Raw genomic sequence first — 452,894 nt, 5'->3', positions numbered from 1 at the left:
ACAAAGCTGTGGAATGAGCTTATGTGGTGTTTCCACGACGATACGACATGGGTACCAAAAAAGCGCATACTCCTTCCTTAAAGGCCGGCAACGCTCCTGTGATTCCTCTGGTATTGCAAGAGATTGTGGACGGCAGTGATCACTTAACACCAGGTGACCCGTACGCCCGTTTGTCCTCCTATTCCATAAAAAAAAAAGAAGTATTATGATGATACAAGCTACTTAGAATTATGAAATAATCTGCAGATGCCAGTGCCCGCTTTTTTGCAAAATAGTGTATATATTATATTCTCCCCATGTTAAAGCCACTTTACGAACTGATGTAGCTTCTCGACGTGTACCAAGTGTCGTTTCAATATAATATGTTAGCATCACTGCCTATGGTAAATTACATATTTATATTCTATTCTAATAGACAACAAAGAATTGTTGTTTTTTATCTTATTTTTTATGAAAATAAGGGACGAGACGAGCAGGACGTTCAGCTGATTGTAATTGACACACCCTACCCATTAGAATGCAGTGTCGCTCAGGATTCTTGAGAAACCCAAAAATTTTGTGCGGCACTACAAGTGCGCTCGTCACTTTGAGACAAGATGTTAAGTCACATTTGCCCAGTAATTTCGCTACGGCGCCCTTCAGACCGAAACACAGTAATATTAATACATTACTGCTTCACGGCAGAAATTGGCGCCGTTGTGGTACCCATAATCTAGCCGGCTCCTTTTTTTTATAGAATAGCAGGACAAACGAGCGTACGGGTCACCTGGTGTTAAGTGATCACCACCGCCCACATTCTCTTGCAACACCAGCGTAATCACAAGAGCGTTGCCGGCCTTTAACGAAGGTGTACGCGCTTTTTTTGAAGGTACCCATGTTGTATCGTCCCGGAAACACCGCACAAGGAAGCTCATTCCACAGTTTTGTAGTACGTGGAAGAAAGCTCCTTGAAAACCGCACTGTGGAGGACCGCCCCACATCCAGTTGGTGAGGATGATATCCTAACTTGTGGCGTGTCGTGCGAAGGTGGAATTCGGCGGCAGGAATCAGGTTAAACAGCTCTTCGGAACACTCCCCGTGATAAATGCGGTAGAAGACACACAATGAAGCGACGTCTCTACGCAACACCAAGTGATCCGTTCACAGAGCACTGGGTCCCCGACAATTCAAGCTGCTCTGCGTTGCACGCGGTCAAAGGGATCGAGCTGATACTGGGGTGCGCCAGACCAGAGATGACAGAAATACTCCATGTGAGCCGGCTTGAAGTATTGCCGTGCTCTATTGATGACGCCCAGCTTCTTCGAAGCCAATTTTGCTTTGCCCTCCAGATGGCCACGGAATTGGCAATCGCTCGAGATTTCGAGACCCAGTATTCCGATACTAGGCGAGGCTTGTGTAAAGGAGCCGCCCACTGGTACCTTATATTTAAATGCCGAGATAGAATTAAGTCCAAGCTGTCGAAGTAGCGAGTACATTTAGTATTATTATTATATCTATTGGAGCGTAGAGCCCTAGCAGTTGTTGAAGATATACTTGAGGGGATGTCTGTCTTGATGTGAAATAACTAATGTATTTAAAGTTTGTTTATATTTTATCACTTGTTTTGAACTTTGTTAATAATTTATCGTTAGCTCAATTGGATTTTATTACATTTCTAACATTCACAATGAGCGTTTTACTTTGAATTTCAGTTTTGAATGACCCAGAGAGATTATTTTTTTAAATTTGTTTTTGATTTATGTACCTTTCAGTAACTCATGTTCAGTTTGTAAGAAGCTGTTTTTGAATTTTATTGTGAGATTGTACTGAAATACATTTAAGCTATCAAGAATATTTTAAATAATCATTATTTTTTCATGGCATTTTTATATTTGATGAAAATGACTTAAATTACTTATTTGAGAATTTTCCACAGTGGTTGAGATGATTTACGAATTATACATTGTAAGCAATGTAATTACATATACAAATACAGTTCTTTTTCTTTTTAAGAAAGAACAGAACAGTCTAGCCTACAGATTATCTACGATACCAACGTGTCCCATATTCTCCTGTAACACCAGAAGCGTTGTCAGCCTTAAGAAAGTTGTTCGAACTTTAATTGCAGGTAACAATATCGTATCGTCCTGGAATCACCGCACAAAAAAGTTCGGTTCTACACATTACAAAAAAACAGTTGTTTATTTTAAAATACTTGGCGATGAGACGTCGCTTGTGTCAGCATTTACCTACATACAGGGAGTTTACCCTACCTGTTTGAACTGATACCTGTCACTGAATTCCACCTTGGATATAATCTTCACTATTTGAATGAACGTTCCTGTACAGTGCATTTTAAAGGAAATTTCTTCCGTATTTTCCGTATTTCAGGTCCAGGTCGTTTGAAGTAATAGTAAGGCTTATGTGATTCCTCTAGTATTGTAAGAGAGTGTAGTGTTGATCGAATACCATCAGATGACCTAAGCCCGTTTGAATATACCGTCTTTTATATCTCTAAACGAGCAATTCTTGTATATAATATACATAATCTAAATCTCGGAAACGGCTCTAACGATTTTAGTGAAATTAAGTATATTTCGCCACTATATACAAAACTATATTAGCTCAGATGGGATTGGGTGATCCGAAAAGCAGAAGACCCAGGTTCGAATCCAGATGTCCTATTAGATATTTTTGTACTGTGTATTTTCTAATAATTGATTCCTCTAGAATTATTTTTGATGTCAGTTCTAATATACTAAATACTACTACCGCTTCAGAAACAAATGGCGCTCTGATAGAGAAGTACCAGCGCAAGAAACTCACCCAGCATTATTTTTCTTTGTTTTCATCATTTTCATAACATGTAACATCCCAAATTTAAAAGCCTTATCGGGGTATCTGGTTTGTTGTGGCCAGGCCTATCACTTACCATTTGATGAACTTTTAGCTCGTCTCGTCTATCTCGTTCTATATAACATTGAAGGAATGTGAAATGAACATTTTTGTCCTATTTTTCGCTAAGTTAACTTATATGGCCCATGACTCTCTGTAACAGACCAACTATCGTCATACGTCGTATGTACAGGTAAGTGTATACCAGTGTGTTGACCCGGGCGCACGTGCCGTTTATTTATCAATTACGGGCCGAGATTTGAACTTCTCGCTCTGTCAGCCAACTGTGGCCACACGGAACGACGCCCGCTATACACACCCGCAGGGTACAGCAGACATCTCTATACTTACAATTTTTTATATATGTTTTATTATATGTTTGCAGACCAGTTTTTTTTAATTTTTGACTGTTTTTTGACAATAAGGGACGAGACAAATATGGCGTTCAGCTGATGGTAATTGATACACCCTATCCATTACAATACAGTGCCGCTCAGGATTATTAAAAACCCAAAAATTCTGAGTGGTACTACAATAAAATTGCGCTCGTTTCCTTGAAACATATGATGTTAAGTCTCATTTGCCCAGTAATTTCACTAGTTAGGGCGCCCTTCAGACCGAAACACAATAATGCTTACACATTACTGCTTCACGGCAGAAATAGGTGCCGTTAAGGTACCCATAACCTAGTCGACATCCTGTGCAAAGGAGTCCACTGGTGGTTTTTGGTTACACAAAATAAAGTAATAGCTACGTACAAAGTGCCTTATACAAATATAAAATCGGCCTCAAAGTTTGACGAATTTTTGTCTTATTGATCATTTTTATATGCATCAATTTCAAAAATATTGCATGGTGATAGCACCAACCTGCATGCCACGATTCATTATTTTATCTAGACTATGGTATCCATGAATCTTGCAACATAAAATGACCTTTACATTTTAATGTACATTTATGCAATACGACTCAAATATACATCACATTTTACCAAACAACCAATTTTAAAGTTCAGAAAAAATAACAATTTAATTAATAAATATAATAATAAATAAATATCTATTTATTTTCTCATCACAAAGATCTTAAAGCTGAAACAGTACAGTAGTGTTACATTTTTTTTTAAATATTTAAAAATATCTTATTTACATGTCTGATACAAAAAAAATCAAATTAAATTATTAAGATTTTTATTCGGCATTAAATATTTATAAATGCGCTTCAAATGTACTTAGATAATATACAGCAATTTACAATAAAGCCTTATAATTTGAATTTTGTATCGGGGATATAGCTTTAACATACCTATAAATCATTAAAATGTATTTTTACTATTCAAATTCAAATTCAAATATTTTATTCAAAATAGGATTTAAAATCACTTACTGAACGTCAAAAACTACCACCCATTCAAAAGAGACTGCCTCAGACCTGAGAAGAATGGGCGCAAGAAACGAAGCGGGCTTTTTTTAATATAAAATATGGATTACAATGTGATATCATACAATAAACATTTATAAATTAAAGAGCTTGACGGTGTTCGCTTTAAATTAAAAGCAAGAAATTGGGTATTTGTATTTGCGACCTTAAAAAAATCATACTATAAACACAAATAATTGAAATGAACACATGAGTTCCAAGTAGTCCAGCGGGTGTACACCACAAGTAAGGCACACTTAGCGCGATTTTTTCTTCTCTCCACAATTACAGTGCGCTTGTGTGAGTTCACCGTTAACAACTCAGATCAGTGTACACTTTCTGATATAAGAATTGTGGTAATTACTTCCGGTGCCCTTAAAACGAGCTAAACAAACAAAATGACATTTAACATCAACGTTTTATACTCGCAAGATAGATATATTTCATCCTTACCAGTGGGAGGCAAAAGACACAGAATGCCGGCTAGATTATGGGCACCACAACGGCACCTATTTCTGCCGTGAAGCCGTAATGTGCTAGGCCAGCAACGCTCCTGTGATTCCTCTGGTGTTGCAAGAGATTGTGGGCGGCGGTGATCACTTAACAACAGGTGACCCGTACGCTCGTTTGTCCTCCTATTCCATAAAAAAAAGTAATTTAGTAAGTATTCAATTAAATTCATAATAATGACTGAATTCAAAATTTAAATTTTAGTTTGACAGTTGAAATGCAATGCGCTCTATGTGTCGTTGATCCATTCTTCTACACCTATTTGCCCACATTGCAATTCAAATGAAGGAACTATGGGCCAACTTATTTTCGACTGCCAAACATTTCTGATTGACAGACTTGTGCTGGCTAGTTAAATCAGTGACTTCAAAATTTTATGGGATTCTTCTTCCCGCCCGCCTCCACTTGATCAGTTATTAAGAGACAAAAGAAGTTATAAACCATTATATATTAAGAATACAATTCTAACAATTTAAAATAAAGTGAAATTAAAAGTATACATATTTAGATAATAAAAAAAGACTTGACTTAAAGGTCTTAGTTACCAGGTCAAAAAATCCCAAAAAAAAAAAAAAAACTTCTACACCTCATAAATGTGATGGAAATTCCTCAAGAAACATTTACATAACGCTATACATATATCACAGTAAGTCAGTGATGCATTACATTATTATTAGTACCGGTTTAACTGCTTGCTGGAACATTTTTCATATGTCTAATTAAATGCAGAATGAATTGTATAACGTGTATAATGTTGCCAAGATAGAAAATATTATCAATTTATATAATATACTAGCTGACCCAGCAAATGTTGTATTGCCGATATTAAAATCGCTATACGAAAGTAACTGTTGATCGTAGATGGGTGAAAATTTGAAGTTGTATGTATTTTTAATGCTGACTCATAATCAAACAAATTTAAAATAAAAATTGGCGTGGACCACCCTTAACATTAAGGGGGATGAAAAATATATGTTGTCTGATTCTCAGACCTACCCAATTAAAATTTCATGAGAATCGGTCAAGCCGTTTCGAAGGAGTTTAACTACAAACACCGCGACATGAGAATTTTGTGTATAAGATTTATTAAAAACAGTATTTTCAACAGTGGTTGAAAAAAAAATCAATAAGTGTATCGATTTTTTTTTTGTTTTCCGGTCTGAAGGGCGACGTAGCTAGTAAAATTACAGGACAAATGAGACTCTTAACATCTTATATTGTCTCAAAGTGACGAGCGCAATTGTAGTGCCGCTCGGAGTTTTTGGGTTTTTCAAGAATCCTGAGGGGCACTGCATTGTAATGGGCAGGGCGTATCAATTACTATCACTTCCTACGTCCGAACGTCCTGCTCCTCTCGTCAAAAACTCATTTGAAAATTTTAACCATAACCTGACAAGAACGGGTGCAAGAAACTCATCGGGCTGCTTTATTTTTTAATAAACTGTCCTTCAATGACTATACTTATTGATGTTGTGCCCATGAAATCTTGTATCCAGGATAGTACTCTGTTAGAAATTCCAAAACTCTAAAGATTGCCAAGAAAATTACATTGCCAGATCCTATCGAAAGCTTATGTACGATAAAAAAAAAATTATTGAATTAGGCGTTACTTTGCGGAAATCCATAATTATACAAATGATTTAAGTTTTCTTTAGTGTTAATTGAGTCTCGTGCCAGATTTTGACGAGACAACACGTCCTGAGGATGCCTCGTGTAGAGGCGAAAACGTGTCGAATTGTTTAAAAGACAAATATTGGCGGAATTAACACTAAAGAAAACTTAAATCATTTGTATACTTATGTATGATATTCAAAGACACTCCAAGAATTTGCCGTGCCTTTTGATAGATTTACTCCATGGCATAGATGTGCCGTAGAAGTCTTCTTTGTTAGAAATTCCAAAACTCTAAAGATTGCCAAGAAGATTAACACGCCAGCCCCCAGGGCCGGATTGAAACTTAATGGCAATTTCGACGTAGTTCCTGAAAAACATTCCAAGCCACAAACATCACATTATAGGGATATCGTGTTTAAATTTTTATAAATATTAGTGTATTCCATTCATGTGGGTTCGGCTACTAAGTCATGATGTCATTTAAAGAGTGACAGTAGAGCTGCCGTCTTTTGTCAGTTCGTTAATATGAATCACGTGACCAGTTTTGTGTTCTTAACTCAATTTCGACATGATTGTGGTTTGGGACGTTTCTCTGGAATTACGTCCAATTTATGAATATAAATGAAATATATTCCGTTTGAGTAACGATTCTGATCAGTTTTCAAGTGTTGTAATATACATCGTAATGTAGTTAGTCTCCACATAACTATAATTTTAAGTGTTCCGGAAAATAGGTCATTTTCATTGTGGCCTTTTAAATATTGAATTGAGTAACACAAAATCCAGGATCTGAAAGCTCTTTTAGCTACCTATTACGTCATTATGGGAGTTGTTATGGTCAAAGCATTTGCATTTATATGGTATCCTCCCCTAGGTAAATTAAGTTTATGCCTATTGAGGTGGATCACGTCACGTTTATCAGTATTTAAGCTTAGCCGTTTGCAATGTACAAGAATACTAGTTTACGAGGTGCAATTTTGAAAAAGAGAGCCTGATTGCCTGAATTAACTTGTATTAAGATAAAATTCAAATTCAAATATTTTAGTCCGGTCAACTTAGACATTTAAAGGTGCATAAAATCCCAACAAGCTGCAAATTAGTAAAATTGTTCAAAACATAATCATAAACAATATTTAAAAGTTAAAAAGTTAAAAGAAAAAAAAATATTCATGGTGAATGGTCAAGAATATGAGTTTTTCGCGATTTTCAGCAAAACGGTAAGTTTTATCATAAAAGTATTTCTGACAAAAATTGTAGATCATAAAATTATCTATAAAAATGTCTCAATCCTTTATTTCCTATGAGCCACCGTTTCTAAGATACAACGATTCAAAAAGTTATAAAAGTTGTTATCGTCTTAATATGCACTCGTTTCCACGCCACCTATGAGGTAGTGTACTAAGCGCGCTTAGCGACGTCGTTATAATTTTTTGAATCGCTATATCTCCGAAACGGTGGCTAGTAGGAAAAAAGTATTGATACATTTTTTTGCTGAAAATCACGAAAAACTCTTTTTTTTACCTTTGATCTTGAATAATTTTTTTTCCATACACGTTGATTTTTTTTTTTTTAATACTATTTATAATTTTAAAATACTATTTATAATTATGTTTTAAACAATTTTACTGATTTTCAGCTTATTGGGATTTTATGTACCTTCACTCTCATTTTTTGGTCTAGATCGACCGAACTATTTTTATTCAAAATAGGATTCAAAATCACTTATTGAACGTCAAAAACTACCACCCATTCAAAAGAGACTGCCTCAGACCTGAGAAGAATGGGCGCAAGAAACTCAGCGGGCTTCTTAATTAAAGAGCCTGAGGATGTTCGCTTTACAAATAATACCAATTATATTTCATTTACATAAGATTAAAATTATTACACTGTGATAATATTTGTATATATTTTTGACTCAGTCCATATTGTTGCTACCTATTTCAAAAGATTCTAAAAAAACATAATCAGTGAGAGATTCTTGTGCTGTATAAGAGCACCACTTACACATAAGGCATGTGTAAGTGGTGGCAATCATTTCAAATCAAATCAAATCAAAATATTTTATTGCAAGTCACACTTTACAGTAGGGTGGTACATTAATGGGAAGACAATATGTGACGCCCTGCAAGGGCACAGCAATGCTATACATAAAATAAATAAGTCTTATACATTTTATACATTCTTATACTATATTGTAACTAATTCTCATACTTAGTGTAATTAAAAAAATCGGATAAATCGTAGAAGCATTTTGAAACTAAAAAAAATTTAAGATGTCTTTCAAATAGAGAAGGCTTCTCTTTATTTTTAATATCGTTTGGGATGTGATTATAAAATTTTATTGCCATGTGGTGAGGGCTCGATGACACTAATGACATACTTGTTTGGGGAATTTTTGATTTGTTAAAATTTCTATTATTTCGTTTGTTATTTAGTAGTGTTGAGTATAAGCCCGAATGTTTTTTAACAAATTTACATGCTTCTAGGATGTAAATTGAAGTAGAGTTAAAATTTTGTGTTTAATAAGATATGGTCTACATGAATCTATCTGCTGAATATTTTCTAAAATTTTGATACATTTTTTCTGTTGAATAAATATATCTTTTAGTTCACTACAGTTTCCCCATATTAATATTCCATATGATAATCTAGAATGGGCATATGTATAATAAGCAGCAAGGGCAGATTTGAAATCTGTTACGCGTTTTAGTTGGTAAAGAGCATCAGTAAAAGAAGACATTTTGCTTTTTAATTTCTGTAGATATGGCTTCCATGTCAAGTGTGAGTCTAAATCTATTCCCAGTAGTGTAGCTGTGTCAACTGTTTCAAGTTGTGAACAATATTTAAGGGGGATTTTTAATAAGGCTTAAAAGGTATAATTTTAGTTTTATTAATATTAAGTTCAAGATTATTATTATTTAGCCAACAAAAGATTTTGTCCATTGTAATATTTAATTTTTCTTCTAGTTGTTTTAAATTAGAGCATGGGATCAAAATAGAAATGTCATCAGCAAAAAGAGTATAATCATCGTCTATTAAGTTAGGAAGATCATTTATGTATATGAGAAACAGTATACAACCCAACACACTGCCCTGTGGAATCGATCCTGATAAGTGAGCCTTATTAATCATATTAATCATATGTGGTTAGTATGTATGTGTAGTTAGTATATGTTAGTAGTAGATATTAATCATAGTTGGTCAGGTCTATCTTTCCAGTCTCGAAGTTAGTATTTTCTATTTCCACATATTGAAAACGATTATAAAGGTAAGATTTGAACCATTTGAGGGCAATTCCTCGAATTCCCTAGAGAAATTACATTTAATTAATGGCAAAAATAATTTAATACATGTTGAATCCATTTTGGGAAAATAATGACTTCTGACTTTTATTTAAAACACAATTAAGACGAATTCTCAGCTCTGAAATTATAACTAACTACAGCGCCATCTGCTACAAACGTGTAGTAATAATACCTCTCACAAATTGTAATGCACAGTCTTTCATATATGTCCACACCACCGCGACAGATGGCGCTGTATTAAGAGCAAAGACTGACCTAGGCTTCTCAACGTCCAAGAAAAACAGAGTGTAGCTCTTACACCAGAGTTCACGGGTTTATATTCTGAACAGTAACCATCAAGAACGTGTATGCTGCGCCCGGTAGCCCATGATTCATTTCTTAGTTTTTCATTTTTTTGTTTCCGAGTCATGGATGTTTGTAATATGTATGTTTATATGCATTTATCTATGCTTAAGTAAGTACTTACATTGTATTAAATATATCGTTTTCTTGCAACCCATAAGACAAGCTATGCCTGATTTGGGGCAAGATAATTTGTGTAAAAGTGTGTCAATATTTTATATTTCTAACACTCTTCGGAAGCTAAAAGCAAAGCTCCATTCGATACGTGTGCCAACCACCTGACATTACGTTCTAAAATGTGTCTAAGGAAAGAGAGCATAAAGTTCCTGGCCTGAATCAGGACTGACCAGCCATCCACAGACTAATTATGCAGGTGATTCAGATTGGATTGACAATAAGATTTAATGAAGTTAATATATTCGATGCTTAGGAGTGGTAGGCGAAATTAATGCGCAACGATATTTATAACCGCAATTTAATGTACATAGGCTGCACTAAAAGTATCGGGAATGGAATATTTCCACTGTTCCTCTCATATTAAAATCTTTTTTAATTGAAAACTCCTTGGTTTTAAAAATCGAATACTATTTATTTATTAAAAAAAAGATTCTCGGTCTTGTCACAAGGTCGGTTTTTGGCGGGAACGAGTGAACGAAGGAAGGCGCGCTTATACAAAAAAAAATTGTTTAAATTATTGTTCATAGTGCATATATTTTTCATACTTGTAAATTGTTTATCCTGGTTTATAAATATTCGATTTTTGTATATATAAATTGTTAAGTGCGCTTCCCCATCGCCATGGGGAAGCGTACAGGTAAAAGGCCGAAGAACGGCCAGAGCGACGCAGAACCAGCAGACGAACTTCCCCTATCCGAATCCTCGGTATCTGACGCGGAGGTGACTGAACGTCTCATTGTAAGAAGAAAGGATAAAGAGAAGTATACCCCTTATAGAGCGACAAATTATTATAGGTTATACGACGAAAATTCAAATAAGAAGGAATTTATTGTATTTCTCAATCGCAAGCAGGGTGAAGTCAAAATATCAGACAAGGACAGGTTGGGTCTGTCAAATGGAATCAGGAGGCATTGCGTATCGGGTGTGTTGCACCTGAGGTCCGTTAATGCTTTTAAAGTTGGTGTTACCTTTGACCTGCCTAACAATGCGAATGTATTTTTAAAAAATGAAAAGTTACTTAGCGAGTTGGAGATGGTTGCCTCAATTCCGGCTTCTGAAACGGAGGTCACTGGAGTTCTTACTTCTGTTCCCACTGATTACTCCAACAAAAAAATTCATCAATTAATTGCATCGAGTAAAAAAGTTATTGCTGTGAGAAGGTTCATGCGGCGAGTAAAGGACCCACAGGGTGTTGTCTCCTTTGTTCCAACGCAAACTGTTGCAGTCACATTTGCATCAACGTTGTTACCTGAGTATGTAACACTTGATCACTGGAGGCATGAGGTTAATGTATATGTACCCCCTATTAAACAGTGTCTACGCTGTATGAAATTTGGCCATATTGCTAAATTTTGTAGAAACAATGAAGTTTGTTCCATATGTTCTGACAATCACAATTTTAAAATGTGTCCAAAAACTTTAACAAAATGTGCCAACTGTGGTGGAGATCACATAGCTATCTCATCTACCTGTCCTCTGAAAAAACAAAAAATTGAAGAAAACAAAGTGAAGTCCCGTAGTGTTAGATACTCAGATCTCTTCAATGAATCTGCTTTCCCTCAATTAAACTCAAAGTATATTGACACACACCTGAGCAATCTTATAAAATCTGACAAATTTATGAACCTCTTGGTTGAAGCAGTTTTACAAATTTGTACAAATAAAGATAAGTTAACTATAAATTCAAATAGTATTAAGGAAATTCTGAATAACACTTTTAGAAAAAAGACACCTAGTTAATTGTTATTATGGATACATTGAATATAGTGCAGTGGAACGCTCAAAGTATTATTAGTAATAGGCTTATTTTTACAAGGTTTTTATATGAAAATCATATCCATATTGCTATAATTTCGGAAACTTGGTTAAAACCACATCAGTATTTTTTAATAAAAGGCTATAACACAATAAGGAATGATTGTGGTAATAAACACAATGGTGTAGCAATTTTTATTCATAATAATATCACATTTTCTAACATAAATACATATTATGATAGCGCTCTACAAAATGTTTGCATTAAAATTAAAATTAATAACAAAGAACTGAGTATTGTGAGTTTTTACAGTCCTTCCAATTCAAATCCTCCATTTAATAAAAACAATTTAAAATTATAGATGAGAATGGTCTTGTTATTCTGAATAATGGTCAAGCTACCACAATAGGATCTCCATCTTGGCGTCCTAATGCTCTTGACTTGACTTTGGTAACTCCATCTTTGGCTCTTTTATGTGACTGGTCAGTTATTGACAGTCCTCTGGGCAGTAGTTATCATCTCCCTGTAATAATAAAAATGGCAGTAAGTATTGATAGTATTAGTTTGCAAAACACATTATGTAATAATCTACATTTGCCCACTCACCCTAATTATAAGCAGGTGAATTGGAATATGTATAGTAACTTAGTTGTTTCTTATTTGGATGATGTTAAATTTGACACTTTATCTTCAATAGATGCTTTTAATTCCTTTTGTAATATTTTACTTTCTGCTGCCAAGCAGTCAATCCCTAGCTGTCTGTTTTCCAAAAGTTCTAATAGTAATAATGCTACTAGTTCTTGTTCACAAAAATCTTTTAAATATCCTTGGTTGCCTTGGTGGAATCAGAGGTGTACAGAAGCAGTTTTAAATGCTAAAAATGGTTACATTAATTTTAAAAACAACTCCACTGATGAAAATTATGTGGAGTTTAAGAGATTGCGGGCTTTAAAAAAACTTATCTTAAAAAGTGAAAGAAGAAATAGCTGGATAGGCTTGTGCAATTCATTTAATCGTTGTACTCCTTTGTCTTCAATTTGGAAATACATGCGCAAATTTAACAAAACTTACATTCCTGACAGTGTGTTGAATGATAGTTGGATTCCAGATTTTCTACAAAAGTATACTTCTGACTTTGTATCAAATGAGTTAACTAACTATGTAAATGTTGTTAATGATAGTAATAAATATTTGATAGAGCCTTTTTCTTTACAAGAACTAAAATCCGCTTTATTTACTAGAAGAGATACATCTTTCGGTCTTGATACCATTCCATATATTTTACTCAAAAAACTTAATTGCCACAGTCTCAACATCTTTTTAAATAATCTTAATCGCCTATGGAAGGAGAATACTATTCCTGCAGAATGGAAAACAGACTGTTTAATCCCAGTTTTAAAGCCAGACAAAAATAAAATGTTACCTGACTCTTATAGACCTATAGCTCTCACGTCTTGTGTTGGGAAGATATTTGAGCAGCTTCTAAAACAACGTCTCGAGTTCTTTATAGAACAAAATTGTCTTTTGCCTAATAATCAGTTTGGTTTTCGCAAAGGTCGGTCTTCTAGGGAGAGTATAGCGCAGTTACAGCTTGATGCGCATCAATGTTTAGCAAGTAATCAATATCTTTTGTCTGTATTTTTTGACATCTCAGGTGCCTTCAATAGTGTAAATATTGCCGTGCTTTGTGACGAGTTATCAATGTTAGGGATACCAGGTAAAATAATAAATTGGATGCAATCCTTTTTGACTGACAGAAAAGTATATGTAAAATTTAATAAACATTTGTATGGACCACGACTTTCTTCTCTAGGTGTTTGTCAGGGGGGAATATTGTCTCCTTTAATTTTTATTATGTACATAAGACGATTGAACCTTATTTTGGGGCCAAATATAGTAAACCTACAGTATGCAGATGACTTAGTCGTCTATGTATCGGGAGTTGATCTGATTAATTTAGCCGCTACTATTAATAAAGCACTTGTAAATTTATATCAATACTTTTCTTATCTTAATTTAAATGTAAATCCAACCAAATCAAAAGTCTTTGTGATTGGTCGTAAACGCATCATATTACCTCCCATTTTATACAATGGCATTCCACTGCCTATTTCATGTGACATAAAATTTCTAGGTGTAACATTTACTCCAAAACTTTCTTGGAAAAAATATACAGATAGTGTTATAATTAAAGCGAATAAAGCTTATAATGTATTAAAATCTTTGTGTGCAACGTCGTGGGGAGCGGACCCTAAAATATTGTTAATTTTGTATAAATCGCTTATTCGTAGTCATTTTGAATATGGCTTTCATTGTTTCGCCGCAGACAGCAAAATTGTTAATAGTCTGGATAAAATACAAAATAAATGTATGCGTACAATATTGGGTGCACTTAAAACTAGCCCAATAGCTGCTATGCAAATCGAGGCCAACCTTCCTCCTTTGTGTATTAGATTTAGTTATCTTAAAGAAAGATTTATTTTAAAGCTCTATAGCTTGCCGACGAACAATCTTCTTAAGAATCTAATTGCTTATCAATCGTCTTCATTTCCGAGACAGTTGTTTATCTTGCAAGATTTTTCTTCATTTTTTAAATTTCTACAAGATTTAAATATTCATCGGAATAATGATATACTTCCCTGCCATGCAGGTTCTTTTCGATGTAAATATTCTGCAATTAATGTTGTAATAGATCCAAATTTAACTTCAAAAGAGGAGGTTCATGTATTATTGTCAGAATGGTCTAATTGTAAATTTGTTTATACGGATGGCGCAAAAAACAATAATAATGTTTCTTTTGCAATCTACCTTCCTGAAATTAGGAAGGGTATTGGCTTTAAGATTAATAGATATGCCAGTATTTTTACTGCTGAAGCCGTCGCTATTCTTTTTGCTTTAAAGCATATTAAGAAACAAAATCAACTTAATAAGAAGTGGGTAATAGTTAGTGATAGTATGAGTGTGTTAAAAAGTTTGTCAAATAACAAAATGAGTGCTAACATCAATTACATCATTTTTGCTATAAAGGAATTGTGGTTCGAACTATGTTTAATCGATATTAAAGTGGATTTCGTTTGGGTCCCGTCCCATATAGGAGTAGCAGGAAACGAAAGCGCTGATTTTCTAGCTAGAACTATCATTAATATATCCGATCTATCCCTATATCCTGATTGCAAAGATCTAGACATTAACATACCATATACAGATATAATAAGTAATCTAAAACAGCGTATGACTCTTCTTTGGGGAAGATATTGGTACAATTGTACAGAAGTTGAAAATAAGGCTCATTCGTATACTTTGTTAGATAATCCCGTTAATAGCACACCCTGGTTTTGTAAGTTTAAAAATAACGCTCACAGAAAGTTCTATACTACAATAACACGAATGCGTATTGGTCACTATCGATTGAATTTTCATCTTCATCGCAAAAAAATTGTCTCCTCTCCTTTTTGTGACCATTGTAATAAGCAACAAGATCAGTCTCTGGATCACATCTTTTTTGATTGTTCGTCCGTTGGCATACAGCGCCTTGTGCTGATGGATGAGCTACTGGAAATATATGGTGCACCCAATATAATCCCGCTCTCAGTAATAGATCTATTAAAGGACACATCAACTTATATGTCCTTGTATAAATTTGTATGTAGTACTGTAAATACATTGTAATTTGTAGATACATGCGTTGTAAATTTGTTTATAATTATGTAAATACGTTATAACTTGTACATATACAACTAGTAATAGCATAGCGCAATTCGCGAACTGAACAGATAATGTAAATAGGTAGGTATTATTCTAAAAAGTTATGCAAATTACACTGGATTTTACTTTAAGAAAAGGGGAAAATTATTAGAGACTATATTACTGGATTTGGACTTACTAAAAGGAAAATATGGAAAATATTCTTTAGAGAATTATACATTAACGGAAATGGTAAAATAACTGATGACTTTAAGACTGGATTGGATTTGATGAAAGAAACTACTATAAATATTCGCTATCGAATATACATAATTGGAAAAGGAAAATGGAAATAATGTAAGATGAAATGAGAAAACTGGATTGGACTTTTTGTAAAACAAAATAGTGAAAATAATAAATACCAAAGAAATGAAAATACTAACGACAAGGCAGTAAGGCCCCTGGCTATAGCCTGTTCGAAAGAACGAATTAATATTAAAAAATAAAAAATATTGTCACAAGGTCTTTTCAAACTTGTTTAGTCGTTGAGGAAATGGAATTCACTCGAGAAAATTCTAGAGCGATGATTTATTATGTACGTCCTTCTGTCTTTCGAAGTGATTTAACACAAAAACAGTGTGTTGACCGGATGATTTCTGCATTTGGTGATGAAGCCCCATCCAAAACCACAATTTATCGCTGGTTTACTGAATTCCAACGTGGACTTGTCAAGCTCAGTGATGATCCCCGTCAAGGTCGTCCCAAAACTGCAGTCACCAAAGAAAACGTTGATGCTGTGCGTAAGCTGATTGAGGAAGATCGACATGTGACACACAGCAACAACGACACAGCAACAACAATTCAGGCAACTTTAGACATTGGCATGAGTCAAATACAAATAATCTTTCTTGAACAATTAGGTGTAAAAAAGTTATTTTCCCGATGGATACCGAATCTGCTCTGTGAAGAGCAAAAAGCGGCTCGCGTTACTTGGTGCGTCAAAACTCTCGAAAGATTCCACGCAGGATCCTCAAATGCTGTATATAACATCGTATCAGGTGACGAATTCTGGATATACGCGTACGAACCCGAAACAAAAAACCAGTCACGAGTTTGGGTGTTCGAAAATGAGTTAAAGCCAATAAAAATTGTTCGTTCACGGAGTGTTGCAAAAAATGGTGGCCACGTTTGTCACCAAAACCGGCCATGTTGAGACTATTCCTCTCGAGGGACAAAGAACGGTTAATGCAGAATGGTATGCTAGCATTTGTTGGCCACAGGTCGTTTCTGAACTCCGTAAAGAGAACTGCAACCGCCGCATCATCCTCCATCACGACAATGCGAGTTCTCACACCGCGCACAGAACAAAAGAGTTTTTAGAGCAAGAAAACATAGAATTATTAGACCATCCGCCATACAGCCCCGACCTAAGCCCTAATGATTTCTATACTTTCCCTAAAATAAAGAATAAATTGCGTGGTCAGAGATTTTCATCACCTGAAGAAGCTGTGGACGCCTACAAAACGGCCATTTTGGAGACCCCAACTTCCGAATGGAATTGTTGCTTCAATGATTGTTTCCATCGTATGGAAAAATGTGTCAAATTTCGCGGAGAATACTTTGAAAAGCAATAAATACATTTTTAAATAGTAATGTTGTGTCACTTCCTTGATTCCCGAAATTTTCAGGGCCGCCCTCGTAGTATAATAAATGAACCACCGATTGCATGTTTATAGTAATTACGAGTACCTAATTACTAAAAAAAATTTACGTTTTTTTTAAGGAAGAGGATGACAAGCATTCATAACGAAGTTATAAAGCGTCAGATAATTCTACCAATTATTACCATTACCAATTGTCAACCTCTTCAAAAAGGTTCGGTCTCATTACGTCCCATACATCATCATCATCATCAGCCGGAAACGTCCACTGCTGGACAAAGGCCTCCCCCAAAAATTTCTAAGACGGTCCTGCGCTGCCCTCATCCAACGTTTTCCGGCGATCTTGACCAGATCGTCGGTCCATCTTGTGGGGGGCCTGCCAACACTGCGTCTTCCGGTACGTGGTCGGCATTCGAGGACTTTACTGACCCAACGGCCATCTGTCCGTCGAACTATGTGCCCTGCCCACTGCCACTTCAGTTTCGCAATCGTTTGGACTATGTCGGTTACTTTGGTTCTCCTACGGATCTCCTCATATCTGATTCGATCTCGCAGCGAAAACTCCGAGCATAGCCCTCTCCATTGCCCTCTGAGCAACCATGAGCTTTCTCATAAGGCCCATAGTTAGCGACCACGTCTGTGTACTGTAAGTCATCACTGGCAACACACACTGGTTGAAAACCTTCGTCTTTAGACACTGCGGTATTTGGGACGACAAGATTTTACGGAGCTTCCCAAACGCTGCCCATCTGTCGTCCAATTAAAGAATTGCTATTGAGTTAAATTCCTAAGATTACTTTCAGTGAGCTCGTGTCGCACAAATATCGAGTTTTTTTATTTAGCTTTTCTAAAGTAGGTCAAAATTGATTTTGTGGTCAATTCCCAATTCTTCAGCTATGTCGTATTCTGCTCGCTGATAGGACAAATGACTAACTCCACTTTTTCAAATAGGCGTCCATTTTATTCGTAACAGAACAAGAGCGACACGCATCTTTGACATCAAAATTTCACGATTGGTATAGGTTAAATCAACTTGTTGCCATTTGTACTGACACTGCTTCGAGGCTTGCGTTGCACTCTTTTCCTTTTTATTCGTTTGTTTCTTTTATCTTGTGGTCAATTTTTGACAGTAATTTTTGAGTTGCTGGTATGTTGCAGGTAAGTGTTGTCACACATCATATGAATACTGTTTGAATGTGTTTTAATTTAAGAACCTAATATTGCATTTTATAGAGCACGCAATTTTATTTTTGGGACATGTGTGGGGGTCAATAGAAGCTTAACCCCAAGTTTGTTGGGTTGCCGCCCTCGTCCCCCGGCCGCAATCTTGGAAAAGGGGTGCAAACACTTTTTTCGCGATATCTCGGAAACTATGCGTCCTAAAAAAATTCGTAGACACATAATTTGTAGCAAATCATTTCGCCTACAAATATGTTCGTGTAAGTTTTTGCCCTAAATTTAAGGTTAAAGAAAATAAAAGCAAAAAAGTTCATTCAAGTTCAAAAATTCATTTAGTTTATCATCGCTGCCTCCAACACAAGATGCAGCCCATTTTCACAGTCTCTGAGTATATCACAAATCCAGTCATGGCTCGGAAGATATCAAAATTTTAAAGATTGGGGCTGACACATCCCAAAAATAAAATTGCGTCCTCTAAAAAATGTAAAGATCATGTAACATTTCAATGGACTAATGGACGACTGTAATTTTTGAGTTGCTGGTATGTTGCAGGTAAGTGTTGTCACACATCATATGAATACTGTTTGAATGTGTTTTAATTTAAGAACCTAATATTGCATTTTATAGAGCACGCAATTTTATTTTTGGGACATGTGTGGGGGTCAATAGAAGCTTAACCCCAAGTTTGTTGGGTTGCCGCCCTCGTCCCCCGGCCGCAATCTTGGAAAAGGGGTGCAAACACTTTTTTCGCGATATCTCGGAAACTATGCGTCCTAAAAAAATTCGTAGACACATAATTTGTAGCAAATCATTTCGCCTACAAATATGTTCGTGTAAGTTTTTGCCCTAAATTTAAGGTTAAAGAAAATAAAAGCAAAAAAGTTCATTCAAGTTCAAAAATTCATTTAGTTTATCATCGCTGCCTCCAACACAAGATGCAGCCCATTTTCACAGTCTCTGAGTATATCACAAATCCAGTCATGGCTCGGAAGATATCAAAATTTTAAAGATTGGGGCTGACACATCCCAAAAATAAAATTGCGTCCTCTAAAAAATGTAAAGATCATGTAACATTTCAATGGACTAATGGACGACTGGCTTAATTTCTATTAATGATAAAACTCCTTGCTTCTATTCACCCCACAAAAATTCTGAAATATTTCAATTACATTGCGTATACTAATTTTTATTTGCAGATATCGCGTTTACCGCCATATCATTGTTCTACCGAAAAGTGAAAATATGTGCTCTCATGTGAAGAAGTTAGAAAAAGAGCATGAGTTAAACAGTGTTTAGATCATTATCATAACATTTTTTTTTTCTTTATGAAGATAAGACGTTCAGCTGATGGTAATTGATGCGCCCTGTCCATTACAATGCAGTGCCGCTCAGGATTATTGAACAACCCCAAACATTCTGAGTAGCATTACAACTGCTTTCGTCACCTTGAGACATAAGATGTTAAGTCTCATTTGCCCAGTACTTTCACTATAAGTAAAACAAAAAATCATTATATACAATTAAATTTAATTCTTTCTTCTCAAAATAACAAAGAATAATTTAAGATAAGGTTTAAAACCGACATACTTAGAGTATTATTTGCTTAGAAACGTCATTTTAAACCAATTTTTAAAGAGGTTCGGCTTACATCTAAAAAGTTATAACAGGTTTAAAATGATATTATTAAACAAATACAATAGTTGACTAGATAATTTACATAATTTAAACACATTTAAATTTAAACAGACATTTATTTAGAATTATATAATAATTATTAGTTAATATCAAAGAGATTGAAGTACATATATACCTAAAAAACGATTAGAACGAACGTCAGAGCTATTGAATGACAGAAGACGCACTTCGTAGCGCTATTGTAGATGAAATTATTTTCACAAAGATTTCAGCTGAACAAAAGTATAAGTTAAAATAAAAGACTTAGAATTAATTTAATTATTAATTTTATATTCAAATTTTGTACTTGTTGTCCACTCTATGCCATTTTATAGTTTATACATACTTGAATCTCTTTGGTTAATATTATTTGCTCCCTTTACGGGACAAAGGAAGACGAAGCTCTGGTCACCATTCACAAATTTCCTTTCGCTTCATTCATAAAATTACTTATAATAATGTACAACAGTATTTATTTAATTTATTAAAAATATATGTAACAAACTGCAAATAATAAATATGTAAAAAATGGTAAATAGAAATCGTCCATTATCTTCCTTTGCTATTATGACATAGTTGCGTATCTTAATGGTCTTAAGTCAAGGAATGACAATGTTGCAAATGTAGCTGTTATTAATATTAAAATGCACGATAAATTAGCATAACTCGACCTTTTCACCACAAGCATAATATTGAAAATATCGAGGTTACAGACAATGAGGAAGTAAATACTATACTAGGCAGGACTAACTAAGTAAAAATTTAAATTTAGTTTATTATGAAAGGTGCAGTGATTTGACATAAGTTTGAAATAGTAATTACAATATTATGTCGACAAAGTATAAACCGGCTAAGTTTGATAGCGAACAGTTGCTTAAAACGTAGTGGATTTCGGCTAGCTCCGTTTTTCACAAGATTATAGCCATCATCTATCAATCTATCAATGACTGCACGTTTCATACAATCGAGTGAATCGCTTTTTTCTTAGAGAGTTTCGCTAGGCTGGTTACATGAAGCAAATGCAAGTCTTATACAATTAAACAAAATATACTGACAGTATAACTATTTGTACGCAGAAACACAATTTCATTTTTAAAGTGACACTAATCATTTCATTTCATTTCACTAGATGGCACCACTATAGCTGAAAAAAAATCAAGACTAATAAAACATATCATGGCATAACATAGATAAAATAAATTCTTTATATTACAATTTAATAGGAAATTAAAACGGCAAAATATAATTATTGTTATTAAAAATATGATTGCTCCCCTAGTTAACAATATGGTTAAAAGATTATATTTTTCACAGAAAGTTAATCTGTGAAATTGGGGCGATTCCAAAGTTATTACTTTCTTCCGTGATACGTAAATTAAGACTCAAGTTATTTAATATTATAACTTATACTAATAGAATATTCGTCTTATCCGTATAAAAGAAAAACTTCATAAACTTAATTATCAAAGGTGAGTTTAAAAAGCTTTTAATGTTAAGATATATTATCAAGTAGGCTCTACTAAATCTTAATTAAATACTGGCATTATTTTGGAAGAATCTTTATTATGAATTCGGTTTAAGTCTACAAATATGACAATTAAGTTAAGTGCTGATGATTATTACAAATTATGGCAGGACTATAGATTACGTAATAAAAGATCAGATGTCTGAGGTAAAATTAAAAATCTAATTTTGTAGGCTTGAAATAACTCTTTAAGTATTTTTCAATGCCCTTAGGAGTTTAATAGATTACTACTCAGTTTTTAAGTGTAATTTTCATTTTAAAGTCCATCGTTAAAGCTATATTTAAAAATAAAAAGAATGACGTAGAAAATGTGCAAAGTAATATATTATACACCCGCATAAAACTTGTCACTAAAAAAAGAAAAGTCAGTGATCATTTTTCTATAGGTAATAAAGACTTAGCCTATCTGGACTATAGGCAGACAAAACTGATGACTGTATGATCAATTTATCGTATGATTATTATAATATCTAACTAAGTATATTTAATTGAATCCATTATTTTTGTCTTTCATACATTCCCACAGCTAACTACACAGGGACGATCCAATTTCTAATTAAATTTTAAACAACCAGCTTATTAATTAGTAGACTTGCTGTCCCAGAATAACTTTAAAACATTAATATAATAATAATTTATAAATTTGACATAATATCTACCACAATATCATTGAAAACTTGAGAGAATTACATCTTATAGTCAATGAAAACTTTTCTTTGAAATTAGCGCCATCTATTGTTCAATTTCTTGCAGCAACACCATTCTCACTAAATTAAGTCTAAATTAACACGTCATATAAATTATAAATCTTTATACTTAATGTAAACACGTAATTTCTTCTATCTAATACATTAACTAGTTTCATAAGACGTCGTAACATTTATTATAGATATCTACATTAATAAACATTCAATTTTATATGATAAGTAATTCAAATTTCACCGAGTTAAATAGTTTGACACGTGGCATTCATACTATTTGCTACCGAGCAAACCATTCACTGACCTGTAAAAATACCACTGGACAGGCTGTTCCTAAAGTATGAAAGCAAATTTTTTGTGCCTATTTGAAGCGCCACTCGTGAGCGTCCAGAGAACTAATTTTGCTGCTGCGAGAGAAGCGTATAGTATAGTATACTTCAGAAAGGATTATTGCATTTTGAATTAATTACGGTCGATTTCCGTGTTATTTGTACTTCAGGAATCAACGTAATAAAGGACATAATATTTTTTTTGTAAATAGTTTTTCTATAGATGTTTGTTTAGCTGAGGTCTTAGTACCGCAGACTCTCGCTATGTGGCCAATAGCGCCAAAATGGCGAATATCAAACAGGCACAAAAGCACTTTGTCAGGCGCCAGTCCAGTGGTAAATAGTAGAGGTCAGTGAAACCATTGGATATTTCTTCACGTTGACAGCTTGTCATCGGAAAAACAGCGACTTTAATTAATAATTCAGTATTGAGGAATTGGCAAAGAGGATGTAAAAACTATGTAATAACAGGCAGGGCTGCCTAAGTAAAAATTTTAATTTAGTTTAGGATGAAACGTGCAGTGCTTTGACATAAATTTGAAATAGTAGTAGGTAATAATTACATTAAGGCGATTGGTGACGAATTATAATTCGGCTAAGTTTGAAAGCGAACAGTTACGAAGATAATAGCCGTTCTGTCAATCTATCAATGACTGCACGTTTCATACAATCGAGTGAATCGCTTTTTTCTTAGAGAGTTTCGCTAGGCTGGTAATTGGTATTAAAACTGTCAGCACCTACCTATCTTCTGATATGCATAATCAGAAAATATCTCATACCTGTATTGACAATAATCATTTTTTTTAATAAATTTACATACAACCGGCACCAATCCAGAAGAGTTTTTGAAATACCATATCTGGTTATATACCACAACCAAGTAGTCTAAGACGAAAACAAACAATGCTCGTCGAACAGTTGTTGAACAGTCAAATAAGTTGGCGTGTGGATATAAAAACCAATTAATGATAAACATTCAATAATTATTATAGTATGATGAAATTCTGCTTTATAATATAATTTTTCAATTGAATTTAGATATTATAACGATGATGTAATACGTTAGAACTCCAGAAAATTCCCCATTATTTGACAGTGACAATCAATGACAGTTTATTTGCAGAATAAAAAGTGTTGGTGCGACTTTATGATTTAATTACGAAGATGAAATAGATAGATGATTTAATTATGTTCCTTACTAACTAAGAAGGTGACGCAATTCCAAATGTAACTGGTACTGTACTGGTTTCCAACTTATTCGCTAGACAGTCTATCGCCAATAGTAAGGTGATCCCACTTCGTATTCTCTATTTCGGTGCTAATTATAGTACCTGGTGGTGAGTGTCCTTGAAAATAATATATTAGATCATTTATACGTCTAGATAGACTGTGACAACTGTGAAAACGTTGAAAAATTGACAGTTGACAGTTAACATATATTTTGAGCAATGCATGCTCACTAACACAAAGTGACACAAATCGCGAGTGTAAGACGTAGCTTGTCACGCACACTAAAGTAATAAAACTTGTCCGTTTTTATTGTTTGTCTTGCAGCAAGAGGTTCTTATTAGACATATAAATTATCTAGGATATAAACCATTACAAAACATGGCCACTCACCCTGGCACGTTTATTCAGAAAAAAAAAGTAGCTATCACTTTATACGTGATATCTAGTCTATCCTGTTATGGAGGGTAGAGGCAAGAATAATCATCTCATATGGGAGAAAAGTTGAAAAAATTTGCTAGCAAGCTTATGCTGTAAATAATAGTTCAAAAAGCTTCCACAATGGCGCTGGTGTAGGCACAGGGTATGGTATGAAGTATGGTGAAAGTAGCAATTGTAAACGAATTGAAGTATGCCGAGTTAAAAAAAATTATATTACTAATGAAGTTAATTATTGAAAATTTCAACAACTTACGTTGTACAAATTAATATAGTCAATATAACCTTAAATAATTATTATAGGGAAACATGCACCGAGAGTGATTAGTATTATTTTATATTTAGCGTTTCTTTTAAGATTTACCCTGCTGTAACTGTGGCGCCACCCTAATTTAATGCATTTTGACGGACACTTTTTCATATACACAGATGATTCTTACCTCTACCCTCAATATATCCAGCGTATAGTTACAGAGCTCAGTAGTTACATTGTAGACAGGGTTGCCACGTGTCAGTTGTATACAATATTATTAAAAGAACATTATAACTATTTCACTAACACAGAGTAAGAATCAGTATATAATATACACCATATGGCTGTATAGCTTGCGAGATTGAGTCAGATAAAGGAATGGAGATACATTCATCATTTTTTTTATAAAGCGGCATTTACAAAGCGCTCGTCACATTTTCAATAGTCAGTTCAAACCGACACACAGGTTGTACATTTACTTGACTTAAGTAAGAGTAAAAATTTTTTTTATTATGTGCTACCTCAGGTTAATATAAAAAATAAAACCTCCTCGCACGTTCTGAAAGTAATTACTTAACTACATCTTTTGCACACTAAAATCTGTTTGTAATTATATTTTTTTGAAGGGTAAACTTCTTTTCGGTAAACGGTAAACCGTACGCATATTTTTAGATGAGATAAAATCTGTGGACTCGCTATACTGTTAAGAGACGCAGAGCGTGGCACTCAATATTTTTGTGTACCCAAGATTTTATTTATTACTAGCTGACCCAGCAAACGTTGTATTGCCAATATTAAAATCGCGATACAAAAGTAACTGTTGATCGTAGATGAGTGAAAATTTGAAGTTGTATGTATTTATTAATGCTCAATCATAATCAAACAAATTTAACAAAAAATCTCAAAAAAATTAAAAAAAAAAATTGGCATGGACCACCCTTAACATTTAGGGGGATGAAAAATAGATGTTGTCCAATTCTCAGACCTACCCAATATACGCACTCAAAATTTCATGAGAATCGGTCAAGCCGTTTCGAAGGAGTTTAACTACAAACACCGCGACATGAGAATTTTATATATTAGATATTTCATTTTCATAAAGTATATATTTTTATGACACAACAATAACTCCTGATGAGAAACCTTGCAGCAAGTTAAATGATATACTAATTTCAATATTATAAACACTTGCAAATGTTTTAACTATTTTTCAATATAGGCTGACTCCTTTATCTGACTTTTCCCGCTCGCTTATCGCACGTACTCCTTACCCGTTGAGTGAAAAAGATTAAAAATACATTGAAACATTGAAGGCACTAGTATCCTGGTAGCGTTATAGAAAACAGGATTCTTTGTGCTCATATAAAAGTAACGGTAAATTCTGAATTGGGTATTTCTCATCTTTACAACAGCATCGAAGCCGCACGTAACATTTTGTGCTAAAAAGTTGAGTTTGTTAGTTAACTATTTACAGCTGGGGCTTATAATCATTGCAGGTGATCACCTCCGGGTAACTTAGGCCGAAACTTGTATTTCACTTTACAGGGATTCATTTGTTTTTCTATTCATATTCAAATTACTATTCATACAACATATAATTCGTTTGATACATAAACAGATATTCCAACCATTCGTTGAATTAATTCTTAGCCCTGAATACTTTAATTCGGCTTATTTTTGTAGTATTGAACAGATGTTGATGTTTTATTTATAACTGACCCCCTGATATAGCTGACCCCAACAGACGTTGTTCATTTGATAATAAAAAGAACTCTTGTGTGTAGTAGAATATCTTAAATCTCACCTTTTTCGGAAAGAAAGGAATATTCCTACCAAATTTCAAGTCTCTACGGCCTTATAGTTCCAGAGATATCATAATGAGTTAATATATACTTGGAAATATCATATATATAAAAGAAGATATATATAATGGCCAAGATAGTAGTTTCTATAAGAGATTATAGAGTTAAGAATAATTCGTTACGCTTTATGATAAAGAGTTTGATCCCTATTGAATTTTAGTCGCGACATATTTTTAACATAATTTGTAGAGTTATATTCCAATATATTGGATATTAAATACATATAGACTATCTAAGATCCAAATAGGAAAACACCTTTACCGTGCGATGTATTTAACATCCAATATACTGGAATATATATAATCAGTTTTATGGAATAGAATTACAAACAAGCATACGGGTCATTTCGCGTTAGAAATGAGCCCGGCTAATACTATTTTAAATCACTATAGTAAACAAGATCACTGCCGGCCTTTTCAAAAACAAGCAGGTGATCAAATTGTTATTTGCAACATTATCAGGTCGTAGATGTCAAGGGATGATCCCGATCACAGGATACTGTGCTCGTCCCAGTTTTATCACCAGTGCAAGATTAAGAAATACCCTCATTCAGACAATTTATAAAAACATCTAAATGCCTAAATTGATATGATTTCACTATTGTTTATTTCAAAGCATTGTCTTTACCAAAACAGCGCAACCCGAAAAGTGAATTCTAAAACTTCTGTTAATCCAAAAATGTTAATTAGAAAAGATCTAATGAAGACCTGAAGATCTATAGAACCTAAATATACACACACTATTAATTGAATTCGACTAGCTACCACTAAATTCAATACATCGAAATATTTAAATCACTTTCATAATACTTTCATTGTTCTTTGTGAGCGAGGAATCTCAAGGTCTCCATCTAAAGGGTGGGCAGTACAGGACACGTTGGATGTGACGTCATCCCACCAGATTGTTCACAGTCTAAACGTAGCTCTCCACATGAGCGCTAGAAGTCGGATCCTAGAATGAGGCTTCCACTAGATATGTGCCATCCATTGCAACACCAGTCTGGTTACCTTGCACTGTACTGCCGGCAGGAATGTATTTGCCACATGCTTGCTGCAAAAATAAGAACCTCATTTATAACATACGACAATTTTGTCGGATTTAAATACCAAAATAATCGTCAAACATAAATGGTCTTTTTACGAAACTGATTCATCAATTGCTATTGCTGACTTTTAAAATATTTTTTTTAACTAAATAACCAATCTACAAAATATTTTAATTATTTACTTTAAATATAATTTAGCCTGCGCTTAAGCTATAGTAGCTACTTACACCTACACATAATTGAAAGCACTTAACATTAAGCTGGGATGGTTAGTTATAAATACAAAGGATTATTATGACGTCAGTGAGCAAGTGGTTGTAAGTGTAAAGTGCGTGGTTCATGCGTTCTCAGAAAAACACGAGATAGACAATACTATACAAAAAGATATTTTACATTAACGCTTTGATTTAATACAAGCTTTATTAGACCAAATTTTCATGGAGTAGAGACGAAGAAACGAGCACTTGAGCCTTTATCACAAATTTAACATTAATGGAGTCGCTAGCAGCTTTTTTTCTTATATTTAGGGGGAGATTCTTGCACATCTTGTTATATATCCGAGTGCCATTTTGTTTTCGAAAACCATTGCTGTTTTATTATTTTTTAGTTATAAGTTATTGAAGTCAATTCAAAGTAAGCATTGTACATTGAATGTAAAAAAAGACATTTGTGAAAAATAAGGCGATCAGTGTCGATGAAAAAATTATTTAAAAAGGGTTTTTTTTTCTATACATAATTGTCCCTCCTGTGTGGTCACATTGCCATATGGCAACTGCATGAGACCACCGTGTAGTACACTGTTATAAAGTTAGCACACAAGACATTAATATAATTTATTGTAAATATTGCGTTTGTAATATATCTTTTTCTGTACAACATCATCAACGTAGACCCATTAGTGTATTGTGTGAATGTGTGTCATTTTCACTTACATTCATTATTTAATCAATTGCCCTAACATTATAAATAACGTACATAGCTTTTTGCAAGTAAAGTACGTAAGTTGTCGATAAGCATGTGTGCAGTGTGTTGGCGTTCGTGAAATGACAAACTTGTTTATATGTTTGTCTGACACTATCACAATAATAAACGCACTGACACCCTTAAAGCGATTACAACACTTGTGGATCTACTTTTAATTTTAATAATCGCATTATTCTTACAAACTGAGAGAAAGAATAAAATTTAAATGGCGATCGATATTAATAATCCGTAAAATAAATAGTTAGTAAGAATTGTTATAGTATCACTAAATACAATACAAATAGCATAATATTATTTAATGCTAGTATCAGTTTGTCTATGCCAATGTTAGTCGGTTTATTTGACCAGTTTTTTTTTCATATTATAAATAAATAAAATAATAATAATCTTGCGTCTCTATGGCTTCTGTTAGTCCGTAAGTGCGGACTGTTCACGCGCAAGTTATATTTTAGTCAATCAGAACTGGTTTCTTCTAATTTAAATCTTCCAATACTTAGTTCAGGTGATCTATTTTTAAGAAGGGTATATATTTTAATGCACAATATGGGTTCCTATCTTTATAGCGATAATTTTATTACTATGAATTGATTCAAATGCCACGCCATGTTTGATAGAGCTATGATATAAAAAGGGCACTACTTAGGTATTTACCTAGTACTTAGATAAGAATTCTGTGGTAGACATTCAAATTCTTGTGTATCGTAACAATGAATGCTCTCACACACCATTTATTCTGAAGTGGGTATTCTTTAATTAAAAAATATTAATTGCAATTTAATTTACAACTATTAATTGCTTCTAATTTAAAATTAAAATTTAATTGCACCATTAAATTCAATCCTTTATACTCGTAATAATCTTACTACACAATATAGTCAAACTAAAACAAAATCATTGAATAAAGCGATTTGACAATACCACAGACAATGATACAGTATACAATATGTAAATAATTCGATATACAAAGATCACAATTACAATAATTATTTTACAAAAATAGCACAGCGAAAGCTATAGACACAATATTACAATCAAATATTTCCATGAAGCAACAATATTGCAGCCAACACCCTGCAGACATAAAAAGCCTTCAGTTACCATACAGCGAGTTTAAAACTTGTAAGTCACGATTATTAATAAACACAGAGCGTTTTCATTTTATTTCTGTAGTTTTGGAAATCTGACATTGACATCTGTCAAGACGTTTTTTTTTTCTAAGAAGCTACTTCAACTGAGCCACAAGATTAAGAACAATATTGCTGGCAATAAGTAGACATTTAGACAATATAATAGTAGGCTGTTTCCGAAGTAATATAGTACAGATAAAATCTTTTCAAAAAGATTAAAATGCGTGTTGTTTTAGCAGACTATCGACATCGGATTGTCGGATTGGCGCGTTAGGGAACAATTATCATGTGATATTTACGATGCGTGCCACCAACAACCTGACGTTAGTTGATCAACTCGACCAATTGTACCGTAATTAAGAATAAATTAAATAAACTATGCGGTATGATAATATTTTCATTGATTGTATTTACTACCTTCTTATTGATCCTTTCAATATTTTCCTTCTAAAAAACGTAAGAGAGAACAATAAATATTTTTTTAAGAATTTTTGTTTTGTTACGACAGATAAGTATAACTTCTTGCGTACGAACATAAATACACACACACACATTTTTTATACTCTTTTTCTATTTATTATAAAAGTCTCGTTACTCTATCTCAAACTTGATAATATATTTAATATTTTCTTTGTATTGAAATATTTTCTACTTTTATTTTTTCTTCAGCGGTTTTATAATCTTAATTGATATCATCTTAGATTAAGGATTGGTCTCCGCTGCGCTCTAACTAGATACCGCAGGCGTTGTCGCAAAGTGCGGCAACTTATTTACTACACCCAAGTGGGCGTACTCTAGTCTAGATAATGTGTGACGGTGACGTGCCACATGTTCTATTAAACTTTGCTAATAATTGAAACTATAATATCGAGCTGCGTAGTGCATTAAATATTACTACAAAAAATACGACAGACACTGGGATCACATATCATCAGTAAGTATTTTGTATTTTATTAATTTCAATGTAAAATAACACGAAGCGTATGTAACAAAATTCGAAAGATGCCACGCACACAAACATCTAATGGTTAGAGCGCAGCGGAGACCAATCCTTAATCTGAGGATATCATGCAATAATAATATCAAATTCTCGCCGACACAAATTATCAACACAATAATGATACCTGCGTGACACGCATAAGCTTATATCAAGCATAATACATAATATATATTTATTGCAGCCGCTTATTGGATGGAAAAACAAAGAATAGTGTGCGACTAACGATAAGGCACACGCACCTTTCAACCACGTGATGACTAAGAGACCCCGCAAATTGCAGACTTTTGATCGGCCGATAGTTTGGTTGGTTTCTTAATCAGTTTGAAGATGTATGAGAGTGAAATTTGATGGGCTACACGATTGCCTTCAAACTGAACCGTCAGCAAACTATTAAACTGTCAAATCAGTACAGCGCTCTTCTAGGCGCGCACACCACCGGTTGTTTAGTCGGCCAGACTCATCAATAGCCGATTTAAAACTAATAGCGAATCGTCCCTAAAACTGTCGGCCGATAGTTGTCTAGTGTGCGCGCGCACTCATCACAGACCCAACTGTTTAGTCGGGCCAGTGTGCGCACTTAACAGCCGAACTCAGCCAAACTATCGGCCGATCGAAAGTCTGCAGTTTGCGGGGTCTCTAATGCACCACGAGCAAGGAGTTACTAAGATAACTAGTCTCATCAGTACAGTAATTGTACAGTTTCATGACATTATTTGACTTCTTCTTTTTAGTATATTTCTGTATCTTTATATTATTATATTCTTACTTGGGTTTTATGATTTTATTTTTAAGTTTACTCTAATTGTATGTTGTTTGTTTATGGCACTTCAGATCCATCTATCTTATAATATCCTGTAAATCGTTTTTTCTCCTTCTAACTAGTATTTTTGCAAGCTGTGGCAATATCTCAGTAGCTCAATTTAGCAATAATATGTACCACAGTTTGGTTAGTTTGATAACGATTAATTGTAACCTGTAGGTTGTCCTTAAATAATTAATAATAATAAAAAAGTTGAAATGATCGTATTTAGTTCTCGTACTAGCGGCTAGTGGCGCTAGTGTGACTGCTAGTTAACAGTCACAGCTTGCTGGATCATTTAATATCTTGTTATTCGTTTTTTCCACAACTTGCTGTGGCAATCACTAAGTTAGGCTACAATTTAGTTTTGTTAAGTTTAATAACGATTAATTTTAACCTGTTGAATAAATATTATAAGTTGAAGTGATCGTATTTAGTTCTCGTACTCGCCGCTAGTGGCGCTAGTGTGACTGAATACAAGCGTACGCATCGCTGTATGGTAACACTGGACACACGTACTGGTAAAGGATCTTCACTGGGCGCGGCTGACATTGAAGTGTCAGAAGGCCGAGAGGTCGCCGTGTATCTTCGGGCTCCACGAGCGCGCTTCCTACTCGAGTCTAATAGCAGGACCTTGAATTACAACTGTTCGTTAAAGCCAATTATTGACGCGAAGAAATGCGACCGAAAAAAAAATTTATAGAGTGTTTTACTGTGGTTTCAAAATTACTCCTAGATCCTATACAATTGTTATGTGTTTTAAATGAAAATTGAGCTAAGGACTATTTAATGAATCAATAAAACAATTGACGTCACAACTCTAAGCACTCACCTGTATAAATACTACTGGACAGGCTGTTCCATTTGTTTGACAGCAATTTTTTTTGTGAAGTGAGCGTCCAGAGAACTAATTTTGACGTATAATACAAATGGACACAAATGAATGTACGTTCAAATACTTTTCCGTGTTATTTCTACCTCAGGAATCAACGTAGCAACATAGGAACACATTTTTTTTATTTTGTAAATAGTTTTACACAATCTATCCATGATTGCTGAGATTGCCATCACTAGTTTTACCGTAATAGTAGTAGTACCGCAGACCTTTCATACATGTAAGGTCTGCCAACAGCGCCAAAATGGCGAATATCAAACAGGCACAAAAGCACTTTGATAGCCGCCAGTCCAGTGGTATATAATAGAGGTCAGTGATTCTAAAGTTTTTCATAGAACACTTTATCTCATTAAATAGTTCTTTTTGCTCTATTTTATTCATAAATCTGTTGAGTTGAGTGTATAACCAAATAAAAAAAAGTTTAAACAGTTATATGATTGTTAGAAGTGTTACATAAATAAAGTGTTTAAAGAATAGGAAAGGGAGAGCATAACAAAACTCTTAGGCTACGTCTAGACTACAGAAAAATAGAAATTACTTTTGTGTTCAAAGTGTGTTTCGACTTACCAAACTGACTTCCGAGAGTTAAACAGCTCATCGAATTTCAATTGGCTATTAATCTCTGCTAATTTAAAGCAACGTGCTTGGATAAACCCATGATTGCAATAAATGCCAATTCCATTTATAAATATCTTCACAGCAATTAATTTCGTATAAAGCACGGCTTAGCATTAATTAATAATTGTGCCTAGCAAAAGCGAATTTCGTTCGATATTTCGAATAAATATTTATGGTCGTACAATATTTTGGGGTCACGTTGCAAGCACGTCAGGGGCACATATTGACTGTCTAGCCACACAAGCAACAATACGGAACCCAATTACTTCATCAAGGTTGATAATTATTTCCATGACCAATAAAATAAAATAAAACTAAAAAAATCTAAGTATTGAAATGTCTTCAGCGATCACTTAAAGATCAAATTATAACAAACATAACGATTTAAAACAAAGCTGTTAAAATAATACGGAAATTCGTAACAATTGGTCATAGCAATAAGAAACCGACACGTAATTGGAACGACAAGGGCTGTGCTCAGTGTGCTGTTTATACCTCACGACGCGGGCACGAGACGAGCCCGATCGGACTGACGCATCGTACGGAACGACGGCGCTTCTGTCGTGACAAGTTTAACACTTAGTAATTAATAAACCTCATTAAAACTCTAGAAATAACCTCGAATCTACTCTTTAAGGCATTGACACTACGAAAACTACATTTCATGCCATAAAAATCATGGTAGTTATTACCATCGATCGGCCATTACTACACCTCCATTGGAAACTATATAAAAAAGAAGCTGTTTGCAACTATGCCTTTAAATCCTCAACATAATTAACGAGAGTTAGTTAACTATTAACATTATCAAAAGAGAGTTATTGCATTCATATGTAACAGGCGTTAATTTGCGGAAATTTACTGCAACAGATCTCAGTCAAAACTGCTTTGCAACAATCCCCAACAAGACACGTGACTATACACATAAAAGATCATAATATTATTATGCATTTTATGCTGAAAATATATTCCAACACATATTTAAACAATATGTTATATTTTAAAGTGATAACCCTCAATTCTGGGATTAATTACACAAATAAAACTGAAAACAAAATTATATAAACGAAAAATGGAACGCGGTTCGAGTCATTCATCAATCATTGCAGCGACATCTCAAGTGTCCATTTCCTAATCCTTCCTAACGGTAAAGTAAATCCTGTAGATGAAGCCACAACCTGAGAGTTAAAAAAAGCATACAAATTTTTATCAACGATACGTCACTTCAACGGTTGGCTCAGTTGGATAGAGCGCTCGCACGAACCGCGAGAGGTCGCGGGTTCGAGTCCCGCATCGTTCATAAAATTTTGTTTTCAGTTTTATTTGTGTAACATATATTTAACTATAACAACAAATTCGTGTATCGCTCTTAAATTTCTTGAGTTCATGTTTGAGTTTAGTTCTTGTTATCGCATAAATATAATCCCCTTACTTCATAATGGTCCGCTAACCTTTAAACAGCCGTTTAGGAGTGTTTTTTCTCATTCTGACTTAGGTCAACAGAAGAAGACAGAGTGAGAATTAGCAATGCTTTAAGTTAGCAGACTGTTATGAATAAGGGATGTGTGCATATTATTTAAACTGTATAAAAGGCGTATTGGGATTTACCACGAAACGGGTGTCGTAGTTCCGGCTTATCAGTGAAACGACCGAACTGATTACGCAGCCCTTTTTTTCAGGCAGATCTTTCATGTTATAATTTTAATTTTTGTGAAAATCGAAAATGAGTAGGAATTTTTTTATGAAAAATAGTGACGAGACGAAATATTCGTCAGCTTCTTACATTGCTGCTGTTAAGTCTCATTGGAAGGAGCTGACGTATTGGCGGATTTTTGCAAAGCACTTTAGACCGAAATTAGAGTTATTATCAAACATATTGGTGTAGAAGTTGGTGTGGCGTTACCTGATATTTCTGCGGACAACAGCCGCAGCGGGCGCAGCAAGCTAGCAAGGCGGGGGCTCGGCCGGAGTGCGCGGGGGACGCGAGCGGGGAGGGGGAGCCAGGCCGTTTGACAGCCCCATTGAAAGGGTTCTCTATTTCAACGAACTCACGATCCTGGAAAGATTGGCAAGTTGGTTAGCACCGATTTCACCAATTACACTTCAAACTGATTTCAATAAAACTCAGTTTTGCGTAATCGAGTTCAAATGCTAGTCTTGATCTCAACACAAAGCGATTTCACCAACAACTTTTGAGCGTGTGGACGTAAACTGAGTTTACAAGTCATGAACAATAAAATATATGAAATCTCTGTCAAAACTGTCATCGAACAAAATTGAAATTGTTAAATGTCAATATGCTTCAATAGAATTGACTGAATTGTCATAAAACTTCAATAGAGTGAAAAATACGTCATACCTAAGGCTAAAACTATACCTATATATTTGTTAGGTATAAAATTTTCTTCAATCATTACATTAATTATATTTCAGTTTATATGAATAATGTTACTGTAGAATCGTCAAACTATGCGTCATAAACTCGAATAATAACGCTCAGGGAGTCTACTCTCTTTGTCCGAATTGAAACTTCGTACACGAACGAAATTTAAACGAAGCTTCGTTAGTCACCCTACTCTATTTTGTTTTCGGACACATCGACGAAGTTCGGTTGTTCCGAACTTCGTCGATGTGACAATATTCGTGAACGAATGGTGAATTATTTTAATCCAACTAATTTGAAGAGTTCTATTTTATTCCAACGTTAGGTAGTAACTCATAACAACCAAAAAAATCCGTATTACAGACGCAATTTAAACATGTCAAATTTGTATTTATGGTTTTTTGAATTCTTTAAAAAGTTTTCTAAAAAGAGTTCTCAATTGTGGTGCTAATAAATGATCTCTCATAATGCTTTTTAACATACCTCGCAATCGCGATACCTACTCATTCTATCAGAAAGTTTCAAGTAAATGAGTGATATATTTATTTGCTTTTTTTTTTTCACTAAAAATATTGCCTCCACATATATTACCATCCTTTTATAGCTACAACTTTTGCTGGTGCACATATGATGTGAAGCTATCTTTTTTGTTTTATATGTCGGAGTAGGTACTCTTTGTTAGCTGTAAGTAAGCTTTCCTGTTATAATAAAAGAAAATAAAAAATTAAATTTTGTTCTTTTATTAATAGCAAAAATGAAATTTATTCTGAAGATAGCAATACCACTACTGTTAGAAAGGAAAAAGTAAGTTAAAGTTCCACCTGCCTGTTGAGCTTGAGGTGAAAACGCAACTGTTTAAGAGGGAACCCGCCTGCTTCATTAACATTGGAATTCATCCTCTGTGAACTCTAATATTAATACTAACCTTGATAAATAACTTATGTAAAGCAAGCAAAATGTACACAGCATGCTATAATTTATTTTATTCTGTATTTTCCTACAAACTCCAAGTAACAAAGGAGTTAAATTGATTGCATAAGCGGCGACGGTTCTTTCCACGTTCTAATGTTCTTCACATAGAGCAGCCTCGATTAAAAGCATTCTTGAAGCCATTTCAAGCAAATTTGCAACAAAATCCACACAAACGAAAATCAAAAGGTAACACATTTAAACAGGTAAAAATTCCGAACAAACAGCTGTCATATTCAAATGTTCGTCCGCAACGTAAATGAATTAGAGTAGGCTTAGAATTTCGAAATGTCAAACAGTGACGTTCGAGACGACACTTCGAAACGAATGGAACCGTAATAGGAAACACCCGAAACTTCGTTTTTCGTTGATTAAGAGTAGACCAACAGAACCATACTCGGAACGATAGAACTTTATTCATAGTTCCTGTCAATATAGAAGTAACATTATAATTAATGTGTACGTGAGCGTCCTTCCGCCTCGACCCGCTCTCCCCCCTCGCCTCCTCACGACTCAAGCACATCTCACCTATAACTATGTATGTAGTAACTAACCTATCTTGGATGACACCGACTCCAAAAATTACAATAATCGTAACTAGAATTAGATTATTATTATTATTTTTATACTTTTTAGTGCACATTATATCTATTGTTTTGGAATAGTGTTTTTGAAGTCGGTTGTTTTTTTGTTAATTTTTTTTTATTTTATGATTTTTAGTGAATTCGAAGTACAATAACTAACAATTTGTCTAAATATGTGTAGATATACTAAATTTTTCAATGCAGCAATGAACGTAAGTGTTTTGCAGTTTGATTACAGAAAGTTAGAAATTCTGCCACAGATCGCACGCACCCTTACTGTAAGTCGTTAAGGAGTCGTATTGATCATTATATTCGACTACGACAATTACTTGACCATGTTATGGTAGATGACTTAAATATCCGGATAGCATAAAAAGATTCGGCCGAGTATCGTTAATTTGCTCCTAAGAAATGAAGAGTTCCGTTACTCTGTCATGGATTCCGTAATTGGAACCTGACCTAACTCTCACCAAACTATCTTTGAAGTATAAGATATCCAATAAAAAAGAATCATCGAAATACTGACGAATGCAGAACCTCCCCCTTTTTTGAAGTCGGTTGAAAAATTGTTTATCTATATTTAAAAAAATAACGCTTATTTAGTTTAAGTGAAATCTTACACATATTTCTATTAATTAGCATTACATTAACATCAATTAACTAAGTTAATAATTTGCTGTACCTAAGATACAAATAAAACTTTTGAATTCATCGTAGTCTCTCTTGTACACAATTACCACAACCATATTATAACAGATTGCTTACTTACACCCTTATCGCATGATGCATGGAAAAGAGTACAATAAAATTTATTGAAGTAGGCGTTACTTTGCGGAAATCCATAATTATCCAAATGACTTGAGTTTTCTTTAGTGTTAATTCGGCCAATATTTGTCTTTAAGCAATTCGACACGTGTTTCACGAATCACGAGTCTCGTGCCAGATTTTGGCGAGACAGCACGTCCTGAGGATGCCTCGTGTAGAGACGAAACATGTGTCGAATTGTTTTAAGACAAATATTGGCGGAATTAACACTAAAGAAAACTCAAATCATTTGGATAAAGAGTACAAAACTTGAATACAATGATATATAAAGATAAATTTTGTTTCGATAAAATTATATCGATATGTACATGCAATTAATTGTTGAGTAGCAAGATATTTGGGATGTATATCTTTTTTTAGTATAGTACAATATATTATAATTGTTACAGAAATTAAAACGTGAACTATATATTTCTCTATAAGTTTGCATGCCTTGTGGGTTAGGATAAGAGCACTTGTTAATTATAAGCCAACAACATATTATTACCTTATCTTGCAAATAAAGATGATTTGATTTGATATTTTTATTGTTTACATTAATAATTCTAACATAAGTTCCACCCATTAACGTAAAGGTAAATGAACCATACGTCGTAATTTTATGATTCATTTTTAATTGTATATTTTGCACAACACATAAAAATATTAATTGTATTTAAATCGGGAAATTATGATTACCGATGATAGGAAATCCCTTCGTTGGATGATTTCTACAGTCAAAAATGGCACAATAAGGCATATTTGTATTTCTTTAAAGATGACTTGCCATGCGCCCACATGCCACTTCCTCTAGTTTTCTGTTCCGTGGTATAATATAATATAATATAGGATACAACTGCTTCATCTTCACGGGCTGATGATGCAAATGATAATGAAAGTGACGGTTATAGGCATTATTTCCAATGGAAAGTACTTTTTTGACGTTAAATAAGTGATTTTAAATCCTATATTGAATAAAATTATTTGAATTTGAATTCTCAGGTCGGAAATTAATTTTGATTACCGTAGTTCGCTCCAAACATCTAAGCAGGTGATGATGTTGCAACTCGAAAATATCCTCGTCTCTCCCAGCATCGTCCAACTCCACGCCAGACTCCTGAGCGGCAAGACGAGCCTCGGCAGCCTTCTTCTTGGAGACGAATGCTGCTCCTGACGATGCTTTGGCAATACGAATTCGCGCGAGACGAGCTTTCTGAAAGATTATATTTATTTTTAAATAAAAGTAGTTTAAAAAAACTACGAAACACGCTTTGTTTGATAAGATAATGATTGAAATTTAAAATGAACCTCAATTCCTGCCTTATCGACGATAAATGAAAAAATTAGCAAACATCTTATTTTGCAAATTGGAAAATGGATTAATTTTATCAATTTAATGTATTGTCATCGGTCCTCGATAAATCTACGAAGCTTGAATGAAATCTGGCCGTTTCAATTGGACCGAAATCGCGCCCAAATGATGCGGTTACAAACAAATTATATAGGTATGCACATCGCTCATTCATAAGTTGAGCAGTTTAAATATATTCAAAATCAAAAATATATTTCTTAATATTAAGCCTTATAAGGCAAACAAATAATTATTGTTTTTTGTTATTTGGTTGAGTTCTTGTTAGAGGCTTCGACATGGTCGCCTAAGAGCCTTTGTTTGCAGTGGCGTCGTGGGGCAGGTCGTTCCTTATATATTTATTTATTTAATCACAGTGTGTATCCATTGATACATCAATTCCTTTTTTTGTAATGTGTGTCATTTATTAACGCATTGATAAGGAAAACACATTGGACAAAAACCGACTTAAGACGATAAGGCTATAGATATAATATTAACTTGGATAAATTAAAAAAAGGCGCCACTGTGGTACACAAATAAACATCGAATATACCATATATAGGTACCAAATGCATAAAGGCAAGTAAATATCTTGAAATAGATAGGTACCTACATATTCAAAATACAAAATATATTATTCGTCTTGGATTGTCCTGTATATAATATAGTCTTTAATATAATGTAATTCCATGTTTTATTTCGCATGAAAATATAATGTATATTTTAGTATATCTGTAAACTTTTCTTAATCTTACAGAATAATAAATTTATAATAAGAAAACAACGAAGAAATCAACTTTGTACTAACTTGACAGGCGTATAGGACATCTACTGTACTCATTAACTCTTGTGTTAGTATTTACTATATACATTTACTTTTTGACTTATCCCTGTATGGCATTAAGGTATTGAGTATTTTCCTGGCACCACTTTACATATTATATATTGAAATTAAAATAATTGTTAAAAATATGTTGAATTTAAATAAAAAAAACTTTCGTGAATAAATTGTTAGGTTACCCTTTGAGCCTTTCGCTTATCAGCCCTCTGGTTCTGATGGTAGATTCTGGAAAAATTGGAGACGATGACGGGTACTGGGAGAGCGATCACCAACACTCCAGACAACGAACAGACGCCCCCCACTATCTTGCCAGCAATAGTACCAGGAACCATGTCGCCATATCTGAAATAGAAAGAAACTATTTTCATATTCTGTATAAAGCTTTCATGGCTGTTCTTTTTGTTTATGAAGATAAGGGACGAGACGGACGTTCAGCTGATGGTGATTGACACGCCCTACCCATTACAATGCAGTGCCGCTCAGGATTCTTGAAAAACCCAAAAATTCTGAGCGGCACTACAATTGCGCTCGTCACCTTGAGACATAAAATGTCAAGTCTCATTTGTAATTTCACTAGCCACGGTGCCCTTCAGACCGTAACACACTAATGTTTACACATTATAGCTTCACGGCAGAAATAGGCGCCGTTGTAGGACCTATAATCTAGCCGGCTTCCTGTGCAATGGAGCCACCCACTGGGAATCTAAGTTGAAGAAATTAATATTGAAATTGTTTATCTTGATAAAAGCTTAGGTTATCACTAAAATCAGATATTGTAAGGTAAGGTTATTTATTAAGAAAATATTTTATTGATTATAAAATATAACTAAGAATAGTTACAACTTTTGAATATGTTTATTTGAACTTTGTATGTATATTATTAGTATAATTATATCATATATATAAAATTCTCATGTCGCGGTGTTTGTAGTTAAAGTCCTTCGAAACGGCTTGATCGATTCTCATGAAATTTTGAGTGCATATTCTGAGAATCGCAATTTTTTTCTTTAATTTTTTGATTTTTTTTTTTAAATTTGTTTGATTATGAGTCAGCATTAAAAATACATAGAACTTCAAATTTTCACCTATCTACGATCAACAGTTACTTTTGTATTGCGATTTTAATATCGGCAATACAACCTTTTGCTGGATCAGCTAGTAATCATATAAAAATAACAATTGGTTAGAGTGAGAGAGGAGGAGCCTGCCTACCGCTGTCATATACTTCTTCTTCTTCGCGTGCCTCTCCGACTAGCGAAGGTTGGCGGTCAGCTTTGTAGTTTTTCCACATTACTAAGCCAACGACTAGGGAATATATAGTGTAGTGGTCTCCCGTTGCCTTCTACACCAGACATTTTGTAGATTATTTAAATCTCAAGGCCGCTGCCTACCTCCTCCGACGAGTAGTTCGGTCGGGTGTATGGTTATACCGCCATTGCTCGGTCGTCAGAGCCTCGTCAGTTCTCCAGCAGGGGGCACCACGATACTGGGCATCGTCGTCAGAATTTCGTACAAACTGCTGACGCGTGCAGGTGAGGTTGACATTTGGGTCGGTTTAGATGTTAGTTACCGTTCTCCCCTTACCCCCCCACCGCTGCCATATGCGTGAGAGAAAGGAAAGCCACAAAAGACCAGCGCTTCACTTTTACTTTAGCAGTTTACGATGCTTTCAAATTTGTAGCAGACCTTATGGCAAAACTATTTATAATCAGTATTTCTTTGGAAATAATATTATCATTAATGAATTCAGAGAGCAGCAACTAACATCATTAACTATTGTGTCACAACTTCCCCAATAAACTCTATTCTACTATCTACCATCAAACGACCCCTCAACCAGACAACAATTATCACTCAATGACAACATAAAAATTTAGCAAATTAATACCTGCAGTGATGCTATAAAATAAAAATAGCAACAAAATATTCCGAACAATTTCCGATATTGCGAAACTCTATATTATAAAGTTTACTCGAGTTTGTCGAGTTAATTAAAACATGCACGTACTTGCTTCAAGTACTGTTCCTTTCAGCTCGTGGTCTCAATAACATTTATTCTGGCGTTTCAAAAGCCTTTTTGCAACTTTTAGGGGTTTTGTGACTTTTATTTTCGCGAGTGCAAGCTAAAGTAATTATTATGTTTTATGTGTTATGCATAGTACAGTTAGGTATATGTATAAGTGGTAATAACTTAATTAAAGAAAGGTATTTGTGGGTTGCTATGATGTACCGTATAAAAACGCGCCGTTAATTTATATATAACTAGCAGACCCGACAGACGTTGCTCTGTAGATAATAAAAAAAATACTGTTTTATAAGAATTTGCCAATAATATTTCTAAACATCAAGAATTATTTCGTAAAAAATTCTCCCTGTTTTATAGTGAAATTGTTTCACAGCGCAACTGTCAAACCGTGCGTCACTAAATTCTCTCATAGAAAATATGTCCATACTAAACAAATATTGAAAATAAAAATAATTATGGGTCCCAAATCGAAATAAAAACTATCCTTTCTCTCAAGTTGGACCAAACTGCACTCCATGAAGTAATCCCCATTAAAATGCGTGCATTAGTTTAGGAGTCCATCGCGGACAAACAACGTGTCACGTAATTTATATATATTAAGATAAATTTAAACAATCAAAACACAATTGACAAGTATATCAAAACTGGCTAAGACTCTGCTTTGATGAATTATGAAATCAAATAGTAATAATTTATCTATTAATTTGATTGTTATAACTAACACACAATGTAGTTACACTTATGAAATACTTTTTGTAGACATGCGCAGGAATATGTAAATTGATGTTTACTGGTTGCCCAGACGTCGAAATGTGACCATAATTCATTTAATTTTTAAATTTGAACTTAGTTATCGTTTTCTTATCAAATAATATAATAGCCCTAATGTATGTGTGTCATTCAAGCTGTAGTGTGTGTAATATTTATTTTAAGTAATCAATAAGGCATTTTATTTTGGATAAATAGCTTTATGCAGTCCTTCAACATATAAACTTTAACCCCCATATTCATAATAGTCTGCTAACTTAAGGTATTTTATTGTATTAAAGAATCATTAAGAGAAAAATTTAAAGAAATAAACATTTTGACTGTTGCTCATCAATATATTTTTGATAATGTTTTGTATGTTCATAAGCACATTGAGGAATTTTCTAGAAACTGTGACATTCATAATGTTAACACGAGGAACAAACATAAACTTGTTATGCCTTCTACTCGGTTGGGTCGAGTTAGTAAGTCTTTTGTTGGGCGATGTATATGCTTCTACAATATGATCCCAAAAAATGTACAAAACAAATGTGGTACGAAATTTAAAAGTATTGTTAAGAAACGTTTGTGTGGGAAAGGTTATTATAGCATAAACGATTTTCTTAATGACACCACGGACTGGGATTAAAGCGAACACCCTCAGGCTCTTTAATTATTAATGTTTATTGTACGATATTACATTGTAATCCATATTTTATATAAAAGAAAAGCCCGCTGAGTTTCTTGCGAACATTCTTCTCAGGTCTGAGGCAGTCTCTTTTGAGTGGGTGGTAGATTTTGACGTTCAATAAGTGATTATAAATCCTGTTTTGAATAAAAATATTTGAATTTGAATATTGCAAACTCTCTCACTCTGTCTTCTTCTATTGACCTAAGTCAGACTGAGAAAAAACACTCCTAAGCGGCTGTTTAAAGTTAGCGGATCATTATGAACAAGGGGGTAACTGTTCATCCGTTAGCGGAATTTTTTAAAAAGGGAATTGATCTAAAATAAAACCATTGTTAGGTATTTCTATTATTTGTGATATTTTTTTATATAAGAACGTTTGGAACCCACTCTCGTGATGGAACAGGGTGAGTCTGTTCCCCAATGACAATGACAATACCAAGAGATGTGTTGCCGGCCTGTTGCGAGGATGTTGTGAGCCTGAAGGTCCCTAAATGGTATGGGTTTGGGAAAACTTTAGACACTAATAAAAGTGTAAATAAGACCAAATAAAATATATTAGTAATTTTATTGAATATACATACAAAACAATTGCTTTTTTCATAATCTGTGGGCAATAATGTACGATGTAAATTAAATCAAAAATTTTACGAAAACATTACATAATATCACTCTAACTTAAAGGCGCCATTGTAGTTATTAATATTTTCGGTAAATAGCACGGTTTCTTTTAAACAGTTTTTATAAAGGAATAAAAGGCATTTATTTTCTCAAAATTAATTCTATTTGATGTCATTTCTAATATACTAGATACTACTACCACTTCGGAAACAAATGGCGCTCTGAGAGAGAAGAGGTGGCGTAAGGAACTCTCCCAGCATTCTTTTTTTTTGCGCTATTTTCAATAAAAATATACAATATTGTACAGTCATTTCTATCGCTATAAAATAATCATAATCTATACCCAGGCTGTCCGATCACTTAGATATTCAGCTGTGGAGTAATAGGATTTACGACAGAGCCATTTTTTTATAAAACATTTAAATTTATTTATAGATAATGCCTGAACAGTGGCTGGGACTTTATTATAAAAGTGTATACATTTATCCTTAAAGCTATTATGTATCTTATGAAGCCTACTAGAATTAGTTACAAGCAATCCCTTATTTCTAGTGTTATAATAATATATCATTAGAACCTACAATAATGTATAACTATAATGTACAAATTTACAATTTTAGTGCAAAATAGATACGAAAGATTTTAATTTCTTAAAACTATAGCAGCAAAGTACAAATATCACAGTAAAAAACCTAATCACCTTAAATCATATTTTAGCTTATTAATATTCTTATTCATCATACAAGAGTTTGCGCTTATCAAGAAAGAAAGAAAAAATGTTTATTGATATCATTATACATTCTGATAATAGTTCTTCAACTTATACTAATCTAATTATGATCTAATGACGCCAATGGGTCCCCAACTCAGCATAGTTGTGGTTTCGAAAGAATCCACAACGCTGGTCTTCCGTGGAAGCCCAGAGAGCGCTACTAACGCACAGTCCTGTCACACGAAGGTGTACAAGCTTTTAATTCTCTATGAGCACAAAGCACAAAAAGTAGTGAAACTCGGATCTAAAATTAAAACTAACAACAAATAAAAACAATTAAACTTGATTAAAACTTGCCATTGCCACACAAAACAATCTAATTTTTTTAAATATTTTAAATTGATTTGATATCAGAGTTTGAACCCTAACTTAACAATAGAGTAATATTTATTTACCATAAGGAGTGAAACTAATATAAAATATTGCAACAACACTTGGTTAACGTTATGAAGCTACATCAAAAACTCCCAGCCCATATTTTAAATTATAAAACAACTTAGGCTATTTAATACAATATTATATAATTTTAGATGAACTGCGCAAAACCAGACAAGAACCATGCATCATTATCCTCTATTTAATCTACTATACTATAGTAAGTCTTTTTTGTCAAAGAAGCTTTAATTTATTTCTTGAATTTGTGCTCAGTGAGTCCTAGTAAACTGCAAATCTACTGAGAGTCGCGCAGTCTGATAGAACAAACCATAATATACCCACGGACGAGTAAAAAAAGAAGGACTCCGTGTCACCTTACATATCAGTGAGGCACCAAAACAAGTCGGTAAATGTGTAAATACCTATGTATTTACAATTAGCCCACGCATACACTTACACTAATACAAGCCGATCGGCCGCCATTATGAGATTTGCCATCGGCTCTGACAGATCAGTTTGCGTCGCAAAAAAATATTCTAAAAATGCCGTCGTGCGTTGTGAAAAAGTGTAAAAACAATACTATAAAAGTATTTATGGATAAATGATTATTTAAGGGGAAAAAATTGTGTAACTGGTATACCCCGTAACCGCACACACTCTAGCATAAAGGTGCTTCACTTGCTAATATCACGGCGCGGAGTCCTTCTTTTTTTTCTAGTCCGTGAATATACCACATACGAGCATTAAAATCGCTCAAGATGTTATCATAAACTTTCAGTAATATGATCTAAACCAATCAAGATCAGATAAATGCTAATTTTAGCGTAACCTAAACATATAACAAAGGTAAACGTCCTACCCATTCACCGGCAACATTCTTGCCTATCAATCTGTCATCGGATGCGAGTTACCTATAATGTTTGATCTGAAAACATACGGGAGTGCGCTTGATTGATAAACGTCACGTCAATTCGTCACTATTTTCGTCTTTATCTTTTACCTGAAGTCAATAACGATCTATACACATATATGGACTCTGTCTGCAGTCGGATAAAGGAACGGCAAGAGAGTGCCAAAGAAAATGTAAGCACATTTTTCTCCTTAGACGTGTGTCAATCGTCACTGTCCGAATCAAACCTAAATTGAATAAGTTTTACAATGCAGCTGGTTATTGACCAAGAATATTTCAAACAACTCGAGAATGCGACAATCTTAGATTGAGGATTGGTCTCCGCTGCGCTCCAACTAGCTATCGCACTACCTAAGAACAATAGTTTGCCTGGCATCGTGACACTCAATGGCATCTTTCAAACTTTGTAACATACGCTTCGTGTTATTTTACATTGAAATTAATAAACTAGAAAATACTTAGACTGGCTTGGCCGTAGTACAATACTGCCTAAGAACTATAGCTTTTTATTACGGCAACTATTAGATGCTTGTGTGCGTGGCATCTTGACACTCAATGGCATGTGTCAATTTTTTTAACTCAAGCTTCGTGTAATAACATTGAAATTAATAAAATACAAAATACTTAGGTACTGATGATATAGGAAAACCCGTGTCTTTCTTTTTTCTTTAAGTATTAATTTTACAAAGTTTTACTACGCAACCAACAATGTTAGTTTCAATTATTGGCAAAGTTTAACAGAACATGTGACACGTCAACGTCACACATTGTTCGAGCCTGGCTAGAGTTCGCCCACTTGGGCGCAGTGATAGTTGTCGCACTTTGCGACAACGCCTGCGGTATCTAGTTCGTGCGCAGCAGAGACCAATCCATAATCTAAGCTTGAAACAATAGAAATTATAATTAATAAGGAGTTGGTTTATATGAAATAAAGTAATATTTAATGTAGTGTCTTATATTTCAGCAGTGTTTTATTATTTTAAAACTAAAAACTAACAATTCAACTTCAGTGTCTTGCCAGATTTTGGCGAGCCAACACGTCCTGAGGATGCCTCGTGTAGAGGCGAAACACGTGTCGAATTGTTTAAAGACAAATATTGGCGGAATTAACACTAAAGAAAAAAAAATCTTTTATTTCAGAGCAACACATTATCGTTTAATTAATTGTCCGATCCTAACACTATATATTATAAATATAATATTCAACACACACTTAGCATTTTATTAATTTAACCTCGATTCTCTTGCGTCTATTTATATTTATTTAATTCTGCTTTGCTGAGTAATCACTGAGCTGATGATTTTGATATTTATCACAGACTATCACTATAGAAACACACCTTCGCTTCAATTTGTTTGTCAAAATAAAATAAAGCCTGTTTTAAGTATCATGCCATAAACGCAAGCCCAATAATGACTTGAATGGGGAAGTTTGTGATACCTTCGGCTACATAGATTCAGTCCATTTTTTATAGATGATATATATACAAACGGGGTGCTCAGGAATACTGTGTAGGATGAATGTGCTAGGTAATATAATATAATATATTAACACACTTTTTACACAAATTATCTTGCCCTAAGTAAAGCGTATAATATAGCCTGTGTTATGGGTTACAAGACAATGATATATTTAATACAATATACTTACTTAAACATACATAAATTCATATAAACATACATAAATACATTTAAACATCCATGACTCGGCAACAAACATCTATATTCATCATATAAATGCTTGCACCTACCGGGATTCGAACCCGGGACCTCTAGCTTAGTAGGTAGGATCGCTAACCACTCGGCTATACAGGTTGTCAGGCAATATGAAAATATTCGGCAAACATATTATATCTAATATATGTATAAACTTCTCGTCTTATATTATAAAATTCTCGTGTCCCGGTGTTTGTTACCTAACTCCTCCAAAATGGCTAAACCAATTTGTTTGAAAATTTATGTGTATATCGGGTAAGTCTGCGAATCAGCCAACATCTATTTTTCATACCCCTAAATGGTAAGGGTCACCCACGCCTAAATATTGTTTTTTAATATTTATTGACAATTTATTTTTATTTTTAAGTTATTTTAATTAAAAACACATACAACTACAAATTTTCACCCGTCTACGATCAACACTAATTTTTGTATCGCGATTTTTTATTTTTTTTTTGTCTGGAATAGCAGGACAAACGAGCGTAAGGGTCACCTGGTGTTAAGTGATCACCGCCGCCCACATTCTCTTTCAAAACCAGAGGAATCACAAGAGCGTTGCCGGCCTTTAAGGAAGGTGTGCGCGCTTTTTTTGAAGGTACCCATGTCGTATCGTCCCGGAAACACCGCACAAGGAAACTCATTCCACAGCTTTGTAGTACGTGGAAGAAAGCTCCTTGAAAACCGCACTGTGGAGGACCGGCACACATCCAGATGGTGGGGATGATATCCTAACTTGTGGCGTGTCGTGCGAAGGTGGAATTCGGCGGCAGAAACATAGTTCTATTCCATCCACAGATACGTAATAGAGTTGCAATATGGCAATCGAATATAATGATTATTTTAGTACGATAAATTTAATGTACGTCCGTATACGTACATTAAATTTATGTAAAAAACAACTTAAACTTATGTATATTTGGTAGGTCTGAGAATCGGTCGTCATCTATTTTTTATACACCAAAAATTTTAATTATTTTTTTTTTTATTCCTTACACAGATATTATATGCAGTATCAGTCGTCACGCCAGCCGTCAGATGAAGTCATCCGCAGGGCAATTTCCGCTCTTAATATACCAGCTGTTTTAGAGCCAAATGGTATTACCTACCGGGATGGCAAGCGTCCTGGTGGAATGACCCTAGTAACTTGGGCATGGGCACGGGCGCAACCTAGACACACCACACATTCTTTTGATACCCGACGAGACGTTAGTCCTCGTCCTGTAATCGTTTCACTTCACTCACACTCACACACGGACTGACTGACGGACTGACTGACCGACTGACTGACGGACTGACTGACGGACTGACTGACGGACTGACATACACCACTTACACAATCATAAATACAAACATTTACACTATTTACACTACAAATACAAACAGATACATACAAACATACATACAACATTCATAAACACATACACAAACACACTTACATACATTACACAAAACATCACCACACTCGCCGGCGAGTGTGTTCTTCTCATCTTTTCATCTTTCACCTTCATTCCATCTTCATTTTCATTCTCTCTCCTTCCCACAAGCACACAGCCGGTCCGAGGTTCGAGTCTCCTTAGGAGACGCCCGTGACTGTTGTTGCGTAGTCTTTGCGGCCTCCACGGCCCATGTCCTATGTCGCTGTAAAAGCCATGGCTAACAGCATAGAGGAGGTTTTAGTCGGTACGGGGTGTCCGCTTAAGCGGACACTCGAGTCCGACATATTACGCCCCGTTCCGGGGCGTAAATACGTAACTGTATTTCCTCCTCTCAAAAAAAAAAGGGCACGGGCGCTGGTGTGCGACATTACTTGCGTCGACACTCTGGCTCCTTCTCATGTCCAAGTTACGTCAGTTGGTGGTGATGCTGTTTCGACTGCCGAACACGCAAGCGTCGCAAATATGTCTGTCTCAGTTTTTTTTTACATTTTGTGCCAATTGGTGTCGGGACACTTAGCCCTTGGGGCCCAGAGTCGTGGAGATAATGTACGATAATATTATGGTACATAGTACAACAGGTATACTGTAATCTATAGCTGACAGCTAGTTCGATCAACCTAGCTATCAAATGCAAAAATTCTGCCAGAATTAAAACAGCCAGATACCACTCTTCGTAATGATAGTTGTTACTGAATATAATCATATAAAGTATTGTAAATATATGTTATAAGTTTTATTTCGTTTCAAAAAATAATAATAAAATAATACTTAAATACCGTTTTTTTATGGAATAGCAGGACAAACGAGCGTACGGGTCACCTGGTGTTAAGTGATCACCGCCGCCTCTTGCAACACCAGAGGAATCACAAGAGCGTTGCCGGCCTTTAAGGAAGGTGTACGCGCTTTTTTTGAATGTACCCATGTCGTATCGTCCCGGAAACACCGCACAAGGAAGCTCATTCCACAGCTTAGTAGTACGAGGAATAAAGCTCCTTGAAAACCGCACTGTGAAGGACCGCTACACATCCAGATGGTGGGGAGATATCCTAACTTGAGGCGTGTCGTGCGAAGGTGGAATACCTGTTAATAATTTACTGTATACAAAAAATTAAATCTCTCGCAGATAATTTAAGCTAAGTTATTAATGACATATCTGTGATCTAAGTAAATTTAATTTAATTTAAGAGTCTACACACACTGTGTGCAGTCCTTGTACCATTCCATTTACCACCTTTAAAATAATTTGCATTTGTTCTGTCTATACAAGTTCTTAATTCTATCATAAAACAATGTAAATATTGAGTTCACGGTTTGCGTATTACAACGATAATCAATATTTTATAACCTTGTTTACATTTAAGTGTTCAGCAAAATTATTTCATAGGTCTTGTCACGAGATTTCACTTGTTAGAAGTTTCTAAAATATCATCATGGGGTCTGCTCGTACAAATTTCAATCTGTATATTGCATGGAATTTTCGTTCGCTTTTATATGATTATAATTATTTGTATGAAGAATAATCTATACATATTATCACAAACTCCTAAAAGTGCCTTGTCTGTTCATTAAAAATTAAGTACTATAACTTTTAGCTAAGGACGGTTAATACCGGAGTATTAACCGAGCATTTGGTGTTTACTTATAATTAGTTATACAATTATTAATAGTTATGTACACTTTTGTCGCTTTTTTATAAATTTAACTGTAATAACTGCTGGTAGACCTCAAATCCAAATAAATAAATAAATAAATAAATACAAAAAAATATTTATACATGATCTTATGTTACGATAACTGAAAAACGGCTAAACTGTTTCGACGGCTGTGACAATCTTAAACAAGCTACATAATATTTAATTCTAATTGTGAATACATACTAATAATGCTATAAATTTCTCTTTAAATGTCCCTTATGACGGGTTTTCAAATCAAATCAAATCAATCTTAAAATTTCACTCTCATCATTTTTTCATAACGCGCCTAAAGAAGTTTAACTTCAAAAAAGAATGTGCTGAGTATAGATTACATAAATAATGCGAACTACTAGTTGTAGTAAGCGAGATATTGCTTGACAGGTATTCAAATGCTATGGAGCGATCCACGTGTCAAGAAGAAAGAGAAACCCTTTTAGAAGTAACAAGCGAGCGATATTATAATCGTGCCACGCAACGATATTTAAAGAGAAATTGTCTTTAAAGGCCTTGGTAAAAGGCATAGGAAAATATACATTAATAAACATGATTAGAGGGTTCAATTAAATTTTTGTGATATGGCGTGTTACTGATTGCGGTCAAAACGTCATCGAATCATCGCTACACTGAGCGAGTGCGCTGTCACATGGAGATTCCGTAGCGAGATATTGCTGTTACGGGACTATTCCGTAGCGAGATATCACTGTTACGGGACTATTCCGTCGCGATACATAGCTGTTACGACACTATTCCGTCGTGAGTCGCCGCTGTTAAGACGCTATTCCTTAGTGCTATGAGTAGTCGAAGTTACGGGACTATTCCGTTGCAGGTCGTCGCTTTTAAGACACTATTCCTTAGCAAGTAGTCGCGGATTCAGCGGATGCCCATTTTAGGCTATCAAACGCCCAGCAATTTACTTTTATTTAAAAAAAAATCATATTTTTGCTTCTTTTATAAAAATATTAATATGTATATTAAAAAACAAATAGCTATAGTTTTACACATAAAATGAGTAATGCAACGATATTTTACAATACAAAATCATTACAATAAGACGACATATTTGAATGTTCGTAAAATTCAATCATTCCATCAGTGCTGCCAATTACTAATTATGAAGGGATTTACTTGTTTTAATCGATTTTGAACCTGTTGATAATAATCTATTTGTTACAATATGATATGGTATTATTGTTGTCATCACACAGGTTTTAAATAACAAGATCTTATGTGAATAGCATTTTGTTTCATAATGATTGGGCGTGTTTTCATACAGCCATAATATGCACAGCGCAACAATTGTTTGGTATAAAGGTACACGTGACATGAAGTGTTAATAATAACAGTTTAAAATAGGGTTGAAATAGATCAATTAAAATCGATATTTATTTATTCGATTTCTTTATCTATTATTTGTCAACATCTCTGTCATTGTAAAATGTCAACATACAAATCAACTTCCGTTTGTATTTGCGTGTGCATTTTCATTTTGCTTTTCTCTGTTATTGCTATTTAACCGACGACTAAGGGTATGTTCCGATATACACTGCGAGCACTGCTATCAGTGCTATCACTGTAGAAAAATTCGGTCCGTTATGGACTGCCAGTATACTGCCAGTATACTGCCGCAGTATCCTAGGGAAATATATGACGTTATAAATCGCCGCCATATTCTACTGTGAGCATTGGCGTTTTCGAGGTAAGGTACTCGCAGTACTTTGATCACGTGATCAGTCAACACCACTCGAGTGCCTAATGTATTTATTAAAATATTTTTAATTTGACAGTACTCAACAGTTTTTTTTAATGAACTAGAAAACTTTAAAACACTCATTTGAATGCTGCGTCAAAAAATGCGGCTGACAGTATACGGGATTGCGTTCCGTTTTAAATAGTAACCAGTATTACTGGCTATAAAGGAACGGCTTCACAGTATACTAAATTGACGTCACACTGTGCAGTGGTCGCAGTGCGTATCGGAACATACCCTAAGCTTTTAAAATTGACACCTACGATTTTTCTAACCCAAAAGACCACGGCTTGTATATGGGTCTTGCCCCCGCTCCTCAAGATAACCGCAGCACAGACTTGGACACGATTTCATGTAGTTATGATGACCCCGACTTTCGTAGATTCAATTCCTGGACGATGTTATTCCTGGCTTATGATGTATGATCCCCAAAATAATGCGTAAGATAAGAAATATGTATTTGCAATTCCATAGAAAGCAGTGATATTATGAAAAAAATTTTTTTAACCGACTTCAAAAAGGAGGAGGTTCTCAATTCATCGGTATTTTTTTTATGTTTGTTCCCTCAAAACTTTCGACTGGGTAACCGATTTTTATAATTCTTTTTTATTTGAAAGCTGGTGCTTCCCATGTGGTCTCATTGTAATTTGGTCCAGATCTGACAATGGCATCCATGAGAAAAACCATAAAAGTCTTAAATTTCCTATACATACGTATAGCAAATTGAATGATAAATTTACGAATAACTCAATATCGCGCAAACCGATTTCGATGATTCTTTTTTATTGGAAAGAATATGCATCAAAGATAGTTTGGTGAGAGTTTGATTAGGTTCAAAACAATAGATATAATATGCACTAAAAAGTATATAAATAATTACGTACTTTTATATCTAATTCTAGTTACGATCATTGTAATTCCTAACTATTTTTTCATTTATAGCTTATATTTGTAATCCCCTTATACTTTTCTATGTGCGTACTCGTTGCCGAAGTTGGTATAGCTGATAGAAATCCCCCTTTCGTATCAAGTTGTCATGGTAACGCGGCAATTACGTAACGATTCGATGAAATTAGCAGAGGAAAATAACATTATATGTGGTGTGCTGAAGGCACAAAATGGCATAAAAGCCATTTATTTTCTCAAAATTGATTCCTTTCGAATTATTTTTGATGATTTTTCTAATATACTAGATATTCCTGCCGCTTCAGAAACAAATGGTGCTCTGAGAGAGAAGGAGCGGTGCAAGAAACTCTCCCAGCATTCCTTTTTTGCGCTCTTTTTAATAAAAATATACAATATTGTACTGTCATTGCTATTGCTATAAAATAATCAAAATCTAGTCCCGGGCTGTCCGATCACTTAGATATATTCAGCTGTGGAGTAGAAGGATTTACGACAGAGCCATTTTTTAATAAAACATTTAAATTTATTTATAGATAATACCTGAACAGTGGCTGGGAATTTATTATAAAAGTGTATACATTTATCCTTAAAGCTATAATGTATCATATGAAGCCTATTAGAATCAGTTACAGGAAAACCCTTACTAGTGTTATATTAATGAAAATCACTATGGAGTGCAATAAGGTGACGATTTTTGTGAACGTTTATAAAATTTTCATAAATGTACCGACGATAAACAGTCATAATATTTATTTATTTTAATTTTTCTTTGAGAGACTGTCTATAACCAAGCTGATATATAACACGAACAGCTCTCTTTTGCAGAGCAAACACTATATCAATGTCAGCAGCATGGCCCCACAGTAAAATACCGTACGTCATACAATATCAAGATTCTAAATCAATTCACTAATGGAATATTGCCATTTATAGACCTTTGATCATTATACCTCTAGATAGACTATCGGCCGTTCCCAATATACTATCTACAGATAGAGATAAATTACTACCTTCTACTGTCAGTAATTCGCTGTCAATGATCTGAAGCTGTCCCAATATACCCGATAAGTCATTCTTATCATCTTATATTGGGACGCGAGAATTGCAATTTCCATACAAATTTCTATCGCTGGTAAACTTTACGTCGTCCCATTGACAGACAGCGTGTACGGTATAAGGTGAGTTACCGTCGATAAGTTTATTGCGACAGAAAGGCTGAATTTAGGCTGTAAAAACGTTGAAAAAACTAACTTCTATTTTGAGCAATTCACGCACACTAACACAAAGTGTCATACAAATGGCGAGTGTTAGACGTAGCTTGTCACGTACACTAAACTAATATTACTGGCCTGTTTTTATCGGTTGTCTAACAGCAAGATGCTCTATCCAGACGTAGGTATAAATTATACAAGATTAGAACATCAACAATTTTTTTTAGCATGAAAATTATAATTTTGATTATTTAAGCATGTTTGGGCAGGATAAAATAAATTGGGCCCCCTAGTAATAAGTCAATTTTTATATATCACTAGCTGACCCAGCAAACGTTGTATTGCCGATATTAAAATCGCGATACAAAAGTAACTGTTGATCTTAGATGGGTGAAAATTTGAAGTTGTATGTATTTTTTAATGCTGACTCATAATCAAACATATTTAAAAAAATGTCAAAAAAATTTGGCGTGGACCACCCTTAACATATAGGGGGATGAAAAATAGATGTTGTCCAATTCTCAGAACTACCCAATATGCACTCAAAACTTCATGAGAATCGGTCAAGCCGTTTCGAAGGAGTTTAACTACAAACACCGCGACATGAGAATGTTATATATTAGATATTGCTGCGTCGAAAAACAAAAACGGATTTACATTTAAGATGACGTCATCTTGAGTTATGAAGAGATAGGAAGCATTAAGACTGAGATCTACTTCTAGAGCATACATAGATTTTGCTCATACTTTACTTACGTAAAACTTAGCTGAGTGTCAGCATTATCTTACCAGTGGGAGGCTCCTTTGCACAGGAAGCCGGCTAGATTACGGGTACTACAATGGCGCCTATTTCTGCCGTGAAGCCGTAATGTGTAGCATTACCGTGTTTCGGTCTGAAGGGCGCCGTAGCTAGTGAAATTACTGGGAAAATGAGGCTTAAAATCTTATGTCTCAAGGTGACGAGCGCAATTAGTGTAGTGTAGTGCCGCTCAGAATTTTTGGGTTTTTTAAGAATCCTGAGCGGCACTGCATTGTAATGGTCATGGCGTATCAATTACCATCAGCTGAACGTCCTGCTCGTCTCGTCCCTTATTATCATAATAAAAATATCTATGATTTCGTTTTTAAAGTAACCGAGGCCAGACTAATTACTTTAGTGTGCGTGACAAGCTATGTGTATGTTTGTGTTAGTGGGCGTGCATTGCTCAAAATAGAGGTTAACTGTCAACCTCAATTTGTGCCGACGTTTCCACAGCTATCACGGTCTATCTATAAACGTATACATGATCTAAGGTTCTCATATAAAAAGATATACATAATCATAGATAAAATAATAATATGATTTTTCTGACAATAAATAAAACAATTAACGGCCGTTTTCAATAGCCTATCTATCCGTAGTTTAACTTACTAGAGTTAGACAAATCTATCCTGTTACGCATTGGCCTATAACTATATTGGACATAACTGTGGATAGATAAGATCGTGTCATTAAACGGTGACATCAATGTATCCGTAACTAGAGATACGTTATTAAAAACATTTACGGCCAAATGTATTATAATAATTTTTTTCAGCTTTACCATTCAGCATTTTTTAGTTCCAAACAGTTGGCACCTCATTCTCACTATGTACTGAACGTCTTTCATACATGTACATTGTATTATTTTGGTGATTCTAGTCTGAATGCTAGGACAAAGTACCTAATAAAATATTATATTGTCATCTGTCATGTTTTTTTTTTCATGAAAAGGATGACAAACGAGCGTAACCTGGTGTTCACCACCGTCATCACCGTCGCCCACATTCTCTTGCAACACCAGAGGAATCACAGGAGCGTTGCCGGCCTTTAAGGAATGTGTACGCGCTTTGTGTCACATATCGGAAATTTTTAAGTGAAACTTAAGATTTATAGAATTCGTTATAACCATATACTAGCATAGGTATATATATACAAACAGTGTGCGAGAGAGAAGAACATATCTAACGGAGATATAACAAGATAGAAAAGGAAAGCGAATCTATTGTTACTGTTAATCGATTTTAAAAGGCATAAAATACATTTTTTTTTGCTCAAAATTTATTTCATTAGAATTCTTTTGAAGTAATTTCTAATATACTAGATACTACTACCGCTTCGAAAACAATTGGCGCTCTGAGAGAGAAAAAGCGGCACAAGAAACTTTCCTAGCATTTTGATTGGCAAGCCGTAAAACAGATAGTCATTGGAATTAGTTCCTTAATATTTTGAATATTAAACTACTAGCTAAAGCACACGTTGACAATTCAAAATTATTCAAGATTTAAGGTCAATGCGTCACTCGGACGGTTGGCTCAGTTGGTAAGAGCGCTAGGATGGTACCCGAGAAGCGCGGGTTTGTGTCCCGCATCTTTCATAATTTTTGTACAGATTAAATTTGTACATTTATCCCAGAAATAAGGTATATAACTTAAAATAGCAAACTGATTAAAACAAATTGGTTCACGCATTATCGCGCTGTCAGTTAGTCTTAACGCTAGTATATTCTCAATCTGTTATAATCTAATATACAAAATTCTCATGTCGGGGTGTTTGACCGATTCTCATGAAATTTTGAGTGCATATTGGGTAGGTCTGAGAATCAGACAACATCCATTTTTCATCTCCCTAAATGTTAAGGGTGGTCCACGCCAATTTTTTTTTTATTTTTTGACATTTTTTTTTTAAATTGTTTGATTATGAGTCAGCATAAAAAAATACATACAACTTCAAATTCGGCAATACAACGTTTGCTGGGTCAGCTAGTTTTAGATACAGACGAAGCTAATATAGAATAGACACCTAATTCACACCAAGCGCGTCACTAAAAACAAAAACACCGCAAACGTTAATGAAGATTTTCGATAATTTTCGAATAATTGAGACGGGAACGCTTTTAACACACATTACCGTACATTAGTTCGTTATGAGCGAGTGTTTACGGCAGCAGGGAACAAAGGCCACGCATAATACGAGCGTAAACAAACCCGCGCATATATGTATAATAACTATGTTTCCTGATTTACTTAACAATTGTGATATGACGCAATATAACGAATATAATACGCATTTTGAAATGGAGATGGGTAGGCCACTTTATGAGGGATGAAACACCAAAATGGACTAGAGCAATAACTGAATGGTACCCCAGAGGAGATAAGAGGAATAGAGGAAGACAGTTCATACGATGGGAGAATGAACTGAAACAGATAGGAGGACCACTATGGACTAGAATAACAAGGAACGGAAATAATGGAAGATCTTGGAGGAGGCCTTTGTCGAAGGACAAACAGTTAACAGAAAGAGAACACAGACTGTTTAAAAGTTACTGCAAATAATTAAGTTTATAATATAGTTATGTAAGATAAGTTAATTAATTAAAATGTTTATAGTATGTGTATAAGCTAGTAAGTAAATTTTTGTTTTGTTAACTGTAATAAAGACTTTATTATTATTATTATGTGATATGACGCAGGCCGCTTATATGATTTTATGCATTGACGTACAATAAAGAAGTAGTCTTCTAATGGTCTATTAAAAGGTCATCAAAAAATGTCCGACCAGCGTTGTATTTACGTACAAATTATATATAGACTAGCTGACCCGACAGACGTTGTTCTGTACATAATAAATAAAATAATGTTTCTATATGAATTTGTCAATAATATATCATAACATCAAAAATTACTTCGTAAAATATGCACCCTGCTGTCGTAATGAAATTGTTTCACAGCGGAACTGTCAAACCGTGCGTCAATAAATTCTCTCATAGAAATTATGTATGGACACATCAAAGGAAAAACAAATTTGTTGTTTTTATTTAATTTAGCAGCATTTTCCTATTTATTCACCTTTTAAACCTTCTCTGGACTTCCACAAATAATTCAAGACCAAAATTTGGCAAATCGGTCCAGCCGTTCTCGAGTTTTAGCGAGACTAACGAACAGCAATTCATTTTTATATATATAGATAGATAGATAACATTAAAACATTCATTCAAATACCAGTGGGAGGCTCCTTTGCACAAAATGCCGGCTAGATTATTGGTACCATACGGTTTGGTCGTCTCATCCCTTATTTTCATAAAAAAAAAACTAATATAAAACCCCATTTGTCGTATCACCACTCTTCGACAACACTTCCCTAAATGCCTCTCCTGGTATCGGAATACTCACAAGTCAGGATATCATCCCCAACATCTAGTTGTCTAGCTTTCCTCTAAAGTGGGGCTTTCAAGGAATTTTCTTCCACGTATTACGAAACTTTGAAATGAGCTTCCTTGTGTCGTTTCTAGTAAGATACGACACGGGCATGTTCAAAAAATGGGCGTAGATCTCCTTTCTACAGTCGAAAACGCTCCTGTGATTCCTCTGGTGTCGCAAGAGGATGTAGGCGGCGGTGATCACTTAACATCAGGTGACAATTAAATTTGTAACCAAAATTCATGAACTATAACTCGAACCCACGACCTCTCGGGTTTCGTCCGAGTGCTCTTCCTACTGATCTAACTATTCAAGTGACGTATGGTTCGTAACTCTTGGTATGTCATGTTTAACTCTCAGGTTGTGGCGCTCGCACGGAACCCTAGATCGCGGGTTCGCGTCCCGCAGCGTTGATAAATATTGGTTACAAATTTAATTTAATTAATCCCAGAAGTGAGGGATATTACTTTAAAAATACCAATTCACTTCTTAAGTATAACAAATAAAGTATCCAAATTTTGTACAGACTATTTTTGAGTACTAAAACGCCGTTACCCGCATCTTCATCAGCGATGTTTCACACCTGACTCTCGTTAATTATAATGATGCTATTTCTTAACAAATTCAGTCAAAGTCTGAAATTATTTCAAGAAAAGTTGAGCAAAATAAGAAGTGGCAAAAACTCAGTGCCGCTTATTTAAATCAAACATTCATAATTTCAGCTTTACAAAATATTTGTAAACATTGCAAACTTACTAAAAACATGATTAATTTGAAGAGCTAACATGACGGCGCATCCGCCAACGTCAGGTTGACTTTTAGCTGTAAAAGTCAGCCTAGCGAAGCGTCATTGTCGATGGCTCATCAAAATTAGCCCCCCCAAAAAATTTTTTTTTCTATTTTTGAATTTTCAATATCGCATATCGTTAGTTCGTAGTTTGTTCTTAATTGTTCGCTATAAATAATTGTTTGTTCTTTTGTTGTTTATTTAAAAACAATTAATTAAAAATGGGGGGAAATGTCTACTATTTGGTTCCGTTGTTTTAACTGTTCTAACATAACCTAACCTAACCAATTGTAATGAATTGCAAATTTAAAAAAAAAATCGAGAACAAACAAATGTTTATAAAGAACAATCAAGAACAAATGGCGAACTAACGATGTAATAAAAAAAAAATAAAAAAATAAAAAAAAAATCTGGGGGGCTACTTTCTTGAGCTATTGTCGATGGCAGTGCGGGCGGACATCTTGAGTTCACTTCAAAGAGTATAATAATATATAGGGAAAAGAGAGCCCTCTCGACGCATTTGAGCTGTTTATTTGAAAACTAGCGCCATCTGGAGATTGGCCCCGACAATAACTACTATAAGCTCCAAATTTTAAAATTCATTTTGAATGTTGTGACGCAATTAAATAACTAACTCTACTTTTTAATTTAGGTATTGCAATTTTGTACCATGTTGAAATTGCGTGTAGAGTTAGTTATTTAATTTTCTCACAACATAGAACATAAAGGATAGATTTAGTAGTGCAAATATGCAAAATGGAACACGAGAGCTACATACATGCGCAAACGCCTAGAACTAGCCGCCATTTTATGACCAGTGGGCAGTAACACAATTAGAGAAAAGTTGAAAGCGAGCGACAGTTGACAAAACTTTCATTTTCGGGCCAACTAACAGATGGCACTACAGTCTTCTGAAAACGTCACTTTAAGGCGTCTGTCCCACCCCTGGTTCACTTTTTGTTCGAGACGGAGCCCGCGCACCACGCCTGTGACGAATCGCTTTGCATCCGAGTGATAGTTTAATCTAGTGTTAAGATTAAGTTGGTTTTCGTGTTGCTTAGACTGTATATTGTTAATTTGAATATGTATTTTGATTATTAAGGCCTGTGCTGATTAAACAACTGTGATTGTAACAAGGACTTGTGATTTTTCTGCTCACACCCACTTACCTGCCTACCTACCCACATACATCACACAAGATGAGTTCTGATGCAGGCCCTCCTGCCTCTTTTAACATTTTATATTCAAAATGGATTACTTTAAATAATAATAATATTGATACACTTACACACAAATTAACTTGCCCCAAACAAGGCATAGCTTGTACTATGGGTCACGCTAGTACACTACGGCCGTTCCCAATATACTATCAACAGATAGTAATAAATTACTACCTTTTACTAGCAGTAGCTAGCTGTCAATAATCAGAAGCTGTCCCAATATACCCGATAAGTCATTCTTATCGCCGTTACGGCCGTTCCCAATATTCAGTCTATCGCTTAGTTGAGGTAAAATTCGTAACTATCGTTGATTTTTCTGTACCACTAAACTTATCGACGGTAACTCACCTTATCCGTACACGCTGTCTGTCAATGGGACGACGTATAGCTTACCAACGATAGAAGTTTGTATGTAAATTGCAATTCACGCGTACAACCTAGGTTGAATCATAGTTGTCCACTGAAAACAGGGTATAAAACAACAAGTTCCTAAAAGTGGAGGCTACTATTGAACCATGATACTGAGTTTGAATTCTATCAGAATCAAAATGCAATGCAATCGTTTTAAAAAAAAAGCTAAGCTCATGGTTATTTTTAACTTTATATTTTTTAGTCCCTGCAATAGTAAAAAATCAAAAAGCAGAAATGTATACTCCACGGCATCCTATTTCACTTTTTACGTACCCAACCCACAGGACCAATCTAAGGTCATCATTCCCTAATACCCCGATTAAGTAGACTATATAATGAATTTATTAGTAGAGACAAGTCCATTGATCTGTTCAGCGATAATATAACAAAATTTAAAGATAAATTAATTAAGACACTCGATTCTGCAGCGGTACATCGATATCTACCGCCGCAGAATCGTAGATATTAAAATTGTGAATATTTTTTTCTTTATTATTGTATTTTTATTTTTTTATTACCTTTCATTGTATAAATTTAACATTTACATAACTTAATTTAGCCTTTACTTATTATAAAAAAAAATACTTTTTGTACGACTTGTATTTATGTACATGCTGTAACTGCCTATAAATATAATTATGTGTATCCCTAGCACTTAAGACTTGTTTAATGTTAATGTATCACATGTAATTCTGTTGGTAGTTCATAACTAAATAAATAAATAAATAAGCCGCAACAGCTGACATGTTTACAAACATTGTACAAGTGTACATGAGTACATAATACATGTGATTGCATTGATCTAACACGCAAGCTGTGTTACCGAGTTTCTGTCCGTCATCTCTCTAGGGCTACACGCGCTCATCAACTGTTTGCCTTAAAAAAGTGTCGTACAAATGCTGGCATGGGCTCTACAATTCATAGGATAGTCTCATCTTATTAAACTTAAAAAACTTTTGGGTGGTAAAGTTTACTACAACATAAATGACGTCCTTAATGATACCACAGATTGGGAATGGAGTGACCGCCCTCAGGCTATTAAATAATAAGTTTAATTGTACAATATTACTTTGTAAACATAATTATTCGATGGAAAAAAAAGCCCGATGAGTTTGTTGCGCCCATTCTTCTCAGGTCTGAGGCATTCATTTTGGAATGGGTGGTAGTTTTTTGACTTTCAATAAGTGATGTCACATCCTATTTTGAATAAAAATATTTGAATTTGAATTTATAACCAAAACTTCCTTGACATTGGCATACTTGAAACAGGAGTTTTTGACCTTTAAGAAACTGATATTTAACAAGTTGCATTAATTAATTATGTAATCTTTTACTAATATTGTTACATAATATGGATAAGTACTAATATGTATATGTGTATGATTTTATGTATATGTAAAAATATATATCTATATACACGGTGAAACTAAATGGGTATACTATGCTTTGGACCAGACATTCTTTAGGTTACCTATAATGACTAAGAGAAGTTAGAAATGAATAAGCATAATACATTTATACAATATTTAAAGTGCTAAGTTTTCGCAAAAACTATGATTCGAACAACCCTAATCAGCTGTTTTTTTGAACTCTCTTTGACCTAAAACAGATGAAAAACGTAGATGTGACATAATAATAAATAATAGTAAAATGCCTACTATTCATTGCAGCTGTGAAGCAATTTGCGTATTTTAAACCTTTGTGAAAAGGTAATTTAGATCTAGAATTAGAATTTGATCCTCCAACACAAATAAGCAATCTATGGATAACGTAGTTGATTATACATGTATTTATATTATAAGAATTGTAATTATTAAGTAAGATTTCATGTACAATTGTTTGTTATTCCCAATAAAAAGTGACATTGACCCATCTGATTTTTTTTTCGTGCAACTACATAACTCTCTCGCTAAAATACCAATAGCTATGAATCAGTTAAAGAGATCTCTAAGGAACCCTTCCGTATTCCAAGATAGACTGGTTACATATAATAACCTTCACATCCTCGAAACTGACCCTCGACTCCTCATAACTGTATATCAAAGAGCCCGAGCTAAACACAATAGGTGTAAAACTCCAGCGTAAGTAATAACAAAGAGTTATTATAAACAGACAGACGGCCAAATATTAGCTGCGAGTAGCACGTGTTGATCTTGGCCGGGGCTAACAAAATAAAATATTATCATAAAACTAGCTGTAACTGAAGATACTTGCGATGTTGCTTTGTACTCTTACATTTTTATAGCTTATCTATTTTTCAACGCAGGAAGCCAAATTTAAATTAGAAATTCACTTTTATTGCAAAATTGTACTGAGAACTTGTTACTGCCCGCGACGTCATTCAGGTGGATGTGGAAATATAACACCATTAATTTTTATAATTTAAATAAATTCTGTTTTTAATGAGTAACTTTTAAAAGACTAAAACACATATTAATCACTAAAGGCCGTTTCCAATATTCAGTCTATTTCTGACTTGAGATAAAAATCGTAACTATCGTTGACTTTTCTGCCCCAACTTATCGACGGTAACTCACCTTATTCGTGCACGCTGTCTGTCAAAGGGACAACGTATAGCTTACCAGCGATATAAAGTTTGTGTGGAAATTGTAATTCAAAGAATGACTTATTATAATATAATTACTGACAGTAGAAGCTAGTAATTTATCTCTATCTGTAGATAGTATATTGGGAACGACCGTAAGTCTTAGCATTGGAGGTAATGTTAAAAATCAGCATATTTTTAATGTAACCCGATGTTTCGTTGTCTTTTCAGATCAACGTATTCGAGGCACTACAAATTATAATTATAACAGTTAGATATCCAACATGAAATAAAATTTAAATAAGAACAAAATAAAAAGTGTATACTCATTACACCTTAAAGACATTATGTGCCAAAGAGGAGTCAATTATTAGACAAAGATGCGACGGCGAAAGAGTGTCGACAAACTCAACACATCCTATTATATTTCCAGCACAAGCCACATTATTACTATTATATTTGGCATTGTTATTACAGGGCCCTTGAACGCGGTTCTTGAAATTTAGTTTAGACATGAACTTAAATCCGGTCGTCGCGGTTGTAAAATATCTGACACTTTCGCCTCTGCTTAAAATATAAACTGGCACCGGTCCTTACCCATCTTTTCCGGCTTCATCACGCGTAGTCCCGAAAATATGGAAGGCGGCTTTAGTCGACCCTGATCCCTAAGAAAGGTGAAAGCTCGTATCCGTCCAACTACCTACTAATGAAGGCGACTATCAACCGCCAGCTCTTGGGATACCTAGAGGTACACCAGCTGACCAGCGACTGCCAGTACGGCTACCGTCAGTGTTGCTCAGCTGGTGATCTTCTTGCATACCTCACTCATAAATGGGCCCAAGCGGTTGAGTCGAAGGGAGACGCGTTGACGGTGAGTTTGGACATAGCGAAGACCTTTGATCGAGTGTGGTATGAAGCGGTTATAGTGATCCTATGGGCTTCCTGAGAGGGTGTGCAAATGGGTCACTTTTTTGACAGATCGGAGCATAAAACTAGTTATCGAAGGTGCACGCTCCGATATAAAATACACGAACGAAGGTGTCCCGCAAGGCACCGTGCTATTCCCTACACTGTTTCTTCTGCATATCAATGATATGCTGCAAATCAATGCTACACCGCACGTGCCATCACGTCCCGGGAACTGTAATAAACTTTTGTCTGAAATCGAGACTATGCTGTGCAATGTCTCAGAATGGGGCCGACATTAGTCCAATCATTCAACCCCAACAGCACATTTTTTTGCGTTCAACATTAAAAAGTCTGCCTTTTTCTTATCCCCCGATTCGAGATCACTCCTCTAACTGCCACAGCCTGTATTGGTATACTTGGCGTCGATATATCGTGTGACGTTCAGATCCTAAAAATGCGTCCTCACATGGAGTACTGTTCTCACCTCTGGACGGGTGCTCCACAGTACTACCTTCTTCCATTTGACCGCATACAAGAGCAGCTCGAATCGTCGACGGACAAGTCATCTCCAATCGGCTTGATTCTTTGGCGTTGCGTAGAGATGTGGGCTCTCTCTGCATCCTCTCTCATCTTCTGCATTTATAACGGGGAGTACTCAGAGGAGCTGTTCGGGTTGATTCCAGCGGCCGAATCACACCACCACACATTACGTCAAAATGCAAAATACCACCCGTATCACGTTGTCGTTTAGCATTCCACAACCACGCGTTCTGCAAGAAATTTCTTGTTTCGCACAGCAAAAACAGCTTAATCAATTACCAGTTACTATTTTCCCGAACCGATATGACTTGGGGACCTTCAAGAAACGATGTCGATAGTCGATGTCGAAGTAAATCGTCATAATTATGGTTCCTTCTGAACAATAAGTCACATAGGTGACTTTATTTGGAAACATCATAAAATCTGCGCTGCCAAACAATCTATTACAGCTTCACAATTCGACAATGAGCTAAACGCAATAAAAGTTTACAAGGAAAATACTCATGAAATACCACAACGACATGAATAACATATAACACTCGGAGCAGTAAAACAAGTCACATGATACCGCGGACAAACAAGAGAAGCTGTAGCTGTAAATAAACGATGTTTTTTCCGTAGCTGTTTTACAAAGTTCAATTGTTTCTTAGGGTTTATAATAATTAACGCACTTTCACACATATTACGACCAGTAAATAAACGAGAACCTCCTGTGTTCATAAGCATATAAGTCAATTTAAAAAGATTAGTGATGTACATAATGTCAATACTCGAAAAAAAGATAAACTCGCAATTCCATCTTCTAGGCTCCGTAATATTGCTAAATCTTTTAAAGTGGATTGTATGATATTTTATAATAATCTCCCAAGTGATATTAAAATATTACCAACTAAAAAAATTATACGTATCTTAAAAAAAATTAGCATCTAAGGCCTATTATACTACTGTGAAAGATTATCTGAATGATAAAGATAGTTGGAATTAATGTTAATAAATTTTGTTAATGAATATTGTTATACTCATTTGAATGCTATTGTAACTTTTGTACTTCATCCTGACTTGCGCTAAATAACTTAAAAAATTTACAGGGAATATAGTTTTTTTTTTATTTGAATTGTTTCAGTCAAATAAGGCATAGCTTGTGTTATGCGTACGAAATAAAGATATATTTAAGACTGGGGCCCAGAAGAAGAGAACTGATAAGAAAGGAATTTGTGCTCAATGAGTTGTCTTCCTTATTATCATATTTGACCTTCCGGAGGTTATGACGTTATTAAATTAATCGAAACGTGTAAGTTTGCAACAACATACCAAAATACTTACAGCGAAATCATAGACGCGCCCAGCGAAATCATGGTGCAATATATCTCGCTAAAAAAATAATGTTTTGCAAACTAAATCTAAATTAACATTACACAGTTCAGGTTCTAACACAATGTCAATTTAAATTAATAATAAGTTACCAGAATAATGAAAATCCAAAACAAATAAAAAAATCCTAACCTCTTTAAAAAAATTACTTTAAAAAAAATGTTACTATTCTATCCCTCTGCTGTTCTTTACTATGCCTTACGAGGTGCGTGTGATAATTTAATATTTTAATGATTTGTTTAGAAACTAAATCACATGTAACGAAATTTATAAATAAATCAATCTACCCAGGTCCCAATTCTGTGCAATCTTTTTATACTACTTTTCAAACCAAAGTAAGTAAAGTTTCAATACATTAAAATAAAAGAATAAAACTGCACATATTTTACTGCCGCTGCGATTCGCTAAGTCCCTGGATTAACGGATTTAAACCGGGACTTAAGAGGATTAATTTTATACTTGTTAATGAAATCACAACGGACTTAGAACTATGATATGAAAATATTTATGATAATATAAATTATTATTAAGATATTATGCATTGAATTAACGTTTAATGTTATAAATAGCTTGATCCTTCCATGGTAGATCATGGACATGACTTGCTAGATTTGTATCATGGTATATGCCTTCATGGTTCACGGGAACTCCTGATTTTTATAAAATAATGCTGCATGGCTTTGCCCTTGCCTTTTTCATTTAAGTTAAGGGAAGAATATTAAAAAAATATGTGCATTGAAATATTTACTTACAAGTATTGTTTTGTTGTATAAATAAATACTGATAATTGTAAATTGTTAACAAATTATAATTGCTGGCATTTTTATGGATAACGAAATTAACGTGGTATTAAAAGTATACATAGTTATATGTTTTAGATATGAGGATAACTTTACGTGAATCCCTCTGATAGATTATTAAAGTATCTGATAGATTAATAAACACATCCAAACCGCAGAACATATTTTAGGTAATTTATCTGTTGAGTGATTTATAAGACCGGATTTACCAGGATAACCAGACCGGTCCAGCACCTGTGTCAATACTGTAGCAATTGGGGCTCATAATAATATTATCTGCTTTTTCCCACTAGGAGACACGTTATACTATAGTAGTTCTTATATACCTACAGAGTAGAAACAAAGAATTTATAAATGGATTGGAATATATGGAGGGATTGGAACTTGTGGAACACTACGGTCTTCTTGGGTATCACGTTAGGTAAAAAGCTTCAAAGGGGTCCATATATTACCCATCTAACAGATACACTCAGCTCTGCGGCATATGCAGTTAGAAAGATTAGAGAGTACACGAATGTTGCGACCGCTAGATTAGTGTACTTCAGTTATTTTCACAGCATCATGACGTACGGTATATTGGGGGTACTATGGGGTCGTGCTGCTGACATTGATATAGTGTTTGGTCTGCAAAAGAGAGCTGTTCGTGCTATATATCAGCTTGGTTATAGACAGTCTCTCAAAGAAAAATTTCAAGAAATAAATATTATGACTGTTCATTGTCAGTACATTTATGAAAATTTAATATATGTTCACAAAAATCGTCACCTTTTTGCTCTTAATAGTAATTTTCATTATTATAACACTAGAAATAAGGGATTGCTTGTAACTAATTCTAGTAGGCTTCATAAGATACATAATAGCTTTAAAGGTAAATGTATACACTTCTATAATTAAGTCCCAGCCACTCTTCAGGCATTATCTATAAATAAATTTAAATGTTTTATAAAAAAAATGGCTCTGTCGTAAATTCTATTACTCCACTGCTGAATATCTAAATGATCGGAGAGCCTGGGACTAGATTGTGATTATTTTATAGCGATAGAAATGAGTTTCTTGCGCCGCTTCTTCTCTCTCAGTGCGCCATTTCGTTACCGAAGCGGTAGTAGTATCTAGTAGTTATTATAAATGACATCAAAAATAATTCTAAAGGAATCAATTTTGAGAAAATAAATGCCTTTTATGCCTTTTAAAGCGGAAAAACGGAAACTGATTTGAACGAAGAGTTAGAGCATCAATAGTGATATCCATATTATCTGCTGATATCTATGGGTAAAAAATAATCAGTGTGTAACATATCCATATCCGTCACTTTGAATGTCATTAAATCCTATAAATGCATTTAATTTGACATAAAGGTAGCAATGAAAATTTAAATAAATCATTGGATCAGTCACACACAGTCAACACGTGGAGATACATGTTGAAATTTATATCAAAGATGTTACATATTTTGTCTACAGTCGCTAAAGTATTAACTTTATTGTATGTGTGTCGAAGCATTGTTAGTAATTTCTACCAGGAGAGTGGGTGAACAAGGCGTGTTCTTGAACAGGTTTGATTATCAGCATGACTGTGTTATTCTGATGCAGTAACAAAAGTTGCTATAATTATATTTACAGCATAGATGGTATGTATATTTAAAGAATAAACTATCAGAAAATTACAGTATGACCTTAGATTTATAATAAAATTATACTACATTCGACTTTATTGTAATAATTGCCAGAATCGATATGTAGTCTCATAGTTTGTGTGGAAAAATCGATAATAGTTGCCCATGAACTATCTATTTCAAAGACCCTAATGAGCATATTTTTTTTTATTCAAACAAAACAAATCCTATAACTATATTTACAATTCCATGCTAAATTTGAATTAACACTATCAATACGAAGATTGACCGAAATAGTTTCCAGTAGCCCTATTAAGGGCGTCGATAGTACTTAATATATTCTCCGCACCTTTAGGCCCCAGGGGCCAAGTGTCTCGACACCAAACAGCACAAATATATTATAAGATGTCAGCCCCTAATTATATTCTTAATTAAATTAATTTGCTTACGGCACCTATTAATGCTCACATAATGCCTTTATTTATCTACGGTATGTGTGGATTGATGCATCTACTATACTCAATAACTCTTATGTTTATAAGTATTAATTTACTTTTTTTTCTTTTTTTGACTTACTCATGTAAGCCTTTCAGTTTTTGACTTTTGAGTATTTTTGTTGCGTCACTTTGCATATATTGTATTTGAAATGATTTGTAAAACAACTAAAATGTAAATCTTGACTTAAGAGTGGCAATGAGTTTCTTGCTACTTCTTCTCATTAGCTGAACCCTTTACGAAGTAGCGGTAAATTCAATAAGAAACAATATTTATATATTTTTTTTTGACATTCATAAGTGTCATTTCTGTGACCTACATGAATAAAGTGTTTTTGAATTTGAATTTGAATTAAAGTTAAAAAGCAAATTGGGAATTTATTTACAGCATTCTCTAACATTTAGTGGCCGTACTTGTTGCTTTGTTCCTGAATTCGATTGTTAGATGGATAAATATTTTTATTGACTCATAGAGTTCTAAAATATCATAGAAGTAGTTGCATTGATAGTTTGTAGCTTGGTATGGACTAAGGAAGATTAAAAGCAATTCTACTGTTTCTATGTATTTCGTGGCCGAAGTCGAACTTCAGCAGTTTTGATTCAAATGTTCAAGTTTAAACATTTCTCACATGTTATTATAGCAGATATAAAAATATACAGAGTTATATAAGCCATCAGAAACATCGAAGTACTGCCAAACCATTAGCACGTAGACCCATTTTCAGTGCAGTGTGACGTCAAACTCGACCCACATTGGGATACTGATCTGATCCAGTTCAAACTTTATCAAACTTTGATTAACCTTTGAGACGCTTTGAGCTTCTAAACTCGCTTTCGCAGTCCTGTTATCTATAATCCCTTAGTGTCTCAACTAGACAATGTTGCTTTAATATATTTACTTAACTTGATTGGCTATTTACTTGCTGCTAATGGAAGTTGTAGGGTTATTGTGGTGATAATGTACAGTACGCCAATTTAAAATTCATATAACTTGGGGCCAAAAGATTCTTAAGGCCAAAAGCAAAACAGACTGATGTTTAAGGAACCAACAGCTATTATAAATAATAGTGATCAATAAAAGTAAATCCTCATTTTACGGCTTGCTATCCTATTTAAAGTAAATAACTACAAACTAACCAATGTAGAAAGTAAAATGAAACAATTCGGTTTTACATCAATAGATAGCAATAAACTAATATAACACTGAAAATATTTTCTATAATTAAATAGTTAATTGAAAAAAGAAAAATTAAAGTATGCCATAATAATACCTATAATTCATGAAATCCATGAAACTCGAAAATCACCTTAAGATCGTATAAAAAAGATACCCACATCACTATGCACTTTTTTAAACGTAATTGGACTATCACCCCCATGGTTATTATAAAATATAGAATCTACAAACAGATAAAAACATAAAAAATACTAGAGAGACTGACTACTTGCAAATAGTAAGCCACACTTGGCATACCATGGAAGGGTACTAAGCCCTTCCATGGTATGCCACAGATCGGCGCGATTTTGGCCTGCAAAAGTAAGTATCACACTTTTCAAAATTTTTTTTTCTTAACTATAGAAGGTAGAGATTTAAGATTAAAAACGTTTTCTTGCAAATTTTATAGGCTTTAATTCTTAGAAACTAAAATTATACATTAGTAACATTTTTAACTTAAAAAAGATAAAACTATGAAAATAGACATTTTTAGTTTAGTGTAAAAAAAATCGACTGAAATGTATTACAGTATTATAAAAAGTATTACATGTTATTTAATTTTTAATAGCTGGTATTGCCTCCTCGAGCTCTGATTAGAGCTTCGAGCCGGTTTGGCATACTGAACACTAGGTTTCAGAGCCGATGTTGGGGAATATTCTCCCATTCTTCTACCAGGGCCTGCTTTAGTGCCCTGAGGGTAGTAGGTGGTGGTCTGCGATTTCTGACTAGCCTCCCAAGCTCATCCCAGGCGTGTTCAATCGGGTTGAGATCAAGACTTCTTGATGGCCAAGCCATCACGCTGATACCGACCTCCTGAATATACTCTTGTACGATATGAGCCGTGTGTGGCCGGGCATTATCATGCATCAGCATCGATCCAAAACCCATATTTGCTAAATACGGCCCTGCATACTCATTGAGAATCTCTTGAGCATATCTTTGCCCAGTGAGGGTGCCATTTTCTATGGCTACTAGCTCTGTGCGACCTTCTGAAGATATGCCAGCCCATACATGTACACTGCCTCCACCGTATTGGACTCTTTCTGAGATGCAGGCTTAAAGGTATCGCTCACCAGGTCGCCTGTAAACACTTCGCCTTCCATCAGAAGTGTAAAGGGAGAATCGAGACTCATCTGCAAACAAAATTCTTGACCATTCTTCTTCATCCCACTGCATGTGTTCACGGGCGTATCGCAGTCTCGCTACTCGATGCTCTCTCGAGTTTTGGGCCACTCGCTGGTCTTCGGGTTTTCAAATTTGCTTCAGCAAGTCTTCTTCTCACTGTACTGTCACTAATGTAGTCCCTCCGGGTCTGAAGTAGCTGTTGCTGGACTTCAACTGCATTTTGGTGGCGATTTCTTAACACAGTGGAAAAAAAATAACGATCTTCTCGGGTACTGGTACACCTGGGTCTGCCATTACAAGGTCTCCTCAGATGGTGTCCAGTCTCTTCGTACCTTCGCTTTACCTTCTGGACCGTTCGTACCGTCACACCCACCATTCTTGCAGTGCGACGCATACTGATGCCTAGTTCCAGAAAAGCCATGATCCTAGCACATTCTTCAACTGAAAGAGGCATGATAAATAAATGTTATGTGCTTTTTAGCATAAATTTTTAAAACAAGACCCATCGATCTTGAAAAAAATTTAAAACAGAAAGTAAAATGTAAATGGTAAAATTGTAATTCGGAAACGTCCACTTTGAAAAAGGAATGGTTTTGTTTTTGAAGTTTTTTTTCAGCCAATTCTTAAAAGAAGGTTACCGACTATAAAGTTGTTTTGTACAAAATTAAATTCTCTTTGGAGTCCTTTTTATTTCGAAAGTATATCTTGTGAACTTAAAACGTTACCCCAATTTTAAAAGTGTGATACTTACTTTTGAAGGCCAGTGTATTTTATGTGTATTAATACATTGCTTATAATTATGATGATTTAAGTAAATGTATAAGAAAGCTATTGAAACAAGCTATAAGACCATGTAAAATAAACCATCTTATAAGCAAAACGAGGGCCAGAACTTGGTCATGGCGTAGTGTGCCGTACGGCACTTTCTAGTATCTATCTAGTGTCAAAGGGCACTTCCTGATTTTGGAAGGGTACTCTGAATACTGAGCCACTAGCTAACGCACACATTGACAAATCAAAATTGATCACGCAATATCTGGCTGTTAGGTCGTTTATACGCTAGTTTATTCCGAGTATATTATGAACACACTGTTGCAAGAATTTCAATTTCTTCTTTCTTTCTTTCTCAGGTCTAAGGCAGACTATATTAAATGGGTGGTAGTTTTTGACGCTCAATAAGTGATTGTGTATCCTATTTTTAAAAAAATATTTGAATTTGTATTTGAATAGACTTTTCTCAGAGTCTACTTACGTAAAACTAAGCTTAGCATAGTCACTGAGTGTGTGATTTCGTTTTTATAGTCATTTGACAGTATGCTGGTTTCAAATTATGACAAGCCTAAGCTAAAACAAGTAAAGTTCGCGCTTAAACACACTCAACAAATTTAAATAAAACATTTTGAAAGGATTTAAACGAGTGTAATTGTAACTGTGTTTTTACATTAGATTTTTGCGTAAATGTTACATTTTTATTTTTATTTTCAGTCCCCCTGAAAACGAGATCTGGAAAGGTCTTGAAACGTCCGCAAAAATCAAATTTAGAAAAAAACACAGTTACAATTACACGCGTTTTTATCCTTTAAAAGTGTTTTATTTAAATGTGTGTGTAAAAAACACTCGCGTTAATCAAAGAAAATACACTGAACAAAGTTTTATGTAAGTAAAGTCTGAGCATAGTCTAAGTACGCTCTATAGATCCTTAACCTTGGTAACAGGGCTATTAAGGGCACCCTTAAACAATATACAAATGATTTAGCAAAATCTCAGAAAGATCTGGTCTCGTGCATGATTTAGGCGAGATAACACGTCCTGAGGATGCCTCGTGTAGAGGCGAAATACGTGTCGAATTGTTTAAAGACAAATATTGGCGGAATTAACACTAAAAAAAACTCAAATTATTTGTATAATTATGGATTTCCGTAAAGTAACGCCTACATCATTAAAAAAATAAACTTAAATAAAATACGCTCGTTAATTTTAACCAAAAATGTTGTGTGCACATTGTGGCTTGATAAATTCAGCACCGTATATTTTTACTATGAATGAGGAATGTATAATTTGAAAATGTTTACATTACCGATCACGGATCAGATATAATGCGGATATCTTTCGTTTAGCATATTGCCAGTGGAGGCTCTTTATTGAGACCGCAATGCAGAGCCTTTGATGTTTATCGGTAGGCGATTTTATGCGGTTCTGTTTATTTTATTTTCATGTTAACAGGACGTGAGTATCACTAGATATTACCTTATTTCAGTAGTGTTTAATGTTGTTAACATAAATTAGCATCCTTTTTTATGATAAAGGACGAGACGAGCAGGACGTTCAGCTGATAGTAATTGATACGCCCTGCCCATTACAATGCTGTTCCGCTCAGGATTCTTGAAAAACCCCAAAAATTCTGAACGGCACTATATTTGCGCTCGTCCGTTGAGACATAAGGTGTTCAGTCTTCAGACCGAAATACAATAATGCTTCACGGCAAAAAAGGCCGTTGTAGTACCCATAATCTAGCCGGCATCCTGTGCAAAGGAGCCTCCCACAATATTACGTCAGATCGAGCTGAAGAATGAGTCGTAAAGTTGTAGAGGATAGAACTTTGAATTTCTTCTCACAACAAGGCCTCCTGGTATTCTCTTGAACCGATGGCATGAACTGACTGATGAGCGTACAAATTGTACCTAAATGAGTAAAGAAATTTCATTTCATTTCACCAAAAATGTAAACAAAAATTTAAAATTGAGGTCACTGGAAAAACGAAAATCAACAACAAACTCTATAAAACATCATCGATCTTATTATTGTTAAATTTATTGCAATTTTACGAGTTGGTTTTATCTCCATCGAGCTCCCATAAATACGGGTTTAATGGTTTGTTCGATACGTTCTGTATGTTACACTTGTGAGTCGACCTGACATCGTACACTAGGATACATACCGATAACTTCGATTCACAATATTTTTTTATATAACAACTAGCTGCCCCGATAGACGTTGTTCTGTAGATTATAAAAAAATACTGTTTTTATAGGAATTTACCAATAATATTTAAAAACATCAAGAATTATTTCGTAAAATATGCTCCCTGTTGTTATAATAAAATTGTTTCACAGTGGAACTGTTAAACCGTGCGCTACTAAATTCTCTCTTAGAAAATATGTCCATACAAAACAAATATTGCAAATAAAAATAATTATGGCTGCCAAATCAAAATAAAAACTATCCTATCTCTCAAGTTGGACTAAACTGCACTCTGTGAAGAAATCCCCATTTAAATCCGTTAATTAGTTTAGGAGTCCATCGCGGACAAACAACGTGACACGTAATTAATATATATTAAGATTATTAAAATTCAGCTGCCTGTCTGTACAAAGAGACATATGGCAAGGCTTTATCTCATAAATTACTATAGTTAGACAGCTAAAAATTGTACAGTTTTACATGATGAAATCAAAGATGGCAAATTAATAAGCGACAGTAACACAAAAGTAAATAGTATATCAGCAGTTTTTAAATGAAATTTTTGTGTCTTGAACGACGCCGAATAACCCTTCGTGGTGAGGCGGACTCGTGTAAATAGCAAAAAGTGTCGAAAATACGAGTGTCAGTCACCCATGATGAAGCCCTCAAGAAGTGTGCTCATTCGTTGGTAGATTACGCGTATACCATCGTATTTAACTTGAGAATAACAAACTAACCAGTAAGATATATTAACTTCGAAGCGAATAATTAAACCTCATAAATAATTAACAAAAAAAATATGAATAATTTGTAAATAAATCTGAAGACTGGCCTAAAATACAAATAGAATACGAAGACGATCAATCTCTTTGACGCATTCACGTAATGTGGCGAATGGTCGTTCAATATGATAAATTATCTGAAGATATATAAACAGTCTCGCTAATGAGATTTCGGCTAGTTGGAATAACAGAGAAGCTTGTTATTGACTGAGATTTTAGGTTCAAATAATATAAACATGCTGATTTTGGAGGCAAGATGATCCTTTAACATTTATTGAGGGTGGAATGTCAAGGAGGTTTGAATATCCAAGAAGATAAAAGCAGATTTATTTTACAGGGAGTGTTTAGTGAAACTCTTGGAAATGGTCGACCTTAATACATTCCAGGAAACATCCTGGTGTTTCCAGGAGATTTATCGACTTGAGTTAACGATATAGTTAAAAGCGAAGATATTATATAAGATTGTCTAGTTCAAGAGTATATCAGGATAACTTGCTTGCAAGCAGGAAAAAACTAGTCGAAGAAGCCAAGAGTTAAGTCAGGACAATAGAAAATACTTTGCCCAACCCTTTGGGAATAAGACGCGGTAATTTATTTATCTGAGCAGGAATGAAAAAGTCAAATAATAAATATGGCAGGTGTTTTCATAAATACTTTCACAAAATCATCGATTAACTTTCAAGTTACCTTTTTTTTATGATAATAAGGGACGAGACGAGCAGGACGTTCAGCTGATGGTAATTGATACGCCATGCCCATTACAATGAAGTGCCGCTCAGGATTCTCAAAAAACCCAAAAATTCTGAGCGGTAGCTGATTCGTCACCTTGAGACATAAGATGTTAAGCCTCATTTACCCAGTAATTTCACTAGCTACGGCGCCCTTCAAACCGAAACACAGTAATGCTTACATATTAATGCTTCACGGCAGAAATAGGCGCCGTTGTACATAATCTAGACATTCACATAATCTAGCTGGATCCCTGTGCAAAGGAGACTTACACTGGTAAACTACCAACTACCACCAAACCACTGGTACCTGTCAAGAAGGCCGGAGTTATGGGCTTCGTCAAAAGATGCCACTGATAACTTGGCCAGCCAACCCTGCCATCGCTGTACATAGAGAGTCAAAGAGAAAGATGCACATGAAAGAACACTAAGGCTTTTGTGTAATCTTATTGCCTCGTAACGACAGTGGAAATACCAGAGTAGCAGATAGCCAGAGCTATATGTCTGAAGTACAGTTCCGACAGAAAACGGTACGAGCTCTGTTTTCATTAGATGCTATGAAGTCAGGACTCAAGTTAAGCCAGATTACATGTCTCTTATCATGCTGAGAAAGTATGGCCCTGAGTTGTTTCTGGTGCTAACGGATTTATTCCTACACTTGCACTCACAAGGTGTGTTGACAAACTCGTAGAAGTCAGGCCTTGTCATCTACATGATCGCCAGGTGGTCAATGACCGATAGTATGAAAAGGCATAAAAGGCATTTATTTTCCTAAAACTAATTCCTCTAGAATTCTTTTTGATGTTAGTTCAAAAACCAACGCCGCTTCGGAAACAAATGGCGCTCTGAGAGAGAACGACGCTTGAATCTCTCCCAGCATAATTTTTTGCACTCTACTTAATAAAATAAATTTTGATTGAATTGATTTTTTAATGGAATATGGATTTTGCAATGAAAAGAAAGCTGTGTTCTAGCACGAGTGATGTCCATCGAAAGTAAGAGAGAAGGTGTGTCAGTCTGTGTATAGGAAAGCATTTCAATAAAGTATGGCACAGGGCACTAATTGTCTCGAAACATATTTTAAATAAATAAATTATTGAAGTGTCTTACATAATAAAACTTTTTAATATATGAAAACCAATTTTTAAGAATCTCGTCTGTTTCTTATTTTAGAAAATACATCAAAAATTTATGTATACTAAATATAATATAATATTAAGTCAAGTAATTTTAATTTATTCAAGAAACATTTTTCATTGTGATCCCGAGGGGAACATATGAGGAACGATTTATTTTATAGTAACTCCCGTGTGACCAACTCCGTGCATGTAAAGGGCTCATATTTGCAACTACATAAAAAAGATTGACCAGAACAGTGAAAGAGATGGTGGATCTTCGAGGAAGGAAGAGGGAGAGAGATGCCAAGAAGACGAAGGGGCCTGGAATTTCAGTAAAACGCATTTTCCCAGCGATAAGACCTCATTAGTTCCGTTTTGGCTTCCATAAAAGTGTGTAGTAAATTAACATCGTTATAGCCGATTTTAACATACACAAAGAAGGATAAAATAATACATATTTTATCCTTCTTTGTGTATGTACTAAAATTATTTGTTAAGAGTCCGAGAGCCAAAAGGTTACATCATAAGGGTTAAGAAGGTAAGTATATATTAAATCTAGTTAATAAAGTATAGAATAGTATCTAGATACACATATGGTATCACTTCTATCTAACAGATTGCAGCCATATTGCTACCGACCTCTTATTTCCGCCGCAGAGACCAAATAACACTTGTACGGTCGGCATAACAAAATATGAAAATATATTTCACTGCTCTTTGTTTTTTGAATATAATGAGATTTGAATATCTCAACAACTACGCAACTTTTTTAAAAGATAAAGTAGACATCACAATATATTTACAAAATTACGAATCTTCCAACGCTGCGATCTTCCCTCTAAGGAAAATAAGACCGACAAAAAAGGAAGCTGTAATAATATCGTTTAATAATTTTCTTATTTAAATTAAGTATAAAGTAATTAACATTATCATTTGTAAATAGTAGTAAGTATATAATAAGTTTAATAGTGTCACACACACACACATGTAACCTTATTTTGTTAAGTTTATATTCCAAGTAGCTTAGTATAGTGATTGATAATTTGTTAACTTATTCTGGGTTGTTAAGTCATAAATGTAATTTATTTTGTTTAAGACCTTTAAACTATAATCAGTTTTTGGCCTTATTCTTCTACTTTATCTTAATATGTATATTCATGAAGTGCAGTTTAGTCCAACTTGTGAGATAGGATAGTTTTAATTTCGATTGGGACCCAAAATTATTATTATTTCCAATATTTGTTTTGTATGGACAAATTTCCTATGAGAGAATTTATTGACGCACGATTTGACAGTTCTGCTGTGAAACAATTTCATTATTACAACAGTGAGCATATTTTACGTCTGTCGGTTCAGCTGGTATTTTAAAATATTTTACATAAATTGTGACGCTGTAGATTACATGAAAATAAATAAATAAATCGTAGTACTTAGTAATTGAAACTAAAACAGTGGGTTGCGTTGTAAGTTTTTGTAAAAATAATATAATTTACCACAAATAAGAAAAACCACATTATACAATCTTACTATTGATCGTGAAAAGAAATTATAATAATATCGAATACAACGACCAATTTGATACAAACTTTAATACTTTTGAGAAATTATTGATTTCATGACCTTTTTTTCTGCAATACGAAAAAAAAACATGTTAAATATATTCAAAGAAAAAGTTCTCAAATCAAAATCATTCATAATACTTACATTGAAATCAAAAAATTTTTGGCAATTCTACACCAAAAATTAAATCGTTTGTAACAAAACACTATAATTATTTTAACACTGTTTTTAGAGTCATGTAAAAAAAAAATTGATATGCTGACTGTACACATTCAGTTTGAAGCTCTGCGTTTTCCATTCCCGCTGTTTTCGCCCTGATTTACGTATATTTGTATTCTGAATATGTTACATTGCTTTGCTTGCTATAAAATATATATATATAATGGAAATATGTAACTTTTGTTAATTGGAGTGTAATTAACCTTTATTTATGTAAAACATTTCTACTGTCTTTGTGAAGCTATTTTCGTTTATGGTTAATGAGACGTTTATTGAAATTATTGCCCTATATACAGGCCACCTAAAATTGTATATTATATTTAATAGGTTTAGTTGTTTTGTGATTAAAAAAATGGACTGGAAGTTTCTTATCACTTCTTCTCCCCATTTGAAAGCCTCTTTGCGAACTGATGTAGCTTCATGACGCTATGACGATACCTAGTGTTGTTGATATATGTGTTGTAATAGGCACCTAAGTGAATTTGCTAGAAACTGTCATAACCATAATGTTAACACCATGAACAGACATAAACTTAGATGCCTACTACTCGGCTAAGTCGAGTTAGTAAGTCTTTTGTCAGGCGATGTATATGCTTTTACAACAAGATCCCAGAAAATGTTCAAAACAAAAGTTATTCAAAAGAATTGTTAAAAAACGTTTGTGTGGTAAAGGTTACTATAACATTAATGACTTTCTTAATGATACCACAGATTGGGAATGGAGTTACCGCCCTCAGGCTTTTAAATAATAAGTTTAATTGTACAATATTACTTTGCAAACATATTTATTGAATGAAAAAAAAGCCCCTTGAGTTTGTTGAGCCCATTCTCCTCAGGTCTGAGGCATTCATTTTGGAATGGGTGGTAGTTTTTGACTTTCAAAAAGTGATGTCACATACTATTTTGAATAAAAATATTTGAATTTGAATATGTTATGTTATTGTCACTCCCTATGGTAAATAAGTATATTTATATCTCCATCATCATAATATATATCGCATATATTTAATACATTTAAAGAAGAATTAATACAGTGTTTCTTCATAGAAAAACATTCGCTATTTGTCGTGGCGAGAAATGAGCAGCAATTTTAAGTAGCTATATTATTATAAATTTTAACCAAGAGAGTCCTTATGACCACGTGGTGTGATATAGCCTTATGGTGATTATACACCATTATTGACCTTACAAGTTGACCATTTAGAACATACATGTTCTACCAACATATACTTCTGCCGCTGTATCACTAAGATGATAATCTTGTCCAGCTACTAATCTATTGGGCATTTCCATCCATTATTATGGAGCACTGCAAAATCTTGGCATACCCAAATGATGGTTAGTTGATTGATCACCGACAGTAAGTGGACTGGGATAAAACTTCTTCCTTAGTATTTCTATTAAACTTAAAGTATTCTTTATAAAAGTTTGTTAAATAAAACATTGTGACGGTCTAAATACAGAGGTAAAATTTTATATTTCGAGTTATGGAGGGAAAATATGTACCAAAAATGGCTTGAAGGAACACTCTGTTTATTTCGACTTATAGAGGGTGGAGATTTTGAGTAATGGAGGTTTTGGTGTATGAAAGAAGGGAACAATACATATTATACAAGTGATTTGAGTTTTCTTTAGTGTCTTAAATCAGCAGTCTCGTGCCAGATTTTGACGAGACAACACGTCCTGAGGATGCCTCGTGTAGAGGCGAAGCACGTGTCGAATTATTTAAAGACAAATATTGGCGGAATTAAAACTAAAGAAAACTCAAACCATTTGTATAATTATGGATTTCCGCAAAGTAACGCAACTACTTCAATAAATTTTCTAAAAATACATATTTTTTTCGAGACTTGGAGGTTTTCACGTGGTTCTACTGTGTATTTATTTTTAAAGATATGTAACAAAATATATTTTTTGTTACCATAATTTATGCAAATTTTGTCAATAATAAATATTTCCTCATGATAACGATACAAAATCCAATTCAGTAGGTAGTAAGTATATTTACAATTTGTAAGTATTCACGTACCGAGGCCATGTTTTTATGTCAACATTTCTGTATAATTCTTTGTAAAACTTTATGTAAGAATAGACAATCAAAATTTACAACACATATAAATTCTATATTATTTATTTCGTTTCCAGAGGGCTTCTATACTTGCGATACGAAGGCTTGTACTAACTGACCGACAGATGTAGGTCTGTTCATAATAAAAAAAAAGTCATTGGGTTGAATTTTGCAACTCTACTCTGAGAAAGGAATATTCCTACAAAATTTCAAGTCTCTACGCCTTGTGGTCCCAGAGATAACGAGATGAGTCGATACATGGTGGAAATCTCTTATTTAAATAGATAAAGACCGAAAATTAATCTCCAAAACAAATAGCTATTTTAAACGAATACGATCGTCGATACTATTGAAACATTAATATGATTTTTCGTTTAGTATTGACCACTGATTTTCGTTTAACAATATATTATCAATTAACATGAATTTCTATCTACAAATTAATTGAAAACAAATCCCATTGCAACATTAAAGCACTCTGTTAAAAACATGTTAAATAATTCCTTCTGCTCTAGGAAGTAGGAATAAAAATGCTTTTAAAATATATTCTCTGCATCTAAATGTACGGTCGGTTTGTCGTTCATAGTTTGCAAAGATAAATATTTATACACAAATATTATGTGCACATTTTGTTGGTTTCGGTTTGCTTTACTGTTTCTAAAGCAACGAATAAGAGGGCATGTAAGAGTTTGTGTTGAGCACCGCGGATTACGTAAAAAAGATTAAAGAATAAAAAAAGTTTTCTTACTTATTTTCAATAATATTGCGCTACTGTTTGAACTACACTGGCCTTCAAAAGTAAGTATCACACTTTTCAATTTTTTTTTTCTTAACTATAGAAGGTAGAGATTTAAGATTAAAAACGTTTTCTTGCAAATTTTATAGGCTTTAATTCTTAGAAACTAAAATTATACATTAGTAACATTTTTAACTTAAAAAAGATAAAACAATGAAAATAGACATTTTTAGTTTAGTGTAAAAAAATTCAACTAAAATGTATTATATGTTATTTAATTTTTAATAACTGGTATTGCCTCCTCGAGCTCTGATTACAGCTTCGAGCCGGTTTGGCATACTGAACACTAGGTTTCGGAGCCGATGTTGGGGAATATTGTCCAATTCTTCTACCAGGGCCTGCTTTAGTGCCCTGAGGGTAGCAGGTGGTGGTCTGCGATTTCTGACGAGCCTCGCAAGCTCATCCCAGGCGTGTTCAATCGGGTTGAGATCAGGACTTCTTGATGGCCAAGCCATCACGCTGATACGGACCTCCTGAATATAGCCGTGTGTGGCCGGGCATTATCATGCATCAGCATCGATCCATCACCCATATTTGCTAAATACGGCCCTGCATACTCATTGAGAATCTCTTGAGCATATCTTTGCCCAGTGAGGGTGCCATTTTCTATGGCTACTAGCTCTGTGCGACCTTCTGAAGATATGCCAGCCCATACATGTACACTGCCTCAACCGTATTGGACTCTTTCTGAGATGCAGGCTTGAAGGTATCGCTCACCAGGTCGCATGTAAGCACTTCGCCTTCCATCAGAAGTGTAAAGGGAGAATCGAGACTCATCTGCAAACAAAATTCTTGACCATTCTTCTTCATCCCACTGCATGTGTTCACGGGCGTATCGCAGTCTCGCTACTCGATGCTGTCTCTCGAGTTTTGGGCCACTCGCTGGTCTTCGGGGTTTCAAATTTGCTTCAGCAAGTCTTCTTCTCACTGTACTGTCACTAATGTAGTCTCTCCGGGTCTGAAGTAGCTGTTGCTGGACTTCAACTGCATTTTGGTGGCGAGTTCTTAATACAGTGGAAATATAACGATCTTCTCGGGCACTGGTACACCTGGGTCTGCCATTACAAGGTCTCCTCAGATGGTGTCCAGTCTCTTCGTACCTTCGCTTTACCTTCTGGACCGTTCGTACCCTCACACCCACCATTCTTGCAGTGCGACGCATACTGATGCCTAGTTCCAGAAAAGCCATGATCCTAGCACATTCTTCAACTGAAAGAGGCATGATAAATAAATGTTATGTGCTTTTCAGCATAAATTATTAAAACAAGACCCATCGATCTTAATAAAAATTTAAAACAGAAAGAATGTGAATGGTAAAATTGTAATTCGGAAACGTCCACTTTGAAAAAGGAATGGTTTTGTTTTTGAAGTTTTTTTTCAGCCATTTCTTAAAACGTTACCGACCATAAAGTTTTTATGTACAAAATTAAATTCTCTTTGGAGTCCTTTTTATTTCGAAAGTATATCTTGTGAACTTAAAACGTTATCCCAATTTTATAAGTGTGATTCTTACTTTTGAAGGCCAGTGTATATGTTTTTACTAGTGAAAAAATTATCTGTGGCGTTATATATTGCTAATAACGTTAATTCTTTTTCAAAATAAGATCTCTTCAAGAAATTAATGATCCTGCAATAATTTACACTTTTCTATAATAATTATTTAGTTGCTTAATTTTTACTATCCATGAATATGTTTGACCATTTATATTATTATAATTTACTTACTTAAGTTTTACTAGCTATGCACATGTTTGACTTGATTTGATGTTCGCAGTACTGTTTATTTTCAGTACGCGACTGCGTTGCTAACGGTACTGACCGTTGCCAGGCGACAGCAGGGCGGGTCAACGGAAGTGGGAGGGGTAGTAATTGGCATAGTTTTACGCGCAGCTAGTAAGAAGTTGTCTTTCTCCAAATATTATGAATTTAATTTAATTTTCACGTTTCATTTATCTGCAATAGGCAGTGCAGTTGAGATGTGATTCCGATGTTTATAGTGAGAGAATTCTAGTGCATACCCGTTTAACTTAGAAGTTTGAAAGCCGTAATTTGCTCGAGAACATGGCGGTTGGAAGACGATTGCAAATTTAACTAAGTGATGCTGAAAGATTTTCGCGAATCACTTGGTTATGGAACGAGAAATCAAGATATCGAGGGAAATTACCTATTTCAAATCCTATTGTTTACGTTGATTTTGATGCTTTACTTTCAAACGCACCGGTAGTGGTTTCAATGTTTTCTCTGCTTAATCTATACTAATATTATAAAGCTGCAGTGTTTGTTTGTTTGTTTGTTTGAACGCGCTAATCTCTGGTACTACTGGTCCGATTTGAATGATTCTTTCAGTGTTGGGTGGGCCATTTATCGAGGAAGGCTATAGGCTATGTTTTTCAAAATTAGGGATCCGTAATTAAATTGCTATTTTGTAACACAAGGTGTAAAATCGAAAACCTATTTTTGCGTGCGCTGCAAAAACTATTGACAATAGAACAAAATGATGTACAAGCTATAATATAGGCATTATTTTATTACTTATAAAACTATCGCGTGAATTATACTCTATATGGCAAAACAGCGTTTGCCGGGTCAGCTAGTAAACATATAAATCTAGTCAACGATATAATAGTTCCTCCACAGTGCATTTTTCAAGGATTTTTCTTCTACGTACAACAAAGCTGTGGTGGATTGAGCTTCCTTGTGAGGTGTTTCTGGGACGATACGACAAGGGCACCTTCGAAAATGCGCCTTCCTTAAAGGACGGCAACTCTCCTGTGATGGTCTCATCTGGTGTTTGTCCAAGACAATCTTGGCAGCAGTGAATCTCTCACGCATACGGCAGCGGTAGGCAGCCTCCTACTCTCTCACTCTTTCCCAATTGTTACTTTTATAGCATTAAATAGTGAATAGCAAAAAGATACAAATTATTATGTTCATATTCAAGTATATATTTTATAATCAATAAAATATTTGATTATTATATTATACTAGCTGACCCAGCAAACGTATTGCCGATATTAAAATCGCGATACAAAAGAAACTGTTGATCGTAGATGGGTGAAAATTTTAAGTTTTATATATTTTTAATGCTGACTCATAATCAAACATATTTAAAAAAAATGACAAAAAAAATAAAAAAATAAATTTGGCGTGGACCACCCTTAACATTTAGGGGGATGAAAAATATGTCCCATTCTCAGACCTACCCAATATGCACTCAAAATTTCATGAGAATCGGTCAAGCCGTTTCGAAGGAGTTTAACTACAAACACTGCGACATGAGAATTTTATATATTAGATATAATCTTTCCTACATTATCATATTAATACATAAAATTTAAGTAACAACCTAAGCATTTTCTCAAGTTAAACAATTTCAATATTAAATATTTCAACTTAGATTAATTTAAGTTGTCAGGCATCCCGGACACGTTATTTTTTATTTTTAATATTAAATGAAGCGATATATCCTATAACTGATCTAACTTGGAATATTTGTATACACATTCATAGTCAAAATATTTATTAAATGCTTAAACGTAAAGTTTCACTTTGTCAGAGATAAATTAGTTTATCAAACAGTTTGAAGTGGCAACGGGTTTGAGGCATAATTTCCTAAAGTTTTGCTGGAATTTCACTTTGCTTGTACAAACTTTCAATGAAGTTTAGTGCAAAATAATTTATGTGGGCACTTACAAGTCTCTATTATTATAATGACTTTTTTAATGAAAAAAGTGACGAGACGATCGTCTAAAAAGTGAAACGCCCTGCCTATAACAATGCAGGGCCGAACAGAATACTAAAATGATCCAAAAATTTTGAGAGGTGTTGTGAGATAAAACAACTTTAATCTGTCCTGTTTAAGCCCAGCTTTTTATTAACTACAGCGCTACTACTACGAATGCTTGCGCATTACTTACTACCTGACGCCACTATTACCCAAAGGCATCCGGTGCAAAGCCTTAAACTTAGAAAACTGTTTTTTTCTACTTACTGGCTGGCTGTATCTTTACAAGTTTGTATTGATTTGTAATGATTGTTTGGACAAAGTAAAGATTATCAAATTCCTGGATCCACTGAATCGATTTTGAAAATTCTGCTGTCAATAGAAAGCTACATGCTCACAAATGAGTGTCATAAAAATACCCGAAAAATGAAAGTATTTTTTCGTGGTATTCGGATTTACAAGGTCATTTTATCATTTAAGTTCCTTACCTTAAACCTTGTATCTTTATTCATTATTATATCCCTGTCTGTGTCTTGATTTATACAATACTGTGTATTCGCCTAAATATTCTATTGTTTAATTTTCTTATCGTTCTGTTGTCATGTCTGTAAAATTGTATTCTTTTGTGTTCGCAGTAAAACTATTGTAGAATATATCCAATATTGTAATTTGTATATTTATTTAACTTAATTTTGTACTATAGTGATGTGTCTGTTTGTTTTCTTAATAAATAAATAAATAAACCCCTGGCTGGGGGCGAGGGAATCTACAGTACATCTCTATCGCGATCGATCCAGATCATCTTTTCTTGATTTGACTCTAGGTCTTTCCGATTTCTATCGCTTCGTCAATGATAGTTTGCAATGTAATTCGGAGAATAAATGGTCAAACGGAATGGTTTCTTACGATCGCTGCCTTAAACAAGAGACATACAACATGTGGCAGGATTGAAGCATCAACTAATATTGTTACACTGGTATAAAGTGTGCTTACATTGTTTTTAAGCACACTTTTGCCATTCCGCTATCAGATGATATGTCCTTATACACAAACAATGTCATTGGTTATAAGATAGCTCTTATCATTTATAAAATTATGGATTTATGCAAAATAAGTACATCCAATTAACGATAATTTATATTTAGACAATTAATTCTTTATAACTTTTTATAAAATAATTGATATTATTTAAACACGATTAATATATTGGATGCAGCAACATACAAACTTATTTGTTATATATATTACAGCCATTGTAAAATACTCTATTCGATTGAAAAGAGTGGCATTTGAGTTATGTATGTTCTTTTCTCACGAGCTCATCTTTTTACGAACATATGGTAAATTAAGTAATTTAAAGGAATAAGTTGTAGAGACTATTCAACAGCGCTTAGTTTAAGCCTAATTGAATAAAGTTTATTTAACAAGTTTTTTAAATAGTCAAACTTTGACCAACGCATGCTTCAATTAATTTTCAATCAAAATCATACGCCCTGCCAACTGTAGTGCTGCTCAGAATTTTCGAGTTTTTCAAGAATCCTGAGCGGCACTGCATTGTAAGGGGTATGGCGTATCAATTACCATCAGCTGAACGTCCTACTCGTCTCGTCCCTAATTTTCATAACAGAAAGTCTTATATTATCAAATAATCTTAACGAGAAACAAAATTTAAGCGAGATCAAGTTAAAAGTCCGGACTTTTATTGAAATTTGTCAGGATTTTCCAAATTACGAAATGGTAACCCTACTCGCGCCAAAAAGGAGTTGTTTTGTTTGTTCAGCTCTCAAGAGACGCGAATTCTACTCATACATCGCTATTTATATTTGAACAATTAAATTTGTGAATAAGGTTTCAAGGGACGGTTAGTCAATAACCAACATTTAAGTCAAATATAAGTTAACTGTATTGTTCACAGTACGCGTGCAACATTTAACCTATTTACATAAACAAAGCTAGGGAAACGGAACGGACGCTAACGATCTTTTATTTTTGCTTAAAAATATACCGGCGTTTTCGCTTTATTCTCTGGAAATACTTTAACAGAGTGACCCTTGTCATAACTTAAGCAGTTTTTCTTGCAATTAAAATGCTTTTGATGTCGTAAATTTTTCAAGGCGTCATTAGTTGGCGCTTTTCATTAATTTACCGCCGATCGGGGATAATGAGTTCAGTTTTATGTGGTGGGTGTATTTTTGTCAAGAGGTTATTTTAATTTAAAAAACCAGTGGGAGGCTCCTTTGCACAGGATGTCGGCTTGATTTAGGGTACCACAACGGCGCCTATTCCTGCTATGTAGCAGTAATGTGTAAACATAACTGTGTTTCGGTCTGAAGGGCGCCGTAGCAAGTGAAAGTACTGGGCAAATGAGACTTAACATCTTATGTCTCAAGGTGACGAGCGCAATTCTAGTGCCACTCAGAACTTTTGGGTTTTTCAAGAATCCTGAGCGGCATTACAATGGGCAGGGCGTTTCAATTACCATCAGCTAAACGGCCAGCTCGTCTCGTCTTAACTGCTAATGCCAAAACTGACTGACTTTTTACGCCTTGTCGATAAAAACCAATAACAGTTGGTATATTTACGCATTGGATTCGGTTTCCTTTTATATCTTACTTTATCTCCTGTATCTATACGCTATTATTTGTAGATTCAGATGTCTTTATTTCACGAATCCTTGTTATGTAGTTTTGTACCTATGAATATTTGAACGCAGCCTAAGTTACTCCAGATATGTCAGATTTGAGCGCGACTGAATTTACCGAAGCACAGCTCAAAATGACAGACTTGATGTGACAACTGACATGGCGTAGCGTAACATACCATGCATATAAATCCTACTCAGCAATGGCGGACTAGTAATTCTACGGTTTATTCTCAGGTACAGTTCTATAACAATGTTATTTGTAAGGCCGCTATTGTTTTGATAAGGACTTCAGTTGATACAAATATTTTATCACCAGCTTTGGCAGGTCATAGCTAATAACCATATTAGGTTATGACTGAAGATTTTTTGGATTTTGTTGATTGATTGAAAACTAACTGATCATATAATTTTATAATACTGCCCTCTATTAATTTACACTATACTGTGATAAAACCATTAGGAATCATTTAGAGAAATTAAACAAATTTGTTTAACTGTTGCCTCCCAAAATATTCTTGATAGTGTTATGTTTTTATTTAATGAAAATAAGGGACGAGACGAGCAAGACGTTCAGCTGATGGTAATTGATATGCCCTACCTATTACAATGCAGTGCCGCTTAGGATTCTTGAAGAAACCCAAAAATTCTGAGCAGCACTCCAATTGCGCTCGTCACCTTGAGACATAAGGTGTTGTCTGATTTGCCCAGTAATTTCACTAGCTACGGCGACCTTCCGACCGAAACACACTCATGATTACACATTACTGCTTCACGGCAGAAATAGGTGCCGTTGTGGTACCCATCATCTAGCCGGCTTCCTGTGCCAAGGAGCCTCCCACTCGTAAATGTTATTTATATGGTTATGTAATGCATATTTATTCATAGGCACATTAACAAATTTTCTAGAAACTGTGATAATCATAATTTAACAACAGGAACATTGACTGGTTATACCTTATCACTCGGTTAAGTCGAGTTAATAAGTCCTTTGTTGGACGAAGAAGATGCTTTTAAAACAAAATCCCAGAAAAGAAACAAAATAAATTTGTTACTAAGTTTAAAAGATTTGTTAAGAATCGTTAATATGGTAAAGATTTACTATAACTTAAATGACTTTTATATGTTGCCACAGACTCGAGGGAATGGAGCGAATGCCTGAGGCATAAACTTATATTTACTACTAGCTGACCCGACAGACGTTGTTCTGTAGTTAATAAAAAAAATACTGTTTTATAGGAATTTGCCAATGACGTTCTATTTGCCAATAATATTTCAAAACATCAAGAATTATTTCGTAAAAAATGCTCCATGTTGTTATAATGAAATTGTTTCACAGCGGAATTCTCTCATAGAAAATATAACCATACAAAACAAATATTGAAAATAAAAATAATTATGGGTCCCAAATCGAAATAAAAATTATCCTATCTCTCAAGTTGGACCAAACTGTACTCCATGAAGTAATCCCCATTAAAATCCGTTCATTAGTTTAGGAGTCCATCGCGGAAAAACAACGTGTCACGTAATTTATATATATTAAGATTGTATACTTCCGTAATAGACGAACCCTGTTTGAAAGTGAGATAACTATCCTTGCATAAAAGCCTAGGTGTAAGAAAGAGCCGAAATAGATGAAGACCATAAAACCATTTTGATACAATTTAGAGTCCATTAGTTTCCCGTCAAATTGGACCGCGTTTTAATTTTAGTGTTTTTATCATTACTGTTCTGTGTTCTAACGGATATTAAAATTAAATGGTGTCGTGTTCTGTATTAGATTGTGTTGTTACATATAGTATCAATCCAACTGAAGAATCATTTCATAGGTCAATTTATTTCTTACTACTAATTCAATTCAACTAATTCTTCAACACTACTTTCGTGAAATTCATTTTCGAAGAACATATGCCCTAAAAAAATTAATTATTACATTTTATATATGCAGTAATCACTCCATTTTCTTAAGATTATAATCATTTAAGAAAATATGTGATAGATAATAATATATTGTACATGTGAATGTGACGTCGCTTTTCAATATTTGTCATAGAGGATTGCTCCAAAGCAAAATACTTACACACTTCACTTACTAACACATCTGTAAAACTAGTATACATGAACATTTTAAAATTAGTCTCGCCGTAATGAGGAGAGTGATCTATTACGCTAGTATGCAAAGCTTATGGCCTAAGGGCAGGTTATATATTAAAATAAATTTAACGAGATTGAAAAAAAAAATCTTTCAAGATCATTCATTCAAAAAAGTTCTTATAGCCACCACTTTTTTACATTCTCAGTAAATTTTTGAAGTTATACTTATTTTGGCGTGTTAGGGAAAAATTATCAGAGTGAATTATTACGTTGCGGGCGCTCACCGTTACGCAAATTCGACACCCTGACGTTAGCTGGGCAACCAGACCATTGATATCATACTTCAGTTACCATGCCTCTTTTAACTTATCTTTCTACTGAACTACAACCAATGGAGGGGAATTTAATAAATTTCATTTTTTTTATGGAATAGGAGGACAAACGAGCGTACGGGTCACCAGGTGTTAAGTGATCACCGCCGCCCACATTCTCTTGCAACACCAGGGGAATCACAAGAGCGTTGCCGGCCTTTAAGGAAGGTGTACCCGTTTTTTTTGAAGGTATCCATGTCGTATCGTCCCGGAAACACCGCACAAGAAAGCTCATTCCACAGCTTTGTAGTACGTGGAAGAAAGCTCCTTGAAAACCGCACTGTGGAGGACCGCCACACATCCAGATGGTGGGGATGATATCCTAACTTGTGGCGTGTCGTGCGAAGGTGGAATTAGGAATCAGGTTAAACAACTCTTTGGAACACTCCCGGTGATATACCCCTTCAATATTTAATTTCAATTTATGTACAAGTTTTAAAATAAAAAAAAATAATTTCTCTCCAATAATTTAATGATATTTAATTACATGTTGCTTCACTAAATTATGGGGTAATTATAATAATATTTTCATTGGTATTATATATAATTGTATTTTAATACCTTCTTTATTACAATATTGTGTTTTCTACAAACGTTAAATAGCAATAATATTTAAATAATATTTTTCAGAGATTTTTTTTTTATTACGCGAAAGAAGAATAACTTTTTGCGTGCATACATAATTACATACACGCTTTTTTTCTGTCTTACAAGGGTAATTAAATACTATTATATTTTTTTTGCCATTATGTACGTTTATGAGACACGTCCCGCGAATAGATGGAAAACCGGATAGCGGAGTCGTAGTTCCTGTTCCCCACGGCAAAATTGAAAAAAAATAAAGTCAAATTTATGTCAATCAGAAAGATCCAATTCGTTTGTTCGCAGGCAGAAAGCTTGACAGATACAGATAATTATTGTTTGGATTACAAACTCTTAGATCTACTTCTCACTTGAATCAAAATATTAAATATTTAAAGCTGATTGATTTTATATTAATTGTGTAACTTGATTGACCTACAATATACTAGCGTATAGAAAAACAGCGCGTGCAAGAGAGACATCTCTTACGGAGATACAGCAAGTTAGAAAAGGAAAGCGTATTTATTTATTTACTGTAACCGATTTTTATTTGTTGTAATCAGTCAGCCACGCTTGGAATAAGCCAGTTAATATTTTGAATATTAAGCCAATAGTTAATGCACACAGTGACAAATTTAAATCGATCATGCATTATCAGGCTGCCAGGTTGTCTATACGTGGTCATATTTTTTATCAGGCTGCCAGGTTGTCTATACGTGGTTATATTCTTAGTCTATGGTTAGTACAATCAGGGACGTAGCATGTATTAAATAGTAAATATTAAATATTTCCACCTACCCACTCACACAAAACACAAACAATCATTAACCTATTCATATGCAGTTAAACAGTCACTAAACGAAGAACACACATAGTCAAGCAGACCTTAAAAATGATATAGACGGAGCATAGAAAACAAATGAATTATTGTTCTTGTAATATATTCACATTATAATATAAGGATTTGTGCTAACACATAATAGTTATGTCATACGGAGGCGATGAATGATAAAAGTCGATTTGATTTGAAAGTATTTTTACGAAAATTACTAAATACTAAATTCTTTAAATACATAAAAAAGGGAATATACGCTACTTATTTACATGGAAAAGACAACCGTGAAAGTACTGGTTGAAAAATAACAATCGAAGAAAAATAACATTTATATATAATTACGCTTATCTTATTCAAAAAATAAAATTGAAATGTAATGAAAAATTTTTGTCATGTTTCAGGTTCGAACCCACGGTCCCTCTAGTTAGCATAAAGCTGGTGCCTTAGACAACTCAACCAACCAAAAGTAGTATTTAAAATTGATGTTTCAACTTCACCCCTACTCCACGGCCGGCTGCAATGCGACATGTGAAAGATGGATGATAATATTTGAGGTGATATAGTAAAAGTTTCATTAATCAATTATAGATCGGTTTAAAACTATGAACCTAACAACTGTATGTTTTTCTTATATTTTGGTATTTATAAAGTATTTTATTATTAATGGTTTAGTAAATTCAATAATAATAAAAATTAATAATTAAAAAATTACCATAAACTATATCTGACTTCTCGTACACGCAAATTGAAAGAGTCCAAAGCCTTGACCTTGTCGTGACTTGAGTACAAAAATGACCGTATAACAAGTTCATTTGTAGTATGTTTATGTCACTAATTGCTCAGAAGTGCAAGGTTCACTAACCTATAAGGTGACGTAGCAACTTTTATAAGTGAAACATGCTTTGTTGTTATCATTATTAACAGATTGTCCAAAAAAATATTTTCAAATAAAAGCTTCGCTAGAAGCATAGCCGTTCAATTTCATTGGGTATCTATTGTATTAGATAGTAATTAAAAAGGACTGATTAATAACGTAAGATAGTAACAAAATATATAGTATTTTTATCAACTTGAAAAAAGCATTAGACACTGTCAGCCATATACCTTTACTAAGCAATTAGCTAATCTGAGTATCACAGGAATAGTTCAAAAAAATTTTGAATCATATATAAGTCAAGGACACCAGATTGTCAAAATAAATATCCATTAAAGTAACCCTTTATCACCTTCATACTGGGTTCCTCAAGGCTCAATCTTGGGACCCCTTTTATACTTAATTTATGTCAACAACATTCATGAAATAGGTGTGTACGGACAGATTACACTTTATGCTGATGACACTTGCCTTTTTTACTTTGGAACGTCAATCAATAAACTTGTTTATTTTGCACAGGACATTCTTAATATTACTTTCACTACTTTCTAAGTAGCCTATGTTCTAGTAATAAACATATATAAAACCTCGTATAATATAAAGCAAAAAAAAACTTTTCCTCGTTTCATACATTTAAGAATCAATAATCTACAAACCAAATAAAAGAAGTGATATATCTAGGCCTGATTTTAGATAGTGATACGGCATGGATTCCACATATCGATTAAGTTAAAAAAATACCCCTAATTGGTATGTTGCGAAACATTGTTAGATCCATTACATTACATTACAGATCCAGTGAGTCATAAATTGTAAATTGGACACGGTGTGTAATGGACCACATAGAAATATGGGGTTGTACTGCAAAGTCGAAATTAGTTAACTTTACGTAACTAAAGACATCGCAAAATAAAGTAGAACAGAACTAAAGCTTCTATTTCACTATTCCTACTTAACTTCAACTAAAAAAATCTACACAGAAACAAAAATTATGATAATTACACACACACACACTACATGCTTACTCATTTACAAGGTTTTAAATAAAAAAAATCACACTAACACCCTTCTTTTAAAAAAGGATTTTACTAAAATTGTTACATGAACAACCCGTCATATTGAGCTCCCAATAGTTAGAAGTAATTATGTAAAACAAACAATAACCTTTGAGGGAGCTCAGATAATATTTAACATCCTAGCTTCGGAAATAAGAGATGCCAAAACATTAACTTCCTTTAAGGTAAGTCTTCAAAGGCATAATATACTCAATAATTATGAAACGTTTCAATAACATAAGTGGGTTGTTTCTATCTATTTGCATTCCGTACCTACCAAACTCACTGTAAGTAATTGTACTGTACCTACTTTAATTGTTAAAATGTTAAATTGTCATTTAAGTTACAATAGGTCTAGGTCTTAATAAATGAAGAAGATGAGAATAAAGTTTTTTTAAACCTTAACCTAAGTCATTGAGTCCCACTTCTGACTAAAAATGCCATTATAATTCTCATGAGATTCAAAAATAAATTTATTCTATATTAAATGTATTTTCCCTTCCGAAAGTTTTGAAACACGATTAGAATGATCTATCTAATTTAGTTATCAAGTCTGTGAACGGCAATAATTAATATATTTTTAATGTCTGAACTTTGGCTGACTGCCATCTTGTATGTCAAAATTAAATGTATCTCCGACAGTATAAGTTTCACTGTTGTATTTGATACAAATCGATTTTGTTTTTAAACTTGACATAAATACGACATTGAATAAATAGTATGAATATCTATATATAGATTTATATCTATCTGCAAATTATGTGGAATGAAAATCATTTCAAACGTTTGTTTTTACATGAAAGAATGTTTTCTTATAACAGCACTGGTTGCTGACCACACACATTCAATTGGTTAGGGCGATATTTTGGGCGAGTTTGGTGGAAAGCTTTTACACTGAGAGTTGTCGGTAGAAATGAGGTCAGATATCTCTTAGGTACACTCTCTGTAATATGTAGATGCAGTAGAAACAGAGGACGCTTTAGTTACAAGCTTTCATTCACATTGCCATGTTCTATATTATTTTGATAGTTTTTTAGTTTTGATAGTTGACCCGCATATACAATGCGGGTCATTTTTGATTCTGTCACTTTTATGCGTAGATCTAAAGATCGTACTTTGCTCAGATTTTACCCACGTAAAAACAAGATCAGTGTTCGCTTTACATAATCTTTGATTTCGTTTTTATAGTTATTTCACATCTGGAATTATGCTGAGCTTAAGCCAAGACAGCAAAATGCAAACGTCAATCTCGCGTTTTATCATACACAGCTAAGCGTTATTTAAGTAAATTCTGAGCAAAGTCTCTCATGCTCTCTTGATCTCCATAGATCTCGCTCTATAGCCTTGGGTAGAACTCGTCAGGTTGAACTTAAATTTTACATTGAAGAGTTTAGATTTTCTATATAAGAGGGGGCAAACAGGCAAGAGGTTCACATAATGGGAAGTGACAACCCATGGACATCAGCAACACGAGGGGTCAAGAGATGAGTTGTCAGCCTTTAAGTAAGGAGTATGCTGTGTGCTTTTTGGTGCCTGTCGTAACGTATGGGTAAAGCCGGTAATTGATTTCAAAAAGTGTCCATACAAATACCGACAGTATTAACCTATTTACATCCTGGATAATTCAAGAACATAGTTTTTTTAATAATATCAATGTCTTCTATAAGTATGCCTCTATCATTGCCTAATTATCAGATGACATATTATTATTAGCTTACAAAAATGGTCCTCATTTTACTTTCGTGGTTAGACCATTGCTAGGAAATTATGAAAAGGTTTTAAGTTAAAAAGTGAGAGAATAAAACAGGGGTATACAAAAAGTAAATCCAGTAAATTTTTGAGTAGCCGGTCAGAGATGTAGTTATCCCTGTCGCACTCTATGGGAGAGATCAAAGGTGAGGGGGGTTTCAGACTAAAATGTTAATTTACGTGACGGCAAAAGTGTCATCAAATACCTACTTGTCAATTCCACCGCAGACAGGCTACCATCATAATGAGCCGTATTATTACATTTATCTTTCATATAAATCGTTATTTGTACAATAATATCAAAGGATCGCATAATCACATGACAAATGTGTTTGTGGTAAAATAAAGCGTTCATTAGATTCATATTACATTGTGTGGATTATATGATTCATGTTTTCTGTTTGCGTGTCGTTTGTGTGTTTTTGCTGTAGGTATTATGTAGTATTTATTGCATATATCTGTAGCAGGTCGCACGAAGCAGGTGCTCTATGATTAAATTGAGCAGTTGAAACCCATGTAAAAATGTTGTTACATAAGTTTTCTTTGATACTGTTACGTTATATAATTATTCAGTATTTTCAAAATATGTATAATTTCGTGGAAAATTAGTTATACTGTCCATTACACCACACCCACCCACAGATTCACGCGATGTTCGAGAAATGTAAAAGTCACTTTGTTCATAGCCTATTGTGCATCATTTTACACCTGCAGTCTGTTTGTTGACTATATGCTTAAACAGTACAATTTGCGGGTCCAGTATAATAACGCATTTAGGGTATATTGAATTCATTTGCAAACCGATTTGACTGTCAGAATTTGAACCATTGTAATATGATTCACTTAAGGACTCAAAGAAATATACGTGTTGATTATTTTTTGCTGTTACTATTATTGAGATTTTTGTAATTACTATTAGGGCTTACTATTATAATTATTTAAGGACTTATAAATTTCAATTATGCTATCATAGTAGTTACTAGTCGTTGAACCATGTTCTTTCTGATCTTTACATGTCTTCTTCATCGTTGGCTTAGCCATGCCTGTCCGTCTTCTAATTTCAAGTTCTGAGGCCCTTCCGAGGTATGTGAAATTCTCCACAATGTCATAAGCACTTAATTCGAAACTTCCTCGGAAGTTTAGTTTCAAGTTGATTTTTACATTATTAATCTTAAGGCCCAGTTCCAATCTTACTACTACTACCGACGCAACAGTGCAGACATTTTAGCTTGGTAATTTGTTATAATATTTTTGATAACTTTGTGCAAGCAACGGTAACATACATCACATTGAAAAGGATGGGGAAAAAAAGGCACCCTAGGCGCACCCCTTTCCCGAATTTGAAGACTGATGACATTATTGTGCCCATCTTAACTAATTCTTAGCCTGAGTCTTATCTTCTATAGTTCTTTTAGATGACGACTCACACACATATGTCAAAACACATCCCAAAAATCTATCTTTATCTCACAGAGTCCAATGCTTTCTTATAATCTACGAAAAAACGTTGGTATGTTCATCCGGGTTAATCAGACTAACGTTAAGTATCTGTCATCCGGATGACGTGTGATCCATTAATCTTTCAACTCTCATCTCAACTCTTTCAAATCTCATAAATCGTACAACTCTCGAGTTTGATTCCATCTATAGGATTTACTTTACAGTTTCGTGCCATCTCATCTCCAATATACTAGGAACTTGAGATGTCGCGCTCTGTCTTATTTAAGGTGCCAGAAGTGAGAGAAATCACTCCAAAATAACAAATTGTTTGGATAAAATTTTCTGTGCTTAAATGTATGTAGAAGTGTTCGGAAAGGTTCGTGCGACTTAGTATATTGAGGAAAGGGGTCAAAGTCAAGGGTACCCAAAATGATGGAGTTTCCATGAAATGGTAGATTTGAGTGGAAGAATCCAGATAAGTATGATTGTACCCTTACAAGTCAAAATATATTTTATTTTACTCATAATTCTCATAATGCATATTTTTTGAAGAGCTAAATACAATTAAAAAAATATTTCTAATACAAAATTTTGACGTATTTTTACGCGCTACAAACTAGAAACAAATTTGAAGTTATAGACTTGTACTGCATTTTATTCAACGTACTTATATACAGTAACGGATCACTTTTTTTTACGATTTTTGAAGTAAAAACTTGCCTAGGCGTGCTGATTTTTTTTTTTGACTTTATTGTGTGGGTGTTGAATAAGAGTTGTCAGTTTAATTTCAAAAATAAGAGTTTTCACCATCGACTATTTAAGGGTATTTCGGTTAATATTGACTCCGACTAAAATTGTAAAAATAAAAATGTAAATACATATTAATATCCTCTATGAATGTAGTACAACAAAACTATTTTTTTTATATCTAATGTAACAATTTTTTTCTCTAACATTGATGCATGTTTAACATCTGCCGTACGTGCTGTACACACCATTCTTAAATACTACGAAAACTAACAGCCCTTTGTCTTTTAAATAATATCAAAAGTCCCTCATCCCTTATTTTATTACATTTATTCATCAATAGTCCTTCTATTATCCCTTAAAAGATCATAATCAGCCGGGATGTAAGGACGCCTACTTGAGTGCTCTCCAAGAGAAGCTCGGCGCGATCAAATTAAAAATCGTTAAATGCTTAGTCACGTAATAGCTTAACGTATGATTTATTAAAATGGCCATCGTTATCAGTACATCGTAAGCGTAAAATATCTCCTCGATTTAAAGTAAATTATCATTTGAATAGACTTTGCACCACTTCATTTAAATCTTATGTCTGTTGTGTGTGCTGCCTGGCTTATGGAATATATTTTCTCAATATTTTTCTAGAATTCTTTTAGATTTAAATATATGTTCTTTTACCACTTCAGAAACAAATTAGGCTAATAGGTCTTCCATATTTGCACTCATTTATTTAAAAAATAATTTAAGTATTGTAATTTTTTCAACAGTAGACTTATATTAATCATATATATAAAATAAACAACACAAAAAGGAAAGCGGATATTTCGTTGTTGTAAGCAATTTTATTGGCAAGACGTAAATAGTCAGCCAGATACGCATGGCATTGGCTGCTAAGTAATTTTTAATATTAAACAAGTTAACTAGGAAACAAGGGCAGTAAGAAATCAAAATAATAAATCACCAGTGGTTATAAATCACCAACGGCGCCTATTTCTGCCATGAAGTAGTAATGTGTAAGCATTATTGTGTTTCGGTCTGAAGGGCGCCGTAGCTAGTGAAATTACTGGGCAAATGAGACCTATAATTTTATGTCTCAAGGAGACGAGCGCAATTCTAGTGCTGCTCAGAATTTTTAGGTTTTTCAAGAATCCAGAGCGGCACTGTATTGTAATGGGCAGAGCGTATCAATTACCATCAGCTGAACTTCCTATTCGTCTCGTCCCTTATTGTCATAAAAACGTATTATTAGACTGTCGGATCGAGGTGACAACCGTATCCATCCTTCTGTATGGCGAACAGGCATTGATATGCGTTGACACCTTTGAGATATGGTGTGAACAGCTCTCAAGACCAGTGAGTCGAATCTGAGGAATCTGATCATTTTACAACGAATGTCCATCATATCTATGAAGAGAATATTTTATAGTACTTCAGGAAATCTGCAGAAATTCTAAAGAAGATCATTGTGACTCGAAGAAATACAGCAGACTGGAGGAGAAAGATCATAAATCGAAGATTGAAAATATGGTTTGATCAGGCTCGAAAGCAAGGATTGCCATACATGACGCCACTGATTGCGCAGTTGGGAGCATCACTATGGTTAATATAAAACGTAGCTAATAAAATATTTGGATGTCTGTCAAGACGAAACATATACCTAGTCCTTAAGGAATATCTTAAGCTATAAATGATTCTTGCAAATAAATAACTTTGGCTTTAGTGTGCGACGAGAGAGAGAGACTAATTTTGACAGTCAGAATATAATAATGTTTCAAGTAAAATCTTAAAACTACGCATTTAACAGAAGAACTGACAGTTCCATAATCTTACCGTGATATTCTATACTTAACTAGTACGTTATATTGTAGTAATTATCGTTGATCGAAGAATATCTGCAAATTTAAATTAACTAGTAAAATTTTGTTATTTATGATTATATTTTCATTAAGCTATAGCTCGTTAATAAACTGAGTTGTATTTTATAAGACCTCTACGAGAAACTTCTATACACGCTATTCATGGCTCACAAAAAGCTCACAGCTCTCATACGCTCAAACCTGAAAGTTTCTGCCTCGCTTCCGGTAAACAGCTCTCCCAATAACAGGCGACCTATATTGCACTGCGGCACCAAATCAATTCGCTCACTTCGCTTCAAACACAATTTCTCGTTCAAATTTCACGCTACGTTTATTTTGAATGCAATTTGGAATTGATTTTGCTAGATTGCTTGATTTTTAATAAGTTCATGTTATGACAATTATCCCTTCACTTCATTTCTTCCACGTACCTAGTACACACGTACTACGCAGTTTTACGTCAATACTGTAGATTTAATTTTATTGTAAGTAGAGATCTACCTACGAGAACTGCTGCTGACAAACTACTTACGTAGTTTGGCAGACTGTACTTATGAAATTTGTAAAGGCTATTGCAATAAATGAATAAAAAAAAACCTATAACTAAAGTATAGAATGAATTTCCTTGTCCAATATTTCCAGATACGACATGGGTGCCTTAACGATCCAATAATACAAATAAATAATATAAGAATAAATTTATTTAAATCGATCTTTTTTACATATGCGTTGTCATTAAATTAGCAATAAGTTTAAATATTTTACAAACATATATGTATGACGACATTGTGATTGTCAATGAATTACCACACTAATCGAAGAGTGTATCGTGCGATCAAATACAGCTAATGATGATCAAAAAACCATTTAACTTGGCAGTAATGATTTGGCATTTCTATGGCAAATTTTGAAGATACTCTAAGAATATCAATATCAGAATACAAATCCAAACTTATAAATATTAAATTGAAAATAGACTAAATAATATAAATTAAAAACATATGTAAGAAACTGTATGTTTCTGTTTGTCATAATGCTTTTAGTTAAGCGATTTCTGAGATATTCCCTCCTGACAGATAGATGGACGGACGTGCGAATACAGGGTCCTAATAGTGAGAAATAGCATTCCCACAGGTAGACTGACAGGATTGACAGATAGCGAAGACGTAGTAGTGAAAAGTAAAGAAATAATATGGCCATCGGTAAGGAAACCTAAAAATACTTAATTAAAAAGTTATTTTCAATCATTGTTTAAACGCTACTGCGTAAGCAAAACAAACTACAATTACGTCCTTAAAAATAGACGTACACGAACAATTTGTAATAGCCATAATAAAAAAATGGATCTTGAAAGCGCTGAGAAACAAATCAAACAACAGAAACGTTAGTGAAGCTGATGCAGACTAAATGTATATTGTAAACAAGTGAATCATAATGAAAATCATAAACAAAATGTTCTTGAGCGTCATGAAGAGGAATTTTCATTAAAGTGTTGCGTCGTTATAAATTAAACTGGCGTTATTCCGACAGGTACAGTCACGTGGACTTGCTAAAATATAACAACTTTTATCTGAGATATACGTTATATATCTTATATCTTAAAACGAGCAATTCTTGTATATATAATCTGAATCTCGGAAACGGCTCAACGATTTTCATAAAATTTAGTATAGATTTCGGGGGAGATCAATCGATCTAGATAGGTTTCAATTTAAAACAAATTAGTTTTATCCGTGTTTTAATGAGAAACTGCTACAATAACAATAGAATACAAAGGTAAATTCGCCACTATATGCAAGACTATATTAGCTCAGTTGGGACATTGGGTGATCCGGAAAGCAGCAGACCTCGGTTCAAATCCAGATGTCCTATTATTATTTATTTGTTCAAGTTTTGTACATTCTTAAAAATCCGAGCAAGGCTCGGTCGTCCGGATATTTATTATTAAAAACACATTGTGTATTAATTTTATTTTCACATGTACTATTTTTACATTCGGATTTTGCGTAAAAGTTACATTTTAAACCACAAGATTTCGGCAAAATTGATAGTCTATTTTTTGGGTTTTAATTAGAAGGATCTAATATCTAGCTGTTAAATAAGTGTAGCCTGTCTTCTCCGTTGAAATTGGGATTTTTTTAAATTTCAATGGCTTCTTCTTGGGAGAAATCTTTTCTCTTTCACCAAAATTGTTGGTTGATCGAAGCGGATATAATGATTCCAACGGTCTGATGTCTGTTAACATGGCTGACTTACCGTCTGTGCTTGATACTCGATATCCGCTGTGTTCTGCTTAAAATGTTGCGTTTCGTTTGCCTAATGTAAGACAGGCCACAGACAATGTCTAGTTTATAAACACCCGCGCCTTGCGAGGGAACTCTTAACCAGTCTCAAGAATATATATACGAAACCCATCCTGTCGAAGCCAACACTTTTTTAATTAACTCCCTAACGACTAGACATATATTAAATAAAATTTAATTGGGGCAGTGAGCTCTAAAGTGGCCTAACTCTCAATTTTTAAATGAAATCTTTTCAGCGTACCTAAAAGACTTTATTTTGTAAGTATTGAATGAGACTCAGTTATCACGTTATACGATCATTCGGACAGATCAATCTTTTATAACAAAGTGTGATGTTTTTGAACATAACAATAAGTTGAGCTGACAAACAAAAAAAAATAATTAGTCAAATAATATTAATATTTAATATTATCGTATAACCCAATGATATTATAGTATTAAAAGAGGTAGATATGTCACTAGCGCGCCGAAAATCAATCGCCTATATTGAGTCAATTGGTTCCTTTGGTCGTAGTCGCTCTCTCGATACGAAAACGATACACACGCGTTTGTTGTTGACAGAATTGCTTACAATTTGATACAGGTAAAACATTAAAATGCTGTCTTGTGTTATGGGAAGATGCACTAATTACGAAAGTAAAAAAAAAACATAGAAATACATACCACAGTTAAGAAATCATTATTTTTAACATTTTATTTGATTTCATTATTTGTCTAACAAAATAAATACGTCGCCATGACAACGCTGATCGCCACCAAGCCGATCATAGATTAACGTACAGAAGTGACGAAATATTGATGCTGGATGATCGAGGTAGAATATTTTAGGAAATTATGTAAAAAAGTCGTTGTTGCAGTGAATGTAATACAAAATGTAATAATTTTTAATAAACAAGTGCGTATATAGGTAGCTGAACTATCAAACTACTAAAACAAGTTTTAGGGTAGGTAGCGGACGTAGACAGTAGTGCTATTTGTTTACGTAGAAGTTTTTTCAGTAACACTGTCCCTTTCAGTATATCCCTTGCTAACTGCAGAAGAATTTTCTTCTTCTCCCATCACCTTATTGTACTAAGCTCTCAACAAAAAGACTTCCAAACAAATAAATTTATAAATAATATAAGATACAAAAAATGATACTTAATTGTAATCTTAAAACTTTTTGGGAGCCGTCGTAAGTAAAATTGTAAAAAGGGACCCTTACTGTAGATACCTTTCAGTTTTGTTTTCGTGTCTGTATGTTTCTTATTATATGTATAAATAATTGACATCATCAATGTGGCCATATATTATAATCAATATTATTTATTATTATATTTTTCATTAAATCAATGGCACATTATCTACCTAAATTCAATGCAGTTTTACTACTATATAGCTTTAACTACATGAACTCATGAATGAATCGTAATTTAGGCATAAATCACATTTGAGGAATTACCTGTATTTTACCGAATACGAAGCAATTAGCAAAATAGATTTATCTCTTTTTCGCTTGCGATAATTGTATTTACTATCCTTCTTTGACGTGTAATCGTAATGTAGTGTGCTATTGCAATGTTAAATTATTCATGTGTGCGTTAGTGTATCATTTTCTAACACCGAATGTTGTCTACGTAACCTATCTATACTTTTAAATATCATTGGTATAGCCTGCCTTTAGAAATTTTAATAATGAAATAATTATGTTCGAACGAACTAATGATTAAAACAGAAAATATCACTGCTCCAGTATTACCTTTAATATTTCAAGAGCCATTTTTCTAGGTCGCAGCTCCGTTAGACATATTGCGCTTCAAATGTGAATCTCTGTTATGAGGAAAATAAAATGGAGGTCTTTATATCACACTTATATAAGTTCAGGAGAAAATGAGAGTTTCTTAAAATTGCATCATCATTTATTGATGCTGTGTTCTCAGGATGTTATAAAACATACGATTATATCTCACTGGATGAAAACTATTGTAAAGTTAATAAGATTGATTAAATAAAAAACACAATTTTACCTGATTAAAGGTTGAAAACTGTCTAATTATATCTTTGATTCAATAGAATGAATAAATCATATCAAATCAAATATTCAATTAGGTCACAGTGACATCTATTATTGTCAAAATTTGTACAATTCACAATGTACGGAAGAGGTATCTTTAATAAGAAAATTTGAATTCAAAAAGTACACTAAAAACTAGCTAGTTCACTTAGAGTCAAAAACTGTTTATTTATTCAGGCCTAAAACTGATGCAAATTCCCGATATAATTATAGAATTTATCTAGACCCATGCATTAAATCCTCTATTGAAGATTCTAAAACAATTAGCTTATTGCCGTCATTAAAACACCCAATGTCCTAATAACCATAACATCACCCAAACTAGTGTTGTAATGAAATTCAGTACAACATTACAACACTCATTTGGATGATGTCATGGTTACTAGGACTGGTTTTTTTAATGTTAGCAGCAAGCTAACTGTTTCAGAATCTTTTATAGAGGATTATGGGTGTAGATAAAGTCTTGTATGCAACTGTTTATAATTATGTATTAAAACACTCATGCGATACTATTATCACATTCGTGTTTTGATACCCCTTATCACACAGCAGTTGCATAAATAACCATTATGCAACTGTTGTGTAATAAGGGGTATTTAACGAATGTGGGTTTATCACAAGAGGCGAAGCCGAGTGTGATAATAATATATAATAATAATAATAATAATAATTCCTTTATTTCAAGGCTACATGGCCCATAAAATAAATACCTTATAGTCTAACATACAATTTATTAAATTAAATTATTATTTCGCGGCGATGTGAGGCGCGGGTTCTGTAGCTTCCGGCGGTCGGCGACGTCCGCGATACTTGCGGAACACGACCCCCTTCGGCCACAGCTGCACGTCCAGGAAGGTTGAGATATGTTCTGTCGGGACGCGATCAACAAAAGAGTTGAAGTCTACTGCGTGACGCGTTACCAACTTTTCTACCCCCAACCGGAACCTTGTCTTCTCCACCAAGTACTGAACAATGTCGGAGGCCTTGGTGGTGTGGTGAAAGCGAGAGACGTAGATATACGTCGCTGGGATTACGGGACGCAGAAGCTGGTTCTGTCCTATCGGTGCTGTGCCACATTGGTTATGACTAGGAGGTCTCCTCTTCTTCCGCTCAACCTTAATGAAACCATCCTTGTCGGTCAGACCCTTCGACACAGCTCTACAAGCGGGTTCGTTGCGGGCGTGCCCGCTTCCACTTTCTGTCCTCAGCACTGTCCATTTTCTGGGTTGCTGGCGGATGGCAGCAGCATAGTCACGTTGAGGTGTTGACGTAACGACAGCAGGCGACACCTCCGAGAGTGGAGGAGGTGAGGGACGGACGGCAAGTACACTACCGCTTACATGTGCGGGCGCAGCGGCCGGTGTCGAGTCGAATTTTGCTGATTCAATACTCGCTGGCGAAGCAATGCAAGCCCCACGTCGTGTGTTGATGTTATTGGCCTCTATTGACCTACTTACAACAGTATTGTTGCGCAAAGTCGTAACTTCAGCTTGCAGGTCCCTGATGGTGTTCTGAGATGCCTCTAATTTCAACACTACTTCTGCCAGGCCTGCCTTGAGGTTTGTGATGTCCTTCAGCAACCTGGTGACGTCGACATGGTCGAAGGTGACGGGCGGTAACTTGTTCAAGTTCCTTGCCACGAAAGACGGTACGTCGTCAGGATCGGTCACCTTCAGGAGATTTATCATGTCCTGAAGACTTCTCTCTCCCCTTTCCCCTATAATAGTATCACATGAGTGTTTTAATACCTAAGTATCAACAGCTGCATACAAGACTTTATCTACATCCCTCTAAAAGATTCTTAAACAGCTAGCTTACTGCTAACATTAAAACAGACAGCCCTAGTAGTAATCTAATATCATCCCTTACAGAATATATACAAATAAACTAAGTATTAATGAAAGAATTATTTATTTTAATAGTAATTTACATTTTGTATAGTGCAATTATTAAAATTCACTTGAATATTATGTTCTTTTGCAGCGTTTAAAATATCCGGCGGTGTGCTGTCAAAACTTGAATCGCTCATTTTTTCAAGAAAAATGGCGGGGTTTCGAATAACCTACTTTTTTTTACGGAGCGCCACGTTATGATAGTATGGAATGCGGGTAAACGAAAATGTTCTTTTTTTGAAATTCATACAGATACCAAGCATCGAGCAATAAGAATGTGGCTGTTTGTTGAAACTCTTTCCGCATGAAGGGATCGAAAATTAAAACCAAGGAGTGAGTTATGTTCGACGTAAGCTAACTGTTTCAGAATCTTTAATAGAGGATTTAAAGCATGGGTGTAGATAAAATGTATTACTACTCGGTTACATTATCTCTGGACATGACGTTGATGACGTCACTTAGACGCTTTGATACGGTGTGCAAAACAAGCACCACTAGGATATTATTATTAATAAATAAACAATGATTTATTTCATCTGAATTATGGATTAATGTTAAGGTGTTGTGATGCTGATTAATATTATAAATGTGAAAAATCAATGAAAGAATCTGGGATGAGTCCAAAAAATAAGTATTTTTCTGACATAACTATTATAGCGACACAGAACAACAGAAACTACAGAACTATTAACAACAAAAGTCAAAACATTATAATGAAATCTTCAAAAACAAAGAAGCTAACGAAACTGCAAACCGTACTGATGCAACAGGACGAGTGCGAGGGGATGAAAGTGGAATGGGGGTTCAAGTTCCAGCGAGGTCCAGAGATGATAAAGTGCCGTATATTACTTTAGACAATAATATGTGTCATTTTGATCCAGTTGAATAAATATGTGGTGGTAGTACAATAAATATATTGATATCAAAAGAGATTGCAAAAGAAATTAATTTTGACAAAGTAAATTCCTTAAATACCTAGCTTTAGAGAAATCCGAAGTATTTAATTCACATATTGATATATAATAAATACGTCGTGGTAGTACGTACAATAAAAGTATTGACATCAAAAGAGATTGCAAAAGAAATTAATTTTGACAAAGTAAATGGCAAGGCATTAGCCTTGCCTTAGAGACATACAAAGTATTTAATTCACGTATTCATATAAATATTATAATGTTTGACCGAGTTTGTTACTGCTGTCAATGCCAGTTGTATAAATTGCCAAGATATTTGGCACATTCCAAATTACCACAAGTATACAGTATTACATTCCTTTATATAAATTACTAGCTGAACTTCGTCCGCGTAAGCACATGACTAAACACGCAGTATATATAAAAATCTTTATCTTTCATTTCATTTCATCTTTATTTCTTAAAATTTTATTAACTTTATATTAATTAAATGAAGATATCGCCATATTTTATCAATTTGAATAAAAATAATATAATATATAGTTAACAACTGTAAGTAATCTACCAACTATAATTAGCTAAAATTAAGTTTCTTTTTTACCTCCTGAGAGAAGGAAAGATATAAAAATTGTAATAAGTTATTCATTTTCAACTATTCTTTCAATTTGATTTCTGAACGACGGGGGGTACATCAAAGAAATAATGAAATTGTTTTTTTTATTTAATTCCGAGCATTTTCATATTTATTCACCTTTTAAACCTTCTCTGGGCTTCCACAAATAATTCAAGGGCAAAATTAGCCAAATCGGTCCAGCCGTTCTCGAGTTTTAGCGAGACTAACGAACAGCAATTCATTTATATATATATATATATATATATATATATATAGATTACTAGCTGACCCAGCAAACGTTGTATTGCCGATATTAAAATCGCGATACAAAAGTAACTGTTGATCGTAGATGGGTGAAAATTGGAAGTTGTATGTATTTTTTAATGCTGACTCATAATCCGACAAATGAAAAAAAATTTCAAAAAAATTCAAAAAAAAAATTCGTGTGGACCACCCTTAACATTTAGGGGTATGAAAAATAAATGTTGGCCGATTCTCAGACCTACTCAATATGCTCACAAAATTTCATGAGAATCGGTCAAGCCGTTTCGGAGGAGTACGGGAACGAACATTGTGACACGAGAATTTTATATATTAGATTAAGTTTGGATTTGGACACGTGCACGCCTAGATGCACGTCACACGATAGCACGGTCTGTAACAACATTATAACACAAAAGTGGTTCAACTTCAACATAAATTTAATCTCTTTTTTAACCGACTCCAAAAAGGAGGAGGTTATCAATTCGATCGTTATTTTTTTATGTATGTACACCGATTATTCATGGTTTCATTTTATTTATATTTTGACTTAAAATCTATCAATAGGTAGCACATATAAATAATTGTATTTTATTAATATTAAAGGTAAAGGTTTGCATAAGAGGTGTACTAGATTAAATATTTATTTATTTGATACTTTTCAGATTTAGAAGTCGGTTTTTTTAACTTAGTTTTTTATGTTGTCAAATGTTTAAATAATAATAATAATTTCTTAAGTAAAATTTAATTTCAAGTAAAAAATACACTGCACATCAAACAAATTATTAAGTGTAAAATAAAAAAATCCTGACCAATGTTAATTGGGTTATTATATAAAAACTATATATGAGCTGAAAGGGGCTAACATACATACTCAAGTATATTATATTCAATGTTAATTTTATGTCTCTACTCAAACCGGAAAATAAAGGCCTACACATAATGAAAACATACACCAGATGAAAAATTATGTTATTTCTATTTCTGAAAAGAGAACTCCTTAAATAATAAAATTAAAGAAAAAAAACTAACTATTTGACTTGAAATCCATGAATTAAATTAAAATTAAACTTAAATAGCACTTACACAATAAAAATAAGTCACCAAGAAAAATAATTTACAATATACAAACCCCAAGTTGAAAATAAAGCTATTAAATATGAGATACGAGTCATCTTAACTGAAGAGAAATTTCTAGAAAGTTCTAACAACAAATTTGATTCAGGTAATAATTTAGTTTTGTAAGTCATTTCTGGAGTTTGTCACAGACTGAGTGTCGCCAGTTTATCAATAACGCCAGGGCTGCCAGTATTAAATTAGCACAATAAATTTACTATACAGGATTTATTTCGATGATGTCGCGTTCTTCGATTAAATCTTTCAATTAAATAAAATATTTCTGAAAATATCACAACGCTAGTTAATTTAAACGTTGTTTGACATTGAAAGGCGTTTATTTTCTTCAATTTTATTGATTCCTTGGCAATTTTATTTAAAATAAAAGAAATAATTGGCAAAAAATCGTTGTCACCCCTAGGCACTACAATGAAAAATTATAATATTATATTAACTGTTTTGGTTTCTGCACCCGATACTACATAATATTATATAAAAAAATAAGTAAATACAACTATATAATCGTATAACAGTTTCGTTTACAAAATTATTATCACTATCATTACATATTATAAAAGAAAGCCCGAGGCCGCGTCTGTCTGTCTGCCTTTTCGCGATAAATTAAAAAAATACTGCACAGATTGTCGTGCTGTTTTCACCAATGGATAGCGTATTTCTCGAGAAAGGTTTAAGTGTATAATTAGTTCAGAAACGCCATCTGTGAGCTTTCAACGTAAACGCTGTCTAAATCCATTGATCTATATAACAAAGTAATCTATGGTGGAATTGTGTATATTAAATAGTTCTACAGAAAAGTCCGCGATGGGATAATATGTCTATTTCTTAAGGTTAGCATACTATATCCATATTAATTCTTAAAAAAATAGCAACTATACAAATTAAACTGTTAAACTGTTTACACAAAATATACGATATTAATCCTTATCAGTTTATCACTACATATTATAACATCATTCATTTCCGATGGCTTTAAACTACATTATTTCCGAATACTTAGGTACATAATTTTTTTTCTTTTGATTGAACAGTGACTGTCGGGTCAACTATAAGTAACTACTAGCAACCTTGGCATACCTTCTTATCTTAATATATATAAATTACGTGTCACGTTGTCCGCGATCGACTCCTAAACTAATGAACGGATTTATATGGGGATTACTTCATGGAGTGCAGTTTAGTCCAACTTGAGAGATAGGATAGTTTTTATTTCGATTTGGGACCCATAATTATTTTTATTTCCAATATTTCTTTTGTATGGACATATTTTCTGTGAGAGATTTTATTGACAGTTCTGCTGTGAAACAATTTCAATATAACAACAAGGAGCATACATTACGAAATAATTCTTGAAGTTTAAAAATTATTGTTAAATACATAAACAAACCAGTTTTTTATTTATTACGTACAGACAGTTGGGTCAGCTAGTAACATATAAAAAAAACGAATGGTATTCCCAATATAATATCGTCCACTTAGTCATACTACGTCAGCCGCACTAAAAGTTTCCGGAATAAAAGAGAAAAGGTTGCAATGAATGGTCAAAAATGAATTTATCGTCTCTCTACATATTCACTGCTAGCTTTATTTAGATTTTCATTACAATAAAACAATTTTGAATTATTTATTTATTTTATAATTTGTTTTATGGCAATTCTAACATGTTCATAGTCTTAGACATCCTTTTCTAGTAATGAAAAATTATTTCGTTTCTTTAGTTTTTGGGAACTCAGCAGCCTGGGACTGTATGAGCTTATAAGATCTACGTTTTTCATCTTTAAAATGTCGTTTGTCACTCTGTTCATGTGAGAACAGGCAATAATACCGTGGTGCAAGTTGGCAGTAAGTTTACGTTTAGTCTTACAAAGTTCGTCAATAACTTTTCGCAATTCAGTGATTCAAAAAACATAACATTTCCCGGACAAAAAACATTTAAACTTGACAGTGGGAGGAGCAAAGGCTCAGGATGCCGGCTAGATTATGGGTACCACAACGGCGCCTTTTTCTACCGTGAAGCAGTAATGTGTAAACTGTGAAATCACTGGGCAAATGAGACGTAACATCTTATATCTCCTTTGGGTTTTTCAAGAATCCTGAGCGGCATTGCATTGTAATAGGCAGGGCGTATTAAATACCATCAGCTGAACGCCCCTTATTTACAAAAACATGAAACAAAAGTAATCGGTCAAGATATAAGGGAATAGCTTAAGCGGCTTAGTCTTGTTCAGGAGTCATCCTCCTTTACTAACATGTGTAATGCAAGTTATAATCTTCTTAGTAACCGGTAATTCTGACTTAGGTTAATAGAAGAAGACAGAGTGAGAATAAGCAATGCCTTAAGTTAGCAGACTACTGGTTACTTGCTTAGATGCAAAAGAAAGTAATGAAGGAAAGGAAATACCAAGTGAGAAAAATGATAAGCCCATAGTATCAAATTTTGTTTTACATCAGGTCCCTTGAAACTGTAATGAAAATTAAAATTACTCAACGCAGCCAAATTATGCGACCGTATACGCGGTAGGTAAGACATACCTTGACTCTATCCTTACTGGCTTCGATCTACGGCCGTTTTCAATAACCTATCAATCCTTAGCTTAACTTTCTAGAGGTTCACAAATCTATCCTTTTACGCTTACTTACATTTCAATAACCTATCGAAATAAACCATTTGACTATAAATATATTGGACATAACTATTTGACGATCTGTATAGCCGCGTGGTTAGCGATCCTACCTACTAAGCCAGGGATTCGAACCAGGGACGGGTTCGAATCCCGGTAGGTGCAAGCATTTATATGATGAATATGGATGTTTGTTTCCGAATCATGGATGTTTAAATGTATTTATGTATGTTTAAGTAAGTAAATTGTATTAAATATATCGTTGTCTTGCAACCCATTACACAGGCTATATAATATGCTTAATTTGGGGCAAGATAATTTGTGTAAAAAGTGTGTCAACTATGGATAGATAAGATCGTGTCACTAAACGGTGACAGCAATGTATCCGTAACTAGAGATACGTTATTGAAAACGGCTACTAAACAATATAGGTTAGGTATAGACTTAGACTTAGAAGATTGTCAAAGTGTGCGTTAGCTAGTGTTTTGCTAGTTAATTATTCGAAATACTAAGCCCGATTTCACCATTGATACTTCAAACTTAGTTTAATACAACTTAGTTTACATCACCTAATTCAAATAAAAGTCTTGATCCCGATTAAAGACTAAGCGATTTCATCAATATCATATTTTATATTTAAAAAAAAAAGCCGCTGAGTTTCATGCGCCCATTCTTATCAGATCTGAGGCAGTCTCTTTTGAATGGGTGGTAGTTTTTGACGTTCAATGAGTGATTTTAAATCCTATTTTGAATGAAATATTTGAATTTAAATTTTGAATTTGAATACCTTGTAAGCGACTTTCAATATATACATAGCATTCAACATTGTAAAGTGCGACTTAATTTTAATAAAATATGATGTAAATTCAAACATAACCATTTTGATATGTTATTGATCCTCTTAATTGATGATTAGTAAGTATCAAATAATTATTATCACACTATTTCAAAATTGCCTGCTTACGTAAACGTAGAACACACTCCTCCGCTGTATACTTAATTAACCTGGAGCTAACCGCCAATTAAGCAAACTGCGCTCTAAACGGTTTCACTTAACTTTAGCTAGGTCGGGGATCACTTGAATCAAGTTAAGGAGCTATCATGAAATATGAAACACTTATGAGATTTCATGTTTCGCTCGTAGGTCACTTCATCTTCCTAGCCTTTTCGCTCCTATACTTCAGTAAGGATAGGAGTGAAAAGGATAGAAAGACAACGTAAATTGAAAACGTTATGTTGGATTTTACGAAAGTTCTCAGTTTGAAATCACTTATTGAACGTCAAGAACTACCAACCGGTCGAAATAGTAATAGTAGTAATAGAATGGACGGTAGAAACATCGTACAGTAAAATTTATAATTAAATAGCCTTAGGGGGTTCGCTCCTTTCCCAGTCTGAGGTATAATAAAGAAAATCATTTATGCTATAGTAACCTTTACCACACAAACGTTTCTTAACAATTCTTTTGAATCTGATAACACATTTGTTTTGTACATTTTCTGGGATCATGTTGTAAATGCATTATACAGAGCCCATTAAAACACTTACTAACTCGACTTAACCGAGTAGTAGGCATAAGATGTTTTTTACTTGTGTTAACATTATGATTGTCGCAGTTTCTAGCAAATTCATTAATATGCTTATGAATATTAAGAACATTGTCAATAATATATTTAGAGATGCAACTTGGATGCAACAGTCAAAATGTTTATTTCTTTAAATTTTTCTCTTAATGCATCTTTAGGACCTAGGTAAGATGGTATGGGTACCAGCTGCATTGCCCCATAACAATATACCATAGGACATAATACTGTAAAAAACACTAAGGAAAACTAGTCGCGCCGTATCTATGTCATTTAATTGTCTAATTTTTTTAACCACATATGCTACTGAACTTAGTCTATTTGCTAATCCTTCAATATTTGCCCCAATTTGGCCCCATTGCAATTTGGAATCAATAGCAATGCCAAGAAATATAGATTCCACGGGTTTTATCACCTTTCAGTTAAACAAAACATTCAAATCTACATTACTTAACTCAACTATCACCCATTTAAATAATATACTTTTCAGAATTTTAAATCTTCTAAATAGCAACAAAGAAAAATATATTATCAGCTTCTGTTAACCTCAGTCTCCCTGAGAACTTTGACGTTAAAAATCAGGCATAGATTCACGCTGATAATACCTTATAGTTATTATATTATTATATTATAATGTGTTTATAGTATTTAAAATATAAAATATCGTGTATAGCAATCCTAAGACACTGTGACGTCATAACTTTTTACCCAGAACTTTTTAAAAGCCTTACATTATCCTTATGCGTCATTAACTATTTACACCACGCTTTGGAACCTCTCAAGAGACACAAGTTTCTGTGAAGTTTTCAAATGTCATTGTTCGTTGTATTAGTTCTATCTCAAGTCAAAACACTTTAAAAATATTTAACTAACCATATAAAAAAATATCGTCGATTCTTTTTGATAAATCGATAGATATTTTTAAAATTATAACTCAATAAGTAATCTGATGGCCGGGTCTTCGGGTAGCGACCACGTAACGGAAGACGTAGTGTTGGTAGGCCCCCCACAAGATGGACCGTTGATCTGGTCAAGATCGCCGGAATACGTTGGATGAGGTCAGCGCAGGACCGATCGTGAACTGAAGATCTTTGAGGGAGGCCTTTGTCCAGCAGTGGACATCTTCGGCTAATGATGACGATGATGATTATGAAGTAAATATTTAGTTCTGCCTTAACTATGGTTAAAAGTAAATTATCTTTTCTGTTACATAAAACAATTATTAGTTGTGGGGTCAGTTGTGAAAAAAATATATAAAACTTATTCTGCCTTCTTGACTTCTCGTGCCTCTCCATCACTGGAGGTCAGCAGTCAGTTTTTTAAACTTCCCCATGTCCATGGCTAGGCGTAATAGATTTTGGACTGTCTTAATGCCAGTCCACTCTCTTATCCAGTCCACTTCCTTCTTCCAACACCTCTTTTCCCAGCAATTTTCCCATCTATATAGACACTTTCACCATGGGATTTTTTTTTATTTTACTACCAATCTTATGGATTGTTTTGAGCACTACAAATTATCATGACGCTTAGAGGATGCCATAACTTAAATAACCCAAGATTCGGACTAAATGAAAGTCTTCAGATATGATGAAGTCAGAAATATTCATAGTTTACACTATAGTGTGGGATATCATCAAATAAAAAATCATAAAACGATTTTTATTAATGTGAAAGCTATAGATGGATTTCATTTATCACCACCTGGAAAAAGTTGAGCTTAGTGAGAAGAAGTGGCAAGAAACTCATTGTCACACTTTCAAATCACCGTTTCAGACAAAAAAATCTTGTACTTAACTCAACTGAACCAATATTTAAGAAATATAAAACTAAACTAACGTTAAACTTTTCATCATCGATAAAAGTAGGATGAACCAGTAATTTTAATAAGCATCAATTCACAAACATCACGCATGGACCAGCTATCGCTTCCCTCGCCGTATTGGAAGGAATGACAAGCCCTACGCTGCCGCCACACACAAAGTCATTAAAACTGGCATAACAAAGTTTGCCACTTAAATCTCATCATCATTAATCAACATAAACTGTATTTTTATACAAACAAAGCAATCGGTTAAAATTAGCAGCCCTATTTAAAATCGGGCAATATTGACACTGCCCTTAATTACCCCATTGCGAAACCCGAGATTTGAACCTTGGTACGTGACGTGTTTCCAGACATTGACCTACTAAATGTCAGATTGAAGAAAAAATAGACAGGGCGTTTAAAAAGTGCCTTCTAAAAGTTTCGTTGCGTTTTAAGTTACACTACTTATTATAAAACAAAGTCTTTCTGTCTGTTCGCGATAAACTAAAAAACTACTGCACCGATTTTCATGCTGTTTTCATTAATGAATGAAGCATGGTTTTTGAGGAAGAAGAATTTTGTATCTTATATAGGTCTATCTGTTAGAGATAATAAACTAGATCCATCTTAATACTTTAAAAAATTCGCTATATGAAAGCGGTATTGTACTATTATAATTAAAGCTTTATTAAAAGCTGTTTACACAAATACGATATTAACCCTTTTTATTTTATAAGTTAGATAATATACTATTTTTCACCGTGTAATTGCTTGCTTGTCTTGCCTACTACAAACCAGACACGGTAGTTGAAGGGTATGATCGTTCGGAAAAACGTTTCTGTTTCATTTTAACTAAATAAATAAGATTACGCATTACCGATAGTTTAAGACACTACATTATTACTTAAATCATATTTTTTTTTCTATTGACAGAACAGTGTCTGCTGGGTCAGCTAGTAGAAAATATTTACGAATAAGCCTAGGTTCGTCGCTATTGTACAGACTGAACTTTGAATTGAAATATCGTCGTTAATAATGTTTGTCACGTCCGAACTCGAGCGATACGTCGCGACTATGGTTTCTGTGAGTCTCGCACCCATCGGTCTGGAATGTTTTAAATAGCTCTCTATAACATGTTATTATAGTCACAGTCAAAGCACAAATAAAAAAAACTCTGGGCCTCGCTTCCAAGACAGCACCTTCTTCTTCACTACGTCCAAATCCAAATCGTAACTTAGGAGAGCTGTTCGTGCTATATATCAGCTTGGTTACAAACAGTCTCTCAAAGAAAAATTTAAAGATATAAATATTATGACTGTTCAATGTCAGTACATTTATGAAAATTTAATATACGTTCATAAAAATCGTCACCTTTTTGCTCTTAATAGTGATTTTCATTATTATAACACTAGAAATATGGAATTGCTTGTAACTTATTCTAGTAGGCTTCATAAGATACATAATAGCTTCAAGCGTAAATGTATACACTTCTATAATAAAGTCCCAGCCAGTGTTCAGGCATTATCTATAAATAAATTAAAATGTTTTATAAAAAAATGGCTCTGTCGTAAATCCTATTACTCCACTGCTGAATATCTAAATGATCGGATAGCCTGGGACTAGATTGTGATTATTTTTTAGCGATAGAAATGACTGTACAATATTGTATATTTTTATTGAAAAGAATTTCTTGCGGCGCAAAACAAGAATGCTGGGAGAGTTTCTTGCGGCGCTTCTTCTCTCTCAGAGCGCCATTTGTTTCCGAAGCGGTAGTAGTATCTAGTAGATCAAAAAGAATTCTAAAGGAATCAATTTTGAGAAAATAAATGCCTTTTTATGCCTTTTAACACCCGCATCGATCTATTTGCAGCTTCTATTATTCGCTACCATGACTACTTGGAATGAACTTCCTTTTGCGGTGTTTTCGGGACGATACGACATGGATACCTTCAAAAACACCTACTATAAAGGCCGGCAACACTCCTGTGATTCCTCTGGTGTTGCAAGAGAATGTGGGCGGCGGTGATCACTTAACACCAGGTGACCCGTACGCTCGTTTGTCCTCCTTTTCCATACACAATACTTTTACGTAGTAGCTGAACTTCATGGGTTATAGTTTTAAACTTATCTTCAGAATTCTATAAATTCTAATTCCAATAAAAAACCGTCTGATGTTATTTGCATCAATTTGTCCATAACATCGACAGTATTAACTCCAGGGCTTAATATAGTGGCTGACTAAGATGTCTATTTATACAAATGCTGTATTTCGAGACATGCTTATACATTTTATATCAACAACAAGGTAGCGGCTCTTACCGAGGTGAAACATAACTTATTCATAAACACGGAGCGTTATAACTTGGGCCGGTTGTCGGTCTCCATCTTTTGATGTGGCCCAGTTTCTTCGAAGTCAATTTGGCTTTTCTTTCCAGATGACTGCAGAATTGACAATCGAACAATTTTGAAACCCACTATTCTAATACTAAGCTAGGCATTTAAAAGAGTATTGTCGATACGCACACACATAAGTCAAGTTGGGAGTTTTTATAAAAAAAAAGCGTGAAAGTTCGGTTGGACCAAATCCGACCATATTTTGTTTAGGCTATTACTGAACAAACATAAACTTATGCCTACTACTCGGTTAAGTCGAGTTAGTAAGTCTTTTATTGGGCGATGTATATGCTTTTACAATATTATCCCAGAAAATGTACAATACAAATGTGTTACGAAATTTAAATAACGTTTGTATGGGAAAGGTAACATAAACCATATTCTTAATGATACTACAGACTGGGATGAAGTGAACACCCTCAGGCTCTTTAATTATAAATGTTTATTGTACGATATTACATTGTAATCCATATTCTTATAAAAAAAATGCCCGCTGAGTTTCTTGCGCCCATTCTTCTCAGGACTGAGGCAGTCTATTTTGTATGGGTGGTAGTTTCTGAAGTGAGTGATTTTGAACATTTTAATTTGAATTTAAAAACCTGCTTGATGACAACACAAAGCGCCGGTGTAGGGTACCAGTGTGGAGAATCAGTTAACCGGCTTCCTGTGCCAAGGAGCATTCCATTCAAAAGCTGAACATGTTACCCAATTATGTGACTTTCATAAACATCTCTGGTGTCGTCTGGTCTTTTTGGTAACTTTTATAATCACAAAAAAGAATCAAATCAAAAAAAATCAAAATATCTTTATACAATCATTTACAATCACATTTGAAACTCTTTTGGTAGATTTAGATAATCTGTGTCAGGAGACAATCGCTCATTGCAAGTTAAACAAAACAAAATTAAAAATAATGAAGTAATTGATAAGATATTGATTCGTTTTCGTATACTCTGTCTAATCTATTCGTAATTCTTTACCAAACACTTGACCGAAAGGGACAGGTTAAATAGCTGTAATATATTGGATTTTGGCATGGACTCAATTTTTATAAAACGCTGAATAATTTCGAGTTTGTTTACAGATGTGAAGACAACAAGTTACAAATCTTATTTTTTATGTGTTTTCTAATGTTTTTATTCATTTTTTATTACGTTAAGAGTAGTTTCTGTCCCTCCTCCGACCGCATTAATAATCGTAAATATATTCATTATATAAAATCAAAATAAACTATTTCTATCAAACTACCCGCACTTTTGTTGTAAGTCGCCATAATTTTATAATCTGCCTGTATTAAGTGTTAGTTTGCCGTAGGTTTTCTTCTCGCTGTTGCCTAATGCTAAGTTTACACGAGCTTAGTACTTTTTATTGCTAATCGTTTATTAATAATTTCCTAGTTTGTGACTAATAAATAAATCTACAAAGTTTGAATGAAATCCGGCCGTTTAAAGTGGGTCGTGATCGCGAAAGGAAAAGGAGTCAGTTACAAAGATACATACAAACAAACATACGAGTGAAGCTAATATAAAGCGTTTAAAAATAAGAAGTACTTGTTTACACCTTGAAACTAGCAGAAAGATTATAGTGACCAGATATCCGCATGAAATGGATCATCGCGGATTCAGATATCAGGGGATCAGGATTCAAATACAGACAAAATTAATTTTAAAAGTGGATTGTTCATAATTACACCTTCCCACCGGCATAGTTAAAAATATATAATTTAAAATGTCATGTTAAGTTAATAATAAACCCACATGGAACAATGACACTAAATTATACACCATTATATCATCCCCAACATCTGGATGTGTGGCGGTCCTCCACAGTGCGGTTTTCAAGAAGCTTTCTTCCACGTACTACAACGCTATGGAGTTAGCTTCCTTGTGCGGCGTTTCCAGGGTGATACGACATGGGTACCTTAATAAAAGCGCGTTCACCTTCCTTAAAGGTCGGCAACGCTCCTGTGATTGCAAGTTCCTCTGGTGTTGCCAGAGAATGTGGGCAGCGGTGATCACTTAACACCAGGTGACCCTCATTTGTCCTCCTTTTCCATAAAAATAAAAAAAACACTTGCAGTTGCACTTGAAGAAACTTGTGTCTTCCATCGATTTCTCTCTTTAGGACATTGTGGAGTGGGGTAAAAGAACCTTGTTCAATTTAACCCACAAAAGACTCAAGTTTGCGCGTTGAACACTAAAAAAACCCTATTTGTCATATCAGCGCTCTTCGACCACCCTCCCCTGAATATCTCACCTATTAACGGAATACTGGTCATCAAAATCTCAAACGTTTACTTTCCGCGGCTAGCTGCCTGGCAAAGCTAAATTGTACAGCAATACAAAGCTCTACAAAGCGCAGGTCCAGCTGCAGATGGAGTATTGCTGTCATCTCTGATTTGTGGCACCCCAGTAATAATTCAAACCACTTGAATGCGTGGAACACACAGCTGTCAGGGATCCAGCACCCGTCATCACAGACACGTCATTCATAGTGTCTCTCCTACCGCATTATTTACGGGGAGTGTTCCGAAGAGCTGTTAGATCTGATTCCGCCGAATTCCAACTTCGCACCTGATCGTTATAAGGTCGTTCGTCTTCCTCGTCCATAAAAAATGCGCTATTTTTATTTCGTGTGGATTACATCCATCAAGTAACCCGTATCAGTGACCCGAAAATAATAACTTACTATGTATACGTAGGTCACACTAAAAGTTTTAAAAGCGTAACTTAAAAAACCAACATGTAATAACCAAAATATTTTGTTTATTGCTTTTCAAAATATTTTCTTTTACATTTTAAATATTTTTTCATGCGGTCGGACCATATTTTAAAACAGGAGGACCACAGATCTGAAGGCATGTTTTCTACGTGTTGATTTCACGCTATAACTGCCTCTTCGGAATTGGTAAAAGTGAAACCTCTCATCAAATCTTTGATTTTGGGGAAAATACAAAAATCACAGGGAACTAGGTCGGGGCTATGTGCAGGAAGGATGACGAGTAGTACTTTTTAGGGAGCTAAAAATGACTTAGTTTTGTTGGCCGTGTGTGAAGAAGCGTTGTCATGATGTAGGAGAACACGGCTTTTTGGTCGGCTTTCGCGAACTTTTTTTGACACCCACCAAGGGTGTGGTAAATAAATGGTAGAATACCACTCGGCATTAACACTATTTTTATCTTCAAGTGGAATTGTGCAAATGTGACCCGAAAAATGCGACCATTTTTTTACCGACGATTCTCGCCTGCCTCCTTATTGGTCATGGCTATTTGCAAACACCCATTCACAAGATTGCTGTTTTTTTTTTCGGGTTCTAAACAATAAATCCACGTTTCATCTCCTGTGATGTCATAAACAGCATTAGAATGTCCGTGGTCATACTTCTGTGAGCACCATTTAACGCGAACCCGCTTCTGCTCGTCTGTCAGTTCATGAGGGATCCATCGACAACAAAGTTTCCGAACTTTCACTTCTTCGTGTAAAATTTTCTGAATGTGGCTCATACCATTGCCCAATAGTCCTCGAATTGTCTCATAGGTAATCCGCGGGTTTTCTTCAATTGGCCGCTTAACGCCACATTATTTTCATTGACGGCAGTTGAAGGCCGCTCTTCACGAAATTCGTCTTATAAAAAATATATCAAATAGTTCCGATTAGCTAGAAGTGCAAAACTTTTAGTGTGTCCCATGTATATAATACTAGATGGTCCGTGCAAATACTGTGCACCTTCAATGATTAGCTTAACTTAAGCTTACAACAAGTAATTATGGTTACTGATAGGTATCCTGTGCATTGTATCTAGGTCTCTATCGAAGCGGGAAATACAAATTTCAAGATTCGCTAGTTCTTGAATATCTTTATATGTATATATTTCTTGTGTGCGTGTGTATGTCACTGAACTCCTCCTAGACGGCTGAACCGATTTTGATGATTTTTTTTGTGTCTGTCTGTGTTTTGGGATTCGAAGGGGATTCGAGGATGGTTTAAATTCACAATTAAACTACCTCCTAAGCGGCTGGACCGATTTTGATGATTTTTTTGTTTGTTTCATTAAAATTGAGATTGGTTTAGATTCTCAATTCCGTCCATATAATACAATTCTTCTGCTCATGTATATGTTAGTGAACTCCTCCTAACGGCTGGACCGATTTTTCAAATTTAAGACATGTGTACAGGACAACGTCTGTTGGGTCCACTAGTAGGCATATATTTATTTCAACGTGTTTGATATAGATTTGTTGATTAAGTTCACTATCTTAATAACTTAGTATGTACCTTCCGTGATTACTTTTCAGCACTTTTTCACAAAAATATACAGAAATTTATAATCAAGCCTTATAATGTATTTCTGACACAACTTAATCCTCTAACCCAATCTATGTGTGGAAAATATTTAATTATTCTTATCGACTGCCAAAACTATTGCGCATAATAATGTGACTCAGTTTCATGATTAATTGGTAATTAAAATACCAATTTCCCAGCTTAAAACATCATAATTTCTATTTGAGTTTATGTACACAGATATTTATAAACAAAATTTGTATTTCAAATAACATAGCTTAGTCAATAAGATTTTACAGGCTTGCCATACGACCATATAATTAGAACTTATCGCTTATGAATATTATCAAGAAAATATTGAGATACAACAGTCAAAATTAGTATTAAAAGTAAAAAAAAACTCTTAATGATTATTTAGGATCTAGGTAATTAATAGCGTGAATAGCCCTCTTCTACAGCACAAATATGGTATTAATATTTAATAAGTAAGTCTTTATTAGGTACCAAACAATTGTGTAACGTAATTTAAAAGAATTGTTAAAAAACGTTTGTGTAGTAAATGATTTTCTTAATGATGCCACAGACTGCGAATGGAGCAAACACCCTCAGGCTATTAAATTAAAAATGCTTATTGTACGATATTACAGTGGATTCCATATATTTATAACAAAAAAAACTCAAAGAGTTTCTTTCACCCGTTCTTCTCACCTGAGAACCCCTACCTAAGAGGCATACTTTTCTGAATGGGTGGTGGTTTGACTTACAATAAGTGATATCATATCCAATTTTGAATAAAAATATTTGAATTTGAATCTGATAATCACTGTTTCTAAAAAATTTGCTAAAGTGCCTGTGAAAATATTTACTATATTCAATGCTAATATCAGTCGGTAATATTAAAGTAAAATTTGCTTGAGTATTTAAATTTTCGGATCTTTCTACCCCTGAATAAGTTATTCCAAGCGAATGTTATCTTCGAACGCCTGGGGCAGATCTTGTAATTAATGAACCTTTTTATTAAATTTGTAAAAGAAATTATGGAGCTTCATAAATATCGTAGAGCTCAAGTAACTCTCCGTGCGAGTTTTATTTTATTATTCTTCGATTTCCATTAAAATGTAATCATTTTAGTAAAATATTATCAAAGGTGTAAGCTCGTGTAATTGTAACTGGAACATATAATGAGGTCTGATAAAGGAGAATGGACAGTGGATGTCATAGAGTGGTACCCTTTAAATGGAAAAAAGACAAAGAGGACGTGAAAAATAAAGAAGGTAGGATGATCTAGCAACAGGATGGAGAAGGTTAGCTCTAGATGGAGATAAGTGGAAGAAACCGGGGGAGGTCTATGTCGAAAGACAACCTGATGAACAAAGAAGGTTGCTGAACATTGAAACTTTATTTAATTTTACATAAATATGTAAGAAAACTTGTTTTACAAGTAGTACATAAGTTAATATGTATTATGATCAGTGAATAAAAGCTTCTATTATCATTATTATTAATTGTAACTGTCTTTTAACATTAGCACGTTTTCAGGGGGACGTGGTTCTGCAAAGTTGATGAAACTTCGGGTTAAAATAATATTAAAAATGTATTTTTTCTGTCAAGGAATATATACAGTTATATTACATGCGTTTTTTTATTTATAAGTGTAACACTCGCGTTAATCAAAGAAAATACTAAATCGTGATCTCAGTCAGCCGCAACATCAGGGTTGCCAGGTGTAAACAGGTATTTTATTATTATTATTATTACGATAAACCGTGGTTGCCAGATAAAAAATGACCGCAAGCAGAGGTTGCCATGATTTCATTTCAATTCTTTACATAATTTTCTGTAAAGTGACGTATAATTTATTTAAAATAAAATATATAGGTGCAATTTACATCAGAAAATTAATGCCTACTAAAATAAATTACAGGTACTTCCGGCCAATTTTTTACAGACAACCTATCGCTAATGCATACTCCCTAAACATTCATTTAATATTAGATTTACCAAAAAACCACGTACCTGCAGAATCGAGCAGTAGGATCTTAGGCATTACAAAATCTATAAAAAAATGGCTCTGTCGTAAATCCTATTACTCCACTGCTGAATATCTAAATGATTTGACAGCCTGGGGCTAGATTGTGATTATTTTATAGCGATAGAAATGACTGTACAATATTGTATATTTTTATTGAAAAGAGCGCAAAAAGAGAATGCTCGGAGAGTTTCTTGCGCCGCTTCTTCTCTCTCAGAGCGCCATTTGTTTCCGAAGCGGTAGTAGTACCTAGTAGTTATTAGAAATGACATCAAAAAGAATTCTAAAGGTATTAATTTTGAGAAAATAAGTGTCTTTTATGCCTTTTTAAGAATAAATAACACTAATTCGACACAATTAGTGATAAAAGGATACATCGAAGGATTACTTTAGCTTGCAATAATTATGGCTACTGATAGGTATCTTGTGCCTTGTGCGTTGTATCTAGGTTTCTATTGAAGGAGAAAATACAAAGTTAATAAAACAAATTATATTTAACCCTCCAAATATCTGTTTTATTGCACAAATTTTACCTGAACTTCTACCGTTCATAATGAAGTCATAAATTGTAAAATTAAAGAAAATATTGCGATAAAAACCTCGCGTATTTAATGGAGATTCTATTTGATAAACATTTATTACACAAATTTGGAAGGATTACTCAATAACACGTATTTCTTGGAAGAAGTTTTATGGAATTTTTGCACACTTTTCTCGTTCAATGTTATCGCTTTCTCTTGCTTGTCGTCAACAGGCGGTATATTTTTAGAGAAGAGCAGGATGTTCAGCTGATGGTAATTGATATGCCCTGTCCATTATAATGCAGTGCCGCTCGTCAACTTGAGACATAAGATGTTAAGTCTAATTCGCACAGTAATTTCACTAGCTACGGCGCCCTTCAGACCGAAATACAGTAATGCTTACATATTACTGCTTCAGGACAGAAATAGACGACGTTGTGGTACCCATAATCTAGCCGGTATCCTGTGCAAAGGAGCCTCCCACTGGAGAGCGTGCATTGCGTAGTAACAACATACTTTTCTACCATGTTCACGTTGACGATAGACAGGACCGGAAAGGGCTTTCTTAATGTTTCTTCTTAAAGACACTCGAATAGAGAACATTTATGAGCCTAATATGACGTCAATACCGTGATGGCTAAGCATTATAAATAATCCTACCATAGATTTACAATATACCATAGACAAACATAGCGTGCAAGAGAAAAGAAAATTCCTAACGGAGGTAATAGGACAGCAAATCTATTATTTCTGGAACCTATTTTGATCGATAAGTCGTAAGCAGTCAGCCACACTTGGCGATTTTAGTTCCTTGTTAGTATTTTGAATACTAAACCACTACCTAACACACATTTACCAGTGGGAAGCTCCTTTGCACAGGATGCCGGCTAGATTATGGTTACCACAACGGTGCCTATTTCTGCCGTGAAGCAGTAATGTGAAGGGCGCCGTAGCTAGTGAAATTACTGGGCAAATGAGTCTTAACATCTTATGTCTCAAGGTGACGAGCGCATTTGTAGTGCCACTTAGAATTTTTAGGTTTTTCAAGAATCCTGAGCGGCACTGCATTGTAATGGGTAGTATCAATTACCATTAGCTGAACTTCCTGCTCGTCTCGTCCCTTATTTTCATTAAAAAAAAAACATATTCACAAATCAAAATTGGTCACGTATTATCGGCCTGTAAAATAGTTTAAACGCTAGTATATTCTAAGTCTATGGATCCTACACAATGTAATAAGATTGAAGTCTTACAAAGATTTCCGTGTAGGCGTCAACTTTGACGCAGAATAAGTCGGATTAGACAGAAAATTATTGAAACTTTATGGTACTTTGTCTGCATGTGCGCGATTAATTAAGGTTGCTAAGTTCTGCCGCATTTGAAAATCTCAAATACTTATGTGAAATTCAAGAAGAAAAACTAATTTCATTCTTATTGACAGACAGACAGACAGATAATGTGAGATACCTTGGATGGCATTTGGACAAAAGACTTATCTGGCAAATACATATTTTCACTAAAAGAAAGTAACTTGGTATTTAAAAACGAAAACTAAACTGGCTCATTGAATGAAACTCTCAACTGTCTCTCGAAATCATAATACTTACGCACCAGAATGTCTGGACGTACGGATGGATCCAACTGTGGGGTAATGCATCCCATTCAAACATTAATATAATTTTTTTTATGAAAATTAGGGACCAGATGAGCGGCACGTTCACCTGATGATAATGGATACGCCCATTACATTGCAGTGCCACTCAGGATTCTTGAAAAACCCAAAATCTCTGAGCGGCACTACAATTGCGCTCGTCACCTTGAGACGTAAGATGTTAAGTCTCATTTGCCCAGTAATTTCACTAGCTACTACAGAAACACAGTAACGTTTACATATTACTGCTTCATGGCAGAAATAGGCGCCGTTGTGGTACCCATAATCTAGCCGGCATCCTGTGCAAAGGAACCTACCACTGGTAAAATCATCAGTATCATACAAAGGTTTCAAATTAAAGCACTCCGCAGGATAACCAAACCCCCTTGGTTCAAATCCAACGAATTATTACACCGCTATTTACGCCTGCACACTGTGAAACAGGAGTTTCTATGCCATACCAGAAGGACATCCAAACACTCTGGCCCGGCCACTTAGGCCTGGTATCCACCAAAGCGGAGAGGAGAGGAGATGAGCCGCGAAGCAGTCAGACTATTTCCACCAAAACGGAGAGGATATGTGAGCTGTGAGAGCTGGAAATCAGACAAGGAAAGGAATGTCTACGAAAAAAAAACGTCATGTCCTTATAAAAGTTCAAAACGCATCTCTGCTCTGCCGCTTGATCGCTCGACGCGGCACAAAGTTCTATAGAAAAATGAGACATCTCCTCTTCTCCTCGCTTGATCCATTTCCACCGAAGCTAAGCGGAGAGGAGATGTGGAAATAACAAAATCTGCTAAGTTACTAAAATAAATCTCTACTCTCCTCTCCGCTTTGGTGGATACCAGGGAAACCACATGGGAAACCACAACCAAGCGCAACGTTTTCAGCTCATAAAATTATCTATAAAAAATCTATCAGTACTTTTTTTCTTACCAGCCACCGTTTCTGAGATATAACGATTCAAACAGTTATAATTATGTTTTGAACAATTTCACTGATTTTCAGCTTGTTGGGACTTTATGTAACTTCCAATGTCTAAGTCATCTTAAAGGTCCCCGTGTCAATGTAACTTATGTTGTGTGCCTTGACATGGAATAACAATTACTCAGAACTCCACGTTACGAAGTGTACGTTATAAATTCTTACTGTTAATGAACTATAAACCTCTGAACGAACACGCAATACATAAATAAACTCCTGACCTTTTTGTAAGCATTTATGATATCCAAATTAGATTTACTACTTTTAAGATAACGGGCGATAACAAAACTTAAGACTACAATTTTTGTGACCAGGAATGGGATATGATTTAAATATCTTTATTTAAAAATATTTTTTACCATACATTAATATTATTGATGATAGTTTAATATTAGCAAGAAATAAATTTTTAAGAACTGCAGTTAAATTCGGGGAGTATCGGAATTTTTAATCAATTCTCTCCACTTGTTTGTTAAAGCTATGACGTCATAGTACTGCGTGGGCACCAAGCGCAATTTCCAAATAAATGCAAATATTGGGGTTGAGCAGGTTATCAACTGTAAAGTAGATCCTGTAGATGAAGCCACAACCTGAGAGTTGAACATAGCATACGAGATTTTATCAACGATACGTCACTCGAACGGTTGGCTCAGCTGGAAAGACCGCTCGCACGGAACGCGGGAACGTTAATAAAATTTTGTTTTCAGTTTTATTTGTGTTTGTAGTATCGTTTTACTATAAGTTACATGTACGTGATTGAATCTTTAATTTTACTCGTTTACTCTTGGACTACTTACTCTCTCTTACTCGTTTATTCGTGAGTTTGTTAGTGGTATTTTTTCAATTATGTCAGTCACTGTCAGTGACATTTTAACCGGATCATTTTTTTTTATGGAATAGGAGGACAAACGAGCGTACGGGTCACCTGGTGTTAAGTGATCACCGCCGCCCACATTCTCTTGCAACACCAGAGGAATCACAAGAGCATTGCCGGCCTTTAAGGAAGGTGTACGCGCTTTTCTTGAAGGTTCCTATGTCGTATCGTCCCGGAAACACCGCACAAGGAAGCTCATTCCACAGCTTTGTACGAGGGAGAAAGCTTCTTGAAAACCGCGCTGTAGAGGACCGCCACACATCCAGATGGTGGGGATGATATCCTAACTTGTGGCGTGTCGTGCGAAGGTGAAATTCGGCGGCAGGAATCAGGTTAAACAGCTCTTTGGAACACTCCCCGTGATAAATGCGGTAGATGACACACAATGAAACGACGTTTCTACGCAACGCCAAGTGATCCAGCCCTTCACAGAGCACTGAGTCCCCGACAATTCGAGCTGCTCTACGTTGCACGCGGTCAAATGGATCGAGCAGATACTGGGGTGCACCAGACCAGAGATGACAGCAATACTCAATATTCCGCAGTGTAGATGACAGACCGCGGGTGCGCATGTATTCCACCATTTATTCACCAACCTAATTATAAGCATAAGTAGTTGTTTTATCCTTTCAAATATAATATAAGCATTTCCGTTCCGTGAAACTGTGACTGCGCGGATTGCCTCAGATCAGCGCGATTTTGGCACTCGCGCAGCGTTCTGTCAATGAGTTATTTTACGTGTAGCAATAGATTGCTTATAATTAGGATGATTTGAGTTAATATCTGAAAGCTAATGAAACAAGCTATAAGACCATGCAAAATAAACCATCTTAGAAACAAAATAAGGGTCAGAGCTTGGTGAAGAAATAGTGTGCCGTACGGAACTCTCGGTTTTGGTGTATCTGAAAAATTTAGTGCAATTGGGCACTGCCATTTGGGAAGGTAAATGTTGTCATAACCGTTAAATAATAATTATCATTTCCATTCTATTCTGCCTTAAGCGTCAAAGGTGATACCTACGCGGAAATCTTTGAACGATTTCAATCTTATTATACTAAACGGGTTCACGGTTCACGCAACCGATTTAGTGACTGACGTCATACTTAGGCTGAGATCTGTAAAGCTAAGACAGACTAATAGAAATGTCAAGCGGTCGTTTCATTATACACAGTACATTGTCGATTATTATTGAACAAACTTCTACAATAGAAAGTATTAGTTATTTATGCAACTGTTGTATAACAAGGGATATTAAAACACGTGGGCGAAGCCGAGTGTGATAATAGTATCACATGAGTGTTTTAATACCTAGTTATCTACAGTTGAATACAAAACTTTATCTACACCCCATAATATGAATCCTCTATAAAAGATTCTGAAACTGTTAGCTTACTGCTAACATTAAAAAAGCCAGTCTTCGGTACAACATTACATCATCCGTTTTCACTACAACACTCGTTTGGATGGTGTAATGGTTATTAGGACATTGGGTGTTTTAATGTTGGCAATAAGCTAACTGTTTTAGAGTCTTTAGTAGAAGATTTAAGGCATGGATGTAGATAAACTAAGTGGAAATCGATAAATGATTTATGCGAAATTGGGACTTTTTAAATTATTTAGTATGAGAATCGGAACGCATTTTTAGATGCGTGACAGCTATGGGTGACAGAAGGCAGTGAATTATATTGGAATTTGAAAAAAACAGCTGTTGCGATGACGCAATGAATTGTTGATCTCCTTTTTGTTCGGATTATAGTCTGAGTTTTTCCTAAGTCGTTGTTATGGTGGACTTAAGTAACGCTAAGCTTAAGCTTACCGCGCACTCAAAGCTATGTTTATAAATACGGACTTCGACTCAACTCGCTAGATAAGTCTGAGTAAAGTCTCTATAGATCTCAGCGTTAGTAAACTCATAATCATATTTTCCTTATTACTTATTTCTGCTATTTAATCGTTAATAGGAAATTGAATAAAAGGACAATCGAGCAAATAGTTCCCCTGTTTGTAAGTCACTGACCTGTATCCAGACAGAGAACTTATCTTGACGTATCATACAAATGGCTCCGAAGGAACGTACAATACTATGAAATATTTTTGCATTTTGAAATAATTTCGTTCGTTTTTCGTGTTATTTATACTTCAAGAATCAACGTAATAAGGTACACAATTTTTGTTTTGTAAATAGTTTCCCATCATCTATCGATGTTTGATGAGGTTGCCATCACTAGTTGGCAGACTCTCGCTACATGGCCAACAGCGCCAAAATGGCGAATATCAAACAGGCACAAAAGCACTTTGACAGCCGCCAGTCCAGTGGTATATAGTTTAGAGGTCAGTGTTGTAAGTATTATACCACTCATCTTTTCTTGCAACACCAGAACAATCAAAACGTCACCGGCCTTAAAAGGATTCATGATGCAAAACAAAAATCCAATTTCGTTTCATCGTTTCGTGCCACTGAGTAATCGAGCGCAGTTATATGGCGAATTTGGGAGTTTTCTTTTGTTTAAAAATTATAAGAATTTATTTTCTTTTTTGACGTTAATTGTATTCCAAAATAATTATCCAGCAAGGACCTAGCTCGACATAATAAAATTAAAATAAAGTCACATATAGACATTTAGTGTTATGATAAAACTTTGGAGTGTTGTTATAATATAGCTTAGTCATTATTATGTTAAATCATCCATTTTTATTTGTGGTTTATATCGTTATCGTTTCATTAAAAATTGTTGTTGAAACTTTTGGAAACTTCACTGGTGAAATTGTTACTTTTAGGTTTTGTTTCTATATATTGTTGTAACTGTTTGTTTCCTCTACATAAATAAATAAATATTAAAATACGATAAAACTTAAACTGAGTTCCTTAGTTCTACAATATTAATATAGCTTCGTCATTGCTTTTACAAATAATATAACAAAAAGGTTCATTAATAACAAGGCCTGCCCGGGGCCCTTCGGAGATAACATTCGCTTGTAATAACTTATTCAGGGGTAGAAAGGTCCGAAGATGTGAACACTGAACCTAATTTTACTTTAATATTACCAACTGACATTTACATTGAATATATTATATTAACGATCTGCTCAAGGACAAACTTCAACATAATATCTTATAAAGATGTATACAAATAGTATTTTGTTTGATAAAAGCGAGTGTTGCATGTGCAATAAAATACTATTTAAAGGATTACAATGCAATTCTGTCTCCCTGAAAACGTGCTCTGGAAAGGTCATGAAACGTCGGGCTAGTAGTAGATTGTCAATCGACTTCATTTCTTACAATTTAACAGTCTGGTTTTAGTGAAATTATAATTTCACGGGTACATTATAGTGATAATGTAAGACAATGATATTTTGACAATTTTACTCGTCGTTAGTTTATGACTGATTGGTCTGTTTCTTGTTTCTATTGTATGGTCATAATTTTTTAGTTATACGTTAGTGTAATCAGTAGGTCCCAAAAACAAATTAGCACTGAACGCATGAACCGATCGTAGCGTGCCGCGGCAGCAGCCGGCGAGTGCCAGACCCGAATTGACCCTTGTTCACTACTATTTCAACAATAATTTCAGATGGAAAAATGCAGACACAAACATTTTGACTGTTGCATATCAATATATTCTTACTTCTTATCTTCACACTTTAAAGAATTTTCTAGAAACTGCGACAGTCATAATGTTAACACGAGGAAAAACATAAACTTGTTATGCCTACTTCTTCTACTAATTCGTTGAGTCGAGTTTGTAAGCCTTTTATTGGACGATGTTTATTTATGTTTTTATAATATAATCACAGAAAAGGTTCAAATCAAATGTGTTACGAAATTCAAAAGAATTGTTAAAAAACGTTTGTATGGTAAATTAATAAATTATTTTCTTAATACTACCACAGACTGGGAATAGAGTGAACGCCTTCAGACTTATTATGGTAACGAAATTTAAAGAATAAATATAAGTTAAAAAAACTAAGAAACACGCATTTTTATAGAAAACCGAACTAAATTTATTTTGATATTTAAAATTAATATCGATTCCTGCATTAAATACGATAGATGAAATGTAATGTAAATGTAATAAATTACTTAATAAAAATCTTATTTTGCAAATTGAAAAATGGAATAATGTAATCAAATTAATGTATTGTCATTGGTCCTCGATAAAATTTACGAAATTTGAACGAAATCTAGCCGTTTAAAGTGGGTCAAAATAGCGCCTAATTGAGTCGGTCACAAACAAACATACATACAGGTGAAGCTTATAACAAGTATGTAAAACTAAGCCTTATGAGTTTCTTGCTCCCTTTCTTCTCACGTCTGAGGCATACTATGTCGAATGGGTGGTAGTTTTTGACGTTCAATAAGTGATTTTAAATACTATTTTGAATAAAATATTTGAATTTCAAGTATTCTACTATTTTATGGATGGAAGAATAAAACAGAATTGTTTATAGTTCGCTTTGTTTGGTTAAGAGGGCACCGAGCTTTTAGAGAAAACAGGACGAAATCTGGCTCGGATGAAACAGGGCGGTTAATGTTATGATAGGTACATGTAACGCACACGAATATCAGTCTAATTTCCTTCATATTATTCAAAACATGTTAATATTTTGATCGAGCACAATATGTAGTTTGGTTATTATTTCAAATCTGATAACCGTTAGTGAAAAATTAATGGCCCATCTACACACGATACAGTGTTCACTTTATTATTTTATGCCATTCAACCACTACTTTAGAGATTTTTTTTACAATTGAGTAACATTTTAACACAAAATGACCGTATTTATGTTCAAAGCTCCAAGGAAGCTTCCCAATTAGTCGTCAGAGTGCATCGTGGGCACTATCCGACTTCAGTGATGGTTTGATAGGGTGGTTATTAGCTATGAAGAATTGAGTGAGCTATACTTTTGGAAAAATGTATCAAAACATTGGCAAAAGTGTATCAAGATACCATTCTTGAGAAGGTAATGAAGCCCCTTAACAACACCATGTTCAAGAACCAAGAATGGTCATTCCAGCAAGACTCGTCGCCTGGTCATAAACCTCAGTCTACGCAGTAATAGTTAGAAAGACTGGCCGTTGTCTAATCCCGATCTCAATCTGCTGGATTATGATTTATGGTCAGTTTTAGAGAGGCTTGCTCTAAATGCCATGATAATTTGGAGTCCCTAAAACAATCCGTAGGATTAACGCAGTGATGAATTTTCCCATGGAAATTTTTCATTCTTTGTTTCAACTTTTATGGCAAGACTGACTAGGTATAGATAATAAATCAACGGTAGTTTTGAGTATTTTTGCTACGTCACTTTTAGTTGATTTTTTTTAAATATTTTGTAAAATGATGAATCTGTTTTTGATTTAAAAGAGTTACAACGGGTTCTTAATTAAGCCCAAATGTGTAAAATGCATATAAGCTAGTTTGGCCAACATTATTTTCGTTCTCTCACTTTAATTTAATAGATTTATTTAAGAAACATAGATATAAACGCTTGTCAACACCGTATGTTTGTGTGTTATAACGTAATATTACGGTTTGGTTTAACTTTCTATAATAAACTTTTTATAAAGCTAACTATAACCTTCTATAAATAGGCTTGATGCCTACAATCGTAAATTTCTTCTTAGATTTTTTTGCAGATACACACGTCGATTAGCTAACGGCAATCTTGGTTGTAACCTATAATACAAATATCTACAGAGGGCTTTTTTTCTTAAATCTTAGTACTAAAGAAGTAAAATTTATAAATTATAATTCTTTCAAAGAGTAACATTAACACTTTATATAAAAATGAACAAAATAAAACTTAAATATGCTATCAAACTATTTAAAATAAATATTATGACAATCGCAGTCCACAGGTTAGGTGCCCATGAAGCTGGCCGCGTTGCCTCTATGTATGACCAAACTTATCCTCTGACAGAGGTACGTACCAGACCATGGGTCACCTGTTAAATCGGATAGACACCTGGTTAAATCTGTTATTTGAGTGAGTGTTTGTGGGTTATGTGCCGAATGAACCCCAAAGACCCACCATTTCCACCCCAAAAGGAAATCTTTGTAAATTTAATTTTATTTGAATGTTTATAATATTTATCTATCTTAGCCTATCTTAAAATATGAATCTTTATAAAATTATATGAGTTATACATAAAGAACATGAATAAATGATTATTGATTCGAAAATAACAATCACCATATCTTTTCTCAGTATCATCCTATCAATCATCCGTAGATATGATAATTTTAACTACAATATATTGTGTATTCGATTATGGATTGAAAGAATAACATAAGACTAATGTTTTCAATATGTTCGAGCTAAAGACGAATGGCTGTTAGTCTTGGCAATAGATACGTTATTTATTATACAAAAAGTGAATCACCTATTTGTTTTAATAAAATAAACAATGGCTTATTGGCCACCTGGTTGTAATATTGATTCAGAATACTTTTCTCATTTTTTTATCATGTGAAATAATCATCAAATCACAAATGTACATTAAGTTCTTGCATAACTCTACATCAGGCAGTGCCTACGTCGTTATGAAACTAAATAAATATAGTATTTAAGTTAATTAAATTTAATTTGGTTCCGTTATTTTGTAACCAAACTTCTATTTAACACCCAATCGTAAAATATTTCCTTACACTAGATACAAAATACCTTCGGATCCTGTAGATGAAGCCACAACCTGAGAGATGAACAAAGCATACAAGATTTTATGACGATACGTCACTCGAATGGTTAGCTCAGTTGGTTAGAGCACTGGCACGGAACGCCAGTGGTCGTGAGTTCATAAAATTTTGTTTTTCAAATTTTATTTGTGTATTAATCCTAGAAGTGAGGGTTATCACTTTAAAAACATAACAAATTGCTTAGATTTACAAGAGCGACATCTCAAATCAATTTCCTAATATGCAAATATTGGGGTTGAGCAGGTTATCAACTGTAAAGTAGATCCTGTAGATGAAGCCACAACCTGAGAGTTGAACAAATCATGTAAGATTTTATGACGATTCGTCACTCGAACAGTTAGCTCAGTTGGTTAAAGCACTGGCACGGAACGCCAGGGGTCGTGGGTTCGAGTCCCCCATCGTTCATAAAATGTTATTTGTATACCTATAGTCAATCTCCAGATTGCATATTCCAAGACTAGTACTAGCTAGACACTACAGTGCCTACTTTGCTAGAAAACCAATGCACGCCCCTGCTCTACATATAATAAACTAGCTGACCCGGCAAACGTTGTTTTGCCATATAAATTGTATTGATCTTTTGCTTGCTAGTTGATAAGAGATAGCGCTAGTTGTATTCATTAGTAACAATCACACTTCTTTTATAATTTGTATAATTCACACTATAGTTTTATAAATTATAGCCTATTTGTTATTCTGGTGTGTAAGCTATATTATTGTAAAGTTTCATCAAAATATATTAAGTAGATCTTGCGTTTAAGAAGTTTAAACATACATCCAGACATAAAAACTTTCACATTTATAATATTAGTAGGACTAACTACCAACCATTCGAAAATTTATGCCTCCAACCTGAAACGGGTGCAAGAAAATCTAGCTAGCATGCTCCTCAGAATTTTAAGCTTTACGAAATAAACGTTGCTTCTACTTCGTATTTTTAATCGAATTCATATTAAATAATAGCAAAGGTCCAAAAACCTAGTAATTAATTAAAATCGTTCGTGTGTGTAATTCTAATTAAACAATAAATCAAATTGGTTGATTAAACTATCACTGTTACATACTATTTCATCGTTAATTTTTTATATTTATCTGGAAAATCATATTTAAGCATTAAAAAGGTGCTCGTACCATTAAATTGGAAGAAGAATTATGAAAATTGTAGAAGTTGCTTCAAATTCCTTAGCATTCCATACAGTACGTCGGTAGACTCGAGGCCGACCTGACGCGCACAACTGCTCGCTACTCGTTTATGTAATTTTTGCAAGTGTTTCTCAAAGTTCATATTATTATGTTTGCCTGCAAACGATGTGAAGTTGAAGCTAGGGATGGCGCCACATGCTCTGTGTGTGCGGGTCAGTTTGACTTCCCTTGCGCTGGAATAACTGAGGGTGGATGGCGGAAACTAGGAGAGCGGAAATCTACCTGGAAATGCTCTAGTTGCAAGTCCCGAGGAATAGCCAGTCCAAAACCAACAACGTCATCGGATCCATCGCCATCGGATTCCATCGTTTTCGAGCTGAAGCGTTTGTCGTCGCAAATGGAGGCTTTACCAGCATTAGTGGATAGTGTGAGGGCGATACAGGCCGAACTGGTGGAATTGAAAACTATTAGAGAGGAGTTTTCGGACATGAAAGCGTCTATCGAGTTTGTTCATGATGCTGTCGAGGCTCTAACCATGAAGGTATCTACCCTGGAGCAAGAAATTGACTCCTTGGTAAAGACAAAAGGAGATTTGTTGACCCTGCAGGAGCGTGTAAACAACTTGGAGGAACTGCAAAACCATAACGAACAACGTCTACGTATGAATAATATTGAAATTAAGGGTGTACCCGAGTCTAGTGCCGAGAACTTATTTAACATCTTAGATAAGTTGGGGACTGCGATCAACTGTCATATACCTTGATACTCATCTAGAACGAGATATATACCTTCAGGAGTGCCGCAAGGATCACTTTTGGGCCCACTTCTCTTTAATATCTTTGTCAACGACATCACGCAGTGTTTTCAGTCGTCCAAAATTTTACTGTATGCAGACGACATGAAAATCATGAAACAGATTAACTCTGTCGCTGATGCACTCTCTTTACAAGAAGATATGGACCGCTTTCAAAATTATTGTGTTCTGAACGAGCTCGACTTAAATGTATCTAAGTGTTACATTTGTACATTTACTCGCAAACCCCACCCTATTGCCTTTCCCTATAAACTTCAAGATTCTATGTTAGTTAGAGTTGGATCTGTCAAAGATCTTGGAGTTATATTTGACAGCAAACTTCTCTTTGATCTGCATATTGAGAGCATCATTAATAAAGCCACGAAAGCGTTAGGTTTCATTATAAGAATCTCTTCCGACTTTCAGGAAATTAAAACTATTAAAATATTATATTGCTCTTTCGTTCGTAGTCACCTCGAATATGCCTCACAGGTATGGAACCCAATATACAACATTTATATAGACCGCCTTGAAAGTATACAAAGAAAATTTTTAAGGTACATTCAATTTAAATCTAACTGTTATCTGCCTGACTATCATACACACTGCAAAAAATTTCATATTTTGCCTCTAGCTGAGCGTAGAAAAATATCGGACATAGCGTTTCTAATGTCTTTATTTAATGGTGCAACTGAGTTGCCAGAACTGGTATCTAAGGTGGGCCTATACGCACCATCATTGTTTCTGCGCAGGCCAAATTTATTGTGCGTCCCTATAGCAAGAACTATATATAGACAAAATTCATACCTATTGCGAGCATGTCGTTCTTTCAATGTGGCATGCCGGGAGGTTGATTTGGATTTATTCTGCACTAGTGTTGCTAGAATGAAGAGAGCCCTATGTGGTCGGTACTTTGAGTGATTTGGATTTTAATGTAGTTTCTTAATTTCTTGCCTTGAGTTTTTTGAGCATTGGAGTGTGGAGATGTAGTGATGCCTGAATGTGGAAGCTGATAATTGGCCTTCATCATGTTAATTATATAATATTGAGAGTTTTTTAGCTGTAAGTTTCCCTAAAATTGTAAAATAAAATAAAATAAAATAAAATAAAATTCCGCACCAACCAATCCATCCTTCACACTAGAGTGTGACCTAGAGGTGTAAAAACCAGACTCCGTCGAATCTTAGAGCCAGAAAAGATGGCCACAAACTACGACTAAAAGACGGATCACACCCCAGAGGTCGCAGCCCAATAAGATGGTGTGACTAACTCCGCACATCTCTGAGTACCGGACTACATGACGCACTGCACGTTGCCAAAAACAGACACAGATGGCGAACTATTGTCAAAAAGTTGAATCCTCAGAGAAATCACGACCCTCAGCAATGAGGAATACGACGCGAGGAGGAGGATGAAAATTATGGCATTCCAACAAAAAATATCAACAATTCACAAAGTCATTCTGAATACATCGCTAGTCGGTAGCCATCGATAGGAATGAATGTGCATCAAAGTAGAAAATATTGACAAACTCATTAATAAGTATATAACTGCCATTCTGTAAAGCAGGATTTCTTTAAAGTTTTATATGATTACTAGCTGACCCAGCAAACGTTGTATTTCCGATGTTAAAATCGCAATACAAAAGTAACTGTTGATCGTAGATGGGTGAAAATTTGAAGTTGTGTGTATTTTTTAATGCTGACTCATAATCAAACAAATTTAAAAAAAATGTCAAAAAGATAAAAAAAAAAATTTGGCGTGGACCACCTTTAATATTTAGGGGGATGAAAAATAGATATTATCCGATCCTCAGACCTACCGAATATGCACTCAAAATTTCATGAGAATCGGTCAAGCCGTTTCGAAGGAGTTTAACTACAAACACCGCGAAATGAGAATTTTATATATTAGATAATTCTGTTATGTAGTATTTTCTTTGATTAACAATGTTACACATATATTTAAACAAAATACTTTAACACACGTTTTAAAAATACAATATTGAATTATCATTACCAAAATAACCCGACCTTTTATTGACACTTAAAAACTAATGATATGTTGAGATGGGATGATGAGGGAAATACTTTTTCACAATTAGGTATACAATCGATTCACCAACACTTTTTGCAATTCTAATTTGAAAACACCATGCTATGTTATACATAATCAGCTGTTGATCAACTGATAGATCGCGAGTAAAGATATCCTGAAATGATAGGCTATTGCTGTGAAGCCATAAATTCAACGTAAAACAAATACGTAATAACATAGGCTCGAATTCGTTGACGTCTGTATGATAGATGTGTTTTTCAAATGAGTCTTCATTGTCCTCCACAATTTCCACGTCTCGTATACAAACTTCTGAAATATACAAGTTTTGAGTTGTTCCACTGTCGCACCACCAATCATAATAACACATTCTTCATAAATTAATTTCTCTCACAAATACGAATACTTTCGTCTTACTAATATATTATGTATCAAAACCGCCTCGATTACTTAAGATCACGTTTTAACCACTCCACTTTTCACTCACCCAACCCACAGGACCAATCTCGGTCATCATTCCCTAATACCCAGATTAAGTGGACGTTAGAGATACGTGCGAAAATGTTCGGTGATAATATTACAAAATTTAAAGATAAATTAAATAAAACACTTGATTATCCATCAGTACATGTTACATAGATGTTATTTTATGACGTACGGTATTTTACTATGGGGTCATGCTGCTGACATTGATATAGTGTTTGCTCTGCAAAAGAGAGCAGTTCGTGCTATATATCAGCTTGGTTATAGACAGTCTCTCAAAGAAAAATTTAAAGAAATAAATATTATGACTGTTCATTGTCAGTACATTTATGAAAATTTTATATATGTTCACAAAAATCGTCACCTTTTTGCTCTTAATAGTGATTTTCATTATTATGACACTAGAAATAAGGGATTGCTTGTAACTAATTCTAGTAGGCTTCAAAAGATACATAATAGCTTTCAGGGTAAATGTATACACTTCTATAATAAAGTCCCAGTCACTGTTCAGGCATTATCTATAAATAAATATAAATGTTTTATAAAAAAAAATGGCTCTGTCGTAAATCCTATTACTCCACTGCTGAAATCTAAATGATCGGATAGCCTGGGACTAGATTGTGATTATTTTATAGCAATAGAAATGACTGTACAATATTGTATATTTTTAATGAAAAGAGCGAAAAAAAGAATGCTGGGAGAGTTTCTTGCGTCACTTCTTCTCTCTCAGAGCGCCATTTGTTTCCGAAGCGGTAGTAGTATCTAGTAGTTATTAGAAATGACATCAAAAAGAATTCTAAAGGAATCAATTTTGAGAAAATAAATGCCTTTTATGAACAGATAACTTAAATCATAGTGCTAAAGAACGTTACTATGTTATTAAGTTATGAATGTTAGTTCACCTAGGATCTGAAGAATCATTAAGAGCAAAATTAAATGAAATAAATAGTACAACTGCCTCTCAATATATAGGCAAATAAGGTAATTTTCTAGAAACTGTGATAAACCTAACATTAACACCAGAAACAAACATAAAATCTACTACTCGGCTAAGTGGAGTTAGTAAGTCTATTGTGGAGCGATGTATATGCTTTTACAAGATGAGATTAAGATAAAATTCAAAATAATTGTCCAAAAAAATTGTGTGGTTAAGTTTACCATGACAAAAATTACTTTCTTAATAATACCACAGATTGGGAAGTGAGCAACCGCAGTTAGGCTATTTAAATTATAAGTTTGATGTTAGTCATCAAATTTATAATTTAGCCCGCTTAGTTTCTTGTGCTGGATCTTCTCAGGTCTACGCTTTGATGTACAATAAACAACTAGAATCACAATTACGCTCAAAAATTGCCCTGAAAAAAGCTCTGCTTCCGCGTCTACCAGGCAGAGTTTTCGTTCAGTTGTGTTTCGACAGCGCTTTAAATACAACGCCACGCAATGACTAAGTGTTCAGTGAAAAACTGTCCAAATAACAGCTTATCCAACATAAAACGGGTAGAGTCTCGTAATTCAGGTAAGTGCACCTTTAACTAACAAAAATTTTTAACCAACTTAACGTTTTTATCAAAAAACCTAAACAATTTGTTATGTTTTAAATTGATAACCCTCTCTTCTGGGGAGGGGGCTCAGTACACAAATAAACAAACTGAAGTAACTTTTATTTCGTTATGTTAAGAAGTTTGAGGATAGCACTGTATGATAATAAAAAGGATGAAATAGACTAACCACGAAATAGGGAATTTTTCAGATGACTATGTTTTTGCAAATAAGTTTAGAAATTGTAACAGCTGTATGCTGTTTGCATCTAAATTGATATAAAGCTTCTATAATTCATTATGATTAACCTTTTAAACGGTGGCGTATTCATTTTAAATTAGTAAGCCTTCTTAATGAACCATAACTTATCTAAGGAGCATTCAATTTAGTAGAGATGGCGAAGTGAGCCCGGATTAACTTAAATAATTTCAAATTTTATTAACCGTAGCCATTAGGCCGTAAAAATTATTATCTGACACCATAATACCTTATATAATTTATACGTCTCAATATACTGCGATAGCTGTAAACATTGCGAAATAGCGGTGAACTGTTAACCTCTATTTTAGCAACTCACTCACACCAAAACAAAGTGACTATCGCAAGTGTATAACGTAGCTGTCGTGCAGACTAAAGTAATAAACCAGGCCTGTTGTCGTGCATTGCCTAACAGCAAGCTGCTCTATCTAATCGTATAAATTATCTACGCATAATACCTATATAACGTTGCATTATTGTTTCACTATAATCATAATATAAGTTCGGAATTCTGTGATTTTTATTTACCTTTGAAATTTTGTAATAAATATTAATTTTCTATCTAAGATAAATTCTTCGTCTTAAATATTATATTTTTTTGTATAAAATCAAATCAAAAAACTGTTTATTTATTTAAATATTTATCTTATTGAATCTACCGCTACTTCGTAAAGGGTTGAGCTAATGAGAAGAAGTAGCAAGAAACTCATTGCCACTCTTTTATATCAATAATTACATTTAAGTACATCGAATTACAAATCATTTCGAATTACAATATAATATGTAAAATGTAAAATGATGCAATAGACACACTCAAACGTCAAATAGTCAATGTCTTACACGTGTAAGTCAAAAAAGTAAATGTAAATTAATACAAAAGTTATTGAGTACAGTAGCTGCATCATCCACATACACCATAAATAAATAAGTATTTTAATATACTTAGTTTTGAACAAGATATTAATAAATACCTATCATGCGACATGGATCGAGTGCAAAGATTCCGTCTTTGAGTTCACATATAAAACCTTTCCCATTTGATTAATTCTAGTACGAAATTGACAACATTTTTTTTTATGAAATAGTAGGGCAAACATGGACGTAACTGAGATATTCTGTTAAGGAGGCACTAGAGGAATGGCAGGTGTGTTGCCAATATTTGAGATGATTCAATGCTTTTCGGCGGGTGTACACACTATCAGTCTCAAAAAATTAAACATATGTAGTTACTAGCTGACCCGGCAAACGTTGTTTTGCCATATAAATTATTTTAAGATTTAGACCGTTTTTTGGGCATTCCTTTATTTTTCTAAAATAAACGTAGCCTAAATTACTCCTTATTACATCAGCTACCTGACAATAAAAGGCGCCGGATTAGCCGGAACAAACAGACAGACAGCAAAAAATTTTATTTTGGTGTATATGTATTCATAATATACATTTAGTAAAAAACGGTTATTTCAATATTACAAACAGATACTCCAATTTTATTTAAATGTATAGATAATTCACACAATATTTTTATAAATTATAGCCTATATGTTATTCTGGTGTGTAAGCTATATTATTGCAGTTTCATCAAAATCCATTCAGTAGTGTTTCGGTTAAAGAAGTTCAAATATACATCCAGACTTTCACATTTATAATATTATTATATATTATAATAGGATTTGTTCCACAAATTGGAGTTCTCAGTACGCTAGGTACGTTTGGTTTGCCCAAAACACCGTAAAACTGCTATTCGTGGCAGTTTTCGGTACGCTTCCACGAAGTGTTGGAATAATATTCCGCCTCCCATACGGAACTGCTTGAGTTTAGGACTATTTAAATTAAAATACAAGGAATATCTCATTAATGTCCAAAAATCAATTGAAAATATTTAAAAAAATTAGTTTGTTTTGTGTGGCAAATAAAATAAAAATAAAAAGCCTTTTTATTTGCTCCTATGAACTAAGTAACATTTTGTTTAGTGGATTAGTAATTATAATGATATAAAGTAATTTTTGTTAGTATTTATTAGTTAAGATATTTTTTATTTGATTTCATTCATAGGAAAACCCCCCGTGCGGGTGAAGACCTCCTCCAGGTTGTGCCATTAAACCCCTTTCTTGTGCCAATCCGAGCCAGTGTTTGCCTGCGGTCTCGCGTATGTCATCTGACCAGCGTTTGAGCGGACGACCTAGTTTGCGCTTTTCACTTCCTGATCCTTTCCACTCTGTGACCACTTTCGTCCAACGCCCATCCTCAAGTCTCGCTACATGACCGGCCCACTTCCATTTCAGCCTTCTGATATGTTGTATAGCATCCTTTCTGATCCTGTCTTTAAGTTTTATCCCTAGGAGACTTCTCTCTATCGTTCTTTGGCATACCGACAGTCTATTTGTGTTAGCTTCTGTTACAGACCAGGTCTGGCTACCACAGGTTAGTGTAGGTAGAATGATAGAGTCCATGAGTCTCCGTTTGTGAACTTAACTTAGATTTAAGAAGATTTTTCAGGGACCAGTATCGCTTCTATGCCAGTGCCATTCGTCTATCTATTTCCTCCGAGTCATTCTCTCTGAACGAAACCAGTGCTCATAGAGAATTAATAGTTTGTACACCTTCGTGTGACAGGACTGTGCGTTAGTAGCGCTCTCTGGGTTTCCACGGAAGACCAGCGTTGTGGATTCTTTTGAAACCACAACTATGCTGAGTTGGGGGCCCATTGGCGTCATTAGATCATAATTAGATTAGTATAACTTTAAGAACTATTATCAGAATATATAATGACGTCAATAAACATTTTTCCTTTTTCTTTCTTTCTTTCTGAAAAAAGTTCAAGAGAGCTACTAGATGGAGCAACATCAACAAATGCTAATCTCCGAAGTTTCAAAAAGTATGTTCCAATTCCAAATTTCAAGTTTTACGTATTGTATTCTTATTTTCTTTACTAATATTAAAAAGAGGAAAGATTTAAATAGTCTATGAAACTAGTGAACCGATTTGAAAAATACTTTCACTGTTGAGTAGCTACAGTATCCCCGGATGAAATAGGATCTATTATATTTAAAAAAAACTAAGGGATCCTTACTAAAACTCCGATAATGTAACCGAAGGTGTAAAAAATTACCTAAAAATATTTTCTTTAGATTGCGTGAGCTGTAACTGTTGATCGTAGATGGGTGAGATTGTGACACGAGAATTTTATATATAAGAAATTCTCGTGTCACAATGTTCGTTCCTGTACTCCTCCGAAACGGCTTGACCGATTCTCATGAAATTTTATGCGCATATTGAGTAGGTCTGAGAATCGGCCAACATCTATTTTTCATACCCCTAAATGTTAAGGGTGGTCCACACGAAATTTTATTTTTTAATTTCTTCCGACATTTCTTTTAAATTTATTTGATTAGAAGTAAGCATTAAAAAATACATACAACTTCAAATTTTCACCCATCTACTAATCTAATATTTATGAAAAAAAAAGCCCGCTGAGTTTGTTGCGCCCGTTCTTCTCAGGTGTGGGGCATTCTTTTGGAATGGGTGGTAGTTTTTAACTTTCAATAAGTGATTTTATATCCTATTTTGAATAAAAATATTTGAAATTGAAATTGTGCTCCTGTATAATATTGCGTCCATGAAAGATTTGTAGCAAATAAATCAGGCACGTCAACAACATGCGCGCTCTAATAATATTAAAATGTTGTCCGATTTATACCCTTTGTTCACTAAGATCCATTGAAAAGATGGTTTGATGGATCTTTTTGCACTTTTAGGTCCACTTTGATCCATTAATCAAGACTATTGTACATAGTGGATTTTTAAGCACAAATGAGTGTCAAAAAATACATTATTAGGATATAATACACCAAGTGATTAAAAAAAAATATTTTTTTGTATAGTGTTTATACCTAATTAATATATATAATATACAAGTTTCAACTATTTACATTAGAATATCAATACATTGTAACCAGGATACCATTACTTATGAATACTCTCCAAAAACTGAAATTTTATAATAGTGAATAATAACTTCCGAAGACATATCTATTATAACTAGCTAAAATTAAATAATTGTAATGATTCTGCCATAATGGTTCATAATCTGTTAAGAAAAACGAATTAATCTGTTTGTTGTAAAATTTGTTAGCTAAAGGAATAAAGCTAGCATTTTTCCTGCTTTTGGAATGAAACAATGATAAACGCTATCCGAAAATATAAATGACCCGAATGAAAAAGGAACCCTCAGTTAAATGCAATATCAAATCTTAGTGATCACTACGTCTACAATTGACTGCGACCAACTGCATCATATCAACAATTTCTAACAAAGGACAAAGAGACAAAGGGTTAAAAACCCATTATGTACAACAGTCTTGATAAATGGATCAAAGTGGGCATAAAAGTGGAAAAAGATCCATCAATGGATCTTTTCAATGGATCTTAGTGGACAAAGGGGATTTATGGAGGGAAATACAATATTGGCATGACCTCTTTGTTAGTATGTAGTATTTACGATAGAGGATACATTCGCTCATATGCAAATCAGATTGCATTATCACTCACAAAATAAAATACATATAATATTACATTTTGAAAAAAAAATCATACTATTCAAGTTGAATGGAAAGTCCTCGAATGGCGACCACGTGCCGGTAGACTCAGTGTTGGTCAGCCCCCCACAAGATGGACCGACGATCTGGTCAAGATCGCCGGAGTACGTTGTATGAGGGCAGCGCAGGACCGATTGTCGTGGAAATCTTTGGGGGAGGCCTTTGTCCAGCAGTGGACTTCCGCTGATGATGATTCAAGTTGATAAATTTATTTCATATCGAAATATTTCTTAAATATGTTTAAAACAAACAGGGTTCTCAAAATTATTTAGTCAGCACTTATCTTTTCAATACTATGCAGATATTGCCTCTAGTACTCTAACAATAAAATGATCTTAATAGCATTTTTATGATATAAACATCCTTGTGTTATGAGCATTAAAAATTATTTGATCTAATAAAATATCTATCAAAGCTTTCTTATACGGCTGTAGAAATAAATGCTAACATAAAGGCAAACATTACTCCAATCAAATTATTTCGTTGTGGTTTTAGATTATTAACAGATGAACGAAGAAATAACTTCAGTAGATGATTATAGATTAAATTCACAATTAAATTAAAATTTGTTTTCTGATTTAAAGGAAGACTTACCCAAGAGTTGTCATCGTCACAATCGTGTACCAAAATGCAGCAGGAATTGATGTGAAATTTGTGTCCTGTTCATTCTTCTCGGCGTAGAACATAACAGTTGCAAATATTATGATAGCCATAGCCAATGAAAACACAAGGAAACCGAGTTCGCTGGCGCATGATTTTAAAGTATACCCCAGAATACGGAGCCCTTGCGAATGGCGAGAGAACTTGAAGATACGGAACACTCGAAACACTCGGAGGGTCACGAACGCGCCAGAAACGTCATCGTTATCAGTGATGCCCAATCCAATATAGTACGGCAATATGGCAACCACGTCAATAATTGACATAACGGATCTCACAAACTTGCACCTGTCCGGAGCTGCGAATAGTCGCAGCAAGTATTCAGCCGTGAAAATCATTACACATGCTGTATCTAAGCAGAAGAAGACTATCTTGTATCTCTCTCCACATGGCAGCGTTCCCGCTCGACCCGGTCTATGCCCGCAAGGGACCGTTTCTACAACGTTTGCCATCACTGAAACAGCAATGAAAAATCCTGTCACATAGTAGAACACAAGAGCAGCTGTGGATGTGTGAGGGTTCTCAAACGCCCTCCACATTTTTTGTCGTAAATCTGTGAGCTGTGGCAAGCTCTGGTCGCCAGCTTCGCTGAGCTTATCGTCCATGAGACGTTCAGCATTTTCCCGCTTCCTATCTCTATAGTCCTCATAACAGCAGTCACCTATAACATCTGGTAAGATTCCGAAAAACGCGAGCTCCTCGTCATAACCAGTTAAACACTCATGCTTCGGATAATGCAGTTTACCAGTTCTGTAATAATTGAGTATATGTCTAAATATATCCGGGTCTCTGTCAAAGAAATATTCGCGGCTATCTTCATCGTAGAAGAATTCGCGTTCGGTGGAACCGAGAAGTGAGTCGGGGTATTTTTCGAGGGTGTTCCTCCAGGTTTCGAAGCGTCTTCCGGAGACGTTGATGAGGAGTTTCTCATCTTCTGCCCTGCGTCTGTCCTTTGGGACGGGTGGTGGGGGGAGAGGGTGTGTGGCTATCGGGACCCAGCCGATGGCGGCGGCGCGCGCGAACGGTAGCCATGCGGCGACCGACGCCATCCCGAGCTCAGGCCGCCACCGTCGCCGCGCTACTGACGGATCGCTGTGGACTGAAGCCCCCCGCGGACTGCTATTTCGGGCCGCCCGCCCAGATGAATTCTGAGTTGCCAGTATCGAAACTGAAATACCATTAAAAATATCTTTTAAGTTATCAATATTATTAATGAATGTAACGAGCCGGTTAGTGAATTGACAGTATGAATTCGAGTAAATATACTCGTATTTACCAGTGCGAGTACTTTTTATAAATATTTTTTATACGATTAATCTTCTTTTAAAGTATAATATAAATATATAAAAATAATAATAAGAAGATATTTAATTTAAATAAAACACTTTTTAAAGGATTAATACGCGCGTAATTGTAATTTGGTGTAATTGTTGTTCGTCCTTTAAAACGTGTTTTATGTAAATGTGTAACACTCGTGTTAATCAAAGAAAATACTAGGATATTAAATATTATTTATAAAACCAAGTTAATTTCAATGATTTTTCAAAAACTAATTTACAGATAAAAAAAGTTCAAAATTATTTTTTATCTCATTCTTCAACCATTTAAGTAAATCAAACTTTTTTTATACTTCTTTGCCCAAAAATGAAAATAAAGTTGAAACTGCATAAAATTGAAACTATTTTAGTAATAAGTCTATTTTTCACTTTTTTTTTAACTTTTCAATTTTCTTTCGGCCAATCCATAGTTTTAGAGATGTTAAAATGATGCGTGTTATGCAACTCTAGCTTGCGCCCGTGGCTTCGCCTGCAGGGAATTCCGCATGGGGCCCTAAAAGTAGAGCTATACGCTTTGACCAAAGTTTTAAAGTAAACTGCAAATATTCTGCAACCGTGTTCTGCTCTCAACTATTACACCTTGTCCAGGTCCTGTGAAAACAACATAATAATCCGTTTAGTCAATTCGAAGATGTGCGCTAACAAATAAAAAAAAATATTTCAGAATACCTCTCAGTTTGCAATATAACCTTTAAACGTTCATTTTCAGTTTTTTCAGTTCACCTTTCAGAATACAATTTTTTGAATTAATTATTTTTACCCCTAAATACTGAAAAAGTCTTGAATCTAGCAACATAATCCCGGGATTCCACGCATGACGCATGCGCGGTTCGTGACGTCACACTCTAATAAATTGATTTTCATCGCTGCGTCTCGTTCTAGCGCGCAGCATACACTAACGTCCGCGCTCTTTCTCACATCTTTAAGCTTAAGCGACCTTTTGTATGTTTTTCTCTTTAAAACATATTTTTTTAAAGCGCCTATTGTCTTCGGCTGATGCTTTACGGCGGAGGTACACTTTTGAGTATGTTTTCTTATGCCGTTTATTTTTTAAATGGGTCGAGTACATACTGGGGTAATGACATTAGGATTTGAACACATTTATGCGTAAGGAATGGGCTTGGTTACGTATATTCGCGTAACAGTTTATTAACAAAGACTTGACTGTGACTAAGCAATTGGTCAAAGTTTAATAAAGATTTTTCTATACAAACGATTTAAGTATTCTTTAGTGTTAATTCCGCCAATATTTATTTTTAAAAACAATTCGACACGTGTTTCGCCTCTACACGAGGCATCCTCAGGACGTGAAGACCCATGGCGGAATTAACACTAAATAAGACTTAAATCATTTGTATAATTATGGATTTCCGCAAAATAACGCCTAATTCAATAAATTTTCAAAGATTTTTATTTTTCGGAATAATGATTCATGATTGGTCATACTCTTTCTTTAAGCATTTCATTTTGCTTTGATTATTTAGTAAAATGTTTAATAATAAAAGCCTGCTAGTAAGTATAATAAAATAATTAATTCAATTTGGATGAAATTTTCACGGATTGATGATATTAACTATTTCCAGACACTTAAAAGTTATTTAAAATTTTTGATATTTAGATGTAACAAAAACCATTCGATATCCATATTATCCAGTTTTTTTAATATAATAATTGAATGCAGTAATTAATATTTATTTTCATTTTAAATCAAAGATATTCACAATTATTTTATCCTACTTATATTATAAATGTGAAAGTTTGTATGTCTGGATGTATGTTTGAACTTCTTTAACGCAAAATCTACTGATTAGATTTTGATGAAACTTTTCAATAATATAGCTTACATACCAGAATAACAAATAGGCTATAATTTATAAAACTGTAGTGTGAATTATACGAAATATAAAAGAAGTGTGATTGTTACTAATGAATACAACTAGCGCCATCTCTTATCAACTAGCAACCACAAGATCAATGCAATTTTTATGGCAAAACAACGTTTGCCGGGTCAGCTAGTATCAAATAATTTATAGTTAATTAATCGGAAGATTGAGATAAAATCGTTTTATTATACAACTGCTTGGCAGACAGTTATTTAGTGATTTTTTTCTTTTTTGGAGAGGAGGAAAATAACAGTCAGACTCGGGTGTCCCAAAAACCTCCTCTATGCTGTTAGCCCGCCCTGAAGGCTTTTACAGCGACATAGGACGTGGGCCGTGGAGGCCGCAAAGACTACGCAACAACAGTCACGGGCAAAGTGAATAATAATTAATATACAGGGAAAAGAGAGCCCTCTCTACGCATTATGAGCTTTCCATTTGAAAACTAGCGTCATCTGGAGATTGGCCCCGAAAATAACTATATTGCTCGAAATTATAAAATTCATTTTTAATGTTGTGACGCAATGAAATAACTAACTCTACTTTTTAATGTAGGTATTGCAATTTTTTACCATGTTGAAATTGCGCGTAGAGTTAGTTATTTAATTTTGTCACAACATAGAACATAAAGGATAGATTTAGTAGTGTTAATATGCAAAATGGAACACGAGAGCTACATACATGCGCAAACGCTAGTAGTAGCCGCCATTTTATGACCAGTAGGCAGTGACACAACTAAAGAAAAGTTGAAAGGTTTCAAAGCGAACGACAGTTGACAAAGCTTTAATTTTTGGGCCAACTAACAGATGGCACTACAGTCTTCTGAAAACGTCACTTTAAGGCGTCTGTCCCACCCCTGGTCGCGGAGCGTCTCCTAAGGAGACTCGAACCTCCGACCGGCTGTGTGCTCGTGGGAAGGAGAAAAGATGATGATGAAGATGAAATGGTAAGAAGAACACACTCGCTGGTTAAATGTGTATGTATGTATGTATGTTTGTTTGTATGTATGTAAGCAGTGTAAATGTTTGTGTGCATGTATGTACATGTTTGTGTATGTTTGTAGAGTGTGTTTGTGGTTGTGTATGTGGTGTTAGTGTGTGTCAGTCCGTCAGTCAGTCAGTGTTATTTAGTGAGCGTCGGATCTTTATTTACTTTGGTGTGACGTGAGACTATGTATATTACAAATTATTGTCGTGGACCCAGTGCTCTGTGAACGGCTGGATCACTTGGCGTTGCGTACAGACGTCGCTTCACTGTGAGTCTTCTACCGAAGTTATCACGAGGACTGTTTCCGGAGAGCTGTTTCACCTGATCCCTGCCGCCGTATTCCACCTTCGCACGACACGCCACAAATAAGAATATCATCCTCAGAATAACTTTTACTCAGCTAATATTACTTTTATTTTGTACTGATTATTATTATTTACTGTTTATTTTACTGGGCTTAAACGAATAGTAATAAAAAACAAGCGAACCAAACAAGAAAATTATAATTTTAGAACATTAATACTAATAGTATTAAGACACAAAATTCCCAAGATAATCACATTATACCTTTTAGATAGTGATTCATAATTTCAGCCGGAAGACGCCACTGCTGGACCAAGATAGTAATTTAAAGCAAGTTAAATACGCCATCGGTGGGTTTAAAAAAAGAGCACGGCAATACTTCAAGCTGGCCAACATTCTAGCGCTCTACAAAGAGTATTACTGACATCTCTGGTCTGGCGTAGCCCAGTACCAGCTAGAACCATTGGATGCGATCGGTTCTGCGTTGCCCCGTGCAATCCAGTGCTGTACGAAATAAATTACAGTTTACAGCTAAGCCGACATAGCTTTTACTTACTTCATATTTGGTTTTTCAAATTTTATTTGTGTATTAATCCTAGAAGTGATCACTTTAAAAACGTAACAAATTGTTAGGATTTACATGAGCGATATCTCAAGTAAATTTCCTAATATACAAATATTGGGGTTGAGCAGGTTATCAACTGTAAAGTAGATCCTGTAGATGAAGCCACAACCTGAGGATTGAACAAAGCATACAAGATTTTATGAGATACGTCACTCGAAATCATAAAAAATAGCGTCTGTGCAAACAACCCTTTAAGTTTTATACGAACAGCATTCGAGGAGAATATGTATGGTTATGATTTTATACGTAACTGCAGAAGCTACACATAAAATTACACAGATGGCGTTATAATAAATTCGATGCACACGAAACTTATTCGGCACGAAATTAATTATTCTAATCACAATGGAAACAAAATCATCGATAATTAAAACCAAGTTTTCAATCCAAACAATGCTGAAGAATTGGAAATTAAATCCTAACTCCTGAGATCTATAGAGCAAAATTAGACTTTGCTCAGACTGACTTTTTACGATTTGTTCCTGTTTCGCCCCGCAAAGTTTCGCCCCACACAAAAAATTCTTGTTTCGCCCCAGATTTTGTTCCTGTTTCGTCTCGAAAATAAGAATAATGGATAATTTATTATTTTATTCTTGTTTCGCCCCATTTTTTGTTCCTTATTCGCCCCGGATAGTAACTTATGTGTTTTGCAACATGTTTTGTACGGACAGCATACAAAACATTTTAAAAATCATATTTTTGACGATAAATATTATTAATGAACTCAACAAGTTAGTATTCAATACCAGAAATCAATTAATGAAAACAGGAGCCTTTTAACTAACTCAAATTTTACTTATTCAAATTGTTATATAAATTAGTTTAAAAACTCAATATCTTTATAAAAAACGTGTACAACGTGTGCCCGCTAAACAACGTAACTGATGTGTGATTATGATTCACTTTATATTTTAAAACCTTTTTATTAATGTAACTGATCTGTGTTTATCATTTACCTACTTTATATTTTAAAACCTAATAATTTATGTTTCTGATTTGTGATTTTGATTGCGATTTTTTTACTTGTATAGCGGTCTATATTAGGATGATAACTTTGAATTGTTGATAGAATAGTTAATAGACCTGTCTGTGTTTCGAATTGTGATTTATTAATAAATATTCTTTATATTATGATGATTATACAATCTTATTTATCCTTCAAATCCTAACTTTTATCAACGCTTTCTCCACCTTCATCTTGATGCATGGACTTCGGAATCAAGATAATTTTACTATGTACTTGGTCCGTTTATGATATTTTTGTGCCAAGTTTTATCGTTATAATTTTGAGATAACCTAAGACAGCTGTGCCGCATTCTGCAAGAACATAATATCCTGTAATAGGTTTATGAACACCTTTCATGCCATCGTTTGGTCTTGGGTAAACTATTGCTCTTATATTTATCTAGAATATTGTTGTAATTTACTTTTTTTTCTGGCTGTACAAAAGTAACTTTTTAAAAACTGGGACGAAACAGGAATAAAAATCAACGTGGGACGAAACAGGAATGTCGGACAAAATCCGGGACGAAACAGGAACAAATCCTTTTTACTGACGTAAAACTATGCTGAGTGTGATAAAATGCGAACTTAAGTGCCGTTTTCGGCTGTCTTAGCATAAGCTTAGTATTATTTCAGCTGTGAAGTGACTATAAAAACTAAATTAAAGATTTTACACTCAGCTTTGGTTTACCTACGTGAGCTATGTCTGAGCAAAGTACGCTATATAGATTTAACACTAAAAACTAAAATGTTGGTTCTTTATGGAAGCTCTCGGTGACACATATTTGTTTAAAATAATTAGACGGAAAAATCTGATTTACGCGTCCATTCTACTAGATCTTCTGGATTTCATGCTGTATTCGCTAAAAGCTCTTATCAAAAAACTGCGATATTTATTTTATGAAAATAAGGGACGGGTCAATCAAGACGGTCAGCTGATGGATGATGCGCCCAGCCCATTGCAATGCTGTGCCGCTCAGGATTCTTGAAAAACCCAAAAATTCTGAACGGCTCAACAACTGCGCTCGTCACCTTGAGACATAAGATGTTAAGTCTAATTTGCTCAGTAATTTCACTAGCAACGACGCCTTTCAGACCGAAACACAATAATGTATACACATTACTGGTTTACGGCAGAAATAGGCGCCGTTGTGGTACCAATAATCTAGAAGTCATCATGTGGAAACCTTTGCACCTCCCTCTGGTAGATAGACACTACCTAAATAATTCTGAGAAGACCGAAACAGGTGGAAACCTGAGGGTTCAAGAGTATCCACCAAAATGTCAATAACACTAATTCCAAATCATCTGAACTTTTGCTGAGTGGCTAAGTTTGTATGCTGACTGGGGTTATTATTATCAATAAATGTGGTAGGTATGTGTTCTTTTAATCAATTTCATCAGTTTTCTCAATTTCTTGGTTAAGTTTCATCAATTGTTGGCAGTTGAGATCTGAATCAATGGATTTTCCTGAAGGCAGCACACAGTATCATCTTAGTGCGAGTTATTCCGGGTTTTGCTACAGTTTGTAGAATTTGACTGTCCTTTGATTATGACTTGCTCGCACGTTCTTGCCGTGGCCAATCCAGTTTTCATATCCCATGATCAATCTTTTCAAAGATGGTCCAATTTCATTGAATAGAGTATTACAAATGACTACACAATACATTAGGTTGCTATCTCTGAGCTCGTTTCCACCCAAACATCGAACTTTTTTTCTACTCTGGGTATCCAAAACAGTTTATTAAGGGATCAAAATTGTTTTCAAATTCAAACCTTATATCTTCAGCTAAATCATAATTAATAATATTAATTAAATCTTGTTGCACTTTTTGAAAAACAAACCTTTATCCGTTAAAGGGCAGACCAAAACGAGTTGTAGCTTAAATATTTACGGTTTGAATCTTTTCGCTACTCACTGACACTTTATTAGGTCCATAGACGTCACAATATTATTGTCTACGTTGTATTTCTTCTTTTCTTGTTATGAAATTTTAAAATGTACCGAGATTCTTCGTTAGTTTCATTAATATTATTATTATTATTATATTTATATTTAGTATTGGTAGCGAAACCTTCAGCTCAAGGCAAAATATAAAAAGGTGAATATTTTTAACGCAGCACCACCGGTTCAAAGTGAAAACCAAATCATCAAAAAAATCGACTTGGTCTTTTACACTGACCTCTACTATATACCACTGGACTGGCTGTTAAAGTGCGTTTGTGCCTATTTGATATTCGCCATTTTGGCGCTGTTGGCCCTGTAGCGAGAGTCTGCGGTACTAAAACTACTGATGACAACCTAGTGGACAACATAGGTAGTGGGAAACTATTTACAAAAAAAAACGTTGATTCTTGATGCATAAATAACACGGAAAACGAGAAATTAATTCAAAATGTAAAAATACTTCAGAGTATTGTACGTTCCTTTGCAGCCATTTGTATTATAAGTCAAAATTAGTTCTCTGGACGCTCGCGAGTGTCGCTTCAAATAGGCACAAAAAAAAATTGCTGTCAAACATATGGTAACTGTCCAGTGGTATTTATACAGGTCAGTGGACGTTTAAGAGCAGAACTCCACTCAAGACAAACACGCACACATAATATAAGAACGAGTGTAATATTAAGATATGCAAATAAATAAGAAACCAACACTGCTTTATAAAATTTACATTTATTCTTATATTAACATTACGTACTATGTACAGTCGGAAAGTAAAGCGCACTATGCAATTGTTTTAAATTAATTTAACAAAATTAGGTAAGCATAAAATGGAATTGTGCGCCTTTTAATTTCAATTTAATAACAGTACGTAACTATTTACAGAGTGACGCAATTATTCAATTTTCAGTTATCTATTAATAAAATATTGTTACAGTCCACACAATTACGGAATAAATAATATTTCTTACACATTTTCATAAAGGGATCCGTTCAAAGTGATCATTAATGATATAACCACAGACATGGATCCAAATAGATGCCGCGAGTGTATGTACTTCGCGTGTCAAAAAGAGTACAAAAAGAGGAGCAATGCTCTACCTTTGACGCTTTTATTTTATTTTTTGTTATGATTTATAATACATTGCCGATTTTAGTAATAAGCAATACCGACTATTGATGTACTGAAAACGTCAACTAATGACGAGGTGGGTGGCTTTTTTAACGACGTCACAGTAGATACAAAAAAAGGGCACGCTTGGTTTTCATACAGACGGAGGGATTTGCGTTATCTACTTGGATCTATGTCTGTTCTAAAAACAAAAAATATGAGGAAGAATTCAATTATTTCAAAAAAAAATTTAACTAATTGTATCCTGAGTAATATTTTCATTTGGTTGTAACACATAATTATTAGCGTTGAAAATAATTAAGAACTCATTAACATCTGCACGTATAGCCCATTGCGAAATAAATATATATACTTAAATTAGCATTCAAGATATAATTGCACACAAACTTTGGTAATTATATAACTTAGATTAAAGTAAAAATATAAATATGCTTTGAAATATTCTCATCATATTTTAGTAAAATTCTTTAGTTAAAAATAAGTTAAATTTCAAACTGCATGTATTTTTATTAAATTTGAAAGTAGTTTAATATCTTGCTATCATCCGGCCCCGCAGTACGAATAATTTCGGGCATTGAACTATCCTTTGTCACAACTAACGGTGCGATCGGAATAAAATGAGATTAGACCACCCTCATACTATTTAATATGGGTATTAAATTTTCATTTTCCCAAATGATGGATGTAGCCAAATGAAGGAATTATGATATAGTAATTAAATTTTGGCAAAGATCAAGTCTGTTGATATAGTCACATAGTGCACGTTAAAGCATGCAATAAACATTTAATATAATATGTTAAAAACACCTTACTGAAAACTATTGACTGGAAATCTCAAAGATAACTAGAAAAATTTAAATTACGATCCTTTTTTAACTCTGTTTGAGAGATTTCACGATATATTTAAATATATATGCATAGAAATTGTAATCAAGATAGAGAGAGCATATTGGACAATTCAATGGTGGTCAATGAGGTCAATGACCGAAATTCTAAGTCATCGGCGGCCGTAGTACACATTTCATTCATACACAATTTCTTTTCATTCAGTTAACTAACCTGTAGAGAGTTGTAAGTAAAAGACTTTCTCGAATATGAGCAATAAATAAATTACATTGAACATGAATTTATCAATAGCAGCTTTAACTTTCATTTCAAGCAATTATACATTTGATTGTATATTTGTGTAACCTTAGAATCGAGTGCGAAATGAGCAAATACCTAATTAGTTTATAGACATGGAATTTAAAACAAGAAATGCTTGGAGATTGTCATTTATAACTTTGAATTGTGTATTTTAACGAATCTAGGTTACATTTCTTTTTTTGTAAAACCGAACGTAACGCTACGTCTAGTAGTAGTAAAACTAGTAGTATTTTTACCGGTAAAAGAGCGGTTTACTTATATTGTTCCGGTTTGAAGAGTTTCAGTACCGGAATTCTTATAGCCGTATTCAGGCGTTCCACCTTCTTAGGATGACAGATCTTTAAAACAGAGCTCGGAATTCCATGTCTTGGCATTTTAAAGTAACTATAACAATAAGCTATATAACATTTTCCTTCTACATTTGCACAACTTGGACTAGATTTATTTATAATTCTTAATAATAGTGAAGCTTATTTCTAATTATTAATAGTAAGTACTTTGCAGTTTCCCTAACCATTCGTAAGATGGCATTAGCTATAATAATAAAATTAATATGGTAAAGGGTATCTTGATATAACATATCAATTTTTGAATTCACACTAAAGATTTTATGGTGCTGTAGTATTGTCAGTAAAACGCCATCTATCGTTGGTTAGAGAGGTAACTGTAAGAACCCCACCGTAAGTAATATCACGTACAATTTCATTTTCATTTCATTATCATTCTGGAATGTTGACGAGATCTCAATGACTAGAAAAAATCTATGTAACATTTTGCAGCAGAAAATGTGAAAGTACCTAAATAAGATATCATCTGCTATTTAGCAATTTGATATTAACCTTTAAACAATTAATTTAAACATTCAGCTTTTTAAAAAAAAACATGAATTATGAATAATTGTAAGTAAATAAAATATAAAAAATACCTTAATTGGAATCATATTAAATTATATTAACTTGAAACACTTTACATTATAAGTGTTCTAAATACTATCTTTAAACATACTTTGAATTTGTATCACCATAAAACTATATTTCAATTAAATACAATGTATTTGAGTTTTTCATTCATTCCATAGATATATTTATTTTTCATTATTATTGTTTTTTTTAATATTTATTTAATTATTAGCGCTCTGTTTTTTTTAAACTGCATCATATGAGAACTAAAACTTCAAAATAAACTATGAATAAAGTCTGCATTACAGTTATCAATTAGGTATACAAAAGTTATCATCACGCGAAACACTAATTTACTGTCATTTTGCGCTTGACTGTACAAGACTAGAAATATTGTTGTATGATTCAATACAGAATTTTCATCGATTTATTTAAATTCCAAAATTAAGATATATAATTTATATAGATAGGTATATATTTCAGTTATTAACTTAACTATCAATTAAAAAAATACGCACAAATAATCCTCTATTTGTATATAGCATTGGCTAAACAATTTAACGATTGCAAATCCCACAACAGTCCACAATGTGGCCTGAATGATTTTTTGTCAATATGATTTATGACGCAAAGTGCTTCGTATTGTCTACACTTTAAAATCATATCTAGTTCGTCCAAGAATTAGTCTTTAAAATACTGATTTAAATCCGATTAGATCGGAAAAATTCACTTACGATTACATTGACATGAACCTAGTCAGATTATTGCAATTGGTAATTGATATTATCTAAATATATTTTATCGTTTGAATTCACTGTATATAATATAGATGCTAAACTAAATATACTCTCATTTTTAAATCAAATGTAAATAATATGATCGCATAATTTTTTTATAACATACAGTATTTCATGAAGGTTAATTCTTAAAAAGATTTTACGCAACCATAAGTGCGAGTGAAAGCTACATATCGACAGTACCACTCTAACCGCTTTATAGTCTTATAGCTACGCGTACTACCAGCGACGGCGGTTAGCTTAAGAACTTTCCAGAAAAACAGCTGAATTCAAACGACATTGCGCTAATAAATAAAACATCTAAGCAAACTAAATGACTAATCGATTACGTTTGACTAGAAACATCGACTGGAGATCATGATTCCCAAACTTTTGACGGGATACTGTCAGTCCTATTCACATATACTGAACCGTCATTAACTAATATGTCAGCTATATATATATACATATCTTGACAATAATTTGCGTAACACAGAAAAATTTGCCTGAAATCCAACATCTTATATGTTACTACAAAGATCAAAATGAGGGCACGGCTTTTAATATAACTAATTAATATTTTTTTAAATAATAACTGCAGGGTATTTAGAGATTAACAATTATAGGTAGAATGAATTATTGAACCGTAAGACTATTGTTTTGCAAAACGTTGACTTTGGTTCTCATTTTGCCAATTCATTCTGATCTTTGTCGCAGTTTTATAGATTGGCTTATTGTCTTGAAGAGTCCAATGCGACACTATTAAATTGCATGGAACATCTTTCAGGCAAATCTTCACTTCAACATGCCCCGACTTTAATATCAACAGCTATATATACACCGTTTGAACGCTAACCCGCAGAAGCAACTGTAGTCCTTGCCAAGATGATACAACAATCTTAAAGCACTAGCAGATGCTGTGGCATTTGGCGTCACAAGAGATGATCATCCTGTTCGTCGTGGTCCTCCTCGGACTCAGCAGAATCAAGACTGGGAACGTGGTCTAGTTCATGTGACTCACATTGCTGGTCATCTGTTGTCGGTGGGTCGTCGTCTCTCCATTTATCCATGGAACGGCGACGCGCGTTCATAAAGAAATTACCTACTGTCGTTGGCTCCAAGCCCAATTGTCTTGCTATCGTTACTTGCATTTCTTTCGACGGCCTTTTTGTTTCCTGTAATTTTAATTAGTTTGTTCAATTTCTGATTTCTAATTCTATTTTGAATACACTAAACACAGTGTTGCTTTCAAGCATAATATTATAGTCAATTGGTTTGGTGCATAAATAAAACTTTAACCGGAACTAAATAAAAGATTGTGAGCTGATAAAATTGTTACCAATACATAAATTTGAATTTAATATACATACGGCGCCTATTTCTGCTGTGAAGCAGTAATGTGTAAACGTTACTGTGTTTCGGTCTAAAGGACGCCGTAGCTAGTGAAAGTACTGAGCAAATGAGACTTAACATCTTATGTTTCAAGGTGATGAGCGCAATTGTAGTGCCGCTCAGAATTTTGAGTTTTTCAATAATCCTGAGTAACACTGCATTGAACTGTATGGGGCGTATCAATTACCATCAGCTGAGCGTCCTGCTCGTCTCGTCCCTAATTTTCATAAAAAAAGGGTGCAAATATGTTATAAGCAAGTGTATTAGGTGTCCTAATTGGGGCTATTTTTGAAAGTAACAGTTGTTTACACAAAGTTTGAAAGTGATAAACACTAGCTGTTTCTTGTTAATATGTCAAGTTTAAATATGGAATATATAGTTTGTGAGAATATAATATTTCTACATTATGATGTCATTGGGAATATGGCAATGCGTTATTATTTATAAGAAATCCAAATATAGATAATTTGAAATATCTTGTGGAGTGTTCCCATTACTTTTTTGAGTATCAATCTAGCATTATTTAATAATACACTAATTATTAGAAATTACCTTAAAAATAGCTTGAAGAGTACGCCGCTGGAGATCTGTGAAAACCAAACGCGGTTTCTTCGGCGAAGGATGAGTATCCGTAGCCAAATCCTCCTTGCGTTTGCAGCCTGAAATATTACAAGTTGAAGTTCATTACTCTTTTCTGTAATGTTTTTCAGTTAGAACGTTTTTAAAATGTATACACATTGTACTCGAGATCGAGTACCTATCATAAATAAAGATATTTATTTTCTGATATTATGAATTGAAATTGGCCGGGAAAAATCTATATTAGAAAATTAACAGAATTGGGCATTATTTTGTGGAAATCAATTGGTTTTAGGTACATGAGCACATTCAGGGGCTGTTCAACTAGGGTTCGCGAAACACTGGAACGAGAGTGATCACGAGAGACTACTCTCGATCCAGATTCACAATTTGAAATATTTTAAATAGCTTGAATATTATCTAAGACTGGGATGATCAGTTGTGTGTGTAAGCTTTACTGATGTAAACGAATTTTGATGTTTTGATTTTCTTTCAATTTCGATGACAACAAAACAGCAATCGTAAATAGACTGCAATTTGTTAGTTACCCAAAAATAGATTAGTGAAGTTAATTCATACATTCAATACATGTATACTTTTAAGCTATCCCAATTCTGGTATAATACTATTAACAGTATGAAACCTATATCTACCATGATTAAAGAAATACATGTGAGCATTTTAACTATTGATTACACTTGAAATAACGTCGAAATATCAATTAAGTCTTCAATCAAATATGTACTGGATTAAATGCTTTCAAAAATGCAATAGAAATAGGAACGTGCCTTTCAGAACTGCGAAAATAACCAGCATAACAGTAAGGTTTCAGAAGGAGCTTCTAACTTTCGGTAAGTACATGTCAGTCTCTGTTAACCGTTACTTAAAATCATTATTCAATAATTAAAAACAAATATTTTATCATAAAAAATTTTCATTCAAAGAATGAATTTTGTCGTCACACATTGGCCTTCACTTCGAAGACCAGTCCCCTTCTGAGGCCACCGCTCTCAGTCAGTAAGTATCGTGGTGCAACAGGTCCTGTATCATTTATGCTCTTTACTTGAAACTAAACCTTATCAGATAGTAAAACAAGGTTCACCTTTATTAATAAATACATTTATGCCATAACTCTATTGGATATTGAATACTGTCTTTAGTAAGTACATATTTGATCGAAAAGGGAAACTCACAAATCCTGGAATCATGGTGAATATTAACATGCTGTTAAAAACTGCTAATGAGGCTCTGACAGTGAGGATTTAGATTATTTTTATTTATAAAAAGTGAAATAAACATATTAATATTATTTCTACAGGTGTTATTTTAACAGAAAACTTGAAGTTAATAACGGATTATAAGCAAATATAACATGAAAAGGATTCACTGTAAAAGGTTTCAAGAGATTTAATATAAATTGTGAGAAAGTAAAAAAAATACTTACTGCCTCTCTGTGGAATCTGGGCCGCTGCAACAAAAAAACTTTATTAATACAGAATTTTATAAGTCTTAAAATGGTCTAAATCCGCACACAAAGCCCTTGGAAATCTAAGGACAACAATCATGCTAAAGTAAACTTCGATCTTATGAGAATCGTTAACCGAAAATTTCTAGTTTGTTGCGATTGCAAAAGAAAACGAGACTATCGGCTAAGCACATGACTAAACTAAAGATTACAATCATTTCTAGAAACTTTTATTTACATTATATTCCTTGTATTACAAATTTTATCGAAAAAATCTGACTTTTACTACCTGTAATAAATATTTTAACAAGAAACCGGTCATCTCATTTCTTATAAAAGAATATAGATTATAATTCATGTCCTTTAAGAAGCTAATATATCAATTATATTATCAAAGGTAGACCAGATCTTAAATTGAAAATAAGCATCATCAAGCTATAAAACTTTAATTATAATTTAAGTTTTCGCATACCTGGCGACAATGTAAACAACATTAATAGAGGGTTTTCTCGCAGGCACCTAAAAATCATAATGTCAAAATCTAAGTCAGCCCGGGCATGGGAGGAAAATAAAAAGGGAGGATATAGGGCTAGCGGTAGCAGTCTAATTAACACCTTGGCTTCTTGAAGCTAATAAAATACACTTACCTACAACTATAAAACAAAACACTATTAATTTAACAATGAGCTTAAATATAGACAGTATCGTTGCCATTTAACATTTATAATACTTCCAATATTTGGAAACATGGGAAGGATACTGCCTACCCCAAACAAAAACATCTATTTAAGGCAAACTCTCTATGATAACACATGTTCAGTTTAATTTTAAAATTAATAAAATTAGAGACGTGTCACGAAAGCGAAATCGCTAAAAATAATATACATACGTAGATAAAATTATTGTTACCTCTGCCACAAGCTATTCATTAAACCTATAAGAAACCAAGTCCACTGCTACGCAGCCAGGATACAGGGGTTACGGGAAAGGGAATAAAGAAGAATATTAAAAACAATAAATTAGTAAATCATCTAAGTACATTATTAATCTATTACTGAGAAATCTGATCTTATTGATCGAAAATACTTTTTAAAACCTAAACAGGCTACAAAAATAAATAAAAATAAAGTTACAATAACAATACCTACACTAGAAATAAAATAGGATGGATCATCAGAAAGTAAAACATAATACGATGAAAGGGATTTGGCGATGACTTGGATCTACGTCATTAGGGAAGGACTCACAAGCATGACACATCCCCGGCCGGTTCATATGCCGGTTGGTCCCATAAGGATGGTGTTCCTGAATACATTCCAGAACCTTGGGGCACAGGAGCCTGATATTCTCTGGGTGCGTAATTCTGCTGTTGTGTGTTGTTTACATTGTCGCCTTTAGTAGTTTGCTGGTTTGATGTATCTGCAAATTTAAACACACTTATACAGAAAGTTATTTTTTCCAATCACTTCGTTAAGCTAAAATGTACATCATTTGATACTTTTCTCTATGAATTAAATATTTAAATTCTTATAAGACCAGATTCCTTTTTAGACCAGTGTGACTTTGCAGAGTTGTTGATTTCATGTTTATCAATGTGAATTAAATGAACTTTTTTTGCACTTACATATTGCTAATTATTAATCGGGCGATTGAACATACTTTCATATTTTATCCTTGGTATACTTTCTTGTAGTAATCTTAAATTCATGTAATCACAATATTAAATATAGTTATAATCATTGTTTTGATTTGAATAAAAAATATATATCGCATAGTTATATATTTATTTATTTCATCTATTTTTATTTGTTTGTAGTTCAACGCTTTTACGTCTAATTTGAGATTTAAGTTCCCACTAAAGTGAGTGAGTGAGTGAGTCTTATTAGAAAATAAGACTCAATGGAAGGTGAGCTATTCTATTTCAATATCATTTTCAAGTTTGACTGTTAATATTGAAAACTAAAACGGCCTGTGATTGACCTAATTGTGGTCCTGTCTATATTTAGGTCAGCTACAGCCAACGTCCAATTGAAAAGAGTCCGTAGTACTATTGCTACGTGTCTTCTGTACTAGAACGTTGAAATAGACATTAACATCAAAGCTTACAACATTAATTAATATCAGCATAATTTAAAAAAAACATCAAAATTGCTTATTAATTTAGATTCCGTACGTTAACTTAGTTTAAAAAAATGATGTGGTGTCGTGGGACACCAGGTAGGAACGAAGTTCCTTCGGCTAATGTAGAATCGACACAAATTCTACTCGCTTGTGTATGCGACTGTCGCGCCTGCACACGTCTCATTTAACGGTTTTATTCCACGCACTTTTCCACGCACTTTTTTCCACAGATTTTTTCTTACGGTTTTACTATCACATTTTTTTCAGTTCGGTCGCACAGCAAAATCCCTATCCCCTCCAAGCCTGCCGTAAGGAACTTCGTTCCAATAGTCTTTAATAAATTTTGGATTGAAGTAAGCATAATCTATGAAAAAGGAGAAAGAACTAACTTGCACCACGCAGTAAGTGACCACTGTCGCTCTTACTCTTAAAATATCTTAAGATATTTGTATGGCCTTTGTGAAAGCTAGCTTTTTTAATTACCTAAACACTTTTGCACCAATAAATGAATGCAGATTTCATTAAGTAGGTATATCACTAAGTATATAATGACTATATGATAGGAATTCCTTTAAATATTTTTAGTAAAGGTTTTGTAAGGTAGGTCTTACCTAAACATGTATATTGTGTTGTAAACATAGCCGACATAGACAGAAGTGCGATGGCCATTTAATTTTACAAAACATAAATAGAGGTAAAAACCCCGCTCGACCCCAAATACCTACATAGCACTAGAACGGTCTACGGACGGGAGGGGCGGAAGGGAGCGATCGATACGAGCCGTGACGTCACGACGAGAGGGGCAAGCCACGAGGTTTGCTTTCACAGGCATTCGTGTTTTAAAACTATATTGTATTATGGTATTAAATAACAACAGTCTTATAAGAAATTTTATATCACTTACTATCTCTATTATATGAGATCGATACGACGTGCAGTAAATTAGTAATTTTTGAAAATTTACTTAAATTAAAACGTTATATGCATATTATTATTATTATGCATAAACTGTCACAGAAAATAGTTTTTCAATATTTTTCTAGCTTACACGCCAGACATTGTTCGGAGTAAATGCGATAAATTCTTTGTGAAAATTTATCAATTTGATAATGAGATAGTAACGTTACGACAGGACCATAATATAATATGTACCTACATGATTATGGCAATAGTTATGTACCTACTCCATATTCAGAAACTTAAAAAGCATGCCAATAGAGATTTTATAATACATATATGCAAATTAATTTAGGATGTTTTTAAATTATTAAAGCTTAAAAATACTATCGGAGTCAGAGTTATATCTATTTATTTTTTTCTAAATTTACCAAAACTCCGCATACCTAGTTTTTCCAATTTTTTTGCACCTAAATGTGTCATTCAGCAAAATTTATATTTTGAAATTAAATGTAGGTAAATCATGAGTAGTTTGATAAACTTATGACCGATCAGTATCTCTTAATTATTTAAATGGATATAGAATTCATATAAATGAAAAGCCATCATTTCGTGAAATGTGACTCGTTCTCTCCCTTTAGCAGAAATACCAGGATATGACAATTTTCATGAACTAATTGACTTTTTCTTGAAAAAGTTCTTTCAGGGGTAGGATGTTTGTTTCAGATTTTTTTTAATTTCAATTTGATATAGTATTTTTTTCTTTTATTGCTTGTGTTGAAATGCTATAACTAAACTCATTTGCAAAAAAAAACGGGCGGTTTTTTTTTCGTGCCCCTAGAAAATACAATACCAAAAGAGGTTTTAATGATTTGAGAATATTACTGGCACATTTATGTAGTGTTGAGGTGCATAAAAAAGTTTATTCCAAATTTAAATTTGAGATATAGTCGGACTTTAAGAAAATTTGCAGTTGCGTATCGTGGAGGGAATCGTTTATAGTTCGTATGAACTCTAAAATCATTTTTAGATTATTATTGTCAGATTGTCCTATTTCCTTGATATTTTTATATATACCATTATTTAGCGGTCTCTAAAATGTTTGACAGAACAATAACACCGAGCAAAGGTATAGCGCTCCTTGAGGAAGGTTGTAGTCAATGTAATGTATTCCAAAGATTAAATGTGACTAAGACTAAGTCTGAGTCTGGAAGAGAACCATCCACAGAAGCCCGAGATGACAGCTTTCTGGAGAACCAGGCATTGAGAAATTGCAATTCTTCTTTGATCTTCAAATAGACTCTAGAGGAATTGAGAGGTGAGCAAACCAGCTTATGGACTGTCAGGAGGATGCTTTTCGCTCTCGATATATTGGCAATATATGCAGTCACAGTCCAGCCGGTGGCCCTAAATTACTCTGTGAGCACAGAGTTGCTAGACTTGGCTTCACTCAAAATTGTGCCAGGTGGACTCAAGAGGACTAGGTTAGAGTATTGTTCTCAGACGAAGCCGGAATATCATTATATGATGAAGACCGAGGTCAGTGGCTACTGCGAAGGCAAGGGGAATGTTTCGCAGAAGTTTGTTTTGAAAAAATAACTCCTTAAGGTGGAGGTTCACCGGTCGGGCGATTTGCGTATATACAAGAGGTAGGGATTCGTCATTTGGATTAGCCAGCTCAAAGTCCCGACCTCAATTCCATAGAACACATTTGGGATGTTCTAAAACGAAGAGTAAGATTGTTGCAGCCTGCTCCGAAAATCATCAGGGAGCTAAGGAATGTGATTGTTACGCAGTGGGAGCGTATTCCATAAGAAACAATTAAGAATAGCATCGATAGCATGCCCAGACGAATACAAGCTGTCATTTTGGCAAGATGGGGCCACACTCGATATTAAACTTTTACTTTTTATTTTCATGTTAATAAAACTTAAGTTTTTATTAGCCTTACCTTTATGTTTTTATTATTATAGCAGATTACGGGTACCACAACAACGCCTATTTCTGCTGTTAAGCAGTAATGAGTGTTCCAGCCTAAAGGGCGCCGTAGCTAGCGAAATTACTGGGCAAATGAGACTTAATATCTTATGTCTCAAGGTTTCTTCATCCATTATTTGGGTAGGCAAAGGGTTCAAGCCCGTACAGCCGTATTCGTTATTTAATAATTAATTATCAAAGCTATCGTTGCAAGATTTTTACAATATTGTTCTTTCTACAAACGTAGAATAGCACGAGGAATAAATAATTTTAAGGATTTTTGCTTTGTTAGGCCAAAGTAGTATATCCAACTTATATACATATATATTATATATTATATACATAAGAACACCCACACTTTTTTTCTAAGGAAAGCCCTTGAACTCGAAACTATCAAAGTGATTTCATAAGTATAATTTCATTCAATGTTCAAATTATAATGATATACATGTGAACAATAGGTGTGTATGTACATCATAGTCTGTTTAACTATAACATTGGTACACTCCAGTAATTTACATTATGGAACAAGTACTTTTCGCTATCTATAGGCGATAAAGCTCATTAGAAATGCTGACTGCGTACTTTTGTACGGCACACAGATGATGTTATCGACACTAAGTAATAGTTCAAGACGTGTTATTTGTATTTGACGCATTTAAGGAGAAAAATACGGCCAATTTGCTGATTGTCAATGGCCTAGCGAAACTTTCTAAGAAAAAAGCGATACACTAGATTGTATGAAACGTACTAGATTGACAGATAACGGCTATAATCTTGTAAAAAACGGAGACAACCGAAATCCACTGCGTTTTAAGCAACGGTTCGCTTTCAAACTTAGTCGGATTATACATCGTCGCCAATCGCGTTACTGTAATTACTAGTATTTCAAACGTACTTATGTCAAATGACTGCACGTTTCATACTAAACTAAATTTCAATTTTTACTAAACCAGTCGCGGCTCTTATTAAGTAGTATTTATATCCTCTTTGGCACACATTAAACCGATTGCTAATACAGCACACTCCCTGCAGGGAATTTATACCGCAGTTGTATCAAAATTGAAATAAACCTTAAACAAACTGGGTCACAAAAACAAAGCGAATACTTCAAGCCAGCCTCAACTACCAGTCTATAAGCGAAAGATCCTCCTGAATGGAATAAAATCTTGTCTACGATCTGTTGCATCCCAGAATCAGTTCGAAGCATTTAACCAGATATAACAAAAAACGCTAAAAAAGTGAACGTTGCTAAAGGAAACTGAATAATTTTGCCTCTTCCGCCGTATTAATCATAGGGAGTGCTCCAAGGAGCTGTTTGACTTGACATCGGCCTTTGATTCCCATCGTCAACCTATACACTACAAATTGAGATGTCATCCTTACCATCTGGATGTAATAAGTAATCTTATACTATTCATTAATTCATTATTGTAAGCTCTAACAATAAAAATTGTAAAATTTAATACAAAAAGCTGAAAAATACAAAATTAAAATAAAACATAATATTATAGCTGTAAATATATAATATGAATGTTAAACACATGAAATAAGCCTAAAACGAAAGTAAATACAGTTTTACATAAGTAGTGCTTCTAATAATTAATTAAAATGATTTATATTATTTTAATTGCCACTAGTATTAAACTAGGCTGGGCCTATATTTTTATACCAGTTACTTCCAGAGACGTTTAGTTTAAGCCAGTGTTTCTCTTCCATTTATGATCCTTTACTTAATACTGAATAATTTAATTTTAGCTTAAACTAGCAATTTTTCTCAAAACACAGCTTGTCAAAACATTAATAGTGTGATTGTTAATACTAAAGCAAGTATTACAAACCAACAAGATCACATCCTAAGAATGAACTATACGTCATTTTTTTGCTTACCTACTTGTTATTTAAATTTCTTTTTAAACTTCATCCACTTATAAAAACATAAACCAAACAAGCGTGCAGTTAAACAAAGACTTGAAATTTTTTTTTAAGTTGATAAATGAAATTCCAATGGTTTGGTGCTTAACCTAGTTCGAAAATATATGAAATAAACATATCGAATAATGTCACTACACTGTAATATAATATCTAAAGGACGTCACTAGGAACCTACCGTAGATACTCGCAGTTTAGATTAGGCGCCTGATAGTGACGTGCCAATCGATCGCGCACCGCCAACACTATCGATTGTCGACAATCGATACACAGCTGACGTCTCGTGTTTATAAACTCGACTTGGGGAGGTCGGAATCACGTTTTTTGAATTTCGAATTGTACTTCAATAGGAAATTCAATGAGTATTAGATGATTGAGGAGGTTGGAAATTCACTATGTTATTAATAAACGTGAAGTTATGTTATTCCAAGTTTAAAACTTTTGCGGCCTTACAAATAAACTTGGTATAAAGTTATAACTGCTGATAAACAAAGAATGTGCAATATGTTTACAATATCGTTGACAACACTGTCAATACAATGATAATTCTGAAGCGTTCCGAATGATAAGCTGCCTTGCAAATAAACGCGGGAAACGTTATACGTCCGAATAAACCATTCGTAAGCAAAATGTCCATTTGTAAACATTTTATATATTCTTGGTTTATGCTTAGTTATAACATTATGCCAATTTTATTTGTTAGGTCTTTATCTTACCTTTGTCACTTCAGAATTACATGATTGGGAGACGTAATTTTAAATTTGGAGTAACTTTACACTGCGTTTATTAATAAGAGAGTCAGCGTTTTAAGTTAACCTTCATTCCTAATTCTTTTTCCTAATATTCTTATTAACAGGCAACGGATAAATTTGATAATATATATTGTCAATAGTTTTTTAATGTACGAGGTTTTCAATACGACATATTGTACATTATTTAAAAAAAATGCACTTGTTACAGATGTCTACAGCTACATTCTAATCTAATAAGAACGTTAAAGAGAATAAGTAGTTTATTATTATTATGTGATTAAATACTGGTGGTTGTAAGCATTCGTTTGAAGACAATGAAAATCAAATCAATTATTGTTATATATATTTATGTATGTATATTGTATTAAATATATCGGTGCCTAGCACCCATAATATATATTGGCTATAAAAGCCTAGGTACCTACTTTTTATTAAAACGTTTGTGTGGTAAAGGTTACTATAGCATAAATGACTTTCTTAATGATACCACAGATTGGGAATGGAGCGACCGCCCTCAGGCTATTAAATAATAAGTTTAGTAGTACAATATTACTTTGTACATATTTTTTTCGATGAAAAAAAGAAAGTCCGCTGAGTTGGTTGCGCCCATTCTTCTCAAGTCTGAGGCATTTGTTTTGGAATGGGTGGTAGGTTTTGACTTTTAATAAGTGATGTCACATTATATTTTAAATAAAAATATTTGAATTTGAATTGTTTGAAAACCCCCACGACTAAAACCACCATACCACTCCTACACCAATGTATACAATTTTGTTGTGAAAATACGTCAATTATATGAGTGAAAACGTGTGCAGGTGTAATGAGCATATTGTCTTGCAAATATTGAATGATAATGAGCTGTCACGCTCGGCTTCGTAATGCTCGTTCGGGTAAAGACAGGTGGATCTACAGATAGAGATAAATTACTACCTTCTACTGTCAGTAATTAGCTGTCAATAGTCTGAAGTTGTCCCAATATACCTGATAAGTCATTCTTATCACCTTATATTGGGTCGCGTGAATTGCAATTTCCATACAAACTTCTATCGCTAGTAAGCTATACGTCCTCCCATTGACAGACAGCGTGTACGGATAAGGTGAGTTACCGTCGATAAGTTTATTGGGACAGAAAAGTCAACGATAGTTACGATTTTTATCTCAAGTGGGCCACAACCGGAGATAGACTGAATATTGGGAACGTCCGTTATCCGACATCAATAATTTTGACTTAGTATTTGCAATACAAATAACTCAGTTAATGACATTTCATTACAAATAACAGTTCATACAATGAGCGGGGGCGGAATACCTAACTTATATGGCAAAACAACGTTTGCCGGATCAGAACTTGTTTTAATATATATTGTAAATAAAATTACTTTATAGATACAAAAAATGCATTTCGTATTAATAACCTCGCCTTAACGAGGTTATCACTTCTCTCATGTCCATCAAGGCATCTGTTTTGTCGACAAAAAATATATATTAAGGACTATAAAAACGTATTTTTATAATTAGACTAGCTGACCCAGCAAACGTTGTATTGCCGATATTAAAATCGCGATACAAAAGTAACTGTTGATGGTAGATGGCTGAAAATTTGAAGTTGTATGTATTTTTTAATGCTGACTCATAATCGAACAAATTAAAAAAAAAATATCAAAAAAATAAATAAAAAAAAATCGTGTTGACCACTTTTAACAATTAGGGGGATGAAAAATAGATGTTGTCCGATTCTCAGACCTACCCAATATGCACTCAAAATTTCATGAGAATCGGTCAAGCCGTTTCGGAGGAGTTCAATGTTTAAAACCATGACACGAGAATTTTATATATTAGATATTACATGTGATACAAACTTTAGAAGAAAAATGTACTTATTTATACCACTACAAAGAAAAACAACATGATAATATTATAAAATGTATGGATGTAACTATAGAATATGATGTTTGCGTGAACCAAAGGGGAGAGTACAAAGGGTGGATGGTTTAGCGAGGGTAAGCATAGTCTACATCCCCAACATTAGAACGGGATATTTCTAACTAGGAGTTGAAATAACGTAGTCGAGTTGTATGTCTTAATATTCGCTAGGGATCTCGGGTAGTCTGAACTGGGTTGTGATGCAACTGTTTATAATATACTAGCTGATGCCCGTGACTTCGTCCGCGTAGATAAAGGGTTGGAATTGAAGATTACGTCATGTCCTATTCCAGTTCTGGTTCCCGTTTTCACTCCTGTTCCCAACATATTATATGAATCTTATTTGGTGGAAGATTGCTATGGCAATCTAAACCTACTATCGGTATAGTTATAGCGGATAGACGTGAATTTCAGTTTTTCACAAGTCCCGCGGGAACCATGGTTGTTTCCGGGATACAATGTAACCTTTGTCCTTTCCCAAGCTCTAGCCTATCGCTGTACCATTTTATCAAAATCGGTTCAGTAGCTCCAGCGTAAAAGCTTAACAAGTAAACTTAGATTCGCATTTATAATATTAGTAGGGATTACGTATTTTTATTTAAAAAATGGTCACAGTTAGCCAGTACTTAGGTTATACTGTATGTATTATTTTTGCTTTTTGTTAAGGATGATATACTTTTTATTTTTCAAAGTATATTCCTTAACTATATACACACTTTTGTATTCTTTGGAACCATTGTAGAAAACAAATGTTCCAGACTTCTTGAAACGTCTTGAATAGCCTTTTTGGGCTTATTTTTAGCCTAAAAAACGTATTTCTCTAAACTTCAGAAAATCTAGTCCAATTCAGCTTTGGAGTGAATTCGAAACAGGGGATATCGATAAAGAGAGACTTTTAAATGGTGAACACTTTTAATGGTTAAACCGGCCCCATTCCCAGAATTTGCATAATATAGTGTCGATTTAGGCACAGGTTTTTCCAGGTCCTCGTCGACATTATCCCGAGAGATCTATCAGAGAACACCTTGCTGTGCATATCAAGTGCATCAATACCACTTACTCTTCGTCTACAAGTTGTCACTATCTAAAATGAGGATCTTCCTTAAGGACTCCTTGAACCCCCAAGGCGAGATCAGGTGAATAAAGAAAAGGATAATAGATGTATCACCTAACATAATCACATAACTGTAGAGTTAATTTCTGAATCATATTTGATTAATATAACGGAATTAATCAAGTAATTAATTGAATTTGATGTTGGATGTGATTTTTTTTTTATGGAATAGGAGGACAAACGAGCGTACGGGTCACCTGTTGTTAAGTGATCACCGCCGCCCACACTCTCTTGCTACACCAGAGGAATCACAGGAGCGTTGCCGACCTTTAAGGAAGGTGTACGCGCTTTTTTTGAAGGTACCCATGTCGTATCGTCGCGGAAACACCGCACAAGGAAGTTTATTCCACAGCTTTGTAGTACGTGGAAGAAAGCTCCTTGTAAACCGCACTGTGGAGGACCGCCACACATCCAGATGGTGAGTATGATATCCTAACTTGTGGCGTGTCGTGCGAAGGTGGAATTCAGCGGCAGGAATTAGGTTAAACAGCTCTTCGGAACACTCCCCGTGATAAATGCGGTAGAAGACACACAATGAAGCGACGTCTCTACGCAACTCCAAGTGATCCAGCCGTTCACAGAGTACTGGGTCCCCGACAATTCGAGCTGCTCTGCGTTGCACGCGGTCAAATGGATCGAGCTGATACTGGTGTCCGCCAGACCAGAGATGACAGCAATACTTCATGTGCCGGACCTGCGCTTTGTACAGCGCTAGAATGTGGGCCGGCTTGAAGTATTGCCGTGCTCTCTTAATGACGCCCAGTTTCTTTGAAGCCAATTTGGCTTTGCCCTCCAGATGGCCACGGAATTGTTAATCGCTCGAGATTTCGAGACCCAGTATTCCGATACTAGGCGAGGCTTTTAGGGAAGTGTTGTCGAAGAGCGGTGATACGACAAGTGGGGTTTTTTTAGTGGTAAACGCACAAACTTGAGTCTTCTGGGGGTTAAATTGGACAAGGTTCAATTTACCCCATTCCGCGACCTTCTCAAGAGAGGACTCGATAGAAGACACAACTTTCTCCCGGCACTGGTCGACGATTTCCCGAGAGACACCTGCTTGGCCTGTGTATACGGCATCACCAGTGCTGTCATCTGCATAGCAATGAATGTTGGAGGTGTCCAACATATCATTGATATGCAGAAGAAACAGCGTAGGAGATAGCACACAGCCTTGGGGCACTCCAGCATTCACGGGCTTCGGGGTCGAACAATGTCCGTCGACAACGACCTGTATGCTGCGCCCAGTGAGGAAGCTGGAGGTCCACTTGCACAAGCTCTCGGGAAGCCCAAATGATGGAAATTTAGAGAGGAGCGCCTTGTGCCATAGACGATAAATGGCCTTCGCTATATCCAAGCTAACTGCCAGGCCTTCCCCCTTGCTTTCAATAGCCGCAACCAATCTATGTGTTAGTTATACCAGAAGATCACCTGCCGACCGACCATGGCGAAAGTGATATCTACGTCTTTGCGATGCCAATATGTCTAAAAAAAAGTAGTAGTAATTGAGGTTGTTAACAAAATTTGAGTCTCAATTAATAAACGTACTAGGCACCTATTTTGTATTATCATTCGTAAATATTCTGTTTACAATAATTTAATTACCTATTCTAAGTAATAAAATGGGAAGTTATTTAAAGTGGTTTTGTTACAGATTTGAAGGAATTTTATTTAAATTAATTGACTTTCCTAATGATTCCACAGATTGGGAATGGAGCGACCGCCCTCAGGATATTAAACAATAAGTTTTATAGATGAAAAAAAAAATGCCGCTGAGTTTGTTGCGCCCATTCTTCTCAGGTCTGAGGCATTCTTTTTGGAATGGGTGGTAGTTTTTGACTTTTAATAAGTGATGTCACATCCTATTTTGAATAAAAACATTTGAGTTTGTACTTGAATAAAGCTCAACCTTTTGCGAAATTGCGGTAAATTAAAAAAAATGTAAAACTTGATATTCATAAGTGTCATTCCCTTGACCTACATAATTGATGATGTGATGATAATTTGATTTGATAGGTGGCGGTAGGAACTTTAATACAAATAGCTTTTTACAACCAAAGTTCTCTAAATTAATTCATTACATCAGTAATAATTATGGTTTCTTGTTAGGAATGATGGACTGTAAATAGGCTCAAATCAGAATAATATTACTTTTTTAGGCAAACAAACTTAACTTGCGTGGAAGGTTCTCTCAGTTATATTGTGTAAGCATATAGCAAAACTGTCGTACGAATCTTTCAAATTTTTTTCCTTCGGTGTACAAATTTCTTTACCAATCCTATATTGTTGAAGTAGATTTTATATACAATTTTAATAGTTCCTTTGGCTACGAGTTGCATATCTCAGTCGGATAATTTAGACATTGAACGATTTCGATAATTACTTATTTATTTAAAAGCTTAGACCTTATAGGAAATACTAACATAAGCATTGATAATAAATATTTCTTTCTTCGTTAATTTTTACAATTGTTTTAGAGGTCCCAGATTCAAATTCTATTAGGCGTAACATTGAAATAATGAATTTGTATGTTTATTTTATTTACGAGTCATGAATGTTTATTTGTATTTATGTATATTTAAGTATATTGTATTTTATATATCGTTGTCTTGCAACTCATCCAGCTTTGCCTTGTTTGTGGCAAGATAATTTGTGTAAAAGTATAGCAATGTAAAAAAATCCTAGGAATTGATGTCACGCTCTTTTTAAATAATTATTTGAGTTTTGTGATTGTCAACTTTAAGCAAATATATTATTATGTGTCAATTTGTGCTGTCATTTACTGAATTTATATTTATATTACGGCCACTGTAAATTTTAGTATAATGATGTGATTTAATGCTCTGCTTATGTAAAAAAAAGGAAAAACATTATTTTAAAAAATCATGCATACAAAAAACATCACTCACACGTACCTGCTAGCCTCAGAGCAGACATCCTCTGAAACTCAGGTTCCTGCAGCCACTTCCACATTCTTCTGAAGGTCTCTCGCCCTGACTTCAACTTGGACCAGGGTTTCGGGTTTCGGAGCAGATCACTCAGCGTCCCTTGCGAGCGACACAGTACCCTTTGTGCGAATATCGCTTGAGGTATCGAGTACCTCTTCAGCTCTCCACTTATCCTCTGCGCCAGCTCTTTAGTATTAATCTCCTCTGTGTCAGTCGGTGATTGGGCCTGTTGGGCTTCTTCTCTTGCTAGTAAAGCAGCATTTAGGTCTAGCCCTGGGCTTGGTAAAGGTGGTGTCGGGGATCGTCTTTCAAAAGAATTTGGCGATACACTTCTTCTGCTATACGCTGACTGAGGAGACAGCGGCTCATTGTATGGTGCTGGTGATAACGACGCATATGAATGTTGCTGTTGAATAACTGTGAATGTCCCCCCCGCATGGTAGGCGAACTTATCTGATACTGTGCTGATAGGTGGTAGGGGGAGTAAGGGAGTTAAAGTCGCGTACGAGGCTGGTTCTAAGCCTGGTGGGGTCAGGCGTCCGTTGACTGCTGATAGAGGGTGAAAGGCCGCGTCTCCGTCTGGAAGGAGGTCTTCTGGTGAGAGCCGGGGAGGGGAAACGTTACTGGGAGCCACGATGACCGTGAGAGGCGCTCGCTCTCGTAAGCGTGTGTCTTCCATGGCGCGCGGCCGACGGCAGCGGCGTCGCTTCGGCGACTGAACAACGCCTGCGCGACGCACCCTTCTGTCCCCTCTATCCTGCAAACACCCTTATTTTACCCTAACGTCCTACATCACACTGAATCACACAAAATTCAACTATACTACCACACGATACAGTTAAAGTTCAAATGAGAAACATCACGTTTCGTTTACCGACGTGTACTTTATACATTGCACCCTTAACCTACCCTGAAAAGCTTTTACTCTTAAACATCCATATATTGCTGTTGTACCGTATTCAATACGCATTTATTTCGTGATAAAAATACAGCACGTCAGCTTATGTCAGCAATGTACGAATCTAATTGAAAAACATCATATTCGGAATTTGCTTTTGGTAGCCAGTCACTGTTTTGTGCTGGAGCACCCAAAAATTGTGTCGTTTTAATTAATTGTAAATTATAAGCATACATGTGTGAATAATGTATATATGTCATTACGATAAAGTTGGTATATTACAAACAATTATATTATATCTAGATCTTCTTTCTTTATTCTTAGAGATATGTAATTGGTCATACGTTCCAAACTTCCGCATAGTATTAGAAGGAAAATATCTACAAGACTCAATATTGAAAAAAATATACGCTTTATCGCTTCCCTTACCATTTTCATCATATGAAGGTAATTTATAAGCTTCTAGGTACAAAATTCGAAATGAAGTGAATTGGAGCAGTAGAGGCTACTGAGAATCCCCTGCAGTATATATAATATAGTACTGCTTTACAAGACTATAAAAAATGTAACAGATATTTATTTATGTAAATTGATTTTAAGATAAAATCAAAGTTTCGTTCAGGTCAAAAATTACATTTACGAATTTCAATCAAACTTGTGAAACGCCACGATAATCATTCTCTCTCTACATTTTACAAGATATTGATACAATCCATGAAAAGTCGTACAACAGAAATGTCATGAACACTTCAACCTACCTGAGTAAGTTGTATAAGAAAATAATCAAAAATACATTAATTCACGTAATAATATCTTGCCACATGATGTCCACAAAAATATCTTTGAATGCTGTTAACGCCTTTAACATATTTAATGATTTAAATGATATTCTAGATTAAAAAGAATTGTGATAATTGTGTAATATGTTCTTTTTATGTTATTCTTGTTGTTTGGTCTTTCATCAAATAAACAAAATACCTTTGCAGTAGGTATAACTTGAAATCTAAAGTGTATCTCATTTTTGAGCACAAAATATAATCTTTTCAAATATAGATATTATGACCATGAAAGTACTATAATTTGAGACCTCTGTAATCTTTTTTTTTCCAAATTTCGCAAATCCGAACAAGCAATTGTATCTTGGTATTTGACGACATAATCATGTCTCCACACCCTACGGCGACATAATACAGTTAATATTTACAAAAACACTATGATGATTTTTATTCTATTCTTGTGATCAGAACGACCAATGCAACTTGCACTTAGCCCCATTTTAATAGATAGGAAAAACTGTATCAAGTAACTAGCAATATACAATGTTACATTATCTGTGGCACAAGCCACAAGGACCCCTGCACACCTGGGGCTATAAAATGGCATTAGAGATGTATAAACAACGACAATATATCGATACTTTTGATATAATGTGTCAGGTAACCCTTTTAAATAATATCGATAAAATTAAATTTATAGTTTTCTATAACATATGTGTATAAAAATATAAAGTCGAAATATTATGATGGTGAGTTAGGTAAGTATAATATGATAATAATGTGAAATATTTTATTAATACTTTGATATTATTGTAAATATATTTTGTAAAGTGGAAGTATTGAATTTAACATTAAGTTTTGAATTATTACTAAGGCATTTGCTTATATAACAAATAAGATATAAGAAACTTATTGTAGTTTAATGTTTTTTGTATTCTTCTCTGCTACATCAACAGAATAAAGTATAATAACTAGACGGGGTATCTTGGGCTTTTATAATAAAAATACGATGACTCCTTCAGCCAAAACCCTTAAGGTTGATGTCCCCGTTTAATAATCATAATATTTTCTCAAATCTATATACTACTACTATTTTTGTCACAAGTTTGTTTTCTATTTTCCTATTCTATTATTTCTATTCAATTGCTAAAACCTTTTGCAAAAAATAGGCACTCAAAACTTTTCTGTACAACATCGGAAATCATAAACAAAAGAGGTTTTATGTGGATTCAATTTATTTGAAACAATTTTCACGTACTAAAAAGCACTGACAAGTAGAATAAAATAGAGCGCTTGCTTTAGTTATTGTGCTATAAATAAATAAAAAAGAGTTTTTTGTAATTTGTAGAGATTGAATATTGTAAGAGGAGACTTCTAGCAGCCGATCGGTCTAGATTTTCCCAAAATGGTGCGACATGAACAGATGCAGAATAGAGCAAGGTTTGATTTGCTGATAAAGCGAAAATTTGGTGAGGACTGACGTCGTAACGTGCTAACAAGTTCAGAAGAGCATTACTCAGAGGTATATTTGTAAGTTAAGAAATTACAGTAGGGGTTCTCTAATATTTTAGGCTGGCATAACTGAAGATAGTACAGACTTAATTTTTGTTGAAAATGGCTCTCCAAATGCACAAAGCCACATCACGGAACTTGTAATTCCTCATGTATAACCAGCGTTAGCTGTTGCAGGAAGTAGTGCTGTTTTTATGGATAATGCTCGAGCACACCGAGCGGGCGACGTAGACGCTTACTTAAGTGAAGACGAGATCCGCCATTTAGATTGGCCAACACGAAGTCCAAACCACAATCCCATTAATCCCATCTATAGGACTTTCTAAAACAACGTGTTAGAGCTGTACGCCCAGCCCCATAGAACATGCGAGAGCCTAAAATTGTATTACGGTTGTATGGGAGCGAATTCCTCAATTACTCAAAAAAAAAAGATCGTTCCAAGCACGCGAAGAATCACAGCCGTTATTTTAGCCAATGGAGGAAACACTCGATGTATTTTTTTTATTTTATTGTTAACATTTAGAAAATTAAGGAGAAAGTCATTGGAAGTTAAGGACTAAATTCTTAAAAATGCAAATAAAACAAATTAAGATCGACTAAATTACCAAATAAAAGTGTTCTTATAGTAGTAAATAAAATTTATTTTATTACTCTTACAACTTCTGTTCATACTTAAAGTACTCGAATAAATAAAAAAACAGTGTGGAGAGGAGTTTATAATAAATTATTATCGATACATTCACATCCCTACTCACGCTCGGCCCGGACAGAAAGAGCTCTATAGTCTCACATTATATTTAGGGGCTGAGTTGTAACAAGTACTAGAACTTTATACTTTTTAAGTAACGTTTTTGATAGTATGCGCTTTTATAATATATGTAATATTAAAACTTAAACTTAATTAAGAATGTCATTTTTAATAGAACTTTTATTACATCTTATATTATATTGAATGCAAATAATAACATTATAAGCAATAACAGTTTATATGATTCTTACATTTTATGTTTAATTCCTCAACCAAACAAAAAGTTTTGAATGGATAAGCAGGATATGTAGAATATTGTATCCCTACATTTGTATTATTCCGACGAAAGCTCGGTGCGAGTGGATTATACGGAAAGGAAATTTTGACCAGAAACTGTTATATATATAGTAAAACCAAGATACACGTTAGTTTTACCATCATCTATGTAATGAAGTAGAAATACCATCTATGTGCTATGTCTACTTATTTATACTTAAACAATTTTATCATATGAGTCCATATAATTATGTACGTTATTTCTTTAAAAGTGACTTATAATGCATGCAAAAATATTCGAGTTTCATTATAGATGTCTTTAAAATTATAGATAAGAATTTCTTGTTTCAGATTGAATTTGAGATCAGGCACGACCAGCTGCACAAAGGACAATCGCAGCGAAAGTCATTGTGAACCCTAAAATCCAGTTTTTATGAAAAATATATAAATAAGATTTGCATATTAAAATATTCTACAAACACGATCGTATCACCCCTCGTCAGCACCCTATTTAATTACGACGACAGCTGCGCGCGCCGCGTGCTGCGTGACGTCACATCGATTTTTTTATCGATATTATCGAGCGAACACCTGTGAGCGCGTGCAACACTAGTTTCCGGGGGCGTTGAACTGTTACACCAAGGAAAGGGTGAGGAACTTTTGAGGGTGATTTGCGTAAATTAAATATATTTCATTATCTTTCTTGTCCTCAAGCTTTGTCTGCAAACGGAGTAGACCGTCACATAACAACGAAACTTAGAAACAAATTGATCTTACATGGATGTACTATATATATATATATATATATATATATATATATATATATATGCAGCTACAGATTTCAGGCTTAGAACGGAGTGGTTGTCCATTATAATACATACAACTTGCGATGTGCAATGCATTACTCTTTAGATCATTTACACACTGTTATGAGCAGATAATATCGCTTGTCATCTTGTAGACCATCAGCTCATTTAATCGCACAGATAGTAAAGGTCCTTATAACGCCGTTTATTCTTATACTTATCCTCCATATAACGAGGGGATTTCCCACATACATATTTCTGTACTGTGAAATTTATAATAATTTTGAAATATAAACCGTGCTAAATAGTAAAACTAGGCAAACAATTGGAAATACTTGTTACGAATTGTGATTCATTATTATAGGCGTTATAGGGGTATCACTGTATAACGCATATTTCTATAACGCAGAACCCTCCTGCGTTATTAGGGGATTACCTCTATTTAACAATTATCATAGAAGGCGATGTTATGGTTCTAGTTGACATATTGTTATCTAATGTTAATGCTCACCATGAATTCCCGCTGCATACTGGGAAATATGCATATTATCATTGTATTCCTCAGTTAACATTGCTAAGATATAGCTTTTTTGATAATCTCGTATCGAAACTGGAAACACCGCGTTAGGTAATTCATTTAAATTTGGTTGTAAGTGAAAGATAATTTGCTTAAAAGTTTATAATAATTTTTGGAAAGGTGTTTTGCAATTCACGTGGTTTTTTACAGACTTTAAGCATTCGTTCGCTTCGTAGAGGGTTCCGTAATGATAAATAACAACAGTAAAATATATAGCTTGTATAGAGAAAATTTAAACGTCTAGATAAAGCCTCTTGCTGCTAGACAACCGATGAAAACATACATGTTACACTCGCGATTTGTATGTACACTTAGTGTTAGTGTGCGTGCATTGCTCAAATTAGAGGTTAACGGTTAACCTTAACGAATTGAATCGAAAATGTAGGTATTTAAAGTGTTAAGTACATATTGCCATCAATATTTTATGAGGCGCTAGCTTTTTTGTTCCCGACGCAAGAAACGCAATAAAATGACAATGTAAAATTCATTTTTAGTTTAGCATCATGAAGTTATGAGCTAGGACCACTTTAACAACTAATAACCCCATGTAAACTTGAATATTAGTACAAGTTTTCCATTTTTGTATACCAAAAGAAAACTTAAAAATTAATTGAATAATTTGAATGTTCTGGTAGTTCGTGTTAGGGAGAATTCAGTTCTTATAAGATTTCATGTGAAATGCAGTTTAATTAACTTAATTAGATAATTAACAGCTAAGCCTAAATTCTCTTTAATAGCAAAATTTTCAGGCAGGCAATGAATACAGTCCATTTTTTATAGATATTATATTTTAACTATTAAAATAAGTTGACAAAAATTTAAAATCATATTACTTTCAATGTTCACAAAATGACAGCAAATGATAAAAATCAATTGAAAATTTTCAAATCAATAATCTTATGTCAAAGTATCGCCATTTTGAATTATCTTACCGAGTCAAACTCGTCGCTCTCAGAATCTAAAACTTCAATTTCATTCTCTATTGATATGTCTTCCCCATTAACGTAGACTTCAAGAATAATTCCCGACATAGCACCCCAATATTGATAAATCTTCCATCACGAATTCGATAATACTTGGATCTTGTAATCGGAAATCTAAACCTCTGACGTAGCGTTGCCATGACAACCCCCGGTGCTACGATGTAGCTTGTGTGACAGTTATTTGTCTCTCTTTAACTCACGTTTGACAGGGTGTGTAAGAGAGATGCAAAATTCGAATTAAAATCGATATCGCACAAGGCTGGCCGTCGATTAACCGTTCTATGGAAAATACTGAGATAAATGTCATATGCTGAAACGATTCTAAGTGACTTTCAACTTTATGTCAGTGGAAGAAGATCAAAGTTTGTATAACAAATTTATTGACTTAAGTTTATTTAACAATAGCCATATTCCGGGAGTTCAGCGCGTGGTGCGAACGATTATTGATTTTTGCGATCCCTTCCATACCCTGATGTTGTTCGATTTATTGGATAATGTTTTCAATGAAGATCATAAATACAGTGATTGTTTTAATAATAATAATTTATTAAGCAACGAAATACGATTTCTTTTACATACTATTCTGTGGGTAGGTTAAAGAAAGTTTAGTAACTGTGTTTGTTTCACCGTTTCTTTGTTGCTATAAGGTTCAACTGAATGCAGCTAGCATGTTTTTAATATGTGTTTATATATTTATCTTCTGATATATGATCTTAGTTTATTTTGAAACTTGATAAAGCTTGGTAGGTACCAACGGTGTAATTTCAAAAATTATTATTAATAAGCATTCGAAAGAGCAGTCGTACAGTCTCAATAAGGTTTATTTGGTCACAGATTTTTTCCTATAAAACTAATAATATCTTTTTAATTTTTTGTTTTTATTTATTTACAACCGACTTCAAAAAAAGGAAATTCCACTGTACTTATAGTTTTTGTATGTTGTCGTTTTTTTTATCTTTGTCGTTGATTTTAAATTCAATTAAATGCTTTTCGTGTGATAAAAGGCATAAAAGGCATTTATTTTCTCAAAATTGATACCTTTAGAATTCTTTTTGGTGTCATTTCTAATAACTACTAGATACTACTACCGCTTCGGAAACAAATGGCGCTCTGAGAGAGAAGAAGCGGCGCCAGAAACTCTTCCAGCATTCTTTTTTTGCGCTCTTTTCAATAAAAATATACAATATTGTACAATCATTTCTATCGCTATAAAATAATCACAATCTAGTCCCACGCTGTCCGATCATTTAGATATTCAGCAGTGGATTAATAGGATTTACGACAGAGCCATTTCTTTAAAAAATATTTAAATTTATATATAGATGGGAATATTTCCAAACTGGTCCTATTGTAGAAGTCTGATTTGTTGGTAAAATCTGTGAGCACTTTATTGAGAGAATTCTTAAAATTATATTGCATTGATAACAATAAATTTTCCTTACAACATTTAAAGTTAGTTGTAATAACTACCTGAGAACAATATTAGGGGTAAAAGAATGAAATTAACATTATCTTTTAAAAACAAACTGAAATCTTTTCTATTAGAGAAACAAACGTGTGCAGAGGCATAAAATCGAAAATAAACAGCATGAATAAATAAAATAAAAAATCAAAGTATGTCCTATTTAATAAAATTAAAATAAAAATATTTTTAAACTCGCTTTCCAATTCAATCTTTCTTTTTCTTATCATTTTTGGATGGTCACTTTTAAGACCTATAACAAAAGGAACCGTGTTGTCTACAGCTGCTGTCAACAGGTCGACTTGGTAGTTAACTACTGAAAATCAGTGTTGGAAATCATTACATATTGTACTGAAAAATGTAAAACTTTTTTTTAAGTTAAATTTATATATTTTATTTATATAATTTATACGTCTAGATAGAGTCTCTTGCTGTTAGACAACCGATAAAAACAGGCCAGTAATATTTGTCTAGTGTGCGTCACAAGCTACGTCTTACACTCGCGATTTGTATGACATTTTGTGTTAGTGTGTGTGAATTGCTCAAAATAGAGGTTCTGAATTCAATTATTTCGACGATTTCACAGCTGTCATAGTCTATCCAGACGAATAAATGATCTAAGATATTTTTTTTCATTGGAGTACCGTCGTAATCTAAGCATTTCTACCATCTCACCTGCAGTCAATAAAATTTATAAGGTAGGTATGTTGCTCCTGGAAAAAATTTATTACCAAGTAAAAAAAAATCCAAAACGTGAAAAAAGTTAAAGTCGGCTATTATCCAAAAGTTTTGAGTTTTCTTTAGTGTTAATTCCGCCAATATTTGTCTTTTAAGTCCTCGTATCTGTATACGAGGGCGAAGCACGTGTCGAATTGTTTAAAATACTAATATTGGCGGAATGGCCTGCTTTTGGCGAGTCAACATGTCCTGAGAATGCCTCGTATACGAGGGCGAAGCACGTGTCGAATTGTTTAAAAGACAAATATTGGCGGAATGGCCAGCTTTTGGCGAGTCAACATGTCCTGAGGATGCCTCGTATCTCTATACGAGGGCGAAGCACGTGTCGAATTGTTTAAAAGACAAATATTGGCGGAATTAACACTAAAGAATTAAAACTCAAAACATTTGGATTATTATGGATTTCCGCAAAGTAACGCCTACTTCAATAAATTTTGTCGGCTATTATGTCGGAGAGTTTCTTGAGCTATGTAAGGTCTTGTGTTATCATGGAGCAGTAATGGTACGGATTGGTTAAGGCAAAGAGTAAGCAGAAAACACGCAAACATGGTGTTTTTAGACAAGTTTTGTGGTGAAAGTATAGCATTTGGAGCTATGAACACTACTTAATCCTGTTACACATATCCTTAAGTCTTATTTGTAGGTTGCTAATGCTTGCTGTTGGTTATAGTTAACACTGCCGAGCCTTTTTGAACTACCACATTTCTTTGAAGTTAAACAAGTTTTTGGCATGGCGTGACGCATTTTTTTAGTACTACTCTCAGAAAAGTTATTCTTATAGCTTGTACTTTCTTGTGTAGGTTCATTTATTCAGATTAGTAGTGAATAACGAGGATTGTAAGCATATAAACTGTTTTCCACGCAAGAATTTTGAAAATATTGGCTTTGTTACATAGACAGCGAGCCGGCAGCCGTGAACTCATATCGCTCAAGGTCGCTTGCATTTAGTGTCGCCTTAAGGAGTCGAGGCTGCCTTAGTGCGATTTCGTTATCATTGTTTCAATATCAGTCCTGTATATGTTGTTATCGCTTGATCGGATCTGTGGAGTGAATTATACCACAAGAAATAAGGGATTGCTTATAACTAGTTCTAGTAGGCTTCATAAGATACATAATAGCTTTAAGGGTAAATGTATGCACTTTTATAATAAATCCCAGTCGCTGTTCAGGCGTTATCTATCTATATATATAAAAATCAATTGCTGTTCGTTAGGCTCGCTAAAACTCGAGAACGGCTGTACCGATTTGGCTAATTTTGGTCTTGAATTATTTGTGGAAGTCCAGAGAAGGTTTAAAAGGTTTAAAAGATAAAAACAACATATTTGTTTTTCCTTTGATGTGTCCATACATAATTTCTATGAGATAATTTATTGACGCACGGTTTGACAGTTCTGATGTGAAACAATTTCATTACGACAGCAGGGTGCATATTTTACGAAGTAATTGTTGATGTTATGATATATTATTGACAAATTCATATAAAAATATTATTTTATTTATTATAATATACAGAACAACGTCTGTCGGGTCAGCTAGTTTATAATTAAATATGTTAAATATTGTGTTTATTATGTTATATGTTATATTATGTTAATTTGCTGAATATCGAAGCGATCGAACAGCCTGGGTCTAGATTATGATTACTTTATAGCAATAACTTTTGTAATAACTGTATATTTTATTAAAAAGAGCGCAATAAAAGACAGCTGGGAGGGTTTCTTGCGCCGCTTCTTCTCTCTCAGAGCACCATTTTTTTCCGAAGCGATGGTAGTGTGAACTGACATCAAAAATAATTCTAAAGGAACAAATTTTGAGAGAAATAAATTCCTTTTATGCATTTTACCATGAAGTGATCACCAAACAGCTACTATTAAGTTACCACTTACGGGTAAACTTCGCTTCGGAGCACTGCGTGTGACCTAGAGTCATAGCGCCATTCGTTTGTGATTCAAATTAAATCAAGATGCATAGTTTCCCTAAAAAATAATAAATTCATTTGGAAAAGTCGATTTTTTACTTGTACATTATTTCGAATTTGAATCAACTTTAACCTCTACGAAAGCTCTACGATCCGTGAACATAACACAACATACATTCTACCATGATGTACCTACTCGTATAGTTTGTAGTTGTCAGGACAACTGAATTATCATGAAAAAGTTTTTAGTGAGATTTTGTTTACTTCGAATGTTTGGAGAGGTTGTAATTTTGTTTAAATAAGAAGGGACGAAGGGGAAAAGATGAGCATCTTAGGGAAAGTGATAAACCGAAACAATCTTCAAATAAGAGTTTATTGTGCAGCTATTATTGATATTAAGAGAGCAACTGTTGGATTTTTTGTCGATTTTTCTCCGCAAAAACAGCTTTACGAATCGGTGGTTGTTTTTTTATAACTTCTTGCCTCAGGCACTTTGTGAAATCAATTACCGGCTCCGGTTTTCCCGAACCGATACGACTTAGAGGATCTTCAAGTTTAGATCACATGTCCATTATAAAGGCCGCGGCTGGCAAGGCGTCTCTCGACCCCTGATATTGTGAATATCTATAGACGGTTGCCTCAGTATTTTCCACCACTTGCATCTTTTGCCCTTTTCCCCCCTCTTATATATAAAAATATTTTTTTTATGAAAATAAGAAAAGAGACAGGACGTTCAGCTGATGGTGATTGATACGCCATACTCATTACAATGCAGTGCCCCTCAGGATTTTTGATAAACTCAAAAATTCTGAGCGGCACTACAGTTGCGCCCTTCAGACCCAAACACAGTAATGTTTACATTTTACTGATTCACAGCAGAAAAATGTGCCGTTGTGGTACCCATAATCTAGCCGGCATCCGGTGCAAAGGAGCTTTCCACTGGTACAAAGTAGCCTCCCACTGGTAAACTCCACTGGATCTCCTTAACTGTATTCAAAATTATTAATTTAAAATACCACCCACTTCGATAGACGGAAGTGACACCTTCTACGGCCTTCAGGGAACACAACAGCTTTGGCACATAAGAGTGACTGCATCTACGTTGGTCTATGTGCAATGCAACGTTATGGTGCAATATTTGATAAAAGAACACTCCCCGTGAATTGAGTGTGAAAGATGACCCAAGACTTTTTGATGTCTGCCACCGGTTTGTATATAGAACTGCTACGGACATATACTAAGCGTGTAGCATCACATTGGTCATTGCAGTGGTAACTAAAATAGGATTCATTGCTATATATACAACTAGCTGACCCGACAGACGTTGTTCTGTTCATAATAAAAAAAAACTCTTGCGGATGGAATTTGGGAAAATCCGTTCTTAGCTGACCTCTACTCGGTGAAAAGAATATTCCTACCAAATTCCAAGTCTTTAGCTCTAATGGTTCCAGAGATATCGTGACGAGTGACTATATACGTGAAAATCTCTTATATATAAATATATGTGTACAAGCATCAAATTTCGTAACAAAAATTTTTGTATATTTTCTGGGATCCGCCCAACAAATGTGTTTATTTATTTATATAGATTCACCAGTGGTTATTATAATATTACATTTATAATTATGGTAATTTACAAGGCCCTTATTACTAAATGCATTACCTTTTAAGGTGAATACCGCATGCTAAATTATGTGTGAAATAGTTACATAAAATAAGTATAAGTAATAAAACAACCATTCTATGATTTAATGTAATTAAGAAATTAACAAAGTCTACCAAACAAGACAAGATAAACGTATTAAACAAATATAATACTTATTAATTATTTATTTACAATACATTTTTGCGAAACCTTGGCAACGAATCACTGAATGGGTCTAAGCATTTATAATCGTTTATAATTTTGCATAATCGCGACCCAGGTGAATTGATCCCCAAAATAGTTCTGCGAGAAGGTTTTTCAAATAAGTTCACAGGTTTACGTGGGCATCTAGGCACTCTTAAATTAAACATAGACACAAGAAAGGAGTTGTCATAAGTGTTGTTAATACTTTTGTATAAGAAAATTAAATCCAATTTGTCTCTACGTTGTTTCAGGGCTAGTATATTAAAGTCTTTCAGAGTATGTTGCGAGTGATCTAGATTTCCCAATTGAGGAACCCAAGTGATAAAGAAAACGCTTCTGGATTCTTTCGATTCTGAGACAATGGCACGCGTAGTGTGGTCTCCAGACGGTACTGCCGTATTCCAAAATACTCACAACCAGACTTTTATATAGGACCTTCGTAGTTCCTAAAAACTTTGCCATTGCGAATTACAAATCCCAGCATTTTAGAGGCCCTGCTTACAATAGAGTCTATGTGCGGTATAAACGTAAGTTTGCTATCAAATATAACCCCCAAATCCTTAATAGTATCTACTGTACTGAGAGGCATATTATTATTATTATAGTGTTACTAACTCGACTTAACTTTTGTGACGTAATAGGCATAACAAGTTTATATTTGTTCGTAGTGTTAATTGTGCAGTATACATAACATTATCATGAATATATTGAGATGCTACAGTTACAATGTTTATTTCTTTAATTTTTCTCGTGATAATTCTTTAGGATCTATAAATAGCGTATTTAACAATGGGTTATAAGCATTGTTTATTCCACTTTGATACTTTGTGTTTTTTTTTTTTTGATAAAATGTAAGGTAAATCTTTAATGTAAATAAGAAAAACTACCGGTTTGAGAATAGATCCTTGTGGTATCCGCTGAGAGGAGTCTCCTGCAATTCACATTGACCTTCAGAATTCTATTATTTAAGCATAAAATCAAAATATTGATAAAGTTGAATCAGGAATCCTGAGCGGCACTGCATTAAGTGTCACTAATAGACTAGAATATTCAAAGTCTACGGATCACAATGCCACTGTCAGACACACTTGCATAGCGCGCGGTATAACAAACTCGTCAGATTCGCGCAGGCATCGTGCCGTAGAGCTGCTGTGTCGTATGCATGCATTTATCATCTTCCTGTCAAATAAAAGAGGAGGATAAACGAGCATTGTATGTAATAATATAATCACCACTGGGTAGATTATAGGTACCACAACGGCGCCTATTTCTGCCATAAGGAGTAATGTATAAGCATTACTGTGATTGGATCTGAAGGGCGCCGTAGCTATTGAAATTACTGGGCAAATGAGACTTAACATCTTATGTCTCAAGGTGACAGGCGCTGTTGTAGTGCCGCTGAGCTAGGGATTTTGAGCAAAGATTTATTGCCTTTTCTATTTGAATAATTTAATATCATTTTCCTTTCTATATAACTTTTATATTATGTTACTTTCTGCTAAGGAACATTACATGGGCGAGTCAGACTCGGACTTGGCCGCTTTTTTGATTTCACATCATACACACACACATCATAACTGTCTTCTTTTTTTCTTTTTTATCATGCCACCTTTGAATATCATTTAAATTGTCAAAAAGTTTTAAACGTAAATATATCTTTTTTCAATAAGATGTTTAAAAACTAAGCCACAATTTTGAAGGTTATAGTTTTTACTAAACTCAACTAATAAACCAGGACCTAGCAAGGATAAGAAATAAAACCCAACGATATATTTGTTTCTTTGTATTGCATCAACTGTAACACTTCAGTTTTCATCGATATTGAGCAAAGTTTACCTACATTATTATAACTGTTCGTATTTACGCCGAATTGTTTTATCAACGGGAATATTGTTGCGCTCTTTTGTGCAAAGTGGTTTTGTTACGACGTTCTAAGACATTTAGTTTTTTTGCGATTTATAGCGTCGAGTTAAAATATTGTGCGTTAATAATAATTTAATAAACCATACTTCTTACGATCTGTATGCTTAAAATAAAGTTAATAATGTTTAGAGATAAGTAAAGAAATATAATATACAATAATAATTAAACACATCTATTTTATATTGTGTGCGTCAAAAATGGAGTTGTATGTTAAGTGTATAAAACTATAATTTTTAATTTTCCCAGATAGTTGAGGAAACAATTCAGCACAAAACACGAGCATAACAACGCATGCTATGTCAAAATGCTCCAACCCTCTGACAATACACACTGACACAGTAGTGTCTCTCATATTTGTTTTAAGCTTTAAGCACCAATTTTCTTTATAACAAGTCGTTCGAAATAATTAAACGACTAAAATTCTATAAATATCTTACTATGTATAGGTTAAAAATACACGTTATAACATTTTTACAAGTCTATTCTTATTTTAGTCACATAAAAACCAAATAACTCCGTTATCCTTACTTGGTGTTACATAAAATTATTACAAGTTATTTGATTTCTAAGGTTAAGTTAAACACGAAAAACCTAAGAAGATTACACAAATTTAAAAAATTTGGAAAAGACAAAACGTACAAACGTATTTTTTTATTTCAAAAATAAATCGAAATTACACACAAAAATATATTTACAGAAGACACTTAATAAGAAGACAGATAATGTACTTAAAAAATAATTCATAAATTCGCTACAAATTAATTGCACATAAAATTGACATAACAAAATTCATAACTAGGAGTACTTTTCTAAGGGTTAATTTAATTAATTATCATTACACAATGTTTAGTTACGTATGTTTGTTATTTGAGAACCTGATAACGTATAAAGACGGATTTTCGTTTCTTTATATTTATCATAAATATATTTTTCAGAAAGGAAAGTAGGTATCGAAAGTATAGCATCGAGTATCAATCGAGATTAGTAAGAAGCTTCGCGGGAATCGAGGAGAGGATATCTAATTCAAAATAAAAGCGAGCCTAATTGAATTTGCGTAGATTAAGATATACATATCAGTAAAATATACATGGGTATAATATGGGTACAATGTAGGTAAGTACTAAATTATATAATACATTAGAAATATTTGATAGTCAGCGAAACTACGCATGAAAGCATTACTTAAAAATAGATATAATATAGACGAGGTTTAAACTCTGGATTCGAAATCAACTTCCAGACTGCCGGGTGTCTAGGTTACATTGCTTTCGAATATTGGGTGTTCAAATGGAAATGAAATCAAACAATTTACATAACGGGTATTCCGACCGAACTCAGCATAGGTAAATAAGATACAAAAGTGATAACATTCTCAAGCCTTTGCAGAAATGAAGTCTAACAATGAAGGTACAAGTTCAGGCTTTGAAAATAACGTTTATCATTTATTTCTAGTTAGCACGTTGTATAGAACGCATCGTAAATATACAATATTGTTGTATCTAAGGCACATAATGTTTAGGCTTTCAATAATTATCATTACATATCGTAATAATGGTGCTAATTAAAAATTTAAACAAATGTACGCTGTGACAAGCGCACCGCCTTATTGTGTCCAACAAATGCTTAATTTAGAATGACCTGGTGCGTTTGTCACACGCACACACTATTGCAAAGCTATCAATAGAAATACTACCGAATCTACCGACACTGTCAATAAAAAAGTTAATATCTCTGATTTACTAACAAACATTACAGTTTGTTATAAATTAATGCATTTCATACAACATGTATCTTTACATAATAACTATCTTTCCATTACAGCACTCGCCGTGATCATCGCCAATCATACAAAACAACTATTTCAATATAAGACACGTCCAGAATGAACAATTTAATCACAGTCTAGAATTTTCGGCACCAATGAGCTTGTAAATTCGTCACACCGCGACTCCAGCGCATGTTGAACTTTCATGGCGCGGTGACGCACGTTGAGACGTTGCGATGCTACTCTGAGTTGGTTAGGTACGTGACGTCACTTCTAGGTCTCCTGTTATATTATAATAATGTCTATAGCTAGCAATTGACTAATTCTTCGCCACCTAGTTAACTAACGTAGTATTGCTGTAATATATAATAACTATATAGTATTCTGTAGAACAGCTACTTATAAATTGTACCAAACTGCTTTAACATGGAACTCCGTTCCTCCAGCCTCTTTCTATAGAAAAAATATTATGCGTTTATTCTAATTCAATATCCAATTCTAGCTTTACTAAAGCTGATTTACTATAAGTATAACAATTTATTGCTTTTCAGTTATTGCTAAGTTTCCTATAATTCTAATATTCTAGATTATTGAATAGGTAACCAACAAATCATATTTTAATTGTTATTGTTTTCAGCCTATACAATTGTCATCTATAGCTGTAAAAGAAAATATACCGAATATGCTAAGAAGCATACTGTTTCTGCTAATTTTAAAATAAACGAAAATGTTTGCAGGTTAATATAAAAACTAGCATAATCTTTAGGAACCTAAAAGTTGACTTTTATATTTTTTTGTTGTATGGAAACTAAGACAATGCTCCGAATAAATGAGATGCTAAAGTAAGTAAGTAATTTTTGCATTAGTTCAGCAAATTTTAAAGCAAAATTTAAATATTAGTTCATGGCTAACATTTAATATGAATTAAAAATTACAATAGCGAATCATTAAATAAAGGAAACAATTCATAAAATTCAGTGCACTGCGTGTATTATTTTGAAATTATATTAATATTAAAAAAGTGTCATGTTAAGAGTTACGTATATATCTAAAACTATCAAATCGTGTATATATATTTCGATTTTATTAAGTGTAATTTGGCCACAAACGCCCCTTACTAATAAACGTAAGAGGTTCTTTCTATAATTGTAAATAATTATTCTTTTAAGTACAATTATTAATTACAATGTAACTCTAATGACTAGCATGTCTTGTATGGCCACGGAAATGCGATGACAAAGTATTGTGATTCCAATTAAATTAAAAGCTCTACATAGTATCTTGTAACCAATAAACATTTATAAATTGGATACATATATATATTACAGTTCATATATTAATTTCGGTTATAAAAGTGACAAAAATAATAAATCAAATAAAATGCTGTCTCATCTAAGAGGTTTAATGGTTACAAAATATTTCTAATATTAATTATGTATACGGATGGATTTATGACGAAACTACATACAAATCCTATTAAATACCTTATTAAATATTACAAAAGGCACCTATAAGTCCCTCGACAAATGTCGACACTAGAATATCATGTTTTATTAATCCCCATCCGAAATAAATATCTAATAAAAATGACACATCATGAGATCTAACAATGCACTAAACTTTGTTCTTATTTAATGAGTATTTATATGTTTCTGGATTACTTCAGATTGAGACCAATAAATACAAGATGGCAGCTTCTACGTAATTAAACAACTAAACTAAATTCTTAAGCAACGCTCGTCTTTCTTAAACCACTCAATAAGTTAAAAAATCTTACAAAATTATCAAGCTTAATCTAATCATTATAATTTTTAATCAACAAAACGAAAACAACTTATCAGTTATCACACTCGAAAAGTTTTTGGAAGCATTTTCATAAACCGCTTTTCTATAACTGCCTTAAAGGCCAGCAACACAATGTTATAAGCAGTATTTTTATTCACTAAATTATTATTGGAAGGCTTCTTTATGTTCATTCTATTTAATATCTATAAAAATATTACAATATCATTATAACATTATAATGTCGCATCTATAACTTTATGTAGTTTGTAAACGGGGATAAATAATGTTCCGGCGCTAGATAGCATTAGTCCAAACAAAACAAGTGACGTCTGTACAAAGTCACACGAGAACTAAATCTACTATTGCCAAAATATATACACTATACTAATAAAAAAAATATTCTGTACAGCGAATAAATTATTGTCAAATCAAAATGTTCGATTTTCAAATTTGAAACCTCATAGTTCGAACTAAACTGTCCGGTGTGTAACAGGTCGCCAGTGGGGGAGAGGTGCGGGGGTCCACCGGAGCACAGTTGCGTGCGAGACGTCGCCGTGAGCGGTCGTCTCGGACGCATAGTGCAAAGATCACGGTGAGCGCAGATCCGGTGCCGGTTTATCCGGAGCGATATCGTCTGACGTATCGACCCCCACTGCTTGTCCAACGTTAGTTCCCGTTGTGTCCATCGCAGAAGCATCCGATGTGATTACGTTAGATTGAAAAAAACGCTCTGAGGACAGAATAAATTTTGTAGTAAATAGGATCATTTCAATAAGATCAAGCGAAACTTTCTTAACAAAATGTATATAAAATCTTGCTGATCAAATTACGCCTAGCCTAAAACATGGAAGCATTTCTGACGCTTAGTGGGCAGGGCTTACAATCTGTACCGGCTTGCGGATCACTTCGGTTAGACGAGTGAGTCCGATCGGATACTGGTCGAAAAGGATTGTAAAAACAGATGAAACAAGAATTTAATATACATTCGTGTGTTATAAAGTGGTGCAGAAATCATACGCATCGTCGTCCCAAGGGTCGTCGAATCACTTTGCATGTGTAAGTAGTAATTACTTAAAAATAAGTAAGTAGTAAACATGTCATGCCGAGAAGCAATCAAGTAAATCACGTTGAGCGCATGATAAAATAACTGACAAAGCACATTATAATATTCACCAAGATTCAATACCAATTTATAACACTCTAATTTTATGCATTGATAGTTTAGTTTATTGCGATTTTTATGTGTGAATTTTTAGCGCTAATAATCAACAGTAGATATAACAACACTGCTTCCATATTTTATATTCGTTGACTGGTGTCAGTGTCGTAATACCGAAAAATAATGTCCGACACTTACCGTCGTCTAAGAGCACGACGTGATCAGGTCCTGTCGGCGCAGTCATTATGTTAAATTCGTCTTCTAGAGTTGTGAATGGTGCATTCCACCTGAAATCCATCAATAAAGAACTACAAACTAATATAATCTGTAATGTACCATATGCATAACTGAAGACAACGTGCTGATAATTCCATCCTAGATCGCACGTGCGGGAGTAATACTAGGTTATTTTACTATAAGATGCAATACGACACATATATTATGGGTGCGAATAAAAGTTTTTGTCTTGGGCGTTTCTAATTTTAAATATAGAATGACGTCACCTAGTTAACCAGAATTGTACGATTATAATCGAAGTGTGGATACATTGAGTGCTTATACAAAATTTCAGCACAGTCAGCTTCGGACAGATGTTTTAGAATTCAGTTGTATGACTTGATCCTTACTAACAAGGCAATTTAAATAAAAGCTGTGATGTATTTGATATACACGTTGTGTCGTACCTAGGAGGTGCTCTGGGCGGAGGACGGGGAGCATACAGTCCAAGACCACCTGGTGGTGATCCACCTCCTCCACCTGACACCACAGCCCCACCACCTAGCGAACCGTAACTGAAAACCTGCGAAAAAATGATTATTAAAATAAGCATGACTATAACGTCTCATTGTAAAAATTCCTGGTTTCAAAAACAAAGGGTTGCTGCAAAATGCCAAAGATTAATTATCTCGTGGAACTATTCTTTGAAGATCTTTTGGTTTTCAATATTTTAGCGTTTCAAAATAGCAGCTCAGTTATTAAGAAAAATAATTATTTGAAATTGTATAATAATTTGAATTTGAAATAATATATTGATAATTATTACTCATCAAAGCAATTAGGACCACAATGAACCTTACATTACGGCAATCACAATTAGTGCAAAAGAAAACATGAAGCAAATATTGAGGAATAGAAATGTCACCAACGCCATGAAAACAGGACACAAGCCTTTTACGAACAAGATTATTTTGTCCTAAGAGACGTCTTGCTAAGTATTTTGCTTTGAAAATCTTGGAAGATTTTCGCATAAATATGGCTCTCACTTTTCCAAACATCGACACTTAATGGTGGGTTTTTGCAATTTACAATCCCACATAATATTATTCGCTTTCCTTGAATACTTCAAGACAAAGCAGCCAGAGGACAGAGCCTCTATGAACAGGGAAAAGTAGAAGCCAGATATAGGTAAATACTAGGAGAGAAGAGTTGGTGATGTTGTAGGGATTAACTAAGGCATTTTGGGAAACTTGAGGGATACTTATTGCATTAAAGTAGAGATCACCATCAGAGGAAGTGGAGAATGTTGGGGTTTTGCTATTGGCACACATTAGGTTCGTGCATCATATAGTTCTTTTTATATAACGATCTGTATATGAACGTACGTGATTTGATTGCAGATGGACATGATTTAATGACGAACTGACCATCTCGGAAACAGGAAGCTCTTTTTCTGTGCAAGACTATAAAATCTGGATCTTTGCCTTTACGTTTTTTTTAATGACAAAAAGGGACGACACGAGCGGGATGTTCAGCTGATGGTAATTGATGCGCCCCGCGCTCGGGATTCTTGAAATACCCAAAAATTCTGAGTGGCTCTACAACTGCGCTTGTCACCTTGAGGCATAAATTGTTAAGTCTTATTTGCCCAGTAATTTCACTAGCTACGGCGCCCTTCAGAGCCAAACACAGTAATGCCTACACATTATTGCTTAACAGCAGAAGTAGGCACCGTTGTGGTACCCATAATCTAGTGGGCATCCTGTGCAAAGATGCCTTGCACTGGTAAACTCGCCTTTACGTACCTGTTGTGACTGCGGATGAAAGTGGTTGAAGTGTGAGATGGGAGGGTGACAGTCCGGGTGACGGTAGGGGTGCGGGCTGCGGCGACGAGGCGAGCCTCCCGGGGAGCGCACCTCCGGAGAAGAGGGGGAGCCGGCCCCCACGCCACTCACGCACTCGCTCGCTGTGAAGTCAGAGTCAGTAATCTACTGTTAAAACTTCTGGTATCAAAATTTACTTATACAAAGCTGATATAACTGGCATCAGCGTGATTATCATTTGATCTGAGAGGTTAGATGTCATTACAGACGCCACTGCCCTTATCAGATCAATAGATCTTGTATCCTTGACCCATTCTGGCTATAGAACCTCCCCCAAACTAATCCTTTTAGCCTTAAAGAAGAAGTAAATTGCAGAGTTTGTTTTTATATGGCAGATAGTCTCTCTAGCGCTGACTAGCACTAATATTACGATGGTAAGGATGGAATTCGAGCTGTTCCGATGCTACGATTTGGCGGCTCTTCAGCCCACTGCCACATCACAGGGTTCTTCCGGATCTGATCATAGCCGCCAATACTTGCTGAGAATACTGGGCAAGTTCATGTGATCTTTTGATGCAAGTTAGACACGAGCAATATTTTGGGTAACCTTAATGTCAGCAAAGCAATCTCGCAACAAAAAAACTTCTGGAGATGTGCTCTTTTGATTACTTACTACTTAGAGAGAACTACAATTTTTGTAAAGTTTATTGTTGTGTAATTTGAGAGCATTGTAAGTTACCATAATCATGGGTGTGTGTTATCAATAAATAGTTACCAGTAGATCTGATGATGGCCACAGGTCTAGCCATAGGCGGAAGCGGTGGCGGCGGCAGCATGGAGCTGGTGAAGTATGGCTTTGGACTCCGCGATAAACTGTGCACCTGGACAAATATTACCCATTAGACGCTGAGTAAGAAGTATGTAACAAATAGCACCTGACGGCCATGACATTTTTTACGTGGATTAGACAGCGCCAATAATGTAAGGTGAATGAAAACAGTAACTCTGTTATACTTATTTATGCAAATGTTATGTAATAAGCAGAATTACAACATGAATGCGGGTTTATAGGGTGATAATAGTATGACAAGAGTGTTTTAATACCTAATTATCAACAGTTGCATACAAGACTTTATCTACACCCATAATATGAATCCTCTATAAAAGATCCTGAAACAGCTTACTGCTAACATAAAAAAGCCAGTCCTAGTAACCATTAAATCATTCAAACGAGTGTTGTAATAAAAACGGGTGATGTAATGTTGTACTGAATTTCATTACAACACTCATTTGGTTATTATGACATTGGGTGCTTTAATGTTGAAAATAATAAGCTAACTGTTTTAGAATCTTTAATAAAGGATTTATAGCACGGGTGTAGATAAAATATTTTAACGCATCGCTTCAATAAAGTTCTAATGTATAGAACGTCATTGCTTCGCTTAAATAGTACTTTACAGTATAAGCATCTTTTAAGAATTACGCAAGCAGAAAGAGTTAAGTAAATAATTAGAACCTTTTTTGCCATTCTACAAATTCCGTGTTGGAGCAGAGATCGTGATTATTGGCGATTACAACGCGCAACACTTGGAATGGATGAGATCACGTACCACCAATCATGCAGGGAAATCTGTTCACGCCACGTTCACTTTAATAGTCACAAACAACAAGATATTTCTAATAAAATAATAGATCACTTGTAATTGTTGGACGTCTGTGGGGGGTTCCTGACACACGAAGGTTACGAAGTCACCGAGCGAATCCTGCCCCGAGCTGTCGTATTTGGCGCTGGAGTGTTGACTCGACAATCCTTCAGACGCTGGAAACAGAAAATAAATATCATGAAAAGCCCACCTGTATCAAAAAAATAATAAAGTATTAAAAAGTATTGATTAATGATTATTTAGTTTGGAACACAAAATAGAAACGGGAGACACCTGCCCCTAGTTTTTATGTACCAATAATATATTGACACACCTTTACACAAATTATCTTGCCCCAAATTAAGCATAAAGCCTGTGTTATGGGTTACAAGACAACGGTATATTTAATACAATATACTTACTTAAACATACATAAATACATATATACATACATATATACATACACATAAACATACATAAATACATGTCAACATCCATGACTCGGAAACAAATATCAATATTTATCATATAAATGCTTGCACCTACCGGAATTCGAACCCGGGACCTCTAGCTTAGTAGCTTATATACAATAAGGTCGTTACCAATGTATTCGGTAAGTTTGAGAATCGGTTGTCATCTATTGTTTATACCCCAAAAATTAAAATTATTGAATTTTTTTTATAACTTTATAAGTATGGCAATAAAACGTTTGCTGGGTCAGCTAGTATATATATGTACCTTAGTTAGTACGTAGTACTTAACTATCCATGCGTCACTCTGAAATTCTGGCTTTTTCGTAGTTGTAAGAGGCTAGATAATTTAATATGTTGTACGATTGTCTTTTGGCGTCTCCATTGATGTTGTAATCAACGTCATCACCATTTCAGCCGGAAGACGTCCACTGCTGGGCAAAGGCCTCCCCCAATATGGCGTAGACGATCGGGCCTGCGCTGTACTAATCCAACCTACTCCGGCGATCTTGATCAGATCGCCGGTCCATTTTGTGGGGTCACGTCTTTCGGTACGTGGACGCCATTCAAAGACTTTACTGCCCCAACGCCCATGGGTCCGTCGAGCTATGTGCCCTGCCCTCTGCCATTATTACAACATTTAAACTTATTTTTATAACTTGCAGTATTTCCAAAAACAGGTCTCTCTCTAAAGGGTGTGTTAGTGTATGTGTGTGTGTGTGTGTGTGTACGCCTAAACTTCTGAACGTGCCTATCGGAGTTTGTTTTAGTAGATTATTTATAGGTTATTTTTGGATATATGAAGAAAAACGGAACCGAAAGGTTGGTGAGCTCGTTTTGGCGTTGAATGTAGAATATGAGTTACTCACATGTAGGATGTGTCTCTGTGGGTGGAGGGTGTTGATAGAATATAGTGTTGGAGGACACCAACGGAGGCTGAGCGCTGAGGCCAGCCGAGCTGTGAGGAATACCTGAAACAATCATCACCCATCATTTATTATGGTTACAATACTGATGATGAAATAATTCAAGAAGTGGCATTCCAATAAATGGAACAACAAAAACAAATCAAATCATAATCCCTTTTATTCATGTAGATCAAGGAAATCGGAAAAGTTTGAGCTTTAATGAGAAGATATGGCAAGAAACCCATTCCCACTCCTTCAAATCGACATTTATAACTTTATCTTTTTACAAATTATTTCTAACAAATTTAGTTAAATAATATCAAACAGCGTCGTAATACGAAAAGTGAAGTAAAATTAAAAAAAAAATTATAAAGTTGTTCAAGAACGAAATAATCACGAAATCATCATTCGCATGACGCTCTCGTCACGCATTCACCAGCTTACTCTCTAAGTGAAGCGTACTTAAAGAAATTCCACTTCAAAAAAAAACTACCGACTTCAAAAACTGAAAAGTATCAAATAACTAAAAATTTAATTTAATACACCTCTTATGCAAACCTTTACCTTTAATATTAATTAAATACTAGTAGTTATATGTGCTACCTATTGATAGGTTTTAAGTCGGTGCCAAGCCAAATGTAATAGAGGTCACTAACACTCGTCACGTTCATAAAATGAAAACTACTGGGCCAAACTTTGTCAAATATTTATGGGACCAAATGGCATCTATTTCGCATCAAACAAAAGAAGAATTACGTAAATCGGATCATAAATCTCAGAGTAATCGGTGTACATACATAAAAAAAATACCAATCGAATAACCTACTCCTGTTTGAAGTCCGTTGAAAATACATAAAGAATCGACTTCGCGACGCAACGACAATTAATCAAGACATTAACATAGATATCCGACGGTTACAGCACCCAATGTTTTTATCGATTCAATTCTAGCCGGGTGAAGTCGACGCGAACAACTAGTAATCTATATACAAAAATGAATTGCTGTTCGTTAGTCTCGCTAAAACTCGAGAACGGGTGGACCAATTTGGCTAATTTTAGTCTTGAATTATTTGTGGAAGTCTAGGGAAGGTTTAAAAGGTGAATAAATAGGAAAATGCTGCTAAATTAAATAAAAACAACAAATTTGATTTTCCTTTGATGTGTCGATACATAATTTCTATGAGAGAATTGACTGACGCACGGTTGGACAGTTATGCTGTGAAACAATTTCATTACGACAGCAGGGTGCATATTTTACGAAGTAATTTTTGATGTTATGATATATTATTCACAAATTCATAAAAAAAATAATATTTTGATTGTTATATACAGAACAAAGTCTGTCGGGTCAACTAGTTATTAATAATAACACAGTAAGCTGCTAATAACCACGCGCTGGGTACCGACTCACACTTGCCGCTATATTTAGCTTACCCCACGCGGCGTGACGTTTGACGCATACAAACCTAGTGGGGCTTCCATTTATAAATTCCGCTTAATATTCTGTGCACTCTATTAGTTATCACAATTATAAAGTACTGCTGTTGACCGGTGACTTCGCTTCACCTAAACAAATGCATATTTACAAAATTTCGTATCAAAATTTAAAATATTTTTTGTTAGTTACGAAATATTCTTTATGACAGTAAGGGACGAGACGAGCAGGACGTTCAGCTGATGGTGATTGATACGTTACTGGTTTTACCTGCCCATTACAATGCAGTGCCGCTCAGGATTCTTGAGAAACCTAATAATTCTGAGCGGCAATACAATTGCGCTCATCACCTTGAGACATAAGATGTTAAGTCTCATTTGCCCAGTAATTTCACTAGCTACGAGATAATTCACCCTAAACTCAATAATGCTTACACATTACTGCTTCGCGGCAGAAGTATAACCCATAATCTAGCCGGCATCCTGTGCAAAGCAGCCTCCACTGGTTAATTTGTAGGTTCTTTATAATAATTATTAATTAGTTCCTATGTAATCCATATTTTTATATATAAAAAAGCCCGCTGAGTTTCTTGCGCCCGTTCTTTTCAGGTCTGAGGCAGTCTATTTTGAATGGGTGGTACTTTTTGACGTTCAACAAGTGATTTTGAATCCTATTTTGAATAAAAATCTTTGAATTTGGATTTACTCACACGAAATTTTTCTATTTAAAGAAGATGAAACAGCTGCCTTAAATTTTACTTAGAATAAAATGATGCAATTGAATTATATATTCATATTGTCATTCGATAGATACAATTAAAAACATTTTACTACCTACACAAATAAAATTTAAAAACAAAATTTTTATGAAGAACGCCGTACTCGAACCCACGACCTCTTGCGTTCCGTGCGAGTGCTCTTCATAGAATCTTGTATGCTTTGTTCAACTCTGTCTATCTCCCACGATCATCAAACATAACAAATTATTTTACTAGCTATTAATATGACTAAAACTAAACTAACAGTAAATCGCCATATAATTCAGAGAATACATCTTAGGGCCATATAGAGATTCGAAAGATCGAGAAATAATAATAGCCTATAGATGACTTGACCGATAATGCGTTAAGAATTTTGAATTGTCCATAATGTGTGTTAGGTTTCAAGTTTAATATTCAAAATACTTAGGAGTTAATTTCAACCGTGGCTGACTGTTTACGACTTGTCAATCAAAATCGGTTACAGTAAAAATCAATTCGCTCTCCTTTTCTATCTTGCTGTATCTTCGTTACTGATGTTTATTTCTCATGCATGCTTTGTTCGTCTGTACACTGTATGCGAGAAATCATTTTACTTGGCAGTCGTGTCATTTGGCATTGCTGTTCCCCAAAACTGTGACTAAAAACGTATGCATATTGATTGGATGGAAAAAGTTGTCACACACGACAAAATGTTACAATTTATATTCGCATTAATACAAAAACAAACAACTAGGAAATCTTTAAAAGTTTAGGGGGAAAATATGCTGGTAATTGTGTGACATCAGATCACATATCTTTGCAAGTATAACGATTAGAAATGTATCCCTTTAAGTGATAAAAATTATAAAACTATATGCACCATTTAAATCTTGGGCGGTTATGTACTACACTTCAATTATATTTTAAGGGATGAAACCGGTGAGTCCACCCGCAATCATGGCTCTTACAACAGTGCCGAAATATCAGGTGACCATCTAAAGCTCACATCAGTAACGATTTCGGTATAAATTGTTATGTTTTTAAAGTGTAACCCTCACTACTGGGATTAATTACACAATTAAAACATCTACAGGATCTACTTTACACCTGCCACAGTACAGAAGCCACAACCTGAGAGTTGAACAAAGCATACGAGATTTTATCAACGATACGTCACTTGAACAGTTGGCTCAGTTGGAAAGAGCGCTCGCACGGAACGCGAGAGGTCTCGGGTTCGAGTCGAGAATGATGCCGTCATTCATAAAATTTTGTTTTCAGTTTTATTTGTAAATTTTGGTGTCACCAATATGACTAAAAGTAGGTCCTCTATTCTAAAAGCATCTGCCAATACTCCATTTCTAGGGCTCTTATTGCGGTCCATAAGTGGCTGTGCTATGTAATATTGTAAAACTTTTTTTTTTATTAGGTACATGACAACCATTTTTGAATTGGCCTGCTTGGACGGGCGAATATTAGTATTACTAAAAACGTTTACATAATGCACTTACTGAAACACTGTCCAACAAGCATGGTGGAAGGCGTCCCCCTATCTGAAGGAGGTTCAAATGATGGTGGGGCAGGACTGTTGTATCCGTAGTACGTGGACTCCAGCTTGATACCCCCTCCAGAACCGCTCGGTGATTCTGACCCCGTCTCCTGGAGAATTGACGCTGAAAACAATTCATCAATAAACGATGAAAGTTCATGATATAAAACATCATTATTAACTCATCGATAGCTAACATTTATCTAGAGGATAAACTGATTTATTAACTGTATTTAACATGTAAAGTGTTGGTTCGGGGCAGTTATGTCATAACACTGTAAAATAATGGCGCATTTGTACTGACATGTTCTGCCTGGCTCAATTCATATTCATATTTCGCGCAGTTCCATGTATTGATTAGTGGAAAATTATGTGAAATATTGACTACGCAAATAAGGGGATAATTTACTGGAATAAAACTACATTGAATTTATTCTGAAGGAACTCAATATCAAACAACGGATGTCAATGACGAGGATAGGAGGACAATAATTCACGTATATGGCACGGAAAGCAGCAGAAAATCTAGAGAAGCTTATAGAAACCAGAAAATGGCAGAATCAATGATCCAGGATCGAAGGCCGAAAAGATGGTTGGACAATAGAAATAAAAACATTACTGAATGATTTGATTGGAAATGATATTAAAGTTAAAACTCTAAGATAGGTTTAAGTATAGGGTTTTATTCTAATTGGGGAAAGCCCTTTTGCTTAATTGGAAGTCTATGATGCAAAGCATGCCTTAACTCATGAAAATTATTCGAAGTCAAAGTTTAATTGGTCAGTAGCACATTAATTTTTGGGGCTGGTAGATCAAAAAATATATATATATATATATATATATATTATCACGCTGCGTTTAGAAGCTAGGAGATACATGTTCGATCGTTTTTAAAACAAAATATTAAAGTTAGATAAAATCAAACTACAGAATTTAGTTTTGATGAGAATCGATCTCCAACTTACCTTTGGAAAGTTTCCACAGTTCCTTGGACGAGAAGACGCCAGTCGCTAGAATTATATCGTTGCATATAACACCATTGTACGGATTGTGAGAATACCCTGAAACCCACCAATCCTTACATTATGTAGAGTTTTTACCAACTACAGTGCCTTTGGCAAAACTTAAAACCCTAATGCAATTCGGCCTCATATTGTAAATTCTCGAATATTTTATAAAGACATGATTCATGGATTTTTAATATAAACTAGTTTCCCCCAATTTGAAAAAAATTATCAAATTACTGCCAAAGTTTGAAGAGAACCTGGACTGCGAAGTGAACGCACCTGGCACCCTTGAGAATAATTATTCTTTACGTATCGTTCATTAATATTTGCATGTTTTCACTCTAGTTGCAGTAAGAGCGCCAGAAGTGTAGAATTTAAATGTAATAAAAATATTGAAGACATGATTAATGCTATAAATGAAGCCAAGAGAGAAAGAACAACTGAACATGTTATGTTCGCATTCAAATTCATAATTTCGGATACTTCGTGGGCACATAGCTATAATTGTAGCATTTTATACAATCATCAGTCGATTTATATCTTTATATTAATAACTGTCACAGCCATTAATAGGGCGAGTTAACGTCTTATGGTGATCTTTTTTAAGCCAACCGATGATTATTTGGTTTGAAATATATTATAAGTCTAGAAGATTATCTGAAATATTGCTGCACAATTTGGGATGTAATAGTGGAAAATGATCAGTCCAAGTTTTTGAAAAGAGTTAAATTCGTGACTCTCTGCCCGTTTGCAACCTCTTATATAAAGAAATATGTAAGAGGTATATCGTTGATTAATGATAAAGACGCATCTTTTCATTTAGTAATTGAATCTAAAAAGTGAAGCTGAATTAATTCATTTGTATCACCAACAGATGATGATGAACTATTAGACAATAAAGAATAGCATAGACGGCACAAAATGTATAAATTCATTCATCAATCATCAATTAAATGACCAGTCCAGTTCCACAAATCAATGCTGCTGACCAATTATTACTTCAATTATTTTAAACTTATACACTTATATTAAAACCTAAATTTACACACTCCATGCTTGATTAGTACAAAATCGTATCGTATTATTATCATATGTTACGTCTTGTAATGCAATACGGCTGTGATATATCATCACTTTGATGTGTAGATGCTTCGCTTGAACCCCTCGGAATCAATGGTAACGAATAATTTATCACTGTAATGCTTTAGAAAATGGAAGAAATGCAACATGCAGAAGTACTAAAGGTATGCATTGTGCAGAGAATTCGAGATGATTAAATAGAGAAGAAAAGAAACAAGATAATTTTAATTTGAGATACCGTGAAGAAATTTCTTGCAGTGGTTCCAGGGAAGCTATTGAGTTATTATTTGATAAAGGAAGAGGTGGAAATGGAATTCTAAAACAAATTCAGGTAGAACTGTTTAGTATCTGCTAGCTTCGTCAAGTTAGTTAAAAACAAGTGTGAAAGTCATCTTTCATTTTATCTATGCAATGTACGGGCATGATCACTTGAAAGCGCCATTATTAACTAAAACTAAAACGTCGATTCTGCACTTCACCGCCTTTGTATATTTGTATACAATGGTTCGTTGGCCATCGGAATATTAAAATATCACATAATTTTAATCGATTGGAAGGTGACACATAAATGTATGTGTCATAAACACACGTAATGACTCAACTAGGCCACTAGACAGAACAACGGGCGATAACGAAGGAGTTAGGGTTGTGCGTCTCCGGTAGATGAAATTAGTTCACAAACACGATCAGTGCTACATCACGAGTTTGCTAGTTATTTATCAAATTAAAACTTTTTTAGTGTGAATATGCTTAACACCTGTGTGTTTGTGACAACCCTTGCATATTTTTCACAACTAGACGTCGGGACAGCGTTGCATGTGTATAGCAGCACAACAAAGGAGTTGACCCACCTTTTGTATTTATTTTGCATATGACACAGGTTTCACGTGAACGTTCTAATAATATTAAAATAATATAGATTCCGTCTATCCTATTCCTTACCAACTGTGTCAATTTATAAAAATATGATCACACTAGGCTTTTTTTTTCCTTGGCGATATTTTTAATCCTCCAGACACCGGTTTATGCAAAAGATAACGAAACGTAAGATCAAAAAATACTGCATTCGTCAAATAATATATTTATGTCATTTTTGTATTAAAAACATACATTGCATTAGTAACTAGTCTTGCCATAAATATTGTTACAATTTAAAAAATTCTAGTTATTATTTATTTTATTTATTACTTATTTCTCGCGTTTACTTTCATAATATCCAGCAATTTCATAAACTTTTTTCGATGTTAATATTAAATAATTATGGAATAGGATATTATAATGCACCAAGTGTGTATGGTGATTTTAAAGACATTTTTTTATGGAAAAGGAGGACAAACGAGCGTCACCTGTTGTTAAGTGATCACTGCCGCCCACTTTCTCTTGCAACACCAGAGGAATCACAGGAGCGTTGCCGGCCTTTAAGGAAGATGTACGCGCTTTTCTTGAAGGTACCCATGTCGTATCGTCCCGAAAACACCGCACTAGGAAGATCATTCCACAGCTTTGTAGAACGTGGAAGGGAGCTCCTTGAAAACCGCACTGTGGAGGACTGCCATACATCCAGATGGTGGGGATGAAATCCTAACTTGTGGCGTATCGTGCGGAGGTGTAATTCGGCGGCAGGAATCAGGTGAACCAGCTCTTTGGAACACTCCCCATAATAAATGCGGTAGAGGATACACAATGAAGCGATGTCTCTACGCAACGCCAAGTGATCCAGCCATTCACAGAGCACTGGGTCCCCGACAATTTGAGCTGCTCTACGTTGCACGCGTTCAAATGGATCGAGCTGATACTGGGGTGCGCCAGACAAGAAATGACAGCAATAGTCCATGTGTGGCCGGCAATGTATGTTAGAGGTGTCTAACAAATGAAAAACAGAAGAAACAGTGTGGGAGATAGCACATAGCCTTGGGGCACTCCAGTGTTCACGGGCTTCGGGTTCGAGTAATAACCGTCGACACTGACCTGTATGCTGCGCCCAGTGAGGAAGCTGGAGGTCCATTTGCATAAGCTCTCGGGAAGCCCAAATGATAGAAGTTTTGAGAGGTGCGCCTTGTGCCATACACAATCAAAGGCCTTGGCTATATACAGGCTAACTGCCAGGCCTTCCCACTTGCTTTCAATAGCCGCCACCCATTTATGTGTTAGGTATACCAAAAGATCACCTGCCGACCGACCATGGCGAAAGTCGTACTGTCGTTGTCATTGGTCGTGACCCCTAGGTATACCAAGAGCTGGCGGCTAATTATGCTCTCCATGATTTTGGAGAGCAGGGAGGTAATAGTAATAAGCCTGTAGTTTGCCGGATCCGAACTGCCTCCTTTTTTTTTGGATCGGATGGATAAGGGCTGATATTTATGAGTCAGGGACTACGCCTTTTGTATATGAGTGCTGGAATAGACGCGTTAGTACCGGCGTCAACTCAGGGGCACACGTTCTTAGCACGATTGGAGAAATGCTGTCCGGCTCGCTTGACTTCCTGGCGTCCAACGAAAACAGAGCTCGCCTAACAGTTTTCTGTCTGGACTGTACTTCAGGCATAGAGCTATGACACCGCGGGATGGTCGGTGGTGTTTTTCTGTTGTCGTCAAGAGTCGAGTTGGAGGCATAAAGAGCGCACAGGAGATCGGCTTTCTCTTTTGCCGTATGGGCCAGGGTGTCATTCCTCACCTGCAACGGCGGCAGGGACAGCTGGTTGAAGTTACCAAGAGCAGCTGTCGACAACGACCAGAACTTGCGTGTTCCGGTCGGGTAACTGGAAAGATGCTCGCCGATTTCGACGACGTGCTTCGACTTCGCACGGGCGATTTTCCGCTTAAAAAATCTGGAGGCACTGTTATATTTCCTCTTAAGAACGTAGTTCGGATCCTTTGAGCCCAGCGCCGCAACCCAAGTTCGATACGCCTGTTTTAACTGACGCATCGAACCAGGGCTGTGATCTGCCACCGATCGGTACTACAGAGTTTGGTATAAAAATATCCATGCCCTGTAGTATCACATCGGCTATACGGCGCAGGCACTAGGATCATCCGAAGAGAAACAAACCTTGCCCCAAGGGTAGGATGCAAAAAAATAAAGCATCCTATCCCAATCTGCTGACTTGCAGTGCCAGACGCGGTGGGTCGCTGGTGGTCTGCGATGTTGGCGTCGGATAGGCATTACACTCCTCACCAGGCAATGGTTGGACCTGGTAACTATCGGGATATGTAGTCAGCAGAAGATCTAATAAGGACGGCATGTGGCTATCCACATTCGGGAGCCGCGTTGGCGACTCAACCAATTGGGACAGACTATACGCCAATGCAAAATTATGCACAGATCGCCCTGCGTAGTCTGTGGTCCGTGATCCAAGCCATTCGGCATTGTGCCCGTTGAAATCACCTAAGACTACGACTTCAGCGGAGGGGATCTGTGCAAGCACGTCGTCAATTGTCGCTTGAACGCAGCGCATGAGGTGATCCGTTTCTCCGTTACCACTATGGGACCTGTAGACACACGCATAGATACGGACGCGGTCCTCAAAATCTACACGGAGCCAGAGAGTAGACAGGTCTCTACCCTCAAAATTGCCGAGACGGCGACAGCAGATATCCTCCCTAACGTACACACATACCCCGGCATGAGGAAAAAAATACCGGCAATAAAAAATTTGTACCCGGGGTACGTTAAATATGACGACGGGACTTCGTAAGGAAACACAAGGCCGGCTGCGCCATCGCAAGGTGGTGGTGGACGGCGTTTAAATTTAAGTGTTACTGCCTCGTTTGTCCTCGGTTATGCGCGGTTCTGCCCCCCCCCCCCCAGAATACGACTGGCAGCCCGAGCGAGGATGCTCGGGGAGGGATTCTCCGACTCTGGTAGAGCCGGTACCACGTGACTCTCCCACTTCTAAAAAGCCCTTAGTCGCCTCTTACGACACCCTGGGCCTGGAACTCCACTATTCTTTTTACGCCCCGGGGAAAGTACAGGTCAAAAGACAATTCAAAATCTATAAGTCGTATATTCCTATACCGTACTATCGATATACATACTAAGACATGGATGTCTTTGACCATAAAAGAGAAGAGATATGGAGAACTAAAGAGGCTGTTAATATGGACCAAAAAGTGATGTAAACTCGCACCGGATCTATGGATACAAAGCCGAAGGTAGTTATTTCAACAGAATTATTTTTTATTGCGGAGACTTCTATAATTATATACATATTTTTTGTTAAGATTACATAACGTCATAAAAAATAAATGAATTTTTAATTGTAACAGACCTTATAGCTAGACTAGAAATAGTATATATTGATCAATGTGTGGAATAGGTACTTAACGTTGTTTTAGAAAAATCGCAGTACCTATTCTCAAAGTGCTTAGTCTTTCAGAACTTTGTTAAGTCCTATATTTATTTATTCAAATTGATTATTGTAAATACGATTATTTCCTAGTGTGACCAATATTTAAATAATATTAAAAAATATATCTTATTGGTTCTTGTAACTTTGTTGAAATATGGATAGCTTGACACTTAATATAATGAAAGTATTTTGGCAATAAAAAAGAATATACTTGTTGTTATATTTTGTTGTACTCAAATATCAGTCATATGTCAAGGTATCCATTACTCTCTCTTTTATCTAATTCAATAAAACTATAGACAATCAGATTTTTAATCTACAGAAAAACATAGACAATTAAAGAGAAGGAACACAAACTACAAAATTTTAAACCGATCAATTGTTCCAAACACAAGCAGTGGTAGTGCAAGCCAATGAATACTAAACACAGACTAATTTTAGTGCAGGGAACACCGATTGAGGGGTACGACGGTTGCTGAGAATGAATAAAAAAAATTTCGAAAGCCATAAGCAAATCATACAATAGCATGAAACCAATGCCGATTTTCATTCAATGTCAATAAAATGACGTTAATTCATTCCTAATAACCGGGAACGAATTAAAGATTTAATCAAATTAATGAGTAGGTAGTAATTCAAATGATTTTGATTGACAAAAGTATCAAGTCAATAAGATAAATAAATTGAGTGCCTTAATGACTGGCTTGGTACATACGTTTATAGATAAGACTAAACAAATTGGCCGCCATGTTACTAAAAAAAAACAATTCATCACTGCGGCATAGTCAGTTTTATATAAATCATTGGCATATATAGCTTATAAAGATTAAATTTAAAAGCAACTTAATAATGCAAACATACAGATTATATTTTATGGCTGATCATGGCTGTTTTGGGCTGTTTTGGTAGACTTGAGTGCTTCATATATAAATTAATAATAATACCTTTATATTTTATAATACATAATCGCTATATTTCTCTCGGTTTTTTTTTAATATACTTAAGTAAATATTTTGGAAACATATATTATGGACTATAAATACAGTCGGAAAAAATAATAAGAAAAAGCCGCTACTAAATTATATAATTTTACTGCAAGGGTAGAAATATTATATATTCAAAATCTCATAGATAAAGGCTAAGAAATTACACAGACACAATAATGAATGTAAAAACATATTATTTTTAGTTTTGTTGCAAGGATGGTTGTAAAGCAAAGCTTTTAAGAGAAAGCTTAAAATAATAGTTAATATAATATTAATTAAAAGTCAATAAGACAATTAAAAGTATCAAACTCATGCAAACTACTTTGAATCTGAAGTAACGTTCAGTGGGAAGGCAAGTAACGTGCTTTCATTCTCAGTGACCGACGCGACACGCGCACGACACAACACCGACACGATTTACCTTTGTTTTTTGCCTCGTGTTCGTTCTCTTTGTCTCTAGGCGTGTGGGGCGAAAGGGAACCGCTTAGAATATCTGAAACATTCGCAACTCTATACATACTCTTTAACATTTATGCCGTCTAGATGACATGCATTGGATCCTCGACTAAATCAAAACATCGGCGAATATTTTAAGCACTTGTGCTTATAGAATAGGTGAAATATGTATGAGGCAATATGTTGACATAGCTTCCAATAAAAACTAACGTTTGCGGCTCTTACAAGGTGTAGTTAAATAACAAAGTTTCTAAATCAAAAAATCAGTACTTATAAGTATATGAAATATACGATGACTTAATATAAAGTTTATTGATTGAATTTTTCACAACTCAGTTACTACCATAGATTTACAATATACTAGTGTATAAGACGATCTCGCAACCCGTTCATGCGTGATCAATTTTAATTTGTCAATGTGTCCCTTGGCTAATTTAATATTCAAATATGTACTAATGAGCAAATTCCAAGTGTGGATTACTGTTTACGACTTTTCAATGAAAGACAGTTACAGTTCGCTTTCTTTTTCCTATCTTGCTGTATCTCAATTAGTAATGTTCTTTTCAATTGCATGCTGATCGTCTATACACTAATATATTGTATGTCTATGGTATAAACAAATCTATATGTTGCTGTAATCAATTTTATTAATACAAGGATCATACTATGACTAAGTGTAGGGCAGATGTAACTGAGGTCTTTTGGTCAAAGAGTGTGTTGCATATTTAATTTTGACATTTCAAAATTTTATTTTAGCTAACTCTACGCACGCCGTGTCGATTATAAGCATGCGCTTATATAAGGACTTAATATTTTTGAATTTATTTATTACGCTGAAAATCGTATTTTACCATGTCGATAGCATTATTTATATCGTCAACTTTAAATTAATTAATATTAAGATAACAACTGCACTATTTTGCGATTTGCCAGTTTATACTTGAGCACAGATTTTTGTATCCACTGAGTAAGAAGGCAAGCTAATTTTTATGGTTTGAGAGTATTTTTCTGGTGGTTAAATCTTTATAATTCTTTTTGTTTTAGAAATATATCTCTAATAATTGTAAGTGTTTTTTAGATGCAAAATACTGCATATAGGAATAAATAAGTAGTAGAAGTATTTTGTATCCTCTGAACTAATATTCTGCATAAATACGATTACATTAGCTTATAGTTATATTTCTTTTATTTTACGGATTCGTAAATTCTTAAATATAATAATATAATATTATGGCCCCGTTTTTATGAACCAATTACTAGATGTAACCCATCCTGTGGAATCGTTATCTTATTACTTTTTGGATAACTGCAGATGAGTTGGATAACTGGATAGCTTACAAAAATAAAATTGATTCCGCTCCACAGAGTTCTTGTTCAACATTGCTAGTGGCGCCAATTATTTTATTGAATTTTGAAATAGTGGTAGATGCATGTCCTTTTCAGTAATAAGACAACTAAAACTTGTGATTTGGGTATTGTAAGCAAATGTATATAAATTAAAGGAATATTTTTTTTAATTGACGGGGTTAGTATATCATATGAATTAATTATAGCAACACACATATCTATTTGCTCGTTATGTTAGCCGTTTTGACGTTAGGAGTCATGAGATTTTATTAAAATCTGACATACATCTTTATGTGAATTGCTGTATAATGTCGTCACTACTGAAATTTGCCAAAATGACCAACATAGCGTGACATGGTTGTGGTAAAATGCAATAACTGAGCGAGAGACCTGGTAGACCGTCGCTCCCATTACCATAGCTATTGATGAAGTTCGCGAGGTACAGGTCTAGCTCCCGTACGGACACGTTGATGTGGTAGGGGTTCACACACAGCCCTGGCTGGGTACATTCTGGATGCTTCTCCAAGCGTTCACCATCTGTACTCTCTAGAGGTATCGCTTTGAATAGGATCACCATTACTAGATCTAGACGCCAAACCTGAAATTTAAAAGAAATCATACAATAGCACGTTTCTAAATATTCAGACTAGTTGGAAAATATTTGTTTATTTTATGAAAATAAGGGACGAGAGGAGCAGGACGTTCAGCTGATAGTAATTGATACGACCCACCTATTACAATGCACTCAGGATTCTTGAAAAACCCAAAAATTCTGAGTGGCACTACAATTGCGCTCGTCACCTGGACACATTAGATGTTGTCTCATTTGCCCAGTAATTTCACTAGCTACGGCGCCCTTCAGACCGAAACACAGTAAGGTTTACACATTACTGCTTCACGGCAGAAATAGGCGAGTATGGGTACCACCAATAATGCAGCCGGCTTCCTGTGCAAATGAGTCTCCCACTGGTAAAGACCACATCTGACCACCATAGTTATATTGGGATCTCTTAATTTCTATCTTGCTTTGTGGTACCCAGAAACCTGACAACTTGGAGAAATCCTTCTTTTTAGGAAAAGACGAACTAAACAAACCTTATGGCTGAAAAATAGCACATTAAACCGGCCAGATAATAAAACACCTGAAGATCATAGATACCAGTTGACGTAAGACCGCCTATTCGGGCGATTGGAATATGGTCTGCTGCTCTGGTCTGCTGACTCGGCTGAATAGTAGGGAATCGCAACTTCGGCACTAAAGGACTGAATAGAGAGAGATACATAAGATAACTAGTGATTCACGATACTGAAATCATTGTAGTGGCCTGGTGCTAGGTGTCTATAGGACTAAGTCGGGGATATATGTTATCCATGTTCATGCGTAGCATATCTCTCAATTAGGAGACGGCCAGTTTAGGCTGGGTCCTGATCTCCGATTCCGGTTTGAATGGGCGAAACATCTGTGGACTACCGCGAATGGGGGTGCATGCCGCCTGGGTGCAACCTAACAGACGAAATTGTTGAGTCGTAATTGCTAAATAACTATATAACGGGCTGGAGCGTGAGCTGTTTTGCTGTAACCTGTTGTAGGCCATGTGTGTTGTGAATTCTAGCACTTAGAAAGGCAGACAGTAAGTACTACTATCCGACATCAGGCCGGGTCCGCTGGGGGGCTGGCCGCAACGGCTTTATAATAATTAATAAAATCTCTACTATCTATTCCTATCTGTAAGAGATAAACCGAATTTTGTATGGGTATTCAATGTATTTGATTGACGTATCAATTTCAAACCAAAAAGCCAAATAGCTTTGCTAATAAACAAAATGGCTGCCGCAAAAATGTGAAAGAGTGTGGTAACTTCCGTGAAGAAAGAGAGAGACCCGAAACATACCGACTGGTAAATGACTTTTACCGCACTTACTCAGAGATGAGAACGGCACTCGGCCCTAACATCCTATGTAGTATATTACATAAAAATCTTGAGAACTTCTTAACCAACATTTCCAAGATAAATGACATAACTGGAAGACTGAGGAGCTTCATTCGGTGTCTGATGATTATCCCGTGCAATTGATGATGATATTAGATGATATAAGTATCTAGTAAGATACTAAATTTAATTCAACGAATAAAAAAATCCGATTCTTACTTTCGAAGAACCTTTACTACTTAGTAAATCATGTTTTGGCAGTAAACATACCCATATAGATATATTAACATAAAGAAATCCTCTCTCAGTGTTTAATCGAAATTATTAAACAAATTTGCGAGATTATTAAAAAATTATTTAAAAAAGGATTGCTTGTTTTATAATATAACAGCTTTAGTTACCTTATCAGCTTGTCTCAAACAGTCAATTCTTCTCATTTTCCCCTTCTGGTCTGGATTTGACAGGACGCAAACTGCCGGCCGCTTCCCTGTTATGCTCAGCACGAAGTCCTCTCTGCAATCCTGAGTTATGTCTTTCCGTAGTTTTCCCAGCAGTCTTGATGCCCATTTCTGCTTTACTTCTGCTTTTTCATTCTGGAAATTTAAATTCATCATTGAAATTGATTCATACAATGGAAATAACGGTATGTGCGGACTTCACGACAGAAGTTAAAACGTCATCCAGGCATGGTTAATAATACAAATGACAACTATTTTTCTTTATTCATAAAGTAATAACATTTACAATATTATTGGTTGGAAAAAAAAGTTAAAGATAGTTACTTCGGATTTTATATGAAAACTGTAAATATGTGCTATTTACAGTTTTCATTCTACTATCTATTCGACGACTTTTTGCCATCTTGTAGCCTGCGACATGCTCCTGTTGCTGTAGAAATTGTAGAACTTTTCAACGAAAACGCGGCCGCTTTCTCCTAATTTCTTACTTTTAACTCATTAGTTGTTTGCAGTAGAGATTAAAATCGATGGTACTACCCGGCACTTAAAGTTCATAAGGAACGATATGTCAACCCCACAGTTTTAGCTTATTGCAAGTTAACCCGTGTTTTACCAAAGTCTGTGAAGCCTAGGCAACCATTGAACGATACGGCCCTGTTCGGACGTGTTTGTAGTACGTGATTCACTTTTCATCGCCAGTCATAAATCTCTACAAAAACTATTCCGTTTCATTACGTGTCAATAAATAATTACAAATGAGTACAGGGTTCTTTAGGTTTTTTTTTCATGTGGCACCTAATTAACGAGCTTTTTTGTGCACATAGATTTATCCAATTGGATCATCATCATGAGCTATGTCGTTACAACTGATGTACCGGTCTAACTCCACTTTCTCAAATCTACGTATATTTAGGTTTCAATGAACTTTGTTCCAAGTACAATCCAACTATGAAAATATGAGCTTGATGCGTGGTGTTTCTGTAAAAGATACGACATGGAAACCTTAAAAAAAGCGATTCTTCTGGTGTTGCAACAAAATATGGGTGGCGGTGAGTACTTATAGTCATGTTACCCTGACTGTACACGCGTTTATCTTTTATTATATATATGAAATGGTAATTTTTTCCATATAAAAGGTTGGGTAGTTTTTCGTGCCTCGTCTTCAGGGCAAAATCTTGCTGGAATGTCTAAGGTACATATTCTTAAAGAACATATTGTGGAGGTTTCAAAATACGGTTTAGACAACCTCTTGATACATTTTGGTTGTCTTTATTCCTTTTTCACAAAAATGAAGCTTTGTGAACCCTTGATAAGACACTCTCCACCAAACCATGACTGACGCTGGATGAGCCCAACGTTGCACTTTTCCGATTTTTTTTTTGTGAAGTTTCTTTGATGCCATGAGCGTACAATTTGTCCTTTTTTTCTGTGAAAACATTAGAAGGTATTTTGTAGTGGATCTGTCTGTACTTTTCATGCATGCGTATCGGAACAGCAAACGTATTAATTGAGCCACTATAACTGTAGGACTTGATTTAGTGTATGTCCTGTTATATCGACAATAAGCATCAAGCTCCAAGGTTCTTCAGGACTTTTTGTATGAAACTCGCAAGAGTCAATTATTTATTTTTTTCCTCATAGGATTTTGGTAAATACAGGCTTTTTTTATGACAATAGAGGACGGGACGGGCAGGATGTTCAGCTAATGGTAATTGATAAGCCCTGCCCATAACAATGTAGTGCCACTCAGGATTCTTGAAAAACCCTGAAATTGTGAGCGGCAGTACAATTGCACCCTTAAGACATAAGTCTCATTTAACCAGTATTTCACTAGCTACGGTGCCCTTCAGACCGAACCACAGTAATGCTTACACATTACTACTTCGCAGCAGAAAAAGGCGTCGTTTTGGTACCTATAATCTAGCCGGCATCTGTGCAAAGGACCTTCCCACTGGCAAATGCCCTTAGTCGACTCTTACGACACCCTGGGGCCTGGGCTTTCCCTATTCTATTTATGCCTCGAGGAAACACGTAGCTTTCACAGCTACGTGTATATATTTTTTTTTAGTCTAAAAGCACTCGGCTGCCTCGATCTTCTATGATCTTCGATAGAGCATGTGTTGGTATATTTATCGCTTTATTGATATACGAATATATTACTCATATCTAGCTTTTGAAATGTTTCTAATGAGTAATGACCGACAACCCACTTCATCACCATTCATGAATATTGATATTTATTAAAATTATGAATAAAGAAGTCACTCAAGCAATGTTAATCAATTATAATTCAAAAAAATAAAGTGAATAAAAAATGACAAAGTCGTCATTTACATTATATTATTCATGTTTACATATGATAAAATAATGCATAACTGTGGTTTTAAAATATTTAAATAAATATATACAACTAGCTGATGCCCGCGACTTCGTCCGCGTAGGAAAAGGTCTTTTAAAAAAAAATAGGCAAGATTGGAATTGAAGATTATCTCATGACCTATTCCAGTTCCTGTTCCCGTTTTCGCTCCCGTTCACAACATATTATGTGATTCTTATTTCAAGGAAGATTGCTATGGCAAACTAAATCTACTTTTGGCATAGTTAAAACTTATCGACGTGAATTTCAGTTTTTTACAAATACCGCGGTAGCCATGGATTTTTCCGGGATAAAATGAAGCCTATGTCCTTTCCCAAGCTTTAGTCTATCGCTGTACCAAATTTCATTAAAATCGATTTAGTAGCTCCGGCGTAAAAGCGTAACAAACAAACTTACATTCACATTTATAATATTAGTAGGGATTACATTTATCTAAAGGTTTAAGTTGACGTCTAATTTGCAACTTTCAAACTTATCACACAGAATACCTTGTTTTACGGAGAAGAGGGCAAACGAGAATACATACGGGTCATACTCTTTTGTAACGTCAGAGGGATTACGGAAAGGTTGCCGACCTTTTAAAACGTCGAAAAACAAGAATAATTCAAAAACTGGCAACACATCGGTACGTTACGAGCGAGGATCGAACCAGAATCATTGTGATGTTGTGAGTCAGTAGTTATTACTACTGACTACGATATTATTTCAAATTCAGATTCAAATGTTTTATTCAAAATTGAATATGAAATCATACAAATGTAATTTGTATCAAAATTTTTGTACTCTCTCGGTTTTTGTCCGAGCGCTCTTACCAACTGAGCCAACCGTCCGAGCGACGCATCGACCGTATATCATGGTACATCTTGTTAACTCTCAGGTTGTAGTTCTATCTACTTTACTGTTGATAACTTTCTCAATCCCAATAATTGCATATTAACAAACACTTAAAAATAACAATCTGTTTAGAAATGAAATCACTTATTGAAAGTTAAAAACCACCACCCATTCGGAAATTTACGCTGAGAAGAACGAGCGCAAGAAACATTGGGCTTCTTTTATTAATAATAATTCGATACAATTACATTTATTCGTGGTACCATAAAGAAAGTCATTTATGTTATAGTACCACATCAACGTCTTTCAATAAATCCTTTGAATTTCGTACCACATTTATTTCGTACATTTCTGGGATCATGTTGCAAAAGCATATACATCCCTCAACACAAGGCTTACTACTCGTCTTAAAAACGTAGTACGCATGTTAAGTTCATGTTCGTTCCTGGTGTTAACATTATGATTACTACAATTTATTGAAAATCACTTAGGTGCCTATGTACATACATAACATTTTCAAGAATTTATTCTGAGGCATCTTATATGTTTATTTCTATAAATTTTGCTCTTAATGACTCCTAGGTTACAATTATCACGAATAGCCGCATAGCTGCAGTACAAAGGCTACATTTACCCACAGCTTTTCTCACTAAGGAGTAAGAATCCACTTTATAAAAAAAAAGGTACTCGTATTTTAAAAATAAACAAGATAGGTATAGAACAATATAATAATCTGTCAAAACAATTCAACCTTAAAACTGTGTATACATAGTCAACACGTTCAAATAGACGCATAACTTAACTCTAAGCACATTCTAAACTGAAGCAATCTTGTACAACTTCGATCACTTTCGGAGGCTTTGCCTAGGCTGTGTTAATTAATTCTCAAGTATATTGTTATGTTAGTTTAGTGCAGTCCGCCGCTGTTGTGGTACAGAACCTACATGTTGGTTCCTATTGGAATTACCACTGATTGTGGCCACCTCCATATCTTAGCGGTTACGTAGGACTGAATATAGGAGCTGTGACATTCTAAGGGCTTCTACAGTAACCGATAACCACGACATCTATAGCTGTTTGCTGACTCAATGCTCTGAGTTAATTTTACTCTGGCATTTATTTTATATTTTGATTTTTTTGGTTTTCTACCATCGCTTTAGAAAAAAATGGCACACTCAGGAAAAAAACAAACGGCGCGTATTCTTTTTTGACCTCTTTTTAAAATCTATACTTATAAATGGTGAGCCATTTTTTCTGTTCGGTTACACTGCAAAACTACTAAACTGATCGGAACAATATTTATACCATTAGATGCAGCGTGTTTCGAAGAAACGTTTAGTATAAAATACATTGGTGATTACTTATACGGAACCTTTATTTTTTTATTTAGAAACACCCATATATTCGCAATACAAATGACATTTCGCTACATATTATGACAATTCATTCAATGAGCGAGGTACTTAATTTATATGGCAACACATTACCCCGATCAGCACTTGTAAGAAATATAAATTAACATGACCATAAATAACATTACTAGCACCATTATTTTTTACATAAGTGATTGCTAAATCATAATCTAGTCCTACACTGCAGACTCTCAACTTAAGTAATAAGAAATTAGAAAATAATAAAAAAGGTAAATTAATTACAATTTCTTAGTAAGAGTTTTAAATTCATTTAATGATCTGAACATGAGCTGGGGCTCTTTGTTCTGTGAACATTTACGTTAACAATGGTTGTGTATTTTTTTAAACCTAATAAAGCAATTCCTTGTTTTTGTGATGTAAATATGAAAATCACGAAATCTGTGGCCACAATAAGGGGTGGACTAGTGCTTTTCTGAGCTAATTCGCTGGTCGAGTCGATGTAGTTTTCAGTTTTGTCGTAGGGCCTTAAACACACACCTTCTTAAATCTCGTTGTTAGTATTTTCTTTGTTAACGCGAGTGTACACATTAAAGTAAAACACTTTTTAAAGGATTAAAACGCGTGTTATTTTAACTGTGTTTTTACATCAGATTTTGCGTAAAAATTTAAATTTTTATTATTGTTTTAGCTAACCAGACGTTTCGTGACCTTTCCAGAGCACATTTTCAGGAGACTGCGGTTGAAACGAGTCAAGATAGTATTTGCCATAGTTTTAAATATGAAATGATGCGCCATTTGTTGCCTCGGAGGTGGTATTTGCTGTAGACAGATGGTTATTGGCAAAATTTACTGACAATGTCCTCTTATTTTTTGGAATGTTCAGTGTTGGGTTTTAATTCAGAGATTATTGGATGCCGTAGGTGTAAGACGATTTTAACCCGTCTCGAATAAAATGTAATCAGATGTAAAACACGCGTTTTTATCCTTAAAAAAGTGTTTTATTTAAAAGTATCGTAGTTTTTGACGTTCAATAACAACAATAAGTGATTTTAAATTGTATTTTGAAAAAATATTTGAATAGTACAATTATATTATAACAGGCACATGGAATATATATATATATATGGAATATATGCCTGTGCCTTATATATGTATATATATATATATATATATATACATATATAAAGGCTTGGGTTGTTTTGTGCTGGTTATTGTGATATAGAAGCGATTAACATATTTTAATACACAAGCTAACCTATTTTCAAATGCATACTATTCGCGATTGCGTGTCAAGAGTTTTTTTTTTAAATAACATAAGCCCTAGAAGGTTATAAACTGCGAAGGCTTAAGGCATTGTAGGATTCAAACAGACGGAAATCAGATAAACTTAATAGCCTTACTGACTTCACATTAAAATACTCATAACAAATAAATCTTCAATCTCACAGGCGCCCAAATTCATTTTAGTAACCAATTAATACGTCAATCTTTAATTACCATTAACTAGAAGAGTAACGTGACTTGATAATCCAACACTCAACAAAAATACTGTAACGTTTTTCGAAATGAAAACTACTGCAGTGAAATAGTCGAGCACGCCACAATGTCTGTGGAATACCATAGCGATTCGGCTATAGAGTATACGCAATGCGCTTACCCGAGACCCCTCATTCTTCCCCTGTCATAAATCCAAGTAATTTATATACTTTGACTTAGCGGATGACGTAACATGAATTTGCTGGAACCTAAGTTGAAATTAGGGAGATTTCAATTGGAAACTTTTTTAGTTTCAGAATCGCAGTGGTAAGACTTTTAGAACTGTCGTATTAAGCACTATTTAGCCCATAGAACGGGGTGTTTGTATTGATTTGAGAATTTTTTAATTTCTCGATATTTCCACATTGAACGTCATGATCGCGGGGTGACTATGATCATAACGTCGCCCCGTGTTGATCTTGATATGTATTTCAAATATTTAAAGAAACATTGAAAAAATACGCATAGTCAAACTATGAAATGAATTTCCTTGTGACGTATTTCCATGATGACTTAGGTACATTCACATATACCCGTACACTTAAAGGCCGGTAACGCTTCTGGAATTTCACCTCCTGTGATGTTCACTAGCCATGTGATATGACCCGGATTGTCCTCATAATCACATAAATATAAAGTAAATTATGAGAAATTTACTCCTGACCACCCTCAGTACAAATTATAAAATAAATAAGCGATGCTAATTTTCCTAAATCATATATAATTGGCCTCTGTTTCAGTAACAGCAATAAAAAACAACGCATCATAAACTGCCAAAGTTAGTAAAATAGCGATCATCAAAATTTAATCCCCATTTTTGTTAGAAATTATAATCAAAAATATTAGAGGTAGATTTTTTTATGCAATTAGGGAACAAGACGAGCAGAACGTTCAGCTAATGGTAATTAATATGCCCTGCCCATTACAATGCAGTGCCGCTCAGAATGATTGAAAAACCCAAAAATTTTAAGCGGCACTACAACTGCGCTCGCCACCTTGAGACATAAGATGTTACGTCTTATTTGCCCAGTAATTTCGCTAGCTACTGACCGAAACACAGTAATGCGTACACATTACTGCTACACGGTAGAGATAGGCTCCGTTGTAGTACCCATAATCTAGCCGGCATCCTGTGCAAAGAGCCTCCCACTGGTAGATACTATATAGAAGTAACAATAACTATTCATTCCGTTCTCCTCGGGTTGATACCAACAGGCGAATTTCACTAGCGGACATTACGTCAAAATGCAAAATTTCTGTGTGTGATCATCATGTGGATCATCTCTGTGTTTCTGTCTGTCTGTCTCATTAAACCCACTTCGTATGATCAATTACCGTCTGCAGTTTTCCCGTACCGATACGACTTAGGGACCTTTAGAATCAGACTCCCAACTGAAGATTCAGCAACGCATCTCTTTTCACCTGGTGTTCCAGATGTGATGCGGTTGCCTCACCGCTTTTCATCACGTATACCTCTTGCCCTTTTGCCCCCTCTTATACAAAAAAAAAATATTTTACCTGTAATTCATACTTGGTGTGCCGCTCCTCCTCGAGACTCATCCGCTTTTCATGTTTTTTATAATATTTCCTCTTTGCAGCTTGTAAATTGAACCAGGTGTACGAAAAGGATTTGACAAAAGGCATTAGGGCCTCTATGAACGGATGGAATTCGTCCTGAAAACATGCAACAAAATTAAATGCATCTTATTCAGCAAGGGCGGCTGGATTCAATGCTTATGCCACCGAATTTAAAGACATTGTATTTAATAATAAGTTAATATTATTTACAACAAAAGCATTCATAACAAAAGATAAACCCAAAGGCAAGGTAAGTCTAGATACTGTTGCTAATAGTAAAGTATCTATATCTGATTTGTAAAGAAAATTTTAACTAGATTCTTAATAATTTAGTGGTCTAAAATGGTTTCAATAAGTTCCTAATATCGATTGCCCAGTAACTTGTGATGAAAGTGTGTTAATACTTTATTACTTAAAATATTACAACTAACTTCTGCCGTTGTTAATAGTTTAGTACTTCTACAGTTGCTAATAGTAAAGTATTTATTTATACTTGTCTAGATACTGTTGCTAATAGTATAGTATCTATATCTGATTTGTAAAGAAAATTTTAACTAGATTCTTCATTGTTTAGTGGTCTAATTAATAATATTACAACTAACTTCTGCCGTTGCTATTAGTTTAGTACTTCTACAGTTTTCAAATATATTATAAAAACGGTTTTGCAGTGATATCAAAAGGGGTGGACCTCTGATCCCGAATAAGTTAAAAAGAAGAAGATATATCTTCGGGGTCAGTTATTCCTTGACAAATGACAATTACAAATGAAACATAATAATTATAGTAAATAAAAATTAAATGTGTTTGTGTGTATGTGTTTAATTACAAAAAAAAAAATACAAAATCATTTATTTCGCACTTTGCATGTACAAATTAACATTTTATACTGACCCCCACACTAGGCGTTGCCTGTCTCGTGGGGTAAATAGTAAAATTCACAGAAAATAACGATATACAAGCGGCTAGTGACAACAAGCTGATTACTAAAATTTAACTAATCATATAAAGAAATAAACTAAAAGTAATAACTACACAAGTATTAATTGTGTGTATATGTTGGTGAAAGTGTGTGTATTGTGTTTATGTGTATGTATGTATTTTTAGGTTTGTACCTTAAGTAGATTTTCAGTTTCCATATAGGATAGTTGTATTAAATATTTTGATAGAAGCTCTTTAGCCTTGAAGATGGAATGTTCTTTAAATTTACATAGCTGGACCAGTTTATTATAAATCCCTTTTTACACCCCCGGGTACAAAAAGGTTGGAAAGCGACATGCAAATGCAGCTTTGACAGTAGTTATTCTTAGTAAGAAGGTTATAGTAGACTTTTCGTTTCTGAATATAATAATTAATAATAGTAAAAAATTTATGTCTGATTCGTGAAGAGAATTTTAACTAGGTTCTTAATAATTAAGTGGTCTAAAATAGTTTCCCATCTTTTTACTCGTCGTTCGTTCAATAGTTTCTTTTACCGTCGTTATAATATTATGTAGACGACATGACTTTGAGTTCGTATAGCACTTACTCGGGACATCTTAAAGATTTCGGGTTTTCGGAATATTATGTACCTTGTGTCTCTGTACAACGTGGGTAAAAACCTTATGATGATCAGTTTTCTTTGTAAGAATTATTTACTATCATAATAAGTAATCAAATTAAACAAATATAGTAATTTATTAACTTTAACAGGTTGATCAGGCACCAAAAGCAGCGCCTGTTTACAAGTTGAGACATTGATGAGCTGTCACTCATATTTGAGGTATGGAGACCTGCACACAACTCTACCGCAAGCAATGCCATTTTATTGAGCATAATGAACTGAGTAATAGGATACCCGTTGGTTTCAATTCGAGTACGGAACCGTAATCATGGCATACGTAGATTATTTATTGATTCTTTTGCGCACTTGTCCTTTTAGCATATGCCCTTTATTCTAAATGCCACGTACTAGCTATATATCGAAGTGTAGGGCCCATAAAGTTTTATAGGATCATCGATATAGTTAATATTAATATACAAGATTGTAGTTAATATGATACGCTCCCGTCTGTCACACATCAAGTATTCACAGCGCGCACCAAACGAAATGTCTTATTGTTGTGATTTGATTCATAACATGCAAATGTGTCACCGATTTGCAGCCAACCCTTTTAACTTGCGTGCTGTATTGCCATTTTATTGATGTTTTTCAAGATTCAATTTATAACTGGACAAGGACATGTTTAATTCAGTGATCGTTCTTGGAAATTGCTGGTGGTTTCGTCGAAGTGTTTCGGAGGTTTAAGTGTGTCGTTTGTAATCGTAGACGGTGCTTCTTTGCATAAAAAGGTTTGGTGGACTTTTTTTATGGAGAAGGAGGACAAATGAGCGTACGGTTTACCTGGTATTAAATGATCACCGACAGATGAATCACAGGTGTACGCGTTATTTTTGAAGGTACCCATGTCCTATCGGCCCGGAAACACCGGCCAAAATCGTACGGTATGAGTTGTAAGTGGAAGAACGTTCTCGCACTGTAGAGGAACGAACGAACTTTAAGCTGTTTAAATGATATAATTAAAATACTAGTGGGAGGCACCTTTGCACAGGATGTCAGCTAGATTATAGTACAACGGCGCCTATTTCTGCCATGAAGCAGTGTTTTGTTCTAAAAGGTGCCGTAGGTAGTGAAATTACTGGGCAAATAAGAATTAACATCTTATATCTCAATGTGACTCAGAATTTTTGCGTTTTTCAAGAATCCTGAGCGACACTGCATTGCGAAAGCTCAACGTCCTGCTCGTCTCGTCCCTTATTGTCATAAAAAAATAAGTGTCAATTCCGCTGTGATAAGATTGAAATAAGATTAGTAGTCTATATGCAGAATGCAACTAAAGATCAACCGCACGCCTTAGAGTTAAGGGTTATACGCGTCCTCTGCCAAAGAATCGGTCCATGCTGAACTCCCGACCAAGAGACCAGGTCAATGGGTAACGTACTCTGCTTCAACCAAAAGGACACATTTTTCGACTCTACACGAGGCATCCTCATAAGATGGTGACTTGGCGAACTCGTAGAATTCCATAGTTCGTAGAATTACTAATGTAATAACGGTTCACGGCCCTTTAATAAGCATCTGTTTATTGTAGGTTCACAGAGTCCCTTTGAATTAACGTAGAAGAGATGGCCGCTGGAGTGCTGGAGTGAGGCTACATGTCGGGGAAAACCTGGAATCACCGAGGACTGTGCGAGGTCATGGGTGACATCAGACGTTTGATTATTAATCTTGAGGAGTGGGGATGGCAAGAGCCTAACCCATCACGCAAAACAGGGCACAGAAACCATTGAATTGGGGAAAAAAGCCCATGATGGAAAATAACTCAAAGGTTTTGATTTACTTGTGTAATACTTAATAGAATAATGAGTGCAGTAGATGTATCGATTCGCATACTGTAATAAAGTAAAGGTTAAGTTATGCGAGCATATTTAAACTAAAAACTTAAAACGGGTATGTTTACAAAATCAAAATAAAAATCCACGAAGACAGGAACCACCAAGAACTAGAAGCAGCGGCCGTTTACGAGCATGACGCATGGAACAGCAATCGTTTCCCTCGCACTTATCTTTGAGAAGGAAACGATCCGCCCCACGATATCGCCACGAGCAGTGGCATTTAAGTGAGCATGACAAGCCCTGATACACGCCTTAAAAAACAGATTTGCTCACAAAATACCTCCTCGTAAAATAAAAGTTGAACATTGAACAGTGAACCTTATCATCAAAGACTACAAACGAAAAGATCCACGCAATGTACCTATGTACGAACACCTAACACGACGTAACTAAACAAAGCCAATGAATGAAAAATTCGTTTACGTTTTTGATAAACAAACTCCAGTCAAAACATATCTTGGGCATCAGAAGCGGTGTTCTCTGCCAAAAGCACATTGCCAGGACCCGCGGCCACGTGGCCGGGGCTTCCCTGCTCACTCTGCCAAATATTTAATTTTACCATTGACCTAATGAATCATGGATTCGTACTACGAAGGTCAGGTATACACGGATTCAGGTTTTTAATCGATATTCGTTGAGCTTTATACGATCTTGTGCGAGTGTTTCAAACACGTGCGGTGATCTAACGATGACGAACATAATATTACTACAAAGTATAAGACAAAGTCGCTTCCCGCTGACTGTCCCTATGTATTGGTTAGATTTTTAAAACTACGGAATGGATATTGATACGGTTTTTTTTTTAAATAGATAGAGTGTATCAAGAGGAAGGTTTATATTTATAATTCATGCATATTATAGTAAAGAAACACTGATAATTTTAGAGGTTTATAATATGATGTCGTCAATAAACACATTTTTTGAGAAATTCTGGCTGTATCCTAGGAGATAGGTCAAAATAATGTACGACAATATTGTACACCTTAAAAAGGCCTATAAAAAAGTGCTGGGTGATAAATATCTCTTAAGGATAACCTACAATAACTACCCTTTACTTTTAACGAGAAATAATGGCTTATTTACGAAGCGTGGTTGCGGCGGTACCGGCCGGGAAAGCGTTAGAATGAGTATCATCAAGTTTATAAAGTATTGCAGTCTACGAAACTAATTTTTATGTATGTAATCGTCGATTATTATTGAGATATAAAAAAGGGGTTACTGGTAATTGCATTATATTTACTATTAACTTTTGACCGAATGAAATCTGTCCGGGTAGGTAGTACATAATAACATCGTAAGCCTGTCAGAATTTGTGCCGTTTGTCGGTTCGGCTGTTTTCTTGTGCAAGTGCTAATCTCAGACACGGCTACATCGATTTGATTGCGGTTTTCCCTGATGTATTTTGGCAAGCTCCCCGAAATATTAAGAGTTTGTTGAATTCCATTCAGTCATAGTTCAAGTAATACGCCTCAATCTTTGCGCAAACGGTCGCAAGCAATATTAAAGACAATTTGAGTATTTTCGAGTTTAATGATGCGCTTATAATTACGCATATCGGAAAATTCCAAAAACCTACAATCTGCTAAATATTCATGATGGTGATTATGATGATAATGACCAGCTATCGCTTTCCTCTACCAGATTTTAGAGAAGGGAACGACGACCCACGACAACACTATATCTACCACTAATATTTACCACGATTGTAGGTTTAATGAGTTTCCCGATATTCGTGATTATAGGCGTTTCATTAGAGACAAAATCATATACTGGTATATCCAATGATATTGTAGTACTTTTTAATATCATTGGGTATATCGTGATTTTTTTAGCCATTTGTTGACGGAAAAAGTTGTGAAAACTCAGGAAAACGCGTTTGCTCAGATATGAGACCTAGATAGAGAGTACCTTAACTTCTTTCAAATTGTTAAATCCCTTTCCGATAAAATCAAAATAGTAATAAGTAATTCCTTGTCTAAAGATATAAGTTATTGCTATCGGTAAAGATGTTGTCTGATTGGCGTGGTATGCATATAGTTCGTTAGACCACCACTGAAGGCTCATTTGGACAGGGTGCTAGGCAGGTAGGTACAACAGCTGCGGCTGTTTTTTGCCTCTTAGTAGTATGCAGACGCCATTGCATTTCGGTTTAAAGTGCACCGTAGCTAATGAAATTACAGACCTAATGAAACTTAACATCTTACGTGAAAGTGGCGAACGCAAGTTAAACACCATTCATAATATTAGGATTTCAAGAATCCTGACCGGCCGTAGCAACGCAATATATTCTAACGGGTAGGGCATATGGCAGACCTACAGATGTCTCGCACGTCTCGACAGTTTTTCTTATAAAAAAGATCTTTCTATGATCCATATAAACATCTCGTCATAACATATAAATTTTATTAAAGCTGTTATAGGACTCTATGAACGGCTCAATCTCTTGTCACTGTAGTTTTTTTAATAAAATTAAGGGACGGGACGAGCAGGACGTTCAGTTGATGGTATTTGATACGCGCTGCCCATTACAATGCAGTGCCGCTCAAGATTCTTGAAAAACACAAATATTCTGAGCGACAATACAAAAGCGCTCGTCACCTAGAGACATGTTAAGTCTCATTTGCCCAGTAATTTCAATCCAAAATTATTAAATCCAAAAATAATAGTATTTAAATGTTATTTTTCAAGTGTACCAAAAACAAATGTATATTTTATTTTATTGAATTAAAGCTATGTAATGTGTATTAATGACGTATAAATATTAAAAGTCCAATATTGACAATCAAATATTTGTATGCCGATATGTTGGCGAATTATGCTGTACACCTATCAATTGTTAACAACTATGTTACCACGATTCATACAAATAAATCATTTCATTTCACTAGCTACGGCGCCCTTCAGACCGAAACACAATAATGCTTACACATTACTGCTTCACGGCAGAAATAGGAACCGTTGAGGTACCCATAATCTAGCCGGCATCCTGTGCAAAGGAGCCTCCCACTGGTAAAATGTTAGTAGAAGTGTTTAAATGTTAGTGTTAGTGAAAATGTTTCGAACACCTGTTTTACCCAATACCTGTAGCTGATATCTAGTTTTGTTCTACAGGTTACAAGCTAAATTGCAATCCTCACGAACTGTATATGTGGTTTTTGCGGAGTACGCAAAGAGATTCTCCGCTACTTTACTGTCAACAAAACTGTTGATCGAACCAACTTATCGTGTCGCTCTTATAACTATGAAATGGATAGAAGCTTGTTTGCTCTGACAATTTATTTGTACTTAAGATTAACAAGACTTCCATGCTCTTACACCTCACCTCATTGTTATCGACAGCTTGCGCTAATCACTACGCCAAATCATAGAAAGATACAGAGTGATTTCACAGAGAAAGATCAAATGGTTCGTATCACTAAGTTTCCCAATAAAATATACACAGTTTATATCAAAAGTGCATAAAATATTTACGTGTATTTGTGTAATAAGTTGAGAGTAATAATTACATGTAGGCAACAAATTAAATATGAAAAGAATAGAAATATATTTATTTTACATAGGGAGTGACAATAACCTAACATATTGCTACAACACTTTGTCAACGTCATACAGTAGTTCGTACAGGAGCTATGACATTGAGAAGTGTACTAGAAAGAAAGTACCATAAGAAACCCAGTCTGTCTTTTAAATCATATAACCATGCAGTATTATCTTCTTTACAATCTACTTTTTTTAATTATTGTAATTACAATCTAATTAACAATCACTTGGCGTTGTGTAGAGACGTCGCTTCATTGTGTGTCTTCTACCGCATTTATCACGGGGAGTGTTCCGAAGAGCTGTTTAACCTAATTCCTGCCGCCGAATTCCACCTTCGCACGACACGCCACACGTTAGGATATCATCCCCACCATCTGGATGTGTGGCGGTCCTCCACAGTGCGGTTTTCAAGGAGCTTTCTTCCTCGTACTACAACGCTGTGGAATGAGCTTCCTTGTGCGGTGTTTCCGGGACGATACGACATTGGTACCTTCAAAAAAAGCGCGTACACCTTCCTTAAAGGCCGGCAACGCTCTTGTGATTCCTCTAGTGTTGCAAGAGAATGTGGGCGGCGGTGATCACTTAACACCAGGTGACCCGTACGCTCGTTTGTCCTCCTATTCCATAAAAAAAAAACTATACTATAGTAAGCCTTCATTGCCAAGGAAGCCTATAATATTTCTTGAATTTGTGCTCAGTATGCCCTATGCAGGAGCCCTTAACTCTAGCTGACTTATTAAAAAGCACGTAGTTTATTCTTTCTTCTTGAATTGAATGAATTCAAATAATATTTTTTCTTAAATTCGGTAATTGTAAGTATGCCTACGATTTATTTAAATGAATTCTTTAAGTGTGTGTTTTTACGGTACAAGAATTTTCATAATTCAGGACTTAAATTAAGTACTTAAGGTATTTTATTATTTTGACGAAAAAGCAATAGTGATTTTTTTTTTTTATTATACTGCGTTGCTGGTAATGCTGCTATGAAAAGCACTTCTGATGCGTATTAAATACATCTTTAATTATTAAACGAATTGGAAGATATATTTTTAGGAAGTTTTGTTTTAATTTGATCATTTCATTAACTCTCTAAATTTGTTTTGAAATTCTATATTTTTTAGCCGAAGTAACATACGATATACAACAATTATTCTATCTGTATTATTTTCTTCTTCAGACATTCTTTCTAAATTATCAAATAAAATTGGAACAGAGGCGCCTATAACGGAAACAAAATAAAACTCGGGCATAAAGTCTAAAAATAAAATTACCAGAGCGAATTACATGCGTCGAAACGACCGCCATGTTGGAGACATGAAAAAGCGCGGGAAATAGAAAATACAAAATGGCGTCTGCGATAAGGCGCGAATTCGTTGAATATAAGAGTAAAATGTTGATAGTTGAATATGGCAAGAATGTTGGCAAAGTGAGCAAATCGCTAAACAATTGACTATGATTTTGAAGTTTACGCGATTGTTTGTCTGAATGAACTTTTCTAATAAATATACAAGAGCTCTGAATATATGAATGGATCTGTATTGGATACGCATTATTAAGCTCACAAGGAATATGATTTACGTGTACACTCGTAAATCATCTGCTTATACAACATAATGGGGTATTATTAACGTACTAGTAACCGTATTTAGATATTTTATATTATATGTAATTTGTTGTTACATGAATATTTAATAAATATATACCAACACAGCAACATAAGACGATTTCGAATCAATCTCCATTTCGTCGTCAGTTTTTAACCCCATTTCAAAAATAAAACAAATCTGATCGGCGACGAACCCCCTATGCAAAGTATGGGCTGATCATTTAGATCTATTAAAATTTTAAATCTGGGAAGTAGAAGGAAGTCTTCTTCTTCTAATTTAAGGTAGACTTAGCTAAAGTCAGACATAGCCCGTTTTATTTCTTCAAGAAACCATAGACACAGGTCACTAAACTTACAACAATCCAATCAACACTAATGCCAACCAAACATAGCCTAGTTTACAAACAAACCCTTATCATAACACGTTAGACTTTAGGAATACTTCCAACAGGACCAATGCCAAGCTGGAGCGCATTCACCTCGAGAATTTTGGCGGCAAATCCAACAGACGATTACTCGTATTTTTTACACCGTTTTATAGATATTGGCGCTAGTTCGGGGATACCCTGCCCGTGGCACTGCTTGGCTATCCTAACTGGGTCGGCTACGTCACGCAAAGCTGTGGCCAAAATCGCATTCGCCACGAAAAAATATTCGCTGCCATCTTGCATGGCGCGTGGCGAGCAACAAGTAAGCGCATACGTTTAGCCGCGCACGTAATTCTACAATAAATCCCTATTGTTGTAAACTGAATGCAGAATTTGATTGTATGCATTTAGGTAGTTAGCGGAACGCGCTTGGAATTGGTAAATTTGTTTCGTAGCGAATATTTCTTTGTATTACAAGGAAATGTGATCAGCTATATTTTGAAGGTTTAGAAATTTCATTGGATAGATAGGTACTGAATATCGCACAACTTTCTACATTGTAATCAATATTGAATATGAAACACTTTGTTAAGTCTGGCCTGCAACTAAGATGGTTGGTTTGATCAGGGTCTTTAAGCATCTTTATTTCAATTTTATGCATATGAACAACACCATATCTTGAGAACAATAAAATATACCTATTAAGTATAAATACTTTAATGCACACAATCTAATAAGTTCAGTGGTTGTTCATGCACTGAAGAATATATATCAATATTTAGTTGTATTAGCTATTAAGGCCTGTTTTTTAATCTGTTAGTAATATGTACGTATTGTCGTAATTTTTCAATCAATATTTTATTTGACCTACTAAGGACTACATATTCAATGCAATATAATTAGAATACCATTATTAGCTTCATCTTATTTAAACAAATACAAAAGTTTTAATTATAAAAACAAAAGAATAACGTATTAGCCAAACAAATTTGCAGTTAATTCGATTAATAAATGGAGTACAGCCTATCTTTATTAACACGATTTAAATATCAGAATTGCAACTTAATAGCGAACAAGAAGTTTGTACTGGTATATTTATACGCATTCAGCGACTGAAGAACAGAAACAGCTGAACGGTTTGCTCAAATAGAAAATAGTTTCAAGAACTAAACGTGGGGCGCGTGTATCGGCGATTTAACTATGCTGTGACTTATCATTCAATTTAATATCAAACACTATAATAATATAATAAATACAAATTGATGAGCAATAAATAGGATATAATAGGGTATTTTATGTATAAGTAATTATATTATAAAGAACTTACAACACAGCTTTGCCCCAGTTCTACAATACTAGGATTATAGTTGCGTAAATGATTCCATTTCTGACACTAATTATTCATAATAATATTATAGTTGTTAAGCATCGGTGGCGCATTAGGTTGAACCGTTGAAATGAGACTCAACCGGAGGCTCTTTTAAGCCAGAGTTAGCCAGGAGTCAGCCAAGAGGCAATGGAAGACCATAAAAAAAAGTTGTTATGTGAAAGTTACTCTGGCTTAGTAATAATATCTTACTTACCAATCGATACTGATCAAATTTGGCATGGACATAAAAGGGCGATATTTAATGAACGCGGACGTATAAAAATAACTAGATAGTAACGAAGTAGAATTATATTAAGAAATTGATTAAATGTAAATTTCATAAGACATCATTATCCTGACTAGTCAAAATTATTTTTTATAAATGAAGGTCAGTTAGAGATTAAGCCTTGGTTAAGCTGTCAGATTCAAAATACAAAGATAAGACTTAGTATATATATACTATAATGACCTTTGACGAACGAAGTGCGATAACAATATTACTAATTTTCAATTTCCTTGATGTTTAAATAATACACGTTTAGCTGGCTAAATTTATTCCGAATAAACGGTAAATAAATATGTGTTATACATATAAGTTTTAAATATACGCAAACCTTTATGACGATTTGTAAATTTTTGGTGATATTTTATCAAATAGACACAATACAACGCTATAAATTTAGTCTATAACGGTGCAATGGAATTAATGGAACATCAAATGGATTACAAGAGCTCTGCAGGCCGACTCATATTTTATTTTATTGGCTTTTAAAGTAATCGCTATTTTGAAAATTTTATAGTTTTCATGTCTTCTTTATATATAAGTAATAGCTATAATAATCGTAATTGACCTAAAACCAGTGAACGCCTATAACTAGTATTATGATACGGATAATCTTTGTACATATATCATAATATTATATTGTGTACATTCTTAGTAGAGTTGGCAATAAATGTAATTCTGCTTTTCTTCGTAGTATTTTTTGTGCGTTTGAGTGACGGAACGAGATGGCATGATTCAAGCGTCATAGTAATAACAGTGGCAATTTGATTGTAGTCTTATGAGTTTAGAGATTCAGTCCAGATCCCAAGGAGCTGCGCCATCATGATGACAAAGATGGTTTGTCTCATACATCCCTTAACTATCGCGTCATTCAAACACCGCGTCTTACAAATGCCGCTGTTTTGCCGCAATAATATATAGATATGATGTCAGTGCTCCTGTGTTTATATAAATAATAATAAAAAATAAATATCTTTGGAAAGAAGGAAGCCAAAGATTTTATTGATTATTGGTTTTAATTAATAAGCTCCTTTTTTTCCGACATTGCGAAAACTTAATAGACGTCCAGCTAGGAAGCTACAGTTCACGCTATAAGTGTGGCCACACCTCCGTGCACTCAAGGCGACCTTCTACAGAAGCAGGAGAGCGAAGCGGCATTCAGCCCATACTAATGCAACGTTCAATATTATTTCTAACTCTCAAACAGTTTCAGACACCGCACTACTTTATTGCTATTATAAGTATTGATACGTCAATGCTAAGATTAGCTCTTTGTGGCTTTGCTATCAGCGTTCCGAGTGTTTGTTTTCTATTCAGACTATCGCTGATTTTATTTCCGCCTAGCTACATTATATTCCTGAACAAGGGACAATATAACAATTTGAGACAAATAAATTTTAAATGATTTTGATTGTTATTGCTTTATTTTTTTAAGTGATATCCCATTCTTCTCAATTAATAATACATATTAAATCTGAAATCAAATTTTATTTGAAAGAGCGACATCTCAAGTCAATTTCCTAATACGCAATTATTTGGGTTGATTAGGTTATTAAGTGTAAAGTATCATATCCTGTAGATGGAGCCATAACCAGAGAGTTAAACAAGATATACCAAAATTTATCCATGAATTTGATCCAAAATGACCCATGCGTACTCGAACGGTTGGCTCAGTTGCAAAGAGCGCTCGGACGGAACTGGAGAAATCGCCAGTTCGAGTCCCGCATCGTTCATAAATTTTGTTAGCTAATTTAATTTGTATGTTTATAACATAATGAATTTTGTAATATGTTTTGTTATTTAACTGGGCAAAAATTTCAAAATGTTATAGAAATTAATGTCTTTAGATTTGAAAATTGCATATAATATAATATGTATGTTGTTAGTCAAGAATATTCTGAATCGGGCTAAGAACCACTGTAGAATGATTTTATTTGCACCTTGCATATTTCTACGTTGAATGAACAGCCCGAAAGTAAAAAATAATATTTCAACAAAAAAGTTCCACCTCAATCATACGTTTCAAAATAATGTAACAAAAAATTTAAATAAATATTCCCTACAATCAATTGGGGTTATATATTTTACTAGCTACTGCCCGCGAGGTAGACTAGGTGGATGCTATAAATATCAAAAGTACTTTGCCTGCATCTAGCGTGACATATATAGCTAGTATATAGTAACTTTATCGTGTTGTCCCGACCTCTTGTTAAAATTATTTACGCAAATTTCAAAAATATGCAGTAGTTTTTGCGTTTGCCTAGAATTACGTAAAGATAAACATTTTTTTTATTTTGTAAGTGATAACAATCCCTTCTGGGATTAAAAGGCATAAAGGCATAAAAGGCATTTATTTTCTCAAAATTGATTCTTTAGAATTCTTTTTGATGTCATTTCTAATAACTACTGGATACCTACTACTACCGCTTCGGAAAGAAATGGCGCTCTGAGAGAGAAGAAGCGGCGCAAGAAACTCTAAAAAAAAACTAACTGACTCTCTAACTCTAAACTCTACGAAGCTGTGGAATGAGCTTCCTTGTGCGGTGTTTCCGGGACGATACGACATGGGTACCTTCAAGAAAAGCGCGTACACCTTCCTTAAAGGCCGACAACGCTCCTGTGATTCCTCTGGTGTTGCAAGAGAGTGTGGGCGGCGGTGATCACTTAACACCAGGTGACCCGTACGCTCGTTTGTCCTCCTATTCCATAAAAAAAAAGAAACTTTTTTGCGCTCTTTTCATTAAAAATGTACAATATTGCACAGTCATTACTATCGCTAAAAATAATCACAATATAGCCCCAGGCTGTCCGATCATTTAGATTTTCAGCAGTGGAGTAATAGGATTTACGACAGAGCCATTTTATAAAACATTTCAATTTATTTATAGATAATGCCTGAACAGTGGCTGGTACTTTCTTATAGAAGTGTATACATTTACCCTTAAAGCTATTATGTATCTTATGATTAATTAAACAACTTAAATTTTAAAACAAAATGCATGAACGATGCGGGACTTGATCCCGCAACTTCTCGCGTTCCGTACAAGTGCTCTTCCACTGAGTCAACCGTTCGAGTGACGTTTCGTTGTATGTCTTGTTCAACTCTCAGATGGTGGCTTAATCTACAGAATATACTTTACAGTTCATCCCAAATATTTGTATAGTAGGAAATTGAGTTAAGATGTCGCTCTTTCAAATCGAAACAATTGCGGGTTCGAGTCCTGCATTGTTCAAAAATTTTGTTTTCAAGTTTAATTTGAGTAAAGGCAAACAGATAAAAATTCTATTTTAGTAATATAATAATTTGGCTTAAGTATTGTTTATTAAAACACACCTCAAGTATTGTTTTGTAAAAATTCATTGAACAGTTTTGCTGCGATTTGTTTATATGCACAGATTTTTAAAGTTATTATATTATTAAAGTCAGTATGTCTTTATATATACGAAAAACCACTAACTAACTAACTCAATTCGATAATTCACAAACATTCGAAGTCATGTACATTAACTTGTGTTAATTAACTTTATTGTTATGTTATTTAAGAAGCGCGTACACCTTTCTTAAAGGCCGACAACGCTCCTGTGATACCTCTGGTGTTGCAAGATAATTTGGCGGCGGTGATCACTTAACACCAGGTGACCCGTACGCTCGTTTCTCCCCCTTTTCCATAAATATAAAAATAATATGTTGACAGATCAGTTAAGTAATAGTTATTGAGTATTCATTTTAATTACTCCTACATAAATAAAGTATATTTAACAATATTTTTAATTGATAATAAGCTTAACTATATTTTCTTCAAAAACCTATGCTAACTGTACTGGCCTGACTGAAGGCCATTTTATTTTTTTTAAACTGTCAAATGCGATTTTATTACACGTAACTATCCAACCCTACTCTGTGGACACACACACTTTTTAGTTCACACTTACAATTTAACATGTATGTTTGAATCTATCTTCCCGTGCAATAATTTGGCAATGATTCCAACAAAGGTTCAGCGCACTAAATACGAACAAACACACATTAATTTGATTCGATTATAATGGATTAGTTTCTGCCCCGTTCGTTGTGGTAGATGCACTTTTACTCAACAGCTTGTAATCAAATATAAATGACATTTAGCACTCCCATACTCGAACATGATATTATTGGAATTTGTATTAAAGTAAGTAGTTTAATGGAGAAGTTATTGGTTTCAATTGTTTTTTACCGACTTCGAAAATACGGTTGCCAATTCGTCTGTAAATTTATTTAATTTACGTTTCGCCACCACTCTTTTTGCTTATGAACATTCGCCCATTTTTTATGGAAAAGTAGGACAGATAACTTATCCTATTATGGTATGAACACCTCACAAAAGATTAGCATCGAATAAAGATACGTACAAATTCGAAAACTGAAAACATATACGAGAATCAAACTAGTGATAGTTTGTTTCCTTTGATAAGCTAATCAATAAGTAATATTATAAAAATTTTACTTCAAAAGTTAGATTTTATATACAGACACAGAATAGATTTGGATGTTGCTTGACTTAGAGAAAATATAATTGTTTTGATGTTATTTCGTTTTAATCGTAACTCGTTTTAATTAAAAGCCGTGTTGTGAAGACTCTTGCAATAGCACAGTTATGTCCTGCTGCTGCATTGCTGTATGTACTCTCATGTACCATTTCAATAGCCAATTTAATTCCACCTTCCTTAGATTTCGGATTTTAGACCAGAAAGGCGAGATTCATATCTCGACCCAATGTGGTGAAACCATTCGACCTACATGTTTTTATTTGGCAGCCAGTTGTATCTTACTAAAAGTATTACAGGCTCTATAGATCGTGAGACAACTAGGCGGAATATAACTATACAAATTAAATTTGTAACCAAAATTTATGAACGATGCGGGATTCGGACACGCGCCTCTCGGGTTCCGTCCGAGCGCTCTAACCAACTGAGCCAACCGTTCGTATGACGCATGGATCGTAAATCTTTTTATGTCTTGTTCAACTCTAAGCAGGTTATTAATTGTGATCCTGTACATGGAGCTAAAACCCGAGAGTTGAACAAGATATACCAGGAGATTTTACCAGTGGGAGGCTCCATTGCACAGGATGCCAGCTAGATTATGGGTACCACAACGGCGCCTATTTCTGCCGAGAAGCAATTTTTAAGCATTACTGTTTTTCGGTCTGAAGGGCGCCGTAGCTAGTCAAATTACTGGGCAAATTAGATTTAACATCTTATGTCTCAAGGTGACGAGCGCAATTGTAGTGCCGCTCAGAATATTATTGGGTTTTTCAAGAATACTGAGCGGCATTGCATTGTTATGGGCAAGGCGTATCAATTACCATCAGCTGAACGTCCTGCTTGTCTCATCCCTTACTGTCATAAAAAATGGAATTTAACGATTATTCTCCGCAAAACACCTAGCGAGTGAGATGCTCTTCTACATCAAGTTATACAGCAATTACAAGGCTAGGGAATGCATTTACCCGGACACAGCGAGATACATACGAATATCGTAGCACGTACAATAAAGTGTGCTGTAAGGAATTCTAAACGCGTCGCTGTAATGTCAGCGGTCCGTCTGAGACTTTACTTGATAGTATCTCCTTTGGGTGTAGTACAAGTTAATCTAGGTATTATGTTTTTCTTATGATAATAAGGGACGAGACGATCAGGACCTTCAGCTGATGGTAATTGATACGCCCTGCTCATTACAATTTAATGCCGCTCAGGATTTTTGACAAACCAAAAAATTCTCAGCGGCACTATAAATGCGCTCGTCTCCTTGAGACAAAAGATGTTAAGTATCATTTGCCCAGTAACTTCGCTAGCTACGGCGCCCTTCAGACCGAAACACAATAATGCTTACAGATTACTATTTCACGGCAGAAATAGGCGCCGTTGTCGTACCCATAATCTAGCCGGCATCCTGTACAAAGGAGCCTCCCACTGGTAAAGGAATTTTGTAGACTTATCTATCTTTAACTTATAATGAAACTTTGCAATACGAATACGTTTTGCCACGGTTTTATCACGGGGACCGTTCCGAAAAGCTGTTTGACCTGATTCCTGCCGCCGAATTACACCTTCGCACGACACGCCACAAAAATTGGATATCATCTCCACCATTGGAATGTTTGGCGTTCCTCTACAGTGCACGAAACTTCTTCCCGGAACGTTCTTCCACTTAAATCTAAGCTGTAGATTGAGCGTCCTTGTGCCGTGTTTCCGGGACGATACGACATGGGTACCTTGAAAAAAGGGCGAAACCTTTCTAAAAAGACGCTCCTGTAATTTTTCTGCTGTTGCAAGAGAAAGAGGGTCGTAGTGATCACTTAACATCAAGTGACCAGTGCGTTCGTTTGTCCTCTCTTCCATAAAAAAAAATAGAAATATAAAAAAAGACACAGCCAAACAAAGCCCCTAAAATTCCCAGGATCAAGAGCTATGCTGATCTGAAAATTGCCAAAATCGTCCATCCGTACAGAACATACACATATCAATTTTGTATAATAAATAGATTTATAACTTATTATTACAGACGACGCCGAACATAGCTGCAAATTAAAATCTGCGAAACCTTAGACAATTTATACGTCTAGATAGAATCTCTTGCTCGCCACGTCTTACACTAGCGGTTTGTATGCCTAAGTGCGAAACGTCTACTTCTCTTAAAACGGTTGAATCTCAAATGATCACAGCAGAAAATCCCACCGTTTACCGCTAAACTGATCAAAATCCCACTGCATCTGATTAATATTCCTCTGATGAGGCGCAAGGTGAGTCGAGTACGATGCACCGACCACAATTATTTGCAAATAAGCTAAATGAAATTCCTATCACGTTCACATTTTTACAATGGACGAGTGATTCTTGTTGTATATGTAATATGGTAATCACTGGTGATGCTATTGTTTGGAGTAGCATTGCGTAACTGGTGTATCGGGGTCAACAACATCCCTCTTTCGGGTGACAATTTTTAGGCTGCCTTATATTATTTTTAATGGCTTGAACTAATAGCGTGAAACTCGTGTCATTAACGACTCTTGATTCCAAATTTCAATGGGGCCCCCATATTGAAAAATTGGCGAATAGGCTTAGTTCTGCAGCATATTGTGCGGTTAAAAAAATTAGAAAGTTAACTGACATAGATACGGCGCGACTAGTATACTTTAGTTATTTTCATAGTATTGTCCTATGATATATTGTTATAGGCCAGTGCAGCCGATATTAATACCATCTTTGTGCTGTAAAACCTAGGTCCTAAAAAATCATTAAGAGAAAAATTTAAAGAAATAAACATTTTGACTGTTGCTTCTCAATATATATTTTTGATAATGTTCTATAGTTCATAAGCATATTGAGGAATTTGCGAGAAACTGTGACAATCATAATGTTAACACGAGGAACAAACATGTACAATACAAATGTGTTACGAAGTTAAAAAACGTTTGCGTGGGAAAGGTTACTATAGCATATACGATTTTCTTAATGATACCACAGACTGAGAATGAAGCGAACACCCTCAGGCTCTTTATTTATAAATGTTTATTGTACGATATTACATTGTAATCGGTATTTTTATAAAAAAATAAAGCCCGCTGAGTCTCTTGTGCCCGTTCTTCTCAGGTCTGAGGCAGTCTAATTTGGAGTGGGTCTTTGACGTTCAATAAGTGATTTTGAATCCTATTTTGAATAAAAATATTTGAATTTTAATTTGAAAAATCGTCGCCGCACGCTCCCCAAAAGCTCTATGTATACTGTACATGTATATTATGTGAACTTATTGGATTCACAAAAAGCGTGAAATTCGCGTCATCGTCACCGCATGCCTCCCATGACCTCTATGTACTTATTCTACTACTGTTACAATTAAACATACATACATACATATTATCACGCCTCTTTCCCGTAGGGGTAGGCAGATACCACTTCTTTCCACTTGCTACGATCCTTACATACTTGTTTCGCTTCGTTGACTTTCATTACAATTAAAAATAAACAAAATTTTACATTTGAATTTGGAATCTGTCATTTTTATATGATTGTTCATTGAGCTTTCTCATTGTGGCACCAATACATTGTATAATATTATCCGTTATTAAAATGGAGTGGGGTGATAAAGAGAACCGAATCGCTGTGATTGCATTATCCATAGTAGGTATGGAGCCAAAAAAAACTCTCCATTCGCTTGGTATTTGTACAATATTTGTGTACCGGGCTATTAATAGGTACAATGAGACCTCCTCTGTTTGTGAAGGGAAAAAATCTGGCCGTCCGCCTGTATCAAAGGAAAGATTTTATCAAGGGAGATGAAGATAGCACCTAAAACCATGTCGCGTATTATAAAAGATGACTTAGGCCTTGCAGCCTGGACAAACCAAATCTAATCTCTAAATTGAAACCCACAACTACAAATACCAAAAAAGAAGAGGACACTGTCAGTTAATTTAGCCAAAAACCATCTGTCTACAGCAAATACCACCGAGGCAATAAATGGCGCTAAACTTCATAATGACAACTATGACAAATACTTCTTACTCATTTTATCTGCAGTCCCCCTGAAAACGAGATCTGGAAAGGTCTTAAAACGGCGGGTTAACTAAAAAACAATAAAAATGTTACTTTTACACAAAATCTAATGTTAAAACACAGTTACAATTACACGTGTTCTAATCCTTTAAAAAGTGTTTCATTTAAATGTGTAACATTCGCTTTAATCAAAGAAAATACTATTTTTTATTTATTTAGTCAAATTTTGACACTAGCTGACCCGACAGACGTTGTTCTGTTCATAATAAAAAAAAACTCTTGCGGGTGGAATTGCGTAAAATCCGTTCTTAGCTGACCTCTACTCGGTGTAAAGAATATTCCTACCAAATTTCAAGTCTTTAGCTCTAATGGTCCCAGTGATATCGTGATGAGTGACTATATACGTGGAAATCTCGTATATATATATAGATATATATTCCAACCTCTGACTAAAACACAAAGACATTTTCTGCAAATAAAATGCTATAAAGCAATATTGTTCAAAAAGATCGTTTGTGCAGTTACTAAGGTCTCTTGACCGAATTATTCTTCATAGCTGCAACTCGACACAAACCATAAAGAGATATAAAAGATCCTAATTGAGTCTAATTATTCAATGGAATAAAAGTTTTTACTTTGACTGACGTTGGGATGAAATAGCATAAATCCTGCAACGCTAGATCATAAGTAAATAAAAAAATACGAGTTACACTCCGGGAGTGCCGGTAGAAATGAAAACTTGAACATTAACTTTGTGCATTTCTGAATATTTTGGAATGGTTACGAAAAATTCGCACGAATTGCTTTATTTATCAGTATTAAGAACTAGTATTTATGTGGTTAAATACAATATTCATTTATTGCGCTACCGTACACAAAAATGACAAAAATGACAATTACATAAAACAATTAACACATTACGTTTAAAGATATTTATTTCTCATTAAAAACATAATATTGTCACTTACATGAGAACATAAAAATATGATGTAATAATTAATCCGCCGTTCTTTAGATGTTCAGTACATACATATTACACATTATAGTACTTATTCTTCTTCGCAAAATTTAAGATTACACACTTTTACAGGGCACTGTCACATAACAAACAATTTCAGACATGTGTTTTATAAAAACTTTGAAACAATATAGTCTGATAGCTCACGTTTAATGTTTTTAGTGACCTAATCTTTTTCATCACATCAATCACATTAACAAGTTTATCTCTCATAAATCAACTTTCATCCATAATTACCAGCACTGTCTTACGAATTTTCGATCAGGTGACGTATCCTGACGCAAGTTTAGCATTTTACACCCGTCCCGAGAAAAGTGCTCTACGCCTCTCAAAAAGTGCTCACTTCACAAAGAGTATATGTACTACATTTTAAATTAATAAAATTCGTAACTAAAAAGTCTGCATATACTTTCAGATATATATTATATATTCTTACTAAAACGACGAACCAATTAAAAATAAGAAACTGATTTCGAAGAAATAGTCACAAGCAAAATGAAATTTGAAATAGGTAGATATATATATTTAGTATATAAAGTATGAATTCCAAATTTTGTTAATATTTTTTCAAAACACTAAATTCTTAGAAAATTCACGATATATATATTTTAATGCTATTAACCGTAAATACAATAAGATATAAATATATCAAATTTCTAAAAAAAAATTCTTACCAAGGTCTCAATTGGCAATATCAGAAGACAAGCGAAGAAGTTCACCAAAACTAACTCGTCAGTAACTTTAAAACTATCGCCGACAAACTTCCCAAAGTCTTAATATCTTAACATTCAGAACTGCTATTTTTAAAGGCTAATTACACTAACAGTTGACTAAAGTTAGGAACTTCGCCACCGCCTGCTTTATTAGATAAAACCCAAGAGAACACTGCACTACACAACATTAACTATGTCAGAATTTAAATACTTCCACAAACAAATGGCCACAGGAGGAACGAAAACTGAAAAATATTTACAAGCATTTTACAAAGAAGCACAATAGACTTACAGAATTTTTGCAGAAAATAAAGAGACTATGAGTTTTAATTGGCTAAAAAGATATATGAAGACTTCTATCTAATCCGCACCTCTCGGGCTCCGTCCGAGAGTTTCCGAGCTCTTACCAACTGAGCCAACCGTTCGAGTGACGCATGGATCGTTAATCTTAGTGTGACTTGTTCAACTCTCAGGTTGTGGCTCCATCTACAAGATCTACTTTACAGTTGATTCGTCTCCCGCATCGTTCATAAATTTTGGTTACAAATTTAATTTGTAAAAAGTAAAAGTATTTTGAGTGTTGTAAACTTGCGCACTCTTTGGTCCTATAAAGACGATCCAGATAACAAAAATAATTAAAAATACAAGTCATGAACTATGCATAATTAATCCTATAAAGAACATGATGAAAAAAACAACAAAATTTTTGGTAGAATCTTTTTTATGTTGAAAAACCCCAACAAAATATATCTCTCAATCAAGCTCTTAATATTAATATGAATAAATACTATTTTTAAATCCAAATGAAACTCACACTTGTCTGAATTAGAAACTTCAGCACCGTCTGTTTCATTATGACAAAGCCCAAGAGAGCACTGCGCCATACAACATTAACTATGTCAGTATAGTTAAAAGTTACACACAATACAACCATTACTATAATAGCATCGAGCTATAAACATGCAAATCCCGCAATCAAGAGGCGAAAATCGTCGAAAATTATTCACATGCATTCTAACTACGAAATCCCTTAAGACGCCACCGTCTCGAATACCAACAGATGACATTTAACGGGAATCGCATGCAAATATCCCGGTGTTGTACAGGGATAGTGTAGGATTACCACTACACATCATGTAATCCGTGTAAGTAACTCAGTCGACGGGCTTACTGCCTCAAGATATTGTGTACCACTACGTTTGTATTGACATAATACTCCACAAATGCTCATGATTTTGGACAGACGATATCGTAAACTAATGCTCCAACAGGATACCTACTCATGTTCGAGATTTGCATGTATGTATACAATAGTAAATTTGACAGATGACTAATGATATACGAAGGTCTATTCCGGTGAAATTTTCCTGAATGAGAAATGAGATATATTTACGTAAAACAATTTATTATGAAAACTTACGTAATATTTTTAAATGTTATATTATGATGGAATTATATTTACTTGTATACGGATCTACTGCACTCGTTTAAAGTTTTTTTTTAATGATTTATAACCTCTTTAACTTACACAATTTACACCCCATTTTGTCACGGGGAGTGTTCCGAAGAGCTGTTTAACCTGATTCCTGCCGCCGAATTCCATCTTCGCACGACACGCCACAAGTTAGGATTTCATCCCCACCATCTGGATGTGTGGCGGTCCTCCACAGTGCGGTTTTCAAGGAGCTTTCTCCCTCGTACTACAAAGCTATGGAATGAGCTTCCTTGTGCGGTGTTTCCGGGACAATGCGAAATGGAAACCTTCAAAAAAAGCGCGTACACTTTCCTTAAAGGCCGGCAACGTTCTTGTGATTCCTCTGGTGTTCCAAGAGAATGTGGGCGGCGGTGATCACTTAACACCAGGTGACCCGTACGCTCGTTTGTCCTCCTATTCCATAAAAAAAGAAAAAAAGAAAAAAAAAAACAATTATGTCGAAATTTTATAGTATTTTTGTTGCATTACGTGTACTATAACTATAACATATTATATGTATAAAACTATTAAAAGGACTAGTTTCGGCTTTAATGTAGGACTTTAATAAATCTGTTTATTTTTACGATTTACGATGTAGTGATTGATTTAGGGCATTTTCAGTATATCAACGATAATCACCAAGTTTCAGCTCTTCTGTGATGATACGCTTTTGTTTCCTTATAAGATTTTGGTGTTTTCTGGCTTTAACAGCATTAACAACCTTTGTAATTCTAACAGCACAGAGCCGCTCTGATCTTTTATGGTCATTGACAAAGGATGTGTTGGTTTATCTGTCGATGGTATACATGAGCACACAAAAATAATTAAAAGCAACTAGTGTATCAAAGTTGATGGTAGAATTGAGGCTGTAAGCCTTTTGACTTTAAAGAATTGTACTTACGAATTCAGCATTGAAATTATGAAAATTTATAAAACATTTCAATTCCTCATGCTGGTTTACAGCATATCAATGCGGGAGAGTTGTAAAAAACTGATCTCTTTAATCTTTTAGTACTAACCGCGCACGGAATATTGTCTGTATTATGTAATGTAATCTTACGTATTTCTGTTTTGCCAAATAGAATTACAGTGTAGATAGTAAATCAGAATTACAAGGAACATAAAAGAGATGGCGCCAGACGACTACAATCTAAACTACCATAGATCATTAATTCATCAGATACATCACACCAGGGGAAAACACTTGAAATTCTGCGCATTCAGTACACATACGGAATACAAAATGGGAATATCTTTATTTTAGACATGGTCCGTGGACCCTTACAAGATCTAATACTGAATTGTGCGCTTTGTCGTTCCAGTCTTTATCTTTTAGTGGAAAAGGTCGGCTGATCAGATCGATGATTCAACTGAAAAGAGATCAAATGTATTCGCTACACATAATGAAAAACTGAACCGCGTAGAGACAACGCTTGTTAGTCTGGTATCGTATTTATGACGAAAATCTATTTGAACTAATTCTACCTTTGCACGACAAACTAGAATATCACTAATAAAATTTGAAACAAAATTTTATGAACGATGCGGGACTCGAAACCACAACATCTCGCGTTGAAAAGAAATGAGCTGACCGTTCGAGTCCGGCATCGTTCATAAAATTTTGTTTTCAAATTTTATTTGTGTATTAATCCCAGAAGTGAGGTTTATCACCTTAAAAACATAACAAATTGCTTAGAATATAATTCTCGCCATCTGGATGTTTTAGCATGCCTCCACAAAGCGGTCTTTAAGGAACTTCCTGCCACGTACAACTTAAATGTGGAATGCTTCCTTAAACGGTGTTTCCAGGACGATACGACATGAGTACTTGAAAGAAACCCGTGTTCTTAAAAGGTCAGCAACGCTTCTGTTGTTTCTCTGATATTGTAAAAGAGTGTAGGCGGCGGTGAACATGAGATGACTCGTTTTTGCCTCCACTTCTTTCAAGAAGGTGATAGTTTTCCTAAATTCAAAAAGGAGCTAACGGACCACTTCCTATCACAATATAATGTTTAAACTAAATAGTTTAGTATCCATCTTTTTAGTATTTTTATTATTATTTTGATCGTATTTGGGTTTTAGAAAATTTAATTACTAGGTTTTTTGATTTTCTATTTAAGTTAGCTCTAATTGTGTGTTATTTGTTTATTGTTCTAGAACCAGCTAGTTGACTGTTCCAGCTTGCTGGATCTTAGAATATCTTGGCCCCCTTCTTTTTTATTTTTTTTGCTTCTAACTAGTATCTCTATTGCAAGCTGTGGCAATTTCTAAGTGGGTCTTCCATTTAACAATAATATGTAAGTACCACATTTTGTTTAGTTTAATAACGATTAATAATTGTAACCCGTTTTTTGTTCTTAAATAAATAAAATAAGAATTGCATGAAAAGGTTGAAGATGATGGTAGGTGCCTTAGAACCAGAAACAGAACTGGAAAAATAGAAACGGTATTATTATTGTTGATGGCTACCCCTCTGAGCACAAATATGACAAATTACCAGTATGTACTAATTGTGCCCACGACTTCCGAGCAATGCCATCCCAGAGTGGTGCTATCGTGCCAGTCGCAGTCAATTTGACATTAATCCCAGTAAGTTGCCTTCTGCGCTCTGTTGCATTTTTCTCAGTGATTCCCACTCAAATAAACAATCATATCGACAAATAGACAACTTTTCAAGAACGCTTTTTTTTCTGCTCCTTATTTCTCGTTTCCACCACTTATTATTTTTAGAAAATATTTAAAGTACAGATTTGCAAATTTTAGGATTTTATCAGTCGTACGCATAAAATGTACGGCTATATATTAGATATGTATGTTTAAACATATGGACGGTTATAGGAAAAAGAAATATTTGATAACAGAAAACACTCACTGTGGTTTTAATAAACGTGAATTAAAGTTATTACAAGTTTAAAACTTTTTGTCTCTATCTTACCGTTGTCACTACAGAATGACATGACAGTGAGATCTAATTTTAAGCTTGGAGTAACTTTACGCTGCGGTTATTAATAAGACAAGGAAAGCTGATTTAAAAATAATGGTACAAGTCAGATGAGAAGAGCGACGGGACTTTAGGTACAGCTTAAGAACGATTGTCTTGGATAACATAAGCAAAAGTATTCTAAAACAGTTATAATAATTCAATAAAATCATGTATATTGAATGTATTTTTTAAATTGGACTATATTATAATCAGAATATTTGTAAAATAAATAAAAATCACCTTTTGTGTTCAATATAAAATTTTGTCGTTGTTATCAGCAAAATTTGTTAATGTTGTGTTTGTAATACAGGTGTTTTCAATTTGAATTATAAATGGGCATAATTATTTAGAATAAAGATATATTTTTATTTGTTTTTTAAACAATAAAGATCGAATAAGGATCAAATCCGCAACCTGTTTTATCGTTAGTCTTCTGATCAGTGTTGTAAGCTATGACGCGATGGATGTTCAAGCCAAAACGTTTCTACAGGTGTCCAACAACGAACCCGTTATTATACATATTTGGGATGATAAATTTATGTTCATACACAATTTACATCATAAAATTATTATACAAGTTCTGAAAGTTGATTGTTATGAGAGATAAACTATTTAATATAAAATAATTGTAATAGTTCTGAATCGTTTAATTGTTTATGTAGTATAAATTGTCGTTTTTTTGTCTACGATAGCGCAATGAATATTGTATTTAACCACATAAATGATAGTGCTTTTATTTTGATAAATAAAGCAATTTGAGCAAATTATTCCAAAATATTCAAAAATGCACAGCGTTAATGTTCAATTTTTCACTTCTGCCGGCACTACCGGAGTGCAACCCGTATTGTTTTAGTCGAGTGGTTAGCGATCCTATCTACTAAGCTAGAGGTCCCGGGTTCGAATCCCGGTAGGTGTAAGCATTTATATGATGAATATGGATGTTTGTTTCGGAGTCATGGATGTTAATATGTATTTATGTATGTTTAAGTAAGTATATTGTATTAAATATATCGTTGTCTTGCAACCCATAACACAAGCTATGTATGCCTAATTTGGGGCAAGATAATTTGTGTAAAATGTGTGTCAATATTATTATTATAATATTATAATCACTGAGATTCTTTATCACCGAGAAGAAGAGTTAAATGAAAGGAAAAAGAAAGGGCTACACTAGAAAAAATAGAGTAATATGGCAAGACTGTAGCAAAAAAGGAGACAAGTCAGATGATAAAATGTATGAGTAAATTAAGGAGAAAAGATAGCCCTTCCCAAACGAAGCAAACAAGCTAGAATAAAGACCCTGATAGTGGTCCTTCGAAAACGGCTTTAATGCAGTATTAAAATTAGATAAAAAATGCAGTAGAAATAAGGAAATGAAAGTCACGTTTTCTCTTAAGTGCCTCCCGTTCAGAGGACTGTAGTCATTAGGAAAGAAGTAATTAAAAGTCCGATAAAAGAAACGAAAATTCTTTAATGACTGAGTCATTGGTTCAAAAGTTAATGTTGAATTTTAAATGCGAATCCAATTTCTGTTGTCGCCCTGTGCAGCGGTAAAAATACATTTCATCCCAAAGAGTTTTTGAAGTGGAAACTTTTTGGTGATCTTTATTTTTTTGGTGTTGAATGAGAAACAGTTGTTCGGGTGAAGGCTCGAGGCGATTATGGGAGCCATGCTTAATGAGCATAGTTGAAGCTATAGTTATTTCATATTATTAGACTTTTTTTGCTGAAATATTCACTTTATTCGTGTGGTATTAAGCGTTTATATTTAATTAATTCTTCCTCTTGAAATAAAATTCACTGGGAAATATAACGTCAATTAGAAATTACCAGTGGGAGGCTCCTTTGCACAGGATGCCGGTAAGATTATGGGTACCACAACGGCGCCTATTTCTGCCGTGAAGCAGTAATGTGTAAACATTATTGTGTTTCGGTCTGAAGGGCGCCGTAGCTAGTGTAATTACTTGGCAAATGAGACGTAACATAACACGTCTCAAGGTGACGAGAGCAATTGTAGTGCCACTCAGAATTTTTGGGTTTTTCAAGAATCCTGAGCGACACTGCATTGTAATGGGCAGGGCGTATCAATTACCATCAGCTGAACATCCTGCTTGTCTCGTCCCTTATTTTCATAAAATAAAAAAAATAGTAAAGTTAACAATTCATGTTTTAATTTAAAATATTTCAAACATGCTGTTTTTCTTTGGATTTTTACTTATATTACAACCTAATTACAACTTCTTGTTGAAAAAAAATCGTCGCATTTTTCAGTTGGTAAAGATATTTAAAATCGTCCTAAGATTAGATCAGGAGCAAATACTTAAGAAATCATTTTGTCGGACAAAAATATACGATAGTATCATAGTTTGTTAGATGATCAGGCTAAAGTCCAAAATAGGATATGAAATAGTTTACTGCATCATAAAACGGATTCTCAAACTATTTGAGCTTTACAAACATATTATAAGAAATACATCCAGCACTTCAGTTTTACCCTCCCAAAACCGAAACATTATTATTACCTAATATTATTTATATAGGTACAAATAAAATTATGATATCTCTCTCAGAGCTTTTCCTAGACACAAGTTATTTCTTTTCATCAAACATACAAGCTAGCTATTGTCAAATTATTGTTTATAACTCTGTGTAAATCTGTTATAGCTAAGTTCGAAAACCTATCAGCAGAATTATTAATGGAATTATGTCACATAACTTCAAAAGATAAACCTGAGCTTTTACTATGAAACCTCATTTCTGATATCGGCATTTTTCATATCAAAATAAATACTTTTCATGTAGATAATGAATATTATTAAGAATTCATTACCAACTTTTCAAAAATTCGGGGCTGTAACATTGTAAAGATTAATATGACTGTTGTACATACCATGATATCCAACCTTATGTTTTCGTACGGCTGTCAAAAGGCGAACGTCACAGCTGGAACACCGCTAGTAAACATTCCATGAAGTGTGCAAGTGCTGAACTATAAACATGATAACGTTTGGCAAGGCTGCAAGGAACACCCGATTACGCTGTGCTACCATTCCGCCGGTTCATTCAATATTTTTTTTTACCGAACGCTGTAATTTCTTGGCTCGAACGCATCCGTTTACATGCCAAACAATAAATTTATTGGAGGAGTGGCAACACCGAAACGTCATCGATACGTCACCGATTGCGCGATTTGGAGATTTTGGAAATCGGTTCTCAATATTTTGCGAGAATTACATAACCGCGGCGTCAAGGTGACTCTGTTCGTAGCCACAACTCGATCTATTTTGAGTCGAATTTCATAAATACACCGTGACAGCACATCTCTTCTCTCGCCGCGCAACGGTCCGCCATTTTGCCTTGCGTAATTATCCGAGCCGCACAAACACACTTCTCGGTTCGCTGAAGCGTCTTCTGACCAATAGACGTAGATTACTTTTCAGATCTAATATCAACATGGCTTCCCCACAAATAGCTTATTACAAACATTATTCCAGAGGAAGTGTACGTCCGCAAAAGAATTATTTACAGTTTTCTGTCAACGTATAAAAAACGTCCAAACGTCCTTGCTAATTTTAAAGTCCTTTACGAAAGTTAAGCGCTTGTGAGGTAACGCTGACGTATTTCTGGCAGAATGCCGGACGTCGCGTACTAGGACGGGACCGTGGAAAAATGCTCGAGACGGCGTGTTAGGTTATATTTAGACGAAACACTTTGGGACAATTTCGGACCACGAGAGGATAGTTCGGAAGATAGGAGCGGTTTAATAGATATTTTTAATTCCGTATTGATGTTAGATCTACTTGATCAACATTTATTGTCTTACATTAACCAGTTTTGTAATATACTTTGTCATTGAAAAATGCAACTAATCAGAACTTTAAATTCAAATTAATGGTAATGATTACTGAAATCGGTTAAATTAACAAACTTTTCATTCGGCATTTACTTTATGTAAATAAAGAATAATTATACGATTGTATATTCAGAAATTGTGATAGATATAACAATATACATGGAACTAATGGCTCTAAATCATTTATAAACAGAGACAAGTTCTCTTGTAGTAGGTATTTTATATTGCTACCAACATTTTCCTTCGACCCTATTTGGACTTCAGAAATAATAACAGTTGTCTCATTGTCCGATTAGTGAAAGATACACGTTTCTAGCCTAAACGATATTTCTTTTCAGTAGATGTAATATTTAGGAGCACAGACTACGAAATAGTAAACTCAAAATAAAATCACTTGGATTACAGCAAAGGGTTACGTCTACATTCTATTTATTTCCAGCCGTCTGGAGCAATAGAGAAACCTTTCCATGCTCAATTAAGGAACGATTTACAGTAGCTTCAAAAAGGAACTTGCAGATGCTGACATTGTTTTATAATTTCGCTTAAACATCGAAAGAACACCTGCTATCAAATGAAAAGCAACTTCCATAGACCGCCTCACTAATTCAAATAACCAACTCCTCATCAACAGTAGAGCATAGAAAGTGACATCGATTTGTTAGTGTATTAGCTGTTATGTGATTTTTTATTGAATCATTGTACGTTTGAATTGTTTGAAAGTGGTCGGAACTACTAAACTAACATACTATTAATGTTATAATGTTGTTGAGGTTTCATTTATTCATTTTAAAACAGTCAGTAGCTATATACTCTATATACTATATTTCGTCATCTGCTATTTACCTTATGTTGTGGAACTTGTTTGATATTGTGCAATAGAAATTAAATTTATTAATGGCATTCCTTTAAGGTTTCTGCAATTATTTTCTATGAAAGCAAGATTTTACACTACCCTATACCTGACTGTACTCTTAAAATACATTTTACATCCGTCTTTCTGCAGTGAAGCAGTAATGTGCATGCACTATTTGTGTTTCGGTTTGAAAGGACTCGTAGCTAATGCAATGAGATTTAACATCTTATATCTCAAGGTGACGAGCGCGGTTGTAGTGCCGCCACTCAGAATTTCTGGGGTTTTTCAAGAACCCTGAGCGGCACTGCATTGTAATGGGCAGGGGTCATTCATCAATGGACCTGCAGAGCCCTAGCCCATTACGGTAATTACGCACCACCAACTGCGTTGCACCACCAACTCTGGAGAGTTTCAAAAACGAAAACTAAAACGCATTATCCACACTTGTCAACGTTTACAGTTAACAGTGTTCGTCAAAATAGATTAAAATGTTACCCAGAAAAACTATTTCTTTAAATAAGTACGGGACGAGACGAGAAGGACGTTCAGCTGATGCTAATGATACGCCCTGCCCATTACAATGCAGTGCCGCTCCGGATTCTTGAAAAGCCCAAAAATTCTGAGCGGCACTACAGTTACGCTCGTCACCTTGAGACATAAGATTTAAGTCTCATTTGTGCAGTAATTTCACTAGCTTCGGCGCCCTTCAGACCGAAACACAGTAATGTTTACACATTACTGCTTCACGGCAGAAATAGGTGCCGTTGTGGTACCCATAATCTAGCCGGCATACTGTGCAATGGAGCCTCCCTGGTAAATTTCACATTATAAAAATGAGAATATAAAAAAATTAAATTTCCCCAGTAGAAATCACAATCAATGGGCTCGTTAAGCATTACCGTATTAGCTTAAACAAGTAAACGTAACTTTAATAATTTAGTAAAGCACACCGTATTATCAGTCCACATTGGCCACCGCCGTAAAACATGGTTAATGTCCAATCGGGTGCCGGGAACGATCGGAAAACTAATCGTATATTACAAGTATGCGTGTCGCACCAGATGCGCTGACCAAAATTGCGGGCCAGAGCACTCACCATCAATATTGAAGCTCATTGAATATTATCCGGCAATTTGTGCCGAAAATCTGCTATGCGGTGTCCATATATCGCAACAGTGTTTTCTATACGATGCAGTTGCAGAACTATATTTAGACGAGCTGTTTTAGTTCTGGGTGTTTGCGCAACCTCGGCTTCTAGAGCGAGACAGCTTGCTATTATCGGACGAAATTAGTTGATATATCCGCTGAGGAAAAGATTGCCTTTCGCAACGAACGCGGCATGCTGAAGTTCTGATAAGATTTTGTTAAAGTTTTGTAAGTTATGTCCTTTAGTTCAAGTTGTCGTTGCAGAAATTAGTTCGAACATGATGAAGGATAATAGATCCGAAGGGTTATCGTAAGATATTTTCTGATATTTAAGATGTTTTTTGAACTGAAAACTTCTTATGGCACGTTATCCACTTGTGGCTTAGGATAAATGCAATGAACTTGCCCAACCTCACGAAGGTCAACCGAAGAGATTACAGTATATTAGATCAAACAACACTAAAATAATTTTGTTTGAGAAATTCGCCGCAGTTGACAGACATTTGTGAAAATTATTGAAAATTGTTTTGGAAACTATAAGCTTATTTTCCTATATGAGGGCAGCGCAGGACCGATCTTTTGGGGGGAGACTTTGTCTGATGAGAGATGATGAAGCGTATTTTTCAGTTTTTGAATATGAGGATAATAAAATAATGATATTAATATGAGATTTGTTGTAATTATGGGTGAAATTTATTTTAGTAATCATGTAAATGTAAATGATAAAATGTTACTAAATCTATATGAAGTTATACATTTGTATGTTTATACACAGATTCACCATTGGCAGTCTCCTTGCCATGGGATGCTGTCTAATCTATTATGATAATTATTAGCAGTAACTTTCATTTGTGTTTTAATGTAAAATAGTAACAAGGTCAACTGTGATGCTGCTAAGATTGTGGGTTTCTCAATAACCATGAAAAACACTGCATTATAACACTAGTCAGAAAAATAAAGGAGAATAGCCAGCATTGTATGGGCTTTTGCCAATTACATATATTTTTGTGTATCGATAATTGTTAGTATATAAAAAATTGACTTCGTAAACTGAATTGTATAAAATAACTTAATAGAGATTTAATTTAATACAACTCGTATGAAAATCTTATTGCCTTTAATATTTATAAAATACTATTATTTGTATGTTGTGGGTTTATTGTCATTAAATTAATTTTAAGTAGCTTTGGGTAGGCGTAAGGAGGTTCCGCGTGCCTTAAACAATATAGATCCCCTATTTCATGTTCTTGTGAGATACTGAAATTTTGTGAAGAACATTTGTTAGAATGACAGGTAGCCTAAACTCACTTGTCGGCAAAACGGTTCTAAAAATATTTAATCAATCTAAATGAAAACTCCTAAATAGCAGCACGCAAATTATAATAACATCATCCAACTAAACAAAAATATTCAAACACATAAATCGGTTCATAATTCTCAGCGATTAGCTCATTATAACCGACTCCTTTTCGAAGTCGGTTAAAAATAAAGCTTGATAAATCTATTTTCATTTCCGGTAAATTTTAAATTAAATCAAAGCAGTAACATTAATTTTTTATGGGTTTCACTAGCGTTTCAGCCTTTAGGATAGTGGTTGATGTAATTTTTTTAAGAAAGTTTCATACGATCTTTTTTTCTATTAAAGGCGAATTAATTATAAACCTATGACATTATTTTAACGTCCGCTTAGTAAATTTTGTTTACTTTTCCTTTGCTTTTTTTAAAAGCTAGTAAAAATAATCCATATTAATCTCACATAGTCAACTTATATTAATCAATTTAGATTAAGCTGAAAGTGTCATCAAAAACATTAAAAAATATAGCAATAAAAGCTATTAGCAACGATTAAGTCTTTTTCCAAGTCTAAAATACGTAGACATTCTCGGTCCTAAACGATAATGCTACCTAAATAATAAAAGACCCTGCCGGTGAAATTTTAAAGGCAATTTTCGTTAAATGTATAAAATATCTCGAGTCTGTCTGTGACATTGCACTGATAAAGCGATAACGGGGCTTCCTTAAGGCCTCAACACACTTTAAGCTTTTTGGTATTAAACCGTCGCTTACATTACCTAGTTCGCAAATGTATCTAATGTGAATAATATAATATTATATTATTTATAAAATTTAGTTGAAGTTAAAAACACTTATTATTTGTTGCCCTGACTATATTTAGGTATCTAAGGTATTGCAAACTTTTAAATTATTTTTGTATAATTTTGTTTTCTCTGGTTTTAGTTTAGATGATTTTGCATACACAATATGCATGTAATGTTAATTGTAAATAGTTTAAGAAATATTCATTACTAGTTGACCCGACAGACGTTGTTATATACATCTATATATATAAAAATGAATTGCTGTTTCTTTTGGTTTTGGTTCTGAATTATTAGTCCAGGGAAGGTTTAAAAGGTGAATAAATATGAAAATGTTCAGAATTAAATAAAAACAACAATTTTGTTATTCCTTTTATGTGTCCCCCGTCGTGCAGAAATAAAATTGAAAGAATAGTTTAAAATTAATAACTTATAAGAATAAAATACAAATGAAATAAAATATGTCCATGCAAAACAAATATTGGAAATAAAAATAATAATGGGTCTTAATTTGAAATAAAAACTATGCTCTCAAGTTGGACTTAACAGCATTTCATGACGTAATCCCCATTAAAATCCGTTCATTACTTTAGGAGTTCACAGGAAACATCATGACACTGGATTATACATATTTAGATTTTATACCTAATAATTTTTGGAGTCGACTTTTTTGTAAACGTAGTCTTTTTGGTATTAAGTCGTAGTCCGGTCAATTTAGACATTCGAAGTTACACAAAGTCCCAACAAGCTGAAAATCAGTGAAATTTAAGTCCCAACAAGCTTAAAATCAGTGAAATTGTTCAAAACATAGTTATAAACAATGTTTAAAAGTTCCTCATCATTCCCGTGTATGGATTTTTTTTTATTCAAGGTCAAAGGTAAAAAAAATGAGTTTTTCGCGATTTTTATAAAAGTTGTTATCGTCATAATATGCACACGTATCCACGCCACCTATGAGGTAGTGTACTTAGCGCGTTTTCATAACTATTTGAATCGTTATATCTCAGAAACGGTGGCTCGTGAGAAAAAAGTATTGGTACATTTTTTATAGATAATTTTATGATCTACAATTTTTGTCTGACGTACTTTTATGATAAAACTTACCGTTTTGCTGAAAATCGCGAAAAACTCATTTTTTTGACCTTTGACCTTGAATAAACAAAATTCCATACACGGCAATGATGGGGAACTTTTAAACATTGTTTATAATAATTATGTTTTGAACAATTTCACTGATTTTCAGGTTGTTGGGACTTTATGTAACTTCACTCTAATTTTTTGGTCTAAATTGACCGGACTATCGCCGCTTACCTTATAAATTTAGCTAATCTGAATAATATAATATTTTATTATTTATGGAGCCGTTAGATGAAACGATTGGCCCTCCATTCAAATTCTGTTAGTTTTCCTCAATTTCTCAGTATGTTGTTTGCTCACAACTCTGGTTGTGGCACTTTATTTTACTTCTGTATTATTTAACATATAATAACGCCTAAATACGAATGAAATAAATTATTTATATAGAGAGGCGCCTATTTCTGCCGTGAAACAGTAATGTGTAAGCATTGTTGTGTTACGGTCCGAAGGGTGCTGAAATTACTGGACAAATGAGATGTGACGAGTGCTATTGTAGTGGCGCTCAGAAGTTTGGGCTTTTTAAGAATCCTGAGCGGCACTGCATTGTAATGGGCAGGGCGTATCAATTACTGTCAACTGAACGTCCTGGTCTTCTTGTCTCTTATTTTCATGAAAAAAAACTGTTTGTAAGTCACTGACCTGTATAAATACCACTCGACAGGCTGTTCCATATGTTTGACAGCAATTTTTGTGCCTATTTGAAGCGCCACTCGCGAGCGTCCAGAGAACTAATTTTGAAATATAATACAAATGGCTGCGAAGGAACGTACAGGTGAGGTTGTCATCACTAGTTTTAGTACCGCAGACTCTCGCTACATGGCCAACAGCGCCAAAATGGCGAATATCAAACAGGCACAAAAGCACTTTGACACCCGCCAGTCTACTGTTATATAGTAGAGTTCAGTGCTAACAGCTCATACGCAACTGTAAGCAAAACAAATTCAATAGAATCTGTTTTATTTTTCAATTGATATCTTCTTTGACTAAATATTGTATGTTTTAATCAGAAAATATTTAAAATGTAGTTTATTATTTTGTTTCGAAATTACATTTTTTTTAATGCACTAAGCATGACATTTGTCCTTTATATCACCGCACTAATTCTATTGTATATTATAATGTGTTCCGTCAAGTCCACGTCAAATTTTGCACCATATTCACCAGTTAAAAAAAAATACTCCCCCTGTAAATGGTCTGTGAACTGGCTGGCTGTAACTAACGTCCGAACATATTATCTATCATCTATCTATCTATCTATATATATATATATATATAAATGAATTGCTGTTCGTTAATCTTGCTAAAATTCGAGAATGGCTGGACTGATTTGGCAAATTTTGGTATTAAATTAATTGTGAAAGTCCAATGAATAAATATGAAAATACTAGGAATTAAATAACTACAACGATTTTGATTTTCCTTTGATGTGTCCCCCGTCGTTCAGAAACCAAATTAAAATAATAGTTTAAAATGAATAACTAATTAGATTTTTTATATATTTCTAACTTTGTCGGGAGGTAAAAACTAAACTCAATTTTAAGTAACTATAGTAGGTAGATTAACTGCAGTTGTTAACCATCTATCAGACTATTTTTATATAGTTTGATATCAGAAAGCTTTAAATTGATTAACAGTGTGTATCATAACTGTGTGTGTCTCTCAATATCAAATTGAGACCTCATAAATACCCAGATTTTCAGAAAAACTCTGTTTTTTAGGTAAGCAACATCATGTGTAATTAATCGAAAATAATAATAAAATTTCATTAATAGCGTGCATTTTTTTATTTGTTTTAATAAAAAGAGGATTACCTTTGTTTGTTTTAAGTTTATTTTATACAAATGCTTAGGTCTTTTGTTTATCAATTAAGGTAGTATCTATATAGACTTTTACATATATATAAAAGAGAATGTATGTTTGTATGTTCCCTAATAACTCCTAAAATATTCGACCGATTTCAATGAAATCTTTTGTAATAGATTCGTTGAAGCTCAAGGAAGGTGTACATGTGGACTGACATAGGTTAATAAAAAAACGTTAAAAACCTGGAAGAGCGCTCGCACGGAACGCGAGAGATCGCGGGTTCAAGTCCCGCATCGTTCATAAATATTTTTTTGAAATTTAAATTGTGTAATTAATCCCAGAAGTGAGGGTTATCACTTAAAAAAAATAACAAATTGAAAAGAAAGGATGTACAACTATACAATAGTAGAGCTAGTGCACAATATAATCTCTACAATTCGACGCTGGCATTATTAATACGTCGTACTGTAACAGCAATATCGGATTAATTCTGTTAAATTGAAATCGCTGGCTTACATAGATTTATAATCTGTATTGTTGTTTCGCATCGATTTTCCGAGCTTTCCACCGAATTTCATACGGCTTTTCCTATTATTGTTGCAGTCTATGTAATAATCAGCAAGTAAGTGTTTTCTTTGTTTGCGAGAATTGCTAAAATCTCTCTACAATCTATTTTATGCAATACGTTGAATTTTATACATACAATACATGAAAATAATGTATGTTAGAAAAAACATAACTGAGTTCAAGAAAAATTGTGATTTTAATGAATTTAATTCAAGAAGAATGAAAATCTGTACGTGCCGTGAAATAGGTTAGGTAGAGTTAGGTCAATTTTACAATAAAATATCAGACATATACTAGGACTTACTGAGCACAAATTTAAGAAATATATTAAAGCTTCTTTGACAAAAAAAACTTACTATAGTATTGTAGATTATATAATAATAATAATAATAATATTGACACACTTTTTACACAAATTATCTTGCCCCAAGTTAAGCATATATAGCCTGTGTTATGGGTTACAAGACTATGATATATTTAATACTATACTAACTTAAACTTACATAAATTCATATAAACATACTCGGAAACAAACATCCATATTCATCATATAAATGCTTGCACCTACCGGGATTCGAACCCGGGACCTCTAGCTTTGTAGGTAGGATCGCTAACAACTCGGCTATACAGGTCGTCTTATAGAATCTAATGCTACATGGTTCTTGTCTGGTTCTGCGCAGGCCACATTAAATTGTATAATATTTATTATATTAAGAAGGCTAAGTTGTTATATGATTTAAAAGATGGGCTGGAAATTTCTTATCAGTTCTTCCCCCCTTTAACGAACTGATTTCATGACGTTTACCAAGTGTTGTTGCAATATAACAATATAACATATACACAATTAAAATTTGAAAAACAAAATTTTAAGAACGATGCGGGATTCGAACCCACGACCTCCGGCGTTCCGTGCCGTTGCTCTAACCAACTGAGCTAACCGTTCGAGTACCACCTTGTTATAAAATTCTGTTTGTTTTGTTCAACTCTCAGGTAGTGGCTTCATCTACAGGATCTACTTTATAGTTGATAACCTGCTCAACCCCAATGTTTGCATATTAGGAAATTGACTTGAGATGTCGCTCTTGTAAATCCGTGGTTAGAGCACCGGCACGGAACGAAGGAGGTCGTGGGTTCGAATCCCGCATCGTTCATAAAATTTTGTTTTTCAAATTTTATTTGTGTTAATCCTAGAAGTGAGGGTTATCACTTTAAAAACATAACATATTGCAACAACACTTGGTATGTGTTATTTTTACTCCCTTTGGTAAGTAATGTTAAAGAGGAATATTTCTACCAGAGGAACAGCAACATAGAAAAGGAAAGTGAATTAATTGTTAATGCAACCGGATTTTAATTGACAAGTCGTAAAAAGTCAGATACGCTTGGCCATTCCCGACCAGTGTGACTACGAGAAATTTTTTTTCCTCGTCGTCACACTACGGGTTTTGCTGCACCTAAATTACAGTAGTATTTCCATAAAATGGCCTAAAGATATATAATTATTAATAAGTTTCGTTTGCGTATTAATAATAAATTTATCTGTTTGGGTGCCTCGGTTGGCAAAGTAAAAGATTTTTCAACGTACATGAAGAAATACTGGCTCAACATGAAAGTTTCATTGCGGGCACACCTCACTAAACAATATAATTAACAAAAATTGTGTGATAGTTAATAAAATATTAACTGTCTTAAAAGAGGACGTGGACATTGACATTGAAAAAAGCCCAAGGAAATATAGAAAATTTTAAAAGATAAATTGATTATTAATACGCAAACGAAACTTATTAATAACTATATATCTGTAGGCCATTTTACGGAAATACTACTGTAATTAAGGTGCAGTAAAACCCGTGGTGTGAAGACGAGGAAAAAACATTTTCCGTCCATAGTCATTCGTTATCTAAACTATCGAGAATGTCGAGATCATGAAAATAGAAATTGTCACATCACTTATAATATCAGTTACCAACAGGGTGAAGTAAAACCCTTGGTGTGACGACGAGGAAAAAAATTACTCGTACTCACACTGGTGTGACCACGAGTCGGGAATGCGCTTGGCATTAGCGGCTTAATATTTTGTACAAAAAACCACTATCTAACGCACATATATAGAAATCAATATTAGTCGTGCATTTTTAGGTGGTTGTCAGGTAGTCTATACGGTATTATATTGTAAGTCTATGCTTCTAAGCATAACACAAATACTGCTTACATACTACTGTTTTACGACAGAATAAATAATAGTTTAAAAAAACTAAAAAGCACGCTTTACATAAAATTCAACTAAAATATAGAAAATAAATTTAAATTGAAAATAGTGTCAAATATATATATTTTATTGTAAAAAAAAGCGTGGGGTGTAGAAGAATTATTATTTTAATAATACCTTAAAAAGTACCCGACGCTTTTTTTAACAATAAAATATTTTTTTTTTACACTATTTTCAATTTAAATTTATTTTCTATATTTTAGTTGAATTTTATATAAAGCGTGCTTTTTAGTTTTTTTTTAACTATTATTTATTAATCATTTTTAGTCAAAGTCCTCGATAAATCTACAAAGTTTGAATAAAATCTAGCCGTTTAAAGTGGGTCAAAATCGCGCCCAAAGAAGTCGGTTACAAACATACAGGTGAAGCTAATATAAAGCGTATAAAAAGGCACTGTTTCTAACCGGCATTCTGTGCAAAGAAACCTCCCACTGGTAGATTTAACAATTAAAACAATAAACCTTAGCCTTTGGACGTATTTATTTTTTAATTATGACAGATTCCATCGAAATGAATCTTGAATATTGAACGGCATCAAATCTATCCTCCTCCCATGTTTAATCAAAGCTGGTATTGGCCATTGGAGATGTTTGTAAAGGATCCATTCTGGATATAGATTACATATTTCAGACCGTATTTCCAATTGGCTACCTTTCTTTCTGAATTTGTACTCGTATAATAAATATAACGGTTATATAGTTTCATTACTATAATTGTATTAAAAAAGTAGTTGTATCGTATATACTTTTTATACTTTTTTCTAGAAACTGTGACATTCATAATGTTAACACGAGGAACAAACATAAACTTGTTATGCCTACTACTCGGTTGGGTCGAGTTAGTAAGTCCTTTGTTGGGCGATGTAAATGTTTCTACAATATGATCCCAGAAAATGTACAAAACAAATGTGTTACAAAATTTTAAAGAATTGTTAAAAAACGTTTGTGTGGGAAAGGTTACTATAGCATAAACGATTTTCTTAATGACACCCCGGACTGGGAATAAAGCGAACACCCTCAGGCTCTTTAATTATAAATGTTTATTGTACGATATCACATTGTAATCCATATTTTACATTTAAAAAAAAAGCCCGCTGGGTTTCTTGCGCCCTTTCTTCTTTTTCTTCTCAGGTCTGAGGCCTGTCCCTTTTGAATGGGTGGTAGTTTTTGACGTTCAATAAGTGATATTAAATCCTATTTTGAATAAAAATATTTGAATTTGAATTATGTTTGTTACTTCAGAATTCCATCGTTTCCAGACCGAACCGATTTGGAAAATTTTGGTTGTTGTTGAAGGTTTTCTTTATATTTATTTTTTTGTCTTCAATACCTGTTGCAAGAGGCAACAATTACGTAATTTAATTAGTACAGCAACAGCTTTAAGAACTCTGAAAGAACTTCAGCTGTGTAACAATTTATGTGATACAACCCTTTGACAGACAGACGGATGAAAGGACGAAGGAGACTTAAGGCCGGACCGCATTACAGCGGCGCTGCGAAGCACTGCGCTGATCATTTCATATGGTGCAATGCTGCACTATGCGTTGCTGCGTGTCGCGGCAGAGTTGCCTCCGAGAGAATATTTTGACGTGCCGTACCCACAGTGCAGCGGCACTGAGCAGTGCGACACAACAAGCGACACATCGTTTCAGTATACATACTGTTAATTTTTAAGGTTATAGAATTTTGTCTTCGACATTCTGAAGTAAGTGTGAAATAGTGCAGGGTCATTAAGAAGGCGAGGAAGCAAGTCATGAAATTCGGCTTTTGGATAGTGTGATCTTGGTACGTGAATAATAAATAGGTTTCTTCTTATTTTTTTCTCTTCAATAATTCGTCCTACTTCTGCACACAACAAAGAAATAATGAACAAACCCTCGCTCATCTTGTAACATTGCTCGCACGCGAAATGCTAAAGAAATGACCCGAGCTGCCAATTACTGCAATTGTTATACGATAGGTACCGTCGAGCGACGTAAAGCGACGCGCAGTGCCGCTCTAATGCGGTCCGACCTTTAAGAGTTAAGAAACATTAGCTGAGGCCTATTTCAGTTGTGAGAATTCTAAAACTACACACCGTCGCGCTTTTGCAGTCGAAACAATCATCATTTATGTAAAGACAACTGAGCTCCGACCAAAAATTCATTATTTAATAACATTGAATCATAATCATAAACCAATTTTGGAAACTGAATGGAAGGAAATATTTTCAGTCAGATTGTTTTGATTTTTTCGCTTCGTGGTTTCGGGTTTATATACGAGAATTCTGTTTGCGGCCTGAGTACTCTTAAGGCCTAAGGCACTCATAAAAACAAAAATGTCACAAAAAGCAAAATAGAGCAACACAGATACTGATGATATTTATTTTAATTGAAAAGTATTTTGATCTCGGTCTAAAACCAAGCACGAGAGAACGAGAATCGAAAACGTTGGTATCAAAAAATTTTTCTTGATTATAATAAGGTCACAGCTTTGATTAAGGATTGGTCTCCGGTGCGCTCCAACTAGATACCGCAGGCGTAGTCGTAACGTGTGGCAACTAATACTACGCCCAAGTGGGCGTTCTCGAGCCAGTCTCTAACAAAGTGTGACGTTTACGTGCCACATGTTCTGTTAAACTTTGGTAATAATTGAAACTAAAATGCCGATTTGCGTAGTAAAACATTGTTAAAATAATACTACAAGAAATAAGAAAGACACTGGGATCATATCATGAGTAAGTATTTTGTATTTTATTAATTTCAGTGTAAAATACACGAAGCGTATAGAAGTTACTAAATGTGTAAGATGTGGTTGGAGCGCAGCGGAGATCATTAATCTAAGGGTAAAGTAAAAAATCCCAGTAAACTTACTGGGACCCTTAGATTAATGATAGTGGTAATGACCACTCTTGAAATTAAAGATTTTCAGAACAGTTTGCTATGTTTTTAAAGTGATAAACCTCACTTCTGGGATTAATACACAAATATAATTTGAAAACAAAATTTTATGAACAATGCGGGACTCGAACCCAGGACCTCTCGCGTTCCGTTCGAGTGCTCTCCCAACTGAGCTAACCGTTCGAGTGACGTATCGTCATAAAATCTTGTATGCTTTGTTCAACTCTCAGGTTGTGGCTTCATCATCTACAGGTTCTACTTTACAGTTGATAACTTGCTCAACCCCAATATTTGCATATTAGGAAATTGACTTGAAATGTCGCTCTTGCTAATCTAAACAGATTCTGTAGATGAAGCCACAACCTGAGAGTTGAACAAAGCATACAAGATTAAAGAATTTCGCTTCAAAATATGTTATTTTAAAACCGTGAAGATTAGTGTTCTAGAATTGTGCGAACAGTTCCACAGTGTTTTGTTAGTCGTGGTGAGTGTCAATGTTGTCACGTGTCGACAGATCTTTGCCAAGTCTGACACCCACCAGACCTAAGCCGGACGTATCCTTGACACTCGAGCTACACTTCTACGACACTTTTTCCATCGAACACTCGGTGTGTCATCCACACCAATATATCACTAATTGCCGGAGACTCGGTTTCAGATTCTTAAAAGTTATTGTGTGTATAAATATGTATGGATATATACATATTTATTTATTTATAATCGCTTATAAAATGCTCACAGAATACCTTTATTTATTTATGGTGTATGTGGATGATTTAGCTACTGTACTCAATAACTTTTGTATTAATTTACATTTACTTTTTTGACTTACTCGTGTAAGACATTGACTATTTGACGTTTGAGTGTGTTTGTTGCAACATTTTACATTTTACATATAATATTGTAATTGAAATGATTTGTAAATCGATGTAAATGTAAATCTTGATATAAAAGAGTGGCAATGAGTTTCTTGCAACTTCTTCTCATTAGCTCAACCCTTTACGAAGTAGCGGTAGATTCAATAAGAAATTGTTTTTTTTGACATTCTTAAGTGTCATTTTCGTGACCTACGTGAATAAACTGATTTTGATTTGATTTGAAAATACAACGGTGACATTATTAAACAACATTCAAACTGCCGACTGTAGTGAAATGGCTAGCGAAGATTACGAAAATTTGCATTTCCCAAAAGTAGGATCACTTTACATAGATTGTACCTAATTAAAATAACTACTAAAACTATAATGCTATAAATGTTGATTTAAATCAGTGCCAATGAGTTTCTTGCATTTCTTCTTAGATAATTAATACGCCTAGATAGAGTCTCTTGCTGTTAGGCAACCAATAAAAACAGGCCAGGAATATTAGTTAAGTGTGCGTGACAAGCAGCGTCTTACGTCTTACACTCGCGATTTGTATGATACTTTGTGTTAGTGTGCGTGAATTGCTCAAAATAGAGGTTAGTTCGAAAGTCAATTTGTTTCGATATTTTCACAGCTGTCATAGTCTATACAGACGCACATGTATAAATGATCTTTGTCAATATTCTAAGATCTAAGCATTTCTTCTTATTAAGGCTCAACTTTTTCTGAAGTAGTGGTAAATGTCAAAATGTGTCACATTTGACCTGAATGAATAAATTTTATTCATTCAAATCAAAATCACTTTATCAATAAAGTGATTTTGATTTTAATAAGCCATTGAACCCAAGGAGAATTACGTTCGAACAATTTTCATGAGTCGAAGGTGGCAACAAATATGCATCTTTGAAGCATGTTCATGTACAAGGAGTAAAAACCTTTTAAAATTGCGTTATATTTTATTTATTTTTGAAAAATAGCTTTTATAATATATCGATTGTAATCTATAAGTATGTAGTGATAGAAATAGCCTTTCCCGATCGCTTCCGAGTACGATTCCTTGAAGCTACGAACTTAACCGTTTATACCACAGAATAGGTAAAGACATGTATACGTTGTTTTTTTTATATGAGAGGGGGCAAACGGGCAAGAGGCTCACGGGATGGGGAGAGGTGAGGCAACCGCCCATGGACATCCGCAACAACAGGTGTGTCAAGAAATGCGTTGCCGGCCTTTGAGGTGGGAGTACGCTTTTTTCTTGAAGGTCCCTAAGTCGTATCTGTTCGGGAAGACCGCTGCCGGTAGTTGATTCCACAAAGTGGCTGTTCGAGGCAAGAAATTTCGAACAAAACGCGTGGTTGTGGAATGCCAGACGTCTACGTGATGCGGATGGTACTTTGCACGTAATGTCCGGTGGTGGTATTCGGCCGCTGGAATCAACCCGAACAGCTCCTCTGAACACTCCCCGTGATAAAAGCGGTAGAAGATACAGAGAGAACCCACATCTCTACGCAATGCTAGAGAATCAAGCCGATCGGAATTGACTTGATCGTCGATGATTCGAGCCGCTCTTCGTTGTATGCGGTCAAATGGAAGAAGCTGGCACTGGGGAGCACCCGCCCAGAGGTGAGAACAGTACTCCATGAGAGGCCGAATTTGAGCCTTATAAAGTTGCAGGCGGTGGCTTTTAGTGAAGTACTGTCTCGCCTTACTAAGTACACCAAGCTTTTTTGAGGCCAGTTTGGCCTTCTCTTCCACGACCACTTCCGGAAATGAACGCCGCTCGATATATCGACGCCAAGTATGCCAATACAGGCTGTGGCGTTACTTATATTCCGACGATTATTTTTGACGAGCTCTAAAACCCAAGTTCAGCAACACTGACTACTAAGCTAAGGGTCCTGGGTTTGAATCCCTGTATGAGCAAGACATCAAATGTAAAATATATAATGTATTGAATGTATTTTTATCGAAGAGGGAAGCGACTGTACCCGTAGGTACCCTACGAGTGTGTACTATGTGCTCGCTGAGTGTATGTGACCATCCCAGCTTATTCACCAGTGGGAGGCTCCTTTGCACAGGAAGCCGCCTAGATTATAGATACCACAACGGCGCCTATTTCTGCCGTGAAGCAGTAATGTGAAACCATTACTGTGTTTCGGTCTGAAGGGCGCCGTAGCTAGTGAAATTACTGGGCAAATGAGGCTTAGCATCTTATGTCTCAAGGTGACGAGCGCAATTGTAGTGCCGCTCAGAATTTTTGGGTTTTATGAATCTGCTCTTGGCACTGCATTGTAATGGGCATTACGTATCAATTACCATCAGCTGAACGTTCTGATCGTCTCGTCTCTTATTATCATAAAAAAATATATACTCTCTTGTTACATCAGAGGAATGACAAGATCTGTAACGACCTTTCAAAGCGTTAAATAAACATACATAATATTCATTCGAAAATCGAAGACACATTGGTACGCGGTGAGCTGATTGTAAAATTAAAATGTAAAAAAAATATATACAACTTCAAGCGCAGAAATGTAAGCAATGAGGAAAAGAAAAGTATCTCTATAAAAACAAAGCAATCGCCAATGCTGCTTATAAACCAAATTCAAATGCATATGTTGACGAAATAAACTGGGGTGGCTCCAACTAATATATGAGCCCCGGTTAAACAAACAACGTTTATTTTGTAGATATAACATATGTATACATATGTTATATCTACAAAATATAAATAACATGTAATACATAAAAGTTTATCTGAGTTAAGAATATGTAAATCGGTCACACAAACAGCGTACCCCACATAGAAATATTAGATGTTATCTTTGTGAGGCAAGCATTACGCCGAGAGCTCTCTTCATCTCCGACGTATATCGATCGCTCTTCACTAATTACTAAATGGAATCCGAAATAGTAAGCTTTCTTGCGTTATTGTGATTAGATAAGAGAAGAAAAAGGTTGACGATAGCATTTCTGGGTCCAAAGTACAAATCAGGAATTTGCATCGTTTTGGCAGTCTCTGCATTATGTTATTAGTGATCATGGAGTCTTATTTTTCAAAGAGTAGTCTAAATTCAAACAGAATAGATTCATCGGGACCTATAGATGGTGTAGATTCTTCTACATTTTTTATTTATTTTAAGTTGTTTAATGACGCAAGTACTTTTTAAGTGTTCGACATGATTTTCAATTTCATACGTGGCCTAATTGAGAATTCCGTGAATAATTTTGTCTTAAGTTTTTAGCATGAAGTTATCTTTAGTTTTTTAATTATATGAAAAAATATTGTTTCTTCATTATGTAATAAGTGATCATGGATAGTCTTTTATTTTTCAAAACATAGTCTAAATTCGAACAGCTCAGATGGTGTAGTTTTTCCTACGTCTTTTATTACTTTTAGCATTTTAGTTTTGTCGCAAGTAATCTTTGGAATTGAAAATCATGTCGTACACCTAAGTGTATTATTGTCAATATCATACGTATACCAATAGACAATTCTATGAATAATTTTGTCATAGGCTTAATCATGAAGTTGTCTAGTTTTTGAATTATATAAATAAGATATTCGTTGATTTCGAGATATTTGTTGTGCAAAAATAAACTTTAGATAATATACTTGATACGAATTGAATTACTGATACAATAACTATTCACAATGTACTACATAACTCGGGAATAGTTTCACGCACTAATAAAAAGGATCACACTTAACCTTCGTTCACACAAACGTCATAACATCTGTTAGAAAGGCGTTGAAATGAAACAATTCAAATTTTCACGCGGAATTTTCAATCAATTGACTGTGCTATTTTTTCGATCGACTTTTTAAAACATTTATTAGTTATACAATAAGATTCGGCCATAGCGATGTGTACCGGGTTTAACTAGTATATTCATATCTCAACGATTCCAAAAAGAAACGATTTTTTCAAGCTGTGTTGAATATTGCTTATTATCATCGGCAATTTTTATTTTTAATTATTAATTTTTATTTTTATTAAATTTTTGAGTAACATACATTGTATTGGGTATATACCTTTTAATAAAGACTATTATTATTATTATTATTCTCTTTATTACAATTTTATCTTATTTTCTACATTTATATATATAACATATTTATAAAAAACAATATTACAAATATAAATATAAAAAATAGAGTCCCGCCGGCGTTGGTTCACGACAATTCCACCGGTGGTTAGGGCGACAGACTGAGGAACTTCCGCACGATGCGTGCCGTTCCCAAAACAGCTGCTTTCTGTAACTGACCCTTTATCCAGTTATTAAGAGAGAGCCTCTTGAAATGATGGTTGAGGCTCTTTGCTATGAGACCGTTTACTATTATTATTATTAATATCAAGCGCTGAGCAGTTTACATTTAACTGAAAATAGATAGCGGCATTCTGTTTTCAGATTTAACGCTAGGCTTTTTCACTCTCGTGGGTAAGATGCCTTAGCATCCGAATCTAAATAAGGGTAGTGAATAAGGGTAATCGCATCAGTTATTTTACTGAGGTGTATAATGATAGGCACCTCAGTAAAATAACTATTGATTATTGAATCAAAATTCAAAGTAAATAGCCACAATTGTGAAAAAGATGTGAAATATAGAAGCCCAATTTTTAATTTCGAATGACCATTTACGACGTTATAAAGATTCGTCGATTCGGGTTATAAAAAATTCGGGAAAAACAAAATTTCCACAAAACTAATATTTCTTTCTGTTTCTACCAAATAATTTTCAAAAGGACGTAACTGTGACAAAATGACTGTTACTGTGGGACGCTATTCCATGACACAAAACGATGAAAACAGATGAAAATGATGAAGTTCAAGAATTATAGGCAAGGAGATTATGGCATATATACATTAAGGTCAACCTTTCAGAATAGACTGAAACTGTAACGGCTTGGCCCTTCATCGCATAAAATAGATAGCAATTGTCCAAAATTACATAACGTTTTAAATTAATAATTATTACATATCTTCATAACACATTTTTGAAATGAATACTTCTTTAGCAGCGTTGATCACTTTTCATGGGATGGGTATAAAATGTTAAATTCGCGTCAGGACAAATGATCGGTATTACGTAAGACTTCGTTGAAATTATAGATGAAATATAATTTATATTTCTAACTGATCATAGTTCGGCTATTTTAAATTAATGCTCATACGGTCATAGGACCAGTGTTTGAAACATTGTGATTGAGAAGCCGAACACCGCGATGTCGAGGGATGGAATCTCAGCTGTAAAGTATTTTTAAAATTAAGAGAAAAAAATCATGTTCAAGTTTTAATTTTATTCAATTTTTATTTAAATAATTTATAATATATTTAATATTTTAGGATTATAATGTTTTGAAATTATAATGCACAGCGACAATTTTCAAGTTTAACTTCTGCCGGCACTCCCGGAGTGCAACCCGTATTTTTTAATTAGAGCTTATATAAATCAATTGATTTAAAATACATTATGGTAGAATACAACATTGATTTAAAATACTTTATGGTAGAATACAAAACAAATGTATGAAAATTCTGTAGTAGTTAAACGGTGAAAAACGTCGCGCAAAGGATTACTTTTGTGGTTTTTCTTTGCTATTGAGAAAATTATTTTAAGCGTGTTTAGTCAATTGTAATATTTTAAGCAATGTAGTTCAAAATGATACATCAAACGAAACGGCATTTATTTGGATGTAGGCCCTTAGGGTTATTATATATTTTTGGATGTCAAGAAAACTTTTATTTTTTTTTTATGGAAATAAGGGACGAGACGAGCAGGACGTTCAGCTAATGGTAATTAATACACCCTGCCCATTACAATGCAGTGCCGCTCAGAGTTCTTGAAAAATCCAAAGATTCTGAGTGGCACTACAATTGCGCGACTAAAAGTCTCATTTGCCCAATAATTTCACTAGCTACGGCGCCTTACAGACCGAAACACAGTTATATTTACACATTACTGCTTCACGGCAGAAATAGGCACCGCTTATGCATAGTCCTTCACTGTTATCACAAATTGGTTTGCATGTGCCTGCCTTCAATTGTCGGCTTAGTACTTTTCCGCCACGAACATTTAATTCCACAATAGTAATTATGGCTTAAACTCTCCCCTACAGCTTATGTTACAATCATATGAAGAAGATATCAATGTTTTCATTTTTCTTCAAAGCTCTTAATTTAAGAAAAAACAAATTTATATTTCTCCAAAATTGTAGATTTTTGATTTAAAAATATCACACTTATTTAGTATAGTAATGTTGTGCCTACCTATATTTTAAGTAGATACAAGCTATTATTTTTTTTATTATTTAAATTTTTAGTGTTGATATTTGATAAATTGTATTTATTGGTAAGCCTTTTTGATACGTCTACACAGACAATAAAATGAATACAGCTGTGAAAACGTAAATAAAAAAAATTTTTGGAAAGTTAACCTCAGTTTTGAGGAATTCACGCACACTAAACTAATATTACTGGACTGTTTTTATCAGTTGTCTAACAGCAAGAGACTCTATCTAGGCTTATAAATTATCGAAGCCTTTTTGAATAAATAAAGACAACACACAAATATAAAAAAATAACACGTGCTCAAATACATCAGTGTTGACAATCAAATACATTTATTGAATGAGGCGTTATTTTGCGGAAATCCATATTCTGACACGAGACTCGGATTTGGCGAGTCAACATCTCCTGAGGATGCCTCGTGTAGAGGGCCAAACACGTGTGGAATTGATTAAAGAAAATACTTTGCAGAATTTACACTCAATATTACACAATACTTGTATCATCAAAGATCATTTCAAAGAGATTTCACCAGTAGTAGGCTCCTGTGCACAGGATGCCGGCTAGATTATGGGTACCAAAACGGCACCTATTTCTGCCTTGAAGCAGTAATGTGTAAGCATTATTGTGTTTCGGTCTGAAGGGCGCCATAGCTAGTGTAAATAACTGGGCAAATGAGACTAAAGATCTTATGTCTCAAGGTGACGAGCGCAATTGTAGAGCCGCTCAGAATTTTTGGGTTTTTCTAGACTACTGAGCGGCACTGCATTATAATGGACAGGGCGTATCAATTACCATCAGCTGAAAGTCCTGCTCGTCTCGTCCCTCATTATAAATAAAAAAAAGATCATAATATAGTTCAGGAACTGGCGAGTTTCTGTTGCCTTTACTACATCCGGTTAACTTTTTACAAGGTCATAACTGCAGGGCTGGCTCCGTTTGGCATCGTACTTGGCAGCTGCCTACAATTGCTATCTGTTACGCTCCCATACCCTAACGGTTATATCCGACCATTAAGACTTACCAGTTTTGATTGCATTTTCTTTTTCTACTTTAATTAGTCGCGTTTTGTTAATTTTCGGCGGTGCCGCGTTGTGTGAGTTGGCTTTTTTTACAATTGTACTAACAGTTTTATTGGGTGAATTCGTTTGAGTATAACGTGGTGTGTGATTTTTTTTATGAACATAAAGGACGAGACGAGCAGGACGTTCAGCTGATGGTAAGTAATACGCCCTGCCCGTTACAATGCAGTGCAGCTTAAGATTATTGAAAAAAATTGTCTCCTTGAGACATAAGATATTAAGTCTCATTTGCCCTGTAATTTCACTAGCGGCACCCTTCAGTCCGAAACACAGTAACACTTACACATAACTGCTTCACGGCAGAAATGTGCGCCGTTGTGGTACCCATAATCTAGCCGGCATCCTGTGCAATGGTGCCTCCCACTGGTGGGTTAAATAAAGACATTATTAAAAACATCCGAAATTGTTGTCAATAATAATGTTATTTTTGGTAAAGTTGTTGGTAAGCATAGACTTAGAATATTCCAGCGTATAGAAGACCTGATAGACCTGAATGCCGGCAACGCTCTTGTGGTTCCTCTGGTGTTGCAAGAGAATGTGGGCGGCGGTGATCACTTAACACCAGTTGATCCGTACGCTCGTTTGTCCTCCTTTTTCCATAAAAAAAAATGCGTGACAAATTGTCATCGTGATTTTTCAATGTATTCGTTAGGTAGTACTTTTTTTATTTGAGACATTTTGGTTTTTATAAAAGAAACATAGACAGGAGTTGAAAAGTGACATTTCAGCAAAAGTCAAAAGATTAAAGAGGAGATGGTCTGGAAGTTCCTTAAGAGGAGTTGATAAGTGGAACAAAAGGGTCACAACCTGGAAGCCAAGAATCGGACAAAGGAATAGAGGACAGCAAAATATAAGATGGAAGGACGCCATTGAAAAGACAGGGGGAAAGTTATGGGCTAAGACAGCAAAGGACAGAGTATTATGGAAGAGGTTGGAAGAAGCCTATACTTAAGGGCACACAGACTAATTGTAGTACTTTAGTAAATAGCTGGTGTCGAATAATATTCATTTTTAAAAAACCTATTTCATTGGTGAGACTAATTGTATGATCTTAGCTTATTAATAGTCTGAATACCTTAAATTAATCATTATTATTTTGTCCTTTTAATTTTATCAATATTTGTGAAACCCGCGATATGTTAACACCGGCTCTCCATTTATCTATATCTTAAATATAAAATTCTCGTGTCACAATGTTCGTTCCCGTACTCCTCCGAAACGGCTTGACCGATTCTCATGAAATTTTGTGAGCATATTGAGTAGATCTGAGAATCGGCCAACATCTATCTATTCATACCCCTAAATGTTAAGGGTGGTCCACACGATTTTTTTTTTTTTTTTTACATTTTTTTTTTAATTTGTTTGATTATGAGTCAGCATTAAAAAATACATACAACTTCAAATTTTCACCCATCTACGATCAACAGTTACTTTTGTATCGCGATTTTAATATCGGCAATACAACGTTTGTTGGGTCAGCTAGTATATAAGAGATTTCCACGTATATAGTCACTCATCACGATATCTCTGGAACCATTAGAGCTAAATACTTGAAATTTCGTAGGAATATTCTTTTCACCGAGTAGAGGTCAGATTTTCCAAAATTCCATCCGCAAGAGTTTTTTTTTTTTTCTATGAACAGAACAAAGTCTGTCGGGTCAGCTAGCTTATTAATATAGATCAAATGTATGGAACGTCATTGATATCGATAGATTATACTTCATTCGATGTATTAGTCATTGAATATGTAAAATTAACAAACCCTCAATGAAATAATGTAATACTAGATTGTTAACCGAGGGTCGAAAGAATCAAATCCCTTATTTAGACGCCCGAGCGCAGCGAGGTCGGCTATAGTCCGAGTAGGAATTGATACTTTTACCCGAGTTAAACACTCTACTTTTCATTTCGAATATGAGGAAAATAAAACTAGTTGTTTATCTAAGCACAGATTAGTTTCCCGCCAATTTATCTCGACTTTTTAAATTTCAAATGTGGAACTTACCGCGTAATTGTTGCGGCTTATTCCGCTCAATGAAGTTTGCGCTAAGTTCACACTGGCTGTTTAGAAAGTCACATGGCATTTCTTTTGATTAGTTTTTTTTACATAAAGCTCTTCATAGCTGATAGCAGTTCTATTTTCAAAGTTTATTCCGGCCCTTGGGTGGGAAGTAATTTGTATGACTTTTTCCCTCTGTACGGAGGGAAGCAGAATTTTCCACCCAATAATCAGATCAAAACAACATTACTTTCCGAGTATGAGAAATGAAAAATTTCTTTTAATATCATTAGCGTTACATTCCATAAGTGATTGATAAAGACAACAAGATGAATAATCTGTACTGAAACAGTAAACTTAAACAATCAAAATGCACTCCTAGGATGGTTTCTTCGTCTGCAGCTGAGTAATAAGGCTTACTGAAGAGCCATTTTATATTAAGGCTGGTACTTTAGTATAAAACTGTATACATTTACCCCCTTATTCATAATAGTCTGCTAACTTAAAGCATTGCTAATTCTCACTCTGTCTTCTTCTATTGACCTAAGTCAGAATGAAAAATATCACTCTTAGCAGCTGTTTTAAGTTAGCGGACCATTATGAATAACGGGGTTAGCCTTAAATCCCATCTTACTATAGCAAATAAAGAAATACCCCCTTATTCATAATAGTCTGCTAACTTAAAGCATTGCTAATTCTCACTCTGTCTTGTTCTATTGACCTTAGTTAGAATGAAAAATATCACTCTATAGCAGCTGTTATAAGTTAGCGGACCATTATGAATAAGGCGTTAGCCTTATTCCAAGATTACTATAGCAATAAAATGCTTTAACAAATAAAGTAATAAAGTTTAACAGTTTGTTATTATTAAGTGAAGTATTCACTTCTGGCATCAAATACACAAATTTTATTTGTACCAAAATTTAAGGAAGATTTGAACCGTGACGCGAACCCGTGGCACCAACGCTCTTACTAACTAATCCAACCGTTGCTAAGTTGGTAAAAGAGCTGGGACGTATCTGAAAGGGTTTGAATCTCACATCGTCCATACATTTTGGTACAAATAAAGTTTGTTATGAAGCTTGTCAAAGATTATTAACTCTATTTCAGTCACACCTATGAGATACTAATGACGTAGGACTTTGACAACCACAACCTAAAGCTGTTAGTATTCCACAAAAAGTAAGCTACTTCTTATAGCTTATAATATAGCTATAGAGATAATAAAAGAATATTTTTTTGAAAAATAATGTTACAAATGTTAATTTATTTCAAATTTCGTTGACAGTTTTTATCAGTCTAGGCAAAAAAGCAATACTATAATCATAAAATTGTAGGCAGACAGAAAAGTTATGTAAAAAATATCTTTCGTTTTTAAAATATTATTTTTTTGGACTTATAAGTACAATTTATGGGCATAGATTCCTGGAATCACTAACACGCGTACATTTTTGGTTATTATTAACAAAACTTATCGTTACTTCCTCGAGTACATAATATCGTCCCTTATTGTACTAAAAAAATGTAATAAAACTTACCTGCAAACTCTGAGCTATGACTATTGAAAACATATTAAAAACTCTATACAGGAAAATCAATCCGTTAATGGACTTACCTTTGCCTTTGGTTTTAAAAAATATAAAAAGGAAACGTGCAACATTCTGTAAGGTAGTGCATTCGGGAATCATGCACATCGACATCATTTCCAGTATGTTTATGTTTACCAACATCGACTAAAGATGGTGTTGACTCAAGGATTAAATATTTATTACTTAATCTCCAAACACTGTGAGGATTTTGAGATGTGATGAAATTATAAATCATTATTATAAAATAATCATTTTATATAAAAAAAACACAACTGTTCTTAAAGTAAATAATAGATATTTGAATCAGCACCATCTATTTACAAAAAAAATTACTGGAAAATAATTAATTTGACAACAGATTAAACATATTAATGTTCTGTTAGTTTGATCTGTTTTCAAACTTTCGTATGTTTACTTAGAGCCTACTAAATATTCGCAACTAATGATTTTAAAATTGAAAAAATTACAATATTGTCAACACTTTCAACAAATACAGGCTTTAAATAAACATTTAAATTATAATAATAATAACTGAATCTCAATTCAGAAATTATGTGACTCAAAAACACTGTTATAACTCAACTGTAAAAGTTTAAAAACTGAACTGTCACACAATTTCCAAAATATCCAGAGAATATCAACATTAACAGTTAGTGAAAACATCCAGACACCGAGAGTGGGAAGAAAAGGTGATAGAAAGATAAAATCAAAACGTCAAAGAGGGGGTAGGGGGGGTAAAACATCGAATTTCGGAAACACCGATGCGACGCAATCGCTTTTCGCCGGCCGGGTATTTTCAGGTATGTCAGTGAATTATTTTTACACCAATCACATATTACATTGTAGTGTTAAACGAAAATTCCACTATTACAGTTCTGAAATATTTTATCCCTTAGATATTGTTACGTAACTATTTAGTGTTAGGAATTTTATTTTGAACCAATGAAAAACCATTTGTACCATCATTCAATACCATCAGTCAAAAAATTCGATATTCTTTGTAATTCTTACATAATCGTATGAGTAGATATCACGTAGTTTTCTTTACCAAGTTTTAAGCAAAAGTTTGCCTACTAAGTCGAATATTATTTAATTTTATGATAATTTTAACTGTTAAATATACAATGATAATATTATATTTTCTCAAAATCATATTTTATATATAATATATTGTTTATCTTTTACTCGAAAGCCTTAATTACCGTTTTAATTATTGAAAAATCCTTAAGTCATTGGGGCTAGACTTTTCCTTTACAGCAAAACCTCAAAATTTTTATTTATTTAATATTTGAACTGCAGTAAATAAGCCGACTCTTTTATTGTTATGTTCCTAGGTAACGTCATCTAATATAATATAACACTACATCCAAGAAATATTACATTAAAGTTTAATCCTACATCATTTGTGGGAAGATTGCATAGAGTTATTTGGTTGACTAACTTTGCTTACTCGCGTTTTCCGAGCAAGACGTCTTATAAGCGTTTTACAAATAACATGCATTCGCTTTGGAATGTTCAAACTTTACGTGGATCCTTTGAAGTGTATCAATGATTTTGTGCTTATGTTATAGGTTCTACCCATTACAATATTAGATATTTAATGGTGTACTCAAATTATATCTCGTAATGAGGAAACTAAGAGCTTAATACTTAGCTTTTTATCCTATCATTGTTTATATTTTCATACATAAAGGTAATTTTTTTACTTGACTCCAAGTTATTAAAACTTTAATATCTAGTGATTTAAAAAAGGGGCATAAATTGGCTTACATTTTGGACTCTCAGATATACCTAAAACCATGCCTACGATAATATTTTAATTAATATTTTTGCAGTGTTGCAGAATATTCTGATGCTTTGTTTTCTAATTCATCACGCTATTACACTTAAGGTGATTAAGTTAATTAGTTATTTCTTAATAAAGAAAGGCTCCGATTAAAAATTTCCTCGAATAATCGGATATAAAATTTAAGATGGATATTTTTATAAAACGATTATTTTTATCTTTCGGTTTACATTTCCCTTTCTTTTTACATCATTCTTCTACGAAATATTAATTTTTGTAATTAAATAGGCCTCATTCAGGTATCATTAAACACTCTTTTAATCTTAGAATAGACAAATCTATCTTTAATTCACACAACAAGGACTGGGCTGTCGGAACATTTATTTGAATTGTTCACAATTGTTCCGAATACATCTTTAGGCTTAAAATTATTGTGGCACTAAAGCCCAAATTTATCTATTATTGTCTAACAAAAAATATGTTAGAGCCGATTAGATACGTACAAAAATAATAAAAATAGTTTAAAAAAACTAAAAAAACATGCTTTGGTTACAAAGGTAATGGTTATTATTAACAAAAATCTTATTTTGCAAATTAAAAAATGGAATAATTTTATCAAATTAATGTATTGTCATCGGTCCTTCTACGAAGAAAAAAGAGTTTGTTGCGCCCATTCTTCTCAGGTCTGAGGCATTCATTTCGGAATGGGTGGTAGTATTTTGGCTTTCAATAAGTGACGACACATCCTATTTTGAATAAAAATATTTGTATTTGAATTTGAACAAAATCTAGCCGTTTAAAGTGAGTTCAATCGCGCCCAAATGAGTCAGTTACAAACAAACTTACATACAGGCGAAGCTAATGAAAAGCGTGTAAATTCAATTCTAATGAACAGAATGGAATGTATTAAGTTGCATAATACGGACATTTTTTGGGTATTTTTTTATGGAAGAGGATGAAGCGTTAGGGTTACCTGATGGTATGTGATCAGCGCGCCCCAAGCTCTTATGTAACACCCGAGGAATCACAAGAGTGGAATAAATGACAGAAAATTGATAACACATTGATAAGTGGCGGGTGAGGATCGAACCAGCGGCGAAAGCACGTTGATACGTGGTGATGGCTCTACATATGGCACCGCCAGCATGTTAAATGAATATTCTAAATTTGAACAAGTGAAAATCTAGTTTTATTTACATTAACACTGATTGAAGAAGAGATCATGGCTCACATAACGGCCTAGAAAATGTGCTTCTATGTGTGCAGGACTTTGTCGGGTAGAATACTCCTTGCGGCTACATCTAAACTATCTGCAAGAAATCATTGCAAATTCGGACCGATGCAAGTAACTATCTCCAAGGGGTATTGCTACAAAGAGGACCTTAATAAAAATCCTGGATGCCATAGAAAGATCTAGAACAACTTGAGAAGACTACAGAAAAATTACCTCAGAAAGAGACCGCGTGTTATTACTGAAATTTCACATTGGGTGTTTGGAAAAAAAATAAGTAAACACGTTGACAGAGAGTTAACAAAGAGGATGTAAGTACTTCGTAATAAGGCAGGACTGCCTCAGTAAAAATTGAAATTTAGTTTAGTATGAAAATTAGTGATTTGACATAAGTTTGAAATAATAGTAATTACTGTATGGCGATGTCGGCTAGTGGATTTCGGCTATCTCCGTTTTTTACAAGATTAAAGCAGTCACCTGTCGATCAATAAATCAATCATTGACTGCACGTTTGATACAATCGAGTGAATCGCTTTTTTCTTAGATAGTTTCGGTAGGCTGGAAGTTTGGAAAAAATAACATTTTAGTAGACACGTTGACAGGAGTCAAGAATATAAGTCATAGAAGAACGTCATTAATTGGATTAAAACCTTCGAGGTGATATTTACTGTAGATGAATGTGTTAAAATATCAAACACCTAGGACTCTACCTCCTCTATCTTCAATTTAAGGCCAAAAACATGTACATACTAATTGTACATACATATAAGAAGAGAACATGTTAGTTGTTTTAGATAAAACCCATGAATTATAGCTGTTATTTTAACTCTACCAAGAAATTGTTATGCTAAATAAGGCTAGAACATTTTAATATTATGACATTTTAATGTTAAGCAGGTCCCTCGCGTAATGATCTAAGAATCGCTTCGGATAATGCTAAAGCAATTATGGGAACAAAAATAAACGTTAAGTGAATAATAAATTACAAAATCAATCATTTTATGTAAAAATACGACAAGTCCCGCAAAAAGTACAAGTCATTGTCACGGTATTAAAGATATTATTCATTTTAGTTTTTCTCTTGAGTTATTTATTCATTGTCGTCTGATTAAAGAAGCTTTTCAAAGAGCAATTTACTCAAACATATTTTGCAAATTATAATATAAATTAAACATACTTTTCTACGTCTAAACATCTCTATATTGATAACATAACATTCTTAAAGAATTGTCTTGATCAATTTCGATTAAATTACTTTCAGAAGTTTAAGAATAAGTAAATCCCATCAATTCAAATTAACGTGTGAAACTAATTTATTTACTTTTTATATGAACTAGATATAGAGACGTAAAAATTTATAAGATATTTTTATTTTAAATCTTATCGTACGTTACTACTAAGTTATTAAAAATCTTTCAAAACGTGTTCTTTAAAATATTATATGCTTCAGTTTTATTTATATATTTTATGTAATTTTATGTATTTATAGGTAATAATAAACTGTATTTACTTTAATATAACAATACATAAAAATTGCTTTGATACCCTATAGTAGAGTAGCCCCCAAATACTCACAATATTATCTTTTTTAAATACTGGCAGCACTATCCTTTAAAAAATATTAATGGAAGTTTTATAGGTTATTTTTAATAAAATATTTTTTGATTCCAACAACGGTAAATAATGAAATATAATGCGCCAAATAATCGTTCGTTTACATGCTCGGAAAACATTTTACCCCGGCTCTACTATTGACAGCCAGGCCGCGTGCTGCAATAATAATTTATATTTTGAATTATTCCATTAATATATTAAAGATGTAAATAAGCATCAATATTTAAAGATTAAGAATAAAAGTAGTAAGAAGCAGAAGTATTATAAGATTCAAACATTACCCTAGAACTATAGACAAACTCAGCACTCTATGCAATCTATAATCTATGCTCACGAAATCTTCGCAAAAGTGGCGAAGTGTAAAAACTTTAAAACGTCTGCAGTGCGTACTACTGCACTGCTTACACATATTTTACTGATAGAATATTGATCCATTAGCAAACCCATGAAATATTCTTACGAGAAACGTTATGAAAAAACTATTATTTTGTTTTTTTTTTAATATTTAACAAGGCAAAGGATGCACATATATTATGATTTTAGAAGAATGAGGTTACATATTATCATTGTAAGTACACATTATTTATGTATATTGTTTAACATAGAGCAATTTGAAATTTTAGTAGTGACTTTTTATCAAATATATTTTTAAGGCTATTTTCAAAACATTGTTGATTGTTATAAATTTTAACATTTGAAATCTACCGCGAAGTTTATGTTTTACTATCCAGCAATAAAATGGTTCAAGACATTTTTAACTCAAACGATACCCGTTGCTCTTATAACTGTAATCTCGTTTATTTCAGTATTCAAGAACTATTTTTACATTGAGATAGAGACGTCGAGTTAATTGAGTCATTCCTTTAAAACGTTACGAGATCAAGACTCACGTTAACCCCAAAATCGACTTATTTGTGAGTTTCATTCGTGATAAACAACATAATTTATATAACCTTATTTTCTTGCCCTCCGCCCCACATTCATTACCCTAACTTATTGATCTGTTTACAAACTTACACTTAACACTATGAAAACACGTGGTTTTATCCTAGCACTTCACAATTTTGAACCCCCAAAATACCCGGGCGGCGAGATAGACAAGCGTTCAGCCCACAACATCTGTTAATATGATCATTGTTAATTACATATGGGTTGTTGTTAATATATTGTAGCAACCTGTCCCGAGGAGGGCGCTTGGAGGTAGGTTGCGACGTCCTCCACCATGCAGGCTCGCGGAAGGTCGGGTAGGAACATAATACGTCAGTAAGCGCGCATCACGCGTGCGAGCTACGCGGCACGCCGCGGTACACTGACGACTGAAACGCGTTGCCGACTGCTTCACCCCCCCGCGCTCTGCCCCCGCCCTACACAACCCCTCGCCCCACCCCTCTTGTCGCCTCCTCTCGCAGGGCTGCTGCGCGAGCTTTTCCGATTTTTCCGCATTGAACCACTTAGAGAGCACGTGGCTTTGCTTGTGCTTTAAATATTAAATTGATTTTAAAATTTAATAGGTATTCAATATATGTAGTTTGCTTATCATAACGGGGTCACTGGCTAGTTTTGTTAAAGCATGCAGTATACCATTTTATCATTCTGGAAAATTATCAAATATATTATAAATGTTTGTTCGTATGTGGTGTTAATATCTTTATATAATATTTTATTTTCGTATTAATAGCCACTACCCCAGCGCATACATATCATGCAGTTCTTTTTCTTCTCTCTTTCTTATTTATTCACATTTAAGATAAGCTGAGAGGCTATAGAATAAGGATAGATATGCAGCATTATATTGATACAAAAGGAATTATTAAAATAGGACAGATACATTCAGGAACGTTCAAAAAAACAAACAAAAAACCTTTTGCTTTTTTAGAATACTATAGATGCAGCTGCATCTACTAACACTAAAGTGTAAGTGCTGCAATGGCAATTGCTAGACAATAAAGTTTTAATCGAGGTTATTCAATAACGTATTATTTATTATTTCAAGAGAAAATGGCTGGAATTTCCCAACAGTGTCAGCCCTAGAAAGCACGTTGTAATGCATTCGTAGTGCTAGCTGCGTCTCGGCGCCATTCGGACCCGATCGGTAAGCGTTCGGCAATTTTCGGAAAGCTCTTTGATATCCTACTACGTGACGTATCTGTATTCGATCCACGATTGAATTTAAACTTTATGCACCCAACCTAACTGTTAATTTAAGTTGCATACGAAATATTACAGTATTGTTTATCGTTCCTAATTCAATCTGCACTGAATTTTGTAGAATTAAGGTTGCTTTTTGTATGGCTAATGGCATTTGAGTGTTCCATTCGACTTTGAAATATTGTAATGGACAAATATATGCTTTATATGATAGCGATAAGGCTGATTTTCTATAAACCCGTATACCAGCTGACTTGTCATAAATGTGTGCGTAGTTTTGGGCGACTTGGGCGGATCGGATATTTTTTCTGACCTTTTTCCTTTGACTAGTTAAGAAAATTTTCTTGCACATTCAATCTTTGGATAGAAATATATTTATATGCGATAGAATTTGTTTTGAATGTTTTAAATTGCGAACTTTTTACTTTTCCAACTATAATAATAATTTATAAGATATACATACATAGCTTTTTATAGGATTTATATTAACTTCAATTCAAATAGTTTTATTCAAAATAGGATTAAAAATCACTTATTGAACGTCAAAATCTACTCCCCATTCGAAGTAACGTGCCTCAGACCTGAGAAGAACGGGCGCAAGAAAATCAGCGGCCTTTTTTTACGTCAAGGACTGTTGACAAAACAATAGTTTCATTTTTTTTGTCCTTGTCGTTTGAGCTTCAGTGAAGTTGAAGGCTACTAGGGCATACTATACTAGGCTACTAGAGTATATGGTATGCCATATACCTTCAACTTTCATACTGGTGTTATGGATGTCCACGGGCGGTTGTCTCACCACGTTTCAGCACGTAAGATGACGAAGCTCTTGCCTGTTTGCTCCCTCTTATATGAAAAAGTGGCAAGAAACTCATTGCGACTATTTAAAATCATCGTAGACGGTTTCATTTATTTATTTATTTTATCAAAATACACACTATCATTACAGAATATTCCAATGCGATAGAGGTGCATACATTTTTACATTTTACATTTTTATATTTAAACTAGCTGACCCGGCAAACGTTGTTTTGCCATATAAATTATTTTTAGAGTTAGACCGTTTCTTGGACATTGCTTTATTTTTCTAAAATAAACGTAGCCTAAGTTACTCCTTATTACATCAGCTACCTGCCAATAAAGGAACAAACAGACATACAGACAGACAAAAATTGTTAAGAATGTTATTTTGGTGTATGTACCGTATATATATTCATAATATACATTTAGTAAAAAGTTTCATCAAAATCCATTGAGTAGCGTTTGCGTTAAAGAAGTTCAAACATACATCCAGACATACAAACTTTCACATTTATAATATTAATAGGATTTTATAACATATTATACATATCACTTTCGTGAATTCACCCTGAGTGCAACAAAATAGATCCGTCTGTGAGGCTATTTCGTTAACTGTACGAAGAGCACGAGTCATCGCTGCCTGGCTTAACAAGTTGGTGCGCGCGGACGGCACCATCAGCAACGGCGGCCTACGTCGGCGCCATACGAACCCATGCGGAACAGCAAAATGCAGTCTGCCCAATATACCCGCATTATGCACCTTCCTTCAGTGTTTAATTATTCGTTATAGAAAAAACATATTATGGTAGTATTATTTGCGGATGACACTTCACTGATATTTAAAATGAAAAGAAACCAGGTTGTATATTATGATGAAGTAAACGATATTCTATCTGACTTCATGTACTGGTTTAGCGCTGATAACCTAATGAAAACGAAATATATTATAAACTTTACCGTACCTAATGTCAAAAATGTAAATGCGAGTGTTTTGTTAAACGGAGAGGTGAAATAACGGGGAAGGATTGGCTAATAGACTTAGTTCTGCAGCATATGCGGTTAAAAACATAAGACAATTAACTGACATAGATACAGCGTGACTAGTTTACTTTAGTTTTTCTCATAGTATTTTGTCCTATGGTATATTGCTATGGGTCAATGCTATATTTGTGCTGCAGAAGGGTGCTATTCGCGCTATTTATAACTTAGGTCCTAAAGAGTCACTGAGAGCAAAATTTAAAGAAATTAACATCTTGACTGTTGCCTCTAATATATTCTTGGTAATTGTATGCATGTACATAGGCACTTAAGTGAATTTGCTAGAACCTGCTTTACCATAATATTTACACCAGGAGCAAACATAAACTTATAATGCCTACTACTCGGCTGAGTCGAGTAAGTAAGTCTTTTGTGGAGCGTTGTATATGCTTTTACAACAAAATCCTAGAAAATGTCCAAACATATGTATTTTCTTGATGAAAATAAAGGACGAGACGAACAGGACGTCCGGCTGATGGTAATTGATACGCATTCTCCATTAATATGCAGGATTAAGTAATTTCACTAGCTACGGCAACATTCAGACCGAAACTCAATAATGCTTACACATTAATGCTTTACGGCAGAACAAAGCGCCGTTGTGGTACCCATAATCTAGCCGGAATCCTTTGCAAAGGAGCCTCCCACAGTACAGTAAATATTTTGCTATTCCTTTTCTTCTATTTTACTTAATATCAAACACATCAATCGGGTAAGCCCGATACCCTCAGCCTCACCTTATAGGAACACACCCTCGTCGGAATAACTAATATTCTCCCCTTGGTAAACAAAGTAGGCAACAGCGTTAATTATAATAAACTTGTCCCAGTACTATGCAAGTATAAAACATAACCAAAAAGTTTAAGCCAATATGGAATACCATTCCACTCTTTTCAAACAACAAAAACACTTTTTATTAAATTTTTGGACCATTTTCTCAACCATTCTTCCATATAAAGTTATCGCAAATACTACTTCGGATAGTCAATTACAACGAAACCTTTTTAAAATCTCTACTTAAATATAACCTTAATCCAACCAAGTAATGTTTAATACTGCACTTTTATTCAGTGCTTGGGAAATCTCTAAGATTATTGAAATCCGAAATTCCTACTCGGCTTAAGCAATTAGAGTAAACCGTACATACTACGATAATTTATTTCTAGCTGATTAGTGCTTTAGGCTTCATTCGTACGGGGCAGGAAAATCGCATATAATATATTGAATATTAGATCTTTCCTTATTTTTTTTTCAATTCAGGTTTCAAGTTTATTTATCAAAACAAGAAACTTTATTTATCCCAAAGATTATTAATTCTTTTTTCAGATGTTTCTTTTTATGGAAAAGGAGCACAAACAAGGTGACAAACGAGTCACCTGGTGTTAAGTGATCACCGCCACCCACATTCTTTTGCAACACCAGAGGAATCACAGGAGCTTTTCCGGCCTTTAAGCCTACATCTTGTACATGTAATGTAATTTTTTGAAGGTACCCATGTCGTATCGTCCCGGAAACACCGCATAAGAAAGCTCATTCCACAGCTTAGCAGTACGTGGAAGCCGCCACACATCCACATCGTTGGGATGATATCCTAATTTGTGGCGTTTCGTGCGAAGGTAAAATTTGGATTAAATCGGACAAGGTTCAATTTACCGCATTCAACTAACTTCTCAAGAGAGGACTCGATGTTGGAGGTGTCCAACATATCGTTGATATGCAGAAGAAACAGTGTAGGAGATAGCACACAGCCTTGGGGCACTCCAGTGTTCACGGGCTTCGGGTTCGAGCAATATATCTCTTACTTGAGATAAAAATCGTAACTATCGTTGACTTTTCTGTCCCAATAAACTTATCGACGGTAACTCACCCTGTCCATGCATTAAGAAATAATAATATAGAATTGATGAAGCTTCATCTGTAAAAGCCTTAAGACGTCGGATGTAAAAGCGCTCTCTGATATTGCAGTTAGGGCGGGCACAGTTTTATCGCACAGACGAATAAAACACAGAGTTATATTTTTTATAAATAACATTCTTTTATCTGAATCCTGTTTAAAATTTCGATGAAAGCTTTTAAATTGATAGTTTTGATTATTCTAAAATTGGGAAGTTTTACTCGTTACGATTTTGATATTTGATGTAGTTGCTTTCACAGACATTCTAACAAATTGCTGAAACTGACTGGGTTTATTGAGGCAATTTACTCAGGTACCTAATGAATGCGGAAGATGGATGAAAATAATTATTATCACAAAATTAAGGCCTATCGCATATGACACACTTTTTTTGCTATCGAGTCTGCGGCACTCAAAAAGAGTGCATTGCGCGCAAAATGTTTTTGGCAGATATTACACAGACTCAACGCACACGACGTACACTTTCGGTCATTTTATCGGCAGACCTGTAGGGATGTACACGCAATAGAAGAACAGAGATTTCGGTGTATTATTTCGTAGTTGAGATATAAAAAAGAAGAAGAAATAGTGAATTTTGGGGTAATCCTATTCTTTCAGAACGATTATTAAAGGGGCTGTTTAATATTAAACATTTAGTTCTAAAACTATGGCCAAATAAATTAGCACACTTCATCCCACAATTTTCTTTTTAAATTTCTGTCATGATACTCTGCCAAAGATGTATCATACGGTGCTGGTCTGTTTTCTACTCCTTGAATCAACATCGATACATCAATGTCTTGCGCCATGATATCCATCAATATAGTAAGTGCAGACTACAGACTAAAGTGAGCGACGTCCGCATTTGCGCGTGTTAACGCGAACGTTGTATGTTTTTGGCGCACTTTTTGTACGGCGTGGTGCGGCGCGGTCTGTCAGTTCTACGAGGATATTTTGTGTGCCAGACAGCGGTACTGCATATAATTCTATATGTATTATTATCAAAGACTAAAAAGTGCGTCATGGATAGTCTATCGTCTTCGATAGGCCTAAGAGGTTATGTTGAAAGTTGGGAAATGTCAACCTAAGCGTACAAATCTGCGTTTAGAGCAGTGATGTGCCGAAAACCTTTCAAAAGGGTTGATAGGAATGAAAGAAGCAATGGTACTACTACGTCGAAGCAAATTTATAGTTTTCATATCATAATTGAATAAAAGTAGCTTGGTTCTTATTAGAATTTGAATTACGAAAGTTTACAAAAATTAGGTCTAAATATAAATATAATTTCTCTTCACAATTTTTTAAACTTAAAACTAAATTTAATTAATATTAATATAATTTAAATTTCTGAAATCTTATCTGAACTGTTACTGAATCTCTTAGTCAGTTGCAAAAAACTTACAGGCACTCACATTAATATGTCAGGTCATAAAATTATTATTTCAGTAAATAAATTAATACGGATTTCTCTATCACTCCATTGCTCTGTGCGATAATCAGAGAATAGTAAATCTAATATAGCACAACTAGGAGTCTCGAAATCCGGAGCCGTATATTATATTAGGCCGAGAACAGAGCTGGTAAATGAGGCCTCGTGTGCACCCAGCTTAAGTACATTTGACGTCTTAAAGACGAAATTCTAGAACTCAACAGTATTTGACATTTAAACTTACGTCGCGCTATATTATGTTACTATATGTCAGAAAATTGACTACTTGACCACGTACAACACAGAACAGGTGGAACCATTAAAGTAATATCCGATCGGCTTGATTCTTTGAATTTGTGTAGAGATGTAAGAGATCTGATGTAGCTTTGCATTTTCTACTCTTTCATGGAGAGTATTCAGAGGTTTAAAACCAATATGCCGAATCTTTCCATCTCTCGTAAACAAACATCTCAATACTTCTTTCAATTGTTCCTCTGTCAGAGCGTCATATTATTACATTCTTTCATACATTCAACTCTTTCAAATACCATTACTTTCGTCTTGATCGTGTTCACTTTCCTTCCTTCCTTTTCCAACAGTTTAAGGCTCGTCAAATTTCTTTTTTCTGAGCCATTGTGAAGTATCCTTTGGATATACGTTTTTTGGACATATACTTTGATTGTTTTGAACAAAATAGTCAAAGTATTTGATTTGTTTGAGTTTTACCATCCATCTATGTAATTGCATAAAGCAAGCCAAATTTCAGTGAACAGTAGATTACAAACATTACAGAAAATGATTCGTTTTCAACAATGACGTTCTATACATCTTAATATATATAAATTACGTGACACGTTGTTTGTCCTCGATGGACTTTTAAGGTAATGAACGGATTTTAATGGGGATTACTTCATGGAGTGCAGTTTAGTCCAACTTGAGAGATAGGATAGTTTTTATTTCGGTTTGGGACCTATGATTATTTTTATTTTCAATTTTTGTTTTGTATGGACATATTTTCTATGAGAGAATTTAGTGACGCACGGTTTGACAGTTTCGCTGTGAAACATTTTCATTATAACAGCAGGGAGCATTTTTTACTAAATAATTATTGATGTTTTGAAATATTATTGGCAAATTCATAAAAAACAGTATTTTATTTATTATGTACAGAACAACGTCTGTCGGGTCAGCTAGTATAACATATGTATAGAACGTCATTGATGGATGGATATTTACGGATTAACTACTACTAAAAAAAAGAAAATACTGGCTGTAAAGCTGGAATATAGATGAGTATTAAAAAACACCTTTTTTTTACAAATGGAAGTCTTTTCTTTTCCGTTTGATAGAGCGTGTTGTCATAAATGGATTGAACTAAAATAAATAACGTTATTGAATATCTGTGCTTAAAATTTCAGAACGAAAGAAGTTAATTAAGTTTCTTAGGATATTTAACACTATTATTTAGTTGCACATTGACACGCCGTTTTAAACTTGGAAAAAAATTCACCGTCACTTGGGTCTCAACAAGTGAGTGCCCAGAATGCTTTACGATGCACGAAAACAAATGAGACTGCACATAACTCAAGCTTCAATGGATATGTTTCAACAAAATTGGGTTTTTGAAAAAAAAAATTATTGATTTTTTTTATGTATTTTAAAACTTTATTATTAATAATATTGATATTTAATGCAAAAAACTTCAAAAAAAAGTTTTTTCAATTAATTATAAACAATTAAAAATTGATGAAATTTAAATAAAAATCACGTGACTATAAACGCGCCATGATTGGTCACCATAGTTGTGACGTCATAATGTTATAGCTATTTAATAACAGTACAGCGTTTACGGCTATTACACGCGTCTAGACAATAATATTAAAAATTTATTGCTAAAATACGAGTTGTTAGTTGGTTTCGATTAGCTATGTGTGATAAAGGATTTATTAAGGCAAAGTCTGATAATATTCCTGATGTTGATATATTTATGATCACCGATTTTTTAAAAAATGACGTTCGGTTTAATTCTGCTGAAGTTCGAGGTGCCAAGGCATCAAGGTAAGTTTGTTAAAAAATAATATAATAAATGAAAATATTTAATTATTTGTTCTCCATTACATTAAATATAATTATTTATTTCATAAATTGCAGAGCATCGCGTGAGAGTTACGGCGACAAAGCTATAGGTTATGTTCAACTAAGTCGTAAAAATAATATTTGTATTGTGAAAGGACGGGTATGTCCAGAACACCGAGTAACAGTAACACCAGTCCAGTTGCCTTTGTAGTATTCTTACATAATGGTACAAAACAAGAACGATAACTTTTGAGGTTCGACATTTTTAATATAAATTTAAATATTTAATAATGACAACAAAATTAAATAGATCAAAACACTGTATTTATTATTTTTCTATCAACTGCAATGAGTGAAAACTAACATTATGACGTCACACGCGCTCGGGTTTGTTCGGGAGTTGTCGGCGTGTCTTCGGTACTGGATTCAAAAAATTTTTTTTATTTTGAAATAACTTTTGAATTATTGCGAAAAAAAAAATTGTTTTGTTATAAAACTAATATATAATCTTTCCATTTATCACAAAAAAAAATTTTTTTCAAAAACCCAATTCTGAAAATTTCTTAATTCGATTAATAGCCATACATGAAAAGTGACATTACTTATATGATCAAGACACAAAATTAGAGCGTGTGACCTTTTTTTTTTATGGAACAGGAGGACAAACGAGCGTACGGGTCACCTGGTGTTAAGTGATCACCGCCGCCCCACACTCTCCTGCAACACCAGAGGAATCACAAGAGCGTTGCCGGCCTTTAAGGAAGGTGTACGTGAATGGACGACCTGGATGAAACTATCATTTCACCTAAGAAATTAAAGGTGAGTCATTCGGCCGAAAAGATCGTCTACTCTCTTTTCTGGGATAGTAAATATGTAGAGAAATAACTTCGAAAAAAATTTGTTTCGTTGCATCAAGATAATGGCTTCCAGGACCGCCGTAAATGCAATGCTGGCTTCTAAATTCTTGCTCATCCTCCATATTCACCCAATATGGGCTTTACTGACTACAGTGATTTCTATCATTGTTCAATCCATTCCTGCAAGAATTATGAATGGACAGAGATTCGAAGATGTTTAAGTAAAAGTAATTTAAGGTATGCGATGAAGAAAGTTGTAAAAAAAAGTTTAGAAAAAAAGATGAAAAATAAAGGATTTAATGTTAAAAAGGCGACTTTAAGGCAAACTAAAATTAGAAACATATATTCACACTTTGTTAGTATGTATGTTTGCTTGTAACCCATTGTGACTCATTAGGGCGCGATTTTGACCCACTTTAAACAGCCAGATTTCGTCCCAACTTCGTAGATTTGTCGAGGACCGATGTCAATACAAAAATTTATATAGATTTCATCTATCGTCTATAAGGCAGGATGTTAATTTTAAATTTCAAAATAAATTTTCTATATTTTAGTTGGGTTTTCTACAAAAAGCGTGTTTTTTAGTTTGTTTTAACGCCCTATTATTGAACGCCCTATGTCTGTCATCGTTTTATGATGTTATGTAATCTAAATAAAACATCATACTTAAAATTTATTGAATTAGGCGTTACTTTGCGGAAATCCCTAATTATACAAATGATTTAAGTTTTCTTTAGTGTTAATTCCGCCAATATTTGTTTTTAAAAACAATTCGACACGTGATTCGCCTCTACACGAGGCATCCTCACGACTTAGAGTCTCGTGCCAGATTTTGGCGAGACAACACGTCCTGAGGATGCCTCGTGTAGAGGCGAAACACCGGTCGAATTGTTTTTAAAAACAAATATTGGCGGAATTAACACTAAAGAAAACTTAAATCATTTGTATAACATCATACTTATTTACTTATTAAGGACTCAGGAATAATTAAAAAAATAATACTGTTCAAAATTAATACTTTTGGCTTTAATGTAGGCTAATTAAAGGTAATTTTGTCTGGCAACGAAGCTATAGATTTACGCACTGATCCCATGAAAAAAAAATCACTGCTTATTCAAGAGATTTCTTAAGCCAAGTCAGCATGTCGTTTATTAATATAATAATTAATATTTTAGTCAATGCTGCCAGTAATCTTGGTACACTTACCAGCAATGATAGTTTTAATTTAACGTACTTAATCATAGTATTGTAAATATAGCTATAAGATTTGTTTTGCATATCGTTTTAAATGACTTCATGTCTTCTATAAAAGACCATAATTTGTAGGTGCAGTATTGCTTGAAAGTAAGAGGTACATACTTACGGCCGTTCCCAATATACTATCTACAGATAGAGATAAATTACTACCTTCTTCTGCCAGTAATTAGCTGTCAATAATCTGAAGCTGTCCCTATATACCCGATATGTCTTTCTTATCGCCTTATATTGGGACACGTGAATTGCAATTTCCATACAAACTTTATATCGCTGGTAAGCTATACGTCGTCCCATTGACAGACAGCGTGCATGGATAAGGTGAGTTACCGTCAATAAGTTTATTGGGACAGCAAAGTCAACGATAGGTACGATTTTTATCTCAAGGAAGAGATAGACTGAATATTGAGAACGGCCATTACATTATCAAGAGATTTTACAACATGATCTAGGACATTCACTCCTTTTTCACAAAAATAAAGGTATGTATACAGCTTCATTGTGTGTCTTCTACCGCATTTATCACGGGGAGTGTTCCGAAGAGCTGTTTAACCTGATTCCTGCCGCCGAATTCCACCTTCGCACGACACGCCACAAGTTAGGATATCATCCTCACCATCTGGATGTGTGGCGGTCCTCCACAGTGCGGTTTTCAAGGAGCTTTCTTCCACATACTACGAAGCTGTGGAATGAGCTTCCTTGTGCGGTGTTTCAGGGACGATACGACATGGGTACCTTCAAAAAAAGCGCGTACACCTTCCCTAAAGGCCGGCAACGCTCTTGTGATTCCTCTGGTGTTGCAAGAGAGTGTGGGCGGCGGTGATCACTTAACACCAGGTGACCCGTACGCTCGTTTGTCCTCCTATTCCATAAAAAAAAAATTAACTCTTGATAAGACACCCCACCAAACAAAGCCTAGTTGGAATGTACCGAACACTTGGGAAGCTTGTTTGCTTGTTGTAGTTATCTATATCAGTGAAAAGAATATTTCAGCTCTTTCCACCCACGTATCGGCACAGAAAGCCAGTCTCTTTAATCTTCAGGTCTTCTTTGACGCGAATAGTCCAAAATTAAACAAATACTATCATATTCAAATCAGGCGTTTTATAGATTAGTGTTCATAAGCACACAGAGAACCGACAAACAGACAATAATTCAATAAGCTTAACTTTTGGCGTCCGCAAAATAAGTACAATGTGTATAAGTTGTTTTTTTTTTTACAAAATTACATCTTAAGATTATCATAATAAACAAAAGAAAAATAAAATATTTATAATATTAAATATTAAAACCCTTTTGTCAGGTTTGGAGTTTGCACCCAAGCCCCCTTTCGGGCAACACAGCTTAAATCTGTCGCCTTTGACTATTTGGAATTACTGATTCAACTTCAACCCTTCAATCATCGAGCGCTAGAATTACTGCTACAAAGCTGTGGAATGAGCTTCCTTGTACGGTGTTTCCGGGACGATACGACATGGGTACCTTCAAAAAAAGCGCGTACACCTTCCTTAAAGGCCGGCAACGCTCTTGTGATTCCTCTGGTGTTGCAAGAGAATGTGGGCGGCGGTGATCACTTAACACCAGGTGACCTGTACGCTCGTTTGTCCTCCTATTACATAAAAAAAAACCGTACCACAGAAATGATTTCTGGGACACCTGTTTAAATGGTTAATTGATAAACATTTTTATAGTGTTACTTGCTGACCCAGCAAACGTTGTATTGCCGATATTAAAATCGCGTTACAAAAGTAACTGTTGATCGTAGATAGGTGAAAATTTGAATTTAAATGTATTTTTTAATGCTGACTCATAATCAAACAAATTTAAAAAAAATGTCAAAAAGATTAAAAAATAAAATTCGGCGTGGACCACCCTTAACATTTAGGGGGATGAAAAATAGATGTTGTCCGATTCTCAGACCTACGCAATATGCACTCAAAATTTCTGGAGAATCAGTCAAGCCGTTTCGAAGGAGTTTAACTACAAACACCGCGACGTGAGAATTTTATATATTAGAAGGATTTTTTGAAGTGAAAGCTTCTTTAGCCACGTTGAGCACTTTTTAGTAGGGGAAAATCTTATGGGTTCGCGTCACCGACATGCATGAGACTGGCGCACGCGATAAATATATATATATATATCTTAATATATATAAATTACGTGACACGTTGTTTGTCCGCGATGGACTCTTAAACTAAAGAACAGATTATAATGGGGATTACTTCATGGAGTGCAGTTTGGTCCAACTTGAGAGATAGGATAGTTTTTATTTTGATTTGGGACCCATAATTATTTTTATTTTCAATATTTGTTTTGTATCGACATTTTTCCTATGAGAGAATTTATTGACGCACTGTTTGACAGTTCTGCTGTGAAACGATTTCATTTTAAAACGACAGGGTTCGTATTTTACGAAAAAACAGTATTTTATTAATTATGTACAGAACAACGTCTGTAGGGTCAGCTAGTATATATATATATATATATATATATATATATATATATATATATATAATATAGTTAGACACTTCTTAGATAGATGAGTGCTCGTGAGTTCGCGTCACCAATCATAGCAGTATATCTGTAGCTATACAGCTGACGTATTGTGCAACATTAGTGCTGTGTATATCTTATAAGTGAAATTGAATGGATTTAGTGAAAAGTTATTGTCTATTACTGTACAATGTTGAACTAGTGTTTTTGGTTGATTAATATATTATTGAAAATAATTTTGAAATGCTAGGCTTTATGAAATTACAAATTTTAATGCTAAAATTTTTAAGTTTTCACTTCTATCAGCAGTCTCTCCAACTGCCAATTTTCTTCTTTTTTAATTTTAAGTAAGGTTATTGCATGTTAATTTAAATAAGCTGAATAGAAGACACTACTATAAATTTCTAAAAAGTATACTGTATTCGACGCAATAAATAAAAATCATTTCCCTTCTACGCGGCCACCTGTAATGAAACATGCGAAAGGGAGGACGAAATAATTTGAGACGATTTAATAAAAGTTTCACTTAAAATATGCAATGTTCATACATGGCACGTTTACGATTATACCTAATAGATATGTATAGATTACAGTAGCAACATATTAATAATTAACAGTACATAAGTGGGTACACAGTACCACAGCGGAGTAGATAAAAAGAATAACGCGAGTCCATTTGCGGAAATTTTCAAATAACCATAAAACGATATTTGCGGAATAGATAAGGGATGCTCGCTAGTGGCCGAGTATTGTGTGGGGCCACGCAATGGAATCTTCTAAAGTCTGGGGCCCCTAACATACGTATATATATACTCTATTTGCTGCGTAGCTTCTTGATCAAAAAGGCATCGGCTTTTAGTCATTTTAAACGACAGTAAATAAGCGTGTGACGAGTCCATTGATCAAATCGTATTTTATCAAATGTAAATATAATTAGAGGAAGCGATTTCTAATATTATAATTTTGAAGTAGTCTCCGTTTCAATAGCCTCTATACATGTAAAAGAAATAATTAAGTTTCACAGACGAACATCAAAGCCAGAGCGGATGTTAGTACTGCGTAATAAGAGGCGGGATTGCCTAAATAAAAATTGAAATTTTGTTTTGTATTAAAGAAAACGTGTAGTGATTTGACATAAGTTTGGCAAAGTATTAACTGCATTGACGATTGGCGAGGAAGTATAATCCGGCTAAGTTTAAAAGCAAACAGTTTCTTTAAACGTAGTGGATTTCGGCTATCTCCATATTTTTACTAGATTATATCAGTCATCTGTCAATCTATCAATGACTGCAGGTTTCATACAATCGAGTGAATCAATTTTTTCTCAGAGAGTTTCGAGAAAGCTGATCAAAGCGTCCTATATTTACATGGTATAGAATTGCTTCGTTTTTTTTACATGTTTGCTTTCTTGTATTCGGGGATATACCCCTATTTAGCCCAGTGGTAAGTGACCCTGCCTACTGAGCTACAGGTCCCGGTAGGTGCAAACGTTTATATGATGAATATGTTTCCGAGTCATGGATGTGCATATGTATTTATGTATGTTTAAGTAAGTTTATGCCTAGGCATATACTAGATGGGGCAAGATAATTTGTGTAAAAGTGTGTCAATATTATATTATTATTACCTATTATTACAAACGACTTTCTTTTAATATCTGAATTACTCTTCCACCTTTCTACACATAACTTATTTACATTAGGATCCCTATTATTTTATTAGCATAAAGAGGATTATTACAGTCTTACTAGCTATTACGTTCCCTGTTATGCCTCTGTGTGATATATCATAGGAGTTCTATTTGAATATGCTTAAGGTGGTATTTATATATTATTTCTTTAATAAAAAAAGGGGATATAGTTAGATTTCTAAAAGGTTTAGCTTTGTTGTTTGCCTATCAAGGTTATTTTTCATAATATTCATTTGAATATCAAAGTTGTGAATATAACATTTAGTTTACTTCGAAAAAGTTGAACTTTAAGTATTTATGTTAGTGGCAAGTGTTAAGTTTCTTATTTGATAGTGCGGGTTGAGGGGATCTGGCTAAAACTCTCACTTAGGTAGTTTAAACCTTACTCAGTTCTGACTCACTCAGGTTTAGCTGTAATAATTAACGATCTACCGTTTGTGGTAGATGATAGCCATGAGATTGTATTGTTTGCTGATGATACTTCACTTATTTTTAAAGTGAAGCGACGTGCGGATATTGATGACGAGGTAATCAATGCACTCTCAAAGATAGTACGTTGGTTTGAGACGAATAATCTGCACTTAAACAGTAAAAAAACAAAGTGTTTACGGTTCATTACACCAAACACAGCGGAGGTACAAACCAACGTACTTATAAATGACCAGAGATTGGAACTTGTGGACACTACGGTCTTCCTGGGTATCACGTTAGATAAAAAGCTTCAGTGGGGTCCACATATTACCCATCTAGCAGATAGACTCAGCTCTGCGGCATATGCAGTTAGAAAGATTAGAGAGTACACGAATGTTGCGACCGCTAGATTAGTGTACTTTAGTTATTTTCACAGCATCATGACGTACGGTATATTACTATGGGGTCATGCTGCTGACATTGATATAGTGTTTGCACTGCAAAAGAGAGCTGTTCGTGCTGTATATCAGCTTGGTTATAGACAGTCTCTCAAAGAAAAATTTAAAGAAATAAATATAATGACTGTTTTTTGTCAGTACATTTATGAAAATTTAATATATGTTCACAAAAATCGTCACCTTTTTGCTCTTAATAGTGATTTTCATTATTATAACACTAGAAATAAGGGATTGCTTGTAACTAATTCTAGTAGGCTTCATAAGATACATAATAGCTTTAAGGGTAAATGTATACACTTCTACAATAAAGTCCCAGCCACTGTTCAGGCATTATCTATAAATAAATTTAAATGTTTTATAAAGAAATGGCTCTGTCGAAAATCCTATTACTCCACTGCTGAATATCTAAATGATCGGACAGCCTGGGACTAGATTGTGATTATTTTATAGCGACTGTACAATATTGTATATTTTTATTGAAAAGAGCGCAGAAAAAAGAATGCTGGGAGAGTTTCTTGCGCCGCTTCTTCTCTCTCAGAGCGCCATTTGTTTCCGAAGCGGTAGTAGTATCTAGTAGTATAAGAAATGACATCAAAAAGAATTCTAAAGGAATCAATTTTGAGAAAATAAATGCCTTTTATGCCTTTTAATAAAATTTATAGTATCACTTAAAGTAATGTAACTTAGATATCTGGCTGTAAGGTTTTAAGGCTTCTCTTAAGTTAAAAACATAACATAAACTATTTCCTACTTTTTATGTGCTATTAATTAACGTACTATGATAAATAATTAGGACGATATTCCTTGTATCTATGTAATTGTTAAAGAAAAATTAAAGTTTATTTTACAGAAAAAAAAATGTATGTTCAAACCATAGGTACCTTAAAACCATTTTGTAAATTTTGCTAATTGTATACAATAAATTTATTATATTTTATTTCGTAGAATCAATGTATGTTTTTTTTAATTTATTTAGTGGCACGGGATGCAAGTCCATAGGCCGTAGAATCAATGTTAGGTCCCCAGTGTTGCCCAATCCATCCCTGTCCTCGTCCCGTGCTATCGAGCACATAAAGTCAAACGGGGAAATTAAAAAGAGTAACTGCGGTATCGACGCCCCTGGCAACACTGTTTTTTATTTCGACTAGTAATTAGTACGAATATTGTGTTTTATTTACTTTGAACTTTATCTAGCACTGTTTACCTCTTACTCTTTAAATGTTTAAAAAAAAGTGGTCAAGCGCAGTTTGACTTAAGTTTCGGTGGTTCCGTGCAGATGAAATAATATTAGAAAAAAGATTTTTTTTTATGGAAAAGAAGGACAGAAGAGCGTACGAGTCACCTGGTGTTTAGTGATGACCGCCACCCACGTTCTCTTGCAACACCAGAGGAATCACAGCACCGTTGCTGGCCTTTAAGGAAGGTGTACATGCTATTTTTGAAGGTACCCATGTCGTAACGTTCCGGCAACACCGCACAAGGAATTTCATTCCACAGCTCTGTAGTACGTGGAAGAAAGATCATTGAAAACCGCATTATATATCCTATATCCTAATTTTGGCGTGCCGTACGAAGGTGGAATTCGGCGGCTTCGGAACACTTCCCGTGATAACCCGTGACTTTAAATTGAAATTTATCTTTTGGAAAATTTTAAGAATGGGAATCTGATTAAGAAGTTAAACCTCTTTTGATAAATTGGGAAAAGTACTATATTCAATGATAAAGCTTCGTTTGAAGTTACTTCTACCTTTCGTAATGTAGGGTTGCAAAGCGTGAACATTTAGGGATGTGAACAAGAGTCTGCAGGTCATCGAAATGTGGTGCTACCCTCGAATATTATATTATCTCACTCTAGGGTCCCTCGTGTTTGAGGATCGTGGTCATCGTTATGGTTGCAACTGGATCGAATCGTCTCCGGTTTCTGTTCAGTGCGTCAATCATAAAGTATTTAGTTGACAAGTTTAAAATCGGTCCATCTTGAAGTAGAACGACAGCGTGATCTTTTGTCTTCGGTATTTCCAACAACAGTTAGTTTTTCCAAACTTTGAAACAAAACCAGACGATAGGGATGACACCCTAATTTGTGATGTGTCGTGTGAAGGTGGAATTTGGCGGAAGGAATAAGGTCGAACAGGTATTCCGAACAAACCCTGTGATGGATGCGGTCGAAGACATACCATGAAGCGACCTCTACACGCAACGCCAAGTGATCGAGCCGTCCACAGAGCTGATACTGTGGTGTGCCAGACCAGAGATGACGAAATGGCAATATAATAGAAACTGAACTATATCGCAACCAGGCAACAACTTAATTATATTTTTGTTATTATTTATATCGTATAGTAAAGTATGCATTTTTTCATAACAACACGAAATTATTATATATATAGTAAAATTAACAAATTAAAAATAGGATGTCATGAAAATAAAAATAGGACTCAGCATTTTTGGAATTGAAATAAGGATCACCTCAATTCCAACACTGATTCTCAGTAGGTACCTACCAAGTCGCCCTGTTGACAGCAGCCGTAGACAACACGGTTCCTTTTGCTACAGGTCTTAAAAGTGACCGTCTAAAAATAGTACAAAAAGAGAAGAAACTAAAAAGATTTAATTATAATGGGAGTTTTAAAAGATTTTTTTTATCATTTTAAATTGGATTTATTTTGATTTTTTATTTATTGAAGCTGTTGATTTTCTGATTATTTATTATTTTAATGCGTCTGAACACTTTTGTTTCTCTATATATATTGCTCAAATAAATATACCTATTTGAAATACTGACGGGCAGTCAGGACAGATTGAATATCGAATCATTGATCATTTGCCACCAGAATGGCAGAAACTCTCACTAAACCACCAACGGGTTAGTTCCCATTTTGGGCATGTTAAAAACTTCAGAGGAAAGCCATTACCCGCGAAATATAGGAAAACTCCCGATAACTTACAAAGCAGACGGTGCGCGGTGGTAATCTGTTGGCCATGCGGGCGTGTCTTAGCGGTGTTTACTTTGCACTGTGCCTTCGATTATAATCTTCGCGTCCATAGAACTACAATAAAAATAGACGTAAACCTTCTCCATCTCATAGAAACAAAAGATACAGTAACATAGTTGCGTTAAACATGTCGCCTTACCCGTGACTTATAGCTCACCAGCGATTAAGTAGTGATTTAGTATTACTCGGAACGGCAGACATGAAAAAATCGTAAATGTGTTGTATTTCAAAACTTACATCGAACTGTGAAACGCCATCTTGCAACTACTCCTATACCAATTAAAATATTACATTTCATCTAATATATAGAACATAAACAGAACCGTAAAAAAAATTGTTGAAGTAGGCGTTACTTTGCGGAAATCCATAATTAACCAAATGTTTTGAGTTTTCTTTATTGTTAATTCCTAGATTTGATAAATAAATTAAAAAATATCCAACTTCCACCAAATGCCAAATTATTGTGTCTCGGTGTAGATAGTTTATTTACCAATGTTCCATATGAAAAAAGTTTAATTATCCTTGATGACCTCTTTGAAAAGCAGAGGATACATCCCGGTGAAAAGGATGACATCATCAATCTTTCTTGGTTATGCATGAAACAAAATTATTTTAAATTCAAAAATCAATTCTATCGCCAAAAAGAAGGATTAGCAATGGGTTCACCATTAAGTCCACTTATGGCTGAAATCTTTATGGACAATTTTGAGTGTAATTCGTGGTGAGAGACCCACATATCCTGTTTTGTTACCGATACGTTGACGACATAATAATCTGCTGGACACGCACCGAACGCCAAATCGATCTTTTCAATAATACAAATAACAAGATCCACCCTAAAATAAAGGTTTAATTGAAATTAGAATGAAACCGTTCTCTTAACTTTTTGTATTTAACATTAACAAGAGTAAATAATAAATTGGAATTCCAAATCTATAGAAAGCCGTCACATACAGATATTACTTTTCCCGCCTCATCTTACCACCCCCTTACAGTATAAACTAGCAGCCTTCCGCTGCTATGTTCACAGATTAATGTCAGTCCCACTGTCCCGTGACAACTTCGCGAAAGAACTTAATACAATATACCAAATCGCGCTTACCAACGGCTATAGAACAATTAGTGAATAAATTAATCAAAAATAAGAGATTGAGGTCTTAAAATTAAGTAGAGAAATTTGACACTAGGCGAATTTAAGGATGTTCAAAATATCTGTCTATAATCTTCGTAAGTCTAGAACGCTACCCGCGAGGTTACCACGTAATATAAATTCTTATCCAATATTCACAAATTCTCGGGCGCATTCTAATGTTACCCGCAAATTGCAATTTTCTCATGCTGCTCATGTCCTCGCCTTAAATATTATGTCTTTAAAATATCGCCTACGAGCTTTAATGCGGAAATTCTTTTTCGCGTGTCATTTTTCCTTTTCGCGCCACTTTCTAGCGTTTTTAATTTTTTAGTTAGATGGAAACTCAAAAATATTTCGTTATATTCTTTTGATTATTATGAGAAGTAGGTAGCAAGGAATATGATGAAGAAAGTGTTATATTTTAGTATATTTATTGATTAGTACATTATAAGTAGTTTCTATGAGTTATAAAATGCTTAGAACTTTGAGTACGATTTCGTGTAGATAAATATTATTTTACAAGCAATAGTTTTAATTTTAAAACGGTACAGATACTTACACCTAGCAATTGGCAATTGTTAATAAAAGGCCCTGAAGTTCTTGATTATTCCTTTTACAAGCTATGCTCTTTCCTAACATTAATTAAAATTAACCAGTGGGAGGCTGCTTTGCACAGGAACCCGGCTAGATTATGGGTACCACAACGGCGCCTATTTCTGCTGTGAAGCAGTAAAAAAAAGATTTAAATGACGATTGACGAAAACTTGCCTTACCTAAAAAGGATCATATGAGTGCACGTGGAAATAAATCTTGCAATGGTTATAGCACGTGGACTTATTTGTGTGATGGAACTTTAACTCTGGTGTGCTAGATATATAGTAAAATATACAAGTATTTTTCAGGAAAAAGATCTTTAGATTTATGCATAATTCAGTTACTGAATATACAATGAATTCAAGCACTAAAGGGTGATCTATCCAATATACACTAATTTATATTTATACAATACTTTCTTTATTATTTTTTATGAAATAATTTATATTGTTTAAACACGATTCATATATTGGATGCAGTACCTTACAAACTAATTTGTTATGTATATTACATCAATTGTAAGATACTCTATTTGATTGAAAAGAGTGGCCGTTGAGTTTCTTGTATGTTCTTCTAACGAGCAAAACTTTTTACAAACATATGGTAAATTCAGTAATTTAAAAGGAATATTTGTAGTTACGATTCGAAAGCGCTTAGTTCGAGCCTAATTAAATAAAATTTATTTGACCTTTACTTTGTAAATACAATAACAGAATACTGAACATTTAATAATTAATGTTTACATCTCATAGGGATCAGTAACTTCTCCAAATGTTAATCAAAATGTCAATGTCTCGCACAAAATGAAAACCCTGTCACACCCTGATTCACTCAGTCAAATCGACTCTTTACTACGCCGGAGAGAGCCGGCATCTAAAGAGGGAAAACATCCCTTTATTTGACTATTATTTCTTTTTAAAAATGCTGACTAATTAGGTATACTATGAATACGGCAACTTATAATTTAATATTTATTTTGTTTTATTGTTATTTATCCAACCTATAGCTTTAAATAATAGCCATTGCAAATATTTATTATTGTATATTTACAGATTAATATGAATTCAGGGATCCATCAGAAAATTCGTTCGAGATTGTTGGTGGAGAAACCGTGACACAAAAAGACGTAATTTCCGAAGCTAGGAAGGAATACTGTTAGATCTTGGGGCATTCAGTCACACACACTGTTTCTACCACTCTACCAAAGTAACCTTTCGACCAAAAAGTTAAAAAAAGAGGGATGAAGTCAGAGTCACACACCTGATTAAAGAAATATCCTTGTCAGGGAAAAAACTCTACCAATGGAGACGATCAAGACTACGGGAAAGTAAATTCGAAGTATGTGCATTCTGTGTTATTAGTTGTAGCAGACAATAGCCGGGACGCAAAAAGGCCTTTTTTCGTCCCTCTTCACAAAAAGGGTTCCACAAAAAGCGCTATAACTTTCGCCTGATTGCGATTCTTACGCAAGTGTCTCAAATTTTATTATTCCGAAAAGACTGCCCTTGAACAAGAAGGATTCTCTGAAGTAATAGTGTGCCAAATCATCGAGAATGACCGTGAATTCAACAAACCAACTATAACATCGAATTTTTTGACTTTCAAAGGGTTGTCCAAACGCCAATGCTCTGGAGGACTCTTTTGGAACTTAGTGTCCGATGTATGTTAATGTAACTGTTACGACCAATTGTTTTTGTCCACAACTTATTCCTATAAAAAATCTAATGATGTTACTTCGCAAACAGCGCGTTTGAGAAAATCGCCTGTTTTTTCCCGTTAGCTCCGCCGCCCGGGCGCGTTACTTCTGATTTATGCCGCGCTTATCGCGCGCCTGAATTTATACGTCTGCTCGCTGCCGCTGCAGTGATGCCGGCTTTATTTACAGATCTAGTAATACTTAGACACTGCCGGTTTTATGTAGGCTGCTTTTTGTAATGAACGACGCAAAGAACTTCTATGATACCCATATCAGTCTATTTATTAGTATCATAGCATAGACATAAAGTTATGATCTGTGTTGTAAGCGTAGTGCATTAAAATACAATCTGAACTGCGTCCGTCACTCTGAGGCATAGAATAAATAACTGTGACATGGGCCAATATACTATAATATACTTCAAAATATTCTATTTTAAAGGAGTAGTCATATTTTTACAAAGACCCATTTTTACCCGTGTTTTTGTATTCGATAACAACAATGGCAATCACCTTGACATAGCATGCAAATAATCTAACGAAAAGGAATTATTTTAACTATTCTATAATTTATTCTATTTACGAGTACTACGAGATTCACAAACTAAGGCTGAAACGTGTAATACCCAATTAACGGCTTAGAAATTATATGGTGTCTTACCCAGAATTTAGAAGGTAATTAAACATTCCAACTACCCACAATGTACTAAAATATGTTAAACAACAATATTTAGGTACTTACTTAGAATCGGACATGTTTTTTATAAGGGACTAGTTGACGCGACAGACGTTGTTCTGTATATAATAAATAAAATAATGTTTTTTATTAATTTGTCAATAATATTATACCATAACATCAAGAATTATTTCGTAAAATATGCTCCCTGTTGTTATAATGAAATTGTTTCACAGCAGAACTGTCAAACCGTGCGTCAATAAATTCTCTGATAGAAAATATATCCATACAAAACAAATATCGGACGACGGGGGACACATCAAAGGAAAAACATAATTGTTGTTTTTATTTAATTCCGAACACTTTCATATTTATTCACCTTTTAAACCTTCCCTGGACTTCCACAAATAATTCAAGACCAAAATTAGCCAAATCGGTCCAGCCGTTCTCGAGACTAACGAACAGCAAGTCATTTTTATATATATAGATAATAGGAGAAGCGTGTGTATCACTAAGGGAGAGTAGAGAGTGTGGCCATTTGTTAAGGTGGGTAATACACGCTGTTAAGATAACTAACTATATCAACACCGTCAATGGAAGATCATTTATGACACAGGCAACAATCTCGAAGATTAATTTTAATTATTGAATCCGCGAATTATTGAAGTTTCCCCGCCCCGTACGAATAAGTCTAAACAAATCTTAGCATGATTTTTTTCACCCTACCCTTTCAAGATATAGTGTAAATATTTTTAAGTTTTAAGTTAAGTTTCTGTGCGAGTGCCAATAAACACGTTGTATTGTAAAGCTAACAAAATGTCGGTAGGTGCATACCTACACCTGATTAATGTTAAAATTTAGTTCAGAGTTGCAAGCGTTCCTTCCAAAAACTGTTTTATTTAAAGCAACGTTGTGTAAAACGCCAGCTCTAAATATTCGTAGGTCTTCAGCACGCTCGTCTCCGCTGTGGTAATTGCACAAATTATAAATATGTGACCGCGCGATTGCGACACGGATTAAAGTCGCATCGCAGCCGTACCGCAGTGTTCGATCAATTTATTTACACGCCGCTATGGAGTACGAGAATTAATAAAGTTTTAATGTATGCGAAACAATTTGAAACTCGGTCGCAAGTTGTTGTGTGGCGATACATTTAATGTTTTATTTGCTAAATTTGGGGAAATTGTTATAAGGATTGCCGATTGGAAACGGGACAGGCTGCCATCTTAGTAACGTCATCGTGACGTCAGGTTCAATAAAATCATTTGTGACTTCTAATATAATCAAACAAAAGTTCCGTTTGAATTAATGAAACATTTATAGTATTAAAGTTACTATTTAATACGACAAGATGCCTTCCTTCCGACCCCGTGGCGGTGGACGATGACAAATAAACCATATTTTAGATGTAACAACAAAATCAGGGTTCTCAATGGCAGGATCATCCAGCTCATCAATACCTAAGGCTGACTGAGTCTTTACAAACATAGTTATTAAAATCAAGTGGTACATAAACGCTGAGGTCTATACAGTGTAGGTACTTAGACTTTGCTCAGAGCTTTGACTTACGGTAAACTCAGTGTAAGCTAACAATTATCATTGATTTCATTTTTATTGTCGTTTGATAGCTAAAATTATGCTGTGCCTAAGCTAAGACTTCCCAATGCAAAATTCAAGTTCGCATTTTATCATAGTCAGCTAAGTTTTACATAAGTAAAGTCTATAGACGCTATATTCTCCTCAACCTCATTCTAACCAACCAGGTTACCAACGAAATTCTATTGCTAAGACAAAGCTGTCCGTTCCATTACAGGTATACAACGCCGCGCCGCTCGGATATTTCTTGACGACCTTTTGTACGCATTTCGTGAGACTAGGTAGTTGTTTATTTTGCGTCAATGGCGGCATGGCAACGGTGTTCGTCACCTCCCGACGTTATATATTATTTTATTTTAGCAAATGTAATTATTCAGCAATATGATTAAAAATTTCAAGTTAGTTACACAATTTTGGTAATTTTAAGGGGCACTTACCTGAAATACCACACTCAATCCTTTATATGTTTGGATATGCTGTTATTTAGACAGTTTGCGTCTGTATTTATGATGTAGGCGTTATATTCAAAGCGCGGTCAATACACAACTGAACGAAAACTCTGCCGAATTGACACTTAGGCAGAGTTTTGCTTCAAATAATTTTTGTTGTTTATTGTATGTCAATGAATAAATTATATTTCTTAAATATCTTTTAATTATATTTCTTTATTTTAATTATATTCCATATATCTTTTATTAACATGTAAAAATTCAAATTATAAAAAAAATGTTACAATGCTTTTATTTTGACATTACAAGTGCACATTGTGAGGATCAAGAAGACGTATTAGATGATCACCTATTCCTCTCAACACATTCATCATAATTCCTATACTCACGTAGGTACCTTCATCTAAATTGCATAAAAGGTATCTATTTTCTCAAAAGTAATTTCTTTAGAATTCCATTTGATGTCATTTCTAATATACTAGATACTACTACCGCTTCGGAAACAAATAGCGCTCTGAGAGAGAAGAAGAAGCGCAAGAAACTCTCCCAGCATTCTTTTTTTGCGCTCTTTTTAATGGAATATACAGTATGCTAAATTAATAACCAATTTTACGGAGCCTGGTGGTTAAAAAATATATACTTAATTTGATTTTTTATCTATCAAAGCATCGTATAACCCAGCAAGATCTGTAATGCTGCCCTAAAATACTTACTTACTACCATGGTTATAAGTTAAAAAATAATAATACCTACATGGTTAAAATTAATTCAGGGTATTAATAAAGGGTGCACAAGATATTATGTAATTGTTATTAGCTCAAATAATTTGTGTATGGTTATTATGTGTTACATACACACAGCTAGCTTTTGGCTTTTGTTAAAGATATCGATGAAAATAATTATTGTTTAAGCATCAATAATAGTGGTTATAGCACACTGTACGTCAAAATTTCGCAAATTAGAACTTAGATACTTAAAAAGAAAATATAAAATTGTTGTATTATAAACTATTAGATTTTTAATTTAGATAATTAATATATCTTCTAAATCTCTATGTATCTCTCCTCTTGCTGTTGCAACACATGAGAGCAGGCCAGGTTTATTACTTTAGTGTGCATGACAGCTACATCTTACACTTGTAGTGTGTATGTTGCTGAAAACAGATTTATAGTTAGGCTATCTAGACATATAAAATATCTAAAAATTTTAATATAAATTGAGAGTTATGTCTTCACAATGTGGGTTCAAAGGCCGCCATCATCTTAGTAAGTAATGTTGTAAAGGAAGAAAGGAATATAGGTAGCAGTTATCATTTACCTGCAGGGTTAGTCTAGTTAACTATTATTAATCATTATCTCTTTAGAAAATTTATCAAATACCTAGGAACTATTTAGTGCTAATATTTTCATGTGGTAAGATAAAATTGTACCAATAAGAACATGCTAGCAATGATATATAGAGAACTCTGAAAAAATGTAACTTGGCTAGACCTGTAGTAGATCGGAAACTGTCTCGCTTCTTTGTTTTTCTATTCAATTAAAGAAACACTAAAGTGAAACAGAATAAGAAGCATTATAAAATTTATTTAATTTCATGTCTATCTACAAAAATGTACTACTTTGTCTTAATACTAACATAATTTTTTGCCTTATTCTTAATCAAACTATTTCTGTCATCATTTAACTGCTGGAAGAACGCTTTAGAAGTTTTCAAAGATTTATCATTAGACTCAACACCTTTCATTGTATTCCTATTATCTGTTACTTTTGAGACTTGTCCCTTCTGCTTTTGCAACAACTTTTTCTTCCTTCTTTCCCTCTTTTTGTCTGTACTTGTTCTTTCCTCTTTACTCATGAGGTCACCCTTTGGTTTCTTTTTAATTTCCTCTGGAGCTAATAGTGCTGCATCACTTGTAGCAACTGGAGCAACCTCTTCCATTGAAATAGCCGGAGTATTGCTGACAATTTTAACTTCAGCCTGGGGTGGTTTAGGAGTGTAGTGGTAATGGCATAATGCATCGAGTTGGTTGAATAAAGTAGTCATAGAATCCCGAATTTCTTTGTGAATTTCTGGTTCACTCTCATCTATCTCACCAGACATGGCCTGCTTTTGTTTCAAATATTCAGCTTCATAAACTTGTGCTAAGCTTAACTTACTTTTAGAATGGTCTAGAATTTCAGGCTTTTTAAATGCAAGTTGGTCATCTACTGGTTTTTCTTTTCTTGTAACATCATCCCAAGCCTTGTCTTTGATTCTTTGGTGTATTAAACCTTCTAATGTAACTGTTGTCTGTTCAGTGATTATAGGAGCTGGTCGGGTTGTAAGATCAAAATCAACAATCTCTTGAAGTAATGAATTTTGTGGACGCTTATTGGCATCAACCTCTCCTTTAAGCTGCCATGGGGCTTCTTTTAATGTTTTTTCCTCTAGTTTTGAAATATGTTGCTTTAGTCTCTCCTGTCTCATTTCAAATTCAGATTTACTCTGATTTGTTTCTAATTTCCCATTTACAGGCTCAATATTTTCTGAATCATTATCAGAATCATTATCTGAATTTGAATCTTGTTGTAAATCAGCAAACCTGACTTTCTTTGAGTTTTCAACTTGATTTTCTTCTTCATAAACTCTCTCAATGTGTTCTTCTTCAACATCACTCACACCATCTTCATCAGAATTGTCATTTTGCCCAGTATTGTCAAACTGATCAGAGTCATCATTTTGAAAGAAATCATTATACATAACATCTTTTTGGCCATCATCAACATCTTCATCTTCAGAATCAAAATCTTCAAATAAATCTATGGATTCATCATCATCATCAGCAACCTGTTTGCTCTTACTCTTACCTTCATTTTTTTCTTCATGTATCAAAAACTTCTCCATCTCATTCAGTTTAAAGAATTGGTCATCAACTATGGATGGTTTCCCTTTTGCCTTTTTCATATGGCTTTTCTGAGTACTTAACTTAAGTTTTGGTTTTGTTTCTAATATTTCTTCAAGGCATTTTGTATCCGTTTCAACATTAGGGTTAATATTTTTTCTTTTCTTCTTTTTCTTAGCCGATTTTCCGATTTCAACTGGAAATATAAGGTCATCTTTATTAGATATGCATTGTGCAACATCCCAAACAAGTTGATCCCAACATTCAGTATTCTGAAGCTCTACTTGTTGCCAAATTTGCTCCTCGTCGAAATCTTCGATTAGTATTTGCGGCAAAGCTACATTTTTTTTCTTTTTATTTATAACTTCTTGCGATTTTGTGAAGTCGTAAAGGGTTTTCACTAGGTTTTTGATATCATCTTTGATTTCCTTCTGTACTTCTAGATACTTCACGGATTTTGCAGTTAGACTGTTAAAAGACTCGAGGATTTCATCCATGTTGTCTGTTGTTGTGTTTGTTGACATATTTTTATTATAATAAATTCTCTTTTCATAACAAATTTATATTTTCATTAAAATTATCATAACCCTGTACAATATTTTGTACAACACATGTGCGACTCTGTTATGATATGTATGACATTAGACGTTGTTAGTGTTGTCAATTGTCATTTGTCAGAGACAAAAATTGACAATCAATGATTATTTTCGGTTATCAACACGAGCAAAGTCGCAGGAATCAACTATTTCTTAGTTTCTAATTCGGACTTTTCGGAAGCTAAATATTTATAATAATTGTGTTACCGATTTGTCGATTGTGTCGATTCCGTTCGAAATAGAGCCGTAACACGGTTTAACGTTAAAACTCAATTGATATTGTGTCACTTGACTCAATGTCTATCTGACATCTGTAATGTTGAAATTCTACTATTTACTTAGTACTTACAAATCAGACGTCAGTAGTCAACTTCACAGTTCACAAATCAGAAATCACAATATGTCTGCGGGTTGTTGTTTTACGTGTACATATATTAATTGTAAAATAATATTTTACCAGTGTTATTATTAGTAGTTTATAGTGAAGAAATTATCAAATATCAATTTACTACCATGATCTTAAATCGTTTTCTATAACGTGTAATTACCGAAGTACCAAGAAGCTGAAGACCTTCACTGCAACTACTGGTAATGTATAAAAGAAAGCACCATGCGTAACTGTATTCATGAACCGTAAACAGCATTTTCACCTCACTCAGCGTTAAATATTTCTTCCGGGGTCAATAAAATTGATTTTTATACGCTCTAGAGAACGTCTGTTGTTGAAAATATATTACAAACACAATGTTTTTAAGTCCAGATTACAATGCGTGAAAGATTCTTTTTTTTCTTACTAGTTTAGCATCTCAGCATACAGCTTAAATATGGTGATCCCATCTTAATATAAATGATCCAGCAGCTATGAGTTGTATGTTAACTTGGAGCACTGGTGCAATAACCTGAAGCCATAGTGGGCACTTACATGCTTGTCAGTTGTTGTTAGCAAGTAGTGATATTATAATTTTAGAATATATATATGATATATATTTATATCATATTTTATGTTTACAATTGTGAATACATATTTATTAGCACATATGCTTTATGGCCTTGCCAACTAATTTATCATAGTCATATTCAACAAATACAGATAGTTTAGGGTTTTAGCAATATAGAGAGATTGGTGATAAGGAGATTTATGGTTGTTGATACATGATTTATTAAGATCAACCAGAAGTGCAATCTGTGATCAGATAAAAAAGAGCTAACATTATGGGAGAATAAGTTAAATACAACAAAACAAGTGCTTGAATGTTAGTATTGATGCAAGTAGTATAGTGTTTGCTAATAAATAATATAATATATAAAATTCCCGTGTCATGGTGTTAAACTCTAAACTCCTCCGAAACAGCTTCACCGATTCTCATGAAATTTTGAGTGCATATTGAGTAGATCTGAGAATCGGACAACATCAATTTTTCATCCCCCTAAATGTTAAGGGTGGTCCACACAATTTTTTTTTTAACTTTTTTGACATTTTTTTTTTAATTTGTTTGATTATGAGTCAGCAAAAATACATACAACTTCAAATTTTCACCCATCTATGATCAGTTACTTTTGTATCGCGATTTTAATATCGGCAATACAACATTTGCTGGGTCAGCTAGTGTTTCTATAAAATTGTAGGGTTCTGTAAACATAACTAAGACTCCACTGTCTAATCTGTATTCTCATAAACTACAATATTATTTTACACCTGAGACATAACGCAGTAAGTGTAAATATGTAATGTGAAATCCCAAAATTGTGAAAATTTTTTCTCTATTAAAAACTACATGATACCATTTCTAGTACAATGAAACCCTTGTGTCTGACTCTCGCTTAACAAACAACTTTAACAAATTATCAAAACAACAATCTGGACTTATTCTGAGCAGCTCTGATTCCATTAAGTGTCAGATAGGAATTGAGTTCTTTGTTCAATTTGGTGGTCGAGTTTAAATGTAATTGTATAAGTAATACAAAAGTGTTCAGTATTTGATTTATGTACATAATTGCTCTCATTGTTCTTGATTTATACTAACTATCAACTCATGAGAATCTGTAAATGGCTTTCTGTTACTTTATCCTATATAATATTGACACACTTTTTACACAAATTATCTTGCCCCAAATTAAGCATATATAGCCTGTGTTATGGGTTGCAAGACAACGATATATTTAATACAATATACTTACTTAAACATACATAAGTATATATAACACACACACACACATACTCACGCCTTGTTCCCGTCGGGGTAGGCAGAGACAATAGAATGCCATTTGCTTCTATCCTTACAAACCTCACGCGCTTCCTCTACATTCATTACTCTTTTCATACATGCTCGCCGGTTGCGGGTGCTTCGGACCTCTCCTTTTCTCAAAACGTCCCCAATTTGATCGACGAATGTTCTACGTCTCCCGCGACCGGCTTGCCCACACACACTTGCCTTATATATTTGTTATATAAGTAAGTACTTTAAGTATATATAAACATACATAAATGCATTTAAACATCCATGACTCGGAAACAAACATCCATATTCATCATATAAATGCTTGCTCCTACCGGGATTCGAACCCGGGACTCCTAGCTTAGTAGGTAGAATCGCTAACCACTCGGCTATACAGGTTGTCATATATGTATATATATTAAAGTGTTCAGCTGAAGATTCTCCAAAAAATAAATAACATGTATGTAGGTATAATGGAGGCTCAAGATCAAATGGAGTTGAAATACAATCCTGGCAATGAAGTTGGAGGCTTGGAGCTGTGTATTGTATGTGGGGACAGAGCCTCGGGAAGACATTATGGTGCCATCAGCTGTGAAGGTAAAATCACCAGATTTAAATTTTTTTTTTGTTTGAAAGCCTTGGTGCTTCTGCACCATAAGTTTTAATGAAATTAAAATCTCAGCTTTCTTTATAATATAAAATTCTCCCACAAAAATACCCAAAATTATTACCTTATTTAAAATGATGCTACAAATATTCAAATTTTTTATTACTACCCACGTCTTAACCTTGATAAAAATTTTGGCCACAGAAGTTGAGGGATTTCAGGATTATAGAATTGAAAAATCCATGTTAATTTTACAGATTTTATTCAAAGTAAATCCATCCGACTTTTATACCTGTTTTTCTTTGTAGGTATAAAATTAATAACCTTTAACCATGTATTGTATTCTTCACTCAACCAGGCCTGTCTAAATTACTGAACCTATTGTATAACTATTCCTGTTAGTGTGGAACAATTCACATAATAAAGTAATGCAACCTGCATTACCATTAAATAGAATATAATAACCATGATAAGAGATGTGCATACCCTTATTATTTCCACCGTTAAACTCATCCTTTTTCAGGTTGCAAGGGCTTTTTCAAACGGTCCATTCGCAAGAAACTAGGCTATCAGTGTCGGGGCAGCATGAACTGTGAGGTGACCAAACATCACAGGAACAGATGTCAGTACTGCAGGCTGCAGAAATGTTTAGCCTGTGGAATGCGGAGTGACTGTGAGTAATATACTATTATGGTTTGTATATCTTTGTAAAATATTTTTAATTAAGTAGCGAGTTTAGGTAAGGAATAACGGATTTCTGGATACAGCACCCTTAGAAGATATAGTTTAAAAAATTGTTGTTGTGTTACGCAAATTATTACTCCTACATACTTTATTATTTATATTAATAATTTTAGAAGTCTCAAATAATTCCTTTCTATTATTTAAAAATAGCATGGTCTATATAGTGTTATAGTTATACTGACATACCCTTTTTTCCTTCCATAGCTTCTCACTGAGACCTTTCTGAGTATCCATTATATAACATCTTCACTACAACTAATAATAAATACATTGTCACATTTTAAAAAGGCAACAGTTTTTATCGAGCTGTATTAGTGTTATGAATGTACCTAATTACATTTCATGTTTCAGTTTTGCTTTACTAGAATTGTGGTGTTGTTTAACATTGAACTAATTACACTATTATTATCTCAATATATTATTAATATGTTAAAAGATCAAGAATGCATGTTTCGGTTTTACAGATGTTAAACTGGTTTTAATTGGTTATTTCATAGCCTCAGTAAGATGGGACTATTCTCCACCCTGCTTGCATATCAAAATGAACAGTAATTCTTGCACTCTCTCAAACAGCGGTCCAACATGAACGCAAGCCGATTGTCGACAAAGTGAAAGGAGAGAGAGAACAGGAGAGGCAGGCGTACTCCAAGCTGCTCGGCCTGGTTAACCATTCGCAGAGTCAGGTACGTAATTATTGATATGATATAATACCTATTATTGACACACTATTTGCACAAATGATCTTTCCCCAAACTAGGAAAAGCCTGTATGTACTATGGGTACAAAATGACAATATATTGAATACAATATACTTACTTAAACATACCTAAATACATATTAAAATCCATCTCGTAAACAAACATGTATATTCATCATAAATATTAACCTATCGAGATTCGAACCTGGAACTCTAGCTCAGTATGTAGGGTCACTAACCACTGGGCTAAATAGGTCGTCGATAATGATGACGTGAAAACCAAGTGCATGTATTCTGTAGCCACACTGGTTTCGAGAATCGCCGATTGACGGTGTTTAGAAAAGTTGGTTCATTCAGAAAAGAAAACTCAGTCCAAAAATCTCTTGAGGAATTGCTCAGGTTGAATCCAGCAGTCAAAATCCACTACAACCACACTAATCAGCGATTCTACTTCGCAGCGCCGATAGCTGGGCAACAAAATTTTTACCTATTTTTTTTTATTGGGGCAACTGTAAAGTAAAAATCTAAAATTTGTGATAAGTATTCTTCAACAATTTAATTAAATATAATTAACTACATACGGCAGCACTCACAGGTGTAGATTCTATCAAGTCGAGTGTGCCAGCACATGACTTCCTAACGGAATTCATTGAAGCATCCTTCCCTGAGGGTATAATAACTTCATAGAACCCATTGGTCTGGGGGAGATGTTAGGTTGCATATTTTAAATATTATATTTTAACTCTTTACGGCCAACCTTATACTTAACATAAAAAAAGTTATATGTGTCTGTCCCTGGCTTCTCTTTTTTTTTATGGAATAGGAGGACAAACGAGCGTACGGGTCACCTGGTGTTAAGTGATCACCGCCGCCCACATTCTCTTGCAACACCAGAGGAATCGCAAGAGCGTTGCCGGCCTTTAAGGAAGGTGTAAGCGCTTTTTTTGAAGGTACCCATGTCGTATCGTCCCGTTCTCTCTGCTAATGTCTCCCTCCAACGTGTACCACGTCGTCTTCATATCTTTTAAACCTTAGCCTATAAGAGATAAAGAAATATTCGTACCTACATTAAACAAAGTAACTTTAAACAGATCAACCCCAAGGATGAGCCCAACGACGGGTTCGGTGCCGTGTCACCAGCGCCCGCTATCAACTTCGCGCTGGCAGCCGCTGTCGCCTTCAACAAGGGAAACCCTGGTATTCTTTGATACTTACTCCTACCACGAATATGTAAAAGTTATAACCTGGAAAATTTTAATATTCTTACAAATAATATTTATAGATGGTAGATAATGCTTGAATAGGTAAAACACAATCATAATTGTCTGCATGGGCTAGGAACATATTCCTCATATCTGAAGCAAATATACAATCTTCAATTAAACATTTAAAAAAATACATTATCTACAAATATGTTTCGAAAATTAAAACCAAACGAAAATGAAATATTTAAACATTGCAATATATTGCCCATTTAGGATAAAGTTAAGCAAATGCTATTGAGCCAATACTTTTTTAATGAAAAAATAAGATTGCAAAAAATAGAACATCCTATACAAACAAAAGCCATAACTCAGAACCGGTTGTCGATTCTCCGGGCCTGCAAAGTGTACGGCGAACGAACTGCCGATTACCATTAGGTACAAGGTATTAACCTCGCTTGCTAAATGAGCTGCCCTTCATTGAGCGGCAAAATTTTAATACTAAAAACATTAATTACAGACTAAAAGATTATCTATTACAAAAATTATAGCAGCTAAGAGAATTTAAACCTGCTAAGTCATATTTATAAGTTATATTTATTCATTTTTATGTCTTTTAAAATATTTTCACTGTTGTTCATTTAATTTATAGCATAAGTTGTGAGTTCTGATGTATATGTATGTATTAAGTGTTATTAGCATTAGTTGTTTATCTTTGTGGTTTTTTTTGATGCTAAGTTGACCTAGTTTTATATCGGTATATAATAATATGATAAATAAATGATAACAAAAAAGGTATATGTCTTTCTCAGAAATTTAAAAATTTGTTACCATTTTTGCTACTTGATAGTACAAGGCAAGTTGTTTTGTTAAACACCAACTAATTCTTCACAACATTTATATAATATACTAAAACTATAATAGGAAAAATGTAAGATATTTTTTCGTAGTGAATTACATGACAATATGGTAGTTTCTAAAAGTTATTTCACTTTTGGAGTAGTATACCTACCTATGAGTATTTTCTTTATCACGCGTGTTAGTTACATCTATACATATAAATAATATTGGAGTGTCTGTTTGTAATATTGAAATAGCCGTTTTTTACTACATGTATATGAATATTTGTACACCAAATTACATTACATTATTTACAATTTTTGTCTGTCCGTCTGTTTGTTCCGGCTAATCTCCGAAATGGCTGGACCGATTGTGACGCGACTTTGATTGGCAGGTAGCTGATTTATAAGGAATAACTAAGGCTACGTTTATTTTAAAAAAAATCTTTTAATTAAGATAAAGTAATGTTGCAATGTCCAAGAAAAAATCTACCTTAAACCTAACTCTAAAAATAATTTATATGGCAAAACGACGTTTGCCGGGTCAGCTAGTATTTAAATAAAACACTTTTAAAGGGATAATAACGCGTGTAATTGTAACTTTATTTACTAACATTATTTTTTGCATAAAAGTTAAATTTTTATCATTATTTTAGTTAACCTATGTTTCAAGACCTTTCCAGATCTCGTTTTCAGGGGGACTGCAGATGAAATGCCTAAAAGTATACCTATTATCATTGAGTAACATGGACTGTGTATTATTAAAAAAATATATATATAATGCTAAAAATAGCAATCAGTCTATTGATTAGCGGAGAATATAACAAATTATTTTTTTAAGCAAGTGCAGAATGTTTGTTTGAAATAATACACGGATAAAGCCACTAGAGAAAAAGAAAAAATTGAAAGTCGAGCAACTCATAAGTTATTTGGTTATGTTTATTTGATATTTTTATCATTTTAAGTTTCGTTTGATCATTTGGGATCTTTGAATGTAAAGTTGATTTGTACGTTTGTTGATTTTCTATAATTTTTATATTTTTATCTGTGACACAGGAGTGTCGCCTTATCTCGGCGGCACGAGTGACGTGGAGGGAGCGAGACGGCAACAAATAATGTTGCAGACACAGCTCGCTAAGAACCTCTTCAAAATGGGACAATTTGGTGAGATTTATATTAAATTATTATTATTATTTCATTCAAAATTTAAACGTTTTTTAGTTCAACTAAAAATAGGCACATAACAAATAAAATGTTAGAAGTAAGGCTTGTAGTATCAAGACTATATATTTTTGCTTTGTAATGTTATAAAAAACTTTGTTATTTAATTTAAGAAAAACGCAGGTGTTTAAAAATATTGACGTAGCTTTTTAAGACTACTTAATTTAATGTTTCACTTATATGTTAAATATTGATGTTTGTTTCCGAGTCATGGATGTTTATATGTATTTATGTATGTTTAAGTAAGTATATATCGTTGTCTTGCAACCCATAACACAGGCTATATGCTTAATTTGGGGCAAGATAATTTCTGTAAAAGTGTGTCAATATTATTATTATAGGGCATCACAGTTTGGTTTTGTTTAGTGAACACAAAAAAAAAACACATCCCATACAATAACGGCACATGTATTTTATTGCAGTGTGCACGGAAGCTTAATAAAGCATTATTAATTATATTTATCAGGTGCAATTAACGAGTATCTTCAGAGCGCGTACGGCGCGACTCCGCCCGAACCGCTCGCGTCCCTCCACGCGCCGATACTCGCCCCGCCCACGGCGCCTAGCGACACCTACAATGAGGGTAAGTCGAAATTTAGTTTCGTATATTTTGGTAAGTACATTTTTTGGAAGGGGACAAACGGCAGCTCAGAGTTTCCCTGCGAGATCGAATCAGAAGTGAGGAGATCCATAGGAATACCAAGGTCACAAACATAATGGAAGACGCAGTGTTGATAGCCCCCCCAAAGATGGATATGGTTAAGATCGCTGGAATATTTTGGATGAGGGTAGCGCAACGCCGATAATCGTGGAGATCTTTTGAAGGGCTTTGTTCAGCAGTGGACGTCTGCCGGCTGCTGTGATGTTGATGAAAGTGGCAAAAGGCTCACATGGTGGGAAGTGGTGAGGCGACCGCCCATGGACATCCGCAACACAAGGGGTTTTGACCTCTACATCTCTTGAGATGCGTTTATTATTGGGGTGTGATGTAAGCTTGAAGGTCCCGAAGTCTTATTTCTATTCACTATTAACATGTTCTCAAATCTTGTGGTTACTTTCGCCATTTTAATGGAAATCATAACTCATCTTAAAATGACATAAGGTAGCTGCGCCTGTCGTTGGGAATAATATCCTGGGTGTCTGAAATTGGATCAGTATCCTTATTTATGTCATTAAGAGTCAAAATGGACAAGTTTAGTTTATGTCGTACACTAAGCTCCTTTTTGTAAATCTTTTTTTTATTTATTCAAGGTGAAGATTTGGGCATATTGAGCAGTCCGGAAAGTATCGAGCTGCCACTCTCGTTGGCCGGAGTAGGTGTGGGCAGCGCCGGTGGCGGAGCGCTACGCTTGCACGCCGCCTGCGAGGGCGGAGCCCGACTACTTGGTGCCCTGGCCCGCTGGGTTCTGGCGTTGCCCTGCGTCACAGCGCTACCGTGAGAATCTATTATGTTTACACAAATGATTTAAGTTTTCTTTAGTGTTAAATCCGCCAATATTTGTTTTTAAACAATACGACACGTGTTTCGCCTCTACACGAGGCATTCTCAGGACTTGTTGTCTCGCCAAAATCTGGCACGAGACTGAATTGCTCTTATATACCCTCGTCCCATGAAATGACGCGCTGTGATTGGTCGACTGTTGTGACGTATTAGCCCCGGAAGAGATACGTAACAAAGGATGATGGGACTAAATTTGTTTGTTCATTCAACAATGTAAACATGTTATTTTTGTGTTTTATTATTTCTAATTGCTCTATCACATTTAAGCGAAATTATGGATTTCCGCAAAGTAACGCCTACTTCAATAAATTTTCTATTATATACATAGTATACTACAACGGCCTTTTTCCGCCTTGAAGAAGTAATGTGTAAGCATTATTGTGTTACGGTCTGATGGGCGCCGTAGCTTGTGAAATTACTGCGCAAATGAGACTTAACATCTTATGTCGAGCTATTAGATGACGAGCGCAATTGTGTGCATTGTAATGGGTAGGACGTATCAATTACCATCAGCTGAACGTCCTACTCGCCTCGTCCCATATTTTCATTAAAATGCAATTATTGGGGTTGAGCAGGCTATCAAGTAGAAGCTGTAGGTGAAGCCACAACCTGAAAGATGAACATGCCAAGATTTTCTGGCCATGCGTCACTCGACTGGTTGGCTCAGTTGGTAAGAGTGTTCGAACGGAGCCCGAGAGGTCGCAAGTTTGAGTACCGCATCGTAAATAAATTTTTATTACAAAGGAGAATGGACCCACATAATTTAAAAATTAAGGAACCATCGTACAAGTTTATATTAATTATAAACTTAAGTTTATACGATGTTTATACAAAAATCATTGAGGCGCTAAGATATGGGAGTCAAAAGAAATAAATTAGTTTAATTTATTAAAAAAATAAGTCATCTTCCACTGACAGAACGTTTTGCGCAATTCACGTGTATATTTTTTGACATGATAGCCATTTTTTATATGGATGTTCCGATACCATCAAACTATTTATACAATACTCAAATCAGTAATTCACAATAAGATTATTATCGTTTTTTGATACTTAAATCAGTAGGTAAGTACTTTTAAAAGATTCGATACATGCTTGAAAAAAGAATGAATTGTATATCCACAATTATTAGCTGCTTGCCAACCTTCCACATATTATATATTGTAATATCCGGACAACCGAGCCTTGCTCGGATTTTTAAGAATGTACAAACTTGAATTTAAAAAAAACTAATAGGACATCTGGATTCGAACCGGGTCTTCTGCTTTCCGGATCACCCAATGTCCCATCTGAGCTACTATAGTCTTGTATATAGTGTCGAAATTTACCTTTGTATTCTAAAGTTATTGTAGCTGTTTCTCATTAAAACGGATAAAACTACATTTTTTTTTAATTGAAACCTAGCTAGATCGATTTATCGCCCCCGAAACCCCCTATATACTTAATTTTATGAAAATCGTTGGAGCCGATTCCGAGATTCCAATTGTATATATATATATATATATACAAGAATTGCTCATTTAAAGATATAAGATTATCGTCTAGCAGACAGTAATTACGCATAGACATAAGATACGAATTATTGATTGAACAATAGGTATTGATTAATAATTTTAGGTATATCTTTTTCCTCCAACTTGTTTAGACTTATTTACGATTTGCTTTTAACTTAGCTTTGTTACGATCTACAATTATTTATAAGTTTCCATAATGTACGCCACTTCTTTCAGTGGGTCCCAAAATATTATTATAACACTAGAAATAAGGGATTGCTTGTAACTAATTCTAGTAGGCTTCATAAGATACATAATAGCTTTAAGGGTAAATGTATAAACTTCTACAATAAAGTCCCAGCCACTGTTCAGGCATTATCTATAAATAAATTTAAATGTTTTATAAAAAAATGGCTCTGTCGTAACTCCTGTTACTCCACTGCTGAATATCTAAATGATCGGACAGCCTGGGACTAGATTGTGTTTATTTTATAGCGATAGAAATGACTACAATATTGTATTTTTTTATTGAAAAGAGCGCAAAAAAAAGAATGCTGGGAGAGTTTCTTGCGCCGCTTCTTCTCTCTCAGAGCGCAATTTGTTTCCGAAGCGGTAGTAGTATCTAGTAGTATAAGAAATGACATCAAAAAGAATTCTAAAGGAATCAATTTTGAGAAAATAAATGCCTTTTTATGGCTTTTTTTTTTAATACATGCATTCTCGCCATTCTCCTTTAATATATCTGTGTTGCAGGTTTGAGATCCAAGTGTCGCTGCTCCGCAAGTGCTGGCCGGAGGTGTTCGTGCTGGGTCTGTGCCGGTGGGCGCCGGCCATGGGGCTGGAGTCCCTGCTGCCACTCATGTCCTCGCACCTGCAGGCGGAGCTGAGGAAGCGAGCTGATCGACCCGCGCATCGCACAGACACCGCCGCCAACGCTGAGGTCAGCAATGGATATATAATACCCACTGACCTGTATAAATACCACGGGACAGGCTTTTTGTGCCTATTTGAAGCACCACTCGCGAGCGTCCAGAGAACTAATTTTGACGTATTATACGGTTGTTGAGTTGTGTAAGGCTTTTTTTTATGAAAATACGGGACGAGATGAGCAGAACGTTCTTCAGCTGATGGTAATGGATACGCTCTGCCCATTACAATGCAGTGCTGCTCAGGATTATTGAAAAGCCCAAAAATTCTGAGCGGCACTACAATTGCGCTCGTCACCTTGAGACATAAGATGTTAAGTCTCGTTTGCCCACTAATTTCACTAGCTACGGCGTCCTTCAGACCGAAACACAGTAATGTTTACACATTACTGCTTCACTGCAGAATAGAATTTTGAGTTGCTAGCGAACGCTAGCTTCCGTGGACGACTGCTGACACTCGCTGGCTCGCGCGCGGCCGCCGCGTCATTGCAATATGGCGTGAGTAGTTTCGCGGGTGCGGTGAAAGAGGGAAAGAAAGGGCATATCAGAATTAGGAAAGAATATATATATATGGCGTTAACAGACGTTGTATAGAAAGAAAAATGTATATGTAGATGTACACATAAATACACAAGATATAAAATAAACTTAGGAAGCAAACAATAAACAAAGAAAAAACTGAAATATTTATACTAAACTTTCAGCATGTTTTCTGGTTTGAAAACCACCGCTATAAATATACATAAGTATATTATTATATAAAGCAAAACATTTTTTTAGGTAAGAAATTTAAAAGTAACATGAAATAAAAACTAAATATTAACTATACATGTTAATTAATTTCATTTCATTTCTTTAGTATCATTCGCATTTCGCAGTCTGAACGGCAAAAGTGTGTGGACAATGTAAGCACACTTTTGTCCTTAGTCATGTGACAACTGTCGCTGTCCGAATCAAACTTGAATAAATATTTAACATTGCTGCCTTTTGTCCAAGAATATTTTAAACAACTGGAGTAAATACGGCAATGTATACATATATTATTATAATATAGCAGTCGTAGCTTACTTATTATGGTGTAATTTGTGGCATGTTCCATGTTTCGGCTTTGATTTTATACCACGTGATTTGTCTATATGTATAGAAAGTCATTGAATACACAATTCCATACAAAAGAGAGCAAGCGAGCGCGGATTTCGACCGTAACGCCCTTGTTACATTTAGTAAATACTTGATCACAGGAGGACTGCTTTGGGGTATGGTATTTATCGCTACTATATTTCTACGAGTTAAGCTTATTAGTTCAATAATGTATTACGTAAGAAACTGCAATGAGGTCTGCTTTTCATTTTAATATACTTATGACGTCAACATTAACAAAATAGTTTGTAATGCCTAAATATATTTATATATATTTTTTGTTGTTTTGCGTTGATCAAAATCTTTTAGGATGTCAACCACTTTGCGTTTTGAGGTGTGCAATAAATAAATTTCGAACTATTATATTATCAGGTACTTGTACCTAGAATGACACTAACTAAAGTATTTAGTATGAGCAAATGAACCGAAAACAATATGCGAAACACACACAACTTTAATGTTTAGACCTCAAAACTTTCCGACTAGACAGACAGTGCAAACTTTGCTCGAAATATACGTTTATACGTTTGTACGATACTTATTACATTACTTTTTGAATAACGACTTTGTTTACATTTCGTGGCCTAAACGTGAAAGATGTGATGAAAATATTATAATTTTTCGACAGATAACAATATCGGACTACAGTGACGAGCGCATCGCTGAGATATCCACGATGCTGTCGCGCCTGCACCAGGTGATCACCCACATGACAGCGCTCAGGGTCACCGAAAGGGAGCACGCACACCTACGGGCGCTCTGCCTGTTCTCGCCCGGTGAGCTTTGAGCATTCATATTTCATTATCTTGCCATTAAATAGTGTGGTAAAAATTTGGTCTTAAAATAGCTTAATGTATCTTTAGTTACCTTTAGTTTACCTTAATAGAATTGCTATTCTACAGCATGCTTAGTTGTTGTCAATTTTTTGGTGGAAATATAACCTGACAGCTTTGTGGCTTGTCTCCTCTCCGCTTTGCTGGATACCAGGCCTTAGAATCAACATCAGTTTTCCATTTGATGACCTGTATAGCCAAGTGGTTAGCGATCCTACCTACTAAGCTAGAGGGCCCGGGTTCGAATCCCGGTAGGTGCAAGCATTTATATAATGAATATGGATGTTTGTTTCCGAGTCATGGATGTTTAAATGTATTTATGTATGTTAATGTAAGTATATTGTATTAAATATATTATTGTCTTGTAACCCATAACACAGGCTATATATGCTTAACTTGGGGCAAGATAATTTGTGTAAAAAGTGTGTCAATATTATTATTATATTATTTGGAAATAAGTGACCCTGAAAATTAATTGATCCTTATCTGCACTCAGACGGTGCTCCGGAGTTCCTGTGCCGCAAGCTGCAGGAGTACCAGCAGCGGGTGGTTCGCTCGCTGAAGGGTCTCTGTGATGAGGAGCGTGCACTCAGCCTTGTGCTGCAGCTGCCAGCACTTCGCAGCTTCACCGCCACCTTCGTGGAGGACGTGTTCTTTGTCGGCTTCGTCGGTGACGTCAGCATCGATGACGTCATTCCCTACCTGCTCAACGCCGAGCGATGACTCCTCTACTATACTTCATGTACGATTTTATACGCTTTACAACAATTACCAGTAGACTCTCTGGTAACCGGATGGAACCTATATTTCTAAGACTCTACTGAACATATTCGCTAAAAAGTTAAACAAAATCCCCCTTATTCATAATGGTCCGCTAACTTTAAACAGCCGCTTAGGAGTGTTTTTTCTCATTCTGACTCAGGTCAATAGAAGAAGACAGAGTGAGAATTTGCAATGCTTTAAGTTAGCAGACTATTATGAATCAGGGGGAATATGTTGAACACTTGTTTTAAAGAAGTTGTAAGTATTACAACTCCGTGTTTTTCTGTTGTTTAGCGTCAACCTTTAGACGTCGCTTAGAAAGTTTTTTTTATGATAATAAGGGACGAGGCGAGCAGGACGTTCAGCTGTAGGTATTTGATACGCCCTGCTTATTATATAGCAGTGCCGCTCCAGATTCTTGAAAAACCCAAAAATTCTGACCGGCAATTGTGCTGGTCACCTTGAGATTATCTGAAGATGTTAAGTCTCATTTGCCCAGTTATATCACTAGCTACCTTCATACCAAGACACAATAATGCTTACACATTACTGCTTCACGGCAGAAAAAGGTGCCGTTGTTGTACTCATAACCTAGTCGGCATCCTATGCAAAGGAGCCTCCCAATGGTACTTTAATTAGTTAGACATTGTTAAAGCCATGTTTAAATTATTTTTTGTAATAACACCGTTTGATTATGTCTATGAGCGGTGTGTCATAGATCGCTGTAGTAACTTCAAAGTAAATTGAATGAATCGTAACTAAGCTGAAATTTTGATGGCGAATTAAAAAATGGATGCTACGAAAATTAAACAAAATATGTTTCTCTAACAACAGTATTTAACATTCGAAATGATACGTCTTGCATCATGGTACGAAATTTTCAAAGTGTATGAATTGACCATTTTTATATGATACCCACCAATACAAGCGGGGGAATCCCTTGTTAATAGTTGCAAGTGTAACAGCTTAATACTGACTTAATGTTGTACTTACTAATAAAATACAAAATGAGCTTCTTCCATAGCAGATTTACTGACGAATTAAAAGATACAATTTGCATCAGAAAAAAGATGTGAAATACTTATTCTTATGCAATGTTTATTAAGATTAACAAATTACTCTGCATGTATGCTGCAGGAAAGTTGTATGGAAATATATTAATATTCGTAAAAAAAAAATCTAATGTGTTCCTCTTTTGAACTGGCCTGTAAAAATTGATATACAGTGTATGTGATAGCCTTTAAAATCTTACATAGTCTTTGGATAGTGCTCATGGGAATTGCTACCATTCTCCCCTTAGTGGCAATTGTACAATTTCAAGTTCTGTGAGTTTACAATATGGGGAACAATCTTCCACAAGAAATTTACGGTGTGGAACAGACAACGGTTAACCGGGCATTAGATATAATAAAAAGATATTCAAATTGGATAAATTTTGTATTGATTAGGTATATAAATGTTTAATATTCATAGTAAGATCATGAGAAAAAGAAGATATATTTTATATAAAGATATGACAGTCAGTTTTTATAATGACATCATTTAGTTAATCTGCATAATTATAAGTAAATAAGTATATTTTTATTACAATATTGTAAGTAGCAATATTATGATAAGGTGCTGAATTTAATTGAATAATTTTAAGTCCATTTTGATGAATTCTACTGTAGTATTTATAAATATGTTTTTTTAAAAATACGTGTATGAAAATTGTTATGATTAAGTATTAAATTATCATTGAATGTGAATTTGCTGTTGAAAACTTGCTTAAGTTTCTTCTGCTTGTAGTTAACTATTCATACTTAGTTATAGTTCATTTAAATCAAGTTATTCCTCTATAATATCGCTGTACCGTCCATATTGAATTTGTGAAGTCAACTTGCACAGATGTCATTTAAACAGTAATGACACTTGGTGTCATCTACATGTACATGTCAAGATATATTCATATTAAGTCATGATGATGTCATTTAAATGTTATTTTTTTTAAATGCTTAAATAATATTTTTAATACTAGCAATATTGAAATGATACTTTTAAGGCAGGCTATGTTGATAACTTATTATTTTACCTGACATGTGAATTTGTTAATTGCTAGGTAGGTAGTATGTTACTACCAAGGTTAAAGTTTATTAAGAGAATATTCTCTGTAGTTTTATGAATTAAAAAATTATTATATTAATATTACAATGGCATGTAGACCATTCCTTGATTCATGTTACATTCACAATCAGAAGTTATAAGTATCAGTCTGTATGTTATATGGCCACAAGTAACTTGTACAATATGATGTATATACTACATTGGTACTTTTAAGGTTAAGTACCTTAAGGAACATATGATATTTTATGATTTTTACCTTAAGATAACAAATTCGAGTTATTTGTTTTCCAGCAAGTCGCAGCAAATGCATAGTTTGTAAAAAAAAATTGTCCTAAAGACAATAATTTTAAAATTAAAGATTTATTGTTCAACACTAATGGGCAAAAAAAATCGAATCGCAAAAATTTTTTGAGATTCTGCCATGGTTCTTTCAGCACCTCAAGAATATCACAAGTTTTCTCTTCTACAGTCTAAAATGTGTGAACCTATGGCAGTTCCAAGTTTCCTGAGAGTTGGCTTATGATAGATGTATTGAACAATTACCCTTTTAATGACTAAATAGCATTTGTCCAAGTTGGATTCAGATAATATTAATTTTAATCATATAGATGATTGTTATAAGTGCCTTTCTTAATATTAAATAAATTAATAAATACATACTTTTACAAGATGTTTTTTTTTTTATACTGGCTTAAAGTACACAAATGAGGCAGGCCAAAAACGGTCTAACCGACATGGTTTTGTTTTATAACATAGAAATATTTATCGCCATCTATACTAATATTATAAAGAGGAAAGATTTGATTGTTTGTTTGTTTGTATTGAATAGGCTCCGCAACTACTGAACCGATTTGAATAATTCTTTCACTGTTGGGAAGCTACATTATCCCCGGTTGATATAGGGTACATTACATTTTCAAAAAAATTAGGGATCCCTACTAAAAGTCTAATAATGTAACCCAAGATGTAAAAATATGTACGCGAACGACGTCGCGGAGTATCAGCTAGTCTCTTATAAAATAAAAAAAATTACCTAGGCCATATTTGAAGTAAGAAAGTTTTATTAAAAGCGCACATGTGCCAGCTGATCGTTCATATTTAAAGTAATGTTATGTAAGAAGGTCATTTAACACTTACATAGCATTAATTCTTTTGCTAATGTTTTTTGGGTCCTCAAGCTGATAGAATTGTCAAAATATGTTATTTGCTAGATTCTCAATGACTTCTGTTATTAACTGCACTTCCACGATAACAATGTTATTTAGATATGATATAAAAATATTATCAATTAGGTACCACTAACCATTATCTTATCCTTGTGGTCTTAGTGGAATGTATGGAGCCACTTTTGTTATTGATAATGAGTTGGTTGTTAACAAATAAATACTGGAAACTAAACAAGATTTTGAACTAACGTTTGCATTGTTATTGTTCATACGTGTAAAAACTACGACCTGCTTATAGTAAAGTAGGTAAGTCACAAGCACAAAATATCAAGTTCCTATATTGGTAGACCGTTATATAGTGATTACGTGCTTTTCGGCCGTTTCGTCAGCGTCGACTTTAAACTGGCTCCTCAGTGATAGAAATAGGGTGTCAATTGAAAGGGGCAATAAAACCCTTTCTTGAATTTCTAATTTTATTAATCGAAATAATCAGCAACAAACATCAAACTGTTGAATTCATATCTTGTGTTAATTTTAAAACACTTCTCAAATTTAAATTATTTCAATCAGTGCTTTTGAAGCTACCTGCCTACTTTTAGATTTCCAAGAAGCTCATGTGTCCCATGTAGGCGCCTGTGCCTGTACATGATTTTACAATATGATATGTTCAAACGTATCAATTTGACCTCATGTTATAAGTAAATCAAATATCCAAACAATAGATAAATTGTGCTTAGTACATATCTGCTAATGTTCACCAATATAGGTTAAGGTTTTCTTGGCTTACAGAATTGGTATGGTACAGAACTGGTATACGCAGGTACCTAAACTTTTCTTGCTGAGAGGATTGACCAGACACAACAAGTAGCGCCTGTTCAAGAGGAACAGATGCTTCAGATATCGCCCCATATACTTATTTCCATAATAAACTACTATTCCTTTTTAGTAACTTCTTAACGTTTTAAAACTAAGAAGTGAGAATTTTAGCTTATGAGTGCGTTCACCCTAATTGAGTACCTACTTATTTTACTCAGTAATCAGTAGTCAGTTTCATATCATCTATGACACTTGACAGTTGTTATCAGAACGCTATACTATCTAAATGGTTTATTTGTACAAAGTTTATTAAAATTTAAAATCACTAATCACTATTTTATGTTGAAGAATAGGAATAAAATATCTATAGTTAACTTCTTTTTATTTTAGCAAAATGTCAACAAAAGTAGCGGTAGTGACTGGCTCTAATAAAGGAATAGGATTCGCAATCGTTCGAGGTTTGTGTAAACATTTCAAAGGTGTTGTTTATCTAACATCGAGGGACGTAAATAGGGGGAGAACCGCCGTAGCCACCCTCAACCAAGAAGATCTGCACCCTAATTACCATCAGTTGGACATCACAGATCCTAAAAGCATTGAAACATTCCGTGATTACTTGAAAGCCAATTACGGGGGGATTGATTTACTCGTTAACAATGCAGCGATCGCTTTTAAACAAAACTCAACTGAGCCGGTCGCAGTTCAAGCCGAACAAACTCTTTTTGTGAACTACTTTTCAGTATTAGCAACGTGTGAAATATTGTTTCCAATTTTGAGAAACGGAGCTCGAGTTGTAAACATATCGAGTTCAGCCGGCCGATTGAATAACATTCCAAGTGAGGCATTAAGGAATCGCTTGAAGGATCCAAAATTAACAATACCGGAGCTCTCTGCACTTATGAAACAATATGTAGAAGCTGCTAAGCAAGGAACACATGCAGCAGAATGGGGGAATTCATCTTATGTAGTTTCTAAAGTTGGATTAACAGCTCTGACAAAGATTCAACAGAGAAATCTTGAGGAAAGGGGTAAGTCCTGAAAGCAGAGGTTATTTTAGTATCATTCAATAAACTTTTACTGTAAATAAAGCATAAAATATTATCTTCTGTTGTGGGCTGTTATCACTTACAGCTTGGAAATCAATACATTATCTGTTCAGATATCTTAATATCTGAAATTAAGATAAGTTGGATTGGTATAGTAATTATTTACAGGAAGATAGTTTTTTTTTTTTTTTTAATTAAAACTTCTTTAAATTGTTTTGATGCAGTGAGTGTTTACTCACTTAACAACAATATGGATACAACTTAATAGGTGTTTCTATTAACAGTTTCATAGTGAGAAGGTTTTAAAACTCATAATATTCAGAGGTTCCTAGTCAGTCTGTCTATTATCAAGATGGTTCTGTTTTTTCTTATATTTGTAGTTGTATTTAAAACTAGCTTCAGAATATTGTTAGTGTGGATTCTATAAAGCAGAGAAAAAACAACACATGCATCTAATGTAAATAGAAAGAAATTAAAGTGATAATATGCAAAATTTGAAGAAACAAAGGATAATATGAGTTACTAACGGCCCTTCCCAATATACTATTTACAGATAGAGATAAATTACTACCTTCTACTGTCAGTTATTGGCTGCCAATAATCTGAAGCTTTCCCAATATAATATACTTAAGTCATTCTTATCACCTTATATTGGAACCTATGAATTGAAATTACCATACACACTTCTATCGCTGGTAAGCTATACGTCGTCCCATTGACCTATAGTGTGTACGGATAAGTTGAGTTACCGTCAATAAGTTTATTGCGACAGAAAAGTCAATGATAGTTACGATTTTTATCCCAAGTAAGAGATAGACTGAATATTGGGAATGGCCCTAAGAGCTTTTACATACTTAAATGTTATATTTATATTTAAACATGGGGTGAAATCACACTTGTTGCTCATATGAGAGTGAATTTTAAAAAACGCTAATATTGATATAGAGCTTTCCTTTCTACTTATTGTTTTTTTCTTACATTTATGAATAATTTAAGAAAAACAAGTTACTTCTGTTTGAACTCTCATTTCTTAATTATAGATATTAAAGTGAATGCTGTTCACCCTGGTTATGTGGATACTGACATGACTTCCCACAAGGGACCACTCACCATTGATGAAGGTGCTGTTGGAGCACTTTTCTTGGCACTGGAAGCACCAGATTCTGTTAAAGGACAATATGTGTGGTATGACAAGAGGATTGTTGAGTGGGATGGTGCAAACCCCAACTAAATATTGAAATGTGCTGTTATGGTAATTCTTTTATAAGCCTGATGTTTATATTGTGATAATAATATATTATTGATTATATTTTTCTACTTATCATTCTGTTTGTGTGTGTTATTGTCCATCCTATTATTATATGCAAATAATTATTGGGAATTCACTAGTGCTCTGAACATATTTGGACCACAGTATCCAATCAGATCATATATCTAAAAACTAAATGATGTCTATGAAAATGTAAAATGAATGTGACAGGAAGGTTATTAAGAAATACATGAAGGAGAGGAACTGATTTGGAACACCATCATTTTTTTTCATAAAAATCTGTCTGTTCCATTTTTTTTAATTATTGGATTTAATAAGGTGTTCAATACCTTATTTTCTGATTCATAACCTATCTGGTTATGAATCAGAAATTCATAACCAGATAAGTTATCAATGGTACCTTTTTAATGATAAAATTCTAATCTCATCTCTCATCAATCTAAATTCTAATGAAATATCTTTAAATTTTTGCTGATCATAGTAATGTGACTTATATATGTATGTTATTTTAGATAATACATCAATAGGGGTTTTTTTTATAACAAACAAGCTAACATAATAGAAAAGTGTTAAAAACTTTAAACTAACTGAAACAAACTGTCAACATTATACCAAAAGGTGACTAGTTTGTATATGTTTCTTAACTCTGTCCTACTCATGGCAGTGGCGTTTTATTATCTTTAAGATTAAATATTATTTAAACCTAATTTGCATAATCTAACAGTAATTGCTTGATAAAGGATCTATTAAACTTGTTGTAAATAATCAACATTTCAAGTTATCTTATGTTAACTGACATGTCACTATCTCATATTATTAAATCTATATATATAAAAATGAATTGCTGTTCGTTTGTCTCGCTGAAACTCGAGAACGGCAGGACCGATTTGGCTAATTATGGTCTTGAGTTATTTGTAGATGGAAAGTCCAGGGAAAGTTTAAAAGGTGAATAAATATGAAAATGCTCAGAATGAAATAAAAACAACAATTTAGTTTTTCCTTTGATGTATCCCCCGTCGTTCAGAAATCAAATTAAAAGAATAGTTTAAAATGAATAACTATTTAGAATTTTTATATCTTTCTAACTCTCTCAGGAGGTAAAAAATAAACTTAATTTTAGCTAATTATTATGTTGGTAAATTAACAAAAATTGTTAACTATCTATCAGATTATTTTTATGTAGACTGATAAGTCATAATTTTGAGTGACAATGAAGTATATAGGCTTATAATGCAACGAGTTCGTGCAAATCAAACATCCATAATATTGTCATTTGAGCTGTCAAAACACCTGCCGGTGAACACACGAGGTGGTTTAATTCTCCCACATCTCCGTCATTGTGGAAGAAAATTTACAATCTAAAGCAATTATTAGAGATTTTCTATTATTGACAAATTCAAAAAAAACATTATTTTGTTTATTATTTCCAGAACAACGTCTGTAGGGTCAGCTAGCTAAAAATAAAACAAAAAAATTTTACTTATATTATTTATTTTATCATATTTCATAAGCTTGTTTATACAAACATGTATAGTGCTCATTCAAGAATATTATTTCATGTTTTTATTTAAATTAAGATAAGACTATAGCTTTTCTTACCTTTAAATAAAAAAAACAAGCAGTGTAAATCAACAATTCATTAGCTTAGTTAAAAATTCAGTAGCAGAACTTACATCTAAAATTGTCTACATACAAATATTTTATTTATTAAGAACTAAGACAACACAATATGGTAAAACCTTATTTCAATTACACAATATACATAAAATTTAACACTAAAGATACATTATTATTTATTTAGTTAAGAATAATTTAATTACAGCTATGGGTTAAATCTCGAGATCATTTCATCAATAAACAACTAAAATTCAAAGGGTGTCCGTCCACAAGAAATTATATAGTTTATAATAATACCCACATATATCTATCAATATTATAATACAGGCAAGATTATTGTATGGAAGGTGAAGGAGCAGGTCGATAAGTTATCACTGCCATACATGTTTTAAGTCATGAAAACAGTATAGATTACTTAAATTTATGATACCCATACTACTAAAACAGACTACGAAGAGTTTTATTTAGAGTAAAATTATTGAGTACAAAACTATTGTACTCAATAATTTTACTCAAACAGTACCTACTTCATTTTTGACAGGTATCAGCCTAATGTAGGTATAATATGCTTTTACAACAAATGTTGTACGAAAGTCAAAAGAATTGTTAAAAAATGTTTGTGTGGTAAAGGTCCACCGTACTATAACATATGACTTTCTTAATGATAACACAGATTGGGAGTGGAGCGAAGACCCTCAGGCTATTGAATAGTAAATTTTATTATTGATATTTTTATGAAAAAAAAAATCCCACTGAGTTTCTTGTGCCTGTTCTTCTCAGGTCTGCATATGTTTTCAAATGGGTGGTATTTGTTGACTTTCAATAAGTGATTACATATCCCATTTTGGATAAAAAATATTTGAGTTTGAATCAAAACAATCTTAGGTAATGACCTACTTGGCTTGCTCATGAATCATGTTTGTTGTTATCCATCAGTCATGTTGAATCTTCAAAAAAACCCTCGTTCCACTAAAAAAAACATACTTAAGGTTACTCCTGAGACCCAAGACAAATAATTTATTGGAAATAGATTAAATATTTCATTTTGTCTGATATTTTTTTTGTAAGTCAACATCAAAAAAAGTGGTTCCTAATAAGTACAGCTAAAACAAAAGGTTCGGTCTTGTTTAAATAAGACTGTTAGCAGTTTGGTGGAGGGCGCTATTCAAGGAAGAAGAGAAATCAAAAAATCTCGGTAGAATCATAAATAAACTGGTGCTATCAATTTTTTTGTGTCTTCTACTCGTAAAAAAAATAGTTAAAACGTCGATTTTTAATGTCCAAAAGCAAGATATACCCAATTCAGAAAAACTACGAGACAAATAAATGGTGAACCCATAGTCTCAGAATATAGCTCAAATTCAAATATTTTATCCAAAATAGGATATATCACACATTGAAAGTAAAAAACTACCCTCCATTCGAAAAAAAATGCCTCAGACCTGAGAAGAACGGAAAGAGCAAGTAACAGAGTGGCCTTTTTTAATAATTTATTAAGAGGGTGGTTGCTCCAATCCCAAACTGTGGTTTCATTAAGAAACTCGAAGAAGAGAAACGAAGATTTATGTTTTATATCTACACCCATGCTTTAAATCCACAATTAAAGATTCTAAAACAGTTAACTATTTGCACCTTAAAACACCCAATGTCTTAATTACCATTACATCATCCAAACGAGTGTTGTAATGAAATTCAGCACAATATTACAACACTTGTTTGGGTGATGTACTGGTTATTAGGACATTGGGTGTTTAAATGTTAGCAGTAAGCTAACTGTTTCAGAATCTTTTAAAGAGGATTCATATTATGGGTGTAGATAAAGTCTTGTATGCAACTGTTGATAATTAGGTATTAAAAGACTCATGTGATACTATTATCAAAGTTATAAATCCACATTCGTTTTAATACCCCTTATTACACAACAGTTGCATAAGTAACTATTACCACACTAACGTTTATTAACGTATCGTAAAGACGACCTAACGGTAAACAGCCACTTAATACGTGACCCAATTTGATATCAATGTGTGCATTAGTTAGTAGTTTAAAATTCAAAATACTATGGAGTTATAGTTATATATATTATATATAACTATATTATAGTTATAGTCTATAGCTAGACCTTACTCATCCCCTTTCTTTACATTGTATGTATGTCTAAGATATTTTTCCTATACCATCACCTGGTTGAATTTTATATTTATTTTTTACTAACAATCATTCATAGTTCTATTATATTGGACAATAACTTGGAGATTTCTCCGTGTATGTCTGTTTGTATAATCAACATAATGAATAAACGAAAATTTTTTAATTGTTGAGTCGGAATTGTTTTGAATGCCTTTTCCAGAACTGTATTTTGTTGTTATCAAATTGATCATTGAATCATTGATATTGTAAAATATTCAAAACATAAGATGATTAATAAAAAAATTGGAACCATTAATGGAGAGCACAAAATACTGATTGTTCTACTAATCTGCATATTATTTTTAATATAGTTTTACCATGTTTTAAGAGGGACTGATAGATATTTTATGTTCAACAATAGCAAGATTCATCTATGGGATTCCTTATTTTCAAATACAATTTTTTAATTGCACATACAGTTATTGGCACTTTAACTGTATGTGCGCTAATAAAAGGTTATCTTACCCCATTTACTCAATAGCACGTCAAATACAAAATGATTTGTAAATGCTTATCTACAAAAATGATGATTGTAAAGACGCCACATTTCTTTTATTTTTCCGACATACTTAGTGTATTTCTTTTATTTGTACCAAAATTTAGACATTATGTGGGATTCGAAACGAGTGCGGGATCAAACCCCACATCAGCCATTTATTTTAGCAAAAAGTTGTATAAATAATCCATCGATCTTATAAACTACAGACACCTAATAAATTACGAAAACATCTTATATTAATCCACTGTAGCCAGAAGCGATTGTTTACGATTTCTTGTGATTATTAACTTACCAATAAGATTTCAGTATCCCACGGCCACTCTCTTGATTCGGTTGGCTGAATTATTTTTATTGCGAATATTATATGTATTAATTACGAGTCTACGTGGTTATAAATAAGGTCGGTATAATAGCGGCAGTGAGGGAAAACAAAATAAAATAACAAACTAGTGAAATTAACTGGGCAAATGAGACTTAATATCTTTTGTCTCAAGGTGACGAACGCAATTGTAGTGCCGCTCAGAATTTTTGGGTTTTTCAAGACTCCTGAGCGGCACTGCATTGTATCAATTACCATCAGCTGAACATCTTGCACGTCTCATCCCTTATTTTCATATATATAAAAAAAACAAATCGTTTACATACTATATTAGTTTCTAGTCTACAAAGTCACAAGCCTAGTCCAATAGTATTAAGAGTACTCCCTCTGTATATCCACGAAGGTCTCGAACATGGGCACTGCGAGGGCCTCCTGGGGCTCCGTCTTGACGAACACCTGCTCGAGGCGGGGCCCCACCACGTCGGCCACGTTCAGCTCCTTGCTCCTCCGCTTGGCTTCCTCGCGCGACATGTTGCGGTGCTTCATGTTGTAGTGGACCTTCACGTAAGACTGCGTCTTGAATGTCTTGCCACACTCAACGCACGGGAACTCTTCGTCGAAGTCTTGCTGCGACTCCTCCTGTATGTGAATAATAACATATTTCTCTTAAAAAATTGGTCTGACCGTTTCGAATTTGAGCCCAACGACAAAACAGAAAAAAAAATATAAAAAATAAACTTGCACACAAAGTTGCAAAAATTACAGCAAAAAAGGGGATTTATTTACCCAGTTTTTATTTGCTTTTTTGGGTTAACACCGAATGCGACTCCTCCTGCATGTGAATAATAACATATTTGTCAGTAAAATTCTCATAAAAATTGGCCTGATCGTTTCGAATTTGAGCCCAACGACCAAACAGAAAAAAAATATCAAAAATAAACTTGCACCCAAAGTTGCAAAAATTACAGCTTAAAGGGTATTATTTACCCAGTTTTTATTTGCTTTTTGGGTTAACACCGAAGGGAATGAAACAGATACTAAATATCTACGGAGATATTTCTACAATACATTAGTCTAATAATCTTATAAAGGAATAAAATTATTTCTTTTCTCAAAATTCCTTTAGAATTCTTTTTAATGTCATTTCTCGTATATTATTAGATACTACTACCGCATCGGAAACAAATGGCGCTCTGAGAGCGAAGCGGCGCAAGAAAGTCTACCAGTATTCTTTTTTTTTGCGCTCTTTTCAACAAAAATATACAATATTGTATAGTCATTTGTATCAGTATATCGTCTGTTCACAACTGACCAATTTTTTTTTTGTCATTTCATAATATCTCGTGAGTTGATCATTTTATTACTTCACACTATGCGATAGTTCCATATCACAGTCGAGCTGTTTTGCATTTGTTGTATGTAGGGCGCAATCTGTAATGAAATTACTTTGCTACTGAGACTTAACATATTATGTTTCAAGCTGACTCCTGAGCGACAATACGAACCTCTTCGTTTCATTTATATCTTACAGAATAAAAAAAAATATGGTGTTTAATTTCATTGGACATGCAAAAGAGTAGATGGGGTAAACCACGCCTTTATTGGCACTCTTGATTTTAATTAAAAAAATTAATATCTCTTACTGATATTGTTAAAAATAAAATGAAACTCGTCACCTGTATAACAAAAATCAAATTATGCTCTTCATTTGGATTTAATGTTTATTATACTTAAGTCTTTTTATATCATGGATATTTAAATATTTGACAATCTCAATGTATGTGAACAAATTGTATTAGCTTGTTTTTTACTTTACTCAGGTACTGTGGAATACGTTTCTTAATGAGTTGAGACACTTGCCCGTTTTCCCCCTCTAAAAAATGTGTGGTATAGTTACCGCGGCGTCGGGCACCATGATCAGCTTCCTGCGGCGCTGCCGTCGTATCTCGGAGCGCGTCATGTGCAGGTGCACGATCTGGTAGTGCACCTTCACGTATGACTGCGTACGGAAGGTGCGCCCGCACTCCGTACACGGATACAACTCGCCCTTGTGGCCCTGCGGAACGAGACACATGATGTATAGCAATCTCTTAACCATTCGGAAAAAGTAGTATTTTTTAATAAAAATAAGATTCGAGACGAGTGCCTTTGCCCATTACAATGCAGTGCCGTTCAGGATTCTTGAAAAACCCAGAAATTATGAGCGGCACAACAATTGCGCTCGTCACCTTGAGACATAAGATGGTAAGTCTCATTTGCCCAGCAATTTCACTAGCTACGGCGCCCTTCAGACCGAAACACAGTAAATTCAAATTCAAATAGTTTATTTCTCAAACAAGTAGTTTTTTTTAATGAAAATAAGAGACGAGACGAGCGTACGCGCACGAGTACGGCGCCCTTCAGACCGAAACTCATTAATGTTTACACAGTACTTTTTCCCGGAAAAATGAGCCACCCACTGTTAATTTAGTTTAATTGTGCAAGAACTCAGTGAGAATTTTTATGTGCCGCTGATGCAAGAAAGCCGAGTTGTAGCAGTTTACCCCACCTTTTTTTCATTCTTAATGTATATATAGTCAAACATCAACTCACCTTAACATGTCGTGTCAATACTTGCTGGTTCTGTAATAAATTAAATTTATTAGTAAATTCGTTAAAAATACGGTTTAATGTTTTTATTGTACTTATCTATATCTTTACGTATGTAATTAAAAACACTCAAAGACAGTTTAGTACTTTTCTAAAGAATAATTACATTATATTATAATGTATTAACATTTTTGTTGACATAGCACACGGATATAGTCAGTTCGAGATTGCTTCCTTCTTCCATAATTTCTTAAGCCGCTTTCGTCCGCCATAATAAAAAAAATATTTAAGAGATAGACTTATTAGTCTTATGTATGATTACACTAGACTCACTGCCAACATCTATTGTTTTTAAGAAAATAAGGGACGAGACGAGCAGGACGTTCAGCTGATGGTAATTGATACGCCCTGCAGTGCCGCTCAGGATTCTTGAAAAACCCCAAAAATTCTGAGCAGCACTACGACTGCGCTCATAAGACATAAGATATTAAGTCTCATTTGCCCAGTCATTTTAAAAGCCACGGCGCCTTTCAGACCGAACCACAGTAATGCTTACAAATTACTGGTTCACGACAGAAAAAGGCGCCGTTGTGGTACCCGTAATCTAGCCGGCATCCTGTGCAAAGCCTCCCACTGCTATGTTAACTTTGCAGTGTTTCCCAGGACTTTTTTGAAAGCTAGAATGACCATCCATTCAGAAACGAATACCTTAGATCTGGTAACAACGGGCGCGAGATATTTTACATTACATCTTACTGACGCTAAAGCATGAAAGCCACGGATTACTTTTAACGTTAGTAACTTAGTGTGGCTCTCAATTTAACGTGAAAAGTCAGTATAATTTGGATCGAACAGATGATTTGCGATTTTTTTTATTTATTTGAATTTTGGACCACGTTCAAGTGCCATCTCGACCGCAGATTGATACATAATGTTGTTATACATTATGTGCATATTATGCAACCTTTTAAACTTTACTACGTCGAACCGTTGCTTCCAGAAATTTCCAAAGTTCGCTATCCTTGTCATTTCACAGGTCTTTTGTCTATTGGATTTATAACTTTTAGGACAAACTCTAACAGACAACTACATAAAATGATTGAGGAGAGTTTTATAGTTCTTATAAAATTCTAACTAAAACTCCACAATGGCGTATACCTCTAACTGTTAAATTTCCATTACTTTCACTAAAACTTTTATAAATAATTGTCTTATTTGCTACTCTATTTACAATATTCTTCAGCATTAGTAATTATACAAATAAATCAGATAATATTCTTGTGTATTAAATTTAGATTATAATTGTTTGTTATAGTATATTATTATTCTAATAAATACTATAGAAAATATCAAAACAGCCTAGATATTCAATGTTATGAGTTTAGACCTCAGCGCCGGGTGCTTTTCGTTGACTGACTTTTCGTTACACAATAAGTTGTGTAACAAAAAGTCAGTCACTTAATTGTTTAAAAAGCAGTAATTCTATTATCAAAGGCAGTCTTCACATTTGTCATTTTTTTTAAATACACCTGTGCAAAGCTGGTACATTTTCTATAAGTATTAGTAGTTATTGAGACCATAAACAATTTATTAATCACCTAGCACCCATCTAAGTGTGACTAGGTTTATAGAATAGAAAATAATAATATATTTATTTACCATAACAGAACATTGCAACGACACTTGATGATGAAGCTACATCAATTCGTAAAGGGGTTGACAAGGAGAGAAGAATTGATAAGAAACTCCCAGCCCATCTTTTAATTCATATAACAACTTAGCCTACTTAATATAATATTATACAATTTTAGATGGCCTGCGATGAGATTCAGACAAGAACCATGCATCATTATCCTCTTTAAAATCTACTATATTATGTTCTATAGTAAGCTTTCTTTGTCAAAGTAGCTTTAATAAGTATATTTTATTCAATTTGTGCTCAGTGAGTCCTAGTACACTGTCTGGTATTTTATTGTAAAATTGAATGCCAAGAAGCTAACTTATTAAACGGCACATCCAGTTAATTTATTCTTGAATTGAATGAATACAAATACAGTTTTTTGTCAAATAAGGGAGGAGACGAGCAGGATATTCAGCTGATGGTAATTGATTCGCCCTGCCCATTACAATCAGGATTCTTGAAAAACCCAATAAGTCATAAAATGTCAGGTCTCATTTGCCCAGTAATTTCACTAGCTACGCCGCCCTTCAGACCGAAACACAAAACGAAATACATTACTGCTTCACGACTGAAATGGCCGCCGTTGTGGTATCCATAACCTAGCCGGCATCCTGTGTTAAGAATGTATATTTAGTTATGGGCCAGATAACAATTATTGGACTCTCGAGTAGACTTACCGCAAAGGCCTTGTCGCAGATAGGGCAGTGTTTGTCGCGCGGCGGCACGGCGCCCAGGTGTTTGACGGCGATGTGTTCCCGCAGGCGCACGGGCGTGCGGAACATGCGGCCGCACGTGCACGGGTGTCCGCCCGCGTGCTGCAGGTGCGACCACATGATGTGCGAGCGCACCTCGCCCTTCGAGAAGTACATGCGCTTGCAGTGCTCGCACTGGTACCTGCCGCAACCACACGAACACTCATCCACTACTCAAACGAAACCGCATCAGGCTAGGTTTATTAATTTATCTACACCCATGCTTTAAATCCTCTATTAAGGATTCTGAAACAGTTAGCTGATTGCCAACATTAAAACACCCAATGTTCTAATAGCCATTACATCATCCAAACGAGTGTTGTAATGTTGTACTGAATTTAATAACAACACCCCTATGTTTTTTTTTCGATCCCTTCATGCGCAAAGAGTTTCAACACACAGCCACATTCTTATTGCTCGATGCGTGGTATCTGCATGAATTTCAAAAAAAGAACATTTTCGTTTACGCGCGTTCCACACTACACGCCATAATAAAAAAGTAGATTATTCGAATCCCCGCCATTTTTCTTCGATATTTTTATTGCTTTGTTTAGAAAAAAATGAGCGATTAGTTTTAAACGCTGAATATTCAAGTGAATTTTAATTATTGCACTATACAAAATGTAAATTACTACTTAAATAAATAATTTAATTCATTAATACTTAGTTTATTTGTATATAATCAGTAATTAATGATATTAGGTTACTTCTAGGACTGGTGTTTTAATGTTAGCAGTAAGCTAACTGTTCCAGAATCTTTTAGAGGATTCATATTCTGTGTAGATAAAGACTTGTATGCAACTGTTGATAATTAGGTATTAAAACACAGCTACGTCTTACACTCGCGTCACTTTGTATTGGCGTGCGTGCGATTCCTGACAATAGAGGTTAATAGTTATTTATGCAACTGTTGTGTATTAAGGGGTATTCAAACACGAATGTGGGTTTAATAATAATAGTATCATATGAGTGTTTTAGTACCTAATAATCAACAGTTGCATACAAGACTTTATCTACACCCATAATATGAATCCTCTAAAAGATTCTGAAACAGTTAGCTTACTGCTAACATTAAAAGAGCTAGCTCTAGTAACCATTACATCATCCAAACGAGTGTTGTAATGTTGTACTGAATTTCATTACAACACTCGTTTGGATGATGTAATGGTTATAAGGACATTGGGTGTTTTAATGTTGGCAATAAGCTAACTCTTTTAGAATCTTTAATAGAGGATTGAAAGAATGGGTGTAGAGAAAAGCTGTTACAGTCTATCTAGACGGCCAAATTATCTAAGATTATGTAATCAAGTATCATTTACGCAATCACATGTTCTTACTACACGCCAATTTTTTTATTTTCTAAGATGTTGTAATTTATTTGTTACGAATGGGATAAGTAGCGTGTACAGGTATCCTTTTTTGTTCTTGTTTTTGCTGCCACGCTCGTTCGGATTAAGTATGTTCGAGTCGACTAAGGTGGATTAGTTCTTTGAGCATGGTTTTAGTTCATATTATGAACCTTGACAAGGTTTTCGTAAAGGGTCAACACCCGCCCCTATTATTAAAATTCATTCTTTTTCCCCCTCCGTCTGTCAATTGAAATTTTAAGTGTGTTTGACTATTCGGACACACGGGAAATGAGAAAATCATAAAAGTCTTTTATTTGCATTCAGTATGTGCGCGACAAGAGCTAGAAGTTAGAAAAGCGAAAAGAGCTTCAAGAACAAGCGAGAATCGAAAGGAAAAAGGGTAACTTTGTAAAAATAAAATACGACAAGCTTTTCATAGGTGGAAAAACCAAAACATTTGCGAAGAACAAAAGAATGCTGTCAACTTCACCTGAAAACAATACTAAAACAGGAGCCGAAATAAATACACAGGCTAGCAAGAAAAATAAATCACAAACCCAAATAAGAAGATCTTCAAGCCTATCAGAAAATATTTTAAAACCGGGCATGCTAAACTACTTGATTAACAAAAATACCAACAACTCATCAGATCAGCAGCAAAATAATAATGTTTAAATATAGCAATTACCGCCCCCCTCTCGCAACGACAATATACAACAACCACTATCAAAACATCATACTCATCTTCCAAGCCGGCTGGTCACCGTGGAAGATTATGACCGAAACCCTCCAAACAACCCTCCAAAAAACGAAAAATGTCTACAAAAAACGTTATACATCCTGACATACAACGTTAAAACACTTTCTTCATATGAACGTCTGTTAGAGCTAAACGAAGCTCTCAAAGAATTTAAATACGACATACTAGGATTATCTGTAACAAGACGCGTTGGAGACATAATTGAAGAGCATGAAAACTTAATTTTCTGCTATACAGGCCACACACCTGGAAGACATGGCATAGGTTTTATAGTTAAATACCATCTTAAAAATAATATAGAAAGCTACCTCGGCCTTTCTGAAAGAGTAGCCATATTGAACCTGAAATTTGAGAATACTAGCTTATCCATCATTCAAGTCTACGCCCCTACTGCACAAGCAAGCGAAAATGAAATCGATAACTTTTATGCGACAGTAAATAGGGCTTTAGAACTAGCACATAAAGACTTCATACTGATGGGTGACCTAAACTCTAAAATTGGAACACCAAACAATGAGGAACATTCAATCATGAAAACGCATGGATATGGAATCAGAAATGAGAGAGGACTAAGATTAATCGAATATGCCAGTGAAAACAAACTGTCAATTATGAACACTTTCTTCAAAAAAAAACAAAAAATAAATGGACTTGGCGATCACCAGACGGAGATACCAAAAATGAAATAGACTTTGTGCTGTCGAATCGACCACGACTGTTTAAAAACATAGAGGTACTGAACATTAATTACCCATCGGATCACAGGCCTGTAAGAGCCACAATATCATATGACACAAATTTCAAAAAGAGTAGAACAAAGTTTACTAATTGTCAACAAAGCACAATAACAAGCGAAGAAGAAATCACAAAGTTTAAAGAATACTTAAGCTCCTACATATCAAAAGATCAAATGTTCGCAGAGACTATTATCCCAGTCCAGAAATACTACGATAACTTAATCAGAATCATCACCACAAGCTTGCAAAATGCCCGAGTAGCGCAAAGAAAGGCCACAAAATATTTTCAGAGCGCACATTAAAACTTTTTAGAAGAAGACAAGACCTGCAAAAAAGTTCAAACAAAAACAGAGCAATAAGAAACGAAATCTCGGCGCTTTACAAACTTACCAACAAATACATAAAAAAAGACTACGCCAACCACAGATATAAAACTATTGAAAAACACCTCCACAAAACTGGAAGCACAAAAAAGGCATATAAGGAGCTGAAACCAAATAAAACTTGGATCAAAGAGCTGAAACGAGACGTGATAACCATAAACAACCGCGGTGACATCATCAACATAGCGACAGAGTTTTATAGGAATTTATACAGCACTAACGAGCCAGAAGAAACTAACCACGAAAACCATAATACTGACACGGGAGTGGGCCAGGGATTGGAAATAATACCCCGCTTATAGGAACGAGTCTTTATTTGCGTTCACTTTTTCTGAACTTGCACTTCGCCGGTCTGCCGCTGTTCCTCTTGTGGGCGGCGGTACCTTCAACGCGTCACACCGCACCGAACACTTAGTCTCTTCTATCTTCTTCCTCTTGGAACACTTCCACTTTTCACTACTTCTTATTTTCTTTTTCTTCTTCTTTACACTTTCGAGTTTTTCTGCACCACTGATAAAATTTCCTTGGAGAGGCCTTCATACAGATCTCGCAGCTGCTCCCCCTGTCGACGTGCTTGCTCTTCCTGCAAGGCTCGCAGCTGCTCCTTCTGTCGACGCACTTGCTCCTCTTGTCGGAGCGCTTGTTCCTCTTGCAAGCCTCGCAGCTGCTCCTCCTGTCGGCGCGCTTGCTCTTCCTGTCGGCGCACTTGCTGCTCCTGTCGGCGCGCTGGTTCCTCTTGCAAGCCCCGCAGCTGCTCCTCCTGTCGGCGCGCTTGCTCCTCCTGTCGGCGCGCTTGTTCCTCTTGCAATCTCCGCAGCTGCTCCTCCTGTCGGCGCGCTTGCTCTTGCATCATGGCGGCCATCTGCTGCATGAGCGCGCTGATGTCTACGGCAGGAGCCTGCGGTGCTGACACGGTCGCACTGAGTCCAGAGCCGGATGCTTGTTGTGACTCGTCCTCTGCCGCTGCAGCTGCTCCCGCTCGCGTGGTCACTCCCTTCTCGTTCCTGGGCACTAATGGCATCTTTCCAATCCCACTTCTGACACCAATTGACACGGGAGTGGGTCAGGGATTGGAAATAATACTCCGCTTGTAGGAACGAGTCTTTATTTGCGTTCACTTTTTCTGAACTTGCACTTCGCCGGTCTGCCGCTGTTCCTCTTGTGGGCGGCGGTACCTTCAACGCGTCACACCGCACCGAACACTAAGTCTCTTCTATCTTCTTCCTCTTGGAACACTTCCACTTTTCACTACTTCTTCTTTTCTTTTTCTTCTTCTTTACACTTACGAGTCAGAACTAGAACTGCCGTAGGCCACGCTTAGTACGGCTTATATACCCCCGGATCCGTTCTATTTTCAAAATGATTCTCCCATTCCATCTTTAAATTTAAATTGTATTAGAAAATTCTTTTAACTATTTTTATCCTGCTTACACATTTTCCATCCCTTTTTTTCTGTTCGATTTGATCCTGAACTTACTAGAAATTTCCTTTAACTTTACAAAACCCAAAAAAAATCCATACACTGGTAGGTGTATCGAACCCGGGTCTACAGCGTCTAAAGTAAACACTTTTCTGCTGAGCTACGAGTATTGCTGACGGAGCTGTTGAAATTAACAATGTCTTGAAGTTTGACAACTCTCGTCATATACTTCGAAGTGTTGCTACGCAACAATACCAACAGTGATGGTAATATACCAAAAAGACCACAAATTGAAGAAAGTGACGTCATCGAGGCACTGAACAAACTAAAACTAGACAAAAGCCCAGGATCGGACAATCTAGCAAACGAGACTCTAAAGTCAGCTGCCCCGATATTATCTATACCCTTTACAAATTTATTCAACTCTATCCTCGAATCTGGAGAGACACCCACGCAATGGTCTGAATCTAATATTATTTTATTATATAAAAAAAGGCGACCCGAAAGATATTGGGAACTATAGACCTATAAGTCTGCTGTCGAGTGCATATAAGCTATTTTCTACAATCCTGACCAAAAAAATTAGCTCTACCTTAGAAACAAGACAACCCGCCGAGCAGGCAGGATTCAGGAAAAGCTTCTCTACCATCGACCATATTCACACACTCGAACTCCTCATCGAGAAATATCAAGAGAGAAGTAGACCATTGTACTTGGCATTTATTGATTACAGAAAAGCATTCGATTCGGTGTCACACAACTATATCTGGGAAACTCTAGCAACGCAGAACGTGGAAAACGAATTTATAAGAGTAATCAAAAGCATATACAGGAAGAGCAAAAGCAGAATTAAATTAGAAACAGCCGGTCCTTGGTTTCCTATAAAGAGAGGCGTAAGAAAGGGGGATCCACTGTCACCTATACTATTTATAGCCACATTAGAATCGATAATAAGTAAGCTTGACTGGAATGAACGTGGTATAAAAATAAAAACTAATTATTTAAGCCACCTCCGTTTTGCCGACGACTTGGTGCTGATATCAGAGAAAGGAAAAGAACTACAGTACATGGTAGAGTCACTAAACCAAGCTAGCAAACTCGCCGGACTAGAAATGAACCTCTCTAAAACTATGGTAATGACCAACAGCACCAAAGTACAAATATACGTCGATAACGAGCCTAACCATTATACCGAGAAAAACATTTACCTAGGCAAGCAAATAAGCTTCGACAGATCAAACAACTACCAGGAGATTGAGTGCAGAGCTCAGTTAACATGGAACAAATACTGGAGCTTAAAGGAAATATTTAAGAGCAACATGCCAATCCAACTAAAGACTAAGGTTATGAATTCTTGCCTTATTCCTTGTCTGACCTATGCTTGTCAGACATGGAAATTTAACAAAAATGTCATAAATAAAATAACAACGTGCCAACGGGGAATGGAGCGGAGTATGTTAAATATAAAAAGAATAAACAAAATAAGGCATACAAAAATACGCAACACCACAAAAGCAACAGATGGTCTAGCACAAGCTCGTGCATTAAAATGGAAGTGGGCAGGACACATAGCACGCCTGCAAGATCAAAGGTGGACAAAAAGAGCGACAGAATGGAGGGGGCCAGTGGGCAAAAGAAAGAAAGGGAGACCTTGCAACAGATGGGAGGACGAAATTAAACACAGTGCGGGTCCAAACTGGATACAAATAGCGCAATCCAGAGGAAACTGGCTCAATTTGGAGGAGGCCTTTACCTGCAGAGGGGTTCTTGCAGAATAAAATGCATAAAAATTAATTCCTTTCTATAAAACTAACATAACAATTAATTTAACTAACTACTTAATCTTTTTTCTTATTGATACTAACCAAACTAATCGACTTTGTAAATAGCATTTCTGTAAGAAATAAAAGGCTTTTTTTTTTTATGTGTGTTCGACAAATGTACGAATACATAAATATCACGCCAACCGATTTCGATTATTCTCTTTTTATTGAAAAGAATTTTAGGGAGTTTGGTGAGGTTTTGACTATGGGATCCATGACAATGTAACGGACCTTCAATTCTTAGGAGCAAATTAACGATACTCAACCGAATCTTTTATATGCTATCCGTATATTTGAGTCAGCAACTTTAACGTCGTTATGGTCAAGTAATTGTCGTAGGCCAATATGATAACAATCTTCTTAACTACTCACAGTAAAGTTGTGATCTGATGTAGAATTTCAAACTGTCTGTAATCAAATTGCAATGTGCTTACGTTTATTTCCGCATTGCAAAATTTTGTAGGTCTATACAAATTCAGACAAATTAGTAAGTGTACTTCAGTTTCACTAAAAATAAAAAATAAATTTCAAATAAACAACCAACTTCAAAAAAAAACTATTCCCAAACAATATATTATATAACATGCACTAAAAAGTATTACAATAATTCCGTATTTTTATACAATCTCATTTCTTATTCTTGTTACGAATGTTGTTATTTTTGGAGTCGGTGTGAGCCACGGTAGGTTTGTAACTACATACATAAGTTATAGGTGAGATGTGCTTGTGTCGTGAGACGTGACTAGGCGAGAGGCGAGCAGAAAGAACAATAGTGGCAAATAAAAATACGCAATTAGTTTAATACTTTTTAATGCCTATTATATAATAATATATTGTTTTGAAATAGCTTTTTTGAAGTCGATTGTTTTTTTTTGTTAATTTTTTTTATATAACTAAACTGTATATTTTCCTAATAAACAGAAAAAATGTCTATAATAATAAAATAGGTTTAATTAAATACCGATTTCTTTTATTAAGCCTTATCTACCCAATTTCTGTGAAATTGCAAATAGTATAAAATTGATGTAGTAAGTATATAAGCTATATATATGAAAGCTGACCGTTTGGCGCCGTCCGTGTGCATCCTCTGCATGTGTCGGTGCAGGTTGGCACGAGTCTCGAATGTTCTCTGACAGTGTTGGCAACGTTGCTCCACCTCCGGATGTCTGCACAGATCATTTTAATAAATAAACTGTGAACCATATGTGAATATTGTGAACCAGAAAATTTATTATAAACAACATTGTTCTATTTAAAAAATCCATCTCGAAGGACCAAAAATGAAGTTTTGAACTACATTTTTTTTTATGGAATAGGAGGACAAACGAGCGCACGGGTCAGTTAAGGAAGGTGTACACCTTCCTTAAAGTCGTGTAACGCTCAAGTACGTGCTTTTTTTGAAGTATCCCATGTAATATCGTCCCGGTAACACCGCACAAGTAAGCTCATTCACAGCTTTTTAGTACGTGTAAGAAAGCGCCTTGAAATGCGCACTGTGGAGGACCGCCACACATCCAGATGGTGTCGTGGTGAATTCGGCGGCAGGAATCTCGAAGGACCAAAACATATGATGCCTTCAACTACTATTTCGGCAAATACCGCTGTCGGAAAGACGCAACCTGTTGTTAAAATCACTCACACGACAAAGTTGTCCTTGTGCGCCTCCTCGTAGTGCAGGTCGAGGAGATGCGAGTTGATGAAGACCTCGGAGCACTCCGGGCAGGTCACGTCCCGAGCGGCTCGGTGCACCAGCAGGTGTTGGCGCAGGTACGACTTGTGTTTGAAGTGACGGTGGCACACCGGACACGACGCTTGCTTCGACTCTTGCACTTCTTTGTTGTGCTTCCTAAAAGTGTCATTATTTATTATAATATTTATTTATTTGTTTTGATTAAAACGGTTACAATACCAATATCATTTATCAAGTACATTGCTATTGCTAGACGCTTTTATGCGAGAACTCACATAGTCGAAGCAGTAACTCAAGACTGTTAGTGAATAGATCACAATTAGAGCGGGCTTCTACGAGGCGATCAAATAATTTCGATTCGCAGTGCGTGCTACCGTGCGACACGCTGGTACCGCCAAAAGACGGTGAATTTTACTACAACTACAATTGTCAGGTGTATACAATCGAATTAGCTCATTATGATTATCAGGGGCTCTATTAAGCCCCGGCTATCTTTAAGCATGGTATTTGCTTGGTCAAGAGCCTGTCTGGTTTCTAGAGTGTTGTATCCGAGGCAACCGATGAGACATCCTCACACAGCACCAAACTAAAAATAACGTTTACCAAGTTCTTCCAGATTAAATAATGTAGTTTTTTAATGATAATAAGGGACGAGACGAGCAAGGCGTTCAGCTGATGGTAAATGATACGCCCTGCCCATTACAACGCACGGCCGCTCAAGATTATTGAAAAGACAATTGCGCTCGTCACCTTCGACATAAGATGTTAAGTCTCATTTGCCCAGTAATTTCACAAGCTACGACGCCCTTCAAACCGAAACACAGTAATGCTTACACATTACTTACCGTTATGGTACCCATAACCTAGCCTGCATCCTGTGCTAAGGAACCTCCCAATGGTATAGTTAAGTTAGTTTTAAAGTGTAACATTAAATCCTAACAATAGTTTTATATATACTATGTGGAAACTTTTAAGTAGCCATTTATAATTTTAATTATTTCATAAGTTATCATAAATGTAAGCTAGCTGTAAGTTTCCCAAATAATAAAAAAATAAAATACTATTAACACATGCGATAACCGACCGTAAAATTATTTATGAAATGAAAATAACAAATCAGTAATAAAGGAGAAATATAAAACATAAAAGAAATTGCTAACCGATTAAACCTAACCTAAGTAATACCTAATCTAAAAGGAAGAATCTGTATTTTGAAGGAGGAAGTAAACTAAACATTAGCGTTTGCGCAATTAGCGGGCATGATTCGATCTACATTCGCACCGAGGGGAGGCATGTCGAAGGAAGCGGGAAGTGGGAGGTTTTAAAAAGATGTGATGGCACCTATACCTGTTTAATTATACGAAAACCAACCAATGGCGTTAGCATATCGTTGTTAAAAATCACTTATCAAAAGTACTGTATGCAAATTGACAACTGGCTGCTAACGTCCCGCAGCTGTTAATATGTAAGGTTCCAAGGTTAGGCTGGGTTATATCACTCACCTCACGTGGTTTCGGAACCATCCACTCTCATAGAACACCTGGTGGCAGACAGGACACTCCATCGGGTTGGCCTTCAGGTGCATCTGTTCTATGTGCCGCTTCAAGTATTGCGGACGTCTGGAAATTATGAATCTATGTTTACATCTAACCTTCGATCAAGGCATTTCCCATTGGCATGCTTAAAAAAATGTTACAATATGGTACAAAATAATATGGTAGTTTAAGTAGACGGGACATTTTGGGTGTAATAAATAAATATCGACCGCACATATAATCTTATCCAACACTAGCTGACCCGGCAAACGTTGTTTTGCCATATAAAGTATAATTCACGCGATAGTTTTATAAGTAATAAAATATTGCCTATATTATAGCCTGTACATCATTTTGTTCTATTGTCAATAGTTTTTGCAGCGCACGCAAAAATAGGTTTTCGATTTTACACCTTGTGTTACAAAATAGCAATTTTATTACGGATGCCTAATTTTGAAAAATAAAAACATAGCCTATAGCCTTCCTCGATAAATGGACTACCCAACACTGAAAGAATCATTCAAATCGGACCAGTAGTACCAGAGATTAGCGCGATAATACACAGCGACAGTACAATAATAATACATCCATGACTCGGAAAAATAATTTTGAAACCGCAATTACTTTTGAATGAATAAACCGATTTTCACGCAGCTTTCAGACGATTTCAGACGATAAAAACGATTCCAAAAAAACCCCACTCTTAAAAATTTTTTTTTTCGTAGTTGTTTTGAGATTTCTCAAAATGTAAAGGTCCAAGTTGTATTAAAAATCTCAGTTTAATGAAGCCCTTTCAAATGGCAACACACACACAAATGCAGTCAGAGATACAGAAACACCATCTTAAAAATCGTCAACTTTTGAAAATTTTAAATTTTCTCAGCAGGAAGTTAATAGTTATTTTGTAAAAATACTTATATAAGAGTTTTCCAAATTGCATAGTTTGCGAATGAATTTACAGATTTTACTTCGTTTGGTAATATTAAACAAAGTTTTAAGTTTTATGGCTATGTTAAGTAAATGTTTTAATAGAACACTATTTTTTTTAATTTTCAAACGGCAATACTTTTGTGTGAATGAACGGAATTTCACGCGGTTGGCGGCATTCGACGCAGTTTTTAAAGAAGTCTCACAAAGAATCCTGTAGTTTCAATTCATCAAATTTGGAATTAGAAATAATTCCGAAAAAACACTTTTTCGGTAGAGCTGTATAAAATTTATTCCAAAAAAAACACATATTTAAAAATGAGATTTCTTAAAATCTACCGGTCCGAATTGTACTCAAAATCTAATTTTGGTCCAGCCCTTACGAATGGCGCCAGCCGCAATGAAATTTATCGAGCCTTTCAAAAGTTATAAGAGATTTACATACATCAATCCATCCATACATACACACACATACATACATACAGACGTACGAACACCATGGTCATCGGCAATAGTCAGGGAAGCATAAAAAACTTTAGGACCTTAAAACGTCGAAATCTGATGAAAACTCGATTTTCGAAAATGCTGCTATTTTGACGCGCTTGGTGTACATTAACAATGACGTCATAGGTTACTAACATAAAATTGATCAAAAATATCCTACTTCCTATCTTCCCTTTCAAGGCTAAGATGTCGCTATACCAACTTAATGGCTGACAGGCAGTATTGAGATATACCCCCTTATTCATAATGGTCCGCTAACTTAAAACAGCCGCTAAGGAGTGTTTTTTCTCAATCTTGTCAATAGAAGAAGACAGAGTGAGAATTAGCAATGATTTAAGTTAGCAGACTATTATGAATAAGGGGGAAAACCTTTAGTTGCGAATGCAACAGGCAACTACTAGTTGTCTTATATTGAATACATTTGTCACTGCTTTGGGTGTATTTAGCATCAAGATCATTTGCTTGTTCTGTTATTTACTTTAAAAAAAAACTCACTTGAATTCTGAGGTGCACTGGTCGCAGCGGAAGGTTGTGCCGGCGTGCGAGAACGACACGTGTCCTGCGCACGCGTCACGGTCCTTGTAGCGCACTCCGCACACCATGCAACGGTAGCGGCGGTAATGACGCAGTTTGTGACGGTGCAGCGTTTCTTCCGTCTTTAGGTACGTGTCACATAGCGAGCACACGTAAGACCCGGACTCCTTTAAAAAAAAAGAGCACCAAATATTTAAATTCTCTTCGTTGTTTCTATCACATTTTTTTTACAATAGATTAAAAAAAATATATACTTTTTAGGGTTCCGTAGCAGCCAAATGGCAAAAAAACGGAATGAAGAAACGGATCTGTCTGTCCGTCCGTATGTCACAGCCACTTCTTTCCGAAACTATAAGACCTATACTGTTGAAACTTGGTAAGTATATGTATTCTGCGAACCGCATTAAGGTTTTCACACAAAAATAGAAAAAAAATAAATGTTGGGGGTTGAAAAGAAATTGTTTTTCATCAAACCCATACGTGTTGGGTATCCATAGATAGGTCTTTTTTTTCTAAACTGAATAGTTTGCGCGAGAGGACACTTCCAAAGTTGGTAAAATGTGTCCGCGCCCCCCAACTTGTAATTTCTTTTTTTTTTAATACGTCAAATCGTTACGCCAACAAACTACAAGAACTTTAGTTTTATATTATGTTACTTGCTGCTACAGAAACTTTCATGGGCGAGTCCGACTCGCACTTGGCCGCTTTTCTTTTTAATTAATCGTAACATACTTATAAGTACGGATTACCTTGTGTGATCGTTAGGTGTTTAGTGAATTAAACACCTAACAATGTATGCTAATCATATTTGCTGTTGTATATAATATGCTGAATTCGGTGCAAGAGGTATACCGGCAGAACCTCTCTACAACCTATTAGGCTAGGGACTTAGGCTCCTCCAAATCTTCTTAAAGTTAATTTCTACAACGAGCAGTCAAATTCCTTGCTGAGATACATTGCAAGGAGAACACCCTTTATAGACCCAAATAACAAAGTATTTAGTACTGTTAGGAGTTCCTGCTCTGCCAGACCATGGACCTGCCATTAGTACAGTGAATCCATGTATATCTTCACATTCATTATGTATATATATAAAAATGAATTGCTGTTCGTTAGTCTCGCTAAAACTCGAGAAAGGCTGGACCGATTTGGCTAATTTTGGTCTTGAATTATTTGTGGAAGTCCAGGGAAGGTTTAAAATGTGAATAAATAGGAAAATGCTGCTAAAATAAATGAAAACAACAAATTTGTTTTTCCTTTGATGTGTCCATACATAATTTCTATGAGAGAATTTATTGACGCACGGTTTGACAGTTCTGCTGTAAAACAATTTCATTACGACAGCGGGGTGCATATTTAGCGAAGTAATTTTTGATAATATAATATATTATTGTCAAATTCATATAAAAACATTATTTTATTTATTATATACAGAACAACGTCTGTCGGGTCAGCTAGTTTAATATAATTTTTGAATTTCCATGCAGATTTCGGTGTCAAAATAACATTTCCAACATATTCATGGACAATATTTTAAGATCAAATTATGTTACATTAAAATTTGTTCAATTAATGCATCATTCACATAATATTATTATGGAGTGATTTGGGTTAATACTATCTGTATGTCTTCACTCCCAAAAATATATCACTCTCAGCAATTTGACCTGTGGTATTTCTCAAATATTTGGGAGTTGTCAAGGGAATTTGCTAGAAACTGTCATAAACATAATGTTAATACCAGTAACAGACATAAACTTATAATGCCTACTACTCTGCTATGTCATGTTAGTAAGTCCTTTGGTGGGGCGATGCATATCTTTTAACAATAAGAACCCAGAAAATGTTCAAAACAAATGTATTACGAAATTCAAAAAGAATTGTTAAAAAAAGTTTGTGCGGTAATGTATATAACATAAATGACTTTCATAATTATACCACAGATTGGGAATGGAGCGGTCGCTCCAGAGTGGTCACTCTCAAAATATTTTAGTGACATAAATTCAAAAGAATGCTCGTCAATGTCAATCACCAATTACAATTCAAATACATGTTACTTACACAAAAGTTTAAACATCTATATTTTAAAAATAATGCAATCCAGTCAAACAATACCAGGCTGAACCATAAAATAATAACTATAATACTATTCAATTCCACATTGTAATATTGTTTACGTAATCTCCAATACTGTAAACTTTGACATAAGTTTAAAAAAACTTAAATAATCAGTTTATTTGTACGATATAACTTTGTAACCATATATTACGGCAATGCCCGTTTGCCTAACAAAAAAGATATGGTGATGTAAAACAATAACTCACCGGAGAATGCATCTTCATATGCATATCATATGCCTCCTTGATAACATAGCCGATAGCACACTTATCACAAATATGATTCATATGTTTTCGGGATTCATACAACTCTTGGAACTCTATCTGTCTCTCCTCTTCTGTTATTGTCACTATCTCTATCTGACTGAGTGCACTGTATGCATAGTCATTTACTTCTGCAATTCAATTCAAATATATGAAGAAAAAGATATTAAAAATATATTTTCAGCCATTTAAATAAATGTTAAATTAAAGCTTTTATTTTTAAGCGAATAATCAAGGGTCATAAAATTGTGAATAAACAATAATAATGTATTTTATTATAGATATGATGAAAATAACGATAGTATGTGACTAATGTAATGGAATAAGCATAGTATAAATATAATATAATTCATGTATGTTATAAGATTATCCAAAAGTTTAAAGAGTTTCTTAAGAAGCATGCAATCACTAAATTCTACTAGTGAACACAAAATATACATAGAAATAACAGTAAAGTATATTAATTAGTCTGTCTGTGAAACACAAAGTTAATCAGTAACACAAATGTATTCATAAATGGTAACATAAAAAGGGAAAATTAATTACTTACTCTGTGAGCCACTTTGTTCTGATGTTTCTTTCTTCTGGAAGCAATACAAAATTAAATATAATTAATAAGAATATTGACACTCTTTTACACAAATTATCTTGCTGCAAACCTGGCATAGCCTGTACTATGCGCAGGGTATAGAGACATAGAGAATTTGAATTACTTATAAGTAAAATACAAATTTGAATTTTATTACATACCTATTTAGTATTTGTTATTCAATTGCTTCTTTAAAATGTAATTAGTAATTAGTGTTTCAAATACCTGACACTGATGTATTTTGTAGTTAGTTGTTCAAATACCAAGGCTTCAATATACATTTAGGGACCTTATTTATGGGTGTTATTTACTTTATCTACACCCATGTTTTAAATCCTCTATTATAGATTCTAAAACAGTTAGCTTATTGCCAACATTAAAACACCCAATGCCCTAATTACCATTACATCATCCAAACGAGTGTTGTAATGAAATTCAGTACAACATTATATCATCCGTTTTCATTACATTATCCAAACGAATGTTGTAATGAAATTCAGTACAACATTATATCATCCGTTTTCATTACAACACTCGTTTATTTAAAGAGCGCTCGATAGCTTTCATTAAGATTATTTTATTGCTTTTGTGAACAAGGACAGTGATCAACCACACACATCAAAAATGGATTTAGAGTTAGTCAGTTTACTAAACAATAAAAGCATAGAGCTTAGCACCCTTGAACACTATCCAAATACAAAAATATCTTCATACAATGTAAGGTTGCTTTCTTTAGCAGGTTTTATAATTCCCCAACAAGAGGCTGTTTGTCTGATAGTACATTTGAAAAATCTAGTGTTCATGAAATTGAAGTGAGGTTCTTCTTTTAGTGATTAATAAACTGGTCTGGATTAGTTCTATTTATTAACTAATGGTAGACTGTGTTTTATAATTGGTAATTCAAATAAATGTAGTTACTGTACTTTACACTTTAAATATATGATTTAAAAATATTTTGTATTTCGTATTTTCTATATATTTGAGATAGTATTTCGTAATTACTATTTTAATTAAAGGAAAGCATGTATTTTGCCCAGCTTTGACAATGGGAGACAGGCAACAATATATATATGTAATATGATACATATATATGTACTTAAACATCTAACATATAAAATTATTGTGTCATGGTGTTAAACTTTGTACTCCTCCAAAACGGCTTGACCGATTCTCATGAAATTTTGAGTGCATATTGGGTAGATCTGAGAATTGGACAACATCTATTTTTCATCCCCCTAAATGTTAAGGGTAGTCCACACGAAATTTTAATTTTTTATTTTCTTGACATTTTTTTTTAATTTTATTTGATTATGAGTCAGTAAATACATACAACTTCAAATTATCACCAATCTACGATCAACAGTTACTTTTGTATCGCGATTTTAATATCGGCAATACAACGTTTGCTGGGTCAGCTAGTAAATAAATAAATTTTAATGAATTTTAAACATCTTAAAAAAGAATTGTAATATTTTCAAAGATATGTTGAGATTTCTCAGGATGAAGTGCACAGTGTTTTATGATCAAGGTGTACTACATATTACATCCATAGTTTTAGGCATGATTTTAGAAAAGTTTAATATATTATGATGATTACTAACTGCCTATTTACAATCTCTACATAGCCAAAGTTTATTTTGTAATTAAAAATTAGTCATGCCAAAATTCGTTACCTCAGGTTCCCACTCATCATCTGATATCAATATTTTTTTTCTTCTTTGAATTATAGGGTTCCTGTTCTTTTTCTTTTTTGCGGATTCCGATGTTGATCCTTTATCTGAAATTTATGATGATACAAAAAAGATAGTTGAAATGATACATTTTTTAATTGTTTATATATTAGATTATATCTTCTTTAGAAGTTTTATGTACCTAGTTTTTTATCTTCGGCTATTACACATTCAACATTCAGTACAGACTCCATTTTAATTGGTTTAGATGACTTCTTGTCGCCAGACTCATCATTACTAATTAGGGTTTCTGGTATCTTACAATCCGAAGACACATTTATTTCAGTGTCATCATCGGGTTCCGTTTTAATAGCGACTGAGGTTTCTGTGTCTATGTTATCTTCTGGTTCATCTTCCCGTTCAATTTTAACTATTGTCTCCATTTTTAGTATATATTGACTGCAACAATATTGAATGTTTGGGACATGTCTTCATATGGTTTAATTTAATGATTTATAACTGGTATAAATTAAAAAGGGGCAAGGGCAATTTTTGAGTGTTGTGCTCATGAACCCAAAGAGGAGTGATAAAAAATAATGATAGGAAACTACACTTAATAATTAACATATTCGTTTGTTATTGGTGACAATTATTCTGGACCACTTACATATTACGTAAATGTGCATGTACTCAACTCTCAAAAATCACTATGGTTAATGTGTATGGAATAGAAGTCATGGTGGTGTGTTAGGAATGTTGCTAATAAAAAAATAGAATCAGATTTTATTTTGTGATAATCCGTTGCTATTTAATTAGATCTGTTAAGTTTCATATATTTTAGGAATGTAATAATAATAGTACACATACAAAAGATGTTCATTGTCATTAATATGAACATACTAAAACAAATCTCACAACAGTAATTTACACCATTCTTGATTGCCACATAGTATGGCCTGCTTTTATATTTGTTTGTCTTTTGTATTTTAAATAAAATATACATATACACAATTAGCTGACCTGACAAACATTCTTATTCTTAATAAATAAAATACTGTTTTTTATAAATTTGTCAATATTATTTCATAACATCAAGAATTATTTTAAAATAAGCTTCCTTCTGTGAAATTGTTTCACAGAAGAGCTATCAAACTGTGTGTCAATAAATTCTCACAAACAAAATATGTCAATACAAAACAAATATTGGAAATGAAAATAATTATAGGTCCCAAATCGAAATAAAACTATCATATCTCTTAACTTGGACTAAACTGCACTCCATACATCCAACCCCCATTAAAATCTGTTTATTAGTATAAGAGTTCACTGGAAACAAACATCAGGACACTGGATATATTTATATTTAAGATAACATGACGAGTTTGATAAGAAAACAAATATATATCTAAACACTAAGCTGTCTAATTTATATACAATAAATCGATTCTGAGCTTCAGCTCTCAAACAATCAATCAGATAGCTGAACCTATCTTAAAATTCTATTCTTGCTAAATTATTATTTAATTTTTCTTTGCAAGGCACCCTGTTATAAATACAGTGCATATCGTTTAATAACGTATAATTTTTCCCAAAGAAAATATACGGAGATAATGAAACTTTTATAATATATAATAGTAGTCCCTCTTATAGCTATAATTTTAACTGAAACTGTATTTTAAATACTTTTCTAATATATTTTAGGTCAAACACTAAATCAGTTACGAGTGGACTATAAATTTAATGAACCATGCCGACGACTTTTGTAAATGTATGAATGAATAATTATATTAACTGACTTAATTTTTTTATAAATGTTTACCAACCAATAAAACTTAGAATATTCTGTTGTACTGATTATTTAAAATTATGAATTTGTATGTTTGTCACATAATCACTTCAAAATCACGATAGACATCGCCATGTTGTAGAATGGAGATTACGGTACTTTTTCATCGTTGTGTACAAGAATAAAATATGTTTCACCGATAAAACCACACATTTAAATTCCAAATTTTATGTGATAAATTTAATTATCGTAACATATCTTGGAAATCGAAATAATAAGCAAACTCTATTCTTTAATGATCTTTCATAGTACCGAACTACCGTCCACCCACAGGCCCACACTCCACAGAATACTACAAGGACAAATAGACTGTACCTAGAGTACGCAATGACACTTTCAAAGTACAGAGCACAGAGTACATTATATAATATAGGTGGTACAGAGTACATTTTATTACACAGAAAAAGAGCCGCAACTCGATCGTATCACAGGCAATACTTCGAAAGTCTCAGACAACCCCATCTCTATTTTTACTTTCTTACTACGCCGCATCAGCCCGTTTTATAGGACAAATAAAAAAAAACATCCAAATAGTATGCATAGGTATTCTTTATTTCTTCTTAATCAATCATAACTAGTCAACAGTTTGGTTGAATATATTTTCTCTTTTTGTAGCATTTCGTCCTTATCTTTCACATAATATAATAACATGACTCAACACGACCCATCACAATTCATTTAACCTTTTACAGTTGTTGGGAATGAAAAATATAAATTTCTTTAACAAAAAGTAGGTACTTAAAACTAGGGGCAGGTGTCTTCCGTTAAGCTTATCGCCTGTGTTGGCAGTCGCAACAATAAATAGCTCACAAAGTCTATTAAAAATAAATAATTTTATCTTTATGTTTTGCACATACTTTAACTTAAACAAAACTAATAGACGAAAATAACACTTGTAGATACAACATTATACTCAACTCGGCGAATAAACGGTTGCTTTGGATGTTTGCAGATTTAATAACATAACAATAAGAAAACACCCAACCACCTAAAAGTACACAAATAATTCAAAAGTGCCAGTTTTTTTTTTTGCGTATGAGTTTATTTAATGTATACTTACTAATATTTAAACTCTAGAAGTCGAATTTCTTTAAGTCAAAGTCAAAGTCAAAAAATCTTTATTCACTGTAAAACTTTATAAGTTTCATTTCAATCTTTATCATTCAAATAATCTTTCACGCTATAATAGGCCTTAGATGTTAATTTATTTTTTACGATACATTTAAATTTTTTAATAGGTAACATTTTAATTTCATTTGGGAGTTTATTGTAAAATACAACACAATCCACTTCAAAAGATTTAGCAATTTTACGGAGCCTAGTAGATGGAATTGCGAGTTTATGTTTGTTTCGAGTATTGACACTGTGTACATCACTATTCTTTTTAAATTGGCTAATATTTTTATAGGCGTATAGGAGGTTCTCGTATATGTACTGGCAGTGTACTGTCATAATATTTATTTCACTAAACTTTTCTCTCAATGAATCCCTTGAACGCATTTTATAGACTGCTCGAATTGCTCTTTTCTGCAGCACAAATATGTTTTCAATATCTGCAGCCCTACCCCACAATATAATTCCGTAAGACATGACACTATGAAACTAGCTGAAATATACAAGTCTAGCCGTTTCAACATCTGTCAGCTGCCTAATTTTTTTATCGCAAATACTGCAGAGCTAAGTCGATTACACAATTTTTTGATGTGAGCACCCCATTGTAGCTTAAGGTCTAATGTAATGCCTAGGAATGTTGTCGTTTCTACTACATCAAGTTTTTCATTATTAATTTTTATTGGTGTTGGTTGGTGCTTTATATTTGGAAGTGTAAGCCTTACACATTTTGTTTTCCTTTCGTTTAAAAGTAAGTTATTAACATTAAACCAAATTTACAAAGCAAAAAACCCACAACCCTAGTCAGAGGCATGTACTAACTAAGAGAAATAGAAAAAAATCCAGATTTTTGTTTCTCTCTCAGTTTGTGTATTTGTACCCCAGAAATCCTAGGCGAATTCGGATGATGTCAACAGATTCAGCGTGGTTTATGAGGTCGACCCACCCGATGCGGCTCCAACTCTCATTCTATCAGTTGCGTACGACAGCTCATCGCGCGATTACTATTTCTTCATAGTTTTAAAAATGAGGGATTCTAATTTTAGATAGTCAATTCTTCTGGTGTATATATGTGTGCAAGGCCTCCTTGACTTCAAAGAGTTCAGCTCAGATTAGTGTAGGTACGTTCACCTTGAACAAAGCCAAAGGGCAGAAGCTGTGTGTTACGGGTTTTGAACTCGGTCCTCAGCATCACCCTTTTCTCGCCGGCCAGTTCTATGTGGCTTACTCCCTTGTAAGTCAGCCAACTAAGCTATTTTTCCGATCATCAGATTCTAATTATTATCTATACCATAGGATTGACATGAGGTCATTCCAATACCACACCTCTGCTGTAATTTGGTTAATCTGCGGCTTCCAGGTGATGCCTCAGCATCAGGTCAAGGTTATCATTATCTTGCAATATTATTGAAGTAAGGTCAACTGAGGGACATGCGTGAATGGGGTAAATGCTGCTTTTTTCCATTTCTCCGATGACGCTCTACGTCATTGTATTTCTCAAAAACTAATTTTTATTTAATAAAACATTTGCATTTCGCAAAAACTTCATCTATGTAGAGGTCGCCGTTTGCACTATATTTGTCACTTACAATAGGCGAAGAGATGCGAAAGAGATGGCGTTGTACGCCGGAAATTTGACAAATCACATAGTCTGCTAAAAGTATCGGGAATGGAATATTTCAACTGTTGCTGCCATATTAAAATTTTTTTAATTAAAAACTCCTTGGTTTTAAAAGTCGAATACCATTTATTTATTTAAAAAAAAAGATCTTGTCACAAGGTCTTGTCAAACTTGTTTAGTCGTTGAGACTCGAGAAAATTCTAGAGCGATGATTTATTATGACTTTCGAAGTGATTTAACACAAAAACAGTGTGTTGACCGGATGATTTCTGCATTTGGTGATGAAGCCCCATCCAAAACCACAATTTATCGCTGGTTTGCTGGATTGCAACGTGGACGTGTCAAGCTCAGTGATGATCCCCGTCAAGGTCGTCCAAAAACTGCAGTCACCAAAGAAAACGGTGATGCTGTGCGTAAGCTGACTGAGGAAGATCGACATGTGACATACCGCGAAATTCAGGCAACTTTAGACATCGGCATGAGTCAAATACAAATAATCTTGCTTGAACAATTAGGTGTAAAAAAGTTGGGGTTGGACTTAGTATCCCGTAGCACGAATTTGGATGTAAAAAATATAGTATTTGATAGAGCTTTAGTCCACGATTATAATGATACCACTCTTATTACAAGGTAATGCATCGTTTTCAAGAAAATAACGAAAAAAAAATTCTAACCTAAAACAGGTAAACACTACTGACATCGCGGCGGGAGGCTAAAAACCGTCATGAAATTATTTTGGTTTCTTTTTTTTTTTTTTGGAGTTTATGGCATGGTATCTAGACCTTTAGGCCAAGTCTTGGGTATTTTTATTAGGTATATTATAATTTCCCAACTGTATTTTTGATGAATTTATATAGACGCACGTAATAGGATCTATTTTTCAACATATCACTCAGGCGGCGGGAGGGATCTTGCACTGTCAATTGATTTTGCACTATTTCACTAATTTCACTGACAAGAATCAATCTGTCAAACGAAAAGCACTCACATTTAAATATGAAATGTTCGATATCACCAACAAAATTATTGCAGAAGGTGCAGTAGCTACTCTCCACTATGCCCAACCGAGCCAGGTGGGCCGGGACGGTGGAGTGACCAAAACGCAGTCTGTTTATAGTCGTAATAAAGTCCCAATTGGCCATTTTCAATTTGTTATACCATGGTGCCACAGGTAAGTTTGCTTGAATATTTCCATACCATTTACCCTTCTGTTCTTGGTCTTGTTTCCAAAATTCGACCCATAAACTATTGACCTGGTTGTCAATAGATTGATAGCAGTCGGTCAAAGGTACTTTTACTATGGAGCTAACATCCAACATGTTGGTTCCATCACGTGCAATCTTATCTACTGTCTCATTTCCTGTTATGCCCCTATGTGATGGAATCCACATGAAAGAGACCTTTATACCCTTTTGTGCATAACTAAATAACAATTTTTTTATATTATACAATATATAGTTTTTTTTAAAGTCAAATCTGAGATTGGTTAAACTTTGGACCATACTTAAACTGTCTGTTAAAATTAAAAAATTATTAAAACTATTTATATGTGCAATCCACTTCAGGGCCTCGAGGGCCGCATATACCTCTGCAGTGAAAACACTGCACTTAGGGTCCAGAAGAAAACTTTGACCAAACTTGGATTGGGGATCATAAACAGCACTGCGCACAAAGAGCTCACTTTTGCTACCATCTGTATACAAAGTATAGTAGTTATTGTTGGAAAGAAAACTTAATAATTCACAATTATTAAAAATTTTTTTAGTAACAATATTGGTCTCAAATATAATAGAGCAATATGGGTGTGAGTAGCATGTACACTTTGATTGTTTAATTACATTTTTAAAATCTTCATTCATTTGCAGTACAATGAGAGGTAGAACTGGGAAATAACCTTGTAAAAGATCACCTCCCGAAGTCTGCTGAGCCAAGCATTGTACAGGAAAAGGTACTATTTTTTTGAGAACATTATCATTACCAGATAACAGCTTTAGTAAATATCTTTCTATTAGCAGAAGTCTTCTAAGACACAGTGGCATTATTTTGGTTTCAACTTCCATAGCTCATATAGGAGTTGAACACATAGCCCCAGAAATAATTCGCAGAGCTTTGTTTTGAATTATGTCTAGTTTTTTTACACAACTACTATTTGAATAGGCTAAACAACTGTAGTCGAAGTGGCTTCTGACTATAGATTTATATAGCATACTTAAAACTTTGGGGTCTGCACCCCAAGTCACACCAGCTAAACATCTTATAATATTTAAGCCCTTAAGAGAATTAGTTATAATGTGATTGATGTGTAAATCAAAACAAAGTTTGTTATCAATGACAACACCCAGGAATTTATGATTAGGTACAACTGAAATTGAATGATTATTGTAGAGTATGCCATTAGAGGGAAAGTCTTTACTAAAAATCATAGCCTTGCTTTTGTTGGGGTTAATCTGTAGAGCCAACCTGTCATTATAATATATGTACAATTGATCTAAAGCATTATTTATACTATTTACAGCTCTATCAACATTATGGTCTGTACAATATAGTACAAGATCATCTGCAAATTGTAAAATATTTACACCTTCTATATTTACAAAATTAAGAATTTGACTTGTATATACATTGTACAGCAATGGAGATAATGTAGCCCCCTGCATTGTACCTTTGGAGACCCTTCTTGGACCATGGAGAATATTATTATGCCTTACATACAAAATTCTATCTGTTAAAAAATTAAATAACCAATGGCAAAGTATGCCTGGTATACCAATGTCAGAAAGAACTTGAACCAAAATGCCAGGGTCTACATTATCAAACACACCTTGAACATCCAGAAAAACACTAACACTGGACTTATTATTTTTTTTGGCATATTTCAGATCTGACAAGAGAGAGATGAAGCTGTCAGCACAACTTCGGCCTCTCCGGAAGCCATATTGAACATGTGGAATGATGTTGTTCACCTCTACGTAATACTCAAGACGCATCTTTATCATGTTTTCATTAAGCTTCCCAACACAAGATGACAATGATATGGGACAATATGAGTTAGGATCTTCAGGTGGCTTGTCAAGCTTAAGTAGAGGGATTACACACTGTGTTTTCCAAGATTTAGGAATTTTCTTTAAGTGCCAAAGAGTAGTCACAGGTTCATTATCTGTTTTATTACCCAATTCAACTAAAGTTTGGACCATTGCCATCAGAATATTCTTATTGTTTGCAATTTGAGCCTTAAGTTAAGTTAGGTTCAGGTACTGTTTTATTTACATTTTTATTTAATTTATATACATTTTGGCTTGATGGTAGAGTTTTAACAATGTTGCTCGAATGTGCAGGTAAAGACGGAAAATCAGATGACTTAATTGTATTAGCCACAGAGGCATAAGTAATGTTACCCTTTTTTTCAAGTATTTTCTTCATTTTAATTGGGCAAGATTTGGAAATGTCCAGGTGAGGGCCACTACAATTGACACAACACAAGTTCTCTTTTTTATCGCAGTCTCTGAAATTATGCTCCCCAGCACATATTGATCAACGCTGTTTACCATTGCAAATTTTCGCAGGATGGTTGAACTTGAAGCACCGGAAGCATTGCTGCAACGGCGGGACATATTCAAACACCCGGAACGAAAATAGGTCATATTGGATGTTGTCGGGCAGAACATTTGATAAGAAAGTTATACTGACAGTCTCAAGACCTACAGTACTTTGACCGACTTTTTTCATGAATCTTCTCACTGAAATAATTTCATAGATCGAAGACAGTTTCGTATATAAATCTTTGTTCGAAATGTTGGTAGGCACATATCGGATAATTCCAGTTTTTTCTATCTGCGCTGCAGGAATATGCGCCTTCAAGTTGTGCTTTGTTAAAAAGTCAGTATTTGTTATGAAATTATTTGCAGTGTTGTATTGTTTGAAAACAACCGCAATTTTGTTGGCATTGACTCTATGTAAAGCTACCACACCTTTCACCTCTGAAGTAAAAATATGATTTAAGTAAACTGGGCTTTTATTTCCAAGTTTAACTTGTTGGTCCTGGCTTTCAACAAAAACCTTGAAGTCTGTATTTGTACAGTGTTCAGGATAAAGTCTCAGATAACCTGGCTTAAAAAACGGAGTAAAGTCATCCTCACCGCCGCCTTCTTCAGGTCCACATTCCTTCGCACCTCTTTTTCGAACAATTTTGGTTCGTTTCGGCGTTCCACCTGGGTCCTCCGGTTCATTCATTTTAATAATTAACAAAATGTACAATTATTTACACTGACTACAATAAGTTTTGGTAATATTAACACAATATATTTTAACGAATAACAGTAAAACTAATTAAATCGACCACCACGTTTGGAGTTCCCGCCAAGAAATCCAAAAAAAATATTTTGGTTTCTTCGTAAAATATTAGGACAGGCAAAGGGTTTAAGCCCATACAGCCATAAATTGTATGAAAAACAGTGAAATGAAATGTAAAAGATAGTCTGTGACAGATTAAACTATCTATCAGCCATCAACTAATCAGGGATTCCCGCCCTCGACTAACCTTAGAATGTATGAATATTTAGTTAGGTTAGAATTTTTTTCATTATTTTCTTGAAAACGGGGCATTACCTTGTTATAAGAGTGGTATCATTATAATCGTGTACTAAAGCTCTATCAACTACATTATTTTTAACTCATAATTCGTGCTACGGGATACTAAGTTTTAACCGAACTCTCGAAATATTCCACGCAGGATCCTCAAATGCTGTATACAACATCGTATCAGGTGACGAATCCTGGATATACGCGTACGAACCCGAAACAAAAAAACCAGTCACGAGTTTCGGTGTTGGAAAATGAGTTAAAGCCAACAAAAATTGATCGTTCACTGAGTGTTGCATAAAATGGTGGCCACGTTGGTCTCCAAAACCGGCCATGTTGCGACTATTCCTCTTGACAAAGAACGGTTAATGCAGAATGATATGCTAGCATTTGTTTCCCACAGGTCGTTTCTGAACTCCGTAAAGAGAACTGAAACCGCCGCATCATCCTACCTCACGACAATGTGAGTTCTCACACCGCGCACAGAACAAAACAGTTTTTAGATCAAGAAAACATAGAATTATTAGACCATCCGCCGTACAGCCCCGACCTAAGCCCTAATGATTTCTATACTTTCCCTAAAATAAAGAATAAATTGCGTGGTCAGAGATTCTCATCATCTGAAGAAGCTGTAGACGCCTACAAAACGGCCATTTTGGAGACCCCAACTTCCGTATGGAATAGTTGCTTCAATGATTGGTCCCATCGTATGGAAAACTGTGTCTAAAATCAATAAATACATTTTTAAAAAGTAATGTTGTGTCACTTCCTTAATTCCCGAAATTTTCAGTGCCCTCGTATTATAAATTACTTATTTTAATGCAAGAGGTGCAGCGAGAGGTGAGTGCTTACAACCAATAAAAATGTGTGGTTTCTGATTGATTTCTTATAAGATTTTGTATGGTCTAAATATGTACAAATGTCAGTCAACTGCACACGAATGGCTCCTTTTGCAAGATTACTGTCACACAGAGAGACTTCTGGAGGTCTTGGATAGTTAGCACACCTATAAACCGAGAACACCCTATCGTACGCATGTTTGCACATACACCCTCTCTCTCTCTATTTCACACACACACACACATTTACCTCTATCCTTTGGAATTTCAAGCTTTTTAGTCACTGTGTAAAAGTGGAATCCTGGTGACCAGTAATACAGGTATTTTATTACCTACCACAGGCACCAGAGATCCAAAACTTAAGTATCCCCTGTATTTCTAAGTTTTCGCTATATTGTAATTTTGGTTGTTGGTGAGAAATAAAAGTTATTATTATTATTATATACATTTACCCAAAATGGGGTAAATGCGTTTAAAAATCTACATTTTTAAAAAACCCTCAATAACTTTTTTTGCGACACCCTTGAAGGAGATTACCTAATTAATCTTGAATATAATTCGTTAGAAAATACAGTTTTGATGAGATTTTTAAAAATAACTTTATAATTTTAGTAGGCCATCAAAATCAACAAACGAAAAATGTGACGCATTTCCCTCAGTTGACCTTAACACGGTGCTAAATTTTGTGTCGATCAGACCTATATTGGATAAATCCTCTCCTCAGCAAGAAAAGAGTTATGTAATGATATTTGAATGGCTGAACCGATTTTCATGAATCAAAGCTAAAACATTCTGGATCATTCATCTTTCAAACTAACCATAATCGGTTTATCAGTTTGGGAGCTACGATGATACAGACAGGCACACTCAGATACATACACACATTAAACTTATAACGCTCCTAATTGTTCGCCAGGTGTTAAAAAGGCGTAAGTTGGAAACGTTTTTTTTATTCTAGTTTGCAGGAGGGGAAAAATGGTAATCGAAAGGATAATTAAATATAAATCATCTAATATTTTGGAAGTGTCGTAATAGTAGGTATTATTAGTTAGTTATTGCTTTGATAAGAACTAAATACTTCTTTATAAAAGTAACAATTCATATTTCATACTATAAACCAATTCTCAGAATTTATTTATTTAAGACGTTACCTGTTCCGCCGTCACTGATGCTGATAATTTATTTACATTAGCTCCAGCAGGAAAAACTATCAATTTCTCATACAATATTTTACAGCGCATCATAATAATTATGGAAGTTGTGACTGATTTGTTCATTTTCTTTACTAAGAGTGTGAATTCCACACGGACGAAGTCGCGGGCTCCAGCTACTACTAATATAAAACAAATTGGAAAAGAAAAAAGAGCTAACCAATTTGTGAATTAATAAAATAAATACTTTTAAAGTGGTGTCCCTCACTGCTGGGACTAATTAAATTTCTAACCAAAATACGGCACCTATTTCTGCCGTGACAGTAATGTGTAAACATTACTGTGTTTCGGTCTGAGGGGCGCCGTAGCTAGTGAAATTACTGGGCAAATGATACTTAACATCGTATATCTCAAGTACCGCTCAGAATTTTTGGGTTTTGCATATCTTTACTATCAAGTTTAAGGACGCGTTTACGAATCCGACAAAAATAAGATATTTTTCGGTAGAGTTTGTGATGAAATGAAACTAAATCTAACAAAACTAAAAATTGCCACATAGATTACTTCTTTATCTCCAATTAGCGGGAAATATTTGCTTTAAAATTTTGATATTTTATGTCGTAAAAACGATTATCTGTTACCTCTTCGCACAAAATTGACGAAATGGGGCTTCATTCAGGATCAGTTTTCTGCTACTACTTACATAATTTTGTCTCTTAAAAATTACGTAAGGATAGCAGATATAATATCTTCAAAAACACGGGAAATAAATTAATGAATATGTTATAAATAATCTCAGAAAAAAATAAAACTGAATCGTCTAAAATTCATATATTTTTCTGATAAGCATGAGCTTTAAAGTGTGGTATTAAGGGTTATTTTATTTTGTCCCTCCGTACGCATTGCACAGAGAGATCTATCGAAACAACGTCAGTCCGTGCTCGGCCGCCGTCAGGGGGGTGCAACTTCCCTACATTGGCACATGAAAAAAATTTGCATTGAAAGTGCTGCCACCTATTGTATTACGTACGCTGCAACTTCACCACGATGGCGATAATTTAGCATACATGATAGATGGAGCTAGTGACAGCAAAAAACTCACTTAACTTACTTATTAAAGACTTGACTATAGTGATGTAATCGTTTAATGTAGAGACTTGCGCTATATGCAGATGACGCGGCGTATATTACATCGTCACTCAACCTAACGCACGCCGCCGTGAAGATGCAGCGCCAGCTGGACACCCTGCCAGAATGGCTCAAGAAGTGGCGGCTATCGGTGAACGTTGGCAAAACCCAGGCGCTCGCGACTGGGAGTGTGCACACTGGCCAGCATAGGTTGCAGCTAAACGGACAGGACATTTCGTGGTCCCCGACGGTAAAGTACCTCGGGGTCACCATCGACCGCCGGCTCAACATGAACGAGCACGTCACGAAGACCATCGCGTCGACAAACGTCGCGATGGCCTTACTTCGTCCAGTGCTCTCCTCAAGCCTCCCTCTGAGGGTGAAGGTCTTGGTGTACAAGACCCACCTACGCAGCCGACTCACGTACGCCGCGCCTGCATGGTACGCGCTCGTGAATCTAACTAACCGGAAAAGGTTGCAAACCGTGCAGAACAAGATCCTCCGCCGCATCACGGGCGCACCATGGTACGTGAGGAACCAAACAATCCAGAGGGACCTAAGAGTCGAGGGCTTGGACGACTTCACTCGTCGTCTCGCCGTCAACATGTTCGCGCGTGCCGACTCGTCCGATCTCCATCATCTGCGAGATCTGGCCCCCTGGCACGCGCGGCCACCTGACAGCCGCCGCTACCCGCGTGATCTCGTGCGGGACGAGGATGTAGAGTGACGTGTTTGCGCGCGGCTCGGCTGATCGCCCTCCCTCTTCTTCGGGGCTGATCGTCAAGGCCCGCGCAAACCGGCAACAATCACCGGATCTCAGCTGAGGGAACAGGCGCTCCCTCAGCTCCAAAAAGATGACCACAAAGGGGGGGGCGCTCCCCCAACCATACCATAAATTAAAGAAGACGACCGCAGAGAGCAACGACTCTCACCCCCAATGACCCGCCCGTTTCAACGGGCGGCGAGTGATCCTTGCTGCAGGGGACGGAAAGTCCTGATCAGCATTCCCCCACCGCGCCCATGTGGGCGCGGCGAGAGAAGACCACGAAGCATGTAGAGACTTGGATAGATTTCCTTATTATAAGGTGACTGCTGAACTTAATAAACAAATAATAATTTCCACCCTCACAAAACAAACATCAATATGCATTCAATACGGTCTACAACAATAGTAAAAACTATTAACATAATTAGCGCCATCTAGCGACGGTACGCTAAGAGCGTAAAAATAACGCAGCGCCATCTCTTGCCCAGGGTACACTGATTTTACAAAATAAAAACATGAGATGCACATCTATCTCTAGTATATAGTGTATTATCTATGGCCGCCGTCGTGGGTAGACACTGTGTCGGTTGACACAAGATGGCGACTATGAAAATTACCAACTTATCTTCATGGGTGTCATTTTCATGGTTTTCGGGGTCAACAATAAAGAATATCGGGTCAAATTCGAAATCCAAGATAACGCCTATGAAATTCACCAGCTTCTCTTCATGGTTTTCGGGGTCAACAATAACGAATATCGGGTCAAAATCGAAATCCATGATGGCGCCTATGAAATATACAAAATTTTCTTCATGGGTGTCATTTACATCGCCAAAATTAGAATTCATTCATAAACTTAAATTATATTATAAAAGCCCTGTCTAACAATATCCCACATGCTAAATTAATTCTTCATTCCCTAAAAATATAGAAATATTAACGTTTCGACTTTTCACCCACAATATTTACAAAATACATTCCGTTACCAATCTAATTAAAAATCTCAAAATTTGATTTTGAAAGGCCTATCTAATGATACCTATATATTACATAAATGTAACGTATATCTTCCTTAATGCCGCATTATTTTCAAAAGACCAAAGGAAATGTCATGTATTGAACCTGAATCTAACTTTCAAAGACCTATTCAACGATACCCCACAAGGTATGTCTCCAGTATTTTTTTCAACTCCACTTTTAGGGGAGGTGTCCTCAAGGGGGAAGCTACGTCCAAAGCACCAGACAACACAAAAAATTGCGTGCGTACAAAGTACACATGTCAGAAGTGAAGCTTATTTGTGAAAACCAATTTTTAAATCTCGTTTATATTAATAATTATCCGAAACTGTTCTCTAAACCAATTGATTTTTGTCAATATTAGTAATTATTAGATGTTTTACTAATTATTATTACTCATTAAACCTGCACGATACAAATCTAGCAGGGAAGATGTTGTACATACTCGCGGCCGCGCGCTAAACCTGCATGATACAACGCTAGTAGTGAAGTTGTTTTACTTCATAGCGGTACCGTCTGCTTCATGCTACATTCGAATTTTCTCACTCTATCTCAATCAGACGCAATCTCCCTCCCCTCTTCTTCGATAAAAACGTCCTTTATTTTCGTGACACTTTATTCCGTTTCATCCGTAAAAATTTTACCCTCATGCGGGCAAAGAAGTTTCACTTCAAAAATGATCCCAAATTAGTTCTCTGCGCCCTCGAGAACCTCGGATTCGGTATCCATATTGTTGAAATCATAATTTTGCGCGGCAGCCATCTTGGATGTCAAAAATGATCCCAAAATCGTTCTCTGCACCCTCGAGAACCTCGGATAGAATACCCATATTGTGGAAATCATATTTTTGCGCGTTGGCCATCTTGGATTTCCAAAATGATCCCAAAATCGTTCTCTGCACCCTCGAGAACCTCGGATACGATACCCATATTGTTGAAATCATAATTTTGTGCGGCGGCCATCCTCGATTTCAAAAATGATCCCAAATTCGTTCTCCGTACCCTCGAGAACCTCGGATACGATACCCATATTGTTGAAATCATAATTTTGTGCGGCGGCCATCTTGGATTTCAAAAATCGTTCTTTGCACCCTCGATAACCTCGGATACGATACCATATTGCTGAAATCATAATTTTGCGCGGCGGCCATCTTGTATTTCAAAAATGATCCCAAAATCGTTCTCTGCACCCTCGATAACCTCGGATACGATACCCATGTTGCTGAAATCATAATTTTTCGCGGCGGCCATCTTGGATTTAAAAAAACTGCACACGACTTTATGCGACAGAATTGCCATCTATAGTTCTTATATTTAACTACTAAATGAATACATCAAAAATACATAGGTATTAAAAAAAACAAAATTCAAACTTGCTAAAGTATCAAATTCATTTGATTCCCGCAATTAACTTTAAGTTCGTGTATGTGTTTGAGCGGTGTCAGTGTAGTGGTGCGATTCGATACCTCTCTGTTTTGAGAACGCGTCCTTAAGGTAAGTGTTAGATTAGATAATTAAAGAGAATAGCTTCGTATACCCTCGAGGTTCTTTCTTATATTATAAAGGGTAACATAATAAACAACTAATAAAAGTTCCTTCCTAATTTTATTATTACTAAAAAAAGTTACACATAACTTAAAAAAACATTTGACAAAATCTTAATACCGCCTAAAATACAATACATACACTATATGATTTGTAATCTCAAAATATATTTATTCGATTCATTCTATACAAATAACATTTGGTATTATTCCCCAATAAATATAACATGGGGGCCAAGAGAAAGACAAAACATTCAAATAGATTTACTTTTCATTCTTTATTTTCAGTTTCTTTGGTACTTTGAAGATTTAGGGCTATATTTCAGTGTGACTCCACGCGGAAGGGCAACTAGTCACCGCTACCAACCAAATATTTACATGGTTACTCACCGGTTGGTGTCCGTACGGTTGCGCAACCAATTTGGTGGCGAGACCAGCTGGGACGCGTCATGACTGGTGTCTGTATGGTGTCTAGTTTGGTAGGAGGTTACAGAGACCACAGTGGCGGGACTAATATATGTGTATATATATATATATACCAACGAAATATATACATGGTTACTCACCGATTGGTGTCCGTATGGTTGCGCAACCAATTTGGTGGTGAGACCAGCTGGGACGCGTCATATCTCTGGTGTCTATTTTGGTAGGAGGTTACAGACACCACAGTGGCGTGACTAATATATATATAGTATGGTGAAATATAGCCCATAAGCGTTGTCATATTACATATAAAACATTGTAAAGACTCACCAAACATATTAAAAATGATACTGACATTAAATTATATATAACATTTAGTTAAAGTATTAAATTTAAAGAACAGTTGCAGTCCAAAAGCAAAACTACAGTAAAATTGATATTGGTGAACGTCCAAAGTAAACACGTATCGTTCAATGAGATGCGAGAATTTTGTCAGGAGGAGACTTCTAGAAGACGACATACACAGTCAAAGAGCAGCTAGGGCTCCTAAATTACTCTGTGGGCACCATATTACAACGTAAAGATTTTCCTAAAATTGTGTGACGTGGACACATGTTCAATGGAACAAGGTTTATTTTCTAATTGAGGATGAATCTAGAATTTAGAAAATAATTATTAGATGCTCACTTATGAATGATGCAGTTTTCAAATTATTCTTCTGCATACAAAGGAGACAGTAACATTATTTTTAATGACATTAGGCCAGCCTCGATATTAAAATAATACTTGCATATTCTGTACTTAATAGCTTTTTTGGATTCGCCTGCACAAATAAATATTTTTTTCCTTCTTCCTGTCTTATTATACTAGTTGACACGGCGAACTTCGGTCGGTCCAGCCATTTCGGAGATTAGCCAGACAAACAGACAGACAGACAAAAATTGTAAAAATGTTTTTTTGGTGTATATATTCTAATAATAATAATGTATGTATGTGTAATGTAAAATTATAAAAAATGTTATTTTGGTATATATTTTCATATACATGTAGTAAAAAACGGTTATTTTAATATTACAAACAGACACTCCAATTTTATTTATATGTATAGATTTCTTCACCCATATATTTATTTATAAAATATCTTAATATCTAATATATGAAATTCTCGTGTCATGGTGTTAAACTTTGAACTCCTCCGAAACGGCTTGATCGATTCTCATGAAATTTTGCGTGCATATTGGGTAGGTCTGAAAATCGGACACAACTATTTTTCATCCCCCTAAATGTTAAGAGTGGTCCACACGTTTTTTTTTTTAATTTTTTTGACATTTTTTTAAAAATTTGTTTGATTATGAGTCAGCATTAAAAAATACATACAACTGCATTTTCACCCATCTACGATCAACAGTTACTTTTGTATCGCGATTTTAATATCGGCAACACAACATATGCTGGGTCAGCTAATTTATTTATAAAATATCTTAAGATCCACATCCACGTAAGAATCTGAAGTCTGCATCCATCACATCTCTGCTATTTACTAGGTATATTCAATGATACAAATTCTTTAGGTAAATCGAATCTCAAACAGAATGGTATCTGGTACATATTATTACTTTTTTTTGCAAGCAGAAGCCCCCATTTAGAATTAAGATTCTTTCCTCTATTGATTATGCATTTAAGAGGCTAACTAACTGTTAATTTGAAATGGTTTGGGTTACAATATAAAACCTGATTATAATAAGTAATGGTTGATCATTTGATCGTTCAAACATCAAATCGACCATTGTATCGACAGGAATTGAAAACTTCTTAATCTGAATGTTTTGTCTTTCAATCTCAAATAGCATGTATCTAATACATAATGCACTGGCCAAGTGAAATGAAATTTTTGTGAACCGACAGCGAACATGTAAAATATTATCAAAATTGTGCAATAATTGCAATTTTGTGCTATAAAAATTCGTAACTACTATTCAACAAAGCACGCGTTTGCAATCAATTCCATTATATAGTGGTAATTGTTATTGTACTCCTAGAGATTTATTTATATACAATCTAAATACTTCTAAGGCTATGATTACTGGCAACATTGTATGGCCGCTGCAAATAAAACTGTTTATAAAGATTATTATTGGTATCTGATAATATTCAATTTGCCAATAGCCATAATAACAACCAGGACTTTATAATAACTCAAAATTTATACTGTTTATTAAAAAAAAAATCAATCAACAAATGCACCAGTAAAATAGTCAATATACGAGATCTTTAGACTATATATAAATATATCTGTTTATTATTATTAATAAAAATCATTCTATGCCTTCGTTGGTTTATTGTGAACACTTTTAAAACTAATCACCAACCTCACAAATAAAACCAAATACAAATCACTATTCTGTCCTATTGTCTTCATATGAAATAGTTAGAGAACACGACAAGAAACCGACCAGGTTATATTTGTTTTTATTCGTAAGGCTCAGACTTTTTCTATTAATAAAAGTAGTTATAAAACTGGATTAATAGTTTCCAAGGTTATTCTGACAAATATACAAACTTACATTATATTAATTAGTGTAGATAAAATGTCATTAGACTTGTCCAGCCGTAAAGCCAATAATACTAAGTAAATACTTCGCACCAGCAATTATAATTATAAAAATATTGACTATTACAATTTGGAAGTCTTTATATAGAATTATGAAGTGCCTAATTGTATTGTACATATATTTTATACTGCTTAGAGAGCAATTAGTTATTAAATTTACATATAAATGCCTCCGAAGTTCAGAAATGGGCTCTGACACCTTTGATAAAATGTCCTACATAGGAATTAAGGGGCGCAAAGCCGTTCTCGGGTCACCTTTCAGATGTTCCCTCTCTTTCTTCACTTGAAGTTCCATCTCTGTTTCAGTTTTTTTATATAAGAGAGGGACTCTTTTCTTGAAGGTCCCGAAGCCGTATTGGTTCGAGTAAACAGCTGCAGCCGGTAATTAATTACACAAAGTGGCTGTGCGAGGCAAGAAATTTCTTGTAAAACGCGCTGTTATGGAATGCCAGATGTCAACATAACCTCAGACCGTAAGATATATAGAATGCGTTTAATACAGTGAAATTACTGGGCAAATGAGACTTAACATCTCATGTCACAAGGAGACGAGCGCAACTGTAGTGCCACCCAGAATTTTCGGATTGTTCAAGAATCCTGAGTGGCACTGCATTGTAATGGGCAAGGCGTATCAATTACCATCAGCCGAACGTCCTGCTCTTCTTGTCCAGTTTTTTTATATATACAGAATAAAGATACAAATAAAAATTAGATTACAATTCAAAACATGTTGATCAAAGATGTCCACCAAGATTAACATTACCTGTAGTTATTAATATAATTGAATTTTTAAATACTTTAGAGGCAAAACTACCACAATGATTATGTTGTAACATTGTATAACCACAAGCTTGAACAATATCATGCCACATACTTACATAATTGTAAATAAGTATGTATTTATGATTTAAAAAAAAAACTTGTCTCTACTATATTGCATAACTAGCTTCTTCTACTTTCAATAAAAAAAACATTGAAGCTATAATCCAAAGCTTTGCATGAGAAAATGTAAAAATCTATATACATATACAATTAAGCACCAATAATTTATACACTTAACCTATATTATTTTACATTTATGTAACATTTTGAACAATCCTTTATATATGTAAAACATAATAAATATGTAATAATGATTTTTTTTTATACAATCCCTTAAACAATTCCAATATAATCACACCCTCATTCATTCACATAAAATATGTATTTAGTTCTTTAAATATTCAACATGAGGGACTTATGGTAACACCTGCACAGGGTTTTCATCATTCATAGAAGTTAAGATAAAATCTCTTACGCTTATATCAAAGCAATTATAAGTCATGTCTTTATTTCTCAGTAGTATTTGTTATCAAAATGGATCAAGAATAAAAGTTAAGTCTTACGCTGAGATCTATAGAGCCTACTCAGAGATGGATGTTGAATGAACGGACCAGTTCAATCAACAAGCCCATGGTTCAACTATTTCAATTGAACTAGTTCAAATCATAGACTACGAGAGACGTAAACAAGGAGTTCGTTTGTCGTCCGTTTAAAACAGAATATAAATTATGAACTAATTTTCACCACTAGATACTAATCATGTAAAAAAAGATAAAATTAATGTTATATTATTATAAAAATTAAAATTGTCTCGCAACATAAACTGTAATAGACTGTCTTGTCTAGCGTCTACAATACCATCAAAGATGAACTACACTTCACGATTTGAACTAGTCCATCAATTAGTCGACGAAATTTTTTTTTTTATGGAATAGGAGGACAGACGAGCGTACGGGTCACCTGGTGTTAAGTGATCACCGCCGCCCACATTCTCTTGCAACACCAGAGGAATCACAAGAGCGTTGCCGGCCTTTAAAGAAGAAAGGCCGGCCTGTTAAGAAAATATGAACGGTCTAGTTTCGTTCTACTAAATACGTCGACGACCCATCACTAACTCAGACTTTCCTAATGTAAAACTTAGCTAAGTGTGCTAAAAAGCAAACTTAACTTTTGTATTGGGTAAGGTAGGACACCAATCTCAGCATAATTTCAGCTTTCAATTCACTATAAAAACGAAATCAAAGATTATGCTAATCTAACCCTCAGCTTTGTACACTCTATAGATCTCACCCTTAGTACTTTGAGAAAAATGGGATATCCACTAAGCCATCGTATTAGCTATGAATATAAAGGGTGCCCAAAAGAGGTGTCCAAACTCACGAGTAGCATTAGGAATATCTGAAAAAATACTCGAATGATAATTTTTTTAGTACCTCTTTTTAAACTGATGAATTTTAAAGATTTCAATCTTATTGTTTGTTTCACAATGATGCCAGCTATTAAAATAAATTGTTATAACAAAGTTCAATTCACCTAAAAAACACCACATAATATATACTTATAGTCTCTATAGACAAATCCGTAACAGGAGTAAGTTTTTTTAAATACTTTAGTATTGATTTTTTATTATTACTTTAGTGGCTTTTGGGAGGAGGAATTTAGCCCAATGTCACATTGATATAGAAAGTGTAGTGTATTTGAAGAGTATTGTTTAGCCGGTAATACTCTATTTACCGGTGTTTAAATATAGTAATGATAATTCCAATTTGTCATAATACTATGAAGCATTAAAAAAAAATATATATACATTGTACAGAAACTTCAATGTGAATATATAGATTGGCAGGATTTACTCTATCATAAATCTTGCTTAGTAATTATTGCATAATTAGAGTCTAAAATATTCATTAATAGTAAATGCCTTCTAGAATATTCAGAAATGTATGTAAAATATATTTGACACAGGTGGGGTTGCATTGGTTTAAGTTTCAATCACTTCCCTAATCATCCATAGAAATTTTTGTTGCAAAATGAAATTTACCACAGGACTAAAGACAATATAAACATTAATATCAAAGTAATAATTGCATTTTAATCAAATTATTATTATTATTTGTATTTTTTTCATCATTGCAAGCTGAATGGGCTTCATGAATCAAACCTGTGCAGATTCTGCTGCGAAGCCGCTGAAGACACCATACACATACTTATGGAATGCGAAGCCATTGCCAGAATCAGGCTGAGGTGTCTTAAAATACAGTGCCCTGCCTGGACCCTCTGAGGATCCTATGCCTTGTAAAAGTAATAGGTATTGAGGATATAATTTAAATCTTGGCACAGTAACATGTTTCCTAGTAGCCTTGATTCTCTTCCTTTAGTTTTGAGTTGAGGGTAGGCGCGCTAGCGCAAACAGGGGGCACAATAGATCCTAGGATTTAAGTGCATTTTAATCCCCAAATCATAATAATAATAATTATTTTTCATCGAATTCAACATTAAGTCAAAAGAATAGTAAACAACGAACAGAAATGAGAATATTAATTAATTTATTCTGGCATACATTATATTAAATTGATATTAAATTAAATTAAGAGTTTTGAGTTTGAGTTTTTTTAAATGAGGATTTTTATACAGTAATTCTACAAATTATAAATCTAATAAAATGTAAGTTGTCCGTACAACTATATATAATCCATACTATTGCAGGGTAGTCCGACTTGCAATAGGTTGCCAGGTGGAAATTGTGTTGTTTAAATCTTTCTAGGGACTTTGAATTTGGAAGTATCCTCAAGAGACTTCTGGTCTGATTTCTATCAGATTTTCTTCATGTATCTAATTTATGTAAGTATGCACTAATTTTGACAGAGCAAATGTATTGGCAAATATTTGCATACGAGAGCTAGCATGAAGTTATTGATGGCGGTGAAAAATCCTTAGCATACCCATAATGGTCAAATCTTGGATGTAAAAGGGGCTGGCTTAAGAATAATAATAGGGGAAGTATATCAGGACTATGTTAAATGAGATCTATTATCTCTACCAACTCGTCCGGAAGACAGTTGTGACTTTAAACAAGCAGCATGTCTGGGCGTGGCATAATTTAAGCAATTTAACTCACATTAAATATGTGTAGATATCAACTAGTTTCATGAGAGACATGAGTTTGCAATCAAACTCCGTCTCATGTGGAGTGAGATAGTCAGCATACTAAGTCCTAAACTAGTCTCGAAAGCTTTAACAATTGCATTAATTGATTATTATTACTTTTCAAATTCTGTGTTAATGTTGTAACAACTAAAACTTCTATGTCTGAGCATAATCCATCTCCGAAGACATTACCTCTGGAAATCAAAATGTCACAATCATTAACTTGTTTATTCCACTGCCACTTCACTTCACTTTCCACAAGGGATTGTCACTTTTCACTTTACAGTAACACTTGCACTGACTGTCTCACATAACGTTTAACTAGTGATGTCATCAAGAAATTCTACATAGGTGAACGGGAAATGACCTACTTTTCCATTCAGTTCACCCTCCCATTGTCCATTTATATTCATTTTTGTTACCTGAAATACATAATTTAATTAGAAAATAATCACTTAAAAATTAAGTCCGTTATTTTTTTTATGGAAGAGACGAACAAAGGAGCATACGGGTTGTTAATAATTGGTCACCGCCATCCACATTCTCTTGCAACACCAGAGGAATCACAGGAGCGTTGCGAGCCTTTCAGGAAAGTGTACGCCAAGTTAGAAATATTTGAAACAGCAATATAGTACCTAACATAATATTTCTAATATCAAATTCAACATATTATATATTTGGAATTTGGATGGTAAGCCTTTTAGAAATATATAAATAATTCAATGTTCTAGTATGTAAAATGCATATTTAAATATATTGTAACGAGATTCGAAGACGTCGACTTTTCGCGAAATAAATATTTATAAATTTCCATAGTTAAACGTATAGATCACTTGGCGTTGCGTAGAGACGTCGCTTCATTGTGTGTCTTCTATCGCATTTATCACGGGGAGTGTTCCGAAGAGCTGTTTAACCTGATTCCTGCCGCCGAATTCCACCTTCGCACGACACGCCACAATTTAGGATATCATCCCCATCATCTGGATGTGTGTCGGTCCTCCACAGTGCGGTTTACAAGGAGCTTTCTTCCACGTACTACAAAGCTGTGGAATGAGCTTCCTTGTGCCGTGTTTCCGGGACGATACGACATGGGTACCTTCGAAAAAAGCGCGTACACCTTCCTTAAAGGCCGGCAACGCTCTTGTGATTCCTCTGGTGTTGCAAGAGAGTGTGGGCGGCGGTGATCACTTAACACCAGGTGACCCGTGCGCTCGTTTGTCCTCCTATTCCAAAAAAAAAAATATAATATCGTACGATAAGTTCGAGTCACGCATGGTTCATAAATTTTGGTTATAAATTTAATTTCTATAATTAATCCCAGAAGTGAGGGATAATAATAAAATAAGATTTACGATCCATGCGTACTCGAACGGAACGTAAGTTTACCTTTAAAATATCCCCTTCTTGCAGTTTAAGCGCCGTCTTGTCGTAAGCATTCGGAACACGCGACTGTCGAACGCGTGCTAGAGCCGGCAGTTGTCGCTGAAAATTATGTTAAAATGAATCCTATTTACGCTTACCTAAAGTATATAATACTTTAAAAAGTGAACCTTAGTGTAACTTCTGTACTATTCTTCTTTTTATTCTGTGGCACAGCTTTGGAAGATCGTTATAAGAAAGAACTTACTACAGCAGATATGGTCAGGTCAGGGTAGACATTTTTGTAAACCTGCTAAGTCATTAATTATTCATTTTTTTGCTATTAATTTGTAACCCCTTGGTGTGTTATACCTACAATGGTAAAAAACGCCCAATAAAAGAAGTTGGTTTAAACTTTCATGAGATGATTGTGCAAGAAATGAAAGAAAATAGTATATTTCTCTACACTCTCTTGTAACAATAGAGGTCTTGCGCCTTATAGGAAAGTATACGCGCATTTTTTTAATGGCACCCATGTCGCAGAGTCCTGGAATCACCACACAAGTAAGTTCATTTCACACTATACGTGGTAGTAGTTGAAAACCGCACCGAACAGCGCTATGGTGAAGATGATATCGAATTGAAATTTTCTTCTTTTTATTATATCTATTATTTTAATAATTTGCTTCAAATCTTTATCAAAATAATTGTAGGTCGAACTTTATTTTGTATTTAAATGGAACGAAGTTCCTTACGGCAGGCTTGGAGGGGATAGGGATTTTGCTGCGCGACCGAATTGAAAAAAATGTGATAGTAAAACCGTAAGAAAAAATCCGTGGAAAAAAGTGCGTGGAATCAAACCGTTAAATGAGACGTGCGCAGGCGCGACAGTCGCATACACAAGCGAGTAGTGTATATATTATCAATATTATTATATTAATATATGATAACGATAATAGCAATATTAGAACGATTTTTTTGCAATTTGTGTCGACTCTACATTAGCCGAAGGAACTTCGTCCCTACCTGGTGTCCCACGACACCACATTTGTCTTTTTTAATCCAATGTCGTACCAATGAGAGTGATGTATGCACCAGTAACTTGCATTCATACCAGATTATGTATAAGACCATGATTTTTGTAATGAATTGTATGTAATGCTGTTGGTGTGTCAGTAAATAAATAAATAAAATTTGGCGGCAGAAGTCAGGTCACGCACATGGTTGGTTGTGATTGATGGTATGTCAATAAAGAATCAAATCAAATCATCTTTATTTGCAAGATAAGGTAATAATGTGTTGTTGACTTATAATTAACAGGTGCTCTTATCCTAACCCATAAGGCATGCAAACTTATAGAGGAATACATAGTTCATAAATCATTGTTGTATGTATTAATAATACCTGCATATTGGTGCCCTTCGGCTGCTTGTTGTTGGGAGGGCTCGGAGGGTCGCCCTGCATTTGTGTGAGAGCATCGTTGGCGGGATACGGCACTCCAGACGGGTCCAACAACTGCAGTAAGTTATAGTCACAATTATGATGATCCAAGCAAAATAGCCGAATAAGATAATAAACACATAATATGAATAACTCAGCTAATAGATATATAATAACAATAATAATATTGACACACTTTTTACACAAATTATCTTGCCCCAAGTTAAGCATATATAGCCTGTGTTATGTGTTACAAGACAATGATATATTTAATACAATATACTTACTTAAACATACATAATTTCATATAAACATACATAAATACATTTAAACATCCATGACTCGGAAACGAACATCCATATTCATCATATAAATGCTTGTACCTACCGGCATTCGAATCCGGGACCTCTAGCTTAGTAGGTAGGATCGCTAACCACTCGGCTATACAGGTCTATAAATGAATGACTGCATGAGTCTACCGTTTAGTACGATGTTATTAAGTTAACACACAAGACAACAACAGATACAAGTGAGCTAAGTTGCTCATTTATACACGAGGCTGGCGAGGCGAGGTGAGGGTATAAATCGAGTTTGCAACACACTTGGAAGAAAAAATTAAAACATACGTATAAACAAAACAAATATTAAAAAAATATGGGAAATAGCGCGCAATGTTTTTTGTGCACGCGCCAAATGTAAGGTGATAAAAAGCATATATTTTATAACAAATTATCGTATGGTTTTGTCTAAGAACCATGTAATAGGGCTCACTTTACGAGCAAGTGTGTTGAAATAGTTATTTATGCAACTGTTGTGTAATAGGGGGTATTAAAACACGAATGTACATTAATCTTACGAGGCGAAGCCGAGTGTGATAATAGTATCACATGAGACATAATATCAACAGTTGCATATAAGACTTTATCTACACCCAGAATTTGAATCCTCTAAAAGATTCTGAAACTGTCAGCTTACTGCTAACATTAAAACAGCGAGTCCTAGTAGTAACCTAATATCATCCATTACTGATTATATGCAAATAAACTAAGTATTAATGAAAGAATTATTTATTTTAGTAGTTATTTACATTTTGCATAGAGCAATAATTAAAATTCATTTTAATATTATGTTCTTTTGCAGCGTTTAAAATAAATCGCTCAATTTTTGTAAACAATTCAATAAAAATATCGAATGAGATGGCGGGGATTTGAATAAACTGCTTTTTTTTTACGGCGCGCGACGTTCTGGTAGTGTGGAACAGGCGTAAACGGAAATGTTCTTTTTTTGAAATTCATACAGATACCACGCATCGAGCAATAAGAATGTGGCTGTCTGTTAAAGCTCTTTGAGCATGAAGGGATTGAAAAAAAAAATAGTAGTGTTGTTATGAAATTCAGTACAACATTACAACACTCGTTTGGATGATGTAATGGTTATTAGAACATTGGGTGTTTTAATGTTGGCAATGAGCTAACTGTTTCAGATTCTTTAATAGAGGATTTAAAGCATGGGTGTAGATAAAAGCTATTTTGTACTACGGGAGTCTTCGCCGTATTAAACCTAGAGAGGAGTGACCTGGCCTTAGTAGACGACACTGGCCCAGTGCGAGTTGGTCAACTTCACATACAACCATTGAATTGCATCACAATATAGGTTTCCTTACGATGTTGTACTTTTCCATGAAAATATCGAACAAAAGTAGTTTTTCTTTATATAAGACTAGCTGATACCCGCAACTTCGTCCGCGTACACACATGAATAAGCACGTAGCACTTATAAATATATTTATTTCTTAAAAGTTTATATTAAATGAAGACATCGCCATATTTTATTAATTCACATAAAAATAATTTGATAGATAGTCAACAACTGTTAGTAATCTACCAACTATAGTTACCTAAAATTAAGTTTATTTTTTACCTCCTGAGAAAGTTAGAAAGATATAAAAATTCTAATTGGTTATTCATTTTAAACTATTTCATTTGATTTCTGAACGACGGGGGACACATCAAAGGCAAATCAAAATCGTTGTTTTTATTTAATTCCGAGCATTTTCATATTTATTCACCTTTTAAACAAAATTAGCCAAATTGATCCAGCTATTCTCGAGTTTTAGCGAGACTAACGAACAGCAATTCATTTTTATATATATATATATACTATTTTTTTTTTTTTTTTTTTTTGGAATAGGAGGACAAACGAGCGTACGGGTCACCTGGTGTTAAGTGATCACCGCCGCCCACACTCTCCTGCAACACCAGAGGAATCACAAGAGCGTTGCCGACAGACGTTGTTCTGTACATATAATAAATAAAATAATGTTTTTTATGAATTTGTCAATAATATATCATAACATCAAAAATTACTTCGTAAAATATGCACCCTGCTGTCGTAATGAAATTGTTTCACAGCAGAACTGTCAAACCGTGCGTCAATAAACATAGAAATTATGTATGGACACATCAAAGGAAAAACCAATTTGTTGTTTTTATTTAATTTTGCAGCATTTTCCTATAATTAAATAATTTTAAATAATTCAAGACCAAAATTAGCCAAATCGGTTCAGCCGTTTTCGAGTTTTAGCGAGACTAACGAACAGCAATTCATTTTTATATATATAGACTAGTGGACCCAACAGACGTTGTCCTGTACACACGTCTTAAATTTGAAAAATCTGTCCAGCCGTTAGGAGGAGTTCACTAACATACACATGAGCACGAGAATTATATTATATGGACGTAATTGAGAATCTAAACCAATCTCAAATTCACTGGAACACACAAAAATCTCATCAAAATCGGTCCAGCCGTTCAGGAGGTAGTTCAATTGTGAATCTAAACCATTCTCGAATCCACCTGAAGACACACAGAAAGTTTCAATAAAATCGGTCCAGCCGTCTAGGAGGAGTTTAGTGACACACACGCACACAAGAATTATATATATAAAGATAGATGGGCCAAACGAGCAAGAGGTTCAAGTGATGGTAGGTGGTGAGGCAGCCGCCTATGGACATCCGCAACACCAGGGGCCAAGACATGCGTTGCCGGCCTTAAAGGTGAGGGTATGTTCATTTTCTTGAAGGTCCCTAAGTCGTATCGGTTCGGGAAAACCGCAGCCGGTAATTGATTTCATAAAGTGGCAGTGAAATATGATGATATTGAAAACACACTGTTACGTGGGACTTTACCAGTGTACTTCCTTTGCACAGGATGCCGGCTAGATTATGGGTACCACAACGGCGCCTATTTCTAACCTGAAGTAGTAATGTGTAAACATTACTGTGTTTCGGTCTGGAGGGCGCCGTAGCTAGTGAAATTACTGGGCAAATGAGACTTCTCAAGGTTTCTTCTTCTGGATTTTACAAGAATCCTGAGCGGCATTGCATTAATATGGGCAGGGCGTATCAATTACCATCAGCTGAACGTCCTGAAAAAAACACTGGTACGTGGCAGGGATGGAACAGGCGGTAACTGGATGAGAGGTAACAACCATACCTATAGCTTCGCTTAAAAGTACCATAATAGGTACATCTTATCTTGAACAAGCTCGTAATAACTCAACATGTAAGGTAAGTCGTACTCACCCTCTGCACGTAGGGCACCGGTATGGAGCCGGTCCTGCCATGCGCATTCCTGGCCGTCCACCACTGTTCCTCGTCCCGGTTGATTACCATCAGCCGCTCTCCGCGCCGGAACGGTAGGTCATCCGCGTCCTGAAGTAATTAAATAAAGTCATAAGAGTCATTTATTTTTTCAAATTTGATACCACCAGACGTCAAACCTCCGATTTGCTAAATGATCTCATGAGATCGGTAGCCTCGGAAGACCGTAAGAAGACCGAAGACTCAGTAAGATCATTTTCATATTAGTTTTAAAAAAAAAATTGAAATGTGAAAAGAAGTGAAACTTCAACGGGCAAAGTGTAAAAACAAATATAAAAATTTCCAAAAAATACTTCCAATAAAATTCGTGAAAAAAGATTAAAAAAAAAAGAAAAAAAAAAACAAATGTAGCGGCCGATTTTAATGCGCATGCGATAGATGAGCAAAATAATTTGAGGCGATATTTCACTTTAAAATGAGTCATTATATCCAATTCATTAGACAGTTAACAATGAGTTCTAAAATCAAAATTTAAATTAATTTGTCATTGGATGTCCATTCAGCCAGTCCAAAAAACCTGTTACCCTTGTAATACTAAAAAAAAATAACATTGATAGCAGACTAGCAGACTCTGTCAAAATAAGGTTGTGACCAGCGGTGGATTTACACTAGGGGCAGTTGGGGCAAGTGGGCAAGTCAGGGCGGCAAAATTTTGAAAGTAAAATAATTTTTTATTTAGTCAATGTTGCTCAATATAATTAATTAATTCATTTAAATAATAATTTATGGTTAAATTGATAATTCAAGAAATTCAATTTATCCATTCTTTGTAAATTATAATTTTGGCACGTTTAGTAAAAATTAATTATAAAAACGATTTAATCAATTTATTCCCTTGGAGATTTATAATAATAATCGATTTTTTTATTTTCTGCTATTACAAAAAAAAGTAGTAGTATTTGTTTTGATAAAGTCTGCAATAAATTAGTTATTTTAGTTTTGAAAAATAAAATATATAAACTATAAGTTTGAGTAAAATTATTGGGGCGGATTTTTTTCCTGTGCCCAGGGGCGGCATTAAGTTTAAATCCGGCCCGAGGTAATGGAGAAGCAATGCTTGACCAATGTTTACGGTAACAACCCACGGTGTAGAGATGGGATCATCGCGCTGAACTAGATGTTAAATATAGCCAAATTAATCATAGAACGCCCTAAATAATCACACAATAACTGGCACAAAAAATAGTAATGTGCTGGAATTTTGTGACGAATGAGCGTAGACCACGTCAGGCAACAATAACAATATATTGGATTTACATATTATTTAAATATATTTCGCACTACGTCTACAAATAATTCTAGTTTTTTTTTGATAATTTAGAATTGTTGACAATATTATTCAACGTGTTAAAAAAAACTGGAACATAATTTTAATAAATTTTCTCCATAGAAATATTCCTCGGAACAACGTGACTTTGTTTTTTAATCATGAGGTGATGCGATATATGATTGTCAAGCGAGTGATACTCACACTACCGTCGAAGTCGAATTTGGCGATGACGACTTCCAGTACGAGATGGGGCTGTGCCGGCGCCGGGGCAGCCGCGTGAGCGTTGGCTTGAGGCAGTGGCCGCACCAACGGCGTGGTGTCCAGGTAGTGGAGGCGGTAGAAGGCGAGCAGAGCCGGCATGTCCGCGAACAGCTGGTTTCCGATGCGGTACCGCGTTCCTTCCGCAGACACCATGCGGTTGATAATGTAGTGTGACACGCGGTCATCTTCTCTGGAAATACAAGAAAGTTTAACACAAGCGCCATACAGTGGGAGGCGCCTTTGCACAGGATCCCGGCTGCATTATGGCTACTGTAGTGTATTGACATCTAGCCTGAATTTAGTATATGTTAACAATCATTGTCACTGCTATGACATCGACAGTGACATTACCCATGTGACGTTGAGTGCTATATAAGGAATTCACAGTAGTCAGTACAGTTCTAATCGGCTATCGGTTGCGAGCGGACGTCCCCAGGTGTAGTGCTACATAGTAAATATTAGTTGTTTCACTTGTGACCAAACGAGGAAAATTACAGGTACCACACAACGGCACCTGTTTCTGCCGTGACGCAGAAATGTGTTAGCACTATTGTTTCGGTTTGAAGGGCACCGTAGCTAATGAAACTACTGGGCAAATGAGCATCTTATGTGTCAAGGTGACGAGCGTAATTGTAGTGCCACTCAGAATTTTTGGGTTTTTCAAGAATCCTGAGCGGCACCGCATTGTAATGGACAGGGCGTATCAATTACCATCAGCTGAACGTCCTGCTCGTCTCATTCCTTATTGTCATTAAAAAAAGCTAAGATAAACACAACTGACAGTATGTGATTACGGCTGCACCCTTGTAACACCACAGGATATATTATTATGAATTCGAAAACCGAAAGAACATTAGTATGTGGCGGGTGAGGATCGAACCGGAGAGGTGAGAATAAACGGTTATATTATCTATTGACACTTTTAAAACTTTGAGGACTAAGCGGACAAACAAGTGTAAGCTTGTTTATAGGTGTGTGCCATACTCTTGCAACACTAGGAGGATGAAGATGACCTTTAAGGTAGTATTTGTAGGTATTTTTCAAGGTTATCATGTCACATCACCCTAAAATAACCACATGTTTACCACTCAGTTTGATTATGGGTGAGAAAAAGTTCTTTGGAAACTGCTGTGGAAAAACATATCTGATATTAATCCATTTACCATCAATTTTTTCATCTAGCAAAACTAGCAGTATAATTTACGTTCTTTGGAGAATTATTTGAAACTGTTCAACATGCTTTTGCTGTAAATCGCTGCAGGAGAACAACTTATCTTACCGCCAGTTTGCCTGTGTTGCATGATAAGAATACAGGCAAGAAAATAATAAAATAAAACAGTTCACTCCACCTATTTTTGCTGCAATACTTGAGATATCATGTGATTAGGATCCCTTTGTGAGTCAAAGAAACTAGTATTCACACATGCAGTTATTCTTTCGCGACCAATAATTTATAACCCTTAATTGTTACAAACTGGCTTCAAGAGTAAAAAAATGTCGCAGCACATGAGATATCAAATCTATTTAGCTTCACACACTTAATAACAATGTTTTAGGGTTGTTAAGAAATTTTTCAATTCAAATCAAATTAATAAAAACACCAATTACATTCAAATGTTTCAAAATTCACACATATGTATAATTATTACTACCCTAGTAAGAATTATATTAATTATATAAATATAAATACCTGACACAAAGGACATAATCTCCATGTATTGTCTTAGAATCTCTAACTAGGAAGACTCCACTCTCAGTCTCATTCAGAAGCAACTTTGTCGCTTCAGCTCTTGAAAGACCTCCGAAATACCAGCTAGAATTATAATATATGATTAAAACATACTACTCTTAGCTAACGACCCTTGCGCTAATATTAAAGTCAACACAAATCTAATTTATAAATAAAATTCTTGTGGCACAGTATTTGTTATGAAACTAATATAATAATAATAAATAAAATATTTGATTTTGGACAGATTATACCATCCATAGCCAATTTTGCATTAAAAAAGGTATATAACATTAATTAATTAAAAAAAAACTAATTAGAAATTAGAATTAAAAAGTATAAATTAAATATTACAAATGGAAAAATAAAAAAATTAAAAATAACATTATTAATATATAAGAAAAAATATAGGTGTATTTTGGTGGTAATGTTTTACCGTTTTCAATATACAATTATTACGATAATTATATAATCTCGTCAGAAATCCCGCTCTAGCCCTATGCATTGCAGCATAAAAATCATCAACCCTGTGCATCGCAAACATACCCGCTACACCTCCATGGCAACCCCAGTAGAGATCGAAACACAGTATTATATTGCACTTGGATAGCGTCGAAGGTGGCTTTGGTGTAGTTGTACCAGAGGTGAGAGGTGTAGAGCATCTGGCAGTAGGCTTTGAACAGGGTGACCATTACTTGTTGGGAACAGGGGGCGAAACACCTAGTCTATCTATAGTCTTAATATGAAATGGTTTGATTGATTTTTATGAAATTATTTGTGTATATTCGGCAGGTCTGAGAAAGGTCGTAAATATTTTTATAGCCCTAAGTGATAAGAGTGGCCAACCACAAATTTTTGTTTCATTGCAAATATTTTTTTTTTCTGACAGGTCTTTAAGTAAGAGTTCTGCTGTAACTATGTTATAAATATCATTTATATATAGCAAAACAATGTTTGCTTCTTCAGCTATATATATTATATAATTAAAAAGAAATGCACTGTCTGCACTGAATCATTAGTCGTAACAGTCTTAAGTACTGAAACTGACTTAGGCATTTAAGGAATTGAAGAAGGATTTAATATATTAATAATTTACAGTTGAAAAGTCACAAAGGAAGTTTGTTAATTGTGAAGCTAGAACTACACTAAATACAATCCCTAAATACTAGTTTGTTTATATTTGTAAAGAAATAATTGTATTTCAATAAATATATATATATATATATATATATATATATATATATATATATTTATTTATTTATTTACAAGTTGGTACAATAACAGATAACAAGATAAAACTATCATCTAATAACAAGTACAGCATATTTTTATGATCCTGAGATCCAATTAAAATTGTACACATCATTCACCAAATACAGAAAAAAAAAATAATAATAAGTGGACACAATAGTAATTACAGTATAACGAAATTTAGTTAAACATTAAATTATTTTATGTAAACTAGAAAGTTTTATAAAGAGTATTTTTAAAAATGTATACATTTGTAAAGAATATATCAATATATGTTTATATTATAATGCCTTTGTATGAAGATTGATGCATCTACTACTTAATAACTAGTAGTTACTGTACTAGTACTGTAGTACTAGTACTGTAGTTTTTGAATCAATTTACATTTTTCATTATTTGAAGTCTGTTGGTCATGTTCAACATCAACAATGTTGTTTTTTTTTTTTGCATCACTTCACATTATGTAATTAAAATAATTTGTCTTTGCTGCTTCTTCTCATTACAGCATTAACCAATAACAAAGTGATGATTGACATTCATAAGAGTAATTTTTTGACCTAATTGTATAAATAATGTGTTTTTAATTTGATTTTGTTGTTAAATTTCCAAGAAAACACAAATTATGTTGCATTGAACATGTTGTCATCATGTGCTATATAAAACTGTGAAATATTGATGGTTTACAATTCCTACATAAGTAGAGTCTAGTTAAATAAATACATACTCACATACATTTAAGATTATGTACTATATATATTAAATTCCTATTCAATAAGGTAAAACACTGATTCCAAAAGACAGACAGTGGTGAAGTTTTATGATAATAATTTTTAACTAAGTACTTATGTACTGCAAATTTGATTTTTGCAAGCAACAATGGTAGTATCACAACAAAATTTGTCATCTAGAAATATGACACCATTGTGTACAAATATTAATACATTATCTTCTACATAGCTAGTTGACTAGTCTCAAATCTGGGGCAGTCATAAAAATTATATAGCTCACTGGAACTCAATGCAATTAATATTTGATACTAGTTGACCCGACAGACGTCGTTCTGTATAAATAAAATAATGTTCTTTATTAATTTGTCAATAATATATCATAACATCAAGAATTATTTCGTAAAATATGATCCCTGTTGTTGGAATGAAATTGTTTCACAGCAGAACTATCAAACAATGAATTCTCTCATAGAAATTATGTATGGATACATCAAAGGAAAAACAAAATTGTTGTTTTTATTTAATGCCGAACATTTTTTCATATTTATTTACCTTCCCTGGGCTTCCACAAATAATTCGAGACCAAAATAAGCCAAATCGGACCAGCCATTCTCGAGTTTTAGCAAGACTAACGAACAGCAATTCATTTTTATATATATAGATTATAAGTTCAAGTGATGGTAGTGATTTAACATAGTAAAGAAAATGTTGAGTTTTATTATTTGCTTCTAATTATGCCTGAATAAAAATCTACTTTGTGAATGAATTACTTGGATAGGAATATAATCTATAAATATTTATTTCAAATCAGACACATAGGTTAAACTATTTAATCATTGTGAGACATCTTAAATAGAAAAAAGATATAAAATTTAAGATATAATTTGTCTTTTTTTTCAAGAACGGTATAAGTATTTAAATTAATATTTTATAAAATGAAGATGCATTACCTGGACATGTCATTTTGATCAAAGGAAACCCCGATGGGGTTCGCCATCCTGCAGTTTGATAACTCGCAAGAATCAATTAGCATTTATAGAACCCTCATCGAGATGAGACCGGAAATGAACTTTGTTGATTACAGCAATCGGCATACTTATCAGTCACTAGCGATACAAATACCTCCACAGGATCCTTCCAACAACTCGCCACCGATATAAACACAAACTACAACTACGAAACACTAGTCACATTGGAAATTTACAATTTGTTGACATGTATTTTCTTAGGTGTCGTCAAATCACCAACTTATATTAACATCAAAACACATGTTTTCTAATGATTTGCACACCACCACCGCACAAGCGTTCTTGCGTCAACCTTATTACTAACTAGGAAATGAGTTTAAGAACTTTATTCTATAATTAGAATCAAATAAAAATAATGTTTCAAGCTTCTCACGCGAAGTTTCTGAAATTCTCAGCATAGACAAATTTTTATTTTTTTTTATCTTGACGCACTATGATCCTTGCTTATGGTAACTATACATAGATTAAAGTGTAGGTAAATTACTTCGTGAGACCAGAATAAGTATACAAGTGCTATTTCAATTTCGTTAAGATTTTGGATTATGATTAAGTTTTGATGAGTTACTAGAATCTAGATTAACAAAATCTATGAAATGGTATAAGTGCTGAATAAAATGAGAACTAGTTTTGCATGATCTCTTGCTAGTCCCAGAAAAAATAGATTGCTGAAAGTTTTAAATTAATATTTGTTCTAACGGCTACATGCAAGCTTTGATGATGCATTGATACAATGGAAAATTAACAGATTTCTCACACATATAGATATTACACAATATTGTCAATCGAGTCTACAAGTTGTCTTTTGATTTGTAGTCTATATTTGTACTCTATTGTCTTTGGCTCGGACCATTGTTTTTCTACAATGTTATTTTTCTGACTGTTGCTGGTGGACGAATTTTTTGTTCTCGCTGTGTCGAGAGTGTTTGTGCAGTGTTCGTGTTCGATACAGTGGTTTATTCTCCAATAGATCACGAAGATGTCGTCCCCGAGCGCTGGGAAACGTCGTATGGACACGGACGTCATAAAACTGTATCCTTTGTTATGTCCTATTGAAAGCACCCACTACTTTGGTACCTACTTGGTCCTTCATGTAAATAAGTAGGTAGATAAAGGGCCATCAGCTGATTGTCACGACCCTATACAAAAATCGATACAGATCATTAATTATATTTATAAGTTAACGTTTAGTTGTTTCTAATTCATCAATATGTTTTTGTGGTCATCTAACGGAGTCTTCTGTATTCCGTAGGGATTAAAGGGAGTATCGTAAACTCTTTGTCACTTTGTGTAGGTCCGTTGACATATCTATATATAAAACGCATAATAAGTGTTCTTCCGTGTTTCTGAATTGTATTTCGTAATTTGTATGTAGGCCATGGTCTTTATTGCGCACTATGTTGCTTATCTTCACCAATGGGTGACCATACGTAACGAAATGCACGATATAATAATAATGCAAATGTGTAATAGAAAAAAAAACGAAATAATATCATTAGAATGTATAATATTACACATTTTAATACCTACACATTACGCCTGTTGTTTTAGTTCTTTGGTATCTCAATATATTTAATTTCATAGTTCATTTAAACTGTCCAAGTAATTAATTATGTACTGCTTTAAACCATTTCTACACTTTGAAAAATATTTTAATTTGTATAGTAGACAAAAAGCTGGTATTGTGCCAACTCCACTTTATTTTGATGAGAAACACTAATGATATCTGTTTAGCTTTGTGTTATGTTTTCTTTGTTAACTGGTAATAATTACTGTAGGTACAAATAATAGCTTTACTATTAACCTAAACAGCCACACATACAGAGGAGCATTTTATGTTTTTTGTGCTGTTTTTAATTGTTGAAGGGTGTTTTTTTTTTATTTATTGAGAGCATTGGCAATGAAGGATCAGCTCAAACCAAAAAACAGTGAAAGAAAAATATTAATTAATTTTTAAATATACCTACTTGATTATAAGAATAGAATTTTTTCAATTTTAAATAGATTTATATTTTTAATTGACTTAACCTTTTGTTTTCTATCTATTATAGTAATATTACAAAGAAATTATCAATAGGTATCTGAAATTATACCAATTACAATATTAGTCAAACATAGTTAATTTTAATGGTACTTGTAATATAATATCTTTTTTGTAAGAGTTCTCTGACCAGATTATAACAATGAATCTCAAATGTAAAATGTACTATTTATATTTAAAATAAAAATATTGTGGTCAACTAATCAAGAAAAATTACAGGTTAATGATCCTTTTTGGAGTTCAGAGTTAGGTTATCACTAGCTGATAAGCTATGTTGTAAAATTTGGTGGGAATTATGTTTATCTATATAAATTTCTGTATATTATGTGTTTTATATGTATAAATATACATATATACATAAAAATATTATATGACATTATTAAACACAATTTAAATATGAATGAAATTTTAACTGATAAAAAAATATTATGCTCTAAATTATTATACCTGTTAGTTTTTCTAAAGCTTACTAATTATAATAAATACTTGGTCTGGGAGGAGAAGAATGAGTGCAGAATAGAATTGTACACCAATGTTCTATTTATTTTGTATTTGATCAAATGAAAGAAGCTGGTACTCGGTATGGCCCAGAGGTTAGAACAGCACTCCATGTGAGACCTAATTTGCGCAAACTACTTATTATAACACTTGCAGGTGGATGCTTGAAGTGAAGTTCTGCTTCACCTTAGCACACCAAGCATTTGTGGAGCCGGTTTATCTAATCTTACAAGCGACTGTGGAATTGAATGTTGCTGGAGAAGATATCACAAAGGGATAGTTTTTAGCAGTGAACACACGAACCTGTCATCTTACCGTTAAACTGGACTTATTTAAGCAGGTCCCATTATGAGACTTTGAGGACTGTGCTATCACAATCTCAATTTCAAATACTCAAGAACGAATTTCTTAGAATCTTCCAACAGTTGAGGTTGATTCAATATGTAAATATGTGCTGGACAATGAAGCAATAAAAGAAAATACCCAGCAGCTGGCACTTGTTATTAGTTTCAGCAACTTATTATTTTTATGACTTCATAATTAAGTACCTATTGTTGGCCATTGTTTGTAAGGAAGCAGTGTTTGTATAGCAAGATAAACCAATGAAAGTAAAATAATCTCGAAATTTTATAGAATTTGTCGTTTAATCAAGTGACGTTATAATATTATTATTATCATTCAATAAACCTGTTTAGCTCATAGATTGAGCCTTGGTAGATCATATTATGTTTTCCTGACGGTAATAATATCTGTTATGATAAAAATATAAAGATATTATTCATTACTCAGCAACAATGCAAGCTTGTTCGTTTTACGGAAAAGGGGGACAAACGAGTGTACCACCTGATCCTAAAAGATACCCGCCGCCCACATTCCTCTGCAACAACAGAGGAATCACAGGATCAATGCCTGCCTTCTAGGAGGGTGTGCCCATACCGTAATGTCGTGAAAAACACCGCGCACGGACGTCTATTCGATAGTTTGGCTGTACGGACAAGAGTGTTCCATGACACTCCAATGTAGAAGGACGCCACATATACAAATAGTGAGGATTAAGATGAAATTTGAATAGTTTGTGGCGTGTTGACGGCAAGCAGCTCATCAGAACACTTGCCTTGATAAATGCGGTAGAAGATACAATGAGCGACGTATTTACGCAACGAAAAGACGTGATCTAGCCGTTAAAAAAGCACTGGAAGACCCGACAATTCGAGCAGTTTTGCATTGCAGTGAAATGTTTCGAGCTGATACTGGGGAGACCAGACCAGATATGAAAGTAATACTCCAAATATGGCCGGATCTGCGCTTTGTAGAGCGCTAGAATGTGGCCTGGCTTGGCATAAGATTTTGGTCGGAGAATCGGTGATACAACAAATGAGGGTTTCGTAGAATTTAATGCGCACACTTAGTTGCCACTTACGACACTCCCCTATTTTTTTGCCCCCTAGGGAAGTATAGGGCAAATCTATACTAATATTATAAAGCTGCAGTGTTTGTTTGTTTGAACGCGCTAATCTCTGGTACTACTGGTCCGATTTGAATGATTCTTTCAGTGTTGGGTAGTCCATTTATCGAGGAAGGCTATAGGCTATGTTTTTTTTCAAAATTAGGGATCCGTAATAAAATTGCTATTTTGTAACACAAGGTGTAAAATCGAAAACCTATTTTTGCGTGCTCTGCAAAAACTATTGACAATAGAACAAAATGATGTACAGGCTATAATATAGGCAATATTTTATTACTTATAAAACTATCGCGTGAATTATACTTTATATGGCAAAACAACGTTTGCCGGGTCAGCTAGTGTTTCGATAAGACCTAAAGTAACAATTAAAGAGGAATTAATTTATTTTAAGAATTATCACAACTTAACATTGATAGAAAAATACATGTTAAATATTCATGGCTCATATCGAAATGATTTTCTGCCACCGATGAAGGTAAAGAATAGCGTATACAAAAATATGCATCAAATCCTTAAAAAAATTTAATCCTCGTGCTAATTTACGTTTGTATTCAGAACAATATTGTAAAAAGGTATTAAATACAGCCAATTAAAATGTTATAATACCGCATTATTTAGTTAAATAACTAATAGTAATTATTATTATGCAATTAGAAAGAGTTAAAAAAAATATTTTACAACTTATACAATTTTAAATTTCTTGCCCTTTGGTTGTGGTTCGGTATGATGATATTTGCTGTTTTTAATCAGAACAGCAAATATCATCATAGCTGTTCAACCTGATTCCTGCCGCCGAATTCCACCTTCGCACGACACGCCACAAATTAGGGTATCATCCCCACCATCTGGATGTGTGGCGGTCCTCCACAGTGCGGTTTTCAAGGAGCTTTCTTCCACGTACTACAAAGCTGTGGAATGAGCTTCCTTGTGCGGTGTTTCCGGGACGATACGATATGGGTACCTTCAAAAAAAGCGCGTACACCTTCCTTAAAGGCCGGCAACGCTCTTGTGATTCCTCTGGTGTTGCAAGAGAATGTGGGCGGCGGTGATCACTTAACATCAGGTGACCCGTACGTTCGTTTGTCCTCCTGTTCCATAAAAAAAAAATTGTACAATTAGCACGACAATGCCACTTACACTAATAAGGCGTAACACAAAAAAGGAAAATTGACAAACAAAAAAAAATATTAAAGAATAATCGAATGAATTGTACAATTTGAATGCTCTCCGCGTAACTTAATAGTTCAGAAACAAGGCAACCTGTTGTCCAAGAGCTCGTTGAAAGATGCCAACGATCGCGGTATAGGTGCATGTCTCATGTCTCTATTACATTTAGGGATATGTAGACGACACAATATATGAGTTACATGAGGCTTATAGTAGCTAGCTAGCTATGATACAAATGGTCACGTTGACCAACTAACGACAGCGTGTCGAATTTGATTCTCAGTGTGCGCGTGCATCGTAAAAATTCACGATAACTCTTCCCTAACGCACCAAAAGGGTTATAACTTCAATTAACAAGGTTTGTTGTAAGTGGTAGAAGCCAACCATATTATACAGGATGTAATCGTTAAATGTAACGAGGTGATTATTTGATTATATTTATAGTTTTTTTAATACGTATAAATGATGAGAGCTCATTTGCACTGTATGATTTTGAGCAAAGATTTGTTGCCTTTTCCATTTAAATAATTTAATATAATTTTCCTTTCTAAATAACATTTATATCATGTTACTTGCTGCAATGGAACCCATCATGGGCGAGAACGCGAAAAGAAGAAGAGAGCTTTTTTTTAACCATAAAATTGACGCTCTCCGAAGCGTAGTCAAGTTATCTAGTTCTTCGGCGAATTCCTAGCTCACAATTTGTGCCAGGTCAGAGAAGAGCTGATTGAAAACCAACATGGTTATAATCAAATATAATATTTTAAAGTAGTAACAGCTGTTTTTATAGCATGTCTCAATATTTACAAAACCTACTTAGGTACTATTTCCCACATATTGTCATGCTTGATAAGAAATCTTATCAAAATTGTTGTATTATCACTTGAAACGATCATTTCCCGTTATAAATTGAATTATAAAACATATATGATGATAGTGTTCCATAGAGCTATTCAACCAATTCCACTGGTTATATTAAAACTGAAACCAAAGGGTTCTAGCAAAAATGACCGTTGAAAATGATGTGGTAATTAAATCGGAAGGGAGACATCGGAAGTCCTAATTGAAACTCGTTTGAACATATTGGAATGGTCTTTCTATAAATTACCTTTCTATGGTTTTTAATGGTTATATTCCGCGTTGTAATGGCGCTGTTATGAGTCAGTTATTATGCGCGGACTTCATTATCTTAACGACAATGTAACATAACGTAACACACATATTATACTATGAACTACTCGAGAACCTTCTTTTTTTGCAAAAAGAAAAAGTTTCGACTGTCTTTCGGTGGCAGTTGCCTTACGGCCGTTCCCAATATACCGGATAAGTCATTCTTATCGCCTTATATTGGGACGGGTGAATTGAAATTTCCATACAAACTTCTATCGCTGGTAAGCTATACGTCGTCCCATTGACAGACAGCGTGTACGAATAAGGTCAGTTACCGTCGATAAGTTTATTGGGACAGAAAAGCCAACGATAGTTACGATTTTTATTTCAAGTAAGAGATAGACTGCATATTGGGAACGGCCGTTATTAGTATGTTTGCTTATAAAAAAATTATTATAGCCGTAATCGCAGAGATGCAGAGGCGTTTCGTCGGCCTCAAAGGAAAATCTGCAAGTTTTTTTTCATTTTGAATCCGTCTCCACTTAGATTTTTTAGGCGACAGTGCCCATTTAGCAATCTGAGAAGTATGCATAGGTTTGTCTCGTCCATTGATAGGGCCTCGATTCCCTTGTTGAATACCTAACGGCCGTTTTCAATAACCTATCTATCCCTAGGTTATCTTACTAGAGGTAGACAAATCGACATAAAGCATTGGACTATAACTATATTGAACACTAGCTGACCCTACAGACGTTGTTCTGTATATAATAAATAAAATAATGTTTTTTATGAATTTGTCAATAATATTTCATAACATCAAGAATTATTTCGTAAAATATGCACCCTGTTGTTGTAATGAAATTGTTTCACAGCAGAACTGTCAAACCGTGCGTCAATAAATTCTCTAATAGAAAATACGTCCATACAAAACAAATATCGGCCGACGGGGGACACATCAAAGGAAAAAGAAAATTGTTGTTTTCTATTTAAATCCGAACACTTTCATATTTATTCACCTTTTAAACCTTCCCTGGACTTCCACAAATAATTCAAGACCAAAATTAGCCAAATCGGTCCAGCCGTTCTCGAGTTTTAGCGAGACTAACGAGCAGCAATTCATTTTTATATATATAGATAACTATGGATAGATAAGATCTTGTCATTAGACGGCGATAGGTTATTGAAAACGGCCGTTAATCAGCACTGGTACAGCAATGATTTAGCTTAAACATGTTAATTTTCCTCAGCGTTAAATGCTTCCTGTTGACATCGGTTCTTCAGGGTGTTTCTTAGGCACTAATAGGACAGCACACTAATGCTCTGGCTACTGCCCTTGCTTATTCACCAGCTATTTCAATGCCTAACATTCCAGTTCTGGTGTGTTGGGGCGACACTACAGTTTTTGAAAAATTTTGATACCTAGAGCTAAATCCGCTGGTTGTCTGTCAGAGTGAATGTATTTTATTTATAGTGTTTGGTTGTTTTCTGCGCTTTCCAGAATGCTGTTTACTTTTACTTGAAAGATTGGGGCGACTTTCCCCAGCTTTTTACTGGATTTATTAAACCAAGTTCGTTCTCCACAGCGCCCTAGCTTTATTCTCCATTTTGAATTTATCGGTGAACCATGAGAAGTCCTGTTGTCCTGTTTCTAAACGATTGCCATCAAAATGTTAGTAAAAATTTTATTTAAAAAAGAATCAATTCTTCAACCTCATTATTTATAAAAACGATTAAACACTAACACACACACTGGTTATTCATCAATATTAAAACTACAATAATTATCGATCCAAATTTAAAAACGCGAGGCGAAAAACGATATCATTTCAATATTTTTTTAGATTTTTTTCCACTAAAATGCCGTAAAAACAAAAAAATATGTTATGATACTTGGCTTGCAGATTATGTTAATAGCCGTTTTCTTAGCTTTCCAACAATTTGTATCAAATAGGATCTTATTTCAAAGAAACTGAAAAAATAATCATCACAAACGAAGCAGGCAGAAATTCGTATTCGAACCAAAGTAAAGGTTGTTCTTTCCATTAAATTAATTAATGCAATGCCCGATGCAAATAAAACAAAAAATGAATGGTTAGTAATCCCGACTACTAAACTAGAGGTTCCGGGTTCAAATCCCGGTAATTGCAATAATTTATATGATAAATATGGATGTTTGTTTCCGAGTCATGGATATTTATATGTAGGTACTAGCTGACCCGGCAAACGTTGTTTTGTCATATAAATTGTATTGATCTTTTGCTTGCTAGTTGATAAGAGATGGCGCTAGTTGTATTCATTAGTAACAATCACACTTCTTTTATATTCTGTATAATTCACACTATAGTTTTAAAAATTATAGCCTATTTGTTATTCTGGTGTGTAAGCTATATTATTGTAAAGTTTCATCAAAATCTATTCAGTAGATTTTGTGTTAAAGAAGTTCAAACCTACATCCAGACATACAAACTTTCACATTTATAATATTAGTAGGATTTATGTATGTTTAAGCAAGTATTTTGTACTAGCTGACCCGGCAGACTTCCTACTGCCTCAATCGATAAATAAAAGACCTAAACTTTTGTATAAAATAAACTTAAAACAAACAAAAGGAATCCTTTTTTTAAGTGTATTACCCGTGTTTTAAGGAAGTTTATTTTTTACCTCCTTAGAAAATTAGAAATATTTAAAAATTCTAATTATATATTCATTTTAAACTATTATGTTTAAAGGTTTAGAGCTTTTAAACCTTCTCTGGACTTCCACAAATAATTCAAGACCAAAATTAGCCCAATCGGTCCAGCCGTTCGCGAGTTTTAGCGAGACTAACGATCAGCAATTCATTTTTATATATATAGATTAAATATATTGATGTCTCGTACCGTTTGGAGCAAGATAATTTGTGTAAAAGTGTATAAATATAATTGTTTTTATTAAATATAAAATTTAGAAAAAGTTTAGCAGTTTAAACAGCCCGCGCGGATTTAATGCGAATGATGCTTTCGTTCAAGACCTGACGACATTAACGGCCGTTCTCAATATTCAGTCTATCGCTTACATAAAAATCGTAACTATCGTTGACTTTTCTGACCCAATAAACTTATCGACAGTAACTCACCGTATCCGTACACGCTGTCTGTCAATGGGACGACGTATAGCTTACCAGCGATAGAAGTTTGTATGGAAATTGCAATTCACGCGTCCCAATATAAGGCAATAAGAATGACTTATCCAGTATATTGGGACAGCTAATTACTGAACAGTAGAAGGTAGTAATTTATCTCTATCTGTAGATAGTATATTGGGAACGGTAAGGCAACTGCCACCGAAAGACAGTCGAAACTTTTTCTTTTTGCAAAGGAGAAGGTTCTCGAGTAGTTCATAGTATATGTTTGTTACGTTATGTTACATTGTCGTTAAGATAATGAAGTCCGCGCATAATATCTGACTCATAACAGCGCCACTACAACGCGGAATATAACCATTAAAAACCATAGAAAGGTAATTATAGAAAGACCATTTCAATAAGTTCGAACGAGTTTCACACAGGATTTCCGATGTCTCCCTTCCGGTTTAATTACCACATAATTTTTCGACAGCTTCAGATTATTGACAGCTACTTACTGACAGTAGAAGGTAGTAATTTATCTCTATCTGTAGATAGTATATGGGGAACGGCCGTAAGATGATTCGAGGTTTGCAAACGCGAATACATTTCTCTAGTTGTAGAAGCAGTGCTAAGTATTTCATCGGATCATTAATTATAAAACTTTGTCCCTATTGTATGTTAATACGTTGTAACTCAAACCATTCCTTATAGGTCCAAGATAAACTAATCGCAATTATCACGGTTGACTAACAATTAGTTGAACAGCTCGAATATTCTGATGCAGTTATTAACAAAGAACGTATAAAATAGAAAGACAACGCTTTGTTCTATTGAAAAGAGCTCAAAAAAAGAATGCTAGGAGAGTTTCTTGCGCCGCTTCTTCTCTCTCGGAGCGCCATTTGTTTCCGAAGCGGTAGTAGTATCTAGTAGTTATTAGAAATGACATCAAAAATAATTCTAAAGGAATCAATTTTGAGAATATAAATGCCTTTTATGCCTTTTAGATTTTCGGGGAGTTTTTCTATTAGATGCAAACAAAACTATTCAGGCACAATAACTTTGTAAGCTCTTAATTTTTATACTAAAGCATGTAATCTAATAATGGCTTTCCCCCTTTCGGAGAAAGCTAAGAGTATAATTTATAAGTTGGTTAAGTTAGATTTAGGAGATAATATAAAATGTGTTTTTTTTTTCATTTGTATCACTATGAGGGTGGCATGTTCACACTGTGATCAAACTCTATAAATAAATAAAGATTGAAAAACAATATACTTAAATCAAATCTAATTCTCATTATGAACGTAGGTTAAGGAAATGACACTTATGATTGTAAAAAGTTTTCTTTTTACATTTACCACCACTGCGGAAAAGGCTGAGATTACATGGCAAGAAGTGGCAAGAAACGCTTTGCCACTCTTAAATCATATAATATGTATAATATTAATAATATAATAATAATATTGACACACTTTTTACACAAATTATCTTGCCCCAAGTTAAGCATATATAGCCTGTGTTATGGGTTACAAGACAATGATATATTTAATACAATATACTTACTTAAACATACATAAATTCATTTAAACATCCATGACTCGGAAACAAACAGCCATATTCATCATATAAATGCTTGCACCTACCGGGATTCGAACCCGGGACCTCTAGCTTAGTAGGTGGGATCGCTAACCACTCGGCTATACAGATCGTCGTATGTATAAAGGTGCAACAATAAATACTCAAAGCCTTACACGAGTAAGTCAAAAAAGTAAAATATAAATTATTAAGTAAAAACACAAGAGTTATTGAGTATAGTAGGTGCATCAATCTACACACACTGTAAATGAATATAGGTATAATACGAGCATTTTAGCTATGAGCGATTATAAAAGAAAACTACGTTGAAAAAAACCGACTTCAAAACTGAAAAGTATCAAATAACTAAAAATTTAATTTAATACACCTCTTATGCAAACCTTTACCTTTAATATTAATAAAATACTATTATTTGTATGTGCTACATATTGATAGATTTTAAGTCGGTGCCTTCCTTTTTGAAGTCGGTTAAAAATATAATAATTTTAATTTTAAAAACGTGAGGTAGAGTTTCTGGTAACAGTATTAAGTATAAGCCTTGTTGAATTAGAGAAAATAATCTATAGTGTTGGTTTGTTCTTGTTATTACAGCGAAAGGCAGCAAAAAAATTACCTACAATTTCGCTCTGTCAACAATTTAGTTATGTTTTTTTACACGTAGTAGGTTTTTACCAGGCTCCTTTGCACAGGATGCCGGCTAGATTATGTGTACCACAACGGCGCCTATTTCTGCCGTGAAGCTTATTGTGTAAGCATTACTGCGTTTCGTTCTGAAGGGCACCGTAGCTAGTGAAATTACTGGGCAAATGAGACTTAACATCGTTTGTCTCGAGGTGAAGAGCGCTATTGTATTGCCGCTCAGAATTTTTGGGATTTCAAGAATCCTGAGCGGCATAGCATTGTAATGGGCAGGGCGTATCAATTACCATCAGCTGAACGTCCTGCTCGTCTTGTCCCTTATTTTCATAAAAAAAAGGTACAACAGCGAGTATGAGAATAGAAAGCAATTAGAATGTGAGTGAGGAAGAATGCTAAGCGAAGTCGAATAATTTATAGATTTATAACCGTCTCGGAATACGCCATCTTGGATTTTATTATTTGTTCCTATAGCAAAACAAAATTACAGCTATCTGTATTCTTTAACTATATTGAGGCTTATGGGATACAGGCTTGGACGGACAGCAGACTCCAAGTAGGGGTTTCAGTTGGTTTCTCTTCGGCCACGGAACTCCAAAAATCTGTCGATTCAATTTTATGTATATAACTTGCTCCAGACTCATACACGTATAATCTATTGTGGGAGGCTCCTTTGCACAGGATGCCGGATAGAACGGCGTCTATTTCTGCCGTGAAGCAGTAATGTGTAAACAATACTGTGTTTCGGTCTGAAGGGCGCCGTAGCTAGTGAAATTACTGGGCAAATGAGACTTAACATCGTATGTCTCGAGGTGACGAGCGCTATTGTATTGCCGCTCAGAGTTTTTGGGTTTTTCAAGAATCCTGAGCGGCACTGCATTGTAATGGGCAGGGTGTATCAAATACCATCAGCTGCTCGTCTCGTCTCGTCCCTTAATTTCTAAAAAAATCTATAGGGTATGTAATAGTGTAACCAGGCGCGTATTTACTATTACAGATATCAAAATACGTTAAACTGATATCAAAAATACCTACGTAACCTTATTAGTAAAATGACGTCAAAACTTTTTAAAATTCAAACGAAAATTATCAAAAATTTTGATATTTAGACTAATAGAAAGGTCATTGTATCGCACACAAGGACATTAACTTCGAATAACTGCTTCGAATACAAAATTTTGTGCTGACAGAAATTAATGTTATTCAATTATAATATAGTTTTATTAATTTGTTAGATTAATAAACAGTTTCCTTTAATATCAGTACTAAGCTAAAATAACCTTTTAAAATAAGGAAAGTAACCCATCTACTAATGTCATACTAAATGTATGGGAGTGTTTAATAAGAAAATTTTGGATACTTCTCTATTGATTTTTAATGAGTTATCGATGTCATTTTACTGACAAGGTAACGTATTTTCGATGTCAGTATAAAGTTTTTTTTAACCGGTACTAACTTGTAAGAGATAATAAAATTTATTTTTTAAAATATAAAAGCAAGAAAGAATTCTCTGCATTATTTATAATATTTTCTATTTTGTAAGGCACATTCGTCTAAAGTTTAATTAATATTATTTATTTGTAAGTATTGCTTTAGAGTTTAAAGTATAGAGGAGTCCCAGGCCCAAAGGTGTCGTTTGAGGCGACGAAAGGCTTTTCGATGTGGGAGAGTTCCGCTGCTGTACTATGAAAGATTTTACCCCCGAAGGGTACCAGTCTACCGCGCTAGATAACGTAGCCGGCCTAGTAATATCTAGACAGCGCTGTCGTAGATATCTCGACTGAGCGATACTGCAAATTTACAATACACCGGTTGTGTATGTGTTCATTAGAAGGATATCCACTGTCGCAATCCTCGGCAATTTTGAGATTAGGGACCTATCTACCATCTGGCTTCGCGTATATTTTGTGGATAGTGTCTACAAATCCTAGAGTAATAGGATTACATTATTAAAATGATAGAGATTTAAACTTGTTCTCGAATCAAGATTAGATTTCAATTAAGTGTCCTAAAGTTTTACTCCTTAAAAACTTAGCCCTTATCTTAAAAACTATTGCGATTTTAATATTAAAAATTCTTAACAAACAACGATTTTCATTAGCACTACGTGCTAAGTCATGTGTGTACGCGGACAAAGTCGCGGCTATCAATAAATATAATTATTTCTTTAACCAGATTTTAAACAGCATTGAGAGTAAGCATGAGGTCACGATACTGGGCGGTCTTAACGAGTTCTACGTGAAATTCTTCGGTCCGCCTGGAAGTAAGTTGATACTTTAACTATTTATATTTTTAAATCAGAGGTTCGCCCTCCGCACACAAGCCGCGCACTGCGAGCGCAAATCCGCAGTTTGAGACGGGACATCACCGCACTGAAGTCGGAACCAAGTCCGATAAACCGTGAGTAAAGCCGTTTTTAACCGACTACAAAAAGGAGGAGGTTATCAATCCGATCGGTATTTTTTTATGTATATACACAGATTACTCTGAGATTTATGATCCGATTTACGTAATTCTTGTTTGATGTGAAATAGATGTCATTTGTTCCCATAAAAATTTTACATAGTTTGGCAGAGTAGTTTTCATTTTATGAACATTTATATATGAAAATTTTCGTCTACCTGGATGACATAGTTGTTTTCTGTGTACGGCTTTTTTTGGAGTTTTCATTCAGGTTGATTATTATAATTAACTGGCATTAAAACGTAAAAATAAAAAAATAAAACTACGTTTAAATAAACCGACTTCAAAAACTGAAAAGTATCAAATAACTAAAAACTTAATTTAATACAACTCTTATGCAAACCCTTATTTTTAATATTAATAAAATACTATTATTTGTATGTGCTACATATTAATAGCTTTGAAGTCGGTGCCAAGCCAAATATAATAAAGGTACCTACACTTGCCACGCGTGACTTCGTATTCTCTGTCTGTCGACTAAATAGTAGTAAAGAGTAGAATTGTTTTTGATGTCATTCCAACAAATGGCGCTCTGAGAGAGAAGCAGCAGCGTAAGAAACTATCCCAGCATTCTTTTTGTGCGCTCTTTTTAATGAAATATACAATATTGTACTGTCATCGCTATTGCTATAAAAAGAATCATAATCTAGTCCCAGGCTGTCGGATCACTTAGATATTCAGCTGTCGTTTAGTAGGATTTACGACAGAGCCATATTTTTATAAAACATGTCTATATATATACATATATATATATATATACATTTACCCTTAAAGCTATTATGTATCTTATGAAGCCTACTAGAATTAGTTACAAGCAATCCCTTATTTCTAGTGTAATAATAATAATGAAAATTACTATTAGGAGCAAAAAGGTGACGATTTTTGTGAACGTATATTTAACTTTCATAAATATACTGGTAATGAACAGTCATTATATGTATTTCTTTAAATTTATCTTTGAGAGACTAAATTGTAGACTCGTAACTTTAGAGATTACGATTCTCATTTCTCACATACGAGAGAGGAATGAGTTTCTGAACGGCCGTCAGGGCGAATGCCAACCAGGTGTGTTCCGAAATGATGTTATGGAAAATTAATTAATTTTGTTGGTGAGTTAATAAAATATGTCGCTACTAAATATAGCACATCGAGGAATTTGCTAGAAACTGTGACAATCATAATGGGCATTACAATCATTGGGCGATGTATAAACGATTTTCTTAATGATGCCACAGACTAGGAATGAAGCGAACACCCTCAGGCTCTTTAATTATAAATGTTTATTGTACGATATCACATTGTAATCCATATTTTTATGAAAAATAAGCCCGCTGAGTTTCCTGCCCGTCTTCTCAGGTCTGAGGCTGTCTATTTTGAATGGGTGGTAGTTTTTGACGTTCAATAAGTGATTTTGAATACTATTTTGAATGAAAATATTTGAATATGAACTTTAGTGATGTACTAAATAGTCTAAGTAAAGGCAACTAAGAATAAGGCGGACATAAAACGACGAACATTATCGTGAGAAATGGAGTATTTTTTTTTTCCGCTTTTCAGGGCTTGGAAACCGAAAAACAATTCGAACCGGTAAAAGTTCAAGTACATAAGATCTTCATATTCGGCGTCGCTTTTTCTTTAACCATTATTCTACGGTTTTTAACTGTTATTAAAGTTCATTAGTAATGTTTTGTTGAAATAAACGATTACAAACAAGATTTTTCCACCTATCTTCATCGTTGATTGTTGTAAAAAACATACAACATTAGTGTTGGAGTCTCCTTTTAAGCAAAAGCCCCGCTCGTCCTCAGAAAAAAAACGGAGACATAATTTTTATATAAACAAGTAGGTATATACGTAAGTATTGTAAAATAAAAGTATCTAACGAATCTTCAATAACAATAAAGTCGTTTCTGTAGATGAAGCCACAACCTGAGAGTTGAACAAAGCATACAAGATTTTATAACGATACGTCACTCGAACGGTTGGCTCAGTTGGAAAGAGCGCTCGCACGGATCGCGAGGGGGGGTTCGAGTCCCGCATCGTTAGTAAAATTTCGTTTTCAGTTTTGTGTAACAATAATCATTTAATACCCACAAAATTCAGTGCTCAATGTGCCTAAAGAAGTTTTTTTTATGAAAATAACGGACGAGACAAGCAGGACCTTCAGCTGATGGTAATTGATACGCCCTGCCAATTACAATACAGAGCCGGTCAGGATTCTTTAAAAACCCAAAATTTCTGAGCTGCTCCACAACTGCGCTCGTTAGTCTCATTTGCCCAGTAATTTCACTAGCTACGGCGCCCTTCAGACCGAAGCACAGTCTGTAATGTTTACACATCTACGGCGCCCTTCAGACCGAAGCACAGTCTGTAATGTTTACACATTACTACGGCAGAAATAGGCGCCGTTGTGGTTCCCATAATCTAGCCGGCATCCTGTGCAAAGGAGCCTCCCACTGTTGATGTCTTCACTTCAATAATGTAATGTTAATTTCCCAGCTCCATACGAGGGAGGCGTGTGGCGGGTTCGCGTCCACCTCCCCGATCACTACCCCTTCAAATCGCCGTCCATCGGGTTCATGAACAAGGTGTACCACCCCAACATCGACGAGGTGTCGGGCACCGTGTGCCTTGACGTCATCAACCAGGCCTGGACTGCACTCTATGGTGAGTGAACCCGTGACGTCCATTAGTGCTATTACTAATAGGACCTCGATAGAAAATTGTATTTTATTTTATCAACGCGAGTGTTACACATTTAAATAATCACGTTTAAGAGGATTGAAACTTGCTTGATGCTTTTTAGGGTTCCGTAGCCAATTGGCAAAAAACGGAATCCTTGTGGATTCTACATGTCTGTCTATCTGTCTGTCCGTCCGTATGTCACAGCTACTTTTTTCCAACACTATAAGAACTATACTGTTGAAACTTGGTAATTAGGTGTATTCTGTGAACCGCATTAACATTTTCACACAAAAATAGAAAAAAAACACGAATAATTTTGGGGGTTCCCCATACAACTGAAACTCAAAAAATATTTCATCAAACCCATACTATGGTCTATGGATAAATCTATTAATGGATAGGTCGCGCGGTAGACACTTCAAAAGTCGTAAAATGTGCCTTCCCCTAAAACTTCTAAAATAAGAGTGATAAAACTAAAAAAAATATATGATGTACATAACCATGCAAAATTCGAAAATTCACTTGAACGAGATCTAGTGAGTAGTTTTTTTTAATAAGCATAAATTGTAAACCGCAATTTACTTTTCATGATTGAACTAAAATAAAATAAAAAACATTTATTTATTTATTAGGAAGCCAACGTGCATACAATTATCTAAATATATAGATACATTTAAAAATTCTTTTATAATGTTGTATACTCCACTTACAGGCTAACTCGACATGCTTAATAGTATTATATACATCCTTTGTTAAACTAAAACTTTTAAAAACAATTTTTGAAAAAATTTTACAAATTAAAGCCACAAGCAAAAGGCTGATTAAAAAAAATAACTATGTTCTTACTTAATAACCAAGAAAAACTAAAGAATAAAACAATAACTACGAACAATGTCTAACCATCTTGAAGTACTTTCAGAATTTTTTTGACTTCTTTTTTAAAACATGGGGCAGAGTGCTGAAAAATATCTATACCAGCTCTTTTAACCAAGTTGTTGTAGGTGACAACTATTCTATACAAAGAGGCGGATCTGCCTAGGTTCGATCTAGTTAATCTAGGCCTGAACGTTAGTTTTTTGATAACATGTGACCTAGCATTACGCTTTGGTACCGCCAATTAAACCCTACTCAACAGATTTGGGCAATCGACCCCTCCATCTATAACATTTTTTAGGAAAGAGAGATCAATTAAGTCCCTGCGATCAGACAGTGACGACGCTTTGTTAACCTTTTTATGTATTTTATCCTTGTATGCTAGGTGCCGTAAGAACTTCTTCTGGACTCTCTCTACCCTATTCTTATGTATTTTATAATATGGGTTCCATGGAATAGAACAGTATTCAAGTCTGCTTCGAACAAGCGAATTAAAAAGTGCTAGTTTAGTAGAAGACTTTCTAAATGCCTTTGTATTCCTGATGATGAATCCCAACAATTTTAGTGAATTTTTAATTATATTGTCTTGTAGCTGAAGGTTATTCTTTTGCATTTCAAGTGATTTAATTTTAAATTGTTGAGATCGCACCAATCAGAAAGTCTATCCAAGTCCCTTTGAATATGAATTGAATCACATATGTCATTAATCTTACTGTACATCTTTAGGTCATCAGCATATATTTGGAACTGACAGTACTTGAAACATTCAATAATATCGTTTATGAATATTCCAAATAACAAGGCCCAAGATTGGAGCCCTGTGGTACTCCTGACGTCGCAACAAATGTGTGGGACTGATATCCTCCTAAAACCACATTCATTTTGCGATTCGTTAAGTACGACTCAAACCAGCTAAGTAGAATTCTGCAGATACCGTATCTCCGGAGTTTCTCTAATAAAATATAGTGATCAACTACATCAAACGCCTTTGATAGGTCCGCGTAAACACAATGTACTTGAGCTGTATTATCCAGAGCCATTGTTACGTCATCCACAAAGAAGGCTAAATTAGACATAGTTAATCTTTTTTTAATGAACCCGTGCTGGTTTTCTGACATCGCTGGTTTCATGTACCATGCTAGTAGCGGACAAATTAATTTTTCAAAAACTTTAGAAAATATTGATAAAATACATATTGGTCTGTACTTTGCTATGTCTTTTCGATCCCCACTTTTGAATATGGGAACTACCCTGGCTCTTTTCCAAATACTTGGGAATTCACCGTCACACAAAGATTTGTTAAATATTAGCAATAACGGTTCTGCTAGGAAAACAGAACAACGTTTAGCAAATATGGGTGGTATGTCGTCTGGTCCGGACCCTTTATTAACATCAAGGCCTTTTAATTGTTTTATAACATCCATTTTAGTTATGTTGATACTACTTAATTGTGAGTTATGTATGGAATTTGTATTAATAGATGGCTCTGTTTTTAATATTTTGTCTGACGTTATGTACATATTTGAAAAGTGATTTGCGAATTGATTGCAAATATCCAAGCCATCAGTGAATGAGTAACCATTAAAAGAAATAAGAGCAGGATAGTCACATTTATTATTACGCTTTTGTTTTAAGTAAGAATGAAAAAAATTGGGATTTAATTTAATATTATGTTCTACTAATTTTGGATTTAATTTAATGTAATAAACATAAGTACTTTTATATTGTGTTCCTTGCTACTACGGAACCCTTCATGGGCGAGTCCGACTCGCACTTGCCCCCTTTTTCATGTCTTTATCTACACCCATGCTTTAAATCCTCTATTAAAGATTCTGAAACAGTTAGCTTATTGCCAACATTAAAACACCCAATGTTCTAATAACCATTACATCATCCAAACGAGTGTTGTAATGTTGTACTGAATTTCATAACAACACTCCTAATTTTTTTTTCAATCCCTTCGTGCTCAAAGAGTTTTAACAGACAGCCACATTCTTATAACTCGATGCGTGGTATCTGTATGAATTAAAAAAAAAAAACATTTTCGTTTACGCGCGTTCGACACTACCAGAACGTCGCGCGCCGTAAAAAAAAGTAGGTTATTCGAATCCCCGCCATTTTTCTTAGATATTTTTATTGTTTTGTTTACATAAATGAGCGATTCATTGTAATCGCTGCAAAAGAACATAATATTCAAGTGAATTTTAATTATTTCACTACACAAAATGTAAATTACTACTAAAATAAATAATTCTTTCATTAATACTTAGTTTATTAGTATATAATCAGTATTGGATGATATTAGGTTTTTTTTTTATGGAATAGGAGGACAAACGAGCGTACGGGTCACCTGGTGTTAAGTGATCACCGCCGCCCACATTCTCTTGCAACACTAGAGGAATCACAAGAGCGTTGCCGACCTAAAGGCCTTAACCTTCCTTAAAAGGAAGGTTACTACTAGGACTGACGATGCCTCGTGTAGAGGCGAAACACGTGTCGAATTGTTTAAAAATTGGCGGAATTAACACTAAAGAAAACTTAAATCATTTGTATAATTACGGATTTCCGCAAAGTAACGCCTAATTCAATAAATATGATAGTTATATTGAAATGTATATGATATCGTTTTATCAAAATTTAACTGTAGTTTTTTCTTATTAAGGGACTGTAATATTTGAACTATACGTATTTGATTTGATAAAAGGACCGAAACTGTTACATTTATTTCGTGATAAAAAAAAGTTGTTCTTCATTGCTTTTTTTTTTTGTTGGTTATTTATATACATTTTATATACAAACTTCGTTGACAATGTTTTAAAGGACGTCGGAAAGAGTTTGTAGAAGTTATATTTGAGATTTTTATTCAATGTTTATCACTCGAGAGAATTCCCCTAGCCGCGTACCTATATTACGGCCCCCAGTTTCTAAAATTACAAACTCATAGATATCTTATTATTAGTGACCTATATAATATTATTTATAATTTCAGATTTGTCGAACATATTCGAGTCGTTTCTTCCGCAGCTGCTCACATACCCAAACCCCATCGATCCGCTGAATGGCGACGCGGCCGCTATGTACCTCCACAAGCCCGAGGAGTACAAGAAGAAAGTTTCAGGTGCGTGTCTCTATTAGTGTTTTTTTTTTATTAACCGTAGTATGTATACAGTGTTCATCCGGGACAGTACAGCGACGACATAAGTTTAATAATAACAATAAAACCTATTTTTTTTTAAACTCTTCGCTTCATTGTGCGTCTTCTACCGCATTTATCACGGGGAGTGTTCCGAAGAGCTGTTTAACCTGATTCCTGCCGCCGAATTCCACCTTCGCACGACACGCCACAAGTTAGGATATCATCCTCACCATCTGGATGTGTGGCGGTCCTCCACAGTGCGGTTTTCACGGAGATTTCTTTCACGTACTACAAAGCTGTGGAATGAGCTTCCTTGTGCGGTGTTTCCGGGACGATACGACATGGGTACCTTCAAAAAAAGCGCGTACACCTTCCTTAAAGGCCGGCAACGCTCCTGTGATTCCTCTGGTGTTGCAAGAGATTGTGGGCGGCGGTGATCACTTAACAACAGGTGACCCGTACGCTCGCTTGTCCTCCTATTCCATAAAAAAAAAAAAACAAATCAAAATCAGTTTATTCACGTAGGTCACGGAAATGACACTTATGAATGTCAAAAAAAAATTTTTCTTATTGAATCTACCGCTACTTCGTAAAGGGTTGAGCTAATGAGAAGAAGTAGCAAGAAACTCATTGCCACTCTTTTATATCAAGATTTACATTTACATCGATTTACGAATCATTTCAATTACAATATAATATGTAAAATGATGCAACAAACACACTCAAACGTCAAATAGTCAATGTCTTACACGAGTAAGTCAAAAAAGTAAATGTAAATTAATACAAATGTTATTGAGTACAGTAGCTGCATCATCCACATACACCATAAATAATATAAGGTTTATTGAATGCTCATTACTAACAGAGATATGGATCTGTTAGTTATGAGCATTCAGCATTCTATTGAAATAAATGTTCATTACTAAATTACGAACGATGCCACATCCATTTCGGCCGGAAGACATCCACTGCTTGACAAAGGCCTCCCCCAAAGATCGCCATGACGATCGGTCCTGCGCTGCCTTCATCGAACCTACTTCGGAAATCTTGACCAGATCGTCGGTCCATCTTGTGGGGGCCTACCAACGCTACGTCTTCCGGCACGTGGGGACTTTACTGGCCACTCTCCAACGGATCTCCTCACATGCTAACACACACTTTCAGATTATGTCCGGCGGTTTGCAACAGAAGAGGCGCTCCTCGAGAAGGACGCGATAACAGGTATGGGGGCGACTTCCGCGTCGTCGGGCACCAAGCCGTCCAACGGAGCCGCCAGCGATACAGAGAGTTCCATGTCGGAGTTCAGTGACGATGAGGCCCACGACATGGAGTTATAACGTCGTCCGCACACTCTCCGCTCGCTCGCTGCCGTCTCACCGTTGGTTGTTATATAACATGTGTCGTAGCTCTAATATCTATGTCGTTGGCCGCTCTTTCTAAGAAAATTTATTGATTTAGGCGTTACTTTGCGGAAATCCATAATTATACAAATGATTTAAGTTTTCTTTAGTGTTAATTCCGCCAATATTTGTTTTTAAAACAATTCGACACGTGTTTCGCCTCTACACGAGCCATCCTCAGGACGTGTTGTCTCGCCAAATATTGGCGGAATTAACACTAAAGAAAACTTAAATCATTTGTATCGCTCTTTCTAATTTCCGATTATTATTTTACTATTTAGTCTTTATAACATTGGTTACAAGACCATCAGCTCAAGCCAAAATACAAAAAAAGAAGAATATTTAAAAAACTTTTTCAATATACTTGTCGATTACAAGAAAAACCCCCGTTAGGTTTATGGACAAAAAATTTCTTGATGTCGGTTAGACTACCTCCAATTTATCACGCATGTTTTTATTATTCCGACTCTTGTTTCAAATTTGAATTTTTTGTCTTAAGCCTTTTGCAGTTTGGGGCGTCCGGGGAAGTGATGTATTTTTTTAATAAGTTAAATTAAATATTTTATTCACTTCACTAAATAAGTAGAGATTACTATTGTGCTTATCATAATTTTACGTTTTCAAACACGACACAGTTAACTGTGTTGAACGAAATGCATTCTTAAACAGAAGAGAAAGATATTCTTAAACTAAAAAGGAATATAGTGCATATATATAGTGACAATGAATGTCAAAATTGGCAAAAGTTAAGCAATATTTATTTTTATTCCTTGTTTGATCGATACCCTCATCTAAATAATAAATTTGAATTAAAATCTTCTATTTGAATTAAAAAACTTTCCATAAATGATCAAATACTAGTCTCTGTACGTAGGGTATGTATGGCCCCATACAGCTAATCTAGGATGAAGTATCAAATGGATTTGCCATGCGCGTACACCCGAGAGTGTCAAACAATTTTATAACCCAGACGAATTAAAAAGCAGTAGACTACGATGGACAAGCTTGACGTTTGTTCCGAGAAGGATAGCAAAGAGTATTATAATATATAGGGAAAAGAGAGCCCTCTCTACTCATTATGAGCTGTCTATTTGAAAACTAGCGCCATCTGGAGATTGGCCCCGAAAAAAAACTATTATAAGCTCCAAATTATAAAATTCATTTTTAATATTGTGACGCAATTAAATAACTAACTCTACTTTTTAATGTAGGTATTGCAATAATTTACCTTGTTGAAATTGCGCGTAGAGTTAGTTATTTAATTTTGTCACAACATAGAACATAAAGGATAGATTTAGTAGTGCAATTAATATGCAAAATGGAACACGAGAGCTACATACATGCGCAAATGCTAGAACTAGCCGCCATTTTATGACCAGTGGGCAGTGACACAAATAAAGATAAGTTGAAAGGTTTCAAAGCGAGTGACAGCTGACAAAACTTTCATTTTCGGGCCAACTAACAGATGGCACTACAGTCTTCTGAAAACGTCACTTTAAGGCGTCTGTCCCACCCCTAAGGGATAGTGTGAACTTATTACTGATTAGGTTGAATAATAAACCGATTACGATGATAATAATTAACGTTGTTGCACTTTATTTCTAATGTAGTGGAATTCTTTATTCACGTATTAATATGCTGCTGCTTTTAGTTTATCAATATGTTTTACAAAGTAAATAATATTGTTTTAGCTTCATATCGTACGTAAGAAAGGTTATGTTATGTGATTTACGTTCATTACGAAGCCCTAATTATATTATAACATATCAACTTGTTCCTTCATATGAGTTATATGAAACACTCAATTGACACTTAAATTACTGTTACTAAGGCAAAACATTCAACATAGGTCCTTTTTATTCCGAAAAGTTTTTGTATGTTGTGATTTCGATCATATGCAAGTATAATAAATACTTCATCCTAGATAGCAAATACTTTTTTTGTGTTTTTTTTACCAGAGCCTAGAGAGCAAACTGTGCAACGGGTAGAGTAGGTTGTTTAAAATTAATGCTAAATTTCTAAAATATATCTGGGCCACATATACTTAGTTCAAATAAATTGATGTTTATAAATATCGTTTTTCTATGAACACTGCCATCTAATACGTGTGGCCCTGGTTTAACTATATGATCCAAATTTAGTGAATTCGACATGACGCGGACGTTTGAAGTTGCCATGTGTATAAATTTAATAATTAGAGTTGCGACACATGCAATATTACTCTCTAGACTTTATGCCATATTCGAATCACGAATGTCATAAAATGGACCACATTAATGCCAATTCTAGGTTATAATATGAACTGCTCATCGACGGCGTGATAAATGTTCAAGTTTGATTTTATTGCTTGATTCTTGATGTGGGATTTGTAGAAGGCTTGGATCGGATCCATCATCAATCAGAAGTGTACGGCTTTCATAAGAAAATGAACCCTTTTTCTATTTATTTACTTACTCTTGTGAGACCGTGCTCATGGTCAAAAATTTACTTCTAGTCGTAGACGGTAGTTTTTGATTTACTCGAGAGTACCGACATTTACGTTAGTTAATACAGAAGACCGTATTTTTGGCTGTTACAATTTATTGAAAATAAGGATGATTGCTTGAAAAGGGACTTGTTAGACTGTAACGGGATACAAGTTTTTTTTACTACCCGCAAAATATGTATTTTATAACTGTGAAAATAAAATTGTTTGTTTCATGTTTCAACAAATTCAAGCTATAGTAATTTTGAATTATTTTTATAGCCAACAAAATTAATTTTGATGAAAATTGATTGGTGGTGGATGTTATGGTAGGATTAGGAATGTTAATGTTATCAAGATTGCGTGTTGTAGGCTCGTCAAGATGTTTAAATTTTAGGTGATAATCCTCATGTATTGTATGTTAGTTGCAACTTAGTCTTGTCTCAGTATAATCCGAGAATTATGTATTTTCGTAATAAATCATTAAATTATCGTAAGGCTAACATGTTTTATTAAAATTTTAATCTTGTAATTGTAAGTACCGGCAATGCCACGGCTGCAAGTGAGCGAGCACGATGAGCGCATTTTGTAAATATCTTTTTAATCTGTCCCCATAGCATAAATATTACATATCTATAAAGGTGTGAACAGACTTGTCAATCAAGAATCACATGTTTGACACAAGCGGAACTAAATTTTTTCAGCGCGTTTTTTTTTGCTTTACTTAAATACCTAATAATCAGTTTATTTCGTGACCTTCGGTTTTATTTAGGTTTTGTATGTACTCGTTCAAAACAGGTCAAAAATATTCGCAATCGCGTTCCGGAATCAAGCGAGTTTACCTGCTTTCTCAGGGAAAATAAAACGTTACATAACTTTTGATATGACTGTCGTAGTAATATTATCATATCACTATCACTGCTAAAAATAATAATTTCATAAATTCGATTAAAAATTTTAAATTAAAATGTGTTCCCTCGAAGATTGTACTTAGTTATTTTCCTGCGTTGGTTTTTACAATGTTGTTCACACCTGTAATGGCCCGTAATCGCGGACTGAAGTCATCAGTATATCTCATAGGTATTTAATTTTTATTAGTGTTAATTTTTTAATGATGTGTCATGATTTTTTCTATGTCCATCTCCCTCGACCTGACATATTTTTATAGCAATACATAATATGAACTATATGGTATGCAGACCAAGGAATCACAATTTGAAAACAGGACTTATGGTGTCTATGTAACGAATTATTTAAATATACTCTGTGGTTGGTGTCATTCATGAGTTATTTGTCTATCGAGGTTGAGAAAAATGTATATGTTATCTGTACTTAGTATAACAATTGCTATTTTGCTTATAGATATTTTTATTTTAAACACATCTAGTTTGTGTATGTGAACGCTGTCTTCCCTTTCCGTTGTATACTTATTTTGGCTCTGTGGAGCTGTTTTATCTTTGACGAAGTAATAAATAGCCATGAGTACACACTAATGATGCTTATGTCAAAATGACATTGACCCCCGGTCGCACATGTTTTGTAATGTTCTTTTTGTAGTGCTAACTGTTATTTACTAATAATTAAAAATGATTTTATTTTCACTTGTTTTAGTAGCGATATGAGTATGACTCGATTCGGGATGACTTCAAAAGCCTGGCCGCGTGCCTTCATAAAGAGTAATAATTGAAAGAACGTTACAAAAATATAAAAAGATCTCTTCATATGACATGTTGCGATTCTGAAAGTGTTGCAATCGTCTTAATGTTAAGTCTAGGTTATAAAATAGTTTTAAACACGAAAAGATAACATATAAAATAAATATAGACGTGTATATGTTCTAAATTATATGTAACTCAAGCCATAATAATATATTTTGGTATAAGGTGATAACAGAAAATTTGTTAGTTTTTCAAGGTTAGGTCGGCGGAATTTTTTGGATGTTTTTAGTAGTTTTTTCGAGCTTTGAGTCGACCTAGCTTTGGTTACGTTCGCACAGCAGTTGTTTTGACTTTCGTGTACATAAATCATTAAGTAGTTTCATCGAGTTTGGTATTTTTTAAATATGCGATTTGTATTTTGTGAAATTATGGAAACAAATGTACGGAAAACAAATAATGGAAATAGCGCATATCAAAAATACTTTAACTGGTACTTAAACTTTAGTTCGTTACTTTTCTTACATAACAATAAACACTTTGTCAAAACGAAAATAATCAATTGAGAAATCTGCGCATATTTAGAAAATATTACGTTGTTTGGGCATGACAAGGAACAGGCTACAGTTGTTTTGTTGGAACTAATATTATACTAGTTCACCTCTCAGACCACAACCACTCCGTTAACATGTAACAGAAAGGTTTATATTATATTTTTATTTCATTAAATGTAATAAACTTACGTTATTTTTAAACAATATGCAGTTTTATTTTCCTAATCTGGCAATACCTTCAGTAACACTACCTTAGACGGGCGCAAGGGTTTTGGTTTCTCTTATAAAAAAAATAACCTTGAAGGCTATGGCAGGAGGTCCGCCTCGATTCGATCTACCGACCTCTTACCTCAATGACACATGATATTATATGGGTATTAAACTGCATCTTAATTAAAAAAAAGTGTGTATGTACTTATGTATGCACGTAAGAAGTTATAATTCTTTGGCTTAACAAAGCAAAAATCATTAAAATTATTTATTCCTCGTGCTATTCTACGTTAAAAATCCTGCAACGATGGCTTTGAAGTTTTTTTTTTTTTTTATGGAATAGGAGGACAAACGAGCGTACGGGTCACCTGTTGTTAAGTGATCACCGCCGCCCATACTCTCTTGCAACACCAGAGGAATCACAGGAGCGTTGCCGGCCTTTAAGGAAGGTGTACGCGCTTTTTTTGAAGGTACCCATGTCGTATCGTTCCGGAAACACCGCACAAGGAAGTTCATTCATTCACTCCATGTGTGGCCGGACCTGCGCTTTGTACAGCGCTAGAATGTGGGCCGGCTTGAAGTATTGCCGTGCTCTATTAATGACGCCCAGTTTCTTTGAAGCCAATTTGGCTTTGCCCTCCAGATGGCCACGGAATTGGCAATCGCTCGAGATTCCGAGACCCAGTATTCCAATACTAGGCGAGGCTTTTAGGGAAGTGTTGTCGAAGAGCGGTGATGCGACAAATGGGGTTTTTTTAGTGGTAAACGCGCAAACTTGAGTCTTCTGGGGGTTAAATTGGACAAGGTTCAATTTACCCCATTCCGCGACCTTCTCAAGAGAGGACTCGATAGAAGACACAAGTTTCTCCCGGCACTGGTCGACGATTTCCCGAGAGAGACGTGCATGGCCCGTGTATACGGCATCACCAGTGCTGTCATCTGCATAGCAATGAATGTTGGAGGTGTCCAACATATCATTGATATGCAGAAGAAACAGCGTAGGAGATAGCACACAGCCTTGGGGCACTCCAGCATTCACGGGCTTCGGGTTCGAGCAATGTCCGTCGACAATGACCTGTATGCTGCGCCCAGTGAGGAAGCTGGAGGTCCACTTGCACAAGCTCTCGGGAAACCCAAATGATGGAAGTTTAGAGAGGAGCGCCTTATGCCATATACGATCAAAGGCCTTCGCTATATCCAGGCTAACTGCCAGGCCTTCCCCCTTGCTTTCAATAGCCGCAGCCCATCTATGTGTTAGGTATACCAGAAGATCACCTGCCGACCGACCATGGCGAAACCCGTATTGTCGGTCGTTGATCAACTGGTGACCCTCTAGGTATACCAAGAGCTGACGGCTAATTATGCTCTCCATGATTTTGGAGAGCAGGGAGGTAATAGCAATAGGCCTGTAGTTTGCCGGATCCGAACTGTCTCCTTTTTTTTGGATCGGATTGACAAGGGCTGACTCCCATGAGTCAGGGACTACGCCTTTGGCATAAGAGTGCAGGAATAAACGCGTTAGCACCGGCGTCAACTCAGGGGCACACGTTCTAAGCACGATTGGAGATATGCCATCCAGCCCGCTCGACTTCCTGACGTCCAACGAAAACAGAGCTCGCCTAACAGTTTTCTGTCTGAACTGTACTTCAGGCATAGAGCTCTGACACCGCGGGATGGTCGGCGGTGTTTTTCCGTTGTCGTCAAGAGTCGAGTTGGAGGCGAAAAGAGCGCACAGGAGATCAGAGACAGGATTATTAAAAAACGAATACGGCTGTAAGGGCTTGAACTATTTGCCTGTCCTAATAATGGACAAGAAACCAAAAAAAAATGAATGCCGCAAACGTCAGAAAATTTTAGGAACCAACTTCACCCTGTTACAGTGCGCGCGCATCTTAAAATTTCACTTTCATCATTTTTTCATAACATGCCAAAAGAAGTATAACTTCAATAACCTTGAAGGCTAAGAGAGGAGGTCCGCTTCGATTCGATCTACCGCCGTCTTACCTAAATAACACATGATATTATGTGGGTATTAAAATATTTTGGTTAAAATTGCATGAATAGCGATCGACCCCCCGAGTCCCGACGCGTCATTCGAGGACGCTCGGCCTTGCTGTGCGGTTGTGTAACGCGGAGCATATGACTGATCACGTGAGTATATCTGCGGTCGTCGAGAGAACGTGACGATGCTCGTACATTGATGAGATTATTACTGCTGATCTGTATGATTCTATGAGTTGATGTACAGCATTATGAAATTGTTCTTTTCAGAACGAATCTTTCGGCATACGCTTATTACAGTTATTATGCACGATTACTATTTCTAGGATCTATAATGCTACGTTACAAGTTAGATATTAGACATTTGTATTAATTGATATTATTGGTTGTAGGTACAGCTACAGGAGTCCCCTTCAAGTGAAACGCACCGGCAACTTGATGTGTCGGCCTGTCCTTGACATTTTGATAGGCTGGGACGTCAAGTTGTTCGTAGGGTCTGGTAACTTGGTATTTTGGGTATTGGACCACCAATACCCAAAATGAATGTGAATAAATCGCTGAAATGTTTGTCAGGTATGGTATAACATACCAATGTTTGTTAGGTATGGTATCGGTAATGTTTTTGGTAACTTGTACAGGTAAAGGTAATGAATATAATGTATTTTTTTCTTCAGTTTCTTTTAATAAATATGCAGGTTTTAAACGGTCGATCTATATGTTTGTTTGTCGACCTGGTAACTGAATGGTATATACTTTACCGCTTCGTTTGATAACACGGTACGGTCCTTCATATGGTGTTTGTAATGGTGGTTTTACTGAATCTATTCTAATAAACACATGACTGCATGTATGTAAGTCTTGATCAACAAATATGTGTTTGTTATTACGATGTGAAGTAGGTGAGTGTGGTTTATTAGCTGCGATATGGGTACGTAATTTATCAATGTAGGTATGATCCAATGAGATGGATGATGTTTGTGTGTTTATGTCGAAGAAATCACTTGGTAGACGAAGGTTATAGCCGTATGTTAGTTCGGCGGCGCTAACGCCTGTGTCCGATCGTAGAACTGCGCGCAGGCCTAATAATACGGTTGGTAGTTCATTGACCCATGCACAGGTGTTCGTTAACCTTGAACGAAGGGCTGTCTTCAAGCAACGATGAAAGCGTTCTACCTTTCCGTTACTCTTTGGGTTATAGCTAGTACTTCGTATCCGTTTAACTCCCATAGTTTTCATGAGGTCGGTAAACAGAGAGCTTTCGAATTGTCGACCTTGATCGCTTGTTAGTGTCGCTGGGCATCCAAATCTTGAGATCCAGTGATTGTATATGATATCTGCTATTGTCTCGGCTGTAATATTGTCGCTAGGGATTGCCTCAGGCCAACTAGTATGTCTGTCGATCATTGTTATCAGATAACGATGTCCTTGAGCAGAGGTAGGTAGAGGTCCAACAATATCTGTGTATATGCTGAAAACGATCGCTTGCGTCAAAACATTGAATTTTGCTGACTGTGTGGCGTTGTATTTTACTTTTCTGACAATTTATACAAGTTTTACTCCACTTCCCGATGTCGATATTCATTGATGGCCAAAAGAATTTTTGAGATATTAATTTACGTGATGTTCGTATTCCTGGGTGAGTAATATTATGTACACTATTAAAAATTTGTTTGCGGAATTCTGTAGGTATGTAAGGACGTACATGACTTGTTGATGTTTCGCAATATAATTCTAGGTTCGTGTTAGGTACATTTATTTTCTTGAAGGTTAAGTTTGGTTGTTGAATGAGTTGTGTTATGCTGCTGTCTCGCTCTTGTGCGTTTGATAATTCGTCGGCAATAATATTGTTTTTTCCACTGATGTGTCGAATATCGGTTGTGAATTCACTGATGAATAATAATTGGTGCATACGGCGTGGCGTTTCGTTTGCAGTATGTGTTTTATTCATAGCGAATGTGAGGGGTTTGTGGTCTGTGAATATAATTAATTCACGTCCTTCAAACATCTTACGGAAATGTTTCACTGACTTATAGACGGCTGAGAGTTCTCTGTCATACGCTGAGTATTTCTTCTCCGCCCCTGAGAATTTCTTTGAGAACTAATCGAGTGGTTGCCAATTATTTTCGATGTATTGTTGTAGGACGGCTACCTACTGCATTGTCAGACGCATCGCAGAATATTGCGATAGGGGCATCATGTGATGGGTGAGCGAGTAAGGTAGCTTTGGATATACTATTCTTGCACTCTTCGAATGATTGTGATGCTTCGTCGGTCCATTCAATTATTGTTTTATCACGTTTCTTGACATGGTGTAGGTAAGCGTTTAGCGGAGCTTGTATTGATGCAGCATTTGGTATGTGGTCACGATAGAAATTTAACATGCCTAGAAATCGTCTTAAACCTTCTATAGTTTTCGGTTTTGAATATTCGGTAATGGCTTTAATCTTCTCTTCTGGTGGCTGTATAAAGGTTTTTGATACGATGTATCTAAGAAATTTGACTTTCGTTTGGCCTAAGTTACACTTCGCGGGGTTGATAGTGATACCGTTTTCTTCCAATCTTCTAAGAACTGTTCTTAGGTGATCGCGATGCTCAGTCTCGTTTGCTGAGGCTATGAGCAAATCGTCGATGAATGGGAAAACGTAGTCTAATCCACGGAGCACTTCGTGAATAAATCGCAGAAATGTTTGTCCCGCATTCTTCAGACCAGGACACATGCGAGGAAATTCGAATAAACCCATTGGTGTGATGATAGCTGTTTTCTCTATATCCTGTTCCCTGGTCTTCAATTGTTGGTAAGCGCGGTTGAGGTCGATTGTGGAGAATATTGTTTTGCCAGACCGATGATGGGTGAAGTCCTTGACTCTCGGCACTGGATAACGATCGGGTTTGGTTATGCTGTTCAATCGTCTATAATCACCGCATACCCGTATATCGCCATTCTTCTTAGGTACTATATGGAGTGGTGAAGACCATGGACTTTTACTCGGTCTGCAGAGTCCTTGTTGCATCATGTTTTCGAATTCTTTCTTCACTATTTCATAACGATGAGGTGGAATGGGACGAGCACGACAATATAATGGTGGTCCTCGTGTTTCAATATAATGTTCTACGTTAATTTTTGGCGATAATTGCATTGATGTTAATCTGGTGGTACCGGGGAATTCGGCGAGTATCGCGTGGTACGGGGCCTGTATAACGATACTTCGTATTGTGGGTGAGGAGAGTCGTTGACATTATTGGCGCGCTGATTTTAAGATTTGTGACGGCATCAATTAATCTTCGATTTTTTAAGTCTACGTTAAGTTGATGGTGGTTGAGAAAATCGGCACCTATTATTGGTTTCGTGACGTCAGCTACAATAAACTTCCACTTGTATGGTCGACGGAGGTTGAGATCGAGTTCTAATGTTTTCTCACCATAAGTCGATATTGTTGTGTTGTTTGCAGCGTACAAATAAAATGTAGAGGCGTTGCTTTCAGGCCTAGTTTTCTTGGTGGGACGGATATATTAGCACCGGTATCTACTAAGAATGACATCTTTGTTTTCTTGTCTGTGACAAAAAGGCGGTATGAAGTGTGAAGGACGCCGGGTTCCGCCGCAGCTAACGTCCGTTCTAGTTTCCCGATGGCTCTTTCTTGAAGCTGCAGGGCGAAGTACAACGTCGTGCTTCACTACCAAATTGGCGATGGTAATAGCAGTAAAGTGTTGGTGAGCTATTGAGTGTGCGGGAACGGTGTTGTGACGAAGTTCTATTGCGAGATGACGAGCGAAATCGGTGGCGATGATAGTGTTGAGATGGCCTTGACTTGAGTTCGGCGACTTCTAGTGATAGTTTTCGTATCTCGTTAATAAGGAATTGTGTGTGATCTACCTGATTTGACGTCGATGATTCTGGACCTGATGCTGGTGGCTGGCTGGAGACGGCTGGTGGCTGGCTGGAGACGGCTGCTACCTCCTGGATTTGCTCCATCATCGTGTCAGCAAGCAACGCTAGTTCCTCCAGCGTGGACTTCGCGCTGAATGACTCGCTGACGGCGAGCACGGAGCGGACGTGGGCTGGCAGCAGCTTACTCCACATCATGCGGAGGGTGGAGTCGGTAACCTTGTCCCTTGTAAGGTCACGCATGCGTTGCAGTAGCTGTGAAGGCTTCTGGTCCCCGAGCTCCATCTCGGCGAGTAGCTTCTGGAACTTGCGGCTGTCGGATTTCTCATACTCGGTGTATGAAACGTTCCTTGATTGCTGAATATTGTTTGTCTCTCGGTATGTTAAATAGGATGTCGGAGATTTGGTCGATGTCAGCCTTTTCTAATTGGACGAGCACCATCTGTGTCAGCTGGGCTTGACTCCTCTTGAGATCATCGGTGGCGGCTTCAAAGCTGTGATACCACAATCTCGGATTTTCCTGCCAAAATGGTGGTATGCGCATCGACAGTGAAATGCTGGAGATTTCTGTCGCGGTTGGCGCTGGGAGTGGCTGAGCCTGGTTTGTGTCTTCCATTTCTTCGTCGGGTTGATATTCCTCGAGCAGAGATTCGTCGAACAGGAATTCGTCGTTTCGGCGAGCTGGTGAAGCTGTTCTTCGATGTGTAGCCGGGCAGAGGTTCCGTGTTCTTCTGTTCTGGCTTCCTTCCGTCGGCGTTCTTGTTCGGGTTTCTTCCGTCGGTGTTCTTGTTCGGGTTCCTTCCGTCGGTGTTCTTGTTCGGGGTCACCACTTTAGAGACTGATCACGTGAGTATATCTGCGGTCGTCGAGAGAACGTGACGATGCTCGTACATTGATGAGATTATTACTGGTGATCTGTATGATTCTATGAGTTGATGTACAGCATTATGAAATGGTTCTTTAGAGACTGAGCGTTTGGCGATTAAATAAAACAACTGCTTGACTGTGAGGAATATGTGGAAGATATATATACAAAATCCTTAAAACTAGTTACCCAATTACAATCGTTACTTAAAAAATATTTACAAGTTCAGAAAATACACAACAAAACTAAAGCTTACATTTTAACCAATAGTAAAACGTTTCATTCAATAAGAATTGAGAATAATATTATGTGTTCTATCTCGCTCTAAAACTAATGCTATCGCAGTTTGTGTAAACTCGCGTTGAACCTCGATCATACGATGTCAATGAGCATCCCGCACCTACGCTGTTGCTCATTGATTAAAATTGCATGAATAGTGATCGACCCCCGAGTCCCGACGCGTCATTCGAGGACGCTCGGCCTTGCTGTGCGGTTGTGTAACGCGGAGCATATGACTGATCACGTGAGTATATCTGCGGTCGTCGAGAGAAAGTACGATGCTCGTACATTGATGAGATTATTACTGGTGATCTGTATGATTATATGAGTTGATGTACAGCATTATGAAATGGTTCTTATCAGAGCTAATATTACGTTATATAAAATAAAATGTTCTTGTCAGAACGAATCCTTCGGCATACGCTTATTACAGTTATTATGCACGATTACTATTTCTACGATCTATAATGCTACGTTACAAGTTAGATATTAGACATTTGTATTAAATGATATTATTGGTTGTAGGTACACCTACAAATACACCTTTGTTAAAATCTATCCATCAAATGATAACGAATGTTTCAGTAGGATTTTAGATTACAATTATTCTTATTTAGTGACACATGATATTGTAAATTTCAAGGACGACTAAAGAGGGATTTTCACCATCTCAGTGCACACGTACGACTACACTCCATACTTAGAGCGCTTACGCACTACGTCCGAGCTTACGCACTACGTCCGATCCATATCCGTGAAAAACGGTCCGTTGTAGATCTATTTCTAACGGTTGACGGTATCCGGAACTAGTGGGTAAACTACCATAAAAACAGTTCTACGACTATGTCGGTCAGTGTTTTCACGGGTACGGATCAGATTCCGATCGGACGTAGTGCGAAAGCGCTCTTAGGAGAAGAGTCCTAGTTCATTCGGTTCTAAGGTGTTCAGACAGTGAAAGCAACGATCAATTATTTTTTAATCATCCGTTTAGCGGACTATAATAATAATAATAACAATCATTTATTTCGGATTCATTCATGAGATTACATCCTTATTTGTTAGTACAATTTGCAAACTTACAAAATAGTGTTAGTAATTACTTATTAAATCACATATTTAGAAAATAAATAAAATAACAGGCTGGTCCGGGTGGACCTCCCGATGATGACGGTAAATTACTATACGACTGCGTGCAGCCGTATCCAACGATCCAGCATCGGGGAGTCCCGCCGGTCCGACAGCGGATGCAGTATGGTGTTGGGACTGTCGCGCATGCGGCGCATGGTAGAAGCGCACTGCTTGCGCATGATGGCCGCAAATCCATCTGTGTGAGCTGCCGCGAACATAGCGGAGGCGCTGCAGTGGCGCGGCAGTCCCATCAGCACCCGGAACGCGTTATTATATTGAACACGCAGATTGCTGTATGTCCGCAGTGTGTAGTTAACCCATAGGCTGCAGGTGTAAAATGACTGACAGTACGATTTAAAAAGCGCAACTTTAACAGTCTCCGTGCATCGTGAAAACCTGCGGGCCAACATGTTGCATCGGACAGACAGCGCTCTGCGCTCTCTTTCAATATCTATATTGTCATTGAGGTCCTCGGTAACCCAGTGACCCAAATACTTCACTTGCTTAACTTTATTTAGAGCTGTACCACATAAGCTGAATGTCGGAACGAATATGTATCGCTTTTTATCCGGCCAGAAAATCATTATTTCACTCTTTTTCGCGTTGTATTTGAGCCCGTGTGCCACCGAATAGCACTCACAAGTTCTCAGAAGCCTTCGTAAAGCACCAATCGATGGGCTCAGCAGCACCATATCGTCTGCGTAGCTGATATTGTTCACGCACACTCCATCAATATGACACCCGACGCCGGAGCTGCTGAGCTCAGCGATCAGTCGTTGACATACAGGCTCAAGAGCTTGGGAGAGGTCAGCCCCCCCTGCCTCACCCCGCATTCCAGTCCGTACTCCTCCGAGGCAGAGCCTGCCCATCTTACATAGTTCTTTTGCATATTATACCAATGCATAAATAATAGCACGATTTCCCTAGGTATAGACGTTTCACCCCTTAATTTATCCCACAGAATGTCGTACGATACAAGATCGAAAGCTTTCGATAAATCAAGGTAGCATGCGTATACTGGGGTCTTTCTACTAGTGTAATACCGTACAGTCTGCTTGAGGGCCAGGATAGCACTCTCGGTGGAAAGCCCGGGCCTGAAACCGAACTGCGCGTCGTTTAGCGAGACGTATTTATCCAGATGTTTACCGAGCAGACTGTTCAGCACTTTAGCGACCACTGTGGCCAGAGAGATCGCTCTATAGTTGTTCACATCTGATGCATCACCAGTTTTATTTTTGATTATTGGTACAACTATAGTGCGCATCAGATTATCAGGCAGATGGGAGTGACCTAAACACAGAGTAAACAACATAGAAAGCACTCTGGGTAAGTGTACACCCGCGTGCTGCAGGTGCTCGATGCTAAGGCTGTCGTGACCCGGGGATTTACCTCTCACCATGCCTCTGATCACCGCACACACTTCCTCTGCCGTAAAATTAACACTACGCTCACTACCATCCTCTGCACCAGGCTCCTGCCGCGCTGGTCCCAGAGGAGAGTGCACCCTGAACTGGTGGGAGAACACAGTGGCAATGTCCCTAGGCTCGTGTATTCCCGCCACGCTAATGGGGAGGCCTGGCTTATGATTCATTTTATTTGTGTTTTTCCAGAACTGACCGAACTTCTTGTGTGAGTGTAAGTCGGCTATAATATCCATTTTTACTTCTTGCTGATTATTCTGACACCACTTTAATTTTGGCTTAAAAGCGCGCCTTGTTTCACACATATCATTATAAAGACGGCCGGCCCCAGGCCTACCCCCATACAACCAGGCTTGAAAACAAAGCCGAGCCCTCCCGTGAGCGCCGCGGACATGCCTATTCCACCCGGTAATGTATCTACCTCTATGCTTTTGGGTAACATATAACAATAAAAATAGTTCGTAGAAAAAAAGTTCTTACTCTAAATGTCTATATATTTTTTTATATATAAACATACAGTTTCTTCCTAAAATAATACAAAGTCCTGTAAAACTGTTTACACAGTTTGTCTACAGGATCGAGCGAGTCTCATAAAATAAATCTTAAAGCGTATTTTACAAATGTTACTGCAACAATAAATATTGATTCAATTGTTTTTTAAATTTATTTTTTTTGGTTCACGTCGGATGTCGTCTGGCAAACTATTAAGCAGATATGGTAATCTTTTCTTTAAAGTTCTATCGCCAAAGTAATTGTTTACTCTAGGTAACTATCTATCTACAACTTTGAATATTTTTGTTTGATTGTAAATAGTGACACTTTAAACTTAAGAAACCGACATTTACAAAGTCAAAAAAATTAAATAATCACCTTATTCAAAAAGCCTACTATACGATTAAAGAGGATATTTAGAGGATAAAGAAGTATGTAAAATAGATGCTTTTGGTCCACCCAATAATTCGTTATATTAAGATTGTATAATCTTATGAATGTAACATGAATATACCTAACATATAATTTTGGTTTATATAGAATCCACTGTAATTTCATTATATAGAATCTGGTGTGCGCCTGCTTTGTGAGCATTTATTTTGTAGTTATCATGCGTAGGTGTGCTTTAACATGGTTGTGGTCATGTGCCGGGTCGTCTCCTTCCCTCACATATGAATGATGGCTGATCCATGCGTCAACTCGTGAATGGGTGCTGCCAGGGCAACCTGTTAAAATTATTGCATTTGTTGGACGCAATTACTAATTATTATGACAGTAATCACGTTCATGTTCACGAAGCATCCTTACACAAAGAATGAATTAAAGCTCTAAAGATGGAAGCATCCAATATCCTATACGATAGTATATATTTATACAGTTTATTCTATACCTGTTAGTTTTTATGAAATGATTTATATTATTTAAACACGATTCATATATTGGATGCAGCACCTTACAAACTAATTTGTTTTGTATATTAGAGCCATTGTAAAATACTCTATCTGATTGTAAAGAGTGGCCGTCGAGTTTCTTGTTGTTCTTCTCAAGAGCTCAACTTTTTTCGAACATATGGCAAATTCAGTAATTTAAAAGAAATATTTATAGTGACTATTCAAAAGCGCTTGGTTGTAATAAAGAATTTATTCGCCGTTGAAACTCCATGCCAGTAATGTTTAAAGTAATTTCCTTTATGACATAGGAAGTATACGAAAGGTTAAAAAAATTATTTCGGTATCACAAAACAAATGTTACGAAATTTAAATGAATTGTTAAAAAACGTTTCTGTGGGAAAGGTTATTATAACATAAATGCTTTTCTTAATTATACCACAGACTGTGAATTGAGCGAACACCCTCAGGCTATTTAATTATAAATGTATTGTACAACATTACATTGTAATCCATATCTTTATAATAAAAAGTCCGCTGAGTTTCTTGCGCCCGTTCTTCTCAGGTCTGAGGTTGTGTCTTGAGTGGCGGCGCAACGCGCATGAACGGCGTATTAAACACATGTTCGACATTTTTGAACGTGTCCGGAGTGCGAGCATATTTCACGGCGCATTCTGGCGTTACGCTCATCAATACGCGTATTTTGATTATTACTCGCGTATAGTGAAATGAAATATCGCAAATTAATGTCTTTCCTGTTAAAGATAAAGAACACTGTATTTTCTTTGATTACCGCGAGTGTTACACATTTAAATAAAACACTTTTAAAGGATTAAAACGCGTGTAATTGCAACGGTTTTAGGTACATTAGATGAAAACGAGATCTGGAAAGGTTTTAAAACGTCGGGTTAACTAAAATAAAAATATAACTTTTACGCAAACATCTAATGTAAAACCGTTACAATTACACGCGTTTTAATCCTTTAAAAGTGTTTTATTTAGATTAAGAACATTACCTTACATGTTATGTTATGACGTATGTAATTTTTTAAACTCATATATTTTCATACGTTCTATACCATAATAAAAAAGTTACCTTAAAGTTAGGAACACCTTTTCAGGATTTATTCTCTGTGAAAATTAGTTTCTAAAAAAATGTTGTTCAATATCTTCTAATATCTAAAAACGTTTTGGGTACAAATTTAATAGTGTACTTAATGGTATTCACCATTCTTCATTATTCTGTAGTCTAGATAATTTCGTGCATTTTTTTTTCCACAAATAAATATATCATCGGTAAAAAACTGCTTCTTATAAATATTGTAAAGGTTAGCAAAGTAAAATAAACAACACATGCGCGTAGATGCGACAGGTATCGACTTGTAAATCCGCTCTGCAATTCGCCATACGCATTGCTCCGTGACTCAGAACGGGTGGTTTTTTGAATGGGTGGTTTGGTTGGTTTTTGACGTTCAATAAGTAAAATATTGAGAACTTGAATATTCAAAATTCTTCCAACATTTTCAAATGCCGATGCTTCGTTATCGTCTTATGAAAATGAGCGACACTCAGACTCAACTCGTTTGCAGTGACATAAATCAATCACATTCCTTCAAATATTAACATTGAACATCTTCGATATACTTTTATATACTCATTGACAAAAAGTTAAAAAAAAGAACAAAAATGGGAGTCGAAATAAAACACCAGATCATTAATAACATAACTATTAAAAATAAACAGTTCAACAACAGGCTATGTACAATATGCCATATTCTATCTACATTCATACATCATAAACATTATCTTGACATGTCCATTGTCATCACCCACTGCTTGCTAGTGCAATGCTTTACAATAAAATCAAAAGCTTAATTATCAAATTTTTTTACACGTTATAGTCATTTGAATTATGGTAAGGGCTATCTCAGTGTCATTTTAGTATTATTAATGTTATAGCAATAATAGACAATAACAGAATTTTCATGTGGCTGAAATAGGAACTAATATTGACAGTCAACCTAGATGTGAATATCATAGATAATTTATTATGCAATTAATGCTGCTTTTATAGTTAGTACCTGGACGACCGAGCATTGCTCGGATTTTTAAGAAGGCACAAAACTTGAACAAAAACAAACTAATAGGACATCTGGATTCGAACCGAGGTCTTCTGCTTTCCTGATCACCCAACGTCCCATCAGAGCTATTATAGTCTTGTACATAGTGGTTAAATTTACCTTTGTATTCTAATGTCATTGTAGCAGTTTCTCATTAAAACACGGATAAAACTACAATTTTTTAAACCGAAACCCACCTAGATCGATTTCTCGCCCCCAACACTACCTGTATACTAAAGTTCATTAAAATCGTTGGAGCCGTTTCCGAGGTTCAGATTATATATATATTTATATACAAGAATTGCTCGTTTAAAGATATAAGATTTATGCAACTGTGGTGTAATAAGGGGTATTAAAATACGAATGTGGGTTTATCATATGGGTGATTAGTATCACATGAGTGTTTTAATACCTAATTATCAACAGTTGCATACAAGACTTTATCTACACCCATAATATGAATCCTCTATAAAAGATTCTGAAAGCTTTAGTTTACTGCTAATATTAAAAAAGTCCTAGTAACTATATCATCCAAAGCAGTGTTAGTATGAAAATGGATGATATAATGTTGTTCTGAATTTCATTACAACACTCGTTTGGATGATGTAATGGTTATTAGGACATTGGGTGTTTAAATGTTGGCAATAAGCTAACTGTTTTAGAATCTTTAATAAGGGATTTAAAGCATGGGTATAGATGTTCATTAAAACACTGTTTACAAAGCCCATCTTCAGCCATATATAATTAATTTGCTACACAATTAATTACTCAATAAGAATGTAATTAGAAATATTTGACCGCAGAGTTGCCATATAGCAGTTTTCAATCTTGGTCCAATTGAAATTTACGTTTGAGCCACATATATTTTTTATGCTACTTTAGGTGAATTATACAGATTTCATTCAAATACAAAAAAATAACAGTATATAAAATGATGAAGACATGTGGATGTGAATCAATAGTTATTTATGCAACTGTTATGTAATGAGGGGTATTAAAAGACGAATGTGGATTTATCACACGAATCGAAGCCGAGTTTTATAATAGTATCACATACCTAATCATCAAAAGTTGCATACAAGACTTTATCTACAACCAGAATATAAATCCTCTCGTGGAACGCGCGTAAGCGAAAAAGTTCTTTTTTTGAAATTCATACTGATACCACGCATCGAGCAATAAGAATGTGGCTGTCTGTTGAAACTCTTTGCGCATGAAGGGATCGAAAAAAAACATAGGAGTGTTGTTATGAAATTCAGTACAATACTACAACACTCGTTTGGATTATTGTAATGGTTATTAGAACATTGGGTGTTTTAATGTTGGCAATAAACTAACTGTTTCAGAATATTTAATAAGAGGTTTAAAAGCATGGGTGTAGATAAACTTAATTACAAAGTAACTAGTTGCAATCTTAGATTATATAAACGTCTAGATAGAGGTAAAAATTGAGGTTGACTGTTAACCTCTATTTTGAGTAATGCACATACAAATCGCGAGTGTAAGACATAGCTTTCTTTTCATTGGTTGTCTAGCAGCAAGAGACTATCTTGACATATAAATTATCTAACATTGCAATTTGTATTATCTCAGCTCAGTCAATCAATGATGTTATGTCAACCTTGTAACCGACCAGATATTATACACCATCAGAAATTGTGCAAAATTACTACTGAGAAACAGCTAATTGATTATCTATAATGTCATCTATACAACACATTAATTCTCTGATTCACGCAACAATACAATGTATAAATATCTATTTAAAATTACTGGCATCACATAATTTGTCTGTTCATTCGGTTCATCATTGCCATGTCAGGAAATATCTATTAAACGGACAAAACAAAAGTGAAAATCAAATGCAATTAATCTTGTGATTATCACATAATTACTGTGTCTTAACTTAATCATAACAATTTTTTATTTATTGACAACACATCCCACACATAACAATAATAAATGTAGGTATCCAGTTTGTGTATTTGTGGACTGTACATATCTGTGTAGGAAAGAATGTAAATAATGTTTGCCATTATATAAAAACATTGCTGACATTAAATATTTGTGTCAGCATAGATTATCTGTCATTGGTTATACATAGTTGGTCTACCTCAAAATGACAGGCTAAATTGGCTGCCACAAAAACTAGAAAAGAAAAAAAAAACTTTTAAATAAAATACTCTTTAAATCGAGTTATTGTAGCATCATATTTAACGTTAAGTATTATGGATATCCAAAATAATAGACATAAGTATCGTACACAGCCGGTCTGTGATTTGAGGCCCGACTCTTCTCAGCTTTGAACTGATTTTCTAGCTATTTAAGGAGGTCTTCAGTCGGTAGGGGGCATTAGTGGACATAGTTTATAGTTTGTTAAACTATAAACAATCGAATTGTTATAACTATTTTAATGACATCTGTCGCCTTAGAATTGCCAAATTGAAATGGCCAAAGTTGCTATATGGCAGTATCTCGCTTAATGCTATTATATATTAAATCTTTTATTTTATAAGCAAGTTTTTGAATTAATAAAGTAATTAATAATGAGAATGTGTTTAATATAGACCTTAATAAGTTTTTATTTTTTAGTGTAATCCCTCACTTCTTATTAAACACATTTAATTTGTGCCAAAATTATTGGATTATATAGGATGTAGAACACATAGAGTGTGATACATAGCAAATAACAGACCACAATATTAATTGCTAGATGATATACATAATAGCTTTAATCACCACTATTAAAGATGGGGTGACAGAGATAATACTTTAAAATGTATTTTATTTAAATCTGTGATATATGTATCAATCTCACATTGTAAAAATACACTAGATATACATAGGTAAAAGATGAAGTCAAGACACCACAATACAATTGTAACCAAAGATACCACAAATATCATTAATTTGAATAATAATAGGAATATTTCGTTCATAACTTTAATTTGAATTAGACAAATAAATTGAATAGGAATGTCTACTTTACAACCAAGGACACGGACATTATTACATTGGAATTAGTAATAACAAAAAGATATACGAAAGGATAGTTATTTTTAACCTACTTGAGCATTGGTTTTTGTCCAAGCTTTGAGAAACACAAATATGTGTATGTTTAATAAGACCTTCTCATTCATGTCATAAACCATATCCAACTTATGATATCAAGAAGTTATTATAAGTAGATTTTCGCTATTAGGTTTATTACTATAAAATACCATATACATATCACCTTGGGGAGTTGTTGACAACTGTCAAAATATTAAATACACACTGAAAGTTAAATCAAATTTAAAGCACTGTCTTTCTGGCAACATTCCTATTATTATTCTGTTATATTGTTATCTAACCATTAAACACTGCACTACACAACACTTAGCCGATGATAAGTCCGCAACCAAACTTGAACTGCTGCTTGCTCTGGTTTGCCATTCCGGAGAGGGCAAACGTGAATGGCAGGGGCTGCAGTTTCTTTTCTAACACTGCACCGATGTTCCAATTGGAGTCCACCATGCCTGCAACAACAGTAATTGTGTCACAGGTTTAAGTTTTTAGGCTTACATTTTTAATGAGATATGATGACAAAATAGTTTTTTTATGGGATAGAAAGATTAAATAGTTTTTTATGGGATAGTATGACAAAATAGTGTTTTTTATGGGATAAGATGACAAAAATGTTTTTATGGTGTAGGAGGACATAATAGTGTTGCTTATGAGATATGATGAAAAATAGTGATTTTTAATGAGAAACAATGATTGAGACGCCCAACACGTTCACTAACGGCCATCCCCAATATTCAGTCTATCTCCGGTTGTGGCCTACTTGAGATAAAAATTCTATCTATCGTTGAGTTTACAAACTCAATGAAGGCAACTCATCTTATCCGTACACACTGTCTGTCAAGGGAGGACGGATAGCTAAGCAGGAATAGAAGTTTGTATGGAAATTGCAATGCACGCGTCCCAATATAATCTGTATCTGTAGCTGTCAGTAACATTGGCTGTCTCTAGTAATGTATTTATCAAACCCTATTTGTCTGATCACAAGTCGGATCATTATTATTTGCCTAGTAAAAAAATATTTTACTGTGTAATAGGTGTGAAATATGTGCAAACTCCTTTTTGTTATTGATCTCTGATTGTTGATTGATGTTGAGTTCTCTCAAAAAATTTTTTTGTGACACACGGACGGCCAGACAGACAGACATGACGAATCTATAAGGGTTCAGTTTTTTGCCATTTGGCTACGGAACCCTAAAAACAAACTATTGTATTGATTATGAAAAGATAATAAGCTGCCCTGAATATATACATAATTTCGACTTTTAACTTATTCACATTTTGTACGAAAATAATAACTAACTTTGTTACCTAAGAATTGTTAAGGATTTTTTTTAAAGAATGCATTTACCTCTAAATACAAGATCAGCTTTAGGTAGCGTGACCTGATAGCCAATAGTGCCCACAGACTCCATACCGCGGAATGACGTGTCCATTTCTGCGACCACCTGCAAATCACAAAATCAAGTTATTTAATTTTTCTATGGATCATAATATTTAAGCTTTTATTATTTTACCGTAAATCATGATCTTTATTATCCCATAATTCGGTGGACATGGGTTAAGTGATCCTAAATAAAATTAAGATTAATAGCACCTTACTGATCCGTAAACAATTATTATTATTGTTGTAACAATATTACCTGTAGTTGTTCACTGGCTTGTTTGAAGTAGCACACATGAAAACTAGCCGGACCCAGTGTCGCAGACACCTCCGAATCTGAAATTTATTTTATACTTATTTTAATGTATGTAATAAATTGATAAAGTCCTAGTTTATTTTTTTAGCCAAGTAAGTTCTCAAAAACACTAAAATGTAAATAACTTTTTACAATACCATGTAGATGGGACCCGTAAGTAAGAAAAGGTGGACAGAGGAAATCACGGAAGCTGTTGAAATTGAGGGAATAAATGTTAGCAAGTACCAGAGCGAATAGAAGAGTAAGGAGGAGGCATTTACCCTACAGGATCCATTAGTATTTTAAGTATCTAGATATGCCTACGAGTGGGAAGCTACTTTGCACAAGATGCCGGCTAGATTATGTATTAGGTAGCGCAACGGCGTCTTTTTCTGCCTTCAAGCAGTAATGTCTAAGCATTATTGTGATTCTTATTGGGCAAATGAGACTTAACATCTTATGTCTCTAGGTGACGAGCGCTATTGTGGTGCCACTCAGAATTTTTAGGTTATTCAAGAATCCTGATTTATATTCCATTGTAATGGGCTGGGCGTATCAATTACCGTTCTTTATTGTCATAAAGTTTGTGTGTTCACGAATTTAAGAACCTTATAAAGTGGAAATAAAAATGCCTTATTATTATTTCACATACTTTCTCCCAAAGTTTTGTGTATAAAGTAATTTTTATCATCCACATAGTATGACATATTATGTACCTATAATTAACAAATGTGGGTCATTTTCTTTTGCTACACATTCATTCACACCTTCATTACTCAACAAATATTAATGAAATTTCCGACTTGTGTCGAGTACTAAACATGTTTTATTATCTCTGTACGGTTTTGAACGATAATTAATGACAAAACTGATAGAATAAAATCTGTGTACTGCACTGAAGCAGTTTTACAGTTTGATTGCTTGATTGATACACGGCGAATCACTGAGCATATATATATATTAGATACCCTGTATATATAGCGATAAATCAAGCAGAGTGCTGTATTGCAACTACTGAAGACTAGAAATATATTAAGTTATGGTATCATATAATCAGACTAATTTCCTCAACTCGAAGACTGCGCGCCTATTTTGCGTGTATATAATATATTTGTTATTCCTGCCATCCCAATTCCTCCAGAAACCTTAGCAACCTCCTCTCCTTCCTAAAGATTTCTGGGAGTGTGTGGGTACCAAGATGTTGAGCCCGGTAAGTTGCTACACCTGGACAATGCCCGAAGAACATGTGCAGCAGTTTCCTCTACCACCATGCAGGCCCTGCACAGGGGGTTGTCAGTTATGCCCATATTAAAAAGATATTTATTATAGGGACTATGCTCGGTTAGGGACGCCATTATCAGTCTAAGTTGGACACTATTGAGCTTAATAAGGGCATTTGCCATACTGGCATCAATGCTGGGGAGCGTCTCCCGTGTATGTCCTGATTTCTTGTGCGTTTCCGAATGTGGCTTTTGTGCAAGCCAGGAGGTAGAGATATGATATCTGGCCCTATGACAGTTATATTTGAGCCTCTTCTAACTAACTCATCTGCCATATTATTTCCGCATGAGTTGCTATGACCTTTGATCCATTGTATCGTAACTTCGGTATGGTTACACAAATGATTTAGGGTGTTTATATATATCATATACATACATATATCTATATTTATATATGTATTTTGATTGCTTTAGTTTGCTCATTCAATCTCATTATTTTTTAAGAGTTTCGAATGGAGCTTGTTACAAATGTAAGGTAGTATTATATAAGACACTAACCGTCCATGGTGTACCGAGCCGCTGCCGAAGCAATGGCGATTTCTCCTCCCATCACACGCGAACTAGATTGATATACCAGTTCCGCTCCTAATGCCAACCGACGAGTTACTGACTGAAACAAATAAAAAATATGGTAGGTCATTAAAAAATGGCTTCATGTAATGTGGATTTTATGTTGAATTTGTTGTCACCATTTCTTTTAGATTCGCAAATGTTATTTTGATTTTACTTAACTTGATTCATACAAGCTATATCATTTAAACAAAATAAATATGCTTAACATACATACATACCTGTAGATAATGTCCAACAAAGACTGCAGATTTCTCACTGAAGTCTGGTTTGCCAATAGCCATTGCCAGTGTGTAGTCGGGGCCTTTGTATTCCACTGTGCCCTGGGTCGCAGTCAACTTGCATTCCTGAACCTGGGTTATTGATTATTTTTCATGAAAATACGGTACGTACAATAATGGTAAATATAATTGTATCACAAAGGTTGATTGTACAGTATTATTCGTAATTCGACATATTCCCTATCGGAGGTGACAATTTGAGATAATTTTAGTCCCCATAAGCATGCAAAAATGAAAAATTTTTGAATTATCAGGTTTTTTAGCGTTTTTATTTTAAAAAAAAGACTAAATCGCAACTTTAAAAAAATTATTTAAAATAAAATAAAAAGATTAATTTAGCTAATTTTTTTACTTCTGATTTAGAAAAACAATTAAACACTGGTTAATTTATCAATATTAAGACAACAATTATTTCAATATTTTTTTCAGATTTTTTTAAGTAAAATGCCTGAAAAACAAAAATGTTATGAAACTTGACATGCAGATGCCGATTATTTTAAAAACATGCCCATTTTCTTAGCTGGAAAAACCAGGAATTTATTTCAATGAAATTGAAATCAAATGAACAAAAGAAGCAATTTGTTCTTACTTTACCTAGACTAATTAACTTGTTTCCGAAGCGGTAGTAGTATCTAGTAGTATAAGAAATGACATCAAAAAGAATTGTAAAGGAATCAATTTTGAGAAAAAATAAATGCCTAATATTACAAGCAGAAAAGTTTGTTTGCTATGGTAAGCTATCACCTGGAAATTAGAAATGTGAGCTTATTTCTAGTTCTTAAAAATATTTCTTGTTTGTCACACTCATGACAAAAATGGTCATAACACAACAAGTGGTACTGCATGGGCAGGGTGCATCTCTTACCAAAAGTGAATGTCTCGAACATCTTTTATTCATACATAAATGAAAATAAAAAAAAACTGATAATGCTACAGGGCTTGCCTATATCCATTCAATAATATAAATTTAAATGCTCCTTTGCACAGGATGCCGGCTAGATTATGGGTACCACAACGGCGCCTATTTCTGCCGTGAAGCAGTAATGTGTAAGTATTACTGTGTTTTGGTCTGAAGGGCGCCGTAGCTAGTGAAATTACTGGGCATTTATGTCTCATAACATCTTATGTCTCAAGGTGACGAGCGCAATTGTAGTGCCACTCAGAATTTTTGAGTTTTTCAAGAATCTTGAGCGGCACTGCATTGTAATGGGCAGGGCGTATAAATTACCATCAGCTGAACGTCCTGCTCGTCTCGTCCCTTATTTTATATCATAAATAAAAAAAACATAAAAAGGTAACATCATGTGTAAATAATCAGCAACCAGCATATAATAAATATAATTGACTGGGTAATTCAAGAATTACCTGTGCAGCAGCTTTGATTCTGACATCAGATGACAACTGGTGTATAAAGTTAAAGTTGACATTCCCCGAGGGATCCACATCACCCAACACAACAGGGAATGCTTCGGTTGGTGATATCTGTTTTGTACCAATGTATGTTGCACCCAGTTTATATCCATTTTGTGCAGAGCTCATTGTCAGAGTGTGTGACATCTGTGGATGATCATTGCAATGTAATCAAAATCACTTTATGAATTATATTATATTAAAACAAGTTAAAAAAAAAACTGAGATTGAATAAATAACCATAACATAAAATCAGTAGTACTTGATTAGTATGAACTTGTGTCTGTCTTACATTGTCATAACATCCCCAAATATTGAATATACCACAAGAAAGGTAATTTAGCAGACTATAAAAGTAAAAATATTTAATTTTAAAACCTTATCTGTGTAAAATATGACAAGCCGTCAAAATGTGGTCAGCCGTAAAAATTATCTGTAGCAGTCAATTTAAAAATTCTTTTTTGTATTATCTATGATGTTTTAGTAACTATTCTATTACTAATTAGTAACTTTGAAGTATGTTTTAGTTATAAAAAATTACTACATTCATTAGTAATAATCGAAATGTAATCTGTAGGTTAATCTAAAAAAATCATAAAAAATTCATGACAGCCCTACTTTAAATGAAATTCATTTAAATTAGGCAGTATCTATTGTTTATGTTATCTAACAAAGCCCTAGCTTGTTTAATAACAAAAGCATTGACATTCGTTTTTATAAACAAGCTGAAACACTTCAAAAGCAATAAATTTTACTGTGTAACCCGAGCCCATTGAACTTGGCATCCTTAACGCGTGGCTGCTTAAGACTGGCCATAGCGCCATGCGCTTTCTGGGCATAGTCCGCTCAATGGAAGGGTTAAATAATAAAAATATTGTTAAACCTAGGAGATATTTGTGCCCATTGTTCTCCATAGAAACCTACATAATTTGGAATGGGTTTGAATCAGAATGATTCTTGTACCTCAGACTCACTTTTTTATTAATGTGTGACATTCAAGATTAAAATTGCCTATAATGTTCTAATTGAAACAAACTATTTGAGTTTTTTATTATTATGTTGCAAGCTCATTTCATTTTTCTTTTAGTGTGTGCCTGTGTGAACAAAAATAAACATCTTTGATAATTATTTGTAAAAATTAGATAAAAATTTTATTTGATTACCTGAAAGTGATTAGAGATTCCTTTATTCACCATAAGTTTGCCACCTTCAAAGTTTACTGGCATCACCTCTGTTAGCAATAAAGAACCATATTATAAGATATATCTGGCTTATCATGTAAAATGTATAGAATCTGAAGTGTGTTTCAGGGGCATATTATTATTAATGACGATATATAACTATAACTAATAAAATATAATAAAAATAATATTTTGTTGTTATATGAGCACTTGTTTTATTACATATCGTCTTTGAACAGATAAGTAGTCTTGGCTACACATGATATTTTGACTTAAATACTAACAACTAAATATCTATCCAGGATGGTAAGTATTTTACCAAACAGAGTATCACATAATTACTGGGCTTAATATTATAAAAATATTAATTTAAATAAAAGTATCTTTCCTTCTCTTGATATATCCTGCCAATAGAAGTAAGTAAAGTAAATAATTTGAAGGTATTTTCTGACGTCTCTTTGAACTGATCAGGTAACACGAGCATCACATAAAACACGATAAGTAATAACAGTCAAACATACGCAATATTACATCACAAGCTAACCAAACCGCTGAATGCTGATAACCTACTTATACCTTTAATTTATGAATGAAATATGGTTACACTTTGTGTGGGTGAACTTGTACCAGTAATATCTTCGTTATTGCTGTGTCTGAATATTAATAATATCAATACAACCCATACCTTTGGTCTTTTTGTGCAATTCATCTAAAGTTCCAGGATTTTCCCGTTTATTGGCATCTTCTATATTTTTTATATCTGTGCTCGATAAAGCAGAGTTAGATACACGATATCTGCTTCCTATAGCGCCCATTTTGTAAATTAAATCTGATTACTTTTCGAAAATTCCACAAAAATCGATAAACATGTGCAGTAAAATCTAAATAGGCAGAAATAAAAGAGAATCGGTCTTTGGGTTATCTGTCAACATTTTATTTTATTTTATTAAGTGGCACGGGATACATGGAAAATTGAGTAAATGGGACATTTAAATTATCTAAAAAGAGAATAATGGTTATCAGCTAAATAAATTTAAAATAATTTTTAATTTCTTATCCTGTAATATATCAATTAAGTAATTTCTTATAACATTAATGTTTTAATCAGACACAAAAAAGTAATATAGTTATTATAAATACTTTATTTAGGTACTTTACTTTTATCTAATAACCTAGTTTTATTATACACACAATAATCATTTTTAATTCAATACAATGTCAAAAACAATTAAACCAATAAAAATATATTTACTAAATAAAAGTAATAAAAGTTTTGAAATTGTAATAGTATGTACATCTCTCAGTGCTTAACATCCAAGCTTTTCAGAAGAAGCAGTCTATTCAGTCTACTAGTTCATTCAACTAATAGTAAAATTTACGGCTCTTGCTTTATTATGATGATCATTATTTATAACAGTAACAATAAGTGGTTTGACCGATCGGTTGCAAAACTAGTTTCGGTCACCGATTAGTATAAACGGATCTTTGGTTAGCTGTACACGACCACCGACTAGTATAAACGGATTTTTGGTTAGCTGCGGCGGTGACCAAATACGGCCTGTGGTCGTAATTGGTGAAAACAGTTTCTCGGTTCGTCGTATTCGGCCGCAGACTTCTTTCGGTGAACGAAGACGGGCGCAGACCATTTTCGGTGAACACGGCTGCTTGTTGAAATAGACTTACATAGCTACCGGTACCATTTACATTAGGTTATTTGAACTGAAACCAATAATTTGATTAGATATAGTCTAGCTAACGAAAGCTGAATCTAGCAAAAGGCGGCAAAATCAAAAAGCTTTATATGGTATTACCAACTAAAGGAGGAAGAAGTAATTTTAATACTTTTCCTATTTTTTTGATACTTCGTCGCTTATTACATAATTGTTGTACACACAGTATTGAGACATTAGTTGTTACTTCAACGTACAAATGGATCGTATTATAAGAAACCAGAGTATTGAAGGGGTAACAAATACCTACAGTGCAAAAACAATGTTTAATGAAAACCACCACACAGCTGAGGTGAGCATAAAATAAAAGCCATGAAGGAAGATAAACAGACTTTATTCAGACATGTCAGTGCAGAAGTTAATGAATTTGACAACACAATTATTGACTACTGGTACAGACAATAGAAAGTGAAGGTAAGGTATAATAAGAAAATAAATTTGTTTTGATTCTATGCACCGGTCATTACTATAATCACTTGTAAATTCGTTTACACCGATCAAATGACACACTCTAAGCTTGTTGGTCTACTGAAACGTGACATTGGCGAGTTGTGGTGCCCCTTCCACAGAAGCCACTAGAAAGAATAGAATAGAAAGTGAAGGTACTGCGGAACGTATTCTGTTCTATTCTATTCTTCCTACTATGGCTCCTGTGGAAGGTATACCACAAGTTTGCCAATATCACGTTAAGGTGGACCACCAAGCTTAGAGTATTCTTTTACTTATTTTAATGGTAGTGATGGGTGTTTAAGATTGAAACAAGTTTTATTTTCTTATACCTGAAACAAATATACATGCTGTTAGGACTATAAGGGACATACACAAATATAATTACTTAAATTATTTGATATACGAACTTAGTGCTATTTACAACTTAATCTTATTTATTTTAATATATTTACACAAAATATATACAAAAGGAGTGAAAACTAGGGAGAGGAGACATTTCAAGGAAGTTGGGTGGGGAATTTCAAGAGGTATAAAATTGTATAAAGAAGGTTGCGTTAAAGGGCAATTGAAGAATAAATGATCCACGTTTCCCTCATCTAGACCACATTCACACAAGGAATTGTCCCTAATTCTTATTTTAGCCAAAAATACTCGGGTACAAGCATGATTAAAACGTAAACGACAAATAGTTGAAATCACTGACTTGTTGGGAATTTTAAATTTGGAGAACCAAGGTTTCTGAGGAATTACGGGTTGTAGATCTCCATAAAATTTGCCTTTAAAGTTTTTGGAAACTTGCCAAATGCTGGATCAACTCTCATGCAACTTGGGTTTCAGGATGGTGCGCAAGTTATGGGAGAAAATTTTTGAATATTGGAGGGTACCTGTTGCAATAGCTGTCTTCGCACAGGCATCTGCATTTTCGTTACCAAGAATGCCTGAATGACCTGGAATCCATGCTAAAACGATGTTAATATTGAGGTCATAGCATTTTTTCAAAGATTCCTTTATTTTAAATATAATTGGAAAATTACTTTTAGAGCTAAATCGATTTGACAGTATTGATTGAAGGCAACTTTTGGAGTCTGAAAGAATAATAGAATTGTTCATGCCATGAGACTTAACAAATAAAATTGCTTCAAGAATGGCAATTGATTCCCCAGTGAAAACAGAAGTGATAGATGGGCAGCTGTAACTGAGTATAATTCTTGTTGAAGGAATCCATGCTGCAGCACCAACAACAAAATATTATGACTTGACCTGACTTGCATACCTTGCTCCCGTTCTTCTGGACTCCCGTGCCATTGATTAAATAAATAAAATATTAAATGTTTCGATTTCATCGTGTCTATAACAGAAGAGAAACTCATCTGAGTTATGTTATTAGCACTGAAATGACATAATAAGCTTATGGTAAATAAAGACCTTTATAAACTAACTAACTAACTGAAATCACATAATAATTGTTTGCTCGACGCGAAAATATAACTAGAGACTTTGCTTCTGCCTTACAAGCTGATATACCTCTGAATTTAAAAACAAGAGACTTGGCTACGGTCTTTAAAAAAATATAATCGGACCAGACTATTGCGAAGAAATTATAAGAAGAAAAGCAAAAAAAAACGCCGAAGACATGGCTGTATGGGCTTGAACCCTTTGCCTATCCTAATATTTGACGAAGAAACCATTAAAAATTAAAATAAATAAATATCGTGTTTATTATTTACCTATTCATTTATCTTAACATAATTTGTATAAAAAAATAAATTAAATTAAAATTAATATTCATTGCATTAATAAGATTTTCAAAAATTGAAAATGCTTCTGTGAATATAAAAATTGTTTTTACTTGTAATCTAGGAACACAAAATTTATCGTAGATACATAGCCAACATTTCGCTCTTGAATCGTATTTATCTTCGTAGTCATGCCTAAAGTAGTTTCTCGAAGCATAGTATGTTCAGACACAAAAGACCAGGAAGAGTACAACGAGACAAAACCTCTGCACATTTATTACTGTTTGTGTGGTCAAATGTCTCTTATTTTAGACTGCACCTTCGATAAACTGCCGTTAAGACCAACTGACGGGGCTCGTGTAATCGACGGTTCAAAACATGCCCATAAACTAACTTCAGATCCATACGAAACAGTGTATCTCAAGAGAGAAAAAGGTATTGAAAGGCAGTACAGGCTAAAATGTAAGAAATGTGCTCTTCCTATCTTCTACAAGCACAAACAAGATAGTAATGTTGTGTTTATAATGGAAGGAGCTTTAGTTCAGACAGTGGGTGAGGTTACTGATATTTACAAACAAGTGGCACTGGCCCAACCAAAGAAGATCATGGTCACAAAACATACAAAGAATATGGGTAAATTCAGTTCAGTAACTGTGTCCACTATTGATGAAGAGGAAGATGAAATTGAGGCCAGAGAGGTTGCAGATAGTTATGCAAACAATGCTAGAATTATTGAAAAGCAATTGGAAAGAAAGGGCATGAATAAACGCCAGGCGGAAATGCCGTCAACAAGTTCAACTGAAAAGAGGGTAAGAGGGACACTTATTGATAAATAAAGTTGTCATTAATTGGATTATTTGAAGTATATTTTCTTAATAACAGTGATGTAGAGACAATGTGAGGGTGTATCAAGTGAAAAATATAAAATTTATGTTATATTATGTCCTATCCTTACCTCTGAAAATAAATCTCATGGTAAATATATTTGCTTTTAGTCAAAGAATATAGTTTACTAGCTGACCCAGCCAATGTTGTATTGCCCTCATAGTTAACAGCTGTAGTTAACCCACTAAGTATAGGTAGCTAGAATAATGTTCGTTACCTCCTGAGAAACAAAGATTCTAATTAGTTATTCATTTTTAACTATTCTTTGAATTTAATTTCTGAACGACGGGGGCACATCAAAAGAAAATCAAAATCATTATTTTTATTTAATTCCGAGCATTTTCATATTTATTCGCCTTTTAAACCTTCTCTGAACTTCCACAATTAATTTAAGACCAAAATTAGCCAAATCGGTCCAGCCGTTCTCGAGTTTTAGCGAGACTAACGAACAGCAATTCATTTTTGTATATATAGATGTCTATTTACAGATTTTATTTTCCTCTATACATTCACAGTAAATAAGTTCAGAGTTGCCTAACTAGAAATTCATTAAAATATTTTTATTCAAAATAGGATGTGATATCACCTATTGAAAGTTTAAAACTACCTTCTTGAAAAAGTATGCCTCAGATCTGAGAAGAATGGGCCCAAGAAACTGCATGCTTCTTTTTTTTTTCATAAAAAATGTGGTTGTAAAATAATATTGTAGAATTAAACCTATTATTTAAAAGCCTGAGGGTGGTCACTCAATTCCCAATCTGTGGTATCATTAAGAAAGTCATTTATGTTACAGTAACCTTTACCACATACATGATTTTTGACAATACTTTTGATTTTTGTAATACTTTTTTTGAATATTTTCTGGGATCTTGTTATAAAAACATATACATGGCCCCACAAAAGACTTACTAACTCAACTCAGCGGAGTAGTAGGCATTATAACACATTGCTGCAATAACTGAAAAAGCCTACAGGAATCTGGGTTTTGTTATACATGTAAGTCAACCTTTTTCAGGTTATGAGTGTATTAAAGTTCTTTATTTCTCATATGTTCGTAGCGTCTTAGAATACTGCTGTAATATCTGGAACCCATATTATAGGATATATATCGATGAAATAGAGAATATACAATCAAAATTTGTAAAGGTATTAGAATATCGCCATCAGCATTATGGTTCTAGTTATGAGGAATCCTGTAGCCACCATAAATTAATGCAATTAAAAGACCTCCGAACTTTACTCGATATGTTATTTCTGTATGACGTGTGCAACAACAAAATTGACTGCCCCGAACTTACATCTTCATTCATGCAATTTAGAATCCCGAATAAGCGTACAAGGCATACCACGCTTTTTAATGTCCCAATTACTCACTCTATTTATGCACAGAATTCGGTGGTCTGCCGTACCCTTAGCTGCTATAATAAACATTTCTTACCAACAGATATATTCGTCCATACTAAAAGCTCTTTCAAAAAGGAAATCATTTTACGTATACTGTAATCAAAGAGTTGAAAACGACTTAAGACATACGCACATACACTCATACCCACATACACTCATACACACATTCACTCATATACACATACACTCATACACACATACACTCATACACACATACACTCATACACACATACACTCATACTCACATACACTCATACACACATACACTCATACACACCTTTATATTTATTAGTTAATTTTTTTATTTTGATTTAATCATAGTTTAATTAGAGCATTTAATATTATATATATACCATAAATAGTGTGAACCTGTAATTGGCAGTCGGCCATCACATAATATTTTTGTTGTTAGTTTCATTTTTGTGTGCTGTTCAATAATAATAAAAAAAAAGTAAGTTTGTGTCTGTTCCTGGTGTTAACATTACGGTTATGACTATGTTTAAAATATCTAATATCTAACTCATTGCTGATTTTACTGAATATTCCTGAGGGAATGCTGAGGTGATTTGGCCAGTGGAGTATTGGAGTCTATAGTATGGAGCAACAGCTGGACCTCTTTTTAATCCTCTGTAATCCATACACACAAGGTGTGTCCCAGCCCTGTTCTTCACTCACCGTTACTGTTCACAGTTGAATGTGAACATAATAAAAAAAAACTTGGCCACACTTGTGGCCTCAATGTGAACATACAGATGATAATTTTGAAATCAAAGATTACATTCTTTAGCTTTTTCCATAAATAGAGGCTTTTCTGAGGCTGAAATTAATGACTTCTTACCATGATGACCTAGATAAAACTGAAATTGTCACTGATGATTAAATAATAAGGCAAGTAACACAAGAATGTGACGGCGAATGAGGAGAAGTGGCAAGAAACATATCACTACTTATTGAATTAAACTTTCAGTATTCTACAAGATCTTAGCACAATCAATACAAGGTGATGTAGCAAAAAAATTGAAACTGTCAACTTAGATAGTAAAGTTAGTACTTTTAGAAGTAGTCAGTAAACAAATAAAAAATAAACTAAGAATAATTAGGTACCAACTACTTTTATCAACCTACTCATAATATCCTTACATATAATTAATTGATTTAAAAAAAAATACTTGCTAGGAGTTCTATAAACATTACCAAGTCCAAAAAAGAACTTTATAGAATTTTTGTCTCTATACATAATATGTCCGGGCGAAACGGAAAAGGTACTGATTAGATTTAATTAAAATTTTGTGAATATTATCAAACAAGAAGTCGGGACAACATATTATATGATAAATTCTCACATTAGATACAGGCAGAGTATTGTTGCTGCATTACAAACATCCACACAAGCAGCTTTACAGGCAGCAGCTAGTAAATAAATAAATGTTAATATGTATGTGAACATGCTGAATATTTTCTAAATATGTCTGAGTTGCATCAACAAACATTCGCACTAACAAGTGCATATGTTAAAGGACCGGTTAAGCAAAAAAATTGTTGCACCATTTGAAAATTTTTAGATGACGTCATAACTTTAACCATAGCTGTCCAATCTTCGCTGATTAAAGCTAATGTTAGTGTTAATTAGTGACCTGTCAAAAGTTTCAAATGAATATTTGATAGCTTAAGATCCTACTGTTTGATACTGCAGATGTGTGTTCTTTAGATAAGACTAATTTTAAATGAATGCTGATAGCGATGCAATGTAGTAGCGATAGGTGGCCTATAATGATATTATGTCACTTTTACTTTAACTATGCCAAGGAATACTGTTAGCCTTACTGTTAACATGACAAACTTTAACAGCAAACATGATTCAACCCAGCCTTAGCCTTTTTTATGTTAGAGGAGGACAAACGAGCGTACGGGTTACCTAATGTTAAGTGATCACCGTCGTCCGCATTATCTTGCCACGCCAGAGGAATCACGGGAGCGTTGCCGGCCTTTAAGGGGCTTTTTTTGAAGATACCCATGTACCCGGGAAGCTAATTCCACAGCTTAGTTGTAGGTGGAAGAAAGTTCCTTGATATCCGCACTATTGAGGAACGCCACACATCCAACATACATTGCTATGCAGACGACAGCACTGGTGATGCCGTATACACGGGCCATGCAGGTCTCTCTCGGGAAATCGTCGACCAGTGCCGGGAGAAACTTATGTCTTCTATCGAGTCCTCTCTCGAGAAGGTCGCGGAATGGGGTAAATTGAACCTTGTCCAATTTAACCCCCAGAAGACTCAAGTTTGCGCGTTTACCACTAAAAAAACCCCATTTGCCGTATCACCGCTCTTCGACAACACTTCCCTTAAAGCCTCGCCTAGTATCGGAATACTGGGTCTCGAAATCTCGAGCGATTGCCAATTCCGTGGCCATCTGGAGGGCAAAGCCAAATTGGCTTCGAAGAAGCTGGGGGTCATTAATAGAGCACGGCAATACTTCAAGCCGGCCCACATTCTAGCACTCTACAAAGCGCAGGTCCGGCCACACATGGAGTATTGCTGTCATCTCTGGTCTGGCGCACCCCAGTATCTGCTCGATCCATTTGACCGCGTGCAACGCAGAGCAGCTCGAATTGTCGGGGACCCAGTTCTCTGTGAACGGCTGGATCACTTGGCGTTGCGTAGAGACGTCGCTTCATTGTGTGTCTTCTACCGCATTTATCACGGGGAGTGTTCCGAAGAGCTGTTTAACCTAATTCTTGCCGCCGAATTCCACCTTCGCACGACACGCCACAAAATAGGATATCATCCCCACCATCTGGATGTGTGGCGGCCCTCCACAGTTCGGTTTTCAAGGAGCTTTCTTCCACATACTACGAAGCTGTGGAATGAGCTTCCTTGTGCGGTGTTTCCGGGACGATACGAAATGGGTACCTTCAAAAAAAGCGCGTAAACCTTCCTTAAAGGCCGGCAACGCTCTTGTGAGTCCTCTGGTGTTGCAAGAGAATGTGGGCGGCGGTGATTACTTAACACCAGGTGACCCGTACGCTCGTTTGTCCTCCTATTCCATAAAAAAAAAAACATCCAGTTGGTTGGCATGTTATCCTAAATTCTGACGTGTTGTGCGATGGTTGAATTCGGCGGCAGGAATCGGGTTTGTTTGCTTTAGCTTGCCATATTGATATCAGCAAAGTTTTGATAGAATATTACATTCAAATTAAAATAATATTTTATTTAGCAATGTTTATGTCGAAAGGTGTTGTTGGATTTTTTTTCAAAGAATACCGAGGTTCACTAAATAGTCGTTACAAGTTAATACTGACTTAGAAAAATATTTAAACATTTCTAACCAACTAAACTTTACTGAAAATCTGAGAGGAGGTGATACACCTTATATCAGCCGGATTGCTAGAAAAACGAAGTAGCTATCTTATTTAAGTTTGATGTATCCTTGATTACCCGCAGGAAAGATCTCACATAATTCGTACTGGAATCACGGAGTCTCCATGAATAATGCATGACGAGTTGATTATAGAGTTCTGCTGATGCGATGCTTTTCTTTGCGGATAACAAACCTTTTCTGCGCTCGATGTTTTTTGTAAGCTAATTTGTGTATTAAATACAAATATTGGGTTTACCTCTTTGTTCTGTCGCTAAATATTTACAACGCTGTCTTAACGTTTACTAAGTTGCTAATCTTAAGCGAGAATTGTCGCAAAAATTTAAGATGTCGAAGCGCAGCTAATGAGCTAATTAAAATACATACTACTCTGTCAAAAAGTACCACCATTTTATCGCCTCCAAAGTATGCTTCAGTAACGATAGACCAGTAAATAATTGAATCATACAATAATTTTTTTGGGATTGAGTTTAATTCTAATCACAGATTCTCTTTTGTCTTCTACCGAATGAAGTTGCATTTAATGGATTGAGTTTAGGAAAAAGAAAAGATTCTGCTGGAGCTAAATATTAGAGATTTGTTGAGTTTTGGTCAAAAACTCTCATAAATGATAGATGCAACTCAAACTCCAAAATAAAATCAGTTGTGCAAATCTAACAATAACATTTTTTTTATTTAGAAACAAACAAATCATCCATGAGAAGACTCTCTATGAACACCGAAAAAACTAAAATAATGACAAATCTGAAGAAATTACAATTACAGTGAACATCGAACCTATTGTACCTATTTTTTTTTATTCAAAATAGGATTTAAAATCACTTATTGAACGTCAAAAACTACCACCCATTCAAAAGAGACTGCCTTAGACCTGAGAAGAATGGGCGCAAGAAACTCAGCGGGCTTTTTTTTTTATATAAAATATGGATTACAATGTGATATCGTACAATAAACATTTATAATTAAAGAGCCTGAGGGTGTTCGCTTTATTCCCAGTCCGTGGTGTCATTAAGAAAATCGTTTATGCTATAATAACCTTTCCCACTCAAACGTTTTTTAACAATTCTTTTAAATTTCGTAACACATTTGTTTTGTACATTTTCTGGGATCATATTGTAGAAGCACATACATCGCTCAACAATAGACTTACTAAGTCGACCCAACCGAGTAGTAGGCATAACAAGTTTATGTTTGTTCCTCGTGTTAACATTATGAATGTCACAGTTTCTAGAGAATTCCTCAATGTGCTTATGAACATACAGAACATTATCAAAAATGTATTGAGAAGCAACAGTCAAATGTTTATTTCTTGAAATTTTTCTCTTAATGATTCTCTAGGACCTAGGTTAAAAATCGCGCGAATAGCCCTCTTCTGCAGCACAAAGATGGTATTAATATCGGCCGCACCGCATATATGTTACAGGAGTTATTTTATATCGGACATATTTATATTTATTTATATCGGACAAGTGATAGCTAATAAGGAGTTAACAGTAAAAGAAATAAAGCATAAGAACAAAAGGGTTACAAACACTTGGAAGAGATACAAACACTTG

General features: G+C 34.7%; 11 protein-coding genes and 1 long non-coding RNA gene across 30 annotated transcripts; 5 read left to right on the top strand and 7 right to left on the bottom strand.

The window, feature by feature from the left end:
- Nucleotides 1-20,028: 20,028 nt before the first annotated feature.
- Nucleotides 20,029-147,429, bottom strand: LOC126970149 (potassium voltage-gated channel protein Shal). 2 transcript variants are annotated; one of them, XM_050815911.1, is made up of 6 exons: nt 146,300-147,429; nt 40,110-40,272; nt 38,763-38,951; nt 34,902-35,054; nt 32,005-32,118; nt 20,029-27,580 (listed from the first exon to the last, which is right to left on the bottom strand). In XM_050815911.1, exons 1-6 carry the CDS (start codon nt 147,412-147,414, stop codon nt 27,482-27,484), a joined length of 1,833 nt encoding a protein of 610 aa, XP_050671868.1. In that variant the 5' UTR covers nt 147,415-147,429; the 3' UTR covers nt 20,029-27,481. The 2 variants fall into 2 exon arrangements, with proteins under 2 accessions (XP_050671868.1, XP_050671869.1); XM_050815912.1 differs by lacking the exon at nt 32,005-32,118.
- A 12,910-nt stretch (nt 147,430-160,339) lies between these two features.
- Nucleotides 160,340-182,115, bottom strand: LOC126970347 (hepatocyte nuclear factor 6). Its single transcript, XM_050816201.1, has 5 exons — nt 182,017-182,115; nt 175,459-176,248; nt 163,078-163,249; nt 161,810-161,833; nt 160,340-160,445 (listed from the first exon to the last, which is right to left on the bottom strand). Exons 1-5 carry the CDS (start codon nt 182,113-182,115, stop codon nt 160,340-160,342), a joined length of 1,191 nt encoding a protein of 396 aa, XP_050672158.1.
- A 7,687-nt stretch (nt 182,116-189,802) lies between these two features.
- LOC126970147 (nuclear factor 1 B-type) lies at nt 189,803-282,461 on the bottom strand. Of its 14 annotated transcripts, none has more exons than XM_050815898.1 (14): nt 282,312-282,461; nt 222,698-222,853; nt 215,003-215,194; nt 213,061-213,268; nt 211,289-211,360; nt 204,412-204,507; nt 203,409-203,570; nt 199,688-199,789; nt 198,403-198,524; nt 197,481-197,586; nt 196,688-196,848; nt 195,350-195,465; nt 194,865-194,974; nt 189,803-194,237 (listed from the first exon to the last, which is right to left on the bottom strand). In XM_050815898.1, exons 1-14 carry the CDS (start codon nt 282,387-282,389, stop codon nt 194,095-194,097), a joined length of 1,824 nt encoding a protein of 607 aa, XP_050671855.1. In that variant the 5' UTR covers nt 282,390-282,461; the 3' UTR covers nt 189,803-194,094. The 14 variants fall into 14 exon arrangements, with proteins under 14 accessions (XP_050671855.1, XP_050671858.1, XP_050671854.1 ...); XM_050815901.1 differs by having other exon boundaries at nt 194,865-194,953; XM_050815897.1 differs by having other exon boundaries at nt 196,688-196,860; nt 197,484-197,586.
- Nucleotides 282,462-308,385: 25,924 nt separating this feature from the next.
- Nucleotides 308,386-310,349, bottom strand: LOC126970150 (U3 small nucleolar ribonucleoprotein protein MPP10-like). The gene has a single exon (XM_050815913.1). It carries the CDS (start codon nt 310,222-310,224, stop codon nt 308,434-308,436), a length of 1,791 nt encoding a protein of 596 aa, XP_050671870.1. The 5' UTR covers nt 310,225-310,349; the 3' UTR covers nt 308,386-308,433.
- A 316-nt stretch (nt 310,350-310,665) lies between these two features.
- Nucleotides 310,666-327,248, top strand: LOC126970158 (orphan steroid hormone receptor 2-like). The gene is made up of 11 exons (XM_050815931.1): nt 310,666-310,884; nt 312,981-313,109; nt 313,643-313,792; nt 314,437-314,546; nt 315,652-315,757; nt 317,658-317,765; nt 318,289-318,405; nt 319,074-319,257; nt 321,570-321,756; nt 323,511-323,658; nt 324,212-327,248. Exons 2-11 carry the CDS (start codon nt 312,986-312,988, stop codon nt 324,436-324,438), a joined length of 1,461 nt encoding a protein of 486 aa, XP_050671888.1. The 5' UTR covers nt 310,666-310,884; nt 312,981-312,985; the 3' UTR covers nt 324,439-327,248.
- A 675-nt stretch (nt 327,249-327,923) lies between these two features.
- LOC126970183 (carbonyl reductase [NADPH] 3-like) lies at nt 327,924-330,935 on the top strand. Of its 2 annotated transcripts, XM_050815965.1 has the most exons (3): nt 327,924-328,052; nt 328,953-329,590; nt 330,649-330,935. In XM_050815965.1, the coding sequence occupies exons 2-3, from the start codon at nt 328,957-328,959 to the stop codon at nt 330,837-330,839; spliced, it is 825 nt and encodes a 274-aa protein (XP_050671922.1). In that variant the 5' UTR covers nt 327,924-328,052; nt 328,953-328,956; the 3' UTR covers nt 330,840-330,935. The 2 variants fall into 2 exon arrangements, with proteins under 2 accessions (XP_050671922.1, XP_050671921.1); XM_050815964.1 differs by lacking the exon at nt 327,924-328,052 and having other exon boundaries at nt 328,858-329,590.
- A 1,422-nt stretch (nt 330,936-332,357) lies between these two features.
- LOC126970145 (zinc finger protein 888-like) lies at nt 332,358-358,948 on the bottom strand. Of its 2 annotated transcripts, none has more exons than XM_050815892.1 (13): nt 358,651-358,948; nt 357,030-357,286; nt 356,831-356,934; nt 355,119-355,149; nt 354,512-354,699; nt 352,149-352,354; nt 350,190-350,306; nt 348,637-348,843; nt 348,059-348,163; nt 340,451-340,667; nt 338,096-338,125; nt 337,401-337,559; nt 332,358-336,142 (listed from the first exon to the last, which is right to left on the bottom strand). In XM_050815892.1, exons 2-13 carry the CDS (start codon nt 357,268-357,270, stop codon nt 335,876-335,878), a joined length of 1,872 nt encoding a protein of 623 aa, XP_050671849.1. In that variant the 5' UTR covers nt 357,271-357,286; nt 358,651-358,948; the 3' UTR covers nt 332,358-335,875. The 2 variants fall into 2 exon arrangements, with proteins under 2 accessions (XP_050671849.1, XP_050671848.1); XM_050815891.1 differs by having other exon boundaries at nt 332,359-336,142; nt 355,119-355,152.
- A 2,609-nt stretch (nt 358,949-361,557) lies between these two features.
- On the top strand, nt 361,558-365,408 carry LOC126970209 (uncharacterized). 3 transcript variants are annotated; one of them, XR_007730550.1, is made up of 5 exons: nt 361,558-362,034; nt 362,437-362,575; nt 363,270-363,352; nt 364,284-364,465; nt 364,968-365,408. It is a non-coding gene; the product is annotated as an uncharacterized LOC126970209 (long non-coding RNA). The 3 variants fall into 3 exon arrangements; XR_007730549.1 differs by having other exon boundaries at nt 364,284-365,408; XR_007730551.1 differs by having other exon boundaries at nt 361,558-362,087; nt 364,284-365,408.
- A 7,060-nt stretch (nt 365,409-372,468) lies between these two features.
- On the bottom strand, nt 372,469-392,537 carry LOC126970182 (adapter molecule Crk). Its single transcript, XM_050815963.1, has 7 exons — nt 392,079-392,537; nt 389,111-389,233; nt 387,361-387,610; nt 385,812-385,940; nt 382,193-382,303; nt 380,816-380,911; nt 372,469-379,851 (listed from the first exon to the last, which is right to left on the bottom strand). The coding sequence occupies exons 1-7, from the start codon at nt 392,159-392,161 to the stop codon at nt 379,747-379,749; spliced, it is 897 nt and encodes a 298-aa protein (XP_050671920.1). The 5' UTR covers nt 392,162-392,537; the 3' UTR covers nt 372,469-379,746.
- Nucleotides 392,538-393,008: 471 nt separating this feature from the next.
- Nucleotides 393,009-417,293, top strand: LOC126970200 (ubiquitin-conjugating enzyme E2 H). Its single transcript, XM_050815984.1, has 5 exons — nt 393,009-393,185; nt 405,956-406,032; nt 408,732-408,899; nt 412,780-412,908; nt 414,091-417,293. Exons 1-5 carry the CDS (start codon nt 393,133-393,135, stop codon nt 414,261-414,263), a joined length of 600 nt encoding a protein of 199 aa, XP_050671941.1. The 5' UTR covers nt 393,009-393,132; the 3' UTR covers nt 414,264-417,293.
- Nucleotides 417,294-431,879: 14,586 nt separating this feature from the next.
- On the bottom strand, nt 431,880-442,659 carry LOC126970177 (mitochondrial import receptor subunit TOM40 homolog 1-like). Its single transcript, XM_050815957.1, has 8 exons — nt 442,438-442,659; nt 441,735-441,802; nt 440,527-440,718; nt 439,102-439,233; nt 438,809-438,920; nt 436,995-437,071; nt 436,703-436,799; nt 431,880-435,806 (listed from the first exon to the last, which is right to left on the bottom strand). The coding sequence occupies exons 1-8, from the start codon at nt 442,565-442,567 to the stop codon at nt 435,667-435,669; spliced, it is 948 nt and encodes a 315-aa protein (XP_050671914.1). The 5' UTR covers nt 442,568-442,659; the 3' UTR covers nt 431,880-435,666.
- Nucleotides 442,660-445,629: 2,970 nt separating this feature from the next.
- Nucleotides 445,630-446,650, top strand: LOC126970195 (STING ER exit protein). Its single transcript, XM_050815978.1, has one exon. It carries the CDS (start codon nt 445,860-445,862, stop codon nt 446,502-446,504), a length of 645 nt encoding a protein of 214 aa, XP_050671935.1. The 5' UTR covers nt 445,630-445,859; the 3' UTR covers nt 446,505-446,650.
- Nucleotides 446,651-452,894: the final 6,244 nt, after the last annotated feature.

The sequence above is a fragment of the Leptidea sinapis genome, chromosome 20 (assembly GCF_905404315.1).
Source record: "Leptidea sinapis chromosome 20, ilLepSina1.1, whole genome shotgun sequence".
Taxonomy (NCBI): domain Eukaryota; kingdom Metazoa; phylum Arthropoda; class Insecta; order Lepidoptera; family Pieridae; genus Leptidea; species Leptidea sinapis.
This window is presented reverse-complemented; position numbering and strand designations above follow the sequence as displayed.

Coding starts and splice junctions, on each gene's coding strand:
- LOC126970195 (XM_050815978.1), top strand. CDS start 445,860: ATGCCTAAAGTAGTTTCTCGAAGCATAGTATGTTCAGACACAAAAGAC.
- LOC126970177 (XM_050815957.1), bottom strand. CDS start 442,567: ATGGGCGCTATAGGAAGCAGATATCGTGTATCTAACTCTGCTTTATCG. Junction 439,234..440,526: donor GAATCAAAGCTGCTGCACAG/GTAATTCTTGAA, acceptor TCAATAACCCAG/GTTCAGGAATGCAAGTTGAC. Junction 435,807..436,702: donor AGCTGATCTTGTATTTAGAG/GTAAATGCATTC, acceptor CTGTTGTTGCAG/GCATGGTGGACTCCAATTGG.
- LOC126970150 (XM_050815913.1), bottom strand. CDS start 310,224: ATGTCAACAAACACAACAACAGACAACATGGATGAAATCCTCGAGTCT.
- LOC126970149 (XM_050815911.1), bottom strand. CDS start 147,414: ATGGCGTCGGTCGCCGCATGGCTACCGTTCGCGCGCGCCGCCGCCATC. Junction 38,952..40,109: donor ATAAGCGAAAGGCTCAAAGG/GTAACCTAACAA, acceptor ATAATCTTTCAG/AAAGCTCGTCTCGCGCGAAT. Junction 32,119..34,901: donor GTTGTCCGCAGAAATATCAG/GTAACGCCACAC, acceptor TTGTAATTCAAG/GTCCTGCTATTAGACTCGAG.
- LOC126970182 (XM_050815963.1), bottom strand. CDS start 392,161: ATGCTAATTGATTCTTGCGAGTTATCAAACTGCAGGATGGCGAACCCC. Junction 385,941..387,360: donor AATTCGACTTCGACGGTAGT/GTGAGTATCACT, acceptor TAATTACTTCAG/GACGCGGATGACCTACCGTT. Junction 379,852..380,815: donor AAGAAGGGGATATTTTAAAG/GTAAACTTACGT, acceptor TATGTATTTCAG/GTAACAAAAATGAATATAAA.
- LOC126970200 (XM_050815984.1), top strand. CDS start 393,133: ATGTCGTCCCCGAGCGCTGGGAAACGTCGTATGGACACGGACGTCATA. Junction 406,033..408,731: donor ATTCTTCGGTCCGCCTGGAA/GTAAGTTGATAC, acceptor TTAATTTCCCAG/CTCCATACGAGGGAGGCGTG. Junction 412,909..414,090: donor GTACAAGAAGAAAGTTTCAG/GTGCGTGTCTCT, acceptor ACACACTTTCAG/ATTATGTCCGGCGGTTTGCA.
- LOC126970183 (XM_050815965.1), top strand. CDS start 328,957: ATGTCAACAAAAGTAGCGGTAGTGACTGGCTCTAATAAAGGAATAGGA. Junction 329,591..330,648: donor GAGAAATCTTGAGGAAAGGG/GTAAGTCCTGAA, acceptor TCTTAATTATAG/ATATTAAAGTGAATGCTGTT.
- LOC126970158 (XM_050815931.1), top strand. CDS start 312,986: ATGGAGGCTCAAGATCAAATGGAGTTGAAATACAATCCTGGCAATGAA. Junction 315,758..317,657: donor CTTCAACAAGGGAAACCCTG/GTATTCTTTGAT, acceptor TCTGTGACACAG/GAGTGTCGCCTTATCTCGGC. Junction 321,757..323,510: donor ACACCGCCGCCAACGCTGAG/GTCAGCAATGGA, acceptor ATTTTTCGACAG/ATAACAATATCGGACTACAG.
- LOC126970147 (XM_050815896.1), bottom strand. CDS start 282,389: ATGTTCCTACCCGACCTTCCGCGAGCCTGCATGGTGGAGGACGTCGCA. Junction 222,854..282,311: donor AAGCGCCCTCCTCGGGACAG/GTTGCTACAATA, acceptor GCATGTTTTCAG/GACGAATTCCATCCGTTCAT. Junction 213,269..215,002: donor GTTTGAGACAAGCTGATAAG/GTAACTAAAGCT, acceptor TTTAAATTTCAG/GTTTGGCGTCTAGATCTAGT.
- LOC126970347 (XM_050816201.1), bottom strand. CDS start 182,115: ATGTCGGGAATTATTCTTGAAGTCTACGTTAATGGGGAAGACATATCA. Junction 176,249..182,016: donor AGAGCGACGAGTTTGACTCG/GTAAGATAATTC, acceptor GGGTGTTTGCAG/GATAGAGGGGACAGAAGGGT. Junction 163,250..175,458: donor GTCTGCTCTGAGGCTAGCAG/GTACGTGTGAGT, acceptor TTAAATTTGCAG/ATACATCAAACCAGCAAACT.
- LOC126970145 (XM_050815891.1), bottom strand. CDS start 357,270: ATGGAGACAATAGTTAAAATTGAACGGGAAGATGAACCAGAAGATAAC. Junction 355,153..356,830: donor ATGATGAGTGGGAACCTGAG/GTAACGAATTTT, acceptor TATTGCTTCCAG/AAGAAAGAAACATCAGAACA. Junction 340,668..348,058: donor CACACGGACGGCGCCAAACG/GTCAGCTTTCAT, acceptor TGGTTGCGGCAG/GTACCAGTGCGAGCACTGCA.